This window comes from Macaca thibetana, chromosome 2 (genome assembly GCF_024542745.1).
Source record: "Macaca thibetana thibetana isolate TM-01 chromosome 2, ASM2454274v1, whole genome shotgun sequence".
In the NCBI taxonomy this organism is placed as follows: Eukaryota; Metazoa; Chordata; class Mammalia; order Primates; family Cercopithecidae; genus Macaca; species Macaca thibetana.
In genome coordinates, this window is record NC_065579.1 from 179,737,174 (window position 1) to 180,300,626 (window position 563,453).

The 563,453-nt window shown below is 37.7% G+C and overlaps 5 protein-coding genes, 2 non-coding genes and 2 pseudogenes across 19 annotated transcripts; 5 read left to right on the forward strand and 4 right to left on the reverse strand.

Moving 5' to 3' along the window:
* Positions 1 to 53,217: 53,217 nt before the first annotated feature.
* NSUN3 (NOP2/Sun RNA methyltransferase 3) lies at positions 53,218 to 274,366 on the reverse strand. Of its 6 annotated transcripts, none has more exons than XR_007723237.1 (8): positions 272,711 to 272,790; positions 261,552 to 262,161; positions 253,700 to 254,043; positions 243,724 to 243,878; positions 242,864 to 242,985; positions 202,615 to 202,675; positions 87,490 to 87,613; positions 53,218 to 53,439 (listed from the first exon to the last, which is right to left on the reverse strand). XR_007723237.1 is itself a non-coding variant. In XM_050778988.1 (6 exons), the coding sequence occupies exons 2-6, from the start codon at positions 261,686 to 261,688 to the stop codon at positions 202,573 to 202,575; spliced, it is 858 nt and encodes a 285-aa protein (XP_050634945.1). In that variant the 5' UTR covers positions 261,689 to 262,161; positions 272,711 to 272,790; the 3' UTR covers positions 199,156 to 202,572. The 6 variants fall into 6 exon arrangements, 4 of the variants coding, with proteins under 4 accessions (XP_050634945.1, XP_050634944.1, XP_050634943.1 ...); XR_007723238.1 differs by lacking the exon at positions 53,218 to 53,439 and adding an exon at positions 78,700 to 81,650; XM_050778988.1 differs by lacking the exons at positions 53,218 to 53,439; positions 87,490 to 87,613 and having other exon boundaries at positions 199,156 to 202,672.
* On the forward strand, positions 239,451 to 239,510 carry LOC126949489 (U7 small nuclear RNA). The gene has a single exon (XR_007723770.1). It is a non-coding gene; the product is annotated as a U7 small nuclear RNA (small nuclear RNA).
* An 8-nt stretch (positions 274,367 to 274,374) lies between the features above and the next one.
* Positions 274,375 to 280,899, forward strand: DHFR2 (dihydrofolate reductase 2). Its single transcript, XM_050778991.1, is given in 3 exon segments — positions 274,375 to 276,072; positions 276,075 to 276,218; positions 276,221 to 280,899. Coding segments are annotated over 3 exon segments (558 nt in total). The 5' UTR covers positions 274,375 to 275,774; the 3' UTR covers positions 276,337 to 280,899.
* A 1,068-nt stretch (positions 280,900 to 281,967) lies between these two features.
* On the reverse strand, positions 281,968 to 353,411 carry ARL13B (ADP ribosylation factor like GTPase 13B). 8 transcript variants are annotated; one of them, XM_050778977.1, is made up of 11 exons: positions 353,068 to 353,405; positions 338,216 to 338,286; positions 330,276 to 330,525; positions 300,274 to 300,402; positions 298,724 to 298,829; positions 297,390 to 297,592; positions 294,478 to 294,586; positions 290,849 to 291,074; positions 287,723 to 287,839; positions 286,357 to 286,425; positions 281,968 to 284,056 (listed from the first exon to the last, which is right to left on the reverse strand). In XM_050778977.1, exons 1-11 carry the CDS (start codon positions 353,124 to 353,126, stop codon positions 283,980 to 283,982), a joined length of 1,416 nt encoding a protein of 471 aa, XP_050634934.1. In that variant the 5' UTR covers positions 353,127 to 353,405; the 3' UTR covers positions 281,968 to 283,979. The 8 variants fall into 8 exon arrangements, with proteins under 8 accessions (XP_050634934.1, XP_050634937.1, XP_050634936.1 ...); XM_050778980.1 differs by lacking the exon at positions 300,274 to 300,402; XM_050778979.1 differs by lacking the exon at positions 286,357 to 286,425.
* STX19 (syntaxin 19) lies at positions 305,385 to 319,851 on the forward strand. Its single transcript, XM_050778990.1, has 4 exons — positions 305,385 to 305,492; positions 305,678 to 305,730; positions 315,665 to 315,724; positions 318,938 to 319,851. Exon 4 carries the CDS (start codon positions 318,951 to 318,953, stop codon positions 319,833 to 319,835), a length of 885 nt encoding a protein of 294 aa, XP_050634947.1. The 5' UTR covers positions 305,385 to 305,492; positions 305,678 to 305,730; positions 315,665 to 315,724; positions 318,938 to 318,950; the 3' UTR covers positions 319,836 to 319,851.
* LOC126947886 (non-histone chromosomal protein HMG-14-like) lies at positions 345,145 to 345,559 on the forward strand (annotated as a pseudogene).
* A 3,028-nt stretch (positions 353,412 to 356,439) lies between the features above and the next one.
* On the reverse strand, positions 356,440 to 356,546 carry LOC126949401 (U6 spliceosomal RNA). The gene has a single exon (XR_007723707.1). It is a non-coding gene; the product is annotated as a U6 spliceosomal RNA (small nuclear RNA).
* A 2,946-nt stretch (positions 356,547 to 359,492) lies between these two features.
* On the forward strand, positions 359,493 to 460,999 carry PROS1 (protein S). Its single transcript, XM_050778975.1, has 15 exons — positions 359,493 to 359,903; positions 404,668 to 404,825; positions 407,767 to 407,791; positions 420,057 to 420,143; positions 427,407 to 427,529; positions 427,635 to 427,766; positions 432,175 to 432,300; positions 434,635 to 434,756; positions 436,493 to 436,608; positions 440,369 to 440,558; positions 446,729 to 446,896; positions 448,533 to 448,701; positions 454,138 to 454,289; positions 456,326 to 456,551; positions 459,740 to 460,999. Exons 1-15 carry the CDS (start codon positions 359,828 to 359,830, stop codon positions 459,898 to 459,900), a joined length of 2,031 nt encoding a protein of 676 aa, XP_050634932.1. The 5' UTR covers positions 359,493 to 359,827; the 3' UTR covers positions 459,901 to 460,999.
* Positions 461,000 to 486,392: 25,393 nt separating this feature from the next.
* LOC126949436 (uncharacterized) lies at positions 486,393 to 486,491 on the reverse strand (annotated as a pseudogene).
* Between the last annotated feature and the right edge of the window lie 76,962 nt (positions 486,492 to 563,453).

The following is a 563,453-nucleotide window of genomic DNA, read 5'->3' on the forward strand; positions in this document are numbered from 1 at the left end:
ATGCCTAATCACCTCCTCTTTGGGATTAGTGTTGCATCAAGTCACTGTTCCTGATCATTAGAGGGGACAGTTCACCCATAAGGACGGACCAAATCAGTAACAATCAGATCAATGGACAGACACCTTGAGATATGAGGTTATTCAGATGTTTAGGTTGGATATCTATGGCAGAGAATATATTTTGTAAACTCACCATAGTTGTGCTGGCAATAAAATCTCATTCTTGTTTTTTGTTTTATTTTTTGTTTTTCCTTTGGAAGTTGTGGTCAGCTATTGTAGGTGCTCTTTTTTCCCGTGTATTTGATGCCCTCAGGGCAAATGTTTTTATTCTGCACAGTGGACTATGTTGAAACATTTATTTTGGAAGCCCTTTATGACTGCCTCTAAAGGAGTTTAGAACTTCAAAGATATTTAGATAAAATCAATGTACAGGCTGGACATAGTGGCTCATGCCTGTAATCCCAGCACTTTGGAGGCCAAGGCAGGAGCATCCCTGAGTTCAGGAGTACACGACCAGCCTGGGCAACACAGGGAGACCCCATTGCTCCAAAAAAAATAAAAAAATCATCCGGGTATGGTGGCATGTGCCTGTGGCCCCAGCTACTCAGGAGGCTGAGGTGGGAGGATGGCTTGAACCGGGGAGGTTGAGACTGCCGTGAGTTGTGACTGTGTCACTGATATCCATCCTAGGTGACAGAGTGAGACCTTATCTCAAAATAAATAAATAAATAAAGTTAATTTATATGGGGGAAAAAACACCATTTTTATCCTTTCACCTCCACAGAGTGACCATTGTAAACATCCTGATAAGTATATACAACTATTATCTCGTCATCAGCAAAGGCAATGTCTCATACTTGCCTTTTCTCATTTCTATATAGCTGCTAGTACTGGAATATTCTAACACACCAAAGAGAATGTAAGTTTGACCTTTTGAGAAACATTGATGTTAAGGTGCTAGGGGGGGTTTTGTGTTTTTTTTTTTTTTTTTTTCCTACTCTTACTTGTATTTAAAAAGCTCTAAATGAAAACTGTCATCACAGTGAACAGGCAACCTACAGAATGGGAGAAAATTTTTGCAATCTACTCATCTGACAAAGAGCTAATATTTAGAATCTACAAAGAACTTAAACAAATTTACAAGAAAAAAACAACCTCATCAAAAAGTGAGCAAAGGATATGAAGAGACACTTCTCAAAAGAAGATTTTTATGCAGCCAACAAACATGAAAAAATGCTCATCATTACTGGACATTAGAGAAATACAAATCAAAACCACAGTGAGATACGATCTTACGCCAGTTAGAATCATGATCATTAAAAAGTCAGGAAACAACAGATGCTGTAGCGGATGTGGAGAAACAGGAACGCTTTTGCACTGTTAGTGGGAGTGTAATTTAGTTCAACCATTGTGGAAGACAGTGTGGTGATTCCTCAAGGGTCTAGAACCAGAAATACCATTTGACCCAGCATCCCATTACTGGATATATACCCAAAGGATTATAATCATTCTACTATAAAGACACATGCACACATATGTTTATTGCAGCACTATTCACAGTAGCAAAGACTTGGAACCAACCCAAATGCCCATCAATGATAGACTGGATAAAGAAAATGTGGCACATATACACCATGGAATACTATGCAGCAATAAAAACAGATGGGTTCATGTCCTTTGGAGGGACATGGATGGAGCTGGAAACCATCATTCTCAGCAAACTAACACAGGAACAGACAACCAAACACTGCATGTTCTCACTCATAAGTGGGAGTTGAACAATGAGAACACATGGACACAGGGAGGGGAACATCACACACTCGGGCCTGTCAGTGGGGGAGGGCTAGGAGAGGGACAGCATTAGGAGAAATACCTAATGTAGATGACAGATTGATGGGTGCAGCAAACCACCGTGGCACGTGTATACCTGTGTAACAAACCTGCATGTTCTGCACATGTATCCCAGAACTTAAAGTATAATTTAAAAAAAGCTTTATATGAAGTATATATGATGCTCTATATAGGAGTAGAACAAGTTTTTTCATCACAGCTTCCTCTGTTTAACTGTCTTTTCTAACCTCAAGGCTATTCCAGATCATCAGTAAGATAGAGTACCTATGCCAGACTTCCCTGGAATTACGTACATCCATTTTGCGTCTCCTGAGACCATTTGCCTGGGACTTTATCCTGACATATGTAGCAGTTAAGTGGGGAAACATCCAAGTGGACATTTCCAACACCTACGTGGTTATATTTTGTATACTTTTAGAATCATCATATTAAGATGGCAGGTTAGACAACACTCTCCTAGGTATAGATGAAAAGTGGAAAATTGTTTTCATCATTGGGAAGAAATTGTTTCGATTTAGACAAAACCTGGATACTAACTCCAGCCTTAAAGCTTTAGCTGAGTTATCGTGGACAAGTTAGCCAACTTCTTTAGACTCCATGTATCCGTCTGTAAAATGGGGATAAAAATACCTCACAGGATTGTTGTTGTAAGGATAAATGTGGCAATTTGATTCTAAATGTGTTAGTTTTGTGATGCCTGACATTTAGTAAGCATTCGCTAATTGGTGGCTATTATTCTACAGCTTTCTTCATTGTTTTATGTTTCAATTTAAACACAGACTTTCAAGTTGGTCAGACCTCGGTTCAAATAATATTATGTATAAAATCTTTGTAAGAGGCTTCATCTTCCTGAATCTCAGTTTGTTTTCTCAAAGGGTATTTTGGGGGATAAACAAAATAATGACTGGAAAATGCCTAACATACAGTGTTACAGTTAATAGTTCCTCTGCAAGTGGCAGTTTCTCTACCCATTTCCAGTAATATATACCCTAGCTTCTGTATAAATGTGGCCTAAATATAATAAGCATCAAACAAAATAATACTGTCGACTAGCCGAAATCCATTTACAACTGTGCTCTCCATTGCCTGTCTACCCTAGAAAGCCTCTTGGACAACATGGTGACCCTGGATCTGGCAAATGAGATATTCGCACATGTCTGCTGAGGTTTTCTAGAAATGCTTTTGCTTTTCCTGATAAAAGGGACAGAAGAGGTTAACACCATTCCCTTCCTGCTTCTTCCTGCCTTGACTGAGGTCATAATTTCTGGACCTCCAGTAACCATCTTGAAACCATGAGAGACAGGGCAATAAAATTTCAGAGACAGCGACCTTGGCATGATTAAATAGATAAACCAATGCCAAACAACGGCTTATTAAGTATTTCTTCTCAACCAAGGTAATAACTGTTTAGTTTGGACAGTCAAATGTTGGTAGGGTTTTCTGTTACTTTTTAAGTGGTGTACTCTGATAGATAATAAACCTCGTGTCTACAAATTAGTCCCAAGAAACCGAAAGAAAATATAACCCATACTCCTGCTGATAATTTGAATCTGATTTTTGATTTTGCTATGTATGCTCCTGGCCAGATGCTTCCTTATTCTCTATTCTAATATCCCTAAGAATTAGAAAATAAAGTGACATGTGTAAGTAATCTTTTATTTAGTCATTCCTCCTAACTCTTATACTTAATGAATTCTTTTGTTTCTATATACAAAGATTAGAAAGGGTGAAGCTAGATACATGTATTATAGATGACATTGAATCCTGGAATGACTCTGTGAAGTAGATTCTATTACCATCCCCATTTTACAGATGAGAAAACAGAAGAATCAAGAGGCCCAAATTTTCACAGTTTGTAAGAGGTGATCCCAGGCAATCTGGGTTCCATATCATATTCTTTGGGCCTCATGTTCTTTATCAGTAAAAGGAGATGGTTTAACTAGATGGCTTCTAAATTTTCTTTTACCTCAAATTTTATACTTCTTCCAGAGTATTAACCCCCAAATTTCTCCTAGTTTTGCTGTCCCCACCCAGTACCACAATTATAATTCCCTTAAAGCACCAAAAGTGGGAAACAGTTTAACACAGACTGGATTTGGAGAACATTGCCTTTGTTTCAATCCTGTCTTAGTCACTTTTACTACCTGTGTGACCATGGGAAGATTACTTAACTTCTGTAAGCCAAGTTCCCTCATTTGTGAAGTTGTATCATACCACATAGATAGTAATTTGATCTAAGGATTTCAAAAGATTATCCATATAAAGTACTTAATGCACAGGACTTAGTGTATAATTCTCAGCAAATGTTAGTCATCTTTTTGTTGTTATTGCTGTTATGTTTACCTCTGAACACTCGATTTCCAGCAAGGTGGTGAAGATTTTCCTGTGATCTTAAATCTATTGTCCTGAGAAAACCATCACTCCCAAGTTTGGCAAATTTTATTAATCTACATTTATGATATCATAGTATTAAGTGCTTTTCTTAATATGCATGTTCTTTCTTCCCAGAAAAAAAAATTATAAATTTAAAATCCACTTTTACTAGGCTTTTAGCAAAAGAAAAAAATAGGATACTTTAAAAAGCAACTTTCTTTTATCAACACCTACCAATTATCAGATCCTGATAACACGTATCTCAAGGTAGTTAAGGAATTGACTAAAGCAATTAATGAGCCACTAAATATTATTTATGGTGCCTCTGATAGTAATAACTCATCACCTTTCTTTCTGAATGATTAAGGGCAATTCTAAAAGTAATAAGCCAATCATTTTGACCAATCATGTGCCCTAATTTTTTCCTCATGCTTATTCACATTCCTCTTTTAACTTTCATTAAATTATATATACATATACACACACACACACACACACACTCTCACACGTCGACTATCCCTAATCCAAAAATTAGATATCTGAAATGCTCCAAAATCCTGTACTTTTTGAGTGCTGACATGGTATCACAAGTGGAAAATTCCATGTCTGACCTCATGTGAAGAGTCGCAGTCAAAATGAAGACACACAACAAAGTTTGTTCAGCATCTCTAAGGGAAAAAAAGACCATTCCAGCCCTCTTCAGCTATGATATATCTTTTTTGTGCATGCAAAGATTCCCCTTCACAAGCACACCCACAAAGGGTAATAAAATGGCACATGTGCAGGTGGGATGTGCCAAAAGCAGCTTCCCCAAGGTACCCTACATGAGGCCAACACCTACAGCAATACTCACCGTGTTTCTTTGCTTGTTCTCTGTTCTGTGGTGTAAAAGTATTATTGAAAATTTCAAAAAGACCTGTAGATACCCCTGTGGGTAACAGTGATAAGAAAAAGAGGAAGCACGGGAAGTCAAGCTGTTGGAGAAACTAGACACTGGTGTAAGTGTGAAACATATTACAGAAGATCGTAATGTCAGAATGAGCAGCCTAAATCCCCTGAAGAAACAGAAGGATAAATTGCTGAATTCTATGTTGAAGGTGATGAACAGAAGTTAATAAAAAGTAGAAAAACACCACATGAAGCTAAAAATTGAGATCTTGATTGTGTATCGACAGAGTTGATCTATCAGTTTTGCAATGAACACATGCCACTTAATGGTATGCTGACTATGAAACAGCAACGATCATGATGAACTGAAAATGGAAAGAAACTGTGACTATTCAACAGTCTGGTTTGGAAATTTTAAAAAGGACACAAGATTAAATTTTTAAAGATTTGTGGTAATAATTCATCTGCTGATCATAGAGAAATTCAATTAAGAAATTCATTAATGGCCGGGCGCGGTGGCTCAAGCCTGTAATCCCAGCACTTTGGGAGGCCAAGGCAGGCGGATCACGAGGTCAGGAGATCCAGACCATCCTGGCTAACACAGTGAAACCCTGTCTCTACTAAAAAGCACAAAAAAATTAGCCGGGCGTGGTGGCGGGCGCCTGTAGTCCCAGCTACTCAGGAGGCTGCGGCAAGAGAACGGCGCGATCCGAGGAAGCGGAGCTTGCAGTGAGCGGAGATCATGCCACTGTGCTCCAGCCTGGGCGACAGAGCAAGAGCGAGAGAGAGAGAGAGAGAGAGAGAGAGAGAGAGAGAGAGAGAGACTATAATTCTGATTTAAAAAATCAATGTTTGGGCATTATTGCAAAAGAAAGACACTGATTAAAGCTAATGAGGTATCCCTACAGGAATTAAGGATCCCAAGGATAGAATAACTGTGCTGACATATGCTAATGCAGCAAGCATACATGAGTGTAAACTTTTGATAAGCAAAAGCTGTGTGCTCACTGTTTTCAAGGAGTGAATTTCTCACAAGTCCATTACTATGCTAACGAAAAAGCAAGGATCACCAGAGATATCTTTTCTGATTGTTTTACAAATATTTTGTACCAGTGACTCCTGCTTACTGCAGGAGAGCTGGACTGGGTGATCACTGTAAGATTTTGTTATTTCTTAACTCATCCCCCTTCTGAAATGCTCACCAAAAATAATGTCTATTCCAGATACCTTCCCCCCAAAGTAACTTCATTAATTCAGCTATATGACCAATGAAGAGTATATACAAAAACATTTTTTTGAATAGCATGCTAGCAGCAGTGAACAGAGGCAAAGGTATGGGAGGTTTTCAAAAGGAGCTTTGCATGAAGAATGCAATATATGCTTAAGCCAACACTTGGAATAAAATCACTAAAGACACAGTTGTATGTGCCCAGCACCACCTCTGGCCTGCAACTATATTCAGTGATGATGATGAACAAGACGGTGACTTTGAAGGATTCTATACGTTAAATTAAAAAATCATAATGTGTGACCTCCTTACATACAAAGAAAAATATACTTTCAGAGTCCATCATTAAGCTGGAAGAAGTTAATCTTGAGGAAATTTTTAACATAGATATTGAGGATCCCATTGTTCGTTCATTGACTGATGGTGAAATAGCCAGCAAATCAAAGTGACCATAATAATAGTCATGATGAAGATAACATTGTTAACACTGCAAACAATGTGACTATAGACAACATGTGGAAACATATGATGGGCTTATTGACGGACTGGAGCGATGTATATTCATCATACAACAAGAAATTATGTCCATTTATAAAATCAAAGAGAGACGTCTAAGAAAAAAATATTGTTACTGAGGTGAATGACTCTGGAGGAAACACTTAAAAGGCCATCCAGCAGAATGCCTCCTCATCCCTAGAAGACCCACTTCCTGGTCTCTTAACTTTTCTGATGTTTCTTCTCACGTAAAAAAACAGAATACAGTGTCCAGTAACCCTTTAATCAAAATGCAGCGTCATATATGGAGACTGAAAGCCTACTGTTGTTCCTTGTTGCTGTAGTTTCACAGCTGATACAGGTATTCGGGAGATGCTACTGTGTTGCTTAGTTGCCTTGAACATATTATTTTTTCATTGTGTTAATGGTATGTCATATTTTTACCCTTATGTACTTATGTGTAAGTGTAAGAAAAGGATTGCTTATCAGTTCCATATAAATTCAGAGTCAGGAATGAGGGTGATACCAAACAACCAGATTGTTCACATGAGTGCCGTAGATAGTGACACCTTTGTTTTCTGATGGTTAGATGCAGGCAAACTTTGTTTTATGCCCAAAAATATTTAAAATATTTTATATAATTACCTTCAGGCTATTTGTATAAGGATTATATAAAACATAAATAAATTTTGTGTTTAGACCTGGGTGCCATCCACAAGATATCTCATTATGTACATACAAATATTCCAAAATCTGAAAAAAACTCAAAATCTGAAACACTTCTGGTCCCAAGCATTTCACATAAGGAATACTCAATCTTTGTGTGTCTGTGTGTGTGTGTGTGTGTGTGTGTATGATGAGTATCCCTTTGTATATATGAATGTTTCAAAGTGTATACACACAGACACTCACATATATATACACACTTTATATACATATGTATACTTTGCAATTTACATATATACACTAAGAATATTCACTCGTGTGTGTGTGTGTGTGTACACTTTGTTTTTAAGAAAGGTTTTAAAAGCTCAAAAGCAAAAGCAAACAAACAAAATTTTGAATTATTATGACTGAAAAGACAAAAGAAGAAAATCACCAAATTGTTTAAAATCAATAATTTTTTTTTTATTTTCAAGGCTTTTGACTCACAACCTTCCGTCAAATGAGAGTGAGTATTACAAGGATGTTGCATATTGGAAGGGGATTTTAATCTCTGCTCTTTAAATGTCCCATTCAGAGTATTAATGGTTAACTAATATTGAAATCCACAAAGTACAAAGTTGGGATTTATCTAGTTAATGAGAATGAGCTAATGGGCATTCGCACCATGATCTCCAGCCTACAGAGGGTACCTACCACAGAGCTGTTCAAGGACTCTCATGACCCTTCACTAAGGTATTTTTAAACGCCTAGTTAAGAGAGTTTCTCTCTCCCTCTGGACAGGTATGGTTAGGAGAAGTATCTGAACAGTTTGAAATATTAAATGAATTCAACACGGTTATCTCCCCGGACCTTTTAACTCCTTCTACACTATGCCATGGAAGTTGCAGTATTTCTACCTTACTGATGGTAGGCCACCAATGACTCACCTATAATTAGACAACCTAATTGATTAAATCGTTTGTAGGTGCATAAGCCAGCACATTAAATTCTGTGATCTTTTTGGGCATATCAATCATTTTATCCAACATTGTCCAACCAAACAATGTTTTTCATCCTCCTTGGTCTAACACCCATAGAATCTAATCTTATACATGTTCCTGATTCCTGCTAAGACAAACTGGGGCAGTCCTACAAGCTTTTGCACGTACAACCTGTATTTTTCCAGAGTAGACCTTGAATGTCTCCATCTGTGCCATGTTGAGATCCAGCTCCCATTATGGGCATGAGAGCCATGAAGGGTAGTGAAGGTGGGTGACAAAGAGAATTGGCATTTTTTTTGTGAGACAGTTCACACCAATAGCTGTCATTAAAAGTTTCATTCAAGGGAATTCTTATTCACTCGGCTGAGGTTAGGAGGTAAGATTCTTCTATGCCCAGGAGATTAGGCTTTGAATTGCTACTGTAACTCTGCAACCCTTACAATCAGATCCTAGATGTGCTTTTCAGCCATATCTGTCCTGTGACTACAGGAAATGAGAGGCGTACTCAAAGAAGCCCTTGAACATTTCTGATTTCCTCTTTGTGTTCTGGATTGCATTTTTATTACCTAAAACTTGTCCCTTTTACCATGTATGATCTCTGGAGCCTATGGAAATAGCTAGGTGAGCCACAATCATAATCAATATTTTTACTATAGAACCAAATGCCACAGCACTGGATTTTCCAGTCCCTTGCCTTCTAACTGCTCTTTACCCTGTGCCTCACAAGTGAAAATTTGAGGAATTATAAAAACTCTATAAGTTCTGGGTTACTAGTGTCCTATCCCTACTTCTGAGAAGACTATCTATGTGTTCCTCAAATGTGTAGAGCTATTCAATTCAAGAAACCATTTCTTAGGTCACTCCTACCACCAGATACTTTATTAGTCAATTTCCTTGCAGAAAAGAGATTACACATGCAATCTGGCTAATTTGTGAAAAGTTTAATAAAAACTACTTAAGAAGAAGCAGGCATGAAGTGCAAGGAAAAAATAAATGAAGATTTAGTAACTCCAGAGCTACCAACAGCTGGAAACTATTATTGTTCCTGGGACTAAAGGAGAGTGAGCAGTATGATAATGTGAAGTTACTAGTTGTCCACCCAAAAGAAGCTAGGGCAACCAACTGTCGAAAGAGAATTGAGTGGGTAATGCCCTGAAATCGCTCTACTCCTAGATTTCTGGAGCAGCAGATACAAATCAAAATTGTTCATCATACATAGTCTCAGTAGGGAAAACATTTCCACTGAGGCCTTGTAGCCAAAAATTACAAGGTTAGACGTCATTCTAAACATCATGAAAAACACTTGAAGTTTTTAAGCTGGGAAATAACATTGGATTCAATTGATAATTTAAACATAATTCTGTGGCTGTTCTGTAGAAAACAGATTTGAAAGAGTCAAGAGAGAAAATGAGAAGATGAATTTGGAGGTTATTACAATGGTTCAGATAAAAGATGATTTTGGTTTGCATTAGAAAGGTGGCAGCAAAGATGGATATAAAAGGTATGGATTGAGGTACATTTTGGAAGTAAATTAGGAGGACTTAGTGGCAAATACAATATGGAAAATGTGGTGAAAAATATATGTCAACTATGAATCCCAGTTTTCTGAACTCACTAACCAGCTACCACGTGGTATAATTTACTGAGATTTGTTCAGTATTAGGTAGCTGAGAATTAAGTTTGAGAAAAATCCCTGAAGGGAGAAGGAAAAAGAAAACGTGTGTGTGTGTGTGTGTGTGTGTGTGTGTGTGTGTGTGTGTGTGTGTGTGTAGTGCGTAAAGAGTCACAAAAGCTGCATAGATTTTTAGGAACAAAACACATTTTCTTATAGTCTATTTCAGCATTTTGGACTCTAACCACAAATAGAAAAGTCAGCTTTATGGCTGTCTTCTGTCACTGGTAAATGGGAGCTTTCAGCGACGTCTGCTCACCTCTTTGAGATAAATGGGATTAGTAACTGAAGGCAGTAAAGTTATTTGTGACAAGTGAATTGAACATTGATTTTATTCTATTTTCTTCTTGTAAATTTTTAAGAAATATTCATAAGAAGTGAGGTTTCAAGCCTGATCAATTAAAAATAACAACAGAATCAATTTATTGTTAAGTAACCCATTCCCAGTATTTCCAGCTTCTGCATTGATTTGGCTTTAGTTTATATATCCTCCATTACTCAAAATTTTATTAACTCTTTCCAGAATTGTGCACTCCACAGACACTCTAACAGATGAAATACGATTTAGTTTCAATGTCTGCCTTATCCTCATCCCAAAATATCTGAATAACTTATTAGCCTTCCTAATAGGGAGCTAGTCATACCTGCAATGAGAGAATCTTGAAAGAATTCTTGGGGGAGCTTTTTTCCTTTTTCATGCTAATAAAAGTAACTCATACCGTCGGACTGGGCAGCATGGCAAAACCCTGTCTCTACAAAAAATAAGAAAATAAGCCAAGCATAGTGGAGTGTTCCTATAGTCCCAGCTACTCAGGAGGCTCAGATGGGAGGATTGCTTGAACCCAGGAGGTCAAGGCTGCAGTGAGCTGTGACTGCACCACTGCACTCCATCCTAGGTGACAGAGGAAAAACCCTGTCTCAAAAAAAGAAAAACAATTACACTGGGATATCAGAGGAGATTGGTGACCCTCAAGCTTCACAATCCAGCTACTTCCTATAGGAATTCCTTTTTGGTATCCACAAGTAGGTAATTTTGTAAGGACTTTTGCAGGGCCTTTAGCAGAGAATCTGGGTGAATGTAGTGCCACCTGGGACTGGTCTTAGTTCAGGTTTACGATGATTTCTCTCAGTGATACCCAGAAACAATGTGTAGAGTCTATTGTAGGCAGCTACGATAAGCCACTCCAGTAAAGAAGACTACTACCTAGAACTTCTTGGCAAAAAATGTCCATAAATTAGTATGTCCAGAAAATACACAACATAATAACTTTTTTGCTTCCTTAGAGGTTAGAAGGATATAGTACAGTTTAAGTCCCGCTATTTAAAAGTTTCAGTACTAAATACGCCATGATGTTTGACAGCTAACCCCACCAAAGCCACCATCCGAGAACGGAGCTAAGGGCTGGTCCTTTGGAAGTGATGGTCATGATTTTCTCATGTAATCTGAAATACTGGCAACCACTGAATAGACTAGAAGTGGTTGCTGGTCCTTAGAGGCTGACCAACAAAGACACTCTTTGTGGGGTTTTTTACTACTACGTCAAATCAGAGCCTCCTTTAGAGTTTGTATGTGAGACACAAACGGGAATTCAGACAATAAAGTACACAAGTCACTGAATCAGCTGTTGTTGGTAACAGCATAGAGGTAGCCAGAATCACAGTAGATATGAAAGAAAGCGATGAGTCCAAAGCAGGACAGTCTTCTAGAGCTGCCTTAGGGCCATTATAACTATTATTGTGGACTGAAAAAGAATCTATTTATCCAGAATACTAGTTCTAAAACTGTAGAGCCTGGTTCCTTTCTTATTTTCCAGTACATCTTTCCTATGACTTATTACCCAAAATTTTCCAAGCATATCTGGATTCCTGACACCTAACTCCTTAACACAAATCCTCATTTTGATAATTATTTTTGAAAACTTATCAACAAACCATCACTTTTAATGTAGTAAATGGGCACATTACCTTTGAAATAGAATGTCTTGAATCCAAATCACAGCTTTTCTATTTATGCTTCTGATTTTCTCTAAGTTACTTAACCTCTCTGATCTTCAGGTTTCTTATCTGTAAACTGGAGATGAGGCAAGTGTCATAGTTGTAAAGTTTAAACAAAATTTTGCATTTATAGTATTTAACAAAAGATAATTAGCTGTCTGTTGTAGAATATAATATTGTAGAAAATTATATTTTCTAAAGATGGATAGGCTATATATATCTTCTAAAAGTGACTAGAATATGTATATTATATATATAAAGTTTCATACCACAATGTCTTCTTATAGTTCTTATAGTTGATATTCCTCTATCAAAGGTTTGATTCGACTTCCCCTTGAAACTGAGGAAATTTTTGTAACTGCCTTAACCCAATGAATGTAATAGTGACACTACTTGACTTCTGTCAAGATCATAAAGACTAAAATGGAAGGGGCTTAATATAAAATAAAATAATAAAAATCATAAAACACAATATGGCTTCTGACAGCTTTTTACTCACTTAAAACTCTCAGCCTTTGAACCCAGCCACCATGTTGTGGGAAAGCTTAGGACACTTGGAGAGCCAACGTATAGGTGTTGACTGTGATCTAAATGTTTATGTTCCTCAAAAATATTTGTGATGAAATCTACTCTTCAATGTATTGGTATTAAGAGGTGGGGCATTTGCGACATGCCTAGGTTATGAGGGCAGAACCCATAAAACAAAATGGGATTTGTTCCCTTATAAAAGATGCCTGAAGGAGCTTTTTTACCCCTTCTGCCATGTCAGGACACAGCAACAGGTGCTGTCTATAAGGTGCTGCTTTTGACTAATCACTTTCTGTCATATCTATTGTGATTCTGTCTACCTCTATGTTGTTACCAACTCACATCAGACTTTCCAGCCTCAAAAACTGTGAGCAATACATTTCCTTTTTTTTTTTTTTTCTGAGACGGAGTCTTGCTCTGTTGCCCAGACTGGAGTGCAATGGCACAATCTCAGCTCTCCGCAACCTCACTGAACTCGCCTCCCAGGTTCCAGTGAGTCTCCCGCCTCAGCCTCCCAAGTAGCTGGGATTACAGGCATGCACCACCACACCTGGCTAATTTTTGTATTTTTAATAGAGTTGGATTTTTGCCATGTTGGCCAGGCTGAACTCAAACTCCTGACCTCAGATGATGTCTGAATGGTCTAATATAGTGTTCCAGCGTAAAGTGCTAAGGCGTTAGTTACAGCCATCATTAACCACCAGATATGTGAGTAAACAAGTCTTCAGATCATACCACCTCTCAGCCTGGGAGTCTTCCAGTTGAGACCCCAGACATTACAAAACAGAGAAAAGTCATCTCTACTGTGCCCTTTTGAAATTCCTGATCCAGAGCATCCATAAACATAATAAATGGTTGTTTTACACCATTAAATACTGAAGTTATATATTGCACAGCACTGTAACCAGAATTTTTGATAAATGATAGGTCTTGTAATGTCGGAACTCCTCAAATATAATGGAATAATATTATAATTGCCAAAAACTTTATTATTAACATTATCATCATACTCATCACCATTATTAAAACAACAGTATTTCATAGGTGTCCTAAATATTTTCTCTTGGAAAATGCAAAGTCAAGGGAAAAGCATTACTCAATTTATTCAAAGATTCTCTGAACTTAACTTTCCTGTAGCACACATTTCTTGAAATGAAGAGTGCCTATAGTGTTTATAATGTGTTCCTGCCACTGAAGACCTGAGTCAGGAGAAACTTCCAGAAGTGTTTGACAAGCTGTATGTGTTTGTGTTTATTTTAATTATGCTGAACAATGAAGAGAATTGAAATAGAGTGTTGTGAAGACAAGCATTTTTTTGCAAGTTCCCAAACACAATGGGTGTTTAATGTGCCCAGCTTCTTATACTAGCTATAGGGAAAAAAATGACCTAAACAAGCCCTTTCAATAGGAAGTTGATGCTTTTTTTATGGTAATAGGCAGCAAGATAATTTGCTCTTGTTTATTTCTAGTGAATTTATAGAATTGTTTTTAAAAAGTAAACCTTTCACTCTTAGTAGAACCTGTACACAATACTATTGTCATATGGGTACCAGGCAGTGACAGATGCTGGTAATGTGGTTGGCTGCCTGGCTGGTTCTCAGCAATTCCTTGGGTTAATGAGCTTTTTATGGTTATATTTTATTCTTCCATCTTCTACCCTCACTTATCTCTAATTTCCACCTTCTTGCTGAAACTTATAAAGGCAAAATACCTTTTGAAATATGTGAAATAACCCTATGTCTTTAATGAAAAAGTGCCAGTGTCAAAAAGGAAGGATAAAAAACAGCAGTAAAACTAGAAACTATGCGAGTTTCTTTATACCTTGAATTATGCAATATATGCAGTTCTTAGAAGTTAAGTATAACTTGGACTTTGGTAAATTATACTTTAGATATACTATTAGAGTTTTAAACTGAAAAAAATCTTGTTAAATCTCTATTTATTTTGCAAAGGCAAATGTTCAAAAATTATTTAAGATAAATAGTGCCTAGTCTTGAAAATTCATATACAAATTGAATTAGAGATGAATAAAAAGTCTTAATGCAAAAGATAAAATAAAAACCACAAAAATATTATGTCTCAATATAAAAATATCAATCTGATTTTGATTTTTTAATCTAAAAAAATCAGAATTTTTTTAACTCTGCAACTGTGAAGAGATCTTTAAAAATGAATTTATAAATTTAGTTTCATAAGCATTTGAAATTTAGATCTCTAAAATATAATTCAAATTAATTTAAAAGGCAAATGAAAAAGTATAAAAATAACTGCAATACGCACTATTAATAATTTCATATATGCATACATGTAAATATACATATATTTGCAGAGAGAGACACAGAGCTCCTACAAATCAAACACAGTAATGAAAAAATATGTCAAATTGTAAAGAGGCAATTCAATTAAATAAACCAATAGCCTAATTAAATTATGTCTAAATATATACATCACAAAACACACAAATATCAAATCAAAACAATGAGTTTTTAAAAATCTAACCAATTGTCAGTCACTGAAATGGGGAAAACAAAATACTCATACTCACTATCATACATTGTTTTTAAAAGTATAAAACAAAACCATTTTGAAGGGCAATTTTGCATTATCTACCAAAAAATGTATGATGGTTCATATCATTTGACTCATCAGCTTCGCTTAGGGAATTCTATAAAACTGAGATATTCCCACAAGTGAGTGAAGGTGTATGCATATGATATTCACTAGAAAAATGTAATAGAGAAAAATTAAGGAAATACCAACAACAGAAGATCAGTTAAACAGAGGTATATACATATATATATATATAGTCATTAGAAAATTAAAGTTCTTCTGTACAAACAACTATGCTTAAATAGGATATAAGTAAAAATGCAAGTTACAAATTAATATTTATACCATGATTTAATTTTTTATAAAATAATATTAAAAAATTATAGAAAAACTGAAAACTGTGCACTGTTTAAAAATGGTTATTTCTAGGGATGAGATTATAGGACCTTTCTTTAATACATATTTATATAGTGATCAAACTTTTATATAATAAACATATACTATTTCCTAATTAAAAATTTGAAAATGTAGTCCGGGCACGGTGGCTCACACCTGTAATCCCAGCACTTTGGGAGGTTAAGGTGGGTGGATGACTTGAGGTCAGGAGTTCGAGACCAGTCTGGCCAACATGGCAAAACCCTGTCTCTACTAAAAACACAAAAACTAGCTGGGCATGGTGGTTGGCGCCTGTAATCTCAGCTACCTGGGAGGCTGAGGCAGGAGAATCACTTGAACCCAGGAGGCAGAGGTTGCAGTGAGCCGAGATTACATCACTGTATTCCAGTCTGGGTGACAGAGCAAGACTCCATCTCAAAAAAAAATAAAATAAAAAAGAAAAGAAAAAATTGAAAATGCAATGAATTTCAATAAGAAAGAAGTAAAACTTAACAGAAGACTCAATTTTATGTGTTTTTGTCCAACCTACAGAACAAATCCATTTAAAACTCCAAAGGCTCAACTAGCACTAAAACTCACATGTAATAACCTTGTCACTGATAAGAACTTGTTATATTAGGATTTAATGCATGTGTGATGTAAATATATGATCTTCAGCAGAACTCTGTCATGTACTTCATAACTATGAATATATAAGTGAAAGAAAAATCTAAACTAAAGATACATTTTGAAAGTGTGTTAAAACAGCCTTTAATACAGATTCCATAGGCTCAGATTCTTGGCACTTAGAACAAATCTTTTCCTTGACAGCTCTAAAAATAAAAGGATTGACTAATCAAATTCACAACATTTAAAAATTTAAATTACTTCAGAGGGAAGCTTTCTGAGCATATTTAAATAATTCATTTACAGATAAAGTAAATTTTAATGAAACAAGAACTTCAAAATTTTGTAAATGTACTCTGCATATATTCAGTACTTAGAACTTGCCGCTAGTTTATCTGGCCTCCTCATCCAAAGTCAACTCTTGTTTGCTCGTGTTTTTTAAGAACATTGGTCATTCAAACACTGAATCTAAAGGCAGATCCCAGTTTTATATGGTTTATACAATTTAAAGAGCCCTCTCTTAAGAATAAGAATAAAAAGGTACGTGTCTATGAAAATGCATTGCTAGTGTCCCTCCCCAGAGCATCATTATCTTCATGGGACGCCTGCTTCTCTCTGCCCCTCACTTTATAATCAAGGAAAAGTAGTTTCCCTCTGCCTTGATTGTAGTTGTACCCTCTTTGAAGAATTAGGAATGCTTTGCTCTTCCAACAGAACTTAATTTACTTTGCAGACTTTTCTCTTTCCCCAACAGAGGTTTCTTGGCCCGCTTTCAGCAGCCTACTGAACCCCTTTCCACTTTGTGCTTTCAAGAGCAAAGACAACAATTCACTTTTCCTCATAAAGATTTGTTCTTATGACTGCAGAGATTCCCTCCTTATCACATCATCATTTTCTCCCAATTTTATAAAATAAAGATCATAAGAGAAGAATAAATCAAATGTTTCTATTCATTCCTTCCCAAGGAGATACAAGTTCAGCTTTTTCTGAGATGATTGCAAGGCGAGCAAATAGCCTTTCACTGCGTTAACATGTCAGGATCAAGAACTTTACTACCTTGTTAAAATACTGTTAGTAATCAGGATACAAAAATGGAACAGATTTATATTTCTTCTTGAATAGCTATAAATGGCAGTAGGCTATGCACAATAATTACTCAAATAATCTGAAATACAAAGGAGGGTATAAAATCAAGAAAATATAAAAGCAAGTACAACCAGATTACTGCTTGCAACTTGCCTTCAGACTCTAGTTGCAATATCATTAACAAAGGCAGATATAAACCACAAAGAATGGAAAGAAGTAAGAAAGGATTAGAAAAATACTGGCAAATATTGCTGATAATTCCTTTCATTTAAATACAAATTATTATTACATTTAAGTAAGAGAACCACATACAATAAATTTTGAATACTCAAATCCATTAAAAATCAATATAAACTCTTTTTCTTTACCCAGAATTTTTTTTGTAAGACAGCTTTCATGGGAAGTCTGGCTACATATTTCCAATTACTTAGCATCTCACCTAGCCATAAGGAGATATACTCATTAGTTTTAAATCGTTTATTCCAGACTAACAATGAGCTGACATACTGTTTGTGCTGGAAAGGTTGACATGGAAAGAGCTTTATTCAATATTTGTTTTTATTATTATCTTCAGACCGTCTTACTAAATAGATTACTTATGAATATGGTAATGAATAATTTGGACTCATAGTTTGCTTTGTTAAACAAAGCATCAGCATCTGCCTCAGGGGAATCTCTTACTTGAGTCTTAGCTTAAAACATTCCTGCCACTTCGCGTTAGACTCCAAGTTACCTCCAAGCCCCTGAAATGAAACCTCATCCAAAGCTTTGTCATTTTCTTGAGAGACAAAGAGGCCACCTTCTGAGAAATCAACTGTAAGCAGTTGATCAAATTATTGCTACCTTGTAATACGACATCATGATTCATCATCTTAGGGCTTATGTTCTGAAGATAACATCTGAACTGATGTATCAGCCCAAATTCATAAAATCCAGAGGAAAAAGAAAAAACTTAATGTGTACCATCTACTTCCCAGGAAAAAATAAATAACTAAAAATAGAAATAAATATAGCCTCCGTCACTCTAAAAATGCACATGAATGCCCAAATGCAGATCCCCAGCATATGCATGGGGGCCATTTGGGACCATCGGATGCAAAGAGACCTGGAGTAACCCAATGGGAATAATAAACTAATTCCTTATTTCAAACCAGAGGCCACTGAACATCCCTTCTTTCTTTTCCTCTCATTCCTTCTCCCCCAAGGAACCAGCGTACAGCTTTTAAATCAATATCTGTATTCCACCAAGAATTCTATAAATTCTAGTCTTTTCAGTGTAGTGTCAATTTATATTTTGATTCCTCCTAGTCAATCTTTGTAAAATCAAGTCTGTTTTTCTCTATGTCTTAGGCAGTTTGGACTGCTATAACAAAATACCATGAACTGGGTAACTTATAAACAGCAGAAATTTATTTCTCACAATTCTGGAGCCTGAGAAGTCCAAGATCAATAAACCAGCAGATTTGGCATCTGGTGGGTCTGGTGAGGGCTTGCTTGCTTATAGACAGCACCTTCTCATTAGGTCCTCACATGGTGGGAAAGAAAAGGCAACTCTCTGGGGTCTCTTTTATAAGAGCACTAAACCCATTCATGAAGGCTTTGCCCCCAGGACCTAATAGCCTCCCAAATTTCCCACCTCTTAATACCATCACCTTGGGGGTTAGAATTTCAACATATGAATTTTAGAGGGACACAAACATTCAGGCCATAAACTAGAATAATTATGAAAAGGATATTCAGGGTTAAGAGGATCTACTTCCTTGGACTCTTCCTTCCTCAAGAAGTATTTGTGACTTCTTGTGCTATATGATATGATATGAGAAACTCTGTCCACCATGGTTCACACTGTATTGTTTAAGGAGGCAGCAACATGTGGTGGTTGAGAGTGTGGGCTCTTCACACTAACCTCAGCTGTGGTGCATGCTAACTGTGTTATATTCAACAAGCTATACTACTTCCCATACCTCAGTCTTCTCTTCTATGAAATGGGAATAATAATAGAACAAAACCCAGGCTGTGATGCGCAGGAGGATTAAATGAGTTAATTCAGGTAAAATATTTAGGATAGTGACTTCTGCAATGTAAATGCTCAATAAATGCTAGCTGTTGTTAGAGAGAGATTTTTCTAGGAAAAGTGTATGGCCTACGAAGTTTCTCTGCATATTCAAAAAACCCCACTACGTGTCCGTCCCTCTCACTGCAATATTCAAATTCTTGCCCAGTTTTCAAATGATCAAATTCGCCATGTGTTCTTCTCTGATTTCCCAAAACCCCTTGATATCCAAAGACATCCAGTAGCTAAACAAAAGCTTTAGCCTAGGTGATTTTAAATTCTTTTATTTATTTGTTCCTAGAGGAACCAATTTTTAACACAGACTTTGTCCATACAATGTGCTAACCATTAGAATAGTGTAACAAAAGAATTGAAAGACATTGTCCCAAGTCTCCTAATTGGATGGGAGGGGCAGTAAAGAGGAAAGAAACAGGTAAATAAGTAAATTAATAACTACCAGTTTTCTGCATCACTTTTCCTTTAATGTACAAATTATAATAGTCCGAGTCATTATCCAATCCATGTGTATTCAATTTTGTTGTTTATGATGTTGAGGAATCTGATGAACTTTATAGTTTATTTCTGACTGCCACTGTTTGTCTTTTAGAGTGACAGCCTGCCCTGGCTTCTATCCCACGAGGGTCTCATGGGATTCTCTCTGAAACACTTAACTTTCTATGACCTGTTCTCTAATTTTCTTCACCCCTAAGCATGGATAGAGGTAAAACTAAAGGGTCTAAGAAGGCATGGATCATATCTGGGGGACTGAACCTTATTATAACCTCAGAACCTAACACAGTGCCTGGCATACAGGAGAGGCACTATAAATACCTATCGAATGGATGAATGAATATTTGAAAGAATTCATAAACAAACACATAAAATAATAAGACTTTTTTTCTTCTCTTCTCCCCCAAGTCCTAGGCCCCTTCCTCCATATATGGACAACCAATATGACTTTTTAAAATTTCTACAATTATACCTTCAATGATAGAATGAAAAAAAAACTTCATATTTTGTTTCAGAAAACTCTCAAAGCATTTTTTCTCTGTGTTCACACCACGACAACTACAATCAACACAGAAGAAGACTTCTGCGACTAAATGTGTAGGAGGTTTTCCCCACACAGTACGCAATGGACACCAGCTGGGTGGCCTCCAATTTAAGTCCATCACTATCTGCCAGGTGATAGGCCAGATACCACAGGTTGAGGACTTAGTCCCCATGGCTGCCTCCCTACACACACACACCATTCACAAATCCAGGCCTCCGGAACTCCTGACTAACCGGTTTCAAGTTGGGATTCGCATAACCCCATCTTTGGGGTTTGATTTGCAGGAATGGCTCACAGAACTCAGGGAAACACTTATGTCTATCGGTTTATTACAAAGGATATTGCAAAGGCTACAGATGAAGAGATGTGTAGGGCAAGGTATGGAGGGAGGGGAGCAGAACTTCCATACTCTCCGTGGCCACACCACCTTCCAGGAACCTCCAATGTGGTCAGCTATCTGGAAGCTTCCTGAACCCAATCGTCACTGGTTTTTATGGAAGCTTCATGACATCAGCATTGCTTCCACCAGGGTAAAGGGCAAGGCCCTCTCTTGGTCTTAAAACCTTCAATCAGAAAGGTGGAGAAGGTTTGATTCCTTGAGGCAGGTGAAAGGAGGATAGGAGAAGGTCAGAGAAATTCTATTTCCTGAGGCCTTCTCCTGAAACCTACCACACCCAACTTTATAACAAGGGTTATGAGAGTTATGAACCAGGAGCTATGCATGAAAATCAATATATATATAACACCACATTTTCTTACATTATTATAATATTAAACATCTCAGTGGCCTCATATCTGTATAATTCAATAGGCTCTCCAGAGCCGTCCTTTTCAAAATTAAGAGAGCACTCTCCTCCCCTCCTAGTTTTGCCCAGGTAAGATATGAAAATTCCGTAACTTTTACTTTTATATGTAATACTTTTCCTCATTTCCCTCTCTTTTGCTCATTGTTTATACTCTTATTTATTTTGGAACTTATCTGTATAATCTCCACACTCTATAACACAGCAAATTGGAAGATGAAGTCTAGGCAAAATTATCCTCTGGACTTTTGGAGAGAAGAAGTGCACCAGGTCTACACTTATAAAATAAAACAACAACAAAATTTGAGAATCGTTTGTTGTAACAACAACAACAAAAAAATCCACAGAAATATTATATGGATCTGTATTTAGATATATCTTGGGGTAAAATGCAAAAATGACATAATCTTTCACTCCACTCCGAATCCACATGCTTTGTGATTGAATTTGCACTTTCTTCCATCAAGAATGGGACCAGCCGGACGTGGTGGCTCACACCTGTAATCCCAGCACTTTGGGAGGCCGAGGTGGGTGGATCTCTTGAGGTCAGTAGTTTGACACCAGCCCGGCCAACATGGTGAAACCTGGTTTCTACTAAAAATACAAAACAATTAGCCTGTAATCCCAGCCACTTGGGAGGCTGAGGCAGGAGAGTCACTTGAACCCAGGAGATGGAGGTTGCGGTGAGCTGAGATCACACCACTGCACTCCAGCCTGGGCAAAAGAGCAAGACTGCACCAAATAATAATAATAATAATAATAAAATAAAAAGAATGGAACCAGTTTCTCCTCCTCTTGTGTTTGTACCAGACTATGGATCTGCTTTGGCCGATAGCATGCAGCAGAAGTAATGATGTGTCAATTCCAGGCCTAGGCCTCAGGAAGTCTTGCATGCTTCCTCAATTTCTCTTAGAATCCTAACCAGACACCATGGGAGAAAAAAACAAAACTAACAAACAAAAAAAACACTGGTAAGCTCATTGGGGAATGAGAGACCACCTGGAGCAGAAATGAGCCATAGCAGCAGAAGTTATCCTAGATGAGTCAGGCCCCAGATAACCCAGCAGCAGATCACACACACCTGCGTGCACCCAGCTAAGATTAGAAGAACCTCCCTGCTGAGCCAACCCAAGTTGTTGACCTGCAAAAAAACCTTAAGTAAATACTTTTTTATTTAAGACATTAATTTCAGGCTGGCTTGCTATGCAGCAAAAGCTAACAGACTCATGGAAGCTACCGATTGTCTATGTTCTTTAAACAGTCTTGTATCTATTTCCTGTGAACTAAGGAAATGTATATTTGTCACCACTGGTCTCTTCTCTCAAGTCTGAATTGTCAGGAGGACAAAAACTACAAGGCAGTGGCTAATAGACCTAGGTTGAGAGGACAAGATTTACAGTTCTCTTCTGCCTTCCTGAAACCTCAAATGTTACAAAGACAACTATTAATAATGTCTTTGTAACATTGACAAGTCATAATAATGAGTTCTGCCTGTACTAGAAGATTCTGGTTCTCCTTTCATTTGGGTTTTCATTGCCTGGAATTTCATATTTTTTTCTGTCAAGTCTCAACTGCTGTGGCCCAAAGACCCATTGGGCAAAGCCAAGAGGGGTCTTGGAAGAATCAGGAGCCTCCGTCCCCAGGGAAATGATGACAAATCTGGTTTCAACAGGGGCTTTGTGAAACATGGGCCAAACTGCCCAGTGTGTCTCTAGCACAAAAGAATGGTTCAAAATAAGGAGAAAAAGCCATTCTCCTGACTTTGGATAGGACAGACCCATGAGTAAGTCAATGCAAATGCCTGGAAGCAGTGACCGAACACGAGGCTGACACTGATGTCCCACTAAGGAGGTGAAGGCTCTGCAGAAAAGGTGGGTGCCATGGTGTCCAGCTGTGACGGAATCTGTTAATGAGCACATGTAAGGTACTTCCTGAGAACACCAAGAAATAACCAAAGGCAACAGCTGCAGAAGTTTAAGGACCTGGGGGTTTTGAGCAGTAAACCCTGAATAGAACAACTAAAATGCATAGGCTGGAGGTAAGTTGTGAAATTTGTATGACTTTACATATTATGACATGTTTCATTTCGTGCATTTCTCTCAAAATCATTTTAAATATTAACAAAGTCTGGAAAATAGGCTGTGAGGAGGTTGCTCATTTTCAAGATCAACAACTTGCCAGCAACAGTGAGAAAACAAGAGGAAACAAGAACTCTGCCTCCCTTTCCTCTCAGCCACTGCAGCCCCTCCCGGCTGCCCCTGTCAGTCTCGCTAATAACACCACAGTCAGTAAAGTAAGCTGGTGTCCCGCACAGTGAATGCTTCCTTCAGTTTTTAACTGAGCCACTGGCTAGCTCGTCAGTGCTCCTTTCACGGGAAAGAATGGCTGAGCAGTCGAAGCCTCCCTCTTCTCATATTGCGTGACTTGACACCCAACAGCAAGAAAGCAACCCTCACAGATGCCTAACAAATGCTCTCAACCTGAAAGACACACGAGTGTTTTCGCTGGCCTCTGCAATCCGCTTGTCAAGTTAGAGGAGGAGAAGCGGGAGAAAAGGAGAAAGCCTGCCAGAGCACAGTCCTCCCTACCCTCTTGTCAAAAGCATTATAACCACTCTGTTTGTTTACTAACAAAGATGTCAAAGTCCTTTTCAAGCCCGGGGTTTTACATACTGATCATAGCAAAGAAAAAAGCAACAGAAAAAAGACTGGGACGCTTTCTCCCCCTGCTTCTTTGTCAAACAGAATGTCATCAAAGAACTCCCGGGCTCTGGAAGATGAAGGCATTGCCACCATGGCCTGAGGAGATTTCATTCTTTGTCCATAAAGACACCTAAGACATGTCCAGGGTCTGCTTGGATGTGACATATGCCACTTTCAAAACATGGGTAGCAATGTTCTTTTAAAAATACACAAATGTTGGCAGCTGAAAAGATTGGGGGTTTCTGTGCTTTCGCAACACATAATAATATTTTTCAACATTCTTCAACACTGGACTCTAGAGTGATTGAAAACACACTATGTTCACAGATTCCTTTGGCCAGTACTGAAATACACAAATAGGACAGACATGCATGTATAGAAAGATTTTGACAGTTTCCAATCAAGAAATAGGATAGGTAAATTTAAATGTTGTCACAGTCAATGTGGTTGCAGGTGCACAGAGGGTTCCTGGATTGGTTTAAGATTCAGTTGACCTACACCTTTCAAAATTACCGAGTTCAGGGAGGGACAGGATAAAATGCAGATTCTCAGGCCCAGTGTAAATCAGCATTCCCATGGATGGGTTGTAGTTATCACTATTTTAAGCAAGTCCCCCAGAAGTGTCTTCCTTAATAAGCCAGATGCAGTCTGCTGTATCTGCAACTGGGAGTAGTGCCTAAGGATTCTTCAGATGCAAGATGGTATAATTAGGAGTTTCTTTCCGTTTGTTTGTTTGTTTTGCATTTTTAAAAATAAATTGCCTACACTTGCAAGACCTACGTGAGCAAACAGCATCCTCGCCTTCTAGAAGCTTTATAGTAGATGCCTCTAATGTACATGAACACAAAGTGAGGTGCATTTGCCCACATGCAATAGTGAAACTCACAGACACTGTAACTGAAAAGAATTGGCAGTTGGTAGTGGAAAAAAACAAACTGTGATTTTACTTTCCCTAATGAGGGACTCATTCCCCCAAGAGTACTTAAGTGTCCTTTCCAAAGTCACGTGGAAGTGTGCTTGACAGGCTTAGCCATTAAAAGGCCTCCAAGATTTGATGGACAGGACAGAAGGCTCACAGAAAGAGTCTCAAAAGGTGGACAAAGGGAGATAATCTCCAGAGAACACAGCAGTTCTTCCCTGGATGGGACAGGAAGCGGTGCAGGGAAACATCCCACAGTTGGGCGGGATCTCAGGAAGGGTCAGAAGATTGAGATCCTTCTATTCCCAGCGCAGCCTGAGGGAGTATTAGTGCCTCTACCCAATTTCTACCACCCTGTTAAACTGCCCAAAGTGTTTTTAGTAATAACAACATCCTTTAATGTGAACAATTAGCATTTCTCCATCTTTCAGAGTAATAAATTATCTTTAGAAAACTTTGCTATTTATATGGGTCTGCAACATAATTTTGAAAACATTTTTGCTAGGCACACAAACCAAGCTTCTTCATTCACCTTCCCACTGGCTAACTCCTCCCTAAATAGGAATAATGGAGCAACTACTGCTTTTGTTCTGGTCCTGGCTTGGAAAAATTACTCATTCTCTTTGGAACTTTTTCTGCAACATTCAGGATTGGCCTATGTGATTTCTATGATCATGTAGCTAAAACACTCTATTTGTTATTATTCTCCAGGTATAAAATATTAGAAATATTAGAACACTGTTTTCATCAAACCAGAACTCAAAATCTTCTTGTGCTTTTCCTTAATTTGGCATGAGGCTCTGCTTGTTCTGATTTGATCTCTTGAAACTCGCTAATCTTCTGATGGAGGAAAAAAATTAGTTCCGTAAATGGCCCTCTGGTGATCGGGGGATCTTAGAAGCTAAGCTTTATTTGTAGCAACTCCATTCTTAGCATGAGTCCCTTTCTCCCTTTGCACATACCACAAATTCCGTCTCTGCGTCTGTGCCAGCTCCTGGCAAGCACTCACACCGCCCTAGCTCACTATGATCAAGTTAGAGTGTGTATCGAAATAAACCCTAAACATCGCAAAGCCTAATAGAAAATTTAATCCATCTCTATTTTTATGAATTCTGCTAATACTATAAATTTTGTTTTTAACTGGTGGATGCCATCCTGTGGGGAAATTGGGTAATACTGAGCCATTGCTAACTTGCCTCTGGTCAGCTCTGATGTAATTAGCAGCAGGTAAATGTGCATTTTACACGTCAGAAGCCCTGAGATTGAGCTAAAATAAGCCCAGGATGGTCCCTACCAAAACCTCCAGCTCCCGTTAGTGATAGCTGCCTAAATCATTTATTGAAAGGCTGCTAGCAAACTCAGTAAGGGAGCCAGTTTTGTTCCACGGATGATTATGTTTCCTGCTACACATATAAAACCTCGTTGTGTCTTCACAAGGTCCTTCTGAAAAGTCTGCATGACTATTTCTTTCCTTCAAAAAGCAGAAAGAAAAAAAAATGTGTGGTGTTATATCTCAGAGAGGTAAGAACTCAATTCCGCTATATCACTGAGCTTACTGCCTACCTCACCAAATGAATCAACCTGATTAGCTGTCGAGCACAAACTGCCGAGAGCCCACCACAGAGCGGTCACCTTTACACTTAACGGCACAGGAAAATTACAATTTCAAAAAAAAAAAAAAAACATTTAGTCACTTACTTTAAAATAGCAAATCCAGTCATTGTCATGAATGTTGCTTAACACAATTTCATGCCCTCTCAGCCTTGCTGAGCTGCGTTTTTCTCCTCGCTGTCTTTGCACAGGGGAAGCTGAATGATTAAAGCTGGCAGCCTCACCACAGGCAGTTGCCTGTTAGCTTCTAAAAGCACTGAAGAAGTCTGTGGTCCTAGAGATGCCACCAGAGGAAAATGGCAAGCTGGGAGTGGCCCTTGAGAGTAGTTATGTTTGTCCAGCAGTGTTCATTCGCCCCAGGAGTAGGTGACATTAGGGCAAGAGAATTCTCTCCTCTATGGGGGTTCAGTATTTGAGAAATAAACAGACAACAGACAGATTAACAGGAGAAAAGGCATATAAATACATTACATGCATGGGAGCAACTCAGGAGAGTGAGGACCCAATAACCCAATGAGATTTCGAAGCTTATAGGCCTTCTTCATAGGGAAAAGGAAATGGGACATGAAGGCAATTGTAGAGGAAGAATAAATACTTTTTAGGGGAGATGAATGGGCCCAAAGAACCAACCACAGCATGGGACAAAGTCTGTCTGGGCTCTGGTGTGGCGTCAACTCTGCTCTTTCTTCCTGTCGCATGTGTCATCCTCCCTCCTAGTTGATGAGCTCTCTGGGAAAGGGATTTACAACAGTTGAGCTTCTGGAGGGCCCAGCCTTTAAGGCAGGTAGAGCAACTTCAGAGAAAGCCCTTTCCTACATGCGATGCTGCCCAGACGCTCTCAGTTTGAAGGACAAAGCAGCATATTTGGGGGTATTATCTTTCTGGGCCCCAGCAGTAACTTATTATACATGAGAGGTGCTCCTTTGTACTAAAGTAATTTGAATGTTTTTCCCAATTCCACTACTAGATTGTGAGCTCCTGTAAAGCAGCAAAAATCTTACACAGTGTTGAATCTTTAAAAAATAATAATAATAATAAATAACTGAGCAGCACCTTGTAAACATTAATGGCAGTACTCAGAAACTTACTTTAAAAGGAGTCGGGAAACAGCTAAGTAAAACCTGCTCCCACTTGCTTAGGTAATAGTCCTTTTAAATTACCTAACTGCACCAGAGAAAAATTATCATGCCAATTTTGAAACTTATCTGTTTCTCCAAATAACAAAGAAAAATGAAAACCTTAACTAGGAAGTAGTAGAAATAATTGTAAACATCCAGCTTACCCAGCACACATGAGAGAAAATAGAAGACTGAGAGGGAGTGTAACACATGATTGCAGCTAGACCACGGGTGTTTTACTACCTTATTTAAGGTTGGTATTAACAACATTTAGGGCTAGAATATTTATTGTTATGGGTTGTCCTGTGTATTATATTATGTTGGTGCAACAGTAATTGTGATTTTGCCATTGAATGTAATGGTAAAAACCGCAATAACTTTTGCACCAACCTAATAGGTTATTTAGTAGCATCTCAGCCTCTACCCACTAAATACCAGTAACATCTCCCCCTAGTTGTGACAACCAAAAAACAGCTTCCTCCAGACACTGCCAAGTGTCCCCCCAGGGCACAGTTGGCCATGTGTGAATCACTGATCTTCTGAAGTTAACTTGAGTACTTAGGATGAACTTCCCAAAAGAAACAAAATGGACAATAGATTTTACCCAGCATATTTTATGTCCAGGTCATATATTGTTCAGCCAATCACTTAGAAATAATAGTTAGAAACCTATCCTAAATGATTGGCTCTACAGTTGACTCTACAGCTAAAGCCACTGGGACCTAATGTGTTTCCCTAGAACAGTCATTCCCTAGAACAGTCATTCCCTAGAACAGTCGTTCCTAGATCTTTTTGAGTTTCACCCTGATTTTTGTGATGAAATTAAGAATGAAAAGCAGAGGACTGGTCTTATCGAAGATATTGGATCCTCAGTATCACAGCCTCTTAAGCCCATTAAACCGTTCCTAAGAACTGGGGACCACTCTACTGAGCTCAGACCTCTGACTCACCAGGAAACGTGGACTGGATTAAGCTGCAGTGGGTGGCAATCATTAGATTGAATCAGGGCACTCAAAGACTGAGAGAGGCCTCTGCCCTTCAAGATTCTGAGAACCTCTGGATATTAAGAAGGTAAAAAAAATTACATATCAGGATAATAGAAAAAACATTAAGCCTGCTTATGTGATAAATAATCAAAAATTTAATTCAAACCTGATTTCAAAAGAGGGGAGAATTTTTTATCATAAACATGAAAGTTCCTCAGCTACGTCAGACGTCAGAATTGGCAGATCTATAATGATATTGTTGGAGTCAACATAAAAATGTAGAGATGACTCTCTAAATTTAACATTTTATTTGGGAAGAAATAGTTGCAGTTTGGACATACAGGCAGACCAGGTGGTCTTCAGTATGTCTGAAGTACAAAGAGAAGGTTGGGGATTTTATACCAAAGAAAAATATGATGTGTGCGGCTGAGAGAAAGTTCTTTTGTATTATTAAAGTTTTGGGGAGCTGGCAAGATCTGCTGGGTGGGCGATGGCAGTGGACAAAACTAGTTCTAGAGTTGCAGCAAGTTATCTCAGCAGCTGTAGATCAAACTGGTCTCAGGTTACAACAGGCAGTTTCAGCAGCCAGACTTGCATAGCACTTGTGGAGAATTATATTTCTAGAGCAATGTTATGTACCTGAGTGCTATTTCTCCTGGTCCTTCCGATTGGGGTCAGACTTTCATATTTCTCTTCCTTTTTTTTTTTTTCAGACAGTGTCTGGCTCTTTCACCCAGGCTGAAGTGCAGTGACGCCATCACGGCTCACTGCAGCCTTTACCTCCTGAGCTCAAGTGATCCTCCTACCTCAGCCTCCTGAATACCTAGGACTACAGGTACATGCATCCATGCCAGACTAATTTTTTATTTTTATTTTTTGTGGAGACAGGGTCTTACTATGTTCCCAGGCTGATCTCAGACTCCTAGCCTCAAGAGATCTTCCTGCCTCAGCCTCCCAAAATTCTGGGATTACATGTATGAACCACTGTGTTTGGCCCATTTCTCCCTTTTGCTCAAGTTCTTTCTTTGCAGCTATCACTAATCAACTATTTTGCAATTAAGCTTAACTGTCCCTCTGTGCCAAGATGGACCTGTCCCAATTTTCTCTGTCCCATATCAGTGAAAAAGGACAGGGATCTATGTCAGAGAATGAAATATGTCCTCAGGAAAGGTCTTTTTGGAGTACAGTATCAAGTTCTATCTTATCAGTCCCATAGGCATCAACAACCATCTTCAGGTAGTGAGGTAGCATTATCCTGTTGGAAGAGTTGGCTTTACAAAGATTAAACAGGCAATAAGGACAAAGCTTTAAAAATCATAATACAAAAAAAAAATCAGCAACAGTATAAAAAATCCAGTTTGAATAATAGTTCTAAACCATGACCTAATTTTGAAAGTAACCAACTAAACAGATCAAAAAGTCCAGAAGTATCTGGTGAGAATTGTTGAAGCCATTTTTTTTATCTTGTGTAATTGTGTTTCTACTTAATTAAGTTAGCTATTGCACAAACACTAGCGTAGCTAGTAAGTAATCTAAAGCAATTCTGTTAACTAACACTACTTTAGCAAGAAAATCTAGGGAAATTTGTTGGGTCACAATGACCTTAGCTCTAGAGTCGGCTCCAATTGTTAAGCATAGGTTTCCAACCATTGTTTCTAAGCAACTGATACAAAGCAGAAAAACTCTGGCAACTGAGACCCATCAGACTGGATGTATGCCTTCTAGGAGGGTATCTCTGTTAATATTAAAGCATAAGGTAATAGGTGTCAACAATGTTCAAAATTTGTTAACTTAATTTGAATCCAGAAATACCCTAAGTCACATTGGCCTTCTCCTTTCCATTTATTGAGGTGTGATGTTGCCTGTGCATACGATTGATTACCAAATCCCCCATAAATAAAAATGTATCCTATTGAGGCACAGCAGGCAATCCCATGTAGAGTATTCATAGAGAATTATCAGCAATAGTTATTCAAGGTCTTACTATCATGTTACTACATTGTTGGAAACTATGAACAATAAAGGAATTTGGATCATAAATATTTTTACGAGTTTTTAAGTTTTAATTTTTATAATTTTAAAATCTATTTTCAAAGTATTTTCTACAGACAGCTCTGTTAGGGTGAAATAGGGAATCTGAACATGTGAGTCTGAAAGTTTGACTTTATAAAAAGGACCAGATGCACAACTTGAACAAACAGTTACATTAGTAACATGACTGAAATCTGTTATGTGGTAAACTAAAAGTTCACTTGCCTCATGAACAGATCAGAGTTTTGAGTGACAGATCCAACAGTTACATTTCCACCTTTGGCATTAGACTAGAAAATGTGCACTAGGGCATTATCTTTCCAGGAAAATGTAGGCATGTGAGAAGAGATCAAACATTTTTTTTAAGTGGTATACTGACTTAGTCCACAGTCCACTACAGATAGAATCTGCTTTATCTCATTGATGAAGGGAATTTAGTTTTAAATTCCCTGTTTGGGTGCTGGTTCGGTGAGAAGTAGAAATCTTTTAAAATGAGAGATGTGGATCCAGGAGTCAATGCCCTTTAGTTTGGCAGCACAGAGATTGGTGAGAAGGACTGGTTATGGGCCTTCCGGTGAGGCTGAAGAGAATTCTTATGTAGGTGTCTTTTCCAGGAGACCAAGTTGCCAGGCTGCAGATCTTGGTATTTTAGGTCTTTGTTTCCTGGGACTGTGCTGTGGAAAGAGGTTCTACCAAAGTATGATTGCCATTCATTGCTTTAACAATGCCTTTACAATATTGAAGTATGTCTCCTTTCATTGACTGTCAAAAGCAGAAGGAACTAAGTGCATAGGATGGCCTGTGACAGTTTAAAAAGGTGAAAGTTTATGAGCCCCCCCAAAAAGTGGCCTTTAGATTTAATAATACCAAAGAAAGAACTTTAGGCCAAGGAAGGTGTAGAGTTTCCATAAATCTTTCCAACTGGGTTTGTAGAGTTCCATTTGTTCATCCTACTGGGCCAGAAGATTGGGGATAGGCACAATGGAAATGCTATGAAGTTGTCCAAACTGAACACACTTGTTTTATTACATGGCCAGGAAAACAGGATCTCCAATCACTTTGTAGTTCAAGAGGAGTTCCCTGGGTGGAATAATTTGTTCCAGAGGAATTTTGGCCATAACTGAAGCACTGGCTTATCTACAGGAAAAAGCCTCTACACAATGGGAGAACATGCAAACCATTACTGGTGTATATAAATATATGCCCGAAGGAAGAGGTAGTTGGGTGAAATCCATTTGCCAAACCTTGAAAGGCCCATTAGGTCAACTAAAATGTCCAGGATTGGTACATATGGGTTTTCCTAGATTAAACTTAGTGCAGGTGGTGCAAGGCAAACAGGCATGTTTCACAGCTTTTTAAATGTCACCCCACCAATACTGTTTTTTTAAAAGAAATTAATTTGTTAATTGCCTAGTGAGTCAAATTATGTTCTTTGGTTAACAATGAGTATATTACTAAATTTGGGAAAACTAATTTACTATCAGGTTCAAACCATAGTTCTTTTTTGTCATCAAACCAGCAGCAATGATCTTTTCCTTTTCATCTTCTGGTGCCCATTTTGTGAGTCTTTCGTAATTATTTTCCAGTCATCTTTTGAGGGCTCTTTTAGTGGGGCCACAATAGAGATTTGATTAAACGAAAGTTTAATAGCATCATTCTTTACAGCATTATTAACAAGGTTGTTTCTTCTAGCTTCCATAGAGTCTAACCTGGAATGTCTGGAATTCTGGTAATAGCCCAGGCATCTGGGACCTGGATGGTATTCAGGAAGTCCTGTACATAGAATCCATCTTTAATTTGATCCCTAGTAGAAGTGAGGAAACTCCTTTGTTTCCAGAGCATTCCACAATCCTGAGCAACCCCAAAAGCCTATCTACTGTCTGTGTGTGTATATATATATATTATATGTGTGCATATATATTATATATAACATATATTTTATATATTTATTTTATATATACATATATTTATATATATATGTACATTTTCTTTTAGCAAGGAGGCAAAGCTGAGCAACAGCAAAAAGTTCTGTCTGTTGGGCAGAAGTAGCCATAGGTAAGGGAGCATCTTCAATGACTTCAGAGAAATGCTGGGTGTGATGTGAATTTAGAATAGATTCCGTACTGTGGGGAACAAAAATGCTTAAGGGAGATTCCATGATAATTTATTTAGTGGAAGTTAATTAATAGGGTGCTAGCTGGAATTGCTTGCAAACAAGAGAGTAATTCTCAAGCTACTACTGGCTGTAGTTGCCGGCTGTAATCTCCAAGGGGGTGGTGCTGAAATTCATGTTTCTGGGTTAGGATGTCCAAGTCATTTCTTTTCTATTCATAAACAAAAAGGAAAATAAAGTTGATAATTAGGGTGTCTAGGGCAGGGGTATTTAAAAGCCCTTCATTTAAGTTTAAAAAACCAGTATCTTCAGAATTTTTCCATATAATGGTATCAGGTCGAGAGGTTTTAAGTAGGACATGCAGGGATCAGACAGTCAAAGAGAAGTTTGGTATCCAGTTAATGGCAGTATCCCATCCTGTGAATCCAAAAAGCCCTCAAAGTTGTTATTTTAGTTTGGGCTTACAGAATTGTAGAACACCTTGTAGTTGTTCAGGATCCAAATGCAGCTCTGTTTCTGAAATCAGATGACCCAGATATTTAACTTGGGACTTAACTAGTTGTAGTTTTTCTTTAGAAACCATGTGACCCTTGCAGGTGATTGTCTTCCTTGCAGTCTTGCCTATGAGGAAGAACAAAGAAATAACTCATCTACATAATGTAATGAAGACAAGTTTTAGGAAAAAAGCCACATCTCCTAAATCAGCATTCAGAACTTGGGAGATGTAAAAAGGATTTTCAGTATATCCCTAAGGCATGACCACCCAGGTATATTACAATTTCACCCAGGTGAAGGCAAATTTGTATTGATGGCCTTAATCAACAAGAAGCTAAAGAAGGAACTGCAGAGGTTAATTACAGTGAAAAAATTTACTATCAGTTGGTATTCATGTCAGCAAAGTGTGCAAATTTGGAACTATGGGATGATGGGATATGATGGTATTATTTATCTTGAACACATCTTCATCCTTGGCTCTTAGGTTTTCTTATTGGGAGAATGGGAGTTTTACAGAGACTAGTGCAAGGAATTATTAAACTTTGAGTCTTGTATTTTTCAGTTATGGGTTTTATGCATTGTCAGGCAAATTGACTAAGGAGATACTGTTTGGTATTAGGCAAGGGGGTCAATCTGGATTTTTATTAGGAGTGTACTCTGTTGATGATATGGCCCATAAATACACAGGTATCTGTTCCAATAAGGAATTTTGGAAGGCAGCAGAGATGTCTTTTGCACATGAGACAGCGTAACAAATAACTGAAACATCATTAGTAGAGTCCTGTTGACTGGAGGCTAAAATAAGAGGCTATAAACTTAAACTATGAACTTAATTTTATTTTGAGCCAAATTTGAGGATTGCAATCCAGAAATGCAGAATTAGCACAAACCAAGAATGTGTCCCAGACTGGGCTACATCAGCTCAAAATTTATACATTTTGTTATCTAGAAAATGAAAGAAGGGGGACAGTAAAGCAAAGGTGACATTCTTACAATTCTGATTAATGCTCAGCGACCTTATATATAAGACAAAGCAAATAGGTGGTTAACTTATACAGAGTAAAATGTTAACTAGTATATAGAAGTCTTAAGGTCTGGAGAGAGATAACTGCCTTTATCCTGTCTTTGTGCTTTATCTGATAGGAAAGGTGGTAATCAGTACATGTCAGTAAATATTTGACAGACCTCATCATTGTGAGTGAGAGATTAACTTTAGTTTATAGGCCTAGTTTTTATTACCCATATGTCCAAACTGAAGCAATCTTGGGTCGCTTAAAAAACATATTTTTTTTAGGTTTTCATTTTCTTGACAGTCCAATGAACTATTGGGATCATGAAATTCTAGAATCATTTCCCCCTTTTGGGAGAAGCAGATGCCATCATGGTTTTTCTCTTTAAAAAATCTTATCCCAGTAAATAAGCTGGAGCAGACTCCACCAGTAAGAAAAGATGAGTAGCCTGTAAAAATCTCAAGCAGAAAGTAATAGACTGGGACAGAAAGGCTATCGGTAGCTTATTAGAGACTCCCACCCTTTGAATGTTTTATCACTCTGAGGTAGGGGCTGATTGAGGCTGATGGGGTTCAACTGATAGGGTTGCTCTTGTATCTCTGAGAACTGTTAGAATCTTATTGCCAATTTGAAGAGTAATCTCCTCACAGTGATTAAGAGGGAGGATTGAAGAAAACAAAACACTGAGTCCTCACATCCCCTACATTGTGGGGGAGATAATGGAAGTTCATTTGAAGAAGGATGTCTAATTCATTTAAGCTTAGGATAGTTCTTATTCCAATGGTTTGGCTATTTACAATAGTGACAATTACCAGGAAATAGCCCTTGTGGATTCAAGTTGTACCATTTAGAGTCTCAATGATGGGGTTTTTTGTTTGTCTGTTTGTTGTTTCTTTGTTTGTTTTGTTTTTGAAACAGAGTCTCACTCTGTTACCCAGGCTGGAGTGCAATGGTGCCATCATGGCTCACTGCAGCCTTGACCTCCCAGGCTCAGGTGATCCTCCCACCTCAGCCTCCCAGGTAGCTGGGCTACAGGCATGCACCATCACATCCTGTTGATTTTTGTATTTTTTTTGGTAGAGATGGGATTTTGCCATGTTCCCCAGGCTGGTCTCAACCTGTTGGGCTCAAGTGATCCAACTGCCTTGGTCTCCCACATTGCTGGGATTACAGACATGAGTCATGGCACCCAAGCCCCAATTGTTTGTTCTGGAAGCATTCATCTGTGTAGTTGGACATTTAAAACTTTAGTGGCCTTCTTTTTATTGGTACTATCTAAGGTTCCAGGCCATTAATTTGACAACTTAATAAGATTAGTAGTTTATATGGTCTCCTATTTTTATTAGTTGAGGAAGTTCTTAGTAAAAACCATTAGCAAACATAGAATTAAAGGTGACTCTAGTGGAGTCAAAATCCATAGGAAAACTAGAATTTTCTCTAAGTATAGCTTGGAACCTGATATCATAGTTGTGAACTGATTCATTTGGCTGTTGGGTACAAGCCTGAATTTTATTCCAGTCTGTGGCTTTGAGAAATGCTTTGATAATGGCCCCATGTACATTTCTTGCAAGTTGCTGAGCCTGTTCCCAATATTGCAGACCATACGCTGAGGAAGTAGGGACAGGTCTCACTAAATCCTTTTGGAGATGTGTCCAATCCGCTTTTGCATTTGGTGATGGGCCTGGCTTTCTACAAGCACACAAACAAGTCAGTAAAGGCCAGAGAAGCCAAGCTGTTTTAAGCCTGAACTGTAATGTAAAATTCATGGAAAAAATAATGGGAGTCTTCAGTAACTAGGAAAATCCTTGGCTATAGCATGAAGTTCAAATTTAGTCCAAGAGTCATAAGAAATCTAGGGAAACTTAGGATTGTTAGAGAGCCTGATCTTAAAGGAACAAGTTTTCATAGGTTGAGACTGAAAAGCAGGAGGTAGGGCATTAGCACAGGAAGATGTATTAAAAAGGAAGAAAGTTTGGAAAGTGAAAGATTGAGAGGAGAGGTAGTAGATGGCATCTGAGAGACAGAAGGATTTTGGACTTTTAAAGCCTTTTTTTCTTCTTTTAATTTTTTATTTTTCTTTGATAATATTTTGGAGCAAGAAAAATGTTGATTCCCAATTGCATTTAGATGCCTCAATGTACCAATTAAGGTACACATTTCATTAAGATTGCTTAATTTTAGAGCCTTACTTTCTAGTTTATTCCTGAGACAAACTAGTTTAGAGAAGTCAAAAGAACCTCAGGTAGGCCATTGTAATTCCAGGTCATCTTTAGTATACTTGGCCCATCAAGACAAGAAAACGTGTGAAGATGGACCATAATGCTTAAATGTATATCCAGCTTCTATTGAGTGCCCAGTGGGGAGTTGTTTTGGTATGTCTTAAGAATTTTAAATTTTAAGAACCCATTGTGATCCAGTTTAATGCCAAATACACAAAAGCTAATGCAATGCAAGCTCCAGTTCCCAAAAGCCAAATTAAAATGCAAGCACCAAGGGAAGATAAAGTCATACTAGGAAGGACAGTAAGCCTTCTCCAAATGAAGGCAAAAATCCCTTCATCCAAATCTGGAGGTCAAAACCTCACAGCTGAGGTCAACATGAGGAAAATAACCCTCCTCAACAAAATATATCCCAGACAAGAGAGAGAAAGACTTCTCTTCAAACAGGAAGGAGAAAGACCTCTCCCAACCAAATCCCAAATAAAATGGAACTCAAACCAAATTCAGGAGTTCTGTCCAAGAGAGACTCATCGGGGGAAAACGGGCACTCAAAGATCTCCATTTTAGGTACCTCACATAATAATCCCAAGGGCCAGTGATGCTCCTCTAGGTCAATCAGCTTTGGAGCCCACTTCTGACACCATGTATTTCAAAGTTAAAATGTAGAGATGAATCTCTAAACTTAACGTTTTATTTGGGAAGCAAGAATTGTAATTCAAGGCATATATGTAGATTAGATGGTCTTCAGTATGTCCTAAGAACAAAGAGAAGGTTGGGGGTTTTATAAAAAAAGAGGAATGTTATGTGTGGTCTTGAGAAAAAATTCATTGGCATTAGTAAAGCTTTGGGGAGCTGGTAAGCTTCAATAGTGGGTGATATCAGTGGGTAACATTAGTCCTAGACTTTCAGCAAGTTATCTCAGCAGGAGCTATAGATAAAACTGATCTCAGGTTACAATTGTGTATTTGGCCTCAGGTTTATTGTGGCTACAAAAATGAAACACATTGACTGTCAAGAAAACCAGAACCATTCTGTATTGAAGGTACAGTGAATACATGAGAGATGAATAGAGCAAAAAGAAAATCTGAGTAATATTTGCTGAACTCAGCAAGTTCGGCAGCTGGACCTGCAGAGAATTATATTTCTAGAGCAATGTTATGTATCTCAAGTGCTTTTTCCCCCTGGCTCCTTGACTCTGATTTAGCTGGGTATGACAGGAATGACCTAATTAGTAGGAACAACTTTCACAGTATAATGGAGGGACCCAATTCTTCCTCTCTGTTGTCATAAGGTTCATTCTTCTCCTAGTATAAAGTCCACATTTCTTCGTTCAAATCTATTGAGAGAAGAAATATAACAGCTTTCCAAGAAAGAGTCCTGGAACTCAACCAAGCTACACTACAGAAGTCACATCTATCCTTTAACCAGTGGTTGGGGCTACAAAAATGAAACATGCTGTCAAGAAAACCAGAAGCATTCTGTATTGAGGGCAGAGTGAACAGGTGAGAGATGAATAAAGCTGAAAGAAAATTTGGGGTAATATTTGGAAGTGGGAAGGCAGAAAATGAATTCCAGAAATGCTACTAAAGCTATCTACAACTGTGGTTAGATTTTCAATATTTACCTTTAAAAATTACATATTTTAAGCAAAAATTATAATGCTACTATTTTGCCATTTGCCAGATACATATAGAATACATATTTTGAAATACATATCAATAAATTAATAAACTAAGTAAAAGATGTCAATAAACTAATTGATGTCTCTATCAATTCACAGTGTATTATTTTGATGTGGTTTGGGAACAGCAAGTTTGAATTGTACAATGATCATCTTTCAATACATTATGTATGTATCTGCATGTTATTTTCTTATTTTAACATTATAGAAAGTCTAAATTTGAGACCTTTTCTAAATGTAAAGCTTTGGCCAAATAACCCTACTAGGCAGCTCTCACCACCACAACCACCACTGCTCAACTATAGACACAGTTTCCACTTCTTTGGATCTTCTAGTTTTAATAGCAAGCTTTCAAAGATACTCACTAAATTAGAAATAGGGTTCACATTCAAATGCTCAAATGAAATATAAATATTTCTGCCTAGAGTGTATTCAGAAAAGTAAACTCCCTGTTAGGGAAAATTACTTAGCAGACAATTTCTATGAAGGTGAGTACACACTGCAGTAAAGAGCTTTAGAGATTGGGAAAGGCTAAAGTTAAGCTGAGCTCCCTGGAGGATTGTTAAAGCAGTTTATTTTAAATATGCTAAAATGTTAGGGTATTATCTTTCTAATAAGATGAGATCAAAGAAGAGTCAACAAACAGAACTAAGAAAATAGATGCTGTTTCAGAGTTCAAAAGTTCAATAGCATATGCGTTTAAGCTTCCTGCTGACTTTTGCTGGGGTTGTTAGAATGTTGACGATTTTCAGGAGAGCCTGGAGAGAAACCAACAAAGATTTTTTTTTTTGGTATTTCTAAGTATAAAGGTACCCTCTAACTTCCACGTGGACGTGTTCCAAGAGTTCAGGTTGCAAGTTTATCAAAACTCAATTTGCATTTTTCTGATACACAACCAGATAGCTAAAGTGGCAGGAACAAAGTTCTGTCCTGAGAGTTTTGTGAACAATAAATGCATGTTATAATACTCCTGTGAGAAAATGCATTCAGCGTGTCAACTTGGAATGGCAGGGGCATATTTCCCATCAGAGTAGGAATACTTCAGTTTCAAGTCCCTGGACCAGGAGGCTGAGCTCCGAAACAGAAGAAGATAAGATATGAGAATTAAAGGAAACTTAAAGTAAAAACTTATAAAACCCAGGGACGCCAACCAGGGAGCAGGAAGTATCCTCTCCTCACACTCCCATTAACATCCTTTACCTCCATAGGCCTAGGCCCAACTCAAACTGGAATTTGAGATTTCTTTCTACCTGACATTTTTTAATGTAATCCTTAACTCATTTTCCTTCATTTTCTTTCATCGTAAAATAAGCTTACTTTGAGGTTTTATAAAGGGTTATATTTTAGGCAAAAGTAGAGAGTAGCTATTAAGAAGAATACGTCTTTTGACTTTTTTTAACCTTTTTAAAAATTTTGACCCATGTGTAGATCAGTAAAACTACCATAAATTTAAACATACCAACTTTTTACAACATTTAAGGTAATAATTGACTGTAAGAATCATCTTATAGCCTTATAGACAAGAGATGACTAATGAGTCTTCCAAAGGTGTTTAGCCTTTGAGAAGTAGTTTAAATCATAGGAGAATATAGATTAACAATATATTACCGGCCGGGCGCGGTGGCTCAAGCCTGTAATCCCAGCACTTTGGGAGGCCGAGGCGGGTGGATCACGAGGTCAGGAGATCGAGACTATCCTAGCTAACATGGTGAAACCCCGTCTCTACTAAAAATACAAAAAAAAAACTAGCCGGGCGTGGTGGCGGGCGCCTGTAGTCTCAGCTACTTGGGAGGCTGAGGTGGGAGAATGGCGTGAACCTGGGAGGCGGAGCTTGCAGTGAGCTGAGATCACGCCACTGCACTCCAGCCTGGGAGACACAGCGAGACTCCGTCTCAAAAAAAAAAAAAAAAACAAAAAAAAAACAAAACAAAACAAAAAAAAATATATTACCTATTCCTGTTCCTGGGTTTTAAGTAGTAAAAATTCTTTTGATGTTACATAATTTAGAGCTGAAATAAAAGTTCCAAATTGGGTATGTTGAAAGAAAATACATTGTTCTACCAAAAAGACACCTGTACTTGTATGTTTATTACAGCACTATTCACAATAGCAAAGACATGCATTCAATCTAGGTACCCATCAGCAGTGGATTGGATAAAGAAAATATGAGATATATATCTCCTATAGAATACTATGCAGCCATAAAAAGGAACAAATCATGTCCTCTGCAGCAACATGAATGTAGCTGGAGGCCATTATGCTAAGCAAATTAATGCAGGAACAGAAAACCAAATACCATATATATTTTCACTTATAAGTGGGAGCTACAAACTGTATACTCAAGGACATAAAGATAGCAACAGTAGACACTGGGGACTACTAAAGCAGGGAGGATGGGAGGGGGTGTAAGAGTTGATAAACTAATAGGTACTATGCTCACTACCTGGGTGGTGGAATCATTTGCATTCCAAACCTCAGCATCATGGAATATACCCGTGTAACAAACCTGCACATGTGCCCCCTGGATCAAAAATAAAAATTGAAAATAAATAAATAAATAAATAAATTAATTAATTAAATACAATTGGAACTGTAAATGCAACTGTAAATTGAAACAAGCCCAGAACTGATTATGCTAGAGCATGAGAGAGAACTTGCCAGTGGTGTGGAAGAAATAGCCAAATGTGACAAGAAATGCCCATCAGGTAGGGAAAAAAAGCCAAAAACAAGGACAATCATGCTGTAGAGAGAAAGAGGGGAAAAAAAAGATGACTAAGAAAAACAATTGTTTTGCACAAATAAAGAAAAGGTGAGTACAAGAGAAGGTAATAATTCCCATCTTTTCTAAAATCAGAATGGTATTTGGCAAGCAGTGTATGGATTTCAGGATTGTCAGGAAGTAAGAACTGACTAAGTTGGCTGTCACTCCTGGGATTAGGGGCACGTGTGACTAGAATTATAGGAACATTAAGGATCATGCCCACTAGAATTATAGGAACATTAAGGATCATCATGTATCCCCTGTGAGCAGTGTTTTGGCTGGCCAGTCTCAAAATCTAGATTTTGATGTCTTAGGGAAAGCAATGACAACATACCAATCACTGAATTATTGTTATCAGTTGTTTCACATTAATAAGCATCAATTTTTTTTTTCAGAAAAGTGTTAATCTGCTGGTGTTATATTAAATAAATTCCCCTCTAGAGAAAGGACACACACCAGGATTGATTTAGTCCCTGACACTGATCTCCTGGGAAGATCATGTAAGAGAAGACACTCATGCATGCATATGATATTCATCTAGTAAAGCTAAGAACCCCTTTCCTCTTCCCTACTCTAAAAGTGCTCCCCAGATAAAACGCATACTGATTATTTCAAGACAAAAAAAAAACAAACGGCAATTTTTTTACTCTGAAATAGCCAACTACATTGAAATTTTTTGTAATATACAGTACTTTTTAATTAAGAGCAACTATTAAGCTGGCTTTCCATAGTCAACAAGAAAAGAGGTTAAATTGGGATGAGAAAGGGTTTATACACGCATACCTTGGAGATATTGTGGGTTGGGTTCCAAACTCTGAAGTAAAGCAAACATCACAATAAAGCAAGTCACACAAATTTTTTGGTTTCTCAGTGCATATAAAAGTTATGCTTACATTATACTGTACTCTATTAAGTATGCAATTGCATTATGTCTAAGAAGCAATGCACATTCCTTGATTAAAAATACTTTATTGCTAAAAAATAATAACAATCATCTGAGTCTTCAGCAAGTAATAAGTCTTTTTGTTGGCCAAGTGGTCTTGCCTCAATGTTAATGGATGAATGACAAATCAGGGTGATGGTTGCTGAAGGTTGGGATGGCTGTGGCAATTTCCTAAAATAAGAGAACAATGAAGTTTGCCACATTCATTGACTCTTCCTTTCATGAAAAATTTATCTGTAACATGTGATGCAGTTTGATAGCATTTTACTTACAGTAGAATTTTTTTTAAGACTGGAGTTGATCCCCTCGAACCCTGCCACTGCTTTCTTGGTTACGTTTAAGTAATATTCCAAATCCTTTGTTGTTATTTCACCAATGTTCACAGCATCCTCACCAGGAGTACATTTCATCTCAAGAAACCATTTTCTTTGCTCACTTATAAGAAATAATTCCTCATCCATTCAAGTTTTATTGTGAGATTATAGCAATTCAGTCTCATCTTCATGCTCCACTTTAATTCTCACGCTGTTTCCACCATAGCTTCAGTTACTTCCTCCTCTGAAGTCTTGAATCCCTCAAAGTCATCCATGAAGGCTGGAATCAACTTCTTCCAAACTCCTTTTAATGTTGATATTCTGACCTCCTTCCATGAATCACAGATGTTCTTACTGGAATCTAGAATGGTGAATCTTTTTCAGAAGCCTTTCGATTTACTTTTCCCGGATCCATCAGAGGAATCACCATCTATGGCAGCTACAGCCTTAAAAATTTATTTCTTAAAAAATAATACTTAAAAGTCAAAATTCCTCTTTAATCCATGACTGCAGAATGGTTATTGAATTATACAGTCATGAAAATAACGTTAATCTTGTACATCTTTATCAGAGCTCTTGGGTGACAAGGTGTATTGTCAATAAACAGTAATATTTTGAAAGCAATCTTTTTTACTAAGCAGTAGGTCTCAACAGTGGGTTTCAAATACTCAGTTAACCATATTATAAACAGAAGTGCTGTCATCTAAGCTTTGTTGTTCTATTTATACAGCACAGGCCAAGTAGATTCAGCATAATTCTTAAGGACCCTAAGATTTTCAGAATGGTAAATAAGCATTGGCTTCAACTTAAAGCCACCAGCTGCATTAGCCCCCTAACACGAGAATCAGCCTGCCCTTTGAAGCTTAAAGCTAGGCATTGACTTTTTTTTCTAGTTATGATAGTCTAAGATGGGATCTTCTTCCAATGTAAGGCTATTTTGTCTACATTAAAAATCTGTTGTGTAGTGTGACATCTTCATCAATTATCTAAGCTAGATTTCCAGAATAACTTGCTGCAGCTTCCACATCAGGATTTGCTGCATCGTCTTGTACTTCTATGTTATAGAGAAGGCTTCTTTCCTTCAACCTCATGCACCAATCTCTGCCAGCTTCAGACTTTTCTTCTGCAGCTTCCTCGCTTCTCTCAGTCTTCACAGAACCTCATAGAACATGAAGAGAGCTAAGGCTTTGCTCTGGATTAGGCTTTAGCTAAAGGTGATGTTATGGCTGGTGTGATCTTCTAACCAGACCACTCAAATGTCTCCATATAAATGATAAAGATGCTTTGTTTTCTTATTATTCATTTGTTCCCTGGAGTAGCACTTTTAATTTCCTTCAGGAACTTTTCCTTTGCAATCACAACTTGGCTAAACATTTGTGGTACAAAAGGCCTGGCTCTTGGCCTATCTCAACTTTCCACATGCCTTTCTCACTAAGCTTAATCATTTCTAGCTTTTGATTTGAAGTGAGAGATCTGCAACTCTTCCTTTCACTTAAACACTTAGAGGCCATATCGTAGGGTTATTAACTGGACTAATTTCAATATTGTGTGTCTCAGGGAATGGGAAGGCCTGAGGAGAGGTAGCGAGATGAGGGAATGACTGGCCAGTGAAGGAGTCAGGACGCGCAGGCTATTTATCAATTAGGTTTGCAGTGTTCTTTGGGCACAGTCTGTGGCACTCCAAAACAATTACAATAGTAACATCAAAGGTCGCTAATCACAGATCACCCTAATACACATAATAATTTCAAAGTTTCAAATATTGCAAGAATTACTAAAATGTGACACTTACACAAAGTGAGCGCATACTGTTGCTTGATGCAGGGTTGCCACAAACCTTCCATTTGTAAGAAACACATTATCTGTGAAGCACAATAAAATGAGGTTTGCCTGTATATTTATCTTATTAGATAGAAACCACCAGATGGCACTGTGTTAGGTGTATCCTGGTAATTTTCATTATGCATTAGTGTACTTGTGGTTGGACCTTAGGGAAAAGCAAGATGGCACTTGGTGCATCTCACAGGAAGTAATTAAACATGCCAGTAAAGGTTGCTCCGTTGCTGAATTTGTGGCTATGATCATTTCTTTACTCTCTGCTACCCACCGTGTAGAAATACACCAACCACAACAGTCTGTGCTACTCACTGCTTAACTAGAGAAGGAAAGAACCACTTTGAGTGGGTGAAAGGGAGTGTTTTGTGGTTGTTGGACTTCTGCACTGTGGGCTGATAGCAAGAAGTGATCTCAGTCACAAATACAACAGCGACTTGGGTGTCTTGCAGTTTACTAAATAATACTTAGTGTTTCATATTGTGTACCTTACAGACAATATTACCTTCATCCTGAAAAACATCTCAGTGAAATAAACAAGTGGAGATATTGCAATTATCTGTTACAGAGAAATTTTTACCACACAATAATGTCATAAGAACTCAAGTATTGACTAAACATAAATTCAGAAATATACCTCTAATATTTAACTATCTAGATTGTGGCTTGTTAATTATTTGGGATGTAGGGCCTCTAAGTGGAATTAAAAATCTATGCAGCACTATGATGTGTAGAGAATTATAGTCATTCAACATAGAACCTAAAGGCCTGACTAACTAAATAGCTTTGTGACCTTGGAAAGGTCATATGACATCTGAGCCTCAACTACTTCATCATAAAATTAGTGGGGTTGAACTACAACTCCATCATATCCGCAATGTAGGAAAGTGTTCGCATGTGTAGGGTTTACAGTCAGAAAGACTCCGGTTTGAATTCCTACTCTGTCACTTAGCTGTATGAACTTGAATAAGTTATTTAACTTCTTGAGCCTTAGTTTCAATATCTTTAAAATGAGGATCATAATGATACCTATTTCTTTACTTGCTTGAGAAAATCGTGTGTGATTATAAACATGGAGAGCTCAGTATAGTGCCTGGCGCACACTAAGCATTGAATAATTAGTAAGTATTATTACTTACAGATACGGAGTTAACCTTTTGCTTCTTTATTGGGCTTTGTTTACAGGGTTGAAGATGCTCTAGAATCTATAGCTGATTCAGGCTGTGCTGGCTCATCATTTGGTGCTACTTAGTTTTTAGTAAATGTAGTAAGTAATAACTTGCTTTTTCAGTTCTATCTCTGCTGCTCTATAGTGGGGATGAGCAGGTCTGGCCATAAAGTTAAGGCAAATATTTAAGAATGCAGGAAGAGTGATTTAATCAAAATCACAGCTGGTATGAATGTCAGAGCTTTACCTACTGTTCCAAAAAGTTTTTGGCTTGCAGTAATGTCCTTAGTCCAGGCTGCATCTTGCCAACCCAAGTAATATTTCAAAGGTTGATTTAGATTTGGCTGTTCAAAGCATAGATCACCACTCCAATCTTCCTAACATTTCCAGCCCACGGCCAAGATTCTACCATCCTTAAAAGTTATTGCCACAAACAAAGCAAAGATACACTGCGAAATTAAAATGGGGACGAAATTATCCACAGGAAGTATATTTTAATTATTTCACCAAGTTTAGGTCAATCTAAGTGGATTTGGTAGTATTTCCTGTGTTTTGGCATTAGGAAAACGATTCAAAAGTGGCCCACCAAGGTCTAAATCATCTCTAAGAGTATAATATCCAGCATCTCTAATGTTCCCACTAAAATACATAAGAAGATTCTGTGAGAACAAATAATAAGAAACATAAAAACTTACAGCCATTCCTCAAATCAGAAGCTAAGAATTTTTACTCTGCATCAGAGTAGGGAATATAAACGAAAATAAAAAGAAAAGCCCTTAGAAATTCAGAGTGACAGATACATGTTCTAAAGATGGTCATTCCAACATATCCCATCCCATGTGATCTTACAACACTGACACTCTTTCATGAACATAGGCCTCCTTAGTTATGTGCTATTAACAAAATACAGAGGAAATCACTGTGTGACTTCCATGGCTAGGTTAGAAAAGTCAGTACTACTTCCATCTCTCTGTCTCTCTCTCTCTGTACCTTGCCCTTGGTATTCAGCCACTGTATATAGGGAAACCCAAGCCACACAGAAAGGCCACTACTAGGTTTTCTAGGCAACAATCCCTGCTAAGGTCTGAAACAGCAGCCAGGATTGCTGGCAATGTAACAGTAACCACTAGATGTGTAAATGAGGAGGACTTCTGATGATTCCAGCTCTCAGACTTCGAGATGTCCCAGCTGGTGCTGAGTGGAGCAGAAATGAGCTACCCAAATGCAACTTATCCAAATTGCAGATTTGTAAGGAAAAGAAATGTTGTTGTTTTAAGCCACTAAATTTTGGGGTGGTTTGTTACACACCAATAGATAACCAAAAGACCCTGATACACACTTTTTCACATGAATGAAAGTGATCCTTTTGTTGTTAAATTGGAATTGGAAATATTGTGTTCTTCTCTCTCTGCTTGTCCCACCACTCAGAAAAACAGTTTCAACTGCAAAATTGGACTGTTCTTCCTTTATACGCACTGTTACTGTCATTAGAGTTTAGCAGGATATTACCAATAAAAACAATACCATTCACTAATATTTACTGAGTGATTATGATTCAGCATGGTGTTAAGTATTTTGCCTACAATTTCGCATTTATTACCTTCAATAATTACATAAAATATATAAGAGAAATTCCAAAAAGTTAAGAAATATTCAAAATTTCTCAGCCGTAAGCAGAGGACCACTATTTAAAACCAGTATATTGAAACACATGGAAATATACAACCATCCCCACAAACTCTTACATCAATGAGAAAATAAAAACTTCACTGGGAACCCTATGGAAAATCATAACAAAGACACCATAATAAGATAAAATAATACGTCAAAATTTATGGGATGTGGCTACAGCTGTACTCAGAGAACCAGAATAAAATATATTCAGAGTAAAGCTAATAGGTTTAAATGTTTTCACTATAAACAAATAAACAGAATAAAAACAAATGAACCAAGAATTCAATTCAGTAACTTATGAAATTAATAGAAGGAAGCCAGAATGGATTATCAAGTGAAGCTTAGATCAAATGGAAAAGGTAGAGGTATCAAAACAAAACAAAACAAAATAAACCCAAAAGCACTGTCTTCATGAAAAAATAAAACTTGCACACATTGAATGTAGTAGTCGGGGTAAGCTAACTGTTGCATAAAAAAATAAATAAATTTTCAATCACGTACTAAAAAATGATTGGTTGTTTATGTCATAATCTAATAATATGGCGATGGGGTCAGGAGGGCCCTGCTTCATAAACTTGGCTTCTTCCATTTTATGTGGCCATCATCGTAAACACAGAAACTCGAAGGATGCCCTCAAAGAGGAAGGGAATAAATGATCGTTAATGGGTGATTTTTACCGACTAGACCTAGAAGCTGTATAGAACACTCCTACCCACGTTCCATTCACAAGAATCCTGTCACAACCTTATCTATCTCAAGTTGGCTAAGAAGTTTAGTCCACCAATATTCCTCAAAGGAAAAAGAAGTGGATTTGGCAGACGTATATCACTGTCTTTGCCACATTACTCTTTTGTGGAGGAAATGTTCATTTCACTTTTCATCCCACATATGGAACACACTCATCCATACCTCAAGGAAAACTCTAAGTCCCAAGCATTCACTGCAATCGGTTGAAAGGTCAAAAACTCCTGATGATATAAAGTCCTTTTTAACTTGCCTCATGTTGCTTCCCACAGTCTGGTGACTAATGAACCAGAAAGAGAAATTATCTGCCTCCCTCTAACACTGACTACATAACGATGGAGAAGGAACAGTGAAACTGCAATAACCATTCCCATTCAAAAAGGGGAAGAATGGAAAACACAAAATAGTTATTGGTACATAGCAATTCTGAAATCCTGTGGGACACATATTACAAACCTGATTCTGTGCTTTGGAAAGGACATCATCTATTCATTACTCCTTTGGACCCTGCCCTTCTCAGTTGAGGGAGTTTGTTCTTCCATGGGCACAGTTAAAATAAATTTTTGGAAATTATGCCCTCTCTGGGGGCAGAAAAGCTTTGGGAACCTACTTTCTGCTCATCAAAGGCTGAAGTTCCAATAATTGTTGTAGGGTTTAGTAGGAGTGTTTTACTCCAGGTTTACTACTTTTTTTAGGCTTCTAAATTATTTGTTTCCAATTAGTGTGATGTACAGCAAGCATACCCAAAGTTCTTTCATGACCATAGTTCCCAAATCTAATTTATTTATTTTATTTTTGTCAACAGATCATTCCAAAATTAATGGCTGCTTTCTTCGGGAATCAGAATTCCTTGAGGAAACAGGGTTAACTAGAAAGGTTTTTTAAAAATATATTAAAAATATTGTTACAATTATTATACATAATATGTTTAATAATATTAAAATATTATTATATTATTAAACATTAACTTCTGTTCACAAGTTATCTCAGTCATATTTGGTATCAAATCTTATTTCTAATCATTTCAGAGCTAGAAACAACCAACTCTTTCAACTCTTCAAAGACCAGTTTTCTAGATTCATCTATTCCTATGCATTTTGCTTTCAAGTTGGTCAATTCCTTCCTGAAGCCACCTTTATCTTTAACAATCCCAATTAATATTAGCCAACATGTGTTACAGTTTTATTCTTTCACTTGACTCCCTTAGGCCTGTCAGCTGAGCAGGCATATGGTCTACCTCCCAATATGGCAGGTTATAGCGTTACCAATTGTGTCATCAGTGCATTATACAGATTGCCATATTTCCAGCCTCCAATATCTGTTTCCTTGAACTCTGACAGCCAAATGCTAACCCACTCCCATGTATTTCAGATTTGTATTAAAGCCACAGCCCACCCGTAAATAAATTAAGGAATACTAGCTGCTTTTGGGGGAAAAAAAAAAAAAAAACATGCAAAGTCTCAGAGGCTTAGCATATCATAATCCAGTGCAGATTGACAACAGGGTTTCTACTGCATGCAGTCATTCTGGAATGAAAAGAACTTTGTTACCGTGCAGAGTGGTTCATACCTGTAATCCCAGCACTTTGGAAGACTGAGGCGGGCGAATCATGAGATCAAGAGTTCGAGACCAGCCTGGCCAACATGGTGAAACCCCATCTCTACTAAGAATACAAAAATTAGCTGGGCACGGTGGCACATGCCTGTAATCCCAGCTACTTTGGAGGCTAAGGCAGGAGAATCGCTTGAACCCGGGAGGTGGAAGTTGCAATGAGCCGAGATCACGTCACTCCACTCCAGCCTGGGTGACAGAGCAAGACTCCATCTCGGGGGAAAAAAGTATATATATAGTACTAAATAAAGTTTTAGTTTCACTCTCTTCAACATATGTTTTCACAATCCATATAGCATCATTCAGCCTGGGTGGAGAGAAAGAGAAAGAGAAAGAGAGCATCTAGAGAATGCACATCCTGCTCTTAATTGCCTCAAACTGAAAATGGCACCTAACTTTTCTTAAATTTTATCAGCTGGAACTAGACTTATGTACCACTGACTGTGTCACTCTTCTGGATGTGAAGACCTGGGAAGTATAGTTTAGTTACGCACCCAGGTAGCGGAAATTGTTCTGGCCTATATGTCCCAGTTCAGTGGAGCCTATGCATCTGTTGTAGGCAAACTCTTAGAAAGAGTTTATAGACTAGACAGGAAAAAAAAAAAAAAAGATAAAGCAAGGAAACCACTCTGCTCAAAATAGGATAGAGATTAATACTAGCAAAGAGATGTGAATATATACTCAGTATTATGATCTGGCCTACTGAGATGACTGGATTCAAGGCCTTGATACCTAGTGACAGAAACAGAAGATAAGGCAGGGCGCGGTGGCTCACGCCTGTAATACCAGCACTTTGGAGGCCGAGGTAGGAGAATCATCTGAGGTCAGGAGTTTGAGACCAGCCTGACCAACATGGAGAAACCATGTCTCTACTAAAAATACAAAAATTAGCCGGGCATAGTGGCGCATGCCTGTAAATTCAGCTACTCGGGAGGCTAGGCAGGAGAATCGCTTGAACCCGGGAGGCGCAGGTTGCAGAGAGCGGAGATCGTGCCACTGCACTCCAGCCTGGGTGACAAGAGTGAAACTCCGTCTCAAAAACAAACAAACAAAAGAAACAGAAGATAAAATTGCTGCCTCTAGAAGAATGGAAATTAGGAAGAATTTTCAAGAAGAAAACTAGGTTACCACAGAGAAGACCACAGTAATGTTTCACCGTCAAGCATCCCTTCCACTCTTAAATCACTCCTAAAATCAAGACTGGTTCTAAAGTATGAGGAGCAGTTGAACCTGTATGTGAGGGTTAACCTGCCAAGTCTGAATGGATGTAGAGACAGAAACCAAAGCACCACACTACTAAGCCTAAGGGAAAAAAATCGGAGACAAGGTTAGAGGAAAGAAAATTCATGGAACATGGAACAGGTACTAAAATTTCTCCAATTTATATTTTTGACAATGTACTGATGCTGAAGACGCAAAAGCAAGGAAGGAATATGATGTGATCCTCAAAGGACAGCTTATATTCAAGAGCAAGGCGGAGACTAATTGAGGAGTCATTCGTCAACCCAGTGGAATTAGCCCAGTTCATTTCCCCTTGGATATTCTCCTGAAAATGATTCATTAAAATCAAAGTCTCAGAAGTTTTGACAAGAACAGTCAAAGAGCATTAGATTGTCACATTTTAAAGGATACTAACTTTTATCTGGGAGGAGGGGTAATAAAATTTTTAATGCTTCGAATCCCCAGTTTAGCTCTCTGTAGAATGGATACTTTTTTCTCACCTGAGCATCCAGGCTTTTTGCCATTATCATTTGTTCCACTAATTAGAAAAGAACATACATAAAAATTAACAACTTGAAGTAAATGTGTCTTATTTAGTACTATAAGAATGATATTATATTCTCATATGCTGTGACTTGCAATAATCATGTAATTCATTCCGCATCAGTAAATAGTGATTTATTCTTTGAAGCTTTAATGTGATTCATTTTGCCAGTAGTGTACTTACCTATTAGTTAATGCTTTGCTGCTGCTGACCTCACTAGATTTTTTGGCAAACCTTCATATAGCCTTCATATAGCCTTTAGAGGTCACAAAAATGCCAACCATGTTCATTATGGTTATTTTCCAAACCACCCAAAGCAAAATGTTTTCCCTCAACTCATTTGTATGTTTGCTCCTTAATTGATGCTCCACCTCATGCCAGATTATAGTGAAATTCTTGTCACTTTACATGCAGCATGACATTTACTCAGATACCTGCTGAATTTATCATGAGCAATGCACACAGAATTTGTATCATGTGCCTTGAAGGCAGACAAACCGTAAACCTAGACCCATATACCTGCAGAATGAAAAGCATTAGGGAAATTAGAAAAGTGAGAGTCCTTGTAAAAGTAGAAAATGTGCCTTCCTCATCATCCTCAAAGGCATCATGACTACAAATTGCTGTTAACAGATAGATCTTTCAAAAGCAGTGCAGAACTTCTGTGAATGTTTTTAGGAGGAGATTGTATATACAAGAAATATTCCTTATCTGAAAGACAGATGAGTTCTTTAAAAAAGTCAAAAACGGTATTCGAAAGATTCTTAAAGGCTGAATAAATGGAGCCAAACATCAATCCATTATGGAGAAAGTCCTGCCTGGAGATGACGGGGATTGAAATGGTGCCATTTGACTGTTCAAGGCATAAACATGTCATTGGGAGCATAAAAGAGTTCAGTGAACAGAATTCAAAATTTTTAGATCCAAACTAGATTCTGGTATGGGAACAGTGAAGAACTTTCTGTTGTAAGGTTGATTTACATGAGGTGTACCTAATATAAGAATGCTCCAATAGCCCTATTTTAGTTGATGTCTTAAGCACAGCAAGCACAATGCTAACAGTGTTTAACGTAGCCTCTGAAGCTAGGCCATTTGGGCTTCCATCTCTGCTCTGCCCCTAAGTCACTGTGACACCTTAGGTAAATGTTCTAACCTTTATGTCACTTAAGTTTTCTCATTTAGGAAACTTAAATGAGGGGAGGGCTTACAACAATAATGACTTCATGGGTTTTTATGAAGATTAAATGAGTGAATACAGGCAAAGCAATTTAGAACAGGGCCTGGCTCATAATAACCATTCACTAACAGTTACTATTCCTACTATTCCTAACTTACAAGGGAGGTTACATCCCAAGTGACTCCTAAGGTGGCAGAGATGCTTAACGACCATCATTGTCCCCTTAATTCCCTTTCCTGTCTCTCTGTCAGTCCTCTCCCAAAACTTCCCACACAAACTGTAATAAAAAAAAAAAAAACTAAGTTTCAGCAACCTTGTTAATTTTTAATTCAATTTGTATTCAAACCGCCACTCGCTAGTCCTGTCCTGCAAGTCACCTGCAGTGATCTCCAAACTCACACATTTTTTTCCAGCTTTCTTTTTCCTTTAGGGTCCTTCAAGCCCTAAAATGTTTGAAAACATTTTTTTTTAATTGAAATACAATCAATCAGAACTTGGACAGGGCTCCCGATCACATTTTCCCTGGATTTCCTCTAAGTAAGGGTCAGCACTTACTCAGAGAGGGGCTAAGCCTTTCAGGTTATAGCTGCACGAGCTATCTTTTGTGGTCCAATCTTAATTACCAGTTGACATTTTAGGGATTTAAACGCCAAACTCTACTGCTTTGCATTGCATGCAAACAAAACCAGGACAAGATGTTAATAGACCATTTGTTTTGCAAATATCTGACCACAAAATGTCTGACTATACAGATAGCGCACAGCTACAGATACAGTACAAGTCATGCAAAAATGACTCTGAGACCTGGCTTCTGTCTTAACTCTACCTCCTGTCGGCTTCTTGTCAAACAAAAAAGTGAGAATAAGTGGTATACAAGTCTTTAAAGGTTAAGACTCTAGTACAATAGTGTTTTTTTTTTATTTTCTTAAATTATGTGTCTAATTTAACACTCTCTGTTACCACTTGGTGATCTCGCTTATCTTTCTCAAATATTTTAAACATAATGATTTTCTCTAAGAAAGCAAAATATATATATTATATATATTATATATATATATAATATATATATTATATATATACATATATATATAATATATATACACACACACACACATATATATGGCTCTCCAAGCAGGAATTAAATTGAAAATAATCATCTAAGAAAACATACTATTATGGAGAATACTAATTAGCTGAGATTTTTACACAGGAACCTTTTTTCTTTTTGAGATGGAGTCTCACTCTATCACCCAGGCTGGAGTGAAGTGGTGCGATCTTGGTTCACTGCAACTTTCTGCCTCCCCAGTTCAGGCAATCACAGGAATCTTTAAAACACCAACCTAGATAAAAGAAAACAATTAATTCTGCTGACAAAATTAGATCAATTCATCAGTTAGCTATGCAATGGATATATTTCACACATGAGGGGATATCAGCTAAGTGACCTTAAAGGTTTTCTCTGAAACAGGAGGTCCTGATAGATTTTTTAGAGAGAAAAAAGGCAAAGCAATGGTAAGGTATTTAAAATGTACTGTGTCTTTGTAACATGGATGAAATATTTGCTATTTATCAAAATTATTAAGATGAAGTTGTCAACCTTATGACACTTTAACAACTATTCTCTTTACCTTTTAAAAAATGACAGGCTCCTTTCACAAACTAGAGTTCCCTTTTGTGGGCAGTGCGCGCCATGTGTTATAACAACCAAACAACTGTATTTAAAATAACTTTTTAAGAAGCGCCTAGAATGGTATATGTTGCTGATTCTGTGCATATCCTTTTCTGCAATGATACAATATCGTTAGGATAAGTCCATTAAAACCACATTCAAAAGGAACTGAAAATAATAAGATAATAAAATTGAAGAATTTTCATAGTCTACATATACAAGAAGTTCTGCTTCAGTTTACATGCTGATGGCAAGAATGAGCAAAGGTATAGTAACACATGCCTTCTGACTCACTCCAGGAAGAAGAGAAAAATACAAATTATGAAGAACAAAACATGAGACAGCTAAATTCCCCATTAATATGTGTTAATATAGATTATGGGAGAGGTGACTAAACCTGGTCGAACTTGAGAACTAGATGAGATTAAAATATTCCAAAGAAGATTTGCAAGCCCAGATACTTATAACATACTTCTAAATATTTATAACCTTTGTGCTAGGAAAAAAATACAGATTTGTACTATCAAGCCCCAAGATCTATTTGAGTGCTAATATTTTCTAAACCTGGTAGAGACTAGGAAGTTAAGCATCCTTTCTAGGAATTGTTCTAATATCTTACCCAGGGAAACACAAAGGATTGACCTATGCTTGTAATGTTTGATGTATTCTGAAATGTTTTTTAAAGAATTCTGAAATGATTCTAGATTCAGTGAGACAGCATTTGTGATGCGTGAAAAACAGGGCGCACAGAGAGATACCCAGAGTTTTGTCATCCTTACCTTCTAGGTACAAAGCAGGGAATAAGTATGATGAATGCTGAACAGTCACTTCTCAACATTATATTTAGTTAATGTCTGAATCACATTTCAGAATTTTGGCTGGATGCGGTGGCTCAAGCCTGTAATCCCAGCACTTTGGGAGGTCAAGGAGGGCAGATCACCTGAGATCAGGAGTTTGAGACCAGCCAAGCAAACATAGCAAAACCCTGACTCTACTAAATAAAACAACTAGCGGGGCATGGTGGCGGGCGCCTATAATCCCAGATACAGGGGAGGCTGAGGCGGAGAGTCCCTTGAACCCGGGAAGCGGCAGTTGCAGTGAGCCAATATCATCGCACCACTGCACTCCAGCCCAGGCGGCAGAGCAAGACTCCGTCTCAAAAAAATAAAAAATAAAAAGTTTTAAATACCACATATTTTAATAGTAACACACACACACACACACACACACTCACACTTTCTAAGCAATAGCAATTTAGAGTACGTTTCTACCCGGCCCTTCAAGCCTAGCCAAAAAACAAAAATCAAAAAAATGCAGAACAAAAGAAAGGAAGAAAGAAAACAGACTTGATAACGTTTAAAAGAGAACCATGTGAAAACGACTGTCAGATACTACATGATTTCTAGTTGAAAGTGGATGTCAGACTGCCGCAAAACCAGTTCCTAAAAAGCTCACACCACAAAATTGACATTTCATTCTTAATTGAGCTTTCAAGAAACAGAACGTTTTCAAAGCCTGACTTCTATTTTATGCTCTTATTTTTCCTCTGCATTTTTTAACACATCAAGATACACTGAAGTTAATGAGGTCAACAATATCAACATCTGTGATCAAACTACGAACCAATTAGCGTATAAACTAGAGGACGAATGTTTAAACTACATTTTCCATGTACACTTGACTACTAGAAATTGTCAGCCCGTGAGGATATTTCTTCTACCACTAGATTTTATGCCAGCTACTAAGTTACCTATAAAGATTCTGCCAGGTTTTCAAGTTTATAAAATTAACCCTGCAATGCTGGGTAATGATTAGCAATATGGATCTTGAATTTATTTTTAATAAATTACAGGTTAGTGAGATAAGTAAAGATTACATTCAGCCCTGTAGAATACTTGATTTCATTGATCAGGTTATTGCTATCAAATGAGCCAGATTCTCTCACTGTGTAAATCCATATATTTTTCTACAGCAACCAAGAGCACTGAGAATAATTTAACTGACAATTCTTTCCAAATATAATCTTTGCAGTACACTCATGTGCCACATGATGACTTTTTGATCAACAATGGACCACATATATGACAGTGATCCCATACGATTATAATGGAACTGAAAAATTCCTATCACCTACTGATGTTGCCGTGATGCTGGTTTAAACAAACCTACTGCACTGCCAGTCATATAAAAGTATAGCACATACAATTATGTACAGTATATTAAACAATTATGTACAGCACATTATACTTGAAATGATAATAAATGACTACATTACTGGTTTATATATTTACTATACTACACTTTTTATCTTTAAAAATAGAAAAAGGTTTTTAGGATAAGAGTATAGAGAAAGAAATATATTTTGTACAGCTGTACAATGCATTTGTGTTTTAAGCTAAGTGTTATTACAAAAGAGCCAAAAGGTTAAAAATACTAAAAAATTTGTAAGGTAAGGCCGGATGTGGTCGCTCATGCCTGTAATCCCAGCTCTTTGGGAGGCAGAGGCGGGCGGATCACGAGACCAGGAAATCAAGACCATCCTGGCCAACATGGTGAAACCTCATCTTTGCTAAAAAAAAAAACAAAAAAAAAAACACACACACAAAAATTAGCTGGGCATGGTGGCACACGCCTGTAGTCCCAGCTATTCGGGAGGCTGAGGCAGGATAATTGCTTGAACCTGGGAGGCGGAGCCAGTAGTGAGCCGAGATCGCACCACTGCGCTCCAGCCTGGGCGACAGAGCGAGACTCCGTCTCAAAAAAAAAAAAAAAAAAAAAAAAAAAGGTGTAAGGTAAAACAGTTCCAGGCCGGGCGCAGTGGCTCACGCCTGTAATCCCAGCACTTTGGGAGGCCGAGTCGGGCGGATCACAAGGTCAGGAGATGGAGACCATCCTGGCTAACTCGGTGAAACCCCGTCTCTACTAAAAATACAAAAAGTTAGCCGGGCGTGGTGGCGAGGCCTGTAGTCCCAGCTACCCGGGAGGCTGAGGCGGGAGAATGGCGGGAACCCGGGGGGCGGAGCTTGCAGTGAGCAGAGGCTCCAGCCTGGGCAACAAAGCAAGACTCCGTCTCAAAAAAAAAAAAAAAAAAAGTTCCAGTACGCAAAGGCTAATTTATTATTAAAGAAAAAAATCTAAATAAATGTAGCGTAGCCTAAATGTGCAGTGTTTTTAAAGTCCCCAATAGTGAACAGGAATGTCCTCAGCCTTCATATTCACCCCCTGGCCCATCAAGAGCTACTTCCAATCCTACAAGCTCCATTTATGGTAAGTGACCTATACAGGTGCACCATTCTTTATCTTGTATACTCTATTTTGCTATACATTTTCTATGTTTAGATACCCACATATTTGCCTTTGAGTTACAATTTCCTACAGAATTCAGTACAGTAACATACTGTACAGGTTCATAGCCCAGGAGCAATAAGTTATACTGTATAGCCTAGGTGTGTAGTAGGTTATACCATCTAAGTTTGTGTAAATACACTCTATGATGTTCACTCAATGACAAAATCACCTAATGATGCATTTCTCAAAAGTATCTCCATCATTAGTGAAACAAGACTGTGTAGTTTAATAATTCTGATATTTGAAATCCTCACTGAACTCCTTCTTGTAAACCTCTTATTCATTTTTTCTTTCTGATTTCCCCCTCCTTTCCTCACTCAATTTCCTTCCATTTGAACAGTCTTCCTAAGGTAAGGAAGACTCAAAATTGTGGTCTACAGGATGGAGGAAAGCATGATGCTATGCATAGTTAAAGGCATCTGAAGACTTCAGGATCAATGTTTCTCAGCCTCAGTCAGAGGCTTCAGAATTTCTACATAGAAACAGAGTAAGCAAGATGGCGGGAAAAGGGCAGTTGAAGACGGACTAGAGGATTTGCCTTAAGCCTGTATTTATATAGCCATTAAGTATGTATTTGGGTAATCTTGAGGTTGATGTTTTAATTGACTCAACTGATAACCGATGGAGATTTCAGGACTCTCCACTGGTCAAAACCACTGCTATTGACACCTCTACCACCCAACTCTGAGAATCATATGTCACTGAAAACCTGTGACAGAGATTGCCAAATGACAGAGTAAACGCATAGTAAAGTTAAGTGTCTGTTTTAGCAAGAGATGAACAAAGCAGGACAGTGAATCAATGAAGTGGGACAATGATAATGACAACTGCAATTGGTGCTTCCATAGAAAAGTCCAGGATATAGTGAATATGTAACAAGAAGACTTAAGATATACTAGTGAGTCAGGGAAGGACTCTGTAAGGAAATTAACACTTAAGCAGCTTTATTTGTATATTCTACACACATTAACCAAATGCAAATACATTTATTTGTTGATTGAACAAAAATTTCCCAAACTTCTAATATGTGGCAGGAACTTGTCTGAGTGCCAGAGGTACAACAGTAAATGAAACAGACAAAATCCCAGCCCCCATGTAATTTAAATTCCATACTAAAAGACAAAAAATTTACCAGTATGGTGTGGGGTTTGGTGCTCATTACTAAGGAAGCAAATAACTCAGATGAGTCAGATGCATTCTATGAATACTCTGCAGCAGTTACAAGCAATAAACATGTTTTATTTAAACATGGATAGATTTCTTAAAACATGGTATTTAATAAGAAGAGTAAGATATAAACTAGGCTTTAAAACATAATACCATCAAAGAAAATTAAAAATAACTCCCACATAAAACAACACTATATATATTACAAGGATTTAAACATATCCATCTCAAACAGATTAGAGTTGATTACTATGTGTCTTAGTCCATTTTATGCTGCTATAATAGAATATCTGAGACTGATTTATAAAGGACAGATTTATTGCTTACATTTCTTACAGTTTTAGAGGCTTGAGAAGGTCAAGGTCAAGGGATCTACATCTGACAAAGGCCTTCTTGCAGAAAGTGAAGGGCAAGAGAGCAAGATAATGGCATTAACCCATTTGTAAAGATAGAGTTCTCATGACTTAATCAGCTCTTAAAGGTCACCTCCCAACACTCTTGCTCTGGGGATTACGTTTCTATCACTAACTTTGGGGAACACATTCAAATCATAGCACTGTGAGAGAAGGAGAATGAGAAAGACAATCAAAGATGAGGCTGGGCGCAGTGGCTCACACCTGTAATCCCACCAGTTTGGAGGTCAAACTAGGCAAATCCCTTGAGTCCAGGAGTTCAAGACCAGCCTGGACAACATGGTGAAGCCCCATTTTTACAAAAAGATACAAAAATTAGCCAGGCTTCATGGTGAGTACCTGTAGTCCCAGCTATTCAGGAGGCTGAGGTGGGAGGATCACTTGAGCCTGGGAGGCAGAGGTTGCAGAGTGCCAAGACTGTGCCGCTGCACTCCAGCCAGGGCAACAGAGCAAGAGCCTGTCTCAAAAAAAGAGACAGAGAATCAAAGATGAAGAGGGAAACAACCATAAAACCAAACAAAAAGTAGACTTTACAAAACCTGTTAACAGGAAGTCAAGGACTTAGGAATCTGATTACCTTTTTTGAATTCCGGGTGCCGAGAACAAAAAGAAAGGAAAGGCATCTTTTCCTACTTCACATCACATTTTCACTTTGTGACTTAACAATAAATGTACATTTCAAATATTCAATAACATAATCATGTATTTTCAGTTTTCTCCTTTTTAAAAAAAGTGAGAAACCGGCCAAAAATTAAATTCAAAGCTACCATTGCATAGAGCGGGCCTTCCGTGTTCCATGCAGATAGAACAGAGGGATAGAAAATGAGTCCACTTCTTAGAGGTGGATGTTAGCTATTTCCACAATTACAGTGCAAATTTATTGTGGAGACACCTCTTTCTAAAGTGACGTAAATAAATTATTGCCCTCTCCTCTATGGAAGGTCCCAGTTACTCCCAAGGAAAAGAGAAACCTATTATTTAAATTATTAAAAAACTATAGGCTGAGAGTCTTAATTACCTTTCTAATTCATAAAATTCAATTGTGTGGTTCCTTCCAAATAGAGATAAGTCTGTGTGTATGTATTCTTGGAATGACTGCTCAGTATTTGTTGATCTTTTTATGGTGAACAGGAGTATAATTCAGGATATAGAGTTTTTAGCAGTGACATCTTTAAGTTGGGTCATTTTGAGTTACTTTTCCTGGCTACCACTATTGTTTCTGGGGTTCATACACTCAATCACAGGGATCTTCACAGCTTTGTAGAATTTGCACAATTCTTAACAAGAGATAGGGGAATCATTCTGTCCTTGATTGGCTGGAGGACTGGGATTCTTGTAACCTTCCTGTAAGTTAGACATAAATATATGTTGCCTGTTAGCTAGTTCCTCATCCTCTTCTGTAGCATAAACTAATTAAGGATGCAGAAGATTAATGTTGTAAAAGGCTGATTCTGCCATGGAAAAATCCATTTCCTCTCATTTGATTTTATATTTAAAAGTCTTTAAATGATATAAAATAGTCTAACAAGATGTTCCCTTCCTTCTCCAGTGAGATCTAATCCTATGAGTTCTGAAATAGAGGAAGGGAAGCTAGCAGAAATGAAAACAAAAAGTCCCCAGGAAACTCATCTTAGAGCTATTCCAACCAGTTTTAGAAGCAGCTGTCCAAAATGAACAGTTCTCATTTTTTTTGGTCCCAGAGTCACTTCACATTCTTAATTATTGAAGACTAAAAGAGATTTTATTTATGTGGGATATATCTCTCCAAAATTAAAAGTGAGATGTTATTAAAACACTTGAATGCACAAACACACATTCCATTAGCTGTCTGAGTAACGATATCATCACATACCATGTAGTCTCTGGAAATCTCTGCTGTGGCCTGGTGTGAGGATGAGGGTGAAAAAGGCAACCAATGCTCTACTATTGTTAGAATGACAGTTTTAGTCTTGCAAACTCCCTGAACGTGTTTTAAGGACCCCTAGGAGTCTACAGACCACCTTAAGATCCACTTTTCTGAATGAATGCTAAAATATATTTCTATAGGATTATATAGTTTTCATATAAGTATGTGCTGAACCTCATTTTTCCCCAAAGTGATGGGGCCAGGCCAGAGAAAAGCCGATGGTGAAATCTCGGGACACCCCACTAGTGAATGGTATTCAGTCCTTCCATGCAGACACGGAGCCCATTCCTTCCACCATTAACTGCCTGCCAGAAGAGCCACCCGCTCTGATCTCCTCCCTTTCCCTTCCCGTTCCGCCTTTTGAACCTACCGTTCATTTGCCCTATTCCCTGCCAGACTCCCTCCCAACTGAATAAATATAATAAACTAATTGCCTTTAAATATTCGTGGATATACGAGAATAGTGTGTATTTATATTTTAAACTGAGACCTATTAAAATGATCTTAAGGAACCAACTTCTAACGATAAAAATTTCTGAGGCAAGAAATTGGTGGAAAATTTCACCTGGCAAGAAATTTCAGTTGTCAACAAATCACACCAATAGCAACCACCTATAGATGAAAGAACAACTCTAATTTGAAAGATGCTTTTACACTTTTAAATATCTGCAAATCCAGCTCAGTGCTTGACACATTGAAAGTCCTCATTAATGTCAAAGTGAGTTCCACAGAATTTACCATTAGTCTCTGTGGAAAAACAGAAACATCTGAAAGCAGATGGAATTTCCTCAAGTTATTAAAATGCAATCTACTGTGTTTTCTATGCACAAAAATGTACTTCCAATGCATTTGCAAAGGTAAGGCAATTTCCAAAGTTTCTGAATTTTAAGATGTAGAGAAACAAATATAATTTCTTACTCAATTCTTCCTTTCTAAATTCCTTCTCTTTTCTCTTTTTTTTCTTCTTTTTTTCTTCAACAAATAGTTACAGGTCACATACTGTTGTGCCTGTCACTATTCTCAATGGTTTGGACTTATGATTGAATAAATATCAATCAATATCCAGGCAGATTTCTCACCTGGGAGGTGCTTATTTTCTGTAACACAATATCTAACAAGCATATTCAATAAGTAAACTATATGATATTCAAGTTGCTTTTCCCTGTATGATGTTGGTTAGAGACCGTCCAAAGCAGAATTTGTCGGAGACATGGAAGGTGGGGTGAAGCAGCAGCCGTTAACTCTCTGAGGGTCATCTTGGTTGGATGAGGTGAGAGGCAGAAATGCAGGTGCTGATGGTTCCAGCTTGCTCTCCCTGATCACATCGCGTTCACTTTCCCATCAGGTGAACCTTCTGGCCAGCAGCAAACCTGGGCCCACTAGAAGACACAGAGGCAGGTGCCTTTCATAGATTCTTATTTATTTAGGAGATGGAGTCTTGCTCTGTTGCTCAGGCTGTAGTGTAGTGGCGCGATCTCAGTTCACTGCAACCTCTGCCTCCTGGGTTCAAGTGATTCTCCTGCCTCAGCCTCCTGAGTAGCTGAGATTACAGGTGCCCATCTCCACACCTGGCTAATTTTTTACATTTTTGGTAGAAATGGGGTTTCACCATGTGGTGGCAGGCTGGTCTCGAACTCCTGACCTCAGGTGATCCACCCGTCTTGGCCTCCCAAAGTGCTGGGATTACAGGCGTGAGCCACCACGCCCGGCCACCTTTCATAGACATCTATACATATCCCTTTGTATACCCCATGGGGATGTGCTGGCTCCCCAGATTTCACAGCAAGTTTCAACATTTTCTGCACTAGATGGCAAAGGAAATCAAAAAAATAAAAAATAAAAAAAAAATAACGTTTTCCTGTTGTTGCAAAAGCTTTTCCTGTTCTAAAGCCTGATGTAGGGAGAGAAGTGTGACATGCTGTAATAAGCACATTTGAGTACCACACAATCTGTGTTCTAGTCCTGTTACTACCATGTAATAGTGCTACCCTACTGTAAGGTCTTTCACCTTTGGCAATATTGACATTTTGGTCTGGGTGGTTTATTGTGGGGGCTGTGCATGTTTAGCAGCATCCCTGACCTCTACCCACCAAATGCAAGTAGCACCCCCTTCCCCAGCTAAGACAACCAGGCATGTGTCCAAACACTGCAGATGTCTCCTGGAGGTCAAAATCACCTATGGTCGAGAACCACTGTGTTCATGAGACAGTCACTGTGTTCATGAGACAGTTCTGCTTTTCCTCTTTTGTAAAACGAAGAGATCATATCTCTGTCAAAATGTTGTTAATTAAACGAGATTAGACATCGTAAATGCTTCTACAGATATTTATTAATACTGACCAATTTATTTTTAACTAATGGGTTTTGCCTTTATGTAACCACTTGCTTGGGGTTTTTCTAACTCACCTAATCATAGACACTAATTAAGCATTTTGTCAAGTATAGATAGTTACCATGTAACCTTTTTTTTTTTTTTAACAAAGTAAGGCAAATATTCTTGGTCTGTGCCTGTTTACCAGGAACAGAGGCACATTTGCCATTCAACTCAACAGTTATCTCTCTGATTACAACACAATATTTGATTCAAAAATTCATATTCGGTTTTAGAAACACTCACAGCGCAGACAACTGCCACTACATTTGACAGCGCCTTTTAAATTTCGGCAGCTTTCCCCCCAGTCTGCATTACAGTTCAGTAGAGGATGATCTACTATATCAAGAAATGCTCTGGACAAGCTTCTGATTAGCCGGAGGTTCCAAACAGCGGTGTCTCTGCCCGACAGATGTCAGCAGAATCCAACCTCCCAACCTTGTTGCAACTGTGCACAGGAGCTGCCTAACCACAGTGCTTTGACATGCCCCTCATTAGTTAAGATTTCATACGAAGATGTTCAATAGTAAATCCATTCTTTTTCAGAGGTCAGTATGTATTGGCCCTTCCAAAACCACCCTGGCATCAATCCCAGGACATAATGTATTGCCTAATAAGCACGTAAGCTTTTCAATGATTTGCTCTCCCCCAAATCCCATTCTCTATGATTTGGCTGTCCTGCTGCCAACTCCCAGAAACCTAAGGCTAGATGGGAAGGGGAGGGGGATCCTTAAAGAGACCATCAACGCTACATAAACATTTGGAAGAAAGGACACCTTTACCTGATTTGGTAGTTGCCACTGATTGATTCACACTCATTCTTCTAACTCCTCTTTCCAGAAGTGTGAGTCTATGTCAGTATTACAGTTTCCTATCAACAGCTGTCCTTTCATTTCTCCTCCCCACTTTCATTTTGCCCAGAAATCCCCTATTTAATTCCACCCACATGCCTCAGTCTAGTCACTCTGGAGAAGTTTCTGAGTTAATCAGGAAGCTTTAGCTTTTCCTGGCTAAAGCAAAGGGGCAGCTCAGAATAAAACTCATCTTTGGCCCTTGCATTGGGGCTTCCACCTAATCGCCTTGCCCTGCCTTCTCTCGCTGCACATCTCTTACATACTTGCAAGAGCTGGCGTCCTTTCTGCAGCAGCTGTGTCTAGCTTGTGAACTGCTCATTCCTCATCCTGACACCTGCTTCTCACCAGTACTTCAAGTTATCTTCCCTGGCAATGGTCCTTCGCCCGACGTCATTGACTATCTAGTGTTGGAACACCTGAGGTGTCAGGTAATGCTGAAGTAGACTACATTTGACAAGATAACATAGCTTCAGAACTTTTGGACAATTATGGGCCAAAATAATTGCCTACAAGGAGAAAAATAATCCTACATCAATGCAATTCATCCTTTTAAGAGTGAGCTATTTTGCTAGTATTTTCCTTCCAGCATTTTCTTAAGTTTAGTAGTTTACTGTAAACCACCAGAGAAAGAAAGCTGGAGAATGTGGAAGAATTTCTAGCCTAATACATTGTTATTCACATTTTTTTTCTAAATAATCTGCTTCTGGAAAAGAGGATCTGTAAAAGGTAATGAGGGATTAGTGTTGGTTCATCGACACTCTTTTCTCTCTTCCACCCGATCCCATGCCCTGCTTGAAATCACTGACTAGGGTACAATATCAATCTGTCGATACAATCAAGTTCAACTTATTACATTTAGGTTAAATCTGAATTTTCTTACAATAGTAGCAAATCTAGAAGCTTTAGATGAAACCAATGTCCTCATATGAGATTGAGAGAGTGCTGTGTGATGCTAGTAAGGTCATCTGTGTCAACATATCTAGCAAAGTTCTTCTACATCTCTATCTGTATACAATTTTTGGATATTTGGCTTACTTAAAAGTTTGATAGAAAAAGAAGTATAAGGGTAAACGATGGAAGAACTCTTTTGATAATTAGCAGAGCAGAATAGAAAGGTAGACAAAGAAAAACTGTTATTCTCACTCTCTGTCTTCTGGACACACACAGACACACAAAATCACTGACCATGGTAATCTCTGAGGTGGCAATTTCAGACATTCCAAGTACTGAAATTCTAAAAGAAAGAGAGGATTACCAGGCCAATGCTACAAGAATGATGAGAGATTGCTTAGTCAATGCCCAAGGGGATGAAGTAGGCTGTGGAATAAGAGACTGCACACACAGGGTGTCACTCATTAGTTTTGTAGGATAAACTTCTCTCCAGGCTCTGGCCCTCAGCCAGGTCCCTTATTTTGTCAGGACATCAAGAGTAAATCCACCTTTCACGGCCAAATTCTTATTAGCAAGTTTATAAAAAGAATTTATAAACCCAGAATTGGATAACACATTGGATGGCAATGTGGTTTTTTATGCAAAGGATTTGAATCATAGCAATTTAGCTAAGTTAGAACTACATTTCCCATAATTGACTTCCCAGTGGTTCAGGAGAGCCCTTTTGCATGAGTTTTGGAAGTTAGGCTGAAGCAGTGGCCATATTGCTTTCATGCTCAGGCTAGTGCAGGGGCACCAGGCACAGTTCCAACCCATGCTCATTGACACTTCAGCTGACACTGGATTAACATGGGGCAACACCTAGCCCTGCAGCTGCTCCAAGCTACCCTCAATTACCCTTCAGGTTCTCTGTCTTCTTGGCCCAGGTGTGTGTTAAGCTCTGTGACAAAGGGCATCAGTTTCCCCTGCAGGCCACCAGCACCATTGAAGTTGGAGGCAGAGTGAGACCAGAGTTTCAGTGCGTCCTCTTGGACTGCAGCTGGAGTGAATGGGTTATAGTTTTCCTTGCTCTCCCCACTCCAAATCTGTCTTCTTTTCTTGAATACCTGTCCTATAGACTTTAAGCTCCAGAAAAGATGCAAAGGTAACAGCCTTGCAGAGGCTGATTAACCATCTCCCATGATTGCATAAGGTATAATCTGTATAAAAAAACTTAGTGATTCTGTTTCTCTGATCCTACCCTGACTGTTACAAAAGAAAAAAAGCTAGTTAAAAGATAGCTATTATGGGTCTTGAGTTCTTCAGGCCCATGTGACAAGCATACTTCTTCTCTATAGACAGAACTAACTGAGAACGAAATAATAACCAGAAGTTGGCTGGGGCGGAGCAAGATGGCCGAATAGGAACAGCTCCAGTCTCCAACTCCCAGCGCGAGCGACACAGAAGACCAGTGATTTCTGCATTTTCAACTGAGGTACTGGGTTCATCTCACTGGGGAGTGCCGGACAATCGGTGCTGGTCAGCTGCTGCAGCCCGACCAGCGAGAGCTGAAGCAGGGCTAGGCATCGCCTCACCTGGGAAGCGCAAGGGGGAAGGGAATCCCTTTTCCTAGCCAGGGGAACTGAGACACACAACACCTGGAAAATCAGGTAACTCCCACCCCAATACAGCGCTTTAGGCAAACAGGCACACCAGGAGATTATATCCCACACCTGGCCGGGAGGGTCCCACGCCCACAGAGCCTCACTCATTGCTAGCACAGCAGTCTGTGATCTACCGGCAAGGCAGCAGCGAGGCTGGGGGAGGGGTGCCCGCCATTGCTGAGGCTTAAGTAGATAAACAAAGCTGCTGGGAAGCTCGAACTGGGTGGAGCTCACAGCAGCTCAAGGAAACCTGCCTGTCTCTGTAGACTCCACCTCTGGGGACAGGGCACAGTAAACAATAACAAAAGCAGCAGAAACCTCTGCAGACGCAAACAACTCTGTCTGACAGCTTTGAAGAGAGCAGTGGATCTCCCAACGCAGACGTTGAGATCTGAGAAGGGACAGACTCCCTGCTCAAGTGGGTCCCTGACCCCTGAGTAGCCTAACTGGGAGACATCCCCCACTAGGGGCAGTCTGACACCCCACACCTCACAGGGTGGAGTACACCCCTGAGAGGAAGTTTCCAAAGCAAGAATCAGACAGGTACACTCGCTGTTCAGGAATATTCTATCTTCTGCAGCCTCTGCTGCTGATACCCAGGCAAACAGGGTCTGGAGTGGACCTCAAGCAATCTCCAACAGACCTACAGCTTGAGGTTGGACCTCAAGCAATCTCCAACAGACCTACAGCTGAGCTGTTAGAAGGAAAACTATCAAACAGGAAGGACACCTACACCAAAACCCCATCAGTACATCACCATCATCAAAGACCAGAGGCAGATAAAACCACAAAGATGGGGAAAAAGCAGGGCAGAAAAGCTGGAAATTCAAAAAATAAGAGTGCATCTCCCCCGGTAAAGGAGCGCAGCTCATCGCCAGCAATGGATCAAAGCTGGACAGAGAATGACTTTGACGAGATGAGAGAAGAAGGCTTCAGTCCATCAAATTTCTCAGAGCCAAAGGAGGAATTACGTACCCAGCACAAAGAAACTAAAAATCTTGAAAAAAAAGTGGAAGAATTGATGGCTAGAGTAATTAATGCAGAGAAGGTCATAAAGGAAATGAAAGAGATGAAAACCATGACACGAGAAATACGTGACAAATGCACAAGCTTCAGTAACCGAATCGATCAACTGGAAGAAAGAGTATCAGCGATTGAGGATCAAATGAATGAAATGAAGCGAGAAGAGAAACCAAAAGAAAAAAGAAGAAAAAGAAATGAACAAAGCCTGCAAGAAGTATGGGATTATGTAAAAAGACCAAATCTACGTCTGATTGGGGTGCCTGAAAGTGAGGGGGAAAATGGAACCAAGTTGGAAAACACTCTTCAGGATATCATCCAGGAGAAGTTCCCCAACCTAGTAGGGCAGGCCAACATTCAAATCCAGGAAATACAGATAATGCCACAAAGATACTCCTCGAGAAGAGCAACTCCAAGACACATAATTGCCAGATTCACCAAAGTTGAAATGAAGGAAAAAATCTTAAGGGCAGCCAGAGAGAAAGGTCGGGTTACCCACAAAGGGAAGCCCATCAGACTAACAGCAGATCTCTCGGCAGAAACTCTACAAGCCAGAAGAGAGTGGGGGCCAATATTCAACATTCTTAAAGAAAAGAATTTTAAACCCAGAATTTCATATCCAGCCAAACTAAGTTTCATAAGTGAAGGAGAAATAAAATCCTTTATAGATAAGCAAATGCTTAGAGATTTTGTCACCACTAGGCCTGCCTTACAAGAGACCCTGAAGGAAGCACTAAACATGGAAAGGAACAACCAGTACCAGCCATTGCAAAAACATGCCAAAATGTAAAGACCATCGAGGCTAAGAAGAAACTGCATCAACTAACGAGCAAAATAACCAGTTAATATCATAATGGCAGGATCAAGTTCACACATAACAATATAAACCTTAAATGTAAATGGACTAAATGCTCCAATTAAAAGACACAGACTGGCAAACTGGATAAAGAGTCAAGACCCATCAGTCTGCTGTATTCAGGAGACCCATCTCACACGCAGAGACATACATAGGCTCAAAATAAAGGGATGGAGGAAGATCTACCAAGCAAATGGAAAACAAAAGAAAGCAGGGGTTGCAATACTAGTCTCTGATAAAACAGACTTTAAACCATCAAAGATCAAAAGAGACAAAGAAGGCCATTACATAATGGTAAAGGGATCAATTCAACAGGAAGAGCTAACTATCCTAAATATATATGCACCCAATACAGGAGCACCCAGATTCATACAGCAAGTCCTTAGAGACTTACAAAGAGACTTAGACTCCCATACAATAATAATGGGAGACTTCCACACTCCACTGTCAACATTAGACAGATCAACGAGACAGAAAGTTAACAAGGATATCCAGGAATTGAACTCAATTCTGCAGCAAGCAGACCTAATAGACATCTATAGAACTCTCCACCCCAAATCAACAGAATATACATTCTTCTCAGCACCACATCGTACTTACTCCAAAATTGACCACATAATTGGAAGTAAAGCACTCCTCAGCAAATGTACAAGAACAGAAATTATAACAAACTGTCTCTCAGACCACAGTGCAATCAAACTAGAACTCAGGACTAAGAAAATCAATCAAAACCGCTCAACTACATGGAAACTGAACAACCTGCTCCTGAATGACTACTGGGTACATAACGAAATGAAGGCAGAAATAAAGATGTTCTTTGAAACCAATGAGAACAAAGACACGACGCACCAGAATCTCTGGGACACATTTAAAGCCGTGTGTAGAGGGAAATTTATAGCACTAAATGCCCACAAGAGAAAGCAGGAAAGATCGAAAATTGACACTCTAACATCGCAATTAAAAGAACTAGAGAAGCAAGAGCAAACACATTCGAAAGCTAGCAGAAGGCAAGAAATAACTAAGATCAGAGCAGAACTGAAGGAGATAGAGACACAAAAAACCCTCCAAAAAATCAATGAATCCAGGAGTTGGTTTTTTGAAAAGATCAACAAAATTGACAGACCACTAGCAAGACTAATAAAGAAGAAAAGAGAGAAGAATCAAATCGACACAATAAAAAATGATAAAGGGGATATCACCACCGACCCCACAGAAATACAAACTACCATCAGAGAATACTATAAACACCTCTACGCAAATAAACTGGAAATCTAGAAGAAATTGATAATTTCCTGGACACTTACACTCTTCCAAGACTAAACCAGGAAGAAGTTGAATCCCTGACTAGACCAATAGCAGGCTCTGAAATTGAGGCAATAATTAATAGCCTACCAACCAAAAAAAGTCCAGGACCAGATGGATTCACAGCTGAATTCTACCAGAGGTACAAGGAGGAGCTGGTACCATTCCTTCTGAAACTATTCCAATCAATAGAAAAAGAGGGAATCCTCCCTAACTCATTTTATGAGGCCAACATCATCCTGATACCAAAGCCTGGCAGAGACACAACAAAAAAAAGAGAATTTTAGACCAATATCCGTGATGAACATCGATGCAAAAATCCTCAATAAAATACTGGCAAATCAGATTCAGCAACACATCAAAAAGCTTATCCACCATGATCAAGTGGGCTTCATCCCTGGGATGCAAGGCTGGTTCAACATTCGCAAATCAATAAACATAATCCAGCATATAAACAGAACCAAAGACAAGAACCACATGATTATCTCAATTGATGCAGAAAAGGCTTTTGACAAAATTCAACAGCCCTTCATGCTAAAAACGCTCAATAAATTCGGTATTGATGGAACGTACCTCAAAATAATAAGAGCTATTTATGACAAACCCACAGCCAATATCATACTGAATGGGCAAAAACTGGAAGCATTCCCTTTGAAAACTGGCACAAGAGGGATGCCCTCTCTCACCACTCCTATTCAACATAGTGTTGGAAGTTCTGGCTAGGGCAATTAGGCAAGAGAAAGAAATCAAGGGTATTCAGTTAGGAAAAGAAGAAGTCAAATTGTCCCTCTTTGCAGATGACATGATTGTATATTTAGAAAACCCCATTGTCTCAGCCCAAAATCTCCTTAAGCTGATAGCAACTTCAGCAAAGTCTCAGGATACAAAATCAATGTGCAAAAATCACAAGCATTCTTACACACCAGTAACAGACAAACAGAGAGCCAAATCATGAATGAACTTCCCATTCACAATTGCTTCAAAGAGAATAAAATACCTAGGAATCCAACTTACAAGGGATGTAAAGGACCTCTTCAAGGAGAACTACAAACCACTGCTCAGTGAAATAAAAGAGGACGCAAACAAATGGAAGAACATTCCATGCTCATGGATAGGAAGAATCAATATCGTGAAAATGGCCATACTGCCCAAGGTAATTTATAGATTCAATGCCATCCCCATCAAGCCACCAATGAGTTTCTTCACAGAATTGGAAAAAACTGCTTTAAAGTTCATATGGAACCAAAAAAGAGCCCACATCTCCAAGACAATCCTAAGTCAAAAGAACAAAGCTGGAGGTATCACGCTACCTGACTTCAAACTATACTACAAGGCTACAGTAACCAAAACAGCATGGTACTGGTACCAAAACAGAGATATAGACCAATGGAACAGAACAGAGTCCTCAGAAATAATACCACACATCTACAGCCATCTGATCTTTGACAAACCTGAGAGAAACAAGAAATGGGGAAAGGATTCCCTATTTAATAAATGGTGCTGGGAAAATTGGCTAGCCATAAGTAGAAAGCTGAAACTGGATCCTTTCCTTACTCCTTATACGAAAATTAATTCAAGATGGATTAGAGACTTAAATGTTAGACCTAATACCATAAAAACCCTAGAGGAAAACCTAGGTAGTACCATTCAGGACATAGGCATGGGCAAAGACTTCATGTCTAAAACACCAAAAGCAACGGCAGCAAAAGCCAAAATTGACAAATGGGATCTAATTAAACTAAAGAGCTTCTGCACAGCAAAAGAAACTACCATCAGAGTGAACAGGCAACCTACAGAATGGGAGAAAATTTTTGCAATCTACTCATCTGACAAAGGGCTAATATCCAGAACCTACAAAGAACTCAAACAAATTTACAAGAAAAAAACAAACAACCCCATCAAAAAGTGGGCAAAGGATATGAACAGACATTTCTCAAAAGAAGACATTCATACAGCCAACAGACACATGAAAAAATGCTCATCATCACTGGCCATCAGAGAAATGCAAATCAAAACCACAATGAGATACCATCTCACACCAGTTAGAATGGCAATCATTAAAAAGTCAGGAAACAACAGGTGCTGGAGAGGATGTGGAGAAATAGGAACACTTTTACACTGTTGGTGGGATTGTAAACTAGTTCAACCATTATGGAAAACAGTATGGCGATTCCTCAAGGATCTAGAACTAGATGTACCATATGACCCAGCCATCCCATTACTGGGTATATACCCAAAGGATTATAAATCATGCTGCTATAAAGACACATGCACACGTATGTCTATTGCGGCACTATTCACAATAGCAAAGACTTGGAATCAACCCAAATGTCCATCAGTGACAGACTGGATTAAGAAAATGTGGCACATCTACACCATGGAATACTATGCAGCCATCAAAAGGATGAGTTTGTGTCCTTTGTAGGGACATGGATGCAGCTGGAAACCATCATTCTTAGCAAACTATCACAAGAACACAAAACCAAACACCGCATGTTCTCACTCATAGGTGGGAACTGAACAATGAGATCACTTGGACTCAGGAAGGGGAACATCACACACCGGGGCCTATCATGGGGAGGGGGGAGGGGGGAGGGATTGCATTGGGAGTTATACCTGATGTAAATGACGAGTTGATGGGTGCTGATGAGTTGATGGGTGCAGCACACCAACATGGCACAAGTATACATATGTAACAAACCTGCACGTTATGCACATGTACCCTAGAACTTAAAGTATAATAATAATAAATTAAAAAAAAATAACCAGAAGTTTTGTTAAAAAACTTAGAAACAGAACTGAGCATTAATGAAATGAATGAAACATCTATTGTAAAATAGATGTCTTCATATAGCATCTTCTTGCCAGTTTACTGTAATCTAAGACTCTGTTCTCTGAACTACGTTAAGACAGACTTTTCCAAAGTGTGCCTCTATACCTTTATCAATATGACCAGGAGTGAATGACCAATGTCTGAATGATACTTTTTTCCTTTGATGCATTAATCATTCCATCACAGTTCAATCTACATTGTTTTTTGTTTTGTTTTGTTTTTGTTTTGGTCAGCATGAGATGACTTGTGTATCTCTTTTCACATGTCTTATCACTCAAATACTGACCAAAAAATACAAAGATCACATTTCTTCCCCATAGTTAAAATGCTTTACTTCATTTCTTAGGTTCTGCAAGTTAGAGATAAACTTAACTTCTCAAGCAATCTTTTTTATGAGGCAAATACCCCATGGAGGCTAGCAGACTTTTTCATCTTAGTATGAATTAACTCCATCTGTTTGCTTTCTTCTTGCTGTGGTCAGCTGTGCTAAAAGAATCGATTTCTTAGCAGAGGGTTAGGAAGGGAGAAAATTGTTTCAGAATACAGGGATCTTTGAGGGAAGAGGAACCCAGTTGAATCATCACAGGACAAAGTGGGCAGACTTATGCAGTCTAATGGTTCAGGGCTTCTGAGAAGCAGGAGAGGGAACATGCTCAGGATACATTTTCTCACTCTAAATTCTTCAGTAGATGATCTAGACTCTGCCATAGATTCTTTCAAGTCTCAGACCTTGATTGAGAAAATTAGATGGTGAATTGTAGTTCAAAGGCTAAGTACATGAACAGCTCTCTCCCCAATCAGACATCAATGCCATCTCCATCTACAGTTCTCATTAGATGTCCTTTGAAAGGCTTTGGCACATATGTGTGGCATCAGAGATCTTGATAATTGCAAAATAATCAAGCTGTGAGCAGTAATTATTGACAATATAGAAGAATCATTGTATTTTTGCTGTTGTTGTTGTTAACTTGAATACAACCTCCAAATTAAGTGCCAAATGCAAGCCAAATGTGAAGTTCTCTCTATCAGAACTCCAAATATTGGAGTTTATTTGATTCTTAAAAATAGTATTTTCAGCCTTAAAAAGAAAGCTTGGAATTATTGGAATAAAAATGAACGAGTGTATATAACCATATTTTATAAAATTTCACTTTCAAGCAAACTTTATGAGGCATTTTATTTTGTATAGAAACTTTGAAATAGCCTAAAGGCTTTCTTTGACCAGCTGCATATTCTATCTGTTAAATGTCTTCGGAGTGAAAAGATTCCCTCAGCAGAGGCACCTGCAGGATGTGCAACGATTCATTTTTATTCTGAATATCAGTTCTGTGGAAGCATCAGCTCTACTGGCTCATCATTTACATTCACAATGGACATCTGGAGCCAGAAAAATGAAACATTAGACTTGTTTGTGTTGTCAAATTAAAAAGGAAAAAGAGAATGGTTTAAAGTTCTGAGAGTCTCTGTAACATTTAATTACGCTTTCGACTGCAGTCCAATCAAAAATATGCTTTTGCAGGAAAATGGTCACCAAGAAAAAACATGCTTTGCTATTCAGATTGTTGCTAGGTCAACCTCTCAAATCACAAGCTTGGCAAAAAGCAGCCACCACAACGGGCAGAGAGTCTTTCTTCTGAAGAAGCCAAACAGCTCCTCAATAGGACTGTTTCCATACATTCCCAGGGGATGACATTATTCATTTTTTCCTAATGAAGCACTGTGAAGCCAACTGCATTGAAGAAGTTAACTAGATCTGGAAGACTGTGCTATCAATATATGTATCATCCAGCTCTCATAAGATAAATTCAAATCCCAAATACATGACTGGATACCTAGTTGACAGAGGAACAGTGTGCAGTACAAAAAATAATATTTCGATGATTTTCTTACAGAAATTTTTGTTTTAGAAATTTTTTACATAAGAATTTTAGTAATTTTCAAAATCACTGCTCAGAAAGAAAAGAGCCTTGCTATACTAAAAAAAAAAAAAAAAAAAAAAAAAAAAAAAAAAAAATTGGGGGCAGGCCAAGTGTGGTGGCTCACACGTATAATCACAGCACTTTGGGAGGCCAAGGTGGGAGGATCACATATGGCCAGGATTTTGAACTCAGCCTGGGCAACAGAGTGAGACCCTGTCAGTATTGTAAAAGAAACAAAATGGGGACATTAATAACAACTGCTGCCTTCTAATGATCTTATACTGATTATTCCTGGTGAAATTGTTTCAGATATTGGGCTATTTCTAGCCTAATTCAATCTGATTCAAATTAATTTAATCATCTGCTGAAGGTCTGACAAGAAAAACTTCAATAGGCAGATGATGGCATTGGCAAAAAAAAAAAAAAAGTGTTTTTCTTTTCTATCTTATCCAGCTATTACATCAACATTTATTGAGCCTTTACTGTGTTTACTGCACCATATAAATAACAGGGAAAATGCAAAATGGAGCTTACAACCTCACTAGAAAGAAGGAACACAATAAATGACAACAAGAAGACAATGATTTCTAAAACTCCTAAGAAGCTTTGTGTAAATCAGTGATTTCCCTTTGTTAAACGTTCCCTCTCTACACACACACTGATGCAATGGGACAATTGAAAACATTGGACCTCTGAAAGAAAACTGTACTTGAAGAATAAAACAAACCCCTTCAAACTCAGATTTTTTACAAAATTGAAGCAAATTAATAACTATGAGGTTGGATACCAACTTCCTAAGATGAGTATACTGTAAGAGAACATATGAACAGTATGCAAAACTTTGTCATATTACGGTTACCACGTGTTGTTTATATTCAAAGTATTCTTTAAAATACTAGTACTTTTGAATAAATCTGTTATTGTTCTGAATGACTTTACTTATGAATTGACATTTACTTCTAAGTCACTTTAATATTTCACTTGACCTCATTTTTTAAGAGTTGAGGATTGTTTGGTTTTGTTTTTCACATTTCTACAAACGTGATAATTCACGTCACCTGGTAATACCTCTGAGCAGCACCATGTATTTTTATTTAGCAAATGACAAGGGGTTGGCACAGTGTTCAGGCTTGAAAATCTGTTCCTCACTTATTCATATTTTTTAACATACCAACAGCAGCTAGTCCTTATTTTTTTTAATTCACAAAAGTATTTAGATTCTATTCTTAAAATTCCCTTTACTTAAGTTTTGTTCCCTGTACAAGATGGAGATATTAAAATAGCAGGGTGTCTTTACCACGCTAGGGTATTGCTTGTGGTTAAGCTGTACATGCCTAAATGCCCAATATCAGTTTAAGGAACCCATCAGGTAATGGTCGCAGCAGGTATGGGGGGCTTCTCCTCTACTTTGGGCTCCCAGTTTCAGTACAGTTGCACATCCTGCCAAGCTAAGCAGTGATCAGACCACCCCAACTTCGTAGTTTGCCACCCAGAAAATCCAAGCAGATGTTCTGTGAGAGAAACGTGTTTGAGAGCCAAAATATATCATGAAAAACTATTGCTTTAATTCCTCCTGTAACCCTCAAGTGATTATATCATGAAGTATAGATTGCATTTCTCTACATTTTTCCTATAGCTTATCACTAGCAGGACAGCCAAAGCACCTATAAAACTGGAGTTTTCTCTTCTCTAGCTCAGAGTTTGGTTCTCAAATTTCCTACACAGCAGAAGAACCTAGAGGGCTTTCAGGGCTCCACCCCTGGCGTTTCTGATATGGGAGGTCTGGGTGGCATCTGAAAATTTGCATTTCTAATGTGTTTCCAGGTATTGCTGCTGCTGCCACCCCAGAAAGCAGGCTTTGAGAACCACTGCTGGCCTCACGGCTTTTTCTGCTTATTCTAATGTTATACACATTCTACAGTCACTTTAAGTCACAAAACACATTCTCCATACAAATATTAAAGGTATCCAGGCCAAACCATTAATCTCAGTTCAATATAAGAGCTCTCCAGTGTTCTCTCATTACAGTCTAGTGCTGAGGTAGGCTGTCTGCCTTCTGAGAAGTGCCTCTGCTCTTTCCCTCCACTTATGTCCTGCCCCACTTGCAAACTGTTCATGCATAGGCTACTAGCTGGAAATAAGATTAGAAAGTTCTTAATTGGCTATTACCTGTCGCTGTCTTAAGCTGGCTTTGCGCACCCTAAGCCTGGCAAATGTGGAAAGCCAACTCTTTGTCCTGGGTAATTTTGTGGGTCCTTTTGGTGTCCCCCTCCACTCCAGCATCCCAACACCCTGAACCCATCTGACCAAAGCCCCCGTGGTCAGGGCAGTGTCCCTTCTTTGACTGGTGGCTGTTCTCTAAGCCTCTGCTTCTCTAAGTCCACTCGCTCACAGTTTCTCACCAAGGGAATGTGCTTACCCTCCCTGTGAAGCAGGATTTTCTTCTTGGTCACTTTGCAAGCCAGGGACCTCCAGCCAGTGATGCTCCACCTGGGCTTCACACGGCCACACTTCCTATTGCAGGAGATGACCCACCCGGGCCAAATCAGCCCATGCACTGCTTCCTGAGTTCTTGTCCTGCACCCAAGAAGAATGAGGATGTACTGACGATCAAAGAGTGAGCAAGGCAGGGAGTTTTACGGAGTGATTAAACAGCTTTCAGCAGAGAGGGGACTCAGGTATGGTCCTCCTACCCAAAGGCAGGAAAGTCCCCCTACTATGGCTGAGTTCAGGGCTTTTATAGGCTCAGAATGGGGAAGGGGCAGGTATTGGAAAAGGCAACATTTGATTGGTTAAAAGGCAGTATTCAGAAAGAATCAGTCAGGAAAGGGCAGTCAGACAGGAACAGAAGTTCTCACTCTGGGTCATGGGTTTCATCTGGAACCAGCAGTCCAGTCTTTCAGCCTTCAGGCTATTTTTGCCTCAAAGGTGGGGTTTCACCAGGGACTCACTCCTGTTTGCCTATGCATTTAGCTGCCTCTTGTTGTTATCACCTCAGGGTTCTCTTGGGCAGCCTTTGAAACAGTTCCAGGCCCGGTCTCTCCTTCCAGACCTTGGCCCTGGACAATGTTCACACATTTCTTGCCCCAATGTCATTGGGATGTTTTTACTTCCCAAATCCAGCTGTCGGTGAACACAAGCTCGCTCTCTACTCTGCTACAGACCACACTGACTACCCAGTCACCAGTGCAAAATATACCCCACCTGTAAAGTGTGGAGTCCTGACAAGTTAGCAACAATGAGGGAGGGGCCCCAGGTGGGGAAGAACAATTGTTCTGAGAGACAGTTAACCACAAACAATCTGCTTGCACAACATCCTGTTCCCAAATACCTCACTCTGCAGGTAGCCCCTCCAACATGACCCTATAAAACTTCCCTCCAACCCCTGCCTCCTGGCAGACGCCTCCTTCTCTGCTGTGCTGCCCATTTGCCCCCTTGAAATGTATTTTCTCTCTAATAAACTTGCTTTAACTCACTGCTGTTTCAGTAAATTATTTTACCAACCATGACACCAGCCCCAATCAGTCACAACCATGACAAAGAATGCATGTCAGGTTCTGGCTGGTTTTGTGGTGCCGCCTCCTCACCAGGCCTCAAGCTGAGGGAACCACTACCATCTCTAGTACTCCTTAGAAGTAATAAGATAGGAAAGGGCTCACAGCACAACTTTGTCCTAAAAGATCCTCTCCACAAAACGAATCTTCCACATCCTTGTCCTCTTTCTTTGCTTTACTTCCTCCTTCCACTTCCTTCTCACAAGCTTAGAGCCTTCCTACATGCAATCATGCCCTTTGAACGTCTGCATTTTGTCTGGCATCTCACTAGGAATTCTCTACGTTTTTTCTCTCTGGGCGTTACAGCCAAAAATTTCAATGTAAACATCTTGTAACAATTAGAATCTTGTATCCTCTTGAACCAGACTAATTACAATACCCAGCATCAAGGCTTTGTGTTCTCCAGACCACTCACTTTTGCAAATGCTTGTGAACAGTGTAGATTTTAGTGCGTCTGTCACCTGCACCGATGCCTCACATGATAACCTCTTTCAGCCATTTCCTTTTCCCTAAGTCTCCGTCAACTTAGAGGTCCCCATCTCTTACCATTTTCCTGCCACTGGATTCAACACTTCTTTCCCCTCCCTCAATCCTCTGGATCCAAATCCCTCTCTCCATTATCATGCAGAGTAATTTTCTTCAGGCAACTTGAACTTGTTAGAAGACATCAAGTTCCTGGAGGTTCAGCTTTTTCCTAACAATTGTCTCTCAATAAAATTGAATAGAAGCCCCTACATGCTTATTAATTCTACTCCTTATTGTTGTAATGACAATATCTCATTTAGCTTTCAGGAAAAACACTGTGAACGGAATATTAGAAAAGATAATTTTATAATGATGAAATTGGGGTGCAAGGTCTTAAGCTACTTGGCCAACATCACAAAGTAGAGGAGTGGCTACATTTACTTTTCATGTCGTCGAGGTGCATTTTATTATAAAACAATAAAACTCATGTGATAGCCTGGCCCGCAACCTTCCTTCCAGCTTCACCCAGGTGTGTCCTGTCAGGCTAGTGTCAGAAGAAGGAATGGGCACAAACAAATCAGCCTGGCCCAGGAACAGTGAAGACTTAGCATCAATCGATCAGAATTAACACTCCTAGGAGAAATGGTATTGCTTTTTAGCCAGTAGCTGCTGTCACCAACCACCGTACTGGCCACCATTTTAAAGGATTAGTTTCAAATTGCTTGTATTCCAAATTCCCACCAATTAACTCAGACTGACACAGGTTTGTGATATATTGAAACAAGAGGGGGCAGCCGTCCTCTCCTGTGGAGAAACAAGGGATTTACTTCTGAAGCTGCTATTTGCATTAATGGGAGTTGTGAATTTACCTTGTCTCATTTCAGTGGGAGGAGAGAGTTGGCTGGATGATGAATGTAGATAAGATTGTTCTATTCAAATGATTGTTTGCAATTTCTATTAGTAGCCATGGTTTATCTCCTTGTATGTCTTTATGAACCAAATTTTGCTCAAAAGTTATAATGCTTTAGATTATCAGCCGTATCAGGTAATGTCACCAATGATAAGTGCCTGCTGTTAAAATAAATGCTATGTTCTGTTCTGCATCTCAACTTGTTTTTAATGCAGACTCCTAGGGGCTTGTGCAACAGTGGGAATCCATTTATTCGCACAGAACAGCCTTTTGTTTACACAAGATCACTTGGTAATCATGCCGCCTGTGCACCAGAAGTCAAGAAAAATAATAAGCGTGGCTCAATCTGCAATGCTAAAACAAGGGGGCTGTCTTTTGACAGTCAAGCACTATTTCTGAGGATTCATGTGGCTTTTGATAAGCTACCAAACAACCAGAGAGGCCACATTTAGAACAAGGCCCACCGAAGACCTTTTGGCCTCTTCATTTTCATAAAGACTCTTCACAGGGCATGTTGAGCAATTTCTCAGTAATTGGAAATCAAATGTATTAAAAGAAAGCATAGCTAAGTATTCTCCCTGAAAGCTCAATAATCCCATTTATCATATTCTTCATACCAAAGAAATTATTTTCTGCAATCATAAAAGGTAAAGATATTGTCTCCTTTTTCCCATAAACCCCACTGTCCCCAGTCCCATGCACACTTTTTCTGAAATTTTAATACATGCACCTGGTACAAGAAGGCAATTGCTTATGTGACATGGCTTCAGAAATGTTACAAAGTCCTGCAAACTCCAAAATTTTCTTTTCACCTGCTTACCTGGATGAAATGGAATTAAAATAATATTTTCAAGCTAAGTGTTGAGAGTCAGTCTTTCACATATCTCTCATGCTTCTATACATCCTGCTGGGTGTGCCAGGAATGAAAGCCCATGACTGCTCCTTGCACTCTGCCTTTTATCAGGGCTGTGTTTCACTGCGCAACCTTGAGAAATGAGGTAACACCTCTCTCCAGACAAAAGGCAGGCTTGCTTACTACTTGCTATAAAAGTATTGAATTGCCCAAGTTATTGTTCCTCAGATGCGATGTGAACCCACTGCATGTGAGGCATCCATCTGTCCCCTAGCACATGGAACTTGAAGCAAGGAGAACTGATGCAAACATACTGATAGTCATGCTGCTTGCTGTGTCATGAGTATTAAAGTCCTTTGTCTCTGACAAAGGAGTCTCATGTCTTCTGCCAGCGTCCATGAAATACTAACAGGATAACTTATGAGCTTGTAAGAGAGTCAACTCAAATTCCAACCCTGACACTAAGATGTATTATCTGTTCATGTTATACATACCCAGAAAACCACTGGCAAAATAAGGAAGGAAAAATCTATTAGCATATTAGCACAGGTTTCTTTATTGGATTTTCTTTCTTTTTCTTTCTTTTCTTCCTTCCTTTCTTATTTCCTTCCTTTCCATTTCTCTCTTTTCTTTCTCCCCTCCACTCTCAGTTCATGTGGTTCAGGTGTGTCGAACCCCTTTGCTGCTTAACTCTGTAAGTAGAAACATGGTCTAGTCTAGCTATTTGGAGCATTCCATCCTCCTGTTCACAGCAGTTGGTTCAAGCTCAAGCTAAGTAAATGAGACTCAATTTATTGAACACCAACCACAAATAGGGACTGTTCTAGCAGCTGCAAATATATTTGGAAGCAAAACAAACAAACAAAAAAAAGATTCTTTTTTGGAAGAGTTTATATACAAGTGGAATTTTTCTGTACTATCAAGAAAGGACTGCTGTCCTTGAGCTGTGGTTGATAAACTTGTTCAATGCAAGACTAAAGTGGCAGTGGCCATCCTCGTCTCTGTAAAATTCTATTTGATAATAAGCTCACTCCAGAGGAAAGATGACAACATTGATCTCCTAATGACCCATTTGCATTTATTTTTTAAACTGACAAATGAAAATGTTATATATTTATGATGCATAACATGTTTTAAAATATGTATACATTATCTTATGGCTAAATCGAGCTAATTGAAATATGTGTTACTTCACATACTTAATCATATTTTGTAGTGAGAACACTTAAGATCTACTCTCTTGGTGATTTAGAAGTATGTAATACAGTATTATTAACTGTAGTTACCATGCTGTACAATAGATCAATTGAACTTATTCCTCCCACCCAGCTAACATTTCGTCTTGATGCCCCATTTGAGCACCTCTGTGTAGTTATGCATGCCTGAAGCCAAGTTACCCCCAGATATTTCGGTCATCTAAGTGGTGAATTTCATTTTTAAGTCAAGTCGTTTCAAGTTGTGTTTTTGTCACTTAAAGAGTCCTATTCATACCTGGGTTAGGTGAATTTGGATAATAGTGCATACTATACCAGATAAGACTTGGGTCAATTAGCCTGTTAGAGCCATAAGAAGCCCTGCTGGAAAAAAACAAAAAAAGAGAGAGAGAGAGAGAGAGGCAGAGAGAGAGAAACAGAGAGAAAATTTTAATTTTGTTTAAGTTGGCATTTGTCATACTATATCTTATTTTCTTTTTTTTTTTTTTGAGAAAAAGTCTCGCTCTGTCTCTCAGGCTGGAGTGCAGTGGCGTGATCTCGGCTCACTGCAATCTCTACCTCCCAGGTTCAAGTGATTCTCCTGCCTCAGCCTCCTGAGCAGCTGGGATTACAGGCGCATAACACCATGCCCAGCTAATTTTTATATTTTTAATAGAGACGGGGCTCCACCATGTTGGCCAGACTGATCTCAAACTTCTGACCTCAAGTGATCCACCCACCTCAGCTTCCCAAAGTGCTGGGATTTCAGGCGTGAGCCACCGTGCCTGGCCTATTTCTTTTTTCCCATGAACCTTTTCACCTTGTTTGTTTGTTTGTTTGTTTTAGTAACTCCTATTAATTTCTTATAAAATCAATGTTCCACAAATCTTGCTAAAAAAATGTTGGTATATTCTTTTCCCTACATGTTCACGTTAAACTCATGAATCAGAGAACCAAGCAGAGTAAACAGAAAATGAGTGCACACATGAAAGCTTTCATCTTCATAGTATTTTACTTATTCCACAAGCATTTAATGGGAACTTACTATGTGTCAGACAGAGTGGAAGGCACTGAATACGTTAACTCAGAAAGAAAATATGAGCAGAGAATATTACACAAAACCAGTGCCCCCCCCCCCCCGACCACAGAAACACTCTATGTCTAAAAGTAATGCAGTGTTTCATTTCCATAAGGAAAGTTGATATTAAATTCTATCATACTAAGACCATATTAGAACATAGAGAAGTCCATTCATTTTCCTGATTTTTGTTAGGAATCATGAAGTAAATTTCTCAGATTATATACAGTAGCAATCTCTCAGAAGACAGCTAGAATTGTTGAAATAGCTAACCTATTTAGGACATAAGAATAATGTAATTTTTGGAATAGGAAACTTAATAATATCAGATTTACAACCCAATTTATACTCCAAAGGGTTTCAATTTGATTGGGAAATAAAACCAAAGTCAATAAACTGCTGTGTTAAATATTCCGAACAATGAATGAAAACTGCTTTGTAATGTGATAAGATGGAGGAACATATAAAAGAAGATATCTGTGGAGAATAATGTAATCCTGAAAGTCAGACTCACCAGGAAAGGAGTGATGTGAATCTATTCAACAGGTTTTGGGGGTGGGGGAGATTTGTAGGGTTTTTTTGTTGTTGTTAGTTTGCTTATTTCTAGCATTTGTGTAGTTCTATGCTAGATACTCTGGGAGACACTTTTTAAAATAACAAATAATAATGCAGCATTCTACAATCATATTATTCAGTTTGCATAATCAGCTTGGAAGTTAGATATCATTTTTGACTTGCCCTCTAACTGCCCATGAAAAATTAGAAAACAGAAATAGATATGCAAGGGCTAAACATAAGAAATTGAAGAAGAGAAAGATAAATTGGATCGGAATAGCTGTGGAAAACTTCTAAGAGAATCTCAAGACAAGAAATTAATCTAAATAAAGCTATAGGGGGTTATTTTTGTTTTTATTTGCTTGTTTTTAAACTACAGAGTGTCCATTGTGTCACCAATTTGGCCGGGGCAGAGGAGTAACATTGACAAGTAGCTAAAATGTGGGCAGAAAGGACAGGCTCAATGGTGACAGATGATGGAAAGAAAAGGGAAATATCTTTCTCATTTATTTCAATAGGCACTTCTTGAATAACTACTATAGGCAAAATATTATGGTAGCCTTTGTAATTATATAAAGATTACTAATCTCTCAGATCTTTCACCAAGAAGTATCAGATACAGAACATAGTGCAGAGAAGGAAACATGTAGCAAGGGTCATCTGACTGATACAATTAAGGGCTACTGGAGGCTCAGTGTGGGGTGGATCCTCTCTGGTGGGAAGTCAGAAAAAGGAGGATATACTCTGAGTCTTGAGGAATGAAAAAACTTTGACAGGTAGAAAAGCACACGAGGAAAAAGAGATAAAACTTGATAATTCATTGCATAGAAAGAATGTAGAAGTTTGTCTCAAATGAGATAATGTATCTAAAATTGTTACCAAGAAGTGTGAGAATCTTCAGTTCTTAGTCTTACTTGGAGAATCCTGCAAAGTGACTGATTAAGCCACATTAAAAAAAGAGAATTTATTGAAAGAAAACAGATAGTAGAGTGTTTATAGAGAGAAAGAGTACACTCTGAAAGATGAGGAAGAGCAGGCTGAAAGGGAGTGAGCCTGCAGCAGCCTGAGAATTCTGAGTTGGGTTTTTATGATGTCGGATTGTTCTTGAAGTTCCAGCCTCTGTCTCAAGTTTCCACTTCATTCCTTTGTCTAGCTTTCCCACTCTTGCCTTAAGTCCCATCCTCTTCCCCTTCCCGGTTCCCTCCCGAGGCATGTGGGACCCTCCCTTACTATTAGTTGGTGCGCATGTGTGGACCCAGTGTTGGTTAGGAATTACCCCTGGCATCTCTTAGGAATTTTCCCTTTACCCTCTTCTCCTTATCAGCACGCAGCTAGCTACATTCTAACAGGTTAAATGCAGAGTGCATGACTTCTGGGCATCTTATCTTAATGGGTATTCCTTTCTGCTTAGATATTTCCCCTTCTCTCTGCTCACATCTAGTATGTAAGTTTGGGTGGTCTTTGGCATTACAGTTTTTCCAGACCTCCCTTTTCTAAGGGGCTCCCCCTTTCTGTTTATGTCTAGCTATCTGCCTACTCTAACTAAATCGTTCTGAAAATAGCTAAACACAATACCACTGAAAAGGTGTATACGGAGGCCTGGGTCAATGTACGTAATGCCTCTGGGCCTTGGTTCTTCAACTCTAAGATGGGAATAGTCATGCTTTCTCTGCCCTTTCCAGATGACTTTTGTAGCAGTTCTGTAAGAATGTAGCAACTTATTTTTTTAGCCATACATATTTTTAACAGCCTTATTGAGGGTATAACTGATATGTTAAAAATGGCATATCTTTAATGTATACAATGCTATGAATATAGACCCATGAAACTGTCACCACAATGAAGGTATAAGCATATGTATCACTTCCAAAAGTTTCCTCATGCTCCTTTGCTTCTGTTTTTATCTTGTGGCAAGAACATTTAACGTGATATCTACCCTCTTAACAAGTTTTTTAAGTGCACAATACAGTTCATTTATCTGTAGAACTTATTTATCTTGCATAAATGAAACTTACACTCATTCAACCACAACTTCCCTTTTCTCTTCTCCCCAGCCCCTTTCAACCACCAGTCTGCTCTCTGCTTCTATGAACTTGACTAGTTTAGAGACCTTATATAAGTGAAATCATGAAGTATTTCTTAGGTCAACTTATTTTTTAATTATTAATCTCTTTAAAATTGAAATTTACTTATGACTCCCAAACCAAAACATAGGTATTTAGGTATGTCACTCAACTTTAACAAAGCTAAAATAAAAATAAAAGTATCGCATCCCGGCCGGGTGCGGTGGCTCACGCCTGTAATCCCAGCACTTTGGGAGGCTGAGGTGGGTGGATCACCAGGTCAGGAGATGGAGACCATCCTGGCTAACACGGTGAAACCCCGTCTCTACTAAAAATACAAAAAATTAGCCGAGCGTGGTGGCGGCGCCTGTAGTCCCAGCTACTCGGGAGGCTGAGGCAGGAGAATGGCGGGAACCCGGGAGGCGGAGCTTGCAGTGAGCTGAGATCGCGCCACTGCACTCCAGCCTGGGCGACAGAGCGAGACTCCATCTCAAACAAAAACAAAAACAACAACAACAAAAAAAAGTATCACATCCCAGAAAAATCAACAAGGCCAAATGTTGGGTCTCAGAAAACAATACCCCAAAGTATCGTGCTTTGCTCCGTTGAGTACTTTGAATTAAATGAATTAAAAGAAATGGGAAGACCTCAGAAGCTGCCTCAGAACCAAGGACTTGCTAACCTTCTGTTCTTTCTCCCCTTCAAGCACAGGAACGGGTATTCTCTGGAATTTATTGATCTGAATAAGGAAACTTCTTTTCAAAAGAAATGCAATTATCTTAATCCCCTCCATAGAAATGTCACTAAATAACCAGGAAGAATTAATCAGAAAATAAGAGATTAAAAATCTCTACTTCTTTTGAGGGCAGCCTTGAGATATTACCTAAAAGACTTTATTTGTATAAGATAACCTTTGTTGATGACACAGTTCAGCCCCTCACCTTCCTGTAACTGGCTAGTCCTATTCAGTTTCCTAAAAGAATCATTTACAAATTACTGTCTGCTATTTGAGCCTATTCATTTCCCCTGAAAATCATTTACTATTTCTCACAATTCCCTGCATCCCCCATTTCCCTCTCCCCTACAAAGAGGGCATCTAAGCCTCAACCATCTGGTCCTTCTTTGTGTCTCCTATTTTGTATGACTCCCATGTTTATGAGTGTTAATAAATGTGTATGCCTTTTCTCCTATTAATTTGTCTATTGTCAGTTCTTTTCAACAGACTCAAACCTTCAGAGGGGAGAAGTAAACTTATCTTTGTCCTTATACAAAAAATCTTGTGACTAATGATGCAAATAAGAAAACTCAAAAAAGTAGACTTAAAGCAGAAAAAAAAATGGAATCAAATCTGTGTATCTCGCAGTCTGATCGCAATGCAGGTTTCTCCCATAGCCTCAGAGAAATCCTAATGTGTTTTGACATATTTATCTGTGGGACTCTGCCATTGCATTAGCATTCTTCAAATTATTTCTACATTTAAATTGATTTCAATTACATAGACATTTCAAAACATTAATATTCATTTGAGATATTTCTGATATCTTCTTGGTGTGCTAAACTTTTTTAGGCAGTAGTTCATAATTAACCCACTCCACATGTAACTGCTGGAGAACAACCCTATGAAATTCTGATTAGTATAAAAGCCTTTTTGCATATGCTCAAAGTTCCTAAATCATAAACATTTCATTGACAAAGAACTCACCAAGACTGCACTTTCAAATTTCTCTCTTTCCCATTGTTTGAGAATAAGTAACTTGGGTGAGGAAGAAGCTAAAACAACTAACAGATTCATTGCCTTGTTATGAGTTAGAAACGGAGGATTTTGGTTCTGTGGAATAGGTTTAAAGGAGAATAAAGAACTCAGAGGGACATAAAAAGATAACTTGATCCCTTCTTGTGAGTTTCCTGAAGGACTTAGTATGAATGCAATGGGTTTTCCATGGAAATTTATTTTCAAAAAACTAATTGATTTGTGCAAACAGAGGCATGATGCAAAATTTCAGGAGCCAAGGGCAGAAGAAACCATGAACATTTAACTCAGAGAAACGAACAACACTTGTAGGGAAGAGTCACGGAAGCAATGTCATCTAAGTCTCAATGATTAGAAAAACCCACAAACGTTATCTGAGACACATTCAAATTAAATGAAATAATACACAAAATACTTGTCACCTAGAAGGCATCTAAGAAACAACAGTTGCAGCTTTTATATTATCTCATTTAGGCTTCACAGCTTATCTAAACTTGAACGCAACGAAAGGTTTGGGGCTGCATTCACCATGAGGGTTATGCTGGAATGTGAGGTAAGGCAACACTGCCCCCTCGTGGTCTGCTCTGTGCAAAGTCTTATTGGCGGACTTTGGAATTGTTACTCAGCGGCCTTCTTGCTCTTCGTTGGGATCCACGGATTGATGGGAGTGAATTTGAACTTGTGTTGCAATTGAAGTACTATCATGTTTGAGGCCTGAAACCTCCCCAAAGTTGTATTACAATAGAAAGAACTCCTGGAATCCAGAGAAAAACTTACTGTAAGTGAAGAGTGGTACAGATGAAGCAGCAGAGTGGGGATTGCGGAGGAACTAGCAGTTCCAGGTGAAGATCCTGCTAGGGTTGATCATTCCTTAACTTTAGCCTCCTGAAAGTTCTGTCCTCTGGAAAAGAGAAGGGTGCAATATTAAGAGGTAGTCAGTATCACTAGGGATGTAACAGCTTTACAATTAAAATGTCAAGTGAAGATTTCCTGGCCAGTGGCTAGTTGAAGAGAAGATTAGTAAGAGTCAGTGAGATAAGGGAGGTTGACAGCAGCATAGCAGAGGTCTACGGGTGTCCTGGAGGTCAGCACAACAGAAGAGCTCAGCACCAGCACAGGCAGAGGCTCAGCAACTGGTCCTGCTAGTCCAACAAAGATAAGAGTAGAGAGATTGCTGCTCTGCAGGCAGAACTTTCCAGAATCACCCTCGTTTCTATCCAGTCACAGATCTCAGAGGAAACAGAAAAGGAGCGGTCAGGGAGAAATCTTCTGTCAAGGACTTGTCATGAAACATATTCACTGGCCAAACAAGTTACAGTTTATAACCATTTAATAGATGTGAAAACTGAGATTCAGAAGCTTGGTCAAATTCACACGAGTAGCTTTTTTCTAGCAGAAAGATTAGAACATAGATCTGTGTGATACTAATTTCTCTTTTACTTATAGTGACCTAGCTCCCCTTTATAAACAAACAAACAAAAAACAAACACAAAAACAACCCTGGGTCTTCAGAGACATATATGCCTCTGCCCTTTCCAATTTTAAAGTTTTCTTACTTCACTTTATGCTTAATTACATTAGCTTCTTCTAATATTTTTCTAGAGTAGGTGGAAGATAAATACTACATAAAATAAATTATACTTCTATGGAAAAATATGTTACAAGTTCCAAACAACTGGCCTTTGCATGAGCCTTTAGAAAATAACCTTTTAATGATTTGAGGGCAGAATCTATGTGGGCCAATCAGAGATTGTTTCACAATCTACAAACAAGTTCCATTAAAATAATAAGAAATAAATAATACTTTAAACTGCTTTGAAAAGAATATTCTGAAGGTTAAATTATCTGGCCTTGATGGATCTCTTTCAATGTAGAGTGAATTTACAAATTCATGCATATGCCAAAGAGACTTGATGTGACAAGGTTATGTTCTTAGAATTATGCATTTTCTTCTTTCGTAGACTTTTAGTCTAAACTTCCAGTGAGATAGAAATAAGCAGAATTGAAAATAATGGCTGAGTCACTAAGATATTTGTTAGCATACTTAATGTAAAAGAGACTTATTTTTTCATAACAAGTAGAGAAATTTAATCATCAAGCTTTCTTGGAGGAAAAGAGACCAAAAAATGTTTCCTAGTGTTTTCATAGGATGAAAGTGTGGACAATAGTAATTTTAGATTACATAGGCTGGGATCCACTGAATGTCAGTTCTGGTTGTTATAGTATTTAAACCGTCCCTAACACTACAACTCTGATTTCCAGATAAAATATCAAATGTTTTCATTTTTTAATTGATTTATAGAATTTGATTTTTTAACCAAATTTCATGGTTTTAGAGAATAAAAATAGTCCTGAAATAATTTACATTTGACTTTTGGATTTCCCCCACACTTCCATGTGGAGGAGGATGCTTGACACACTGGAGCTCAACTTCCAGCCCACAACCATACCCCGAAAAGGAGCTTCCATTTGAAAGTTACCATGGTCTCAGTGTAAGCAAACAGATACTGGAAGTTTTGAGAGGAATGTATACCAATACATTTTTATGACTTGGTAACGATGTCCCTCAAATACCCCTCTAGCAGATCAGCTTACTTATTAGTAGAAGATAGGTGCATTAGCAATTAGTATTTGATCACTCTAGTAGTTTAAGCAGAAGGAGAATTAATACAAAGAGTATTAATTCTTGCTTATCAAACTATCAGACATGCTGGAGGAATAGAGGTCAGGAAATACAGACTCCTGTCATCAGTGATGGCCATTACCTCTCAGAGATTCAGAAGTTTGCAGTAACCACGGGAAAGCACTGACAGCAATCAGAGCTGCCTCTAGCACTGAGGTGGATGATTCCCAGGGCCATACTTGGAAGCCCCTGAAAAATCTGACAGGAGTTGAAGCCCACATTTCTGACCACCACTGCCAAGAGGAGCAATAATGGATTTCTGCGTCTCTTTCACCTTCTAAATCTCATATCTTCTATGTGAAACAAATTTCGTCTTCCCCTCTGTGTCAGAGACTAGAAGTTTCCAAGCAGCATCAAGGCTTCCAATCACCAAAGACTTGTGGCAGAAAAAGATTCTAGGATCCTCTAAGAAGCACTTATGGTTAAGGACCAGGGAATCTGAATTGGTGACCCAGGCTTGACTACAACTACCTAAGAGGTTATATGGTGAGGCTTGGTTCTCACAAAAAGTGTAGCTGAAGTTGGAAGCTCCTTCCAGCCAACTGGGTCACACTCTGGAAAGAACAGCTGAGCATGTGAGCATGAACGAAAAAGATGCAATTCTAAGGGAAAACCTGGACCATCCTTTGCTGAAGGAGTGAGAATGACCTCCACCTGTACAAAGGAACCTGTACAAAGATCTGGACCAGCAAAGTCATAAATGCCACAGTGAACTCTGTCAAACGGATGTACAAAAACGATGCTGGGCAGCAGCTACAGAAACCATGGCAGTGGAAAAAGAAATCCCACTAGTGAATCAGTCGATCCTCTTTTTCTCTCCCAGTGAGGTCATCGTAAGCAAGATTTGCATCTTATACTGTGTTATCCCCTGGAGCCGTTGAATCATTAGAAGACAGAAAAATTTTAGAAGATACTGGATATCCTGCTATTTTTGAAAGTATAAAATTGAGTTGATTTCAGTTTTTAAATTGTTAAGTTTCCAGATAAAAAATGGTAAATTGAAAGTATGTAAAGGGTCGTTGCTGTCTTCTGAAAGCCCAATAGACTGTATTTTTTTTAATAAAGGCATAAACTCACATAGACAAAGAGTGTTGGAAAAGAGACAAAAGCGACACAGCTTTGGAAGCTAGAAAGCAGCTGGATGAGTGGTAAATTACTTGGCAAATGTGAGAAAGCTGGATTTGCAGCCAGCAGTAGGAAAAGCTGAGCGGTTCCCTGATACATGTGACAGAAGCCCCCAGAGACTCATGATTTAGTAGACCGGGTACCTCTACAAGAACTGGGGTGGAGAAATGATGACTAAAACAGCAGGATTCTTTGGAAGTCATTTTAAAAGAAAAAATTAGACCTTCTGGCTTCTCATCAACTTTGTGAAGCTGGACAACTACTGTTGTCTCGCTCTGGCAGGAGACTAACTGCTTACTTAAAGAGAGTAAAACAGGTTTTTATCCACCAGAGGAGCGCCAGGCACAGTGGCAGGCAGAGGTGCCATAACACAACCAGGAGAAGTAATTCATACAAAAGTTGAGAGCCCCCAGGGTTCTTCCCCCACCTGACGCCTAGAATACCAGCTCTGAGGTCTACCCCCTCCAACCAAGACACAAAAACACCTCTCCTGGGCAAGTCTGCAAATCCAAGAGAAAAGTTTTTACAATGCTCTCTTAAAGGATTTTTCCAAGGAAACACACCCGTCAAATTACTCTGAAGCTCACTGTTCACATACATCCCACACATGCACAAAGCTTCCAAAGGTAATTTTTTTGTTGTCCTGTTCTCACATATGAATGGCTAGCAGAGATACTTCAGGCCAACCTCTAAATGACAGACAGTTGCCAGAGTAAATATCTGTAACAGAAACCTGAAGGAAAATAAGTCTACATTGGAAGAAGAAAAGAAAATTTAAAGATAGAATTAATATTCTCAGAGGAAAAAGGATATTGCATCAATGAATCAAGTAGTGATATTTGCATTAATTAAGGTGATACTAATTGTTAGAAACAACTAGGCACTTCAGTGGCTTAACAACAGAGGTATTTATTTCCCACCTGTGTAAAGTTCAGTTAGGACTGAAATGGGGTGGGTGCTCTGTTCCACTCTGTTCAGGGTTGCAGGTTTCCTCCATTGTATGACTTCTCCATCTCTTTGGTCCTTATAGTTCTATCTTTTCATCTAACAAACAATGAAAGGAATGGGAAAGGAGGGGTACCTAGATCCTAATGCTTCAGTCTAGAAAAATATGCATATGCTATTCCTGTTCAGTTTCCACTTGCAAGGCAAAAGGAGCTTGAAAATGTGCCCCCAAACTGAGTAGCCACTTTTCATCAACAACTCTATTTTAACAACAACAACCAAAAAAACCTATATATGTGCCACACTGTTGTGAAAAAGCATGTGCCGCATTTTTAAAAAAAGAAAGAAGAAAAAGACCGTCCAGAGGAAAAAACAGCTCTTGGAAAATTTAAAAATATAATAGCAGTTATTAAATCATCAATGTAAGAGCTGGAAGATAAAAATTGATAAAACCTGGCAGAAAGTATAGTTAAAAGACAAAGGGATAGAAAATAGGACAGAAATATAATAAAATTATAAGTGACTCCATAGATTTCAACATCCAGATAATCACAGTTCCAGAAAGAAAAATACAAGAGGAAAAAAGAGAGAGAAAAAAAATCAAATAAATAATTCAGAGCAAATTCAGAGAACTGAAAAATATGAGTTGCCAGATTAAAAGATTTCACCCAAGGTCTGACATAGTAGATAAAATAGACTTATACTAAGATACATGACATGATGTTTAAGATCACTGGACACAAGAAAACTTTAAAAGCTTTAAGGGCAAAAGATCATATTTCTTATTTCATACAATGATCAAGAATTAGAATGACTTTGGATTTCTCAACACTAAAATGGAAGTCAGAAGACAGGGGAGCATTGTGATCAGAATTACAAAGAGGCATTGTTACCAGATTCAAATTCTAGACACAGCCAAACTAACAATTAAAAATGATAGTATAATTAAGAGTTTCAAACATGCAAAGCCTTGAAAAGTTTACCTCCCTGCAACCTTTTCAGGATGCTACTATAAATTGTGTGCCACCAAAATGAGGAATAAACTGAAAAAAAGGAAGCTAAAGGAGAAAACAGGATCCAGCCTGAGAGAGAAACAAACAGAATCCTCAGGATAATGGAGAACAGAGATCTCAAGACAGGGATTGTGAATCAGGCCTAGAGATTGACCTAGCTACATGAAAGCACGGAGATGTTTCTTTCAAAATGTGAAATTGATAGCACGCCGCAAAATTGACACTATGTTGAGAAGCTATTCAAATAGCTGGGGGGAAAGTTGGAGATAAAATAGTAGTAGTAAGAGTAGCAGCAGCAGCACAGAGGGTGGCATTATAGAAGATATTGAGTTAACATAAACCTGGCTGAAAAAAAAAGACTATGAAGGAATTAGAGAACATAAGAACATGTATGAAATATTAGTAATAGATAATTGAGTAGTCAGGTAAAATTTCAGATTTTGTAAAATATCTAGTTCTCTCTATAAATGAATGAATGGATTGTTCTAAATTTTCACATTGCATTCTGTCACACATTTAAGGAACACAGCCTCTTAGGAAAGCAGAAGAGAGCCAGGTGCAGTGGCTCACGCCTGTAATCCCACCACTTTGAGAGGCCGAGGCGGGAGGATCACGAGGTCAGGAGTTTGAGACCAGCCTGGCCAACATGGTGAAACCCCGTCTCTACTAAAAATACAAGAAATTAGCCAGGTGTGATGGTGTTCACCTGTAATCCCAGCTAGTCAGGAGCCTGAGGCAGGAGAATCGCGTGAACCCAGGAGGCGGAGGTTGCAGTGAGCCAAGATCGTTTAGCCATTGCACTCCAGCCCTGGCGACAGTGCAAGACTCCATCTCAAAAAAAAAAAAAAAGAAAAGAAAAAAAAAACGGAAAGTAGAAGACAGCCTATGTTGCTACTTTGCAGATGGACTCATATTTTCTTTCCACGTGTGGCCTGTTTTACTTCCTCTTAATTGCTACCTTTCATAGGCGGCATTGAATTAAAATCATTAAGTGGCTTCTGTAAAAATATTGGCAATGTTTTCAAACTTTTATTAAAATTTTGATCTTTTAAAGTTTTAAATTATGTCCTCCGAGGAAAGGTATTGGCAATCCTATGTGAGTTTTCTGCAAAGTAAAATTAATCATTAATAATTAAGAATAGGAAAGGCAACTTGGAACTCTGCAAAAGTAGGAGACTTACCTATCCATCTGGTATAATTTGTGCCAGTTATACCAATTAGTACAAATTTAACACTTACAAGAAAATTTCTATAATAAGTAGAAAAAGAAGCTATATTATCCTAACCTAGCTTGCTAAATTTCAGGAATCATCTTTGGTATTTGTACCATGCAGGGTTTAGGAGAGAGGAAACTGTAATCCCTATCTTGTTTAAGCCAGGGGCAGTTTTTTTTTTGTTTTTGTTTTTGTATTTTGTTTTGTTTTTCCTATCTTGTATACACTTCATTCAGTTTCTGTTAAAAGACACCAAAATACACTTTCCTCTCCTTCCTGCACATTGCAGGTCTGGGTCAGATAAAGCAGCAAAAGGCACTGGTTAAGGAGAAAGATTTCACAGGGTTTCTCAAAGGCCAACCTGTGAATCATGTGCCTACGAATTGCCCAGAATATTTGTTAAAAATGCAATTCCTGGGCCCTGCCACAGAACTACTGATTCAGAAGCCCCATGATAGGCCTAAAAATATGATTTTTAAAAAATTCACAAGCATCCCATATGGTTCTTATGCAGCTGAAATTTGAAGACTCACTGACTTAGGGTGTGGGATTTGAAGATCAGTGCATTACAGGCGTCTTAGTGCCACAAGTTCAAGCAAGGCAAGCGACTCTTGTTCTCAGAGGCAGAGAATGGGAAGGATGTAAACCTTGAAGGTACAAGTTTGCTGGGGCTGATCATCAAGGAGGTCAGACATTTCCAGACAAACAAGGTTATTCCCATTTTCTGCTGAGGTAGAGGCTATACAGAGACATTCTTGGACCTGTAATGGTATTTTATTTGTTTTATGACTAATTTTATAAATTTTCATTTAACATAAAGCACACTGCAATATAGCAATATGAGAGGGTGTGTTTTGTTGTCTTTATAATTTTTTTTTTTTGAGATGGAGTCTCGCTCTGTCGCCCAGACTGGAGTGCAGTGGCGTGATCTCAGCTCACTGCAAGCTCTGCCCCCCGGGTTCCCGCCATTCTCCTGCCTCAGCCTCCCGAATAGCGGGGATTACAGGCGCCACCACCACGCCCGGCTAATTTGTTGTATTTTTAGTAGAGACAGCGTTTCACCGTGTTGGCCAGGATGGCCTCGATCTCCTGACTTCATGATCCACCCGCCTCCGCCTCCCAAAGTGCTGGGATTACAGGCGTGAGCTACTGCGCCCGTCTTTAACAGTTCTTATAGGACTGCCTATGCAAGAGAAGTAACTCTGGCTTAAGCAAGATGAGAGTGTTAGTTTCCTCTCACATAAGAGCTGATAAAGCAGTTATTCTTCTTCCAGGACCTATGCCTCTTCCAGGTCTCTGCTGTACCATCTTGATAGTCCCGCTATGAACTTGTGCTTACATCAGGGTTGCTGGAGCTCCAGTCATCATACTTTGTTTCAGGAAACAGATCCAATACCTATCAGCCAAGTCAGTCCCCTTTTGAAGGCCCCTTCCTGGGATCCCTATGTGACAATCTTCAGCTACATTTCAGCAGCCAGATAGTTTCTACTACCCATGCAAAGAACTCTGTGAAATGTAGTCTTGGCTGAATGCATGGCAGTCTCCAACAAAGTCGGGGCTCCATTGACCAGAGAGTAGATATTAAATATGACTTAGAAGTTCAGATTCTGTCATATACTTAATATTTGGCTGTGGAAAATTTATTCATCTTCCACAGACCTCCATTTTCTCATATGTAAAATAGGAACTGAAAATTTTCATGATTATTATAATGTTTAAGAGATAGCATATGAAAAAGACTTGATACACAGTAGAGACTTAGTAAATGAAGCAATTTACCAAAAATACCTGGAACTTCTAAAATATGTTTTTGCACTTACTGAATGCTGTTATAGGAAAGGTTAATTATCTAGTCACATATAATACCATTAAATACTGGAACTACATCACACTGCCTTGCCAGTATAGCTAATTACTTCATTCCATCTCATTCCATTACTTCTATCTTACCCTCTGGGGAAGTACTGATTAGGAATTAACAGACTCTTACAAAGTTCATCAACTGCTAAAGAAAACTAAATATCTAAGAATACTGGAAAAGGCAAATAATGAAGGGATCTACTCAGTATATGTAACAGATAATGCAAATCTATATAGCTCTTTACTCTCCACCCAAACAATGTCCTCATTAGCCTAATAGACATTTTGTCTTAAGCACATACTACTTTGCTTCTTTAAAGCTTGCAAGGATCTTGGCAGGGAGGGAGGGAGACTGCAGAATCGAGGCAGGCCTCCTTATAAGAGCTCCTGAAGGAAGCCCTAAACATGGAAAGGAATAACCAGTACCAGCCACTGCAAAAACATTCCAAATTGTAAAGACCATAGATGCTAAGAAGAAGCTGCATCAATTAATGGGCAAAATAACCAGCTAACATCATAATGACACGATCAAATTCACACATAACAATGTTAACCTTAAATGTAAATGGGCTAACTGCCCCAATTAAAAGGCACAGACAGGCAAATTGGATAAAGAGTCAAGACCCATCAGTTTGCTGTATTCAGGAGACCCATCTCACATGCAGAGACACACATAGGCTCAAAATAAAGGGATGGAGGAAGATCTACCAAGCAAATGGAAAGCAAAAAAAAAAAAAAAAAAAAAAAATCCAGGGGTTGCAATCCTAGTCTCTGATAAAATAGACTTTAAACCAACAAAGATCAAAAGAGACAAAGAAGGCCATTACATAATGGTAAAGGGATCAATTCAATGAGAAGAACTAATTATCCTAAATATATATGCACCCAATACAGGAGAACCCAGATTCATAAGGCAAGTCCTCACAGACCTACAAAGAGACTTAGACTCCCACACAATAATAATGGAAGACTTTAACACCCCACTGTCAATATTAGACAGATCAACGAGACAGAAGATTAACAAGGATATCCAGGACTTGAACTCAGCTCTACACCAAGTGGACCTAATAGATATCTACAAAACTCTCCACCCTAAATCAACACAATATACATTCATCTCAGCACCACATCCTTTATTCTAAAATAGACCACATAATTGGAAGCACTCCTCAGCAAATGTAAAAGAACAGAAATCACAACAAACTGTTTCTCAGATCACAGTGCAATCAAATTAGAACTCAGGATTAAGAAACTCACTCAAAACCACACAACTACATGGAAACTGAATAACCTGCTCCTGAATGACTACTGGGTAAATAATGAAATGAAGGCAGAAATAAAGATGTTCTTTGAAACCAATGAGAACAAAGACACGACACACCAGAATCTCTGGGGCACATTTAAAGCAGTGTGTAGAGGGAAATTTATAGCACTAAATGCCCACAAGAGAAAGCAGGAAAGATCTAAAATCAACACCGTAACATCACAATTACAAGAACTAGAGAAGCAAGAGCAAACACATTCAAAAGCTAGCAGAAGGAAAGAAATTACTAAGATCAGAGCAGAACTGAAGGAGCTAGAGACACAAAAAAACCTTCAAAAAATCAATGAATCCAGGAGCTGGTTTTTCGAAAAAAATCAACAAAATTGATAGACCACTAGCAAGACTAATAAAGAAGACAGAAGAATCAAATAGATGCAATAAAAAATGATAAAGGGGATATCACCACCGATCCCACAGAAATACAAACTGCCATCAGAGAATACTATAAACACCTCTACGCAAATAAACTAGAAAATTTAGAAGAAATGAATAAATTCCAGGACACGTACACCCTCCCAAGACTAAAACAGGAAGAAGTTGAATCTCTGAGTAGACCAACAACAAGCTCTGAAATTGAGGCAATAATTAATAGCTTACCAACCAAAAAAAAGCTCAGGACCAGACGGATTCACAGCCGAATTCTAACAGAGGTACAAAGAGAAGCTGGTACCATTCCTTCTAAAACTATTTCAATCAATAGAAAAAGAGGGAATCCTCCCTAACTCATTTTATGAGGCCAGCATCATCCTGATACCAAAGCCTGGCAGAGACACAACAAAAAAAGAGAATTTAAGACCAAAATTCATGATGAACATTGATGTGAAAATCCTCAGTGAAGTATGGGCAAACCACATGCAGCAGCACATCAAAAAGCTTATCCGCCATAATCAAGTCGGCTTCATCCCTGGGATGCAAGGCTGGTTCAACGTTCGTAAATCAATAAAAGTAATCCATCACATTAACAGAACCAAGGACAAAAATCACATGATTATCTCAATAGATGCAGAAAAGGCCTTCAACAAAATTCAACAGCCCTTCATGCTAAAAACTCTCAATAAACTAGGTATTGATGGAATGTTTCTCAAAACAATAAGAGCTATTTATGACAAGCCCACAGTCAATAACATACTGAATGGGCAAAAACTGCAAGCATTCCCTTTGAGCCAGCACAAGACAAGGATGTGCTCACACTACTCCTATTCAACATAGCGTTGGAAGATCTGGCCAGGACAATCAGGCAAGAGAAAGAAGTAAAGGTATTCAGTTGGGAAAAGAGGTAGTCAAATTGTCCCTGTTTGTAGATGACATGATTGTATATTTAGAAAACCCCATCGTCTCAGCCCAAAATCTCCTTAAGCTGATAAGCAACTTCAGCAAAGTCTCAGGATGCAAAATCAATGTGCAAAAATCACAAGCATTCCTATACACCAATAACAGACAAACAGTGAGCCAAATCATGAGTGAACTCCCATTCACAACTGCTAACACAAGAATAAAATATCTAGGAATAAGATTTACAAGGGATGTGAAGAACCTCTTCAAGGAGAACTACAAACCACTGCTCAACAAAATAAAAGAGGACACAAACAAATGGAAGAACATTCCATGCTCATGGATAGGAAGAATCAATACCATGAAAATGGCCATACTGCTCAAGGTAATTTATAGATTCAATGCCATCCCCCTCAAGCTACCAATGACTTTGTTCACAGAATTGGAAAAAACTACTTTAAAGTTCATATGGAAACAAAAAAGAGCCCATAGCCAGACAATCCTAAGCAAAAAGAACAAAGCTGGAAGCATCACGCCATCTGACGTCAAACTATACTACAAGGCTACAGTAACGACAACAGCATGATACTGGTATCAAAATAGATATATAAACTAATGGAACAGAACAGAAGCCTAAAAAATAATACCACACATCTACAACCATCTGATCTTCGACAAACCTGAAAAAAATGAACTGGGGAAAGGATTCTCTATTTAATAAATGGTATTGGGAGAACTGGCTAGCCACATGCAGAAAGCTGAAACTGGATCCCTTCCTTACACCTTATACAAAAATTAATTCAAGATGGATTAAAGACTTAAATGTTAGACCTAAAACCACAAAAACCCTAGAAGAAAACCTAGGTGATACCATTCAGGACATAAGCGTGGGCAAGGACTTCATGACTAAAACACCAAAAGTAATGGCAACAAAAGCCAAAATAGACAAATGGGATCTAACTAAACTAAAGAGCTTCTTCACGGTAAAAGAAACCACCATCAGAGTGAACAGGCAACCTACAGAATGGGAGAAAATTTTTGCAATCTACTCATCTGACAAAGGACTAATATCCAGAACTTACAAAGAACTTAAACAAATTTACAAGAAAAAAAAAAAAAACATCAAAAAGTGGGCAAAGGATATGAAAAGACACTTCTCAAAAGAAGACATTTATCCATCCAACAGACACATGAAAAAATGCTCATCATCACTGGTCATCAGAGAAATGTAAATCAAAACCACAATGAGATACCATCTCATGCCAGTTAGAATGGTGATCATTAAAAAGTCAGGAAACAACAGATGCTGGAGAGGATGTGGAGAAATAGGAACGCTTTTACACTGTTGGTGGGAGTGTAAATTAGTTCAACCATTGTGGAAGACAGTGTGGCGATTCGTCAAGGATCTAGATCTAGAAATACCATTTGACCCAGCTACCCCTTTACTCTGTATATACCCAAAGGATTATAAATCATGCTACTATAAAGACATATGCTATTGTGGCACTATTCACAATAGCAAAGACTTGAAACCAACCCAAATGTCCATCAATGATAGACTGGATTAAGAAAATGTGGCACATATGCACATGGAATACTATGCAGCCATAAAAAAGGATGAGTTCATGTCCTTCGCAGGGACATGGATGAAGCTGGAAACCATCTTTCTCAGCAAACTATCACAAGGACGGAAAACTAAACACCACGTATTCTCACTCATAGAAAGGAATTGAACAATGAGAACACTTGGACACAGGGCTGGGAACATCACACACTGGGGACCGGTTTGGGGGGGGGGGCTGGGGAAGGGACAGTATTAGGAGAAATACCTAATGTAAATGATGAGTTGATGGGTGCAGCAAATCAACATGGCACAGATATACATATGTAACAAACCTGCATGTTGTATACATGTACCCTAGAACTTGAAGAATAAAAAAAAAAAATAATCTAGGCAGGGCTATTCCACTATTGTTCACTTCTCTACTTGTTTTTTATCAGTTGAAAGATATGACCACATGGTCTTCCCATCATAGTGTGTGTGCCTTTCTGCAATGTGATGGATCACTTTTCCCATTCAGAGTTGACGTCTGTTTCCCTATCTGTTGAATCTGGGCCAGTCTCGGACTTGTTTTGACCAATAGACGGTGATAGAAGTGACACAATGTAACTTACAAAACTAAGAAGGTTGCAATAGGCTTTACATACAACTCTGGCTTCCCCTACTTGGAGCGCTGATTGGAGACAGCCATGTGAGAAAGTGGTCTAGCCTATGTGGAGGCAAACCTAGGCGCCCCAGAGGACAGTGAACAGCAACCGCCAGATGTGTAAGTTAGGCCATCTCAGACCTTCTAGTCCAGTAGACCCTCCAGCTGAATGTTGCTACGTGAGTTAATGAATCCAGATGAGAATGAAATCAGAAGAGAAGCCACGTGGACAACCTACCAAATGGTAAGAAATAATAACTTATTGTTATTGTAAGCCATTGAGCTTTGAAGAGATTTGTTGTATAGTAATATAAACTGATACAGCACTGTTTTGTGAAGAAGTACATTGAAGCTTTTATTGGCCTTACAGTAATCTCTGACCCCGTGAAAAGAAACACAATACAGTCCTAACACATAGCGGGCACTCAATAATGACCTTGTGAAATAATTAAATGAACGAGTCATGAGTGAATTTCCTTTAACTCAATAAAGATCTAAGGTTTACACTCTGCAGCATTAAACCTCCATCAGCATCAAGATCAGGGCGCCATCTATTGGACACTCAGATAATTTGAGGAGGCAAAGTAGAGATGACTTCATGATCCCTTTTTTAATGTGAAACTTAACAACTCAGTAACAGTTCTGAATGAGCCATATGCTTGCCTTAAAGAAGAAACTCATTATATAGATAACCCTATTTTTTTTATCTTCCCTATTTTTATAAGAGCAGCTTCAACATACAATGGTTTCCACTCTGTTATTAGCTTTTTTTTTTTTTTTTTTTTTTTTTTTGAGATGGTGTCTCGCTCAGTCGCCCAGGCTGGAGTGCAGTGGTGCCGTCTCGGCTCACTGCAACCTCCACCTCCCAGATTCAAGCAATTCTCTGCCTCAGCCTCCCAAGTAGCTGGGATTACAGGCACCTGCCACCACACGCGGCTAATTTTTGTATTTTTAGTAGAGACGGGGTTTCACCACTTTGGCCAGGCTGGTCTTGAACTCCTGACCTCATGATACACCCTCCTCGACCCCCTGAAGTGCTGGGATTACAGACGTCAGCCACCAGGCCCGAACATTATTAGCTTTTTAACAGCTACCACCAAACAAAATTCACCTTTTGTGGATACAGACTCTCCAATATCTAATGGGATTATTTCTAAGCCTTCCTATATAAAAAATAAAATTTTGTCCTCTGGTATGCATTCTGTATCTAGTTAATATCAAAAGTCTCCAGGAATTTACATAGCTCAAAAGTAGATGTTTAAGAAATATCTCACTGAGAAATATTTTAATTGCCCCAATGGAAGATCTATTAACTATCCTTTGAAATCTTTCCAGGCTGAAATCACCACACCTGTGTTCTGTGATGTATAACTTTTGTACATCAATTGCCCATGTAAGTGTTGGATTAAGATCAAATTGTCTTCCTAGGAAAACCTTGGCCTTGTGCACAGAATCTCATCAGGCACACATCCGCGAGAGATCACATGACCTTCGCCTCTGATGTGTGCTATGTGGAAAAGAAGATTCTCCTTTTCTTGCTGACTTGTATGTTGCAAATAGAGATCAGAGGTCCATGCAGCATCACCTCCCCAAGCCATTTGGTACCTTTTAATTGCCATTTTATACACCTGTTCCCGGCCTGAGCAAGCAGTCAGGAATCCCTTTAGGAAAACTGACTTTATCTGTGATTAGGGATCTCTGGTTCTAAGAACTGTTTGGGGGATTTTTTTCTTTTTCCATGGTCATAGGCTTCTTGTGACAGAAGAATGTGTGTGGCAGAGTTCCTCCTAAAACAGGAAAGGCTGTGGTTAGGGTACTTTGTAAAACAGCAGTGCTCTGAACAGGTGACATAGAATGGGCTGTGGACATTCTTGGAAGAATAAGGGTGATGTGGTATTCATTAATGTTTAAATGTCAGAAGAGATATCAATTAATTGTTGAAGCACATACAGAATTTGTGCACTTAAAGCTGTTACCAAAAAGTGTAATCCAAAATCTCTTCTGTACAATCCTTATCAAAAGCATATATGAGAGAGAGATGGACTAATGCTTCTGAAGCATTGCCTAACGGTTATGCCATGCATCAATTCCACTAAATGTTCTCAAATGTATCCCCAGATCAAGGTAGATTATGAGGGAAGGACACATATATTTCATCAGTTTAACCATCCCAGAATTTCTTTCTTTCTGGTTTATTTGTTTGTTTGTTTTGAGAGAGAGTCTTACTCTGTCACCCATGAATGCAGTGGCACGATCATGGCTCATTGCAGCCTCGACTTCCTAGACTAAAGCAATCCTCCTGCCACAGCCTCCCATGTAGCTGGGACTACAGGTGCACCCCACCATGCCTGGCTATTTTTTTCTTTAATTTTTTGTAGAGATGAGGTTTCACCATGTTGCCAGGCTGGTCTCAAACTCCTGGGCTTTATCCTCCCACCTCAGCCTCCCAAAGTGGGATTACAGGCATGAGCCACCACACTCAGCCCAAAATTTCTTTTTGTTTATTCAGCTATCATCCTGTCAGGACTTTCTGCCATGTCCACCTAACTGTTCTCCCATATACCTTTTCATATCCCTCTAATGCATTCTCCACACACTAATCAGTCTGCTTCTTGAAAAATGTACATCTTATCACACATCTCCCTGAAAGCCCTCCATGACTTCCTAATGGATTTATATTAAAGTCGAAGTCTTTAACATTGTCCATAGGGTTATGCATGATCTCATCCCCATCTGCCTCTCCAGTTCCTTCTAAGGCCATTTGACCCCCTTCAGTAACCTGATGGAGTTATAAGGGAGCAGGTCCAGAAAATAATATTTCTCTTCCCTACACATGTTCTGCCTGTTTAGGCAAAAGAGCAAGGTAAATGAGACCTAAAATAATAATAATAAATAAATAAAAATCTTTACCTATGTCACATGTAAAGATTATACCAGAGAATATCGCTTTTAAATAAAGGGAATTTTTGAAGGCTAAACTCCGGAATTAGATTTATCCACCTAGGTCCAGGCAGCACTGAACAGCTCTCCTCCTGACCGTGGACATAGCCTCAGCTGCTAAGTTTAACTCATTGCATTCTGTCAGCAGTCAGCTGCAGTGCTGCAGGATCTCAACATTTCAGTGCCTTCACACCACAAAGATTTACTCTTTACTCATATAACATGTCCATCATAAGTCACCTGGGATTCTCCTCCACATCCCCTTCTCTCTAGGAGCCAGTCAGGAGCATATCTCAAACCTGGCTGGTTACCATTGCAGAACGATAAACGGGGTTTTGGAAGGTCTGTCTTTCTGGCGATCACATGCTTCTCCTCCAGAAGCGAACCACATCACTTTCAATCCCAGTCCAGTGGCCAGAACGAACAAAATTGTCCCACCAGTAAATTTAGCCTTTCATGTGCCCAGATAATGTGATGTTGGGAGAGCAAACATAATGACTATCTCCATGGCCAAGAGAAACTGTGAGGAGGTGCTCTTGGCAGGTATGTCATCCTCCTAAGAGACATGTGAGTAGAAGGTAGACTACATATACCAAAATTTGCCACCAAGAGTTTCATGGAGAAGAATAGGGCTTCTTTAGATGAAATCCTTTTTCACAGAAGCCAGATGAATGGGGAAGAGGTATTTCCCTTTGACAAGACCCATTGTGAAAATGTGACGTTTGGTTCAATTGAAATTAAACATTAAGCATAATTTGAGTTAGGTATTCATCTGAAACCATGGGCAGCCTCATGTGGAGAAATACAGTGTATAGAGCTTGCCAAATATGTAGAAGACTTCCAATAAATAACTCAAGTGGGTTCTAGAAATTACAATGTGGTATTGGCAATCCTCAAAGAATAAAGAAAGTGGTTTTGCAACCTAATTTTTACGTAACTTTTTCCATTGGGAAAGTTGGGATGTCTAACAGTGTAATATGCTTGTGAGTCATGGTATTCATTTTCTTTGATAAGCTTTTTAAAAAATAGGTACATACAGCAAAGTGTACAAACCAGGATTGAATAGCCTGATATATTTTCACAAAATGAACATATCTGGATAATCAGCACTCAGGTCAAAAATCAGAACATCGCTGTCACCTCAGAGGGCCCCTTGTGTTTACTTTCAGTCACTAACACCAACACCAACCTATACACTATGGATGACGATTCTACTTTTGGGAAGGGGAGTGGGAGTGGAAGCAGAGGGAAAGAAGAAATATCATGTTTTACCATGTATTGTTGTAATTGTGCACAAAAAGAATATGACATATATTACCTTTGAAATAAAACAGTGGTTTAAAGGTTGCAGCCACTTTAGACCCTCCTGTCTTGATCCAGTGATTTTCTCCTGATAATCCTGTGTTATATCAGATTGCACTCAGATTCAGTAGTTAAGAGCATGGCTTCTGGAGTAATATGGAAAAGACTTGAAGTCATGTCTTACCAATCACAAGCAAGTTCTGGGCCTTGGTCAAGTGGCTCAAACTCTTACAGCCTAAGTTCTATCATGTATAAAATCATTATGGCGATAACAATTAATTAAGGATTAAATGGGCGCATCTTTGTAGAGTGCTCGGTATAGCACCTGAAACGTACTGATGGTTCCATAAATTGTACCTGTTATTATTTTGTAGGAGAAAAATGCCAGGTAACTGGCTTTTGGATGTTGAAGAATATACTCTATTGCAATCATTAAATTAAAATACAGTTATTTCATCTGGGCGCGGTGGCTCACACCTGTAATCCCAGCACTTTGGAAGGCCGAGGTGGGTGGATCATCTGAGGTCAGGAGTTCAAGACCAGCCTGGCCAACATGGTGAAACCCCGGCTTTACTAAAAATAGCTTTACTAAAAATAGCTGGGCCTGGTAGCGGGCGCCTGTAATCCCAGCTACTCAGGAGGCTGAGGCAGGAGAATCGCTTGAACCTGGGAGGCGGTGGTTGCAGTGAACCGAGATCACGCCATTGCACTCCAGCCTGGGCGACAGAGCAAGACTCTATCTTTTCACTCTGAAGAGTTGAAGACAATAAGTGGTACTCACCATTCACAGAGTCCGAGAAACACAGAGCTAGCCAAAAACATCTCAGAAATCATCAGATTCCTTTATTTATTACGCAAATGAATAAAATGAAACTAAGACAGTCAATGATTTATTTATACTCACGCCAAGAACCAGATTTCAATTTCTCTGACTCCCAGTCCAGCACTTTCTCCCACTATACCATGATCCATTCACTCAGCCATATCCTAATAGAGCTAACAGTTATTGAGTGTCTTATGAGTACATGCCAGTAAAATTCAGACCAAAATGCCTATCCCAGGAAAAGGTGAAAAAACACTTTCTATTAGATCAGGCTGACTTATTTCCATTTATTCCATCAGCAGCATCTGTGCTTACTGGAAAGAATTGCAAAGAGATTACCTACGTATTAGAAGATTGCTAATATGTGGTATTAAAAATTAATTCTGTTTTTGAATATATTGAACAAGATAGGATCTTATCAGCCATCTGCTGCTGAGTCCTCTGTTGTCCCAGTTACTTATATTTATGCTAATGAAAAATCATTTCTCAGGCCTCCAAAACTCTTATTCTTCTCTATTTCCTGTACACACCCTATCCAGAGAAAGGGATTAAGACTGAAATTAGAGAGTTGCAAATTCAACTTTAGTGGACTAAGAAGACAGATTTGCGACCTGAGGAAAAAAAGAAGTAGGTGTTCTAGAAAAATATCCTCAAGTATTGATGGCATTGGCTTGGAAGGGGAAAGTTGTGATTGCATTGAGAAAAGAAGTTTGGCCTTGTATTTGAATCCTGGTTTCTCCAGGTTGAATCCAACTGTTAATTCTGTAGCCTTGTCAGTCCCTTCCTTTGACTCACCATTCATTGTCTTGTCCCCAGAGAGCCTTCCATAACTGATCTGTGACTCTGTCATATAATTTTCACAAACTACAAAAAGAGAGGATTTCGAATTGTTAAAAACATAAGGAAAGCTGTATTGTTTCAGCCATTCAGCATACAGCGCAGCTAAATCAGCTTCATAATTATAACTTTTATTGTTCTCTTTTAAGTCTTATTGACAAATCAGGGAAAACTGTTTCCTTTAAAAAATTTTAAGATTGAGAAGCGTACATTTCCTGTATTTTCTTTTAATAAATAGAAAGGAATGCTGAGATCAGCAAAGAGGGTGCATTAGAGATACATACATTAGCAGATCAAAAAAATATAAATATTTAATACATAGGGATGAACATAAGGGAATAGAAAACCCATTTTTTTCTTGACCACTACATGCATTTAATCAAATGACCATATATTTTGTGTTCTTTCAACAGCATAACACGTGGAGATAGCATCAGTAATTCCGGTACCTACTTTATTAATGGATCCTTTTTTCCTCAAACAGTATGAAAACAAAGGGCAGTTATGGGATAATCTTGTTGGTGTATTCTTGAGAATAGGTAATATCACCCCATCACCTTCTATAAAGCACTTCAAAGAGATGTATTCCCTGTGTATGCATTAATACACTGACTCTTAAAAATGAAACATTATTGAAAACACATAAGAATCAGTGTCAAAACCAACTGTACTTTCCACTTTAGTAGTCTGGCTTGTTTATAAGCATACCATTTTTTAAGGAATCTCATTCAACAAAGCACTAAAAACCTGGTGGTTAATGATTCTAAAGAATTCATTAACCTGGAACATAAAGTTCCCCTTTTTCTCTGTTTACATTCTTCACAGTGAACAGATACATTGAGTTATAACACCCAAAGAAAAAAAGATTTAGAAATCCTGTCTGAAGTAATTTTAACCACTCATTATGAAATACAGCATTCACAAAACGTACATGAAACACAAATGAAGAGTTCGGTGTTTTATATTTATAAAGCAAATGGCTATGTATCTACCACCCAGGTCAAGACACAGAACACTACTGGCCCTGTAGATGTCCATGAGTCTCTTCTTGAACATACCTTTCTCTCTCAACAAGAAATAACCAGCACCATAACTTTTATTATAATATCTCTTTTTCTCATACTATCATCACTGATATGATTATCCCTAAAAATATAGTTTAGTTTTGTCCATTTTGATTACAGTGTATTATTTTGTGCTTTGCTTTCTTTTTTCAATATTATACTTGCATGTTTTATCCATGTAGTTGCATAGAGTTGTAATTTGCTCACTTGTTTACACGCTGTGTACAATTTCATCATATAAATGTACAAAATGTGTTTCTTACTCTAACGTTGACAGATACATGGTTTCTTCCCAGTTTTTGGATATCAGATTCAATTCTGCTCAGAATATTCTTGCAATGTATCCTGGTATATATGTGCATAACTTTGCTAGAGCACTTATGGAATTCAGTAAGTGCTACAAATTGCATTGTGTTTCGTTGGTGCTGTTTTCCCAGGAGCCACTTTTAAAACTTTTATCAGCTGCATTAAGCATATCTTCTTATTCTGATGTTTTCAAATCTTGGGGCCTTGCTGACACTAGAAGAGACAGCTTTTCCCAGGGTTCACTAATTCCTAAGGATAGAATGACTCACCTGGGACTATGTGTTTCATATAAAAACCAATCAATCCAAAGCACATACCTCACGACTTCCTCCTTTATCTAGCTCTTACACTCTGGGCTACTAGCTACCTACCCTAGGGCCAGGTACCAGACAAGGGGACGGCCCCTATTTCCCAGAACCTACCAAAAGTAATCAAACTAGCCAATTCTAAATCTGCTTACCCTGCCACCCCATTCCCTCCCACAAAAAGCACATAATAGGCTCTTGCACAGGCTTTCTCTCATTCCCTTTTCCTCCTGATTGACCCTGCTGTCTCCGCATGTGGCTCTGCATGGCATGCTGTACCTCCTGTTTCTGGGGATCCGTGAGTATAACAACTTCTTTCATGACAGTCATGTCATGCGTGTCTTACAAGACCTGATTAACACACAGCCCAGGTACATTTTTAAACACTAACACATCTTTTTTTTTTTTCTTAATTTTTCCAACTTATCTTTTATAACCAGTAACTCTAACTATACCTTACCCACACAAATGTATTCTTATAGTCGTCAAAAGGTCTCTCTGTGGCCGGGCGCAGTGGCTCACGCCTGTAAACCTAGCACTTTGGGAAGGCGAGGCGGGTAGGTAACCTGAGGTTAGGAGTTCCAGACCAGCCTGGCCAACATGATGAAATCCTGTCGCTACTAAAATACAAAAATTAGCCGGGCATGATAGTGGGTGCCTGTAATCCCAGCTACTTGGGAGGCTGAGATGGGAGAACTGCTTGAACCCGGGAGACAGTGGTTGCAGTGAGCCAAGATTGCACCCCTGCACTCTGGCCTGAGTGGCTTAGCAAGACTCCCATCTCAAAAAAAAAAAAAAAAAAAAAAGAAAAAGAAAAAGTCTCTGTTCCTGCTTTTTTGTCCTGTTGTTTAGAAATGATGAAGGTAGAGACTACACACACTTTTGACTATACTTGAAATCCAAGAAATAAGGCAACAAAGGGTAAAATCAGCACGAACCTCCACCAGACAATCTCGCTGCTAAGCTCGCCCCCAAGGAAGAAGAATTCTCTGAGTGTAATTACCCAGCACAGATGCAGAAAGAGTCTACAAGAGAGTTTCTAATTTTGTTGCTGAGAACAAAAAAATCAATTATCCATGCACCCCCCTCTACCCACCTCTGTATGTCTCATTGTATGTGTCTCTGTGACGTACAGAAATGGAAGGTCATGTGGTTAATTTCCCAGGGATGCTGGAGGTGGTTGTCTAGGGAAGAATTATTCAAAAGTGAGTAAAGCAGCAACTGCGAAGTTTGCTATAGGCTTTGTAGGGGTGACACAGGTTTCACACGTAAGGAAATCGATCCCAGCATCTAGCTGCTATGAACTAGGATTGGAAAGCCTCACTCGGAACAAAAGAACCTGCTACATCTGGCAAACGGAGGAAACCTCTATCATGAAGAATCTTGAGAGTGTGTTAAAACATGAATACGCTTATCTCTTAGGATAAAAGTTTTGAAGATATTGACTCAGATATATTATCCAGACAAATTCAGTATTGGAAACTTGGGAGAAAATCCAACCAGAGGCTGATAAGCAGTTATTATCCAGGAGAAACATGGAAGACAGCAAAGCAGAGACGTAGGAAAGAGTGCTGGCCATGGCTATGGCCGGGTTACTGGAGGAATTAAATTCGCCAGAAAGGAAAGGGAGATGCTTGTAAATGAGGGGGAAGGAGGACAAATTATTGCTGCATTATTCTTCCAGTCTCTCACAGTGCTAATAAGAAAGACAACTCACTAATCTGAAAAAAACTTGCAGGCAGCCAAGAAGGTCAAGGAGGAAAAAAAGTAGGAGGTCTCTGAATAAGCAAATCTTTTGGGAAGTTTCTAGACAAGACAGCAACCCTTTCTTGATTGGGGTATGTGCTTCTATTTTGGCTCCAAGAAAGGAACACTGTAATAAAAGCCTGTCACTGTAAATTCGATTAGGACATTTGTTTATCCAATAATGTGCCAGAAACAGAGAAAAAACTGCCTAGGCTGGGTAGAGAAGCACTTACTGCCTTTAACCAAGTCTGAGCATGAACTTGGGACAGTTGTCTAAGAGGCAAAACAAGACAAATGTGAGGACAGCAGAAGCGCGGTTAGGCGCCCGCTGAATCACACGGGAAAATGACTAAAAACATTGTGGAGACAGTGACTGTCTCTCTGGTGTGAGATCACAGACTCCAGGGTAATGAATTGAGTTTGCAAAAAAAGGGAAAGGAACAGGTTCAAAAATAACATTCTCAAGCCTGCAGCACAGTCTCCCAGCTGAAAGCTCCAGTGCTTCCTGTTGTTGCCAGGCACCATGGAAAGATCAAGGAGCAGGGAGAGGAAAATGGATGTTACGAGTAGCTGGGTGCCTCCGGTGTAACAAAATAAAAATGTTTACACTGCATGTAATTTGACTTTCCTTGTCAGCAAGGCAGCTGTTTGTTCTGGATAAACTAAGTCATGACCTTGAAGTTCTATGCTTTGTACCAATGATATTGAGAGTCGATGGGATCAAAACCCAACATTCAGAGATTTCAGAGCCTCTGAAATGATCGTTTCCAATATATCATGTTCATTTTCTGCCTCAGTACATTTACTTGTTTTTCCTCCTTACTATACCTCTCATCTGTCCCTATTCAAAACCAACCTTCAATCTTCCACTCCCACTTCTTCCTTAAAATTGTACCAATTTTCAACCTTTCCTGACATTTCCTAAATTTTAAATTCTTTCAGTTAGTATCATAGAAATTATCATCTAATCGTTTTCTCTTTGTCCCATATGTGTTCACTGCCATTTGTCCTATTTTACAGGACTTTGAAGAAAGATAGAGAATCTTTCTCTCCACCCCCTTTTAATTCCCAGACTATCTGGAATAGCATTAGGCACAAAGTAAGCCCTCACTAAAGAGTCATTTTTATAGCTCATAAATGATGTCTTAATCAACAGCATTTTCTCTCTTTAAAATAAAATGATAGAATGGCCAGAAAATGAAACTTCACTCATTAAAACAAGCATTAAGAGCCTGGCTGGAAAAATTCAGTCTAATTATTAGTTTTCCTGACGTGGCATAGGCAAACATTAAAAATGTAACACAGTCCTAACATTAGAGTGCTGCTTGTATGTGGAATTAAGGTGTAAAGTCATTAAGATGACTGTTCTAGAATCAAAATGGTTTGGAGTCACTCTGTGGTGCCATTGGGTATAGACATGTAACTGTGCCAGAGCCAATTTCTTCATTTGTAAAATGACTGCATTAAGGGTAACCACCTCAGAAAGTTGGTATTAGGATTAAAGGAGAAAATATATTTTAAAAGTTTAGTGTTTGGCACATAGTAAACACCCAACACATATTAGCTAGTTGGAACCTTTACTCACATCTTGGCATTCCAATTATATCTATGGACACAGATTCTAATCAACATCAAAGATATTGTGTTAAAATTCTAAGATTATTAACTCTCACATCTGACCTTAGAGTAGAAGAGTAAATTCAATTTGGTTTATATTTGGAGGAAAATGTAAATTAAAACCAAAGAGCCTTAGTATGACTCTTTACTGACATGTAAAAAAACTTAGTATTATTTACCACCCACCACAAGCATACAGAGATGATTCAAATAAAATGTTTTGGGTACATAGGATCAGTGAGACATTACACTAGGCAGTGGATGCATAGAAAGAGAAAAAAATATTGACATCATTTCTGAATTTTCAAATAATCTTGAAAGCCAGAAAATCAAAAGAGTTGTATATTGAACACCTCAGTTTTCATTCAGTAAGCATTTTTCTTGAGGTTGAGAAGGGTAACAAGAAAATACAGGACTTGGCCAGTGAACTTCAGAAGACAATCAAGTTGTAAAGTCAAACAACAGGTTAGCCAATGTTTTTTTTAAATATTTATTTTAGTACACAAAGAAGTACACAAATGCATGATATAAAAAGTAAGTTTGTGTGAACTGTCAAAGAAGATTTAGAGGGAATAGCAGTGGTGTGCTCATTGAAAAACTGGTTCTGGTCAGGGAGGAAGGACTGATTTTTTTATTGTTTGCCAATTGCTATTGTGCAAATATTCCCACCATGGCTGATTTCAAGGTACTAATGAGATGTCACTGAATATAGAGTTGGGGAAAGATGGGGATACTCAATTCAGGATCCAGCACACCAGTGTCAGAATTTAAGGAGAAACCTGAAGGACTGACTGAATTGGAGATAATGTAGAGAGTTGAGAAAATTCCAGATGGAGACAGTAGCTGGAATAAAGCCTCTGAGTAAAGATTAAGCACAGAATATAAGGGAGATTGTGTGAAGTCAATCTGATTAGAGTACAGTACACATGTTAAGACATGGTGAATTTGAAAAAGTAGCTTCAGACAAGATTTTAGCAATTTCAAGCAAAGTAGACTAAAGGATCATTTGGTAGCAACTGAGGATTCGTTAAAGATTTCTGAGGAGAAGCTGAACTCATGAAATTAATTCTTTAAGGGGAGTGATTGATCTGTTGTATGCTGTCTATATCAGAAGAAGGAAAAGAACAGAGCCCTGGACACCTGTTAGAAGATGAGGAGCACCAGGTCATAGTGGTGGCATTGAGGATGAAAATGTCACTGCTTTTTTATTCCCATAGTTTGGTGAGTGGAAGGGAGTGGTGTCCAGCAGCTTTTCCACTCCCATAGTTCAGCAAGTGGGAAAGACTGTTACACGCCCTTTTGTTCATCAGGCAGAAAGGAGTAGCACCCAGTGTCTTTTTTCACTCCTATAGTTCAGTGAGAGAGAGTGTTATAGCTCTTTTCACTCCCACCGTTTGGCAGGTTCCGGGTTTTGGTTCTGAAACCAAGAGGAATGAGGTTTGCAGACACTGGAGAGTAAGCAAGGCAGAGTAGAATTTTATTGATCAACAGAAAAGCTCTTGACAATGAGAGGGGACCCAAGGTGGGTAGCCATCTGTGAGTCTGAGTCTGAGGTTTTTATGGGCTTAGAATGGGGGATTATGTGCTGATTGGTCCATGGGTGGTCTTCAAAAAAGCACCATTTGATGGTTAAAAAACATCATCCAGAAGGAACCAACTGAGAGAAAGTGGGTAAGACGGGCATAGTTCTCACTCCAGTTGTAGGCTCTATCTGGAACTGGCAGTTCATTCCACAGGTTGAAGGTTGAGCCCTACTGGGGAATCACCTTTATCTGCCTGGAATTTGTCTGTCTACTTTCGCTATCTAAAAGGCAAGAGAGTTGGAAGCAACATTGTGGGGAAAAAATGTTGATAAAATAGGAAGACTTGTTAGATGTGAAGGAAGAAGAAAAGAGAATAACCATAACTTTCACATCCGGCCTTAAGAATAGAAGAATCATCTCACTGAAAGACAGGAGAAGCAACTGAGCAGAAGCTAATTTATGGGGCAGCCAATAGCTTCAACTTTAGAGATGTTCACTTTAAATGCCAGTACTGTCTGCTCTGCTCCCTTCAGAATTCCACAGCCCACACGGATATCTGGTTGCCTCTCTACCTGCTATTTCCTGTCATCCTGAAAGCCCAAACCCAATATCAGAGTTCTCTCCAATTAAACAACAACGCAGAGATTTTAAACTCTTTTTCTTCTTGGAATCATCTTATCCTTCCTATTTCTCCCTCCACCCCTATCTACTTACTCTCTTTCTATCCAATTCTGAGGATTTTTCTTTTACAGTAAATGTTCAGTTTTAAATAATTTCCTCTCCCATAGTATATTCCTATACATTTTAGTACTATGTAATATAGAGTAAATTTAGTATATTCCTATGCTAAAATAATTTGTATTTTCAATACTTCACTTTAGATAAACTGGCATATTTATTATTCCATCCATTCTCCTAAAATATCCTATGAGATAAGTGAGGGTAGCTATAATTAACCTCATTCTGTAAGTGGGGAAGTCATAAGAGATAATTCATACAATCAAGTAACTGATACAGAGGCAATCACTGATTTAGGATTTCCTTCTCAATATTCTACCCAATAAACAAAATACTGCTTTTTACCTCTAAATTTCCTTAAAAGGAAGATGCCACACAAATTTATTTTTGTTGTCTATGGTAATTCTAATTGCATTTCAAAGCAATATAAGGTAAAAGCTAAACTAGAATTAAGAATAAATGCCTCATAATCAAAATTCCATTGCCTTTTTCCAAACTTGGCTTGTTTTCTGGGATTATCTATAACAACTAGAAAGTGAAGACCACTAAACAAAATTCTAAAGAAGATAATCCTAACGCTTTTTTATTTTGTGTGCCATAATTTACTACTCAAATAACAAAAATTAGAAACCAAGTACTTAGATTTCATTACCATCTTTAGCCTGGACATCAAAACCTTATAACTTTCAGTATCTTTGTAAACAATAGGATGTATTTAAATACAAACAATTAGAAATAAAGAGGGAAACAATGCAAGGCAGTTTCAGATCCAAAAGGTGCTTACTCTGTAAGAGTCTCAAACTGCAGTCTCCTCACGTCTCAGATCCTTAGCAGAAGACATGCAATCAAGCCTCTATTCTGAGCTGAATGCTTCTAACTTATTAATTCTAACAGACAAGATAAGGGGAAAGAAAACCTCTCAAGCATGTAAATTTCATTGTTTCAATGTATAAGTAGTTTTAACCCTGAAGGGTAGCTCGCCAACCACTGAGGAACTCTTGAATGCTGAATGATGTTCTTCAATTCCTCTTTTTGAGTTCAACATAATTATTTTGTATATGAACAATGATTCCTGAAAACACTGGCTTTAAAACTTAGACCAGTTTTTTCTAATATTGGGAAACAGGCTTCTAAGAAGCAATAGGGTTACAAGGTCTGAAGCAATATGGATATAAGCATGTTGAATGTAGACTGAGTGTATAATAGTTTTGTATTTATAGAATGAGGTTGACGAGAGCCTACCCTCACTTATCTGATAGTATTTTTTAGGATAATGGGTGAAATTATAAATATTCTAGCATAATTCATAGTCAATTTTCTAATTATTTATTGTCCAATCAATGGACTTAAAAATGTAATTACTACCTCTTTGGCATTTTCAAAATATTTTGCTACTATGCAAGGGTTTCTTACTTAAAAAAAAGGTAAGGCCCATTACTTAAATGTTAGGGTGGGAAACATATTGCACTCCTGATGGGATTATTATTTAATGTGTTGTGATATTTTCATTTTATATTTGAGAAAATATTTTTAATCAGTAAGCAAACATGGGAACCACGTATAATAAAACATGTGAAATGTAGACGGGGAAAGGTTATTATAAGGCTTCCTCAGATTTGGCTGTTACTGTGAACTCTCTTTAGAAAATGTTCCATCTGAAAAATGTGAACATAGCCACTTTATACTTTCCTTATTCATGGCAGTATTTTCAACATTTTTAATTTTCATAATAATAGTGAGGTAATACCTGTAAAATGCTTTGGAGAAAGGGACTATGTAAATGTAAAACACCACGATTATTACTCTGCAATAAATTCCAGCTAACATAGTAGGTAATTAAGGGAGAGAGCTAGGGAGTAATTAAAAGTAATTGATATCTCACCATCCTTGCAAGGTGCTGTTTTGGCTGTTCATCAATGCCTTCAAAGTAGTGTCAAGTACAAAAAATAAATAAATAATTGTTAGATGAAAGCAGAAACCTGTCAAATCCCTTTTTTCCAACCAGTGCATTCTGATATACAGTCTCAAAAAGGATTCTCAGTAATTCACAAATTCTGTTATTAACAGAGAACAAATAAGAGATTACAGAGTCCATAATAGCATCTAAGGTATTTATACTTTTCACATGAGGGACTGATGGAAAATAATCTCAATACTTACTGCTTGTTTTGGGGGATGCAAATATAAAGTAAGCTGTTCAGCATTCAAAAACACATATTGCTTAATTGCATGAAGAATATGAGGCTAAAAAAATTTGTTAGCACTGAAATCTCACAGAGATTCCTTTTGACTCCTTCATTTCCAGCTGAAATCTCACTGCCTGGTCTTTAAACCTTGAGCAGGTCATAGTCATCCCCACTGGCATGAGTTTGGTAATTTCTCTCCTCAAAATGCCCCGCCCATTTTTCTCTCCTCACTCAAATCTTGTCCATCATTCAAGGCCTGCTTTCCTATGACTTCACTTTTCTTTGTTTTGTTTTGTTTCATTTTTTGAGATGGAGTTTCACTCTTGTCACCCAGGCTGGAGTGCAATGGCATGATCTCAGTTCATGGCCACCTCCGCCTCTTGGGTTCAAGCGATTCTCCTGCCTTAGCCTCCCGAGTAGCTGGGATTACAGGCATCTGCCACCACACCCAGCTAATTTTTGTATTTTTGGTAGAGACGGGGTTTCACCACGTTGGCCAGGCTGGTCTTGGACTTCTGACCTCAGGTGTCCACCTGCCTCAGCTTCCCAAAGTGCTGGGATTACAGACATGAGCCACCACACCCAGCTATGACTTCACTTTTCAAAGAGAATTCAGAAGTGTCATCCTAGGACCATAATTGGAATTTCTTACTCCAAAACTTTCGTAATTCCTAAGCACCCCAGTCACACAATAACAGAGCATCCACATGTTTAGAAAATATTTTCTGATCAAGGTTATAGCATGTTTTCTGGAATAGGAAACCAACAGGAAATTTGGAAATCTTTTGGTTTTCTTTCAGACTTTTATGATGTTAGGTCATTAGTAGTCCATATGCAGTCATGTTGGGGTAAAGCAGCAGATGGGCAAAATTGACCAGGGTCAATTATTTTGTAGGCAGGAAGAGTATCCTAGATTTCTTTAACCTAATGGTAAAACCAGGTCTATAATAAATAGCACAGAACAATATTTTGTCTGCCGTGACACTACATCTCCAGAGTGGATTCAGAATTTTCTCCAACTACTTTTAGCCTATAGATAATGCCTGCTCATTTCTAGCAACACAGTTTTTTTTTTTTTTTTAATATTTTTCCTTTCTTTTTCTCCCTTCCTTGTGATAGCTCCCTGTGAGAGCTACTTCTGAAATTTATCATGTCATTGAAGCCACCACTTCCACTGAGACAGCCTCCTGCCTAAGGTATCACTACCACCAGTTACGATGCCTAGCAGAGTCTGCCTAAGTCTTCAAATATGCCTAGAGAAGTCAGAATCTTAGGAATTTAGTTAATGTCCAGGTTGAGATTCCACAAGGTGGTCAGCAAAGGTAGATATAAAGAAATAAGTAACGTCCATTTACAGGACTTGCTATGCCAGGTTTAATGACAGTACATCCTTTCTTCAGTTGGTCCTTAACAATAATCTGGTAGAGGATATGAAGACATGCAAAAGTTAAGTAATTTCCCTAAGATCACATTATTTCAAAACCATAACTACAATTCAAGTCTGTGTCATTTCAAAGCCCTCTGTCCATTGCACGCAACTATATGGTCTGGCATTCAAAAGGCATCAAGTCCACTAAGAGTGCTAAAAATGTGAGCACTGGGTAAGATCTGGCTATTTGCTCTCTGGACTGTTTTACTATCAGTTGAGTATGAGAATTTTGTACTTACCCACAGTGATTACAATCAAGAAGCTTCTAGAAACTACAGGTGAATGAATCTGACCTTCAGAGAACCTGGGACAGAAAAGACAGAATTTTCTCCCAAATGTGAATAGAAAGGATAACATTAAAAAAAGTCAGCATGGTACTCCAGTCTTCTGGAGGAACTTACAAGTCACTAATTTTATTTCAATGGCTACTGTACGTAGATATAGGTCTCTTTGCTACTGAGAGACAGTTGCCTTTCTCACTTAACAGCATCCCTCAAGTTGAAGCACCATGAGAAACACAACAAAGGCATGTCGTCAATCAGACATTGGCTTGCTATTTTCCATGAACTTGACATATCCCTGCTTTCCCATATGCCTCGCCTCCTCCTGCTACACATTGCCTTCCCACTCTCCCTCCTCCTCTTCATTTGTCACCTTCTGTTCCCTCCCCTGCTTCTTCTGTTTTCAATTTAGTGAAGTTAAATGTTTTAAGTGTGAAATAATATGCATTAAACTGAGGCTCTTCAGGAGGACAATGGAAATATATGCACCAACCCTCTGTGTGTGTGTCTGTGCGTGAATATAATATATTGAGCCATAGAAATAACATTCACAATAATATAGTATGGGACCTGAAATAAATGTGAGACGGGTGAGTTAAGGTATTAATAAAAACATAAAGTATGTCTCAGGGCACTTTAACTGTCCTTCTTTGAACCTCAATATCCACTGCTATCTATGTATCACTGTGAAAGCACTGGCAAATACAAGAAGCTCTGATAGCTATTTTGAAGAGTAGTGTAAAGGTCTGCATGACTCTGAATGTTTTGAATATATCAACATGACAACATAGCATCTACTTAGCTATCAGTAAGGGTGATGATAAATTAGAGCATTACACATTTCTTCTATGTTAAAGAACCTCAAAACACTATATAGCTGACAACCAAATTTACAGAGATCTCAAGCACAACAATAAATAATGTCCTTTGTACAAGGAATCTTTAAAGACTAGTGATCTCTGAGACAGAGTTCATAGTACAGTGATAACTGAATTAACACAAATCTCCCAAAACAAAGGTATAGATGTGGGCACGGTTGGGATTTCTGTTGCCATCCTTAGCACAAGGTCAGAAGAATTGAATGAGGAAGACAAGATAGTGATGACATTTTTCCAAGCAAATCAGTTCTGGGCCTGCATGACCCAAAGGCACATGGTGGGGCATTGCATAAGGCCTCAGCCACCTGGGAATTTGGGGGCAGGGGTGCAGCTGGATGTGATCCCTCTTTTTTTAAAAAAGATTTAATCTTGATTGTCCCAAACATTTAATGGAATGCTAGTACATAGTAGCTCTTACATAAAATTTTCGTTACTTAAAATTCTCTTGCACTCAGAAATTCACAGGAGCCTCTCACTTTCTTTGTCATCATTTCATACATACCCTCCTGGGCCCACCTTTGTGACACTGTTGGTTTTGTGTCCTCTGCTCTCCACAGTGCCATACTATATATTCTGAATGGCCCGCCATGTGGCCTCCAGGAGAGTGAAGTTCTTTTTTCACCTTTTAATGTTTTTCTTAGGCTCTTGTGGGTTTACGTAGGTTCCATTTTCTTCTCAAAAAGTTGGGGTGGTTGTGGCTAGATTTGTATTTCTCTGTAATGGTGAGCTAAGTTTTTCAGATCAATGTTCCCACAAAAAACAAACAAAAAATTCTCATTTGCTTCTCGTTTCTCAGGGATCGCAGCCCTTAGTTGCCCAGCGTCATTGTCTTGAATGTCATTTTTTCCTATATTTGGTTCAGTTTTTTGTTTAATGTGGGAGGGTGTTATGTTTTGAGTGTGTCCCCTCCGTAGTCCAAGTTTTGCCAATATGATAGAGGCAGAGTCTTTATGAGGTGATTAGACTATGAGAGCTGCTCTCTTGTTAATGGAACTGGGCCCTTTTTAAAGAGCCTTCATGTAGTATTCGGCAAGGTTGTTCAATTGCTCTTCTGCACTTCTGCCATGCGAGGATGCAGCAAGAAGGCCCTCATCAGACACCAGATGTCAGTGACTTGATCTTGGACTTCCAAGCCTTCAAAACCATAAGAAATAAATTCCTGCTCTTTGTAAATTACCCAGTCTCAGATATTTTGTTGTAGTAGCACAAACAGACTAAGACAGGGGTAAATCAGGTCTCTGTTACTCCATCTTGACTGGAAGCAGAAGTTGTCTTCATGACACAAGAAACCCAGAGTGACCATCTTGACCAAAGCAGACTTGCTTTCATAGCCTTCTCAATTTGCTGTCAACTTTAAGTGGAGAAACTTTCCTTATTGGTGTATTGTAAAGATAAAACTCAGGAACAGCCAGATGGGAGAGATACACAGGACAAGTTATGGAAGATGCTGGGGGAACTGAATTTCCATGTGCTCTCTGGGTATGCCGCCCTCTGAATACATCAATGTGTTCACCAACCAGGAAGTTCCTGCTGGGTTTGATCTTGTTTTGCTTCCAAGAGAAGCTGGGACTTCCAAACACTCAAGATTGAGAATGCATGGGCAGAAAATGAGAAAAGCACAAGGAGAAACATTTCTTCCTGAGAGAATAAGAGGAAGATATCAACATTTTGAAGCATTCCCTAAGCCTTTTCATATTACTTAATAGCAGGAATAGTAGTGGAGATAGGCTTAGCAAGAAATAACTGCAAGTCAGTGTGATCAATGCTATAATACAGATATGTAAGAAAACTGTCATGGTGGAAGGAGAAAGAGTCCCTTCTTTGACTTTGAGATGTAAAGATTTTAAAGAAGGTATCAGAGGAGAAGTTATGTGAGGGAAAATGTTGAATCATGAGTTGCAGTTGGATAGAACAATGGGGTAGAAACTTCAAATGGTTAAAAAAAAAAAAAAAAAGCCTATGTAGACAAAGAGGGTGTTTAGGAAATATGAAAGCCAGCCACAAGTAGAAAAGAGCATGCCATGGGGAGTGCTCAGAATAAAGTGTTGAAATGTATAACAGAGTTACATGCTGATGTATTTTGTAAGCAAATCTATACAGTTTAAATCTGGAACAATGCTAAGCAGAAGTGTGACATAATCAGATTTTTATTTGTAAAAGATAAGTCAGAAAACAGTATAAATCATGAATCAAAGGTGGTACTGAGATTTCTGGATAACAAATGAAACTACCAAATAGCTACTGAGGAGTCAAGGCAAGAGATCATAATAATCTCATTAATCATCATAATCTATACTGGATGTATAGATGAAATAAAAGATAGATAGAAGAGAAATGGAGGAGATGGAGATCTCAGGTAGTCATATTGGATATAGAGGGTTAGAGGGAGAGAAGAGACAAACAAGAAATTAATATTTTTCTGCTTGAGGGACAAAGTAGATGGTGATGCTATCAATCAAGGCAGAAAATATATCCCAAATGTCTATTGTTTCCATAGTCTTCCATGTGATAGGAACAGATCCTCATCTTTTACCTCAAAGCTTTTATTTTTTAAAATGTGCCCACAAACTACTAAGTTAGGCAGAGTCACTATGTTGTGCCTATCATGTTCCTTCTCTCTGGCTTAGGCTCCCATTCAACTACATCTGCTTCCCACAGTGCAACTTGGAAAAACTGCCTCATCTACCACAAGAACATGATTTGTCAATGACCATATCAAAGATACTATATCTCAAGGTATAGTATTTGATCCTAAGGCTTCCTTGTTTACAACCTTCGTAATTCCACTGAGTTTTATGCCAAAGCAGAGGACTGGGGATGGGCATGTACACTATAATTTCTCCCCCATCAGAATTTATGCTATGTCAATGCAGACATTTTTATCTGTTTCACTTACTGTAATTTTTTTTTGTATCCATGCAAAGATTCTTTGTTTGACCAAACTTTAAGTCAGGCTACTGAACCTTCTCCTAGGCCCATCTGTGTACTTCCTTGTAAAATGTAGTTTTAACAAGACTTCTACTAAATCTCTTTAGTAAGAATCCCCCATCCTTGATACCTAATTACCCTCAATAACCAATCACAATTTCTCACTCCCTACTCTTGATAGCTCATCAACCTGGCCTGCATTCAGCAGGAATCCTGTTAGGCCATTTCAACCAGAATTGCCTAAGACAATATCTCCTTTTAGTAATTTTTCATCTGCAAACCACCATGTTCCTTGGCTATAATTCCCACTTGTCCCACTTGTATTCACAATGAAGCCCAGTTCAATACTGAGGTCTCTTTTCCCCTATTGCGATAGTCCTGAATAAAATTAGTCTTGCTTTCACAAGTGTTGTTGCATTGCCCTGTCTTGCCATTCCAACTTCTGTGACAAGATGTTGCAGCATAAAGGCCCTCACCAGATGCCAATGCCATGCTCTTGCACTTCCTAGCCTCCAGAACCATAAGCCAAATACATTTCTATTTCTATAATTTAGCCAGTCTGTTATAATCTGTGATAGCAGCATCTTTTCTTTTGGATATATACTCAGTAATGAGATTGCTGGGTTGAATGTTAGGTGCCTTTTGAGTTCTCTGAGTAATCTCCAAACTGTTTTCCACAGTGGCTGAACTAATTTACATTCCCATCAACAGTTTATAAGTGTTCCCTTTTCTCCATAGCCTCACTAGCATCTGTTGTTGTTGTTTGACTTTTTAATAATAGCCATTCTGACTGGTATGAGATGGCATCACATTGTGGTTCTGATATACATTTCTCTGATGACTAGTGATGTTAAGCATTTTTTCATGTTTATTGGCCACTTGTATATCTTCTTCTGATAAGTGTTTGTTCATATCTTCTGCCCACTTTTCAGTGGAGTTATTTGTGGTTCTTTGTTGTTGTTGTTTAAACGTTTGAGTTTCTTAAAGATTGTGAATATTAGACTTTTGTTGTATGCATAGTTAATGAATATTTTCCCCTATTCTGTAGGTTGCCTGTTGACTCTGTTAATTATTTTGTTGTACAGAAGCTCTTTAGCTTAATTAGATCACACTTGGCAATTTTTTTTTTTTTTTGCAGTTGCTTTTAAAGACTTAGTCATAAATTCTTTCTCAGGGCCGATGGCTAGAATGATGTTTCCTAAGTTTTCTTCTAGAATTTTTATACTTTGAAGTCTTACATTTAAATATTTAGTTCATCATGAGTTAATTTTGTATATGGTTAAGGGTAGGGGTTCAGTTTCATTCTTCTGAATGTGGCTAGCCAGCTAGCCCAGTAACATTCATTGAATAGGGAGTCTTTCCCCATTGCTTATTTTTGTCAGTTTTGTCAAAGATCAGATGACTGTAGGTGTATGACTTTACTTCTGTGTTCTCTATTCTGTTCCATTGGTCTATGTGTCTGTTTTTGTACCAGTACCATGCTGCTTTGGTTACTGTAGCCTTACAGTATAGTTTAAAGCCAGGTAATGTGATACCTTCAGCTTTGTTCTTTTTTCTAAAGATTGCTTTGGTTATTCAGGATCTTTATGGCTCCATATGAAATTGAGAATACTTTTTTCTAATTCTGTGAAAAATGACATTGATAGCTTGATAGGAATAGCACTGAATCTGTAGATTGCTTTGGGCAGTATGTCCATTTTAACAATATTGGTTCTTCCAATCCATGAGCATGGAATGTTTTTCCATTTGTTTGTATCATCTATGATTTCTTTCAGCAGTGTTCTATAGTTCTCTTTGTTGAGATCTTTCACTTTCTTGGTTAGATGTATTCCTAGGTATTTTATTTTTTATAGCTATTGTAAACGAGATTGCACTCTTGGTTTTGCTCTCAGCTTGAACATTATTGGCATATAGAAATGCTACTAATTTTTGTACACTGATTTTGTCTTCTGAAACCTTGTTAAAATTATTTATCAGTTCTAGGAGCCTTTTGATGGAGTTTTTAGGTTTTTAGATTTCTAGGTATAGAATCATATTGTTAGCTAAGAGAGATAGTGTGACTTTTTTCTTTCTCTTTCCTGATTTTTCTAGCTAGGACTTCCAGTACTATATTGAATACGAGCAGTGAGAGTGGGCATCCATGTCCTATTCCACTTCTCAAAGGGTTTGTCATAGATGGTTCTTATTATTTTGAAATATATTCTTCCAATGCCTACTTTGTTGAAGATTTTTATTATGAAAGGATGTTAGATTTTACTAAAAGTTTTTTTCCGCATCTATTGAGATGATCATATGGTTTTTGTTTTAAATTCTTTTTATGTGATGAATCACACTTATTGATTTCTGTATGTTGAACTAACCTTGGATCCCAGAAATTAAGCCTACTTGATCATGGTGAATTAACTTTTGATGTGTGGCTGGATTCTATTTGCTAGGATTTTGTGGAGGATTTTTACATCTATGTTAATCAGGGATATTGGCCTATAGTATCTTTTTTCGTTGGGTTTTTGTCAGGTTTTGGTATCAGGGTGATGCTGGTTTCATAGAATGAGTTAGGGAGGAGTCCCTCCATATCAGTTTTTTGGAAAAGTTTCAGTAGAACTGGTACCAGCTTTTTTTCATATGTCTGGTAGAACTTGGCTGTGAATGCATCCACTCTGGGGATTTTTTTTGGCTAGTATTTATAATAGTCCGTTCTTAAATTGCTATAAATAAATACCTGAGACTGGATAATTTATACAGAAAGGAGGTTTAATTAGCTCATGGTTCTGCAGGTTGTACTGGAAGCATGATGTTGGCATCTGCTCGGCTACTGGAGAGGCCTCAGAAAACTTACAATCATGGTGGAAAATGAAGGGGGAATAGGCTCATCACATGACCGGAGCAGGAGGAAGAGAGAGAGGGAAGAGGTGTTAAACACTTTTAAAGGAAAATATCTCATGAGAGCTCACTCACAATCATAAGGACAGTACCAAAGCGGATGGTGTTTAACCATTAAGAAATCCACTCCCTTGATCCAATCAATTTCCATCCAGACCATCTCAATATTTGTGATTACATTGCAATATAAGATTTGGGTGGCAACAGATATCTACAATATATCATTCCACTCTTGTCCCTTCCCAATCTTATGTCCTTCTCACAATTCAAAATACAATTATGCCTTCCCAATAATCTTCCAAAATCTTAAGCTATTCCAGCATTAATACTAAAGTCCAACGTTCAAAGTCTCATCTGAGACGAAGGCAAATCCTTTCTACCTATAAGCCTGTAAAGCCAAAAACAAGTTAGTTACTTCCAAGATACAAAGGGGTTACAAGCATTGGGTAAAATGTCCCATTTCAAAAGGGAGAAATTGAGCAAAAGAAAGAGACTACACACCCCACACAAGTCCCAAATTCAGTAGGGCAGTCACTAAATCTTCATACTCCAAAATAATTTCCTTTGACTCCATCTCCCACATCCTGGGCACACTGATGCAAGGAAAAATAGTTCTAATCAGTGCAGCTAATTAGTTCTTGGTCCTAAATCAAAATATTAACCAATAATTTTATTTAAAACATATTTATTTAGATTTTCTATGGTCTGAATGTTTGTCCCCTCCAAACCTCAGTTGAAATTTGATCACCAAAAGTTGAAGATGGAGCCTAATGAGCACCATGTGAGTCAGAGAGACAAATCCTTCAAGAATAGATTAATGCTCTCCCTCAGGAGTGATTTCTTACTCAGTTACTAATAGTTCTCATGAGAGCTGGTTGTTAAAAATTGCTTGGATTCCTATGTTCTTCACAGAACTATTCACCACAGCAAAGACATGGAATCAACCTAGGAGCCTATCAATAGTGGATTGGATAAAGAAAATATGGTACATATACACCATGGAATATTACTTGGCATAAAAATAATAAAATCATGTTCTTTGCAGCTAGAGGTCTTTATCCTAAGTAAATTAATGCAGAAACAGAAAACCAATTACCACATGTTCTCACAAGTGGGGGCTAATCATTGGGTACTCATGGACATAAAGATGGCAGCAGTAGACATTGGGGGCTACTAGAGTTGGGAGGGAAAGAGAGGGCCATGGTTTGAAAAACTGTTGGGCACTCTGCTGGCTACCTGGGTGACAGGACCATTCATATCCCAAACCTCAGCACCAGGCAATATATCTATGTATCAAACTTGTACATTTGCCCCCTGAATCTAAAATAAAACTTGAAAATAGTTTAAGTGCCTGGCAGCTTCCCTACCCCCTTGCTTCCTCTCTCTCACCATGTGATCTTTGCACATACTGGCTCCCCTTCATCTTCCACCCTAAGTGGAAGAAGCCTGAGGTCCTCACCAGATGCAGGTGCCCAATCTTAACTTTCCAGCCATTAGAATCATGAGCCAAATAACACCTTTTTCTTTATAAATTATTCAGCCTCAGGTATTCCTTTATAGCAACACCAAAGGGACTAAGACAGGTTAAACCAAAATTATAAGATAAATATACTTATTTTAAGATTATCATTCCATATATCATAAAATGTTTTGACTAAGTAACTGCTGATCCCAACCATCTCTGATAAAATGTATTCTACTCTAGGACCATCACTCTGGTTTCATCTTTCACTCTCAAAACAGGATTCAAAACCAGTTCAAAGGAACTGATGGGAGACAAATGTCCTTTTCTCCTTCCTGTTTACTTTTTTCCTTTTCAGCCTTTCCCCTCATCCCAAGTTTAATTCTCTTCTTCCAATTACAAAAACAAAATTGTTGAATGTGATTTTAAATCTTTACATGAGATGTTAAGGGGGAGGAAAGATAAAGGTCAACATTTTTAAGCAACAGTGAGGCACAAATGCTTTTTTTTTTCTTTTTTTCCAAAAAAAAGTAAATAATGAAGAAGTGAAAAACTTAGGGGGAACTGGTAATCAGAAAGTTGGTTTGAGATTAAAGATGTTACAGTGCAAAGATGTCCAAATAGGAACAGCTCCAGCCTCCAGCTCCTAGCGTGAGCAACACAGAAGATGGGTGATTTCTGCATTTTCAACTGAGGTACCAGGTTCATCTCACTGGGGCGTATCGGACAGTTGGTGCTGGTCCACAGGCGCAGCCTGACCAGCGAGAGCTGAAGCAGGGCAAAGCATCGCCTCACCTGGGAAGCACAAGGGGGAAGAGAATTCCTTTTTCTAGCCAAAGGAAAGTGAGACACATGACACCAGTAAAGTCAGGTAACTCCCACCCTAATACTGCGCTTCACCAAGGGTCTTAGCAAACAGCAAACGGCACACCAGGGGATTATATCCCACACCTGGCCCGGAGAGTCCCACACCCACGGAGACTAACTCATTGCTAGCACAGCAGTCTAAGATCTAACTGCAATGTGGCAGCAACGCTAGGGGAGGGGCGCCTGCCATTGCTGAGGTTTAAGTAGACTCCACCTCTGGGGACAGGTCATAGCTAAACAAAAAGCAGCAGAAACCTCGGCAGAGGTAAATGTCCCTGTCTGACAGGTTTGAAGAGAGCAGTGGATCTCCCAGCACAGAGGTTGAGATCTGAGAACAGACAGACTGCCTGCTCAAGTGAGTCCCTGACCCCTGAGTAGCCTACCTGGGAGACATCCCCCACTAGGTGCAGACCAACACCTCACACCTCACACGGCTGGGTACAACCCTGAGATGAAGCTTCCAGAGTGAGAATCAGACAGCAACACTTGCTGTTCAGCAATATTCTATCTTCTGCAGCCTCCACTGTTGATACCCAGGCAAACAGGGTCTGGAGTGGACCTCAAGCAAACTCCAACAGACCTGTAGCAGAGAGTCCTGACTGTTAGAAGGAAAACTAACAAAAAGAAAGGACACTCACATAAAAACCCCATCAGTACATCACCATTATCAAAGACCAAAGGCAGATAAAACCACAAAGATGGGGAAAAAGCAGTGCAAAAAAGCTGGAAATTCAAAAAATCAGAGGACATCTCCCCCTCCAAAGGAACATAGCTCATTGCCAGCAACAGAACAAAGCTGGATGGAGAATGACTTTGACGAGTTGAGAGAAGAAGGCTTCAGTTGATCAAACTTCTCAGAGCTAAAGGAGGAACTATGTAACCAGTGCAAAGAAACTAAAAATCTTGAAAAAAGATTTGACGAATGGCTAACTAGAATAACCAATGTAGAGAAGTCCTTAAAAGAACTGATAGAGATGAAAACCATAAAGCAAGAACTATGTGACAAATGCACAAGTTTCAGTAATTGACTCGATCAACTGGAAGAAAGAGTATCAGCGACTGAAGATCAAATGAATGAAATGAAGCAAGAAGAGAAGTGTAGAGAAAAAAGAGTAAAAAGAAATGAAAAAAGCCTCCAATAAATATGGGATTATGTGAAAAGACCAAATCTACGTCTGATTGGTGTGCCTGAAAGTGACGAGGAAAATAGAATCAAGTTGGAAAACACTCTGCAGGATATCATCCAGGAGAACTTCCCCAACCTAGTAAGGCAGGCCAACATTCAAATCCAGGAAATACAGAGAATACCACAAAGATACTCCTCGAGAAGAGCAACTCCAAGACACATAATTATCAGATTCACCAAAGTTGAAATAAGAGAAAAAATGTTAAGGGCAGCCAGAGAGAAAGGTCAGGTTACCCACAAAGGGAAGCCCATCAGACTAACAGAAGATCTCTCGGCAGAAACTCTACAAGCCAGAAGAGAGTGGGGGCCAATATTCAACATTCTTAAAGAAAAGAATTTTCAACCCAGAATTTCATATCCAGCCAAACTAAGTTTCATAATTGAAGGAGAAATAAAATCCTTTACAGACAAGCAAATGCTTAGCGATTTTGTCACCACAAGGCCTGCCCTACAAGAGATCCTGAAGGAAGCACTAAACATGGAAAGGAACAATAGGTACCAGCTTTTGCAAAAACATGCCAAAAATAATGTCCATCGATGCTAGGAAGAAACTGCATCAACTAACAAGCAAAATAACCAGCTAATATCATAATGACAGGATCAAGTTCACATATAACAATATTAACCTTACATGTAAATGGACTGAATGGTCCAATTAAAAGACACAGACTGGCAAACTGGATAAAGAGTCAAGACCCAACAGTTTGCTGTATTCAGGAGACCCATCTCACATGCAGAGACACATATAGGCTCAAAATAAAGGGATGGAGGAAGATCTACCAAGCAAATGGAAAACAAAAAAAAGCAGGGGTTACAATCCTAGTCTCTGATAAAACAGACTTTAAACCATCAAAGATCAAAAGAGACAAAGAAGGCCATTACATAATGGTAAAGGGATCAATTCATCAGGAAGAGCTAACTACCCTAAATATATATGCACCCAATACAGGAGCACCCAGATTCATAAAGCATGTCCTTAGAGACTTACAAAGAGACTTAGACTCCCATACAATAATAATGGGAGACTTTCACACCCCACTGTCAACATTAGACAGATCAACAAGACAGAAAGTTAACAAGGATATCCAGGAATTGAACTCAATTCTGCACCAAGTGGATCTAATAGACATCTACAGAACTCTCCACCCCAAATCAACAGAATATACATTCTTCTCAGCACCACATCACACTTATTCCAAAACTGAACACATAGTTGGAAGTAAAGCACTCCTCAGCAAATGTAAAAGAACAGAAATTATAACAAACTCTCTCTCAGACCACAGTGCAATCAAACTAGAACTCAGGACTAAGAAAATCAATCAAAACCGCTCAACTACATGGAAACTGAACAACCTGCTCCTGAATGACTACTGGGTACATAACGAAATGAAGGCAGAAATAAAGATGTTCTTTGAAACCAATGAGAACAAAGACACGACACATTTAAAGCAGTGTGTAGAGGGAAATTTATAGCACTAAATGCCCACAAGAGAAAGCAGGAAAGATCTAAAATTGACACCCTAACATCACAATTAAAAGAACTAGAGAAGCAAGAGCAAACACATTCAAAAGCTAGCAGAAGGAAAGAAATTACTAAGATCAGAGCAGAACTGAAGGAGATAGAGACACAAAAAACCCTCCAAAAAATCAATGAATCCAGGAGTTGGTTTTTTGAAAAGATCAACAAAATTGATAGACCGCTAGCAAGACTAATAAAGAAGAAAAGAGAGAAGAATCAAATAGACATAATAAAATATGATAAAGGGGATATCACCACCGACCCCACAGAAATACAAACTACCATCAGAGAATATTATAAACACCTCTACGCAAATAAACTAGAAAACCTAGAAGAAATGTATAATTTCCTGGACACTTACACTCTCCCAAGATTAAACCAGGAAGAAGTTGAATCCCTGAATAGACCAATAGCAGGCTCTGAAATTGAGGTAATAATTAATAGCCTACCAACCAAAAAAAGTCCAGGACCAGATGGATTCACAGCCTAATTCTACCAGAGGTACAAAGAGGAGTTGGTACCATTCCTTCTGAAACTATTCCAATCAATAGAAAAAGAGGGAATCCTCCCTCTTTTTAAGAAGCCATTTTAAGAAGCCAGCATCATCCTGATACCAAAGCCTGACAGAAATACAACAAAAAAAAGAGAATTTTAGGCCAGTATCCCTGATGAACATCGAAGCAAAAATCCTCAATAAATACTGGCAAACCAAATCCAGCAGCACATCAAAAAGCTTATCCACTATGATCAAGTGGGATTCATCCCTGGGATAGAAGGCTGGTACAACATATGCAAATCAATAAATGTAATCCTGCATACAAACAGGACCAAAGACAAAAACCACATGATTATCTCAATAGATGCAGACAAGGTCTTTGACAAAATTCAACAGCCCTTCATGCTAAAAACTCTCAATAAATTTGGTATTGATGGAACGTATCTCAAAATAATAAGAGCTATTAATGATAAACCCACAGCCAATATCATACTGAATGGGCAAAAACTGGAAGCATTCCCTTTGAAAACTGGCACAAGACAGGGATACTCTCTCTCACCACTCCTATTCAACATAGTGTTGGAAGTTCTGGCTAGGGCAATCAGGCAAGAGAAAGAAATAAAGGGTATTCAGTTAGGAAAAGAAGAAGTCAAATTGTCCCTGTTTGCAGATGCCATGATGGTATATTTAGAAAACCCCATTGTCTCAGCCCCAAATCTCCTTAAGCTGATAGCAACTTCAGCCAAGTCTCAGGATACAAAATCAAAGTGCAAAAATCACAAGCGTTCTTATACACCAGTAGCAGACAAACAGAGAGCCAAATCATGAATGAACTCCCATTCACAATAGCTTCAAAGAGAATAAAATACCTAGGAATCCAACTTACAAGGGATGTAAAGGACCTCTTCAAGAAGAACTACAAACCACTGCTCAGTGAAATAAAAGAGGACACAAAAAAATGGAAGAACATACCATGCTCGTGGATAGGAAGAATCAATACTGTGAAAATGGCCATACTGCCCAAGGTAATTTATAGATTCAATGCCATCCGCATTAAGCTACCAATGACTTTCTTCACAGAATTGGAAAAAACTGCTTTAAAGTTCATATGGAACCAAAAAAGAGCCCACATCTCCAAGACAATCCTAAGTCAAAAGAACAAAGCTGGAGGCATCACGCTACCTGACTTCAAACTACACTACAAGGCTACAGTAACCAAAATAGCATGGTACTGGTACCAAAACAGAGATATAGACCAATGGAACAGAACAGAGCCCTCAGAAATAATACCACACATCTACAGCCATGTGATCTTTGACAAACCTGACAAAAACAAGAAATGGGGAAAGGATTCCCTATTTAATAAATGGTGCTGGGAAAATTGGCTAGTCACAAGTAGAAAGCTGAAACTGGATCCTTTCCTTACTCCCTATATGAAAATTAATTCAAGATGGATTAGAGACTTAAACGTTAGACCTAAAACCATAAAAACCCTAGAAGAAAACCTAGGTAATACCATTCAGGACATAGGCATGGGCAAGGATTTCATGTCTAAAACACTAAAAGCAATGGCAACAAAAGCCAAAATTGACAAATGGGATCTAATTAAACTAAAAAGCTTCTGCACAGTAAAATAAACTACCATCAGAGTGAACAGGCAACCTACAGAATGAGAGATAATTTTTGCAATCTACTCATCTGACAATGGGCTAATTTCCAGAACCTACAAAGAACTCAATCAAATTTACAAGAAAAAAACAAACAACCCCATCATAAAGTGGGCAAAGGATATGAACAGACACTTCTCAAAAGAAGACATTCATACAGTCCACAGATACATGAAAAAATGCTCATCATCACTCACCATCAGAGAAATGCAAATCAAAACCACAATCAGATATCATCTCACACCAGTTACAATGGCAATCATTAAAAAATCAGGAAACAACAGGTGCTGGAGATGATGTGGAAAAATAGGAACACTTTTACACTGTTGGTGGGACTGTAAACTAGTTCAACCATTGTGAAAAACAGTGTGGCGATTCCTCAAGGATCTAGAACTAGAAATACCATTTGACACAGCCATCCCATTACTGGGAATATACCCAAAGGATTACAAGTCATGCTGCTATAAAGACTCATGCACATGTATGTTTATTGTGGCACTATTCACAATAGCAAAGACTTGGAATCAACCCAAATGTCCATCAGTGACAGACTGGATTAAGAAAATGTGGCACATATACACCATGGAATACTATGTAACCATAAAAAAGGATGAGTTCGTGTCCTTTGTAGGGACATGGATGCAGCTGGACACCATCATTCTCAGCAAACTATCGCAAGAACAGAAAACCAGATACCACATGTTCTCACTCATAGGTGGGAATTAAACAATGAGATCACTTGGACACAGGAAGGGGAACATCACACACCACGTCCTATTTGGGGGAGGGGGTAGTGGGAACGGATAGCATAAGGAGATATACCTAATGTAAATGATGAGTTAATGGGTGTAGCACATGTATACATATGTAACAAATCAGCACGTTGTGCACATGTACCCTAGAACTTAAAGTATAATAATAAAACAAAAAAAAAGATGTTGCATTGCAAGACTTGCCCTCTTCCTATCTATCCTTCATAGAGAAATCTGGTCATGTGACTCCTCAGCTTAACTCCTCTCTAGCTAAAGGCATATGGCCTATTGACATCCTCCATTCTCTCATTCCTATTATTTCTTCAGTCTTTTCATCTGCTGTTCTCTGCCATGTGCTGCTCTCTCCAGGAATATCAGGTGACATTTTTTTACACACACACTGTGCTGTGTCTTCTTGCAAAACCTCTGCTCATGCTGTTTCTTCTGCCCTGATTACCTCTTCTAACTCACCTTTATCCCCTCACTTCCTCTAGCTAATTCCTAATTCTTACTCATTTCTTAAACCCAGTGAACACATGATTTTTTCCACAAAGCTGTCCTGGGATTCCGCGCCCCCTTCCCCAACTCACCCCACTGTCTACTGAGTTAGATATACTTGAGCCTATTAATAGTCAGTATTTCTTTTCTCCAAACCACAGAAACCCAATTCAAATGAGCTTAGAGGAACAAAGTAAATCTGTTACATATAACTATAGTCTTTTCTCCTTCTTTTCATCCCCAGAATTTTTAAAGAGTATCAACTATTCACTCTCTTTTACTTACTTTCCATTCACTCCCTCATCCACCACTTTCTGAGTTTGGCTCTAGTACTACTGAAATATCTTTGGCAAAGGTCACTATCACCTAGAACCATAGATTTTTTTTCACAATCTTCCTTCTTTCTGGCATTCCTAAAAGCTTTTGGGCCCATTGGCAATCCCCTCTTTTTGAAACATTCTCATTCTCTGACTTTGGACATAGCAATCGGAATCATCATACAAAGTGAGACACAACAGTAGTACAATGCAAAGATTGTGACTTGATCCCCAGCCAAGCAGCTTCCTCACTGACTGGTGTTGGAGAAGTCATTTGGCCTCCACAGCTCAGTTTATGTAGCTGCAAAACTGATATAATAGACATAATATTCACTTGGCAGTATTGCCTTCTGAACTAAATCTTTTAACATTTAAGAAATATTTAACACCTTCTGTGTACTAGGCACTCTCTTGGGTGCTTGAGATATCTTAGTGGGGAAAAAGAAAAAGATAAAAATGTATGTGTCATTGCACTGGAAAAAGGAGAGAGACAATAAATAAATAAATAAATAAATAAATAAATAAATAAATAGTATAGAATGTTAGAGGATGACAATGAGAAAGAAAAATATAAACCAAGGAGAGGAGATTAGAAGTGTCCCAGTGATGGAACAGATTGCAATTTTAAATAGAGTGGCCAGGGTAAGTCTCACTAAGAAAATGACACTTGAGCAAAAATTTTTAGAAATGGAGGGAGTTAATCATTTGGAAATTTCAGAAAAGTATGTTTCTGGCAGAAGAAATGAACTGAAAGGCCAGTGTGTCTACAGTCACATATAGGAGGGAGACAGCATTAATAGATGAGTCAGAGGTGTAAAAAAGAGAGGAGTGTGCTCTTAGAGGCCATTGTGAGGATTTCACCTTTTAGTTTGAGTGAAATCAAAAGCCTTTAAAAAGTGTTGAGCCAAAAAGTAACATAACCACCAATGTTAATTAACAAGACCACTCTGGCTGATTTGTAGAGAATGGACTACACGTGATAAGGCATAAGCTAGAGACTGGGCTGCTATGGCAACAGTCCTGATGAAGGATGCTGGTGGTACGTATCACGGAGACGGTGGAAAATTGTGGTGAGATTGGTGAGAAGCAGTTGGATTGCAGAGAGATTTTGGAGGTAGAAATGGAACTATTTTCCTATTGGGTTAACTGTGAGAGCAAGAGAACAAAATGGATCACAGCAAGGTTTTAGCCGGAGCCACAGGAAAGACAAAGTTGCCATTTTCTATAATGGAGATGACTGAGAGAGGTAATGAATATCACATCATAAAATCTATATAGTAAAATATTCTGCTGTTTTGTGAATTTGCCTCTTTCATTCTAAGATTTGAGGTAATCATTCCCTTTCTTATCATAGAGTAGTAATTTCATATAATTCCATTTGTTTTTATTGTTATAGCCATTTTGTTTAGATAGGCCGACAAGATTTTATTATTCCCCATGTAAGAGATGAGCTGACTAAGGCTTAGAAAAGCTATGAGATTAACCTAAGACCCCAGTATGAATACAATGGGTTGTACACTGGAACATTCAGTATTTTGCCTCTTTGCTTGGCATATTTCAGACCATATAATGCTTTCCAAGAATCAGGACAGTGCAGGATAATTTCAAGACAATGCAGTCCAAAACCTTATCATTATACCTGAAGCAACTAACAGAGAATCTAAATAACCTGCTCTGGAAGAGTTTGCTTTGTTTTTCAAATCTGGAAAAAGACTTCATATGGACACTCTATTTTGGCACAGTAAATGACTTCTGTACTGTATTTTTTAATCAGAAAATTGCCCACTGAGGTAGAAAGAAAATCAGGAGAAAGCAATGTTCCAGAAGCTAAATGATGAAACTCTATGAGAAAGGAACAACCTACCACACCATGAGGGAGGAGGCTGAGAAGTGACCATTGCTTTTAGCAACATGACCATCACTGAGGACCTGGACAAGAACAGTTTAAGAGGAGAGGTAGGGGCAAAACCCTGACTGGAGAGCTTTAAAGATGAAGAGTGGAGAAAACTTGGAGGCAGCAAAGCGTTTCTAGTAAATTGGAGGAGAAAAACGGAGTGAAGAAAAAGAGTAGGGGTTTTTTTTTTCTTTTTCTTTTTTTGAGATGGGGTGGGGAAGAAGAAGGTTTGTGTATTAATGGGAGGAACAGACCAGTAAAGAGGAAATACATGGCGATGTGTGAGATGAAAGTATGGCAGTAATGCTCTTTAGTGGGCAAGAGGGATAAAATTTAGTGCCCAAGGAGAGGGACTGACATTGGAATCTCTATTCCAATGTGTGTACTTATTCTTCTTCACAGTTGATAAAATGAAGCATGCAGGTCTAAAGGCTGGTCAGCAGGTAAGGGAGGAGAAGTCTGGAAGTTCTCTCTGGAGTGCTTCTGAGTACTCCGTGGAGTAGTAAACAGGTTATATGCAGAAAGTGAGGACGAAGGAGGATAAGATGGAAGACAAAGAAGGGAAAAAAAGATGTAATCCAGCCATGGAAAAGATTGAAAGAGTGAAAGCCAGGGAAGAACAGCGCCATTGCCAGGTAAATTTATTTATTTATTTATTTATTTAATTTTTAAATTTAATCAGAACGTATTTATTTACTTTTTAAATTGATAAATAAAAGTTGTATATGTTTATTCCATACAACATTTTGTTTTCAAATATGTATGCATTGTGGAATGGCTAACGTAAGCTAATTAACATGCACATTACCTCATTTAGTTATTTCTTTATGTGGTGAGAGTACACAAAATCCACTCTGTGAGCAGTTTTCAAGAACAGAATATATTGTTATTAACTACGATTATCATGTTGTACAATAGATCTATTGAACTTATTCCTCCTCTCTAGCTAAAATTTTGTTATCATTTGACCAACATCTCTCCAACCTCCTTCCCCCAGCCTGTGGTAACCATTAGTTTATTCTCTATTTACATGAGTTCAACTTTTTCTATACTCCACATGTAAATGAGATCCTATGGTATCCGTCTCTCTATCTGACGCATGTCACTTAACATAATGTCCTCCATGTTCATCTGTGTTGTTGCAAATGGTAACATTTTCTTCCCTTTTAAGTAAATAGCATTCTACTGTGACTACATACCACATTTTCTTTATCGGTTTATCTACTAGTGGACACGTAGGTTGATTCCTTATCTTGGCTATTGCGAATAATGCTGCAATGAACATGGGACTGCAGGTGTCTCTTTAACATACTGGTTTCATATTCTTTGGACATATACTCCATAGTGGGATTGCTGAGTCATAAGATAGTTCTACTGTTAATTTTTTGAGGAGATTCCTTACTGTTTTCCATAATGGCTGCACTGATTTACATTCCCACTAACAATGTACAAGGATTCCCTCTTCTCCACATTGTCTGCAACACTTTCTTTTGTCATTTTGATAGGTATTTTCATAGGTGTGAGATGACAGATATCTCATTATGGTTTTAATTTGCAGTTTCTGATGGTTGGCAATTTTGAGTGTTTTTTCAAATACCTGATGGCCAAAGCTATAAGAGTCAAAATAGCATAGTACTGGCATAAAAATTGACCCATAGAGAAATGAAGCAGACTAGAGAGCACAGAAATAAATCCATGCATTTTTGTTTGGTCAATTGATTTTGACAAAGGTGCCAAGAACACAAAAGGGAAAAGATGGTCTCTTCAATAAATGGTGTTGGGACAACTGGATATTCACAAGTAGAAGACTGAAATTAGACCCTTATCTCACAACATATGCGAAAATGAACTCAAAATGGATGGAAGTGCCTGCCGCTGCAGGCTCCGTGAGACAGCTAAAAAGCTGTGAGTGTTCAAAGTGTGAAAGGGAGAACATCTGACCCCGAACACACACCTCACCGGGAAACCTGAAGGATCAAATTATGGGAGAGGATTTGACCTTACTGAGAGCTGAGATGAATTTAGAGAGCCGGGAAAAATATAGGAGTAGAGGAAGCTGTGGGAAGAGCCCTGTGGGCACTCTTGGTCCCCAGTGAAGCTATTTCTGACTTTGTCTCACAAGGGTCCTTGGGGAGGGCTCCCAGTGGAATTAGGGAAAGACCACAGGAAGAAGGAAACTTCCACTGAACTTTGTAACAATTTCAATCAAAGCAAAGTTTCTTGGACCAAATCTCGGGGAGGAGGTGATCTGGGATTGCAGACAGAAACACAAAAGCCACAGCAAGCAAACAGAAATAAAACCTGAAAGCCCTGCTTGTTTTCTTAGCAGGAAGGCTTGTAGCCAGGGCCAAAATCTTAGCCTGCTCACCGACTGCCTGGAGATAAATTTGGTGCTACTGGGGGGACATGGTGGGAGTGAGACTGACCTTGCTGGCTGCATGGGAATTGGGTGAGGCCTGTCCCTGCTGACTTTCCCCAACTACAATGGCAACTTGTATGATGCAGCAGAAGCAGCTATAATCCCCCCTGGGAATGTAACTCCATCAACCTGAGTACCACAACCCCCACCCCCCAGAGGCCACGATAAGTCCCGTTACGGCCAGCTTGTATCCTCCCTACACCACTGCAACTGATGCTCTCTTGAAAGTGCCTCCTCCTTCCTGGAGGCCAACCAACACTGGGCCAGTGCACTAAACAAAACTACAACCAAGGACTTTCTCAGAGTCCCCTTCACTCCCCTGATACCTCGACTGGAGCAAGTGCTGATTGATATCCACAGATGAGAGTCCTAAAGATGAAACACATCACAGGACCCTTTGCAGACATTCCCTAGTTACCAGCCCAGTGGCTGGTAGCTGAGCTGGGTGGCTAGACACAGAAAAGAAATAACAATCACTGCAGTTTGTCTATCAGAAAGCCCTATCCTTAGGGGAAGGGGGGAGGACACCACATCAAGGGAGTACCTCATGAGACAAAAGAATCTGAACAACAGCCCTTGAGCCCTAGATCTTCCCTCTGACATAGTCTACTCAAATGAGAAGAAAACAAAACAAAAAAACAATCTGGTAATATAACCAAACAAGGTTATTTAATATCCCCAAACGATCACACTAGCTAACCAGCAATGGATCCAAACCAAGAACAAATATCTGAATTGCCAGAAAAAGAATTCAGAAAGTCAATCATTAAGCTACTCAAGGAGGCACCACAGAAAGGTGAATGACAACTTAAAGAAATCAAAAATATGTTATAGGATATGGATGGAAAAAACTTCAGAGAAATAGATAGCATAAATAAAAAATAATCACAACTTCTGGAAATGAAGGACACACTTAGAGAAATGCAAAATACACTGCAAAGTCTCAGCAGTAGAGTTTAAAAAGCAGAAGAAAGAATTTCAGAGCTTGAAGACAAGGCTTTCAAATTAACCCAATCTGACAAAGACAAAGAAAAAAGAATTTTAAGAAAATGAACAAAGCCTCCTAGAAGTTTGGGATTATGTTAAATGACCAAATGTAAAAATCTTGGTATTCTCGAGGAAGAAAAGAAATTTAAAAGTTTGAAAAACGTATTTGAGGGAAAAATTGAGGAAAATCTGGCCTTGTTAGAGATCTAGACATCCAAATACAAGAAGCTCAAAGAACACTTGGAAAATTCATTGCAAAAAGATTATCACCTAGGCACATAGTCATCAGGTTATCCAAAGTTAAGATGAAGGAAAGAATCTTAAGAGTTATAAGGCAAAAATATCAGATAACTTATAAAGAAAAACCTATCAGATTGACAGCAGATTTCTCAGTAGAAACCCTCCAAGGCAGAAGGGATTAGGGTCCTATATTTAGCCTCCTCAACAAAACAATTATCAGCCAAGAATTTTGTTTCCAGTGAAACTAAGTTGCATAAATGAAGGAAAGATACAGGCTTTTTCAGACAAACAAAAGCTGAGAGAATTTGCCACTACCAAGCCAGTACGACAAGATCTGCTAAAAGGACCTCTAAATCTTGAAACAAATCCTCAAAATACACCAAAATAGAATATCCTTAAAGCATAAATCTCACAGGACCTGTAAACAGTTAACACAATGAAAAATAAAACAAGATATTCAGGCAACAACCAGCACAATGAATAGAATAGAACCTTGCATCTCAATATCGCAATACTAACCTTGAATGTAAATGTCCTAAATGCTCCACTTAAAAGATACAAAATGGCAGAGTAGATAACAATTCACCAACCAAGTATCTGCTGTCTTCAAGAGACTTACCTAACACATAAGGTCTCACATACACTTAAAGTAAAGGGTGATGTTTCATGCAAATGGACACCAAAAGGAAGCAGGAGTAGCTACTCTTATATTAGACAAAACAGACTTTAAAGTAACAACAGTTAAAAAAGACAAAGAGGGACATTATATAATGATAAAAGGACTAATCCAACAGGAAAATATCACAATTCTAAATATATATGCACTTAACACTGAAGTTCCCAAATTTATAAAACAATTACTACTAGACCTAAGAAATGAGATAGACAGCAACACAATAATAGTGGGGGATTTCAGTAACCCACTGACAGCACTAGAGAGGTCATAAAGAGAGAAAAATCAACAAAAAACAATGGATTTCAACTATATCCTAGAACAAATGCACTTAACAGATATTCACAGAACATTTTACCCAACAACTGTAGAATACACATTCTGTTCATCAGCACATGGAACATTCTCCAAGATAGTCCATATCATAGGCCACAAAACAAATCTCAATACATTTAAGAAAATTAAAATTATATCAAGTACTCTCTCAGATCATGGTGTAATAAAACTGGAAATCAACTGCAAAAAGGAACCCCCAAAACCATGCAAATACATGGAAATTAAATAATCTTCTCCTGAGTAATCCTTGGGTCAACAATGAAATCAAGTTAAAAATTAAATAATTATTTGAACTGAACGATAATAGTGACAAAAATCTCTCAGATATAGCAAAAGCAGTGCTAAGAGGAAAGTTAATAGCATTACATGCCTGTATCAAAAAGTTTGAAAGAGCACAAATAGACAATCTAAGGTCACACTTCAAGGAACTAGAGAAACAAGAACAAACCAAACCCAAATGCAGCAGAAGAAAATAAATAACAAAGATCAGAGTAGAACTAAATAAAAGTGAAACAACAACAACAAAAAAATACAAAAGATGAGTGAAATAAAAAGCTAGTTCTTTAAAAAGACAAAACTGATAGACCATTAGTGAGATTAACCAAGAAAAGAAGACAGAACATCCAAATAAGCTCAATTAGAAATGAAATGGAGATATTACAACAGATACCACAGAAATACAAAAGATCATTCCAGGCTACTATGAACACCTTTATGCACAGAAACTAGAAAACCTAGAGGAGATGGATACATTCCTGAAAATATGCAACCCTCCTAGATAAAATCAGGAAGAAATAGAAACTCTGAAAATACCAATATCAAGCAGTGAGATTAAAATGATAATTTAAAAATTGCCAAGAAAAGTGCAGAGCCATATGGATTCACAGCTGAATTCTATCAGACATTCAAAGAAAAATTGGTACTAATCCTGTTGACACTATTTCAAGAGACAGAGAAAGAGGGAATCCTCCCTAAATCATTCTGTAAAGCCAGTATCTCCCTAATACCAAAACCAGGATAGAACATATCAAAAAAAGAAAACTACAGACCAATATCCCTGATGAACACAGATGCAAAACTCCTCAACAAAATGCTAGCTAACCAAATCCAATAGCATACCAAACTTAATCCAGCATGATCAAGTGGGCTTCATACCAGGAATGCAGAGATGTCATACCAGGAATGTAGAGATGTTTTAACATATGCAAGTCAATCAATATGATACACCACATAAACAGAATTAATAACAAAAATCACATGATCATCTCAATAGATGCAGAAAAAGCATTTGACAAAATCTAGCATCGCTTTTTGATTAAAAGCCTCAGCAAATCAGCACAGAAGGGACAAACCTTAAGGTAATAAAAGACATCTATGTCTTTTTTTATCCCACAGCCAACATTATATTGAACAGGGAAGAGCTGAAAGCATTCCCCTTGAGAACTGGAACAAGACAAGAATGTCCACTTTCACCACTTTTATTCAACATAGTGGAAGTCCTAGCCACTGTAACCAGACAAGAGAAGGAAATAAAGGGCACTTAAATTGGTAAAGAGGAAGTCAAACTGTCGCTGTTCCAATGATATAATCATATACCTAGAAAAACCTAAAGCCTCATCCAAAAAGCTCCTATAACTGACAAATGAATTCAGTTAGTTTCAAGATACAAAATTAATGTATACGAATCAGTATCTCTCCTAAATATCAACAGCAACCAAGCTGAGAATCAAGAACTCAACCTCTTTTACAATAGCTGCAAAAAAAAAAAATTTATGAATATACCTAACCAAGGAGGTGAAATACTTCTACAAGCAAAACTATAAAACACTGCTGAAAGAAATCATAGATGACACATACAAATGAAAACACATACCATGCTGTTGGTTGGGTAGAATCAATACTGTGAAAATGAGCATACTGCCAAAAGCCATCTACAGATTCGGTGCAATTTCCATCAAAATTCCATAATCATTCTTCAAAGAACTAGGAAAAATCATCCTAAAATTCAGATGGAACCAAAAAAGAACCCACATAGCCAAATCACAAGACTAAACAAAAAGAACAAATCTGGAGGCATCCTATTAGCTGACTTCAAACTATATTATAAGGCCATAGTCACCAAAACAGCATGTTATTGATATAAAAATAGGCACACATACCAATGGAACAGAATAGAGAACCCAGAAATAAACCCAAATACTCACAGCCAACTGATCTTCAACAAAGCAAACAAAAAGATGAAGTGGGGAAAGGACATTCTATTTAACAAATGGTGCTGGGATAATTTGTAAGCCACATGTAGAAGAATAAAACTGGATCCTCATCTTTCACCTTACACAAAAACCAACTCAAGGTGGGTCAAAAACTTAAATCTAAGACCTGAAACTATAAAAATCCTGGAAGATAACATCAGAAAGATCCTTCCAGACATTGGCTTAAGCAAAGACTTCATGATCAAAAACCCAAAAACAAATGCAACAAAAACAAAGATAAATAGATGGGACTTAATTTAACTAAAAAGCTTCTGCACAGCAAAAGAAACAATCAGTAGAGTAAACAGACAACCCACAGAGTGGGAGAAAATCTTCACAATCTATACATCTGAAAAAAGACTAATATCCAGAATCTACAAGAAACTCAAACAAATTAGCAAGAGAAAAAAATCTGATCAAAAAGTGGGCTAAGGACATGAATAGACAATTCTCAATAGAAGATATACAAATGGGCAAAAAATGTATGAAAAATGCTCAACATCACTAATGATCAGGGAAATGCAAATCAAAATCATGATGCAATACCACCTTACTCCTGAAAGAATGGCCATAATAAAAAAAATTTTAAAAATAATAGATGTTGGTATGGATGCAGTGAAAGGGAACACTGTCACACGGCTGGTGGGAATGTAAAATAGTACAATCACTATGGAAAACAGTATGAAAATTCCTTAAAGAACTAAAAGTAGATCTACCATTGATGCAGCAATCCCACTACTGGGTATCTATCCAGAAGAAAAGCAGTGATTATATGAAAAAGATACTTGCACATGCATGTTTACAGCAGCACAAATCACAATTGTAAAAATATGGAATTAGCCCAAGTGTTTATCAATCAATGAATGGATATAAAGAAAATGTGGTTTATATATACTATGGAATACTATGCAGTCAAAAAAGGAATAAAATAATGGCATTCACAGCAACTTGGATGAAGGTGGAGACTATTATTCTAAGTGAAGTAACTCAGGAATCGAAAACCAATCATCATATGTTCTCGCTTATAAGTGGGAGCTAAGCTATGAGGCTGCAAAGGCATAAGAATAATACAAAGGACTTTGGGGACTCGGGGGAAAGGGTGGAAGGTGGGTGAAGGATAAAAGGCTACATATTGGGTGCAGTGTACACTGCTCAAGTGATGGGTGCATCAAAACCTCAGATATCACCACTAAAAAACTTGTCCATGTAACCAAACACCACCTGTTCCTGTAAAACTATTGAAATATAAATAAAACGAAATTTTAAAATGGATCGAAGACTTACAACCTGAAACTCTACTGTATAATTACTAGAAAAAAAACATAAGGGAAAAGTTCCATGATACTGGTCTGGGCAATCATTTCTTGAATATGAACCCCAAAGTACAGGCAACAAAAGTAAAAATAGTAAAATAAAAAAAGCTTCACAGCCAAGGAACCAATCAACAGAGTAAAGAGACAACCTACACTATGGGAAAATATATTTACAAAACATACATCTGGTAAGGGATTAATATTCAAAATGTAAAAGAAACTCAAATAATAGTAAGAAAACAAACCAATTAAAAAAGAGACAAAGGATCTGAATACACATTTCTCAAAAGAAGACATACAAAAAAACAGGGTAAACTTAGCAGTGCCTGGTCCACGGTCATGGGAGCATCCACAGCCCTATGTGAGTACCCCAGTGTGGTCTGCTGAGGCAGGGTTCTCTGCATGCTCAACAACTGGTAGCTATTATTATTGTATTATTCAAAAGCCCTCTCTCCATTAGTAGAGGTATTACAGAATGCTGAATTATCTACCTGAAAAGTGCTCAACATATTTTTAGGCAAAAATTTAAGAATTTCCTCTTTAAAGTCTAATTATTTGGCATTTCTACAATCATTTATATTTGCAAATTGCTCCACAGTCATGCTCATGATGTATGTTTCACCACATCTTTGACTCACAAATAGAATAAAATCATGTTAAGTAAGTCAGAGGAGGCTCAATGCCTTCTTCAGTAAGTAACTTGGCAGCAGGGAACAGATAGGAATTATCCATTCTGGATTCAACAGTTTACAGCAGTATTTCCTCAGAGTATATTCTGTGGACCATTAATTCCAATAAATACTTCATGGGTCAAGAGTTCTATAGTCAAATAAGTATAGGAACTTTACATAGCATATCCCACTCTTAAAAGTGTTGCAATATGCATTGGCATCTTTGAGAAGCCTGGTGTTAAAGACACTTGTTTAACATTATTTACTTTTGCATTTCTAAGCCTTATTTGACCACAAAAAATTCTTTTTCAAATGGAGCTTACTTTTATGGGCATGTAGCAGTCATAGTAGGGTCAGTTCTCATATCTCATAGGGTCAGTTCTTCATTTTTACAGTAATTCCAGTTTTAGCTGGGTACATTGCCATTTAGCCAAAAAGTTTTCTTGCCCAGATCCCCTTGATGCTACCTCTGGTCAAGTAACTAGGTTCTGACCAATGACATATAAGTGGACATAATATGTGTGGCAAGTTAGAAATACCCTTAAAGTCAAGGGGAATTCCCATCTTTCAGTTGCCTCCTTCCTCCTTTCAGCTGACCAGAATGCAGTCTCAGCAGTTGAACCAGGAGGAGTGGCTCACTAAAGACAAGAAAGCCACAAGACAGCAGGACCCAGACTCCTTATTGTGGGCCACCACACCAGTCAAATAGGGCCTAGCTCTAGACTTCTTTATGTGACAGGGAAATAATCTTCAATTGTGTGTATGTAATTGTGATTTTTTTTTTTTTCTGTTACTTAAGGCTGAGTCAAACCTCAATTAACAAGGTATAACACCTACCATTATCGCATAGAGCTAATGTTCCTCAGAGGACTCTTTGAGATGTGCTGGTCTAAATTCAGCTACTAAAACACCGTGCCTCTTTTCCCACAACAAGTGCAGTTTTGTCTGAATCCAAACATATGTAATCTCCACTTACGTCAAATGTACATTTAATTCCAAATATTCTCAAACAAAAGGCAGCAAGTAACTTGGAAGAACACTGGCTTACGTCGAAAAATGAACATTCAAGTCCTTACTCTGCCTCTTGAACTTAGAGAAATATTCTAAAATCTCTGTGCCTCAGACACAATAAGAATAGTATATTCACTAATTCACATAGTTGATATAATGGGTACATAAAATATAGGCCCCCAAAATCCTAAAAATTATGTAGTATCCTATACGAAATATTTTACTATTATTATTATCTTGCTGTTGTAGCTCAAAACATGGTACCCCAAAATAGGGCAACCTAGCATGAATAGAAACATCACTCTGTGACCTTCCCCTGCATTTATTCCCTGAGGCCATGTGCTACATCATTCTTGCCTTGCTATATAGACATCCACGGCCCTATGTGAGTACCCCAGTGTGTCCTGCTGAGGCAGAGACTGGGTAATTTATAAAGAACAGAGGTTTAATTGGCTCATGGTTCTGCAGGCTTTACAGGAAGCATGATGCTGGCATCTGCTTGGCTTTTGATGAGGCCTCAGGAAGCTTTCAATCATGGCAGAATGCAAAGGGGAATTCAGCAGCAACTCACACGGTGAAAACAGGAGCAAGAGAGAGAGTTGGGGAGAGGGGTACCACACACTTTTAAACAACCAGGTCTTGTGAGAACTCACTATCATGAGGACAGGACCAAACCATGAGAGATCTACCCCCATACCCAGATACCTCCCACCAGGCCCTACCTTCAACACTGGGAATTACAATTTAACAGGAGATTTGTCAGGGACACTAGACCATAAAAAGAAGGCTTCCCTTCTTCCCTAAAGATCCTCACATGACAGGGGTTGTGCCCTATACCAAGAGGAAATATATAAACACAGAGGTACAGAAATGAATCTTAACAAATAGGCCTTGCTAAGTTCCCCCAGTTTACTATCATTAGATCATACCCTTTTTGTCCAATCGTACTGCTACATGACTGGCTATTCTTAACTGCACCTCAGCAGCAAAATAGTTTTCACTGGGTCTTTGGCTCTTCATTTTTAAATAGATGTGCTATGCTTTTCTCTTGTTAATCTGTCTTTTGTTATAGGGGTATCGGCCATAAACTTTGTCATGGTGAAGGAAAAGATATTGTTTTATCTTCCCTACACCAGCATATCAGCAAGAACTCTGGTCCTAAACCTACCAACATGTAGGTGAGTGTTCTTGAGCTTTCTCACATCATTTCTATAGATGTCACTTCTCTGTGGACAGGTAGGAGCAGTGAGACTCCTTGATCCCATTCCAGTGTAAATTCTAAGTGCAAATGACTTTCTTAGAATCTTGTCCCGGCTTCTCAGGAGGCTGAGGTGGGAGGATTGCTTGAGCTTAGGAGGTTGAGGCTGCAGTGAGCTGTGTTCACATCACTGCATTCCAGCCTGGGTGACAGAGTAAGAGCAAGAGCAAGACCCTGTCTCAGAAAAAAACAAAAAACAAAACAAACAAACAACAACCAAAAACAAACAAGACTAGGATGCAGCCTTTGGGGAGCTCGTTAAGTCTATGTTGCTACATTAAGGTAAGATCACACAACACCCATCCTAAAATTCTAAATTTATTAATTTATAAATTCATTAGTTTATAAAGACCTTGAGAGAAAAAAATTCTAAAACCTCATCTTCAAGAGCATAGTTCAGGGTTTAACAGCCTTCACTATAAGAACATTGTTGCTTAGAATTAAATTTAAAATTTTTACCCTAATTTAAGTCTCATGCTCTCTTGTGCATACTTTGATAGCAAAAATTTGGTACAGTTTGCTCAATATTCACCCTTTATTTGTGTGTAGATATTTCCTAAAACAACCTTCTGAAATTGTGTCTGTAACTCACATTTCCCATGGCAATTGTTATTTCTATATTTTGAAAAAATCATATGAGATATCCACCTCACTGATGAGGACTTTCATGAATATAATAGAAGTACTTCACTTCTAAATCTATGGATGTTAAGAAATCTATTTATAAGGAAAAGAGACTGAGTAACAAATTTACAAATCAAAACATGCTTTAAAGCTAAAGTTATCATTTCTAAACTAAGTAGCTAGAAAAATAAGCCTATTAGTTAAAACAGGTACATACATTATTCAAATGATACAGCTAACATTTTAAGCTTAATATAAATGAAAAGCAAATGCCTAATTGATAGTCATTTGTTCTTGTCACTATACAACTAGAATAGGGCAAGCTAGTTTTGTATGTCATCATTCAAAGAAAGAGTGTTCCAACATCCTTTACAAAATTAAAATAATGCATAATATTAATTTTGTTTGTTTTCAGTTTCTAGGACATGTCTGACATATAATACTGGATATGTTCAGTCTCAATTTGTTATTTTATTGTAAATCCTGATGAAGGGTGTTAGCATTGCATTCAACAAGATTCATCAAGTGATTAATTTTCTTGAAGCAATATGAAATTAATCCAGTAAAATGGAGTTACTTAAAAACACTAATCAGATGTCAGTGTTTGCTTCTCAACCATGATCCCTACGCACTATTTAATTGCGTAATCTACAGAACTGGTAATCTCCATTTGTCTCTATTGACAAACTTACCTTTATGAAGTCTGAACTGCAAGGAAAGTAGTTGAAGTTAAAAGTAAGAACAAAATGGGCCGTATAAAAAGAGTGCCTCTTTGGTAACCATTAAAGGTCAATTTTCATATGAAAATATATTGTGGAGAATAAGAATGAGTTTTCTTACAGGTAGAGAAAGGAATTACAAACAATGAAAGAAAGCTAGAATAAAACCTGTGGTGGTGAACTGGAATCTGAGGTAACTATATCAGTTTTTAATATAAATATGAGTGGATATAAAAATAAATACAGATGGCCGGGCATGGTGGCTGACACCTGTAATCCCAGGACTTTGGGGGTGGATCACGAGGTCAGGAGAGCGAGATCATCCTGGCTAACACGGTGAAACCCCGTCGTCTCCACTAAAAATACAAAAAATTAGCCGGGCGTGATGGCGGCGCCTGTAGTCCCAGCTGCTCGGGAGGCTGAGGCAGGAGAACGGCGGGAACCCGGGGGGCGGAGCTTGCAGTGAGCTGAGATCCGGCCACTGCACTCCAGCCTGGGCGACAGAGCGAGACTCCGTCTAAAAAAAATAAATAAATAAAAATAAAATAAATAAAATAAAATAAAAATAAATACATATAGGTATATATGCATAGGTTAGTTTACATACACATATTTCCTACCTCTGTCCACTGAGAGAGAGCCTAGGAGCAAAGCTATTTCAGCAGTAATGAGAATACCAGGGTCTTCATTTCTTAATATCGTCCTTCAGTAAAAGGAACCAGAGGTCTTGAAGGAATGGTGGATTCCAGGTCTGAGGCAGGGAAGGTACAAGACCATCCTGGAATATCTTGTGGTGTTAGAAATAAAGAAAATGCGGCCGGGCGCTGGTGGCTCACGCCTGTAATCCCAGCACTTTGGGAGGCCGAGGCGGGCGGATCATGAGGTCAGGAAATCGAGACCATCCTGGCTAACACGGTGAAACCCCGTCTCTACTAAAAATACAAAAAATTAGCCGGGCCTGGTGGCGGGCACCTGTAGTCCCAGCTACTCGGGAGCCTGAGGCAGGAGAATGGCGGGAACCCGGGAGGCGGAGCTTGCAGTGAGCCGAGATGGCGCCACTGCACTCCAGCCTGGGTGACAGAGCGAGACTCCGTCTCAAAAAAAAAAAAAAAAAAAAAGAAAGAAAGAAATAAAGAAAATGCTAAAAATTGATGGGAGCACATTGAAGAACAACTTAAAGAAACTCAGTGACCAAATCAGGGTTAATTTGAGAACCAAAATAAACAAGGACGTATTAGATTAAAACCCATAGTCCATAGTGATATAAATGATTGAATAAATTTAAAAATGAATGACAAGGATAAGATTTTTCTAGCATCAAATTCTAATTAATTAATGTAGAAGGAATGATGACTGTAGAAAATCACCATTAGGACAAAAATAGTAACTATTACAGGTTAGAGTCACAGATGAATGCTAAACTTAGTATAAAGATAGGAGAAGCAGCAGAGTATTTGCATGGCTTTAAACTATCTCCTCGCCAGATACTTACTAATGACAAAAAATAATAATAATAACTTTACAGTGGAGAAACCTAGCAGACACCACCTTAACCAAGGGATCAACGTTAAATTATGTAATAAGACATAATGTATTAATATATATCAACATCCTGTATGTCCTGATGCGATGCTCTGAGAAGGTCACAATATTACTACCATGGAATTCTTGCCAAAAATGCATAGCTTGAATTTAATCATGGGAAAACATCAGACAAACTCAAATTCAGTGACATTCTACAGAATAACTGGTCCATGCTCTTCAAAATGTCAAAGTCATAAAAGACAAACAAAAACAGAGGAATTGTAATAGATTGGAGAAGACTAACAAACTATAACACTTAAGGCAAGATAGGATTATGGATTGAATCTTGGATTAGAAAAAGTGTATTGGTGGTACAACTGGCAGAATTCAAATAAAGTCTCTAGATTAGTTAATAGTATTATTGTATCCATGGTCATTTCTTGATGTCATTAATTTTAGTGTGGTTATGCGAGATGTTAATATTAGGAGAAGTTAGGCAAATGGTATATAAGACTTTTCTGTGTTATATTTTAAAACTTTTGGTAAGTGTAAGATGATTTCAAAGTTAAAATATTTCATCTTCACCCTCATTTTCATGAACTTCAGTTGAAAACACTTAATCTTTGTGTTGAGGTTGTCTATTGCTATGAAATAAACCACTTCAGAGATAGTGGCTTAAAGCGACAGTCTGTTATTATTATGTCTCATGTTTCTAGGGGTTGAATTTGAAATCATAGGAACAGCACAAATTCCTTTTTTTTTTTTTTTTTTTTTTTTTTTTTTTGAGAGATAGAGTATTGATCTGTTACCCAGGCTGGAGTGCAGTGGCATGATCTTGGCTCACTGCAACCTCTGCCTCCTGGATTCAAGTGACTCTCCTGCCTCAGCCTCCTAGGTAGCTGGGATTACAGGCACCCACTACCACACCTGGCTAATCTGTGTGTTTTTAGTAGAGGCAGGGTTTTTTCATGTTGGCCAGGCTGGTCTTAAACACCTGGCCTCAAGGCGTCTAAACACCTTGGCATCCCAAAGTGCTGGAATTACAGGCCAATTACACAAATTTGATAACAGATGAAATGAACCAATTTCTTGCAGACACAACATGCCAAAACTCACACAAGAGGAAATGGACAATGTGAGTAGGCTTATATCTATAAAGGAAATTGAACCAATAGTTAATAATCTTCCAACACAGATAGCACCTGGCCCAGATGTGTTCACTGTTGAATTCTACCAACATTTAAGAAAGAAATGATACACGCCTGGCGCGGTGGCTCACGCCTGTAATCCCAGCACTTTCGGAGGCCGAGGCGGGCGGATCACAAGGTCAGGAGATCGAGACCACGGTGAAACCCCGTCTCTACTAAAAATACAAAAAATTAGCCGGGCGCGGTTGTGGGCGCCTGTAGTCCCAGCTACTCAGGAGGCTGAGGCAGGAGAATGGCGTGAACCCGGGAGGCGGAGCTTGCAGTGAGCCGAGATCGCGTCACTGCACTCCAGCCTGGGCGACAGAGCGAGACTCCGTCTCAAAAAAAGAAAGAAATGATACCAATTCTCTACAGACTTTCAGAAAATAGAAACACAGGAAACACTTTCTAATTCATTCCATGAGGCCAGCATCATCATAATACCAAAACCAGACGAGACTTTACAAGAAAATAAAACTACAGAACAATATTTCTCATAAACATAGATGCAGATGTAATGAATAAAATATTATAAAATCAAACCAACAAAGTATAAAAGGAATTATATATCACAACCAAGTGAGATTTATCCAAGATTTGAAAGGCTGGTTTAACATTTGAAATAAATCTATGTAATCCTTCACATCATCAGGCTAAAGAAGAAAACTCACATGATAAATCAATAGACACAGACACAAATTCATAAAAAAATATCTAGGAATAGAGTTGAACTTCCTCAACTTGATCAAAAAACATCAACAAAAAACCCATTGCCAACACATCTTATAGTAAGAAACTTGAAGCTCTCTCACTAAGATCAGGAACAAGGCAAGAATGTCCACTCTCATTACTGCTTTTCAGCATCATACTGGAAGTCCTAATAAATGCAATAAGGTGAGAAAGATAAATAAAAGGTATACAGATGAGGAAGGAAGAAAAAAAAAACTATCTGTTCACAGATGACATGACTATCTATGCAGAAAATCTGAAAGAATCAACAAAAAATTCCTGGAACTAACAAGGTTGCAGGATACAAGATTAATGTACAAAAGTCAATCACTTTCCTAATACCAACAATGAACAAGTGGAATTTGAAATTAAAAGGACATTGTCATTTACATTAGCACCCCCAAAAATGAAATACTTAGGTATAAATCTAACAAAATATGTTCAAGAACTATGAGGAAAACTACAAAACTAATGAAAGCTATCAAAAAAGAACTAAATAAATGGGGAGATATTCCATGTTTATGGATAGAAAGACTCAATGTTATCATGATGTCAGTTCTTCCCAACTTGGTCTATGGAGCAACACAATCCCGGTTAAAATTCCAGCAAGTTATTTTGTGAGGGGAAAAGGCTGATTCTAAAGTTTAAAAGAGAGGTAAAAGGCTCAAAATAGCCAGCTCATTATTGAAGAAGAAAAAAAGTCTGAGTACTGATGCCACCTGACTTCAAGACTTACTATAAAGCTATAATAATCATGACAGTGTGAACTGTCCAAATAATAGAAAATAACTCTATGAAATAGAATAGAGGGCCTGGAAATAGACACACATAAATATAATTAACTAATCTTTGACAAACGGAGCAAAGATGGTCTTTTCAACAAATGGTGCTCATACCAAATGGGGCAACAATCATGCAATAAATAATGATAAATCTAGACACAAACCTCCCATCCTTCATGTAAATTAACTCAAAATAGATCATAGACCTAAATGTAAAACACAAAGCTATAAAACTCTTAGAAGATAACATAGAAAAATAACTTGATGGCCTTGGCTATGGCAATGACTTTTTAGAAACAATACCAAATGTACAATTCATGAAAGGAGTTGATAAACTGGACTTCACTAAAATTAGAAATTTATTCTCTGCACAACATGGTGTCAAAAAAAATGAGAAGACAAGCCATAGACTGGGAGAAAGTATTTGCAAAAGATACAACTGATAAAAGATTATCTAAAATATACAAAGAACTCTTAAAACTCAACAGTAAGAAAATGAACAACTTTATTTAAAAAATGAGCAAAAGACCCGAACAGACACCTTCCCAAAGAAGACATACAGATGGTGAGCAAGCATATGAAAAGATGTTTAACATCATATATCTTGAAGATGTGACGCATCTATCACAACATCATATATCGTGAAGATGTGATGCAATAGATATGCTCATTCATTGCTGGTGAGAATGCGAAATGGTACATCTACTTTGTAAGACTGTTTGACAATTTCTCAGAAAAGTAAATATTCTCTAACCATATAGCCCAGCAATCACACTCCTTGATATCCCTTGTATTTACTCAAATGAATGGAAAACATATGTCCTCACAAAAACCTGCACATAGTTGTTTACAGAAACTTTTATCATGATTGTTAAAACTTGAAAGCAACCAACCTTTCCTTCAGTAGTTGAATGGATAAATTAACTGTGGTACATCCAGCAATGGAATATTATTCAGTGCTTAGAAGAAATGAATTATTAAGCCATGAAAAGACATGAAGGAATAGAAGCAACTTAAATGCATATTACCAAGTGAAAGACGTCAACCTGGATAGGCTGCACACTGTCTGATTTCAACTATAGTACGTTATAGAAAAGACAAAATGATAGAGACAGTAAAAAGATAGTGGCTTCCAGAATTGAGGGAAGGGAGGCATGAATAGAGGATTTTTAAGACAGCTAAATTATTCTATATAATACTACAATGGTGGCTACATGTCACTATGCATTTGTCAAAACCCATAGAATGTACAACACCAAGAGTGAACCCTAATGTACACTTTGAACTTCGAACGAGAGTGATGAATCAAGCAGTTTCGTCAGTTGTAGCACATGTAGCACCATGGTACAGGATGTCAACATTAGGGGAAGTTGTGAGTTTCTGGAAGTTGATATATATATGGGAACTCTGTACTTTCTGCTCCATTTTGCTGTTAATCTAAAACTGCTCTAAAAAAATAAAGTTTGTTAATTTCTTAAAAACTTTTTTGTATCAAAATGATCAATTCGGCATTTGCTGGAAATATTTATTAAGCAAAACACAGTAAGTGCCAATCACAAAAGAAAAGATTGACAATTCCTAATGCATTAAAATTGGAAACTTCTGTCAATAAGAAATCACATAAACAATTTTTTAAAAAGCTACAGTCTGGGAAAAGACTCGCAAATGTCCAGAACAACTCTAAAAAAATTCAAACAAGCCAACAAAAAAAGTAGTAAAGGAAATGAAGAGGCAATTCACAAAGGGGACCCTAAGTGACCCATAGAAATAAAACAAATGCATAACCTCAGTAGCAATCAGGAGAATTTAAACCTAAGATATTATTTCACATCTATCAAGTCAGCAGACATTTTTAGAAGCCTGAAATTACTAATATTTGGTGTGGATGTGGAGAAATATAAAATTTTTACAAAGTGATAGGAGAATAAATCACTCTCTACCACTTGAGAGATATCTTGTAAAGATAAAAATATTCAGCCCTAGAAAAACTTTATCCCACATGAACAAAAAGGCATATACATAAAATGTTTGCTACAACATTGTTTGTAACCTAAATGTCCATTGGCAGGAACTGATTAAGTATGTTTTGATACATTTGTTCAATGAAGCACTATACAGCCATTAAAATAAGTGAACTAAAATTACATGTATTATCATGGACCCATTTCAAAACCATAGAGTGGTGTGAAAAAAGTGAATAATCGAATGGTATGTGTAGTGCAATAGTATTTTTGTAAAGCTAGAAAAGATGTAGATCAGTTCCACATGTTTTTTATAGATACACACAGTTTTAGAGTGTAAAAACCTGCAAGGGAGTGATAAAAATGAACTTGGGCCTATCTCAGTTATTGTTTCAGAGGAAGGTACACAGAGTAGCTTCAACTTCTTGTAAAATTTTATTCTATTTTTACAAATTGTAAAGCAAGTAGAACAAAACGGTTATATTTTATATAATATTCTCTTAAATTTTCTATGTGTTGGAAATATTTCTTAGTTATAGATAAATATGATAAATTCAAACAATTTAAAAGTTCATTTCTTATTAGTACTTATTCCTGGCTTTGGCAGGACAATCTTCCTGAATCTCATAGCTGTAATAGGAGAAATTCTTTAATAACCTAGTAACTTTGACTACAGGAAATGAAAATAGGAACTAAAATCAGGACACGAATTTGTAAGAAAAATCCATAGCCACAAATCCCCTAAATCATGAAAATGAAAGAACACTTCAAGACATCATCTTTCACTGCTCAGTAAGAGATGAAAACGGACAGAAATTGAATATTCTGAACATGATATTTTGTTTGGTTCTCTTACTCTAACTAGTTATTAGACAAAATTTCACTCAGGAAACAAAAAGCCAAATCATGCGGAGATGCCATCTGAAAGTGTATGAGTCACTACAGCAAATGGAAGGCTAGTCTTTCATCCTGAATTGGGAAGTTAAAAAATCAAACCTAGGTGAGAGTCTGAATGAACATGCAATAATTTCGCATCTTGTGTTTGATTTTAGACGTTCTCTGCAGAAGTGGAAATGATAGGTCAAACAGTTTTGTCCCTAGACCATCCTTGCTTTGAAATGCCACCAAGGAAAAATCAGTTATACTCCAGAGAAATGCATTTTAAAAAAATTGGCAAACCCTTTGATTAGCTTCTCTATTTCTTCTATACCTATACTGTTTTTTGTTTCTCATAGATTGGTTTTTAGATATCCCAATGCTGAACAAGTTTCATGCATCTTTGTGCTGGAATGAAAAGGTGCAAAGGCAACAATGTCCTCAAATGCTGTCCTCTCAACATGCACGGCCCCACTCCCTAGAGAGCAAAGCCTAAGGAAGGACAAGGTTTTTTGCATTCCCAACATTTTGCATAATTTTATCCAAATTATGTTTGTCTTTACATTTCACCAAAGCACTAAAAAGTCAGCATCATTATCAACTTTCAATACTAGGCATAAAAGAAAAAAAAATTCTAAACTACTAACCTCTTTAGTCCTTTAAAATGGGGGCCTTTCATTGCTGTGTACTGGTTCTCGGGTAGAATCTAGTGAAATATCAGGCATCCAAATAAAAATGTAGAGTTTCATGAAAATCTAACAATTGCATTTTTCCATCATGGAAAATATTATATATTAGGGAAGTCTTCTAGATAAGTAATTTATTTTTAATTTCTATATCTGATCTTCTTTGACCTTCACCTACATCAGATACCTTTTTGCAAGAGGAAAATGAATAACATGGCAGACAGCAAGTTATTAACTACTCATGAGACTATGAGCAGTTAATTTTCCCAATGACTCATTTCTTGAGAATTCTATTATGATCTCAAAGCATGACAAAATTCATGAGAAAAAAATGAAAAGCCCTTATATTTGAAACAATGGAGCATCTACAGGGCATTATCTTATATTGTTGACTATTTTATGGATTTCATTAGAAGATGGGGTGAAAAGCCTGTGCATTGCTGATGCTTTGAGTACTTGAGTCGTTTCCCATTCACTTGAGCCCCTCACAGCAACCCTCAGTGATGGACTAAAGAGAGGCAATTCTTCTCCCCATACCCTCTACCTCATGCTGCCTTCTGTCTCAGTCACATTCCTTAAGGACAAATAACTTCTCATTGTATTCATCTTCTTTCCTTATGCTTAGCAGATTGTCTGGTATACAGTGGGGTTCAATAAATATGAAAGAAATAAATTCTCCACATTTCACAGACGTGGAAGCTGAGGCTCAGAGAGGTAGAGAGACTTGTCCAAGCTGGAAAGGCAAATCCCGAGTCCCGTAACTTTGGCAGTCCACTTGGCCTTGCCCATGTTAAGAGATGGAGGGTTACTAACTCCAGACTCTCCTGTTAGGCAGTTTACAATGAAAACTGCAGATTTCTCATGTTCTTCAAAAGGAAGGTGGCCCAAAGAGAGTGAAACCTAATTAAGAGAATATAATGTGATAAAGTATTCATTTACTGATAGTGATAACATCCTGCTCAAGTCAACTAGTGATGACATTTGTGACTGCTACCTTACTTATCAAAGCTGCTAAAAAGGGTAATCTTCTGCTCCTACATGATTTAAATCCCTTGAGATCCATTCACACTTAATGTAATCTAATAACGAAAAATGAATCTTATTTCCCACCATGTGTACCTTGAAGCATTTGCTCCTCAGCAGGATTATATAACAGACACCTTTCAAGTGATTCCATGTCAATTAAGAGAAAGCAACTTTAGTTGTGATTGTGGATATTTAAACCAGGTGTGATTTCCTGCCTCTGTTTAGCCAAATCTTCCCAGGTCCCGTTCCATATAGCAGCTCTTGATTTGGTCTGGTCTAGGTAGATGGGGTGTACATTCCTGTTTATTGTGGCACAGCAAGTTTCCAATAGAATGCTGTCAAGGTAATTTCACACAATGGCCGGGCAGGTGTGTTCTGCATAGGAGAAAAGGTTTTTCATCTTTGCCAGTGCAATGAGTTTTCATTCTGAATTCATGTAAAGCCTCAAATGAGGTTACAATGGTAAACAACACAGGAGAAGAAGTTAACAATGACAGTCACGGTTCTCAAAATATTTTGGCTTTTTTCACCAAATTATTTATGGAGGAAACTTGTTGTTCTGTGGTTTACTTCTGTGGCTTGCTGTCAGGAGAGTGAGTTAGAGTAGAAGAGTGTGATTATTTTTACTAATGAACTTTTTTAATCATTACTTTTTACTGTTTATAAATGAAATGCATGGAGGAATGGAATGAAGTCTCATTTCATATTTTATACATTTAATATTGTTTGAATTTTCAGTGTGGGCTACCTTAGTAATTTTACATATTAATGAAATTTTTAAATGATGGACATCTTCCCAAATATGCTCATTTTTACACAATGCTCATTTTTAAAAACTCTGACAATAACAAAATGTGGCAAATAGCAAGAAATACATAGATACATAAAGCAACCACATTACCCAGTGAAAGATGTCAACTGAGAATATTCGTATATACATATTTATTCAAGTTAAATTAGAAAAATATGTTTAACATGGATAATAGTTTTGTTATGTATTTCCTTCTCTTAATAATATATAAAATTTTTTTTCACATAAATTTATGAGTGTCTACAGCATTATTTTTAATGTCTTCAAAATATTCCATGATGAGCATGTTTTAAATATTTGTTAACCAATCCCTAAATAACATATATTTAGTTTGCCTCCAAATATTATAATATTTCTCAATATTATAGATAATGCTATATAAGCATTTATATGCTTCTCCAATTAACTAGTTAGGATAAGGATGCTGAAGATATGCAGATTTTAGGGCTCTTATTACCTAGCAGACTATCTTGCAAAAATTTTAACAAATAGGTATTCCTACCCACTGTATAGTAAAGATCCCACCAATTTATTATTGACAATGGGTATCTTAATTATCATAAAAACAAAATAAAAATTATTTTTAAAATTTTCATTAATGAAAACAAGCTAGAGAAGCAAGAACATTAATACCAGTAGCATCCTTGTTCAAATTCCTTTCCTGGGGAGAAAGGAAGGAAGGAGCTACAGTTTGTTGGGTACCTATCGTTGGCCTAAAAGGAAGAAGCTAAAGCTAAATTAATGCAAGCAGAGTTTATTTGGGCCAACCTTGAGAAGTGCAACCCGGAAGCAGACATTTGAGTTGCCCTGAATATACACTCTGATTAGCAGCAGTTACAAATGGATTCTTAAAGGCAAAATAAGGGAAACAGGGAATAGGCTGACACAAAGTTGTATATCAGTAATTCCCACTGGTTTACAGAAATAACATTGATTAGTGATTGGCTATACGTTGTTAAGCTATAGGGTGTGGGTTATAGCGTCTGATGTGGCATTATTAGGGTAATGTATAACTACTTGTGACAGTAGCAAGCAATTTTAAGAGATGAATACATAGCTCAAAGGGGGAAGCAGAAAATAATTGCTGTCTCATTCTACTGTCTCTCTGGGCCTGAGCATTAAAGAGACGTGCATTCTTCAGATAAAATTCTTTTATTTTCTCACTGTAATGGACCAGTCACCAAGAAAACTGCTTGATATGAGGCATTTCATTCAGTCTTCGATAACAACCCTGGGGAAGTAGACACATATTATTATTCCTGTGTTACAGATAAGGCAGTCAAGGTTCAGAAAGGTTGAGTATCTTGAGCAAGGTTACCCAGATAACCCTGAGATGTGAAGGCGGATTTGTCTGACATTATATTTAGGCTGGATGTTCACCAAATTTCCAACTATTTACGATGTTAGCAACACATGACCTTGCTGAGTTCCACATAATTCAAGGCACTCCTGGTCTTAGATCTGGAAGAAATATCTGAATACTTACGTCTTTTATAGGGAAACATGTAAAGCAAATAGGGAGGAAATGAGAATATTAGTTTGAAACATTTTCACAAAACTTTCAACTCAGGGATTATTTATACTCTGTAAAACTCAATGTTTCAATGATAGAACTTTTAAAATGGGCTTAAGGAAAATATATTTTCAGCTACACACTTTTGCCTTAAATTAAAATTTAAAAAAACAAGCTTAACTTACTAATGAGTATGTACCTGAGAAATAAATGGCAGATAAAAAATGAAAAGGCAAAATGAGAACTAAGAAAGCAATGATGTACATCAGGGAATATGCACTTAAGAATAATAGTGACAACTTCTAATGCATAACTCACATCCCACACGCCCATATGAAAGGCACAATCTTGAGTAATAGACGTAGCTGTCACTTATAATATCTGTTCTCATACTTGGCGTTAATGAAAGTGGAGCTGCAGGAGGGAAATGCACATGTTTTTTGTTAGCAATACACGGATAACTTCACCTGTTCCAACTTTTTACATGCCTTTTGTTGACTACATGTTTATAGAGTTTTTCATGTTGGAATTTAATCATAAAGTCATCATTTTAAAAAGACAATTACACCCTATTTTACTCAGTGTTGTATCATGTTAAACTGTATAGCTTTAGTTAAGTTTCCTATATAAATGATTACTCCTTAATAAGGCATTTTAAAGAAGTGGAGCAACACAAAAATTCTGAGCATTTTTTCTAGACTTTTCCCCTATAGTAAGGCAGCACAAATTGACAAATCCCAAATTTTAAATCAGCTGATTATGAAATCTCACATTTCTCCTTATTTTAATGTTATAGTTCCCACTTTTCTTCCAACAATGCAACCTGCTTTTGAAATATGTGTAATGGCCCATATACACTGTGGAATACTATGCAGCTATGAAAAAGGATGAGTTCCTGACCTTTGCAGGGATATGGATGAAGCTGGAAACATCATTCTAAGCAAACTATCACAAGGACAGAAAACCAAACACCACATGTTCTCACTCATAGGTGGGAGTTGAACAATGAGAATACATGGACACAGGGTGGGGAACATCACACACTAGGGCCTGTCGGGGGTGGGGGTGAAGGGCTGGGCGAGGGATAGCATTAGGAGAAATACCTAATGTAAATGACGAGTTAATGGGTGCAGCAAACCAATATGGCACATGTATACCTACGTAACAAACCTGCATGTTGTGCACATGTACCCTAGAACTTAAAAGTATATTAAAAAAAAAAACAAACAACAAAAAAAAGAGGGCCAGGCGCGGTGGCTCAGCCTGTAGTCCTAGCACTTTGGGAGGCGGAGGTGAACGGATCACGAGGTCAGGAGATCGAGACCATTCTGGCTAACACGGTGAAACCCCACCTCTACTAAAACTATGAAAAATTAGCAAGGCGTGGTGGGGGGCGCCTGTAGTCCCAGCTACTCAGGAGGTTGAGGCAGGAGAATGGCGTGAACCCGGGAGGAGGAGCTTGCAGTGAGCCGAGGTCACGCCACTGCACTCCAGCCTGGGCGACAGAGCGAGACTCCATCTCAAAAAAAAAAAAAAAAAAAAAAAAGTGCAGTGCCCTAGTTCTTGTAGGAAATCGGATGCTAATCTTGTTTTTTATTTCACAACTTAAATTTACAAAATCACAAAACTAAAATCAGAAGACAAGGAAACTAGGAAAATCCTAGCTGACTTAAGCTTGGGAGAGAGAAAACTGATTTTCTTTTTCTGTTTGCAAATATATACCCAAAGAGAAAAATTTAGGAGTGGGAGTGATGCTGGCGTTCCCATCAAATCCGATAGATACTTGCAAAACGAACCTTTATTCTAATTTATGCTGTGGGAAATCAGTTTTAACCATGTGTTGACAAAAGGCATCTCCCAGAATCCTGACATTGATGCACATAGGGTGGCTATCTTTAATCTGAGACTGGGCTAAAAAAGTATTCCCCAGCCCCACCCCAAACACACACACACTCACAAAGGCTACTGCCTTCCTAACAGAAAGATCTCCAGAATGCCCCCAAGGCATTCATCCTGTGTTAAGGCAGCGCTAATCTCAATCGAAGCACTTCTGATATAAAATCAATTGTTTCAATCCTCTAAAAGAAATCTCCCTAAATAAACAAATGCATGAATAGTATGGTATTGTTTTTACCGAGGAGTTTTACATTTGGCAATATTCCAACTTCCCTACAGATACAAGACACTGGCATTTGTCATGCACACTATTAAGAGAAAAAATAAAAGTTTGATTATACTATATCTAATTAATCTCAAAAAGCCACGGTCAAGTTTTGTTTCACGTTATTAGTATTGGCCAGAAAGCATCCTTCAATTCTCTTGGACATATTGGGAACATAGCCTCATTCGGCTCCCTTGCCCTGGCCTCTGCAGAAGCAATGTTTCAAAGAATAAGAATTCTGTCATTAGAAGAACAACACGTGAGAGACGAAAGACGCCCAAGCTCTCATGGGCAGACAGCGTTCATTAGAACTCTGAGAGCTAAGGCATCTCACCAACTCAATTTAGACAACTTGTATTTACTCAACACTTAGAAAAACTATAAAGAAAGAATAGATAGCCTTCAGGCTATTCCTAAATTACCTCAGGAGTAACACAACTCTTCTTTCCTGCTGGGTAGGGAATCCACTGACTTCTCCACAGAGGAGAACTTCACTTTTTTGACAGCAGCCTGGGTCTCCTCCTACTGAGAGTCAGGCCTGGGGGGCATTTTCAATTAGAGCAGAAGGAAGCTTCTTAGTCTTTTCATATCTTGATCCAAATGCCCTAATGCCCTGAGTGGGACAGCACGTAGATTGTAAACTGATGCTCCTATAAAATCCATATATGCATCCTTGCTGCATAACTAAAATATAAGACTGGTACATTGAAAATCACAGAGAAGGGACATTTAAAATCATTTAGTTGACTTCCAGACCATAAAACCTCTACTTGTGAGCCAGACCTGATATTAACCTTCAAAACTCATGTTAAGTCTTTTTTTTTAATTTTTTTTTTAATTTTGTGATGGAGTTTTACTCTTGTTGCCCGTGCTGGAATGCAATGGCGCGATCTCGGCTCACTGCAATCTCTACCTCCCGAGTTCAAGTGATTCTCTTGCCTCAGCCTCTCGAGTAGCTGGGATTACAGGCAAGCGCCACCACACTCAGCTAATTTTGTATTTTTTTAAATAGAGATGGTGTTTCTCCATGTTGGTCAGGTTGGCCTCGAACTCCTGACCTCAGGTAATCCACCTGTCTCGGCCTCCCCAAAGTGCTGGGATTACAGGCGTGAGCCATCGCGCCCGGCGATGTTAAGTCTTAAAAAGGGAAAAGAACAGAGGGGAAGATTCAGGGGCTTGCAGATTGGGGAAGGGAAGGAGACCCAAAGTTTACACCACTGTGAATAGTTGCAACTTCTTGTTAGTAAGAAGTATTTGAGGTACTTTAAAGTTTACATTTAATGTTTTAGATGTTTTAGAAAAGATCGTTTCGAAGTGTCTCCAGTTTATGTATATTAATGAACAAATATGAAGAGCAAACACACAATGCTTACATAGTACTAGGCACTCGAAATGCTTAATGTCTATTAAACTTCCTTAATCCCCACGACAACCCTATAAAGAGGTGCTATTGTTATCATCACTATTTACAGGTTAGGGAACTGAGAGGTTCATTAACTTTCCCAAGGTCACACAGCCAGTAAGTATTATGGCTGGGTTCATATCAGGAATTCTGGCTCCAGAGTTCATGCTGTCAACTCCCACATGATAACAATCTCTTTCAGTTTGGGGAGATAATTAAATTTTATTTTTCTTTTAAACGTCATGCAAACGCATCACTGGATTGACTCTCAGGCAATATACTGAATCCCTTCCTCCTCCTCCAAGTTCCCTGACTAGGTTTATTTTAAAGGTGTGTGCATTTAAGTTTTTATATTCTCAGAAATTATTTTGTAAATAGCATAAAATTCTTTGGAATTCCCAGATACATGCAAATAAAATTTGGAACTGATATTTGATGCTTTAGCAAGCTGTGCCAAAGTCATTTTTCACACTACAAAAGATAAGTTTCAATAGCCAAATGATTGGTTTATTTATTCAATTATTCACAATATGTAGAGCATGAGATCTTTTGGGTTAATTTTACAGATGAAAAATTCCATAGAGAGTGGAGAAATGAACAGATGGCATAATTCCAGGAAAAGCCCGGAAACTTAGTAGTTTTCTGCATAGTAATTTAAAGTAAAATTCACGTCAAAACCAAAGCATATGACTAGTTTAAGCAGGCAATCTGTTGTCTGGGTTAGAGTTTACAGAAAAAGCATAAATATCACCAATAAGTATATCATCTCTGACTCCAGAGACATTCCTACACCCTCTAATTGGTGCCATTCTGTACTAATCAATATATTACAAGCACCTAATAGGCACTTCTGCAAATCCTGGAGAAACAACTCACACCACAAAATCATGGTAGCCCTGAATATTCATACCGAAGTGCAAATGTTAATTCATGCAGTGCTTGCGTTAAACTGGTCTAATTATCTACTGAAGGAATCTATTAAAGGCATGCTGTCAATCCTACAGATTGGGTTCAGCAAAGTGAAACTGAATTGCGTGCCTTTTCAGCTAATTGCAAAATTCTGCCTGACATGCTTTAAGAATGGTCAAAAAAAGTACACACAGCCAGCATACAGCTCCCAATGAACACTGCTGCTTCTCCTCTTGTCAATCAAGGAAATACAGGACACAATGATAGGAAGAGAAGCACAGCCTAGAAGAAGGGTGTCCTTTCATTACATCTCGTATGGTCTCATGAGGAATGTGGCATGCTGCAAACCACCTGATTTTTTTTTTTTTTTTTTTTTTTTAATCTCAAGCGGCATATACCCGGGTTTTCATTGCATAGTTAGAAACAAGAACCAGTAACTTTTAAACCTTAATGATGTTTCTCAATGGCTGTATTTAGTATTCCTATCGATTTAGCAGAGGGAAAAAAGTCTGTTTATAGAAGTCTTTTTCTCTTTGTCTCTAACATTAGAATAAAAAATAAACGTAAGATCTTTCCCTCCTGCCACCCTCACTTTCTCTAGCTTTGCTGCATCACAGGTTTCAACTAGCTTCTCCCATATTCAGATAATGCTGAGTAAACTTTGTTAGGACAGAGGAACTACGTTACAACAGACCCTCTCTATTATTTTCCAAAATATTTTGCGGGATGTGGCTGCTGTGCTGTCCAATCAGATCATCTTTTCTTCTGCTTAGAAAATGTTCATTATCATATTTCCTTGGCCAGTCAGATTTCTCACACACTTTTAATATATTCATACCTATATTCAAAACAGATACAAAAACTCAAGTTCAAAATAGTAACCCTGAGCCGTCAAATAGCTGATTTAGCATTTGCATGCTATTTTAGAAGACAAGCAGAATTTAATCAGATTTTATAAAGATTACTCTCAATAATGAATAAGGGATTGACGATTAAGTTATTTGGGAAATTCACTACATAATGATTCACATCCTATTTCTCTTTGTCTCACATTATGTGTCCAAAATAGCACCCAATCTAAGTAAGTTTACCTTCAAAATCTATCCAGATTCTATTCACTTGCTACCACCTCAACTGCTACAGCCTAGTTCAAGGTATCGTCATCTTTTGCCTATAGCATTGCAATAACATAAAAATTTGGATCTCTGCTTTCACCTTTACCCCTCCTTTAGTCTTATACCTCCTCCACACAGAAGCTGCAGCATAAAGATGACATAAAGAAGTCAAAAAAACAAAAATATCAAAGTGAAATAAGGCAGTCTCAAAAAGACAAATACCATATTATTCCACTTATAGAGGTATCTAAAATTGTCAAACTCATAGAAACAGAAAGTAAAATTATGGTTCCAGGGCTGAGGGTAGGAGTGGGGAGACGTGGGGAGTGGTCCCATGAGTCTACAGTTTCAGTTTGGCAAGATGAGAAGTGCTAGAGGGCTGTAGCACAGCAATGCGCATATAGTTGACACTACTGAATTGTACACTTAAAAATGATTATGATGGTAAAAAGGGTTTTTTTAATGTCAGATCTTATCTTTTTTTTCTGCTCAAAACCGTCTAATGATTTCACATATTACTCAGTAACATTCTGAACCTTTTCCTTGGCCCACAGGGCTAAGCATGAATGCCCCCAGTCTACTCTATAGGGTCTGCACCAACCCCCATACCTACCTATGGAAACTCACCTCCTCTGTACTGGCTCTTCACTCATCTCTCTAGCCAAACTGGTTTTCCCTCTGCTTCCTGAAAACACCAAGCACATGTCTTTCAAAGCACACTCCTCCACAGTTCCAGCTCTCTAAAATTATACCTGATTTACTGCTCATCCTAGCATTCGTCAGCACCTGATCAATATTCTATTTATTTCTTTTCTGTCTCCCCCAATTAAAAATATAAACTCCAACAGATCAAAACATTGGTTTTGTTCCCTGCCTTATCCCCAATGCTTGGGATAGCACCTGAGGACATTGTAGATGCTCAACATTTATTAACTAAATGAATAATAAATAAATAAATAAATAAACAAACAAATGGCATGAATGAACGTGATTACGGATAGCTGAACTATAAAAGAAAATACATTGTATTACTTAGTCTTATTTTACTTATTTATTTATTTTTATTTTTTATTTTATCTTATGCTTTTTTTTTTTTTTTTTTTTTTTTTTTTTTTTTTGACGGAGTCTCGCTCTGTCTTTCAGGCTGGACTGCAGTGGTGCAATCTTGGCTCACTGCAACCTCTACCTCCTGGGATCAAGCGATTCTCCCCACCTCAGCCTCCTGAGTAGCTGGGATTACAGGTGTCCATCACCACGCCCGGCTAATTTTTGCATTTTTAGTAGAGACGGGGTTTCACCATATTGCCCAGGCTGGTCTCAAACTCCTAAACTCAAGTGATCCGCCTGCCTTGCCCTCCCAAAGTACTGGGATTACAGGCATGAGCCACTGTGCCTCATTACTTATTTTAGGTCCTTACTCTAATTCCGGACACAATTTCCTAGGGCTGCTCAGCTTAACTCAAATTTATCTTACTAAAGTGGAAGTATTATTTATAGGGTCTAAGAAATATATTAATGTATGAAGTATAAAAAGTAATGTTGTCAGTTGGACGCGGTGGCTCACGCCTGTAATCACAGAACTTTGAGAAGCCGAGGCGGGCGGATCACGAGGTGAGGAGATTGACACCACCCTGGCCAACATGGTGAAACCCCATCTCTACTAAAAACACAAAAAACAGCCAGGCGCGGTGGTGAGCACCTGTAGTCCCAGCTACTCGGGAGGCTGAGACAGGAGAACGGCGTGAACCCGGGAGGCGGAGCTTGCAGTGAGCCGGGAGGCGGAGCTTGCAGTGAGATCCAGCCACTGCACTCCAGCCTGGGTGACAGAGCGAGACTCCGTCTCAGAAAAAGAAAAAAGTAATTTTGTCTAGTTTTTGATGTTGTATTTTTTTTGTTGTTCTGAGGTCACAGTGTACACAAAGGATCTCGTGTGATATGAGCAGCACTGCTTAACAAACCTGTCCTGTAGCAGAAATATTTAGTGTTGCATTTCTGCGAGTGGGTAACACACTGTGAGGTAGTCATAAATTACAGGCTGATTAAAAACACACACACATTAAAATGTGTGTGTTGTCTAAAGTTAAGCTTATTAACTTTAGCCTGCATTCCTGACTGCTGATACGAATTGTGCCAAGAGGCCTGTAAGGATGGAGAAAAAAAATAATAAGACAGTAAATGAGGAGAGAAACACAGTTAAGAAAACTGGAACAAAAGGTAGAAACGAAAGAACACAAAATCTGTAGCTGGGAGGTAAATTAAAACGTTTTTAAATTATAATGAAAAAATGCAGAAATGCAATATCAGAAGTTAAATAAGGTCATTCATAAGAGAATATCCATAGCGTATTTCCAACCTACTGTGGAGTAAAATTCATGAATAATATTAAAGGTATTTACATGATCCACTTTTCTCTTGAATAGTGTTTGCCTAATGTAATAAGATCTGGATTGCTTAAGCAAAATACAAATTTGGGGTTATAAGACCTAAACCTGACTGCCCATATTTTAAAAAGAAGAATAACTTTTATGAATACAATAGTTTACAACAATATTATCATTTTATTCCACTAATGTTATGGATTATTGTGATTGAATTCATACCTTGTAATAATTAGGTTATTCGTGATAGAGATACTACTCTTCTTTTTCAGTATACATTGGTGTTGGTTTCATTTAAAACAAAGTCTTAAAATTCAAATTTAATTTAAATAATTTTAGTTTTCCTTTGTAACTAGCATATGAGAAAATACAGTATCTCCTAAAGAATTTAGAATATTCTTTAATGAGCTAAACTCTAACTAAAAATTATTTCTCTCCAGTTTTTCTAAAGTCACTTTTTTTAAACATACATCTATGTCATTTCTTTCCAACTCTTAAAAGTTGACAGAAATACATTTGCAAATGTAAAAAGCAAATAACCCTTAGCTAAGAAGCTTTCCTCTTTCTTTTCCTTTTGTAAAAATATCATTCTCTCTGTGCATATATTTATATAAAACATCCTTGGAGAAAAATGAGAAAAAGCTCCTTTAATAATATCAGAGTTTTCTAGCAGTTAAGTGTCTCACAAACTTATTTATTTTACACAGACCTTATCTCCAGATAGTTAGGCACTTCTGGAAGTAATTTACATGCTTTTGTGGAAAGGCTTATTTAACCCTTTATTCACATGATTATCTTGGCTCAACTAAGGAAAATGTTTGATGAGTGACAGGTTTTGTGTTTCTGTAGCACAGACAGATCTCTGGCTCCTCTGCTTCCTTTCATGGTTGGTTTGTATTGTTTTGCTTTTTTTACTTGTGGCCAGCATTTTAACTATCTGAAGAAATTAATCCTTATCTCTTTCCACGAAGCACCAGATGACTGTTAGCAAGCCACATACATTTAATGTGTCTCAGATCTTTACCCCATCAAATAGGGAAGTATATTAGCTACCTAAATAATATTGGGGAAGTATGTTGAAAGAGTGTTTTCATGATCTTCTTAAGCCAAACAGATGGGAAGGGACATTGAAACATGACACTCCATGTGCTTTTAATTGCAGGTTCATATAATTGATTCAGTCAATATTTTGAGAGATTATTTGGTGCTATGGCAGATAAGGAGATGAATGAGATATGTACTTTTTCTTCAAGGAGCTTACAAAAATCTAAGAGTTTACATTTTAGTTTTATGTATCACAGTAAGTTATGAAACACAAACAGAAGTCAGATAATTGTGTAAAATGACCGGCAAGCAAAATCTCTGTAGAAGCATTCTGTCAGTTATTGAGGCTAAGAAGAAGGAACTTGTGGTAGATCGATTGCCAAAATGTCCCCAATTCCTCACTTTCTATTCATGCCCTTTGCAATGTGACCAGCTCCTCCCTTTCCACTGGTAGAATCCATTATTTTCCCCTTAAATCCAGACTAGCCCGGTAACTTGCTTTGGTGAACAGAAAGCACCAGAGGAGTTAATTTGCCACTTCTGAGCTTAGGTCTCAAGAAGCTTTGATCTCTTCTATTCTTTCCCTTGGAATCCACCACCAGTATGTGAACAAGCCCAGGCAGATGGTGGGATATGTCTGGTCCAATTATCTCTATCACCCCAACTAGCAACCAGCACGCAGGAAGAAATAAGCAACTTACTCTAGGCCAGGCAGCTTCTAGTTGATATGTCAGATTTCTACAGATGCATGAATGAGTCCAGCTGAGATGAGCTAAGCATGATCTGGATTAGTAGAACTGTCCAGCAGATTCACAGGCTCATACAAATAATATAAGCTTATTCATTTAAGCCACAGAGTTTTAGATGGTTTTACACAGTATAACCATCAGTTTGTAATACATAAATGACCTAGGAAAGTGGACATAGCATTTGCAAATGTATGACTTTGTCTACTAGTCATATATGATTGTGTCTATACAATTTGAGCTACTGTATATATATTTCAATGTAACAAATAAATTCCATGAACAGAATTGTAATAAAAGAAATATCATTTGCAACAACATGGATAAATGGAGGATGTTATATTAAGTAAAATAAGCCAAACACAAAAAGACAAATACTATATGACCTCATTTACATGTGGAATCTAAAAAAGTAAAACTCACAGACACATAGAGGAGAATGGTGGTTGACAGGGGTTGGTAGTGGGGAAATAGGGACATTTTGATCAAAGGATACAAATGTTCAGTTATGAGATGAACAAGCTCTGGGGAACTAATATACAGCATGGGGGAAATGTAAGTTTCATAAGAACATGGATTTTTTTTTTTCTATATTGTTCGCTGGTATGGTCCAAGCGCCAAGAAAAATGGCTGGCATAGAGTGGGTGCTCCAAAAACTGTGTTGAAAAACAAATGCATTTAACTATTTTTTTTTTTTAATTTCTGAATGTTGAGTTAAAGCCTCAGAAAAGGCATTTGAGTGGACACTAAGGAAGTTAGTGGATGCCAAAGGGAAATTAGAAGGCTATAGTGATACTTGATATATACCGTGATGAGATCTTAAACTGGGGCTGAGATAGCAAGAGAAGAAGGACAAGTCATTTTTGACCCCATTCAGTGGGCTAAGCTTGCCCCCAAATGTATATCATAACCCATTCTCTAGAATACCCTCATCTTTCCCATTCAAAATATTAACAAAAATGTAATAGAGTTTCTAATTTCCAGCATTCACAGTCTGGTGATGGAAACATACCAGCAATTTCCTTTTTGTAGTAGCACCCAATGTGGCAGTGCTATGATGAGGGTAAAATACAGAAAGGAAAAAGGATGAAGCAGAGTTTTTCTGGAAAAAAAGCCGATCCAGCACTGAAATCAAAAGAAATACTCAGATAAAGGATCAGGAGAAAGATGTGTCAAGGAGGAGAAGCAGTAACACGAAGACCCTGAGACAAGAGTGAGCATGGAAAGTCCTAAGAAATGCAAATAATTCACTATGGCTAGAGCAAGGCTTCTGAGGAGACATGAGGCAAGAGAAGAAAGTGGGAATTTATCCATAAAGGAAATTGTGTACCTTGATACATGATTAGGTTCGTGGTTAAGCTATGAAGAACCACTGAGGGGTTTTAAGCAAGGTAGTGATAATAATGAGGTTTAGAGTTTAGAAAGATTCTCCCAAATGTACCATGATCGCTGAATGGAGAGAAGCAAGAATGATGTCAAGGAGAACATTATTTAACCACTAACATGGTCCTAGTGAGAAATGGTGGATGTTTGAACCAATGTAGTAGCCCTCGGGATGCATATAAATAAATGTGATGTTTTGGAAAGAAAGTATAAGAAAGTGAGAAATGGATAAGTAACATGTGACTTTGGCAACTGGTGGTAAGAGGTGCCACACATAAACTAAAGGATGCAGCAGGGGTGGCAGGCTGGAGAAAACATATATTCACTCTTTGACAGGCTGTGTTTGAGATCATTTGAACACTGAGGTTAAGATGTGCAAAGATAAGCCTTCAATTTACATAGCATTTTATCTAGTCCAGCATCCAACATGGTACCTGACCAACAGGAAGTACTCAATAATTCATTTGTGAATGAATGAACAAAAGAAGTTCAGAAAAGTGGATCTGAACGTCAATCTAGAAAAAGGAATTATTATCATATACCTGGGAGAATTCATGCTGTAGGAGTGAATTAGATCAGTTCTGCTCAAAGTATGGCCAGTAGGCAACGCTGGTCCTCAAACTGTCACCTGTCCTCAATGAGATAAGTACAGGTATTAAAAGTAAGCATTTGAAAACTTTCATAACAAGGACAGAGTAACTTTATGTCTGTTTTATCTGATATAAGGAAATCAGACTTACATTTTGTAAGCTCTTGATTTCTTTTTTATGTCATATTTCAGTAACTCCTTTTTGTTTTTTACTTTTGCAAAAGTTTGGGTTGGCGATAGATTGGATATATTAAAAACAAACAATAACAACAGTGAAAATCCTGGTCCATGACCACAGGTTGTTTAAGCGCTGAGTTAGGCCATTTTAGGAAAATGTTGATGGCAGCTCCTCTTTGAGCCAGCCTCACCTCCTACTCTTCCTTCTTGTCTGTTTTTCTAAATTTAATGTTATTCTCTCCCTAGGATCCCAAGAGTAAACTAAAGCTCCTTTTGTGCATGTTTATGTTTATTTAACTTAGCTCCAAAATCATTCCTATAGCATGAGTAAAAGGCACTTCTTTCCCTTGCCTGAGTCCTGTAGAAAGAACAACGTGGCTGGCAAAATTCTAAGATAGCCCTTGGTGATATGCCTGTATATCTCTTGAGAGTGGGCAGGAGCTTTGACTTGCCTCCAGCCAATGGACTATGGCAAGGGTGATTGAATGTCACTTTCTTGATTCATATAGATGATAGATAGATAGATAGATAGATAGATAGATAGATAGATAGATAGATAGATAGATCGATCGATAGATTGACAGATCGATAGATATAGATCTCCTAGAAGATTCAGTCTCACACTAGCCTTGAAGAAGGAAGCCACTATTAGTTCTAAAGCTAAAAAACAATCAAAAAATTCTATGAACAACCTATGGGAGCTGAGAAGTGGATCCTTTCCTAGTGGAGCATTCAGATGAGACTTCACACACAGCCAACATCTTTGGTGCAGCCTTATGCAACCCCAAGCAGAGGATTCAATTAAGCCATGCTTGGAATCCTGGCCGAGAAAAAAAAAAAAAAAATGAGATAACAGATTTTTTTTAAGCTGCTAAATTTGTGGTAATTTATTATGCAACATAGAAGACTAATATAATTGTCAAATTATATTACTGAATTAGATTGAATTTAGATGAAGAGGAACTTAGTGAAATGGAGCCCTGGTAGTGCTATTTCTATAGTACAAGACATGAGGAAAAGAGAAAACATATGGGGAAAATAAAATTTTCTTGGGATACAGTGTATTTGGGGCATTGAAACTAATAGAACATTTTAATAACTTACAATTAAAACTTAGAAAAGACACAACTTTATTGTCAAATCTTTGAGTTGTTTCTTATAAAATGCAATACCAAATAACAGAAGAACATAGAGATATCAAAAAGAAAACTCACAAAAGAGCAGAGGAGTCATGAAAATGTCTTGGGAATGAGGGAAAAAATTATGAAAAATGAAAGTAACAAGCAAGTCAAATGCTTAAAAGATGTCAAAAAGAGTAAGAACTATAAAAGATAATCATATTTCATTAGAAAATGAAAAACAGTCCCTGAGGCCTTTTGAGAGAGTATGAAGCATCAAAATCAATACTGTAAGCAGTTAAAGAAGAATGGATGTTGCAAATTTGTAGATTTTTGAATATGGACAAATACAACAATTTTTGGAAGATAAAAGAGAAATGTCTAATGGAAGCCAGGGGAAGCAGAGTGCAGAGTCAAGGAATGTATATTTCAACATTGTAGAAGTGAAGGTACAATAGAGAGAAAAGAGACTAATGATGCTGGGAAGAGAGAAGTGATTAAGGCATGACATCTGGGGCTCAAGTGGAAGCATTAGCCCTAGAGAAAGATGCTTTTACTCATCAGTTGTTTAAAAAAAAAAAAGAAGAAGACGACGACAAAAGGACATATAGAGGAGAGTAGGTTAAGAAAAATAGCTTATAGTCTCCAACTTCATGATAAAGAAGGGAAACTATCCATTTCATAATGAGAGGGAAGGATGGGACCAGGAATTGGAAGTGAATGAAGGTTTGGAATAGCTCTTGTGCAGACTGTGTTAGAGGATCAACAAGAGATTAATGAAAGGATTAAGAAGCAATTAAAGTCAGGCAGCATGAATTGGTGGTAGGCCAAGTCTGCAGAGTTTTGCTTGAAATCTGCTACTGATGCTGGGCGGCAGCTAGAAGAGGGTCTGGATTGATGGCGATCAGCGGCACATAGAAAACACAGCATACATCACTGATCATGAGACCTGCACATACTACTTGATTCAAAACGGACGGCCAGGAGATGGAGATTTTAACAGCTGATGGCAAAAGTACTTTTAGGCAGCTATGACATTGGTAAATGTTAAAATTTAACCACTAGAAAACAGAAAGTACCTTAAAGTATTTTAATCACGATCTCTTTTAACATTGTTCCTTAGACAAGTCCTTTGTATTCCCTAGTTCCTCATATTCGATTTTAAAACACTTATAAGGAATTGTCATTTTCTTAAGACAGTTTAAGCAGAAGCGCATGATCTGCTAGGAATTTGTATGGAGAGCTTAACGCCCTGGTTCTGTAATTTACCAGTTGTATTTAGAAAGTTATTTTAGCTCTCTTTGCCTTCAGTTCCTCATTCTAAGTGAGATAATATTCTCCAACTCCCAGTGTAGATGTGATAATTAAATAAGATAATTTATGTGATGAGGTTGGTATCAATGGCATCTATACTAGATATTTAAATAATGTTATTTAATTTTTTTCAGAGAAACAATGTAATTCCATATATTATTATGTTGTTTCCTAGAACAAACCTGTAAAAAATACTAAGAAAAATTGGAAAATACAGAAAAGTAGAAAAGGAAAAAAGAAAGTGATCAAGAATCTATTATTCATTCAAAACCTTTAATATATTGTTATATTATACAATTATGTAGCTAGAGAGAGGATTTTATGGCCATAAATTCAATCCCTGCATTTTACAAAGGAGAAAACTGAGACCCAGAGAACACAGCTGGCTTTGCTAAGAGCACCAAGCCTATTAGCTGCAGAAGTCAGGCTGAAATGAGGTCTTCTATCTTCAACATTTTTCTCCCACTGTGATGAGAGAGGTCAAAACACTGCACTGCCAACACCAGCATTGATTAGATCCATAACATACAGGGCAGTCACTGCTCTGGGTGCATAGTCGTTATTTGTTATAATTTCACACCTATTAAGAAACCAGTCAAAAGTATACATGTAGAACAGCAAAAAGACAACCTCTTTAAATAAAATGGGGAAAAAAAATACCTTACATGCATGGCTGTAGCACAAACTGTACAAAATTCATTTCCTCCAGTATCATCTTTTGCAAAAGTGTATTTTTGCAAGAGAAAAACATCAATTTTTTAACTATCCTTGGTATCAAGGAAAGCATGATTGCTGTAAGTCATCTGTTTAGTAAGCTCTAAAACTCAGTCCCTAGGGCTCTTGTGCTTTATCAACAGGTCTAAAGAGTGTATATCCATCCTTTGAAAATTCAAAAAAATATATTTTTGTAGATTGTTAAAGCTCTCAAGACTAGTCTGCCAACTCCACACTTAGTCTGCAGTGTGGGAAGGCTCTGACTAGCTTTTCGATGTGAATGAGAAAAAAGAAACAGGAGATACAGAGCGACCTCAAATGATATTCCCTGGAGGTCAATTTTGAGTTCAATTTTCAGATGGTAATTTAGCAAAAAAACAACTGCTGCATATTCTTTTGGAATGACTTAAGATGACTTAAGACACTAGCCGCCCCCACCCCAGATTCTATTTGCACAATTAACAAAAAGAATTTGTAAAAAGAATACCTTGCCTGATTCCTTTAAAACAAGAAATTGAAGATTAATTGGACAGTGCAACAAGTATTGTCTAGGTCACCAACCTAGGGATATCCCTCCAGGTCAAAGTATATTTATGAAGCGTGTTAAATGTTCACAGTGAAGACAGAGAAAACTCAGGTCAGTGTAAGATAATTTTCATTATTGGTTTAATAAACCCTTATTATCTCCCTAATGTGTGCCAGTTACTTTAGGTACTTGAGAATTCCAAACTAAGTAAGTCCTGGGCCTTGCCATTGAGAATTCTTTAGTCATCTGAGAGAAGAAAATACAGAAGCAGATAATTTCAATATGTTAAATTAGAAAGATAGTGAGGGTTCTGGTTTTAGCACAGAAGAAAGGGAGAGTGGGCAGCACTTAGCCTCATCTCCTGTTCATGAATTCTGAAGACGACGACTGATATACTGGAGAGGATGACTAAAGTGCTAGCGAGGTAGTGAAAGATGAGAAAGGCATGCAGGCATCAACAAAGACGAAGGTATTAACCAATATGGTGTGTTCTGAGAACTACAAGCTGTTAGGTATTGCTAAATAATAACATGCAAAGCGGTGTAGGAGGAGATAAGGGTTAAGAAGTACTTAAGACCAGTTATTGGAGAGACTCATGTACTATGCAGAAAAGCTAAAGAACTTAAGCTTGATTCTGTGGATCATGAACTACTACTGATCAAAGTAAGAATGTGTGGTAGGAAGTTCACTCTGGACAGTGTGTGGGGTGGACTTAAAAGGTACAAGGCTAGAAGGAAGGGACCAGCTGGAAGGGTTCAGATTAACTATAGTGAGGATCTGATACAGGGCAGTGACTGCAAGCATGAAGGAGTTAATACATGAGAGAATGGCTAAAGAGATAAGCTTGGAGGGAATGGTCTTAGAGAGGAGAGAAAAGAACCAAGTCCAGGACGATGCCATGGTTTCTGGCATGCATGTCTTCATGTCACTACCTATGGATAGGAAGATAAGAAAGAGCAGGAAAAGGGGAAAGAAAATGAGTTCAGTTTGGAACATATTGAATGTAAGGTGTGTGCAAAATATCCAAGCTAAATGGTCTGGCAGATAGAGGTCATACGGGACTGAGGTTCTGGGGTTCCTCCTGATCACCATCTGCTTTCTGCTCCGGTAGCATGTGGCGACACCTCTTGGCTGTTTGCCTGCCCCAGGAAGAACTAACCCAGCAAATGTGGGCAGAAGCATACTCCCTTTGCACTTGGGATATGTTATCTGTGGGAAGTTTCTTTCACCCTGGACAGAAAGCTCAGCTCTAGATAGGGACCAAGAGAATCCAACAGGTCTGTGTTGCAGATATAAAAACGGTGGTGCCTCACAGAAGCACCACTCAGCCAGGCACTTTTCTCTCTCCCTCTTCCTACTGATCATGTGGGACAACCTCAGGCATCAAGTTACTGGTGCGGCTGATGATGCTGCCATGCCCTCAATCCAAGAACATCTTTCAGCCTCTGCCATTTTTCTGTCTCCCATCGCATAGCAGAGCCCCTTCCAATGAATTTGAATTACTCAAGACCACATTCGTATTCCATGTGCGTCTCCCAAAAACCCATATTCCTTTCCCTTTGCTTCATGCCAGACACTTCCCCTTCCCACCTTTATGGCACTCACTGCACCAGATCAGTCTGCTGGTTTGGTCTCTTGTTTCACATACAGCTTAAAGGATTCTAGAAATAGGTTTTATTTAGTAACAGATTTTACTGTTCTCCTGTCTTCCTGACTTTGCAGCCCACTTTCTATACTCAAAGATGTTTTATTTGTGGTAGTGTGACAGAGTGAACCTGGATTTCAATTCCAATCCTATCACTTCAATGGGCAAGTCATATAAACTGAGACTTCGTTTTTTAATCTAAAAAACTAAGAGATTAAAATTTTTTTTTCAGGATTGTTATGAAAAGTAAATAAGGAAGCATGTTAAAGTGCCTGGCCAGGGATAGACAGCCAATAAATATTATTTCCCTTCTTGCCCACTCTTCTTAATTCTCTCTCTCATGTCTTTCTACTAGTTTATTTCGTTCTTGTTCTTCTGCTTTCCTATTTTCTAGCGTTTTACTTCCCATATCCAGTTTTCTAGCTTCCCTTCCCTCCCCTTAGTAACTCCTCCCTGATTTCATAATCCTACTCAGAGATGGGATAGAACCATGGAGAGAAACGCAGATTGTAAAACATGTGCACTTACAATATCACGGTTTTCTTCTCATATCTCAAGTTCCTTTTAAACATAAAGTCTCTGTGATCAGGGCATGTCTTTTCTTGATTTATTTCTATAGGCAAAGTATCCATTGAGTAGGTACTTAGTAAGCTGTTCTGAATCATTGCTGATGTGTACCTCAGTTAAATCAAGTAAGGCTTCCTTTTCTCAGTTTTCGGTGTTGCTCCTCTTCTTCTCATACTATTGACACAGAGGTCTTCTGCTTATTAGTGCCTGCGTCTCTCACCCTGGTGTCCAAAGATGGCTTCTGTGTAACAAAAGGTTGCAGGTTCCTTTTTGCATTCATTCATATCAAGCCTGTGGCTGTGCAGTTCACCCCAGAAATTAAATTACGTAGATTCATAAGATCTCAAGTCTCATAAGTTGTTTGTTGTTTCTTTAACCATGCTTGAAATGAAAGGAGATATATTTTATGCCATTTAATTAAAGTGTTAAGGAAGTGGCAGTCTCTCCCACAGGCAAAACTTTTTCTGCAAACTCAGAGTACTGTGTTGCATCACCATTTAAGACACTTTCAGCTTCAATTAACAGAAACTTGACTAAAAGTGGCTTAGAAATTTTATTTCACATTATATAAAATCCAAAGGGAGCGCTCATCTGTGGTTAATTCAGCAGGTCAGCCAAGTCATTAAGGACCCGGGTGCTAATGTACCATCTCCAGCATGTCAGCAATCCATTCCTCATGGTTGCAAATGGTTTCACAGGGCTAGGCATCATTTGCAAACAGGAGTATGCTTAGCTAAACACAGGAACTTCCCTCCTGTGTGTTCCCTTTGATTCGTGAGGACACCTTTCCCAGGAGCACCCTAGCAGAATTCCTCTATCACCCACTCATCAGGATTGGATCACATGACCATGGGAACCAATCGCTGGCAAGGAGGTGAGGCACCATGCTTGACTTAGACTTACTCTGACTCAGAACAATCATGACTCTCCCTGCTAGGGCAAGGCAGGAACTCATTAGTGAACACGTAGCTCTGTGGAGGCACCTGAACAAAACCCAGGCTGTATCAGTAAGATGAAAAGGAGAGAAATGGCTGTCGGGATTGCAACCAACAATGTCTTGCTAGAGTCCTAGCAAATATCGGTAAGTACAATGCCCTGCATAGTAGTGGGACCAGCAGTAAGATTGTGGCAGCTGGGGCACAAAGCTTTACCTTCTCTTTGCTATGCATTTTCCCACAGTCACATGCCTCTAAAGAGGGAATTTACTCTACTATCATGTTCCTTCCTCATAACAGAAGAGATACATTTTAGAATTAAGCTGCTAAGTTATTTGGACACAATATCTGTGTAAGGTTTGGGACGCTTGAGGCAACTTTTCTGGGCTCTCAGTGAGGGAATTTAAGTAATACTGAGAGATGCTGGGCAAAGTTTGGGAAGGAATTTTGTATTTAAGGAAAGTGCCTTCAGAGCACAATGATATCTCCATAAACTTTGGAGGCAGTATCACTGGAAAGACATGGATCAGGAGCATAAAGAGAGTGGTATTGCAAGCAGTTAGTCTTTGCTGCAGAACAAACCATCACACAACATAAAGGCCTAAAACAACAGACATTTACTATTACTCTGGAGCCTGAGCAACAGTTGGGAGGCTCTACTGATTTGATGCAGGTTCAGCTGATGTCTGTTGGGCTCAATCATTGCGTGGCTTGGCCAGTAGCTGCATGGTTTAGGATGGTCTCATGGTAACAGGCTATATGCCTCCTGTCATCCAGCAGGCAAACCTTTACTTGCCCATGTGAGGCTCTCCAGGTTTCCAGAAGAACAGGAAAGCAAAACCCAAAATGCAAGGGCTTTTTAAGGCCCTGCTGTGTCATGTTTGTTCATGTCCCATTGGCCAAAGCAAATCACATAGCCAATAAAGAATCAATGTGTATGAGCAGGGGTGGAAGGGGTGGGCACTAATAGTGCATAAATAGAAGGTATGTGTGTGTGCGCGTGTGTGTGCGTGTGTGTGTGCATACATATTTATGGTCACTTTTGCCATGTAACACAGGAAGGGGGCTCTTGTTTGGGAGCAACTGTTAGGTACCTACAGAAGGATTCCAGAAACTGTTGGGAGGCTTGCTATAGATGTAGATGAACCAAAGGGAAATTGTTATGGAAAGAAAAAACTGTGTCACTCAGAGTAGTTGTTTCCGAAAAAGAATAGAACAAAAGCTATCATAGCAGAAAATACTGGCAGTGTCCATCCAAATACTGCCTAGTGAAGAGGACACCTGGAAAATCTAAGCAGATCTTGTGTCTAGTTATCTCCACCTGTGGAGATAAAGGAATTCGCTTATTTGAAGCATGGAAGCAACCACCTTTGCTTACTTTCTTGTAAAGAACTCCCCATGCTCTAGCTTCACATGTATTTGATCTGCAGAAAGAACCATGCAGTAAAGATAATATGAAGATGACTTGTGTTTGATATTTATATTTCTCATTGAGAATTAATACATTAGGATCCTGGTTTATATACTTCACTATTGTATGAGAATTTAACAGTACCTGAGACTTTCTTTACAAAACAAATCACAAATACTGTCATATCACATTGTGACATAATACATTATTTACAAAATATTTATATTTATCACTATTTCTCTAGATTCTATTACTTACAGGGTTAATAAAGAAGCATATATTACCATAGCACAAATTGTTTATAGCTTTCTAATTGTATTTTAACTTAATAAACAATCACTGGCAAGTGCATTTTATGCCTTTAAAAAATTATCCTGAGAAGAGATTTTCAGACTTCATAAGACTATGAATGGGAAAATGACTTCAAAAAAGTTACAATTTTGAGTCACAATGAGTCATCCTTACCTAACAAAAGCAATGATAAGCATTAATGGACTCACAAAATTAAGAAACAGATCCTAAACAGAGCGAAATCACCGAAGATATGCCGTTCTTTCCACTGGACTATCGCACAGATGTTCTACCATAAGTAGTGAACCAGAAGTGCTGGTGATGATTATTAAAGTAAGGATATTGGACTGGGAAATCTCTAAAGGCCATTTCAACCTGACATTCTACAATTTTATAAATCTCCATCCTAACCTCAAGTCCTGGACATAGTTATCCCATAACTAAATGGAGAAATATATATTCAGCTTTCTAGAGCAAGATCTCAAACTACCACCCACAGGTCTACTGACTGTTTTTGTCCTGCTCATGAGCTAAGAATGTTTTTTACTTTTTTTTTTTTTTTTTTTTTTTTTGAGACGGAGTCTCACTGTTACCCAGGCTGGAGTGTAGCAGTGGCATGATCCTGGCTCACTGCAACCTCCACCTACCAGGTTCAAGTGATTCTCGTGCCTCAGCATCCTGAGTAGCTGGGATTACAGATGTGTGCCAGTATGCTCCGCTACTTTTTGTAATTTTAGTAGAGATAGTTTTTCACCATGTTGGCCAGGCTGGTCTCGAACTCCTGACTTTAGGTGATCCACCCCGCCTCGGCCTCCCAAAGTGCTGGGATTACAGGCATGAGCCATCACACCCAACCTGTTTTCTACATTTTTAAGTAGTTGAAAAAGTCAGAAGAAGACAAGGGTTTGTGACACATCAACATTATATGAAACTCAATATAAATCCCCATAAATTGCATTCTATTGCAGCTTAGCCACACCCATTCAGTTACCTATGTCTATAGCTGCTTTCCTGTCAGAGCTGAGTAGAGGCGACAGAGACCATTTAGCCTGCAAAGCCTAAAATATTAGCTATCTGGTACTTTACAGGAAAAGGTTGCCAGCCCTGCTCTGTAGGAAGAAAATTGAGTATCTGATCCACTGCTTCTCCATTCCTTTTAATGTCTGATTCTCTTACTAAATGTTCCTTCCCGGATTAACGAGAACTAAAATAACTTACTCTCCTCCCCACCTCTACTGGAGAGATTTTACTGTGTGTTCCACTTCACAAGTTGCATGTCAGGCAAATCATGCATATAATTCACACTTTAAATGAGTTAATTATTTAAGTGTTCAATCTTTTAGTCGGTCTATCAGCCGGCATTACAAGGAAGAAATGAATAAACATGAGGGCATTTCATACTCCTCCCCCCATCATTCATTAGAAATGTTTCAGAGCCTCATTAGTCAGGAGCTTAAGCAGCCTTTATAGTAGGTCGATAAGATGCCAGACATGACTTTCCAAACTACATGAGTCTCACCTAAATGGAGGGAGTGAAATTTCTATCAACTCAGTAGAAATTAACTGTGACTCAGCCTCTCATTGCCTTTCTCTAGCTCTTCAGGAAAATCTAATTCCATCTGTGTGATTTATTTAAATTGCTGGAAAAAAAAACAGTTAAGCGAATAAAGCACTTGGATGCATAAAATGATGTGTCAGTTGCATGCCACGGAGTGCTTTCTGTTCTATCACCAGGAAATAAAAGAATAAGGAAAAATGGGCAGTCTTTAAAAGGATTTTGCATCAGACACTGCACACTCCAACCCTCTCCTGGCTCCTAAAAGCCTGGGCTGTTGTACTTTTTTTCTTTTTATGGCATTAAGATAGCAAACATATTCTCCTGCTTTGAATCCACTTTCCAAAACACGCTGTTGCTTTTGCACCAGCCGCACCTCTTGAATGACTCATGTTGCGAGGCACACAATATCCACAAGTCTTATCCGCCTATGGGTTTCCCTCCACTCTCGCAATGCATGTGTTGTAAGAGTGCGGTGGGCAGTGACTTTAAGAAAAGTCCCCTGGGTCCCGAAGCTTTGGATGGCATTTATCATAATGCATTTTTATGGTGCCTCCTGCAGTTTTTCTGGTCACATCTGGTTGTTGTGCTCATTTAGGACTTATTGAAAAGAGCATTGTGCTTGGAAAAAGGAAAAATCACTTGAGAAGTGTAAGGAGAAAGGGTTTTGTGCTTCCATTTTTTTTTTTTTTCATAAAATGCCAAGATCTGTCAGTTAAATAAAATGAGTGTCTTTTGAATGCTTGTAGTTTTTGCACTTACTCTTAATGTTGTAAATCCCAAGAGTTTGGCTGAAGTGCCCAGCGCCAGCGTGGCATCTGTTAGTGGAGGCGGAACAGATTAATTTGTAGCCTCCTGATAGCTGCTTTGAGTTCCAAGGGTTGAGAGTGTATGCCTATTGGGGAGAGATGTTTATTCTGGCAGCAGGGGGAAAGGACAGAGAATTTGGGCCAATATGAACAGAAAAACATAATGGAGCCCTGTGCTGCTGCTGAAATTAAAGTCTGCCCACCTCCTATGAAATGGTAGTGCTTGGCAATGAAGTACTGCCAATGGAAAATAATGAGCTCTCTCATTAAAAAGTAATCGTTTGTAAAGTAAAATTTCAAAGCATAATTAAGGAGCTTGTGAAAAGTGCTGGGAAAACGGTAGCCTCAATGTCAGTTTTGGGAGTTATACAAGTTTATATATGGCTAGGAATATTTGCTGGCAAGGTTTGAAGGCTCACCTAAAACTTCAAACTATTTTTTCTTTATAATTCTGTTTTCCTACTTTCTTTATCACCTATTGTTGATCATGTTCCTCTTGAATTTATGCACTAGTACATTTTAATTAAAAATTTAAGAAATATGTAGATTAAGTCATGTAAAAACTATCAAAATATGCTTATGTGAAAGCCAATCACTGCAAGCCTTAGGATAGAGTGATTTCGTTTCCAACACAAAATTTTGATCACATGGTCACTCAGTGGGATAGTGTTTTTGAAATCAGGATTGCTCCAGAAAATCTAGGGTGGTTGGCTACCGTAATGAAAAGTTAAATATAATATTGTATATGCCTTTATTCTCAGATAGTATACTAAGCCACAGTAGCTACTGTTTATATGCTAATATGCAAGCATCCTTTTCTCCTTTTCTGTTGACAAATACTGCCTAATCCCCCATCCTCTGCCAAAAGAATGACCAAGGTTTGGTCATGGGAACATACCATCCCATTTTGGCTTCTATGATTGGTTCACTGGTAGGTAAGTGATCAACCAGGGCCCAACAGAGCACTTTCCTTGGATTGCAATATGAACACTGAAAGGAAAGGACTGGCTCCCTTTTCTTTGGAGATGCTAAGCTGGTATCCTGCAGGATGGGGTGGTTACCAGCTATCTTGCCTGCTAGTAGAAGAAAGCTCAAAAGCAATAGGGGGGATTGAGGCTAACACAAAATGAGAGGAAGTGCTGAGCAGTGTAGAGAAAGCAATCTGAAGACACCATTCGTGTCCTGGATCTGGTCATACCTGGTGCCATTTATTCTTCTTTTCTACAAGGTGGTGGATCAATAGAGGCTAGTGTTTTTCTTAGGCTAGTCTGAGCCAAGTTTCTGTCCCATGTAACTTAAAAAGATCTGACCAGCTATCTTGCCTGCTAGTACAAGAAAGCTCAAAAGCAATAGCGGGGATTGAGGCTAACACAAAATGAGAGGAAGTGCTGAGCAGTGGAGAGAAAGCAATCCGAAGATACCATTTGTGTCCTTTATCTGGTCATACCTGGTGCCATTTACTCTTCTTCTCTACAAGGTGGTGGATCAATAGACTCTAATGTTTTTCTTAGGCTAGTTCGAGTCAAGTTTCTGTCTCATATAACTTAAAAAGATCTGACAATCTGTCAATAGGCACGACAGTTTCTCATAAAAACTGCAAGGTCTAACTACAATGAGAAAGTTATTGAAACTGTATTTAATCAATTCTATAGCAACTGTATACCAAGGGATAATACAATTTTCTTTTTCCTAGTTAAAATAAAGAGGATATTGAGCAGGAAGAAAGGTATGATTAATGATATCTATCTTCAGAATAGAAACACCATAGAATAGTGTTAGGTGTACAGACCACCCCAGAGAGTCTACAGAATTCATATAAAATAAGGAGTTTAGAACTATAAGCCAGACAATAGCTAGCATATTTAGCTGGGTTTTTGGAACTTAGGGCTTTCATGATTTCCCAATATTTACTATTTCAGCACCCCATATACATTTCTTCCCATTGATTTTTTAAAAATCCTTTAACATTTTCCAGTCAACATCATATATGTAAAAACCGAGGATACGTATGTAAAAGCAAAGCAGTATCTAGGGCTGGGTAACTAAAATTCAGAGAAAGAAAACTTTTTAAATAATGATTTTAAGGTTGTTGTTCAATCATAAAACTTGGTGTATATATACGTGCTGACAGCACAGGCACTTCCTCAGCAGCATAGACCATAACTGAGCCTAGTTAGCAAGACAAATTAGTCAAAAAAAGGAAGCTGCCAGATGGTGTACATTGTCAATAACGCCCATCTGTGAATTATGAAGCTGATTTGCGGGTGCATTTGGTGCTTCTTTTCTTGGACAGTGAAGTAGCTGGTAACATCTTTGTAGAGGTGCCTGGTATGCCAGTGACTTCATAGGTAACTTTAATTCCTTCCCAGCCTGAGATTTTGAAGAAAAGTTACTTGTTCTGGCCCAAAAGGATCTTGTACTGCACTAAAGGAGCAAAATGTGGCATCCTTTCTTGGGCGTTATAGAGAATTGCTCTCCTCTTTCAAAAACCAGGAACATCATAAAATAAGAAGGACTTTAGACCATTAAACTGCAACCTGGACAAGGAGATTGATATGCTGAGTCACCCAAAGGGACCAATCTTCTAGAGAAAAAAGAAGTTTGGGTCCAGCCAGAAAGCAAAGAGAAAGGAGAGGCACAGCGCTCTCAGCTTTGGCAGAGCCCAACTTTGGCAGTGTGCAAACAAGAGGGAGCCTTCCACCCTTAACAGATTTCAAGCATTCTTAGTTCCACCGGTAAGGTTATGCCTAAGGTGGAAATGGCATATGGAGGTTATAGGCAACAGATTTTGAATCTCCAGGTGGGTATGTAGGTGTTTCAGGCTACCTTATTCTGACACCTTTAGGTAGCTTGATTGTGCTGATGCCTCTTACTCTGATTCCAAACTCAACAAGCATACTTTTGATTCCAAAGCTGGTCAATCCAAACTGTAGAATTTTCGAATGATTTGAATGTCATGTATTTTTATAGACATGATAGTAATTTCAAAATTAACCAATAAAGTACACAGGGATTATTATTGTCTTTTCATGTATCAAGTTAAACCTTATGAATTGATAATATTTAACTATTTTTTTTATCTGCAAAACAGTACGTTCATTGCCTGGCTGGCTTAAGAAAATGAATAAATAACACAGGCTTCAAGGATTTTTGTCCATATGTCACTTAGTTTTTGTTGCAAGCTAATAAACTGGTATTCCACTGTCTACCTCAGAATCACTTGCCTTTTAGTTAGAATAATATGATAAAACTTCCACAGAATCAGGGAAAGTCAGAGATAGAAGAAACCAGATAGCAAATGTCCAGTTCTCTAGTATTACAAAAGAGTAAACTGAAGGCTAGGCTAGTTAAGCAGCTCATTAAAAGATGCAGAGTTTGTTGGAGTCAGAAGGAGGACTGGGGAACTTTGCTTCTGGAAGAGCAATATTCTGCCACTATATTGATCAAATACACTATGTATCCAGAAACGGCTAAGAGGAGGGGTGGGAGGCAGGGGACAAAAAAGGACTGTAAAGGAAACTAAGTCCTGTTCCAGTTCTCCCTTCAAGTTTTAACAGTTTATACTTCTGTTATTATAAGCACTATACAAGGCACTGTACTATTAAAAATATATGTGATAGTAGTTACAATGTTAAATATATTTACTGTTAAAAATTTGCAAAATGTGGCTGGGCACAGTGGCTCACGCCTGTAATCCCAGCACTTTGGGAGGCTGAAGTGGGTGGATCACTTGAGGTCAGGAGTTCAAGACCAGCCTGGCAACATGGTGAAACCCAGTCTCTACTAAACATGCAAAAATCAGCCGGGCGTGGTGGAGGGCGCCTGTAATCCCAGCTACTCAGGAGGCTGAGGCAGGAGAATCACTTGAATCGGGAGGCAGAAGTTGCAGTGATCCTAGATCACACCACTGCACTCCAGCCTGGGCGACAGAGGGAGATTCCATGTCAAAAAAAAAAAAAAATTGCAAAATGCACAAATGTATGCAAAACAGTGAATATTACCTATATAATCCATTCAAAAAAATCAATATTGATATTTGACAAATTTCTTTTCAGAATTTTTTTTTTTTTTTTTTTTTTTGAGACAGTGTCTCGCTCTGTCATCAGGCCGAAGTGCAGTGGAGCAATCTCAGCTCACTGCAACCTCTGCCTCCCAGGTCCAAGCAATTCTCCTGCCTCAGCCTCCCAAGTAGCTTGGATTACAGGTGTGCACCACCACGCCCAGTTAATTTTTGTATTTTTAGTACAGACGGGGGTTTCACCACGTTGGCCAGGATGGTCTCAATCTCCTGACCTCGTGATCCACTCGCCTCGGCCTCCCAAAATGCTGGGATTACAGGCGTGAGCCACCGTCTCTAGGCATACATTTGTGTTTTATTCTCTCCCCAGTAGCTTAACAATGCTCTTCAAAGAGGAGACAGAATCCAGGGGGATGAAAAACACAGAAGAAAGCCATTCTCTGCTTTTACTAATCATGTGACCTTGGATCATTAACATCTCTTCCACTCATGAGGTCAAAATAGATCCTACTTCTTCACAAAGTTAGTGAGGATTTAATGACATTAATATTTAAAAATGCTTAGAATAGTGCCTGGAATATAAGTGCTACATAAATGTTTGTAAAATAAACAAATAGGTGCTCAATAAATATTTATGGAATAAATGAATATATATGTATGTACATAATTTTAAACTATAATACTTTATATAGACTTTATATTCTGCTTGGTTCATTGAATAATACATTGTTAGCATTTTCCTATGTTAATCAGATAAATCAGGCCAGGCACAGCAGCTCACATCTGTAATCCCAGCACTTTGGGAGGCTGAGGTGGGAGGATTGCCTAGAGTTTGAAACAAGCCTGGTCAACAGAGCAAAGCCCTGTCTCTACTAAAAAATTAAAAAATTAGCTAGATATGGTGGTACATACCTGTAGTCCTAGCTACTGCAAAAGCTGAAGTTGGAGAATCACCTGAGCCCAGGAATTTGAGGCTGTCGTGAGCTATGACCATGCTACTGTACTCCAGCCTCAGGGAAAGAATAAGATCCTGTCTCAAAAAAAAAAAAAAAAAAAAGGAGAAGAAGAAGAAGAAAAACTCCTATTTCATCAATTGTTCATTTTCTACTGAATGATTCCTACCAATGCCCATACTGCTAATATCTGCATGGCTAACGTCCTAAGTCTTTGATCATGTTACCTCCTCAATGAGCCCTGCCCTGGCCACTCTGCAGCCGACAACCCTAATCCTTATTACTTTGCTCTGCTTTTTTGTTTTCCTCCATAGCACTTATCACCTTCTAACATACTGCATTGTATCATTATTTGTGATATTTATATTTACATTCATCCTTCCTGCTGGACTGTAATCTCTGTAAGAGCAAGAAAATTATTTTTTTATTGATGTACCCCAGCCTCCTAGAAGATGACCTGTTACAGAGTAGATGCTCAGAAAATATTTGCTAAAGGGAAAAGGTTTCCTCCTCTTATTTTTCACTATTATAAATAATTCTGTGATGACTATTTCTGTAAGTAAAGTTCTCTTACAGCACCTATTTATTTTCTTTATACCTCTTGAAGTGAAATTGTTGGGTCAAGTGATATGAACATCTTTAAATATCCTACTATTTATTGCCGAATAGTTTTCCAGTTCTCTCTTATCCAATCCGATTCACAAATTGTGGGGAGGAGAGACCATGTAGCAACCAGCCTAGCACCAGCCTTCTCTGTGTTTCCGCCACCCTGGCCAACATTGAGACAACTCCTTCCCCCAGGAATAAGAACTTGCCAGTTTGGGCCGGGGGCGGTGGCTCAAGCCTGTAATCCCAGCACTTTGGGAGACCAAGACGGGCCGATCACGAGGTCAGAAGATCGAGACCATCCTGGCTAACACGGTGAAACCCCGTCTCTACTTAAAAAAAAAAAAAAAAAAAAAATACAAAAAACTAGCCGGGCGAGGTGGCGGCGCCTGTAGTCCCAGCTACTCCGGAGGCTGAGGCAGGAGAATGGCGTAAACCCGGGAGGCGGAGCTTGCAGTGAGCTGAGATCCGGCCACTGCACTCCAGCCTGGGCGGCATAGCGAGACTCCGTCTCAAAAAAAAAAAAAACAAAAACTTGCCAATTTGATTGATCCAAGTCCTGGATATTGATAGGGCAAAGCATATTAGTGACTGAGGTGAATGTGCATTAAAGCATGATGCATCCATGTGCATTCCCTCTCAAGTAGTTTTCTACATTTGAAAACAACCCATAACTGCAAACGCACACCTCTTGAAGCAGCTAATTATCTCCTTATTTTTCCCTTTGATTCAGCCTATTTTTTTCCTATGCATAGGTTCTAGGTCTATATTCTGAAAATGTAATTAAAAATGTGAACCTGAATGCACAGAGCTCATTAAATATTTGAATATGCTTCTCATGTGACATAGATTTTAAATGCTCTGTTATCTTAAATTCTGTTATCTGAATATAGCTTCATTTGTTTCTATTCCTTTAAAATTTTGCTATTTAGAATATAATGCAATATTCTAGCAAATGTCTGAGCAGAGTATGGCTATCATCCTCCTCTAGATAGCATTCCTGTGTTAATGCCCATTAGCTTTATTGGCTGCCACAACACCCTGTTGGTATATTAAATTTCCTGCTGAATACATCTCCCATTTGGCTATTTGTGCTGACGCCTAATCTTCGGTTCTCTATACTGGTGTCCTTCTTTTTGGAATTTAGGTTCAAGGTCTTATATAATGCTAGTGACCATGGAAAAGAGTCTATTATATACCCCATAACAACCATTTGTTCATCTCTAGATAGTTTTGCTACCTCAATTGTAATTTCATGTTTATAAGGAGAATTGTTCAGAAAGAAAATGAGATATGGTATATTTTATGTGAGGTACATGCCATACACAATCAGCAAGGGATTTTTCAGCATTTTCTGTAGCAAAATTCTAAGCCAATTCTAAAGGACGCTGACTGTGGAAAACTGACACAGGAAATAAGTCAGCAAAAGATTTTAAAACACAAAGGACAATGGGAGTATTGAGCACAAAAATGGCAAATAAGGTGGCTTATAAATTTGGGGAAATTAAGCTGTCATCTTCAAGCATGCATCGGTTAGATTTTAATTTTGCACCTGTTTTGCAGACAGAAGTTTTGTGTCTAATTCTCATGTAAACATTTTAAGCAATCAGGATATATATCTACATTGCTTTCATGGGGTACTGCTGAGAGAATTACTTTAATTACATTTAATCCTATTTAGGACTTATTGAGAGGCATTCTAAAACAATAGGAGAGTGGAAGTGGATAAAGTTCAGGTCAGGAATTTACTAAGTTTTTATGGATTTCTTAGGTTCTGTCCTCCATTATGGGATATAACCATTTTGTAGATAAAATACTAAAGTAGCAAACCCAGGAAAATAGGAGAAAGACACTATTAGTCACCTACTCTTGAAGAAATGTGCCTTCTTTGAAGGCTAGACTTGGTGAAGAATTTGTGAAATGACAAAGATTTTTTTTTAACCTTTTTTTTTTTTTTTTTTTTTTTTTTTTTTCAGAGACAGGATTTCTCTCTCTCTGTTGCCCAGGCTGGAGTGCAGTGGCCCAGATATGGCTCACTGAAATCTCAGTCTCCTGGGCTCAAGTGATCCTGGCACCCCAGCCTCCCAAGCAGCTGGGACTACAAGCACATGCCACACATACAACTAATTTTTTTATTTTTTGTAGAGAGGGGATTTGGCTATGTTGCTTAGGCTGGTCTCAATCTTCTAGGCTCAAGTGATCCTCCCATCTCAGCCTCCAAAAGCCATGAGATTACAGGTGTGAGCCACCGTGCCTAGCGGTCTCTCTCTTTTCTTGCAATGCCATCACATTGGGAACTCGCTACCTTACTAGCTAGCTAATTAAAAACTTAGCATGAGCCATGGATTTTTATTATAGAAAACCTGTGCACTTATCTTACGGGACTTGGAGAAGCTTTCGATAATTCCTGAAACTCAAAGTACCTATGTGTTTGCATGTTGTACCTGAAAAGGGACATTATTGAAAGTGATTTGTGGTTGCCAAGTTTCTCAGGTACCATGCAAAGATTCCGCCAGAAGTAGCCTTATACACCAAAGATTGCTCTACTCACGATAGCCTAGTCATTAAAAATGAATTCTGTGATCAAATTCTCTCTCTTCCACTCCCTGGAAGTGGAAACTAACACCTTTGACCCTCCACTTTCTCATCTGTATAATGAGGATATAACTACTGCTGTGGTTTGAATGTGCCCCCTAAAGTTCATGTGTTCTAACTTAATCCTCAATGTCACAGTATTGAGAAGGGAACTTTTAAGAGGTGATTAGTCCATAAGGGCTCTGCAATAATAAATGGATTGATGCCATTATAATGGGAGTGGGTTAGTTATCTTGGGAGTGGGCTCATGATAAAAGGATAAGTTCGGTCCCTTTCCTCTCTCTGTCTTGCATGCTCACTTGCTCTTTCACCTTCTGCTATGGAATGATGCAGCACAAAGACCCTTTCCAGATGCCAGCACCATGCTTTTGGACTTCCCAGTCTTCAGAAACATGAGCCAAGTAAATTCGTGTTCATTATAAATTATGCAGTTTCAGCTATTCTATTATGGCAGCACAAAATGGGCTAAGACAACTACCAATAATAGATGTTTCCTTTAAGAATGAAATCATATACTTGCTTGTACATGAAGGCACTCAAGAAGTGTGTGATGATTACGTTCATTATCTACTGCTATGTAACAGTTACATCAAAACTTAATACCTTCAAACAACAATAATCTTTTATTAGCTTATAATTCCTGTGTGTCAGGGGCTTGGGAGCAGTTTAGCTGGATGGTTCTGGCTCACAGTTTCTCACAAGACTATAAACAAAATGTTGGCCAGGGTTTCAGTCATCTAAGTCGTGACTAGGGCTAGAAAATCCACTTCTAAAATGGCTCATTCATAGGACTTTTGGCAGCAGGCCTTAGTTCCTTGATCCTCGGACCTATCCAGAGGACTGTTTTATTGTCCTCATGGCATGACACTTGGTTTCCCTAAAGGAAATAATCTAAGAGAGAAAGGCTGTAGCTGTAATATTTTTTATGACCTAGCCTTAGAAATTACACATAATCATCTCTTATTGGTTACACACATCATCCCTATTCAATATGGGAGAGGACTACACGCTTGTGTAAAGACCACTGGCAAAGACCATTGGAAACCATCTAGCAGACTAGCTAACATGATGATGATAACTGTGATGATGATGAAGAGGAGGAGGGTGAAGGCACAGACCACAGGAGATCAACAGCTTACCTGGAGTTCAGAGAAAATATGTGATGTTACCTTTGCATTAGTGTACAGAAGAAAGAAGCTGGATACGCAATGTGAAACTTTAATAATTCTAAAGAACACCAAGAAAGTTTCTGAATGAACTGTTCTCTGGAAGAGCAATATAGCTTAGCAGTTCCCATGTTCCTAAAACATAATATATTCTAAACTCATTCAACAAATATTTGATATGTGCAGTGAATTACTGTATTTGCTTGGGATGCATCAGTGAATAAAGATCCCTGTCCCAATGGAGCTTGCATTATAGTGGAGCAAGAGGCAATAAAAAAGAATAAGTTGCATGGCATGCTAATGATACATTAAAAAAATAGAAGATGCACAGTGTAAAGAGGATCTAGAAATGTTGGCGTGGCATATGAGGTTGGATAAAGGACTAAATATTTGTTGAATGGATGAATGAACAAGTTATAGGCCTGCCTCTGGAGTCTCTGGGAGACAGAACTTCAAAAGTTATATGTTCACCACCAACAACAAAAAAACAGCTTAAAACATGAATTGAAAGCAGTAGCTTGGAAAGCCTAGAACACATTGGCTCGAAGAGGTCTGGGCCTCAGAACACCAGTGAGAGTAGCTGTTAGACTGGACATATTAGGAACCACACACAAAAACCACAGTACTGGACACTGCATGTGAATAGTGACTAGGATTATCTAGGACAACAGGATTACTATGAATAATGCTCAGCCAAGGGAAAGCGTGGTAGACTCAGATTCGGAAGAGCCTACCTCCGTGAACGCCTGTGATTTCTAGACCATACAGTAAGCCTTCATGACAGTATTACCATCTCCATTCCACAGAAGAGTAAACAAGTATTCAGAAGCCAAACGATTTACTAAGCATCTGACTCATTACAAAGACATTGTTCTTTCCATATGGCATATCTCTTCCTCCAAGATCTTCTTGAACATGTGATGGGAGAAAAATAGCATTGGTAAAATATCTAAATGTACAAAGGCATGATTTGTGATTTTTACATGTGGGACTCAAGAAGGGGCCACAAACTTAAATTTTGTAAGTGTCGTATGGTATGTAGTATTTGTGCAGATCTCCTCTTCACATCTTGAAACAAGATTTCTTATGTTTCACGAGGTACAATGCGAAATATGACTCAGAACCGTTGTTCTCTCCTGAGGGGTCTGTATATATAATGAAAATGACAAGAAGCAACAGAACACAGAGATTACTCTGTAGACACGGAACTTCAGTATTTTCCTTCCTGGATTGGTGGGAAGGTGGGGATTATACTCTTCAGGACACCCTGCACTCAACATGGCAGTGGTAGCTATGAATTTGGATCAAATGTTTTTCACTTCATCGGCTCTCTTGAGAAGTAAGCAGAATAAAACTTATCCTGAATTCCTTATTGCAAAATTTTATGTGAGATTATACTCATGACTATTACTTAGTAAAGGTAGAGTAGAAAATTTACCATACTTATTTTTGACACACAAATAGCTTGACTGCTAAAATAACATGCCAGTGAGAAAGAGAGAGGGAGAAACCAAATATATATTTCCAAAGAAAGCTAGTGGTAGTTAGACCAATTTTTCTACTTGCAAAAGTTATAGACCTCTCTTTGTAACAATAGAAAAGAGAGAGAAACAGATAAAACACCTAAAGAAATCATGCTTATAATGAATGGCTTAGAATATCTATCACAACACAAAGAGACAGCTCTCATTTCCTAGAATAGTTTGGAGACTTCCTGCGTGGTCCAGTAGAGGAGTGCCTAGTCTAGTTTTGAACATGAACACGTATGTGCTTGCTACCTGATATTAAGGAAGTGCACACGACATATTAAATGTATGCCAATAGCTTAAAAGTAAAAGAAGCCAGTTTTGGTTTGCCAAATAAACACAGTTTCAACCTCATCTTGCTCTTTGTCAAAAAATGATGTATTCCTATACATAAATCATAAGCCCACTAAGCACAGCCTCATAATTTGACACCAATCTTTTCTCTTAAGAGTCATTACTCAGGTTATCATCTTTGAAAGAGAATGGTGACATTTTTGCTTAAAAAAGAACTCATTTTAATTTTAATTTCTACCCACCGTGCATTTTAAATAAGGCAATGCAAGCTGTGGAATGCTTGCATCTGCCCCTATCAAGCTCAGGAAGCCAGCCCAGGGAAAGGAAGGGGGAAGAAGGGAAACACCTGTCAAGGTCCTGAGAGTCCAAGGGGGCACAAGGTAGGCAGAGAGGCCTCCACTGATCAACACTTTTTGACAGATGTCGCATCACTGTTGCCATCTCTCTTTTGCCAAGTTTTAGCTCTTATCATATTCTCAACTTTGAGAGGAAAAAAAGAACAGAGTCAATGTTTATTCCCCATACTCTTAGCTCTGGTTTGCCAAGCTGATTTCTGAATATGTAAATACTTTTCTCATGGAGATGCAAAAGACCGTCTTCTTGGTCTTGTTAAAGAGAGAAATTAAGCCAGAATGTTCTCAGGGTAGGCTGGCAGGGAAGCCAGGGAGGTGTATTTCCACTCATGTAGCTGTTTAAGTTAGTTTAGACAGAAATCCTGACAAAATCACTAGGTGTACTTTGTGATTGCTGCTCTAGAAATACGGCTATACCTAGTTGGGGGAGAGGAGTGAATAAAGGGCTTTAAGGAAAAAACTGACTGTTCCACTGTTGACAACATTTCTGTCTCAAGGTAACTCACCAGCGAGGCAGCCTGCCAGCACAATATGTGACTCCTGAGCAGCATGGGAACTGCTTAGCCATACCGAGATGATGGTGAGACACTCAGGAGTCATTAGGCCTTTGAGGCCTGAGCAGCATGGGAACTGCTTAGCCATAACGAGATGATGGTGAGACACTCGGGGGTCATTAGGCCTTTGAGGCCTGAGCAGCATGGGAATTGCTTAGCCATACCGAGATGATGGTGAGACACTCCGGAGTCATTAGGCCTTTGAGGCATTCTAATCTGGCAGTGCTGGAAATCTGTGACATTAGATGCTAAACAGTTGAGAGCACAACACACTCGGGAAAGAGAAATATATATTATTATAATACAGGGTGAAATATATGATTACTGCTTTGCAAATTTTCTGAAATAAGGCATACTTGTGTAGTACATGTGGAAAAGTGCTAAGGATTGATAAGCCGCTTTCTACAGAGCCCTTCCAAATCAGGCTGGAATTTCTGGTACATCTTTTTGCCCTCTGGGCTGCATTTCAAACAAAATAAAAAGCCCCAAAAGAAACTGACTGAGCAGCAAAGAAACATATAATCAGAATATTAGAGGGCCAGGGTCAACATTCCCCTACCACCTCCGTGACCTCTTTCCGAAGTCCCAGGTCTTCAGTAAAGGTCACTGGCACCCAAGTAAGTAAAACCTGTTAGCAATAATTCTGAGAGATAATCCAAGCATTTTCCCTTTGATTGAGGGATACTATTGTGCTTGCAAATATGCTGAGGGCTATTTCTGTTGGAGATGAGTTGGAAAAGCAAGCACAAGCTAACTAGGTCAGGGGATTGAGCCAAATACCTTATCTTACCACTGTTTCCCAAGGAGGTTTACTGAGCATTCCACTAATTCATTCATTCACCTATTTGTTCATTCAACAAGCATTTATTGAACATATACTATGTTGTTGACATCATTTTAGGGTGCCAGACATACGAAGATAAGATAAAATCCCTGCCTCTAAGGAGTTTACTATTCTGTAGAGATCTGCTTGAGCTGTTAAGATTCTGCAAGTTATAAAGATTAAGACTAAGAGAGGCCAGGCACAGTGGTTCACACCTGTAATCCCAGCACTTTGGGAGGCCGAGGCAGGCGGATCACCTGAGGTCTGGAATTCTAGACCAGTCTGACCAACATGGAGAAACCCCATCTCTACTAAAAATACAAAATTAGCCAGGTGTGGAGGTGCTTGCCTGTAATCCCAGCTACTCAGGAGGCTGAGGCGGGAGGATTGCTTGAATCCGGGAGGCGGAGGTTGTGGTGAGCCGAGATTGCGCCATTGCACTCCAGCCTGGGCAACAAGAGCAAAACTCCATCCCCCACCCCCCACCCCCACCCCCCCAAAGAAAAGACTAAGAGAAATTAAACTACTGAAAGGGGCCGGGGGCGGTGGCTCACGCCTGTAATCCCAGTACTTTGGAAGGCTGAGGAGGGCGGATCACAAGGTCAGGAGATCGAGACCATCCTGGCTAACATGGTGAAACCCCGTCTTCACTAAAAATACAAAAAAAATAGCCGGGCGTGGTGGCGGGCACCTGTAGTCCCAGCTACTCAGGAGGCTGAGGCAGGAGAATGGCGGGAACCCGGGAGGCGGAGCTTGCAGTGAGCTGAGATCAGGCCACTGCACTCCAACCTGGGTGACAAAGCGAGACTCCGTCTAATAAATAAATAAATAAATAAACAAACTACTGAAAGAGTTTCTGGACAGAATAATGGATATTGATACAAAAGAACATTTTATTGGGTTTACTGAAAGTTATAATATATGAACGTGTAAAGTTTTCAATTCCTTATAAAATACCAATGTTGTAAGGGGCAAATTAGTGTAAAGAAAACGCTTTTTAATAAGCCTCTTTATTCTTGAACGGGTGGAGGAGTATTTTGCTTCTATACTAAGGGGGTGCTGCAGTAATACCTAAAGGTGTCATTCAAACAGAACCCTTAGATGAGTGCACTGCTTTGATGCCTAGTACAGAGAAGAAACAGCACGTAATTGGGAATGTCAGTATTCATGTTCTAGTCTTAACTCTGCCATGAACTCATTATGTGACTATTACCAGAATCTTAACCACTTTGGAGGCATCAGCCTTCTTAACTACAAACAGGAGGGATAGAATATATGATTAGATTTAGCTATAAGTTCTGTGATTCTTTGCCTCTTGTGTTCTCGAATCAACCAGGAATGAGTATACTCAAGAAGTAATGAAATCCAGTTAGGCTGCTATAGTTCCCCGCTTAAGTCCTCTGTTCTTACCTCTCTGATAGCATCTCATTACCATTGAGCCTCTAAAATTAACAAATCCAATCTGTTTGCTGCTATGATTGTTCTTTTCTCTGACCTCTCTGTAGCACTTGATTCTAGTAATCGACTGCTCCTTCTTAAAGTTAGTTCTTTCCTTGGCAAGTATGGCACTCTCCTGCTTCTTTTCCATCTCAGCCTATTCTTACAGACTCAGCTTCAACCCTACTAAACACCAGCTTTGTGGGAGCTTAGCCAGGGCTTTTCCTTACATGTGGTGCATACATATACCTTGTTTCAATAATCCCCTTACAGCTTTCTTCCCATTGCCTTTCCGTTGTCTTTCCAGGAGATTTCATTCCTACTCATGACTTGAAATTTCACTTCTATGTGTATCCTGCTTGTTTGCTTGAAAATCCAATCAGGAATCGCCAATCGCCTAGAAAATAGTTTCACTTCTGTGCTCTTGTAACCTCAAACTCAACATATCTCTCATCAACTATTTGTCTCCTCAAAGTAGTTCTATTTTCCTTTTTCAATCAACAGTAATACGGTCCACCACCTTTTTTCTTTTTTTGACAGAGTCTTGCTCTGTCGCCCAGGCTGGAGTGAGTGGCGCGATCTCGGCTCACTGCAAGCTCCGCCTCCCGGGTTCCGGCCATTCTCCTGCCTCAGCCTCCCGAGTAGCTGGGACCACAGGCGCCGCCACCACGCCCGGCTTTTTTGTGTTTTTAGTAGAGACGGGGTTTCACCGTGTCAGCCAGGATGGTCTCGATCTCCTGACCTCGTGATCTACCCACTTCCGCCTCCCAAAGTGCTGGGATTACAGGCGTGAGCCACCACTCCCGGCCAGGTCCACCACCTTTTATCCAAAACTCTCAAGCTGGATGTAATTTGAAATTAGATGTTTTCAAATATTAGAAGAGTAACATGTCATATATACCATATGTTTTTAACACTCCCAAGAGAATCTCAGTCAGTATCCAAATTTGTCCCTTTGATTGAGTTACTGTCATACTGACAAATAGGCCAAGGAGTTGAGACAGAGAAATGGGCAAATGTAGGTCGGGAGGTTGAACTAAATATCTTTTCAAAAATATGTTAATATTTGGAGAGAAAAACATATGGTTATTTACACAGTAAATATTCTCAGTCAGTTTGGGTAAGATTTTGCAGCCAAAAGACTTCAGGTCAGATCACTGCATGTGTTATCCAAAAAAAAAAAAAAAAAAAAAAACAAACAAACAAACAAAAACCAACCAACCAAAGACTTTCAGAATTGTTTGGATCTAAGGATTGTGAATTAATATTAATGATAAAAATAACAATATTAAAATAACAATTATTTATTGGAAATTAATAATCATTCAAGTACCATGTTAGACATTTTATGCAATAACAATAATAATAGAGACATGCTTACTATGAAAGACTGTTATTTTCCTCAATTTGCATACAGGAAAACTGTAAATTGCTACCATCATTTATAAATTATCCAGGCTGGAAATGCAGAGTCATTTTTGGTTCCTCTCTCTTCCCGTTCTCCATATCTAATTAGTCTTCAAATCCTGTTAATTCTTCCTTTCTATCAGTCTCTCCTTTTGGAGCCCCACTGCTATCATGTGACCTAACTCAGATCCTATGAACCTCTCTCAGACTCTTAATACTGTACAGCCAAAACCAGTAGCCTTCCTCCTCCTATTCAAACTTTCCCAAACCATTACTCTTCTTAAAGTAGTATATTTATTATGTATTCATTCATCTTTTCACAAATATTTACTCAATATCTACTCTATGTGGCATTCCTCTTTTGAAAAAGCTTCAATGGGTTATTATTGCCTTTTGGATTAAGCCCACATTCCTTGGATTCATATTTGAGGCTCCAAATAATATCTACACTTTCAACTTTATCTCTTCCTATTCACTTAGTTGAACTCTGGACTCTAGCCACTGCACCATTCATACGTTACATTGCGTGTGCTTCTGTGTTTCTGCTGAAACCACTCCACCCTCCTATTATATCCTCTTCCCTTCTCTTTATTTGGTGATACCTTGCCCATTTCTGTGGATTTATCTATGCTCTCCTACTTCCTTTTGCCATCCTTGACCTCTTCTCTCTGGTTTATAATTATGACTCCATCCTTTCTGACTCCATTCACTATTCATTTGTCTTATAATTATATACTGCCTTCTAGTGCTATTTAACTTTTCACATTTGTGAAATGTGAACATGTGTCTTACCTTTGCAACCAAATCGAAGATTCATTGAAGATAGAGATAATTTTATATTTCTCTGTACTCCTTTCATAGCTGAATATAACTCATAAAACTGAAAGTTGTAACATATTTTATGTTTCAATGACTTGTGACAGGAGGAATGAGAGAGAGAACCAATGTCTTCCTAACTCTATATCTATTTAAACATTTTTCTCTCTTTGTCAGTGTCCTAGATCATGATAATAATAAGAAAACAATATAGTAGAGTTATCTCTAGAAACAATATAGAGGGCAAACAGTGCATTGATATAGTTTGGATGTTTGTCCCCTCCAAATCTCATGTAGAAATGTGATTGTCAGTGTTGGAGGGGGGCCTAGTGGGTGACATTTAGGTCATGAGAACACATCCCTCATGAATGATTTGGTGCCCTTCCTACAGTAATGGGTAAATTCTTGCTCTGTATTTACAAATCCAGTGGTTAAAAGGAGCCTGGCACCTCCTCTCTCTTACTTCCTTTCTCAGCAGGCAAACAGCCTGCTCCTGTTTGCCTTCTCTTATGACTGAAAGCTTCCTGAGGCCTCACCAGAAGCAGATGCTGGTGCCATACTTCTTGTACAGCCTGCAGAACCATGAGCCAAATAAACCTCTGTTGTTTGTAAATTATCCAGCCTCAGGTATTCCTTTATAGCAACATGAAATGGACTAACACACATACAATCAAAATTACCTTTGAAAACCTCTTAGGAAAGTGCTATAGTAGAGACCACCAGCTGTCAATAAGTCCAACACACCTAGTTTCTCCTCTAATCTTAGAAAAAAATGTTTTTCCAACTTAGCACCTGATTATATAGTTAAGAGCCATGCTATATAAATAATATGTGTATGTAAATAATAGAATCAGAGCGGCAGGATGCTCACAGTAACAAAGATGTACAGTGAGGGAATATCAGCTAAAAACCTTTCATCTGTTACTCAAAGAAAGATTGTTCTTGGCGTAGCTGATTCAGGTGAGCACTTAAAAGGACCGGGGGTCTTTCCTGAAAGAAGAAATTAAGAGATTCAGAGTGAGAGGCTTAGGCATGAGGCCATGTGACAAGGACTTGCGAGTGGCCTCTAGTTGTCGAAAGTGGTTCCTAGTTTGAACACTGAACCTCAGTCATGTACCTGCAAAGAAATTAATTTTGCCAAAAGTTTGAGCAAGCTTGGAAAGAGATCTTTTTCCAGGAAAGCTTCTAGTTAGGGACATACCCAATCTGCACCTTGATTTTAGCCTTCTGAGATCCTGAGCAGAGAACCCAACTAAAATATTCTGAACTGTTGACTCATGGGAACTGTAAGATAATAAATTTGTGTTCTTTTAAGTTGATAAGTTTTATCATTTGTGATGCAGCAATAGAAAATCTAATACAACATCTGCTTTCTATACATCAGGTATATACTAAACACTTTACATCCATGATCTTTTTAAAATTGTTTAAATTGACATATAATAATTGTATGTATTTATGGGGTACATAGGAATGTTTCAACATGTACAATGTATAGTGATGAGATCAGAGTAATTAGCATAGCCATCATCTCAAACATTTATCATTTCTTTATGTTGGGAACATTCAATATTCTCTCTTCTAGCTATTTAAAAAATATGTATTATTGTTAACTATAGTCATCCCATGGTGCTATGAAACACTAGAACTTGGGCCTTCAGGATCTTTTAATTATCCTTATTGTAGAGCTGAGAGACATGAAGTTTAAAGAGGTTACACAATTTGCCCACATTTGCATAACTAGGAAGTAACAGAGACAAAAGTGTATACCCAGACTTACTATCAAAGTCTATTTTCTTAACCACCTCTGATGGGGAAGTTGACCATTCTACTGTAGCCTTACTGCCTCAGTTAATGTTCTGAATATGAAACTCTCTTTGTGCTTTCATCAGCCTCTGTTTGAATTTTTACTCCTTTCTGCTGAGAACTTTCTTCCTTTGTTGATATTCAAAAGAACCTGTTAAATTAATGTATTTCATGAAACATTTATGAAACATGCACTACAGGAAAGCAGGGAATGAAGAGCTAGGGGAACTCAAAGATTCATAAAACAGCTTCTGACCCTCAAAGTTCTTACATACTGGTGGGAAAACAAACTCATACACAAATATCACAAATAAGTAAGTCTAGCCTGAAGATTCCGAAAGAAAACATTCTGTGAATTCACCTGACAAAGGGGCTACTGTAGAGAAGATGCAAAGACAAACTTATACAACTATTTTCGATGAGACTATATTAACGGGAGTTTCTGAGTTCCACAAGATTAAAAACTAAAGAAACCCTCAATAAAAAAAAATAAAAAGAATAAGAAGAAAAAAAAAAAGGAGAAAAAGAAACCCTCAACTAATTGTAATGTCTACTTCTAAAATTGATGATGAGACTAGCAATAGCTTCATTTATTGTCTGCTTACTATGGGCTAAGCAATGTGCTAAGTACCTAAAGGTATTACCTCTTTTAGATCTCACAAAATGCCTGTGATATAGGTTTTATCATTGTTCTTCTCATTGCTGTTATTCTAATTTTACTGATGAGGAAACTAAGATATAAAGCGGTTAAGTAACTTGCCTAACATCACACAGCTAGAAAGTAGCATAGAATTCAAACTCAGGCAGATTGACTCTGGTACATATACCGTTAACCAGTATATCTTCCACAACATGATCATTTTATTAAAGAGGAAGGATAATGAGAGAATAAAAGCCACGTGGAGAATGGGGTAGGTGAAGGGAGATACACAGAGATAACTGCTGCAGTTGATTATAGAATTTAGCTGTGTTTCTCAGTACACAAGGCAAAATGGAAAATAATATAATTAATATAGGCCAAGTAATCTGAAAACATTCACTGAAAGCTAAGAGAAATTAATAATCACAGGCCTACATGGGGTAGGGTTAGAGGGGAAGGCAGAAGGGAGGCTTTGAATGACATGGCATATAACACCTTATATAGGATATTTTTAATGTGCTAAAATCAACTCTTAAACCAAGAATAAACCAGTAAAATGAATTTTTGTAAAGACACATGGAAATGAATTTACATTGTCCATTTATGTACCTTTTTTACTTAACTGGATGCAAAAGGGAGTGGCTGGTTAGCAGTGGTTTTCAAATTGCAGATTCCAAATCATTAATGGGTCATGAAATCAATTAAGTGGGGGTCAAGGTCAGTTAAGTGGAATAGTCTTCAAAAAAATTATACATATATACATATACATGTACATATATGTGTGTGTGTGTGTAATACATAACAAGTTTAAGGATAAATATTGTGTAATAAAACTTTCTGTATGTCTATGGGCTTACATTGGTATGTCATCTTATAAACATGATTCAAGTTCCCTAAAAAGTCTGAAAGCCACTGCCTTAGCTTTGACTATTCATCTTGCCTATCACTTATCTCAGCTGGGCTCTTGTCAAAAGCTACATTAAGAATAATATCAGATTAAAGTCATTAGAGAGTGCTTGTAATGTATTTTGATTTGTTGATTAAAAGGAGACCTTCATGCTTTAGATTTCAGGCAGAGTGAAAGGAAGTTGTTTTGTAATTAGGGAGGTTTTTATTTGCACAGAAAGGGGGAGTATCTCATTTCTGCGGAAGGGAATCGCAAGAAAGTGTGCAGGATGAAAAAAAAAAGCATTTCCGTTTCTCTCTCTCTCTCTCTCTCTCTCTCTCTCTCTCTCTCTTTCCTTGAGACTGGGTCTCATGCTTCGTTGCCTACCAGGCTAGTCCCAAAACTCCCCAGCTCAAGCAATCCTCCTGCCTCAATCCAAGTAGCTGGGATTAAAGGGAGCTCATGTCTGGCTTCAAAAACATTTATCATGAAGCATGAGATCTATTTGATCTCTTCAAATGCATGAGTGCCTCCCTCACTCTTCTCACAGGGTGTCCTGGTCACACAGTTGTTCGGGTGTAATTATTAATAGCTTGCTTTTCTACTCTCAAAAATGTCTTAGTTGGATGATAAATTACATGGTCCCCTTTTCAGAGCAAGGAACAAATGTCCCTGCCCTGGAAAGATATATTTGTAGGGAACGGCTATACCAAAAATATTCTGTCCTTTTATTTAAATTATAACTTCCCTGTGCTTTTCTTTCTCCTGGCAAATCTTCTAAGATATACTTGTCAGAGGAGATTCCTTGTTTTCCTACTGAGCAGTATCAATAAAGACCATAGCACCATTTCTCAAACTGAAGCTTAAGGACTTGGGGATTCTCAGATGACTCTCTGCTAACTGAGCTCCCAGTGAGAACGTGGGTAATTATATGTTTCATACTGAAGCTATTCTGAAATTTTAAAGATATAATGTAGGTATATTCTGTATCATCTGGAGGGTCACTATGAGATTCTAGTGCTTAAGAAGGTGTTTATGTTATTATCAAGTTAACCCCAAGCAGTACTATTTTAATATTTGTGAAATAACTTGAAAACACTAAAGCTCTTTTTAATATATAAATTCTGTATTTATGGAAAGTTGGAGAGAAAACAGCCTCATAAGACACTACAGAAAAATCAAGGTTTTTCGGTAATTCAAACAGAGAAAATTGGTGGAAGAATTGAAAAATCATGTGATGTACAATAGCTAAGACACACTGAACACTAAAATCCTACAGCTTAATAGTAAGTACAGTGCTTTGATTTCATGAGGCAATATAGTTTGAACAGAACAGCATCATCTGAGGTATTAAATTAATGCTCTTTATTTTAATTTTATTTTCCAATTGTTAACAATGTTTTAGAGCTTTGTGGATTTTAAAATTGTATAAAACTATACGTATACAGAATTTTTTACACTGTTACATTTGTTCATTTAAAATAAATATTTTAATAAAACACTGAGGTCCTAGAGAATGTTTTCAGCTCCTTTATTATACATGGTACTTACATCACCAAACTTTGAGATGCAGAAGAGCGAAAAACACCATGCTTGGAAACAGACTGGTCTGCTGTGAAAGAGAAACAGAAACAACTTTGCTTTCTGTCATGTTGGCTTAATAGAAATGCCAGTTTAGCAAAATGAACGTATTGCCAAGAATGTGAACATAGCTGGTGGTACTCTTCAACGAGGTTCTTTCACCTGTTTCTCCCTTGTAATTCCCGTCACCTTCTCATGCTTTATTTGCTCCTGTATTTATCACTCCTCTTAGATCTATTTTGGTTCTCCACTATTTTTTTTCTTTCTCCCTTGACTTTTGTGTACAGTTTTAATCCTTTGCCTCAGCTGCAGTTACAGGTCAGAGGACTTTTACAAAGAGAAGAGACACGATCAAATAAAACACCAGTCATGTAAATACCTGGAATATAGTAATGGCTCAAAATGTATTGACTTTTCTTAGAGATAACCTATTCTTACTTTAAAAATTAGGCAGCCAAAGTTTAGAAAGTTTTAGGCCTATTTAATGTCACAAATTCAGTTAAAGGCAGAAGTAGTTCCAGATCACACTAATTTTTCACATTAAAAAATACTCTGGGGTAACTGATAAGACTATGAAGATTAAGATTTTTCTATCATTTCTGTGCTACCCCAACAATCTATTTTTTGACTGTCCTTGATGTGAAGTACAACTTCTTTTTCTATTTTAAGATATTCTCATTTGCTGTTCTGCCTTTGGATATTCCTTGTAGGTTTGAAGCATCCTCCAGAAGACAATTATGGATTTATCCATTGACATTCCAACCTTATTATTGAGCCTATTTCATTTTGAAATTTTCCCACACTGTATGCATGCTTCAGCATGTTCATAATGTAGTGGATTCTCTATTTAATTTACATCTCTCAGTTCAATGAACAAGGTTTTGAAAGTGGTTTGACTATTTCTTCAATTCACTGTAGAAAAACTAAGCATTGCAGCCTACAATACAGATACATTGTTACCAGATAGAAGTATGAGAACAAAAAGACAGTATTTTCAAATTTCTTGTTCACTGCAAAAATACCACCAGGTGCCCTAGTAGAATTAGCAAATTACTGAAAGGGTATCCTAACCAATGAGCTGGAGTTGAGACACTTTAACCATTGTGATAATTAGGTTTCCTCAATAGGATTACTCAAATTTCTATGAAAAAAGTAAAAGAGAATGTAACTTATGTGTGTGTGTGAAAGAAAGAGAGAGAGAGAGAGAGAGAGAGAGAGAGATCCAGCTTTCAAAGCAAGACAGCTTAGTATAATATAAGAGCTCAGACTTCCTCATGTAGTTAAGTGGGAGTCACTGACATATTTTAATCACAATAATGACATGATGGAATTTTGTTGTAAGAAGAGCACTTTGGCAGCAATAGAGAGTGTAGACTGTGAGGTATGAGGCAGTAGGTAAGAAGATGAGTTTGAAAGAAAATTCAATAGCTCAGTGAGCTTAACTAAGGCAATGCCAATGGTATTAAGAGAAAAATAATAAGAAAGACAGGTCTTGGTTATTATCTAGAGGTAAGAGTGAGGAAAGGCAAAGAGAAAAATGGAACATTACTTCCAAGTTTCTAACTTGGTGGTGGCTGGTGGTGTTTCTAAATCAACTGAGGAGAAGAGGAGTGTGAGTCAAGAAAGGTAGAGTCAAGGACATTCACTCTGATAGCCACAATTCTCTCAAGCAATCAGGAGGCAGGGGCATCTTCTTTTTTTTTTTTTTTGAGACGGAGTCTCTCTCTGTCGCCCAGGCTGGAGTGCAGTGGCCGGATCTCAGCTCACTGCAAGCTCCGCCCCCCGGGTTCCCGCCATTCTCCTGCCTCAGCCTCCCGAGCGGGTGGGACTACAGGCGCCGCCACCTCGCCCGGCTAGTTTTTTGTATTTTTAGTAGAGACGGGGTTTCACTATGGTCTCAATCTCCTGACCTCGTGATCCGCCCGCCTCGGCCTCCCAAAGTGCTGGGATTACAGGCGTGAGCCACCGCGCCCGGCGCAGGGGCATCTTCTAAAGAAAATAGGAGAGGGTTTATGTGGGAGAGACGTAGAGAATAGTCCAAGTTTCAAAAAGTCACTAATGAAAACAGAAAAGAAAGCCGGCCAAGGAATAGTCAAAGTTTTTGAGCAGTGTAAAAATCTTAGGTGAGCATGAATTTGTGGTAAAATAAATCTGCACAGTTCTGTAAACTTGTAGTGACATCAATCTGCACTGTCTACTGTATGATTTTCTTTTTTTCTAAACAATGCTCAGCGATGTAGGATCTATCAGTAGAGGTATGGACTACTACGGACTGACATAGAATTGCAAGTTTCAATATCAAGTGCAATGGGAATGTAAGACAATGACAGAGATGAGGGCTCTGTGTTGTAAGTTGTAAGGCATTAACCTTAGGGTCCAGGATGAAGAAAGAAAGAAAACCAGAAGGGTAAAGGATAGTCTTCAAGGGAATTAAGTTTTAAAAACTATAGGTATCAAGAAAACTGGATTGCAGTTTAATAAAAATGAGAGAATAATAAAGCTGGAAGAACAGGAGGTACTGAGATTAAATACTCTTAGGTGGAGAAATTTTAGATCTGTGTTGTTCAATATGGTAGCCAAGAGCCACATGTGACTATTTACATTTACATTAATTAAAATTTAAAAATTCTTCTTCAGGGCTGGGCACCGTGGCTCATGCCTGTAATCCCAGCACTTTGGGAGGCCAAGGTGGGTGGATCACTTGAGGTCAGGAGTTCAAGACCAGCCTGGCCAGCATGGTGAAACCCAGTCTCTACTAAAAATACAAAAATTAGCCTGGCATGGTAGCAGGCGCCTGTAATCTCAGTTTCTCGGGAAGCTGAGGCAGAAGAATCTCTTGAACCTGGGAGGCAGAGGTTGCAGTGAGCTGAGATCTTACGACTGCACTCCAGACTGGGCAACAGAGTGAGACTCTGTCTCAAACAAATAAAGAAAAAAATTGTTCCTCAGTCACGCTGGATTGCAGTGGCACATTCTCAGCTCACTGCAACCTCCGCCTCCTGGGTTCAGGCAATCCTCCCAGTTCAGCCTCCCAAGTAGCTGGGACTAGAGGCACGTGCCACCACTCCCAGCTAATTTTCTCTCTCTCTCTCTCTCTATATATATATAAAATATATAATATATATTTATATATTATATATAATATATTATATATTTTTTATTTTATATCTATATATTTTTTTATATATATATATTTTTTTTTTAAAGATATGGGGTTTTGCCATGTTGCCCAGGCTGATCCCGAACTCCTGGGCTCAAATGATCTGCCCACCTCAGCCTCCCAAAGTGTTGGGATTACAGGTGTGAGCCACTTCACCCAGTCACACTAGCCACATTTTAAGTGACGAATAGACACATATGGCTGGTACTGTCCATATTCCATAGAGCAGATAAAACAATGCAGAAAGATCCATTGGAGAGTGTGACTCTAGACAATGCCAGGTTCTAGGAAATGCTCAGGAGTGTCAGTTACTGAATGAAGAACATGGAGACAAAAGCTGTTGGAGAAGAGGCAATCAAGGAGCCAGGAAGGCAGGATATTGGATAGGTTTTCCACAGACATGATGAATTCAGCCAGGATGGTGGCAAAAGTTCTGATGGGGAAGACATGAACTAGATAGTGTAGTCCTCAGTGGATGTATTAATAGAAGGTGTGACCAGATAGCTGAACACCTACACTTTGTTGGGAGTAGTAATATGCTTCCTGGTGGTGCATCCTAAACCCTTCATGCCTTACCACACTGCCCCTTGCTCTTGAAACATGCCTGACTGGCTCAATCTAGGCTCTGACACTGATATCACTTAAACTTCTCCTGGTTCAAAAACCACCTTTTCTAAAATTGTATCAAATTGCTTCTGCCAACTCAATACTGTTGGGTGTAAGAAGAATCTATTGAATTAATTCTATATGGCCAAGTTGACTAGGTAGCTGAAAATAATGCATTAATGGGCAGAGGTACAGCTTCATATAGAAGATTTACAGAGATTATCTTTACTATCACAAAGCAGTCTTTTAAGGAAGAACGAACATAGGTAGTTTGATTTGTGTTATGTCTGCTGTAAACAATAGAGTAAAGAAGACATTTTAAAATTGACCTGTAATTCAGTGCTAAGCTTTTTAAAAAATGGGTTCTACTAAATCTAAGGAGGAAGAAAGTGTGGTGGAGCTTATATCTCTTTAAAATTTAATTTGCTAACTCAAAGATTAACTTTGTGTTTATAAACACATTTATTACAATATAGGACTTAACCTGAAGCTTTTATGATCAATTTAAGATAAATGATTATCAGGTGAAAATGTGGTATAACTAGTTATCTTGGGTATTCATGACTAAAAATACCACACAAAACAATTTCCAGTGGCATCAGAGCTAGTTGTCGCCATCATAACCTCCCTTCCCTTTTGAGAGTTGGCAGCTGTAAGCTATGAGCCCACAGTAATCCTTCCCCAGTAACATTAATTCACAAGTCAACACAAGTTCTCCAGTTCTCTCCCCACTGCCCCTCACCCTAGCAATTACTGTAAATACCTTGACGAAGAAAGGTTTACCATTTTGAAAAAGTTGTTAACACTTTGTGTGGATAAATAGGTGAATAGTCTTTCTCTCTGCAACTTAAAAATTGTAAGCTGATATAAGCTCTGTCCCTCTCCTTTCCTTTCACCATTGCCAATCTCTCTGAACTTTGTCCATTCTTGTTAATATCTGCAATTCTATTTCCACTGGCTTTTAAGAACTAAGAAGGAGCTGGATGCTATGCCTTTGTGTTTTATTTTTCAATGAACTATATACATTTTTAGTCTGTTGGTTCTGCTAGGTTGTGTAGTTATTTGTGTGTAATAGGCTATTCCATAGCAATACGCAGTGGAAAATTCCTTTTGACAAGCCATAGCAAGCTTAATTGAGTCATGCCGTATACCATTAAATAGCTTCCAGTGGGGCAAACGTTCTCTTTCCTAAGGTAGCATATGCTTTCCCTGGGTTTCAACATAACAATATGTCCTCACGTGACTAAGGAAATTACTTTTTTCATTTGGGAAAAGTTTCAGAAAGGTATGGAGTTAATCTTTGAGTTAGCAAATTAAATTTTAAAGAGATATAAGCTCTACTACACTTTCTTCCTCCTTAGATTTAGTAGAACCCATTTTTTAAAAAGCTTAGCACTGACTTACAGTCAATTTTAAAATGTCTTCTTTACTCTAGTGTTTAATCATTCCCTAATGAGAATCCCGTATCAATTCTTTTAAAATTTTTATTTTATTTTAAATATCACACAATAATATTAATAGAAACTCTTCTGTCAAGATAGTATTTCTGGTTCTCTCCCATTGACTTTGCCTGAAGTCACTCCAAATTCTGACATTACTCTTCACGTTTTCAGGACAGATGCTGTTAGAGCTTTCAGCAAAAGTAGTAGATTATCAGCATACATTAGTTAACTTGTGAACCTCCATCTGAATATTCTTCAGCTACCAATGGGATCTGTGTGATTTTCTAGCTTCAGTGTCAGTCTGAAGAGTAACATCAGAAATGGGCACCATCCTTACTTCCCTCCCCAGTGCCGCAATGAGGCAGGGAAAGGGAGATTGTAAACCGTTGGTTCAAACCATATAAATGGATAGAAAATAAATTGTGCTATCTGCTCTATTTGTCCCCAAAGCCAAATTTACCTAACACATAATACAAGTAGTCTCATTCAATTGCATCAAAGGACTTTTTGGCATCTAATAAAATTATTGCTATTGGTTCTACTTTTCTCTTTGTATTCCAGATGAGTTGAATTCATCTATGCAGATTATCTCCCGGGCATAAAGGCTTCTTGGATACGGGTCTATTAGATTTGTGATTATTTGGTCACGTAGCCAGGTGTGCAGGTAGCTATTATTTCCTACCTGCCCACATTGTATGAAAGAATATTTTTCACAATACTTCTAAGGGAGTAATATGCAATCTAAGTATAAGGTTATAGGAATATACATAATAAGGTAAAGAACTGCAAGACACTTTGATTTCCAACCACAGATAATATCTGATGCTTAAAAAAATTCAGTACAAACCATTTCAATGCATTACATTTATTCACAGTCTATTTCTGAAACTAGTGGCTGCTGAGCGTGCGGATGGCAGGGAGAAGTTAATGTGTTGGTAAGCAACCTAAATTTTTATAAAGCTATTTTGAAAGTAACTCAATGTCACAGAAACTAATATCAATTACTCTTTGCTTTACAACCGACACTGCAAGTCTGCTCCAAATTCCCATTCTTCAGCTCAGCATCTGCAAAGAAAAGGAAGGCAGAGAATACCCTCCACTGGAGATTTCCGGGTATCAAAATCACAAGACACACTTCTTTAGACTATGGCCTGAAACAGTTCAAAGGTTGTTTTTTCCCCAAGTATTGATTAATCCTTTCATTCCCTGGGAATAGGGTATTACACAAAAGGAGGAAACTGAACAATGGAAAATAGGGGTAAAGTCAGTTAATAATCTTGAGGGTTCAAATAACCTCCACTCTGTGAGACAGCACAGTGTTGGGAAAAAGGCCTGGGTGTTGGAACCGGTTTTGATCATGGTTCTACCCTTTAACTATGACATATGAAGTTTAATGATTTATAATTAGCCAAAGAGAAGAGAAGGTGAGGGAAAACATGCATCCTTTTCTTACAAATAATAATACATGAGGTCGAGCACAATGGCTCACACATGTAATCCCACTACTTTGGGAGGCTGAAGTAGGAGGATCGCTTGAGGCCAGGGATTTGAAACCAGCCTGGTGAGGTCGTATCTCTACAATAATAATAATAAAATTAGCTAGGCATGATAGTGTGGACCTGTAGTCCAGGCTACTTAGGAGACTAAGGCAAAAAGGTAACTTGAGCCCAGGAAGTTGAGGCTGCAGCGAGCCATGACGACATCACTGCACTCTAGCTGGGTTGGGGGCACTGGGAGGAACTAAATTCCATTTGATTCAAAGTGAAAAAAAAAAAAGGGTTTAAATGAAAATGAAACTCTGCTGGCTTTGCAGGACTGGCCTGGCACCTGACCAGGAAAGGTTAACGAAGGTCAAACGAGCCTCCCACTGCATGGCCAGGAAGTGGTTTGTGGAGAAATGGGTTTGGAAGATTTATCTGGTAAGTTCTCAATCATTCAGCTGTGGCCAAACTGAAAGCCTGTGAGCTGTACTCCTGACACCCAGAGTGCGGAAGCCCCAGAGGGTGAAATCCCCCAGAAAATTCATGTTCTCCCCTGGGATGGGGGTGAGGAGGCCATGCAGAAAGATGTTCTGAGAAACCAGTGCTCTAAGAAAGTAACATGTTACCAGACCATGCTTTTTCTAGTTTTAGAACATTTTATATAACTCATAAAACAGTGTTTGTATAAAAATTCACATAAAGTTGCTAGAAAGCATACAATTTCCAAAAATGTCCTGGGTTTTCGTTACATTCGGTTTTCTAAGGATGCACTCCAATCAATGGAAAAACGCAGACACTATGCAAGATTTCATTATCTTTGGTAAAACTATTCTAATCATTTTGTCTCTTCACAGTATTAACCCTGATAACCACTTTGTGCAGGGTCTGCTATTATTAGGATGTCAGAAAAACATTAAAGCTGGATCTACGAGAGGTAAGTATTTCCGAACAGCAGTAATGGCTCCTTGGCCCCCATCCCCACTTCATATATCTATACAGTCTATCTTCATATAGCTATACAGTCTATCTTCATATATCTATACAGTCTATCTTCATATATCTATACAGTCTATTGGCTGTACCCTTTACTTACCAGTGTAGCCTTGGCAAACTACAAACAGAGCTGAGCTTTGGTTTTCTCATTCACAAAAGGGGGTTATAATATTTATTCCTGAGTTTGTTTTAAACATCAATAAAGACAACATATACAGAGGGTGCAGGGGCTCACGCCTGTAATCCCAGCACTTTGGGAGGCCAAGGTAGGTGGATCACAAGGTCAGGAGTTCAAGACCAACCTGGCCAAGATGGTGAATCCCCATCTCTACTAAAAATACCAAAAAAATTAGCCAGGCGTGGTGGCGGGTGCCTGCAATCTCAGCTACTTGGGAGGCTGAGGCAGAAAATTGCTTGAACCCAGGAGGCAGAGGTTGCAGTGAGCTGAGATCACGCCACTGCCCTCCATCCAGCCTGTGTGACAGAGTGAGACTCCACCTCAAAAAAAAAAAAAAAAAAGACAACATATATAAACAATTTACAGAATATTCAATGCTCAATAAATGTTATCTATTTCATTATAGTTTTTTTTTATCTTCTCATTTAAAAAAATAATTTCAACTTTTTAGATTCAGGGGATACATGAACAGGTGTGTTACATGGGTATAATGGATGATGCTGAGGTTTGGGGTACAGATGATCCCGTCACCCAGGTAGTGAGTGCAGTACCCAACAGGTAGTTTTTCAGCCCACACCTCCCTCCTTCCCTCCCCACTCTAGTATCACCAGTGTCTACTGTTCCCTTCTTTATGCCCATGTATACTTGATGTGTAGCTCCCATTTATAAGTGAGAACATGTATTAATATTTAGTTTTCTGTTCCTGAATTTGCTTAGGAGAAAAGCATCCACCTGCATCCATGTTGTTGCAAAAGACATGATTTCATTCTTTTTTATCACTGTGTTAATATCACACGGGGTACATGTACCACATTTCCTTTATTCAATTCACTGTTGATGGGCAGTTAAGGTGATTCCACATCTTTGCTATTGTGAATATTACTGTGATGAACACACAAGCATATACGTCTTTTTTTGGTAGGACAATTTGTTTTCCTGTGGGTATACACCCACTAATGGGATTGCTGGGTCAAATGGCAATCCTGTTTTAAGTTCTTTGAGAAATCTCCAAACTGCTTTCCACAGAGGCTGATGTAATTTACATTTCTACCAACAGTGTATAAGCAGGTCCTTTTCTCCACAGCCTCACCAGCATCTGTTATTTTTTTTATTTTATTGACTTTTTAATAATAGCCATTCTGACTGGTGTAAAATATTATCTCAGTGTGTTTTGATTTGCATTTCTCTGATGATTAGTGATGAAGAGCACTTTTTCAAATGTTTGTTGGCCATTTGGATGTCTTCTTTTGAGAAATGTCTATTCATGTCCTTTGCTCAGTTTTTAATAACGTTATTTGTTTTTTGCTTGCTGATTTAAGTTCCTTATAGATGGATATTAGACCTTTGGCAGATGCATAATTTGCAAATATTCCTCCCATCCTGTAAGTTGTCTGTTACTCTGTTGATAGTTTCTTTTGCTGTACAGAAGCTCTTTAGTTTAATTAGATCCCACTTGTCAATTTTTGGTTTTGGTGCAATTGCTTTAAGTAATAAAATTATATATATACACACACAAACACAGATACATGCATTTTTCAGTAATCATAGGAAGCTATAATTCAGTAGCACACCAAGTATTCAGATTAAGCTTCATCACATTATACTGGGTATACTGGGAAAATAATGACATCCAACAAAGTACAGTGTGCAGATCTACTCTGTGATTAACCTACACAAAAGAAACCTATTTTTAAAACCTATTGTGTCTGAAGATAAAAAAACAAATAATGACAACTTAAAAAAGAAAACATCATTTCTACCATCATTGCCCTTCTGTATTTACCCAATATACTTGATTTGGTTCAAGAGTTCTAGCTTTACTTTATTGATTTGGTCCAAGAGTTCCAGCTTTACTTTATTTCTATTTAATTATTATTATTATTATTTGCTACAGAGTTTCACTCTTGTCGCCCAGGCTGGAGTGCAATGGTGAGATCTTGGCTCACTGCAACCTCTGCCTCCTGGGTTCAAGTGATTCTCCTGCCTCGGCCTCCTAAGTAGCTGCGATTACAGGTGCCCGCCTGTAATTAGCCACCATTCCTGGCTAATTCTTTTGTATTTTTAGTAGAGTCGGGATTTTACCATGTTGGGCAGGCTAGTCTCGAACTTCTGACCTCAGGAGATCCCCCTGCCTCGGCCTGACAAAGTGCTCGGGTTACAGGTGTAAGCCACCGTGCCTGGCCTTTAGCTTTACTTTAAACATATCAGTTGGACATAAAGAAAAACAAATGATTAACACATTTAAGGTACAGAAAAAAAAATTCTTCCTAAGACTTCCTGATGATATGAACTCGGTTACATATGCTTGCAAACCAAAAAATATTAATAAGCAAATAGTCTCTAGTTTAAATGCACAGAATGTAATGAACAATTCAAAAGTATCCAGCTTTAGCAGAATTTTGTATTTCTATAATCAGATGAAGTTTTTTTTTTTTTTTTTTTTTTTTTTTTTAAAGGCCGGTTTCCAAAGAGATGCTATCTTTTGAGATGTGCTGCATAATTTTTCTTAATAGTTGGAAAAATATGTTTGGACTCTAAGTGAAGTAATTTCTGGAGAAAACGTGTGATTCTAACCAAAGCTAAAACCCTAAGAACATAGAAAGAAATGTATACAGTATTCCCACGATTTATGTAAACATAGAGAGCCACTTAGTAAATGGCATTGGGTTCTGGTAATCACATAATCCACTCTCATTAGGCATCTCCATCTTGTGCATTAATATGTGACATCATATTCTCATAGAACATTTTATAACAAAGTGAAATAAAAAGCCCTTCCAGATTGTGAATGTAAGATAATCAGATTCTGTAGTGCTCATTATGACTGCAATTATGTAACAAAACCCTCCAAATATAGCTCAGTTATTGCAGTCATTAATCATTCTGGTTTTGTCTCAAGCACTTGCTTTATAGCCTGCTGGATAGACTCCATAATTCTATAAGCTGAATGTCGAAAGTCAAACATGTGCAATGTGAATCTGCTGTTTTAAAGGCCTTTCAACATAATTTACCCTTTCAATTTGTATTTGCGAATGCAAAAAAAGTGGGGGAAATAAAGCTGGTGTCAACAGAGTCACTGACCTTCGCAGTAAACATAAGATAGTCTTTAACAGAAAACAACTTTGCAAATAAAAAAGCTATTTTGCTAGAACTAGAAATAGTATTGCTTAAAAAGTTAGTCTCAGAATACCAATCAGTTCTGAGACAATCAGTTACAAAAGTGTGGCCGGGGGAACCTTGAACAAATCTGTACATTTGATATGGGGGAAAATGGTCAGAGCGCTGGCAAGTGTGCATTTTTGAAGGTTCAAAGCACTATCATAGAGAGAATACAGATCTAAGCATGTTATGCATAAAACCACATATTCTGATTAATTTAACTATAAAATGCCAAGCAAAGACAGCAGATTTATTATATAGAACAAACACCATCTGCACCACCTTAAATCATTGCTGCAGATATATTTCTAGGAAAAAAATGCACCTGAACGATTCTCAAGCCTAGATTCTAAGACACTAAAGTATTAACTAAATAGGATTCCAAACAGACCCAGAGAAAGTTACTGCATAATTATTTAAATATTTATTTAAATGTACTGAGTTCAGAAAAATAAATATAATAACACATAAACATGGTTTATAAATTCATGTCACCATTTTCCTGTGCTCCATGATTTCTTCAATTTGGCTACATACATTGGGCCCCAGGCTTTGCCCTTATCTGGAATCACTAAGAGCCCACATTCCTGGCCAGTGGGAGAAAATGTGAAGTTGTGGGAGCAAGTCCTTGCTATTCCTTTAATGTCCATAGGCATGATGTTACTGTGGGAGTTTAAAATTTCACTGATCACATCTTGATTTTCTGCCTTGGAAAGTGTGCATGTAGAGTATACAAGTATCCCTCCAGGACGTAAGGCCTTAATTGCAGACCTGTGTACAATCCGAAAAATGTGAAAGATCAGTTAAGTATATTAGAAAGAAACCTGGGGGTCTGAGAGAAAAGATTACATAGTTAAAACTAAGTAACTTTACTCTGACTTACACTGCAATTACTTTGGATGTTTTCTAGTCTTTTTTCTAGTCTTTTTTTTTTTTTTGAGACAGAGTCTAACTTTGTCACTCAGGCTGGAGTGCAGTGGCACGATCTTGGCTCATTGTAATGACCGCCTCCCAGGTTCAAGTGATTCTCCTGCCTCAGCCTCCCAAGTAGCTGGGATTACAGGTGGCTGCCACCATGCCCAGCTAATTTTTGAATTTTTTGTAGAGACAGGGTTTCACCATGTTGGTCAGGCTGGTCTTGAACTCCTGATCTCAAGTGATCTCCCGCTTTGGTCTCCCAAAGTGTTGGGATTACAGGCATGAGTCACTGTGCCCAACCTCTGATCTTATACCTATTTCCTTCTAACTTATCGCTGGATGACTTGGAAAATGATAATCAGACCAATCAACATGGAAAAGATAGAGAGAGTAGGTTAGACTGGTTGATTGTTTTGTTATTCAAAAAGTAGGAAAATGAGGGTAGAGAACAGAATAATGAGTTTGTCTTTAAATCGATGGGAGTAAAAGTAAAAACAAAGCATACATACAAAAGCATACATAAGAAGTCATTGATTCCATACTTCCATATATTGCAATTTGGGCAACCAGGTAAAAAGTTGGAAGGTTTTTATCTAAGAAAGCTGAATAAACTATTTGGGAAGACTTCTAAGGCAGCCACTATGAGTTTTAGAACCCAAATCAAAGATCTCTGCATTCTACCATGAAGAGAGCCTATGGAGTAACAGTCAGCTCTTCAGAAAGTTGTATCACCAGATAATAGGTCTCGTCCTTAAAATACACCTCTAGGACTTTTATTGTCTCATTATTAAATAAAAATGCATAACCAAGGATTGTTACATAATTAAGGATCAGAAATGCTTAAGCAATATGTAAGAGAAAGAACAAAATAAACAATAATGACACAGGAAGAAACAAAAAATTCAGGGGACAAAAGAGAAATATGATCTCTTAAACGCAGATAGATCAGCAAAGATACAATATCCATAAAACAGTAACAGAATGCCATGAAAAAGAATCAAGAAGAGAGTTCTCAGAAACTAAATATATGGTTACCAAAATAAAGAATATTCTGTAGAAGTATTTGGAAGTTAAGATTGAAGAAACCTCTCCACAAAAAGGAGAACAGTAACAGACTGACTGAAAATGAGACAAGGTGGATCAATTACTTAGGTTCAAAATCCAAATAGGATTACTAGAAAGATAAATATATTCATTATTATTTATTGACCATCTATTATATGCTGAGCATCGTTCTAGGTAGTAAGTATATCTCAATAGACAGAACAACAGTAAAAAATCTTTCACCTCATGAAACTTACATTCTAGCTGGGGGAGATAGAATATAAAAAAATTAAGTATGTTTTGAATTAAACTGTCTCTCTGCAAAATTCCTTAGTCGAAGTCCTAACCCCTAGTGCCTTAGAAGGTGACTATATTTACAGACAGGGTCTATAAAGAAGTAATTAAGTTAAAAGTAGTTCATTAAAGTGGGCCCTAATGGGATATGACTGGGATCCTTCAAGAAGAGGACATTTGGTCACAGAATTACAGGGGAGGACCATATAAAGCAGACACAGGGAGAAGACAGCCATCTACCAGCCATGAAGAAAATCTCAGACGAAACAAATCTTGCTGATGTCTTCATCTCAAACTTCTGGCGTCCAAAACTGTGATAAAATAAACTTCTAGGCCAGGTGCGGTGGCTCACGCCTGTAATCCTACAGGCGTGATTACACTTTGGAAGGCCGAGGCAGGTGAATCACCTGAGGTCAGGAGTTCGAGACCAGCCTGGACAACATGGCGAAACCAGCCTGGACAACATGGCGAAACCAGCCAGGTGTGGTAGTGGACGACTGTAATCCCACCTACTTGGGAGGATGAGATAGGAGAATCACTTGAACCCAGGAGGCAGAGGTTACAGTGAGCCGAGATCGTAACACTTCACTCCAGCCTGGGTGAAAGAGCGAGACTCCATCTCAAAAAGAAAAAAAAAAAGAAAAGAAAAGAAAAAAATAAATAAAATATAAAATAAACTTCTATTGTTTAAGCCACACAGTCTGTAGTATTTTGCTCTGGCAACTCTAGCAAACTAATATAAATATATACACACATACATAAACATACACATATACAAAAATAAACCTATACACATATACATACATACACACATATATGTACGGGTTTGCACATATTTTTTACTTAGTATGCAATTTAGTGATAGATAACTATGAAGAAAATAAAAGCAGAATAAAAGAATTAGGAGTGCTTGGATGAGAGGAATTACAATTTTAAATGGGACAGTTAGAACAGATTGCCATTTTAGAAAGTGACATTTGAACAAAGTTCTGAGGAGGTAAGGGAGTGAGCCAAGCAGATATCTGAGAGAAGAGCTTTCGATATCAAAGGAATAGCCAGTGAAAAGACCTTCAGGCATGTTCAAGGAAAGAGGACGTCAGTGTGGCTGGAGCAAGCTGAGCCAGGGGTGGTAATTTGAGATGAGATTACAGAGTTAAGAGGAGGGGATGGAGAGGGTCTTGATGAAAACTGTCAAAACTTCACCTTTATAATGAAGAAAAAACACCTACACTCAGATCCATCATTGTTACATTTTTGAATTTCAAGAACAAAGAGGTGGTGTTTAATGCCTCCAAAGAGAAAAACAGGTCACCTATTAAGAGCCCAGGAATCAGACTGGTATCAGTGGAGAAATACATTCCAAATCCTAGGAAAAAGCAATTTAAAGTGAATCCTATTTGCAGCCAACTCATAAAATAAATATGTAGCAACAATACAGAAACTTGCAGATATCTGATGACTCGGAAATTTTAATTCTAGCAAAATGAGGAGATAAAGCAAGAAAGAGGAGAAATGTAATTCAGAAAAGAGTGGATGCAACACAGAAGAGCAGTGAAGGGAGTGGAGCCTCGGAGTAAGAGCTGTGTGGGAGTCTGGAAAAAGAGGGAGCTCTCCATAAGGAAGGGAGAAGGGAGAGAAGAGAAAGAGATGAAATGACTGAAAACTGAGAAAAACTTGAAGATGTAGTATACATAATTGGGAGGGAAAGGGAGAGATCAATTTTCTCATCTATTTGATTCTAGAAAAAATGTTTCAGTAGTATTCTGCTCATGAGATCGAACCAAGAGAGAAGGAATTTTAATTCTAACATATTATTCCATTATGCAGTGTACAATATTTACAGAATTAAACAATATACACCATATATGGGTCTTTTCAATGTTCAGAATTACTGCAAAGACCAATCTTAGTAACGTTACAGAATAGAGTTTAAGGTCTCAGAAGGAATATGATCAACCTTGACAATATGAAAGCATAGCTGTAAGATACTGGGAAGTAGAAGGGAGGGAGAAATGGAAGGCAGGGTGGGTGTGTAAGTGTTCTTATTTTATAAAAAGAAAAGCCAAAAGATATTTGCCTCTAATTATTACTTTTTAAAGAATAAAGATAAATAAAAAAAAAGATAATAAAGGTGTGATGTGTATTTAAGAGAACTTTCCCCCACTAATAGAATAAGAAATGTAGGTCTAAGTGTACGGTACTAAGTTTCAGAGCCGACAGGGAGAAACTGAGTACAGCATGAGATTGCAGGGTGCAGGGTAGTGTGAGGAGGGAAGGGTGGTATAAGTGACATAAATCCTTGCAATAGCGCAGTAGTTAATGTCTAATTTTTTGATAATTTTAGAAAATGAATAAATATTATTTAGAGATTTGGGGGTGACCTGAAAAATGAATTAGGAACAGAAATCATCAGAAGTAATTGCCTCTGAGGAGTCAGACTGGAGGAAGAGAAGAAGGAGTTGCAGGAGAACATTCCTTTTCACTAGGAGCTCATTTGTAGTTTAATTTTTTACCCATCTGATGTATTTCTGTAATACAAATTAAAGTGGAGATTTGACAAAAGAATAAATATCAGAGCTTTTGCCATGGAGGTCACTTATATGTTTTTTTGTTTTTGTTTTTTGAGATGGAGTCTCGTTCTTGTTGCCAAGGCTGGAGTGCAGTGGTGCGATCTTGGCTCACTGCAACCTCCGCCTCTCCAGTTCAAGCGATTCTCCTGCCTCAGCCTCCTGAGTAGCTGGGATTACAGGCACCTGCCACCACGCCAGGCTAAATTTTGTACTTTTAGTAGAGATGGGGTTTCACCATGTTGGCCAGGCTGGTCTCAAACTTCTGACCTCAGGTGATCTGCCTGCGTTGGCCTCCCAAAGTGCTGGGACTACAGGCGTGAGCCATCACACCTGGCCAGTTATATGTATTTTTAAAAATTCTGACTGGTAAGGGATAATCTCTCTAGAAAAGGTATTCCCTGAGGTTCCAGATAACTAAAATTTTATGGTATCCAGGACTTCTATACCTCTCATGTATTCATTTATTGATTAAAGAGATCTTTTGGGGGTTCCTACCACTGAGGGTCTTCTCACACTTTGGTGCTTGTTGTTAGTCTCTAAAAAAACTTTTTATGTGTTTCTTCTCCTTATGATTCACTGCCCTCTAAATATTCCCCATGCAAACAAAAATGGCTCCTATCTAGATGCTGGAGATGTGAACTGCTAAAGGGATAATAAATATCCTGTGGTAGGAAGAATGATAACCCTTCAATGATAACCACATCCTAATCCCCAAAACCTGTAAGCAAGCCATTTTACATGGCAAAAGGCTATGTGCAGATGTGACTAAATTAAGGATCCCAAAATGGGGAGAATATCCTGGATTATCCGAGTGGGCCCGATGTCATCACAAAGGTCCTTATCATTGAAAGAGGGAGGCAGAGAGTTGGTGAAGATGTGACTACGGAAGTCCAGGTTGAACTGACAGGATTGCTGGCCTAGGGCAAAGAGCCCAGGTATGTGGGCTGCTTCTGAAGGCTGGAAAAGGTAAGCAGACAGATTTTCCCTGAGCACCTCCAGGAGGAGCGCATCTCTGCCAGCACCTTGATATTAGCCCCGCATGGCTCATTTTGGACTTCTGACCTCCAGAAGCACAAAGGTAACAAATCTGTGCTATTTTAAGCCACTAAATTTGTGGTAAATTGTTACAGCAGCAATAGGAAACAAGTAATACACATCTAATGATGGCGTTGTTTTCTTTTTTCTGTTTTTACAGCAACACACTAAGGCAAAGGCCAATTTGCTAAGTGAAGTTGTAACTACACTCATTGTGGATCATTTTCTACTAACTATAGCAATACGTATAAGACTTTCTTTAAAAATGTTAGATTATTAAAAGGGTATAACCACTACGGAAAACAATATGACAGCTCCTCAAAAACTTGAAAATAAAGCTATTATGTGCTCCAGCAATTCCACGTCTGGGTATATTCCCAAAACAAATGAAAGCAGGGTCTTAAAGAGATATTTGCACCCATGTTCAAAGCAGCATTATTCACAATGGCCAAAAGAGAGAAGCAACCCAAGTGTCCATCAGTGGATTAACTGCCAAGCAAAATGTGTAGATAGATACATAGATATGATGAAATATTATTCAGCATTAAGAAGGAAGAAAACTCTGACAGATGCTATAACATGGGTTAACCCTGAGAACATTATGCTAAGTGAAATAAGCCAGTCACAATAAATAAATATCACATGATTCCACTTACATGAGGTATCTACAATAGTCAAATTCATAGAGACAGAAAGTAGAATGGTGGTTGCCAGGGGCTAAGAAGTGAAGGGAATGAAGAGTTAGTGCTTAATGGATATCGACTTTCAGTTTTGAAAGATGAAAACAGTTCTGGAGATTGGTAGTACGACAATGTGAATGCACTTAACACTATTGAACTGTACACTCAAAAATGGTTAAGACAGCACATTTTATGTTATGTATTTTACAACAATTAAAAATAAAGAAATATACAATAAAAATGTTAGATTATTGTGGATATAGGCAGTATTTGAATTCAGATATTTCCAACCTCCCATTAAAATGACTATTTTGGTCTTAGTTCCACAATTAGCAACGCCGATGCTTAATCAAGTAAGTATGATTCTTTCTCATTAAAGCTATACAAAAGTACATAGAAGCCTCATAATTTACAAACAATATGTTCCTGGCTTAACGCAAATTTAAATTAATTTCTATAATGTTGCCAGTGTTGACTGATTCTTCTGCTTAGCTTTCATTTCGACATTCATAATTTATCTTTCTAAAATTAGGTTGGTATAACTTAACTGCCCGCATTATTTTCTAAGTGAGAAAATTGTATGCGGTAACACAAAGGCTTTTTAAAACAAATTGGGTTAATCTCAAAACCATAAGGCAAATGTTAGGGATTCCTTTCAAATGGTCTTACTGTTTTGCTACTGCTGCTTGCTGTGTAAATATTATTTTAATCCTTTTGCTTTCAGTAGGCATGTATCTTAAAACTATCAGAAATTTGTATTCAAAGATAAAGGAAGGCAGGCAATCTGGAAAAACTCACTCCCGGGATTTATAGCTAAGATTTTTCTACTCTGAGAATTATCTTACGCCATAGATCGGGGTCCCCAATCCCTGGGCCTCCAGACAAATCCCAGTCTGTGACCTATTAGGAACCCAGCTGCACCGCAGGAGGTGAGTGGTGGGTGAGCGGGAATCACCACCTGAGCTCCGGAATCGAACTAATGCCTGATGATCTGAGGTGGAACAGTTTAATCCTGAAACCACCTCCCTGTTCCTCTGCCCCAGAGCCATACATGCCATTTTTCTCATGAACTGAACCAGACCATGTTGTGGCCTCCCACTGCTTTTGCAGAAAGTATAAAACTATCTCTATAATTACAATTTATCATTACACACTATAGTTTCTGTTAAGGCAAGAACATACAACAACTTTATAATCAGACAAATTCAATGATTTAAAAAGCAATATTTCTGGTCTTCGTTTTCCAATCAAAATTAAAAGATGTATTTTACAATATACTAAGCAAAAATTAACACACTCCTAAAATGTAAGTACCTTAAATATACAGGGCCCTGTCCACTAAAATAATGTCTGGGATAAATCATCTGCTTCCATAACAATTTACACACATTTTGAAGTAGTGTACAAGAAACAAGTAATTATTATCACAAGAAACAAGTACAAGAAACAGGTTTCATCCAAACCATAAACAGAGGACTGTATATGTATTTTTACAACAGTTAGATGGTAGGATGTGAGAAGGGCTGTTTGGGGGAGAAAAATGATTCACTCAAAACAAAAGAAAGATATTGCTTAATAGGTCTTAACAAGCCCACTAACAAATTTTAAATTCTGGAGGTGGCAAAACATTTAGAAACTAGAAAGACTTGAATAATACTAATAAACTTTGGCAAAGCTGTGGTACTGACCACATAAAAAGACAAGTCAGGATTAGAGAAAAAAGAAGAAAAAAAAAAAGGTTAGGTTTGGGATCTGGTAAAAGGCAAAAGGGTTCTCTATGCTTGTGTAAATGTCTTTAGCATGCAAGTTATTATTTTTTTTTAAATAAAAGGAAGGAAAACTAAACAGCCAGCCAAGCAACATCCATTTTTGCATAATAGTATAGTATCCTCTATTAACCTCTCTAAATGTGCCATGGCCCCTCGGCTCCTCAATGATCCTGTATCATGGTTTAACAAGATCCTGAGTAATGTCATATTATTCACTCATGCTAACCACTAACTATAATGCATGAAATTATTACAAACCAAGCTGTATTAAGACTGGTATTATTCATCATTGAATTCTAATGATAACAGTAAACTTTCTAATCATATTTAAGTAGAAGTCAGAAAAATGTCATGACTAACAACAGTAGAAGCAAAAGCATTATTTGATCAGATTAAGTAGAATGCTAACCTAGTACTCTAAAATGGAAACTAGTAAACATTATCTTGGGTTTTCCATATTCTTTAATATAAAATGCCCAATTATAATGCAGAGCTGGAGAAGTACTTTTTTAAAAATTGACATATCATAATTGTAGATAATCTGAAGGCGTATGTGTTATTTTCATACATGTTTACAATGTAGAATGATCAAATCAGGGTAATTAGGAAATCTATCACCAAAAACATTTATCTTTTCTTCATCTTGGGAGCATTACAATTATTCTCTTCTAGCTACTTTGAAATATACATTAAATTATTGTTAACTACAATTTCCTTACTGTACTATCAAATCCTAGAATTTATACCTTCTACCTAACTGTATTTTTGTACCCATTAACCAACTTCTCTTTATTGGAGGAAGTACTTATAAAGGAAGCAGAATTGTGACATAATATAATCCCTCTATCATTACTCTGAAACACACATATTCCCTTCAGAAGTCTCCTACAAAAGTGCTGATCAGGTTTAAACTCTACTTGAAATATGAGGTAAGATTCTCTCTCGCAACCCTGCTGTAGGAAACAAAGGTGATCTTGATTAATTTTATAGCATATAATACAATGGTCTGCTGCACAATGAAGGTAAGAAAAAAAGAAAAAAGGATATAGTAGAAAATGATTTTACCCCAAGTACTACTAAAAGAGAAAGGAAGATGGCCTCCTTGCCACGGAATGTATACCAGATAACCTGTTACTATATGGCAGATATCAGGTATATAACTTTCCCCAAATCTTCCCTTGTCTTTCAGTGTATCGTGGAACAGGCTGAAATGCACTTTGTGTTTGAACCACCTAGTTAATGAAGCTGCTGAAAACAAAACAATACACAGTTTTTAAAAAGAAACCATTAAATAGAATATAATGTTAAACTTCCCTCATTTGTGAACAGAAACTCCTCAATAGATTTTTGACAATTCAGAGAATACACTCAAGTGCCACTTCAGGTCTATCTCTTATACTCCGTTGTGAATCCAAAAAGCTCTGCAACCTACAGGTTTTTAAAAATTAAGTTGTGCGGCCGGGTGCGGTGACTCACGCCTGTAATCCCAGCACTTTGGGAGGCCAAAGGGGGTGGATCACTTGAGGTCAGGAGTTCAAGACCAGCCTGGCCAACATGGTGAAATCTCATCTCTACCAAAAATATGAGAAATTAGCTGAGTGTGGTGGCGTGTGCCTGTAACCCCAGCTACTCGGGAGGCTGAGGCAGGAGAATCACTTGAACCCAGGAGGCGGAGGTTGCAGTGAGCCGAGATCGTGCCACGGCACTCCAGCCTAGGTGATAGAGACTCTGTCTCAAAAAAAAAAAAAAAAAAAAAAAAAAGTTGTGGCAGATTCATTTGTGTTAAAAATCTGACTTAAACCCATGTAAGGCTATTTATGGCCAAGACTTATCTCATGTGGTATAACTATTCATATGTCTTGCTGAAAAAATATTAATATGTTTGATTATGGAGTATTGTTCCAGACGCTCCTGTGGAAAGGAGGTTAGACCATGTACTAAGTATGTACTATATTACTTCTTTAAAATCCAAACAAATTCTGAATTCTGAAACACATCTGCCATTAAATAAGATTTTTGGCTTGTATTTTAGATCCAAATGAATTATACCGTAAAACTATATACAATATCTTCTGTAAATATGCATGTATGAAAAAACTAGTTAGTATGATAAAACTAGTTAACCACATAGTTATCCAGTTAAAGCTTAATTCTAATTACTTGTTGCAAGTAAATCATTTAAACGTTAACTTTTAAAAGCATCAGATAGGCACATCTACGAATAAGTCGTCTATATGCAGGAGTCCACCAGCGTTTTCTAAGGAAAACTGGATTGTTTTGTGTTCTCAATACTCCAAGGATTCCTCCTTTCACTCCCTCAAAAAATGTTTTGATCTGCGTGTCTGTATTTTAAAGAAACTGTAAAATCAATAATAAACTCATTTTTTTAAGGCATTCATTTTGTCTTTCCCAAAGTTTAATGATTTGCCTTTCACTGAAGTTCTCCATCCTTGAAAGGTCTGCTTAGAGGAAAATAGAGAATCATGCCTCAAGAGCCTTTTAAGAAACTGGCTTAAAACAAGGTGAGAATGTGTTGCTTCTCTAGCACAAGACAGACCACCTTTACATTCCCAGACTAATCTACATAGGCTTCTAACTAAAGGAGAGTAAGAAAGGAAGATAAAAGAAAAATTATTCCTTGACTGAAACACCTTAAAGAAAAACATGTATTATCTTAATTATAGCATAAGTTCAATGACCTTGAAAAACTAAAACAAAACAAAACCCAAAATGTCTTGAAACACAGTTATCAAAGTTCCAAAGGAGAGTGTTTCAAAACGTAACCAAAATTTAAACCACGATGCAGGATGTCCTATTTTTTCCCTTGGTAAATATCTGAGTTTCAAACAGAGAATGTTATTTTTATAAATAGCTATTAAAACATACTAACACATTTTTAAAAATATAAATTCCCTTTCTAGAATCTATTCTTTTGGTGCTTGATTAGAAAATTTGGCATTCTGATGGGAGGGTCAGTGTTAATTAGATCACTGTATTCAACTGTTTTCTGCATTTAAAAAGGGCTGAGCCAAAAATGCAGAAAAGAACAATCAGCACAGCAACAGTGCCATCTTTTGACCGAAACAAGAGTGATTTTCCCTCTTTCATTAATTCTTCACGACTTATCACCAGGAGATAAATAAATTCCTTTTATGTCATCGCTGTAACAAGTTTGAAGTCACAATCACTCTCTTGCCTACAGTTTCTGGTACAGAAGTAAAAGAATCATACATGTCTGTGCTCCTGAAAAATTAAGATTATAGCCCCCAAATACTATGATTAATATATTTATTCCTCATCTTTACTCATGTCCCTTCCTTCGCCATTAGAGTATCAAGGCAATAGTACCATTCCATTGGAAGCAAATATAAGTAAAGGATGCCACAATATTAGCAAGCTTTGCCTTCTCAGAAATCTAGCATTATACATTTTTTAAAACCAAGTCAGATTGTAGGAATTTTAAAAATTTAAAATAAGCATAGGAACATAAATCCTGCAATTGGTCCATCGTAACCATTTAATATTCAATTAATATTTCAGAAAGCCAATGAGACTACCTTATAAAGCTATTTGCAACATATGTAGAAAAGAAAAACAGTTATATAATTAATAATGTGAAAAATGTAGGAAAACTACAGACAGTCTTTTTATTTCACTGCCCAAATGACAGTTTAAGTCCAAAACTGAAAAGGTGAGATGCTTCCAGAGAACACTGGACACATTGTACATACTCCTCTGTGAGGAAATTGTTATATTTTCTTTAAACTAGAATAGAGCAGTAAGGAAAAAAAAAGAAGAAGAAGAAGAAACCGTGTCCTTTGCAGCAACATGGATGCAGCTGGAAACCACTATCCTAAATGAATTAATGTAGGGACAGAAAACCAAGTATCGCATGTTCTCAATTATAAACGGGAGCTAAACATTGTGTACTCATAGGCATAAAAATGGCAGTAATAGACACTGGGAACTACTAGGAAAGAGAGGACAGAAGGGGGGTAAGGGTGGAAAAACTATTTGATGCTATGCTCCCTACCTGGATGATAGGATCAATCAAATCCCAAACCTCAGCATCACGCAACACATCCGTGTAACAAACCTGCATATGTACCCCCTGAATCTAAAATACAAGAAATTATTTAAAAAAAATAAGTAAACAAAATAGAAAGAATCTACCTGAATAAAAGAGAACAGAATGTGGATTTGGTCCAGAAATCAAACAAGATGCTGACTCCTATGTTAACTGAGTGTAGGACACGTGATCGGCTTAATTAATAACATTAACCTTATGTTTACTTGGTGCTCTAGTTAAAGAGCGCTTCACAGACAGAGTTTTAATAAAACCTTATGAGGTGAGATGTACAAGGTATATAGTCTGACCAGATTTATCAAATCGAGGGTCACAAAGACTCTGATTTGCCTGAAGTGACACAGCTAATAAATGCAGCATGAAGACTGCCACTCAAATCTAGGACCGCAAACTTCATCACTGCTATGTGCCCTGAAGCAAATATTACGACTGCTAAAATAAGTTTGGAATTTGGGGCAATAAGACATAGGACACCACATGCATTCATTCTATCGTCCCAATTGTCTCAAATACCCATTGAAGGTAAAAAATAACTATATACCTCCAGGCACTTTTAACATAAAGAAAGTAGAATTAATAGGTCTTAAGCAATGACCTGAGAATCTGAGCTACCAGTCCTTTCATAGAGCATACAACCTCCACCTATTAAAGTGCCGCTGCACAGCATTATGATGAGGTGATTGAAAGCACACACTTCACACTGAGACATAATTTGAAACTTTTCATCACAGATTGGCATTTAAATGATAGTTGTGTTCAATTTTAACATATTAGACTCAATGTAGAAACTCAATCTTGGTAGTTATTCCAAATAACTTGGTAATTCATTTAACAATACTTTGTTTGTACAACTCTAAAAGGTAGATAAAAATACTGTTTTCCTCCGAAGCTTGACTCAGCAAGAAAATAAGTAGACAAACAGCCTGTACTAAAAAGCCTATTTTCAGCCTTCATTTACCTGATTCTGCCATTAATCCTCAATTTCATGAAACTTTCTTCTGATCTGGCTTCCTGGATGCTATTTTTCCTTTGCTCATCTTCTATTTCTCTGAAGTCCCCCTTTAGCCTCCGCCTCCCCATCTGCCTTTCCTCTTTTTCCTGTCCCTTAAATATCAGTCTGCCCTAGAACTTTATCCTTCATTTCCTTTTTTAACCTGACATTAAATGTTTTATATGTTACCTTATTCAATCTTTCAATTAAGTTCTGAGGCATGAATTATTATTCTTACTTTGCAAACGAGAAAACTAAGGCAAGACAATTATTTGTACAAAATTTCTCAGGAAATGTCCAAACCAGGATTAAAATCCAGGCAATCTAGTTCTATAACTCATACTTTTAATGGCAGTTATCCCCTCCCATTCATTATGTAAGGGCTTTGTCAACTACTTGATTATTGTAAAATCTTTCAAATTGACTTTCTTGTTTAAGGGTTTGGTTATTTTCGGGCTGGGCACGGTGGCTCATGCCTGTAATCCCAGCCCAGGTGGGTGGATCACGGGGCCAGGAGTTCAAGACCATCCTGGCTAACACGGTGAAACCCCATCTCTACTAAAAATACAAAAAAATTAGCTGGGCGTGATGGCAGGCGCCTGTAGCCCCAGCTACTCGGGAGGCTGAGGCAGGAGAGTGGTGTGAACCCGGGAGGCGGAGCTTGCAGTGAGCCCAGATCATGCCATTGCTCTCCAGCCTGGTTCAGAGAGCAAGACTCCACCTCAAAAAAAAAAAAAAAAAAAAAAAGAGTTTGGTTATTCTCTTTGCATCTTCCAGCATTACCTGATCAAGGAATTTCCAACTTGTAGCAGACACCTCTATTCTTCAGCGTCTGTTCTCATTTCCTTCCGTAGTAATGGGATTTTTAATTGGGTACAGCCAAGACTAATTTCCTAAACTGCCTTGTAATAACCACAATCATATGACTAAGTCTGGCCCATGAGACGTGAGTGGAAGTAATGTTGAATCATGCTTTTTCTCCTTCCTACTAGTTGCAATGCAGATTAAACAGCAAGAACTGGGATAGTCACCCTGGATTGTGAGGCTGAAGATTGGGCCTGGATCCCTGAGGATTCTGGAGTCTGGTCATCTACTGATTACCTATACAACCCTGGGAAGCCTCCTCAGACTCTTATTTATTTAAGTCCCTATTATTTTGAGTATCTTTCTCTCTCTGTTATATTAGAAGAAAAACTGTCTTAACTAATACTGAATTTGCTACCACGTGGAGTTGTAGCAGAATCTAAGTATAGAACTGCCTCAATAAACAGGCAATAGAGGGCAAGGTCACGGAAACTACAGGTTAGAAAGCCAGTATGATGGCTAGATTAATTTAGGTTCAACTTGGCTGAACCATGATATTCAGATATTTGGTCTAGTATTATTCTGGGTGTGTCTGTGAGGGTGTTTTTAGATGAGAGTAATATTTGAATTGTTAGACTGAGTAAAGCAGATGGCCCTCCATAATGTGGGTGAGCTTCATACAGTCAGCTGAAGAACTGAAGAGAACAAAAGACTGACCTCCCTGGAACAAGATGGAATTCTCCAGCAGATGGCCTGTGCACTTGACCTGCCATGTTGACTCTTCCCTGGGTCTCCAGGCTCTAGCGCATCCAGCAAATTTGGGACTTAGCCTTCATAGCTGTATAAGCCAATTCCTTAAATCTCCCTCTCTCTCTCTCTCTCTCTCTCTCTCTCTCTCTCTGGATAGAAAGACAGACAGACAGTGGTCCCATGAGATTATAATTTCCTTTTAACTAGGTGAATGAGCTTGTATTCACTTAGAAAAAAAGTGAATAAAAATGGTCTCTTCACCTAGACCCACTTCAGAGCTCAGTCTTTGAAACTTTTTCGTTGATTCTCCATGGAATATCTCCCTATTCTGTTTTTCCCAAGCAATAAATTTTTAGCTGCTTGAAAACAGGGTTTGTGTTGCATTCATTCTGTATTTTTTACATACAGCACAACTGGAAACTATATTCTTAAAATATATTCTTAAAATATTAAATAAATTAATGGGCTGGGTGCAGTGGCTCACGCCAGTAATCCCAGCACTTTGGGAGGCTGAGTTGGGTGGATCACCTGAGGTCAGGAGTTCGAGACCAGCCTGACCAACATGGTGAAACCCGATCTCTACTAAATGCAAAAAATTAGCCAGGCATTGTGGTGGGTGCCTATAATCTCAGCTACTTCGGAGGCTGAGGCAGGATAATCGCTAGAAACCAGGAGGCCTCCGCCTCAGTGAGCAGTGAGTTGAGATTGTGCCATTGCACTCCAGCCTGGGCAACAGAGTGAGACTCCGTCTCAAAAACATAAAATAAAAAGGCCAGGTGCGGTGGCTCACACCTGTAATCCCAGCACTTTGGGAGGCCAAGGTAGATGGATTACGAGGTCAAGAGATCAAGACCATCCTGGCCAAAACGTGAAACCCCGTCTCTACTAAAAGTAAAAAAATCAACTGGGCATGGTGGCGCGCGCGTGTAGTCCCAGCTACTCAGTAGGCTGAGGCAGGAGAATCGCTTGTACTTGAAAGGTGGAGGTTGCAGTGAGACAAGATCGCGCCACTGCACTCCAGCCTGGCAACAGAGCAAGACTCCGCCTCAAAATAAAATAAAATAAAACAAAAAAATAAAAACAAATAAATAAATAAACGCTACCTTAATTAAGAGGCAGGTCAGGAAGAGAATTTTCAGTGTAAAACAAAGAAATATATTTAACTGAAACTAACACACAGAAATTCTGAATAGAGTTCTGCACATGTATCACAGTATAATAATAAAAAAAAGTAAATGTGGTAAAATGTAAAACAGTTGATGAATCTCCATAAAGAGCACACAGGAGCTCCTTGTACTATTTATTCTTACATTTTTTTCTAAGTTTAAAATTATATCAAAATAAAAATTTTACCAAAAAATATTCTGAGTAGAGAATAGTTGAAGCAACCTCTAACTTTTATGTTATAGAACAAATGGAAAAGATAGAGGCCAGAGGCTTTATCTAAAAACAAACAAACAAACAAACAAACAAACGGAAAGAAAAAAAGCTTTTGCTAACAAGTAATTTATAAAAATGAGAAAAGTTTTTCTTCTTGCCAACTGGGTCTTAAATAATAAATTCCTACAGAACGTAAAACAGCCTGTTAATGAAGGCAGCTACTTAGCAATTGTGGTCTCATTTCTGATTGAGTAGAACAGTTTGGTAACCTTTTTTAAGTAAACTTGACCTTATGGAACATGGCCACTGTTTTAAAATTGAGATATGTTGTCCCAAAAATGCCATTAAGACATTTAAAAATGTCAGTTGTCCCTTACACTGCCTTTCTAGTAACAAAAGGGAAACCTAACGGAGTTTGGGAGAGTGGGGCAGGAGACAGCAGATAGTCTGATTTAAAGAAAATAAATCTAGTTAAAAAAAAAAATTAGCCAGGCATGGTGGCTCTCACCTATAATTCCAGCCCTTTCAGAGGCCAAGGCAAGAGGATTACTTGAGTACAGGAGTTTGAGACCAGCCCGGGCAACAGAGAGAGACCCCTGTTTCTACAAAAAATAAAAAATTAACCAGGTGTGGTGGCGCATGCTGTGGTCCCAGCTACTCAGAAGGCTGAGATAGGAGGATCACTTGGGTCCAGGAGGTCAAGGCTGCATGATCACCCCACTGCACTCCAGCCTGGACAACAGAGTAAGACTCCATCTCAAAACAAACAACAACAAAAACAAAACAACAACAAAACATATATATGCCTAATTTGATATAGCAATAGAAATATTTTAATTAGGCCAGGCACAGTGACTCATGCCTGTAATCCCAGAACTTTGGGAGGCCAAGGCAGGCGGATCGCTTGAGCCCAGGAGTTTGAGACCAGCCTGAGCAACGTGCCAAACCTCATTTCTACAAAAAAATACAATTAGCTGGTGTATACCTTTTGTTCAAGCTACTCGGGAGGCTGAGGTGGGAGGACTGCTTGAGCGTGGGAGGTGGAGGTTGCAGTGAGCTAAGATTGTGCCAGTGCACTGCAGCCTGGGTGACAGGGTAAGATCCTGTCTCAAGAAAAAAAAAATAATAATAATTTTTTTATTTGCTACAAAATAATTTAACAAATGGTAAAACCACATCTTTAACCATTTCTTTTCTTCCCTGAAGCACTTTGGGAATTTTTTCTTCATTTACTTTTCCATTTCTTTTTTTTTAATACTACATTGTTGACTTCTAGTATTCCTTTCCAATATTTCTATTTTTGTTCCTTTTCAGCAGTTCCCATTTCTTTCATTTTTCCACTGCCTGTTTCTCATCATTTCACCCTGTTTCTATCAGTTTACTATTTCTGCTGGCAAACAGCAGTCTGGGCAAGAAAGCAAATTAAAAAAAAAAACCAACAAACAAACAAACAAAAAAAACCCCGACCACTATTATACACTATGACCAAAGAAAACATTCAGGTGAAAAGCTGAAGCTCATGTACAATCTATCAAATAGATGCAGATTTAAAATTAGGTTTCATGGCACTATAAGAATCCAAAACTCTAGGTTGATAGTTCTAATGCCATCGTCAGTTTTGAAAGTATTATTTTACAAGCCTTGAGGGTAGCCTTCACTGCGCTCACAGTAAGTAATCAAATTTCTAGATACCACACTGTTTATTATCAAAAGAGTTGTGTGAATTCAAGATAAAGAAACATGACCAAGCTTGCTGTTTTCAGAGATACCATACCCAGCGGCTATTCTTTTGTCAGCCTAAGAAACAAAAACAGTGCTGATAATTATCTTCTTTCCACTGACAGTAAGCTTTTACCTTGAAGAAGCAATGTTTCTTATAAAGTACTAATACAACAGAGTAATGACATTAGACACTTTTGAAATAGATTATAAATGACACATTTTAACATACTTATTATTGGTTTCCACTTGGAGACTTCACGTTTAGTACCTCTTCTTAACAGTTCATTACCTCATTAATATGAGTATGGAACGGTAGGGATTAAAACTGCTCCACTAAATTAAATATAAGGATCTCATTTTGTGTTGCTTAGGTGAGCCAAGAGTGACAACAAACGCACAGCAGGCCTGCCTAACTTCAAGGTAGGGTCTCTGTCCTATTAACCATCGCCTCTTAACTCACACAAATGAAAAAAAAGAAAAGCCTTCAAGAAAACCACCAGAATTGACCTGATTTTGTTCCATGGCAAATGTGCTTATGAATGGAGATTGTTTATAGTTGATTTTAATGATTTAAAAGGGTTTATTCAAACCGTGTGTGTGTGTGTGTGTGTGTGTGTGTGTGTGTGTGTGTGTGTGTGTGTAAGAAGAAAGTTTCTTCAAGTGAAATTCTACATACTTAACCGGAAAAAAGATACCCTGCCTCTAGTTGGATTTGGTGTGCCAGACTAAGGAGCTCCCCTGTTCATCCCTATCTATTCCTTCAAGACAGCTCCCGAAGCGATTCTACAGAAACCCTATGTCTTTACAGTGCTGAGTTTGAATGCCAATGTCCTAAATAAATCTTTGGAGGAAAAAATGACCATCATTTCCTAAAGAAAAAAGTCATTTGACTCCTGCAGTAGCCAGACTAAAAAAGAAAGAAAAGCCTACGAAGTTTACTAAAGGCATTTTAGTGACTCCATTTAGGTCAATGGCATGGTAAGTTCAAATTCCTGTAGTGAGTGGCAGAATGAGGCCAAATGCCAGGAAAACCTTGCTGATAGAAGAAGAAAGAGTCACAGGGACTCTTAATGGATAGGCTGGATCGTGGTTTTTCAGCCCAAGGTCCAATCCTTTGGATCATAAAAGTCATTGTTCCTACAGAAAGAAGATTCGGGGGAGGCAAAAAGAACACAGAGCACCAAGAGATAAGTAAGAATGCTCAAGCAACAAAATAGCCTTTTCCCAAAATAGCCAGGTCATCCTCTGCTGCACGCAATGGTCACTCTTTAGAAATCTTGAAAAGTCAGTTCAAATTTTTTAAACTAGAAGAATTTATGTGCTCCCATGTTTCAAATGCTTTAATATACTTATACTTATTTGCTCAGTTTTGTTTTGTTAAATATCCATTAAAAGTTTTTCAGATTATTAAGAAAAATGATGTTAAAGTCTTAACATCAGTCATATTTTACAAATTGAATAAACTATGGTGAGTTAATGAAATGTGTAAAGTATCATCTTATTTTGAAGACTGCTTTCTTCTAACATTAATCCACTGATAATCATCGCTCACCTGGAAAAATTCCATAACTTCCCAATTATTTATTCCCAATAGCTTTCTTCTCTCTCTGTTTGTTCTCTTGTGTCTACCCTCTACGTGTAATAATCTTTCTAAAATAAATGTAATTATGTAATTTCATTATTAGAAATACTTCAGTAGCTCTCCACTGTATATATAACAGTTGTGGTAAACTATGGAATAAGTTATCCCCTCATCCTCTTAATCATGTTTTCATGCCAAGCATGTAAGAGGCAAGTCTCTTACTTTTTGTCTAATAGCTGCTGGGAAGAGTTGATTAAGCCCCCAGATTTAGATGTGGGACTGGACTAAAAAGCTTGCAACTGGGACTCAGGTCCAAATCATGCCACTCAATTCAGCTTCATCACAGAGACCTGGTTGGGGTTCAGGAGTGAGCTAACATAAAAGATCAAATTGTCAAATCTGATTCACACAGACCAGAGACCTTACCTACTATCAAGCTTTACTATTTAATAATAATGTTAAGTATACAGGCAATCAAGTGGCACAAGAGAAGCAGAGAAAGGTCTGGGACAGCTGATATAGCTCCCCAGGTCTTGCTTTCAGTATTGGGTATGAATTTTTAATTCAGAATAGATGAATTTTCTAAATCATGTTCACAGATCGCTTCACACAATGGGGAGCATTCAGGTTATGTCACAACACACCTTATGCAGTTGATACATGGTATCTCCAGGAAGGAAGCCATGCCCCATAAATCTATATAGATGCTAGTTTGTGTTTAGCATAGGCAATACTAACCAGGAACATGCTGCTTAAAGCATGCCATAAATAAGAACTATCCTCTTAGCAAAACTCATTAGTCTATTTACCAAGGAAGCCAATTATCTACATGTTTATGAGAAGATTTAACTAAGTCACCTGCCTTCTTTCTTTCCTTAGGAGTGTCCCCCTGGAAATCCAAACAGAAATGGATCACAGGCCAGCTGCTATAACTCCTTCCCAAAGAGTTATCAAGCTCTTGCCTGGAACTTTAAAAAGCTGATCTTTTAATCTCCATTAGGATACAGTTTTGTACTATTTCTTTCATTAACCAGATTGTGTAAGGAAAGAAGAGTTTTAGGTATTCCTAACTACCTCAATAAATGAATACATAAATGAAGGAATGGCATGTTTTCAAAGACTATTGAATAATTGAAATGTTCACGATAAATTAAGTGGAAAAAGATATCAACTGTATGTCACTATGATTCCTATTATTCTACATACTATATGCAGCCAAAGGTAATAAATAAATCAATAAATATATATGTATCTTAGCTCCAGTATATTATACTCTATTGTATATTATACAATAGTATAATAATATTGTATATTAGACAAATCTCTTTAGTTTAAATATTTACCTGCTGCTTATTTTGTACTCCATCCTTAACAAGAACAAAGTTAGGCATCCTTCCCTCTATTCCCTTAGCATCCTAACTGTTCTATTATTATAGGTCTTAACCACATTTTATGATAATTGGCCTGAGGACCTTGAGAACAAGAATCATTTCCATATTTTAAAATCTGCAATGCTTAGCTAAGTTCCCAGTATAAAGTAGATAATGTTAGGCCGGGCGTGATGGGTCATGCCTGTAATCCCAGCACTTTGGGAGGCTGAGGCAGGTGGATGGGAGTTTGAGACCAGCCAGGCCAACATGGTGAAACCCCGTCTCTGCTAAAAATACAAAAAGTAGCCAAGTATGGTGGCATATGCCTGTAATCCCAGCTACTCGAGAGGCTGAGGCATAAGAATTGCCTGAACCCAGGAGGCGGAGGTTGCAGTGAGCTGAGATCATGCCACTGCACTCCAGCCTGGGTAACAGAATGAGACTCTCTCTCAAAAATAAATAAATAAATAAATATTAAAAAGTAGATAATGTTAAATAAATTAATAAATGCTGATAACATCTGATTTTCAAGATTGTATTCATATTGTCAATATATATTTGACACATATTTTTTATGAAAGAAAATATAGTAGTTACAAATTATAGCTTTGGATGGCCCCTCAGGCTTTTATAATTTCGTTGAATGTGTAATATTTTGATCAGTAAACTCTTGTTAAAAAGAAGTATGTTCTTTCCCCAAATAAACTGTGCATTTTAAATCTCATAACCTCTGACTACTGCCACCTAAACTTAAAGAAAAAAGAAATAAGATGAAGAATACAGAGGAGGTAGAACAGAAAGAGGAAGAGAATAATTAGTAGTAGTAGTTGCAGTAGTTGTTAATAGTAGTTTGCTTTTGTTTTCTGTATTCCAAACATATGACTAAGCATATGATGACAGTATGCAACATGAACTGAATTATTCAAACGTTAAAAAGAAAACATATACATAGCTGAAGCAGTGGTGGAAATTTTCCATTCTGAGAGCCCCGTATATTCAAATATTATTTTTCCAATATAAACATATCAATTTTTTGGTCACTGTGTTGATGAATGATGAAGGCCATGCTGCACAGTCACTAGGTATTCTCTATCTTAGCTCCAGTGCATCAGAGAATAGATGTTAGTGTTTTTGTTTTTTGTGTTTTTTTAATGTTTCTTTCAAAACACAGTTCTTGCTGTCAGAGTACCACCTTTTAAGGATTGTTATCTGGATGATTTATGCAAATTTTCAAAACGTTACCAAATAATCTAAGCTTCCTTTTTCAATGAGCTCACAAATTGGATTTTACTTGTCAAGTAGTGAGAAAAGAAAACCAGAAGGGGTCAGTATTTTAAATGTAATTGATTTTCTCCTAGGAAACAAATGACATGATACATTACTACAATAAGTTACCTACATTTTTGTTATAAATCATATTCTTCAGTTAGTGCTTTCTCACCCAAAAATCATGTAAACTTCTCTTATACAAATATCATAGTCACTTTTTAGAAAGACTACATATATTTCATTTTTAGTATATTTTCCCACTTTATTTTTCTTGATACAAAGAATTTGATTAAATAGTATGAACACACATAGCATGTAACAGGAATGACCGGCTCAAAAATTATTTTGAGAAATGATAATAAAGGTATACTTTTAAGTGATATTCCATTAATAGAACTGGCTTATGTTTAATTATTCCTTTTATCCTTGCCCCTCATTCTCATCTCCTGAAAATAGCTTTGGGACAGATGTGTGAGGAAATCTGATATAACTTTTATCTTTATGTTCTGTAAATTCAATAGAAAATTCTAATTTTTCTATCTCTATATGGATAAATCAAAGAGTCTTTAAGTATACAAAGAACTCATATTGTTTTGAGATCTTTCTCCTGTCATCACTGTGCCTTCCAGTAAGTTTTTCATTGTAAAAAACAAAAAACAAGTTAGATTACTATTTTTATCATTATACATACTTCTATATGTATATTAATTTAAAAAAATTTAAGGAGCATTACATATCTACTAACAGTTTTTTTTTAAAAAAATTAACATCAGTGCTGGGCACAGTGGCTCGTGCTTATGGCCTCAGCACTTGGGAGGCCAAAGAATCAGGATCACTTGGGGTCAGGAGCTTGAGACCAGCCTGGGGAATATAGTGAGACCCTGTCTCTAGAAAAAAATTTAAAAATTAGCCAAGTGTGGTAGCATGCCTCTGCAGTATCAGCTACTCAGGAGGCTTAGGTGGGAGGATCACATGAGCCCAGTAGATTGAGGCTGCAGTGAGTTATGATCGTACCACTGCTGCACTTCAGTCTGGCAGACAGAGCAAGACCCTCTCTCTAAAATATTTTTTTAAATAAAAATAAAAAATAAAGAAATTAACATCAAAAAACTTCTATCAAATAAGACATTAATTTTCATTTATTTTTCATAAAAATGTACCAAATGTACCAGATTAATATCGAATTGTAGAGTATATGATTATAGGACACTGTCTTTCCAAAAGCTGAAATTCTGAACACTGTGCAGACTGCTTATGTAACATAAATATAAATAATTTCTGGTAAAGTGACAGCATGACTTCACACAGTCATAAAGGGCATAAATACCTTTTTTAAAATTGAAAAATAATAATTGTGAATATTTATGGGATATAATGTGATACCTTGGTCTATGTACACATTGTAGAAAGATTCAATCTGGTTAATTAGCATATCTATCACCTCACCAACTTATCATTCTTTTGTGATAAGAACATTACAGATCTATTCTTTTAGCAATTTTGAAATATACATCATTAACTGTGGTCACCATGCAGCATGATAGATCATTATAACTTATTCCTTCTAACTCTCAGACTTTGATCAACGTCTTACCTTTCCCCATCCTTCTCTTCACCCTCAGCCTCCAGTAACCACCTTTATATGCTATTTCTATGAGATCAACTCTTAAGATTCCACATGGAAGTGAGATCATATGGCATCTATCTTTCCATTCCTGGCTTATTTCACTTAGCATAATGTCCTACTGTCCCACCTATGTTGTAGTAAACGACAGAATGTCCTTGTTTTTAAAGGCTGTATAAGTTCTCACGTGTATAAAGTACCTTTGAGCACTGTATCTGTCAACAGACGATGTACATACAAGTCTAGCCTTTGGCAAAACAATACAATCAGAAAGTTTCCCTTATTTACCTCTTGCCTATCTTTTCCACTCCTTTTCTCACTTCTGAGTGCCATCTTCTGTCCACAGTATGAGGCCAGACAATATTTGTTTACCTGCATTCCAATTGCTCTTTGCAAATGAAAATAAGGATCTGTAATCAATCCTTCATATGAATGAAACTCATACACATCGATGTATTTACTCTCTTGCATGCTTGCATTTTAAAACCTTTTATCTCATATTGTGGAATAAAAGGGTTGCCTTTTGTTAACAAAAGGTAATGCAATAACTATCTGAGGAAAGATTGGAAGACAAGCAGGAGGAAATTCTAGGTAAGTGATATAGTGATAAAACAGAGCTATTCCTGATGATAAAATTGCTATTGTCTTTTTTTTTTTTTTTTCTTTTTCATTTTTTGACGTCAAGGGCAGGAGATAAAAGAGAGATTATGTCTGGTATTATCATTTTTTTTTCCTTTATCTTGTTAACCCCAAGACTTGTAGATGTCAGGAATCCGATCATTTTCTCTGCATATAGCTTGGATATCTTGCTCTCTCCCCTTTGTTATCATAATCACATAGCCAAGGGACTTGGAATTCTGGCTGCTTCAAGTTATTGCAAAACCTCTCAGGCAGACCAGGAAGCAGAGGCAGGGAATGTAGAGCAGCTGCTGAAGGAAAAGAATGGGAGATGGCTGGTGCGGCAGTCTTTCCCAGTCTCATATGATTACATGAAAACCTACATTGAATGTGATCTCAGCTTTGTGCCCTGCCAATTTGCTACTAAAGTGATGTGCTACTAAAACCATTCCTTTAGGGAAGTAAGATGATGGAAGAGAGGAGTGGCCACTACAGAAGAGCCTTCGTTGCTGGGACATAAGAAGATGCCCATCTGGGGTTCATGCATGCGAATGATTTTTTGCAATGATGATTGAAATGCTAAATGATATTAAGAAAAATTTATTAAACGATAAAAAAATTAAATTACATCTGTAGCCATGTTTTGGCTATGTAAAAGCAATACTAATCAAAATAAATTATGGGAATTGCTTTACATTTATGCCTAATCACCTTGCAGCACAGTAATGATTACATCATTATTTTTGTCAGATTAACTGTGCTATCAATTTAATTACACCTATAAATTCTAAATACTCAACCCATGTAATATACTGTTTTTAAACAATTACTTAGTCTCTTCTACATGCCAGGCACCAAATTATATGGTAGGAATAAAAATAATAAAACAATCCCTGCTCCCATGGGGCTTACAGTCTTGTCAAAAAGAGAGGCACATACTAGATAATTGTGTAGCAGAGGAACAATAAATCTATCTTTAAGTGAAGGTAAGGACATGAGGACAATATCCACACCACTCCCTGGAAATCAGGCAAGGCGTCAGTAAGGAGACATCAGAGCTGATTCCTGAAGAATCAGTAGAGTTTGCCAGGAGAAAGGAGAGTGTAAATTAGAAGAACTCTCAACGAAAAGGAACAGGAAATGCACTGGCCTTGGAAATGAGATACTGTTGAGAAACTGCATGGTTGGAACAAAATGAGTAAGAGTTCCGAAACAATGAGGTTGCTGAAGTAAGAAGGGGCCAGGTCAAAAGAGGACTTGAGCAGTACATTAACAGTATGAAGTATTGCAGTTCTTTTAGAATTTGTCTAGCAAATTCTGGTTTTCACTGGAAAATCCCCCAATTAAAAATAAAAGAGGGTGAAATTTTGCTGGTAATGGGGAACCACTGTAGGATTTCCAGAAGGATAATTGACACGAGATTTTCATTTCGGATGTGTCACTCTGGCTTCACTGTGGAGAATCAAGCAGTACGGCTCACAACTGGAGACATGTAGGACAGTTAGGGGCCAGTTAAAAACATTTAGGTGACAATACTGGTGGCTTAGGTTAGGCTACTCAGGATGGAGAGAATTGGGTGAACTTGAGACACACGTAATAGGTACATGTGTCTCAGTGATTGAGACGTCTTAGTGATTAATTCAATAAATGAGAAAGAGGGAAGTTGGAGATCGATGTCTGACTTAGGCAAATATATGGTGGTGTGGCGTTTCCTAAAACCGAGAAGAGAGGGGGAAGAGGCAGGTTGGTGGAATTTCTATTCTGATTTTTTATTTTGTTGATTTGGTGAAGATTCTCTCTCCTAAGATAATTAGAAATTATGATTTTTATCTTAATTATTTGAGCTTTTAGTTTCTGGAGATCTCGGATAGTAACTGAATATACAGGTCTGAGGCTAAGGAGAAAGATCTGAGCTTAGACTCGTATTTGGGAGATAGTCTAAGCTCACGTATTGGGAGATATCAGTTGAAGCCATCAGATAGAGAAAAGGATCAACATCAGTAGGCTAAAGAAACTCAAAATTTGTGGGATGAGCCAATGAGCAGCAAGTTGAATAACATATGAAGAAGGCATAACTGAGAAGTAGGGAGAACCAGGAAAGCCTATGATCACAAATGTCAAGGGAAGAGAATATTTTAAGAGGGAGCAAGCAGTAAACAAAGTCCAGTGCAGCAAGGAGTATAAACTGGTATAGCCTTTTTGGAGAACAATTCAACACGGCTATTAAAATATTTGATTCTCGATTCTACTTCTCAATATTTATTTAATCTAGAAAAATGCTAGTAGACCTGTCTGATGAGACAAATTAAAGAACGGTTTATAAAAGTAAACAAATAAACAAAAACAAGAAACAATGTAAATATCCAGAAATAGAGGATTAAAGGATTAAAAAGGAATACAATAGATCCTCTTGAATATTTCACATAAGTTAAAGAGAACAAAGTAGACCTACATGGAAAAGACTAAGAAATATTTGGTGAAAAAAAAAAAAGACCATGTTACAGAAGAATATACATATCACGATAAAAGTTATTTTAAAATGTATTTCACTACATAGAGCTACGAATCCAACAGTGAACTCTAAGAAGAAAGCTGATATTTGGTTGGGCATGTGGCCAACAGGGCCTTTTGCTTCATTTGTATTATATATTTTTTTTACAATGAAAATGGTTTCATGTATTACCTGTATAATTAGAAATATATTTTAAAAATTCTAAAAATTTTAAAAATTAATAGTTCTTTAATAAGAATAGGTTTGGAAGAGTAAAGGAAACAGAAGATAAAATATAATTAATCGAGGAAAAACAGTAGACAGAATATATCACAGAAAACCTGGTAATAAACAGAAAGAAAAGGAAGTCGGGGGCAGATTTGTCAGGAGACAGAGAAGAAAAATAATATTCTCAGGAAGCCTGTTTGCTTGCTTACTGATTAAAAAAATAAATGTAGACCACAATGTTAATAAGCCATCACAAGATTTAGTATCTGTTACAGGTGTAAGGAATAACAATGGCAAGGCTGGTGTAGCAGGAACAATTAAGAAACTGAGGCTGGGGGATGCTGCCTCATGCCTGTAATACCAGCACTTTGGGAGGCCAAAGCAGGCAGATCACTTGAGGTCAGAAGTTCGAAACCAGTCTGGTTAACATGGTGAAACCCCCGTCTCTACTAAAAATACAAAAATTAGCCAGGCATGGTTGCGGGCACCTGTAATCCCAGCCACTTGGGAGGCTGAGGCATGAGAATCGCTCGAACCCAGGAGGCAGATGTTGGAGTGAGCCAGGATCACACCACTGCACTACAGTATGGGTGACAGAGCAAGACTCTATCTCAACAAACAAACAAACAAACAAACAAACAAAAAATGAAGAAGCCAAATCAATAAAGCTTAGGTGAGAAAAGATTTACAGAAGGATCTAGATCATCTCAAAGCTAATAACCCAAAGGGTAAAAGGGAAAGGTGGTATGAAGTTTTCAAAATATCTTAGCGTTACATGAAAGGTGGACATCAGAAGTATACAAACAAATGGTCTAACTGCTGGATGAGAAATGTTCAGAAAAGCCTTCTGATAAGTCCTACCAAGAATCACCATAATGAACCGAGACGTAATCTGATACAAGGCTATGTATTAGTATTGGTCAAAATATTTAGGAAATGGTATATGTTCATTGCTGTGTATCAGTCAGAAGTTGGAAATGTACACTGTCATTCACTGTCTTTCTATGTGCAAGAGGTAATAAGTGATTAAGGGACCATTTAATTGTATTTTAAATATTATAGATAATTTTGGTTTAGCGGCTGGGTGTGGTGGCTCACACCTGTAATCCCAGCACTTTGTGAGGCCGAGGCAGGCAGATTACGAGGTCAGGAGTTCAAGACCAGCCTGACCAACACAGTGAAATCCTCTCTCTACTAAAAATACAAAAACAAAAACAAAAACAAAAAACTGGGCTTGGTGGCGCACACCTATAATCTTAACTACTCAGGAGGCTGAGGCAGGAGAATAGGTTGAACCTGAGAGGTAGAGGTTGCAGTGAGCCGAGACTGCACCACTGCACTCCAGCCTGGGCGACAGAGTGAGACTGTCTCAAAAACAGACAAACAAAAATATTTGATTTAGCATTAAACAAGAAGAATTACATGGGAGTAGGGCATACGTCAAAATCGCTGTTGGAACCTGAACAACAATGTTCCAAAATGGCTCTGTTCTTAATGAAACCAAATGTTCAGTGGCCAGGTCCTTCTGGAAAATTCTCAGAGGGGAGACACGCACTAACAACGAGCTACAACTTGCTAGGGGCTGATTCATCCAGAACATTAACAAAACATGCATCCTGATTCAAAGCTATTCTTAAAGGGCTGCTCAGATTCTGGTAAAAGAAACAGGGCTATGAACCCCCAGGCTTGGGTTCCAGTGAGCAAACAACTTTGAACTACAGTAAAATCGTCTATGCCCTTTAAGAGACAATGCACAGCAATACTACACGTCACTGGGGGTGGGGGGAGGGGCGGTGAGCATTACAGCATGAGCGATAAAGGGGAAGAAGTTGGGAATTTTTTGAGTGCAGCCTTTGGAGGAATAATCACTGACACCTACACAGCAAGCCCTCCATTGGGGGCCTGATATGTTCTATCACACCTGCTTCAATTACATCAGACACCAAAATACACTTTTGTATTAACAGTCCCTACCTTAAGAGCTCTATCTGTAGAAGAGGCAAATTCCTCCTTTGACTTATCCTACAGGATGCCTTCTGAGAGTCAGAAGAAAACAACCAGCTTCGATCATTTGAACACGGAGCATCCACTAACACCTAGAGAAAAAAAAGGACAAGCGATGCAAATACGCACTGACAATCTATTCTCAGGCACGAAATAGATAGAGAAATTCTCTAGAACATGGTAAACAAATAGCAAATAGATAAAAACATTTCTTTTTTAACTGAAAATACACCACAGTAAGTTTTTCCTTATGGCATTTCCTCACTAACACTTTTCAGAAAAACTTACCATGTACTTTCAGTGTTTGTTTTTTGGGGCTTAGGATGGGAGAATTAAAGTTTACTATGTCTACTAATGCTATTTGATATACTTGACAACCACAGCAAAAACTTTTACAAAAGTTACGCATTGTAATTAGACATTAATATATTTCTGAATTCTCAGCACTTATTTCTAAGAATGAATATTTCAATTTCAGCTCACTGAAATGACCTCTTTTTCTTCAACTGTCATACTCTGATATGAAATATTACTGAATTAAAGCAATACAGTAGTGACCCAAATAATATCTGATCTTTTCCTGAGTATCTTTGAGTTACCTGCCAATATAAAACATTCTATAATCCCCAATCCCAATGTTACTGCTTCCTTTGAACCATGCTGACGATGAAATGAAAACTGCTTCCACATTCACTTTATCAAAATTTTCCAGGGTACTGAGAAACTGTATCAGGCTATGTCTGAGAACAGATGGAAAATAACAACCACAAAGCAACATAATAGTGGTATCATTGGGCATCCATCAGTTTGTCACAATGTAATAAAAGTACCTTGTCAAACATTTCAGGCTGGGCGTCTCCCATTTTTCTGCCATCCAATTCGGACACTTTAATTACATTTATCAAAGGCTGTGGGATGAAAGATTCTAACGTCTGCCTCAGCCACTTCAATCTCAGATTATCATATTCATTACAATGAAGATAACCTAAATAAAAAGGATTTAAAAGTTTCAAATGAAGGCAATGGAACTGTTAAATTTCTACTTTTCAGCAAATAAATTTCAGGAAGAAGTTAACTCATCAAAATTATGCAGAAATAGGGCTCAGAGGTAAACATTATAATTTTCTTATGCTTTAAAAACAGAAATAAGGTGTACACGTATGTATATATAGATACACACACCTACTACATAAAACATTTACAATAGTCATGCTACACAGTCTATCAGAAGCTCTCAGCATTTGCTCCACCAAGTTTAATTTTATTAGAGGTAAAACCTATAAAAAATTACAGACTCCTAAAGATATGTTATACAACCAATACCTCAGACACGGTTCTCGCTCTAAAGAACTAACGCTTAAGAGTAAACACAGGTGGTAATTCAGGTGCAAGAAGATAAGACTCACATTGGGGCAGATGCAGGAACTGTCCTGGCTTAAAAGTCTCCTGTCCCACAGGAACCATCTTTTCTTTTAACAACTCCACAGGCTTTCAGTGTCTCCACAGGGACATGCCCAGTTATAAGAATCACTGTACTCAGAAGACCCAAAGCATGGCATCTCTACCAGGTCTCCAGGGGTTATTGATTCTTTCTCCCAGCCCACATGCAGTTTACCAACCAGGCTCATTTTTATCATAAGCAATCTCGCCTAGAAACATAGTGACAATCTCTGTCAGGTTACCAAGGAAACAATACTAGAGAACTAACTGAACATTAAATTTTAACATAGAAGGGAAAAAAAAAATTGCAAAGCCTTTGCTCAAATACATACTTACATATACGTATATATATTTACATATATATTTACACACACACATATATATATTAGGTTTTTTTTTCTGATTGTCATTCCACTGTTAAAAAGTAAAAAAAAAAAAAAAAAATTTAACGACTTCTCATCATCCACTGAATAAAGTTCAAATGTGGAGTCCTTAAATCAAGGTCCATAATAGCCAGACCCCAGGACAATCTTTCCATTTTAATCTCCCACTATTTCCCCAGTATGCTCTGTGCTCTATCAAACTTGATGGACTATTCCATTTCCCACACATACTCTGTACTTCTCTTACTTATCTCATATGAGAGGTGGTTCTATGTATGGCTTACCTTCTCTACTACCAGGGCTCCATTTTTTTTTTTTTTTTTTTTTTTTTTTTGAGATGCAGTCTCGCTCTGTTGCCCAGGCTGAAGTTCAGTGGCATGATCTCGGCTCACTGCAAACTCCGACTCCCAGGTTTAAGCGATTCTCCTGCCTCAGCCTCCCAAGTAGCTGGGATTACAGATGCACATCACCATGTCTGGTTAATTTTTGTATTTTTAGTAGAGATGGGGTTTTGCCATGTTGGTCAGGCTGGTCTGGAACTCCTGACCTCAGGTGACCTAACTGCCTCGGCCTCCCAAAGTGCTGAGATTACAGGCGTGAGCCACCGTGCCCAGCCCAGGGCTCCATATTTCTATGTTTCTATAGGGAAGGAGCCCAGGAGGTGGCATCAATTTTGTTGAGAAGAGGAGCAGAAAATCATCTTAAAGCACATCTGTACAGCTAGTTTTCATGTTTATTTTGGGTATCTTTTGGAGGACTTGCTAATGGAACTTAAATAGGTGTCTAAGAGCCCTTGCCTTAGCCTGAAATCACTAGAAAACAATTTAAGACAGAAGTTCATGGTATGGACAGGGTGCAATGCTAAGGAAGCAAAAGTGAGAGAAAAAAGGAAGTAAATCATGGAAGGAGCAGGATAGACACGGGAGGATTTGTAGTCAAGCTGTCTACAGCTTTGGTCAGTCTCTCAGGGCAACTCTACAGTTTGAAATTACAGAGGCTTGTTACGAACTGGAGGTTAGTGCAGCAAGGAGGAAGAACAATTGGCTGGCTGCTTTTTGTCTCTTTCTCTCATTGGTTAAAGCCCACACCAAGAGTTGATAACTTCTACCTACTTTGGGGTTGTGTACCTGACCCCTTCAGGCACCTGCTTAAAAAACCAGGCAGTACCCATGGCCAAGTATTGCAAGCACACAGGTGAGGGGATGGATCTCTGCTTGTCAGCTGGCACTCATCGGGAGGCTCTTCAATTTGTGGCAGTGGTAGCATTAGCAGCAGACAATTGCATGAATGGCATGAGCCTTTGCTAGGGTTTCTCCAGTTTCTGGAAACAATTCAAGTGGCTCCAGCCACGAGGTGAGGGATGGGAGTAAAGATGAAGCCAACCATATCTGTAGTGATGCATAAGCTGGGTCCACAAGATAACCCCCAAAGTCACTCCTGCCATGTCCACCACTGCCCATCAAATACTAAGGGCCTCAGAGGAAAGAGGTCTTACTCATCTTTCATTCAATTTTCCTTTTTCTAGTTTAAATGTTTCATATTCTATTTCAACATTTTTAGTGGTAACCCAAAAGACCTTTAATATGCACGTGTTAAGAAAATTCTAAGCTAAGTCAATTTTCACCAACTTTCCTAAAAGACGCAAGAATCTTGTAACACTCTTGCTTTAGATGCTACTGTTATTGTATATCTGGGTTTTCTTTGGACTTACATTTTTTGATCCCACAAAACATTATCATGGTCTTCTATAGCCAAGGATGGTTAGACTTTCCCCACATAATATCCTATCTTTGCTCTTCATTTTTTTCTAACTCCTATCTTCCATCTTGGATGACGTTCTTTTTTCTGAAGCACATCCTTCAGAATTGTTGGTGACGAACTGTTAATCTCTCTCTCTTTCTCTATTTCGCTTTTGCTCTTCAGGAGCATTATTGACTGGATATATTTCTGGATTGACAGTCATCTTTTATATTCCTTTGAATGCTGGTTTCTCTTATTACCCTCAAGGGTCAACCCTCTGTCCACTCTTCCTTTGAAACTAAGCTCTCCATTCTTTCTGGCTGCTATTAAGTTCTTCTCTTTATTTTCAGTGTTCTGCAACTTCACTATAATGATTTCAGAGGGTATTTTCTCTCCTCCCCCAGCATCAAAGCTGAAGACAGGCAGTTTTCCTTGCAGTCATCTGGAGAGGACAATTTCTTCCTGGTTTACCTTATATGGAGGGTATAGCACTCCGAATCCCAGCTTGATGAAAACGAATCTTCTATTAGATGCTCTGCTTGGGTAGGCTCTGGCTTTGTTTTATATTCCTTCACTCTCATGAAGCAATAAAAAACATGTAAGTTTTTCATGTTAAGCAAATGTTCCCAAGTCAAAAGCCAGCTTCAGTACACAATTTACCTTCAAGGTTCCCACTATGTCTTAGATTTTGGCCACTGAGTATTTAAAGATAATTTAAGCATTAAAAAAATGTGTCTAATATTATATCCTACATTTTTAGTTATTTTCTTAAGGGGGGTTGGTTAGGGCACCCAGTCTGTCACACCAAAGGAAACAGAAGTCTTCATCATTTCTATATCCCTCACCTCTAGACACACACCATCCAATGCCTTGCATTTAGTATGTGCACACTAAATGTAGATGACTTGATTGAAGCATGGCATTATAATAATGAATACTTAAATTATTACAACTGAAAATCAGGGCAGCTTTTCACTAAATTGTATATAGTCTGAGTCAAGATTCTCAAGTCAGCATTTTAAAATAGCTTCCAGCAGAATTATTGCTTAGATGCAGATTTTATTTGAAATGGTCTTAGGTTGGTTAAACTTTTTAAAAATAAGAAATATAAAGTGTCACAATGCAAGTTTCACATATATACTAACACTACATTGAGACAATTTTGTGCTTGTCAAAAACAAACCAAATCTTAATACTTTTTTCATCTAAACAGGAAAAGGGGCAAATTTAACAAATTCCTGAGGATTTAGCATCTGTACATGGCAATCTTTGGTCCAAGGAAAGAAACTGAAATTGGTAGTTTCATTCATTCATTCATTTTAATAGACCTAACTTAAAAACAATAATCTTGCCTTCCTTCCAGTTTTTCCAATTATTCTTTGGAGCCATAAGCTATAATTTATGATCATTTTCTATGTTCCCCTCAGTATTATAATTGGAATAATGATACTGTCCTATGTACTAAAAGTGCTAGTGGGCAGCAAATCCATATGGGTCTGCAGCAACTTCAATTCTTGCCTCCTCAGAAGAAAGAATTAGACTGAGGGGCATAAGGCAGAAAAAGAGACCAAGCCAAGTTTAAGATCAGGAGTGGAAGTTTACTCAAGAGCTCTAGAGCAAGAAAGAAAGGACAGTTCACTTAGAAGAGACCCAAGCGAGTACTTTGGAGGTCAAGTGCCCGTTTAACCTTAATCCTAGGACTTTATATGCTGGCCCACTTCTGGCGTCCTGCACCCCTCTTCCTTTATTCTTCCTTAAGGGTGAGCTCCCCACATGCGCAGTGCCTTCCTCACACTTGGGAGGTGAGCACGCACAGTGTGTTTAGAAACCTGTATGCTCACCTGAGGCTTTCTTCCCTTTTCAGTGGCATGGCCCCGGAAGGTCATACTCTGCCATTTTGTCTCTTGATGCACATGCTTGAGCTCACTTGCCTAATTCCTGAGATTTTATTGGAATCTGATGACCAATTTCAAATGTTTTTATCTGTTTGGGAAATTGCCTCTCCCTGGTGCCTGCGGTGAATTATCACTTTAGTGTGACAACTGTGCAGCATCAGGAAATTGCCTCTCCCGGGCACTGGCTGCCAATGATCATTTTTAGAGAGGCAGTGTAATAACTGCCAAATCATCGCCTGATGGTTGCCTGACATTCCTGGTAGGTGGGGGTTACCTTCTCCTGCCCTACTCATGCCTGATTACCTGTAAAACAAAGTGCTGCAAAGGATAATGGTAAGTTTCTTTAAACTTACCTGGAAGCAATGTTACATATTCACAAAAGAACAAAATGGTGATGACAAATTTGTTAAAATGTGGTTGACATTAGATTAAAATGCACTTGAGGGTACAACCACTTTGAGGTTCTGGTTTATCAAGGACTTGTTATGGACTAGGCCAGTGGTATCTGCTGCAGACACAAAGATAAATAAGAATCTGGGCCAGACTTGGTGGCTCATGCCTGTAATCCCAGCACTTTGGGAGGCCAAGGCAGGTGGATCAGTTGAGGTCAGGAGTTCAAGACCAGCCTGGCCAACATGGTGAAACCCCATTTCTACTAAAAATACAAAAATTAGGTCTGGTGGCATGCACCTATAATCCCAGCTACTCGGGAGGCTGATGCATGAGAATCGCTTGAACTGAGGAGGCAGAGATTGCAGTGAGCTGAGATCACACCATTGCATCCCAGCCTGGGCGACAGAACAAGACTCTATGTCAAAAAAAAAAAAAAAAAAAGGATCTGTCCCTATGCTCCAGGAGACTCACAGAAGATGCTACAGAAGTCAGCATTTGTATTACTGGGAGACCCTGGAATAGTCAATAGCACAACTATAACAATGAAAACCTGAGTTCAGATCCCAGCTCTGCCACTTACCTTAGGCAATTTGGTACTTCTCCTTGTCTCAGATAATTCTTTAAAATGGGAATAATAATACCCAACTCACAGAGTTGGAGAGTTAAATAATAGTCACCAGTGATAGTCACAGTTCCTCAGAGCTCTAGGACTTTAGGAAGACTCATATATGGGGGTATAACAAAAGATGCTGGGAGAAGGTGAGAGGAAGAAAAAATAAATAAAAAACAAGATGTTGGAAGCAGAGACTACTAAAAAAATGTTTGAAAAGCAGAGATTTAAGCAATGTGATTAATACAGTCCTTGGCACATACGAAGTGTTACAAAATGGTTACTATTTTCATTACCACAAAGATGCACCTAATGCAGGGAGTTCAGAGAAGGCATTCCAGGAAAGTTAAATCCTGAAGTATAATCTGAAGAATGAAAAGGAGCAGGGGAAGAGAAAAGAGAAAGTGACACCTGTAGAAGGTGCAAAAAGGACTAAAGATGAAGAAGCAGGGAGGACAGTAAAAGCAATTAAACAAAGAAAGGAGTCTTTTCAGTCTCCTATACTAATCAGAGATCAAAAAGTTATCACTATTAGGTGTGGTGGCTCACATCTGTAATCCCAGCACTTTGGGAGGTCAAGGCAGGCTGACTGCTTGAGCCCAGGAGTTCAAGGCCAGCCTGGGCAACACAGTGAAACCCCATCTCTACAAAAAATACAAAAATCAGCCAGGCATGGTGGCATGTGGCCTATAGTCCCAGCTACTTGGAAGACTGAGGAGGGAGGATGGCTTGAACCCAGGAAGTCAAGGCTGCAGCGAGCCGAGATCGCACCACTGCACTCCAGCCTGAGCAACAGAGCAAGACCTTGTCTCAAAACACCAAGTTATCACTGACATCAAAGAGATATTCATGCCTAGAAGGACATAGACTTCAGCCAGAAAGTTGACTAAGACACTCCACCAAGCTGGGTCATCCTTAGTTAATATGCTGATGTTTTCCCATTGAGAATCCATATTGTTTGCTCTTTTCCTGCCAAGACCAGGACATTAAAAAGGCTATGCTGACAAAAACCATGGTCAGTCCATCAATGTGTTAACAGGTGAGAGCGCTGGACCAACAGAAAGTAGACTCTTTTTTTTAAATCATCCTGAAACATAAGCTTTGTAATCATTCAAAGCCATGAGCCTCTTGGCCCAGAATAAAGGCCAGTACTGATCTAAAGAAATTTGGTGTACAAATGCACATTTAGTGCAGCCATCATTTTACATTTTGCTTATAAAAGCTTTGATTAGCATTGCTTCTACATTCCAAATTCAAGCACTGTAGCTAACCTAATTTGGGCTTTAAGCATCAGCATGAAGACATCTGTACTTCTTAGTAAATCATTATCATTAGTCCTACTTAGATGAAAAGCTACTTTACTTGGAACACTGCCTGTAGTTCATTGCCCTTCATATAAGAACAGGAATATTCTTCTCAACTTCAAACTCCTAGAATATATCAGTTTGCCTTTGGATTCCTAATCAAATCAACTTTGCTACCAAAAATGTGTAAAATATTTATAGCCTACTAATGAGGATAATTTAGGATTAAAATGTCCTCTCTTCAAAATGGTAACTACATTTGACGTTTTCCTTCCATCCTTTATAATACTAAAATTCTATATCCAGAATTAATTAGTATAAGCCTTTTAACTTATACTTAGAAGAAAAAATAAGTGCTCCTTATAACATACAACTCCACAAAACTTCAGCCTAAATTATAAAAATAATGAGGTAAACTTGTAAAGTAATATTTTTGTTGTGATTTCTTATTCTAAAATACAGCAAGCTTCAATAGCTGAGTTTTAACCAGAACTCTAAAACATTGGGCATATTTCCTTCTAAATATACAGTTAACTGATATATTTGTACCAAGGCCTAGTACAACTGGATTCACATTTCTCATAAAAGAATTTTAAATCTATTTCAACAGGGAATGCTCTCATATAAAAGTATAAAAGCCGTCTTCAAACTGGAACATACAGGCCTTGGGGATACATACCCTGTTCTAAGGGACAGAAAGGCTTGGACAGTTTCAAAAGAAGCCATTTTCAGATCATCAACTTCCTAAAGGAGAACACCTCCAGTGGGGCGTCTCCTTTCACACGGCCCTTCACTAACTTTACAAGTGACAAGCAAGCCTCCCACACATCTAGAATCCTATTATGGCACAATGTGCCAAGGTGTAGAAATCTCCAGAACATCAAACAAGGGCAGTTCAACACCTCAGTGTCTTGGCTGAGAAAGTGAAGCCGGCCAGGCACAGTGGCTCACGCCTGTAATCCCAGCACTTAGGGAGGCCGAGGTGGGCAGATCACTTGAGGTCAGGAGTTTGAGACCAGCCTGGCCAACATGGTGAAACCCCATCTCTATTAAAAATATAAAAATTAGCCAGGCATGGTGGCACATGCCTGTAATCCTAGCTACTCAGGAGGGTGAGGCAGGAGAATCGCTCGAACCTGGGAGGCAGAGGTCACAGAGAGCTGATATCGCACTACTGCACTCCAGCCTGGGAGACAAAGCGAGATTCCATCTCAAAAAAAAAAAAAAAAAAAAAAAAAAAAGGCCAACCCTGCCTTTTGTAATTGAGATGGTTTCACATCGTTTGCTTTCAACAAAATCAAAAATGGACTTAAATGGTGCTTACCTAATAGATAATTAAAATAATGCTTGATGAAAGATCTGTATGTGATCTGGGGCTATAAATCAGGAGTCTGAAGAATCAGTAAAACAACTGTAACACAATTCTCTTTGGGACAGGATCTCACTGTTTCCCAGGCTGATGGAGTGGTGCAATCTCAGCTCACTGTAATCTCCACGTCCCAGGCTCAAGCAATCCTCCTACCTCAGCCTCCTGAGTAGCTGGGACTACAGACATGCACCACCACGCCCAGCTAACTTTTTGAATTTTTTTGTAGAGACAGGGTTTTCCCATGTTGCCCAGGCTGGTCTAGCACTCCTGAGCTCAAGTGATCGCCTGCCTTGGCTTCCCAAAGTGCTGGGATTACAGGCATGAGCCACCACGCCCAGTTCATCTTCTTATCTGTATGAACAGCACTGGCATCTATAAAGACAGAATCATCACACAAAAACCGGACAGAATTGATGCTCAACTCTGCCTCATCTAGTAGTAAGTAATATTTATTCAGGGAAACATGTATTAGTTTTAAAAGAAAAATAACTAGTTTTGTTTGTTTGTTTGTTTTGCTTTTTTGAGACAGAGTCTCTCGCTCTGTCGCCCAGGCTGGAGTGCAGTGGTGTGATCTCAGCTCACTACAACCTCCACCTCCCTGGTTCAAGCAATTCTCTGCCTCAGCCTCCTGAGTGGCTGGGATTCTGGGATTACAGGTGCCCAACACCATGCTTGGCTAATTTTTTTGTATTTTTTAGTAGAGATGGGGTTTCACCGTCTTGGCCAGGCTGGTCTTGAACTACTGACCTCGTGATCCACCCATCTCGGCCTCGCAAAGTGCTGGGATTACAGGCGTGAGCCACCGTGCCCAGCCAAAAAAGAATTAGTTTTAAAAGAAAAATCATTAAGAAAAAAATTTATAGTAAATGTTGACTAGTTACTTTTAACAAACATTTATAAAACTGTGTATCACTTTGGTTCTGATAATAATGGTAATGAAAAAGTGACCTGAAAGGACTTTTTGGATTGTCCAATACTATACTCTCTTCTCACATGTGACTATGAACTCTTGAAATGTGGCTAGTCTCAACTGAAATGTGATGTAACTGTAAAGTAACCAATTTTAAAGACCTGTAAAAAAATGAGAATGTAAAATATCTCATAATTTCTATTTTGATTACATATTGAAATAATATTTTGAATGTATCAGGTTCAATGTATTATTCAAATTAATCTCACCTGTTTCTTTCTACCCTTTAAATGTAAGGACTTAAATATTTAAGGGTATATATGTACTTCACATTATATTTCTACCAGAAAGAACTGCCTTGGAACCTTATATTCTACTGACATCAAAAAATTATTTTAAATGTACATGTTTCTGTTGCAGAGAAGTATGACAAGGATATCTATATAAGACTCTGAAGTATAAAGGTAAATAACAAAAAAAAACCTATCCGGCTTATGAGCATTCATATCATCTGACAGATCTGTATTTGCAAAATGTTGAAGTTTTATTTCCAATCACCTGCTAGAATTAAGTTGCTGAAAAAAATGTTATTTATACTGACTTCCTCTGCAAAAATTTCCATTATTCTCCATATTGTCTTAGTTTTCAAGCTTCCCCAGTTTGCAAACTCAATCTTATGTTTCTCCCCATATATACTTTCAAAATTCTCTGTAACATACGGATATTAAAAAGTTGTCAAATACTGAACGAAAAGCACACTACCTGGACAAGCACACTGCAGCAGAGCTATTGATTTGCCTCCAGGAGCAGCACACAGATCCAGAACCTTCTCCCCATCCCTTAATTCCAGAGCCAATACTGGGAGAAGGGAAGCAGCATTTAGGAGATAATATTTTTTCAGGTTTCCAATTTGGTGTCTTTCTGAAGGGATTCGGCCCGGAGTTCTGCTAAGGTAGCACTTCATTGATTTAGGATAGTTGGGTAAAGATCCCTGAAAGAGTGTGTGATAACCCTTCAAATGTAAATCCTTTTCCAGTTCAAAAGGATAATTGAATCGGTTAAGCAGGACAGCATATTGCCAGCATGATGGAGATGTCAGTATCTTCCTAGAAATAGAAAAAGAGAAAATAAGAGAATATTAATATTATACACACCAATACAATTTTATATTATGAATCAGGTGAATATGGTCCTAGTTTTATACTTCACTTACCTGTGATTTTAAGAGACAGGATCAGTATTCCTGACTCTTCCTTCTGCCTCATGAGGATCTGATACGACGGAATCCAGCACTGTTATGATCCTGTCTTTATTTTAGAAATTGGTATTTTGTTCATTGTGGCTTTTCAAAAACTAATTGTGATCATTGAAATATTATATTATTGAGGCAAGATAATAGAGTCTGGAGACAGGGAACCTAAAGTCATTTCACACTGAATTCCTAGAACTAAATTGAAAGGAAAACCCTAACTTTCCATGCCTAAGTAACAAAAGAACCAGGGGCTACTCCCTTTGCAAACCCTCACATTTTCTGCATGGCAAATGGGAAATTGAAAGTACCTCTAATTTGTTGCTTTTTGCAACCAATCACATGCTTGAATAGAAGTACAACTTGGTAACTTCACTTCAGTCTCTGACTGGTTGCTGTCCACAACCAATCAGATATTTGCACAGGAGTGTAACCTTTGTAATCTCACTGCAGCCTCTGTTTGGCTGCTTTCCGCAACCAATCAGACGGATTGCGGGCCACTACATCATTTTCATGAGGTGAGCACCACGTGGCCAATGGAAAACCTCTAGTGGGTATTCAGACCCAAGAATATTCTGTATCTGTGGCCCTTGTGGCACTGCTGTGGCCATCCTCACACTGCGGAGTGTACTTTCACTTTCAATACATCTCTTTGTTGCAGCATTCTTTCCTTGCTTGGCTGTGTGTTTTGTCCGATTCTTTGTTCAAAACTCCAAGAACCTGGACAACTTGCAGTCAAGACCCTCTACCGGTAACATTATGATTACTGAGTTTTTTGAGGTTTAAATTCTGCACCAGAGAGGTATGCCTCAGCTTACACTCAGCTTAGTCCCTCCCTGTAGAACATCTTAAAAAACAAAAAACAAAAAGGCGGCCTGCCTTTAAATACCTCTAAATCCGTCCAAATGAATCTTTGTCCATCACTCTGCACAAGGAAGTGTTTTTCTTAGTGACAATATTCAATTTCTTAGAGACTATTAATATTAGAGGGAAAAGTACTACCATAAAAGGGTATTAGAGGGAATGAGTGTTTTCCTCTGATGAAGATAAAAGGTATGGGAAACTAAGGACAGTGAACTCTATACTAATAGAGTTAATGAGGCAATGAGTGGCTCAGATGATAAAAAACCAAGGATGATTTAAAAACCACTTATGGATTGATGGTGCAGGCTTTCCCCCAGCAGCTTTACCTTGCTAAATTTGTATTCGGTCCAAGAGTTCCATCTCTTGACAATCACAAACTCATATCAACTGACAGATGATCCAGCAGGAAATATTTAATTTATTTACTAGCTGACCTTTCTAGCTGAGTTATTTGGGAGCCTCATTAACTATGGTCAATTAAATAAATTCCAGCTGCTTCACACCCTGGAGCTGCCTATGTGAGGAATGGCTGGATTGAAATGTAACACCTGCGACTGGAAGCGTGCCACGTGAATTTCAATTTAGGGCTAATATATGAAACTGCTTTCTCCTTTCACTGCCTCTTACTATGGATGGTGTGTCACGGGAGCCTGGCAAATCTGTTTCAGCTATTTTGGAGGATGACAACCTCTTTCCTTAAGAAAGAGGTTCGCAAACTTCAGTGTGCATCAAGGGTCTCTAAAACAGACTGCAGGGACCCAGCCAGAGTTTCTGATTCAGGAGGTCTGAAAGAGAGCCTGAAATTTGTATCTCTAGCAAGTTTTCAGGTGATGCTGATGCTGCTGATCCCCAGGACCACACTTTGGGGGAGACTGCTTTAAGACTGACCCCAAAGGGAAATCTGCAAATGCCACTATTGTAAGTCCTATGGCAGTTCATCCTAATCTTACCCTGCAAACAGGCTGAAAAATCTATCCAGTGTTGACTCACGTGTAACAAAAAAATGATCAGGAACACAGTGATACAGACAGGAGTGGCTTGACTTGCATCGTGTGCCTACCCCTTAGCGAAAAAGGAGTAGAACACTTCCAATTAGTTAACATCAGACAAGACAAATCTTTATTCATTCTTTTTTTCTTCAGAATTTTCGAAGCTATCTTGAATGTCTATTCTTTCAGATGAACTTTGGAATAAAAGTTCAGTTAAAAATAATTTATAAAATATTTGTGTATGTAGACAGGTAGAGATATAGTAACCTTGCCTAGGATTATATTAAACGCTTTAAACTTGGAGATATTTCACATCTGTATTGCAGTCCATTTTTCCAATCCTGATCACATGTTTCTCCGTTTATTCACATTTTCTTTCCTATCTCTTAGAAAGGTTATTAATCCTGCATATTTCCTTTTAAGCTTATTGTTTAAGAGGATTATTAATTTAGGAACATTAGCTTTTGTATATTATCCAATATGTTAAATTTTGAAGGATGAGAAGAAATTATCTGTAGGAAGAAATGAGAAAGCAAGTTTGAGGACAAAGCTAACACCACATGTACAAGCACACAGGTATGAGAAAGAACAGAGCATTTTAAAAAACAGTAGTCTGGTATGGATCATGGCAGAAGATTACCAAGTATAATGTGATAAGGTTTTAGAATTTTATTTTCTAAGTGATGAGAAGCCATTAAAAAACTTAAGGGGGAGAGAGCCCCAATCAGATTTAAAGACATGTACTGAGGATTGCTGACAAGATGGCCCATTAGGAACAGCTCCGGTCTGCAGCTCCCAGCAAGATCAACGCGGAAGGCGGGTGATTTCTGCATTTCCAACTGAGGTACCTGGTTCATCTCACTGGGACTGGTTGGACAGTGGGTGCAGCCCACACAAAGGGTGAGCTGAAGCAGGGTGGAGCATCACCTCACTAGGGAAGGGAAAGGGGTTGGGGAATTTTCTCCCCTACCCAAGGGAAGCCGTGAGGGACTAAGCCTGAGGAACCATGCACTCTGGTCCAGATACCATGCTTTTCCCATGGTCTCTGCAACCTGCAGGCCAGGAGATTCCCTTCAGTGCCTACCCCACCAGGGCCCTGGGTTTCCAGCACAAAATTGGGCGGATGTTTGGGCAGACACCGAACTGCTGCAGGAGTTTTCTTTTCCATACCCCAGTGGCATGTGGAACGCCAGCGAGACAGAACCATCCACTCCCCTGGAAAGGGGTGCTGAAGCCAGGGAGCCAAGGGGTCTGGCTCGGTGGGTCCCGCCCTCATGAAGCCCAGCAAACTCAGATCCACCGGCTTGAAATTCTCACTGCCAGCACAGCAGCAGTCTGAGATCAACCTGGGATGCTGGAGCTTGGTAAAGGGAGGAGCGTCTGCCATTACTAAGGCTTGAGTAGGAGGTTTTACCCTCACAGTGTAATCAAAGCCACTAGGAAGTTCAAACTGGGCAGAGCCCACTGCAGCTCACCAAGGCTGCTGTGGCCAGACTGGCAGATTGTTGCTTGCTGGGCAGGGCATCTCTGAAAAGAAGGCAGCAACCTCAGTAAGGGACTGATAGATAAAATCCCCTCTCCCTGGGACAGAGCACCTGCTGGGAGGGGCAGCTGCGGGCGCAGCTTCAGCGACTTAAACATCACTGCCTGATGGCTCTGAAGACTGCAGCGGATGTCCCAGCACAACGTTCAAGCTCTGCTAAGGGTCAGACGGCCTCCTCAGTGGGTTCCCTGACCCCCGTGTATCCCGACTGGGAGACACCTCCCAGTAGGGGCTGACAGACACCTCATACAGGAGAGCTCTGGCTGGCATCTGGCAGGTGCCCCTCTGGGACAAAACGTTCAGAGGACAGAACAGGCAACAATCTTTGCTGTTCTGCAGCCTCCACTGGGATACCCAGGCAAACAGGGTCTGGAGTGGACCTCCAGCAAACTCCAGCAGACCTGCAGCAGAGGGGCTCGACTGTTAGAAGGAAAACGAACAAACAGAAAGGAATAGCACGTTCACTCAAAGACCCCAGCCGAAAGTCACCAACATCAAAGACCAAAGGTAGATAAATCCACAAAGATGGGGAGAAACCAGTGCAAAAAGGCTGAAAATTCCAAAAACCAGAACGCCTCTTCTCCTCCAAAGGATCACAACTCCTCATAGGCAGGGAACAAAACTGGAGAATGAGTTTGACGAACTGACAGAAGTAGGCTTCAGAAGGTGGGTAATAACAAACTCCTCTGACCTAAAGGAGCATATTCTAACCCAATGCAAGGAAGCTCAGAACCTCGAAAAAAGGTTAGACGAATTGCTAAGTAGAATAACAAGTTTAGAGAAGAACATAAATGACCTGATGGAGCTGAAAAACACAGCACAACAACTTCGTGAAGCATACGCAAGTATCAATAGCTGAATCGACCAAGCAGGAGAAAAGATATAAGAGCCTGAAGATCAACTTAATGAAATAAAGCGAGGAGACAAGTTTAGAGAAAAAAGAATAAAAAGGAAGGAACAGAGCCTCCAAGAAATATGGGACTATGTGAAAAGACCAAATCTACATTTGATTGGTATACCTGAAAGTGACGGGAGAATGGAACCAAGTTGGAAAACATCCTTCAGGATATTATCCAGGAGAACTTCCCCAACCTAGCAAGGCAGGCCAATATTCAAATTCAGGAAAGACAGAGAACACCACAAAGATACTTCTTGAGAAGAGCAACCCCAAGACACATAATCATCAGATTGAAATGAAGGAAAAAATGCTAAGGGCAGCCAGAGAGAAAGGTCAGGTTACCCACAAAGGGTAGCCCATCAGGCTAAGAGCATCTCTCGGGAGAAACTCTACAAGCCAGAGGAGAATGGGGGCCAATGTTCAACATTCTTAAAGAATTTTCAACCTAGAATTTCATATCCAGCCAAACTAAGCTTCACAAGCAAAGGAGAAATAAAATCCATTACAGGCAAGTAAATGCTGAGAGATTTTGTTACCACCAGGCCTGCCTTACAAGAGCTCCTGAAAGAAGCACTAAACATGGAAAGAAACAACCAGTATCAGCCACTGGAAAAACATACCAAACTGTAAAGACCAACAACACTATGAAGAAACTGCATGAATTAACGGACAAAATAACCAGCTAGCATCATAGTGACAGGATCAAACTGACACATAACAATGTGTCAACCTTAAATGTAAATAGGTTAAATGCACCAATTAAAAGACACAGACTGGCAAACTGGATAAAGAGTCAAGACCCATCAGTGTGCTATATTCAGGAGACCCATCTCATGTGCAAAGACACACATAGGCTCAAAATAAAGGGATGGAGGAATATTTACCCAGCAAATAGAAAACAAAAATAAGCAGGAGTTCCAATCCAAATTTCTAATAAAACAGACTTTAAACCAACAAAGATCAAAAGACACAAAGAAGGCCATTACATAACGGTAAAGGGATCAATGCAACAAGAAGAGCTAACTATCCTAAATATATACACACCCAACACAGGCACACCCAGATTCACAAAGCAAGTTCTTAGAGACCTACAAAGAGACTTAGATTCCCACACAATAATAGTGGGAGACTTTAACACCCCGCTGTCAATATTAGACAGATCAGTGAGACAGAAAATTAACAAGGATATTCAGGACTTGAACTCAGTTCTGGACCAAGCCGAACTAATAGACATCTACAGAACTCTCTACCCTAAATCAACAGAATATAGATTCTTCTCAGCACCTCATCACACTTATTCTAAAATTGACCACATAGTAGGAAGTAAAACACTCCTCAGCAAATGCAAAAGAATGGAAATCATAACAAACAGTCTCTCAGAACACAGTGCAATCAAATTAGAACTCAGGATTAAGAAACTCATTCAAAACCGTTCAACTACATGGAAACTGCACAACCCGCTCCTGAATGACTACTGGGTAAATAACGAAATGAAGGCAGAAATAAAGATGTTCCTTGAAACCAATGAGAACAAAGACACAATGTACCAGAATCTCTGGGACACATTTAAAGCAGTGTGTAGAAGGAGATTTATAGCACTAAATGCCCACAAGAGAAAGCAGGAAAGATCTAAAATTGACAACCTAACATCAAAATTAAAAGAACCAGAGAAGCAAGAGCAAACAAATTCAAAAGCGAGCAGAAGGCAAGAAATAACTAAGATCAGAGCAGAGCTTAAGGTGATAGAGACCGGAAAATCTCTTCAAAAAAATCAGTGAATCCAGGAGCTGGTTTTTGAAAAGATCAACAAAATAGACCGCTAGCCAGACTAACAAAGAAGAAAAGAGAGAAGAATTAAATAGATGTAATAAAAAATGATATAGGGGATATCACCACTGATCCCACAGAAATACAAACTACCATCAGAGAATACTATAAACACCTCTATACAAATAAAATAGAAAATCTAGAAGAAATGGATAAATTCCTGGAGACATACACCCTCCCAAGTCAAAACCAGGAAGAAGTCGAATCCCTGAATAGACCAATAACAAGTTCTGAAATTGAGGCAGTAATTAATAGCCTACCAACCAAAAAATGTCCAAGACCAGACGAATTCACAGCCAAATTCTACCAGATGTACAAAGAGGAGCTAGTACCATTCCTTCTGAAATTATTCCAAACAATAGAAAAAGAGGGAATCTTCCCTCACTCATTTTATGAGTATCATCTTGATACCAAAACCTGGCAGAGACGCAACAAAAAAATAAAATTTCAGGCCAATATCCCTGATGAACATCAATGTGAAAATCCTCAATAAAATACTGGTAAACCAAATCCAGCAGCACATCAAAAAGCTTATCCACCACGAAGTCGGCTTCATACCTGGAATGCAAGACTGGTTCAACATACGCAAATCAATCCAGCCTGCAGCCTCCCTGCCCCTCCCACAATGCTTGACTCCAGGATTCCCCTGGCTCACTTGCTCTCCATGGCAGACAAGGAAGCAGCCTTCGACGATGCAGTGGAAGAACGAGTGATCCACAAGGAGTACAAAATATGGAAAAAGAACACCCCTTTTCTTTATGATTTGGTGATGACGCAGGCTTTGGAGTGGCCCAGCCTAACTGCCCAGTGGCTTCCAGGTGTAACCAGACCAGAAGGGAAAGATTTCAGCATTCATCAACTTGTCCTGGGGACGCTCACGTCGGATGTACAAAACCATCTTGTTATAGTCAGTGTGCAACTCCCTAATGATGATGCTCAGTGTGATGCATCATACTATGACAGTGAGAAAAGAGAATTTGGAGGTTTTCATTCAGTTAGTGGAAAAATTGAAATAGAAATCAAGATCAACCATGAAGGAGAAGTAAACAGGGCCCATTATGTGACCCAGAATCCTTGTATCATCACAACAAAGACTCCTTCCAGTGATGTTCTTGTCTTCGACTATACAAAACATCCTTCTAAACCAGATCTTTCTGGAGAGTGCAACCCAGACTTGCGTCTCCGTGGACATCAGAAGGAAGGCTATGGGCTTTCTTGGAACCCAAATCTCAGTGGGCACTTACTTGGTGCTTCTGATGATCACACCATCTGCCTGTGGGACATCAGTGCTGTTCCAAAGGAGGGAAAAGTGGTGGATGTGAAGACCATCTTTACAGGGCATACAGCAGTAGTAGAAGATGTTTCCTGGCATCTGCTCCATGAGTCTCTGTTTGTGTCAGTTGCTGATGATCAGAAACTTATGATTTGGGATACTCGTTCAAACAATACTTCCAAACCAAGACACTCAGCTGACGCTCACACTGCTGAAGTGAACTGCCTTTCAATCCTTATACTGAGTTCATTCTTGCCACAGGATCAGCTGATAAGACTGTTGCCTTGTGAGATCTGAAAAATCTGAAACTTATGTCACATTTCTTTGAGTCACGTAAGGATGAAATATTCCAGGTTCAGTGGTCACCTCACAATGAGGCTATTTTGGCTTCTAGTGGTACTGATCACAGAATGAATGTCTGGGATTTAAGTAAAATTGGAGAGGAACAATCCCCAGATGATGCAGAAGATGGGCCACCAGCGTTGTTGTTTATTCATGGTGGTCACACTGCCAAGATATCTGATTTCTCCTGGAATCCCAATGAATCTTGGGTGATTTGTTCTGTATCAGAAGATAATATCCTGCAAGTGTGGCAAATGTCAGAGAATATTTAAAATGACAAAGACCCTGAAGGAAATGTGGATCCAGAAAGCAAGAGTCCTAGGTATGTCTTTACTTCTTGTGACTTTAGACTCCCCTTTTTTTTCTTTTCAACCTGAGAGTGATTTAATGCTGGTTTTGAGACAGACTTTGTTCAGGTATCTCTCTATATAATAGGTACCACCAATAATGCTATTAGCCCAAACAGTGAGTGTTTTCTAAATATTAATGGGGGGGGGGCTTGGTTCAGCAAGGCCACAGACCTAATGTTGAAATTTTCTTCAGGAATTTTCTAGTAACAAACCTTGATCTAAACTAGCTACAGAAATGAAAATATTATGTGTGATTATTTTTCTCCTTATGCTATATCGCCAAATTTTTCAGACTCATTTAAGTAGAGGCTAGAGTGAGTAAGACACAGAGCCAAATGAGGTAGGTGTCTGAGCCATGAAGTATAAATACTGAAAGAGGTCACTTTTATTCAGGAAATAGGGGAGAGACAAGACATATAGATTCCTACCCTAAAATCTTGACACCTGCCTTTCCAAGATGCACATTTACATACGTAGACCAGTTTCTTCTTGGTTTCTTCAGTTAAGTCAAAACTACATGTTTCTCTTTCCCCATACATTTTTGCTCATTAGTGTATTTCTTGAGCTGTTTTCATGTTGTTTCTTTTCTGTGAAATGGTGTGTTTGTTTGTTTTTAACTTGGGACTACAGTGTTGTAAAGATATATGTTTTTACCTGACAGCTATACCACAGGCAGACTGTCAAGTTGAGAAGAGTGAATCAATACTTGTATTTGTTTTAAAAATAAAATTAATCCTTGAAAAAAAAATAAATGTAATCCATCACATAAACAGACTCAATGGCAAAAACCACATGATTATCTCAATACATGCAGAAAAGGCCTTTGACAAAGTTAAACACCCCTTCATGCTAAAAACTCTCAATAAACTAGTATCGATGAAACACATCTCAAAATAATAAGAGCTATTTATGACAAACCCACAGCCAATATCATACTCAATGGGCAAAAAATGGAAGCATTCCCTCTGAAAACCAGCATAAGACAAGAATGCCCTCTCTCACCACTCCTATTCAACAAAGTATTGGAAGTTCTGGCCAGGGAAATCAGGCAAGAGAAAGAAATAAAGGGTATTCAAATAGGAAGACAGGAAGTCAAATTGTCCCTGTTTACAGATGACATGATTGTATATTTAGAAAACCCCATCGTCTCAGCCCAAAATCTCCTTAAGCTGATAAGCAACTTCAGCAAAGTCTCAGGATACAAAATCAACGTGCAAAAATCACAAGCTTTCCTATACACCAATAACAGACAGACAGCCAAATATGAGTGAGCTCCCATTCACAATTGCTACTAAGAGAATAAAATATCTGGGAATACAACTTACAAAGGACGTGAAAGATCTCTTCAAATAGAACTACAAACCACTGCTCAAGGAAATAAGAGAGGACACAAACAAATGGAAAATAATTCCATGCTCATGGATAGGAAGAATCAATGTCGTGAAAATGGCCATACTGCCCAAAGTAATTTATAGATTCAATGCCATCCCCATCAAGCTACCATTGACTTTCTTCACAGAATTGGAAAAAAATACTTTAAACTTCATATGGAACCAGAAAAGAACCCACATAGCCAAGAAAATCCTAAGGAAAAAGAAAAAAGCTGGAGGAATCATGCTACCTCACTTCAAACTATTCTACAAGGCTACAGTAACCAAAACAGCATGATACTGGTACCAAAACAGATACATAGACCAATGGAACAGAAAAGAGGCCTCAGAAAGAACACCACACATCTACAACCATCTGATCTTTGACAAACCTGACACAAACAAGCAATGGGGAAAAGATTCCTTGTTTAATAAATGGTGTTGGGAAAACTGGCTAGCCATATGCAGAAAACTGAAACTGAACCCCTTCCTTACACCTTATATAAAAATCAACTCAAGATGGATTAAAGGCTTAAACATAAGACCTAAAACCATAAAAATCCTAGAAGAAAACCTAGGTAATACCATTCAGGACACAGGCATGGGCAAAGACTTCATGTCTAAAACACCAAAAGCAATGGTAACAAAAGCCAAAATTGACCAATAGGATCTAACTAAACTAAAGAGCTTCTGCACAGCAAAAGAAACTATCATCAGAGTGAACAGGCAACCTACAAAATGGGAGAAAATTTTTGCAATCTACTCATCTGACAAAGGGCTAATATCTAGAATCTACAAAGAACTTAAACAAATTTACAAGAAAAAAACAAACAACCTCATCAAAAAGTGAGCAAAGGATATGAAGAGACACTTCTCAAAAGAAGATTTTTATGCAGCCAACAAACATATGAAAAAATGCTCATCATCACTGGTCATTAGAGAAATACAAAGCAAAACCACAGTGAGATACCATCTTACGCCAGTTAGAATCATGATCATTAAAAAGTCAGGAAACAACAGATGCTGTAGCAGATGTGGAGAAACAGGAACGCTTTTGCACTGTTAGTGGGAGCGTAAATTAGTTCAACCATTGTGGAAGACAGTGTGGCGATTCCTCAAGGATCTAGAACTAGAAATACCATTTGACCCAGCAATCCCATTACTGGGTATATACCCAAAAGATTATAAATCCTTCTACTATAAGGACACATGCACATGTATGTTTATTGCAGCACTATTCACAATAGCAAAGACTTGGAACCAACCCAAATGTCCATCAGTGATAGACTGGATAAAGAAAATGTGGCACATATATACCATGAAATGCTATGCAGTCATATAAAAGGATGAGTTCATGTCCTTTGTAGGGACATGGATGAAGCTGTAAACCATCATTCTCAGCAAACTATCACAGGAACAGAAAACCAAACACCACATCTTCTCACTCATCAGTGGGAACTGAACAATGAGAACACACGGACACAGGGAGGGGAACATCACACACCACTGGGGCCTGTCGGGAGGTGGGGGGCTGGGGAAGGGATAGCATTAGGAGAAATACCTAATGTAGGTGACGGGTTGATGGTTGCAGCAAACCACCATGGCATGGGTATACCTATGTAACAAAACTGCACATTCTGCACATGTACCTCAGAACTTAAAGTATAATAATAAAAAAGACGTGTACTTATTGCAGACTGAAGCAGAACTCTTCAGAAATCATTCTATCTCATTCTTTAATGACTAGACAGAATAAGGCCTAAATAGAACAAGCGAAATTTCTGATCTTTCATGATCTACACCCAACCCTACCGAACTATACAGATTTCCTGTAACAAGTTTCTTTAACATTTACTGGTCTCCACATAAACCATGCCCCACCCCCCAACCTCCCTGAATAACCTTTCCTCTCTCACTTATCCGTTCTCAACTCTGGGAGTTTTCTCTCTCCAAGCAAGCCTTTCCACTTACCACCCAGTTCACATTCTCCACCATACTCCGATATCATTATTAATAAATGTTACTGATTGGATGTGTACAATGTTCATTTTGCATGCTTCTATCATAGAACCATCACGACAAGCTTGAGAGAGGCAGCTCTTACTCCTATTTTAGAGGCTAACTGAGGCTTTTAGAGATTTGGCAACTTACCTGAGGTCACACTGCTAGTAGGCAGAAGTATCTGATTCAAAATCAGACTGACTTTAAAGCCTAACAGGAGTGGTTCCCTAAGTGTGAGACCCTGGTACTACAGCACAGAGCTACAAAAGGGGGCGGGAAAGAGAATTTTACCCCAACCGTCACTTAGTGCAAGTGGCCTTGACCTCCCTGAAACCCTCTTGCCCCTAACAATGATACCAGCTAGACATCCTGCCTATAGAAGCAGCTGCAACAGACCAACTCTTGAAGAGACTGCTAAGGCTGCTCAGGCTGGTGCTTCCTAGCCCTGAGAAAGCAAAGCTGTGGATTAATATGATTATTGCAGCTCCCCTTGCACACACCTGCCACTGACCTCCATTCTCCTCCCCACAACACACACACAAACACACACACACACCCTCCCGTGCCTTCACTGGGTGGGTTGCTACCCTGGGGCTGGAGGGAAGTGGCTTCCCAAATCCGTCAAATCCAAAGCTTTGACGGATGGGCAAGTTGCTTAGCAGTCAGTAGAGGGAATGTACGTTAGATGACTCTAGAAAACAGAGGCCAGGCGCCACACTCCAGGCCTTCTCCCAAGATTCACAGTTAGTCTGAAGCTGCTCCATTTACTGGTCTTCCAGGTGAGAAGAAGTGCAAGTACCTCAGCAGCCAGCAGAACTGGAGACACACAAGGTCAGTGACCTGCAAATTTGCTAGTGCATCACTGATATCATTTTGAAAAAAAACACATTTTAAGTTGACATTAAAATCTCACCATATGTTTAAAGGATGCAATTTCCAGCATACTGTAAAAATTGACATTTTAAAATACAAATTATACTGCTTTTAATATATGCCCAGTATAATCTAAATATCAGAATGATTTTGATACTCATCATCACCCATTTAAAAATTCACAGACTGGCTCGTCTTTAACAGGTGGAAATGTTATGCTGCTCGTTTTCCTCTTTTATTTATATTCTACTTCATATAACTTCATCTTAATACATTTTCATGCTTGAAATCTTTTTATCACCTTCTCATACTTCTCTAGCCCCCACATATACACATGTGTATATACTAAATTTGTTTTTCCTGTGTTAAACAAATTTAAGTGTTAAATTTGGTAACTTCTGGATTCAGGGATCAATAATATTATTAGTACAAAACCCATCAAAACAACTTATAAACATAAAAGTAAAAATTGATAAGAAATGGATATCTTAATGAAATAAGCTTTTGTTTCCATATATTCATAAATGAATATTACTTCTTACTATAATAAAATCAGTCAGGATTCAACACCATTTTTAAGCCTATTTTGTGTTTTTATAAGAGCTGAGAAAAACCTTCAGTTAAATAAGTGGATGAGAATTAAACATATTTTGTTATAGCAATGTTTCTTACTTTGAATTCTTTTGGAGTTATATCCCCAAATCACTTAGCGACCTATCATCAAAAATATCTTAAATGAACTGTTAGCTGACATCTCAATCAAGGCTCCTTTACTTTTGTTGAAAGCAAAACTTGGAAACCACCTGACTTATCAGAGAATCTATTAGTCAGTTGCTTTCTCACACTGACACTCCAATAGTTTCTGGCACATGGAGGTTTTGAATACCTGGAGGAATGCAGCATAGAAGCCAGAATGGGGCAAGTGTGCCTTTTTTTGTGAAAAGGGTGAAGGAAAATTGGGGAAGGGCAGGTTGGGAAAGGAGAATATGTACCGCCTTACGAACAGAGGGGTACAGTAATTTTCTGAAAGAGAATACATGAAAGTTGAGGATCTGAAAACTGACTGCTGTCACTTGCCTGAGCCTACATACCCCCTTGGAAAGTCTTTCTATTTCTCACTCATTGTTGCTCTTCCCTCCAATATGCTAAGTCTGTTTTGTCTTCTTTTTTTTAGAGACGAGGTCTCACTCCGTCACCGAGGCTGCAGTACTGCTGTGCGATCATGGCTCACTGAAGCCTCGAGCTCCTGGACTCAAGCGATCCTCCTACCTCACTCTCCCAAGTAGTTGGGCCTACAGGCACGCATTACCAAAACCAGCTGTTGTTTTATTTTTTCTAGAGATGAGGTCTTGCTATATTGCCCATGCTGGTCTTGAACTCCTGTCCTCAAGCAATCCTCCCGCCCTCAAGCAATTCTCCTGCCTTGGCCTCCCAAAGTGCTGGAATTACAGGTGTAAACCATCGTCTATTATCTTCTTGTCAACGTTCATTCATTCTCTAAAAATACACCGTCTGTCGACTATATGCTAGGCACATCTATTTACTGATAATGATATAAAATTAACTTATATTTAAATTCCTAAGAAACAAAAGAAAAATATTAAAACTGACCAAAAAAATAAATATTAAAACTGGACAGATGGTACACAGGAATAACTGAAGTTTGAGAAACAGTTAATAAAGCTAAACTAACATATCACACTGTGTGTCACCCTGCCTGCTTATCCATTTCCCTAACTTGTTTATATGGGAACCCTGACTTATTTTTCTCTGTCTCCTTGGCTAAGTGCCTGGGGCCTAAATCCCAGAGTAAATCGAGAAAATTAGAGTTTTGATTCAAGGCTCTCTGAACTACTTACTATTTTAACAAAGTTAAAGCATTAAAAAATTAAAAGATAGTTAAAATCTTGCAAAACTGTATAATGTATTGTTTGGATAATGATATTATTGGATAATTATACTATCAAATTATTATTTGATAATAATACCTTCCTTCCTAGTGATGAAGATGAAAAATATCATTTAATCTAGAGATTGTTAAACACAATTAACATAACCCTGTAGATTACAGAACCTATTTAAATTTCCATAGCTAAAAAAGAGAAATCCCTTGATTTAGTGCTATTATTATCCACTAGAGGGTGCTCATTCAACTATTTTAAAAGTTGTTTGGAAATGAAAAATAAATCAATTTATGGAAATGCACCAAAGTATGTTTCTGAGTAATTTTATTTTTATTCTTCAGAGATGCTAATGAGGAGCTGATGGCTTCCTATTGTATTCTGGCAAAGGCTCTTCCTTGTATCTCATAGAAGGGCAATTTATGTCCAGATCTGGTATTCACTGCACCTCAGATAGGAAATCCTTTTGCGTTTCTGGTGGAGCATCAACAGGCTAAAAATCCTGAACGTAAGGAGTCCTTCATACTACGGGATCTGAGCATACATTTGGAAGGATGCAACTCCAGATCCTTCACAGCAGCACAGAAGGTGTAGGAAAAGGCGTGGACTTTTAAGTCACAGGACTGAATTTGCCATAACTACAAGATACCTATCAATTGTTCTAACCTCTGACTTTAAAGGGTCTAAAGGTTACTTCTTTACAGAGATTTGCACAGATTAAGGCTGAAAACGTGTGTGAAGCCAACATATAGGACAATATAGAAATCTAGATACTAGTTCATTTCTCTCTTACCTAACCACCACCTGGGACTACACCCCTCACAGATTATGGTAATATTATCTGATTGTGTGTGTGTGTGTATTTTTTTCCTCTCTGTATCTGAACTCTGGGTGAGGAGAGTGTCCAAAAAAAAAAAGATGTTGCAGACAGTTCAGACTTATACATTCTGTTTGTTTTGCTTTCTATAAAGTACATGTATAATTTCCAAAGTTAATCAAGATTTCTAATTAACTCTTACATTAATCACACATTTATTAAGTATCCATTAATTATCCAAGTAATCATACATGGATTTGAGGGCAGGATATATACAGTCCATTTTTGTATTCTCATTGCTTAGCACAATGCCTAGTACACAAACACTGCCAAAACTGGGAATAAAAAGAAATGGTTGCTAAAATAAGCAAATAGGTAAGTACTAAAGATGGCTGTTGCAATATGCCAGATAAGAGACTGTGATGGTCTAAGTGAATGGCAGTAGTACAGCATTTTTTTTTAAAGATCCAAATTAAAAGGGGGCAGAGTAGTTTAGTCTCAAAGACAACTCTCACTTCTGACACCAACTACAAGTTCAGGGATTCCCAGGATGATTCTCAGGTTTGATTATTCACTGGGACACAACCGAACTCACTGAAAGCTGTTATAATCACAGTTATAGTCACAGTTTATTACAACGAAAGCATACAGATTAAAAACAATCACAGGAAGAGACTCATAGTGCAGAATGCACAACAACTCAAAGCATGAAGCTTCCAGTTGTCCTCTCCAATGGAATCACCAACGAGGTTAACTTTTGCTGGCAGTAATGTATGACAGTATGCACAAGAGTACTGCCAACCAGGGACACTCACCAAAGCCTTGGTATCCACTCTTTATTGGGGCTTGGTCACGTACATATGATTGACTGTCCATATAGCTTTTAGTCGCAAGCCCTTCTGGATGTTGAGTTGACACCTGTGAACCCCAGGCCTCAACATAAATCACATCGTTAGATTATCAGGTGTGACCTCAACACCCAGGTAAACAAAGACACACTTATCAGGAAGGACATTCCAAGGGCTTAGAGATTGCCACCCAGGAGCTGAGGGCAGTTGCCAGACCTATGTTTATATAAGGTTCATTTTTTACTACAAAGGCAGTGAAGGTATAGAGAAGAAAGGAGGAAACCAGACTGATGGTGATACACTTAATTCAGATAAAATATGCAGGTAGTAAAGGCAACATAGGTTTGGAAGGGAAAAATAATAATACACTTTTGAGTTTGCCAAGTAACTGAAGTTGCTAAAAAACAGAAGTATGGGACTGAATCTTGGGAAGAACCTCACAGCTTGAGATGACAGCATAGTGATAAAAGTCATGCCATGAATGGGCTTACCTGAGGAGAACATGAAGGCAACAAATAGAGCAAACATTGAACCAGCGTAAACTTCAATTTTAAAAGGACTGCTCAGAGGATGACTAGACAAGAGAGGTTGTTAAAAAAGAGCAAAACTAAACACTAAATATTCCTCACTACTACAGGAAACTAAAAATATTGAATAAATTACTTTCTGAATAGGCCCAAAAAAAAAAAAAAAACACTTGACTTTCCCTGGAAGTAGACTCTACAAGTACATTATGTCTTGCAAATAAGCAGTTAAAAAACAAAATACGTCATTCTGTTCTTATTTCCCCATACCATCTTCCACGCTCAGACTACTTCCTGAGCTGAGAAACCTTTATTTTTGCCTACGGCAAATTTACTGCATGTTTATGCAAAACTTAAATTACCATGAAAACTCAACAATAGGGTAGATGAAGCAGAAGGCACAGCTAATTAAATGGATTTGAGGTTCACTGCTCATTTTGTTTAGGATCAAATAAAAGTATATGACTTTCTGCGTACACTAAGTAGAAAAATAAGTCATTATAGAATATGAGTAGCCAGACTGCTACAAAGTCTACAGAAAAAAAAAAAAATACCTCTTGAAATCTTGTCTTTTTTTTTTAAATCACATCCCAGATATGAGACAGTATAGAACAAGGATGAGCTGTGGGAGTTCTTGAGTCAGACAACCTAGGCACAAGCCTCAGTTCTGCCATTTATTAGCTGAGTGAACCTGGGCAAGTTACTTAAACTCTTAACGGGTTTGTTCGGAGGATGATGTAAGTCAGCATTGTCTGGCATACAGTAAGCATGCAATAAGTGTTTGGTTATTTGGATACTCTACTTGAGTACCTTTGTATACTGAAAACCTCATGAATTTATTACATACTTTATTATCCAGTTTTTCATCACTGTGACAGAAAATACCCATTTGAAGATTTTCAATACTTTTGAAATAAAACCCACAAATATAAACGGTTTGCATATCACAGCATTTACCAATTTCTATAACAGCTTAATTGTCCTAAAATTATCTCAGAATCACCTCAGACTTTGTGATCTTTATTAGCCAAAACTTAGTTTTAGAAAAATGCTTAGAACAGCCCTTTGGAAAGGAGAAATGCTTAAGAGTTGATCCAAGAAAAAAACGGACAAGCCAACCATCTGAAAAACTAGTCTGGACCAAGTTTCAGATATTATCTGTAGCCATGAAATTTCCTTCCTCACGCAACATGTAGGGGACGTTTGCCCTAACTTCATGAACAGTGCACCTTCTTCCCTCTACCTAGAAGGTCTAGTTCTTCTTGTCAAAGTAAATCCTATAAGTCGCCAAGACCCAGCTACCCTTCAGGCCTTTGCTGGTACCCTCAGGCTTTGTTAGATACTTGGATCACAGTATTTACAAATTAGTTTATATAGTTGTAACCACACCCATCTCCTCACTCCTCCCATAAATATTAACTAGACGGCATGTAAACTGGACATGCAGACGGTCTTGCTCTGTATTCCAGAAAGCGTTATATAGTGTTATCAGGCACTCAATGTCAAGAACCCATACAGTAACCCATATATTAACAGCAGCTTACCAAACAGACAAATCACATTTCTCCCACTTCCATGCGTTAAACATTCCTTATTTGTTTTTATAGTATATTTAAATAATTTTGTGTGTATATGCACGTGTTCAAAATATACCCAGCCATCCACATAGGAAAGAAATATGATTACCGAATAAAGTGTACCTTTGGCTAAGATAAAACAGTGCTGGCCTTAAAGATTTGTTGTATTATCTTTTAAATTTCAGAAACCAGTCAATTATTCCAAGTTTTATGGTTTTTCTTTTACAGTATAATTAATTTTGCCAAACAAGTGGACATTCCTATTTCAAGGATAAAAGCAATTGCTCAAAGCAAAGGCATAACAATTTGTGCTTACCATCCCTACAAAGTTTTCTTTCCCCTTTCCTTCATGCTATGATTCAATCTATTTCTTCTTAGTTGTTCCTTTCTATAGCTTCAGTAGGAAAGGGCAACCAGATTTAGATTCCTTTGGCTTTTATACTTATAGCATCCCTCCCACAAAAAGGAGGACTACATATTGTACTTTGTCTATCCCATCACAAAGCATTGAGATGAATTATACTAACCTTACTGTATCCCAGGCATCTCCAAGTTCTTTGGAATACTGTTTTTCAAAATGATCCAACACAACTTTGCAAATCTGTTTTGCAAGCTTCCCCTCTGATTTTGCTTTCAGCTATGACGATAAGAAAAAGTTGCTGACACACAGTGATATTATTACAAATTTATTGAACGTCAACATTAGCAAGGTCTTTTTTTTTTTTCCAAGACAAGAACACTTTTTTTGGATAATTACTAGTTCTTGAAATGGAAGCAATACCTTACATGTACCAAAACTGTACTACATTACCTACTTATGAAAAAGCAAGGTTTTTCCAAATAATTATTTTCCAAACGTGAAGCAAAGGTTAAAACGGAATCTACTGGGGCTGAGTAAACTGTCAAAAGGAACAAAATTAATTTTAAAAAGTCACTGTAAGGGCTGGGTGGGTGGCTCACCCCTGTAATCCCAGCACCGTGGGAGGGGGAGGCGGGAGGATCACATGAGGTCAGGAGTTCAAAACCAGGTTGGCCAACACGGGAAACCCCATCTCTCCTAAAAATACAAAAATTAGCCAGGAGTGGTGGTGGGCGCCTGTAACCCCAGCTACTCAGGAGGCTGAGGTGGGAGAATCGTTTGAACTCAGGAGGTGGAGGCTGCAATGAGCCGAGATCACGCCACTGTACTCTAGCTAGCTCATGCTTTGCATGGAAGAGGCGACAGGATCATTTCCCAGTTCAAGACCAGAATGGGAAATATATCAAGGACCTGTCTCTACGAAAAGTAAAAAAAAAAAAAAAAATTAGCCAGGTGTGGTGGCCCGCTCCTGTAGTCCCAGCTACTAGGGAGGCTGAGGCTGGAGGATCGCTTGAGCCCAAGAGTTCAAGGTTGCAGTGAGCGATGATGGAGCAGCTGCATTCCAGCTTGGGTGACAGAGCAAGACCTTGTCTCTAAACGAAACTAAAAAGTCACCGTGGATGTTGACATCAAGGAAACTTGGTGAAAGGCATTTGAGAGCTCTGTACTAACTTTGCAACTCTTCATTATTTATAAGTGAAAAGTTAATTTAAAGGAAAAAAAGTCACTCCAATTCCTCGTGAAACTTCCCTGCAATTGTTTCATTTATTCATCCAAGAAAAGTGTATTCAATGCCTACTATGTAACAGACACTGTTCTAAGCTCCCGGGATACCGCTATGACACAGAAAACAAATCTCAGCCCTCCAAGAACTGGAGAGAGTGGGTACCAGAAGTCTGCGAGCTGGACGGAAGGGACTCAGCATTACTGCACTCAGCATTCTCAGCATTACTTCAGGGCTTGACAGTAAAGTCAAAGAAACGCTGATCTCCCGAGTGGACGAACAAAGGTGATGTTCCCCCCTCCCAGCACCCTCCCTCGCCACCTCGGCCGCGTCCAGAAGCGTCTCATTCAGATAGAGGTACCCAGCCGGGCCCCAGGCCTCACCCGGGTCAGCATTGTCCTGCTGAGAGCTTTCAAACAAGAGGTGTACGCGAATCAGTATCAAAAAACCTCCACGGAACTGAAAGAACAGTCTGAATTCCGGGATTAGCGGGCACCGGCTTTCATTCTCACGGTGCCTCTTCAAGTTCTCGCGAGATACTGATTTGTCAGCGCTATAGAAATCTCGTCGAAGAGGCTTAGGTCCCGCGGGAAATGTCGCGCGCAGTTACTTCCGGTAGCTGGTAAACGCCGATACTTCCCAGGACGCGGAGGAAGCGGGCCAGGGGCAAAGCGACCTTCGCTGCTTGGATTGCTCGGCGTAGCTTTGGGCGGCCGGACCTTAGAAAGTCACACATCCGCGCGCCTGTGGCCCCAGCTTCTGCAGATGCTGAGGTGGGAGGATCGCTTGAGCAGGGGTTTGAGGTTGCAGTGACCCGTGATCGCGCCACTGCACTGCAGCGTGGGCCACAGAGCGAGGCCTTGTCTTAAAAAATAAAGAAATAAAAAGATAGTCGCATTTTGTGCTAAACACTCTGTGTATTGCTGGGGCTCAACAAAAGAATGAGTTTTGAGGTTATGTTGTATGAAGACTGCTTTAAAATATTCTCAAAGCGAAGCTACTGACTTAATCTACCAAATCTAATGACCCTTGTTAGCGTAGACATTCAGTACCCAAGGATAAAAGGGTGGAATGTAATGAAAAAGAAATTATGTCATGCTTTTCCCCAGACCTGGCCCATGGGGATAATCTCTTCTTTTAATGGGGAGTGTTAAATGATTAAACTGAAGTGTAAAGCGGTTACAACAGTGATTAGGAAACAGTAAATGCCCAAATGTTAGCTGCTGCTATTATTTTCACTATTGCGATCATTGTGATTTTTATCGCGTTGATACCAAATGTGTGAAGACCAAAAGGATCCTCCACTCTAGAGCCTCCCCAATTCACCTTTACAAGGAGCGAAGTTTAATGGTTCTTCAAGGAAGTTGTTTATTACGCCTATTTTGATAGGAAGAGTTTATTTGCTCTTTTGGTGTCATGCTTCAGTAACTATCATTTGTAGCAACAATCAGCAATTAGAAAAAATCAGCTTGATATGGTCCCTGATGTTTAATAATCATCATTTTGAGTTGTCCCTTGATGCTCAAATCAGTATAGGTACATGCTATAGGTACAAGTCTTATATTCATGTAAAAATATGTCTTTCCCACTAATCTGATTTGAAGCTTAATATATTTATTTATTTAAACAAGTTTCCAAGTCACCTAAAAAAGGCATCTTATTAGAATTTAGAATTTAGAATAACAAAAGACAATGTTATTCAGGAATTAAATGATGCCATCTCTTGGATGCCAATCTGTTTAATGTTTGTGGAAAAGTCGGTCTAACCTTTCAGCCTCTGTATTTTTTATTTTATAAATTTACATTTTATAAATATATTTTATATATTTACATGTTTTATACAATTTATTTTTCTATGCTTACTCCAGAATGTTGCAATTAATTAATACAGTGGTATTGTATTTGCAATGTGGACCTGTAAAATAATTTGAAAAAGGGAATTTCGCGGCAGTCTTGGCCTGGCTTCCTGGTGTAGCCAGCAAGCTCGGAGGTGCTAACGGCTGCTGTCATGGTTCGTTTGCTAAACTGCATCGTCGCTGTGTCCCAAAACATGGGCATCAGCAAGAATGGGGACCTGTCCTGGCCTACGCTCAGGAATGAATTCAGGTATTTCCAGAGAATGACCACACCTTCTTCAGTAGAAGGTAAACAGAATCTGGTGATTATGGGTAGGAAGACCTGGTTCTCCATTCCTGAGAAGAATCGACCTTTAAAGGATAGAATTAATTTAATTCTCAGCAGAGAACTCAAAGAACCTCCACAAGGAGCTCATTTTCTTGCCAGAGGTCTGGATGATGCCTTAAAACTTACGAACAACCAGAATTAGCAAATAAAGTAGACATGATTTGGATAGTTGGTGGCAGTTCTGTTTATAAGGAAGCCATGAATCACCCAGGCCATCTTAAACTATGTGTGACAAGGATCATGCAGGACTTTGAAAGTGACACTTTTTTTCAGAAATTGATTTGGAGAAATGTAAACTTCTGCCAGAATACCCAGGTGTTCTCTCTGATGTCCAGGAGGAGAAAGGCATTAAGTGCAAATTTGAAGTATATGAGAAGACTGATTAATATGAAGGTGTTTTCTGGTTTAAGTTGTTCCCCCTCCCTCTGAAAAAAAGTATGCATTTTTACATTAGAAAAGAGACTTGTTGACTTCAGATCTATGGATAATCATTTCTAAGCAACGTGTTTATTCCCCACTAATCTTGACTATATCAGATACCATTTATGAAACATTCTTGCTATAACTAAGTGTCTCTCCAAGACCCCAACTGAGTCCCCAGCACCTGCTACAGTGAGCTGCCATTCCACACCCATCACATGTGGCACTTGCCAGTCCTTGATATTGTCGGACTTTTCTAATGTTGGTAGTATTTATTAAAGATGAAGATGCACATACCCTTCAACTGAGCAGTTTCACTGGTGGGAAATACCGAAAGCTTCCTACGTGTATATCCAGAGGTTTGTAGACAAATGTTGCAGCCTTGTTTGTAACAGTGAAAAACCAAAAACAACCTGAAGTCCAGTGATGGGAAAATGAATATATTTCTGTCTTAGATTGGGGAACCCAAAGCAGATTCAAAGACTGAAATTTCAGTGAAAGCAGTTTATTTGCTAGGTCATACCAGAAGTCATCAAAGTATGGAGAAATGGAACTGGGAAGGTAAAAACCAGTTCAAAGTCAGTGAGGTTCTCATTGGTAACAAGCTCCACACTGCTGAGATGCAGGGAAACGGAGGGGAGAAAGCTGGAGTATTTAATCCCCCGCTCCTTGGTTGTCAGCTCCCTGTCCTGTGTGTGGGCAGAACATACTCCAGCTACTCTATGGGGAGTCCCAGGTCTTTGCTGTAAGAAGCTGCTGGAATGTACAGGAACAGTGAATGCCAAGCACTTAAAGCAATTCCATGTTTAAGTATGTAAGCTCTTCGTACTTTTTTTTTTCTTTTTAAGACAGAATTTCACTCTTGTTGCCCAGGCGGAAACCCTGGTTAACGACAACTTCCGCCTTCCCAGGTTCAAGCGATTCTCCTGCCTCAGGATCCTGGGTGGCTGGGACTATAGGCGCGTGCCACCATGCCAGACTAATTTTGTATTTTTGGTGGGGACATTCCATGTTGGTCAGACTGGTCTTGAACTCGACTTCAGGTGATCCTCCTGCCTCGGCCTCCAGGGGTGCTGGGATTATAGGCGTCAGCCACTGCACTTGGCAGATCTTCATTCTTTTAGTAAAATGTATAAAGCCACACATGGTTTATTTGAAATATTTTATAATTTAAAAAAGTACAGAAGCAGGAAAACCAATTCTTAAGTTCGAGTGAGGGATGATGGTAGTTTGAACCAAAGGATTGCATGTAGTAAGAAATTGTGATTTAAAATGTATTTTAAAGTTGGAAGTAGCAGGATATTCTGATGGAGTTTGACTTTGGTTTTGGGCCCACTGAGTTTGAGATGCCTTTGAGAAATGAAAGAAGTAGAGAATTAAAAACCGGCCAGGCATGGTGGCTCATGCCTGTGGTCCCAGCACTTTAGGGGGGCTAAGGCAAGTGGAATACTTGAGACCAGCTTGAGCAACATGGTGGAGGCCCATCTCTACAAAAGACAACAAAAATTGGCTGGGCATTGTGGCGCACGACTGTAGTCCCGTGTACTCAGAGGGCTGAGACGGAGGGATCAATTGAGCCGGCGAGTTCAAGGCTGCAGTGAGTCGTGATTATGCCACTGCACTCCAGCCTGGGTGACAGAAGAGACCCTGTCTCAAAAAAGAATCTGAAAACAATGGAACCATGCCTTCAGAATTCTAGAAAGTTATTTTCAACTGATAAATCTATATTCAGCCAAATAATCAAGAGTGAAGGTAAAATAATACATGTTTAGACAAGCAAAGACTCAGGAGTTACATGTACCCTTTCTTGGGAAGCTATTGGAGAAAATACTCCAGCAAAATTAAAGAGTACACAAACCAGAGAATGACATGGATCCAGCAAATAGGATCTAACACAGACAATATTCCAGCTATGCAGCTAGCTTTAAAAAGAAACAGTAAAAATATTAATAGGTTAGCTGGGTGGAATGGCCCATGCCTGTAGTCCCAGCTACTCAGGAGGCTAAGCAAAAGGATGGCTTGAACCCAAGCGTTCCAGACCAGCCTGGCCACCACAGTGGGATCCCTTCTCTTAAAAATAATAGGTTATTGCCAGATTGGGGCATTTGGAAAGAAATGCATTGAAGATAAAGCAAAAGTAAAAAAAAAAAAAAAAAAAAAAAAAAAAAAAAAAAGGGGGGGGGAAGGGTTGGTTAGGCAATCATTAATTCTAGGGCAGGAAGAAGTACAGGATAGGAAGAGCATCATACGCTGTTTTTCTCAACAATGAGCAATATGTACATAGTCAAAATGATGTGGTGACTGCTTAGCCCCTAAATCTGGTAATTACTTTGGGACAATATGAGAGGAAAAGTGAAGATAGTGATGGTGTAAGAGCTAAATCCTCATCTGTCATATCAAGAAATCACTAATGTATAACATAATCAAGAAATGACTAAGTAGTTACGTGAAGAAAAAATAGAACGTTGCTGGAAGAGTTAGAAGTCATTGCTCTGGAGAATTAGGAGGGATGGGGCAGGGGACTGTTAGGATGCATTATAAACTGAAGAGGCTTTTTAAAATTATATGTATGAATATATGCATTCACTTGAAAAACTAAAAAAAATAATAATTTTTTAAAACCCATGAAAGTAACTACCAGAAGGAAAAACTAAGAGAATGAAAAGTGCCTGCCTCTGGAAAGAACAAGTGGCAGGACTGCTGTTTTCACTGTAAGACTTTTGGTGCCATTTGATTTTACTTAACCATTTTTCATATATTTCTTTGATAAAAATAATTCTATCTTAAAAGTTATACTCATTCATTAAAAAAAGAATTTTAAGAATGTAGTAAGAATCATATACTTTATTTCTGTTAGAGCAAGGCAATGTGTTACACTTGGAAAGAGGTCATATTAATTTTACCACATATTTTTGGGACTCAGCATCTTTATATTTTCTGATTTTAAATACGCAATTTTGCTTATGAATTTTGTCTGAATCTCTAATAATCTCCTTATAATGCCTAATTATGCCCTTAGTTTGGGTAGGTTTTTCAAAACTTACCAGTTATTTCATTTTAGATTACCACTCATGTTCACTTATCTATAGGTGTCTTAGTATCATCTTCTTTATATTTGAGATAACCATGTCAGATGTTAAAATACTTTCCCCATTTTTCTTATAACCATTTGACTTTAAGTGTGAAGGTATTTAAAATTTTTTGTGTGTCCACTGTAAATTGAGTTTATTGATTCCACTGCTTTCAGGCTTATACATTTTTTTCCAGAGTGAAGCCACTTGTTTCTCCCCTTACCTCTTCATAGTTTGATCTTTCATGTTTAACCTCTTAATCTATCTAGAATCAATAGATGTGTATCATGAGAATGTTAATGGATTTTACTCCCCACCCCCACCCCAAATGGCTACTAAAGAACAAATAATTCTACATTGAGTTTTAGGAATAAAAACTGTTAGCAGCAAACTTGCATTAAACCACTGCAGACGTAAGACATTGAGCTGACACAAATACCATAAGTCACATTAGTTTGTTTTTTTGTGCTTTTCTTAATGTTAGTGTTAAAGAACCAAGAGCAGCTTAGTAAGGACGTACCTCTAGGCAGGAAACAAATTTTTATATACCTAAGCAATTTTACTGTAAGGTCAGTTGATCTAAGAAGTATTTCAGAGTAATTTATGGAATAACTCCTAAACTAGCTATGTTTTATGAATTTTCGTATTTATATAAAATGTGTGTCAAAACCCTTCATGTTCATATAGAGGTTTATGTCGTCAAAAAGGACAGGCTTTGTAGTAATACAATATGACATCAAGAGAGCCCTCAGCTCCTTAAAATATATGGCAGAAAAACACAACAGGAAACCTGTGATCAATGCTAGAGAACACAGCATTGTTACAGGCAATCTTAGGCTTAAAGATCAGGTGAGATTCTCATTTTACTAAAATTCTGGGTTCCAATGTGGTCTGTACAAACTCCAGCAGACAATCCACGGTGTCTAGGAAGTAAATATAATGACTTTTATTTTTATTAAGCTTTATGTAGTCTTTTAAAATTTCTTTTTTTGGGGAAGTGTATTTAAAATGTACATAATGCAGTAGAACAAGCATGTTAACTGTTATGGGCTGAAATTTGTCCCCCCAAAATTCATGTTGATGCCTTAACCCCTTAACCTCAGAATGTGACTATATTTGGAGACGGGCCTTTAAAAAGTTAAGTTAAAAGAAGAAAATCGAATACCAAACACACAGAGACACCGGGGGTGGGTGGGCAGTGGAGAAAAAAGGCCATGTGGGGACACAAGACAGTGTCTATCTCTCAGGCAAGGAGGGGGCCTCAGGAGAAAGCAAACCCACCAACTTGCTCTCAGACTACCAGGCCCCAGAACTGAGAAAATAAATTTACGTTGTTTAAGCAACCTGTCTGTGATACTTTGCTATGGCCACCCTAGCGAACTAATACAATAACATAAACATCAATGTATATTAAAAATGTTTTCTGATAGAAGATATAATAAAAATTTGGAAACCACTTATCCAAAGCACTTACCTAGGTTGTAAATGGTTTCCTCATCTGCACACAGAAGGAACTTACAACTTATGCCCTCAATAAGCAAATGAACTTTTTTCCTATTTTCCATTTAATTATAAGCTGATCTCTTTCATTAAAGGAAGTTCATTTCTGGCTTTCTTTTCTTCCCCCCTCCAAAAACAGGTATCTATTATTCTGTTTCTGTAAAGATATAGGATTATTGCTATTTTGATAACCTATGCCATACTTAATTGAAAATTTAAAAATCTTTGAATTTGTTCTTTGGATCAGTTGGAATATATTTCCTGATAAACTACTAAACCATTATTAGCACAATCTCAGTTGCAAAGCATATTCCACTTAGCAAAAAAAATTGACTAAGTAAAGCCAAGGATGATAAAGTTTATAAGCTACAGTTTTATTCATATAAACAATTTAGTTTGTGAATAGCTTTTGCTACCTAGAAGCATTTGATTGCTTTAGTTGTATTCTATAAGTGAACTGCTCCAGGCTGTTCACAGGTTATACATATTACGGGAATTCTAGTCTTCGTCTGGCATTTATAAAAGCACTTAATTTTAAACTTGCAGAAAACATGGTACTTAAATAATTTTAAATATTATAAATTTGCCTCCCTCAATACAAAAGTAAACCAAACTACATTTCTTTCTAGTGTTGTTTCTATGCATAGTTTTATATTTGAAGTCAGTTACATACAATATCATGTATACTATAAAATATGCATTTTACACATAAAGGCACATGAGAGTATCTTTTAAATAAATAACATATCTGTTGACCAATAGCTTTAACACAAGACAGACATCAAATCCTCTAACATTGTATGGTGAAATGCTATTTGTAGCTGCATTTAAAATCACAACTTTCTTTCCCACATACATAAAAACTTGCAGGGAGAAAAAAGTTTTGTGTGTAAAGTAACAAAAAAATGCATTATTTTAATCTACTCATTTAAACTGTTTTTCAATAATCATATTTAAAAATCTTTACCTATTTTATTACCCAAAGGAAATCATTTAAATCTACCAAATGAAAAGAGAAACAGAATGTTGACATAAATTATTTTATTGTGTGAAAATGTCAAAATTCAGAATTAAGAATAAAAATATAACATATAACAAAATAGGCATTTAATTGTTAAAATACACCTGGATTTACAAAACATATTTTAAAATGTTTTTAAAACGCTTAAGGAATAAAAATTAATTTTTTGAGAGAGCTATATAAAATGTGAATTCTATATATTTAATTTCAAAATCATTTATTTTTATTAAATGAAGTTAGTAGCTACACTATAGTAAACACAGATAGAAAACAAAAAGTTTAAAAACATGTATACTCCCGAGATAAATATTAAAAAGATGGCAAACGAGTTTAGTTTTAAAATTGAGTAAATGTTACAAAAAGCTGTGCAATTTTCCCTTTAAAATCCTTTTCAAAATTTACATTCTGTCTTTTCTTATTGCTTTTTATCACATTTCAGCCACCTCTCAAATTCAGGTTGTTATGAATTTTAGATCTGAAGTCAAATGCTTTTAACTCACTCAGTGTGCTTGGTAAGTCCGATGTACAAACTCCAAGAATATATACAATGCTGACTGGAGTAAAGGTGACCTGATTGTTAAAATTTGGTGAGTTAAAAAATGTGAATAAAATCTCATGTTCTGAAGTAAAATTTTTAAAGTAAATATATTAAACGACAAAAAATGTACTTAATGTTATTATCAGATACTAGTATATGTCTGTTGTGTCAGTACAAGTTACCAAAAGCACCAATCTTAACAAGGTGATGTAAAAATCATTCTGTTTATACTATTTTCACTGGGATATAAAGGTTTGTTTTCAATTAAATGTAACATTATGAATCTGTTATTCAAAATATACATCTAGAAGTCTGTCTAAATGCCAAATACAGAATCTTATGGATGCCATTCTTAAGTGCAAGAGAAGTGCTATCATCTTAAATTAAGAAATTATTTTGGAATTATTTATTTATAAAAGTAATTTTGGGCCAACATTTTTATTCTCGTTACTTTAGTACACAAGCTGTTTCCCAGTTGAGAAACAGAAGTCTTTGGACCTGCAGTAGGTTTTCCAGTCTTTCTGCCTTTAATTTCATAGTTTAATTTCAAGGCATGAAAGAATTAGAATCACCTAAAAGAGTTACTGCAGCTTCTGATGGAACAAGGGAGTATAGGGAGCACCTTGATCTCTGAAAGTGTCTAACCTTTAAAATAGGACTTTATTGAGACTTTTAACAGTATCTCACAGAATATATTTTGATTAATTTCAAAAACATTTAGGTACAAAAAGTATTTCCAGTCTCTCTCACTGAGTACTGTTTTCAAATCATATAATTGGTAGAATAAAGATCTGAGAATCTATTTCAAAAATATATTATTTTTAAATTAGGTCAAATTATGACTTACACTTAAAGAACAATGCTATTACAAAACATACCTCAAGCCATATAAATATATCCTGTTTGTATAGTTCATGTCTGAAAGTAAATCAACTCTATTTTCCAGACACAATTTAAACAAATCATCTATTAAAAAAAGGGTGTATAATCAATATCATAGTAATTAAAATTTTTAAAGATTTAAAAAAATATAAAAATAGTTTTAAAATTTTGGTTATAAATTCCTAGAAGTCCCCCTTCTATGTGCATGTATCTTACAAAAAATACTTAATATCTAGAAATACAGGCTATTGAACAAATAGTAAAGAAAGTGCTGAGTTCACTGGCTCTTTTTCTAAAGTTTTCCTTCAGAAGTATCCTCATGAGTGGGGAGGTATAAACCAGAGTCAACAGTAAATCTTGCTAATTTGGTCCAAATGCTGATTTTATGTACTGGTCATTGTGCTTCCTTTATTTTTTAACCATGAAGAACACAAATAATTAATTATCAAGTCAGGTCCTTGAGTATTAATCTTCTCACTAAAATCATTATGGTTATCTTGCCCCGGTCATCAATATACAACATGTTTCTTCTTCTGAGAAAGAAGAATGTCCCACTTCACCTTGCTGATATTAAGAGAACTCCTCCATACGTCTTGTTTATGAGATCACATCATGAGCATCACCATTAGGTCGCTGTGGCACAGCCAAGGGAGGCAGCGGCTTCCCATAGAAATCTAAGAAAAGAAAAAAAACCAAATGCACCAAACAGTTATGGAAAATCAAGATTTTTGACACAGTTCATTATTTTTTAGACATTTAGACATTTTAGACATTTCCAAAGAGATAAGCTTACAGAATCTTGGCATGCCTCTCTAAAGCAGACTTCCTTTTCTCTCATGCATTTTAAATCTTAAGAGACGGTACCAACGTTCCATCCTGTTGAGCCAAATTATACTCTATTCCTTTTGCTTTCAATCCACACATGAATTAGTCATATATTACTTATTATAATGGTTAAAACATTCCTTGCTTATGTTTTACTCTCCAATCCAATTTCCATTCCTTACTTCTTACTTTGACTACTGCAATAGCCCCCAAATTTGGATTCTTACCCCAAATATAGCCACTATCAAGTTTGTACTTTACATTGCAACAAAAAATACTTTCCTAAGCACCAAATCTAATAATAGCATTTTCCCTTTTAAAAATAAAAGCATTTCTTGAAAAGTTATAGCAAGTTCAGACATCTTACCATATATATGAAGCCTTCACAATCTGGCCTTAAGCCATAACTCCACTTTCAACACTGTAATTTCATATTTTCTCTTTCTTACCCACTCAATGCACATACACCTAATCTCCTATCACTGGCAACTTCATGTTATTCTCCAACTAAACAATATTCTGTCCTGCCTCTCCACCTTGAAATAGTCTGTTTCTTCTGATTACTGACTCTTCTCGTTCTTTGAATACCTCATTATAATGCCGCTTCCCCTAACTGCCCATGCACACAGTACTCCTACTGTGCATAGTACTCTAACTGTACACCACAGAACTCATTGTCATATATTCTACAGTAAGCTGAAGAATTGTCCTCTCTATACAGTAGGATCCTCACAAAGGCAGAATGTACATCTTATTCATCTTGTGATTACCAATGTTTTAACAAACAACAAAATACTTGTATGTTAAATGAGTTCAATAACAGAAAAAATATGTCATATGAAAAATTGATATTTTTTCTTCATATGTATATGTGTGTACATATAAATATACACACTAACATTACCTAGTTTTCTGACAACATAGTGAATATTTACATTGACAATGTATCTGATGTACATGAGTTCACTAACAGTTGTATAATAAAAAAGAAATAAATCTTCTGTAGTCAATATAAACATCATGATGTAAAGTCAGTAAACTAAACAGATATATGAGAGTTCACTGAAAATACCATTTCACTAATTCTGCTATAGTCTAAGGACAAACTTTTCTGTCTTTAAAAAAAAAAAAACACGAATTTTCACTAACGATTATCAAGAAATATTTCATTATTGACCTAAATAGAATTCTGGGGGAAAAAAGCAAATAGCATATTTATATTTATGTACTTTTTAAATAAAAATATTTAAACTGGTTTGATATAACTTCAAATTATATGGTAATGCTTTTCTAAAGATTAAACTTCTGAGTTTTTTCCTAGTAAGTGAAACCAAGTTCTAGACTAGGTAAATACAAAGCCATCAAAAAACGAATTGGATGTTCTTAACAAACAAGTTTATTCAGCTACAATTATCTATAATTCTTTTGCATTCTAGAAATATTTTACTGAAGAGACCTAGATGATGGTCTGAATCAGAACTTCTCCCTGTTTTATAAGGCAGTTCTCTACTTCTCCTAAACATCCTTCCTCTAGTTTTTGCATCCTAGAATTCTAATGCCATAAACTAGCTAGACTATAGCATATGTTAGTTATATTCAAAGAAAATTGTTCCCTTAATTCAACAAAAATGTTAGTAACTTTCTACTTAGTCAAACTTTATTAGGTTTACTGATTCGATCTCTGATTTTATAAACTGTGTTGATCTTCACTTTAATATTCAGCGCTGGTTGTCTTATTAGGAGTAGAGAGAGAAAATGATGTGGCATTATCACTGAGTATATTGAGCATATACAGAAAACTACAGCTTTTTAACACTTAAGTTACAATTGTAAGGTCTCATAGTTAAATTATTTTAAAACCTTTCCTTTTTATAACTCCTTGTATAAATATATCATGGATAATAAACACAAGCTATGATTCTTTTCACCTCTGTATTCTAAGGTAAACACCAAATCAAATGATACAGATGTAAAGCACACTTAAGAATAAAAAATTAAATAAAATGAAAAAAAAGTATAATGAAAAAGGATGGCTGTGGATTTGACAGGCTTCCAAAACTAAAACATAAGTTTGTTGAAGTTATAAGGTTAAAGAAAAGTTAATGTAACATGTACAGATGATATCTGAAAACCAATCCTTTTGCATTACCATTATGACGTGTTTCACCAAGAGGCTCAAGTTTTGGAAGTCTAGTGACTTTAGGGGTTCCCCAGCCAACTAAAGAAAAAGAAAAACATTTTAAAAACACTGTTAAACAAGGCTTCTTTAGGTCTGTTGAGAGGATCCCTCCCTGGAAAGGAAGCATATGTAACATTCAATGTCAATTCAAATATATTGAATGACACTATGGAAAGCCAGAAACCCATTTTAAATGGCTTCTACATTTTAAAATGTAATTATAGGCTGCTAACATCTGCTTTAACTTTTCAATAACTTTTAATACAAAATAAAAGCACCTTCACCACTATCAAAAACAAACTCATGATATCATTCTAACTCTAGGCAGAAACTAAATATTTTCTTAATAAATTGAATACTGGAAATGAGTCGATAAGAGACTCTTAAAATGTTACCAAATAATTTCTAAAGCCTTGCAGCAGGGATATAAGGGCACTATACACATATTTCTCTAGTCATTACATATTTATTGACCACCTATAGTAGGTGAGGTACTAAGCTTAGTGCTGAAAAGTTACTCACAATTATTGTGAAAGTTAAGTCCTAGTGTTTTATATGCATTACTCCATTTAATCCTCGTAACAACTTAGGACATGGGTATGTATATTGAAAATATATTAGAAAAAATTAATACATCTTGGTTTCAAATGTTAAGTTTCAGGATGAAAGGTCCAATTTTTTATTTTTATTTTTTTCTGAGATGGAGTCTCACCCGTGTCACCCAGGCTGGAGTGCAATGGCATGATCTTGGCTCACTGCAACTTCCGCGTCCCAGGTTCAAGTGATTCTCCTGCCCCAGCCTCCTGAGTAGATGGGATTACAGGCACGTGCTACTACACCCAGCTAATTTTTTTTTTTTTTGTATCTTTAGTAAAGATGAGGTTTCACCATGTTGGCCAGGCTGATCTCAAACTCTTGACCTGGTGATAAGCCTGCCTTGGCCTTAAAAAGTGCTGGGATTACAGGTGTGAGCCACTGCGCCGCGCCAGTCCAATGTTTTAAAAGCTCATGTTAGCCATCCATCATGAAACTTAAATTAACATGTGGGTACTGATATTTCAAACAGAACTTGAACATATTCTAGGAAATATTGGGTATGATTTTCTTACTAGTTTTTACTTATTTTTTTCTTCATAAAACTTTTTTTATTCAAAAAAGCAATGGACATTTTTGTTAGCAAATTTTGTCCAAATTAGAGTAAAAGATTCTTCTTCACAAATATACAAGATAACGAATATGCAGAATAAAAATGACAAGATTCCTTTTTTTCTTTTTTTTTTTTCTCTATTGTTTAAAGCAATATTTCTAAATTCAGTATCGGTATCGATTCACTCACCAGGAGGAGGGGGTGGGGGTGGTGTTGGACTCTCAGGAGCACAGTCATCTATATTAAGTGGTTCTACCCGGTGGTTCCTTTTCATTCTTAGTTTCTTAGTTTTCTTTCTACCATTAGCTACAAGAATATAAACATGAAACTTCATATCTTTATGAAAAAGTGAACTTTTATAATAGAAAACAAAGAATACAACAAAAATATTGATATTATTAACAAAAAAACATCTTGACTATTCAACTTTGGAAATTGTTACAATAATCAAATGTGTACTGGCATTTACTAAGAATATATTTTTTAAGTGAAAACTTATTGAATGAATGAATGGCCAATGAATATGATACAAAGAGCCAAAATTCTACATTTGAATTTCTGGGAGGTTTTTCACAAAAAAAAAAGTCATATGAAACAAATATAATTGTCTAATTGCAAGAGTTTCCATGAAATTCATAATAATCTGGGAAAATAAGCTACTCATTACTGTGTCACTCAGTATATTTCATTTTTTTCAGTGGAATATGTAGAATGATTCTAGGTATAAATAGTCCAAAAATAATCCCTTGAAATGTGACATAAAAGGCCCTAAACAAATCTAAACATGTTACTTATTTAAAATAACCCCTATAAGGCTATGCACAGCAGCTCACACCTGTAATCCTAGCACTTTGGGAGGTTGAAGTAGGAGGAATGCGAGAGCCCAGGAGTTAAGAGAATGGTCTGGGCAACATAACTCTATGGAAAAAATAAAAAGCATGGCTTTGTTTTCACGTGCCTGTAGTCCCAAGTATTCAGGTGGCTAAGGCAGAAGGATCATTTGGGCCCTGGAGTTCGAGGCTACAGTGAGCATGATTGTGACACTGCCATCCAGCTTTGGTGACAGAGTGAGACACTAGACACTATCTCAAAAAAAAAAAAAATTAAATAAATAAGTAAATAAACAAATTAAATAACTCCTAAAGAAGGTAGGCCCAATACAATATAAACATGTAACCAAAGTCACATTAGAACTAGCAGAATTGAATGTGTTCTTTCTTAAAAAAATTATTTACATATTGTAACTTAAACACATATAAACACTTTAAGGAAATGTATGTTAATGTATAAATTTTAATAGGGTAAACTAGGATGACACAGTAGTTAACTAAATTTAGAACATCAGTGTTACTGCAATTTTTTTTTTCTCGCTCAGGTTGGAGTGTAGTGGTGCGATCTTGGCTCACTGCAACCTCCACCTCCCAGATTCAAGTGATTCTTGTGTCTCAGGCTCCAGAGTAGCTGGGATTGAAGGCGTGTGCCACTACACCCTGCTAATTTTTTTTTTTTTTTTTTGTAGAGACGGGCTTTTGCCATGTTGCACAGACCGGTTTCAAACTCCTGACCCAGTGATGTGCACTCCTTGGCTTCCCAAAGTGCTGGGATTACAGGTGTAAGCCACCCTGCCCAGCCAATGTAACTGCAATATTTCAAAATTGCCGTGTGTGTGTGTGTGTGTGTGTGTGTGTGTGTGTGTGTGCGTGCAATGTACTTTCTAAATGGGAATTATCTGTAACATAAAATATATACATTATCTGTGAAGCCTACAAAACAAAAAATACAATCACACTTAGAAACAAATTATTATTCTAAATAAATTAGTGTTGTTTGAAACATTTCACTTCATATAAAAACAAACAGGTCTTTGTACAATTAAAGTGGTAAGCCTAATAACTGGAAGAATAGATCCACAAGATGTGGAAGAATACAACCACCAAACGGTACTTTAGGGCAGGCAGTAGTTCAGGGTCATGGAAAAGCACAGGATGTGGATCAGATGATCTGGACCGGGGTCTCAGCTTACACAGACAGGATATATGATCTTAAGTTACTCAACCTCTTCAAGTCCCTGGTTTCTTCATTTATATAATGGAATACTATACCCCTGGGATTGCTATGTTACATAACAAAATGTTATGTTGAATAATATAGCGCATCCAAAGGCATGTTTTAAAGTATAAAATATGTTAGTTATTATTACAGTTACATGATTTACTATCTGAGATCTCCCTGTGCTATATTTTCAAATCATTTGCCAAAATTACTTTGCTCTTTAACAAGCAGTAGAGAACTATTTAAAAACTTAGAGACCACCGTAATAGGTCTACTTCCTTTTCAACTCGGCTGACAGTTATATGGGTATAAATATGACTGCCCTAACTTCCCAACTGATAAAAAGTATAACTTTCAAATCTAATATTTTCATCCAGCAAAATATCCATGTTAGCTAATCTGTATCTCAGGAATTGAAATCTTATTTTCATAAGGCCGGTGACACTATAAAAATGTCTTATAAATAATGAAGCCATATTAATAACTAAAAATGTCAAGGAAGCAACAATCATAGGGCATCTCTCATGTGGCTGACACTGCTAGGAGTAGAGTTATTTTCTAAGTAACCCTAAAAGTCTTAAGAATAAAGACAATGTTTATCTGCATTTTAGAGATGAAGAAACTAAAGAATGTTATATAACTTAACGTGTATCTAGTAGATAAGAGAGTCAAGATTCTATCCCAAGTTGTCTGATTCCAGATGCAGGCTATATCCCTACCATACCAAAAATAATGAATGTTCTGTTATATAACATAGCCAGTTAGAAAAAGAAAAGCAATTATGAGTTGAAGATTTTTTATATTAAAATAAGAGAAAAATGGCTACTTGACAAGACATTTTAAAAATGTTCTACCAATTATGTTTGCAACCTACAGCAACAGCCAGTCAATAAAGGAAATGATGCTGATGTAGCACTTATGAGCCTTAAAAAACAAACAAAAAAACCTTAAGATGTTAAATTTATTCCAAGAATTCTTGAGAGCTATGCTGTATCCCAAATTTATGAAAATAAAATTAAAAATGGAATTTTCTGCTAAAATCCTTATAAGTTACAAAGGACCACATTTTAAGCCATCATGGAAAAACATGTTAGGAACAAACTGGCTGAATAATAAAAGACCTTGAGAAAATCATGGTAAACATGGCATTGAAGACAGAAAAATATTGCAGTACTCGTTTATAAAAACAAACATAAAAAATGAGATGAAGTGTAATTTTTATTTATATATACATAAGATAATTACTTTAAATAACTAGATTACCTGATTCCAACGATGGCCGGTCTGTCTCATCTTCATTCTCTAACTGCTGTGTTAATGCCTCCTTATAATTTTCTACTAGTCCAAATTCATTATTTTTTTGGCCACTGTCATTAACCTGACCTTCTGTCTCTATTTGCTCATGCTCCATTTTATGTTTCAGGTGGCAGCCATCACTGTCTTTCTCCATTTTTTGCTTTTTTTTCTCTCTTTCAAGTTTTCTTTCATTCTAACAAAAAATAAAATACATTATCTTTACTATGATGGTTTTATCTAAAATAGTTTTAAGGGAGAAATCAAATACCTTAACAGCATTCTGTAACTTCAAGGACACTGTGAGATTCCTATTTTAAAAATGATTTCATGAATACATCATTAAAAGATGCCAAATGTCAAATCTTCAGTAAACACAGAAAGTATAACGAAAGAAAACAAATATTACCAGTAATTCCACAAACTAGAGATGACTGCTATTCATCTTTATTATTCGGTATATAATCTGTTCAGTATATAATCACTAAGAGATGATTTTCTCTGCCAACCCCCACATGTACATACACACATCATGTACAGACATACATCACCCAGAAACATACATAAATGTATGTATCTATATATACATTTACAAATACATGTAGATTATGTATTTGATGTTTAAACAAAAAAGAAAGTTTTTATTGAAGAATATACATTTCTTTCCATGCCAATGAATATATGAAGTGCTCAGAACAGTGCCTTACACATAGTAAATGCTACATAAATATTAGCTACAATTATTTTCAATTATATTATTATGTTTAATGTTTATAGCATACCAATTCTATACCAATGAACAAATAATTTATTTCCAATTTTTCATTATTTTAAAAAATAGAATCATCCTAATAGCTTTTTTTTTTTTCGTTTTTTTTTTTTTTTTTTTTTTTTTTAATTAAATTGCTAAGAGTAGAACTGTTGAGTCAGTGGGTAGGCAAATTTAAAAATGTCACACATAGTCACAAACTTCCCTTCAGAAAAACTGAATCAACGTACACCCCAGGCAAAGGGTTGGGACAGTGATTTTTTTCTACATCATATTCAATACCACATATCATGATTGACCTTTTACATCTCTGCAATATTAACACATATTTTTATCTTAGTGTTATTTTCATTTGAGTTTAAGCTAAAATTTTTATTGCTAGCAAAAATGAACTATTACTGACTTTTTTTTTTCTTTTTTTTTGAGACGGAGTCTTGCTCTGTCGCCCAGGCTGGAGTGCAGTGGCGCGATCTCGGCTTACTCCGCCCCTCCAGGTTTAAGCAATTCTCTGCCTCAGTCTCTGGAGTAGCTGGGATTACAGGCACGTGCCACCACGCTCGGCTAATTTTTTGTATTTTTTAGTAGAGACGGGGTTTCACCATCTTGGCCAGGCTGGTCTTGAACTCCTGACCTCGTGATCCACCCACCTCGACCTCCCAAAGTGCTGGGATTACAGGCGTGAGCCACCACGCCCAGCCACTTATTGACATTTTAAATGTTTTTTTTAGGAAACTGTCTTTGGTAACCCAATGCCCACTTTTCTATTAGATTCTCATTATTTTCATAGTAATTTGTAAGAGTTATTTTGTGCATACGTGTCACTAGGACTAGTCACAGAGCCCCATGAGACTATGTGTTCTATTTTTCACTAGAGTTTCTTTCTTTTCATTTTTGCTTTTTAACTTTGTAGAATAGCTCTTTTAAAATTGGGTAATACAAGATCTATCTGCCTTTTTCCTTTATGATTTGGGGCTTGATTGTCCTGCTTTGAAATGTTTTCCTCCTCCAAGCACATATAAAGACTTAACTATATTATCTACTAGTAACTTGAAGACTTTCACTTTTTAAAACATATTTAAATTTTTGATACTTTTGGAATTTAACTGGGTATACAATATTCAATAATTTTCCTTTTTCTAAATGGTTAAGTTGTTCTATTATTCTTTTCTCTCAGATTTGAAATGTTATCTTTATCTTGTACTAAAATGCTCATACATAATTAGGTTTATTACTATTTGTTCCATTGATCTGTCTGTCTCTTCTAGAACCAATACCTTCCAATATCTCACCATTTTAATTATCCGCGGTAATAATCAAAAAAATGTTAGGTGCTTCTGTACCAAGAAACATGCTAAAAAAGTTTTGTGGGGAAAAAAAGAAAATCGGTATGTTTAAAAAAATATATATATATATGTGTATATATATATACATATATATATCTAATTTGTTTTTATTTCTTTACTGACCATCTTCTCGAAATTATTATAGTTTCAAAGCATAAGTGTACTTTCCCCATGCCACTTATTAATTTGAGAACTTCCTGTATGTGATACACTATGTCGTACACCACTATTATTCACTTCTATACATTGTGGAAAACACGGTGCTGGGAGAAGCACTAGAGCCTTCTACATAATTTATACCCATGGTACTATAAAATAATTAGCCATTATTTATAAAGCAAGCCTTATTATACATCAGAATAACTGAGGTTTCAAAGTAAAAAGCACAACTTGACCTCTTCTCTCTCAATATTTTTAAAAGAACATAAAACAAAACTTGACAAATATAATATCTGATAGAATGGAGACAAAACAATAGCTCATGCTATTAAGATGGTCTTACTATAATTAGAAAAGCACATATTTAGGGTGAATGCAATGAGGTTAATGAAAGATTGAATACAATTAAACCTCCTGGTATCCAAGCAACTTAAAAACAAATGTCTCATATTACCAACTATTTTGCAAAATAAAGCAATACCAAAACTATCCAATCATCTTCTTACCTGCGGAGCTGCCTCCCTCCTCAGTAGCAGCCCCAAGGAAATTTAAACAACCATCCACCTTTCCAGATGAGCACCTGTGTGGAAGGAGGCAGTGACAGGGGAAGAGGAATGGGGAATACACAGGCAGGACCAGGACATCAGCCTTAGGTTTAGGAAGCACTGCCTCAGAAGAGGCATGGCTGCCGCCAGCCATAAAAGCAGAGCCAATGCAAACTCTGGACATGAGCAGAAAATGAAAACAAAGACACAGATACACATACGCACACACATACAACCCCTTAACTTCTCCATAATTAAAATCTACAAATTAATGTTTGTAAAATTTCTGATTTAAAATGGAAATAAATGATGTTCAGATACAGGAGAATTTATTGCAGTTTCAAACATCCTTAAGTATCTTGGAAAAACAGAAAATTGTTTAGGTACTCTAATGCATTCTAAATAAATATTACAAATGGGCAGTAACAGCAATACGGAAACACAGAAAATGTAAGTAAGAGTAAATATATTATTACTATATGAAATAAATGACAAAATAGATTTATCAACACAGTAACTACAATAATTGCTACAGTCAACTTTTATTTATTGTCATTTAATTCTGAAGTCATATTCCCCCTTTTACACTAGATTCAAAGGTAATTTAAGAGTAAGACAAAGCAGTAAACCTTTCATCAGTCTCTTATCTCCAATTTCTTATAGAAATAATCTCTCTGAAGAAACACTTCTGTTTCCCTGCCTCCTTTCCCAACTTTCCACCTTCTTTTCCAAGTTCCAACTTATAACTTAAGATACAGAAATTCCATTTGCCATCATTCATACCTCAATGATTACAGATGCTATTGGCTGGAAAGGATTTGTTGGTTCTGGGTCCAATTCGGCCAGACTACCGGTTCCATCAAGTTCAGCCTGCTCTTGTTCATTTTGTTTTCTATTGTTTGAGGAAAAATAATTGAAATTACCTTTGAGAAAGGGCTGAATCATGTTTAAGAAAACTGCAATAGGTATAAGGCTATTACATGTAGTAATTTAAATATCTAGACATGGTTTTCAATTACTGAGAGCATTTCAAAAATCCTTATGCAGGCAAGAGGCTTCTTCCCCACTATGTAAAGACTAATCACTTCATTTTTTAAAAATACTGATAAAAATGACATTTCTTATGACTGACTTCTTAATATCAACAGTGTAATTATTCTTCCATGTGCCAAGGGTATTACTGATCAACTTATTTATTACCCTCCAAAATCAATGCTGTCCTCTTTACTGGTGTTAACAAATAGTAATTATTCTTATTAACTCTTAAGGGCCAAGTCTTCTCTTATAAAACTAGGAAAACATTCCTTCAACTCAACCTATGTTTTCACTTTTGCATAAACATGTTTCTTATTTAGTATAAAAGAATAAAAGACTAGAATATCTATAGTTTGATTCTATAGAAGTATATGACAGAGTAGTAATATAAAATATTTTATCAAGTTGTATATCATATTTGAACTAGATAACTTCCATAATAGTGTTGAGTGGCTATAAAAATAAGTTACCATATGTATCATTCAGATTAAATAAGTATTTCCATATCAGTTACCACTGAACATTTACTATCTCTGTGATTTATAGTTAATGTTGTTCCACATATGATGAGTAATGTTATTAAGATGAGCAGCTGGCCGGGCGTGGTGGCTCACGCCTGTAATCCCAGCACTTTGGGAGGCTGAGGTGGGTGGATCACGAGGCCAGGAGTTCAAGACCAGCCTAACTGACATGGTGAAACCCTGTCTCTACTGAAAATACAAAATTAGCTGGGTGTGGTGGCGCATGCCTGTTATCCCAATTACTCAGGAGGCTAAGGCCGGAGAATCGCTTGAACCCAGGAGATGGAGGTTGCAGTAGGCCAAGATTGTGCCATTGCACTCCAGCCTGGGCAAAATTCCATCTCAAAAAGCAAAATTCCATCTCAAAAAAAAAAAAAAAAAATAGATGAGCAGCCAAAGACCAAAAAAAAAAAAAAGAAATACAAATATTGTGGATTTTTAACTGGACTGTAAGTACGGTATAGCAATGTAAATGTTCATTACCATAATATTTACTAGCTGTGTTGTAGATGGGAAATACATATCCTTTTACTATGAACCTAGGAAGCCAAGATTTGGAGATTTGCAATTTACTACTTCTGTGACTTTGCACCTGGATCTTTGAGCCTTAGCTTTCCCACAAATGTGAATAAAAATAACCACTTCAGAGAGCTGTTTCAAGGGTCAGATAAAGTAATATATGTGAGACCACTCTGTGAATGAACTTTCTCACAAGATAGCCATTGTTATTAATGTTATTTATTAGTAAGCAAATTCAGGAATACAGTATTAATATATTATTTTTACTTGGCATGTGTTACTGTTTTTCAAACACTACAAATGACTATCTGAACCAATTAGATTGGATTTAGTGAAGTAAAAAGGTTGTTTTTAATCACCCATCTCCGAATGTCAATTTACTTTTCATTATGGAATACTGGCTCAACAGGAGAGGTCTCCTCAAGAGAGGTCTCAGACCACAACTGGCATGGATAAGGAGAAAGAAAGAAAGGGTAAAGAGTACCAGAAAAGCCTGCCATAACATGATCTAGAATATAGAATATCATTATGGAAAAGGCAAAAACATTTAAAAAGTTACTAACATTAGATTTCTTTTATCCAACTCAATTTGTTGCTTCTATTTTTATTTTCTTAGTGGAGGAAAAGGAGTTTTCACATAAGTATGGCCATATATTTAATTTTTATAAATATTATATATAAAAGGTATACTTACATGCATGATTGGTTGTACTGAGCTTTATATGATAAAAAATAGATACTAAGAGAAAAACAGATTCTCACAGGAACTAAAACCTTGTATCAACAGCTGCCAAAATCATTCACTCTAATCTGTTTTTTATATAAAGAGATCCCTGATGAATGACATGCTCATATTATGGAGCACTTGGGGATAGAGAGTCATTTCTACAAATATTTATTTAAGTCCTATCGATGAATTACATGAAAAATATGTTATCAGAGGATTTCCTTCACAGTATAAGAAAGCTCCTCATAATGGGGTCACCAAGGGTAGTAGGTTCTTGCCCACTGGGCTACAATTATGTTAAACTACACAGAAGGCCAGATGGAAAGCAACTTTGGATCAGATTTTGCTTGAGTTGAATGATTCTCTACCAGCTCACCTTCTATCCTTGCTGAAACTAAAAAGGTTCCTCAGTCTCAACGTTATTGACATATTAAGCCTGATAATTCTTTGTTGTGGGAGACTGTCCTATTTGTCATAGGACGTTCAGCTGCATCCCTGGCCTCTAACCAACAGATGCCGAGTAGTACTCCACCCCTCCCCCTAGTGGTGAAAACTAAAAATGTCTCCAGACACTGACAAATGTTAAAAACTACCCTGTGCATTGAGAACCACTGCACTAAAGATACCCATAAGAAATCAAAGATAAAAATTTAAAACTCTGGAAGGCAATGGTTACATAAGGAGTAAATTTAACTACTATACAACCTCCAGAAAAATTAGGAATCTACCACCCAAACTTGTATAGAAAAAGATCCATAGAAATACAAAATTTACCTAGTGTCTTCCTTCATATAGAAAGAAGAAACTGAACAGATAAAACTAACAACTAATTCATCAAATTCTTATGTTTTTGATTCTTCAAATGCACCGTGGTGCAAAATTAATCTACTTACCTTTCTTCTCGTAGTTTTCGCACTCGTTCAGCTCTTTCTTGTTTCTCTTGTTCCTCAAGAGCACGCTGTTCTGTTGTATCTTTTTGGATGCGTTCATTTAAGGCATCAAAGTCTCTTGCAATAACATGTAGCAGCCAAAAAAGGCCTTTTTTAATGGACTTGTCAATTTTCTTTCCATACCCCGAGATTGCTGAACATGGTTCCTAAAACAGAAATTTATTTGACTAAAAGATTAAAAGGTCTCCACACAAATCTATTCATAAACCATTAAGTATAATTAATAGCAAATCAAAATTAAGCTATTTAAGTTAATGATATGAAGCATCTGCTTATTTAACTTCCAAAACATAGCACTGCAATGATTATTAACATTAGTATATAGGACTTAAAATATTTTACAGATAACATCTGTACGCTATGTGAGATATTATAAAGAGGGTGACAGTGCCACTTACAATATTAGAAGAAAAAATTTAATTGCCATAAAAAAACCTCTATTTATTAAAAATGCCAAGACGTTTTAATTCCTTATACTAAAATCTACAGCAGCAAACATCCATAAGATTGACAGCCTAATGTTTTTTGAAACCAAAATAAATTATTAAATCCACTGTCAATCTTCCTTAAGACTGTATGACATCTCTCCTGATATGATTTATCTTTTCTTTTTCTGTTTTTTAGAGACAGTGTCTCATTCTGTTGCCCAAGCTGGAGTGCAGTGGCTGGATCAGAACTCACTGCAGCCTTAACCTCCCAGGCTCCAGTGGTCTTCCCACTTCAGCCCCCTCAAGAGGCTGGGACTACAGGCACACACCCCCACACCCAGCTAGTTTTTGTATTTTTTGTAGAGCTAGGGTCTCACTATGTTGCCTAGGCTGGTCTGAAACTCCTGGGCTCAAGCAATCTGCCCCCTTCAGCCTCCCAAAGTGCTGGGATTATAGGCATGAGCCACCATGCCCAGCAATATAATTTTTCAAAATTAATTATGAATCTCTCATATGTTTAAATGTTATATTTACACTTTTCTTTCCCATTACAAATGTCATACTATGATGTGCTGGCACAGTGCACAGATCCTATCAGCAATATCTTAAAATGCAAATGGGAAGTTCCTTGAAATCATGGAGAGATGGTTCATGGAAATAACAATGAAACAGACAACAAATATTATGGTATTAAGTTATATCAACAGAAAAGTGGAGTGTGATTTCATAGGTTACAAAAAATTCTTTGAAAAGATTGTCTTTTAACTGCTATCACTTTTATAAAAACCAAGTTATACTGAACCTATTTGAAAGGACAAAAAATTAAAATTAAAAAAAAAAAAACCTTACTATCTGACAGAGGCACTTGTGCTCATTGACCAATTTTTCCAGAGATAGACATTCAATGACATCAGCTTCTCCTAACGCTCCTTCTTTATCTTGTTTGTTTGCCAACCTAAAAGATAAATAAAGTACTTTTATACAGCATATACATAATTGGATGGAAACTTAAAGATATTCTGAATACATTCTTCTTTTTTTTTTTTTTTTTTGAGACTGAGTCTCACTCTGTTACCCAGGCTGGAGTACAGAGGTGCAATCTTAGCTCACTGCAACCTCCGCCCCCCAGGTTCAAGTGATTCTCCTATCTCAGCCTCCAGAGTAGCTGGGACTACAGGTGTGTGCCACCACGTGTGGCTAATTTTTTGTTTTTAGTAGAGACTGGGTTTCGCCATTTTGGCCAGGCTGGTCTTGAACTCCTGACCTCAAGTGATCTGCCAACCTCAGCCTCTCAAAGTGCTGGGATTACAGAAGTCAGCCACCATGCCTAGCCTGACCACATTCTTTGATTCCCAAGTTTTAAATCTACTGATTACAGAACACACTAGTTTCTTAAAATGTTTTAGTACCAATTTTGTCATTTTTCCTTTATTATTGCTGAAACAGTTTGTAACTACTGGCCTATAAAAGGAAAATCAAATAAAGAGAAGTGTCAAGAAAGCAAACAACAGATCAATATGCCAACAATAAGGCTACGAAACAGAAAAAGAAGAGGACTAATTTCCCCAGGTTACATCCATAAATTATATTCTTACCTTCTTAAAATACAAACTGTAATGTTTTAAATGCCCAAATATTTATTCTGAATTTGTAATATTTGAGCTTATCTACAATTATAATGTGTGAATGTGTCCACATAAATGTGCAATTTACTGAAGACCCAAGGCCACTTCTAATTGACTTGGCAAAGCACTGGGAATTAAAAAAAAAAAAAGATTGTACTCAATTAGAGACAAACTGGACACCGACAAAATGAAAAAACAAAATATGCTACAGAAAAACAGGATTTCCCACAATATACCACTATTTAATTATAAAACACAGATTTAAAAGTTTAATAAAATACTGCCTTGCTCAAAGTTTGACAGACTCTTTAGGTTAAAAAAAAAATTAAGTACATAGACTAAGACGAAACCCTTAGAAATTATCGAAACTGTGTCATTCTTGCTTATCTACATAACTTCTTTTTTGTATTTCCCAAATTACCATTAAATCTACATACCTTCTGTTTTGCTGCCTGAGTCACATTACTTCACCCAGATATTAAAAAATCATTACCATGATACCACTATTACACCTAACAAAATTAACAGTAAGTCTTCAATATTACTCGATTTACTCAATATTCTCCAGTATCATTTTACAAGCGTTATGTTTAAATTCAGATCCAATATGCATTACTTATCACTTACCTCTTTTTGAATCCGTATTACACCTGCCCTCCCCGCTACCATCCCCACAACTCTTTTCCTCCCATGACATTTATTTGTAATTTTTCTTTAGAATTTCCCATATTTGGGATTTGGCTAATACCTTCCTTATACACTTATTTAACATACCTATCCTGTATTTCCCATATCTGGTGGTAAGAAGCTGGATGAGTTTCAGATGAAATCTTTCTGGCAAGCATATTTCGTAGGTGGTGCTTGTATTCAAGGAGGCATAAAATATCACTTTTATATAATGTCCTGTTTTAGTGGTATAAAATTATGGGATTTACATTTAGCCTGATCCATCCAAAATAAAGTTCTTGATTAATCTTTCACTTAATGATTTTAGCAGCCATTGATGACCTTTACTTAATTCTATTATTTTACCAAAGTTTATGAAACAGTAACTTTTCTAGTTCCATATTCCTTCTGCATTTACTAGCAGGATTCTTGCTAAAAAAAAAAAAAAAAAAAGCTTTCACCAACTACTTGGTTGACTCTTAAAACTCACAAAGTCAAGATAAATGTTTGATCCCTTGCCCTTATTTCCTAATTGTCAAAATAATGCATTGATGGCATAGCAACCTCCGAAGGTAATCAGGTTAATTTTTAAAAAAATCCTATAAATTTAAAGATTATTAGTGCAGTTTTGTTATGTAAACGTATTGCATAGTGGTGATATATTGCATAGTGGTGAGGTCTGGGCTTTCAGTGTAACCACAAGCTTAATAATGTGCATTATAGACATTAATTTCTCATCTCTAACTCCCCTTCCACCCTCCCACCCGTCCAAGTCTCCAATGTCTATTAATCCACACTCCATGTCAATGTGCACACATTATTTAACTTCCACTTATAAGTGAGAACATGCTATAGTTAACTGTTTCTGAATTATTTCACTTCAAAAAATGACCTCCAGCTCCATCCACGTTGCTGGAAAACACATGTTTTTTTAAATAGTTGAGAGTATTCCATTGTATGTATGTACAAAACACACACACACACACACACACACACACATTTTCTTTAATCATCCATGGAAGGATATTTAGGTTGACTCCGTATCTTTGCTACTGTGAATAATGCTGTGATAAACATCTGAGTTCAGATATCTTTTCTTGTATAATAATTTCTTTTCCTTTGGATAGGTACCCAATAGTGAGGCTGCAAGACTGAATGGTAGTTCTTTTTTTAGCTCTTTAAGAAATCTCCATACTGGCCGGGCGCGGTGGTTTATGCCTGTAATTCCAGCACTTTGGGAGGCCCGATCACAAGGTCAAGACCATCCTGGCTAACACGGTGAAACCCTGTCTCTACTAAAAATACAAAAAATTAGCTGGGCGTGGTAGCAGGCGCCTGTAGTCCCAGCTACTCGGGAGACAGAGGCAGAAGAATGGCGTGAACCCAGGAGGCAGAGCTTGTAGTGAGCCGAGATCGCACCACTGCACTCCAGCCTGGGCGACAGAGCGAGGCTCCGTCTCAAAAAAAAAAAAAATCTCTGTATTGTTTTCCATAGTGATTGTACTAATTTACATTCCAAGAATGTATAAGCATTCCCTTTTCTACACAATCTCGCGAACATCTGTTATTTTTTAACTTTTTTGTAACAGCTAAAACTTCTGACTGGTGTGAGATGGTATTTCATTGTGGTTTTAATCTGCATTTCTCTGATGATTAGGGATATTGAGCATTTTTTCATATGCTTCTTGGCTATCTGTGTGTCTTCTTTTGAAAAATGACTATTCATGTCTTTTGCACATTTTTAATGGAGTTTTTTGTTATGTGGTGTTGTTGTTGATTTCTTTGTAAATTTTCGATATTAGTCCCCTCTAGGATGAATAGTTTGCAAATATTTTCCCTCATTCTGCAGGCTGTTTGCTCCGTTGATTACTTCTTTTGCTGTGCAGAAGTTTTTGCTTAATAATTAAGTCCCATTTGTCTATTCCTGGTTTTGTTGCTTTTGCTTTTGAGGTCTTAGTCATGAATTCTTTGCCTAGACCAATGTCCAGAAGAGTTTCATCAAAGTTTTCTTCTAGTATTTTTCAGGTCTTACCCGTAAGTCTTTAATCCACCTGAGTTAATTTTTGTAGATGGTGGGAGACAGGATTCCAGTTTCATTCTCCTGCATATGGCAATCCACTTTTCCCAGCATCACTGTACCCATTCTTTTCCACTCATCTATTCTGGATTCTCTATTCTTTTCCACTCATCTATTCATGTATTTTTATACCAGTACCATGCTACTTTGGTTACAGTAACCTTGTAATATAATTTAAAGTCAGATAAGATGCCTCCAGCTTTGTTCTTTTTGCTTAGGACTGCTTTGGCTACTTGGGCTTTTTGGTGCTTCTTCTTATTTTGAGAGGCATCATTATGAACTAATTTGTTTCAGTTAGTGCTCTTTTTAAGGCTCAAAGGTACCCATTTTGAGGCGGTGGGAGTCCCCTTCAGGTCGGCTCTTGGACCCTTTTGGTACAACTCCAACAGTCTTTGATAGCTTCTTTGTGTTCCACTATCAAACAAGGTTCCAGACTCGCAATCATCCATTTCCCTAAGAAGCCTTGATCTTTTCAGTGGAAAATGGCATTTTAAAGACCAAAACCTAGGAGTTATAGATATACATTTGCTATTGACTTACTACTGCTTCTAGGCCCTTTCAGTGCACAAAGCTAGGAAATAGAAAAAAAATCTAATCGTGCATTCATGCTGATTTTTTTCATTTCAAATCAACTACCAAGTTTTACTGAGCTTCTTAAATCTTGTTTTTGTTTATTTCTTTGAGACAGGGTCTCACTCTGTTGCCCAGGCTGAAGTGCAGAGGTGTGATGTCAGCCTCTACCTCCCAGGCTCGAGCCATCCTCCCACCTCAGCCTCCCAAGTAGCTGGGACTACAGGCGCATACCACTATGCCCAGCTAGTGTTCGAATGTGTTTTTTTTTTTTATTTTATTTTAGCAGAGATGGGGTTTCACTATGTTTCCCAGTCTGTTCTCAAACTCCTAGGCTCAAACAATCCTCCTGCCTCAGCCTCCTAAAGTACTGGGATTACAGGCATGAGCCACTGTGCCCAGCCTTAGATCTTATTTGTATCTCTTTTTACTTATGCTGAAAACTGCAGTTTCTAATAATATTATTTGTTTTATCCAACTACATATAGGAATTTCAACATAATAATATCAATATTTTTACTAAATATAAGACTACTAAGTGCAGGTTAACATATCTCTGTAATTATTTTTGTCTCTACGCTATATCCCACTAGAGATGCAGAGTCAATAATACTGTTTTAAAATTACTTAAAACAATACTTCTCTGTGTAGTTTTGCCATCACCTAGATATATACCTAGGTTCATTTCTTTCTAGGTGCTTTTGCATTTTACAGATAGTTTGTGTATTTGTTTTAAGATTTAATTTCTAAAATATTTATATTGGCCAGGTGTCGTGGCTCACGCCTGTAATCTCAGCACTTTTGGGAGGCCAAGGCGGGTGGATCATTTGTCAGGGGTTCAAGACCAGCTTGGCCAACATGGTGAAACCCTGTCTTTACTAAAAATACAGGAAAAAAAAAAAAATGAGCCAGGCGTGGTGGTGCGCACCTGTAATCCCAGCTACTCGGGAGGCTGAGGCATGAGAATTTCTTGAACCCAGAAGGCAGAGGTTGCAGTGAGACGAGATTGTGCCACTGCACTCCAGCCTGGGTGACAGAGTGAGACCCTGTCTCAAAAAATAAAAATTAAAAAAAATTTATATGGTTCTAAATTCAGAATTATAAAAACAAGGTACAATCAGAAGAACTATTTGCCATCTCTTTGCCTTTTCCTTCCCTTCTCCTATAGGTAACCATTTTCATTCGTGTTTAGTTCATCCTCCCATTATTTCTTTTTGAAAATATAAACAAGCATATGGAGAAAATGGTATTTTAAGGACCATAATTTGGGCACTATAGATATTCAATGCTATTGACTGTTTATGTATTTGTGTATATATACAATATTTATATCTACCCTTCCTTTCTTCCTAAAAGTTAGCATATTTTATATATATATTCTTACGCAGCATGCTTTTAACAGAAAGGTAAATTTTGAAAGTACCCTGAAGCAGTATAACAAAATCTTCATTACTTTTTATAATTGCAAAATTCTTCCCTTTGAATGTTTCATTATTTACTCAGCCAGTTCTATGCTGAAGGACTTTTGTGTTTCCAGTGTATTGTTTTTACAAAGAGTGCTATAAAAAGTAGGTGTGCAAAGGAGTTATTTCTTATTTTGAGTACAGATTCCAGGAAGTAGAACTATTAAAACAAAGAATAAATATAAATGTGATTGCCCGGGCGTGGTGGCTCCATCTATAATCCCAGAACTTTGGGAGGCTGAGGCAGGTGGATCACCTGAGGTCAGGAGTTCGAGACTAGCCTGGCAAACATGGTAAAACCCCATTTCTACAAAAAAATTAGCTACAATCCCAGCTACTCAGGGGCCTCAGGCAGCAGAATTGCTTGAACCCAGGAGGCAGAGGTTGCAGTGAGCCAAGATCATACCACTGCACTCCAGCCTGGGCTACAAGAACGAGACTCCTTCTCAAAAAAAATAAAAATAAAAATAAAAAATAAAAAATAAAAAATAAAAAAAATATATATATATACAAATGATTTTGATAGATACAGCAATGTCCTTCTTGCCCTCAAACAGTAACAAGTCAGGTAGAAAAAATGGGTCTGAAATTTGGTAGTACAAGAGAGATTTTCATTTCTAATTCTTCCTATAAACATTTCCCTCTGGTATAAATTAATTTTGAGTTGTTATATTGACAAAATAAATGATTTAACATATATTGCTGGATAACTTTAGTTCTATATAAAATTTATTTTAAAATAAAAACAGCAGGCATAATAAAAAGTATAAAAAAAAAAAAATTAAAAGTAAAGTGGGATGAATGGTTTACAGACATGAGCTCTTTCCTGGATGTTTCCCTTCTGAAATTCTATGATTTTATGAGCTAAGCTCTTATGGGACTTCCTAAAATAGGACAGATTTCAACCATGTTAAAGTAAATGGAATAAAAAAAGCCTTTACACCAAGCTTCTTTTCATTCCTATTTAATTCTATATTTTTAGCAAGTTTTGATATCTATAGAAAAGAAAGTAACCTTTGTTTAAATACAAATCCTTTTTCTTAGAATAATATATTACATATATAACGTATGACTAAATTTGCAGATCCAATGCCAAATACTCTACGTAGGCAGTTTAACGAGGACTTCCTGTTACCAACTAGCTCCAATGAAAATGATCTTCCTTTAATCTAAAGAACAGGCATCTAACAGGCAGAACCGGATTCTCCAGGTGTGAAGTAAGCAATCTATTTTCACTTGCTATTAACAGCAAAAGTACAACTTTATCTCTTATTTGACTTCATTATTTGGCTTTCAATTAACAACATGAAAACTATACAGAAATTAGCCTGTGCCCTATAAGATAGAGATTTAGATAATTTGCTCAAAACATTACATGAGATGTTCAGATTTTCTCTCAAAGGCAGGACTCCAACACGGCAGGTGGAAAACCAACAAAAGGAAGAAGACAGAAAGGTAAATAAACGACTCTTTTTTGTACCTTTTAATATGAGGTATCCATAGACTGAAATCTGGTTATACTGGTACATTTAAAAATCGCTCAACAAATAATGAGGGTTACTTGTTTTACTCAGATTTGGACAGGGGTACCGGTAGCTGATTTGTTCACATATATTACTGACATGCTGACTGGGATCTGGGTATAAAGCTCTTGAAAACAGACTACTGTAATAAAAATCAACTTCAGAGAAAAGAAAAATTTTTTAAGTCTTTTAAAAAGTAAGCTCTCATTTTAGAAATACTAGAAAGTCAGATGTAAAAACAAATCTAAAATTATTTCTTTTATAGACACTATGAATGTGCTTACTTCAGAGAACATTTTTATATTTAACTCTGAAAAGCAGCTTATACCCAAATTTGACACATACATATAACCTTAAAAATCTGAGATAATTTGCTATAATGGTCTTAATTGTTTCATTGTTGTTTACTAGACTCTCCTAAAATTTAAAAAATTAGAAAATAATCTTGTGAAAGGGCTACCATAAAATATCGAAGTACTTACTAACCTTTATAATATTTCAATTAGTACATTAAAAATACTTAAGTTACACCATTTAACATAAGGGTTACCATTTAATTGATAGCTTGAAAAATTTAAATCAGCATCATTTAAATACAACCTATGTAGATAGGTTAGATACTTTCAAAGTTATAATTGTTACTATGTTAGAATTTAATAAATATTCCATTTCAAATCAAAATAATAATGACTTTTTTATGTATTTTAAAAGTGGACTTGAGAATTGGCCATATAATACCTAGAACACATTATCTTCATAGCTATGCAGTTTTAAATGTAATATAAAAATCATTTTATGTATGTACAGGTTACTTAAATCAGATAAAAGTTCAAAAATTATACAAGTCTTATATTTAAACAAAATGATCTTAATATGTTGTTAAACAAGTTAATTCAATAACTTATTTACACTAAATAAAAAGTAGGAAAAAAGCATTGAACGCTTATATTGCAAAAAAAGAGTCAGATAATTCAAAATTAGACAATATATGCAATTTGTATTTTTTTTAGTTTTTAGAAACTACTATTTGGCCCTCACTTTAGCAGTCAAAGAGGTTAACATTACAGTAAGATCCTCTGCTTTCACTTGCACTAGAAAAATGTTGCAAGTTGACTTCATATACAAAAGCAACAGAATATTCTGTTTTCTCTTGGGTAAAAACTGGTCACATTTCTTGAAATGTTTTATTTAATCATTACAGTCACTATCAAAAGAAATGGCCTACTTTTTAAAAAATCTATAAATACACTAAGTATCTATCCCAGGGCATATTTCTTAAAGTACTAGGTAATTTTTACTCATGTTTCTGTTTATAGGGATTTTCAGTGTCTGTAATAGGGCAGAGAACCTTGTATTTGAGTTGAGTCGCACCAGTTTACTTTTCTATTTCCCAGAACAAGTTGTCAAAGCTGATTATCACACATACGAGTTATTGTTCTTTCTTTTTTAAATATAATGTTTAAGTTCACAGATGTAGTTCTTGCTAGTAAAATCCAAAACTATAAAGCAATGCTGTAAGTTAAACATAATAAAAGATGATTCATATTTGTATATAATTCTTCCAACGTAATAAATTTAAGGTACAGAATAGACTGCATAAAATAGTATCAATTTCACCTAGTCTAAGCAATTAAATGATTTCACAACTAGGAGCTTCATATTTTATGCTTATATGATTCCCGTCCTTGCATGTTTTAAATTCTAATATGCATGTTTGTCTTACTTTGCCTAGTATTCTAATTAATGAAGATATAAGATCAATAAATTGGATAGTTATACATATAGTTATGAGTATGTAACTACTAGAAAATGCAATTTATATATAGCATATAAACAGATCTGAGTACCTATCTTAAGTCAATTTCTACACAGATGAACAAGGATTCAGGGAAACATTCTCAATTACGTTAATTCTGTAAAGGTAAGCAACTATGACTTCAGTCAAAATGCACAGATACAGAAGTTACTCCCTCTTTCTGTAAACATACAGAATTTGATGTAATCATAAGTTTAAAAAAGACAAATTTTAAAACAACATCACTAAATTTTAGAGTAAAAAAGAGAAGTTTTCAGGTGCCAGAAATGATGAGGAAGCATACTTAAAGCCAAAATGAAGAGTAGTAATTAAACCTAATTCCACTGGGCAAATACTTTACCTTAAAGCTGAGGTTTAGAGTTTGCTGCATTACAGGGAACTAAAACTGAGCTTCCTAGATGAAGCAGTTAGCTAGGAATAATACAACATAATCTGTATACAAAGACAGGAATAACTCTGTTGACTCACCCAGGATTATAGCAGGAAGTGACATCCACTTAGGCTACAAAAATCACTAGAGAAAAATAAGGCCTACATTCTCCTACTTGTGCTATAATGAGCAAACTCCATGGGGCGTTGGTAGTCACAATAAAAAAAATAGCCTCAATGTATCCATAATTTATCAGGACACTTAGAGCATTCTTGTATAACTCCTCAATGAAGCTAGGCTACTGACGAATTTCACTAAATACACTTGCCCACCTTTAACAGAGTGGCCACCAGTCAGTGACCACAGCAAACATAGGAAATTACTCCTAAGAAACTAGAAATAACCTAATTATGTAAAGGATCTTTCACATAAATATTCTCTAAATGTTCAAAAGAAATACAGGCATAGGATTCATTAACCAAGACAAACACAGTATAACCTTTATAGCTCACTTTAAACATCATTTCCATAATATGCATGCCATGATGTATAACACTGAAAGGAAACCCGATTCTATTTCCATGTTTTGCCTTGAATATCAATAATGTATACAGATCTAAAAAGAAAGCAGGATATTTTCTTGTTTTTTGCTTGTAAATTTATTAAGATTAATAAATACAAAGGACATATTAATATATTTTAAAGGGCTCCTTAAAGTACCTTTTATTCAAATATAAAAGTGTGGTGCTTGTTCAGGGAATATTACATGAATAAAAATCCAGGAAAAAACAACCTTTATACAGGTCAGACTCCAATATCCTGCTTTCCAAAATCAGTGGCAGTAAAATGCACCTTCTCAAAGGCACTTCACAGGAAAATTTACCTTCCCAAAGGCCTGTGTACACTGTGCTCCAATATCAATTTGAAATATCGTCTATTTCTTAAAATATTTTAAAACTATGATGCTTTAGAAAAAAGCTTTTGATTACTTTATTTCTGATTTTTTAAAAAAGAGGCTGGGTATACTGGCTCACGCCTATAATCCCAGCACTTTAGGAGGTTGAGGCGGGAAGACTGCTTGAGCCCAGGAGTTCGAGATCAGCCTGGGCAACATAGCGAGACCTCATCTTTACAAAAAATTTTTTAAAAATCAGCCAAGCACAGTGGCATGCAACTTTAGTCCCAGCTACTCGGGAGGCTGAGGGGGAAGGATCGCTTGAGTCTGGGAGGTAGAGGCTGCAGTGAGCCGCAATTGAGCCACTGTACTCTAGCCTGGGTGATAGAGTGAGATGGTATCTCAAAAACAAAACAAAGCAACACACCCAGAAAAGGAGAAAGATCTTTCCAGTCATAAAACCATTCGAGGGAGTTGTTTCAGGATTTGTTCCAAACCATGCAATCAAGGAGAAAGTTCAAGACGTAGTTCTTGAGGAATGTGAAAATTAAAGATTGTTAAAAGCTACTGAGCCATTGTATAAATATAGGACTTAATTTTCATGAATACAAAATCAAAATCTTTTGTTTGATGCCACTTTCTCTTTCTCTCTCCTCTGAGCTTCTAACACTGTTACTCTTTCTTTTTTAGGGGTGCAAGTCAGTTTAAAAAAAAATAATGCAGCAACTAGCACTTCAGCTATATATGCTGTAGCTTTAAGAATTCATAGTCAAGGTAGAAGGATCTCTTGAGGCTAGGAGTTCAAGACCAGCCTGGACAACAAAGTGAGATCCTTTCTCTATTAATTTATTAATTAATTTTTAAAAAATAATTCATAGTGACAAGCTAGTATAAGAGATCTGGTTAGATGACTATAACTTGAATCAGAAGAAAATATAAGAATCCCAATCTCCATATAGTACCAAAGATAAAATTCACTATTTCTTAGAGAGACTTTCTGTAAACATAAGTCTGTAAGATCCAAATTATTTTTCTTCTTTTATAGTGTAAAGTGATCAGTTTGGTCTGATTATATTAAAGAGCCTAATAAAGCTTCAAACAGGCCGGGCGCGGTGGCTCACGCCTGTAATCCCAGCACTTTGGGAGGCCGAGGCGGGTGGATCACGAGGTCAGGAGATCGAGACCACGGTGAAACCCCGTCTCTACTAAAAATACAAAAAATTAGCCGGACGCGGTGGCGGGCGCCTGTAGTCCCAGCTACTCAGGAGGCTGAGGCAGGAGAATGGCGGGAGCCCGGGAGGCGGAGCTTGCAGTGAGCCGAGATCGCGCCACTGCACTCCAGCCTGGGCGACAGAGCCCAAGACTCCGTCTCAAAAAAAAAAAAAAAAAAAAAGCTTCAAACAACAACATTATTTTAGAAACTATACGCTATATTATCTCCTGCTGAAGTTTTTCTTTTAAATAGATATAGTATGTATATTAGTAACATAACACAGTATTTGATATAGATAAACATTATTTGTGTGTATTTCACTAGGATAACCAATTTCTACTAAATACACAATAGGGAAGAAAACAGATTCGCAATCAAGTAGACATGCCTAAACGAAGCCTCTGCCACCTTTCAGTTGTGTGGCCTTAAGCAAGTCACTTTAAAACTCCCCTTATTTGGACACTGCTTTTCTTGGACTGGACTGCTTCTTTAATTTTCTTAATGTCTGAAAGGCCACGAAAATAATACAAAGAAAATGGAGAAAATGATATTAAAGAAATTATTTTTAAAAAAGCAAGTCCCTAAATACATGAGTTTGTAGGTTGAAAAGACCAACTAAATGTTTACCAAATAAATGCATCAAGACCTACCCCAGATCACATTACTATGAAATTTCAGAACACCAGGAATATGAAAAGAAAAGGTCAAGAATTTCATGAAAGGAAATATAAAACCCAGTCTACAAAATATCAGAAAACAGAGGGCAGAATATTCAGGGGTAACAAAACTAGAAGACGTAGTAACAAAACTTTCAAAATTTTGAGGGAATATAATTTCAAACTGAAAATTTTATCCAAAGAAAATATAGTATTCAAGTATAGGAGAGAATAAAAATATTTTCAGTAATGCAAATTATCATTGCATTTATATTTTGAAAAGAAGCTATAGTACGCTCCCAAATCAAGGAGATAAACCAAGAAAGGTGAGGAACTGGAAATCAAAAAGAGAGAACAGACAAGAGGAAAAGAAAATTCTAACACAATCAGATTACATTAGAAGTTCCAGGAAAGGAGCCTCAAAAGATGAATAAAATGAAATAAAACAAAACTATATACAGTCTATATTTAAATATGTCAAGAGGATATTTTCAATTCACTTCAGCTTTAGAATGAATTAGTGATGCATATGTACAAAATTAAGCAGGTGAAAAACTTTGGTAATTAATATTTTTTTAAAAAATTTAAATGTTATATGTTTCTTGATCTATGTGATAGTTACATGGATGTATTTACTTTGTGAAAAATCATCATAATATACCTTTATGTTTTGGGGACTTTCTGTATATGTATAAATACATCAACAAGAAGTTTTCTTAAATATATTCATCTTCTATCTCTATCCATTGAAAAAACTTAGAAATAATTTAAAAAATTATTTGAGAAAGGAAATATAGCCATAGTACCTTAGGTGACTCACATATAAATAGTATTTGGGTAGTCATAATAATGTAAACACAAAATATTAACCAAAATTTGTGATATAACTGTATTAAAAAGGGTAAAGCTGAGGGAAGAATGGGGGTATGAGAGAAGATTAAATCTACATCTTCCATAGAAGAAATTCAATATAATAACTAAAACCAAAAAAGCAGCCAGGTGTGGTGGCTCATGCCTGTAATCCCAGCACTTTGGGAGGCTGAGGCGGGTGGATCACTTGAGGTCAGGAGTTCAAGACCAGCTGGCCAACATGGTGAAACCCCGTCTTTATTAAAAATACAATAAATAGCTGGGCGTGGTGGCAGGAGCCTGTAATTTCAGACACTCAGGAGGCTGAGGCAGGAGAATCACTTGAACCTGGGAGGAGGAAGTTGCAGTGAACTGAGATCACATCATTGCACTCCAGCCTGGGCAACAAGAGCAAAACTCTGTCTCAAAAAAAATAAAATAAAATAAAATAAAACTGAAGAAGCAAAAATACCTACACATGCAAATTACCTAGAAATAGGAGTTTAGACGCAACATGTAGCTAAGGAGCTGAAAATGACTGCCTTTAAGGAATGGAGAATTGGAAAGGGGATGTGGTAGGGAAGGCAAGGGTCAGATATATATCTTTAGAAGCCTTGACATGACTTGATTTGTTAACCTGTGTACATGCATTATTAATTTGAGGGAAAAATAACATTTTTAAAAAGCTTATTTAAAAAGTTTATGGCTACATTAAATGTGACATGATATCTTCAACACTTTGGGGAATAATTTATTTTCAGCATCAATATGGTAATACTAGAAAGAGCTTATAGATAAGGAAGTCATAAATACCACTAAACCAAAAAATGAACACTAGGAAGCTACACAAGATAAATCACTAAGCCAACTTAACTTTAACGTCAAATTTTCTCTATACTGAAAAGAAGACTAGTTCTTATCAGATGTATGTAATAAAACATGGATGATAATTCTGCTTTCACAAAGTTGCCACATGGTAAAAAGTTTCCACAATTAATTCCCAATAGTTTTATGTGTCTTTAAGTATCCGTATCAGGATAATTATCAAATATTTTACACAATATTTGGCCAGGAACGGTGGTTCATGCCTGTAATCCCAGCACTTTGGGAGGCTGAGGCGGGCAGATCACTTGAGGTCAGGAGTTCAAGACCAGTCTGGCCAACATGGTGAAACCTTGTCTCTACTAAAAATACAAAAATTAGCTGGGCATGGTGATGGGCACCTGTAATCTCAGGCACTCGGGAGGCTGACACAGGAGAATCGCTTTGAACCCAGGAGGTGGAGATTGCAGTGAGCTGAGATCATGACACTGCACTCCAGCCTGAGTGCAGACCAGTCCAGACAGAGCAAGACCATCTCAAAATATACATATATTATATAATATTAAACACAAAAGAAAAAAACAACTTTTTAACACCTAAAATTGGCAATTCTTTCTATATTACCTTCTAATATTCCTCCTGACTAATCTTCCTTTCATAATTTTTCCAGCTCCAGTATCATTCATAGCTTATTTTTTCCTTGGATCTTACAAAAACACTAGCTTTGGTTAGCTCTACTCTGAAGGTGGAGAAACTGTTCCTTGCCAGTAAAGTAAAATACAGACAATAAAAATATGCAGAGGAAGAGGGGTATGGAATCTCTTTCCAGCTTAGTCCCCTATTACAAATGGTACTGACTGAACTTTTTTACCTTTACTGTGCAAATCAGTGGCAAAAACAAAACACTACCAGCTATTTGAATTAAATATTTAAAATAGGTAAAATAAATAGTAGAATGCTCTAAGTGCATTTCAGCAACAAAAACTTGCTCTTAAATATTTCCCACCAATACTTAAAATGCTCAGCAATATAGTTATGTGGCAATAAAGTAATGTACCAAATGTTTCTGAATAAACTTTTAATATCTATAAAACACCTTTTTCTGACAAAAACAGATTTCAAGGTCTTATCCCTTGTGAGGCTCTTTTCCCAACCACTTAACTGACCTAATTGCCTCTTTTCAGAACTCACCCTAGACGATCTCTCTAACACCACTGAAAAAGCTTCACAGCATAGTAAAGCTATGCTATACTATGGTGAAGTTACTATGCTCTAGTATGCTATAGTATAGTAACACATACTCTGCTATAGTAAAGAGTTGAGTCCTTCAAACTATACTGCCAGAATCTGAATCTCAACTCTACCACTAGCTGACAACATGGTTCAATTACTAAAGCTGAGATCTTAATTTCATTATCTATAGAATAGAGATCATGACAATACTTGTTCTTATAAGAACATACAACACACTTAGAACAGTGCCTGGCACATATTAAGAGCTCAAGTAAATCTAAGATATCAAGATCTCAACATGAGAACTCAAGTAAATATAAGACTCATCAGGTGTTGGGAAAGAATAAAGACCCTCTACTTTCTCCTCCAAATATTAACTCTATGAGGTACCAGAATGAATAAAAACCCTTGACTTCATGGAGTTAATATTGGGAGGAGAAAGTAGACAATTAAGTTAATATAAATAAGTAAAATATATGGTATGTTAAATAGTGAAAAATGCTAAGAAAAACAAAGCTGGGAAGGGCCAGAGAGTTGAGAGAAGGTATAGTCCAAGATAGGGTGACCAAGAACATCCTAACTCAGAGAGTGACATTTCAGTAAGGACTGGGTTGGAGAAATATGTCACATACTACATGGGAAAGAACACTTCAAATAGAAGAGAAGGCAAGTGCCAAGGCCCTAAAGCCAGATGGTGCCAGATTTGTGTGAGAACCGCAAGGACAGTGAGACTGAAGCAGAGCAAGGGAGAGTTGTAGGAGATGAGGTCAGAGGGCTGACAGGAGGGTGAAGTCATTGTGGAGCTTTGTAGGCTGTAGTTTTTCCTCTAAGAGATAATGCCAAAGGAGGATTTTAGGCACAGAAATGACATGGTCTGACCTACATTTTAACTCTGAATTCTGTGTTAAGACCAAAGGTTTGTGGTGGGGGCAGTTTGGGGGTAGTTGGTACAAAAAGGAAACAAGGAGAACACTTAGGAGACTACTGTAATGATCAAGATGAAAAGTAACAGGGACTTGGCTGGGCGCAGTGGCTCATGCTTATAATCCCAGCACTTTGAGAGTCTGAGGGGGTGGATCATGAGGTCAGAAGTTCAAGACCAGCCTTAGCAATATGGTGAAACCCTGTCTCTACTAAAAATACAAAAATTAGCCAGGCGTGGTGGCACGTGCCTGCAGTCCCAGCTACTTGGGAGGCTGAGGCAGAAGGATTGAACCCGGGAGATGGAGGTTGCAGTGAGCCAAGATTGTGCCACTGCACTCCAGCCTAGGAAACAAAGCAAGACTCTGTCTCAAAAATAAAAAATAAAAATAACAGGGACTTGAACCAGGGAGATGGTAAGAGGTGGCTAGATCCAAATACATTTTGAAAGAGATGTTGACAAGACTTGCTATGTTTGCATATGAACTGTAGGGGGAAAAAAAAAAAAGTCAAGAATGACTTCCGGCCAGGCATGGTGGCTCATGCGTATAATCCCAGCACTTTGGGAGGCCGAAGAGGGTGGATCACCTAAGATCAGGAGTTTGTGACCAACCCGGCCAACATGGTGAAACCCTGTCACTAATAAAAATACAAAAATTAGCCGGGCGTAGTGGCACATGCCTGTAGTCTCAGCCACTTGGGAGGCTGAGGCGGGAGAATCACTTGAACCTGGAAGGCGGAGGTTGCAGTGAGCTGAGACTGCGCCACTGCGCTCCAGCCTGGGGGACAGAGCCAGACTCGGTCTCAAAAAACTAACAAACAAAAAAAGACTTCCGAGTCTCTGGTCTGAGCAACTGAAAAAACAGAGTGGCCAGAAGAGAGATGGGGCAATTTATCGGTTCAGAGGAAGATTATGAGCTCATTTTGGACAGAGGCATTAAATGCAGCTGTCAGGTAGGTAGTTCTTTAAGAGCAACCTAGACTGGAGATACAAATTTGGGTCATCAGCTTATGAACAGCATTTAATGCCCTGAGACTAAAAAATGATGGATAAAAATAAGACTGAGTCTAAATTCTTCCAATATTTACAGGTGGGGGAGATAAGGAGTGGCCAGGAAAAAGAAAATAGTGATAAAGGAAGAGCCAAAAAGGTAAGGGAAAAAACCAGGAGAAATACTTTTCTTCAAAGTGTTTCAAGAAAAGATTGTGTTCAGTGCTGATGGGTTAAACTCATCAAGTCCTATTGCTTCTACTTCCAAAAACATATCCTAATGGTTCCCATTTACTCCATCTCTATCATTCAAGTCTCTTCTGTGAACTACTCCCACCCACTCCCCAGGAAACTATTCTCTATATAGAAAGCAACAACATCTTTTAAAAATATAAATCAGGGCCAGGCATGGTGGCTCATGCCTGTGATCTTAGCACTCTGGGAGGACAAGGTGGACAGATGGCTTGAGCCCAGGAGTTCAAGACCAGCCTGGACAACATAGGGACACCTTGTTTCAGTTTTTAAAAATTTTAAATTACATATCAAAAAGAAAAAAATATATACAAATCACGTCAATATCCTATTTATCTTTTAACTGTCTTCTACTGCACCTAGAATAAAATCTAAACTCGTTCCTTTGGCCCACAAGCCCTTTATGATGTGGTCCATGCCTACCTTTCTACTTCATTCTTCCCATGTTACTATTCTCATTCCTTTCTATCTACATTCACTTTGTTCTTATGCAGTAACTCTGTTCCTAAAACATATCGGTCTCATTCACTGCCTTGGCACCCCAACTCCTATACCTAGAATATACTCCCTTGGCTCTTCATCTGCCTGGCTTCTCAGCATTTAGTCTCACATCTCAAATATCTGCTTAGAGAGACCCTGCCTGATTATTGTATCAAAACCTAAAATTATCCCATTTATCTTTTAAATTGTATATTGTCCTTCTCACCCTAAATTATAAATTCCTCAAGGACAGGAGGAATTTATATACTTTATATACTTATATAATTGTAAATTAAATATATACTACAGCATTTAAAACTTTACATATAGTAGACTTCCATGATTATTTCACAAAATACCAGTCCTTTAAAACCAAAGGAATATTGCCAGGACATTGGTTTAACCTTTTACCCAAAACAGGCATCATTTCTGTAACATGCCTGATGGGAGTCATCATTCAAGAACATCTTGAAAATCTTCAGTGATGGCAAACTCAGCACCTCATGAAGCAGCTCATTTCATCTTGGGAAAGCAGTATTTGTTCGAAAAGTCTTCTTTACAAATTGAATCAAACCTCTTTCCATGTAATTTCCACCCACTGCCCTTTGGAGTTATGCCAAGTAAGTCTAATCCCACTTGCATATACAGATCTTTGTGTTTTAGAAGATAGTCATATACACACCCTATATCTTCTCTTTTACGGGACAAATATTACCATTTGTTTCAATGAGTCTCCATTTGGCATGGTTTTCAAATCTCATCCTTTCCATGCTAGTTTGGTAATTCCTAATTTATGAATTTCCATCTCAAAATATGCTCAGAAGTTCATAGAGTTCCCCTTACCCTTGCAATTTGCTCTGAATAGCATAGAGTCGGCAGAGTTTAGTTTATCCATACATCAGACTATTATTTATAAAAGCATAATGACTATTCTGATAGTTCTGATAGAAAGCTTAATTAGCCTGGGTAGGTGGCTCACACCTGTAATCCCAGCACTTTGGGAGGCCAAGGTGGGCAGATCACGAGGTCAGGAGTTAGAGACCCACCTGGCCAATATGGTGAAACACCGTCTCTACTAAAAATACAAAAATTAGCTGGGCGTGGTGGCAGGTGCCTGTAATCCCAGCTACTCAGGAGGCTGAGGCAGGAGAATCACTTAAACCCGAGAGGCAGAAGTTGCAGTGAGTGAGCTGAGGTCGCACCATTGCATGCCAGCAAGACTCACAGAGAAGACTCCATCTCCAAAAAAAAAAAAAAAACCTTACTTAATTAAAATCTCCAATACTTTCATAGACACTATTGTGAACCCAAGGGTCTTCTACTCTGTAGATATGAAAATATTTTTCTTATAGCTAGATGAAATATTTTAAATCTATTCCTGTTAAATATATTTGTTATTTTTAGTATAAAGTTCCACACTATTTTAATCTTTGAATCCCTACCCTGTACTTCAACATACTAAAGATTCCTCCAAATTTTATACCATCTACACATTTGTTAAGTATGCCTCCTATGACAACATCCAGATTAATAAAAATATTTCCATAAACATATCAAACACTGAGTCCTACAGCATAACAGCATCACATTCAGAGACTTTTTTTTTTTCTGGTTGATATTAATATTATATGTGGTCCACTGAGCTATTTGTACTCCCTAACAGCCTCTTCTTATCTTCAAAAATGTCAAGAAAGACATTTCTAAAATCAAGATGCTCTATGATAATAGTATTTTACTGCTTCTTAATCCCTTTATTTTATATATATGTATGTCATTTCATGTGTATCTATATCATTAAATATAAGTTAGGTACATCAATTTGATTCTTACGGATAACTACCAACACAGCATGTGATAAGTGTCAATATTATTATTACTCCCAAAATAAGATTTTATATAAATATATTCTCATGTTTATAAAAGTATCACCTAATACAAATCGATATAAATTTTGTTCTAAGATAGTCTGGATATCTTTGCAAAAGAATGCTAAGAATGAGAAATCAGCATAATCAAACCAATGTTTTCATATATATGCAACAGTTAGAAAAAACACTATGCCAAGTAATATGTTAATTCAGAGGCTTCGGAAAACTTAAAATAAATTCAATATTATCCATATAGCTTAACGTTCTCATATAAAATCTGTACTGTCATTACAATGGTTTTAACTGAATGACGCATATTTAGCAAACCGAGTATTTTTTATTATTACATTGGCCAAATTAACTGGAAACACTATCTTGAGTAACAAAGGCACTTTCGGCATCTGAAGATTAATCCTATAAGTTGAAGGTATAGTCAAAAGCATTCTTTATTTAAAAAAAAACTATCATGTGACAGGTATTATGACCCTGAAGAACTTACTTTTGGCCAACTGTGTCTGCATCACTGCTTTCTCGGCTATTGCACACAACTAAATGGCACTCACATGCAAAGTAACTTACAGATTATTTCATATTACTTTCCCTATTTAAATGGCTTTTATGAGGAAACTCATGGATGTTTTCTAATTTTTTAACCTCATTTGAGAAAACTAGGAGAATTTTTGCTGGGATATAGACAGTTATGTGAAGTCAACTGCTACTGGGGAAAAATATCAAATTTCTACTTGTTCAATACAAAAATTTTTGCTTCTTAGGAGGAAAGGGAAGATGAAAGACCGACTACAAGAACTAAAGCAGAGAACAAAGGAAATTGAACTCTCTAGAGACAGTCATGTACCAACTACAGAAACAGAGGAGCAAGGGGTGTTTCTGCAGCAAGCTGTTATTTATGAAAGAGAGCCTGTAGCTGAGAGACACCTACATGAAATCCAAAAACTACAGGAAAGTATTAACAATTTGGCAGACAATGTTCAAAAATTTGGGCAGCAGCAGAAAAGTCTGGTGGCTTCAATGAGAAGGTTTAGTCTACTTAAGAGAGAGTCTACCATTACAAAGGAGGTAAAAATCCAGGCAGAATACATCAACAGAAGTTTGAATGATTTAGTTAAAGAAGTTAAAAAGTCAGAGGTTGAAAATGGTCCATCATCAGTGGTCACAAGGATACTTAAATCTCAGCATGCTTCAATGTTCCGCCATTTTCAGCAAATCATGTTTACCTACAATGATACAATAGCAGCAAAGCAAGAGAAGTGCAAGACATTTATTTTGCGTCAGCTTGATGTTGCTGGAAAAGAGATGTCTGAAGAAGAAGTAAATGATATGCTTCATCAAGGAAAATGGGAAGTTTTTAATGAAAGCTTACTTACAGAAATCAATATCACTAAAGCACAACTTTCAGAGATTGAACAGAGACACAAGGAACTTGTTAATTTAGAGAACCAAATAAAAGATTTAAGGGATCTTTTCATTCAGATATCTCTTTTAGTAGAAGAGCAAGGAGAGAGCATCAACAATATTGAAATGACAGTGAATAGTACAAAAGAGTATGTTAATAATACTAAAGAGAAATTTGGACTAGCTGTAAAATACAAAAAAAGAAATCCTTGCAGAGTACTGTGTTGTTGGTGCTGTCCATGCTGTAGCTCAAAATAAAGAAGCTATTTTAAAACTTTTTCCAGCTTTAGGGTAAAAGATAGCTGGTATTTCAGTGTCTTGTATTGTTTTTCTTCATCTTGTGGATCCATTCACATACCTTTCAGCACTGTCAAGTTGTAATTTTCCCCTTTAACCCTAATCCACTAAAATTACAGAAACTTCTGTAGCCAGTTACATAAAACACGCTTTTATTTAATTAAAGTAAAAAAAAAAATACGGTTACCATCAACTCACAAATTAACTATTGAAAATGAGATGAATAATCTTAGTCTTCTGGTCAGGTATCAAGCTCTATATTATACATTTTTCTCATCTGTTAAGTAGTAATGACTACCTAGGCAATCCAATTGGCTGATTTGAGAATATTTTAATAGTTAAGAATCATGCTACAATAAAGCTAAACCAAACTAGAACCTTTATCAAATCTTTTCTCTTTTTTTTAAGACAGAGTTTCACTCTGTCATCCAGGCTGGAGTGCAGTGGCATGATCCTGGCTCACTGCAATCCCCACCTCCTGGGTTCAAGCGATTCTCGTGCCTTAGCCTCCCAAGGAGCTGGGATTACCGGTGTGCACCTCCACACTCAGCTAATTTTTGTATTTTTTAGTAGGGGGCAAGGTATTGCCATGTTGGTGAGGCTGGTCTCAAATTCCTGACCTTCAGTGATCCGCCCCGCTGGGCCTCCCAAAGTGTTGGAATTACAGGCGTAAGACACCACGCCCGGCCCTTTATCAAATCTTTTATCCTCAGAAGGTAACTTAACTCAATGTCAACAGATCAGAGAAAACTCAACTATGTACTTAAAGAATCTAATTAGTAAGTGGGAGCTGAATCTAGCTTAAGGAATAAGAAGATGAGTTAAGGTATTGCTTTCTTGAACTTGGGTCCATACAGGGCAATGTATTACAGATTGGCAGATAAAGTCAAATTAAAGGCAACTATATTCTTGAATATTTTGCCATGACTTTAGGAGAATGCTATACTATACTATGAGTTAGGGATACAGTCTAAATTCACACAACACAGGGATAGAGTTTTGCAACTCACATTCTAGTGGAGAAAGCAGAGTAACAAAATACAAACATTAGATAATGTTAAGTTCTGGGCAGAGACTTAAAAGGGCAATGAGATGACACAGAGACTATCATGGGGTGCTTCTTTAGATTGGGTAATCAGTGAAGACCTTTCTGAAAGATGAATTTAAGTAAAGATCTGAATGAGTACCAGGGAGGGTATAATTCCAGGCATAGGAAACAATTAGTACAAAGACTCTGAGGTGGGTCTGACTAACTCTATGCAAAGAAAAATAACAATCCAGCTAGGGCATAATCAGAAAAGAGCAGTGAGATACGAGATGAGGTTAAGAAAGGTAAGGGCTAGATTTAAGGTTCTGTACGCCATGGAAAGAAGTCTGAAGTTTACACAAGTGTAATCAACACAAGGCTCTCAGATTGTTCTAGACCTGATAGTAATATTATATAATTTACAATTGAAAAATCATTCTATCTACTGTATGAAGAATGGGTTAGAATGGATTTGGGGGAGGTGAGTAGAAGACAAGCACATAGGTATAGAAAACAATTAGAAAGTTAATACAGTAGGAAGAAATGATGAAGGCTTGGACTAGGATGGTAGAGGAGGTGGTGATGATGTCAGCAGCAACAGTAATACTGAAGAGGAATAAAGTATTCGCAATATCCTAGTCACTGTTCCAATTATTTCAGAGTGATAAAGTATGAAGTAGACACTATTTTTACAATTTTGCCAACATGAACACTGAAAAATTAACCTGTTCCAGGTCACAGAAACTGCATATAGTGAACGGGATATGAACCCAGGCAGTCTGACTCCAGAACCAGCTCTTAACCATTCTGTTACTATAAACTATATAGTGGTGGTAGAAAAAGTTAGATTAACTTCTGATAGACTTAAAAGGTAGAATTATAGGATACAGATTAGATGACGATGCCATTTACTAAGATGGGAAAAGACAGAGACGAAGGTTTCAGAATTGGCCACGACAAGGAAATCAAAGACGCTATTTTGGTCAAGAGAATCTGAAGTGACTATTCAAAGGTCCAAGTGGAGGTTTTTAGGATATTAGCTATATCAGTAGGAGCGCTTGAGATATGTCAGGACCAGAAGTACAGAGTTGGGTCATTTGAGTAAATAAATGGTATGTAAGGTGGTATGAAAAATATGTGGATGTAAAAAACTGGAAGTGCAGAAAAAGGCCTGGAGTATTTCAAAATTTAGACTCAAAGCAGAAGAGGAGTTAATAAAAGAAACGAACTGAAACTGTCAATGAGGTATAAGGAAAACCAATGCAAAAGGAGAGTTTAAAGAAGGAAAAATGTGAAGAAACAATCAATTTTAGGGAAAATAAGAGCAGTAAAATGACAATAGATTTGGCAGCACGAAGACAATTACTGACTCCAAGAAGAACAGTTTCAAGGAATTACAGAAATAGAAGCACAAATGGAGTCTGCTGAGGAAAGAATGTGACATGAAGAAATGCAGCAGCCACTACAGGCAACTCTTTCCAGAAGTTTGAATAAGGTACTATAAAAAGTAATCAATAGTTAGAGAGAGATGTAGAGTGAAAGGATTCCACTATACTTCCAGGCAAGAAACAGGAAAGCACATTCTGCTGACAGGAAAGATCCAGAGAGAGAAACTCCTCACATAAGAAAGGGAAGGGATACTATTATACAAAAGCAGAAAGAGGTGGAATATGAAGCACCTGGACTTGGGTAGGAAGAGAAACCCTTCTTCCACACTACAGAAGAAAAGGCAGGGTTTAGGAATAAAAGCAGACAGTTGAGTAAATGTGGTAGTCGGAAACATGAGAATATTCTTGTGTGATGGTTTCTATTTCCTTAAAGAACTCAGGCAAAAACTGAAAGCACAGTGGGCTTAAGGGAGAAGAGACAGAGAGGACAAGGAGGGAAACTGTCATTTTGAGAGAACAACAAACATTCTAAGATAAGAAGATAATCAGGCAGTCATAATAACTTTAATATGAATCCAGCCATCACAGTCATGTATTACTAATCTATCAATGTTTGGCATTTGTGTGCTAACATAGAATGTGTAGGTGACTGGGTCTGACCAAGACGGTGGCTTTTCCAGATATGTACGATGAAGGAAAATATGTCAAGAGAGGTTGGGGTATTTGAAATGACTGAATTTGTATATGTAAAATATGTATTTCATAAACAATACAAAATAATTTTTAATTTATAAAATATCACAAAATTGAAGAGCTTTCTATTGTGTCAATTATCAAGCATCACTAGAGAAAAAGATGTTTCATGTATCTCAGCTTCAAATGTTTAAGAAACATTATAAAAAAAGATAAATTTAAAAGATTATAAACTCCACAGCTGACTAGTGATAGATGTCTCTCTGTTGTTCCTTCTAAACATTTTTCTACAGCCTTAGTGATACATGTTTATAATTGTTACTAAATTGTTTATTATGAAAACTGATAATATTAAGTACTATGTAATATTCATTAGTATAATTACATCCAGATGAATTTGTAAAATAGTTATTTTCTTTCAGCATTTTATATTAGAACATACTGCTTTTAAAGCAAGACTTAAGCACACAAAATAAATCATCACAAAGCAATGTATCAGAAACTGTTTTCATTGTTCTGTTTTCAAACCAATTAGTATCACCTTACACAAAACAGATAACATGATAACTTAATTAGTTGTAGCATTTTTTGTATTTTATATACACACTTAATAGGCACTAAAAGTAGTTATTTTTTCTTAAAATAATAACCTTAAAGGGAAAAAATTCTTAAAATAGGTGAAGGCAAAATATTGCAATACTGAAGCATGCAATAATAAAAATAAAAATTACTATAAGCACTAAAGCTCATATTCATAACTACCAAACTGTGCCATTTTCTGTAATTACAAGCTTCAAAGTGCTTGAATTCATAAAATGAAATATTTTGAAACTGGTTCTCCTAATTCATCTACACCTGGACACAGTATATTATCAATAACAATATTCATATCCACCATCGCATTTACAGAACACTAGTGAAATACTGTAATAGAGGCTTGAAAGGCTTTAAATGCATTATTTGGAATTCACATAACAAGACAGGTATTACAATCCCTATTTACAAGTGCAGACATAAAAGCTTAGAAAGATTAAATAACCTATTTAGGGCCTTTCTGACTCACACTTTCTCCTACACTAGTAGTTGTCAATTTTTGCTATGAATCAGAATGATCTGGAGAGCATGTGTGGGAAAAAAACCCCAAAGTACATCTGGTCTCACTGTCAAAAATTTTGAAGGTCTAAGCTGATGCTGATGCAGGTGGTATGGACAATATCTTGCTGCCTAGTAACACTGTCAAAGAGTTTTTTTCTGTGTTATTTTGTTTTTAACTAGATTGAAGTGATAGGGGCGGCAGGGATGGGGACCTCTGCAGGCTCCCAGTGCTTAAATTACCTACAAAATCAATCAGCTGAGAAGCTTTACTGTAAATTACAGTTGCTATGAAGGTGAATGTCGTTAAGAGACAAAAGGACACACTCAATAAGGACATCTGGAGATGAGTCAACATATAAGTAAACGACATTAATGAAGATGACAGTGTGGTAAGGCTCCACTGAAAGGGGAGAAATCTTAAGCCAATAGGCCTTATAAATTCAATAAGTAGGAGTTTCAGAGGGTGAAATTAGTAAATTAGGGGGCTCACCACTCTATCTAAGGATCAACTGATTATGTGACATAGGCAGACCATAATTCCATATTTACAGGTCTCCAGCATTCTAAAACAGGACTCGGATTCTCTATTATTTAGACGTCTAACATAATAAAAGTACGTTTGATTCAATTTCTGATAACTGTATTAGGATAATCATAACCTATCTAACTTCTCCTGGGTACTTACAATAAGGAATATTACTAAAAGAAACTTGCCAACTAACATTATGCTGTAATACTGCCTAGAAGGAAGGTGAGTCAGATAAGCATATAAAGGTTGGAAACAAACAAAACAAAATCTCATGCTGAAAAAGTAATAATTAAAGCCTGGCTATTGTTTCTCCTAATATGGAAACTCACTGACAGGGTTTTCAATCTTTTTAGTCGCAAACTTCTTTAGGATCTGCTCACAAGAAAAAAGCACATACACTTGGGATTGTGTGTATGATTGCAGAGGGTCTTGGGAAACCACTCATGGTGCAAAGACCCTGGGTCAAGAATATCTACCTGTCTGTCTGTCTGTCTGTCTCATGTATTTGTACTGCTCCTTGAAGAGGAGGGCTACCCATAGGCAGTGTGCCCAGAGTAGCCAAGAAACTTTTTCATTGGAATATTCATAACATCCAGTAAGATCAAATCAGAGATATTATGTTGTCTGCCTCAAGTGGAACTCTATACATGTATCGCTTTTTTTTGTTGTAATCATTCAATTTGTGAAGACTGGCCAAAAGTTAAGTTAGTTCATGTAACTCCACAGAATGGCAGGCAGTGTGTAATGAGAAAAGTGGCACCTTCCAGCAGTTCGAGAATGCTAACACAACTAGAATTGTTATTATCCTAAAAGAAAATTTTAGCCTGTGCCTCTCCAGGATTACCCTGGTTAAAAGCATTAGGGAATTCAACTATAAAAAGAAAGGGTAATTTTTTATCTCTCTGAGGCCAACTTTTAAGACTCCACAGGTACTAGCAAGAGGGGGTGTAGAAAGAGCATGTGCCTTCTTATGACATCAGTGTAACCCTGGACTGCTGAAAATTTCAACAGATTAAGCTGTTTAAAACACCTCGCAGCTCAGTTTATTCCTCAGGTAATCAACAAATCATGCCTTGTACTATTAATGGAAAATGTCTATACTGGATGTTGAGCTTAAAATTTGGGATTACTGCTGCTTTCTGCACTATTTATAAAGTTGCAAAACCTGTTTACTTTTTCTCTTGGAAAGGCCTTCTTTGTCAAGACTACCTAGTTTGAAGGTTTTTTGTTTGTATTTTTTAAAAAAAATCTCAAGGGCCAGCCAGATTGATTAAGCTCTAAATAGTTAAGCTGGGGGTGGGGAGCAGGCAAGAGTAGATAACATAATTCATACCTTACAGCACAGGCTAAAGTTAATTTCTAAATAGTTGATGTGAGAGAAAAAGGATTTTGTAGGTTAATATGATTACAAAGCACAATGTTTGCATGGCATTTATTTTTACTCTCTTTAAAAGGAATGCATATCATTTTTAATTTTTATTGAAATTGTTTCTGGTTCATGCCACTCTACACAGCTGAATACAAAGAATTAGAATATTTTACAGCTACTTTTATTATAGAAGAGGCATTTAAGCCCAAAGAAGTTACTTATCACTAAATTCACAGTAGCTCTTAGAATCCAGGTTCCAGACTCTGTCTCCTCCCTAAACTAATGATTTTTCAACTTTTCACCACTTATTTCAGAAGATTTTAATTAACTTATTATGCTGATTAATAAATGCTATATAACTGCCAAAAAGAACTTCTGAGCTAATAAAACAAAGAAGCCTAGTGATATTCTGATTCTGACTTTTCAAGAAAAACTTCCAGTCTGTGACATCAAGTAAAATCTGGCTGATACGGTTTACTTCTGTGTCCCCACCCAAATCTTATCTTGAATTGTACTCTCATAATTCTGTGTTGTGGGAGGGACTGGTGGGAGACGATTTCAATCATGGGGGCAGTTTCCCCCATACTGCTGTCATGGTAGTGTATAAGCCACACGAGATCTGATGGTTTTATCAGGTGTTTCTGCTTCTGCATCTTCCTCATTTTCTCTCGCCACCACCATGTAAGAACTGCCTTTTGCCTCCCGCCATGATTCTGAGGTCTTCTCAGTCATGTGGAACTGTAAGTCCAATTCAACCTTTTTTTTTTCCCAGTCTTGGGTATGACTTTATCGGCAGCAGGAAAACAGACTGAGACACTGGCCAAGGCCTGACTTGCCATCACACATGCTGTCAGGCTTGTGTGTAGGAACAAGTAGAGAAGAACTAAAGATTGTCATAACCTGCTACTGTAGTCATCCACTCTACTTCCCACAAATAACATGTCAATTTGTAATTTTGTGATTATAGAAAAGATTCTTAATCTTTAGATTAATTTCTTTCTATTAAATGAATCTTTTCAGAGGTCTGTTGTTTTCTGCTTGCTTGTTATTGGGGGTAGGAGGACAAAGTTATCCAAGCATTAAAATGACTTCTAAGAGGCACTGTGCATAAGTTTCTCAACTAGTTTAGGCTCAGATAAGGCGCAGGCAGAAGAAATTAGATGCTGTAAATGTATTTGGCATATGAGTGGTCCAGATGTCTGTGGGCAGTAAGGAGGAAGCTGTGTGCAACAAAGAGAACTGCCACCTGACTCTAATACAGGTATCCCCTCCTGCTACCCTTCCACAGCCCCCATCCCCTAGCACTGAGCTTAGCACTGTTCTGCTGAACATCTTTCCTACTTATTATACAGCAGATCTGTCAGTGCCAGACCCATTATACGCTAGACATTATTTCTAGTCACAGGGGTTATATTAGTTTAAAAAAAAAAGAATTTCTAATATGCATGGAGCTATGAAAGGAACTTGAAGGACTTTAAGCTAAGAAGTAGTAAAATTATCAAAATTGTATTTTTAAAAGTCTCATATTCTTTACATATTCTTGTATTGTTTCACTGGTCATCACAAGCATGTACCAGTTTTGTAATCTGAAAAATAACAAATAAAGAAAAGAACTGCTGGCAATGTAAAGGAGAACTTGGAGGGCAGGCAAGACTGGCAGTTAGAGACTGGTTAAGGGACTGTTCCTATCAGCAACACAGGTGATTAGAGAAGAGGAATTGAAGACAGGTAACACTAAAGGGAAAAGGAGTAGTAAAGAGATTGAAAAGACAGTAATATCAATACGAGAAATTAATTGCAAGTCAGAGAAAAAAAGGTAAACAGGAGAACTTTCAAATATGGGGCTTAGGCAGACATTCGAGAGGTGTTTATATAAACATATTTAAAAAAAAAGCAGGATACAAAATTTTATTTATTTATTTATTTATTTGTTTGTTTGTTTGTTTTGAGACAAGTCTTGCTCTGTCACCCAGGCTAGAGTGCAGTGGCGTGATCTTGGCTCACTGCAATCTACACCTCCCGGGTTTCAAGCAATTCTCCTGCCTCAGCCTCCTGAGTAGCTGGGACTACAGGTATGCACGCCAGCTAACTTTTTGTATTTTTAGTAGAGACGGAGTTGCACCATGTCAGCCAGGATGGTCTCCATCTCCTGACCTCGTGATCCGCCCACCTTGGCCTCCCAAAGTGCTGGGATTACAGGCATGAGCCACCGTGCCCGGCCCAAAATTGTATTTATTATATGAATACTGTATACATTACATGTCTCATAAATATATATGCATAGGAAATTCATCAACATGCTAACAGTGGCTGGCTCTGGATGGTAAGTCAATCAAGTTTTTAAATATTCTTTTCCACATATGTACAACTATTAAATATCAATAAAAATACATATAAAAAAACTTTTCCCTATATCTTTGAAATTTATTAAGAATGTGTACTTTTGTGTACATTTTGTATATTTTTGAACCACATTCCTTCCAAAAAGCAGTTTCCCTTTAGTAATAAAACTCTATGATTGTAAAACTCCTATGAGAAAATCTGGTCAAATGGCAAACCATTCTATATTTCATAAACATATTACACTGTCCATAATTAATTCTTCTATCTTTGTAAACTCTCACTAACTATGCGTTTATAATGGTGAACCAATCACAGTAGTTGTGTATTTTCTTTTCTATTCAGGAAATTCACCAGCTGAGAGAGGTGACAGAATTGAAAGCAAATATCTTGTTGTTATTTGATTACCCAGTAATCACTGTAGTCACTTAACAACTGGATACCCCTACTTTGAGCCGTTTCCACAGATATCTGCATGACTGCCTCCCTCACTTCAAATGTCAGCTTCTCAATAAGGCCTATTAGGATTATCCTAATTATAAGAGCAACATGTCCTTATCATCACTACTACCATAGGCTTTCTGATATTCTTTTACTTGTTTCATTGTTTTCAATTCACTTATGATCTAATATATAATGTAACTTACTAATTCTATTTAGTGTATATCTCACCTCCTAGAATGTAAGCTCCTGAGGTCTAACTTGGATTTTTGTTATTCTTATTCCCAAACACATCCCCAACCCCAGAGCTATGCTTGGCAAATAGTAGATGCTCAAAGAAGTATTTGTTGAATTAATGCATGTATTAATGAATAAATCTATAAAAGAGTAAATGAAAAAAATTAAATGACTAGTTTTTAAAAAGTATATAATATTGTTTTACAAATAACCACCATTAATATTTTTTACTTTAGATATCACTAATTCCCTGCTTAAACATTTGTAAATACCAATTTAGCCTATGTGGTTCAGCAAAGTTCTCTCTTCATACATATCCCTGTTAAAAGTTTTCCTTTAGATTCAATAAACATGAGAATTACTTATACAAATCAAATAACTTCTCTAATATATAAAAATTTAAAACTATAAACTTTACCAATAATCATATAATACAGTTTTAACTTTTGCAATCAGAGCTTCCAAATCACCTCATTTAAAAATGTTCATTTACTACTGAAGACCACGGAGAAACTCTACAATTTTTCATCTAACCACATGAAAGGTTGATTTTTTTTTTTTTTTAATCCTTAATAGTGAACCATAACAAGGGAAAAGGAACAAGAAGGCAAGGGCAAACATTTAGTTTACTCCAAGTTAAAGAGCAATTTAAACTACTTTCAGTTTGCTATGCCTCATGGCTATAGCACCATCTACTGTTTACTATGCATAAATGCTATGAGGGCTGCTAGTACAAGAGTCCTTTGTCACTTCATTTTCAAAAAATGTTCACCCACATGGAGGCAATCATGTAAGTGTATGTCTAATTTGATAACAATCACATGTCCAATATGGAAATGTAGAAGTGAAAACTGAGAAACCTTTGTGGTATTAGAAAAATAAACCATTTACATAACTCTGAAACAATAATACTCTTTAAGAAAAAAAGGACAAAAGCAAAACACAAATTATTAAAAGGGAAAAAATTAAGAGATATTTTAGAACCTTGTTAATGGAATATTTCAAAATGCAAAATTCTATAAAAAGTAAACTATCACATAAAACAATGAGTTTATATTTGAATATCTAAGATATCCACTTTTAAGAATTCTATATAGCCTTAGCCCTTTTTCCCTACAGACAGCATTACAAGGCCTCAGTAAATTAACAACTCCCAGTTAATTACATACATTTTAGTATACTAAAGCATGACTATTTTAGCTTATTCAGTAGTCTGTAACAGGTAAATTTCTTTAGTGGCCAATGCCACCGTCCCTACATTTACAATGCTAACATTACTTACACCAATATAGGTTTTCCCGATATCCTAGGATGTCTTAGCATTTCTGACATAGCCTCTTTTGTCTCTTCCATTCTCTCTTCATCACTGGAATCCACAACAAATATTACCCCATAGGATTCAGCATAGTAATTCTTCCAGATTCCCCGAATCCTTATTCCACCTCCCAAGTCAAAGATGGTGACTTCAAACTTTCCTTGTCTAAGGTTAATTTTTGAAAATCCAACAGTGGGAGCTACATCTTCAGGGTATTCTGTTTCAAATGATACAAAAAAAAAAAAAAGAAAATCTTTAGACTTTAATTGATAACATTAATTTTTCAACTAAAATTTTAGCACCAAGTGAAGTATTTAGCATTCACTGACAGAATAAACATTATATGGAAGCATACTGGTCTGGGGACAGGCCAGAATATCAAACTAGAAATTTTACTCCATGCAGATAGGAATCTTTCTTTCTCCTGATATAAAACCCGCACTTAGCATATAGTAGGTACTTAATAAGTAGCTGCTAAATTAATAAATGAGTAAACTGTCTTGCTTTTAAGGCTATTTACTATCCAAGTTACAAACAATAAAAATGTCAACATTTCAATACCACAGTTATCCCTAGGGGCTGTTAAAACATCTGTGGAGTTATAAAGAAAACCATGAACACTTAGAGAATAGAAGAGTTTAGAAGAATCAAAGAATGAGAGAAGCTATAAAAATAAGATCGCTGTTTTTTAATTAGCTGAATTAAAGCTATATTTGCAATAAAGAGACGTTTAAGGGCAGCTTACAACAAAAAGTAGATTTCATTCTTTCTATAGGAACATATTTTGGAAAACATAAAGAAGATACAGGATGTATATGAACTGTCAAGGAGTGATGATGACAATAAGAGATTTAAAAGATACCTGAGGATCTTAAAAGACATCATAGGAGAGACAGAATTTAGGCCTTAAAGCTGTGTAGGATTTAAACAGGCAGAAGAGGAAGGGAAATGACAAAGTAAAGGAATAAGAACAAATTGAACATTGTGCCTGCAGCAAATCCTTAAGATTAGGAATGCAAACAGAAGAGGGTTCTGAAGATAGAGAACTAGGAGCTATTGAAAATATCTGGCAGACCAATGATATAATCAAGGTGACTGAAATAGTGCTTTATTAAGATTAATCTTGCAAAAGTCTCTAGACTGACTGGAAGTGATAGTAATAGCCTCTTTTCAGAGAGGCATGAAAATAAAGGAATAGAAAAGAGAACTCATGAAAGATTAATGGCCTGCTGATTCATGGCTATAGAGAAGAGTTCAAACTTCATATTTTTTTCTTCTATTTTTTCTTCATCACTGGAATCCACTATAAATATTATCCCACAGAAAACACTGTTCAGAGCTGCATGGTCAAAACAATAGCCACAAGCCACATGAGACTTTTTAAATTTAAATTTAAATAAACTAAAATAAAATTAAAAATTCAGTTTTTCAGTTGCATCAGTTACATTTTAAGTGTTCAAACGCCATATGTGGTGGCTGGATACAGTGGCTTAGGCCTGAATCTCAGCACTTTGGCAGGCTGAGGCAGAAGGATCACCTGGGGCCAGGAATTTGAGACCAGTCTGGGTAATATCTAGAGTTAAAAAAAAAAAAAAAAAAAAAAAGCCACATGTGGCTAGTGGTCCATCCTACTGGACAGAGCCAACATAGAACATTTCCATCACTGCAGAAAGTTCTACTGAACAACACTGGTGTTTAGAGGGTCTTATTTCCACATTTAGCAAAACATGTGCTATTACAAAGATTAATTTGAAAGGCATTCGCTAAACTTAGGTGTGACTGAGAAACAGACTTGCAAGACACCAATCTCTTGGTAAGCGCCTTAGTGAAGTTTACACAGCACCTGAAGAAAGTTAAAAGCCACTACAAGTCATACTTTTGCTAATACTTTCATTACCTAGAAAGACAAAAAGGTAAAGTTAGACATATAAGCAGCATGATTTTCCAGAAACAGGATTACACTAGGCATTTAAAAATGTGATCTAAGCCTAACCAGAACTAGTTTGTGTGGATAAAATAGGCAGCTGTCTTTCAGTATGAATAGAGAGGAACCCCAGGCAATCATCCGTGAAAACAAATCAACTATGCTGAAGTAGGAATAAGGGAACTAACAAGTATCAAACATCTCCTTGGTACCAGGACTTTGTTAGGCATCAAGGGTGCAAAGAGGTATATGATTGCTGTCCTCAAAGTACAATGTAATATAGAGAAGCGGAATATTAATAGGAATAACACAGAATTTGTACGTTCTTAAAGAAAAAAAAAAAAACCTGGAGATGATAGCGTGTAGGAATTCAAGGGAAAGAAGTTGAAAAAGGGAGGGGCAAGTTATGGTCTAGAAAGGCTTTCAGAGAAGAAATGAAATCTTGAAGACTTCATTGTGAGTGAACACATAAAAGCTACATAATTGTAACGGAGAAGGGAGAACTATATTTTAGGCAGAGGGAGCAATTCAAGTACAGATAAAATGATGGCAATATGCCCAGTAAACCAATTCAGATTAAGGAATTTTTGCAAGGTTATATTGTAGGCAGAGACAGGCCTCAGAGGTCTTCAGGACTCCCAAAGCCTGTTTTTTTTTTTTTTGATATGTGGAACACCTTCTATTCTTTCCTCTGGTTCCTACTCAGCATTTGTGTTTCACAACTTAAGACTAAATGTTCAGGTACAACTTTCCCCATAAATCCCTTTCCGATGATTCTTCCTACTTCCACTGTCACCTTTACCTCTATCATAATAACCTGTCCTCTGCTGATCGTCACAATAGCCTATACCTTCCGAACACATGGGACCATGTCTTTGTATCCTTAGCATTCAGCACAAAGTATATAGGGCTCAATACTACACCACCAAACCACTGAGATAACTGAAGCTGCTGTCCCATACATCCATCCTTTCTTTTGCCCTTCCATATATTTATCCATCTATCCTTGTACATGTATTTAGGGCCCATTATAGATGAGAAATCATACAAGAACCAGGAACAAAAAGACGCATGGTCCTCAATTCTGAGAATTTCAGTAAAGTACATGTGGTAAGACACCATCTCTAGAAAGTCCAAGATAAAATGCAAATATATAATCAATCAATTTTTGAGCATTTCTTATAAGCTAAGTACTATGTATGGTTTTAGAAATACAAAGATTAATAAAATACATCTTCTGATCTCACAGAGCTCTTAGTCTATTGAGGAAATACACACACACACACACACAACTACATATGAAACATATATATATATATATATATATATACACACATATAATTTTTTTGTTTTTTTCTCTTCACAAATCACAAATAACTACAATATAATGAAGACAAGGTAATATCCAAAAATGCTAGGGACCAATCTAAACAAATAATTTTTGTACCAAAAATAACAATAGTTCCCTATTAGGAAACACTATTTGATAGTCAAGAGAATCCTAGATTTTTTTTACCTAGGCTCATGACTGCTTACAAGACTATAATCCCCAACTACTATGGCGGCTAGGGGTGGCCATGAGAGGAGGCTAGCTAGCGATATGTTGTTAAACATTTGGAGGAGGAGAACCCTGATACATGTATGGTATCTGCCAATTTCCAAGGTATAAATACTTCGACCACGGCCGATTTCAAACTCACAATATGAGGTACCTGAACACAGAGTTGGGAAGAGATACCCATAAAGGGATCTCGCTAGTTCAAATGAGCCAATATGAACAGCAGGTCAGGAACCCCACTGCTTCTTTTCAATGACGTGAACCAAAATGATGCAGCAGCTTCTGGTTCAGCTCCTAAAGGAAAGGAGGATGGCCTCCCCTTACCCTTTACTTCTTCTTTGTAGCTGAAATGCACATTTTGTAGTGAACTACCTTCAACCATGTAGGTGAGGGAGAACACTGAGGATGGCAAAGCAAATAGAACAGAGAACTGAGTACTAACACAATGGAGCTGACAAACCTGTCCTAGACTATTTTTGCCTAGGCTGTTATGAGAAAGAAATAAACATCTATCTTGTTGAACCACTGTTATTTTAGGTCTCTGTGAGAACAACTGAACCTGTGTCCAACTAATGCAATTACTGACAACCATGAAGAAGAGAAGTTTGATCTAAAAAAGTAAAGTTCCAGAAAGGGGGATTACTTTTATATTAAGAAGTTATAGAGAAACAAAATAGAAAGAATGAAACCTAGTATTTGAAAGCACAACAGGGGGACTACAGTCAATAATTTATTTGAACATTTAAAAACAACTAAAAGAGTAACACAAAGAATAAATGCTTCAGGGGATACCCAATTTTTCATGATGAAATTATTATGTATTGCATGCCTATACAAAAATCTCATGTACCTCGTAATATACACACCTATTATGTACTCACAAAATTAAAAATAAAAAAGGAAAAAAAAGCTATTGTGAATAAAAAAATTAGCTAGGCATTGTGGAGCACACCTGTGGTCTAGCTACTCTGGAGGCTAAGGCAGGAGACAGCTTGAGCCCAGGAGTTTGAGATTACATGAGCTATGATCATGCCACTGAACTCCAGCCTGGATGACAAAATGATACCCTGTCTCTAAAAAAACAAAAACATATGGACCAGGCTCAATGGCTCATGCCTACTATCCCAACGCTTTGGGAGGCCAAGGCAGGAGGATCACTCAAGGCCAGGAGTTCAAGACCATCCTGGGCAACATAGTGAGACTCATCTCTACAAAAAATTTTTTTAAAATAAAAAATAAATAAATAAATAGAATATGGATTTTTTAAAAAGCTATTGTAGACACTACAGATAAAAGAAACTGAGGGTTTGGATTTAGCCAATGGCAACACAGTCAGAGAGGAGGCAGACACATCTGAAAAGAAACTAGCAGACAGTTTTTTCTCAATTTCGCACAGAAACAACAACAACAAAAAAGAAGGTTGAGAAGAATCAGAAATAAGTAGAAAAGTAGGAGCCACGGGAGAGATGTTTTAAGAAGACCTAGGCGCTTGGTCTAAACAATTAGGACACCAAAATGAGCAAAATGCCTTTAGAGAATTTACAGCCTGAAGAAGTAGAGAGATACACAAACAAAAGGCAATTAAGTAGTGACCAAGTAGGTATCAGTAAGAGGCGGCCAAAAAAGCGGACATGGTCAGTTCTACTAATCAAGGTAGTAACGGTTGGGGCAGTTGGGGATTAAAAAGGACTTTATAAAAGAGGGGATTACATGACAAAAATACATCTTTAAAGATCAGTAGATATTCTCTCTAGTTAAAGAAGTGAGAACAACATAAAAATATACAGGAAAGAGAAGGCTTAAATCTGGGAAGTTTCAAGTAGTTCTATGAAATTAGAGTCCTAAAAAAAACTTCAAAGTAAGAAACTGAAGAGTAAATATGGGATGAAGGACAAAAAGAGAATGAAGGGTGGGGCTCAAAGTTGAAGGCAGTTTTGACATTAAGCATTTTCTAGACTCAGAAAAAGGAACTTATGAATATATGGAGGTGGAATACATAAGAGAAAGGAAAGAGGATGTTCTAAGCACGCCCAGTATACATAACAAATTAGGTAATCTGATTAGCACATTCTAAGATACCTGCTCCCATGAATGTCAGGCTTTAGAGGAATGGATAAAAGAAGGTTAGAAGAAAGTGTCACGGCCTCCAGGTCAAAACTGGTTTTCCACTTGTTTTCGTACGGCCCACAAGCTAAGAATGTGTTTTACATTTTAAATGACTAAAATAAAAGAAAAACATTTCATAACACAGGAAAATTATATTAAATTCAAATTTCAGTGCCGTAAATAAACTTTCAATGGAGCTTAGCCACGCTCATTTGTATACGGATTGTCTTTTTTTTCCCTTTTTTTTTTTTTGAGACGGAGTCTCACTCCGTTGCCCAGGCTGGAGTGCAGTGGCGCGATCCCGGCTCACTCAACCTCCATCTCCCAGGTTCAAGCAATTTTCCTGCCTCAGCCTCAGGAGCAGCTAGGATTACAGGTGTGTGCCACCACACCGAGTTAATTTTGGTATTTTTAGTAGAGATGGGGTTTCGCCATGTTGGCCAGGCTAGTCTTGAACCCCTGTCCTCAGGTGATCCGCCTGCCTCGGCCTCCCAAAATGCTGGGATTATTACAGGTGTGAGCCACCGTGCCCAGCCTGTATACAGATTGTCTATGGCTGCTTTCACACTACAGTGTAAAAGTTTTGTAGTTCAGAAGGAAACTGGATGACTGCAAGGTCTAAAATATTTACTATTCAGCTCTTCACAGAAAAAGTTTGCTGACCACTGGTTTAAATGATGGTGAGTGTCCTGTGAAGATATAACGTAGAAGATAGCATAGGCATAGGCTTTAGAAAAATTCATAGACAATAACAGATGATTTACTTCTAATTTACTTAACATTACAGAGTAGCATTTGAGGTGAGAAAATGTTTTTCGCCGAGAGTGAGTTTTGCAACCTGTTAATAAATAAATGCCCTTCCACTATTTAGTAAGCACGATGTCTTACTGCAATCATCAGTTTCCAGAAACAAATACACGTTATGCATTTCTCCCAATTCTTACCCTTTAGATCAGTGGCACCAGGGACCAGTTTTGTGGAAGACAATGTTTCCATGGACTGGAGGGTGGAGGTGGTTTCAGGATGATTCAAGCACATTACATTTATTGTGCACTTTATTTCTATTATTATTACATTGTAATACATACTGAAATAATTATACAACTCACCATAATGTACAATCAGTAGGAGCCCTAAGCTTGTTTTCCTGCAACTAGACAGTCCCAGCTGGGGGGTGATGGGAGGCAGTGACAGATCATTAGGCATTGGATTCTCATAAGGAGCACGTAAACTAGATCTCTTGAATGTGCAGTTCACATAGGGTTCATGGTCCTCAGAATCTAATGCCACCACTGATCTGACAGGTGGCAGCACTCGGGCAGTAATGTGAGTGATGGGCAGAGGCTGTAAATACAGACGAAGCTTTGTTCACTGGCCTGCCGCTTACCTCCTGCTTTGTAGGCTGGTTCCTAACAGCCCACAGACCGATATTGGTCCATGGCCCCGGGGTTAGGGACTCACGTTAGATGCCTGACTGGTGATACATTCTAGGTGCCCAACAAAGTCACTAGAATAGATACTGCTATATTGTAGCACAAAGCATTAAATTAAGATTACCTGGCCGGGCTGGGCGTGGTGGCTCATGCCTGTAATCCCAGCACTCTTGGAGGCCAAGGCAGAAGAATAGCTTGAGGCTAGGCATTCCAAACCAGCTTGGGCAACATAGGGAGACCCCATCTCTACCAAAAAAAAAACCTAATAAATTAAAAATTAAAAAAAAAAGAAGACTAGCCAGCATTCAATGAGATACACTCAATGAGATGTAGTATGTATGATATATATTCAATATTCAATGAGATGCAGTATCTATGATATAAAGCCATTTAATGATATAGAGGCCTTATCTATAACTTAATTATAAAAATTACTTATCATATTGAAAAAAAGCATCAAGAGATTCAAAGAGAACTATGCTGCCTAACTATACTTCTACCTCTCTTTCATATAAGCACAGATATGTGACTAACTTCTAGCCAGGAAAATGTAAGTAGAAGATAGGTATCCTTAAAAGCAGGGCAGCTCATCTTCTTGAATTTTCCTTCCTATTGTCTAGAATACAAACACTATTCCCTCTTAGCAGATCAAAGGCATCAAGGAGTCTCTGCATCTCTGCATGTATTCAAATCTGAAACATGGTAATAGTCTGGTCCCATTAATCCAGAGCCTACTTGCCATGAGTCACCAGTATACTAAGAATATAAAGTAATGGAGTGCACAGTATCTGTACCAAATTAATAAGGAATAAAGCAACTTAACATAAATAAATAATTCAGAATAATTTAATAGAGTTCAGAAAGCACATAAATATTTTCAGCTTACCTCCTTGGATTCCCTTTGCTGTTGCGGTTTTACCAGCATTATCAAGTCCCACCATCAAAAGAGTCACCTTTCTTAAAATAATAGAAATTTAAAAATCACTTTCTTTGTTAATTTAGTATTGAGGAAAAATAAATGCAAATTCATTAATTCAATTAACATTTAAGGAGTACCTATTAAGCACAAGAAAATCTGTTGGATGCTAGGGAGTACAATAATGAATAAAATATAGATTCACAAGCAAATTCATGAAAAATACCTTTAAAGGATCATCCTTTTGTTCTCTAAGCAAATAAAGTAAAACTGTACAATAGATAATCCAAAGGACAGAGAATAAGGGAAAGAAGGAAGATAGGAAGGTGGGGAGACAATCTCTGAGTTATCTATCATGGCTAAAGAATCAACTTCCTAGTTTATTGAAAGCTAACAAATTATCACAAATCTGTTTATCTTATGAAAGTACATAACTGTTTTTAAATATGTAGCATCTTACCAAATATAAATTTATATATAATAACATGATTATGAAGTGCTAACATTTTGAGAGAAGGTTACTACAATTGTAAAGTTTAAAATATTTCTCATGATACAGCTAAACTCCACAGGAAAAAAACAAAAAACAAAAAAACACCCAGTTCAACTTAAAAACTGAAGAAACATAAGTCCAGATAAATTAAGTAATCTGGTCAAAGGTCACACAATGAATCAGTTACAGACTCAGAACCAGAACCCAATTCACCTAATTCGTAGGGACTTATATGTGGGACAGGTATAAAGGAGCAAACCTATTATACTGGTCCTAGTCCTATTAACTTGGTGATTCCGTTTACCACTATATAGTCATTTCTGTTCTAGGTTGAACTTTGCACAATATAAGAGGTGAGGCAGTTCATTACCACCATGGATTTGGAAATGAAAACTGCCTTGGGAATACACAGAAAAAAAGCCACAGCTTAACACAGCTGCCATATTTAGACCATAGGGTATGATCAATCTCCTATGGAGTATAGTTCTTCTTTAGCAATCATCCCACGGAGGGTTGAAAACAGAATTCAGATGGCTGTAAAGGGTGTCCTTTCATTTCTCTAGGCTTTGCTCTCTTGGATTTAGACTTGTGGGAAAAAAAAAAAATCAGGTGTACTCGAAGGGGCCATATAACAAAGACAGAAGACAGAGGTGAGAGTATGAGGCAGGCTAGTTATGGGTCACAAGCTGAGAAACAACAAACTTAGTCTGGCAAAAGCCAAATTGATAATTTATTAAATAAATAATCACTGACCATCTTCTATATACCAGACACCAGTGTTCTAGGTATTTGAGATACACTTGTTTATTACAGCAACCACCACCATAATAAAACAAAAACAGATAAAGAAATTCTTCCTTGTTAAGCTTACATTTTAGTGACAAAAGACAGCCAGTAATAATACGATAAATAATAAAGTGTAGAAGGTGATTAAGTACTATGGGAAAAAAAATAGAGTAGAACAGGGCTGGGGGTGGGAGGAGGAGGCAGGTTTACATAGGGCGGTCAAGGCAGACCTCATTCAGAAGGTAAAAATCTGAGCAAGGACTTGAAGGATGGAGTCATGCATATATTCGGGGCAAGAGAGAATCGCTGGTGCAAAGACCCTTAGGTACAGAAATGCAGGAAGGTCCAAGAATCGGCAAGGAAGCCACTGTGATGAAACCAAGTGAGAAAGGAGCAGAATAGGAAGACAGGAAGTCAGAGACACATCAGAGACCAGTTCATGTAAGCCTATATGCCATTGTGAGGATTCTGACTTCTACTATGAGTAAAATGAATTCCATATTAATTTCCTTTGTTATCTAGGAGCTTTTATCTTCTCTAGATGTTTCAACCATCCCATACCTAGCATGGGAAATAAACAGAAGCTGTGTCTATACTTGACTCAGTGCGAGAATAAGGTAAATCACAATAAGCAGCACTCCAGGGCCCTATTCTCAATTGGCTGGTGGCAAAGCCAGTGGGAATGCCACAAAGACCCACAGCAGATTATAGATTTATGGAGAAGAGGTAGTAGGCAAGGTCCAGGAACCTCTATCCATCTGGAAATGTACCTGCATTATCAACTATGAAAAATATGAATTTACTTCCTAAGGAAGCTGTAAGATATTAAGAATATAATTTTATTATTTTGTTTGAATTCATAATTATGAATTAAATAACTCATAGAACTATCAAATATCAAAGAACAAGATTTAAGTACAAAATAACTTCCAAAACCAAATATAGTAAATGACTATTCAGAGAAGATGGATAACATAGCATTTAAAATGAGTAGCTTAGCAAAGCAAGGAGGCATATTTCTGTAGTCTCAGCCACTCCAGAGGCTGAGGCAGGAGGACTCCCTGAGCCTGGCAGGTCAAGGCTGTAGTGAGCCATGATTGTGTCACTGTACTGAAGCCTGGGCAACAGAGCAAGACCCTGTCTCAAAAATAAAACAGGCCAGGTGTGGTGGCTCATTCCTATAATCCCAGCACTATGGGAGGCTAAGGTGGGCAGATCACTTTAAGTTCAGGAGTTCGAGACCAGCCTGAGCAACATGGCGAAGCCCCATCTCTACTAAAAACACAAAGATTAGCTGGGCATGGTGGCACACACCTGTAATCCCAGCTACTCAGAAGGCTGAGGCTGGAGAATCGCTTGAACACAGGAGGCAGAGGTTGCAATGAGCCGAGATCACGCCCCTGCACTCCAGTCTAGGCAACAGAGCAAGACTGCACCTCAAAAATAAAATAAAATAATAAAATGAAATAAAACAAGCCAGGTCAGGCCTGTAGGTTCATTCCTGTAATCTCAGCACTTTGGGAGGCTGAGGAGGGCAGATTACTTGAGCTCAAGAGTTCGAGACCAGCCTGGACAACACGGCGAAATCCCATCACTACAAAAAAAAAAAAAAACAAAAAATTAGCCAGGCTGGCAGTACATGCCTGTAGTCCCAGCTACCTGGGAAGCTAAGCTGCGAGAATTGCTTAAACCCGGGAGGCAGGGGTTGCAGTGAGACGAGATCGTACCACTTGTACTCCAGCCTGGGCAACAGAGTGAGATGCTGTCTCAAAAAATAAAATAAATAAAATTAAAATTAAATGATAAAATAAATATTTTAGATAATTCAAGTTACTAGAGATACAATGAATTGGACTAAAGTAACGCTAATATTAAAGCTAACTCAATTGCTCTTTATGTATACAATGCATTTCAAGATCTACAGTGCTTTAAACATTGCCATGAACCAAAGCAATTACTTTTGGGGAATAAATCCCTGTTTTCTACTAGTTTACATCATTTATTCCATAAATATTAAGCACCCCTTACATAGCAGCAAACAAATATCCACAATTATTAGGCCTCATAAACCTTAGAGCCTAGAAAGAAAAAAGGCACTGGAGAGGTAATTACAGTAACATGAGATAACTGTTATAAATTAGGAGAAGCAGTGGGCAGTCATAAGGATAGACAGCAGACCACAGAGTCCACTCTGGAAGTCAGAGAAGACAATACCACAAATAAACAAATAAGCATCAAATGAGTTGGCAGTTCCTGGAAACATCACGAAATCTTTTCACATCCCTTACAAGTCAAAGTAAAAATTCCCTGATACACCATTTCATGAAAAATAACTCCTTGTTCTCCATTACATGGAGCATCTCACGTTTTTCTCCATTCTTGTCAAGATTTCAGTTTTTTAAAAAAACAAACATCTAAATACATATATACCGTGCATTTTGAAACACTGTTCCTAAGGCCACCAAGAAAATCAGCTTTTACCTTAAGAGTCTGTCTTTATTTATAGGCTATTAGGCTCAAACAAACAAAAATGTCCTTCAAAGAAGGAATTATAATAGTGTTGAGACTGGCATAAAAAAATTCTATTTCTATTTTCACTTTGACTACCTTTGCAACTAGTTAATTTTTAAGATTATGCCCTGTTCCTGGAAAAGGCTTTAATTAAATGTTTTAGGGAATTAAAGCATTACTGAATAAACATAACTAATAAGCAGTACAAATAAAAATCACAGCATGAATTACTGCAAAGCCTGATAACGAAGGATTAAATTTATACTTTCAGGACAGAATGTGATTAAAAGGTTAACATTCACCTAAAACTCAGGCTTCTATAAAGAGGTATAATTTATTTAACCTATGTTAAAATGTACACGTAGCTACAGCTTTTTAAAACATGATAAATTGGACGGGCACGGTGGCTCACACCTGTAGTCCCAGCACTCTGGGAGGCCAAAGCAGGAGGATCACTTAAGCCCAAGACCAGCTTGGGCAACATAATGAGACTGTGTCCCTACAACAAGCTTTTTAAAAAATTAGCTGGGAATGGTGATGTGTGCCTACAGTCCTGGCTACTTGGAAGGCTGAGGTGGGAGGATCACTTGAGCCCATTGAAGCTGCAGTGAGCCATGACTGCACCACTGCATTGAAGCGTGGGCAACAGAATGAGACCCTGTCATTCATTCATTAATTCATTCATACATGCATGCATACATACATACAAAAATATGGTAAATTATTATTGGGAACAGTTTGGCTGTGGTGCTGTATGACAACAGAAAGATGAAAGATTGCCAATATCTCTTAGTCTGATGATTATCTGATCCAATACATTAGCCCTTCAAATTGAAAAAATAATATACAGTGCTCTTAGGTTTAGAGTGTCTACAAAAGTTGACACTAGCAATAAAATCAATCATTTAATCATTTGGTCAGATGGTAATACAATTAAAGCACATTAAGCATTGTGGATACAAAAATGCCTCAGACATCATTTCTGTCCTGAAGTGCTCAACCTCTAGTGAGAGTGACTAAAACATAAATACAAATACATTCTGACACTACAAAAGTTTAACATCTTTAGCTATATATGTAAGATGATAAAGGAATACACAACAAGGGGACTTTATCCAGCCCAAAGTTAGGGCAGAAGGTCAGAGAAGCTTCTTAAGGTAATGCCTAACCTAAGTTCTTAAAGTAAGAAGTTAGCCAAGCAAGGAAAAGGTGAAAACAGAAGGAAGCTGAAGGGATGCCAGAATGAGAACACTGCACGAGAAAATACCACTCACGTTATGAGTTGATAAGTAAGGGGTTAAGAGGACACCTCAGTATAGCAGCCTCAAACAAAAGAAGAACATAGTCACAACTCAATACAACTATGTAGTGAGTCTAAAGGGAACTTGACATACTTCTACTTCAGGAACCAGTAAATGAGCATCCCTAGTCCAAAAATCTGGAATCTGAAATGCTCCAAAACCCTAAACTTTTTAAACACCAGTATGACGCCACAGTGGAAAATTCCACATCTGACTTCATGTGACAGGTGGCAATCGAAACTTTGTTATGTGTACAAAATTACTTAAAATATTTTATAAAATTACCTTCAGACTATTGCATATACAACATAAATGAAATTCGTGTTTAGGCTTGGAGGCCATTCCCAAGATACTTCGTTTTATATATATATGCAAATGTTCCAAAATAAAAAAAAAAATTTGATAAATCTTAGGTCCCAAACATTTCAGCTAAGAGATAATCAAACTGGGCCAGGCACAGTGGCTCACACCTGTAATCTCAGCACTTTGGGATGCCGATGCAGGTGGATTACTTGAGGTCAGGAGTTTGAGACTAGCCTGGCCAACATGGTGAAACCCCATCTCTACTAAAAAAAAAAAAAAAAAAAAAAAAAAAAAAATTAGCCAGGCCTGGTGGTGCACACCCGCAATCACAGCTACTCAGAAGGCTGAGACAGGAGAATCACTTGAACCCAGGAGGTGGAGGTTGCAGTGAGTTGAGATCGCACCATTACACCCCAGCCTGGGCAACAGAGCAAGACTTCGTCTCAAAAACAAACAAACAAACAAAAAAAGAAATAAACTGTATTATCAAATAATTAATGATGGAACCTTTCCAGAAGTTGAAAGTGATCACCTCATTCCTAATATTATAGTCATCCCTAGGTCTTTGATTACTAGAAAGGCTGAGATACAAAGAACTCTGAAGTATTATAGGATTTACAGTATGCTATACTAGTAATAAGTAACATAAGAGGAATTATGGGTACTCTGAAATGTAGCCACAAACTTGGTGTTAGAGACCTGAGTTCAAGTGCCAGATTTGCCGTTTCTAGGCTATACGACACATTACTTCTCAGAATTTCATCAATAAAATAGGATAATAACAATAGCCATTCTAAAGGGATGTAATGAAAATTAAATAAGACAGGCTGCAATGAGTTGGGATGATGTCACTGCACTCTAGCCTGGGTGACAGCGTGAGGCTGTTTAAAAAAAAAAAAATCTAACCACAGCATTTTTCTGCTTAAAATCCTTATAGAAAATCAAGTCTCAATTTGGCAGCCCCCACTTCTGCCACTCCTGGGAGGCCTGCCATGCCAAGGATTCCTTCCATGCCAGGTATTCCCCCAGCCCTTCACAACCATCCCTGCTACTTTTTATACAGGCTCCTCTACCAGAACTTCCCTTAATCAGCTCTGTAGCACCTGTACCAAATGTGCTGGGCACACAGTAGGCTTCTCTACTGAAAGAAACAACAAACATTTTCTGACCCCCATTTGCTGAGTAAATATTAAGTAAAATTAAAATACATTAGATTGAGAAAGTACTATAATGAAGTTAATTTATACAAATCTTCACATCAAAATAGCTCATATTAAAGAATGTTATTAAATCCACATACATCAAATTGGCTGAAGTTTTCTGAAAAAAGCTTACATGCTCATGGTTTCTAGGTACTAATTAACAGAAAGACTTTCAAAACTGAAATAGGGGTCTCAGCAGCTCAGGCGGCGGGAGGAGTGCCAGTAGCCAGGCAGCCCAGCTTCGCGAAGGCTCTCAGCGCCGTGGCCCACAGGTGCCCAGCAAGCGCCCTTCCCGCCGCCAAGATGCCCAAGAGGAAGGTCAGTTCAGCCGAAGGGGTGGCGAAGGAAGAGCCCAAGAGGAGATCTGTGTACTTGTCAGCTAAACCTGCTCCTGCAAAAGTGGAAACGAAGCCAAAGAGGCATCAGGAAAGGATAAATCTTTAGATTTAAAAAAAAAAAAAATGCAAACAAAAGGGAAAAAGGGAAAACAGGTCAAAGTGGCTAACCAAGAAACTAAAGAAGATTTACCTGCAGAAAACGAAGAAACTAAAACCGAGGAGACTCCAACCTCTGATGAAGCAGGAGAGAAAGAAGCCAAGTCTGATTAATATAATATACCATGTCTTATCTGTAGTCCCTGTCTCCCTTCTTGTACAATCCAGGGTATTTTTATCAACTGTTTTGTAAGTGCAAGTTTTTTAGTAGCTCTAGAAACAATTTTGAGAAGCAGGAAATCCCACCTCATTCCATTGTTAAGTTTTTTCAGGAGGTGAAATAATTCTCTGGTTGTTTATTTTTCATGAAACCAGAAAACAGTATGGGATACTGAATCACAGCAAGTTCTGAGTGTCCTGGACGTCAGCTTAACATTCCATAGATTAGGGCTGAGTTTTTATATATTGTAATACAAAATATACTAAATGGCAATACAGAGTCAGAATCCTGCATTTAAGGTCTTGAACATTTTAAATTACTCCTATTCCCATGTTTTTTTCACAGAATTGTTTCCTAAAGAAAACCACTCCGTGATCGTGGCTCTCCCTGTCGGAACTGTGTACACTGTAACAGAAGCCCTGTTTTCCTGAGAACTGTGTTAATGTGCTGTGGAAGACTGAAAATTTGGGTATATCGTGTCCATGGTATTAAACTGTGAATTGGTAGAACGTGTACAGCTTATCAAACACTTGTAGATAATGGCTCTTGATAATCCTCTTAAGAAAAATTTGCCTCCAAATGTTAAGTTGGAACATCACTATAACTATTTTAAAAAGAGGCCGGGCACCGTGGCTCACGCCTATAATCCCAGCACTTTGGGTGGCCGAGGTGGGAGAATTACTTGAGCCCAGGAGATTGAGACATGCCTGGGCAACATGGTGAGACCTTTTCTCTACAAATAAAAAAAAAAAAAATAGCCAGGCATCGTGGCACGTACCTCCCAGTTACTTGGGAGGCTGAAGTGGGAGGATCACTTGAGCCGGGGCAGTCAGGGCTGCAGTGAGCGGTGATCACTCCTCTGCACTCCAGATTAGGCAATAGAGCGAGACCCCCTGCACTCCAGACTAGGCAATAGAATGAGACCCTTTCCTGAACGACATTATGGCAATCATTTGAACATCTACAAATCTAAACTTCCTCATCTTTTAACTAAGGAAGATAAGACTTTCAATATGTTAATTACATAAAAGCTATTCCTTTTTTTGGTGGGGGATGGAGTCTCGTTCTGTCACTCAGGCTGGAGGGTGCAGTGGCGAGATCTCGACTCACTGCAACCTCTGCCTCCTGGGTGCAAGCAATTCTCCTGCCTCAGCCTCCCAAGTAGCTGGGATTACAGGAGCCTACCACTATGCCTGGCTAATTTTTTGTATTTTTAGTAGAGACGGGGTTTCACTATGTTGGCCAGGCTCCTCTCAAACTCCTGACCTCAAGTGATCCATCCACCATGGCTTCCCAAAGTGCAGGGATTACAGGTACGAGCCACCATGCCTGGCCCATAAAAGCTGTTTTTTAACTTCAAAAATATTCTGCAAGTCAAAGAAAATATTTCACTAAAAACACTAAAATCAAAGTTTGACACATCGAAACTCTATTATCTAAAACATTTAAAAATACATGGAGCAAGTTCTAAATTTTAACATTAACATATAAATTCTAAAAGTAACAAATACATATACAAAAAAGACTTCAGAACAGGGTTTTGTGATACATATGTGAGAATTTTAAAGAATCACTATACGACAAATTGATAGAATGAAAAAATGTATTGAAAAAAGTGTGATTTTATTGCAGAAGTACGCTATTTTCTGACATTTCGATTCAGATCTAGAACCCCATATTATAGCAAAATCATTATCTAAATTTATTGAGTATGAATAAATAGTGAGAAGGCCAAACTTGGGTTCACAGCCTGCTTTAAAGCCTTGATCAAGTCAAATTCTTAGCATCCATTTTTTCATCTCTAAAATATAAGAGGGTAAAATAAGAGTGTCTCTAGGTCCTTTTCTATCTTAAAATTCTAAAATTCTTACTATGCATAATCAATTAGAACTAGAGGGATAAAAAGAGATGTAAAATATTCCAGTTCAGCATACAGTACAATAGATAATCCTCACTAATCTGTATGTACAGGTTAATTAGAAAATTAAGAACTCAGCAATTTCTATAAATGGTCTAGATTTATAGTTATATTTATTTAGGCCAAGAATGATGGTATTAGGGAGTTAAGTATTCCCTCAATGAAAAAGTTCATAGCAAAGAGGACAAACAGACCACTAGAAACGTTGTGTACTGTAACATTTGAATATCTTATTTTAGACTTGGCCATAGCAAACAACAATTTACTAATAAATTTGAAGTAAAGCTTTGATAGGTTGTATTGTGATGCTGAAAAAACATAGATGGACAAGAAATCAGTTCCAATTAAAGGTTAACTCTGTGGAAGAAACGGAGGAGATGAATAGGGGGCAGGAAGTTTCAAGGATTTGTTACCTACTTATTAAAATTGAAATATGATGACTAAAGATTAAAATTTATAAAACCTGGCAGGCATATGGTACTTATTATATCTTCCTTTTGATTAAATAACAGTAAAAATATTTTTTGTTATATATACATAATATATAAGGAGTTATATAACATGTATATTTTTATATAAACAAAGAATTTTGTTGCCAAAATTTGTATGCAAAATTTGTTGCATAAATTTCTTCAAGACCCAGGTAAAATTACACCCCTTCTAAAATCCTCTTTCCTGATTCTTGTTAAAAATCTTAAAAATCATCTTTCAACTCTTGCATATTCAATCATTGTATTTTACACGCAATATTTCATCACCTAGATGCTATGTTACAAATAACAGGAGCTCAAAATGTGTAGATGAGAATGTGTAAGGGTTAGAATCTGCTGTAAGGCCCAGAGATTTACTGAGCATCATAGCTTCACAGACCTTGTGTCCTGTACTCAAGATGAAGGCTGCTCCCTATAGGCTAAATAAATTGCAACAGATTAAAATTTTTTAATGTTAAAAATTAAAATATAAAAGTACTAGAAAAAAGTATATGTGAATGTAATATTGGAATGCTGATGAACTTTCTAAACATTACACTGAAAAAGTAATATATCTGAATTTAAAATATTTATTTAGTCTTATTGATTGATTGATTGATTGACTGAGACAGGGTTTCACTTTTTCGCCCAGGCTAGGCTGCAGTGGGGCAACCTTGGCTCACTGCAGCCTCCACCTCTGGGGCTCAAGCCATCCTCCTGCCTCAGCCCAAGTAGCTCGGACTACAGGCACATGCCACTACGTATGGCTAATTTTTTAAAAATTGTTTTGTAGGGATGGGGTCTCACTATATTGCCCAAGCTGATTTCAAACTCCTAGGCTCAAGCAATCTTCCCAAAGCACTAGGATTGCATGTGTGAGCCACCACACCCAGCCTGAATTCAAAAATTTTAAATGTTTATATATAAAAATCACAAAAATTTGAAAATATAACAAATGGAAAGAAAATACTTGCAACATTACACAACTGACCCTTGAACAACACACGTTTGAACTGCACAGTTCTACTTATACACAAATTTTTGTTTAATGAAAGTTACACGTGTGCCTTCCTCTCCTGCCTCTGCCCCCCTAGCCTCCATGTCCACCTCTTCTGCCTCTGCAATCCCTGAGACAGTAAGACCAACCCCTCTTCCTCTTTCTCCTCAGGCTACTCAAAGGGAAGAGGATAAGGTTGGAGACCTTTATGATGATCCGCTTCTACTTAATAGTTAATACATTTTTTCTTCCATATATATATATATATATATATATTTTTTTTTTTTTTGAGACAGAGTCTTGCTCTGTCGCCCAGGCTGGAGTGCAGTGGCACGATCTTGGCTCATTGCAACCTCCATCTCCCAGGTTCAAGTGATTCTCCTGCCTCAGCCTACCGAGTAGCTGGTATTTACAGGCACCCGCCACCGCGCCCAGCTAATTTTTGTATTTTTAATAGAGACAGGGTTTCTACCATGTTGGCCAGGCTAGTCTTGAACTCTTGACCTCAAGTAATCCGCCCACTTCGGCCTCCCAAAGTGCTGGGATTACAGGCCTGAGCCACCGCGCCCAGTCCCTTATGATTTTCTTAACATTTCCTTTCCTCTAACTTTAAGATAACAATAAATTATACATATAATATAAAAAATCTGTGGTAACTGACTATTCACGTTATCAGTAAGGTTTCTAGTCAACAGGAGGCTATTAGTAATTAAGTTTTTGGGAAGTCAAAAGTTATACGTGGATTTCTGACTGTGCTGGCAAGGCCGGGTTCAGTGCCCCTAAACCCTGTGTTGTTTAAGTGTCAATTGTACTACAGAGAAACAGTAGCTATGATAAACACTTAAAATTTCTTTTTAAAAATTCAGTAGGAAAACACACCTGCCCCAATAGAAAAAACATAACAGGAATCCAATGGACAATTGCTGAGAAAAACACAAATGTTCAAGGAAAAAAAAGCTAATCTTCCTAGTAATCAAAAACAACAACAACAACAACAACAACAACAGAAACTCAAAGCGGAAAGGTTCCCCTGTAACCTGAAGAAGATGAAAAACTGATGACTCCTGATTTTCTCAGTGAAAAAGGCACTCCAATGCCCTGTTGGTAGGAGTAGAAACGGTGTTTTATTTTATTTTTTTAATCCTTTCTGAGGAGCAATTTGGTAACATATTTTTAAAAGACAAACTTAGGAACAATAAAAGTTTCAAGAGTTTACTTCCACATTCATTGATTCATGAATGGAGCCATACCAAACTGAACCAAAATTCATGAATGGGGCCATACCAAACCCCAAATAAGTGGGGTTCGGTACTCCACTAAGGGGGATCAAGCCTTAAACTTTTATAAGATCTTGACTCCTGACCTAGACTGGTGCCTTAACACTTGATCTCCGACTCCTGCCCTGTCCTTATCACACAAATCTAATCCCTGATTCCAATGTCTGGAATAATATGCTCACTAGGAGAGGATCTAAGTGAGGAGTGGTGGGTAAATACAATGGGTACAGAATATATTAAACAGATCTGCAAAGTAATCTCAAATATAATGTATTAATAACCATCATCATCTCTTTTACAAATTCACTCCTCACATTTGTCAGGATATCTTCATAAAATATAAACATGAAGAGGAATCTTAATAAGAAATTCTACAGAAAACAAATACATAATAATCAAACAGGCAATTTCTGTTGAAAAAATAGAGAATACCATAAAAGCACAAAATTTTGTTTTTAAAATTAGCTTGCTCACCTCTCATTTATTCCAGTAAAATAAATGGAACTACTTGCTAATGTTATTTACTTAAGGATGACTATTACTAAGAAAAATCAAACTACATACAATATTTGGCAAATATTTATTCAGCCACTGTTATAAATCAGGCATTGAACAAGAGGACTTAGAAGATAGGTGTAATCCAACTTGTTTTCAAATCCTTTGACAGTTATCCAAATTGAGATGTTTACCTACGTCCTTTATATTAGACTATGATCTAGAACAGTAAGGTCCAGAAGAAATGTAATATAAGCCACATATACATTGAAATTCTCTAGTAATCTCATTTTTTAAAAAGTAAAAAAAAGGTTAATTCTAATATATTATCTAATCTAACATATGCAAAAGTTATCATTTCAACATGTAATCAAACTTTTAACAGACTGATAAGATGCTGACTTTTTTGCATAATCTTTCGAAGCGCACTATGTATTAAACATACACTTACAGCATCTCAATTCAGACTAGCCACATTTCAAACGCTCAACAGCCACATGTAGCTCGTTGTTACCCTACCGGACAGGACAAATTTAGATGGTACTTACTAAAGAAGAAAATACAAGCTGGGTTATGCCGCTAAATTTTACTAATGCTTTATTAAGAAAATTCAATTATCTGTTCTACTTGGAAATCAATACACTCTCCTTTCTCTGAACTCTGTCTTTTCTTTAAACAAATCATTCCAGAGCGTATATACACAAAAGCTGCTAAGGAAAGCAAAGACTAAGAATGATGAATTAAATTGAACACTCCTTCGAATTACACGTTTTCACTGTTCTTAGATAAAAGAACGTAAGTTATATGCCTTCAATAGAAACCAAATACATTTCTTAAAAGCAGACACAATGGAAAATGAGGCGCCAACTATTAGGAATGACCCTCAAGTCTTAGTAGATACTTTGAAATTAGACCAGAATATAATTAAAACAAAAAAATCAGAATCTATACACCTAAAACCACTCTTTGACCTTTCTTTTCTTTTTTTTTTTTTTTTTTTTTTTTTTTTTTTTTTGAGACAGGGTTGCACTGTGTCACCCAGGCAGTGGAGCGATATCGGCTCACTGCAACCTCCGCCTCCCGGGCTCAAGTGATCCTACTGACTCAGCCTCCAGAGTAGCTGGGACTACAGGTGCGCGTCACCGCGCCGTTTATTTTATTGTAGAAACGGGGTTTCGCCATATTCCCCAGGCTGGTCTCGAATCCCAGAGCTCCAAAGATCCAACAGCCTCGGCCTCCCAAAGTGCTGGGATTACAGGCGTGAGCCACCAAATCCAGCCCATCTTTGACTTACAGAGTTGATCTTACCACTTATATTTAAAACATTCAAATTCAGTTAAGAGCTAATAATCAGGACGAATCTTTAGTTTCATTTAAAGTTACTTTTTTTCCAACCTAGACATGTATTTTCCATTATAATGTGTCAGTGTAGCTTTTCAGATTCATTCTTTAAAGGACAGTTCATTCTCTTGGCAAATATACTTAAAATGTTAACAATTAAGAAAAAAAACAAAACAAAAAACTTTGCTTTATCTTATCCTTGGCCCAATTCCAGACTAGAACTATGAAAAGTCAACATTATTTATATAATAAACACGAGGTTTCTTTACAGGTTAGGCCTCAGTTTCAAAAGCATGAATTTCACTGATTATTTCCTAAGACAGCACCTGGCACAAGGTATTGTCTTAATAAATATTTGTTGAATGAATGAATATCAAGTAACAGGTGCTAATTATTAACACTTCTAGCATTGCAAAATGAAATGTTAAAAAGTGGACCCTTTCAATTAAAATGTTTTACTAGAGACCGTATGAAAATTGGAAGCTACATTACAGTTAAGAAAACACTATCCATCACTTGTTCTCATTGAATACAATACTTCTAAAGCACAGAGTATTATCACTCTCGTTTAATATTTAAGAAAGGTGGGGCCAAAATGGTTGAGTCATATAATTATTAAGTAGTGGAGCCAGATTTCAAGCCCACGTGCTCAAATACAACTGTGTGGGGGTGTGTGGAGGTGTAAGTTGGAATGGAATGTGCGCATATTATGAAAACTATATTCCATGTCCCCCTCTTTTTAAAAGAACTTCCAGTACAAAAGCTTCAGAAGAAAAACACACAACGGATAGTTCTCAATTCCACACACACACACACACACACACACACACTTTTTAACAAATTCAAACCTATTTAAAATATAACAACGATAAGCACTGTCAATCGTAACGTAAAGTGGACCAGACAGAAACGCTACATCCTCCAATCTCTCCCTCCCGGGACACCCTGGGAATGAAAGCATCCCTTGCGGCCTGGGACAGACTCTTGCAGGCGCGGGGAACAGGCGGCGCCCCGCCCCTGGGGCGCAGCCATCCCCAACCCCTAGGATCGCCGGGACAGCTGGCTCCAGCCTACCTGACGGGCTCCCGCCACCGCTTGAACCAACCGCAGCAACTGGCCATCAGACTGAACATCCCGGGTCGCTCCTCCCGCCACTTCCCATCCGAGCCCGGAGCGGACACCGGCACCCCGCTCTTCCCCGGGGGTCTCCGCCACTCCGAGACGCCCCTAAAGTGGATAAGTCGGAAGGAAAAGCCGGGAGGGAGGTCAAGGCGGCCAGTCAGAGCACTAAGCCCTGCTAACAGCGCCGGTCCGCGACGACTGCTCTCTTAGCCAAAAAACAGCCTGGCCAAAGACGCAGATACACCGTAGACGAGTTAGCGGGACCCGGCTGAAGAAAAGCCCCGCGTCGACGTGCTGACGTTACTTCGAGGCGCGTAAGGCGTTCCCCAGGAAACGCCCGTACTGCACTCCTCCAATCATCGGTTGAGGTCCTGCGGTGGAGGCCTCTGAGTGGCTGAAGAGTCCTGGCTACCCGCCCCTGCGGGAGACCAGGAAAGGTGAAAGGGGAGTACTCTAGAAGAAGGAGGCGGAGCTCGAGGTAGCTAGTTCTCGTAACTAGGCAACCGGAGCGTCCGGAGATAAGCTGGAGGATCCAGGACAAATCTCCAGAAAGGCCTATCTTTATACCTATACAAAATGTGTTGCCAATCCATGGTGCTGTTCCTTTTCTTTCTCCAGTGTCCCCAACTGAGATTCAGAGATCTCAGGTCTTGTACATGGGTTTTCTCTTTTTCTTTCTTTTTCTTTTTCTCTTTTTTTTTATTTTTTGTTTGTTTGTTTGTTTTTGCGCAGGGATGGGAACCCTCCAGGATTCTGGCCAACTTAGGCAGCATAACTACAGGAACAACACACTGGGGCAATTCTTATAAGTTAAAGACAAGGGGGAAATTCGCTTGCTAAATTTTCTCAATAGGTCAGATAAGAGTGAAGCCTTAATCTCTAAAATATTTATCACTGTTACATATGTGAAATGGAATTGTATGATATTTGTTGTAGGGGGGACTGTGATTACAAAAGAAAAATGCATTTGTTGTAGAAAATGTGAAAAATACTAAAAAGAAACAAGATGAAGAAAATGAGATCTCACAGGACCTCTCAAAGATAACCATTTGGGGCCAGCGCGGTGGCTCACTCCTGTAATCCCAGCACCTTGGGAGGCCGAGGCGGGCGGATTACGAGACCAGGCGATCCAGACCATCCTGGCTAACACGATGAAACTCCGTATCTACTAAAAATACAAAAAAAAAAAAAAAAAAAAGAAAGAAAGAAAAATTAGCCGGGTGTGGTGGCACGCGCCTGTAGTCCCACTACGCGGGAGGCTGAAGCAGGGGAATCGCTTGAACCCGGGAGGCGGAGGTTGCAGTGAGATGAGATCTCGCCACTGCACTCCAGCCTGGGCAACAGAGCGAGACTCCATCTCAACAATAAATAAATAAATAAATAAATAAATAACCATTTGATGTATGTTTGTTTCGGGATTTTTAGGTACATAAATTGCTGGCTATTTGATTTCTGCAAGATGAAGATTGTTATCTCTTGACTATTTTGTAATGGTTTATTTTTTAAAGAGGTATGTAATATTTGCATTTCTTTTATATTCTTTGGAGAATAAGAAATGACAAGGAAATTTCTGTAGGGAAAAAAAATTATGCACAATATGTAGGGATCTGTGTGTCCATTTTCTACTTAAATAAATATTATCAAATCCTGATAAAAGGATAGAAGGCACTGAGAATCCCAGTGTATTCATGGGGAATATAATGATTTGAAACTAAGATAGATATAGATTTTAAATTACTCTCTGTCCTTTACTAACTCATGTAACTTTGTTTTGTTTTGTTCTGTTTTTGAGACAGAGTCTCCCTCTGTCACCCGGGCAGGGGTGCAGTGGCATGATCTCCACTCATTGCAACCTCTGCCTCCTGGGGTCAAGTGATCCTCCCGCCTCAGCCTCCCAAGTAGCTGGGACTACAGATGTGTGCCATCATGCCCAGCTGATTTTTGTATTTTTTTGTAGAAATGGGGTTTCATCATGCTGCCCAGGCTGGTCTCGAACTCCTGGCCTCAAATGATGCACCTGCCTCAAAGTGCTGGGATTACAGGCATGAGCCATGGCACCCAGCCTCATGTAATTTTAATTCAAATTTATATACATCTCATACAGCTTGCTGTCTCCAAAATACTGTGCCTTATGGGGAACAAAGGGGGTGATACCTTTTCTTCTCATCTTAATAGTCACAGCCAACACTCATATAACAAAAAGATAGAATAGCAAGAGAAAAGCATAACAAATTTATTTAATCCAAGTTTTATGTGACATGGGAGCCTTGCAAATGGAGATGCAAAGATACGGGGAAAACTACCCATTTTTACACTTGGGTTCGATGAGGAATGAAAAGCCATGTAGAACTCTTATTGGTCAAAAAGGATATGCCCTAATAAGAAGAGACTATGTGAAGAAACTCAGCAAGTCCTGTCTGTTCAGATTCCTCTCGACCTAACTGTTCAGCATTGCTTCTTCCAAGGCCTGGGTTAGGACCAGCTTTCTAGAATGGGAGTCTTAAGACGTACTATCAAACAATGCAGGTCAAAGAATTTATTTATGGGCAGGTCTTTCACGGAAAGGAAGAAGGTTAGAGTAATATTTTGGGGTTTGTGGCTGGCTTTGGGGAAAGGGGGTTGTGGTTTCTGTAACTGCACCTGGAAAAAGAGGAATTATAGTTTCTATGGCTTGCTTAGGGGGAGAATGAGGTGCAAGAGATGGGGAACAGAAAGTTAGAGACAGAAACTTTGCTTCCAAGGCCTTTATTTTGGGATAACTTTTTCTGAGCTCCAACAACCCTATCTATAACATGGAAATTAAAATACCTACTTTGCCAGGTTGCTAAGATGGTGAAATGAGAGAAATGAAGCTTAAGTGTAATTTCCGACAAATAATAGATAGCAGATTTTAAAGTTGGTGTCACCTGTCCCATAAACACTTATGGTATGTTTCCTGCTACCTCCAAATATCCATGGTGGGAGATAGGAGAGCAGGACAGGATGAGACTGCAATGCTCCCTTAACTCCAAGCCAATTTAGGACTGTTTCTGCTGACTCTACTTTCATGACTCGCTTTCTTAAACTAGTGTCTTGCAAACCCTAAAGTTATATTGTTTGTATTCACTCTTTGATCCATTTACTATGATTGGGTTTCTGTCCCATCTAACTACTGAAAACGTATTTTTTGATATAATTTATATCTTCCTAATTACCAAATCAGCTCTCTTTTCTATTATTTAATATATACAATATAGTTAACTTTTCTAAAACTGTTTCCTGTCTTGGTCTTTCACAGTTATGCACTGCACTGCCCTACCCTGGTTCTCTTCTTCATTTTTTAAATTTAGTATGGACCGCTTCATGAATTTGCATCTCATCCTTGCGCAGGGGCCATGCTAATCTTCTCTGTATTGTTCCAATTGTAGTACACGTGCTGCCGAAGTGAGCACTACCCCTGGTTCTCTTCTGAGCTCCCTGGCCATTCCTCCTCTGGCTTTCTGTATGTAACCTCTAAGATAGGACCTTTTCCCTCTGCTTTTCTTTTTTAAAACATGTTCTCTTGTGGAAATTGATTATTACTTCTGTGACTGAAGGGTCTTGCAATGTGTATGTTTCTTGAGCATTTTTGGAACCATACTCAGTACTGTTTTTTACAAATATATATTCAACACCAGTTTTGCAGTAAATTCTCATTTGTCTTCATCCAGAGTTTCTTAGAAACTACCATTTTAAACAAAATAACATATAATAAAACCAATTTTACCATAGACAAATTGATATAAACCAGAATTAAGTTCCTATGGTACATTTCTGGTCACAAAAACATCACCAAACTTCAAAATAAAGATGAAAACCCTAGCAATAGTAAACGTTGAAATAAATGTGAGCTATACATACATTTAAGAAAGATTAATGACAACTAAGATAATTATTTGTCCACTTATTCCAGTTCAGGGACATAGGTGGCATCTCAGGGTAAAAGGTGAGGACTAGCCCTCGACAGGACACCATTCTATCACAGGGTGCTCTCATACACGCCCACACTCAGACTGGGACGGGTTATACATACCAATTCACCTAACATGCACATCTTTCAGATGTGGGAGGAAGCTGGAGCACCTGGAGAAAACCCATGCAGACGTGGGGAGAACATGCATACTCCATACACACAGTCTCCTGGGCCAGTAATTCATTTTATTTTTCTCAGCCATGTCATAATGAAACAATACTATTAAAGCACCTGCTCTACTTCTTGCCTTCCCCAGTTCTGCTAGTGATAACATTACCGAGCATTCCTGGTGCCAACATGCAGTCCCTTAGCAAAGCTGACTCTTAGTTTTTGAATATCTTAAGTGGTTTTGTAGCCATAAGTGCTGCTCACCATGTCTAGTTCTCTTTCCTTACAGGTACATGAAATAACAGATATTCCCACCCTCTTCAAGTCAGGCATACCTCATGCCTTGCTTTGTCTAATGAAATGGAAGTGGTATGTCACTTCTTGGTAAAACTATTTAAGAGCTGGGGCACAATTCTCAATGTTCTCTCTTTTCTTGCAATGGTAATTGTAGAAGACTATGTTGACTTTGAGAGACTGTAAAATCAAAGCAGTATGAATTGCTGAGTTAACACATGGAAGATAGTTACCTGGAAAGTCATGCAGACTTGTAGTAGACTTCCAATGAGCAAGAAATAAACACTTGTTATCTAAAACACTAATTTTCTGGCTTTTTAGTGTGTAATCTGGTTTATTCTGAATGATGAAAAGAGTTATGCTGCTATGATTCTAGTTAACATTGTCATTTCAGGATAATTGTTGACATTTTGGCATAAATATTCCCAGGCACACATTGTTGAATTAAACTGAATGAAATGTTTACGTACCAGTCGCTGTTCTAAGCACTAATAATATAGTTGTGAACAAAACCGTTAAAAATTCCTGCCCTAATGAATCTTACATTCTACTGGTGAAGACAGATGAAGTGGATAATAAATATAAATAATAAGTAAATTAGACACTATGTTGGTAGAAGATGATATGGAGAAGTGTAAAACTGGATAAAATGATGGGATTAAGATTATGAATGAGATTAGATTAAAAGTTAAATTTTGGACAACTTTTAATTGTATATTAAGGTCTGTATCAAAACCAAAGTTTGGCTAAATGAGATTACCAAGTGTCAATTCATATTGAGCTAAAGCCAGATATCACTTTCACAAAGTTCACTTCTGAGATTAATTAAAAACCCAGAATTTTATCCAAAGACATATTATCAAATTGTATATTAATAGATTCCAGATGGTTTTACAAAGTTTGACATTATAATGCAGGACACATAATTTTCAGTGCTGATAATTATTACTAGCAGTGTGATGAAATTTGTGGAGTTAAAAAGATATTCAGGCCTGGAGAAGTGGCTCACCCCTATAATCACAAAGCTTTAGGAGGCCAAGGCAAGAGGACTACTTGAGGTCAGGAGTTCCAGACCAGCCTGGGCAACACAGCAAGATACCATCTCTACCAAAAAAAAAAAAAAAAAAAAAAAAAAAAATTAGCCTGGCAGAGTGGTGTGTGACTGTAGTCCTAGGTACTCAGGAGACTGAGGCAGGAGGATTGTTTGCGCCCAGAAGTTTGAGGCTGCAGTGAGCTATGATTACACCACTGCACTCCAGTCTGGGCAACCCAGTGAGACCCTGTCTCACATAAATAAATAAATAAGGCCAGGTGCGGTGGTTCACGCCTGTAATCCCAGCACTTTGGGAGGCCGAGGCAGGTGGATCCCTTGTGGTCAGGAGTTCAGAACCAGCCTGGCCAACATGGTGAAACTCTGTCTCTACTAAAAATACAAAAAAACTAGCCAGGCATGGTGGCGGTTGCCTGTAATCCCAGTTACTCAGGAGGCTGAGACCGGAGAATGACTTGAACCCGGGAGGTGGAGGTTGCAGTGATCCGAAATTGCGCCACTGCACTGCATCCTGGGCGACAGAGTGAGACTCTGTCTCAAAAAAAAAAAAAAAAAATTTAAATTAATAAATAGGTAGATGTATATATATTCACTTTCAACTGAAGTCTTTAGAGGAGCAAGATTTTTTTTAAGGCAGATTATTCTAATATTCCCTTCTTTTCTTCATATTCTTTATAATTTTTGTATGCCTGTATGGCATACAAGACCAAAAAAAACATATGATCAAAATGACCCCATTTACTTCTACTATCACCATAGCTCTTCCTAAAGTCCTCATTGAGTTCCAGGTTTTGGTTAATATTTTCAGGGACAAGTCAGTGTCTCACTATTTCTCCTTTTGAACCTAGCGATCCTGTCCTCTTGAACCCTGGAAGTTCTCTTGACCAGTCAGAGAACTGCGTTCCCCACCCCTTCCCCTTCGGAAACTTCACACTGTGGAGGAAAGGAACGAAAAGCAGCAACTAGGGGGCTGGTGAGGAAGGATGTCTCGGCAGTGTTTACTAGGCCTCCAACACTAGAGCCCATCCCCCAGCTCCGAAAAGCTTCCTGGAAATGTCCTTGTTATCACTTCCCCTCTCGGGCTGGGGGCTGGGAGCGGGCGGTCCCCTCCGCCCCCGGCTGTTCCGCCGAGGCTCGCTGGGTCGCAGGCGCCGCCGCGCAGCACTGCTCAGACCGAGGCGCACAAGCTCGCAGCTCCGCGGCGCCCAGCGCTCCGGTCCCCGCCGCGACGCGCCACCGTCCCCGCCCGCGCCTCCGCGCGCTTCGAAATGAGGGTCCTGGGTGGGCGCTGCGGGGCGCTGCTGGCGTATCTCCTCCTAGTGCTTCCCGTCTCAGAGGCAAACTGTGAGTAATCAGTAGCGTCTCTTCTCCCTTCCCTAGCATTGTCGACTGAACTACGTGCCCTGGTTAGTAGGATTTTCTTCTCTAGAACTGCAGCCTCCTAGAAAGTTTCCAGTAAGTACCGACAGACACCCAGCGCATGAAACAGCCGTGGATAGAGCAAACAGTGTAATGGTGGGGCAGGATCACTATCTGCACAGTTGCGAGAATGTATTGCCTACAGTACAGATGTAAGAACCTAGTTGACACTAAGTATCAATGGAGGGATGAGAACACCTGCCCGTTTCCCTTCAAAGCTGAAGTTCCCAGTCAGGATGAGCAGATTCTAGTATATGAGTAGGGAAGAAAAGGTAACACACTGTGTTTTCCCTTTGTCCAGGCGCCTGCCCCCAACCTGCACCGGTCTCCTGAAACCTACCTCCCTTTTGCAATTTCTGGACTTTGAGCTTGGTTTGCTTGTCTCATATTAACGACCTGTTTTAGGATGACTGAGGGTTTGTATAGCAGTAGGTATATGTCACTTTCTAACCCTGAAATCAAAAGGACCGTTAAATACTGTATTCTATTTCTCAGATCGTTTGTACTGAGGATTTTTTAACACTATGTGCCACTGATCTGAGGTGGTGGCATGAATTCTTTATCTTTGTGTTTCAGGTTCTTTACGTCTTTATGCCCGGGTTCAAGACAGGATATTAAGTTTTCTCTGAAAAATATATAACGAATAGCAAGGCAATTAGTACCTTTTAGTGGTCAGTTAATTTGTTTTCTAAAGTTGTAAGCGTGTTTGTTGAATAAAAATGCCTTTTTATTTGTTTGAGAGGGACTGCTCTGCTGCCCAGGCTGGAGGGCAGTGACTCCATCTCCACTCACTGCAACCTCCGCCTCCGGGTTCAAGTGATACTCATGCCTCAGCCTCCAGAGCAGCTGGGATTACAGGTGCCTGCCTGAACACCCAGCTAATTTTTTTTTTTTTTTTTTTTTTTTTTTTTTTGTATTTTTACTAGAGACGGGGTTTCACCATGTTGGCCAGGCTGGTCTCAAACTCCTGACCTCAGGTGATCCACCCGCCTCGGCCTCCCAAAATCCTGGGATTACAGGCATGAGCCACCACGCCTGGCCAAAAATGCCTTCTTGTTTTATGTTTTATTTTTAGGGATTGGAACGGGAGTGAGAACTCTAAATTACAAATAACTTTTAGGAGCCTAGAGCCCCAAAGTAAACTTTTCGAAGATGGAAATTTCTAGAGAATTATATATCAATTTGCTAACATTCCACTAGTTTCTATTAGTCATCAGGATGAATGCAGTACTTTAAAAATCTAACTTGGGACTAAAACATTATTTTTTGAACTTACACTAAAGAGCTACAACTGCAAAACTTCAGCATTCAAACCCCTATCATTAAGCCAATTTGTAACTCCAGGTGCTTATTACCTATATAGTTCATTAGGACAATTAAATATTTGCTTCCTAGCTAGTGTTTTGGAGAGGAGAAAGGCAAAGTAGCTTGCCACACTTAACTCCTTGTCATCATAGAAATTTGCTAGGCCTTTTCTTTTTGTAGAGATTGTTACATTTTGACTGAATCTAGGCAGAGGTAAAAATTATATGGGTTTGTGTGTGTGTATTATATAGAAACATATGGAGAATTACACTTGTTATATATATAAACACTGATAGAGCAGACAAATTAATTCTTCAAGTATATCACATAAAGAATAATTGGCCCCATAATGCCTTCAGTTAAAAAGTTTTTGATTGCTTAATTGGATTAAAAGTCATCTGTGGTTTACTAAAGAGGAAATTTAGATATAGATGTGATGTTTTTAATCCATATGATTTAATTTTACTTTATTTTTACTTATTTACTTGTATTTTGAGACGGTCTGGCTCTGTCACTAAGTCTGGAGTGCAGTGGCATGATCACAGCTCACTGCAACCTCCCCCTCCCGGGCTCATGGGATCCTCCCAGCTCAGCCTCCTGAGTAGCTGGAACAACAGGCATCTGGCACCATGCCCAGCTAATTTGTGTGTGTGTCTGTGTGTATTTTTTTTTTTTTTGGTAGAGTTGGTGTTTTGCCATGTTGCCTAGCCTGGTCTTGAACTCCTGAGTTCAAGCGGCCTGCCTACTTTGGCTGGCCAAAGTGCTGAGATTACAGGTGAGAGTCACCGCGCCCAGCCTCTAAATGATTTTAAATTTGAGATATAATTAGAGTTATAAATATTTTATTTGTAATTCATTGTGTAGTCCCTTACTTAGAATTATTTATTTATTTATTTAGAGATGGAGTCTCACCCTGTTGCCCAGGCTGGAGTGCAGGAGTGCAGTGGTATGATCCCAGCTCACTGCAACCTCCACGTCCTGGGTAGCTGGTATTACAGGCATCCTCCCACCTCAGCCTCCCAAGTAGCTGGTATTATAGGCATGTACCACCACACCCAGCGAATTTTTGTATTTTTTGTAGAGACAGGGTTTCACCATGTTGGCCAAGCTGGTCTTGAACTCCTGACCTCCAGTGATGATCTTGAACTCCTGACCTCCAGTGATCCTGCTGCCTTGGCCTCCCAAAGTGCTGGGATTACAGGTGTGAGCCACCACACCCAGCCTATAATTCATTGTTTAGGCCATAGAAAGCTATGGACCGTTAAAAAAAATATTTTTGTGATTAAAAAAGTCTCGCTATCTTGCCCAGACTGGAGTGCAGTGACTATTCACAGGTACTACAGCTTTGAACTCCTGACCTCAAGCAATCCTCCAATCAGCCTCCTGAGTATCTGGGACTATAGGTATGCACCACCATGGCTGGCTTATAGTTGTGATTTAAAGAAAAACATTTACAAATCATAGTTTTATTTTAGGAATAGTTATTAGAAATAATCTAATTCAACTTATTTGTTTAAAAATAAAAAAAGAAATTGTTCAGAGATATTAACTAATTTTCCAGACTACATATAATATATATACATACATATATGTATCAGAGAGAGGGATGAGAATCTCTCTATTTAACATATATACTGTCACCCAGTCATGGGTGCTCACGCCTGTAATCCCAGCACTTTGGGAGACTGAGGAGGAAGGATCGCATGAAGCCAGGAGTTCAAGACCAGCCTGAGCAACATAGTGAGACCCTGTCTCTACAAAAGACATTACAAAAAAAAAAATTAGCCGGATGTGTTGGTACACACTTGTAGGCCCAGCTCCTCAGGGGTCTAAGGTGGGAGGGTCACTTCAGCCCAGGAGGTTGAGGTTGCAGTGAGCATGATTATGCCACTGCGCTCCAGCCTGGGTGATAGAGTGAGATCCTGTCTCCAAAAATAATGAAAATAAAATAGATACTGTCTACATATTTTAATCATTTCCCACTTAAGGCATGTGGTGAGGGGAAATAGGAGAAAGAGGATGTCCCTTTGGCCTTATCTAGACTGCCACCCTGGGTGAGTGCAGGCTACTCTAGACACTACTGACTCATATTTTCCCCCTCTTTTGTACCCTTTTCTTTCCTTCTCTAACTATTCCGTTTACTATGTACGAAGCCTTGTCTTTTCTTAAATTATCTTCACTAAAAAGTCCAAAATGTTGCGCTGATGGAGAGATTTTATCAAGGTTAGATTATAGTTGGAGTTTGTGCTGGAAGAGTTAGAAACAATTTCTAACGTACAGCAATACAACATCAAACCCTATGCCATATTCTCCTACTATTAATTCGATGCTAAGAAACAATAGGCCTTTTCTGTTCACCAAGTTTATATCTTTGCAGCTTGAGGGATCTATATACATACTTAAACCTTCAAAATATTATGCCTGATAATACAGTATTCTTTGCCTATAAGCAACAGTAATGAACTCTGGCTAACTAAAGGAAAGAAAAAAGGAAAAGGAAAAAGAGTGGAAGGAAGGAAGGAGCAGTTGAATAATTTATTGGAAGGCTACTGAATGGCTAGCTGAACAACCAGGCCTACAGAAGCCAGGAATGTGAACATTTAGGTGATCTATACAGTGGGAACTCATGTGACAGTACTTTAGGAGCTGCCAATCAGATGACTCAATTCTGTCTTCCAGTCCTGTGTGTCTCTGTGAACAGTTCCAATTCCTAGGAGACCCTGATCATTTTGGCTTAGCCTGGCACTGGAGTCCTGTGATTGACAGCTCACTAGAATTGCATAGAGTGATGGAAGAACAGTTCCCACAAAAGAATGGATGCTGGGAAGGACACAGAAATAAGAAAAGTCTACATATTCTAATTATTGGCTGTCTAACATATACACTTGCCCTTCTTTCCATACACACCATTTGAAAATATTTATCTAATATAATGCAAATGACTACTGCAGAGAAAGAACCCTTCCCTCGATTGGTTCCAGGCACCACATCCAGAGAGGAAGGCTTGAGGCTCCCATTTCCTAGGTATCATCAAGTGATGACCATGATTCCTGTATTTCTGTGCTAAGATTTATGGGTAAAATGATACATTATAGTGTACCAATACATCTTATATGCAAAAAAAAAAAAAAAAAAAAAAATAAAGAAAACAAAAGCAAAAAAAACCAAAAATGTAGGCAAGGCAATGCAGGTAATGGATTTAGGGCTTGCCTGTCTCCCGTTGGTTGCAAGCATGAGCTGGTATTTATGACTGTTTCCCTATCCATTTCGTAGCTCTCTTGCCCTCAGGATGCAAGGGCCTCGTGTTTGTGTTTGCTCAATAAGATGAACCATAGCATAATCAGGAAGAATCTGAGCCCTTATTGTCCCTACCTGTGGGTGGTCCATCCATTGTTTCTTTTCCTATATCACCTGTGGACAGTAGTCATCCTGGAGGGGTTTCACACCTAACCCTGATTAGTGTCTGGCAACAACACTATTTTGCCTGGATTATTGTCTTCCTTTTAACATAATCCTCTTATTATTGTTTTTGTTTGTTTGTTTGTTGGTTGTTTTTTTTTGGGTTTTTTTTTTTTTTTTTTTTTTTTTCCCAGCAGGTAAAGAGCTTCAAATGGCAACACAGCAGTCTTAGCTTGTAATTCAGTGGAAAATATGTTAGGTTCCCTAGTGAATGTATTCCTTGGAGACCATTCTTGGTTTCCAAATTTGTAGGTGAGCAGAATGCAGTTGTGAGGACAGAATGTAAAAAATTTGAGATTAGGTAACTGTATTAGTCTCCTAGGACTGCCATAATAAAATACCACAAAGTGGGTGGTTTAAACAACAGAAAGTTATGGTCTCAGGATTTTGAAGTCTAGAAGTCCAAAATCAAGGTATCAGGAAGGTTGGTTTTTTCTGAGGGCTGTGAGAGGAGAATATGTTTCATGCTTTCTGCTAGCTCCTGGTAACCTCAGATGTTCCTTGGCTCTTGGGTGGCATTATTCCTGTGTCTTCACATCGTTTTCCCTCTGTACATGTCTGTCTCTGTGCCCACATTTCCCCTTTTTATAAGGGCACAAGCCTCACTGGATTAAGGCCTACCCTAATGACCTCATCTTAATTTGATCATCTGCAAAGACCCTATTTCATAATAAAGTCATATTTACAGGTACGAGGGGATTAGGACTTCAGCATCTTTTGGGGTCAGCCCATAACAGTCATTAAACATCATATCATGACAAGTACTTCTTTCCTTTTTCTTTTTATTCCTGATCTGTGTATTTCGGCTTTAGTAAAATAGCGCTGTATTTTATTTTATTTTAAGCCAGTCAAATTTGCCAGTTGGGGGTTACTGATACTAATATTAAGAAGCTCTGATAACTCAGTACTATTGGACCAACCTACAATCTTTTTTTTTTTTTTTTTTTTTGAGACAGGGCCTCATTCTGTTGCATGGGCTGGACGAGTGCAGTAGCACAATCATGTCACACTGTAGCCTTGACCTCCCGGGTTCAAGTGATCCTCCCACCTCAGCCGCCCAAATAGCTGGGACTATAGATGCATGCCATTACCAGCTAATGTTCTTTTTGATTTTTTTTTTTTTTTTTTGAGACGGAGTCTCGCTCTGTCGCCCAGGCTGGAGTGCAGTGGCCGGATCTCAGCTCACTGCAAGCTCCAAGCTCCGCCTTCCGGGTTTACGCCATTCTCCTGCCTCAGCCTCCCGAGTAGCTGGGACTACAGGTGCCCGCCACCTCGCCCGGCTAGGTTTTTGTATTTTTTTTTTTTTTTAGTAGAGACAGGGTTTCACCGGGTTAGCCAGGATGGTCTCGATCTCCTGACCTCGTGATCCGCCCATCTCGGCCTCCCAAAGTGCTGGGATTATAGGCTTGAGTCACTGCGCCCGGCCCTTTTTGATTTTTAATAGAGATGAGATATTGCTATGTTTCCCAGGCTGATCTTGAACTACTGGACTCAAGGGATTCTCTGGCCTCAGCTTTCCAAAGTGCTGGGATTACAGGCGTGAGCCACTATGCCCAGATAGCACTATATTTTAATGATTGCTGGTACAGAGAACATACCACATTTTTAAAAACCATATTTTGAAAGATAGTGTTGTCTTACAACAACAAAGATAGTTGTAGTGTTGTCTTACAACAACAAAGATAGTTGTGTCTTACAGTGAGTGAGCCCTCAATAATTGGTCAGTTCATCATTCCGTAAGGTTAGCTCCTTCCAGATATTAGGATATACAGTAAGGCCAAGGAAAACTAAAATCATTCCACTGATTTGTTTTCTTAATTGTGGTGGTAATTCCTTAGATGTAGTATCGTGTGGCTTAGCATAAAGCATTGAATAAGTCTACCAATAGTTGTGCTGACAGAAAAATAAAATCCCAGAAAGTGTGTCTACCTATGCTGCTCCTCCATGATGGAAGAGCCCTTCTTAATCAACAATCCACCAGATATCTGATTGAACTTTGTAATACGTTCAACTTTCAGCAGCTCAAGGAATAGCAATCCTGCAGACAAACTTGGTGTTTTTACTTTGATAGCGAGAGTCTGGGTGGGCCCTAGTGAAGGAAAGTTCATTTGGCAGATCCAGTGTGGCCAATGTGTAGCCTCCATCCTTGCCACTGTGACTGCCTTTTTAAATAAACATTGGATAAACATTAGACTGAGGGCATCCCGAAGGCCATATGTGGCCTATAAACTTCTGTGTTTGGCCCTCATACATATCAAAAATTGGAACACTTCATGTCAACATCTGGTTTTATGGCTTCTCTTGAAAAACAAAGGAATATCTGACAACACTGGCCCACATCCCATCATGGTAAGATTCAGCTCAAGCTGATTGTGAGCTGCCTTCTTCTCTTTTTTTGTTGAAACAGAGTCTCGCTCTATCACCCTACCTCAACCTCCCGAGTGGCTGGGACTACAGGCTGTACTACCACGCCCAACTAATTTTTGCATTTTTAGTAGAGATGGGGTTCCACCATGTTGGCCAGGCTGGTCTTGAACTCCTGACATTGTGATCCGCCTGCCTTGGCCTCCCCAAATGCTGCGATTACAGGTGTGGTTAGCTGCCTTCTTTAGATAGAATGTGACCTCTTCAGTTTACCACAATGCTGAGCATCTCCCATTGTCTTTAATCAAATTATCTTCTTTCCAAATTATGCTGCCTACTGGACAGTTAGAATTTTTAGTCTGTGATCCTTGCACCAGATAGACTTGAGAGGAAACATAACTGACGGTCATTAAGTAGGTCATTCTGACCTCATTATTATTAAGAACTTCTCTGGTGTGGGGCTGTCTTGTGAATGTTCATCTGGAACACAAACATTCTCATCTCTGGGACAATTTTTGCTTGAACTTCATCCCTAAGCCTGTGATCTACCTCTTTACAAGTCACTGAACCTCTGGAAAGACCATTTGCAACCATCTCAGGCAATTTCTCATTGTAGGCAAGGTGAACAATGAGAAATTCCACTTATATGTCTGCCCATAGTGAGGGTTTTGCTTCTCCAGTGCCTCTCAGGACTGCCCCTGAGAGAGGTTAGTTTGTTAGTTTTTGGCTGTAGCTTTATAGGAGGTCTACATCTGGCTCATGTTGGTATACCACAGAGAAGCATCTGTTGATATGGTTAGGTCTACCTCTGGCTCATGTTGGTATACCACAGAGAAGCATCTGTTGATATGGTTAGGATGTTTTGTCCCCTCCATATCTCATGTTGAAAAGTGACCTCTGGCCAGGCACAGTGGCTCATGCCTGTAATCCCAGCACTTTAGCACTTTGGGAGGCCGAGGTGGGTGGATCACTTCAGGCCGGCAGTTTGGGATCAGCCTGGCCAACATGATGAAACCCTGTCTTTACTAAGAACACAAAAATTAACTGGACATGGTGGTGTACACCTGTAATTCCAGCTACTCAGGAGGCTGAGGCAGAAGAATCGCTGGGACCTGGGAGGTGTAGGCTGCAGTGAGTTGAGATCATGCCACTGCACTCCAGCCTTGGTGACGGAACAAGACTCTATAAAAAACAATAAATAAAAAAGAAAAGAAAGAAAAGAAAAGTATCGGGGGAACCTGCCCCCAATATTTCAATGTAGGTTCTTTCTATTTTCTGTAAGTGTCGGCCAGCTGAGAAATAAAGAGAAAGAGTATAAAGAGAGGAATTTTACAGCTGGGCCACCAGGGGTGACATCACATATCAGTAGAACCGTGATGCCCACCTGACCCTCAAAACCAGCAGGTTTTGTTAAGGATTTCAAAAGGGGAGTGGGTGTAAGAACAGGGAGTAGGTCACAAAGATCACATGCTCCAAAGGGCAAAAAGGAGAACAAAGATCACAAGACAAAGGGCAAAAGCAAAGATCACAAGGCAAAGGGCAAAAGCAGAATTACTGATAAGGGTCTATGTTCAGCAGTGCCCATATTGCCTTGAAAACATCTTAAACAACAGAAAACAGGGTTTGAGAGCAGAGAAGCAGTCTGACCTCAAATTTACCAGGGCGGAGTTTTTTCCCCACCCTAGTAAGCCTGAGGGTACCACAGGAGACCAGGGCGTATCTCAGTCCTTATCTCAACTGCATAGGACAGACATTCCCAGAGCGGCCGTTTATAGACCTCCCCCCAGGAATGAATTCCTTTCCCAGGGTCTTAATATTAATATTCCTTGCTAGGAAAAGAATTTAATATCTCTCCTACTTGCACATCTGTTAATAGGCTCTCTGCAAGAAGAAAAATATGGCTCTTTTTGCCCAGCCCCACAGGCAGTCAGACCTTATGGTTGTCTTCCCTTGTTCCCTAAAATCACTGTTATTCTGCTCTTTTTCAAGGTGCACTGATTTCATATTGTTCAAACACACATGTTTTACAATCAATTTGTACAGTTAACACAATTATCTTAGTGGCCCTGAGGTGATGTACATCCTCAGCTTACGAAGATAACAGGAATAAGAGATTAAAATAAGACAGACATAAGAAATTATAAAATTATTAATTTGGGAACTGATAAATGTCCATATTAACATGAAATCTTCACAATTTATGTTCCTCTGCCGTGGCTCCAGCAGGTCCCTCCATTTGGAGTCCCTGACTTCCCGCAACAGAAAAGAAAGAAAAGGAAAGGGAAGGAAAGGGGAGGGGAGGGGAGGGGAGAGGAGAGGAGGGGCGGGGAGGGGCTTCCATAGTAAGAGGTGGTGCCTGGTGGGAGGTGTTTGGGTCATATGGGTGGATCCCTTATGAATGACTTAGCACCAGCCCCTTGGTGATGAGTGACTTCTCACATGAGATTCATAGAGGTTCACATCAGATCTGGTTGTTTAAAAGTCTGGGACCTCCCCTTCTCTCTCTTGCTCCCATTCTGGCCATGTGATCCACCAGCTCCCCTTTTGTCTTCTACCATGATTGGAAGCTTCCTGAGGCCCTCACCAGGAGTAGATGCTGGTACCATGCTTCTTGTACAGCCTGCAGAGCCATGATCCTATTAAACTCCTTTTCTTTATAAATTATCCACCCTCAAGTATTCCTTTGTAGTGAGGCAGACAGATTAACACATTTGTAAGCCAGAGATTTTCACCAGTTGGTCGTAGATCTCTTCTTATGAGACCAATGAGGGGGTTTGAGGGTGAGGAGGAAATCGAGAGTGACCAACCCCTGTAGGCAACTAAGTTATGCCTTCAGTCTCATCCTATTTATACCACTTTAGCATGGTTTATGCTATCACAACTACATAGCTCAATGGAAAAGATAGCATCCAGCTTATGATGAGCTGTTCAAATCTCATGGTCACCAGGTGTCCTATGGTCAGATTTTCAGATTCCACTTAAGTCCCAAAAAACAAACAAACAAACAACAACAACGACAACAAAAAACCCAAGATGAGTTTCTCAAAAGAAAGAAATTACTTGTCGAAGAAAACAAATTACTTGAAGGAAATGAGACTTGCTCGCAAATCATGGGGATCTCTACGAAATTTCTCTTCTAAAACTTGCTGCAGCTTCTGAAGAGGACCCTGCTCTGTTATAGAAAATTTGAGCACAATTGGATCTGATGGATCATTGGCTAGGCCAAGTGACAGAGCACTTGAATTGAACTTTGAACTAGCTGGAGAGCATTCTCTTATTATGGTTCCCATCTGCATTTGGCAGCCTTTCAACTCCTATGGTAAATAGATCATGGTAGAAAACCTTAAAATGGAATATGTCTCAAAAATAAGACATTTACCAAAATTTATTCTTCTACCTTAGTGATGGACACTCAGGTACATAACAACTTCTCTCACTTCTACAGCTACGTTCCAACATGACCAACCTCTTGCTGAAAATAGTCCACTGCTCTCAGTCTTGGGGAAGGAATGAAAGCCTTGGGTTTGAATCTGATTGGGCCTATAGTTAGATGGTTTTAGGACAAAATTCTGCTTATCAGCTGACTTGCATAAACCTCAGTTCCAACCAGCATATGTTAATCAGCATACCTTAGGTCTTAGACATTTTACTTCCTCAAAGGCCACTATCTAATAATCACTAAAGGTTTTTGGGATATTTCTCGTCAGTGTAGTTATTCAGGTAAGATACCTTGTTTTAGTTTGGAGAAACTGGGAGAAAAGCTTATAGTATGAAACTGTAACAGAAGGATACTTCTTCAAGGGTCTCTCTCCTCTCCTTCACTCAAGAGATTCTGGATCAGTTAGGTAACTCAAAATGAGTGATTAAGGAGAGGCGGTGATTTATTTGTATTGTGATTGAAGTACAGCCTCTATTTGCTAATATAGGGAGTTTGTGCATGAAACAGTGAAGAAATCGGTGGGTTGTCTATTCGTCTTAATCTCATGAGACCTCTGCTTGTTAATCCTTTCTCCAAGATGTGATCACTACATACACCCCAGTTTTTGTTCAAGTGAGTAACAGCTGTTACCTAAGCTCAGCCACCCCTGTTTCTTCCCATTCCACTTGAAATCTGGGGGCTCACTTCCATTGCTGTCCCTCCCACCAGCATGTTTGATCTAGGGAGAACTGCCTGTAAAATGCTTATTAAAAATTCCAGTGGGTTCTCCAATAGTCTGTTTTTCACAGGATCAGTGAAAATATAGTCTTCTTTTCTATACTGGGGGAAATGGGGGATGATTGAGGAGAGAGAATAGGTAGGGGTGACATAAAAAATTAAAGCCAGAATTTCTGTCTCCTAGTCTTTGTGAATTCTTTCTGTTACATTATGCCAAGGAATGTCTGGCTTTTCAATGTTATTTAGTGTGTGCCAAGATTGGTCTAGGATGGCATTAGCCAACCAAGCCAACTGTTAGAACTGAAGCTGGCAGCCCTAGCTAGCAAATGGAGTGAAAGCAGCAATATTACCACATTCAGCCTGATTGAAAATTATGCTATCTCTTTGTGTGTTCATTTTCTATTGCTTTGTAACACATTACCACAAATTTAACAGCTTAGGAAAACACAATTTATTACCTCACAGTTGCATTGGTCAGAAGTCCAGGCACAAATCCAGTTAAGTTGCTTAGAATCTCGCAAGGCTAAAATCAGTGGGTCGGTCATGGTTGAGATCTCATTTGAAGCTTGAAGTCCACTTCCAGACTCCCTGATTGTTGGGAGAATTCACTTCCTTGCAAGTATAGGATTGAGGCCCTAAGCCCCTGAGGCCTCTCTCTCGCCATTGCCGTCATGTGGCCCTCACCATAACATGGCGATTTGCTTCCATAAAATCAATTTTAAAAGCATCAGCTGCTGCTTTTTGTCTCCTATGTCTGTTTCTGAAATCTGAATTTGGCATACAAAGCTCAAAATCTAGGGGATTCCAGCCTTATCTCTTCCTACAAGTGACCTTTCCCTGCTTCTTCTCTCAAAATGGACCATTCTCTGTCCGCTCTCCCCTATGGCCTTTTCACATGCTGGTCCTTCTGTTTGAAAGACAATTCCTCTTTGTCATCCTCCCAATCATCCCAGGTGATCTATCCAAAGACTACTCGAGTTTTAACATACTTTATGATTTTGCTTCCCTTTTTCAGAATCATGAATTAAACTATGATAAAGCTTTGTAGGATCTTAATTTTTCCATTTATAGTAAAGGGTAATTTAGAAAAGTGTTGTTTTTTTTTTTTTTTTTTCTCAATAACTAGTCTCTAAAATTTTAAAAACCATCTTTGCTTTTTTTTTTTTACTCTTTTGTTTTATTGGTTATTTTATTCAAGGAATAAACCTGAACAACTCTATTTTATCTATGTGTTTTTGCTTTGATTATAACCCTCTGATTTTTACTATTAACAAAGAAACAAATTAGCACATTATTGAATAACGTCTGTTACAGGTATTAGTTTAAATGTTTCATGCCCTTATATTGGTTAAGATAAGATAGTCTATGAAGTGATAGCACATTCATCCTCAAATCTCCAAATGATTTTCAAATTTCTAAATCTTGATGACTTGGCAAAATAAGAGTTTATTTCTTAATCATATAAAGTTCAGTGTGGTTTGCATAAATCTCTTCCATCTGGAATACATGGCATCCAATGTTCCTGAAAAAAAAAAAAAAAGGAGCAATGGAGGTGGTGTACTTGTTTTTAACTGCCTTAGCTTAAAAGTGACACACGCACTTCTACTTATAGTTCAAATAGTTACAACTCAATGAAGCACATGGAATATGAAGCTTGAGTTTTAGAAAGTGAAGTCCTAAAAACATGGTCTATAACTCTGCTACTCCAATGTGGTCCATGGAACATCAGCATCAGCTTTACCCAGGGACTTACTGAAAATGAAATATATCTGGCCCTACCCTAGATGCACTCATCCAGAATATGCATTTTAACAAGACTTTCAGATAATTTCTATCCACATTTAAAGTTTGAGACAGTCTAGTTTTTAAGGAGATTGAGAAGATAGAGAAATGAACAAATTTTTGCAGAATATCCAGAGGTGGTAATTAGGGCAAGAGAAGAGGAAATGTCAGAGAAGGGAGAAAGAAAGCTGAGCACCATGGCAAGAGAATGCAGCTTGTGGAGAAGTTCTCCAGTGAGAAATTACTAGATGTGAGGTGGAAAAAGACTTTTAGGAATGGGCATTTCTTTTTTCTTTCTTTCATTATTTTAAAATTCCTTTTTTTGGATTGTTGTTATTTTGAGAAAGAGTCTCGCTCTGTCCCCTAGGCTGGAGTGCAGTGCCATGATCACAGCTCATTGCAGCCTCAACCTCCCAGGCTCGAGCAATCCTCCTGCCTCAGCTCCTGAATAGCTGTGACTACAGGCATGAGCCACCATGCCCAGATAATTTTGGTCATGCCGCCTAGGCTGGTCTTGGACTCCTGAGCGCAACGGATCCTTCTACCTCAGACTCCCAAAGTGCTGAGATTACAGATGTGAGACACTGCACCCAGCTAGATGTGGCATTTCTAAGTTTCAACTTTAAATTACAAAAGTTGCTTAAATATAAACAACTGAACCCCTAATTCCTCTGCCTCCAATGTTTTTTCAAAAAGTGTCGGTTTTCACATCTAAATTGATTAAGTACTCTATTAGTCTGTTTTCATGCTGCTAATAAAGACATACCCAAGACTGCGCAATTTACAAAAGAAAGAGGTATAATTGGACTTACAGTTCCACATGGCTGGGGAAGCCTCACAATCACAGTGGAAAGCAAGGAGGAGCAAGTCCCGTCTTATATGAACGGCAGCAGGCAAAGAGAGAATGAGGAAGACACAAAAGCAGAAACCCCTGATAAAACCATCAGATTTCATGAGACTTACTGACCACCACGAGAACAGTATGGGAGAAACTGCCCCCGTGATTCAATTTTCTCCCACCAATTGCCTCCCACGACATGTGGCAATTATAGGAGTTCAATTAAAGATGAGATTTGGGTGGGGACGCAGAGTCAAACCGTATCAAGTACAAAGAAAAGAGGCTCATAAGATGCAAGTGAGGAAGAGGTTAGTGAAAGCTAATCTATAAAACCAACAGTGACTATCCACAAGAATGAAGGAATGCAGAGGTCTTGACAGATGTTAGAATTTTATCAAATGTTGGATTGGGTTTCATATCATTATTCGGTGAATCAAAAAGGGCAGGATGATGTTTGACATTAGCAAGACCTAAATTATCTTTACATTGTTAAGCTTTGATTGAGATTAACATTGCATTAATTTAAAAGAAAACAACCTTTGTGATGAAAAAGAAGTCTTGACCCTTGTTCTATTAGATGATACAAATTCTTTTTACCTAAATATTCCTGTTTTATTAGGTTTTATTTTACATATATCTTACAAAAACATGTAAGTAAAAATAATAATAATTTAGGGGGGTTGGGTGATAATTCAATATTTTTATTTTATTTTTTTGTTATGATTTTTTGAGATGGAGTGTCACTCTGTCACCCAGGCTGGAGTACAGTGGCACGATCTTGGCTCACTGCAACCTCCGCTTCCCGGGTTCAAGTGATTCTCCTGCCTCAGCCTCCTCAGTAGCTGGGACTACAGGGCGCACCACTGCGCCCAGCTGATTTCTGTATTTTTTTAGAAACGGGGTTTCACCATGTTGTCGGGCTGGTTTCAAACTCCTGACCTCAGGTGATCCACCCACCTCAGCCTCAGGCAGAACTGTGAGTCAATTAAGCCTCTTTTTAACATAAGTTGCCCAGACTCAGGTATTTCTTGATAGCAATGTGAGAACGGGATTTGAGCATCCTTGGATTTTTATATCTGCTGGGGTTTTGGAGCCAATCGCCCAAGAATACTAAAGGACAACCATGTTTATAGGGTACACTGTAGTGTTTTGATATTTTTATACATTGTGAAACGATCTAATTGTGCAAATTAGCATATCCATCACTTCAAATATTTATCATTTCTTTGTGTTGAGAACATATTAAGTCCTCTTTTAGTTGTTTTGAAACATACAATCCATTATTAACCTTGGAATTTGGGTCTTTGTGTCTCATTGGATATATTTCCCTGGATATGCTAATTTGCTTTCAGCCAGTGATTCCCTAATATTTTAAAACTATTCAAGAAATCCCTGTTTAATGCAATCTAATTTGAAAATATAGATATGCAATAAAAAATGCATCTGTAGTACCACTGACCAGAGACCAATGTAACATTTTGTTCTATATTCTTCAAAGCTTTTGTCCGCAGATACACATTCTTAGAAATGAAAATACATGGAACTGTGCTCTATACAATTTTTGTAGCTTGATGTTTCATATCATAAAACTATGATGATTTTTTTTATATCAGTAAGTTGAAATCTATATCACCCTTTGAAATAGATATATAATTTTCCTTTATGTGTGCTTATTATAATATATTTAACCAAAACTATATTTTGGACTTTTAGATTATCTCCAATGTTTTGCTTATATCAATTATATTGTAATGAACACATTCATATGTATTTCTTTATACATACATTCATTTTGCTTATATCAATTATTTCTTTATGTATATACATACATTCATGTATATTTCTTTATATATACATGTTTATTTCTTAATTTTCTAGAAATAGAGTTGTTAGCTGAAAGTCCATGTACTGTGCCTATTTTGAAAGTTTAGGATACATATTGTTACATTTCCTCCTGGGAATCTGCTTTTAAAAGTAGATTTTAAGGGTGTCTTATTCCTCTCATCTTTGCCAAAGTTGGACATTAACTTCATTTTAAATCTTTGTTAATGCAAACATAGTAAAATCTTTTTTAGGGAGGTAGAGGGAGTGGATGGAGTGGATGTATTAGTTTGATGTGAGACTTGCCCAAAATGCTTTAAAAAACTTGGCAAATACTGGAATCTCTGGATCATAAAGTGAGGGTAAGAAGATCATGAAATTCAGTCATAAATGTTAATGTACCCTTGTGTGTATCCACTGTCTTGTGAGGCTTGAAAGAATTCTAATAACATTTGTGTGTGTGTGTGTGTGTCTGTGTGTGTGTGTGTAGGGGGGGAGGGAGAGAGAGAGAGAGACAGAGAAACAGAGCGAGAAAGAGAGAGAGAGAGAGAAAGAGAAAGAGAGAGACAGGGTATCAGTCTGTTGCCAAGGCTAGAATGCAGTGGCGTGATCTTAGCTTACTGCAGCCTCAGCCTCCCAGGCTTAGGCAATCCTCCTACCTCAGCCTCTTGAGTAGCTGGGACTGCAGGCATGAGCCATCATACCCAGATAAACACTTATGTTTCTTTCAACTTCTTAAATGTCCTTATTAGTCTTTTTTTCTTTCTTTCTTTTATGAAATGCCTAATTATGTTTTTAGGTTTTTTTTTTTTCTAGTAGAACTTTTGTTTTCTTATGGATTTGTAAATTTTCTATATATATTAAAAGCATTAAATTTCTTTCATAGAAGTGGCGTGTTTTTTCCTACTTTGCACATTGATTTTTACTAGTACAGATTGTGTTTTTGGATGCAGACATTTTTGCTATTTATGAGCCACATCTGTTTTTGTATTTTTCTTTTCAATTTTGACTTTAGTGTGGTATAAAGGAATGTCTCTCCCACCTCAATAACATATAAATATAGTAAAACCTTGCCAAATGTGATAAGTGGGGTACAAAATCTCAATTTTGTAAAAATGACAGACATGAACCCATTTAGCTAACCTAACCGGCCAGGTTTCGGGTCTGGCTGCAATATGTGAAGGTCCTCGTTGTGGTGTGGCACTGCCTAGTGTTGTTGTCTGCTTCGCTTAAATGTTGATGAGAATGATTCTTGGTCCTGGCACTGACTGAGAGTTTAAGGACAGCAGTGATGTATTCTAGGAATCTCCTGCTTAGTGAGTGCCTCTTTCTCCAGAGCAATTTAGAGACACTGGTCCATGAGAATCCTGGAGCCTGATAAACACATATTCCATGGATCTGTTATTCTGTTACTGTGCCATGCTTGCAATGTTTTTATTTCTCTGGCACATTTTTGATATCCAAAAAATGTAACTAACAGCCAGATTCTTGCTACTAGATACTTGCATAAAATCAGGAGCTTGAAAGAAATGAATAAGAGAAATGTATAGAACTAATAACCTCAAGGAAATAGAGGTAATTGAAGTCACACAAGATATCTTTCAAAAACTTGTAACTAATATACTAAATAAAATAAATGTGAGAGGATGTGGCACCCATAAAACAAAAATAGGCTGCCATGGAAAACAAAAATTAGAGAACTAAAATATGATCTTTAGACTTAAAAGTTATTTTCATTTATATTCTGTTTCTAAACATTATTCTTTGTTTATCATTCTAAATGGTCTTTATAAACAGCTTTTAAAATTCTTCAACAACAATTCATGATTTTGAGTGAAATTACATCAGCATTACAGATTAATTTGGGCATTACATCCTGAAAGTACTGGACTTCCCTATTCAGGATCGTGAGACATAAGACTTTTTTATACCTTCCAGTAACATCTTATGTTTTTTTGCTATATCATTCTTGCCCATGACTTACTTATTCCTTTGTATTGAATAATTCTTATTCAATTATATCTCCCCACCACACACTGTGTAGGTTTTCTGATTTTTGGTGGTGTATAGGAAACTTATTGATTTTTTTTTTTTTAAATCTCAGTGTAGTCCAGGCGCAGTGGCTCACGCCTGTAATTCCAGCACTTTGGGAGGCCGAGGCAGGTGCATCACCTGAGGTCAGGAGTTTGAGACCAGCCTGGCCAACATGGTGAAACCCCGTCTCTACTAAAAATACAAAAAAATTAGCTCGGCGTGGTGGCAGGTGCCTGTAATCCCAGCTACTCTGGAGACTGAGGCAGGAGAACCTGGGAGGCGGAGTTTGCAGTGAGCCACGATAGCGCCACTGCACTCCAGCCTGAGTGACAGAGACTCCACCTTAAAAAAAAAATAATAAATAAATAAATAAATAAAATAGAAAAAATCTCAGTCTAGATGTTTTTTAATGCTCTTGTTAATGCTAATGAATTTTCAGAGGGTTCTATTGGATTTCACTGGTAGATAATCATTCACCTGCATATGCTAATTTGTCTTTGCCTATACAATATTTATTTTATTTTGTTAAAATATGCATAACATAAAATTTATCATTAAAACCATTTTTAAGGCCGGGCGCGGTGGCTCAAGCCTGTAATCCCAGCACTTTGGGAGGCCGAGGCGGGCGGATCACGAGGTCAGGAGATCGAGACCATCCTGGCTGACACGGTGAAACCCGTCTCTACTAAAAAATACAAAAAACTAGCCGGGCGAGGTGGCGGGCGCCTGTAGTCCCAGCTACTGGGGAGGCTGAGGCAGGAGAATGGCGGGAACCCGGGAGGCGGAGCTTGCAGTGAGCTGAGATCCGGCCACTGCACTCCAGCCTGTGCGACAGAGCCAGACTCCGTCTCAAAAAAAAAACAAAAAAAAAAAACCATTTTTAAGTGTACAGATCAGTGGCGTTAAGTACATTCACCTCGTTGTGCAGCCATGACTGCCAACTATCTACCATACTTTACATCTTGCCAAACTGAAATTTTATAACCTTTAAAATATACCTCCCTTTCCCCCTATTCCTGCATCCCCAGACAACCACCATTCTATTTTCTGTCTCTATGAATTTGACTACTCCAAGTACCTCATGTATATGAAATCATACCATACTTATCTTTTGGTGTCTAGCTTATTCCTTTTTGCATAATATTTTCAAGTCTCATTCATTTTATAACATGTGTCCTATAGAATATTGTTACTTTGCTTCTTTTCATCAATTATTATTTAACTAAAATTTGGAACAGTGATAAATGATAATAATGATTTCATGTGTCTTTGTCTTGATCTCGAATTTAATGAGTATATCAATAGTGTTTAATTGGCTAATGTTTTTGTAGTTGGTCTCTGGTATGTACTCTTTGTCATGTTAAAAAAGATTCTTACACTTTGTAGATTCCTAAGGCTTTTACTTTTATTATTAATTTTTCTCTTTTTTTTTGAAAAAAAAAGAAAAGTCTGGAGTACAGTGGCGTGATCTTGGCTCACTGCTACCACCACCTCCCAGGTTCAAGCCATTCTCCTGCCTTAGTGTCCTGAGTAGCTGGGACTACAGGCACACACCACCATGCCCAGCTGATTTTTGTATGGGGTTTCACCATGTTGGCCAACCTGGTCTGGATTTCCTGACTTCAGATGGTCTGCCCGTCTTGGCCTCCCAAAGTGCTGGGATTATAGGCATAAGCCACTACCCCTGCCCAAGTTTTATTATTAATTTTTCTTATATCAGAAATGTTTTCTGTTTTTTTTTTTTTTTTTTCAATTGATTTTAGGCAGTTAATTTGATGTTGTACTCATTCTGTAACACCTAATCATTCGTACATTTCTAGAATAACATCTACTTGGTCAGGTTGTGGGATTTTGGGGATCCATTATATTAAAGTAGCCAATAATTTACTTAGAATTTGGCCATTATACTCCTGTCAGATCAGTTTATGTATTTTCTTTTCTGTACTATCTTTATCAGGTTTTGGTTGGTGTAACTATTTTAACTAAAAGAAATGTGAACATTATAGAAGTTCTACCTGAAGCTATATAGGATACTAAATAGCTAGGCTTTAATTAGAATCAGAACATTATTAATTTCAAATAGGGTTCTCTTTCCATGTTTTGCTTTTCTTTTTTTTTTCTTTTAGTAACTTTACTGTTGACCTGCCCCAGTTGTGAAAGGTAATTAATTTTATTCATCCTCTTTTCTCCACGCCATCTGAGTTTGACAGTAACATTATTTTTTTCCTCTGTAGGATTTTAGGATATTGTCTCTGTTTATGAAGTTCTAAAATTTTCCTAAAAAGTCTTAACTATAGATTTTCCCCCCATTTGCCTTGATCAAAAAATGAATACATTTTGAAGCCTTATGTCTTTTAATGGATTAGGGATTTTAAAATATTTTTAAAATACTATTTTAAATTATTTCCTTCCCTCCGTTTTATTATTATTATTATACTTTAGGTTCTAGGGTACATGTATACAATGTGCAGTTTTTTTACATATGTATACATGTGCTATGTTGGTGTGCTGCACCCATTAGCTCGTCATTTACATTAAATATATCTCCTAATGCTATCCCTCCCCCTTCACCCCACCCCACGACAGGCCCTGGTGTGTGATGTTCCCCACTCTGTGTCCAAGTGTTCTCATTGTTCAATTCCCACCTATGAGTGAGAACATGCAGTGTTTGGTTTTCTGTCCTTGTGATAGTTTGCTGAGAATGATGGTTTCCAGCTTCATCCATGTCCCTACAAAGGACATGAACTCATCCTTTTTTATGGCTGCATAGTATTCCATGGTGTATGTGTGCCACATTTTCTTAATCCAGTCTATCATTGATGGACATTTGGTTTGGTTCCAAGTCTTTGCTATTGTGAATAGTGCCACAGTAAACATACGTGTGCATGTGTCTTTATAGCAGCATGATTTGTAATCCTTTCGGTATATATGCAGTAATGGGATAGCTGGGTCAAATGGTATTTCTAGTTCTAGATCCTTGAGAAATCGCCACACTGTCTTCACAGTGGTCAAACTAGTTTACAGTCCCACCAACAGTGTAAAAGCATTCTTATTTCTCTACGTCCTCTCCATCACCTGTTGTTTCCTGACTTTTTAATGATCACCATTCTAACTGGTGTAAGATGGTATCTCATTGTGGTTTTGATTTGCATTTCTCTGATGGCCAGTGACGATGAGAATTTTTTCATGTGTCTGTTGGCTGTATAAATGTCTTCTTTTGAGAAGTGTCTGTTCATGTCCTTTGCCCACTTTTCGATGGGGTTGTTTGATTTTTTTCTTGTAAATTTGTTTAAGTTCTTTGTGGATTCTGGATATTAGCCCTTTGTCAGATAGGTAGATTATAAAAATTTTCTCCTATTCTGTGGGTTGCCTGTTCACTCTGATGGTGGTTTCTTTTGCTGCGCAGAAGCTCTTTAGTTTAATTAGATCCCATTTGTCAATTTCGGCTTTTGTTGCCATTGCTTTTGCTGTTTTAGTCATGAAGTCCTTGCTCATGCCTATGGCCTGAATGGTATTGCCTAGGTTTTGTTCTAGGGTTTTTATGGTTTTAGGTCTAATATTTAAGTCTTTAATCCATCTTGAATCAATTTTTGTATAAGGCGTAAGGAAGGGATCCAGTTTCAGCTTTCTACATATGGCTAGCCAGTTTTCCCAGCACCATTTATTAAATAGGGAATCCTTTCCCCGTTTCTTGTTTTTGTCAGGTTTGTCAAAGATCAAATGGTTGTAGATGTGTGGTATTACATCTCTTCTGTTCCATTGGTCTATATCTCTGTTTTGGTACCAGTAACAAGCTGTTTTGGTTACTGTAGCCTTGTAGTATAATTTGAAGTCAGGTAGCATGATGCTTCCAGCTTTGTTCTTTTTGCTTAGGATTGTCTTTGCTATATGGGCTCTGTTCTGGTTCCATAAGAACTTTAAGTAGTTTTTTCCAATTCTTTGAAGAAAGTCATTGGTAGCTTGATGGGGATGGCATTGAATCTATGAATTACCTTGGGCAGTATGGCCATTTTCACAATATTGATTCTTGCTATCCATGAGCATGGAATATTCTTCCATTTGTTTGTGTCCTCTTTTACTTTGTTGAGCAGGGGTTTGTAGTTCTCCTTGAAGAGGTTCTTCACATCCCTTGTAAGTTGGATTCCTAGGTATTTTATTCTCTTTGAAGCAATTGCGAAAGGGAGTTCACTCATGATTTGGCTCTCTGTTTGTCTGTTATTGGTGTATAGGAAAGCTTGTGATTTTTGCACATTGATTTTGTATCCTGAGACTTTGCTGAAGTTGCTTATCAGCTTAAGGAGATTTTGGGCTGAGATGACGGGGTTTTCTAAATATACGGTCATGTAATCTGCAAACAGGTACAATTTGACTTCCTCTTTTCCTAACTGAGTACCCTTTATTTCTTTCTCTTGGCTGATTGCCCTGGCCAGAACTTCCAACACTATGTAGAATAGGAGTGGTGAGAGAGGGCATCCTTGTTTTGTGCCGGATTTCAAAGGGAATGCTTCCAGTTTTTGCCCATTCAGTATGATATTGGCTCTCAGTTTGTCATAAATAGCTCTTATTATTTTGAGATAGGTCCCATCAATGCCTCGATTACTGAGATTTTTAGCATGAAGGGCCTGTTGAATTTTGTCGAAGATCTTCTCTGCATCTATTGAGATAATCATGTGATTTTTGTCTTTGGTTCTGTTTATGTGATGGAATATGTTTATTGATTTGCATATGTTGAACCGGCCTTGAATCCCAGGGATGAAGCCAACTTGATCGTGGTGGATAAGCTTTTTGATGTGCTGCTGGATTCAGTTTGCCATTATTTTATTGAGGATATTGAGGATTTTTGCATCGATGTTCATCAGGGATATTGGTCTAAAATTCTCTTTTTTGTTTGTGTCTCTGCCAGACTTTGGTATCAGGAAGATGCTGGCCTCATAAACTGAATTATGGGGGATTGCCTCTTTTTCTATTGATTGCAATGAAGGAATGGTACCAGCTCTTCTTTGTACCTCTGGTAGAATTCGGCTGTGAATCCTTCTGGTCCTGGACTTTTTTTGGTTGGTAGGCTATTAATTATTGCCTCCATTTCAGGGCCTGGTATTGGTCTATTCAGGGATTCAACTTCTTCCTGGTTTGGTCTTGGGAGGGTATATGTGTGCAGGAATTTATTCATTTCTTCTAGATTTTCTAGTTTATTTGTGTAGAGGTGTTTATAGTATTCTCTGAGGGTAGTTTGTATTTCTGTGGGATTGCTGGTGATATTCCCTTTATCATTTTTTATTGCGTCTATTTGATTCTTCTCTCTCTTCTTCTTTATTAGTCTCACCAGGGGTCTATAAATTTTGTTCATCTTTTCAGAAAACCAGCTCCTGAATTCATTGCTTTTTTGAAGAGTTTTTTGTGTCCCCATATCTTTCAGTTCTGCTCTGATCTTAGTTATTTCTTTCCTTCTGCTAACTTTTGAATGTGTTTGCTCTTGCTTCTCTAGTTCTTTTTATTGTGATGTTAGGGTGTCAATTTTAGATCTTTCCTGCTTTCTCTTGTGGGCATTTAGTGCTATAAATTTCCCTCTACACACTGCTTTTAATGTGTCCCAGAGATTCTGGTATGTTGTGTCTTTGTTCTCATTGGTTTCAAAGAACATCTTTATTTCTGCCTGCATTTCGTTATGTACCCAGTGGTCATTCAGGAGCAGGTTGTTCAGTTTCCATGTAGTTGAGCGGTTTTGAGTGAGTTTCTTAATGCTGATTTCTAGTTTGATTGCACTGTGGTCTGAGAGAGAGTTTGTTATAATTTCTGCTCTTTTACATTTGCTGAGGAGTGCTTTACTTGCAACTATGTGGTCAATTTTGGAATAAGTGTGATGTGGTGCTGAGAAGAATGTATATTCTGTTGATTTGGGGTGGAGAGTTCTGTAGATGTCTATTGAGTCCACTTGATGCAGAGCTGATTTCAATTCCTGGATATCCTTGTTAACTTTCTGTCTTGTTGATCTGTCTAATGTTGACAGTGGGGTGTTAAAGTCTCCAATTATTATTGTGTGGGAGTCTGAGTCTCTTTGTAGGTCTCTAAGGACTTGCTTTATGAACCTGGGTGCCCCTGTTTGGGTGCATATATATTTAAGGTAGTTAGCTCTTCTTGTTGAATTGATCCCTTTATCATTATGTAATGGCCTTCTTTGTCTCTTTTGATCTTTGTTGGTTTAAAGTCTGTTTTATCAGAGACTAGGATTGCAACCCCTGCCTTTTTTTGTTTTCCATTTGCTTGGTAGATCTTCCTCTATCTAGTTATTTTGAGCCTATGTGTGTCTCTGCATGTGAGATGGGTGTCCTGAGTACAGCACACTGTTGGGTCTTGACTCTTTATCCAATTTGCTGGTCTGTGTCTTTTAATTGGAGCATTTAGTCCATTTACATTTAAGGTTAATATTCATATGTGTGAATTTGATCCTGTCATTATGATGTTAGCTGGTTATTTTGCTCATTAGTTGATGCAGTTTCTTCTTAGCATCAATGGTCTTTACATTTTGGCATGTTTTTGCAGTGGCTGGTACCAGTTGTTCCTTTCCATGTTTAATGCTTCCTTCAGGAGCTCTTGTAAGGCAAGCCTGGTGGTGACAGAATCTCTCAGCATTGGTTTGTCTGTAAAGGATTTTATTTCTCCTTCACTTGTGAAGCTTAGTTTGGATGGATATGAAATTCTGGGTTGAAAATTCTTTTCTTTAAGAATGTTGAATATTGGCCCCCACTCTCTTCTGGCTTGTAGAGTTTCTGCCGAGAGATCTGCCGTTAGTCTGATGGGCTTCCCTTTGTAGGTAACCCGACCTTTCTCTCTGACTGCCCGTAACGTTTTTTCCTTCATTTCAACTTTGGTGAGTCTGACAATTATATGTCTTAGAGTTGCTCTTCTTGAGGAGTATCTTTGGGGTGTTCTCTGTATTTCCTGAATTTGAATGTTGGTCTCCCTCACTATGTTGGGGAAGTTCTCCTGGATAGTATCCTGAAGAGTGTTTTCCGACTTTGTTCCATTCTCCCCATCACTTTCACGTACACCAATCAGATGTAGATTTGGTCTTTTCACATAGTCCCATATGTCTCGGTGGCTTTGTTCATTTCCTTGTACTCTTTATTCTCTAAACTTCTCTTCTCACTTCCTTTCATTCGTTTGATCTTCAGTCACTTATACCTTTTCTTCCACTTGATCAAATTGGCTATTGAAGCTTGTGCATGTGTCACGTAGTTCTTGTGCCATGGTTTTCAGCTCCATTGGGTCATTTAAGGACTTCTCTACACTGTTTATTCTAGTTAGCCATTCATCTAATCTCTTTTTAAGGTTTTTAGCTTCTTTGTGATGGATTCGAACATCCTCCTATAGCTAGGAGAAGTTTGTTATTACTGATCGTCTAAGGCCTTCTTCTCTCAACTCGTCAAAGTCATTCTCCGTCCGGCTTTGTTCCATTGCTGGCGAGGAGATACAGTTCCTTTGGAGGAGAAGACTCACTCTGATTTTCAGAATTTTCAGCTTTTCTGCTCTGGTTTCTCCCCATCTTTGTGGTTTTATCTACTTTTGGTCTTTGATGTGGTGACATACAGATGGAATTTTGGTGTGGATGTCCTTTCTGTTTGTTAGTTTTCCTTGTAACAGTCAGGACCCTCAGCTGCAGGTCTGTTGGAGTTTGCTGGAGGTCCACTCCAGACCCTGTTTACCTGGGTGTCACCAGTGGAGGCTGCAGAACAGCAAATATTGCAGAATGGCAGATGTTGCTGCCTGATCCTTTCTCTGGAAACTTCATCTCAGAGGGGCACCCAGATGTATGAGGTATCATTCAGCCCCTACTGGGAGGTGTCTTCCAGTTAGGCTACTTGGGGGTCAGGGACCCACTTGAGGAGCCAGTCTGTCCGTTCTCAGATCTCAAACTCTGTGCCGGGAGAACCACTACTCTCTTCAAAGCTGACGGACAGGGACATTTAAGTCTGCAGAAGTTTCTGCTTCCTTTTTTCCAGCTATGTCCTGCCACCAGAGATGGAGTCTACAGAGGTAGGCAGACCTCCTTGAGCTGCAGTGGGCTCCACCCAGTTTGAGCTTCTTGGCCGCTTTGTTTACCTACTCAAGCCTCAGCAATGGCAGTTGCCCCTCCCCTAGCCTCACTGCAGCCTTGCAGTTCAATCTCAGACTGCTGTGCTAGCAGTGAGTGAGGCTCCGTGGGTGTGAGACCCTCCAAGTCAGGTGCGGGATATAATCTACTGGTGTGCTGTTTGCTAAGGCCTTTGGAAAAGCACAGTAGAGTGGGAGTGACCTGATTTTCCAGGTACTATCTGTCATGGCTTCCCTTTGCTAGCAAAGGGAATTCCCCGACCCCTTGTGCTTCCCAGGTGAGGTGATTCCCTGCCCTGCTCTGTGGGCTGCACCCACTGTCTGACAAGCCCCAGTGAGATGAACCCAGTACCTCAGTTGGAAATGCAGAAATCACCTGTCTTCTACATCGCTTATGCTGGGAGCTGCAGACTGGAGCTGTTCCTATTTGGCCATCTTGGAACCTCCCCTGCTCCGTTGTTTTATTTCCATAACTTATATTGATTCTGAGTTTTTTTACTGTGTCTCTTATTTTTTTTCAAATTTTGCATTTATTTATTATTTTGTCTTTATAACAGGAGATTTTCTTGACTTTATCTTTAATGTTACTAGACTGAAATTTAGCATGGCCCATTCTATTTTTCAGTTCACCTATTAACTTCTTATTTCTCATACTTTAGTTCTCTATTTTTTTCTTTTTCATTGCAGACTACTTTTATTTTTTATGGATGGCAGAGCCTCTCAAATTTATTTAGGATATTAGATACACATTTTTAAAAAGTTTTCTTCTGTGTCTTCAATTACCTCTATTTTCTTTTGGGTCATTCTTGTTTATTTCTTCCATGCTATTAACTGTATGAAAATATCTGGTGATCTTTGATTGTTAGTTTATACGTTTTGAAGAAAGTCCTAAGTAAGCTGGATAAACTAGGTAGTGGGCATGAGTTCTTCTGTTTTTGTTTATGTCTGTTTCCCCAACAGGGCTTTCTCTTAATTGAGAAACTTTTTATCAGTCCTATAATTGGGCAGATGTATCAATAACCCGGCTTCTATTTAGGTACCTATGAGAAAATTGTGCAAGGGCAATGCCAAGGTAAGGGGGGAGGGCATTTCTCTTTGAAAATAACTCTTTCTAGTTGCTTTATTGGCTTTCTCCCAATCTTAAGTGAGATAAGGTTTGGAGTGACTGGAAGTCCTGCTCTTTGTCATCCCAGATCCACAGATGGAACCTTCCTTCACGATATCCTCCCTATCTTTAGGGAGCAGATTTTAGGTTTTATTTTAAAGGCTAGAATCTTGGCTTCTTAGCTTCTGCAAATAGAAGAGGGAGAGAGGGAGACTTCAACTGCTTTGTTATTCTTAATGGAGTTGTATAGTTAATCTGATGCTTATTCTTAGCATTGGTTGATTCTGGAGCTTCTCTGGTGCCAGATGTTTTAAAATTGTATCAGATTATGTCACAATTTGCTTTCTTTTCACTCATTTGGATTGGCACTCAGTAGACCCTACTTATATGAAGACTATCATTTCTTATTAGCTCTGGAAAATATTCTACTCGTATTTATATAATAATTTCTTTCCTCCATATCTTCTGCTCTCTCCTTCTGAAACTTTTCCAGGATTGATTCTTTATGACTGACTCTTATGTTTTCTACCTTTTTGAAATCTTTCTCTAGATTTTAGGAGATTTCTTCAACTTTTTCTTTCTATTCCCCACTTCCCCCTGCCCCCCACCAGGAAACAAACCTGGGCCTCCCACATGGCACAGGAAGGTGTAAACTTTTTCTTTCAACACTTCTATTTTGACAATCATATGGTAAATTTCTTGAAATTTCTTTGACTTTACTTTTGTCCTCTTCTTTCTTGAATGCATTATCTTCTTAAGACACCATAAGGATATTCATTTTACTTTTCAGTTTGTTTTTAAAGTTTTTTTTTTTTTTTTAATTATCTGTTTTTTTTTCTCAAGTCAGTTTTCTTGGTCATTCTTTTTCATGTTACTGGTAGCTGTTTTCTTCCATATTTCTGATGATTTTTTGTTGTCTTTTCATATATAAACAGCAAACCTGGGTTAGTTTTAGGTGACAGGTATAGGTTTCTTCTGCTGTTTTATGTATTTATCTGGTTTTATGTTAGTCTTTCTTCTAAATGGGAGAGTTATCAGGTAGTTCTCTATATATTTATTAGGTTTTTTTTGTATATGTATGCAATGAATGTCTATTGGGCCCAGTCTGATTATATTACTGTCACGCGTGTCCATGTGAAGAGACCACCAGACAGGCTTTGTGTGAGCAATAAAGCTTTTTAATCACCTGGGTGCAGGCGGACTGAATCCAAAAAGAGAGTCAGAGAAGGGAGTTGGGGTGGGGCCATTTTATAGGATTTGGGTAGGTAGTGGAAAATTACAGTCAAAGGGGTTGTTCTCTGGGAGTTACAAGGTGCTCAATGGGGGAGCTTCTGAGCCAGGAGAAGGAATTTCACAAGGTAATGTCATCAGTTAAGGCAGGAACCAGCCATTTTCACTTCTTTTGTGATTCTTCACTTCCTTCAGGCCATCTGGATCTATACTTGTGGGTCACAGGGAATATGATGACTTAGCTTGGGCTCAGAGGCCTGACATTCCTGTCTTCTTACATTAATAGAAAAATAACATAAAATAGTGTTGAAGTATTAGGGCAGCAAAAATTTTTGGGGGGTCATATGGGGAGATAATGGGCAATGTTTCTCAGGGCTGCTTCGAGCCGGATTAGGAGCGGAGTGGGAACCTAGGGTGGGAGAGATTAAGCTGAAGGAAGATTTTGTCGTAAGGGGTGATATTGTGGGGTTGTTAGAAGAAACATTGGTCATATAGAATGGTTGGTGATGGCCTGGATATGGTTTTGTATGAAATGAGAAACTAAACGGAAGACACAAGGCCTGAATAAGAGAAGAGAAAAACAGGTATAAAGGACTAAGAATTGGGAGGACCCAGGACATCCAATTAGAGAGTGTCCAAGGGGTTCAGTGTAATTACTTGCTTGGTTGGTGAGTTTTTGGGCTCTATCCTTGACAGAGTCCTCCTTTTTAAGTTGGAGGCTGAGCTTGGTGAGGTGTGTTTTTAAAAGACCATTAATCCATTCTACCTTTGCTAAAGGTTGAGGATAGTAAGGGATATGAAGGTTTTACTGAATATCAAGAGCCTGAGAAACTGCTTGGGTGATTTGACTAGTAAAGGCCGGTCCATTATTGGAATGTATAGAGGTTGGAAGGCCAAACCAAGGAATTATGTCTGACAGAAGGGAAGAAATGACCACGGTGGCCTTCTCAGACCCTGTGGGAAAGGCCTCTACCCATCCAGTGAAAGTGGCTATGCAGACTAAGAGGTATTTTAGTTTCCTAACTTGTGGCATGTGAGTAAAGTCAATTTGCCAGTCCTGGGCAGGGGCAAATCCCCGAGCTTGAAGTGTAGGGAAGGGAGGGGGCCTGAGGAATCCCTGAGGAGTAGTAGAATAGCAGATGGAACACTGAGAAGTGATTTCCTTCAGGATAGATTTCCACGATGGAAAGCAAATGAGAGGTTCTAAGAGACGGGCTAGTGGCCCGTAACCTACATGCAAGAGGTTATGAAATGACAACAGAATAGAATGGGCCAGTGAGGCTGGAAGGAGATATTTTTCTTGGTCCAAGAACCACTTGCCTTGTGTGGGAAGAGATTGATAGGTGGAAGTTTCAGTGGGAGAGTAGGTGGGAGTGACTGATGAGAAGGAGAAAAACTGGCAGTGAGGGACAGAAGTTGGAACACTAGCTGTTTCTGTAGCTACCTTATCAGCATAAGTGTTGCCCTGAGTGATGGGATCTGATGCCTTTTGATGGCCCCTGCAGTAAATGACTCCAGCTTCTTTTGGAAGTAAAGCAGCCTTGAGAAGAGTTTTTATTAAAGAGGCATTACTGATGGAGGACCCTTGCATAGTGAGGCAACCTCTTTCTGCCCATATAATAGCATGGTGGTGCAGGATATGGAAGCCATATTTAGAGTCAGCATAAATATTGATGCATAGTCCCTTTGCAACAGTGAGGGCTCGAGTTAAGGCAGTGAGTTAGGTTTGCTGAGATGTAGTGGAGGGGGGCAGAGCAGTAGCCTCAATGATAGATGTGGGAGATACTATAGCATAGCCTGCCTTTGCTGGTGAGTGGTGATTAGGCCTGGTGGAACTGCCATCAATAAACCAAGTGTGATCAGGGTGAGGAACAGGAAAAAAGGAAATATGGGGAAATGGAGCAAATGTCAGGTGGATCAGAGAGATACAGTCATGGGGGTCAGGTGTGGTATTTGGAATAATGTGGAAAACAGGATTGAAGTCCGGACCAGGAACAATGGTAATTGTGGGAGACTCAACAAAGAGTAAGTATAGCTGAAGGAGCCGGGGAACAGAAAGTATATGTGTGATGTGAGGAAGAAAATAGATTTTGGAAGTTATTGAGAGGTGAAACTGGCTGGGCTTCTGGGACAGGTGGGGACTTGGAGAACTTCTCTGTTCTAGCTAAAGGATTGTAAACACACCAATCAGCACCCTGTGTCTAGCTAAAGGTTTGTAAACACACCAATCAGTGCACTGTGTCTGGCTAATTGGGTAGGGGACTTGGAGAACTTTTCTATTTAGCTAAAGGATTGTAAATGCACCAATCAGTGCTCTTTGTCTAGCTAAAGGTTTGTAAACGCACCAATCAGCACTTGGTAAAAACGGACCAATTAGCGCTCTGTAAAATAGACCGATCCATTCTCTGTAAAATGGGCCAATCAGCAGGATGTGGGTGGGACCAATTAAGGGAATAAAAGCAGGCCACCCGAGCCAGCAGTGGCAACCCACTCAGGTCCCCTTCCACGCTGTGGAAGCTTTGTTCTTTCGCTCTTCACAGTACATCTTGCTGCTGCTCACTCTTTGGATCCGCGCCACCTTTATGAGCTGTAACACTCACCGTGGAGGTCTGCAGCTTCACTCCTGAAGTCAGCGAGACCACGAACCCACCAGGAGTAATGAACAACTCTGGACACGCCATCTTTAAGAGCTGTAACACTCACTGTGAAGGTCTGCAGCTTCACTCCTGAAGTCAGTGAGACCATGAACCCACTGGGAGGAACAAACAACTCCAGACATGTCCAAACATCAGAAGGAACAAACTCTGGACACACCATCTTTAAGAACTGTAACACTCACCGCGAGGGTCTGCGGCTTCATTCTTGAAGTCAGCGAGACCAAGGACCCGCCAATTCCAGACACATTATGAGAACTGTAAAGAGTGAGTTGAGCATAGTTTGTGATTTTGAGGGCCTCTAAAACTATTAGGGCTGCAGCAGCCGCCACACGGAGACATGATGGCCAGCCTAAAACAGTAAAGTCAAGTTGTTTGGACAAAAAGGCTACAGGGTCCTGGTCCTTGTGTAAGAATTCCAACCACACAGTACTGCACTTTGGCTGTGTGTAATAAAAAGGGTTGAGATGAGTCAGGGAGAGCTAGTGTGGGAGCAGTCTCTAAAGCTGTCTTCAAGAAATGGAAAGAGGAGTGGAGAAAGGATTTAGAATCTATGGGGTCAGCTAGATTTCCGTTTGTGAGTTTATATAATGGTTTTGTTAGGATGGCAAAACCAGATATCCAAAGGCAGTACAGCCCAGGTAAGTTGCCGGGACTGATGGGTGTCAGGTCAGTACTGGTAAAAGCAAAGAGAGGCTGGGACTAGGGGTGCAGAGGAATAGTGAAAAAAAGCATCTTTAAGATCAAGAATGGAATAGTCAGTAATGGAGGAAGTTATTGAGGGCAAAAGAGTGTACCAGTTGGACACCACATGGTGGATAGGCAAAACAATTTAGTTGATAAGGCACAGATCCTGAACTAACCTGTAAGACTTGTCTGGTTTTTGAATACGTAAAATGGGGGAATTGTAGGGAGATTTTATAGGTTTTAGAAGCCCATGCTGTAGCAGGCGAGTGATAACAGGCTTTAATCCCCTTAAAGCCAATTGTGGGATGGGATGCTGGCATTAAGCAGGGTAAGGGTGATTAGTTTTTAATGGGATAGTAATGGGTGTGTGATTGGTTGCCAGGGAGGGAGTACAGGTTGGGGGATATGAGAGGAAGATGCCAAGGAGCCTTTGGGTTGGGAAGAAGGGTGGCAATGAGATGTGGCTATAGTCCAGGAATAATCGGGGAAGCAGATAATTTGGTTAAAATGTCTCGGCCTAATAAGGAAGCTGGGCAGGTGGGGATAACTAAAAAGGAGTGCATAAAAGAATGTTGTCCAAGTTGGCATGAGAGTTGGGGAGTTCTAAGAGGTTTAGAAGCCCATCAATACCCACAACAGTTATGGAGGCAAGGGAAACAGGCCCTTGAAAAGAAGGTAATGTGGAGTGGGTAGCCTCCATATTGATTAAGAAGGGAATGGACTTACCCTCCACTGTAAGAGTTACCCAAAGTGTCTGTGATGGTCCTGTAGGCTTCCGAGGTGATCAGGTAGCGTCAGTCTTCAGCCGCTAAGCCGAGCAGATCTGGGAAGGAGTCAGTCAGAGAGCCTTGGGCCAGAGTTCCAGGGGGTCTGGGAGTGGCTGCTGCATGAGTTGGACAGTCCAATTTCCAGTGGTGTCCCACACAGATGGGACACAACTTAGGAGGAATTCCAGGCTGCAGGCATTTCTTGTCCCAGTAGCCAGATTTCTGGCACTTGAAGCAAGATCCTGAGGGAGGAGGTCCTGAAGGAATGCCTGACCACTGTGGCTTAGGCGTTTTGAAGTTCTTGTATGCTGGAGGTGTGGCTGGGGTTTCTCTCACAGTGGAGGCAAGGAATTGCAACTCAGAAATACGTTGCTACTTGCTGCCTCTATTATTGTATGCCTTGAAGGTGAGGATAATTAAGTCCTGTTGTGGGGTTTGAGGGCCGGAATCTAATTTTTGGAGCTTTTTCTAGTGTTATGAACAGATTGGGTAACAAAATGCATTTTGAGAATAAGACGGCCTTCTGAACTTTCAGGGTCTAGGGCGGTAAAGCGTCTCACGGTTGCTACCAAACGAGCCATGAACTTGGCTGGATTTTTACATTTGATGAAAAAGAGCCTTCATGCTAACTGATGTGGGAGAGGTTGGATTATGAAAAAGGAGCATTAACCTTGACTATGCCTTTAGCTCCAGCCACCTCTTTAAGAGGAAATTGTTGGGCAGGTTGGAGAGGGCTAGTCATGGAACGAAACTGTAAGCTGGACCGCGTATGAGAAGGGGAGGTGATAGAAGGGTTATAGGGTGGGGGAGCGGAGGCTGAGGAAGAATTGGAGCCTGATTCAGCCTGGTGGGGAGCAACCTGAGGAGGAGCAGTCTGGGGAGGAGGGGAGAGGTCAGATGGGTCGGTAGAAAAGGAAGATTGAAAAGAATCAGTGATGCTTGGGGTTGGGACTGAGGGGACAGGTGAGAGAGAAAGAAGGAGCATTTGGGATGAGTCGCATTGGGAAGGACTGGTATGTAAAAGAATGCCTGGACGTCAGGCACCTCAGGCCATTTGCCCATTTTATGACAAGAATTATCTAGATCTTGTAGAATAGAGAAATTGAAAGTGCCATTTTCTGGCTATTTGGCTATTTGGAACGACTGTCGAGTTTGTATTGGGGTCAAGCAACATTGCAGAAGAAAACAAGGCATTTAGGTTTTAGGTCAGGTGTGAGGTGAAGAGGTTTTAAGTTTTTGAGAACACAGGCTAAGGGAGAAGAAGGGGGAATGGAGGGTGGAAGGTTGTTCATGGTGAAGGAGGCAAGCCCAGAGAAAAGAGAGGGTAGAGACTCGGAGAAGGGGGGTGGGGAGCAGCCCTGGGCTGCAATGTGGGTGAGCAGCCAAAGCAGGTGTCCCTGCAATTGATTTGCCACCAAGGGAACGTGGGTGAATGACCAAGGCGGATGTCAGACACCAATGGAGTGTGGGTGAATAATCACGCAGGCGTCCCCGCAGTGATTAAACACCAAGGGAAGATTGTCTTCCCGAGTCCGTGACTGGTGCTGGAGTTTTGGGTCCACGGATAAAATGTGTCTCCTTTGTCTCTACTAGAGAGGAAAACAACTGGAATTGGAAGGACAGGGAGACTGAAGAGTAGTGAGAGAGGGAGATTGAACGGTAGCAAGAGAGGCTGGAGACGAGAGTGAAAAGACCGCTTACCCAATTTGAAATTGGTGAGATGTTCCTTGGGCTTGTGGGTCTGAGGACCCGCAGTCATAGATGGATCTCCTCACGGAGTGAGGGTGAGGACAGGGGACCAATCTCCCAAAGAAGTCCTCCTGTCCCAGGTCTTAGGCACCAAATGTCACACGCCTCCATGTGAAGAGACCACCAAACAGGCTGTGTGAGCAATGAAGCTTTTTAATCACTTGGGTGCAGGCAGACTGGGTCTGAAAGAGTCAGCTAAGGGAGATAGGGGTGGGGTCATTTTATAGGATTTGGGTAGGTAGTGGAAAATTACAGTCAAAGGGGTTGTTCTCTGGCTGGCAGGGGCAGGGGTCACAAGGTGCTCAATGGGGGAGCTTCTGAGCCTGGAGAAGGAATTTCACCAGGTAATGTCATCCGTTAAGGCAGGAACTGGCCATTTTCACTTCTTTTGTGATTCTTCACTTGCTTCAGACCATCTGGATCTATACTTGCAGGTCACAGGGGATATGATGGGTTAGCTTGGGCTCAGAGGCCTGACAATTAGTTCATGTACATTGGGATGGGGAAACTATTGTTGGTGTGTCATTGGAGATTTTCAAATTAATCCCTCTGCTTCCAGTTTCCTTCTCCCACCCTCCTGCTAAAGCTATGTTAAAGTCTTTCTGACGGTCTTTAGGCGAAAGGGTTCTTACTTCCATTGTAGGCATCTTTAGGCAAAAGTGTTCTTATTTCCATTATAACTCTGAGTGTGTATATTGGATCAACTCTTCCTCTCCCTTGTTTATTCACCAATGAGTTCTCATCAGCTTTCCAGCTTGGAGAATTTATTGAAATCACTTATTTAATAATGACCCCTCCCATGGTCACAATTGTTATATTTTTTAAACAAAAAACATGTTTTTAAAAATTCTCTTACTCCTTAAAATTTTTACAAGCATTTATCTTAATATCATTTTTACGTGGTCCTAGAGGGAGAAGACAGAAATACTCTCTGCCATCATTAACCGTAAGCATCACTTTCTATGCCTTTACAGAGAAGCTAGAAATAGTCCTTGACTTACTTGCCTTGTGTATTAGTCTGCTCAGGCTGTTACAACAAAACAACACAGACTTTGTGGCTTAAACCATAGAAATTTATTTTCTCGCAGTTCTGGAGTCTGGAAAGTCCAACATTAAGTTCAGTTAACCCAGTTTCTGCTGCAGACTTTTTTCCTGGCTTGCAAATGGCTGCCTTCTCACTGGCTACTCAGATGGCCTTTTCTTGGTGTGTGCACAGGGGATAGAGAAAGCACAAGAGAGCTATAGAGAACTCCCCTAAGTCCCTTATAAGGACACTAATCTTTTTTTATTATTATTATTTTTGCTTTTATATTTATGTATTTATATAATTTTAACTTTTGTTTTAGATTCAGGGGATACATGTGCAGGTTTGTTACATGGGTATATTACATGATGCTCAGATTTGGGGCAAAATGATCCTGTCACCCAAATAGTGAGCAGAGCAAACAGCAGTTAGTTTTTCAACTTTTTTCCCTTCCCTCTCTTCCCCCTTTAATCATCATCAGTGTCTATTGTTGCCATCTTTATGGGACACTAATCTTAGGGGGTCACATTATGACCCCATCTAGTCTTAATTACTTCCTTCAAGGACCTGTCTCCAAAGATAGCCACACTGGGTGTTAGGGCTTCAACATATGAATTTGGAGCACGGGGTGGGGGTGGGGAAGGGGGGGGCGGGGTGGGGGTGGTTCCGGGGGGAGATGGGGAAACACATTCAGTCCATAACACCTTGCCAAGTACAACAAAAATGCTTATTTTATCATTTTACTTACTATGGAAAAAAAAAAAAGGTAGTTTTTTCATTTTGTCTGTGGCTGACTTTTTTTTTTTTAATGTGGACTTGAGTTTCTATGTTAACTGCCTCTTTTCTTGCTGCTTGTTTTATTTTTATTTTTTTCCTTGATTCCTTTTCCCAATGATGTTCTCTCCTTTCCTTCATGAGTTATTGTTTTATTTCACTGTTATTTAGACTGTGTCTTAAAACCTTTTGGTTATTTGACAGAGGGTTCTGAGATGCTGGTAGAAACCATCGAATTAGAAAGACTTACTTGATGATATACCAATATTCCAAGTAATCTCACTTGCAAATAAGCACTTTAATAGATAAATTATATCCTAAGAGTCAAGGGAACTCCATTGATATCTGGAGTCCTTCTAAGCTTCTAAGCACAGTTTCAGACTTGCTTATTTCAGGGATGTAGGTGCTATTGCAAGTACGAGGATATTGCAAAATTTGGAGAATTCTTTTACTATTGCCTTTTTAAATGTCCAGGAACACTTTGCCTGTTGCTTTTCCAAACATAAATACAGACCCAGGTCACAGAACTAATAATATTGATGTAATTGTAACAAAATAAGTCAAATAGAACAAAAATAAAACATTTTCTGTGCAGTAACTTCTTGGTGCATGATGTCAAAATCAAATAATGTTTTGGGGTCCTAGTGGGTAGGAGATAAAAAAAGACAGTGAAAGCTGAGTATGGGCATATCTTGCTGCATGTCATGAAAAAGACCTCCTGTTGTAGCATCAGGAAACATAACCAGTTTGCAATCTAGTGGTCAGGAGAAAAAAAAATATGGTTGTATAAAATTCCTTCTTTATCCTTGCCAACATCTGAGCTCTTGAATCCCTTCAATGAAGCGTCTTCATTTATCACTGACCAAGAACAAACAATTCAAATAAAATAAATGGCCAGTGTAACTTTTTATCTGGGTAATAAAGCTGCCTATTTTATCATTTGAGTAAAGATATTTGCTGTTTGGAGGGAATAACTAATGTGTACTGCTTTCTCTGTCTAGTTAAAGGTTTTAATCTGTGGAAACAATGCCAGAGTGACTTTTTTTTTTTTTTTTACTAGAAAGGGACTGTAAATTGAAGTTATAATTAAATCTTGGAGTAAGGAGAGGTCCATTTCACTTCTGTTGTAGTTAAATAGTTCAGGCATTGCTCCTGTACTCATTCATTGATCTGTTCCAGAATGGAGGGTCAATGGTCACTTTTTTTTTTTTTTAATTCCACCAGTGGCTTTTCTACTTCTAAATAAATGCCAGCCTACACTCCCCTATCCTTAATGTTTTAGAACTCACCTTTATATGTGCGACATTTCGTTCACAGATTACTTCCTCTTTTTCTCTCCCTGGATTTAAATCTTTATCCACACCTATCTCTTATGATCTTTGACTCTCGTAAAGTATTTCTCATCAGTCAGTATTTGCTCAGTCCTTCAAAAAGACCTAGATACAGTTCATCATTACAGAATGTTCTTTAACCCATTCCAAACCTTAACACAATGTGAGAAGAAATTGTTGCACAGCAGCATAATCCTCACTGTGATACAAAATGTAAAATCTAGAGAAAAGCAGGGATAATAGTTGGCCAATCCCTACATAAAAACCTATCTTTGAGTTTTCCTTAATCCTGGCAACCTTCACATTTTAAAAATTGCTTCTTTCCCCCAACTGGAAATTTTCTGTGGTAGAAATCTTTATGAAAAATAACTGAAGTATTTTACAGTTAATGTAATTATTTTAAATACACTTTTGAATATGCAGCCATTTTTACCATCATTATTTAGTATTTTTTACCATTATTAACTAGCCTTTTGTGTGTGTGTGTGTGTGTGTGTGTGTGTGTGTGTGATGGAGCCTTGCTCTGTCACCCAGGCTGGAGTGCAGTGGTGCAATCTCTGCTCACTCCAGCCTCCACCTCCTGGGTTCAAGTGATTCTCCTGCCTCAGCCTCCTGAGTAACTGGGATTAGAGGCGCCCGCCATCACTCCTGGTTAATGTTTTTTTTTCTTTTTTTGAGACGGAGTCTCTCTCTGTCACCCAGGCTGGAGTGCAGTGGTGCAATCTCGGCTCACTGCAACCTCTGCCTCCTGGGTTCAAGTGATTCTTCTGCCTCAGCCTCATGAGTAGCTGGGGTTACAGGCACGCACCAATATGCCCAGTATTTTTAGTAGAGATAGGATTTCACTATATTGGCCAGGCTGGTCTCAAACTCCTGACCCCGTGATCCGTCCTGGCTAAATTTTGTATTTTTAGTAGAGATAGGATTTCACTATATTGGCCAGGCTGGTCTCAAACTCCTGACCCCGTGATCCGTCCTGGCTAAATTTTGTATTTTTAGTAGAGATTACATTTCACCATATTGGCCAGGCTAGTCTCGAACTGCTGACTTCAAGTGATCAGCCCACTTTGGCCTCCCAGAGTGCTGGGATTACAGGTGTGGGCCACCATGCTAGCCCATTATTAATTAATTTTAAAAATAATATATGCAATTTTTTTTCCTCAGGCTTTTTTTTTTTTTTTTTTTCAAGGTCTTGTGCTGTCACCCAGGCTGGAGTGCAGCGACATAATCAGGGCTCCTTGTACCTCAACCTTCTGGGCTTAAGCGATCCTTCAGCCTCAGCCTCTCAAGTAGTTAGGACTCCAGGTGTGTGCCACCATGCCCAACAACTTTTTTTTTTCTTTTTTTTTGAGACATAATCTCACTCTGTCGCCCAGGCTGGAGTGCAGTGGCACAATCTCGGCTCACTGAGAGCTCTGCCTCCCGGGTTCTCGCCGTTCTCCTGCCTCAGCCTCCCGAGTAGCTGGGACCACAGGCACCCACCACCACGCCCGGCTAAGTTTTTGTATTTTTAATAGAGATGGGGTTTCACCGTGTTAGCCAGGATGGTCTCTATCTCCTAACCTTGTGATCTGCCTGTCTTGGCCTCCCAAAGTGCTGGGATTACAGGTGTGAGCCACCGTGCCTGGCCCATGCCCAACTACTTTTTAATTTTTTTGTGGAGATGGTGTCTTCCTATGATGCCCAGGCTGGTTTCAAACTCCTGGGCTGAAGGGATCCTCCCGCCTCAGCCTCCCAATGTGTTGGGATTACAGGTGTGAGCCACGGTACCCAGCCTCAGTCTTGGTTTAAATAAAATATACTGTTTCAACAATTGAGACGCGTGAAGCACAGTTATATCTCAAAGTATTATCTGGTGGTTCTCTGTATTTGTAAAGTGAAAGCCATTTTCCTTCACCTTATCCAACACTGAAGCCCAAACAAAAAGAAAAATACTCAGCCAACCCAAATACTTGCCAAAGACTCTCTTCTCAGAAACATTCTTTCAAGGGCAGTTTTTCATTTTTGAGATGCCAAATAAGAAGAGCCTAGGGAAAAGAGAGATGGAAAGTAGAACTAAAAGAGAGATGAGCTTATGGAGGGAAGAATGTGAGAACCATCTTTGCAAAAAAACAAGGGAGCAAAATGGAAGAGCTTCAGAGGATAAGCTATCCTAAGATCTGGACCCTCCTCCATCTGCCACCTCATCCTTACCTGACTGGTCAGTGTTGGACAATGCAGATCTTTGGTCGTGAACAGAGGGTGGCATTAGCAGAGGCAGTGCTAGCATCACTATCATTACAGGGGGTCTTATGAAATCAATAACAATAAATTACTTTTTTGGAGGTAAGTCAATCAAATTTACACTAAAAAAACAAAGATTTACCCCTCACATGAAGAGAACATATGAAGGCTGTGAATACAGTTTCAAAGAGAATTCCAGTTCATGTTTGCACAATGGTTTTATTATTGTCATAATTGTTCCATCTGCTTTGGTCATTATTTTGAAGAAGGAGTGACTCAGGTAAGTTAAAAAAATCAAGTTGACTCAGCTGTACTTCTTATCTTGAAAGACTCATCAACTCCACATTTTAACCTAAAATTTTGAATCTGAATGTAACACTTTTCAAGCAACATAGTTGGATTTTAACAAGGACTTTCTTGAGATACTTCTTAATACAAAGAAGTGAAACAAATGAGTAAGGGACAGTGTGCTAATACAAAAAGAGGACAGGTTTGGGATGCTGGTTGTCTGTGTTCTTAGCTGTGAAAGCTTGGTAAAATTAACTCAACTCTAAGTTTTAGCTTATTCATGTATAAAATGGAAAATTTTAATCTACTTAGAACAGTTATGATTCAGATTAAAGGAGATAATGTAAAACAGCATTTATGTGTTTGTATGTCATGGTTATTATGGCAAATTACAAAACTTTTTAGATATTCCTGCATGTCAGCAAGGTGAATATTTTTGGGCAGAAGGACTTTGAGCCAACTGGTGAAAGCACTTCAGACCCCATGCTTGTCTCTTCCCACAGTCCTGTAGTTTTAATTTGGGTTCATGATGTCATGCTTGTATCTTTCTGGCAAGAAGCAGTAGACTGCTTCAAAAGCCATTCTCTTAGATGGATGGGTTTATTTTGTAAAGGACAACTAATTATTTAAGATAGCGACCTTATCCACTGCACAACCACATAATTTCTTTTACAAAAATTAAAATCAGCTCATGGCAGTTGTGCAAGAGTAGAGTATGAGCTGTGGCAGTGGGAGCCATGGAGAACAAACATGTAGAAAGTTTCTTCTGCTCTTTGACCAAGTATTGTTTGGTTGAAAGTAGTGCAGCCAAAACCGTAACCAAAGAAGGTATTATGCTTCCAGAAACTTCTCAGAAAAAGTATTGCAAGCAACAGTAGTAGCTGTTGGATTGGGCCCTAAAGGAAAGGAATTCAAGCAGTCAGTGTGAAAGCTGGAGATAAAGTACTTCTCTCAGAATATGGAGGCGCCAAAGTAATTCTGGACCCCAAAGATTATTTTCTTATTTAGAGATGGCGACATTCTTGGAAAGTAGGTAGACTGAAATAATTCAGTGTTGAAATGGCATCAATGTGAAGCTGCCCATTCCACTGAAGTTCTAAAATCTTATATCATATATCACCATGTCTTTTATTATAAAGTAATTATATCTAATGACATCAATGTCTCTATGATTTAGTTTCACTGTACTGATAAACACATTTCCAAATAAAAATATGTGAATAGAAAAATTAAATCAGGTACATCATGGACATCTGAGTAGTAGAATATACAGAAGAAAAGAGCACTAGGCTAAGGGGATGGGTATATTTGAATTCCATTAGCATAGTTTACAGCAAATGATGTCACCTCTCAGCTTCAATTTCTTCAGTAGGAAAATAGGGATGATAATTTTGTCTTATAGTTTATTTCATTATGTGAAAATCAGATGAAATAATTAATTCATGCTTTGAACATTGTAATGTATCATGCCAACTTAAAGCATCGTTGGGCTGGACTAGATGAAATCCAAATTTGGTGCAAATATATTTAGACAAAATTTTTTTTGTTATTAGCTTAATTTTCTGTAGGACAGAAGCGTAACAGTTTTTGCTTTTTAATATTCCTCTCAACAATAGAGACAATAAAACTTCCTGATTTTTGAAAAGCAGCAGACAACAAACAATGGATTGCAGGTCTGAGAGTTGGGATGCCTATGATCCACCTGTAGTTTTGTTGTTTATTCACTTTACAGTTATGGGAAAATATGTTGCCTGCTTTTTACCTGAGTTTCATCATCTCTTAAATAATAAAAGTTGTTATGTTTACTTTTCTAAACTTAAGTGGACATTCCTAAGAACTCGAAAACCTTGGCTATTCTGGGTGATTTAGACCTTTGCTTTCACAAGCATGAATACAGTATGTGTTACTTCACCTGATTTGTACCATTTAGTGGGGGCCCATACGGGGAAAGAGATGTTCTTAAAATTCACTATCAAACTCCTAATTCCGGAAGTTAATATTGTGTAAGGAAAAAATGCCAAGAAGTGAATATTCGTGGTGCTTTATTTCCTAAGTGCTTTTAACCTTGATTTTAAAAATTGAATCAGTGTATTCACCCTTTCATTAAAGTGTTACTGTTTTCCCCTGAATCACATATTTGCTGTGAAGTTCAAAAAGTCAAATTTTTTTTTTGCTGTATTTATTAAAAACTAGCATGTGTAAAACTACTTCAAATAAATGAGATAATTGCCCATGACAGGCTCTTTCATTTTTGACAGGACTGTCATTGATCAGTCAATAACACACTTGGCAGATAGCATGATCGCAGAGTACCATCTTTTATATGCACACTGCCTTGACTTAATCTCTATTTTAATGAGCATGATAAACATGGCAAGATATAGGGTTATAGATCTAACCCAAACGATTTATTCATTTATCCATTTAAACTTCTGCTTTGGCAAGTCAGAAAAATAAAGTAATATTACTTCATTCTTGAAAGATGTTTCAGTTACTTAACAAATGTGGTGAGTGACTGTCGATTAGTCTTTTTGCTTTTTTTTTTTTCTTCTATTATTCAACTTCTGAGTATTTATTGCTTATTGTTTACCAGGTAATAAGAGACAAGAAAAGGAAAAGAAATTCAGACATTTATATTACTTGTTTATCTTCTTAGTGAAAGAACCATTTGTGGTTAAAATCAGGAAAAAAGTTATTTGTAGATTTTATTTATATTTTTTACATTTTTCATTAAAAAGCTATATTAACATACTAAAATAATAAACCAAAACTCTACGCTCTCCATACTTTTCTCAGATATAATTATTGTATTAGCAGTTTGTCTTTCCAAACTCCTTTCTATGTATTTTTCCACATGATATTTACATATCTACTACTTTAGCTGATTTATAGAGAATTATGCTATGAGTGTGGCATTTTACAACTTGCATTTTAACTTACTGTATCTTTGAGATCTTCAGTACAAGAATATCTTCCTTTTAGCAACTGCATATTATTCCACAGTACAGGTTTATTATAGCTTTTATTTCTATTCACCTCTTTTTTTTTTCTTTTTTTTTTTAAAGTCAGGGTCTTGCTCTGTCACCCATACTGGAGTGCAGTGGTGTGATCATAGTTGACTGCAGCCTTGACCCCCCACAGGCTCAAGTGATCCTCCTGCCTCAGGCTCCTGACTAGCTGGGACTACAGGCATGCAGCACTACACCTGGACAATTGTTAAAATTTTTTGGAGATATGGGGTCTCTCTTTGTTGTCCAGGCTGGTCTTGAACTCCTTGGCTCAAGTGATCCTCCTGCCTTGGCCTCCCAAAGTGCTGGGATTACAGGCCTGAGCCACTGTGCCTGATCCTGTGCTCCTCTTGATAGATATTTAAGTCGTTTTTAATTTTTTGATCTCACAAACAGTCTTTCAATAAACGATTCTATTTTTTCCAGCACATGGGCATATATGTAGAACATACTTAGAAGCAGAGTTGTTGAGATGAAGAGTGTATGTGCTTTAAATTTTAGCAAAATACCTTCAAATAAAACCTGCCAGTTTATGCTCTACTACCAGTGTACAAGAATACATGGTTTCCCTTACTCTCACCAATAGTTGATATTATCATTCTTTTAAAGTTTTGTCAGTCTAATATGCAAAAATCCAATTTTTAAAAAGTTTGATTTGAACACTTTATAATGTTTATTGCCCATTTTTTCTCTGTAGTGATGGTTTATATGATTGTTTATATTGTTTTCTTTATAGTTTGTTTATGTTTTAGAAATACAACCATACATGCATTTCTGTATCGGTCAGCTTATCTGGATGCTGTTTTTTCTATTCTATACGCTGTAGGTATTTTCCTCCAGTCTGTTGCTTGATATTGAACTTTGTTACGTTATTTTTATTGTTGCTGTTCAACAACAATCTCCACAGAGATCACAAAGGTTTTTCATTAAAATTGAGAAAGTTTATTACTCTTGCTTTAAAGATCATATGGCTTTTTTTTTCTTTTTCTTTTTCTTTTTTTGTCTTTTTTGAGACAGAGTCTTGCTCTATTGCCCAGGCTGGAGTGCAGTGGCGCAATCTCAGCTCACTGCAACCTCTGGCTCCCTGGTTCAAATGATTCTCGTGCCTCAGTTTCCCAAAAAGCTGGGATTACAGGCATGTGCCACCAGGCCTGGCTAAGACTACGGCTTTTGACGTATTTCATTATGGTTTTTTCTTTTTTTTTCAGATTTTTTTTTTTTTTTTTTTTTTTTTTAGAGTGAGGGTCTTACTGGCTGGAGTGAAGTGGTATGATCATAGCTCACTGTAACCTTGAACTCCTGAGCTCAAGTGGCACTCCCTCCTTAGCCTCCCAGGTAGCAAGGACTACAAGTGCATGCCACCATGCCCAATTAATATTTTTTATGCGGTGGTACACTCTGGTAATCCCAGCTACTCAGGAGGCTGAGGCAGGAGAATCGCCTGAATCTGGGAGACAGAGGTTGCAGTGAGCCGAGATCGTGCCACTGCACTCCAGCCTGGGCGACAGAACGAGACTCCTTCTCAAATATAGGTGTATATATATATATAATTTGTTTGTTTGTTTTTTGTAGAAATGGGGTCTCGCTCTTTTGCCCAGGATGGGTTTGAACTCCTGGGTTCAGGTGGTCCTCCCGCCTCAGCTTCCCAAAGTACTGGGATTACGAAGGTGAGCCACCACACCTGACCTCAGCATGTTTTCTCCGATGTAGTCCTAATGAAGGGAATATTGAATATTACCTGGTATGTTTAACCTCAAGTATAAACCTGAATAATTTGTGTAGACCATCATACGAGGGCTGCAGCTGCACACCAAACCTGCTCTCTGAATTGTTAACCAACGTGCTTCTGTATCTGCATTTCTTTCTTAGTTCGATCATACTGATTTTAAATGTCATAGAATTCACAGGCAGAAAATGATTTTAACGCTTATTGTTTAATAAAACAATGTATTTTAGTTGGAAAAATGATTAATTCCTATAAACTTATTTTTTCCTTCAGTTTTGTCAAAGCAACAGGCTTCACAAGTCCTGGTTAGGGAGCGTCGTGCAAATTCTATGCTTGAAGAAACCAAACAGGGTAATCTTGAGAGAGAATGCATCGAAGAACTGTGCAATAAAGAAGAAGCCAGGGAGGTCTTTGAAAATGACCCTGAAACGGTAAGCGTTGATGGAAACTGTCAAGTTCACACATCTAGACATACAACTACAGACTGAACCTTTCCAGCCTGTACTCCCTTCTGTTCCATCTTAAAGTCAATGATTTTGTGTATCACCTTCCACACATAACCAGTTACATTTCAGGAGGAAGTACCGCCAAAGGAAAATGGGCTTGTTAGGCAGACGGTTCTGACTAAACTACAGTTCAGTTACACCTCATTATCAACAAATAGTATTGACGTCATGGTTTGTAAATATTTTCTTCTAACCAGAATTTGATAGTGTTAGGGGGAGGGGAGAGGAAGTGCCTTCAAAGGAAAATGGGTTTGTTAGGAAAATGGGGTTGATCACCAATAACAGCTTGTTCTGACTAAACTACAGTTCAGTTACACTTCATTATCAGCAAATAGTATTGACCTCATGGTTTGCAAGTATTTTCTTCTAACCAGAATTTGATAGTGTTAGAGGGAGGGGAGAGGATGTCTCAAGTATTAACGTGTGTGTGCGCTAGTTTGAATTGTTATCACAATGCTTCATTAAATTTCTCCATTGGCATTTTTTTTTTAATTTAAATTTTAATTTTTTGAAACAAAGTCTCTATCTGTTGCCCAGGCTAGAGTGCAGTGGTGCAATCTCTGCTCACTGCAGCCTCAGCCTCCCGGGTTCAAGAGATTCTCGTGCCTCAGCCACCTGAGTAGGTGGGATTAGAGGCATGTGCCACCATGCCTGGCTAAGTTTTGTGTTTTTAGTAGAGACAGGGTTTTGCCATGTTGGCCAGGCGAGTCTCAAACTCCTGGGCTTAAGCAATCCACCTACCTCAGCCTCCCAGAGTGCCGAGATTACAGGCACCAGCCACTGCACCCGGCCTACTGTTACTTTACATGAAAGATTTTAAGTCAGAATTGTAGGTATCATCTAATATTGAAATTTTAAATAGATTTTAAATAGATCTCAAAGTAGAGAGAACCGTGTAATAAATTTCAGTATGCAAACTCCCCCACCCCTTTAATAATGATCAACACTCTGTCATTCTTATTTTACCTTTTTTTACCCCATCTCTTCTAATTTTTATTTTGTTATTCTGGAATATTGTAAGGCATGCCTGTCTGCCCAAGATACCATATTAGTACATCACTCATTAATATTGAATATGTATTTCTAACATTGTAGATACATTCTATCAGCTTAGCCTCTAAGCAGCAAAAGCCCAGAGAGGGAGAAGACCTTAACACAGAGGAGGAAAGATAGTGAGTAAGGAAAACTCATTTATGCGCTTCCTCTCTTCCACCAATTCTAACATTGGTCTCATTGACAGAAGAGAAAAAAGTGACAGAAAGAGCAAGACAGAAAGGGGAGAAACGAAAAAAAAAAAGTTCCTTTTTTTTTTTTTTTTTTAAAGACAGGGTCTTGCTCTGTAGCCCAGGCTAGAGTGCAGTAGCATGATCATGATTCACTGCAGCCCTGACCCCCCGGCTCAGGCAATCCTCTTCTCTCAGCCTTCTATGTCGCTGAGACTACAGGTGTGTACCCCACACCTGACTAATTTTGGTATTCTTTGTAGAGAGGGAGTTTTGTCATGTTGCCCAGGCTGGGCTCAAGCAATCTGCCCACCTTAGTCTCCCAAAGTGCTAGGATTACACGTGTGACCACAGTGACCCCCCTGCCACACCCCCACCAAACATTTGTTACTGTGTTATGATTCTCGTGATTACAGGTGTCCACATCTCTAATACCGCAGTCCACATTTCCAGTCTTCACAGTACAACTTATGCCTCAACATCTCTAATATATTCCTTTGACGGTTGCAACATCACCTTTGAATCCCATTATCTATTGGGTAGGTTTATATGTGAGAGGAGGAAAGAATGAGGCCTTTGACTCAGTTCTGGATGAGCTTATGTTCTGTTCTTACTAAGTGGTAACATTGAATATGTCTTTGTGTAGAAATTTTGGTTTCTCGTGGGGTATTCTCGTACTGTTAATGGTACACATTAGATATATCGTGGCTTAAGAATGCTTTCGTGGACCAGCCTGAGAACTTTACTATCAGAAATTTTTAACATTTTTCTCCCTTTAAGAAAGCACATTCTTTACTCCAAATGACTGATTTACAGACAAACTTTTGGTACACAACCAATTTATAAGTAAGGTATTACATGTACATAACATGTACAAGATAAATGTCTACTTTAGTTCACTTAAAAGTATGTCACTGTTAGCTGGGCACCTTGGCTCACACCTGTAATCCCAGCACTTTGGGAGGCCAAGGCAGGAGGATCACTTGAGCCCAGCAGTTTGAGGCCTAGGCAGCATAGTGAGACCCCATCTCTACAAAAAAATAATTTACAACAACAAAAAATCAGCTGTGCATGGTGACATGTACCTGTAGTTCCAGCTACTTGGGAGGCTGAGATGGGAGGATTACTTGAGCCCAAGGTTGAGGCTGCAGTGAGTCATGGTCATGTCACTGCACTCTAGCATGGGTGACACAGAGAAACCTCATCTCGAAAACAAAAAACAAAAAACAAAAAAAACAAGAAAGAGTATGTTACTGTGATTGAACATTGAATCTGTGTGGGTGATCATTATGACATAAAATGTGTCAAATGGTTATCCAATCATTACGGAAAAATTAAAGGATGTACAAAAAAAGGGCATACATGATTATATTTACCATCTTAAATCGAGCTTGTTTTCAGATTAGAAGCTTTTGAAACATGATTAATTGATCAGTATTTCTTTAAGCCTAAGTATCTTATTGGTTTAACTTTATTGTTTTCTCTTGGTATATCTTACTATATAAAAAATTATAATGTGAAAATGATGATTATACGTAATTTATTTGCATCTTTGATATAAAAACACATTATAAAATTAAGTTTTAACTCTATAATGAAATTTAGGTTTGCTAAGATATATGTTTTCTTTTTCTTCTTTCTAGGATTATTTTTATCCAAAATACTTAGGTAAGTTCAAAACATCTCAATTATATAATCTTAGAAATGGAAGGGAACTTAGATATGTTCCTGTCTAACTCTCTACCCATCTATTCCATCCAATGTAATTTCATTATCCTTGGGAGTGAGGTTTCATTTTATATGCAATTTTGCTGTCTTTATATTTAAGACATGTTGAGGAATTTGGAACAGTTCTTTAATTACCATGTGGCATTTTAAATTTTAGTGTTTTTCTTTCTCATGTCTTTCTCATGAAGCTCTTGGGCTGATGCTCAGTTATATTAAGGTGCTGGACATAGTCTATGAGCATGTGCGTTTTCATGGGTTAACTTTTTTTATTTTGTTTTTTGAGACAGGGCCTTGCTCTGTCACCCAGGCTGGAGTGCGGTGGCCTGCTCTTGGCTCACTGTAACTTCTGCTTCCCTGGGTTCAAGTGATTCTTGTGCCTCGGCCTCCTGAGTAACTGGAATCACAGGCATGTGCCACCACACCCAGCTAATTTTTGTATTTTTAGTAGAGACGGGGTTTCGCTATGTTGGCCAGGGTAGTCTTGAACTCCTGACCTCAAGCGTCCACCCTCCTCAGCCTCCCAAAGTGCTAGGGCTACAGGCATGACCCACCCTGCCCAGCCTTAGCTGCTGTAGTTTAAAAGGGCAGTGGGATATAGATATACATCCATGAAAAAGACGTTTTCTTTTGTAAGGTTACATGTTACTCCTCACTTTTCAAAACAAAACCCAAGAATTTGTACTATGAAAGTGTAGAAAAGATAGTATATCTAGACTATTTCAGCTTTTTAATTTTAGATAGAAATGTAAATATTTTATAATAAAAATAGACAATATTTGACTGTTAAATATTACACGTACATTAAAAAATACAGTGTTAACTCTTGCTTGTTAGGGCCTAATGAGGCTGTGTTTTTGCAGGCACACTACTGTAGAGGATACATTCCTTTGATCAGAGTACATTTGGATAAAGATACATACCATGTTAATACAGCATTATGTGTTCTGGGGAAGTTCCTTAGATAAAATATTTTTCTTTTCTCCTTGTATCTCTCTTCCACTTTTCTAGTCCCACCCAACTCTTTCTTCTCTTTGCCTATCTCATTTGGCAACATGGTGAAAAAAAACAAAGTATAAAACAAAACAAACTAAAACAAAAACACAAGATGTGGGCTCCAGCCTCAGACCTAAAAATTTTTAGCTGTGTCAGGTGAAACAAGTTGTTTAGCTTTTCAGGTTCTGTAGTTTTAAGTGTGCCCTGTAACTATATTTTCTAACTTCAGAGCTTTTAAATCACCAAATAAGTCAATGTACATAAATAACTTACTGTGTCAAAATTTCTTCAAATGTATTCTTGTTTAATCACCCCATCATGTGAAACAAAAATATACTTTTTATTATGATTTGTCTTTTGATTTAAATTTCATATTTTGGTCTTTATTTGTATATAAGCATGTGTGGTGAATTCCACTGTTAAAAACAATTTTTAGAAATGTCCTGCCTGAGTTACACATTTTGTTATTTGATGTGTATATTCTATAGGCCAATGGCTCTAATTTGAAAAGCAAAACAAAACAATCCTTTCCCTGGTAAATCTAACAGTAGTTTTACTAACTACAACAGCTCATATAGGAAGGCCCCTGTAGTGAGATAAGGTCACCAAAGAAATTAAATAACTATAACCCATATATTTGGGGCAACATTTAGATTTAGTTTTCAGGGGCTAATAAAGCACTTCAGTTGGCCTACATATTCCCTGTGCTATCTTGAAAACATGCGATTTGGAAATAAGTACTCTGGGTTTCATTAGAGTTTTTAAATTGTGTTCTTCTCTTTTGTAAGAAGTAGAATAAATCACTACCATTTCCATAGGCCTCGTATCACCTAACAGAGTGGGTGTTTCTATTAAAGAGAGAGAAACTTCCTGGGAAGAATGGCAAACTCTGAGCCTAAATATAAACATTAGAAATCATTTTTTGGTGTAAGCTGGCAAAAAATAAAATAAGAAAAAAACCCTGAAAAATAAAAAATAAAGAAATTATTTTTAATTTCTAATTCCTGCCAAGTTGGTGAATTACCTCAGAATGCGGACTCCCTCCCTTCAAATCTTCTCTAAAGAAACAATAAGATTCCAAGCACGAATAATAACAAACTAAAATGACAACAACAAGAAGTGTAAGAAATGTCTGGGTAGACGAAAAGCTGGCTTGACCTGCTGGTATGTGTGGTGGGGGGATTGGGTTCTAACTGACAAGGCAGTAGTGACAGAACAGATTTGACCATTTAAAACATAGCCTGAGCTTTCCAATTGGGAAAACAAACACAAAAAGTACAAGAGAGCAAACCCCGAGTAACAAGAAGTTTTAAAATAACAAAAGCAGAGATAGAAATAAGTGGAATAGAAAAACAAAAGTGAGCATTAACAAAAGCAGATTCTCATTCTTCCAAAAGGTTAGTGAGTGAGACTGACATCTGGCAAGAATAATTAAGGAAAAACAAAATAGAGAACGAGGAAATGCCAATACATAGAGTACAAGGTGGAAAGGGAAAGTATTCTAAAGTCAACACAGGTTAAAAACATTATCGTAAAATGTTACAAACAGCTACATCAAATACATTTGGAAACCTAAATAAAATGGATGCGTTCCTAGAAAAACACAAAATATCTGTAATTTCACAGGAAGCAATGGAGAACTTAGTTATACAAACAAGTATTAGACAAGTTGAAACCGCAGCCAAAGCCCTCTTCTTCCTATTTCTCCCAAAACCCAGATCCAGATGGTTTTACAAATGAACTCTTACAAATTTTAGGAAACTGTTAATGTTTCCCTTATTAAGATATTGTCCTTAAAAAATGAGCTTATTCTAAGAGGCTCGTGTAATCTTGACTCCAAAACCAAATAAAGACATTTAGTAAACTCATTTTAAAATTTAAGTGAGAGAATAGAAGAAAAGAAAAATAGAATTCCTTTTGCTTTCGGAATTAATTCTAAATAAAATGATATTCAGTCCGATCTTAAGTGTGTTAAAAATAATATCATGATCAAGTAGAATTATTCCAGAAATTTAAAGATGATTTAGCATCAGAAAATCAGCTGGGTGCAGTGGCTTATGCCTGTAATCCCAGCCACTCAAGAGGCTAAAGTGGGAGGATCACTTGAGGCCAGGAGTTTGACACTAGCCTGGATAACACAGTAAGACTCCACCCCTAAAAGTGTAGTATTACCTCAGTTCATACAGAAAAAGCAGTTGATAGAGATCACTCCTTAGTTATGATAAAAGCTTTTGTCAAACTAAGAATATAAGAAAAGGTTCTGAGTTTGGTAAAGGTTAAATACAGAAAAACCACATAATTTATCTTCCAAATTTTCACACTTCAGTTCAAGATTAATACTGCACAAGGTAAATGTCAGCTATAAAAAGAATAAAGTAGGATTGTTTTGGGCAAATTGGCATGAGAAAGGAAGGAGGGAGGGATGGAAAGAGAAAGAGAAAAGAAAAAAGAAAAAGAAAGAAAGTGAACAAAATCTACAGTAAACATTACACCTAATGGATAAAATTTAGTTATAGCTTCTTTAAGGTTGAGAACAGAAAGAAAAGTACTGGAGGTTACATTCAATGCAATAAGGAAAGAAAAATAGGGATTTTATAGATCATAAGCTATAATCTATTCCTGTCATTGTTTTTAATTGATGTAATACTGGAAAAAAATAGAATACATAGACAAAACATAAGAACACATGAGAGATTTAGATAACTCTTTGACTCTCCTATAAAAATCCATAGTAGTTCTTTATGCAAGCAATAGTCTAGTAGAAATTAAAAAGATGATACCATTCACAATAGCAGCAAATCCCATAAAATATCTACAAATATCTTAAAAACACATAAAAGCCTTATGGAGAAAATTTTAATACTCAAATTGAAGACATAGAAAATGAATTAAAACCATGGAAAGATACTTCATGATCTTGAATTGAGTGATGCTATAAAGTGATCAATTCTCAAATTGATTTTATTTTATGTTATTATATTTTATGATTTTAGAGATGGGGTCTCTCTATGTTGCCCACGCTTGTCTCAAACTCCTGGGCTCAAGCAATCCTGCTGTCAGGGCTTCCCAAAGTGCTAGGATTATAGGTGTGAGCTACTATGTGTGGCCATCCTCAAATTTATATGTTCAGAGCAATCTTGTTTAAAAAAATATTTTTAAGAAACTTGGTAAACTCATTTTAAAATTTAAGTGAGCGAATGAAAGTCCACACATGTCTAAAATACAAAAAAGAGAAATACTTTATCAAATATTAATAATACAAAGCTATAGAAATAAAACTATATGGTATTTTCAGAACATGTAGACTAATGAAACTGAACAGAAAGTTTAGAGAAAGACTCATGTATCTATGACAACCTAATATTTGATAAAGATGACACTATAAGTCACTGTGGATTATTTAAAGATGTCATTGCTAAGAGTGGCCAGCTATTAACAGACAAATAAATGTGGGTTTCTAATTACCACCAAATGTAAAGGTGAATTCTAGGTGGAATAAAGACAAAAATGTTCAAATAAAACTATGAAATTAAAGAAACAATGTGGGAGAATATCTTTGTGACTGATGGCCTGGGGTAAAATTTTAAATTCACACACTGTAAGGTGAAATAATAAATTTGATTATAACAAAATTAAGAATTTATCTTACAAGAGAGACATGAATAGTAAGATTAAGAGACAAATGACAGATCTGTTTCTGTCAAATAAATATCAAAAATTTAAATATGAAGAGATATTTATAAATGTTTAATTTTTTTCAAATCTGCAGGAAAAACAAATAAAGTTCAATAGAAAAATGGTAAAAAAAATGGGGAAAATTTTCAAAGAAGAAAAGTTTCAGATTTGGAAAATGACATGAAAATATGCTCTATCTCCTTAGAAATCAGAAAAACAATGTGATGTTACTTTATTACCTGTTAGTCTGCCAAAAATTAGAAAGCAAGGATGTAGAAATCCTCATACCCCACTGGTGAGAATGCACTTCTGCCAAGCCATTAAGTACAATCCGATTTAATGATCACACAATTTCACCCCTGGATATCTATTCCAAAGAAATTGTTATGCAGGTACTAAGGAAACATACATAAGGATGTACTTTCCATCTTCTTGTAGAGGTAGAAAATTGGAGGTAATTTGAGTGTCTATCATGGGTAGACAGAATTATAAAGTGGTGGTTGCATACTGTGATGTAACGCTTAGTGGTTAGTAGCAATGAATTATGTGTAGCAACATAGATTGATCATAAAAATCAAGTACTGAGTGAAAAATATTAGAGGATGTGATATTTATACAAAACCATTTACACACATGAATAAAAACATGGACATGAATTGTAAATATATATTTTCAAGAACACTTACAAATTTTAAAAATACACATAACCACTGGGCATGGTGTCTCATGCCTGTAATTCCAGCACTTTGGGAGGCTGAGGAGGGCAGATCACTTGAAGTTAGGAGTTCGAGACCAGCCTGACTAGCATGATGAAACTCCATCTCTAGTCAAAATATAAAGATTAGCCATGAATGAAGGAGTGGTGGCGAGGCCTGTAATCCCAGCTACTGGGGAGGCTGAGGGACGAGAATCGCTTGAACCCAGAAGGTGGAGGTTGCAGTGAGCCAAGATCGTGCCACTGCACTGCAGCCTGGGTGACAGAGACTCTGTCTCAAAGAAAAAAACAAAACAAAACAAAGCAAACAAACAAACAAACAAAAAAAACCAAAAGCCACATAACCCATTAGAATGACTGCCTAAAGGGTGAATGAAAGTGGAAATGGAGGAAATGGAGATAGAAAGAAATATATACATATTTTTTGAAAGCAAGTGATGGGCTTTTCAAAGACCAGCGATCATAATGCTGTCAAAGGGGTGGGGTATGAATAACTCAGTCCCGTGGTCCTCCAGTCAAAACAAGCAAACATTCAGGCTTTTATGTGATGTCTTTTCTGTGACTTAAAGACAGAGGGGTATAAAGTATTTCTTGGAGAAAGAAAAAATTACCTGACTCATGATCCATTATAATTCCTTGGTCTAGGAGTCAGTGACTGTTCAAACTATTTTTTAGAATTGACAAATCAAGATAGCTAGGATAGTGGTGCCTATAGAAAGTGGCAAAAGGAAACCAGTTTGATTGTTAATAAAACTAATGGTGAAAAATATAAGTAAAGGTACATGTAGCAAGATCTTTTCCTAAGAGGTTATGCCTTGACCACCAGAACCTCTCTTGAAAGGGTCTGTTGCTTAGCCTTTCTCTCCTATGGTCCTAATTTCTGTTTTTAATCTCTTTTCTTGTGGGAGCTTCTGCATCAGTTTACAGAAGCAGAGACAATCTCCCTCCAGCTTTCACCTTCCTGTTTACCCTCCTCAATTTTTCCTATTCCTGTTGTGTGGTGAAAAAGATAAGTGGGAATATGAGGGTTCTGTATTGCTCTGCTTTGGAGTGGCAAAGCAACTGGCTCTCCACACTGTAATTCTGGATGCACTTTTCCATGACAGTATTATCATGAATAGTAATGTAGGCTCCTGTATAACGTGCCTTATGTGTTTAAGCTAATGTAGTCTGGCCTGGGGTTCTAAATCCATGTGAAACATTTCACTTGGGTCTCCAGCCTCAGGGCTTTCAAATTTTGGCTGTTATTCACTGTAAAATTTGCCAGAGATGCGAAATGAAGCTTTTACAAAAGTGATGATTCTAATGAAGTATTCACACTAGAATAAATGAAGTCTGAGAGTAGATGATACAAGAGGAAGGACAAATGAACCAAAGATAAGACTACTTGAGACCTAAAACTACTTGGGTTTTACTGGGGCTGAGTTTGGCTCCCTTCCCCTTTCTATCTCTTGTACCCTTTTGCATTACTACCTTCCATCATGGAATGCTGCAGTAAGAAGGCCTTTACCAGATGATTAGCACCTTCATATTGGACTTCCCAGCCTCCAGAACTGTAAAAAAATAATTTTTTTCTTTATAAATTACTGAGTCTGTGGTATTCTGTTATAGCAACACAAAAAGGGCTAAGACGAAACACTGGTGCCAGACATTGGCTTGTTTCTATAACAAATACCTGAAAATGTGGAAGCAGTTTTGAACTGGGTAATGGCTAAAGGCTGGAAGAATCTGGAGGAGCAGGCTAGAAAAAGCCTAGATAGCTGTGAATGGACCATTGAGGATGATTCTGGTGAAGAGTCAAAAAAAGAGAAGACATGTAGGAAAAGAATGTAACTTCTTAGAGATTACTTAAGTGTCATGATTAGATTGTTGGTAGAAATATGAATGCTAAAGGCCATTCTGATGAGATCCTAGATGGAAATGAGAAACAAAGCACTGGAAACTAGAGTAAAGGCCAACATTGTTACAAGGTGGCAAAGAAATTGCCTGAATTATCTCCATGCCTGAGGGCTTCAGGGAAGGCTGAATTTAAGAGATATATACTAGGATAGCAGAGATTTCTAAGCAAAATATTGAAGGAACTGTGTGGCTACATTTATTTATTTACGTATTTATTTATTTAGAGACAGAGTCTTGCTTTGTCACCCAGGCTGGAGTGCAGTGGTGTGATCTTGGCTCACTGCAGCCTCTGCCTCCCAAGTTCAAGCAGTGCTTGTACCTCAGCCTCCCAAGTAGCTAGGATTACAGGTGTGTGCCACCACACCTGGCTAATTTTTTTATTTTTAATAGAGACAGCATTTTTTCATGTTTGCCAGGCGGCCTCAAACTTCTTACCTTAAGTGATCCACATGACTCGGCCTCCCAAAGAACTGGGATTATAGGTATGAGCTACTGTGCCCAGGCTTTGTGGCTACTTTTAACTGCATATAGTAATATATGAGAAAAAGAGAAATGATTTAAAGATGGGATTTATAACTAAAAGGGAATCAGGGCAAAAATATTTGGGAAATTCACAGCCTGGTTATATAAAGAGTGAAAAGGTCTTTAGGAGAGCAACCCAATGGTGTGTCCCAAGTTACCATTTGCCAAAGAGATTACCATGAATAGAAAGGAGCCAGAAGCTCATTATTTTAAGTGAAGTAACTCAGGAATGGAAAACCAAACATTGTATGTTCACAGTCATAAGTGGAACCTAAGCTATGAGGATGCAAAGGCGTAAGAGTAATACAATGGACTTTGGGGACTCAGGAGAACTGGTGGAAGCGGGGTGAAAGACAAAAGACTACACGTTGGGTACAGTGTACACTGCTTGGGTAATGGATGAACCAAAGTCTCAGCAATCACTATGAAAGAACTTACTTATACATGTAACCAAACACCACCTATTCCCCCCAAAACCTGTTGAAATTAAAATAAATACATAAATAAATAAATGGAGCCAGGTGCTGTTTTTCAAAACAATGGGTGAAAGACCTCAAAGACATCTGAGAGATTTTTGAGGCTGCCTCTGCCATCACTGGCCCAGAGCAGGACCTTGATACAGTTTCCAGAGGGGCACCTGAAGGACCACCACTGCTCAGCACGACCTAGGGACTCTGCTGCTTGAATTTCAGCACAGTGTCCCTTGGCCATCCCAAACATGGCTCAAGTGGGCCTAGGTGCATCTCAACCCACCACTCTGGAATGTACATACCTCATAAGCCTTGGTGGCATTCATGCAGTGTTAATTTTGCAGGTGCACAGAATGCAAGAGCTGTGGGGTCATGGTGGCCTCCATCTAGATGTCAAAGGTTATTATGGACAGTCTGGGGGTGCCCAGGCAGAGACTTGTTACAGCAGCAGAGTCACTGTAGTGAACCCCCACCAGGGCAATGCCTAGTGGAGCCATGGGAGTTGGGAAGCCCCAAGAGCCCAGAACTATAGGGCTACCAGCATGCAACTTCTGTCTGGGAAAGCTGCAGGCACAAGACTCCAACTTGTGAGAGCCGCAGCATGGCCTACACCCAGCAAAACCATAGGGATGGGTTGGCCAAGGTCTTGAGATCTCAACCCCTACCCCTGTGTGCTCAGAAGTCAGGATATAGAGTCAAGGAAAACTGTATTAGAGCTTTAACATTTTATGTTGTTTTTCTTAATGAGTTTTGGACTTCCTTAGGACCAGTTACTGTTCTTACCTGTTTTACCTTTTTGTAATGGAATCATGCTTATCTCACTGCATTTTGGAAACTCATAGCTGGTGGGAATTTGCTTAGGGTGAATCATGCCATGAATCTCACCCACATGTGATTTAGATGAGACTTTGGACTTCGGACTTTTGAGTTGGTGCTAGTATGAGTTAAGACATGGGGGCTTATATTAGTCTGTTTTCACACTATTATTGTAAAGACATACCCAAGACTGGATAATTTATAAAGAAAAGAGGTTTAATTTACTTATAGTTCAGCACGACTGGGGAAGTCTTGGGAAACTTAGAATCATGACGGAAGGCAAAGGGAAAGCGTATTAGTTAATTTTCATGTTGCTAATAAAGACATACCTGAGACTGGGTAATTTGTAATGTAAAAGAGGTTTAATTGACTCATAGTTCCACATGGCTGGAAAGACCTCATAGTCATGGCAGAAGGTGAATGGGGAGCAAAGTTACATCTTACATGGCGACAGGCAAGAGAGCTTGTGCAGGGGACCTCCCATCTATAAAACCATCAGATCTCATGAGACTTACTCACTACCATGAGAACAGTGTGGGGGAAATTGCCCCCATGATTCCATTATCTCCACCTGGCCCTGCCCTTGACACATGGGGATTATTACAATTCAAGGTGAGATTTGGGTGGGGACACAGCCAAACCGTATTAGGAAGCAAGGCACCTTCTTCGCAAGGCAGCAGGAAGGAGAATGAACACAGGAGGAACTACCAAATACATAAAATCATCAGATCTTGTGAGAACACCATGGGGAAAACCGCCCCCCGGAGTCAATTACCTCTACCTGATCTGACCCTTGACACATGGGGATGGGGAGTTTAGAATTCAAGATGAGATTTTGGTTGGGGACACAGCCAAACCATATCAGGGCTACAGAGATGGAATGAATATATTTTGCACATGAGAAGGACATGAATTTTGGGGGCTGGAGCAAATGCTAGGCTTGAATGTGACCCTCAAAAAGCATATGCTGGAAACTTAATTCCCAGTGGAACAGTCTTGGGAGGTGGGGCCTAATGAGAGGTGTTTAGGTCATTAGGGCTCCACCCTCAACACCAATTATGAAAGGACTGGAGGCTGCAAGTTCGGCCTCTTGCTTTTTCACCCTCTCAACTCTCTTGCCATCTGCTGGGGGATGGTGTAACAAGAGGGCCTTCATGAGATGCCAAAGTACCTTGATATCAGACTTCCCAGTCTCCAGAACTGGGAGAAGTAAATTTCTTTTATAAATTAGCCAGTCTGTGGTATTTTGTTATAGCAACACAAAGTGGACTAAGATAGGGGCTCCAGAAACACCCCCATGATGTGTAAGGTAAGACTTACTTGGGAGGATATTCTGACTCACCATGGTAGGCTGAATAATGACCTCCTTACTCCACCCTGCCTAGACCTCCCCGCCCCAAACATATCTATGTCCTAATCCTCAGAACTTGTGACTGTTACCTTATATGGCAAATAGAGACTTTGCAGATGTGATGAAAGATCTTTCCATGGAGACGTTATCCTGGGATATCTAAGAGGACTTGATAAAACCATAAGGGTCTTCATAACAGGATGGCAGGAGATCAGAGTCAGTAGTAGGATATGGAATTGACAAAGCAAGAATTGGTAGACATACAAGGATGAGGCCAAGAGCCCATGAATGCAGATGGCCTCTGAAGCTGAAAAAGGCAAGGAAAGGGATTCTTCCTTGAAGTCTCCAGAAGGAAAGGATCCCTGCTAGCCCTTTGGTTTTAGACTCTCCGCACTGTAAAACAATACATTTTTATTATTTAAAGCTACTAAATTTGTGGTAATTTGTCATAGCAGCCATAGGTAACTTAAACACATACTGACTTCAAATGAATCTTTTAATCTGTCTGGGATAAATTATATTTTTCCAAAGATAGTTCAAAAATGTCTCCCATTCCACATGCCCTTCTGCAGTGTCATTTTGCCATATCCTGATCGAGAGGTAGAATAAATCCCCCACCCACACCCTACCCTTTGAATCTGGGTGGATCCTGCGACCACTTTGATCAATATAATATGATAGAAGTGATACAATGTCCCATAACTGCCATGGCAGCTGGCTTTCTCTCTCTTAGAAGTTAGCTGTCATGAAAGAAGTGCCACTGTAAGACCAGCATGCTAAGGGAAACACCCACACGGAGAACTTTGAAGCATGATCTATCACATGGAAAGAGAGATGCCGAGGAACATTAGCTCCATCTAGGAAGCAGTCCCCTGCCACAGCCATCCTGGTTGACTCCATTGGCAGCAGAGACAAACAACCCAACCAAACTCTGCAAATATTTGACCCACAAATCATGAGAAAAACACAATGATTATTTAGGCTACTAATTTTGGGGGTGGTTTGTTACTTGGCAAAAGCTAAGTAAAACACCATCTTTTTTTATAGTAAGTCGGTGACTGTCTGAACAATGAAGTAATACATATAGTGTCTTTAATGCCTGTTAAGAAATATATTTTTGGCACTAAGTAACTTCTAGTTACCTTAAAGTCGCAAAGTATTTCATCTTTACAATTCCAGCTGTCATTTCTTAGTTTCCTAGCAATATCTACCAGGTTGCTATATCTGATTTCACAGCGTTGTAGTGAGGAATGAAGGGAATGAAGTAAACCTGTTTTGTAATATAGAAGCATTATACAAATATTATTGTATTAATCTCAGGGCAACATTAGAAGAATTCAAAGTAGCCTATAGCAAGTAGAAACACGAACTGATTCTATTGACTTAATTACGTATACTTTATAAATCAGACTCTGGTCAATAGATTTGAGAGTAACATCTTGTTTCTGCTATGGAATTAAAAACATATATGACAATAAATTTCTGTGCTAAATCAAGGTTTTTTTCACTTCTGACTTTAAGGTTCTTCTCCAGAGAGAAGAAGCTGTTACAGACCTATTTTTTATGATTCTGTATCTGTTGCCATCTTACTTGTAGATTTTTAATTTTGCAAAAAGGTAGATGGAAACGTTTAGTGTTGCATTTTGAAGGCTGAATCTTGTGAATCCACAGGAGCATAAATATTCTACCTCTTGGGACGGTTCCTACCATGAATTCAGATCAAGTATGTGTGTCTAAGAAGATTATGTTCGTTTTTCTTTTCAGTTTGTCTTCGCTCTTTTCAATCTGGGTTATTCACTGCTGCACGCCAGTCAACTGATGCTTATCCTGACCTGAGAAGCTGTGTCAATGGTAAGCACTTCTACCATCTATTGAAAAAACAAAACAAAGACTCTGTAGGTAAAGTACACCCATGCTGATGTAAACTAATGTTTCAAAATCGAGAAATGATCCTTTGATGGGTTGTATGTCCAGCAAAGAAGTATTTTCAAACTGCATTTAAAATACTTGTTTGTGGTTGTAAATGCCGCTGTATTACTCAAAATGAATTTTTTTGCCTAATGTTTAAACTGAACAGGGTTCTTTGTTTTAGTAAGCTTTAGGTCAACAGCTTCAGAATTTTTATTCCCAATGGCTTTATTTTGGCTGTTGTTGCATAATCAAGTAGTGTGACTAAATGTTACAGTAGGTTAATAGCTCAAAGTAGAGCCACATTTATTCTTCTAACTTTCTGGCACTGATAATATAAACGTGGAAAATGTTATATGAATCAAATTAGCTTTCTTGCTCTGAAGTTCACAAGGGGCTTAATGATAATTCTGGTAGATTATTCTTGACTCTTTGTTGGGAAATCGGTAAATTAGTAAAAGCAAATGGTGCAACCGCAGATATAAATTGTGATGTTTGTTCAGAGAATATTTTACATCCAGCATTGACATTCTCTAGATATTCATTTAACTGTGTTTTTCTCTAACTTAAAGTGCTTGCAATTACACAGGTAGAACAGTTTGTCTGAACACGTATGTTTAATTATTTAATTCATGCTTTATCTTTTCTTAAAATTTACCAAAGAACAGAAGAATAATAGTTTTGATAAAAATTTTCTATTAGTTTGTTTTCTGTGATTTTTAACTAATACCTAATGTATTACCATGTTTCAAAAAACTTGATCCTATGAAGACTTTTTAAAAAATTGTGGAATTAATTAGGCATTATTTAGGTTGGTTATTTATTTATTTATTAAACAACAAAAATTTTCTTTGACTAACATATGCAAAGAGATAGAAATATTGGCAGTATTGGGAGTATTGGAAGTATTGGAAGGATAGGAAGAACATGTATGGTTGATTGGGAAGTTGAGAAGCTGGTGTGCAAATGTGCAGAAATGAAGGGACTATTGCAGTGTGTGATGAGGGGACAGAAATTACAAATAAAAAACAAATAGTATGTCATTTGCCGTATTGATAAAGTGCTTTGATAGTTTAGGAAGAAAATAAACAAGGCACTATAATTGATCTTTACTTGTACTTTTTTTTTTTTTTTTTTTTTTTTGACAAGCTCTTGCTCTGTTGCCCAGGCTGGAGTGCAATGGTGCAATCATGGCTCACTGCAGCCTCAACCTCCTAGGTTCAACCAATCCTCCTACCTCAGCCGCCTGAGTAGCTGGAACTACAGGCACATGTCATCACTCCTGGCTAATTTATTTTTTATAGAGATGGGGTCTTGGGTGTGTTGTCCAGGCTGGTCTCAGACTTCTGGCCTCAAGCAATCCTCCTACCTGGGCCTCCCAAACTGCTAGGATTACAGGCATGAAACATTCCAGGCCCTACTTTGTACTTCTTAATATTGCTCTTTTTCTCTGCTAATATTCCTTATTTTAAAATCTATCTTATATTAATATAGTCACTCTGGCTTTCTTTTGATTAGTGTTTTTATGGTTTACTTTTCCGTCCATTAACTTTGAACATACCAGTATGTTTATATTTCAAGTGAGTTTCTTTTGGGTCTTGCTGTTTTCTCCAATCTGACAATGTCTGTCTTTTAAGTGGAGTGTTAGACTATAAACATTTACATTTGATGTTACCATTGATGATGGTTAAAGTCCATTAATCCCATCTGTTCTTTTTTTTTTTTTTTTTTTTTTTTTTTGCGGGGTGGCGTGGGGCTGGAAGTTGATTACATTTTTCCATTTTATCTCCTCTGTTATTAATTATGCTTCTCAAACTTCTTTTACTCATTTATTTTCTTTTCTTCTTTTCTTTTTTTTTCTTTTTCTTTCGGTCAGGATCTCACTCTCTAGCCCAGGCTGGAGTGTGGTGGGGTGATCATAGCTCATTGCAGCCTTGAACTCCTGGTCTCAAATCCTTCTTCCTTTCTGCCTCAGCCTCCTTAGTAGCTAGGGCTGCAGGCATGTAGCACCATGTCCAGCTAATTTTTAAATTTGTTTGTAGAGATAGGGTCTCACTTTGTTGCCTAGATAGTTTTGAACTCCTGGCTTCAAGTGATCTTTTTACCTTGGCCTTCCAAAGTGCTGGGATTACAGGCATGAGCCACTGTGCCAGACCTCATTTCCTCTATTTTTTTGTGTGTGTTGTTTCTGCCTTACATTTTAATATTATACATTATAAACTCCATGATATGTTAATTTATAAATAGATTATCAAATGAGAAAATATTGTTTTATTGTTTTATTTATTTATTTTTGAGACAGAGTCTTGTGCTGTCATCTAAGCTGGAGTGCAGTGGCAAATCTCAGCTCATTGCAACCTCTGTCTGCTGGATTCAAATCATTCTTGTGCCTCAGCCTCCCAAGTAGCTGGGATTACAGGCCTGGCTAATTTTTTTGTATTTTTGTGGAGACAGGGTTTTGCCATGTTGCCTAGGCTGGCCTCAAATTCCTGGCTGCAAGTGATCCACCCACCTTGGCCTCCCAAAATGCTAGGATTACAGACATGAGCCATTGGCACCTGTCCCAGAAAACATTGTTCTGTATTTTCTCATATGTTTACCATTTCTGGCATTCCATATTCTTTTTTATAGATCCACATTTCCATCTGACAACATGTTCCTTCTGCCTGAAGAAATTCCTTTAACATTTCTTATACTACATATCTGATGAAGATGGATTTTTCTCTCTCTTTTTTTTTTTTTTTTTTGAGACAGAGTCTGGCTCTGTCATCCAGGCTGCAGTGCAGTGGCACAACCTCAGCTCACTGCAAGCTCCATCTCCCGGGTTCATGCCATTCTCCTGCCTCAGCTCCCCGAGTAGCTAGGACTACAGGTGCCTGCCACCACGCCCAGCTAATTTGTTGTATTTTTTGTAGAGACAGGGTTTCACCCTGTTAGCCAGGGTTTGATTTCCTGACCTTGTGATCCGACTGCCTTGGCCTCCCAAAGTGCTGGGATTACAGGCATAAGCCACCGTGCCCAGCCTTTCTCATATTTTTTAATTAAAAAATAGTATATTGCCTTTATTTTGGGGAGATATTTTTATTGGGTAAAGACTTCCATGTTGATAGTGTTCCATCAGTATGTCAAAGATGTCTGTCCATTGTCCTTACACTTGAATAGATGCTGATGGGAAAACTACTGTTATTCTTAGTTTTTTTTTTCTTCTATGTATGCACTGTGTTTTAGATTTCTCTTTTTCCCTGGTTTTCTCTAATTTGACATAGTATTTTTAGGTTTATCCTGATTGGTGTTTAGTGGGCTTCTTGGATCTGCATGTTCATAGTTTTCATCAAATTTAGAAAACGATTTACTATTATTTATTCAAATTTCTTTTTTCTTTTTCCCTGCTATCTTTCCTCTTCTCTTGGAATGTCCATAACATGTATTAGGCCACTTGATATTGTTTAACAAGTCATTCATGCTCTAATTATTTATCAGTTTATTTATGTATTTATTGTTTTTATACTTCTTATCTGTCCTTCCTTGATTTTGGATAGTTTTTATGTCTTCAAGTTCACTCTTCCTTTCTTCTCCCATGGATAATTTACTTTTAATCCCATTTAGTGTATTTTTCATTTTATATAGTCTATTTTTCATTTCAATACGTCCCATTTGGGTCTGTTCCACATCTGCTATTTTATTTTATTTTTTTTCATCATGCCTATATTTACTACTGGAACATGTGGAGTGCACTTAAAATAATTTTATTTATTTATTTTTCTGATTTTTTTGTCATGTCTTTCATTTTAGATATATTTTCATCTACTGATTTTTCTCTTGGTTATATTTTTTTTTCTTGTTTCTTTACATGCCTATTATTTTCTTAATTTAATTTAATTTTACATTATGCTTTATTTTATTTGGATATAAGTTCTCACTGTTACCCAGACTGGAGTCCAGTGGTATGATCATAACTCACAGTAACTTCAAACTTCTGGTCTCAAGCTATCCCCCTACCTTAGCCTCTCAAATAGCTGGGACAACAGGCATGGACTACCACAGGTGGGGAATTTATTTTTTAAATTAATTTTAAAGATTACATCTCGGTATGTTGCCAAAACTGGTCTTAACTCCTGGCCTCAAATGATCCTCCCTCATCTGCCTCCCAAAGTGCAGAGTGAACCACTGCATCTGACTCCTACTTATTTTTAATTGTTTACTGAACCAAACAAACAATACTATTCTCAGTATAAATAGAAAAAAAGAACTTAGAACTTTCAGTTTGGGCTAAGATGATGTAACAGGGACCAGGTTTATCCTCCTGCCTTAAATAAGTAGAACTTCAGTCTAAGTATATAAAATAATGGTTATGAACATTGGAGAACAGGAAGCAGAACACTGTGAGTCCTAAGGGAAAGAAAATAAGCTTACAGCTTATGTTGCTGGGTCCTGGATTTTCTTGTCTTCTTCCAAATAGTGTTTAATTTTGTTGTGGCATTTAGGTAACTTATGTGGAATACATTAAAAACAAATCTTTTGAGGTTTGATTTTAAGCTCTGTTAAGGCAATCCTGAGTAGCCATTAGCTTAAAACTAATTTAGCTTCAATAATAAGTCTATGTCCTTGTGAGGAGTCTACCTGATGCCCTTTGTACTATGAAATATTTTAGGTCTAGGTAGTCTAAAACAAACTATCCCTATCCCTCTATGAGCTCTGGAAATTTTCCTGTGCAAATCATCATTCAGCCAAAGACCTTAGGGGATCTTTTTGCAGATCTCTGGAGACTCTCTTTCTCTTTTTCTCTCTCTCTCTTTTCCTCTCTCTTTCCATACACACATATATTTTTTTTTCCCTCTCTCTGCCTTTATAGTACTCTGACCAGCAAAATTCTAATTTGATCTCCCCAAACTCCAATATTTGTTTTCTCAACCCAGGGAGACCACTGGGCTCTGTTTGTGTTTCTTGCACTGTTGCATAGAAGCTATCTCCAGGCACTAATGTGGTCCAATTGTAGGTCTCAGCTTGTTTATTTTCTTTTCTTTAGGAATCATGATGTTCTCCTTCCTGTTCTCCAATGTTTGAAAAACAATTATTTTACACAGTTAGACTGAAGTTCTACTTATTTAAGGCAGGAAGATAAATCTGTTCCTTGTTACATCATCTTAGCCCAAATTGAAAGTTTTAAGTTCTTTTTTCTTTTCTTTCTTTCTTTTTTTTTTTTTTTTTTTTTGAGAGAGAGCCTTGCTCTATCACAGTGGCATGATCTTGGCTTACTGAAGCCTCTGCCTCCCAGGTTCAAGCAATTCTTGTACTTTAGACTCCGGAGTAGCTAGGACTACAGGAGTGTGCCATCATGCCCAGCTAAGTTTTGTATTTTTAGTAGAGACAGGGTTTCACCTTGTTGCCCAGGCCCCAAGTGATCGGCCTGCCTTGGTCTCCCAAAGTGCTGGGATTACAGGTGTGAGCCATCATGCCTAACCTCTTTTTTCTCTTAATGTTGAGAATAGTATTGTTCTGTCTACCTCATGGGATTGTTCTAAGGCTCAAATGAGGTAATATACTTGGAAAAATATCTAAATTACGGTTACAAAATACTGTATATATTTGCAATGTAAAAGTAGTGTTATGGAATCTTTGGGATGTTGCTTTTCTGTCTGGAAACTTCTGTAGCCAGTAATGCCTTTGCCCGAGTTCTTGTCCTGCATCCATGAAAAGTGAGGTATGCAGAAAAGTAGAGAGTGAGCAAGATGAACAGGAGCGTTACTGAGCATTAGAACAGCTTAGAGGACACCCTCAGTGGGTAGCTCATCTCTGTAGGCAGGTTGTCCCATCAAGTGTTCAGCTCTCAGCGGAGAGGAGGCCTTGAAGCGGGTGGCTCCTCTTTGTAGCCAGGTCATCCCATTGTCTCTGCAGCTGTCAGTAGAGAGGAGGCCTAGAGTGGGTGGCTCCTCTCTGCTGCTGGTTGTCCCATCAGCAGCTCTCAGCAGAGGAGGGCCTGGAGAGGGTGGTTCTTCTCTGCAGACAGGTCATTCGATGTCTGCAGCTCCCAGTAGAGAGGAGGCCCTGGAGGTGGTAGCTCCTATCTGCAGCTGGTCGTCTGTATATCTGTTCTGTTCTGGCTGAGTCTAGGGTTTTTATAGTCTTTAGAGTGGGAAAGTGCATGCAGACTGGTCCATGGGCTGCCACGGGTGGGCCCAGGAAAAAGCACCAAGAGTTCCCCCTTCAGTCAGCAGGACTGGCAGCCCAGCCCATAGGCCTCAGGCCTTTCCCAGTCTGAAGGTGGGACTTCACGGGGATCCACCCTTTTCCACACAGGCAGCTGTCTACCTCTTGCCACTGTGCATGGCACCCAGGCTCTTTGTGCCAAGGGGGTGCCTGCAGGCCAGCGCTGAGCTGCCCTCAGCACCCCTGTCAGCTCCCCTCCCATGCTTGTTGGAGCCCAAAGACTGGAGGGGGCTGGGGGCTGGCATTTTAGCACTGCCCTGAACCTGTGCCCACCCGGCCAGGCTGCAACAGCAGCCGGCTTCAGCCCCAACCTTGTTCCATGACCAGAGTGGGTGCCAGCAGTGAGGAGAGACCAGGAAGCAGGAGCAGACACTTCTGAGCCTGTGGTGGGCACAATGGGCCTTCCCAGGCCCCCAAGAGCACAGAGATGCCCAGGTTTACAGCCAGGCTTGGGCAGCTGCAGCTGCACTCAGGGGACTCTCGTCCCACCGGTTTGGAAGGGGTGGGGCTCCCCTTTGTCCTTGGCTTTCACCAGCTCTGTGGCGCGTGCAGCCCCAGCCATGCCTCTTAGATCAGGGTGGATGCCTGCTTCAGGGAGAAGCCTGGAAGCGGGAGCAGGCCCCCAGGAGCACAGAGACACCCGGGTTCAGAGCCACGGCAGGAAAGCTGCAGCAGCATCCGGGGAGTGTGGGGCTCCTACCTGCTCTGTGGAGAGTGGGAGACCCTGGCCCACCTCCCTACTGCAGCTGGCATCTTGACAGCAGCCACTCTAGATGGGCCACTGCTGCCATCTGTAGTTTATTTTTACAAAATAATTATAAAGATTTACCTAATGGACTCACTTTTTAACTTAAGAAAAGTATTATTTAAAGGGAGGAGTTGTGCTTTTTTTTTTTTTTCCATTGGTTCCAGGCTTCAGGATTTTTATTATAGTGCACACAATTTTCTTTTACCATGACATGAGGTAAAAAAAAATAAATAGATGTCTATTTCCTTCAGCCATTCCAGACCAGTGTAGTCCTCTGCCATGCAATGAAGATGGATATATGAGCTGCAAAGATGGAAAAGCTTCTTTCACTTGCACTTGTAAACCAGGGTGGCAAGGAGAAAAGTGTGAATTTGGTATGTATAACAACCCCCGCCCTGCAGCTCATCAGGATTGGTCTCCTGGAAAGTTCTCTGCAGGTTATATTACTTTAAAAATATTTCGTTTTTTTCCTGTTTTAGATATAAATGAATGCAAAGATCCCTCAAATATAAATGGAGGTTGCAGTCAAATTTGTGATAATACACCTGGAAGTTACCACTGTTCCTGTAAAAGTGGTTTTGTTATGCTTTCAAATAAGAAAGACTGTAAAGGTAAGAGCAGGATGGTAGAATTAAAACGCATTTACTGTATGAGAATAATCCCAGTTAGAGAAATTTTACTAGCACATTTTTGGAAAAATGATTGTAAGTGCTTTATACGAACACATTTTTATCCACATTGAAGCCTTGTGATACTGTGGAACTGCTTTTTAGTTTTTGTTTGTTTTTGAGAGAGAGGGTCTCACTCTGTCTCCCCGGCTGGAGTGCAGTGGCTCTATCACGGCTCACTGTAGCCTTGACCTCCCGAGCTTAATTGATCCTCTGACTTCAGCCTCCCAAGTAGCTGGGACTACAGGTGCATGCCACCGTGTCCAGCTAATTTTGTTTTGTATTTTTTGTAGAGATGGGGTTTCACCATGTTGCCCAAACTGATCTTGAATTCAAGTGAGCCTCCTGCCTCAGCCTACCAAAGTGTCGGGTTTACAGGTGGGAGCTCTGTGCCTGGCATGTATTTTAGTTTACAGTACTGATAACGTGATTTTTAAAAATTTTCTTATTGTATGTGCGTGTACACACTTGTGTGCATGTTTCAATAAGGAATTTCATTATAAAATGACATTTCAATGCAAGTCTTTGCATGCTACAAACTTTGCAAAATCATTGTTTATCCTCTGTCTTCAGACATTATATTTTTTATTTTCTTCTAGTAAGATAAGTAGCCATAGAAAGAAATCCACTGCAATAACCTCTTCCATTGTATTTTATTTTTCCTTTTCAGAAATACTTTTCTGATTTCCAGTATCAATCCTTCATCTGGCACTTCATTTCCTGTTGTGGTTTTGGGAAAGAAAAGAAGATCTAGTTTCTTTCTCTTTCTGCCTTTAAGATCATATCACTGGTCATAACTCGTTTTTCTTCTTCAGTCTTAAATATTCCCTGTTAGTTTAGCTTTCTAACAAATCATTTTACTAGTGTATTTCTTTTATTTTTCATTGTTTTCCTATCCCTACATTTTGACTTTTTTTTCTCTCTGTATGCTGTCTTTCAGTTTGGCTGTGTTAATGCTATGACTAAATCTTCAAATATTCATACCAGGTGTGTGGATGACTAAAAGCAAGATTTCCTACCTGGACTTAAAATTTTCCTTTAGAAACTGGATACAATTAATATCAACATTCTCTCCTCCACTACTTTTTTTTTTTGTTTTGCTAAAATGTTAAAAAAAAAAAAAAAAGGAAGTAAAATGTGAATTTCTTGTTCAACTCTTTATTTTATATATGTTTTGGTAAAGCCCTAAATTGGATTCGTATTCAAATCATCTATCTCTTACTGAATAACAGTGTTTAATATGATAAACTTTACTATAGTATTATTTAAACTGCAGTTAAATGACTCTAAAGTGAACACATTAACAACAAATTCTTCTAAACAGTTACCCAATGTGTGACCATGTATCTTTCTTATCCGCCTATTTGAAGGTCTGTTTGTGTTTGGATTTTGAGACTACTTAGAATAAGACTGTCATTAGAACATGAGTTATAGAAAAACCATCACGATGCTGGATACCATATGCATTTTATAAACAAATAGTACCCATTGATACTTCTACACTTAAATACTTTAATAGTCTCTTTCTAAAGAATTTTTGTTTTTATTTATTTATTTTTTAAGATAGGGTTTTGCCTGTCACCTAGGCTGGAGTGCAGTGGAATGATCTCAACTCACTACAGCGTCCATCTCCTGGGAGGTCCTCCCACCTCACCGTCCTAAGTAGCTGGGACTACAGGCATGCACCACCATGCCTGGCTAATGTTTGTAGCTTCTGTACAGATACAGACGGAGTTTTGCCACATTGTCCAGGCTGATCTCAAATTCTTGGGCTGAAGCGATCCATCCACTTCAACCTCATAAGGTCATGGGATTACAGGCATGAGCCACCGCACCTGGCCAAATTTGTGACTTTTTAAAAACTCAAAAGTATTTTAAATTCTTATCCACTCAGTTAATACACACATATATGTGTAAATGATTACAAAAGTGCTCTTATTAATAGGAATGTTCTTGATGACCACATCTGTTCTTATATTTATTTACATTATTGTTTACCCATGATATGTAAGTAATAGAGTAGAAAACAGATAGAAGAATATATGAAAAACTATTACAGCCAGGCGTAGTGGCTCACGCCTGTAATCCCAGCACTTTGGGAGGCTGAGATGGGCGGATCACGAGGTCAGGAGATCAAGATCATCCTGGCTAACACGGTGAAACCCCGGCTCTACTAAAAATACAAAAAAATAGCCGGGCGAGGTGCCGGGCGCCTGCAGTCCCAGCTACTCGGGAGGCTGAGGCAGGAGAATGGCGGGAACCCGGGAGGTGGAGCTTGCAGTGAGCCGATATCGCGCCACTGCACTCCAGCCTGGGCGACAGAGCGAGACTCCGCCTCAAAAAAAAAAAAAAAAAGAAAGAAAGAAAGAAAGAAAGAAAGAAAAAACAACAACAAGAAAAAACTATTACAATGGGACCTTTGCCACGATGTAGAAATGCTTGGGATCCAGTTGCCAGTAACTGTCTAAAGATGAAAGAATAAAACTTTTCTCTTCTTGTTCTTCTTCTTTCTTTTCTTTCTTTTTTTTTTTTTTTTCGAGACAGAGTCTCGCTATGATGCCCAGGCTGGTATGTAGTGTGAGCTCGGCTCACTTCAACCTCTGTTTTGCGGGTTCAAGTGATTCTTCTGCCTCAGCCTCCCGAGTAGCTGGGACTACAGATGCACGCCACCACGCCTGGCTAATTTTGCATTTTTCAGTAAAGATGAGGTTTTGCCATGTTGACCAGGCCGCTCTTGAATGCCTGAGCTCAAGTGATCTGCCCGCCTTGGCCTTCCAAAGTGCTGGGATTACAGACATGAGCCACTGTGCCCAGCTGAAAGAATAAAACTTTACAATCAGACATCAGATGTCAGTGTGGAGTCATAAAACCAATGTACTGTAACTTAAACTTGTATGATCTAAATAATTCCCTGCAATATGCCTCAAACCAAATGCACTTAGTGACATATTTTCACTGATTTTATTTTATTTTATTATGTATTTATTTAGTGACAGGGTCTCCCTCTGTCACCCAGGGTGGAGTGGAGTGGTGCAATCATAGTTCAAGGCACCCTAACTTCTGGGTTCAAGTGATCCTCTTGCCTTATCCTCCTTAGTAAGAAGAACACATGCCACCACTCCTGGCTAATTTTTTTCTCTTTTCCTTTTTTTTTTTTTTTAATATATAGAAGTGGGGTTCCACCATGTTGCTCAGGCTGGTCTCGAACACTTTGGCCTCCCAAAGTAATAGGACTACAGCACTGCCACCATGGCCGGCCACTCCTGGCTAATTTAAGAAAAAAACTTTGTAGAGACAGTGTCCCACTGTTGCTCAGGCTTACTTTATTTCAAAAACATAGTTTTTAGCTCTTTTTAAGACATTGGATATTTTACTTTGAATTAATTAAAGATTCACATGAAGTTGTAAGAAGTAATACAGAGAGATGCTATATACCTACCCTTTACCTCGTTTTCCCTCAATGGTAATATTTTACAAAATGATAGTACAATTTCACACTCAGGATGTTGACAATGATACAGTCAAAATATAGAAAAATTCCTACAAGGAAACTGGTTTTATTATTTTTGTGCAAGTTATTTTAAATAATATCCTAAATTTTGACTATTAATCTGGAAAAAAGGTGGTCAACTTTTGGAATAGAAAACATATTTTCTGTTCTGAATTTCTCTTTCTCCAGAGAGTACGCAGAAGAGATAATAATTACATCTCCATTGAACTATTTCTGCCGCATGTTTTGTTTTCTTCACAGGTGCTCATCGAGTAACTAGTTACTATCAATATGTTGTCTCCTTCATTTTGCACTATAATATATGCATCTGAAATTTCTGGAATATTCATTTAGCACTAAATTCATATTGGATTAACTGCAGATTTATAAGTACTTAGAGACCTTAATCTTGTTTTAAATTTGAATCACTATCGTCTGCTTTAGACAATAGTAGTGTACAAATTAGATGTTTGTTCATTTCCAAAGAAACAAGATAGAATAGATGAGCCATCCCATGTACAAAAAATAATTGTGATAATGTGGAGTGAATCTGTTTTCAAGACCTCTGTTTATTTTCATACCACAACCTGGCAGATAAGAATATTTTTAAAGCTTTCTCCTTCTTAACATAACTAGAAAGGAACATGGCAAACATGAATCAAATTCCCTATGCATTTGTAGAAAGAAATCATATTTAGTGAACTAACATATGATGATAGATTTAATGTTTTTTTGTCCGAAGGCCAATCTGTTATCTCATTACGTATATTAAACTAGTCCAGGAAACACAAATCAAGGGTTCTTTGCTAGTGTCTGCTGGTATGGGAAAAATGTTTTTTAATATGGTTATTTTATTTATAGATGTGGATGAATGCTCTTTGAAGCCAAACATGTGTGGCACAGCTGTGTGCAAGAACATTCCAGGAGATTTTGAATGTGAATGCCCTGAAGGCTACAGATATAATCTCAAATCAAAGTCTTGTGAAGGTAGAATGATGGTAGTATCATTACTGATTGTGGAGAGGGTGTGTGTGAAGCCTGAACTGATATTTGAAAGCATTGGTTTTGTTTGACTTCAACAGTCATGTTTTCTTATCCCTAGTATAGCTTGTTCAATTGGGTAATCATTGGCTTTCTTCCAGAGTAAAAGTGTGTAAGACACATGGTCTTTAAGTTTAGTGTTATGCGCGCCGATTGGCCCTTTGCGCTACCTATGAATTGGAGACCTCCATGTGTGATATAAACATATTAAACATATTTTCACGTCATTTACATTATATTCAAAGATAAAGAGAATTTCAGTTTGGAAGGAAAAACAGTAGATAGAAAAGAAAGACACAAGCTTAAAAGTCATCTGAGTGAGACAATGAGCATGGTTATAAACTTTAGTTTTTATTCCAAGCTTTTCAGTGATTTTTCTGGGCATATATAAATAAGTCATTTATTCTAAAATAAAAAGTGACACAGTTCTATTATCTCATGATAAAGAAATGATAACAATACACTAGAAATTTAAGAAATATTGATCAGTAATGTCAGAGCCTGTGGGTTTGGGGCAACCCCTTGAAGGTGCTGTTGCTTCGAGTGACTGCAGTGGCTCTGCCCTGTGTGCCCCAGGAAGCTTCAACATATTATAGTTGTTTGTTTGTAGGTCTGTTTATCATGATATACAGATTATTCCATACCTTCCTTTGGATTTTTTAAAATTTTAAAACAGATTTAATGCCATGGCTGGAACTAATCAATACTAATTTTTCTATTGTGGTTGTGTGTGTGTGTGTGTGTGTGTCTATATGTGTGTGTATATACATACATAAGAAAATATTATATATATACACACACATACATATATGTATGTATATTCACACTCATGTATAGTGTACCTTTTAAAAAATAGATATGTGGGTACAAGTACAGTTTTAATGTACCCTTTTAACCATTTTTAAATGTACAATTCGGTGGCATTAATTACATTCATGCCATTGTGCAGCCATCACTGCTATTTCCAAAACTTTTTCATCAGCCCAAACAAAAACTTTTAAGCAGTAACCATTAAGCAGTGAGTTTTCTTTTATTAGTTACCTTGATGGAAGTAACTTCTACTCTTGTTTCTTGTCTCTATGAAGTTGCCTAAATCAATAATAATTTTACAATGTATTTTTTAACTACATATGCTGCTTTTGAGATTTTGATGTCCTATCTCCTTTTGCATTCACCAAAAATATTCCCCTGCCCACCACACACACATTTCTCCTTTCCCACCATTGCAGATAGAAATTACCACGGATAACTCTAGACATCTGCAGAATTATCATTAACCAACTTCATCCCCTGTACTGTAGTTTTATTTAATGAATGACATATTTTATAAAAGATTTATATATGACTCTTATCTGATCTATAAATTTAATAATATGCAATTTTAATACTATTGAAGGATTATTAATTTTGGGAATCTATTTTAAATTATTTTATGGGAACATATTCAATAATAGCATTTATGAACTTGTGGAGTTTTAAAGGTCATAGGGCATAGCCAATGAAAATGTAAATGATCTTATATAGTTCTGAGATAGATGTTTGCTTCAACATAATATTATAAATTTCCAAGAATGATTTTCTCAAAATATGGAGTAGGGACAGGGACCATATAGATTTCGTAATATGGGAGATTACATCATAGCGAGGTTTAAAAAAAAAAAAAACAGAAAGATAACAAATAAAGATATTTCCATAAATTCACTGCCACCATTAATTATTGCATTATGAGAGGCCCAATGTTCTTGATATTGTCATTTAATTCCTGACTGTATCAGCCTTCAGTTAAAGCGGTCTTTTCTTCCCTCCCCTTCCCTACCTTTCTTTCCTTTACTTCTTCCACATCTTCCTCTCCCTTCCTCTTCCCCTTCCCATTTCTTTTTTCTTTTTCTCAAAGCAATGAGTTGTGAGGTAATCTCAAGGGAATTCAAATAATCAGAAATGACAGTTAAGTTGAGATTCTCAATCTTTTTTTCTTCAAATTCAAAATGAGAAATTTGGTAGAATTGTTATACTGAATCACCAAAAGTTATAAATTAATTTTAGTTTCAAATATGTAAATAAATAAAAATTATACTTGTAACTCATTTAAATTTCCACGTTAAGTATTATATTTAAATATAGCTTGATGTCATAGTATTCTTTCCCTAAGGTTCGATTATCATTGATTATGTCATACTACAGTCATAATATTCCTGTGCCTATAAGATTGAACATTTAGGAGATACTAAAATTTGCATATGTGTGTGTGTGTGTGTGTGTGTGTGTGTGTTTTTACCTCAGATGTAGATGAATGCTCTGAGAACATGTGTGCTCAGCTTTGTGTCAATTACCCTGGAGGGTACACTTGCTACTGTGATGGGAAGAAAGGATTCAAACTTGCCCAGGATCAGAAGAGTTGTGAGGTAAACCTTTTACACTGCTTAACTGCTCCCCTGTTTCCTAAAATGAGAGATCTGCATACGTATTTTCACGTAACTGAGTTAAGTCGGAAAACACAGATGTTCTACAACAATTGCTGTAGCTTTAAGCAGGTTATGAGTCATGATTATTTACTAATTATGGCCATGTAAGTCATACACATTGGGGATAATTAGTGGCTGAGTTTAAAAAAAGAGGGTAGAGTCACAGTTTAGAGAGTACTTATCTGTAGCCTGTATATTTATAAAATACAACGTGTGTGTTTACTTAAGAAATCAAGAAAAGCTGAGTTTAATAGCCCTCATTGTGAAAAAAAAGTCTCCCATAGAAACTTAAGTGAAAACATTTTCCACTGTCTACTTTTTTGGATTCCACTCTGACTAGTTTGATCATGTCTTAGGCATGTTAGTGTTTGTAAAGTGCTCATAAAGTTTCAGAGGGTACAAGTGCAGTTTTAACGTATACTTTTAACAATTTCTAGGATTTAGTGGGGTTTAAGTATATCATAATTCAGAGAGGTTGATTTCCTAATCTGTGTCTCTCAGACTTGCTTTTAGTTACTTAGATTTAATGCATAACTGACCCAGGAATTGAATATTGGGCGTAGGTGCTCGTTTTTATTTCATTGAAATAAATGTCACCATCTGAGCTCTTTTTTTTCCTGCGAGTTTTTTTTGACAAGTAGAGGCAACATTATATATAATTATGAGGCAGACCATAAAAAATGCCTAAATAATGATTTAAGTGTACATACATACTTCTATATCTGTTGCCAAGGCAAAGCTGTATATGTCCGGAAAAATGTCACATTTAGTAGTATGCACCCTACCTGGAAATAAGCTAGTTGGCATGTGTAGTAATTTTGGTATGGTACTACTTAATTGAAATGCCATGCTGTGTGAACATCTATTTTGTAATTTAGTCCTTTGTTATTTCTGTATTTGGTGTACTTACATATCACCGTCTGCCTTGAAATAGATTTCTTAAAGTTTTAATGGGAAACAAAATGTTATTTCTGGGCCTATATTTAATACAGTGCTATGTACGTAATTCTCCTCAAGATATCCTCATATGTGCTCAATCATTTATACATTAAAAGCTTTTCATTTTAATGTTTGTTTTCACTCTTAGAAGAAAATACTTGATACCATATGTGATGACTTTAAATAATCTTCTTGTAAATTCCTTGGAGACTATGAGATCTTAATTTATATTTATTTCCTTCATGTTTTCCAGTGTTCCCTTTACTATCTAGATAGCACATTCTTACTCAGAAACCTTTTGCTTAATAAATGAATGAGTGAATGTATGAGGTGTTGTTTATTGGTACATTAATTCTTACACCTATTTCTGACTTCAAATAAAAATAATTTTCAGACATAATTCATGGAAGATATTATACCTGACAGTTAAAGAAATATATATTGGTTTTGGAAGAATTTGTGTTTAGGACTAAAATTTGCAAAAGAAGTATTAAAGACAAAGATCTAAAACCGTGCACTTTGAACGAGACTTTTAAACCCACGTATTCTTTATAGATAGACTGTACGAGGAAATGGAAGATATGTCTTTATTATTACCCAAAATATTCTTAATTATTTTAGTGTGTTACAGATGATACATTAGTAACCAAACAAAAATGCATGGCCTCACACAAACATTCAGCACTAACCTATGCATTTTGATTTTCTTGTTGTTTATTTGGTTTCTTTTATTCCAGGCTGTTTCAGTGTGCCTTCCCTTGAACCTTGACACAAAGTATGAATTACTTTACTTGGCGGAACAGTTTGCAGGGGTTGTTTTATATTTAAAATTTCGTTTGCCAGAAATCAGCAGGTGAGGAACCACTAGCAATGATAATTTCTAGAGGTTAAGCAGATGAGGGCAGGAGAAAAGTGGCTGAAAAGGTTTGAAATGTGTGAAATTGTATTACCTATCAGATAATGTAGTCATATTACCGATCAGATGATTTGGGGAGCCCTAAAGTTAATTTATTCCTTCACACATATAATTTTCATGCTAAAACCTTTTTGAGTCATTCTAGGCTGACTTTCCCCAATTAACATTTTACCTTATTCCATATTCTTCCTTTTGTAGAAAGTGCATATTTACTAAGAAGCTGGGAACGTAGATTTAATGTACTTGTGAAATTTCCATTACTCTTTACACATGTTATTAAATGAAGTAATAAAAAATACTCAGTATTGCTTTTAGAATATCATTATGTTCAAAATTATTAAGGAAAAAATTTAAACTTGCTTAAGTGGCATTTTAAAGACATACATTGCATAATTTTAGTTGGCTATCTAAATACTTTATCCATTATTATTGTAGTTAGATTGAGTTCAGAAATGAAATAATTGATTATGTTTTTTAGTCTTGATTCCACTTTATTTTTATAGCAATGTTTAGATCCAATTTTTATTTTATTTTATTTTTGTTTTTTAATTTATTTTTGAGACAGAGTCTTGCTCTGTCACCCAGGCTGGAGTGCAGTGGCACAGTCTTGGCTCACTGCAACCTCTGCCTCCCAGGTCAAGCAATTCTCCTGCCTCAGCCTCCTGAGTAGCTAGGACTACAGGCATGAGCCACCACACCCAGCTAATTTTTGTATTTTTGGTAAAGAGAGAGTTTCACCATGTTGCCCAGGCTGGTCTTGAACTCCTGACCTCAAGTGATCACCCCAGGTGATCTGCCATAATTGTACTTTAGTTATCAGATTTTCTCAGAAGCATACATTGCTGGAAGTAGGAGAAAGAAATTGGAATTTTTTTGGAATAATGAGAAGGAAAAATACTTGAGACAGAGTATATAGTACAAATTTTAAAATATTTTAATTAAATAAGCTTGCATGTTTAGAATTTGATGTCAGATGCATGAATGATTACTCATTAAATAACTAAATTCATAGACATTATTAAAAACATTGAAAATTATTCTAAGATCAATAACTTATATAAACACTTAAGCAACTGTGCTCCTTCCATGCTTTATTTCTCCCAATAAGTGATTTTTTTTTCCTTTGACATCACAGAGCAAGTAATATCTTCTAATGATAGAGATTGGAGAAAACCCTTTCCTGCTCTGAGAATAATAAGGATGAGAGAGAAAAATATTAGTTGTAGTAAATAACACTTTTAGGAATACAATTGATCCTCCATATCCTTGAGTTCCTCATCTGTGGATTTAACCAACCTCAGGTCGATAATATTCAGAAAAAAAACCACGATAAATATTGACAATACAATACAAAATAATACAAATAAAACACAATACAGTATGACAACTATTTACATACCATTTACATTGTATCAAGTATTATACATAATCTAGAGATGACTTGAAGTACGTGGGAGGATGTGCATAATATGCAAGTACTATGCCATTTTATATAAGGGACTCGAGCATTTGTGGATATTGATACCATCCCGGGGTCCTGGAGCCAATCTCCCATGTATACATAGGGATGACTGTGTTCATTTCTCACTGACGATTCACAGTAGTTTATTCTCTAACATTGGATTGGAATTGGCCAAATTATTTTTTCCAGAATTTATTATTTATTTATTTTAAACTTTTTATTGAAATATAAAGTATGTACAGAAATGTACACATTAGATTAAATGTACAGCTTGATGAATTTTTATAAACTGCTACCTGTGTGATCAACACAAAGAATAACTTGGCCGGGCGCGGTGGCTCAAGCCTGTAATCCCAGCACTTTGGGAGGCCGAGGCGGGTGGATCACGAGGTCAGGAGATCGAGACCATCCTGGCTAACATGATGAAACCCCGTCTCTACTAAAAATACAAAAAACTAGCCGGGCGAGGTGGCGGCGCCTGTAGTCCCAGCTACTCGGAGGCTGAGGCGGGAGAATGGCGTGAACCCGGGAGGTGGAGCTTGCAGTGAGCCGATATCGCGCCACTGCACTCCAGCCTGGGCGACAGAGCGAGACTCCGTCTCAAAAAAAAAAAAAAAAAAAAAAAAGAATAACTAGTGCTTTTATTTATTTTTGCTAATTTCTTTACATCAGTTTCTCATGATCAAATACTTTCCCTACATAAATGTCAACAAATTCACTCTGTTTTCCAGTTTACCATGCTTGTGAAAAAGAATGAATTGTTCCCCATTGTAATGAATCACTATGTTGATGATATATTCCAGAAACAAAATATGCAGAGCATGACTCTTTGAAATACGATTTTAGCCTGATTTTACAAAGAAAAGGAAGTTATCTCCATAATAGAATCAACTGCTGGAAGATCTTGAGCATACACAGATTTGGATTTTGGCAAGATAATATCGTTTCACATCTGCAAAATGCTCAGATAGTTATGAAAGAGGATAGAAGTCCTTATTGCAAGCAAAACTATTCTTTTTTATATAATCTGAGTTCAGTAAGTTCCTACTACATTGTTATCCATCCAGCATACTTTACTCCACATTTTACCTCTTTTTAGCATTTCTTTAGAAATCTAAAGATGAAAACATTTATTTTGTCACCTTTTCTTTGTTCCATTTGAGGGAGATCTGTGCCCCATTGCAAATGGTGCCTCTATTACTATTACTCTTATATTGCAGTAAGAGTATGGGATTCTGTCCTGCCTAATTTAGCAATTATCTGAAGTCCAGACTCTTTAACTTAAATTGCCTGTATTTTAACTTAGGTGACTAATAGTTATACATCTATTGTTCCTTTTCCCTGTTCATCTTTTGTCAATCGTTTGGATTTGCTAGTCCCTTGGAAACTTCAATGCTGATTCTCATTGAAGTGTTTTAAGGATACTGAATCAACACATGTTATTTTACGTCCTGCATCCTAAGATTTTTCTCCCCTGTAATAGCTACATATATGTCTAGAGTCTTAATAGCAGCAGATGTTGCCAGCACTCAGATACCCCCAAACACATGGGTAGACTGTATCTTTTAAGTTTTCCTTCCGTGTATTCTACTAGAGTGACTTATTTTAGGAAAGCTAATAGATATATTTTAAGTTTTTAAATTTTACCTTTCTTACCACACACGAAGGCTTAATGATGTCTGTAGTCATCCATATGCCATCTTGTAGATCTCCATGAGTGATTCCTGACAGGTGAAATTATAGGGAAAATATGTCTTTTGATGAAGAAACCAACGATGAAATTGTAACACATTTTATGATCACTTATGGATGCAGCAAAAACAAAAACACAAACAACCTACCACTTCTTAATGTTAGATTATGTAGTGTATAAAAGGCTCCAGGAGAGAGATAGTATGCCTGATACTTATACATGTGTATTAATTCCAGCATTTGGAAGGTGCTTTCAAAACATATGCCAAACAAAGATGACAAATTACCAAAGCATCTGTTCTCTGGGGAAAAGATTCCAAGAATAAGCAAGAAAATATAATAACTTAATTTTAAACATACATGGAGCCAGAGATAATACATGAGCCATCTAATTCTGCCCTTCTCTTTTATTAATTCCAGAAAATGAAAGAAATAGTTGACTCTTTGTCCGTGTTACTGTTTGTCAGTATAAGAAATAAAGAAAAATGCATTGAGCTTTCTGTATTTCTCACTCTTAAGGATCCCTCTTTGTCCATTTTTTAGATTTTCAGCAGAATTTGATTTCCGGACATACGATTCACAAGGCGTGATACTGTATGCAGAATCTATCGATCACTCAGCATGGCTCCTGATTGCACTTCGTGGTGGAAAGATTGAAGTTCAGCTTAAGAATGAACATACATCCAAAATCACAACTGGAGGTGACATTATTAATAACGGTCTATGGAATATGGTATGTTTGCAGATTTCATCAATATCTTCCCACTTTGATGCAGTCTGTATAAAATCATAATTTATTTTTATAGTGATACCAAACCAAAATGGGTTTGGAGTTATCTGATGCTATAGGAGGTATATTCTACATACTGTAAATCCCTGGAACATCCTGAGTAATAATATTCTCACTTAATATATTAGAAGCATTGTTTTTAGTTATTTGCTTGAACTACTCTGTCTTTAACTTTTTACCTTTTTTAGCGGCTGATTGATGAACAATGGTGTTAGGGATTATTAGGTGGCCTAACAGTTTTTGTTTTTTTTTTTTTTTTTTGACACGGAGTTTTGCTCTTGTTGCCCAGGCTGGAGTGCAATGGCACAATCTCGGCTCACTGCAACCTCCGCCTCCCGGGTTCAAGTGATTCTCCTGTTTCAGCCTCCCGAGTAGCTGGGATTACAGGCATGCACCACCACGCCTGGCTAATTTTGTGTTTTTAGTAGAAACGGGGTTTCTCCATGTTGGTCCAGCTGGTCTTGAACTCCTGACCTCAGGTGACCTGCCCGCCTTGGCCTCCCAAAGTCCTGGGATTACAGATGTGAGCCACTGCGCCCAGCGTTTTTTTTTTTTTTTTTTTTTTTTTTTTCTGAGACAGAGTCTTACTCTGTCACCCAGGCTGGAGTGCAGTAGCATGGTCTTGGCTCACTGCAACCTCCACCTCCTTTGTTCAAGCGATTCTTGTGCCTCAGCCTCCTGAGTAGCTGGGATCACAGGTGTGCAATAGCACACCTGGCTAATTTTTATAATTTTAGTATAGACAGGGTTTCACCATGTTGGCCAGACTGGTCTCAAACTCCTAGCCTCAAGCTATTTGCCCACTTCGGCCTCCCAAAGTGCTGGGATTACAAGAGTGAACAACTGCACTCGGCCAGCATAACAATTTGTGCAGAGACACCATTGATCAAGGAAAACTCTCCTCAACTGTCGATAATATGTTTTAAATTAAGGAGAAATAAACATAGTAACAAATTCAAAAAGGTAATTCAAATTCAAATATAAGCAGATAAATAAGTAATCCTTTTAAAAAAAATAGACACAGGGCCTTGCTATGCTGCCCAGGCTGGTCTTGAACTCAAGGAATCCTCCTCCCACTTTGGCTTCCCAAAATGCTAGGATTACAGGCATGAGCCATTGTACCAGACCTAGTAATCAGTTTTTGTGCAAACAATATACAGTAGCAGGTACCAGTGTGCTTAGAAATTAGCATTTTAGGCTGGGTGCAGTGGCTCACACCTGTAATCCCAGCACTTTGGGAAGTCAAGGTGGGTGGATCACCTGAGGTCAGGAGTTCGAGAGGAGCCTGACCAACATGGTGAAACCTCATCTCTACTAAAAATACAAAAATTAGTCAGGCATGGTGGCGCGCACCTGCAGTCCCAGCAGGAGAATCACTTAAACTCAGGAAGCGGAGGTTGCAGGGAGATCACGCAGCTGCACTCCAGCCTGGGTGACAAAGGAAGACTCTGTGTCGAAAAAGAAAGAAAAGGAGAGGAGAGGAGAGGAAAGGAAGAGATTAGCATTTTAATTTAACCCTACATATAGCCTTTATTCTAATGATCAAGAATAGCACTTTAATCAACTGGATTAAAGTGAGACTTTTCTGAAGGGATTACTGCTAGTTGATAGTGGGGAGAAGTCTTTTCTGAAGTAGAGAGTCATTGCTGCCATCAGCAGAGGATAGCTGAGAGAAGATTGGCTTCACCTTAGAATGTGGTGCACAAAAGAAACATCTTTTATGCCTAGAGGAGCTGGCAAGAAGTTTGTGCTGATCTCGATTTATTTATTTATGCTATTTATTTATTTATCATCACTATTATTATTATTTTGAGACGGAGTCTTGCTCTGTCACCCAGGCTGGAGTGCAGTGGCATGATCTTGGCTCACTGCAACTTCCACCTCCTGGGTTCAAGCAATTCTCCTGTCTCAGCCTCTTGAGTAGCTGGGACTATCGGTACCTGACACCATGTCTGGGTAGTTTTTGTATTTTTAGTAGAGATGGGTTTCACCGTTTTGGCCAGGCTGGTCCAGAACTTCTGACCTCAGGTGATCAGCTCTCCTCAGCCTCCCAAAATGCAGGGATTACAGGTGTGAGCCACTACACCCAGACAAGAAGTTTGTATTGAGAAGCCATGTGAGGTCATCACTAAATTATTTTGGTCTTTCAGTTATGCAGACATGCACTCATTTATTCAATAAGCTTTTAGTGAGTGCTTTCGATGCTAAGTTCCCGAGTTCAAGGCATTAGAACTATAGCATATCGGGGGAACCTGCCCCCAATATTTCAACATAGGTTCTTTCTATTTTCCATAAGTGTCAGCCAGCTGAGAAATAAAGAGAAAGAGTACAAAGAGAGGAATTTTACAGCTGGGCCTCCGGGGGTGACATCACATATCGGTAGGATCGTGATGCCCACCGGAGCTACAAAACCAGCAAGTTTTTATTAAGGATTTCAAAAGGGGAGGGGGTGTAACAACAGGGAGTAGGTCACAAAGATCACATGCTTCAAAGGGCAAAAAGGAGAATAAAGATTATATGCTTCTGAGGAAACAGGACAAGGGCAAAATCAGAAACTCCTGATAAGGGCCCAACAAAGATCACAAGGCAAAGGGCAAAAGCAGAGTTACTGATAAGGGTCTATGTTCAGCAGTGCACGTATTGTCTTGATAAACATCTTAAACAACAAAAAACAGGGTTCAAGGGCAGAGAACCGGTCTGACCTCAAATTTGCCAGGGTGGGGTTTTTTCCCCACCCTAATAAGCCTGAGGGTACTGCAGGAGACCAGGGTATATTTCAGTCCTTATTTCAATTGCATAAGACAGACACTCCCAGAGTGGCCATTTATAGACTTCCCCCAGGAATGTATTCCTTCCCCAGGGTATTAATTATTAATATTCCTTGCTATGAAAAGAATTTAGCGATATCTTCCCTACTTGCATGTCCATTAATAGGCTGTCTGCAAGAAGAAAAATATGGCTCTATTTTACCTGACCCCGCAGGCAGTCAGACCTTATGGTTGTCTTCCCTTGTTCCCTAAAATCACTGTTATTCTGTTCTTTTTCAAGGTGCACTGATTTTATATTGTTCAAACACACATTTTACAATCAACTTGTACAGTTAACACAATTGTGGTCCTGAGGTGACATACATTCTCAGCTTATGAAGATAACAGGATTATGAGATTAAAGTAAGACAGGTGTAAGAAATTATAAGAGTATTATTTGAGAACTGATAAATGTCCATGAAATCTTCACAATTTATGTTCCTCTGCCACGGCTCCAGTCAGTCCCTCTGTTTGGGGTCCCTGACTTCCTGCAACAATAGCAAGAGATTTTCCTCGCTCTAGAGCTTAGTACCTCACAGATAAGTAGCTGATGCTTCTTTGGGAAATAATATAATGTAACAGGAAATATATTACAGTAGAGGTATGAACAAAGCACACTTGGGCAAATGTGGTGAATTTATAAATGATTATAAATTATTATCTTTGATTATGAATCTAATATTAATCTTATCTTTGATTATGAGTCTAATATTAGGAATTTTAATTGTAAATGTATCATAATTCATTCAGCAAACTATTTATTGGCACTTCTATGTGCTAATCCTTATTCTAGGTGGTAAAGATACAACAGCAAAAAAAAAAGAGTCAGTGCTCTTACGCAGCTTGCATTCTGGTGGTGAGATGCAAACAACAAATGCATGAAAAAATAAATATGCCAGATAGTTACTCCTGTTATAAGGAAAAAGAAAAGCCAGGCAAGGACATAGAGAGTGATGGTAGTTAGTATACATATAGAATCAGGAAAGGCATCTCTGATTAGATTAGATCTGAGTCGAAACTTAAGAGCACATGTCGTGAGAAATACATGAGGGAATATAAAATGATTCTGCACCATGTGAACAGCAAGTAGAGAGTTTCTTGGAATAGGATGTGTTTGGTATTTGAGGAATAACACAAAGAGTAGTGTAGCAGCAGGGGAGAGTAGTTAGAAAATGAGGTTAGAAATGTGGTCTAGAATAAGATCATCGAGGGCCTTGGGGGCAATGATGAGGATGTGGATTTTATGCTAAATGGAAAGACCCTGGATGGTTTTGAGAAAGGACATGGATCTAATTTGCATTTTAAAAGATAATCTCGATCAGAAGCGGATGACTTTGTGGGAACCAGAAGTGGAGAATGAGAGTAGAACAGGATATGGAGTTAGGAGACTGTTGGAAGAATCCAGCGGAGAGAAGATGGAAGCTTTGACTGGTGTGCTGATGATAAGGGTGGTGAAAAGTGGTCAGATTCTGGATATATTTTTAAAGTTAAGCCTTCAATTCAAATTTTTGAATACTCAGCATAAAGAGGGGTTTTAAGGGCCTGAAACTGTTTGTGTTGACCAGTGGTTCCAAATACTATCTCATCCAATGTCTGAATGCTCCTTTACTATTCTATAATGAAATGTATCAATAATGGAAACTACCTTCACATATACCCAATCAAAACCAATATAATGCTCTCATTATTATATTAATATGGATAAATTAAAGGAAAGTAATTTATAAGAAAATAATATGTATTTCAATATATACATAGTCAACTATAACTACAGCACTTGTCAAAGCTTGCTTCTATGCATAAAGTAAAAGCTACAAATGAAGACTAATGCTGGGGTGTTATATTAGCAACTCAAATACCATTAAGTGCATACATGGTGTTGCCATTGGTATTATTAATTTTCCAAAGTGGTGAGAAGTTCCTGGTAAAGATATGAACGAAACAAATGTCAATCTATCCTTAGTTTTCAAGATTATTACATTCTTGAAAAATGTAATGAATGCTAAAATAGTGCAGCAAGCATTTTGTGTATATGTATACACAAACTCAGATGATTGTAAGCATGAATAGTCCCTACGTGAATACCTAGCAGGGATGTTCAAAAGATTTTAAGCATACTTGATAGTTTATTATTAGTTCTGCATTACTTATTATTGTTAATTCTGCATGACTAGCCTATGTACATAATGCCGATTGTCTATCATCTTGCAGTGCCAGCATGGCCCCTACTCATTGTGACAAATAAAAGTGTTTCCCACCTCCAAATTTTCCAAATGCCCTGGAGTGGAGTCATGGTGTCTCACTTAAAATACTTGCATGGCTACAGGAAAAAGGTCTGGGGCCTGAGCCGTGGGGAGGGGAAGATCCAGCAAAGGAGACTGAGAAGTAGTGGTTAGAGTGTAGAGAGAGAAGCAAGCAGGGTCAGGTGTTGTAGGCTAAGTTAAGAAAGTCTGTAAAGGAGAGAATAGTTGTTCGAATGCTGCTAATTGGCTATATTAAGGGAGGAGTGTTGACCAACTTTAAGTTTGTGTTACTAAATTTATTCTATGTTGGAGGATAGTTTTTCCCTTCCTATCATGGTGTTTTAATATGTTTATTGTCTGGCTTATATTATTAGTTAGTGAGTGAAGAGTTTACACTTTGAGTGCTATGGTTTTACTTGAAGTGATTGCAGCAGTGGTTCTTCAAATTGCCTTTGTGGAAGGAACTTTTATTGTTGTTTCCCCTTACTTGAAACCTTTTTTAAAAACCCAAACTACTCTCAAAATAGGAAAACTTCAATTTAATTTTATGTATTTTTTTCTTATTTCCTCAATCACTTTTGAATTTTAGAGAAAAAATAATTTGTGTGCAATTAACAGAATACTGAACATATTGATTTTTCTGGCTTTATATTAAGAACTTATTTACATTATTGATCTCATATGTGTATTATCAGACAATTGCAAAATAAGACCACTTAAATTTTTCCTAAGATAGAATGGCTCACTTTACAGTTAATTTTCTAGCAGCCTGGGATTGAAAGATACATAATTGGATGTTTAAGCTTAACAGAATACTATTATTTTTTAACTTTAAAATATGGTACGCTTTTAATTTTTGATCAAGTGCTGCCACCCTAAATGTCTTTTTATCACATTTATCATAATTTGACATTCCAAATGAGTTGTAACAAATTAATAATTACATTAAAATGATTACTTTACAAAAGTAGTTTTTGGGAATAATAACAATTTTTAGATCCCAGTATTTCAAATGATATGCAGTAATGCTTGGTTATTTGGTAATTTTTCTTTTTAATTGTAGGTGTCTGTGGAAGAATTAGAACATAGTATTAGCATTAAAATAGCTAAAGAAGCTGTGATGGATATCAATAAACCTGGACCCCTTTTTAAGCCTGAAAATGGATTGCTGGAAACCAAAGTATACTTTGCAGGATTCCCTCGGAAAGTGGAAAGTGAACTCATTAAACCGGTAATGATCCAAGCTGCTGTCATTCATCATGGATGAATTCCTTTTGTCTGTAATAGATTTGAATATGTGTTTTTCTGAGAGTCAATAGAAGTTGTTTTGTTAAGCATACTAAGTGTGACAACTTGAAATGATCATGGAAAAATAACATTAGTAACCCTTGTTATTGTATTAATGAAATAAGAAAATGATATAGTGGTTTTGTGCCCATTTAAATCCCCAGCATAAATCATGAAGTGGATTTCTAAAATTCTCAAGTTAATGCTTGACAATGTTAACACTACAATTCAGTGTTAACATCATGATAATCCATACTCAGTTGTTAAACATATAAATTAATATATTTAAGTCCAAAATTATGCTATTTTGTGAAAGCCAGTCAAAGGACTTTCTCAAGTCTATTTTTAGGACTTAAATGCAAGAGCTAAAGAATACCACATAAGGTGACATTTATTGTTAAAAAAATACCTCTTTACTGAGGGTACAACTATAGCCTGTCACAAATTGAAATTAGATGTAATAGATATTTTTCTAAGTATAATATTTGTTTAATAGCTATACAATAGGTTTCATGAAAGAGACTAACCACTAACTCTTGAAAGAGTTTTAAAAATTTCGTTTGAAATCACAGACCTGCCCGATACACTTGCTGGTTTAATTTAAACATTTACTATCTTATATCCATCTTTCACTCCTGGCAATTAATAGTTACTTTAACTTTTAAAAGATTTCTGTTATATGATATTAAGCTTGAATTAATTAACCCATGTTGACATGAATATACCTGTTGTCTGAAACTGAGAAATTAAGACACTTTAAAAGTAAAATAAAGTATTCAAAAAGTATCAATCATTTATGAAATGGCTTTTACATGCCTTCAGGCTGGCAGGATGCTTGATGGAGGCTAAAGAATGCAAACACTTTTGTGTCCAAAGAAACTTTTGTGTCCAAAGAGTCTGATTGGCAAGACAAACCCATATTGTAAATGCCACTAGAGAAAAACAAGGCCGGGCGTGGTGGCTCACATCTGTAATCCCAGCACTTTGGGAGCTCGATGCGGGCGGATCACTTGAGATCAGGAGTTCAAGACCAACCTAGCCAATGTGGCAAAACTCCATCTCTACTCAAAGTGCGAAAATGAGCCGGGTGTGGTGGCAGGCACCTGTAATCGCAGCGAGTCGGGAGGCTGAGGCAGGAGAATCGCTTGAACCAGGGAGGCAGACGTTGTAGTCAGCCAAGATCCCGCCACTGCACTCCAGCAAGACTCCGTCTTAATCAAACAAACAAACAAAGAAGACAAACAAGACAGCTTAGAGCCCAGGGCCACAGCTAGAAGCAAATATAGAACTTGAGAGCAGAAAATTTACCACTGGATGATGTAGGAGAGGCAGGTGGGGCTTGAAGTGTTAAAAATCGTTAAGATCCCACTGAGGGCTTGTGATGGTATAAGCTCACTTGTACTGAAAAAGACTGTCCGTCTGAAGAATACTTTGAAAAGAAAAACTTAAATAAAATTCAAAATATTTTCAACTATTATTAAAGAAAGGATTTTTTTTCTCTAAATGAAAACCTATACTCATAATCGAGCCACTTGTTTAAGTTTAAAATGCACTCCTTGACTTATATTTTAATTTGCTAGATTAACCCTCGTCTAGATGGATGTATACGAAGCTGGAATTTGATGAAGCAAGGAGCTTCCGGAATAAAGGAAATTATTCAAGAAAAACAAAATAAGCATTGTCTGGTTACTGTAGAGAAGGGCTCTTACTATCCTGGTTCTGGAATTGCTGAATTTCACATAGATTATAGTAAGTGATTTTCCATTTATCTCTATTTTTGTCATTAATGAGTAAATTTATTCATCGACAAACAGTAGCAATTTCTTTGCTAAACATTATCAAGTATCTGCTGTGTGCCCACTCTAGTCTTATGCTTATTCATACTATTATATACCTTTTACAGAAAGTTTTCAGTGTATTGGGAAAAATATAAAGGCATTTGAATGTGCTTGTGTTGTTATTTCAAGTTTATCGGTACAAAGCCTGATTCCTTTTGGGTAAATTCAATTGAGCTATTTTAAAGTTCGCTGATTTCTCACTTGTATGGAGTCTACCAATGAATGCATCAAAAAGATTCATCTTCATTTCCAGCATTTCTATTTGATGCTTTCTTAAAATTTCTACCTCCCTGTTGAAATTCCCTATCTGTTCACACGTGTCTAGTTTATGTACTGAGATTTCAATGTAGTCATCATAATTATTTTAAATTCCCTGTCTCATAGTTCCAACTGTATCATATCTGGGTCTGGTCATTTTGTTTGTTTTGTCCCTTGACCAAGTGTTGTTTTTCTTGCATCTTTGTGTATCATGTAATTTTTGGTTCAGAGTTGGGCATCTTATGTATAATAGTAGAGACTGTGATAAAGAATATTCGCATCTGGAAATGAGCACGTTTCTTTTGCTAGGCTCTTAGTAATGAGATTGAATCAATCTGGTGAAAAGTTGAGCTTCTTAAGTTTTGCTGGTGCCAGGATTACCCTTAATGCACCACGGGTTTCAGATTTTTAAATTTTGTTTTGTTGTATTTTGTTTTTGAGGTGGAGTCTTACTCTGTTGCCCAGCCTGGAGTGCAGTGGTGCGATCTTGGCTCACTGCAACCTCTGCCTCCTGGATTCAAGTGATTCTTCTGCCTCAGCCTCCCAAGTAGCTGGGACGACAGGTGCCCACTACCATGCCCGGCTAATTTTTGAATTTTTAGTAGAGATGAGGTTTCACCATATTGGCCAGGCTGGTCTCGAACTCCTGATCTTCATGATCCAGCCACCTCGGCCTCCCAAAGTGCTGGGATTACAGGTGTGAGCCACCACTCCCAGCCTCAGATTTTTAAAATACTACCTTCTGCTTATAATAAGGGAATGGTTTGCTAGCAAGTTTTTCTCTTTCTTTTCTTTCCTTCTTTTCCTCCTTCCTTTCTCTTCTTTTCTTTTCTTTCCCGAGTCTCACTCTGTTGCCCAGGCTGGAGTGCAGTGCCACAATCTCAGGTCACCGCAAGCTCCACCTCGCCGCTTCAAGTGATTCTCATGCCTCAGCCTCCTGAGTAGCTGGAATTACAAGGGTGCGCCACCATGCCCTGCTAATTTTTGTTTTTTTGATGGGGTTTCGCCGTGTTGGTCAGGCTGGTTTCAAACTCATGACCTTAGGTCATCTGCCTGCCTCAGCTTACCCAAGTACTGGGATTATAGGCTTGAGCCACCGTGCCTGGCCTAGAGAGTTTTTCATCATAGCAGCTCAGTTTTATGATTCCCTCCATAATATGCCTCAAGCAAATGTCTCTCCCACTTGTGTCTCTCAACTGTCCCGCCCGCCCCAGCGGAGCGCTCTTGTTACTCCACATTTGCTAAGATGGCAGAGAAGACGCGGAGGTTGGGGAAGCATTCTATGTTGTTCTGGTACAAATTCAGTCGTAGGCAGGTGTTGTATCCCCGGGTCTCAGGAGTGTGGAATTCACTCTTTCTCTTCCCTGACTCTCATCAGTAGGGGAGATGTCTAATAATCAGGACTCAAGATGTTTTCCTGCTCCTTCTCCATGATAGATAGCTTTTCTGTTTGTTTTTCCTAATCTGTAGTTGCAATGAGTCCTCATATGTGTCCTAATGACAAGGTTTGCTGCCTTTCTCCTGGCTTGAAAACTTTGTTGTGTAGAGAAGACCGAGAAGGATCTAGGTGGAGCTTTGTGGCTTCCCTGTAACTGGTGCTGCTTTCAGGACCGTATTAAGAGAGAGGCTTTCTCGGGTCTCCTTCCTCGCACTCTGTTTTCTCTTGAGTGCACAGTAAGGTCTGTGGAGAAGAGCCTGTGAATGAGTATGAATTGTCTTTGTGTCTGCAGTTTCTAGGGCTTCTAAGCTCTTACATCAGCCCCCACTTGGAGTTCAGCAATTAGTTTAAATCTTTACCTAAATTATTTTTAGCAAATTGCATGGCATCTCCTATCTGCCCTGGGTTAGAAAGTGTTCTCATTCTGGCTCTCCTTGGAAACACCTGTCTTTCTTTAGGTTTCTGGTTAGTTTGTTGCCCTGTGACCTCAGCTCTTTGATAGTTCCAAGAGAAGTCGTTGATTATGCAGATAATTTGGCTTTTGTTGTTGTCAGGGTAGGGGTAGTACTCTTTCCAATTTTCTACAGCCCAAGTAGAGCAGGGAATCTTACCATAGTGATCTTATAAATAATACTTCTATGAACATCCTAAAACATACCTCCTTCTACCTTTATGTGATTAATTCTATGGAAGAAAATTTTAGAATTAGGTTATCTCTATCAAAGGTTATGCAAACATATAATTATTAGAGGTTCAATTACATTCTTTTCCAAAAATCTTTTATCAATTAATATTTCTACCAACAGAATGAGAAAGTGTATGCTTGAGTTTCTTTTTTCCAATCTGATAGTTCAAAAATTAAAGTTTATAGAGTTGAATATTAATATTATTTCCCTAATTTCTACTGAACTTGAATATCCTCCCGTATGTTTATTAGCTATTTATGCATTCTATTTATTTTACTGAATTCTTTGTCTTTTTTAATAGTTCATTATTTGAGCTACTAACACTTTGAGCATTATAAATTGTTAGCATTAATCTGATATCTCTGCTTTAAGAGATATCATTTTAATTGTGTTTATTTGTAACCTAAAAAGGGCGAGGTAAGGTGGCTCACACCTATAATCCCAGAACTTTAGGAGGCTGAGGCGGGCAGATTCCAAAGAGCTAGAGCCCAAGAGTTCAAGACCAGCCTTGGCAACATGGCAAAACCCTGACTTCACAAAAAATACAAAAATTAGCCAAGCCTGATGGCATGCGCCTGTAGTCCCAGCTACTCAGGAGGCTGAGGTGGGAGGATGGCTTGAGCCCAATAGGTTGACGCAGCAGAGAACTGTGATCTTACCACTGCATTCCAGCCTGGATGACAGAGTGACAGCATGTCTCAAAAAAAAAAAAAAAAAAGAAAGAAAGAAAAAAAAGTGTTTACTACATTAATACAAATTTTAAAATTTTATGTAAGTAGGAGGTACAAATGCAGATTTATTACATGTGTGTATTGTGATATATTGTGTAGTGGTGAAATCTGGGCCAAATAGTGAACATGATACCCAATTGGTAATTTTTCAACCCCTGCCCTCCTGCCACTCTCCCATCTTTCGTAGTCTCTTTTTACTACATTTGTTTGTTTGTTTTTGAGATAGGGTCTGTCTCTGTCATCCAGGCTGGAGTGCCGTGGTGCAGTCATGGCTCACTGTAACCTAGACCTTCTGGGCTCAAGCAATCTTCCCGCCTCAGCGTCCCAAGTAGCTAGGACTATAGCCGCATGCCACCATGCCTTGCTAATTTCTATGTTTTGCAGAGACAGAGTCTTCCTATGTTGCTCAGGTCAGTTTTCAAACTCCTCGCCTCAAGTGATCCTCCTGCCTCAGCCTCCCAGTGCTGGTATTACAAGCATGAGCCACTGTGCCCAGCCTTTTTTACTACATTTCTAAGGACAAATTTTACGAAAATGATTTCCCTTTTTCTAACATAAATTAATACAATGCCTAACTGTGTTCTGCATATGAAGGATTTTTTTTTTTTTAAGTTATAAATAGGGTGAGGATTAAATTAGGATAAAACTAAATCCACAATGATTTGGCCAAAGGAAAAAAATCCCGAAAAGGTAATGAAAATGAGTTACATTGTATCTAAAAAAATTACTTTAATAAGTAATTAATCATTTCATGGATAATTTGTAAGTGATCTACTTTGTAATTAATATTTAATGTTACATTTTAACTTCTGTACATTTGCTTGTTCATTTTAGTTTGAGTTTAATATCCTGTGTTAAATTTACTTATTTCAAGATAAATGTTTAGGTGATAGAAATTCCAATTACCCTGGTTTGAGCATTACACATTGTATGCATTTATCAAATGACATATGTACACCAAAATATGTACAATTATGATATATCAATAAAAAATTACTTATTTCACAATGATTACATATACACATTCTTTTTTTTTTTTTGGAGACAGAGTCTCACTCTTTTTCCCAGGCTGGAGTGCAGTGACGTGATTTCAGCTCACTGCAACCTCTGCCTCCTGAGTTCAAGCGATTCTCCTGAATCAAGCCTCCCGAGTAGCTGGGACTACAGGTACACACCACCATGCTCGGCTAATTTTGTGTATTTTTTTTTTCAGTAGAGATGTTTCACCATGTCGCCCAGGCTGGTCTCGAACTCCTGAGCTCAGGCAATTCCAAAGTACTAGGATTACAGGCATGTGCCACTGCACCTGGCCTATATATTTTTTTCTTCTGAGTGGGAATTCCAGGATTATAATAGAACACTTGGTGACATTATATGTGGCTAAGTGAAAGAACATCTTGTCAAAGGAAAATGATTTTCCTTATTCACATTTACCCTTTCAAGGGCTCCATGTGGTATTTGGGCTTTGCTATATGTTATATTATATTACATGAGGAAGACTTCATTCAGATTATGAACTAATATTTTTAGGAATCCAACTACTGCAGAAACATATTAATTCAACAAATATCTATCGAGTGACTGCTGGGGAAACAAAGCAATGATAGAGACATATACCTCCTAGAGCTTGCGCTTTAGTGGGATAGACACTTAACCTAGTAATGAAGAAAGAGAATGTGGAGGATTATGACAAGAGAGTCACGAAACAAGGGTTCCCATTCTGATTTCAAAACTAACTGCTGATGTCAGTGTATTTCTCTAGTATCAAACTATCCAACTCTCCTATGTATATAGATCATATTTATCCTTTGGAGTGATGATGGCAACTGTACCCAGATTTTCTCTCCATGATTACAGAAAAATTGTTGAACTTTCAAATGTGTACTTTGAAATATGACCACTTTGAGAGCATTGGTAAGTGTGCAAGGGAGAAGGAAGAGCTGTTAAAGAGCAAACAGGGAAAATCCGTGATAATCTTTAACACCACATTCCAGAATTCTCTTCTAGGAAGAACGGGAAGATGGGACTCCATTTGAGTGTTTCTTGCCTGCATTAAAAAAAATTTTTTTTTTGTTTTGTTTTGCCTAGGTTATATAGATCATTGAGAAAGGGAACAAAATGTTTAGTATTACACAAGATAGTTTTGAATATTACCCGGACTGTATTAATAATAATTCCTCCTGGTGCACTTTAGGAGTGCATTGATCATATTTCTATTTCATTCTTTTAAATAGATAATGGATCCAATGCTGAGGGTTGGCATATAAATGTGACCTTGAATATTCGTCCATCCATGGGCACTGGTGTTATGCTTGCCTTGGTTTCTAGTAACAACACAGTGCCCTTTGCTGTGTCCTTGGTGGACTCCACCTCTGAAAAATCACAGGTAACTTAACTCTACACCTATATGAGCCTTGTTTTTCTTTTCATTTTTAAAAATGGATATATAGCAGTACTTACCTCAAAGGACTATTTCGAAGATTAAATAAAGTAACTTATGTAAAGTGATTTGGCAGTATTTACCTCAAAGGACTATTTTGAAGATTAAATAACATAACTTATGTAAAGTATTTGGCACAATCTCCAGCACATCATTAAGGACTCAAAAAAATGTCTATTATTGTTACTTTTTTTGCTGGCTTGTTTCCAAGGTCTGAACGAAGAAGTAAGGGGAGGGAGGATTGAAAAACCTACTGCATCTATAGGTAAGATTAGGCAGACTCTCACAGAGGCTGCTTGGAATCATCTGAGTGCATAGAGATCCACCCTTATTAAGAATCCTTTAAGCATCGTGGGAATTAGTCTGTACTGTCAACATAGAAGTGAGTCTAATTACAGTGCACTGTGAGATATTCAGTGCTTAATTATAATGTTTTGTTCTTTCTTACACTCTTAATCTTTTCTCCCAAGAGTAAGTTAGGAAAAAAGAGAGAAAGTTAAAACTGGTCCACTTGGCTTCTTACTGGCAACTCTTATTTGAAATTAGGAGGAAGAACACAAAAAAACCTTAGATGAAAGGAAATATGAGGGTTATCAGAAGATCTGTATTATTCAGACTTCTATTAGAGGATAATTGCTCTGTCTATGTGTCATCCACAGTGGATTCCAACAAGTTACAGCAAGAAGCTGATGTTTATGCCAAGGCTGGCTTGGATGCTTTCAGTAGATTTTAGAAAGAGACCTATGGTTGAATAATGTCTATTGTAGTAAAACAGGTTATGCTGTTTGCAACTTAACGTATGATTCAGGGAGGAGGATGGGAAGTTTCTGGTGGTTAACCATAAGTAACCTAAAAATATCCTGATGAGTTTTTTTTTGTTTGTGTTTTTGTTTTAACCTCCTGTCTTTAAGGAGCTTTCTACATTTGGATTTCATGGGTTTTTTTGTTTGCTAGTTTGTTTTTCTTTGTAAACAAAATTGAATTCCTATCTTCAACACTATGTTCATACAGTGGAGGAGGTTAGTGCATGCCATGTCTTTGATATTTATTTTATCCTTTGAGTGTTTGCCTCCATGATTCTTTCTTTGTATGTCAGATTTCCTTCATAAGGTCTATGTGCAATATTTCATGACCATATTCCAGATACCATTGATCATTCTGGAACATTTTCTTTATTAACCATCTCTTTTAATGAGTTTAAGGATATGGACATGTACAACACAATAACAGATTTCCTCAAGCAACCTGTATTTGCAAAGTATAGTCTTTTCACTTCAAATAGGTATCTTGGATTCCTAAATAAACATTTCTGACTATGGTTTTATTACTTTCCTCTATGCCATATAAGCTACCTGAAGAGATCACACTCAACACATTGAGTAATTTAGGCATAACGGCAGTTTGAAAAGTTCAGCAGAATGAACAGTTTCTTTCTGGAGAATCTTCTGGTAAATGTTCTATAATGTACTGTTGGCAATACCTGGTTTTTCTTTCTCAGGGCCTCTTCACTTATTTTATCCCAAGTCTATAGGATTGCTTGTGTGGCACAAAGAAACCTGTTAGTCCTGCTGACATATGCTTACTAAAGCATTTTAAATTTCCCAAGTCTTTTCTTCAACAAAGAGTGATTCAACTCCTTCCCTTTTTATATGTAAACTTGGAAATTAGGAAGGCTCATAAACAGAAAGATATTGCTTAAGACACTCCTGTAGGTTCCGGTTGTTTTACTGAATTTTCAGAAACCAGTATACATTTATATGTTAGCTAAACTTAGAGTTTGTAAAACTAATGTGTATTTTAAAATTTAGTCATAATTATTATGTTAGTGTTATAAAATTAGTAATTTTTCACTTAAATTTAGAGGCTCTATCATACATTTTCTTTCCTTATTGAAATGTAGTTTTTGACTTTCAAAAACTCAAAAGTCACTCTTAAGCAGCATTACTCTTACTCCTTGCTTATGTTGAATCTTTGTTCTTCAGGATATTGTGTTATCTGTTGAAAATACTGTAATATATCGGATACAGGCCCTAAGTCTATGTTCCAATCAACGATCTCATCTGGAATTTAGAGTCAACAGAAACAATCTGGAGTTATTGACACCACTTAAAATAGAAGCCATCTCCCAGGAAGAGCTACAAACACAACTTGCCATCTTGGACAAAGCAATGAAAGGAAAAGTGGCCACGTACCTGGGTGGCCTTCCAGGTACTTTTTCTTCAGTTTTAAAAAGTATATTTTAAATCAAATTGATAGTATTTGAAATATATAATTATACTAAAAAAGCATCAGAAGGGAACATAAAATCCAGTACTCATTATTCTTTTTCTAGGGGCTAGTACCGACAGTTTATTGGCATATTTTTGTTTTATTTAGTTTAAAAACGTTAAACTAAGGCTGATCAAGTTTTGCTGCATTTGGCTATCCCAGGCAGAAAGGATATGTTATTTTATTTCGTAGTCACAATAGTCTTATAAGTTCAATATTTGTTTGTATTTATCCAATATTTATTCATCTATTATTAAGTTCATCTTATCATTTATCCAACTTTTTTTTTTTTTGAGACGGAGTCTCGTTCTGTCGCCCAGGCTGGAGTGCAGTGGCGGGATCTCGGCTCACTGCAAGCTCCGCCTCCCGGGTTCCCGCCATTCTCCTGCCTCAGCCTCCCGAGTAGCTGGGACTACAGGTGCCACCACGCTCGGCTAGTTTTTTGTATTTCTAGTAGAGACAGGGTTTCACCGTGTTAGCCAGGATGGTCTCCATCTGCTGACCTTGTGATTCGTCTGCCTCCACCTCCCAAAGTGCTGGGATTACAGGCGTGAGCCACCGCGCCCAGCCCCATTTATCCAGCCTTTATTAAGACCCTGGGTCCCAGGTGCTCACAACATAGTAATAAAAAATCTAGTGGCGGAGGTAGACATTAAACAACTAATTAGGAAAATATCAAAATATTAAAATTGTGATCACTTTCATGAGGGAAAAGTATGGGTTACTTTTAGAACCTGAAAATACGACTTCTCACCTGGTCGTGGGGACCAGAAACAACTGGTCTGAATAATAGACTAAACTATAAATCTGATACTGAAAAGGTTAAATAAATTTAACCAGGTGTGGGAGTGGGGATTGGAGTTACTATGCAAGTACAATGTTCCATGTGTGGGCAGAGTGGAAAGGGATGACACGCTGGAGGAATCTGTAGGATATCAGTATGGTTAAAGCATACTGAGCAAGGGAGACAGTGGTATATAATGAGGCCGTGAACTGGGTGGTTGGATGGATTGTTTGTAGACCGAGTTCAGGGTCATAAGTCTTATAATGAGAGACATGGAACTATTAAAAGTTTTAAACAAGGAAGAAGTATAGCAATATTACAATTTTAAAAAGTCACTCTGCATGCTGGATGGAGATGGATAGGTGGGAGACAAAAGTGGGTTTAATTGAGATGATCTGAGAGGCTATTCAGTAGTCCAGATGAGGAAGCAGTGACAATAGTTGCAGTATCTAAACTACCATCAATTGTTGCAAAACAAACGGTCTGGGCATTGTTCAAAGTGCTTCAAATATATCCACTTGTTTAATTTTCAAAATAGTCCAGTGAAGTAAGTGCCATTGTTATCCCCATTTTACAGATGAGGAAACCGAGGAAGCTGCAGGAATAGGGTGATAGCAGTAAAGATGATGGACAGTGAATAGATTGGAGATATGTGTTAGAAACAAAATTAATAGGATTCAATGACTGAAAAACAGACAGGTATAAGGGTGACTTTTAGCTATCTGGCATGAGCAGTTGTGTGGATGGAGATTCCATTTACCAAGATGGGGAAAACTGGAGGACAAGCAGAGTCATCTTTAACTAAATATTGGAAAATATGAAATTGGCACCAATATTTCACTTTAAATGGAAAAAAAGAGGCAGAAAGTTATTTAGAAGCATTTTCAGATGACATTTGCAATTTATTCTCATAGGGAAAATTCTGAGTTTGATGTCTGGACCTCTGATAACCTTCAATATATTCAATATATTGCTTAAACTGCTCATGGTCTTGATTTCCCATACATGGAAATTGTATCTGGGGTTTTGGGAAATAGAAGTAAATAGGCTTTAAAAGCTATAGATAGATAGATAGATAGATAGATAGATAGATAGATAGATAGATAGATCGATCAATAGAGGTAACATAGATAGATCAATAGAGGTAAGTAGTGAGCATGCCTCATTATTAGGGAGTAAAATTATACTTTAAATGAATGAATTCTATATTGAAATCTATCTACTACCTTATCCATAAGTTAGTTGAATGCAATTTTAGGAAATCAAACCAACAAAGAGTTTAAAAGAAGTAGAATTATCAAAATTTCAGTGGTTTTGGGACTTTGGCAACAGCACTGAGGACTAACTTCAGGCAAAATGTCTGGAGAAAATTTGAGAGGAGCTAAATATTGAGGTATTAAGAGTATAAACTGTGGGATGGGTAAATTATTAATTGCATGCAAAGTAGGCATGCTAAATTGCATGTGAAGAATTAAAACCCAAGAGAAATGGATGATTTTGAGTAATTTCATTCCTTAAAAAATGAATGAATTTGAGTAATTTCTTTTCTCAAAAAAGGAAAAGTGGCAAAATCTATGATATTTAGCCCAACTTGAAAGAGATTCTTAACAAATGCTATGAACTCATAATAATGTGTGAACTTTATTCACTGTCTTGGCAAGTTAGAAGTTGAAAATTTCAAGAGTTTTTTTTTGGCACGAGGTACTGAAGATGAAGAATAAGGGCTAAAGAATATCCATTGTGAGTTAAGATTAATGGAGAGGAGAAGCCAACAAAGAGGAAGGAAGATTGTTATTTTTAGGAACTCCAAATAGTACACGAAAGTGAATCCTCTATCATGACCTATTGCGTGCTCAACAAAAAACTATTTCTCTGGAAAAAATACAGAAATCTGCTTTTATTCCAACAATAATAAAAGAGATATATTGATCATGGCATTTAAAAGAGATTTCCAAGTAGCTATAATTTGGAGTTGAAAAAATGATTTAACAATGCTTAACATATTGCTTAAGTTTAAAAAGAAAATAATATGTTATTTGTATAATAAAAATAGAATATCACAAGAATATGCTTGTTTTACTCTCCCTCAAATGTGTTTAAGTTTAAATGGAGCTAATTGTGTTTATGAAATCCGAGGAACTCGTGACGTACTGAATTCAATGAAGTACAATAACATGTATATCAGAGTCACTTAATGTATATTTTTGGAATAGAATTTCACTATTAACTTTTCCTTTAGAATTAAAATTTTGCTGGTAATAGGAAGTCTGAATGACTTCTCTCAGTGTAAACAAACAAGATACTAAAAGTCTTGGACTAATAGTCTAATATTCTGCTTTTACAGATGTTCCATTCAGTGCCACACCAGTGAATGCCTTTTATAATGGCTGCATGGAAGTGAATATTAATGGTGTAGAGTTGGATCTGGATGAAGCCATTTCTAAACATAATGATATTAGAGCTCACTCATGTCCATCAGTTTGGAAAAAGACAAAGAATTCTTAAGCCATCTTTTCTCTGCTGATAATACCTTTTCCTTGTGTGTAATTATACTTACGTTTCAATAACAGCTGAAGGGTTTTATTTACAATGTGCAGTCTTTGATTATTTTTAAAAGGTCCTTTGTCAAGGAAAAAAATTCTGTTGTGATGTAAATCACAGTAAAGAAATTCTTACTTCTTTTGCTATCTAAGAATAGTGAAAAATAACAACTTTAAATTTGAATTTTTTTCCTACAAATGACAGTTTCAATTTTTGTTCATAAAACTAAATTTTATCATCATGAACTACTGTCTAAATACCTATTTTTTTTTTCAGAAAGCTAGGAAGTAAGCTCAAACAAAAGTACATGTAATTAAATACTATTGTTCATAGGCAGATACTATTTTGTTTTTTTGTTTTTTTCCTGATGAAGGCAGAAGAGATGGTGGTCTATTACATATAAATGGAATGGAGTGTCCTAATGCCTTATTTCAAAACAATTCCTCAGGGGGACCAGCTTTGGCTTCATCTTTCTCTTGCGTGGCTTCACATTTAAACCAGTATCTTTACTGAATTAGAAAACAAGTGGAACAAACTTTCCTGAGAGCACACAGGAATCTTACTTCTTGGGAGCTGCAGTCTGTCCAGATGAGACATCAGATTAGGTTGGATACGTGGGGAAATCTGAAATGGGTACATTTCTTATATTTGGCTGTGTCGTCATACAAGGTCTACATTACAAAAGATAGAATTCAGAGACGGACAGGAGAATGAACAAATGTGGGAGTTTGTTGTTTTCCTTGAATCCAACTTTTAATTACCAGAGTAAGTTGCCAAAATGTGATTGTTGAAGTACAAAAGGAACTATGAAAACCAGAACAAATTTTAACAAAAGGATAACTATAGAGGGATATAGTGAGTATTGTATCTTTGTAATCAAAGAAGGAGGTAAGATTGCCACGTGCCTGCTGGTACTGTGATGCATTTCAAGTGGCAGTTTTACCACATTTGAATCTACCATTCATAACCAGATGTACATCAGATGTTTCACTGACAGTTTTCAAAAATAAATTCTTTTCATTCTATTTTATATCATATAATAAACCGGTGTGTAATTTTAAAATGCATGTGAATATCTTTATTATATCAACTGTTTGAATAAAACATACAATTACATAATAGACATTTAACTCTTCATACAACGAAGTCGTTCTTCAGTTAAAAGACAGATAAAGCTCAAATATTTGAATAATATTTATGATTGGGTGGTAGACTGGAACTCAGAAAGTGAAGAGAAGTAAAAGTAACATGTGTCTTTTGACACATCCCAGAAATTGTCTTGCTAGATATAATTTTTCTCCTGATTGCCACCAGGTACTATGGGGGATGAATATCAGCAAGTGACTATTGATAATTACATTCAGGTAAAAAAGCAAGGATAAAGAAAAACAGAGAAAACATGAGAGAGGGGAAAAAAAAGAGTGAAAGAAAGGGGAAAATGAATTTCTTCTTGGGAGGAGTTCCCTGCTTTTCACTTGATTATGCCACATACAAGTCAGACATAGGGATCAGTTCTACCTTTCACATCAGAAACCTTTCTGCACGCACTGATGCTCGTCGAGGCTCCAGACACGCATTTATAAATTTCATCTACCTTTGAGATGTGCTCATACATGGCTAGAGAGAGAGTCTAGACCTCTGGCTAAGAATCTTTGATTGATGTTTAATTTTGAACTTTGACAAGAAATATAGATGCCTACTTTTAAAGAGTCAGTAGAGAACAGTAGTTTTCTGAAGGCAAAGTGGATATTTGGTGCCATTTCAGCTTTGTATATAAGTGAAAAAACTCCAAATAACACGGCCATCCAGAGTCCCTTAGAACTCACATTTTGAAAAAGTTTTCTTTTTTCTTTTTGAACATGTTATGTGATATGGTAATAGGACTCAACCATTTGCAGCGGTCAGTGATGGGTCAGTAAAAGCGATGATCAGATTAACCATCAGTACTGGTTAATCTGTAAGAATGGGACTATTCACCTCATTTCTCCTGTCTGAAGGTATAATTCCAGTCTTAGTCCGTAGATGTCAGTGCAATAAATATTTCCAATTTTCTTTTCATTCTAGAATTAAGGAACTGGTGGTATTACTGGAAAGGGGACTTTTTCATGTGAAAATTTATTTTTTCACAAAATATTTGCCTATTTATTTTTGCATTCCCCTAGACCTTTAGTTGCAATCATCAGTGGGAACTGAAATAATACAGAAGATGAATATCTGAAATAATTTTATTTCAGATTTCATCATGTTGCTATGAATATTGATTTGGGAGATACACAGTCACTAGAGACTCAAAGGACTAGTCTGATAATTTCTAAATCATTTATTCAGCAACAAATATTTATCAAGCACCTACTCTACTCTGTGCATGTGGAGTAAAAAGTAGAATGTCTGAGGGCTAAACCCAATGGAATAGGAAGTCACAATACTCAAGTTGGCTCTTGGTAGTCCTCAGATTCCTGTTCCTTGGAGCTACAAAGCAGCTCTTTTCTGGTCATCCTAAGAAGTGATAAAACTTTTGGTCGGCCGGGTCTGGTGGCTCACGCCTCTAATCCCAGCACTTTGGGAGGCCGAGGCGGGTGGATCACCTGAGGTCAGGAGTTCAAGACCAGCCTGGCCAACATGGTGAAACTCCATCTTTACTAAAAGTACAAAAATCAGCTGGACGTGGTGGCAGGCGTCTGTAATCCCAGCTAGTCGGGAGGCTGAGACAGGAGAATCGCTTGAACCCGGGAGGTGGAGGTTGCAGTGAGCCAAGATTATGCCATTGCACTCCAGCCTGGGCAACAGGGTGAGACTCTGTCTCAAAAAAAACAAACAAAGAAACTTTTGGTCAGTGGTTTGCTCCTTTTGAAGAAGATAGTTTTAATGATGGTCTTGCACGCGGGTTTCTTGCTATAGCAAGCTTTGAGCTTTCAGAGAACTTATATTTGAAAATTGGATCTTCTATGGAAGAGACATTGCTTAGGGATTCATCTAGTGCTGTGCAAGATAACCTCTGGCTATCTTGTATTTGTGTTTGCAGAATGCGAAGGTGAGGGGCAGTTACCTTGGCCAGCATACGCGGGTTTTGGGTACATATTATTAATAATATAAACAGTGCAAGGCCAGATTACAAGGTCAAACTGACAATGGGAAAAGATCTTAGCTTCAAGGTGTGAAACTAAGAGTGTCAAAAATAGAGGGGAACTGAGTATGGGGAGGTTTGGAACAAGTTGCAAAGCAGTGAGGTTGGGGGGTACTTCCTGATCCACAGTCCGATACTCTCTAGTGTACTTTGGACGTGCCATGGTGTAGCGGTTGTCTTGCTTGTGGATAAGAATAGCATTTGGTGAATTTACACTCATTTCTGCTAACCTACTTGCCATAACAAGCCCTCCCCGAAGAGAATCCTATTTTTATGGGAAAGAAATTGTAAAGTAATATCTGCAATTTGCTACTGATCGATTCTCTTTCCTGTTAACATTTCAAACTGTGAAATCTGCAATCTCATTCTGGAACTGGGGTGTCCCTAATCTCCAGATGGGAGAACCACTTGATACATCAAATCCTTCCTCCAGTTGATTTGAAGAGAAGGGAGAGTGGGCCAATGTTTAACTGACATAGGAGGAACCTGGCATTATGATCTGGAGGTCCCAAACAATAAATACAAAAAAAATAATAATTTAAATAAAGACAAATTGAACACTTGGGCTGACACTGGAGCTTCCGAAGATGAGCATCTTCTGAGCCAACTCAGCATGTATGGAGTAGCTGCAGGGGACTAACAACTGGCTGTGCTGAAAAATAGGCACAGACTTAGTCTACCTTGTACATGTGGCTAGTCAAGTGGCAAAGCTGGGATTGCAAGGCAAGTTGCAAAGAACCACGATGTCTGGGTCAAGAGTCCATGCCCAAATATGAAACTACACTATTCCCATATTCTTCCTAGTTACCCCAGCACTTAGTAAATGGTATATGGTTGGAATAAACAATTCCATCAAATCTAACAATTGGTTGGATAGAACTAATTCTCCAGTTCTACATATAACTGGTTGTGTCATTAAGTCTCAGTTGTTAATATTGATCAGTTAATTAATGTTAACATTTTGAAGATTAAGTATGATGTGACTTAATTGAATTAAGCAAATGCTGACACTGACTCTGAACACTTAGATAATTAGAAGCGTGGGCTAGAAACAATCCCAAGAAAACAATGGAGCAAATATCTTGGTACTGCCATCAATGTACTCAGTCCAGGGGAGAGCGGACACGTGGACAAGTAATTAAAAAATGGGCCTGAGTTTGGTAAAGACTGAAATGCAGAAATAAATATTTGCAGGGGGTTCTGGGAAGGAGAAATGGATTCTAAACGAAAGCTCAGTGAGGTGCTATTTAAACGAGGCCCAAAAAGACAGATATGAATTTCTGTTCATTTCCCTGCATCCAAGTCCTGTCTTTGTGACCATCTCCGACAATGCTTTCGGATTCTCTCTGTCACACAGATATCTTATTTCACCATAGTCCTCAAAAATCTCCTTTCTTTTCCTATTGATTATTGCATGAGGTGAAAATAATTAATCTTGGCTTTCAAGGAGTTTCATCATTAAACCAGTAGATCTAAACCCAGGCTTCTTATTAGATTCATTGACCCCTTTGCAGACAACTCAATCAGAAGATTCTCATGGGAAACCAGGGTTACAAACCACAGATTCAGTCTCCGTGGGTAGCTCTCTAACCTCATGCACTCCTCTCCTTGCCCCTCCTGTCTTCTGTGCACATGTGAGGGGTGTGCATACACGATGCACACACACACATACACAGACAATAACAGACATAAAGTCAAAGAATGAGTTAAAAAAAGGGACAGGAGGCCGGCCGCGGTGGCTCACGCCTATAATCCCAGCACTTGGGGAGGATAAGGCAGGCAGATCACAAGGTCAGGAGATCAAGACTATCCTGGCTAACACGGTGAAACTCCATCTCTACTAAAAATACAAAAAAATTAGCCGGGCATGGTGGCCGATGCCTGCAGTCTCAGTTACTGGGGAGCCTGAGGCAGGAGAATGGCGTGAACCCGGGAGGCGGAGCTTGCAGTGAGCCGAGATCACGCCACTGCACTCCAGCCTGGGCGGCAGAGTAAGACTCTGTCTCAAAACAAAACAAAACAAACAACAACAAACGGGACAGGAGAAAGAAGGACAGGGAGGAAGAACAGGTGTGTGTGTGTGTGTGTACAAAACCAGGAGGACAGAAAAAGATAACAAAGAGAAGACATAAAAGAAAACAAGAAAGGTGGAAAACAGATTCAATGAAAGTTTGGTACAATACAAATTTGAAAATGAGGGAAAGAAAAGTAAAGAATATAGAAAAATACTTGATGAGGAGGGTGAATAAGAGATGGAGAAATAATAGAAAAATAAATATCTACTTTTTTTTGTAAACAAATAGCAGTAGAGAGTGACAAATTGATGCCACACCAGATGAGCATATAAGAAAGAGGAGAGGGGCCAGGTGCAGCATAATCCCACTGTGGAAGGCCGAGGCCAGTGGAAGGCTTGAGCCCGGGAGTCAGAGATCATCGTGGGCAGCATGGCAAAACCGTGTCTCTACAAAAAACAAAATGAAACAAAAACTATCCAGACATAGTTGTACATGCCTGTGGTCCCAGCTACTCAGGAGGCTGAGGTGGGAGGATCACTTGAGTCAGGTGAGGTTGAGGCTGAGGTAAACTATGATTGTGCCACTGCACCCCAACCTGGGTAACAGAGTGAGACCCTGTCTCAGAAAAAAACAAAGGAAGGAAGGAAGGAAGGAAGGAAGGAAGGAAAGAAAGAGGAAAGAAAGAAAAAGAAAGAAAAACGGAGGGAGGGATGGAGGAAGGGAGGGAAAAGAGAATAGAAGAGAAAATTTAAAAAAGAAAAGAGGAGAGAAAATTTGGTAGGGGAGAGGAGGTTTAAGCAAACATATTAAAGGGGCCAGGTGCAGTGGCTCACATCTGTAATCCCCAAATCTTGGGAGGCCAAGGTGGGAAGATTGCTTGAGGTCAGGAGTTCAAGACAAGCCTGGGTAACAAAGGAAGTCCCCATATTTACAAAAATAAAAAATGAAAAATAAAAAAAATTAGCTGGGCACAGTGGCATGTGTGCCTGTAGTCCCAGTTACTTGGGAAGCTGAGGCGAGAGGATGATGTGAGCCCAGGAGTACAAGCGTGCACTGCACCCCAGCCTGGACAACAGAGTGAGACCCTATCTCAAAAAACAAACAATAAAAATCCCAAATATAAAAAAGGGAGACAGACACAAAGAACAAATATAAATGGAAAGAAGAGGAAAAGATTTCTAGACTAAAGACAAGAAAGAGGCAGAGATTATAAAAAAATGTAATTCAGAGATTATGAGAGAGAGAGAGAGATGAATGTGTCTGGAAAGAGAAAATAGGAACTAGTAGAAAATGATTTTAAAAAATGAAAAAAGCTAGAGAAAGAAAAAGATGATGAGCAAAGAGAAAGACAGAGACAGAGGATAAATCACAAAGGAAGAGATAAGGAAATGGAAAGTGAGGCAGGAGGAAGAGGGTCCTCAGCTAGTTTATCCAGGGTGAGGATGCAACCTTGACTTGCTGTGGAAATGATGCTCCAGTGCTCTGGAGGAGGAGCTGTTGGCCAAGTAGCTACTAGACAGCATACACCCCAAATCATCTCTGACCTTCTTGGTCATCAAGGAATCCTACAGAGGATCCTCTGTAGGACTGTACAGGAATGATGACCTTGTGACATCCTGCCAGGAGTGGCGATGGTGGGGAGCTTGCAACCACGAATCTCTGTCTGTCTTATTCCTGACCTCTTTGGGGTTCAGCCAATTTACAACAAATGGAGCTGTCAGTGATTATGTTTGGGGAAGTGCAGAGTGAAAAGGGCTGTTCTGAGCCTCATGCTGAAAATTGAACTATGAAAACGTTTAAACTTACTGCCATACAGCAAGCCCAAGTATCAGCTGTGGCTGGCGCACTAATGGCAAGCTAGAAATACAATGGGCAACACCTGGGATGGTGTCCAGTAGGATGTCAATTTACCAGCTTATGAAAAATCCAGTAGGATGTCAATTTACCAGCTTATGAAGAATCCAGTAGGATGTCAATTTACCAGCTTATGAAGACTAGTGAGTTAAAGAGACTGGTATATTCATCCTATTACGTGAAGGAAGAAGCTTGCTTGGACTGCACTCTGTGGTAGAATCCATCATTGAGATAATGCTGTAGCTACCCTCGATACGTGTTCAATACCTCCTTGGAGGAGTTTATCAATTTCAAACATTCTTCTAACTTTGATATAGCTCAATAAATATGTAGAATAATTATTCTAAAAGTTTAAATACTTTTTCTTTTCTTCTGCAAGTACCAGATTTTTTTTTTTTTATTTTTTTAAGATTTGGGATACATGCACAGAATGTGCAGGTTTGTTACACAAGTATACATGTGCCATGGTGGTTTGCTGCACCTATCAACCCATCATCTAGGTTTCAAGCCCTGCATGCATTAGGTATTTGTCTTAATGCTATCCCTCCCCTTGCCTCCCACCCACCGACAGGCCCTGGTGTGTGCTGTTCCCCTCCCTGTGTCCATGTGTTCTCACTGCTCAACTCTCACTTATGAGTGAGAACATGCCATGCTTGGTTTTCTGTTCCTATGTTAGTTTGCTGATTTTTAAAGAATCTGCTCAGAGCTCAGAACTTTGTGCTCTTGAAAACGTTTGGCAAATGTATATCCAACTAAAAAGAGTAGCTTTCAAAGAAATTTTTATCTGTGCTAAGCCAATTTGAGTGAAACTCTCCTATTCGTGGTATCTATACTCTCCCCTCTGATGTTTCAAATAGATGTTCTCTAGGAATGTCTTAGACACCTAAGTATCTGTAGCTTTTAAGCACTCACTAGTTTTTCTCTCATCAGCTCTTTTCAGCTTCACAAAAAAATCTGTTCATGAAGCATGGCATCCAATCCTAAGTCTTCCCCTCCTTCCTGTCAGTCTTTATTTCTAGGAAGAAAAACTAAGCCTTAATGAACCTAATTACTAGAAAGCGTCTGGTATAATAATGTAGTCTTCTTGGGGGTCAGATTGTTCGACCCAGAGAAGACATACCTGGGTAGCTTTGGGGGCCATAAAACTAAACATGAAGACTTGTGAGAAGATTTCTCATTATCTTCTACCTCCCATGCGGAACTTTCCAAAATACACAGTAAAGAAAGAAAAATCAGTAAAATCATGCATCTTAAGTCTCTTGTTTGCATCGTAATCATCACAGTCCTCCAGTTATTTCTAACACATAGAACCTAAGAACCCACTGGTACGGTAACTGTGGGGGTGTTGGGAAGGCAATGATCAATCCATTAATCCAACAACTATTTGTGGAACACACAAAATGTGCCAAACACTATGCTTTCTGGGCATTTGGGCTACATGAATGAACAAGACACAAATATCTATGTACCTTTGTACAAATATGGTCATAAAGATGACTAACCTAGAAAGCAAATGTAGCTTCTATGATTCTTCTCGTATCATGTCTTCAAAGATGCTAATTTAGTCTTTTAGTATCAAGCTGACAGATTCCAGGTTACTTTTAACTGTTAATGTTCAATAAAAAATGAATAACTCTGTGAGTGTGGAATTTAGATAGAGATCTAATCAAGTGGACCAGTCGATGTCACTGGGCAATCATCTCTCAGGCGCTGTTTGGACATCTTCACTGATGCAGAGCTCACTATTAACCAAAGGCAGCTCAATTTCCCTTTGTTCATGGCATCCGTTTGGGACTTTCAAAAAGCAGATTGCAACAGAGATTAGACAGGTGTTAAGGTCTGAATTGTGCCTCCCCAGAATTCATATGTTGAAATCTTGAAATCCTAAACTCCAAAGTGACTATATTTGGAGATAGGGCCTTTGAGGAAGTAATTAAGGTTAAATGAAGTCATATGGGTGGGGCCAGAATTCAATATGACTGGTGTCATTTTATAAAAACAGAGAGACACCAGGCATGCTCAGACACAGAGGAAAGGCCATGTGAGGACACAGGAAGAACATGACCGTTTGTAACCAAGGAGAGAGACCTCAAGAGAAACCAAACCTGCTCATGCCTTGGTCTTAGACTTTCAGGCTTGAGAACTGCAAAAAATCCAGTTGCCCCCTAGTCTGTAGTATTTCATTATGGCAGCCCTAGCAAACAAATGCAACAGGCAACACATTTATTGGGAGAAACATCTCTGAAGGAAAAAGGAGGGTACAGGAATGGGTGGGAAGAATCTTCTGGTAGCTCTGTAAATCGGACACCTGTGAAGGAGAGAAGGAAGTAGGATGATAGGAAGTCTCAGATCTGAGAGCAGTTCCAAGAAGGTTTCAGCTATGTTGATGAGGAGTTCTTGAAAAAAGTTGCCCATCAGAAGGGTCTTGCATCAAGCAGGAAGGGCCTGGCATAAGCACCCTCACTATGCTCAGTTATTAGTTGGGAAGCAGCCCAGGTAGGTCCAGAGGAATAACAAGTGGTCTGTCAGTCAGCTCTGTTTTGCAGCAGGTTCTCTTGGAGATGGTCTGGGCAGAACCCTGTTCGTGTCTGCTACAGTCAGCTCTGACTATTAGAAAGCAATCCTTTTCATGAAACCAAAAGCAGACTCTCCATATTCAACACTAAATACTCCTCAGTTACTGACAGTCAATGTAAATGAGCTTACAGCTCCCTTGGTTGAAAGTAATAGAAACTCTGTTTGAATTAGCTTAAGCAAAAGGAGAATTGTAGAAAAGGTATTTAGTTAACGTATGGGATTCCAGGGCTGAAAGAATATTCCCGGGGCTTGGATTCGCTGTAGTGAAATAAGGATGTTCCTTCACTTTGTTTCTCATTACCGTTTCTCTTCAAGCAACTGCACATTACTCTCTCAATACACGCTGGTTTCCTCAGCTCTTCAGTTTCCATTGTGGGGCATGGCTGCCAACCACTTCTGCATTTATATGTTCATGTTAGATACAGTTCACACATGGTAGAGTAATAATCATTTCTGGGTTTCAGTCCCAGTTCCAGAATTCCAGGGGAGGTATTATTGCTTTAATCCACTGTATTTGTTTATGGAAAGTAAAACACAAAGGTGGACTGTTGAGTAAAAAGAAATATTAAAATATTGCTAAGTACTCTGTATTGCTACTACGTGTACTATTACTATTGTAATTTACCCATTTATGGGCTCCAAGAATAAATTTAAAAATAAAATTAACGTTAAAAATGTGGTACATGTATATCATGGAATACTACATAGCCATACAAAATAATGAAATCACGTTCTTTGCAGCAACATGAATGCAGCTGGAGGCCATTATCCTAAGAAAATAAATGCAGAAACAGAAACCAAATACCAAATGTTCTCACTTGCAAATGGGAGCTAAACATTGGGTACACATAGACGCAAAGATGGGAACAATAAACATTGGATATTTTAAATGGGGAGAGAGGAAGGGACCAAGTGCTAAAAAGCTACCTGTTGAGTGCTATGCTTACTACTTGTGCAATGGGATCATTAGAAGTCCAGATCTCAGCATTATGAAATATACCCGCATAACAAACCTGTCTTGTCTTAAGCCAGTCTTGAAAATGATAACAGGCTGCTTTATTTGCCTCATTTCAATTTTGTGCTGAAGAAGAGAGACTGTACTTTCCACTTCATCCAAAGTGGCTCAGATCTGTCCCTTTGTTTCACAGTGCCAGATTTAAGAAAATAGTAATATTTTAAAACCTTAAAATGTGTTTTTATGCTGTATGTTTCAGTGTCACAATTTTCACCAGCACCGTTGGAACATACCCGTTCAGACCAGTATGGTGTATGAACAGAAATGCTAATGCACTAAGCACTCATGTTAATGGTTAGTTAACAAAAGAAATAGATTCTGAGGTTGCTTGCAAATTATGTGAGGAGGAAGGTAAGGAACCTAGGAAATAATTAACTAGCATAATTCATTCAGATATATTTCCTCTGAAAGCATTAAAATGTCATTGTTGCTTCCTGAAAGAATTACTTTAAAGCACATATATATTGTGGTTCTTTTACATGATTTTCAGAGAGCTGATTGTGTGGTTTAGAAAGTTAAAAAAAAAAAAAAAAAACACTAGAATCTCATATTCAATTCAGCCTTGATTTATAGACTATAGATTCATACAAATAAAAATTTAATTTTATGATCTATTCATTTAATGGTAGTTATATAATGCTTTAAACATTTTTAAATCCCTTTTATTAAAAACAAATATAAGGCTTCTTTGGAGTGGGCAGAATGGGAGATATTAAATAAATCAAATGTTAAATAAGAAAAAACAGTTTTAATTAATAAAGCTGTGTTTCTAAAAGTAGCTTTTATCACCTTTACTATTACTTACATTTAAGTTGACTGACTAGAAACTGGAAGGTGCCAGGCTATTAGACCTGAAAAAGTAGTGCCATGACCATGTTGAGGTAAAGTCAGGAAAAGTGTCTTTCAAAATTATTCTGGGGATTTATATTATTCTGTATCCAGGGACTAAATTATTTAGCTCTACTAATTGTATAATAGAATATGGAAAGTCTATTTTACACTGAGGAAAGAAGCTCAGAATACTTCCTCTGAGTTGTACAAGTTTAGTAATTTGAATAGATACTTTTTATTTTTGTTTTCAGTAACCGCGTTGGTTAATTTTAGGTGCCCAACTTATACTGGATTAAGGGATACCCAGCTAGCTGGTAAAGGACTATTTCTAGGTCTATTTGTGAGGGTGTTTCTAAAAGAGACTGGCATTTGAATCAATGACCTGAATAAGCAAGCACCATCCAATGGGCTGAGGTCTGGGATGAAACATAAAGGCGGAGGAAAGGTGAATTCCCTCTCACTTCTGGACCTGAGGAAACCTTCCTTTCCTGCCCTTGAACATCAGAACTCCAGGCTCTCCAGCCTTTGGACTCTGGGATTAGCACCAGCAGGTCCCAAGGTGCTCAGGCCTTCAGCCTTGGACTGACAGTTCCATCATTGCTTTCCCTGGTTCTCAGGCCTCCAGACTTGGACTGAGCCATGCTAGTGGCTTTCCAGGTTCTCCAGCTTGCAGACGGCGCATTGTGAGACTGACTTCCCAGCCTCTATAACTGCATGAGCCAATTTCCCTAATAAATCCTCTTTCATATCTCTCTCTCACTCTCTCTCTCTCTCTATAAAATATCCTTTATATATATATCATTTATATATATTTATAATTTACATATAAATAAATATATTACATATAAATAAATATATGAATATGTGTGTGTGTGTGTGTGTGTGTGTGTGTGTGTGTGTGTATGTCTCCTTTGGCTGTATCTCCCTAGAGAACCCTAGTACAGCAACTTAGATTTTTACAGTAGCATTTGGCATCCACCTTCTCTCCACGTATGCTTTTAGTTTAGTACATCAGTGGAACCCGTAATTAGAGACAAATGTGAGATGTAGCTACATTTCCTCAGCTTTCCCTCACTCCAACATTTTTCCTCATCTGCAAAACTCTTCAGTTAAAAGACTAAGAATAAATCCTCATTAACAACCAAAGGAGCTAGTCCCGTGCTAAAGCCCATTTTAAAAGCAGGCTACTTTTTTGGCCACTAATTGCTTTGCTTTATATTCAAGCTCTCTTGGGGGGTTTCCAAGGTCCTTCATGATCTTTTTCCTAGCTACTGTCCCCGGACATCTACTTTATCAGGTCATTACTTTGTGATTCTTCACAGGTACCATCTAATCCATGTGTCTTCATCATTTAACTTTTGCTTATTGTGGTTTTTATTCAACTAAGACAGCCTTCCCCAACTTCCATTCAGATTTTTTCCAAATCAATCCATCCATTCTCCTTTTAGCATATTTCTCTATAATTTCATGGATACTGTTTAATTATAATATGTCTCCGTCCATAGATTATAATTTTTATAAAAAGATAGGCATTGTCTGGACCCCAGTGCCTGACAGTAAGCGATAATATGTCTGTTGAATAAAAACATAATTTCTATTGTCTATAAGTACTTGCTTGACTTCCTTACTAACTAGGCTGTGAGCATTTAAGTATAGCTGCTTCTGGACAATATCACTGCCTCATGAAATACCAGTGAGTTCATGGATACTGAAAAAGTCATGGTTTATTAAAATCATGAGGTACCAGTGATGGCCAAAGGGAGAACAAGGAATAAAGTAAAAACGGATGAATCATGTGAGTTTCAGTAAGCACTTTTTTAGCACGCTGAGATGAACTATATTATGCTTCGCTATCATGTCCTCTAGAAGGTAGAATATTTCAACAATGAAATTTTTCAGAGCTGAGTGTTTATAGCAGAGCATTAACAGAAGATAAAAGGAAATATAAAAGTCTTCTGTATTTATGTTTCATCTATAAAGAAACCAGAATGAACTGTCCCTACTCAAGAGCATAACAGAATGATTTAGGGTAAAAGATATTGTACCCTAAAGAGATATTACCCTGTAAGGAAGGTATTAACATGCAAAGGTGCATCCTATTTTTCTTCTCATTATTGGAATTTCATGTCCCAGGCAAAACAGATGACTCCTATTACTGTAGAACATCCCACACCCACAAATCATGCCAGAACTGTCCCAAAGGAAATCTTCAACTTTTATATCAATCTGGACATGTCATTATTTTTCAAATACTCTTACAAAAGAAGTGCTTCATCATTACTTTGACATCCTTGAGAATAACTCAAATGAATTCTATTCATTGCAAAGGAAAAAACACAATTATTTACATTTAACAGACCTGTTTTCTTCCTCTAGACTGAGAACCCTAATATCTTTAAAAAATTATTTTAGGTTTTCGGTTTCTTTTAGATTCGGGGCACATGTGCAGGTTTGTTACATGGGCATATTGCATGATGCTGAGGTTGGGGGTACAAATGATCTTGCCACCAAGGTAGTAAGCCTAGCACTCACTAGGTAGTTTTTCGGCCCACAGTCCCTCTCCTTCTTTCCCTGCTGTAGTATGCCCCAGGTCTATTGTTCCATTCTTTATGTCCATATGTACCCAATGTTTAGCTCCCACTTATAAAGAAGAACATATGGTATTTGGTTTCAAGTTCCTGTGTTAGTTAACATAGGATAATGACTTCTTGCTGCAACCATGTTGCTGCAAAGGGCATGATTTCATTCTTTTTAATGGATGCATAGTATTCCACGGTGTATTGTACCACATTTTCTTTATTCAGTTCACCATTAATGGGCATCTAGGTTGATTCCATGTCTTTGTTATTGTGAATAGTGAATTTATTTGAATATTTTCTTCATTCCTATTTCCTTGCACGAAACTTGATTGCAGTCTTCTTAGTTTCTCATTTTTGCTCAGCACCTTTTTTAATTGAGGTGAAATTCATATAATATATAATTGTAGTCATTTTAAAGTCATCTAGTAGCATTTAGTGTGTTTACAATGTGCTCACCAATTCTTTTACTTCTCTCTGTTTGATTCCTTATATTAGTGTTCTCCAGAGAAACAGAGCCAACAGGATATTTAGAGAGATATATAAGAGGGAACTTATTTTGAAAATTGGTTCACAGGATTGTGGGGGCTGAGAATTCTCATGATAAGCTGTCTGCAAAGTGGAAAACAAGGGAAGCCTGTGGTGTAATTCATTCATGTCTGAAGGCCTGAGAACCAGGGCAGCCCATGATGTAACTCCCACTCTGAGAACACAGGGGCACTGGTGTAGGTCCTGAAGTTTGAAGCCCAGAGTGCCTGAAGTTCTGATGTCCAACGGCAGGAGAGGGTGGATTTCTCAGCTCCTGGAGAGACTCTGATCTTCCTCTGCTATTTTGTTCTATTCAGGTCCATAATGGACTCGATGAGGCCAACCTATGTTGGTGAGGGCACATCATGTTTATTTAGACTGCTGATTCAAATGTTTATCTCTTCTGGAAACATTTTCCCTCAGACACACGCAGGAATCATGTTTTACCAGCTATCTGGGCATCCCTTAGTCCAGTCAAATTGACACAGAAAGCTAATCACACTTCTTTTTCTATGAATATGACAAATTTCTATTGTCTCTTTATGCCTGAGCTCAACCCTGTGTTTTCAGAACTCACCAGTTAAACTGATGTCTCAATTTCCTGAGAAAAACTGAGGCCTCACAATCTCTCTCTGTCTCCCTGTCAACCTAGATTTTCACTCTCTTTCACCTCTTCTTCTTTCTCTCTCTCTTTTTTTTTTTTTCAAGACAGGATCTTGCTCTGTCGCCAAGGCTAAATTGCAGTGGTGTGATCTTGGCTCACTCCAGCCTCCGCCTCCCAGGCTCAAGCAATTCTTGTGCCTCAGTCTCCTGAGTAGCTAGGACTACAGGTATGTGACACCACATCCAGCTAATTTTTGTATTTTTAGCAGAGACGGGCTTTCACCATGTTGGCCAGGCTGGCCTCAAACTCCTGACCTCAGTTGATCTGCCCGTCTCGGCCTCTCAAAGTGCTGGGATTACAGTGCGGGCCACCATTCTTGGCCCCTTCTTTATTGAAGAGGAAAAGCAATTTTCCTCCTGTCCAGAACAACCTTTCCTTTCTTCTACTTCATTTCCTTAATTTTCTTGGCATCTTCCTTTCATTCCTAATGAGCTTTTTCTTCTGCCTATTTTGCCTGGTCTACAAATGTATCCAAGATTTTTCCATTCTGAACACAGCCTTGGGTCAATACTTCTTCTTTCCAGATACCTATTTTTCTCCTTCCCTTCATCACTGCTAAACTTCTCAAGAGTAATTCATATTCTCTGCCTCATTTAAAAAATATTTTGTTTATTAGTTAACCCTCCACCCAACTCAGCTCGCCCACTAACATTGCTCTTACAAAAGTCACCATTCACTTCCTGTTTGCTAAACTGAAGGCCTCAGTCATAATTCTCACTGACCTTTTAACCAAATTTGACCGATGTTAACCAAAGCCTCCTGTCTGATCTGAAATACTCTTAGTCTTTGGTTGTTGTGTCCTACCTCTCTCAGGATTCCTTTCCAGTCTCTCGGATTTCAGGGGTTTGGGGGTGGGAGTGGGGCAACTCTGGGAATATCATCCTTTAAATGTGAGTTTTTCCAAACTTCAACTTTGGCTTTCTGTTTACTTTATATACTTCCATAGCTGGTTTCATAACCCTTCATTGCATCTCCTGTCTTCTATTTTAGTTGCTTTGCAAACTGAAAAAGCACCACCAAAAGCATTGGGAAGTGAACTTGTATCTTTTGGGTATTAATATTTGGAACTGTAACCTGAAATTTTTCACCCCCAGCACAAAATTACTTTGAGGTCTTGAGTTTTATCTTAACTCATGTAGATTTTATATTCTAATTGATATTATACCCACCAACATTTAATTTTAAAAAGAACATGTTACTGTGGAACTAAGCTATCAGTTGAGGTAGTTTGGCTTCAGGATTTTCTTTTCTTAAACCTCATCCCATATACTGTGAGTCTCTCCCTGTCTCTCCAGGAATTGGGGATTTGGAGTGTACATGGAAGGGGTATAGTTTAACCTTTCCTTAGTCACCTCTTATTTTCAGTTCCTGCTTCTAATACAGTTCACTTTATGTATTATTTTGCTGTCTTTTAGTACCATCCATTCTTGTCAGGATATTATCATTCCAGATGTGGAAGATGGACTCTTCAGGTTTTCCCAAACATAGCTGACACAATGAATTTGTAGGCATAGCAAACTGACTGAAGGTTTGATGGCAATTAAGTGGACCTTAATAAAGTAAGTACAAATTTATATTAGCCATTACTGTTTATAAAATTTCTCTGTTATCATATCATGTGATCATTTTCCGTTTGCCTCTGTCTCTTTACTTCCTGAAGATTTTCTGCATCTACAATGAACAATAAGAACCACTTCCTTAACCTCTTCCTATAAACTTAATTCTTTCAGCATGGAGTAGTGACAGGTTGACACTTCTTCATGTGAAAATCCAAAATCGGAAATGCACCAAAACCTAAAACTTTCTGAGTGCTGACCTGATACCACAAGTGGAAAATGCCACACCTGAGTTCATGTGACAGGTCACAGGCAAAATGCTGTCAAAACTTTGTTTCATGCACAAAATTATTAAAAGTATTACACAAATTTACCTTCAGGCCATGTGTATATAAACCATAGAAAAAACCTTAGATTTGGGTTCCATCCCCAAGATATCTCATTATATATATGCAAATATTACAAATTCTGAAAAATTTGAAATCTGAAACACTTCTGGTCCCAAGCATTTTGGATAAGGGATACTCAACCTGTACTTTGAATTTAGCTTTGAATCTGCTTTCATCGCAAATGCTTGAAATTACTTACCATGGAGTAAAATGGATGATCAAGAGGACACTTCTTGTATCTCCTGAAATGTGGCATCATCTCAGTGCACTGCTGAGTATACTCACTTTGGAGTGTGCCCTACATTTTGAGAGTTCAAATTCTTCGGAGATAACTTCCAAAGATTTATCTCTGGTTCTGATTTCTGTATTTTTTTTTTTTTAAATCTGTACCTCTAGAGTATCCACAGTGCCTACCTGGCATTACAAAATAAACAGAGCCAGAAATTAATAACTTTTTATTAATTCTGGCAAATCTGTTTTTTTTTTCCTGTTGTATTCTCTATTTTAAATAAAAGGATTATCCTTCACTTGAGTACTTTCTCTAAAAACCTCATGCATGTGTAACTTCATGCTTCCTTCTTCCCTTGCTTCTCTCATGTGTATACATACATATATGTAAACACACGTATAATTCAGCCATCAAGTCTTGTAAATACTACTACTATATTATTTGGGAATTTGCTTCTTTTTCTGAATTACCACTGTAGACCCCTTGTTTTAGGCTCATATTCACTCTTATCTGAATTATTGCGTTTGTCTCTTAAATGTCTTTCTGTCTCAACTTTCTAATCACCTTGTCTTCATTCCCCTTTTTTGCCATTACATATTTTTTGAAAACAAAGATTAAGCTGTTCTTGTACCTTAAAACTGTATTTGTGTGGCCAGGTGCAGTGGCTCATGCCTGTAATCCCAGCACTTTAGGAGGCTGAGGCGGGGGGAATCACAGGGTCAAGAGATCAAGACCATCCTAGTTAACATGATGAAACCCATCTCTACTAAAAATATAAAAAATTAGCCGGGCGTGGTGGCACATGCCTGTAGTCCCAGCTACTCAGGAGGTTGAGGCAAGAGAATTGCTTGAACCTGGGAGGCAGAGGCTGCAGTGAGCTGAGATTGCGCCACTGACCTCCATCCTGGGCATCAGAGTGAGACTCTGCCTTAAAAAAACAAAACAAAACAAAACTTAAAAGACTCTGCCTTAAAAAAACAAAAAACTGTCTTTGTTTGCTCACTGCCTAAAGGGGGAAGTTCAAACTCATTTTATTTTTGTCTGCAGTTTTTTTTTGTTTGTTTCTCTTTATATACAATTTCTTTTATGCCTTCTATAGCTCAGTTACTCTAGATGGTACTTATTTTTTGAACACATTTGTTTGTGAAAAGATACTGTATGCCAAACATTGTTATAAGTGCAGAGAATAAAAAATTTACCCCAAATGTTCTGCTCCAAAAGAGCTTCACTTTTAAGACTCCTTTGGTTTGGTCACTGCTATGGTTTGAAGATTTGTCTCCTCCGAAACTCATGTTGAAACTTCATCCCCAAGGTGGAGGATTGAGAGGTGGAGTCTTTAAGGGCTGATTGGGTCATGAGGTTTTGCCCTCATGAATGGATGAATCCATTCATGGATTAATGGGTTATCATGGGAGGGAGACTGGTGGCCTTATAAGGAGAGGAAGAGAGGCCTGAGCCAGCACATTAGCATGCTCAGCCCTCTTGCCATGTGATGCCCTGCACTGCATTGAGAATTGGCAAGGAGCCCCCACCAGCAACCAGACTCTCATGAGACAGGAATGACTCCTTGACGTTGGACTTTTCAGCTTTCAAGACTGTAAGAAATAAATTCCTTAAAAAATTAATTATACAGTTTCAAGTAATCTGTTATAAGCAACAGAAAATAAACTAAAACACAAAATTGGTACTGATACATGGAGTGTTGCTGATAATGAATAACTGAAAATGTGGAAGCAGCTTTGGAATTGGGTAATGGGCACAGGCTGAAAGAATTTGGAGGAGCCTAGATTCTGCAGACAGCCTAGAACACCAGGGAATGTTTGGAACTCCTTAGAAACTGGTTAAGTAGTGGTGACCAGAATGCTTATAGAATTATGAACAAAAAGGCCATTCTGATGAAGTTTCGGGTGAAATTGAGGAACGAGGTCTTGGAACCTGGGGTAGAAGCCATACTTGTTGTAAACTGGAAAAGAACGTGGCTGAACCAGGTTCATGCCTGAGGGCTTTGTGGAAGACCAAACTTGAGAGTCATTATCATATCTGGCAAAATAAATTTCTAAGCAAAGTGTAGAAGGAGCTGCATGGTTACTTTTGGCTCCTTACACTGAAATTCAGGAGTAAAGGAATAATTTAAAGATACAATTCATAATTAAAAGAAAAACAGAGTGGGAAGATTTGCAAAATCGAGCCAGGCCACATAAGGAGTCAAAAAGTGTGTTCAGGACAAGAGACCAAAAACGTAGCCCAGGGACCATTTGCTAAAGAGATTAGCATGGATAGAAGGGAGCCAGATGTTATTCCACAGGACGATGGAATAAAGACCTCAAAGGCATTTCAGATATCTTTGAAACTGCTCCTTTCATAACAGGCTAAGAGGTCTAGGAAGGCAGAATGGTTTTTGGGTACAGGTAAGGAGTGCCCTCCATAGGCTCCTGCACAGAGATCCCTTAGGTATATGCTCTCTATATTTCAGCAGAACACTCCTTGACCATCCAACTGTGGCTCAATTGTCCCCAGGGGTGGCTTCACTAGGCACCACTCCAAAGGTACAAACCTTAATCCTCAGGGGCATCCACATGATGTTAGTTCTTCAGGTCCACAGAATGCAAGAGCTGTGGAGGCGTGACAGCTACCACCTAATTTCAAAGAATGTATCAAAAAGCCTGTGGGCCCAGGCAGAGACTTGTTGCAGGGGAGAAACCACCACAGAGAACCCCATATTAGGGAAATGACTTGGGGAGATGTAGGAGTGGAATTGCCACTGAGATCTTAGAACTGTAGAGCTACTAGGGTGCAACACCAGCTTGGAAGAGCGGAAGTGCAGGCTGAGCCATGGAAAGTCATGGAAGCAGGCTGCCTGAGGACTTGGGGGCCCAACTCCTCTACCAGTATGTTCAGAATGCTGGATATGGAGTCATGGGAGATTATTCTCTAGCTTTAAAATTTAATGCCTGAACTTTTGGTGCCCTCAACCTTGTACTTGTCAGCCTCCATAACTGTAAGAAATAAATTCCTTTTAAAAAATAGATTGCCCAGCTTCAGGTATTTTGTTATAAGTAACAGAAGACAAACTAATACAGTTGTGCTGTTTTCTCTGCATAAAACATAATTCTCTCACTTTTGCCCTGATAAACTTCTATTTGTTGTTTAAGTCCCCATTGAATACTACTTCTGTGAAGTCTTTCTTTTTTACTCTAGAAAGAATGAATTATTCTGTCTATATTCTGGCCAAATATTTTTATGCTCCTGTACATTTTCATTGGTATTAGCTCCTAAATACTTCACAAAAGTATTTATTTCTGACCATCTTGAACACTACTGCTCTTGGCAAAGCCACCAACACCTTCCATCTTTACTGCTACAGTCTTTTTCTATCTGGTTGTTCTTTATCCACATTTGCTTCTATCCATTCTCTTCACTGCAGCCATAGTGCAGTGACTGCAGTCACCGCTCTCCAGCAAAATCTCTTCAGTGGCTTTCTTGGCTCTTAGATGAGGATTAGTATTCTTAATTTAGTATCCTACTCTCTGCCTGGCCTGGCCTACATTAGCAGCCTAATCTTATACTTTTTCCTTCCTTGTACTTTGCTCTCCATTCATTCTGGATGTTACTCAGTTTCTCAAACAGGTGTTCATGAGACTTTAGCATACGTTAATTTCTCACTCTAGAAATCCACCAGTCCCCTTTTTACTTTATTTAGCTCACCCTGCCTCTATCATCAAATCTTGACTGAATCATCATTTGTTCAAGGAGGTCTTTGCTGCCCTCCATGATAGATTGAGCACCTCTATTACACACTCTCATAACACCATATTCCATTCCTTCACAGACTTACCCATTTTAATGATTATTTTTATTATTCCTTTATAAATATCCATCTGCTCTACAAAATCATGTATACTATTAAAGCAGCCTTTTTTTTTTTTTCACCTTGGATTCCAGTTTCTGGAAGAATGCGCTTAATAAATATATCTTGAATGAATAGAACGTAATATATTATGTTTTAGCAAGATTGTAAGTGCCTTCCTTGAGATGAGGGCCCATGGATCTCTCATATTGATATCCACAGAATCTAACACAGTGCCTGAGTTGCAATAAAACATTGAATTCAGGGGGGTCTAATCCAAGATGGCCGAGTAGGAACAGCTCTGGTCTGCAGCTCCCAGCGTGATCGACGCAGATGACAGGTGATTTCTGCATTTCCAACTGAGGTACCTGGTTCATCTCATTGGGACTGGTTGGACAGTGGGTGCAGCCCACGGAGGGTGAGCTAAAGCAGGGTGGGGAGTTGCCTCCCCCCGGGAAGTGCAAGGGGTCAGAGGATTTCCCTTTCCTAGCTGAGGGAAGCCGTGACAGACTGTACCTGGAAAAATGGGGCACCTATGCCCAAATACTGCACTTTTCCAACTGTCTTAGCAAATGGCACACCAGGAGATTATATCTTGTGCCTGGCTCGGCAGGTCCCACACCCATGGAACCTTGCTCACTGCTAGCGCAGCAGTCTGAGATCGACCTGTGAAGCAGCAGCCTGGCAGGTGGAGGGATGGCCACCATTGCTGAGGCTTGAGTAGGTAAACAAAGCGGCCGGGGAAGATTGGACTCACTGCATCTCACCAAGGCCTGCTGCCTCTGTGAACTCCACCTCTAGGGGCATGGCATAGCTGAATAAAAGGCAGCAGAAACTTCTGCAGACTTAAATGTCCCTGTCTGACAGCTCTGAAGACAGCAGCGGTTCTCCCAGCATTACGTTTGAGCTCTGAGAAAGGACAGACTGCCTCCTCAAGTGGGTCCCTGACCCCCGTGTAGCATAACTGGGAGACACCTCCCAGCAGGGGCTGACTGACACCTCATACAGGTGGGTGCCCCTCTGGGATGAAGCTTCCAAAGGAAGGATCATGCAGCAATATTTGCTGTTCTGCAATATTTACTGTTCTGCAGGCTCCACTGGTGATACCCAGGCAAACAGGGTCTGGAGTGGACCTCTAGCAAACTCCAACAGAAACCCTACAAGTCAGAAGAGAGTGGGGACCAATATTCAACATTCTTAAAGAACTTTCAACCCAGAATTTCATATCCAGCCAAACTAAGCTTCATAAGTGAAGGAGAAATAAAATCCTTTACAGACAAGCAAATGCTGAGAGATTTTGTCACCACCAGGCCCACCTCACAAGAACTCCTGAAGGAAGCAATAAACATGGAAAGGAACAACCAGTACCAGCCATGGCAAAAACATGCCAAATTGTAAAGACCATCGATGCTAGGAAGAAACTGCATCAACTAACAGAGAAAATAACCAGCTAGCATCATAATGACAGGATCATTCACACATAACAATATTAACCTTAAATGTAAATGGACTAAATGGTCCAATTAAAAGACACAGACTGGCAAATTGGATAAAGAGTCAAGACCCATCAGTGTGCTGTATTCAGGAAACCCATCTCACATGCAGAGACACACATAGGCTCAAAATAAAGAGATGGAGGAAGATCTACCAAGCAAATGGAAAGAGGAAAAAAAAAAAAAAAAAAAAAAGCAAGGGGTGCAATCCTAGTCTCTGATAAAACAGAGATCAAAACCAACAAAGATCAAAAGAGACAAAGAAGGCCATTATGTAATGGTAGAGGGATCAATTCAACAAGAAGAGCTAACTATCCTAAATATATATGCACCCAATACCGGAGCACCCAGGTTCATAAAGCAAATCCTTAGAGACCTACAAAGAGACTTAGACTCCCATACAATAATAATGGGAGACCTCAACACCCCACTGTCAATATTAGACAGATCAATGAGACAGAAGGTTAACAACGATATCCAGCACTTGAACTCAGCTCTGCACCAAGTGGACCTAATAGACATCTACAGAACTCTCCACTCCAAATCAAACGAGTATAAATTCTTCTCAGCACCACATCGCACTTATTCCAAAATTGCCCACGTAGTTGGAAGCACTCCTCAGCAAATGTAAAAGAATAGAAATCACAACAAACTATCTTTCAGACCACAGTGCAGTCAAATTAGAACTCAGCATTAAGAAATTCACTCAAAACCACACAACTACATGGAAACTGAACAACCTGCTCCTGAATGACTACTGGGTAAATAACAAAATGAAGGCAGAAATAAAAATGTTTTTTGAAAACAATGAGAACAAAGATACAACATACCAGAATCTCTGGGACACATTAAAAGCAGTGTGTAGAGGGAAATTTATAGCACTAAATGCCCACAAGAGAAAGCAGGAAAGACCGAAAATTGACACCCTAACATCACAATTAAAAGAACTAGAGAAGCAAGAGCAAACACATTCAAAAGCTAGCAGAAGGCGGCTGGGCGTGGTGGCTCATACCTGTAATCCCTGCACTTTGAGAAGCCAAGGTGGGCGGATCATGAGGTCAGCAAATTGAGACCATCCAGGCTAACATGGTGAAACCCCATCTCTACAAAAAATACAAAAAATTAACGGAGCGTGTTGGCGGGTGCCTGTAGTCCCAGTTACTTGGGAGGCTGAGGCAGGAGAATGGCGTGAACCCAGGAGGTGGAGCTTGCAGTGAGCTGAGATTGCACCACTGCACTCCAGCCTGGGCAACAGAGTGAGACTCCATCTCAAAAACAAAAACAAAAACAAAAACAGAACAAAACAAAAACTAGCAGATGGCAAGAAATAACTAAGATCAGAGCAGAACTGAAGGATATGTGGACACAAAAAACCCTTCAAAAAAACAATGAATTCAGGAGCTGGTTTTTTGAAAAGATGAACAAAATTAATAGACTGCTAGCAAGACTAATAAGAAAAGAGAGAAGAATGAAATAGATGCAATAAAAAATGATAAAGGGGATATCACCACCAATCCCACAGAAACACAAATTGCCATCAGAGAATACTACGAACACCTCTATGCAAATAAACTAGAAAATCTAGAAGAAATGGATAAATTCCTGGAGACATACACCCTCCCAAGACTAAACCAGGAAGAAGTTGAATCTCTGAATAGACCAATAACAGGCTTTGAAATTGAGGCAATACTTATTAGCTTAGCAACCAAAAAAGTCCAGAACCAGATGGATTCAGAGCCGAATTCTACCAGAGGTACAAAGAGGAGCTGGTACCATTTCTTCTGAAATGATTCCAATGAATAGAAAAAGAGGGAATCCTCCCTAACTCATTTTATGAGGCCAGCATCATCCTGATACCAAAGCCTGGCAGAGACACAGCAAAAAAAGAGAATTTTAGACCAACATGGGACAATGTGCACATGTGACATGTCCTTCACTCTTCACGAGTCTCTTTCATTAGCATCATAGGCTTGATGGGAGGAACGTCTTAGAGAGAAAGAAGTAAAGCTGAGGCAGCTGAAGCAGTAGAATGAGCACTGACTTAGAAACAGAATTGTTCATTGACACACTGAGAGAAAGAGCTAGCGCAGAAAACAGCTTAAGATGGTATAGCAGCGTGGAAATGACTTGGGCTCTGGTGACAAAGATCTAGGTTCCCCTTCCAGATGATTAGCTGTGAGTGAGCTATTATTGTTTAAGTTTCAGCTTTGGAATATTTAAAATAGGAATAATATCCATGTCAGAGTATCAATGCAACATGTAAATGAGCTATGGCATGTAGAGATTTAAATACAGTGCTTGATATATAATAGGTATTTTGTAAAAAAGTTACCTTTTAAATAGTAATAGTATTATATTTAATCATAATAGTCAAAACATTATCTTAAATTATTTTAACCAATAAAACTCCCAATGGTCAAGTTAAAATTGTACTCCTCAATAAATGGTGTAATTGTTAATCATTTTTTTTAAATGTCACATTCAGTTTAAATCCTCTCTATTCTCAAAGACAAATACACTCTTGGCTCAGGGTATGCCTCTGTGTCAGTCAGGGTTTTTCCCACTTTCTTCTCCAAGGTTCTGTAAGAAGGCTCTTTTTGCAGATGTTCCCTGTAGCCTGAACTTGGGTGGCTACGGACAATACCGAGTGCCATACCTTGTGCCAACCATGCACCTTTTCTCTTAAAGGAGAAGGAACTTCTGAAAGTGGGGGGCTTGACCGTCGTTTGTATACTGTATTATTCTACTAATTTTTTATCAGTATCATTACACTTTCTATCAAAGTGTATCAAACATGTACACTTTCTACATTTCTTTTACATAAAACTTTATTTTCAAATTCTTAAAAAGTTTGCAAAAAGTTACTATAATAAATGAAAGGCAGTCATGAATTGAAACAGAAGAGTTAGATTGAAAGCTATGGTTAAGTGCCATGAAGCAGAGATGTGTGTGCAGAGACAAAAATGAAACAGATATGAAGGAAGAAACAGAGCAGCCGTGAGGCTCCGGTGGCCTGGAGAGAGAGCGGGATGATTTGGTTCCAGTTCTTCAAGGGGGATTGGCTGCTCATATTGCTCTTTGTTTGTGTAATGTAGTCTTTGTCTTTGGTGGGTTCCCCAATCTAAGGAAATGTTAAACAAAGCACCTGAAAGACACTCTCTGTGTTAGGTCAGTTTCTTCAAAATAAGGAGATGTTAGGCAAGGATTCATACACAAGTAATTTATTAAAGAAGTGCTCCGGTTTAAATTGGCAAGAGTAGGAGGAAAGGAGGGGAGGGAAGGTAAGAAGCCAGGGTATCGCTTCAAGCGGGGGTGATGCCAGTCTGATTCAGCAGGGAGTTTTGGAATGTAAGTTACAAGGCACTGTTTGTCCTGACTTAAAGCAAGGGAACTGGGCTTTCATACTCCCACACCAATGAGTCATTAGCTTGTGACCGTCTTGGGAGGCATGGTGGTTGCAAATTCCAAGCATTTCCCGTTTTCTGCTTATGCTGGCAAAGATGCTCCACCAGCTCAAGGCCCTACTTCAGAGAGGTTGGCTGGAGTGGCATCCAGAACTGTGGCAGAATACATTTTTTTTTTTATGCCAGGAAGTGTGTGGTAATGCGTTACAGTTGCCATAGGAGTCACACAGCGACCATACTTTTTTATCAAAAAATCAGCAGGCAAAAAACTGCTTTCTCAAATACCTCACAACTTTCTAAATGTTTCATCTCAATTTCTATACCAAATTCCATCATGATCTTTAAATCTTTTTTTAATATTAATAAATTTTTTGAACATGTCATCCTTGTACAGGGGCCATGCTAATCTCTGTATCATTCTAATTTTAGTATATGTACTGCCAAGGTGAACACTAAATCATTCTTTGAGTAGCACTATACATTTATATCTATAGAATAAATACACTTTTTTTGCATAAACGATCTCAAATTAATTTCTGTACCTGCAGTCAAAAGAATATTGACTAAGATTGTTTCCATTGTTCCTTTTCCCTAGAAAACAGACTTGTATTTATGAAGCTGACCAGTGCTCCTTCCTTGATGTTGCTCGTAGCTAGATCTTCTGGTTGTCCATCATCTCTTCATGAGGGTTAAAGATTCAGGAAACTTTCATTTGTGGCCCTATCATAGGCAGCTTCCAAGACACTCCTGTTGAACCACATCTATGGTGACTAAATTAGATTTTTCTGGAACTGGCAGGCAATTAAATAATGTGTAGACTGGTCTTAATTGTGGACCTATCTCTCTTCATTATTAAGTCTTTTAAGAGTGTCGAAATTTGGCTAGGTTTCTACCTCTTTTAATATGTCTATTTACTGAGTTTGTTATGTTTTCCATAATAGAAACCCATGACCAAAAAAACAGCGCATATCTAATCTTTAGACTGGATAATCTTCATCACTACTCAATACATTTTTTCTTTCTTCATTAAAATATTTACTTATTAGTTCATTTCTTTTTCTCTCATATACAAATATCTTTCTTTCCTACTAAAGGTCATGAGAGAAAAATTATTTTATACGACCATTATAAACTCATGAACATGCAGGAAGTCACTGTACTAAATGGAAGAGAGTTACAAAATTAGTGATAGTTTAAGACCAAAATTTAGATTGATAGTTATGTTTAGGCTGATTTTATATTTGTTGATAACTTTTTATGTTTCATCTAATAAGAAATTTGTGGTGAGTGTTCAATAAAAAAGGGAAAGAAGGGAAGTAAATTAGGATTTTGTCTCATAAAGTTTATTGGTGTATTTAAATCTTACATTCTGAGAGAATATTTTGAAAGGCATTTGGCATTTCTTGAAACAATACATAAAGATATGAGAGTTGAAATGATAGTTCTCTCTCTAAAACTATCAGTTGAAGGCAAATAGTTCATCAGCTCATCTGATACTTTCTATGGTGAAAGAAATCATTAATAGAATTTTGCTTCCCTGTAGTTTTTGCTTTATTTAAATGTTGGAAAGTTTTTATTTCTAGAAAAAAATTTAAGGGCTTTACAATATAAGAACTTTTGTATTTAAATCCAGAATCACTCTTTTATCAAATTGAGCTTTTGATTTTCATGTTATGACTTGAAGAAAGATTTTAGTTTATAAGATATGAATCCATTAAATAATTTCATCATGATTACAATTTGAATGATTACACTCACCCTCAGTATTAGAGATGATACTAACAATTAAGTAGAAGGGAATTGGACCTCATTTGATTTTTTACTCTTGAAAACAGATGAAATTGTCTAAATGAGAAAAGTATGATCTTGTGTGGCGTGTTTAACATTTCCAATTTAAATTGCTTTGACTGCCCCTGTATGTGCATTTATATTTGTCCATTTATGTACACAGTTTTTTTTAGTTGCATTAAAAAGGCACTACAGTTATAAAATATCATTTCAACTGTAACTTGTGATTTTGGAAAAAGTTATATAAATAACACAACTTGGAACTTTTGATAGATCTTCTATATGAAATATCCAGAATACTAAACAGGAAATAAGAAATATTATTTGCTCCCTGTGGTTTTATCAGCTAGATTGACTTGGTTCTGACTTCAAACACACACTGCCTGAGTCTTCTGATAAATAAAAGTGCTTGGGTTTACATCTATGGTATATTCCAGCTAACCCTTGCTAAGCTCTTTTTGGCAAGATGAAGGCTATCAGCATGAACCAAAACAAATAGCACACTTTTTTTTTTTTTTTTTTTGACTTTTCATACCATTTCAAATAAGCTGATGTGTGCTGGATTGACCACACGATGGCAGTACATGAATGCCTTATAAATGAAAGCAAAGCAAAATGACTCTCGAGACTGTGCAATCACCCAAAGTATCCTCCTAAAACACGAATGTGGCCGGGCGCGGTTGGCTCACGCCTGTAATCCCAGCACTTTGGGAGGCCAAAGGGGGCGGATCACGAGGTCAGGAGTTCGAAATCATTCTGGCCAACATGGTGAGACCCCGTTTCTACTAAAAATACAAAAATTACCCGGGTGTGGTGGTGGGTGCCTGTAATCCAGCTACTTGGGAGCCTGAGACAGGAGAACTGCTTGAACTCAGGAGGCGGAGGTTGCAGTGAGCTGCATCGCGCCACTGCACTCCAGCCTGGGTGACAGAGCAAGACTCCGTCTCGAAAAATAAATAAATAAATAAATAAATAAATAAATAAACCCCACGAATGTGTCTCAGCTACTCCACGGAGTATCTTTCATATTGAAAATATGGTCAATTTATGTCCTTAATATTGAGATTTTCCCTTTCACCACAGACTGATAGAATTGTTACTATTCAGTGAAAGCAGGTATATGTTAAAGATATTGCTTTGGTTTTATTTTAATTGAAAGAATGGCCAGGCGTATATTATAATCAGTAGGCATAAAGTAGCATTAACCCCTCACTAACTTATATAGCTCTTGCAAAAACAATAATTTCTATAAAGTATTTTTCCACTCTATTAATTCTCAAGACATCCCTCAGAGGTTACTAATAAACTAAATAACTATTTTAATGATGAAAAATGTAACCTAGATATTAAAATTTCAAGACAAGTGGAAAATAATGGTAGTTATCTTTTAGAAGGGGACCGTTTTTGGGTCAATGGTTGTACTCCCATCAACCAAAGTGAAATAAAATCAATATATAGGAGTACGCATATTTTAAAAGAGAAATGAGGCAACAAAAAGTAAATAAGATATATTTGATTTATAAAAGAGTTAAGTCTTGTCTATATTGTACTCATGAAATGTAGGGACAGAAAGTATTTATTCTTATTATTCGTACATTTTTCATGACACCTTATTTCTTTTTATTGTTGTGTTTTCAAGCTGCTTGTTCAAGTTTTCAAAAACGCTTCAATTAATTCTGCCTGTGACAAGTAACCATACTGTCCAATCATTCATTCTATAGGTAAAATATTTCTACCAGTTTTTTGAGGTTGCCCTTTGAATAATAGACATTCCAAATGTCTATATAATCTAAGTACAGCATCTTGCTCTTCTACATTACTTTTGCTTATCTTAAACATACCCAAGCCGAATTGCATATCCCGTCTTCATTGTTTGACCCTACTTGACATTATGTGTTTCCTGAGCTGTTTTGGGAAAATCAGTTATTGATACAAATTCCTGTAGTTAAAAAAAAAATCTTCTGGCAGTTGAAAACTAAGCACAGAACTCCTAGTTGTCCTGTGGATACTTCTGAGAATGGACAACGATCGATCTGTTTCCCTTTACTAACTTACTTGTATGCATAAACTATACCATATGCAGAATCTCAGAGGTAGTCTATTAAAAGAAGGAAATCTTGTCTCTTCTAATTTTATCTTTGGATTAGTCTGTTCTCTGTTGTTTAGATTGCTCCCTTAAATCACCTGTGTTTGCAAAAAGTAAAAGCTACAGAGAAAGAACTCACAGCAAATTGTACCTTCCTCTTATCTCCTTTCTCTGCCTCATTCATCCTTTCATTTCCTTTTCTCTCTCCTCTCTGCTCCCTTTTGCTTAAATTTGAAATTCTAGTTTCTCAAAGACAGAGGAGAATTGTAGGAAATACGGGAGGAAATGCACAATTATCAAATTACAACCTCAAGGGATACAGTAATAAACATCAATCTGAAGTTATTTGGGAATAGATTGCATGGTTATTACAGACACATGCAAACTGTATGTAAATAAACTTGTGACCCACTTACGTATTGGTCTTGGAAGTCATACCTCACTTCTTAAATGCTGCTTAGTCTGACTATCCTGAAATTTCTCTATCCTCAGCATGAAAGATTATCCCCATTAAAAGTAATATCAATATTTTCATTTCAATAGCTTTAAATATGGAGCCAAAATAAGCATATGTGAACAGTTGCTTCATCCTGTCATCCTCATCTATTTAGTCATGATAATTACACTACTATAACCAGCTTGAATTTTCTTTTAGTTCTAATTCTAAAACGATCCATGTTACTATGATGAATATGTGTTTTTATGGAGCTGGCTCCATTTCCTCATCCTTAGGATTGGGTGATTGTGTTCCCTCTTGGGATGAATTAGAGTAGTATATTTGAGATTATATTTCATTAGTTTTATTGCTGCTTGTTAAAGTTTTATTATCCTCTCTGTTTTATATTTCAGGCTGGCAACACTTGCCAGCAGTGCTAAGTGACTTGATATATATGAATCATAAGTTTGTGGCCGAAGAACTTGCTGTCTGCAAATATAATGGTGACTTAGAAGTGATATTTTATAATGCTATTAAACATATGCATACACAAAACGGCTATCTAGAATCAAGGAACTTTATTGCAAATTTTCTCTCATCCCAGTTCAAGTTTGCAGCATTTCTCATAAGTAGTATATAATATGCTTTAAATAGGAATTCATTCATTCTGAATGATTTTCATTTATTTCACGTAAGTGTTATCTACTATGTAGTTAGAATTCAATAATGTCTTTAAAGCAGCCTAGCACTTGGGTAAAATCTGAAGCCACTTTGTGCTACTTAGATTGATATCTCTTTACTTAGCTGAATAAACAGTTAAGTAGGTACAACGAATAGTTGCACATCACATAATTGAAGTAGTGCTAGACAGGTTGACGGGTGAACAGAAAGCATATGTTCTACTATAGTTACAATCCCCATTCCTCTGCTCACTATCCTGTGTAGCACTCCCTAATACATTTATAGCAGTTATTAAAATGTGTGCAACTATTACCATAGGGAACATTATTCAAATAAACTATCTGAAATTGGACTTTTTCTTAACAGTAAATTTGTAAGCAAATCTTTGTTTTTCAAAAATGCAGTGTTTTAGTTTTCCAGTAAAGGGAATATTAGCTGCAACCTCTTTCAATAATGTAGTCTCTTGAAGAATGATTCATTTATGAATATCTATTAAGGTACCATTATGTACCAAAGGATATCTTGAATTTTTTAAAAACACATTGTCATTTTCATATTATTAAACTTCATGTAATTGAAACTAGTAAATGATATGAAAATCTACAGTTAGCTTGATGTTCAATTACCAATAACCTAAAATTTATTGAACATTTTAGAAAAACAGAAGTTTAATCTATATTTTTATAGGGTTACCCTTTCTTGGTAGTATTCTAACACTTAACACATTTTACAGATTTGGATTAATCATGAAATCAAACTTCTCCTTACCCATTGAAAGCAAAACAGTACAAAAACAAAGTTTGTGTGAGAAAAAGAGGTAATCTAGAAATGTCAGCTTATGCATTCTCGAAGCAGACGGAATTTCATGCTTGCCTTCTGAGTGGCAATGCAGGGGGCCACAGACCCCTGAGCACCCGGCATTGCACTGTGTCCCAGCATTTATTCTAAGGGGCCAGGGAAGTATCAAAGAATTTGGCACGTCCAGCATTAGAGAACTCTTGAGATCTCTGTGGTTTCACGTAACTGTGGAGATTTTTATTCAGTTTCCCACTGATTCTAAGAACCCAAGGGATCCTAAAAAAGAATGATCCTGAGACATCATAAGAATTTGAATTGTCTTTTAAAGAGCTTGGAGTTTGAGAACAAAATAAAACATAATGACAGTAGATTGTTTTGAAACTAAGCATTTACATGCGATGGGAACAAAAAAATGTAATGTGTACATGCTTGCCCCTTCTTTTCTGCTTGCCTCTAACTGCTAAGGTGAATTCTTTCCATTCCTGTATTATATTCATGCTAATTTGGGCCAATGAATAAAAACAATCTGAAAAGGAAAAAGTAGGGTATTTACTTTGGGAAGAGAGAAAAATAATGGGATTGAAGGAAAATAAGAGAGGAAGGAAAGGCAAAAGCCCATATGGGGTCTTTGGGCTGAATAGAGTGCTTGGTTGGGAGTTAAGAGTACTAGAGAGGGGGCTGGCCGCGGTGGCTCACGCCTATAATCCCAGCACTTTGGGAGGCCGAGGGGGGCGGATCACGAGGTCAGGAGATCAAGACCATCCTGGTTAACACGGTGAAACCCCGTCTCTACTAAGAATACAAAAACAACAACAACAACAAAACAAAACAAAAAAATTAGCCGGACGTGGTGGCGGCGCCTGTGGTCCCAGCTGCTCGGGAGGCTGAGGCAGGAGAATGGCGGGAACCCGGGAGGCGGAGCTTGCAGTGAGCCGAGATGGCGCCACTGCACTCCAGCCTGGGCGACAGAGCGAGACTCCGTCACCAAAAAAAAAAAAAAAAAAAAAGAGTATGAGAGAGGAAGCTGCTGCTACCCATGTGGGGAACAATGAGTTACAGAGAGTGCTATCATTTGAAACTCATGTTAAAATTTAATTGCCATTGTAACAGAATTAAGAGGTAGAAACTTGTAGAAGGGATTAGGGTGTGAGGGCTCCACTGTCATGCGTGGTATTGCTGCCATTATAAAAGGGTGAGTTTGGCCCCATCTTGCTCTCTCTCGTGCTCTAGACTCTTCCAACTTTTACCTTGTGAGGATTCATTCTTTTTTCCCTCTGAAGGATGCAGTATGGAAGACGCCATCTTGGAAGAAGAGAATGACCTCACCAGACATGGAACTTGCCGTTGACATAACGTAGATTTCTCAGCTTTCAGAACTGTGAGCCAATACATTTCTATTTATAAACTATCCAGTCTGTGGCATTGTGGTATAGCAGCATAAAACGGACTGAGGCAGGTGGAAAGAATAGAATGTGAGATGATCTGTGGTTTTTAAAGTATTTTTCCATTCTGTTGCGATTTTGAAAAGGACGTGTTTAGATGATTTGAATGTCTTTTAATTACTTCTGGTTACTGTTGGTGTTTCTCTGACCACACAAGGCTAAGCTGAGCCTGAATCACATGGGCATGGTTTTTATCCACAATACTCTACATTTCTGAAAGATACCAGTTTGCCAAATGTAGGAAACTCTTATGATTTTGCTTATCTCTTGGTAGGGAGCTTGTATCAGGCCATTTTTTCAGGCAGTGCAAAGACAGAAGTGTGATCACGCTCCTCTTCATTTTGAAGTTTTAGGCCTCTCATCTTTGGAGCAAAGTTTATGTTCTTGAATTACAAGACTCTTGAAAGAGAAAACCGTGTGGTGAGTGAGAGAAAATGAGCCTATAAGAAAAATCTTGGAAGGAGGCTTTGTTCAGTGCCACCGAGTTCAACTCCATTCCCTGGAGATGCTGAAATTGAGGCGGCCTAGGGTATCCTACCAAAACTTTCATTGAGACCATCCATTGCTCTGTATTTCGTATTGAAAGAAGAGAGAGGCTATAGTCAAAACAATTAAATGTTTTAGCTATTGTGTTTTTCCCAGTAGCAGAAATGGTGGCAGTGATCTTCTGTCCTTATTCTCATGTTGATCAAGTTATAATACCATTCTTCATTTTCTTCTGGCTGTCAAAAGTAATACAAAGTTCAACACATTCAAACCTAAACTTAGGCTTTTCCCTCCTGAGATTTCCCCTCCAACTTTTCTTATCTTTGGTCTCCTGGTCTCTCAGTTTTAGAACTTAGAAATAATCTTTCGTTTTCATCTTCACTCTTGTCCAGTCTTTGATGATCCATAATTTCTGCTCTTACGTTTCTCAGACTCTGATGATTGGCAACAATACGATTTTACTCAAGGTGTTCCAAATGGAGAAGCCTGTCCCCTTCCTCTCTAATTCTTTTAAGAGCGAAAGTTAGTCTCCTGCTTTAAGGTAGTGTTTGCTCTTTACTCTAGTGCCCCAGCCTCTGTCTCATCCCATACATACTTGGCAATTATCTATTGCTTGTGGGAATGATTGTGAAGTTTATTAAAATGCATTATTTTCATGTGCATCTGTCCTATATGCATACTGACTCCATAAACTATAAAAATTACTATTTTTGCCTTCTTTTCTCAATGACAGTGTCTTATTGTTGAGTATCCTTTTGAATGTATACATTTTAAAATGCTGGGTTTGTAAGTTCTTGTCACTTGGTGAAATTAATCATAAGCAGCACATTTTCAGTGTATAATGCAAGGTAAGAGATGTAAATGACAGTTCAACGAACAAGGAGGGAGTACAGCCACACTTCTCAAGTACCCCTTGAAGCAGAGAAAAGTGGACATGTATCCTAAGTGGCTAGAGTATAACTGGAAGCAGCTGTATTAAATATATTTGATGTTCCTGTTTAATCATGAAAATTCTGGGGAATTATTCTTATTTCCATGGTATCAGTATTTATTTTAATATAAAAATAATCATTTAAATTATATACTAGTTTAACAACTTATCTTCCCTTTTTGTGCCTCCAAAATGTACCAAAATTGGTATTCTAAAATTTGTCTGAGTAATGGTGTTTCTCATCTTTTCAAAGGTATCTTTGAGATTTTAGAAACTTGTTGATAACAAGGCCAACACTAGGCAGAAAATGAACAGCATATTAAAGGCTATTAAACAAGTGAAAAACAATTTGATATGCAATTTCCAAATGGAGAGCTGTTTGTATTTTCACTGAGATTGTGAATATAGTAGCAGAGATTTAAAAATTGAAAGTGTTCATTAAACTCATAATAATGTTTCATTTATCTGTTTTAATTGTGTTTAAATAAATTTACATATTCTACAAAAACCATTTTGGTATATATCTCTAAAATACAAAATCTGAACTATTCTATTTAAAATTTCATTTCATTTCTAAAGAGACTTATGTGAACTTAATGTTTGAATATAGTACTTATTAACCACTTTTTAAATGAAAAAAACTTGTATTACAAGTTCAGGGTAGAATTATTATTAGAATATTAATACAAAAACTTGTTACAAATAAAACATATGTATAATATGGTAAAATGCTTTAATTTTATGCATTTAAATACTTATATTTTGCATTTTAATTATGTATGCTATTACATCTAATCACATATATAATGCCAATAATGTTATTATTATTATATGTGATTACTTATGTATGATACTTATAATAAAATGGAATATTTATAATATACATAATATTAATATTACATTATGTTTACAATATTTATTTTTAAATATTTATTTATGATTAATAATTAATTAATTAATAATTAATATTATTTATTTTAAATATTTATTTTTTCTATTTATAAATCTGGTTGCATATTATTTTAGTATGGCACAATTGTAAACAAAATAAAACATTACTGAAAAGTTAAATAAAATGAATACAAGAAAATAGACCATTAAAGACATCATCAATATTACCAACTTAGAAGTCACCTGTTAAGGATCCATGTTATCTTAAAATGTATTGAAATATTTTAAATGTGATTCTCATGTTTACTGTAGACTAGCCCATAGCATTTTGGTAAAGTCTTTAACAATTTTCTTATTTTGGTTAACATGTTGATTACCCCAATGTCTTCCTTCAAATTCTATGGAGTATACTTCAAAGTCTGACAAAAGTCAAACTTTGACTTTTCTATTTCTACATTTAAAGTTGTGTAACAAATATATTTGATTATGAACTTTTCAGCTATAAAAATTATGTTTAGTTACATCTACTTGTAAGTAGTTTTCTTTCCAGATTGCCATAATATTATTTGCATCTTTTCAGATGGACAGACTGATTCTGAGAGGGTATGAGTCTCATAATTTCAATTTCAATTTTGGAAAAGTGGACAAAGATGAACTTCGATGCATCCTGAAGTCCCCTGTCTTGTTCTTCATACCAACTGCTTTCAGGCCAGAGCCTGTTAAAATTACTTTAATTCACTGGAACTGCTAGTTTCTCAGGAGGATTTTCTGCAAGTGATCAATGCTTAAAGTCATGTCTAGCAGTACGGGTGGCATTTCGGTCATAATTGATAGGACCGGGGGGGTATGGTATTATGGCAGTTACCTCTACAATGTGACCGTGTAGATAAATGCCTACTCTACTCACAATTTCAACCTTGCATTATTTTGTTTATTAGTAGAGTGCCTCTTTTGAATAAGGATTTGTAACACCTATACTTTTTTTCTAGATATGTAAAATTTTCTTAAATCTAAAATCTGAAATATTTTGGGAATAATAATTCCATAATATTTTGTACTCTGTATGTGTTAGTTCTTTGTTCTCTTTCAGATTCACCTCTTTGAGACTGACAAACACTTGACATTATAAATAAATGTTTTTTGAAGATTTATATTGCTTTTCTAAAATTAAAGTATTTAAATATATACCTATCTTATTTAAATATATTTATTTAAAATATACATAATTTAAATATATTAGAAATGGAAATAAGCACTTAAGTTAAAGCAACTGATCCTCCATCAGCCAATCAATAAACACTGAACTCCGTTCTAGGCTAGAACCGTGCAGATTCCACAATTACTTTAGGACATAGTCCCCGCTCTAGTTGATCAAATATTCCAAGAAAACTTCAGAGTGGCGTAGGGCATTTTTCTTTCAACCTTTTCAGAATAGCAAACAAAAAGCCCAATAAAAGAAAGAACTCTGTTTTAAACCATTATTTTGTTTTAAAACATTATTATTCTGCCTAAGAACCTGCTATACTGCATACATGTAGTATCACTGAAGAAATAAGCCTTATTTCAGTGAATGTCAATTGTAAAGCTGAGAAAAGTTAAAAAGTGCTTGGCGGGATCTACTGATTTGTGTTTTCTCGAAGCCTCCTCTTATATCAGGCTGTTTCTAACTTCAGTTGGGTAAAAGTGTAAAGTTTCTAACTACATATTATAACACTGATATGGTAAATGTTCTATTTATTTTCTGGTAGATTGTATATTCCGTTTTCCTCCCAAACTCAGTGACCTTATGATTTATGCTTTTTTCCCATATGAGGCAGTGGTTCTTGACCTTGGGCGCACATTAGGATGACCTGGGGAACATTTAAAACACATGGACTACCCAGCTGTCGTAGAGATTCTTACTTAATCGGATTAGGAGGAGCCCTGGCATCTGTACATAATAAAAGCTCACAAGGCAATTTTAGTATGCAATCAGGACTGAGAATTACCGGTAGGAGGGGAAGGGCTTTTATTTAAATTATCTGGAAAATCCCATCACTGGGAATATGAATACATCCTGTGTGCATAGTGACACAGCATATGTTTTGAAAAAGCTCTCCTACCAATTCTAAGCACTGCGAGCAACCCCAGTGTGAGGAAATAAGTTCTTCATGTGCTTGGTTGTGCCGTCCATTTGCAGCTCTTTGGAAAAATCATGTTGGGAAGACGTTGGTTTATGAAGTTCCATAACCAGTCAATATTAGCGAATTATCTCTGCACCTCTTGACATAGTAACACTTTAGTTTGATTAGTTATTAGATGTACAGCTGAGATGAAGAGCCTTTGTAATCAGAACACAAGACAGATGTGTTTTGAAGAGGACAATGGGAAAACCTGGACGGCTTAAGACAGTGTTGGCATCCTATCACCTGTGGAGATGAGTTGCTGGAAAAGGGAAGTGTCAGCTTCATAATTGTACCTCGAGTCAATCCTTTGTCTATTTTTTTATCAGTATCTCAAAATTTTATTTAGAAAACTGTTCCTGTTGAGTCACTAAATACACTAACAACTTTGTCACTGACTATGGCCAAACTCAATCACTTTGGAGCATTCAGTTTTTCTTATTGTTTCTACCAACATCCATTAATCTTAACTTTTTCAATAGTAATTTATAATAACAAAGAGATTTGGAGAAGAAATGTTATTTCTTTTTTATATTGGATTCAACACTGTGTACAGATGAGGATTCAACACTGTGTACAGATGAGGCTATGTGATGGCTAATTTTATGTGTTAACTTGGCCGGGCCATGATGCCTAAATGTTTGGTTAAACATTATTCTGGATGTTGCTGTGAATGTGTTTTTTGGAAGAGATTAACATTTAAATTGGTAGACTCTCCGTAAAGCAGATTGCCCTCCATAATGCATGTGGGTCTTATTCAATCAGTTGAAGACCTTCATAGAACAAAGATTGACCTCTCATAAGCAAGAAGGTATTCTGCCAGCAGACTGCCTTTGAGCTTGAACTGCAGTTCTTCCAAGGGTATCCAGACTGTGGCCTACCCTGCAAATTTTGGACTTACCAAGCCACTATAATCATGCGAACCAATTCCTTAAAATAAATCTCTCTCCTCTCTCCCTCTCTCTTTCTTTCTCTCTCTCTCTCTCTCTCTCTATATATATATATATATAAAATATACACACACATAGATCTATCTATATATTATATAGATATACAGAATATATAGCAATATAGATCTATACTGCTATATCTATAGAGAGATAAAGATTTATATTGATTTATCTATATATAGATCTGTTTATCTATCTAATCTATATATATTCTGTTGACTCCGTTTCTCTGGAGAGTCCTGACTAATACAGGTCATACTAAAGATATGGATGGTATGGTGTTTACTGTGGGCCCATCTGTCTCCAATTCTGGTCATCTGGACCAGTGATATGAATATTCCATGAGAACTTGTTAGAAATGGCAATCTTTGGCCTTTATCCTAGATCTACTAATTCAGAAACTGTGGCTATGGCTTGCAATCTTTGTTTTAACAGATCCTCCCTGTAATTCCTAAGCACACTAAAGACTAAGGACAGCAGTTACTATGGTTTGAATGTCTGTTTCTCTCCAAAATTCATATGTTGGAACTTAAACCCCAAAGTGATAGTATTAGAAGGTGGGGTCTTTGGTGGTAGTTAGATCCTGAGGAGGTCGGCCCTCATACATGGGATTAATGCCCTTATGAAAGGGCCGAAGGAGACTATCTAGGCCCTCCTTTTGCCCCTCTGCCTTCCATCATGTGAGGACACAGCAACAAGGCACCATCTTGGAAGCAGAGAGCTAGCCTTCACCAGACACCCAATTTGCTAGTGTCTTGATCTTGGACTTACCAGACTTGAGAACTGCGAGACACAAATTTCTGTTGTTTATAAAGAACCCAGTCTGTGGTATTTTGTTCCAGCAGTAGGAATGAACTGAGACAACAGTCATAGGTCATAGAGGACTTTGGGAATTAGCATAAACTATCTGCAATCTCACTCTGACTCTATTTTCTAGAGGTAATCCATCTAGGTAAGAAGGGACATAGATCAGTGATTTTTAAACTTGGCTGCACATTCAAATAATATCAGAAGCTTTGAAAAACCCACGCCTGCATTGCAGCCTACACCAGTTAGGAGTATTTCTAAAATGTGCCCAGGCGATGCCAATGTGCAGCCAATTTTAAGAGCCAGTAGCATAGCTAAATCAGATATGTTTGCTGTTGGGAATAGAGGAAACAGTTATAGTGTTAAATGATCAAAATATCCTCTGAGTAATTATAAATTATGAAATATAATAATCATAACTAGCATATATTTTAAGTTATACCTATTAACTTATTTAATCTTACTAATAACCTTATACCTATCCTCCTTTAGCAACTGAGGCAACAGAGATGCAGAAAGGTTAAGTTGGCAAAAGTGACAGTGACAAAACAGGGACTGACTTGATCTCAGGTACTCTGCTCCAGAACTTGTGCTCTTCGCTGTTACCCACCACTACCTTGCAAATATTAGTCGATGTGGGTGAATGCATGCTTTTCCTGCAATTGACTCCCAACTTGAAGAAAACTGGCATTTGTGACCCTTGCTAATTTCCTATCAGTGATCTATGCAGGCATGAAAGGATATTGCTAACCAAAAGGCCAGGACATAACTCACCACTCCTCAAGCATTTAAACAAAAATAGAATCCTGGAAAATATCTGAAACTAGAAAAAAAAATCTGAATGACGAGAAAAGTGTTTTGTGTCAAGCCCAGAGGAACAAAAAATGAGGAGGCTCCGGTTGGTGAAAGGAACTATCTTCTCGATTCATGTAAATAGCCTGGCATGGCATAGCTTCTTGATTAATGGAGCCATATGGTGTCATCAATGATGAATTTATGTGGGAAAAACATACTCACAGTTTTGAAAACATTTTAAATTAATTGTTGCATGCTGTTATTCATGACTAGTGTGTGTGATGCAAAGGAAAATACTGCATTTGCTTTAAGCACCTATTAAATTTTGGAACCTTTAAAGTATAATACCCACTAAATCCACTTAATGTGCAGCATGTTAATTGAGTTTGGCACTTTTTCTGTTTATTTTTCATTTTACACATAATTAAATTTGGAGTCTGGTCATAGCCATTGGGTACAGAATCATTTACAGATGTCTCTACAACAAGTTTTTAATTCAACCTGCCAGTATGAGGGTCCGATTTGGGGGAAGAAAGCAAAATAAATAAATAAATAAATAAATAAATAAATAAAATAAAAAATAACAAAAACAAAGGAACAGTTGAAAAACAACTACAGTGACAGCATTGTAGACTTCAAACATCAATCTGACTGAGATTGTGAATTAACATGATCTTAGTTTTACATGAGCTTTTTATACAGAAATAATTGATTCCACAATGTGGATTTGTCTTACACTTAATTGTGAGATATTTGTGTTGCTGGGTGGTAAAAATTTGTTGAGTAATTCCCTTCCTGTAAAAGAAAAACTGTCAAACATAAAGCTTGGTATATATCTGTCTAATAATTTAGTCTCAAACTCAGAAAAAATAACCATTTTTTTCAGTTTTGAGATGGCACTTGGTGCTTATTTACATTATGGGTTTTTTGTAACTTACACTTTGAAACATTCTTTAAGTGCCTTAGAATCCTTGGTCAAATATTTTGTTTTGTCCTTATAAAAGAGAGCCTCTGAAGAAATTGATTGGTTTACTCTGAAAATGTATCATTTCTTCAGTGTACATTAGGCAGGCATAGAAATCTATTCTTGGCCATCACATCACAAGAATTCCTATGAAAACGTCTATACCGGAGAAACAGCTGGCCTATTTCCTGTTAACGGTAAAATTATTGTTTGCAGAATAAAGAATAGCACTGGTAATCTTTTCCTTAATCAAACTCTTAACTTCATCTGCTGTTTATTTGCTGAGAAGCAGAAATCTGAGTTATTGCTTTTGTTCCAAACTCAGTGAAACAGTACCTTTAAAGTATCAAATATAAAGAAAAAAATATAAAATTTTTCCCCAAGTAATAGGAATCCAAGAAGGTACAATACATACAAGTAAATTCATTTTCCCTATTAATTTGTCTGTGGTCATTTGTTAAACCTAACATATTTTCTCTTAAATAGGAGCAAATAATAACAGACGCAGGCCACCTACTTATTTTCATTAGCTATTAATTTATCAATACATTCACAGAACTTTATACATTAATAAAATGATTCTTTTTACATTTAATTTTTAAATTTGACAAATAATAATTGTACATACTCATGTGGTACCTAGTGATGTTTCAATGCGTATAACGTATAGTGATCAGATCAGGGTAATTAACAAATCCATGTAAAACAGTTTTTATTTGTGTTGAGAATGTTCAATATCCTCTTTCCAACTGTTTGAAATTATATATTATTGTTAACTACAGTCATCTGACAATGGCATAGAGCAGGCGTCCCCAGCCCCCAGGCCAGAGACAGGTACTGGTCCATGTCCTGTTAGGAACTGGGCTGCACAGCAGGAGGCGAGCGGCAGTTGAGCGAGCATTATCACTTGAGCTCTGCCGCCTCTCAGATTAGTGGTGACGTTAGATTCTCATAGGAGAGAGCACCCTATTGTGAACTACGCATGTGAGGGATGTAGGTTGCATGCTCCTTATGAGACTCTAATGCCTGATGATCTGAGGTGGCCAGTTGCATCCTGAAACCATTCCCCCCCCACCACCAATCTGTGGAAAAATCGTCCTGTCTCTGATGCCAAAAAGTTTGGGGACTGCTGGCATAGAGCATTGGAACTTATTCCTCTTATCTAGCTGTAATTTTGTATCCTTTAACAAATCTCTCCCTATCCTTCCCTTCCCTCTACTCTAGTTTTCACTTCTACAAAATCAACTTTTTTTCTTTTTCAGCTTCCACATATTAGTGAGGACATGCAATGTTTAAGTTTCTGTTCCTGGCTTATTTCACTTTTGTATTTGTTATTTTCTTTGTGTGTATGCTGTAGAGAGAAAGACAGAGAAGGAGAGAGATGGTTTTAGTTATTAATTTGGGGTAATTTAGACACACGTATCTTTTCATAAGAAGATAGATCATTGTTAAAACAGAATAGCACATGACTTACTATATTAGTCCATTCTCACATCGCTGTGAAGAAATACCCAAGACTGGGTAATTTATAAACAAAAGAGGTTTAATTGACTCACAGTTCCACATGGCTGGGGGGCATCAAGAAACTTACAATCATGGTGGAAGGCACCTCTTTACAGGGTGGCAGAAGAGAGAATGAGTGCCAAGCAAAGGGTGAAGCCCTTTTTAAAACTATCAGATCTTGTGAGAACTCACTCACTGTCACCAGAACAGCACGAGGGAAAAGACCCCCATGATTCTATTATCTCCATCTGGTCCTGCCCTTGACACTTGGGGATTATTATAATTCAAGGTGAGATTTGGGTGGGGACGCAGCCAAACCATATCACTTACCATTCTGTGTGGGGATGGATGTTGGCTTTCGAACCTTTTCATTTCTTTATCTTGATTACTATTTAGTAGAAACTGACACAAAATTAATGCTCCTGAAATGGTAACATGAATTTTACTGGTTAAGATAGAATTCTAGTTCTTATTAAAAGGATGATGTGTATATATCATGAGCAATTGCTTTCATTTTCTAAAAATAAAAGTTTTCCTAAGAAATTCAGTCTCATGTTTATGTCACTTTTACTTACTCTATGTCAGGAAGAAGGAAGAAGTCATTGCTGATATAGTTTACTGCAATAATGTCTGTATAAGCATACTGAAAACAGCAACACACTTGTTAAATTTGGGGCACTACTTTGATTTTTTAGAAACACCCAAAACCCACAAATACCTTTGACAAAGCAAGTGATCCATTTGAAGGTACTAGAATATTAATCTTTCAGCAATGGTATGAGGCAGTAGGCAACTTTGAAAGGAGATGATTAATTTCTTGAAGAAAAATCTCAGCAAATATATTATTTATATGGCTTCATCATATTTCTCTCATCGCTTCCTTGTCTTTTTTCCCTGATGTATTAGCAGTTTGTATGGCACTGTCCAATTTAGTTAGTCCCTGAATGTATCAACTTCTAATGATTAATACAAGTTAAAAAATTCAAATATAGTTTGAATTAACCTAGCATTGTCTTTGTAACAATAGGATTTTTAGCATACTAGAGCAGACAACACAGATGTGAGGGTCTTACAAATGTAAATAAAAGGACAAATATTGAATATAAAGGAGCAGTTTAATGTACTGGCTAAGAGCATGAACTCTGGAGTCATAGTGTCTCTATTCAAATTCTAGTTCTTCCAGTCACTAATGTGTAACCTTTTAGCAATTAACCAATGTGCACCTCAGTTTCCTTCCCTGAGAAATGGGACTCACAATGCACTTACCTTATAGAGTGTTTGTGAAGATTAAATAAGTTGACATGTGTAAAATGTGCAAGCTTTAGCTCTATTTAAAAATAATAAATTAGAAAAGCACTTAAAATTGATGACATGTGCGAAAGGCTGGATTTAGTTTATAATCTTGAGAACAGGATACAAGAGAAACAAAGGGATTTCATGCTGTGGTTGGGAGGGGTGGAGAGAGGAAAATATTTTTTTCTATTAACTATGGAAAGCTTCAAGGAGGAAGGAAGAAGACTGCGGAGGCTGATATTGTAGGCTGCTGAGGAGAACTTTTGGAAAAGAGAGTGAAAAAAGTGGAACAGGCATTGAAACCTAGGGAGAGATCATTGTAAATTCAAATGGGACATACACAAAAATAGGTTTTAGACTTAATCAGAAATGTTATGGAAAGCTATTTTAAGACTTAGAGAGTTAAAGTCAAGTGAGTCATGGGGTAAAGAAGAGAAAGGACTAACTGTGGCTTTAATAGTGAGAGGAAGTTTTGTACAAGGCAGTTACTGAGATAGAATAGGTATGTAGAAACAATAGATTTTGTCAATAGAATATATATGTAATGTATGAAATGAATATATATCATGTATGTATAGGCATATATGTTATATATACACGTATACATTTATAAAGAAAATAAGTTTAATTGACTCACAGTTCTGCATGGCTAGGGAGGCCTCAGGAAACTTACAACCATGGTGGAAGGCACCTCTTCACAAGGTGGCAGGAGAGAGAATGAGTGCTGAGTGACGGCAGAAGCGCCTATGTATAGGGGTATATATTATATGTACATATATGCATATTATATGATACACATATGATAGATAAGGACAATTATTCATCAATCTTTAGGTTCAATTTATTTGGAAGTGACTTTTTGGTAACTTTCATTTCTTACACTTGGCCAAAGAGAAAAACACAACTAACTGGATTAAGTTTAGACATAAATTAATTATAGGAAACTCATATTCCATAGTGTGAGACCTAAACTCCATAGTGTGGCCTCTGTCCACATTTTTGTTGTTTTGTTGAGTGAATACTTGAAGACAAGTTATAATCTCCTAGTAAGTGTGGTATGATTTGATAAATTATAAAAATGTCTGTTTTTTTTTCTGGGGAAATATGTTTCAATAATTGAATCATAATTTATTTTGTATAAAATACTCATTGATTTTAGCATAGCAAGTCCATCTAACTGTCACAAATTAACTATGTCATACATTTGAGACTACTTTTTAAGACTGATACATAGATTCTATTGTACTTCTGGATTCCCCATTTGATTGATACTGTATGCCAGCTTCAGAAGTTCAGAGGCAAGTGCAAATGAATATAACTTTATTTCTATTTTTCTAAATTGCTTAAGATGAGCCTTATCAAGTTGGACAAACAACTTTAATAGTGGGAAACAATTGTATTTCATTGTGAAGGGAGAAGTTGGCACTTTAGCAAAGGTTTATTTCATAATCTCTATATATTTGTTGGTGCAAAAGTGATTGCAGTTATTGCCATTACGTTAAAAACGCAATCACTTTTGCACCAACATAATATACCTTGGCACCTAGTTGCAGAAACATATTGAGAACTGTTTCTGCATTGTGTGTGGTGGAGTGGAGAAGAAATGAGCAAATGGGAAAGACATGTAAGTTACACAAAGCCTAGAGAACTTCAGCTAACAGGGGAAGGGCTGGCAGTAAAAAGTGATTTCCAAATAGAAATATGGCCAAATTATACCTGTTTTGACAAGCATAACTACTCAAGGTGAGTCTTGTTAAAGGCTGTAGGATGATTCACTCACCAGGTGAAGATGACTGGCAGCAATCAGAGACGCCAGCTAGGGTTCTGCTGGGACTAATGATGCGATTTTGCTAATTGTTTCTCTTTTTCCCATCTAACCTTAAATTATGGTAAGAACCTCAGGGACCTTGAGAGCTGGATGAAATATTGGCAACACATGGCTGGTCGTGATGGGCGCTAGGTGAGAAGGCTCCTGTGTGACGGTGGTAGTAGGCGTAGTAGTAGAGTTCTTCAACTTAGCACAGGCAGGAACTGCAAGAAGAGACTAACATCTCTAGATTTTGTTTGCCACCATTGACCAGACTGATAAATTTCTGTTCAGTTTGGCTTTCAGTAAACTGTAAGTTGATCTGGGTTGATTAGCTCAGGTAGATATGAATCCTGATAAGAGTCAATGAGGAAAAAGAGAGTAGTATTAGAGGTGATGGGTGTTGTCAAGATCTCTTTTGTGTATCAAGTGGCCCTACCATCCACATAAAATGGAAGGATCAGCCTAATAGAAACCGCATTGTGTTCTACTTCTATCTTTAAAATCTTTGTCTTCCTAGTCAGAAGAAGAGAAATTTTCCAGTCTGTTCTTATACATTTTTTCCTTTTCAGTGGTCAGTATAATTATTCTCAAGTCATAATAACCGTATTTTTACTGGTAGAGTTTTCTTTGAGGTGCAAAGCAATCAGATATGGCAAGAGTATATCTCAAAATGGCTACAAAACAGAGAAATAGCTAAACAATTGAAGAAAAAAAAAGGAAAACATGCTTTATTCTTCATGGTAAAAAAAATAATATTGCTTAGATGAAGAAGTTGTATATGTTTCACATACCCTAGTTGAAGATTTCTATTTTATCTAGTAGATTTGTACTTGAAGTCATAAAAATGATCCTGAAAACCTTTGGTTTTATTTTGGTTAATAAATTTCGTGTTTCTTTGTTGTTATTAAGAACACTATCTTCCCAGTTAGATGGTAACATCACTTCCTATGTGTCTAGCATAGGTCTCTTCACTTTGCTTAATAGATGTCAGTTGAATTGGAATCGTCTTACTTCCCTACTTTTTAAGTGGAGTGGTGGTTCAGTACTTAAACCTTTTCTTCATTAAAAGTTCTCATGTCACAGTGGAACAGTTTTTTTTTTTTTTTTTTTTTTTTGTCTTAAAGTTGTAAAAGTATTAGATTCTTTTATAGATCTGTCTATGTCCTGCTGTTAATGATTTTTACCTACGGTGAACTCAGGGAGTTTCTGAAGGAATCTTCACTGAGCATTACAGATTTAGACTCTAACCATGCGGTGTAAACTGTTCTTTTACCTGGGCAGCGCTTGAGGCCAGTCCTCTGTTATGAATCCTCTCGACCTCTACCATAATTTTAAACTAAAGGTGAATTACTGCATGATTAACACTGTGATTTGTCTTAGGAGATAAGGAAAGAAGATTCAATGATCATATTTTCTTCAATACGTTTCTTCAGCCTTAAATTAAATCAAAGATGGTGTTTATAAAAGACCCACTATAGATAACATACATGCAGCCAGAGTTTCCGTATGACTAGCCAAAAGACTCTTTCTTTCTTTGAAATATCCTATTTAGGGTATCTTAATCTGGAGTCCATATTTTGTAGGACAATTAAACTGTGCATTATTTTCTAGACAATATTTATTTCTGATTCAAAGGAGATACAAAGAAAAGGCTCTAAATGCTCTGTCTCCTAGTACTTTTCTCTAATCTCTTTGTACTACTCTTCATCCTCTCCCTCGGCTCTCAGTAGGGTAAGCTCCTTTGTGCTTTCAGGATTTTCACCAAAACTCACCTTCACATTGGGCCACCCCAGTCAACGCTGACATCTCAAATTTCCATCTCCACACTTCATGTCCTCCCCCCTTATCTTTTTCTCCTTAGAGCTGTTTACAATCTAACATATGACATATATGATTGACTAATTAGTTTTCTATCTTTCCACACCGTAATCTAAGCTCCGTGAGAGCTAGGTATGGTGCACTATCATATTCATACTGCCTAGCAGTGTGCTGGCACATCTAAGTATTCTGTAAATGTTGGTTAATTTAATCATTGAAAAAAGAATGATTGTCATGTCTGAACAAATGGCTAAATTTTTCCTTCTTTGAGTGTAGTCTATGCTGAATGTAAATTTCTCCTGTGTAAGGCTCAACTAAGAATTTTTGGAAGGCATGGAATTAGTTAGAACCTCTATGGTATTTGAAATAATCACTGTAAATTGAGGTTCAGTGTATTAAAAATGTACATGCATTAGCTTGTAAGAAGCTTGGATAAGAAAATATTCTTTGTCATACGACTTTCTTTTTTTTTTTTTTTGGCTTTCTTTGTTTTTGTTCTGAGGAATAGATAAATAAATCAGCAGAAAAAATATTTAGATAGGTGGCATGCAATGGCACCATTGGGAAATGTATTTGATGACTTACAATAAACTATATTCCGAGTAAATTATAATTGCTGCCCAGGAGAGAAAAAACCCAGAAATTAGTTTCACCTTTATTTGATGGGAATTACGTGCACATAATGCACTTGACAAAAAATAATCACAAGGTGGAGGTAGAACGATTCACAGCAAAATATTTATAATTTCACAATTGGGTACAAATCAAATGTGAGTCTGCCTAAAATGGAGGAAAGTCATAACATTTTTCAAAAGCAATTACTAATACAAATTGGTTTTTTCTTTTTTTCTTTCTTTCTTTCTTTTTCTTTTTCTTTTTTCTTTTTTTTTTTTTTTTTGAGATGGAGTCTGGCTGTGTTGCCCAGGCTGGAGTGCAGTGGCTGGATCTCGGCTCACTGGAAGCTCCGCCTCCCAGGTTCATGCCATTCTCCTGCCTCAGCCTCCCGAGTGACTGGGATTACAGGCACCCACCTGGCTAATTTTTTGTATTTTTCATATAGACGAGGTTTCACCATGTTTGCAGGCTGGTCTCAAACTCCTGACCTCAAGTGATCCACCTGCCTCGGCCTCCCAAAGTGCTGGGATGACAGGCATGAGCCACTGCACCTGGCCCAAACTGACTTTTCCTTTTGGAGCATGTTCTTTAAACTGTGCACCATACTAAGGACTTTGCACATGTTAACACACTAAATTCTCCAAACTGTGAGGTAGGTGCTATTTTTTCTATTTTGCAAGTGAGAAAATTGAATCTCAGAGAGGTTATGCATCTTTCCTAGTTATGCAGCTGCTAAGTGGTAAGACAAAGATTCTATTTCGCCTAAACCTAACTCTTAAGTACGCAACATATTACTGTGCATCAAGGCCTTAACTTGAATGCTAGACCTAATAGCCATTTTTGACGATTTGCGCTCAATTCCGTGAGGTATTCCAACATCTTTGGAATGTCCCTTAGGATCGAATTAGCCGACTGATACTGATAGTGACTGTATCTCATAGCAACTTTTTAACATCCAGTCTTTCATAGTCATCAGAAATAGATAACTTCAAGTCATAGTAAAGGTAGGGTCTTGAATTTGCATTAGTCCTTGTATTAATTTATCCAAATTCTGAAGTCAACGTTTTAAGTAGATTCAGTGTTTGAAAGAGTCAGCCTTCTAAAGAATTCACAATGCGAAAAGAGAGAAAAGAAGTTAAGGGAGACTGCTGATTCATAGATGGAGAATCTCCTTGGATCCTGGAGATCAGCTTATCTGTCCCCTTGACAGCGAGATGTTACCTGCTATAGATCGGAAGAGAGGGAGCCATACAGCAGTAAAGCAAATGCTAAGCTGGAAAAAAAAATACTAAAAGATTTAGTGTCCGGTGTGAGTGTAGTAAACGTTTGGAAGTAGGGTAAAAATGATGGAGAGCTGTGAGTGTAGAGTCAGAAGAAAGGGTCTTGCAAAAACCCACCGTTTGGCCTTTCAGCCTCTGCTTCCCCAGATTATTCTTGCCTTTCATCTTCATTAGCCGCTCCCCCACTCAGGACTGCCTACGTGGTCTTTTCAAACAGATTTGATCACAGTCACCAGTTCTGCTGACTCGAATGCTATTAAACAACCAATGATTTCTTTTTTCTTTTTTTTTTTTAACTCTGGAGAATATTATGTATATATTATAAACCAATAACTTTTTCCCTCTTTTCTCTCCTTTGTTTAATTTTCCCTGGTTGCTCTTAAAACTATGTCCACTTTTCCCTAGCTGTAAAATTCTTCCTATATTGTTGTGTTAAGTTAGTCATAATCCATTGTGGATTTTATGTTTGTGATTGTAATTTAATCTGTTATAGCATAACCATGCTCAATTTGTTTACTTCAGTGACCTACTATTCTGGAGTGGTTTAAAAAAACAAAACCAAAAAAATCCCCAAAAAACCCAAGTTCCCCGATGAGGATATTAAGCCAAATTCCCTCTGTCCAGATGGCTCCTGCTACCAAGCCAGGAAAATGCAGGTCCTCTATACTTCCTGCTGATTTGTTTATAGTGGCCCTTGATTGCTATTAATGATCCCCAGCTGTAGCGACTACCTAGCCCTGTCTACCTTCCGTCTCTTACACCCTCATTAACCCCTTGGGGTTGGTTCCAGCTTCTCTCCTGTCTATTTCTTCCTTGCTTCTTTGCAAAGAAAGCAAAACTTTAAGTTTTAGACCTTCCTAGGAAACTGGAAGAACAATAATAATGAGATGATTCTAGGGAGAGCTCCTTTGACTTGTATTTTTCTTAACTTCATACTCATGCAACCATATACGTCTTCATTTTCAATCACTTTTTAAAGAATAAATTTGGAAGCACCTAATATAAAAGACTCATGAATGCACATTTTTTTTTTTTTTTTTTTTGAGACGGAGTCTCACTCTGTCGCCCAGGTTGGAGTGCAGTGGCCGGATCTCAGCTCACTGCAAGCTCCGCCTCCCAGGTTTATGCCATTCTCCTGCCTCAGCCTCCCGAGTAGCTGGGACTACAGGCGCCCGCCACCTCGCCCGGCTAGTTTTTTTGTATTTTTTAGTAGAGACGGGGTTTCACGGTGTTAGCCAGGATGGTCTCGATCTCCTGACCTCGTGATCCGCCCGTCTTGGCCTCCCAAAGTGCTGGGATTACAGGCTTGAGCCACCGCGCCCGGCTAATGCACATATTTTTATCCATTTTAGATTGCTTTTTGGAGTTATTTTAGGGACAGTTTTGTCAATTATGTAAGGATTTTTATTATTTGAAGCCTACTCTTGACTACCACCTCCCATTCCTTCTTTGTACTTGCTATTTATTTTAGGTTTTCAAAGCACAAATAAAAATATCATAGTGTTAACCATTATGTTCAGAAACTGAGTATTTTTGTAATCTATATTTGAAATAGATGGAATGCTCTACAAAGGAAAAAAAAAAGATAGAATGAAGAAGCAACTCAATTTCATTCTTTTAATACCTGGATAGAACATGAAGCAGATACAGTGCCATGAATTAAAGCAGAGTAAAGTAAATTAAAGTGTCTTTTTCCTTTGGTATTTTTCTATCTTCACTTTTCTTTTTTCTCTTCCTGACTTTAGATATCAAGCTACAAATTTCTCTGAAGATGTTTCAAGTGCCTGTTTGTATTTTAGAAGGGCATTTAGTAATAAGCTAACAGCCATGGAACATGTTCTAACTGTCAAGTGCTGCGTCATGTACATTACCTGCATTAGCTCTTATTTCTTAAAAAAACTTCTGAGTTAGATACTTAAATTACTCCCATTCACAGAGGGAGACCCTGACAGATTGGGTATGAACATCATCTAGTGTATTTTTAAGAATAACTACACAAATGCACTATTCAGCCATTTATCTCCAAACAAAAGCTCTGAAGCTAAAGCAAGATAGGAAGAAGACTTTACAACCATTACATTGGGGGGAAAATTATAAAATTATAAACTGGTACCAGGGAGCAAGCTCTTAAATAACAGCAGCAGAAAAGTCTTGAGGCCCATTGTTAGGAGCAGCAATGGAGGGCTCATTGGATTAAAAAGATTTAATCTCATTGCTTTTCCTTTCTAAGGGAGGAAGAACAGATTGATTTCTGTTTTCATCTCTGAATGGTAGGAAGAAATTCCCACATAATAAGAATAAAGAATATACATTTTTAAACTAAAAAAAAAAAAAAAACTGTGAAAGCGCTCTGATATACTTGTAATGCCACAAATGAACACTCATTGGTGACAAGTTTTATAATCTGGTTTGCTGAATTATTTTAGAATGTGTGGACAATTTTTGTGGCATTTTGTGACTCAATTGTTTTTAAATTGCATTAAAACTCAGGCAACATTGATAGATTTTATTTTAGATCATACATCATTTGGCGGTTACTTTTGCCATCTGGTCTTTTTTTTTTCTTTTTCTTTTTTTCCAAAGCTTTTTATTCTCTGACTAATCTTAATAGCTTCTCAGTTTAAAAATAACTGTTATCAGATAGTATGCACTTATGGCTTGACCAATGAAACCATCTCTCCAGGAGGGATGTTTTGTTTGTGGGAGCACAGCATTGCTGAACTAATCCCCCTGGTACAAACACACTATCCAAGGCAACACATTGCAGTGTATTTTAAATGAATAGATACATTCCAAAATGGAATGAGGGCTTTGGGGAATTACCCACATTTAACCAAATAACCAGCTGTGCAAATGCTAAAACACAATTGATCTACTACGGTATTTGAAAATCATGGAAGGTCATTTAGTTCAATACTCAGATGGCTACCCAGCAGGTCTAGAAGCTTTGCAGGCCCAGCAGTAACTGATATTAGTCATTACTGGAGATGATCAAAAAGGCCGACTGGGCCTTTCTGAATCCAGCTACCATTTCGTTTATGTATTCCTCCCCACAATTCCCAGATCCTGTACATTTTTCCTCCTTAAATTTTGGCTAAGGAGAAGGTTTTTGGTACATTTTTATCCCTGGTTCATTTGACTTCTTACTCCTAGATAAGAATGACAAAATTAAACAGGCATACAATGGAGGAACAGGGTTTGTATTCAAAGGGAAAATAAGAATTTTAGGCAAAAGTATTTTCGTCATCTACTATCTCTTCCTTTCATGTTTTATTAGTTCATTTTTCATGCTTTAGTCAAATTTAATTTATTTGATGAAGTCGTACCCCTGAAGTCTATATTCACTTTTTTTTCTTCTAAATGGAAATAAAACTCTTTCACGAATCTTAAATTTCATTGTTATATTTCCTTTGTTTTTTTTCTGTGTTGGTTCTTTTTTTTTTTCTCTCAGTTGTATTCTAATGAGTTATTCCTGTGAATGAAATATTATCCTGGTTTATATATACCTTTTTTTTTTTTTGCCAGTGCTATAGATAAAATTGTTAATTTATTAAGAAGAGTCATGCATTCCACTTCAAATTGTACCAGTGTATTTTCAAAGTATTTAGAATAGGTTGGTATAAGATGTTGCTGAGTTGATAGCCCTTTGGTTTTTTTAGATAGGGGCCCTTACAGCAAACAGAAAATTACTTCCTTTTGGCATTTTGAGTTGTTAAAGAGCTTTGAAATAATTATTTGAAACATGCTTAAGAAATGTAATTTTGGTTCAAATAAAAAATATTTATTTTTTGAGATAATAGTTTAGGCTATTTTTTTACATTTTACAGAAAAATTTTACATTTTTCTAATGAGATGCAAGTCCAAAAGAGATCAACTAAATGTATTATTTGGCTTAGATTAATAGCAATTACAGCAAGAAAATGCTGAAAAATCGCACTTCTACAGAGCTCTAGAATTTTATGTAAAGCAGTGTTATTATATAAAAGGGTCTAAGAAACTAATGATACAAGGAAAATGAAACTACCAGGTAAACAGAAGCTTTTCCTTTTTTACAATTATATTATGTATATTTAAGGTATACACAATAAAAAATAATCTTATTGATGATGCTGAAGTGTTGCATTTGAATGATGAAATGCCAGTGCATTTTTTTTTTTTTTTTTGAGATGGAGTCTCACTCTGTTGCTCAGGCTGGAGTGCAATGGTACAATCTTGGCTTACTGTAACCTCTGCCTCCCGGGTTCAAGCAAATCTCCTGCCTCAGCCTCCCAAGTAGCTGAGATTACAGGCGTGCACCCCCACACTGGGCTAATTTTTGTATTTTTAGTTGAAACAGGACTTCACCACGTTGGCCAGGCTAGTCTCAAACTCCTGACCTCAGGTGATCTACCCACTTCGGCCTCCCAAAGTGCTGGGATTACAGGCGTGAGCCACCATGCCCGGCCCGGTGTATCTTTAACTCTGCATTTCAGGAACAAACTTTTTAAATTTAGTTTTAACTTGTTTCATGGTCTTTTTGTTGCAAAAGACACCCTCTTTCTTAGATGACGTGTGTGAAATACAAGGACTACTAGATTTCTCCTTTATACAGTGCTTTCAAGTTAGACTTCTCGTATCTCTCACCGCCAAGGAGTTCAGGAAACTTTCAGAATGTATTTATACAAAACCTTTCATTATGTAGATTTAAAATCTAGTGTCTGCTGCTTCATGAAAGGATCATGTAATTTACACTTGCAGAGTCACCAGACTGCTTTGTATCTAGGGTCAAGTTGCAGGCTTGCACAAGTTGTCTCCTTTTGTGCAGGGAAGAACACTATTTACATTGAAATTATTGCTCTCTCACAATATTTAGCACAGATGACTAGCACTAACAGAACACCAGTAAATGTTTGATGAGTCTAATTGAATTAAATTGCTTTCTGATAAAAAGTGGTGGGTTACTGAAGAATAATTATGATCATCCTAAATTTGTTCTGCCATTTTGGGAGGGGGTGGGCTGACTTTTCTACAGATTTGCTTTTAAATTTGCAATCTAATATTAGGCCACATTCTAGGTTGGTGCCTTTGAATAGTTTAATTCATAATGTTCACCTCAAGTAAAGCTGATCACTGTTTAAATACAGTATTCTCTTTAGAAGTTAGATTTTGACATTTGCCTTCTGCTACTCTTCTGATAAACTTGGATCTTTTCTGACACCTAAGTTTAGCTAGTTACTTGGATAGACCAATACCACAAAATCAATCCAACCACTTCAATCCAAAACTTAACAAACATATACACAAGGGGTTAGAATAATCAAAAGGAGAAAAAGACTGACAGTGATTGAAGATAGGGAAGGAAGTAGGACAAAAAGGGGAGGGCTGTGTGTTAACTAAAAAGTCTAGTTTGGAGTCACCAGGCAAGAAAAGTGTGGGACTGATACAGTTTGCATTTATGTCGCCACCCAAATCTCATGTCAAATTGGAGGAGGGGCCTGGTGGGAGGTGATTGGATCATGGGGGAGGATTTCCCCCATACTGTTCTCACCATAGTGAGCCAGTTCTTATGAGAGCCAATGGTTTAAAAGCATGTGGCACTTCCCCCTTATTTCTCTCTTTCTCCTGCAACCATTTGAAGAAGGTCCTTACTTCCCTTTCACTGTCCACCATGACTGTAAGTTTCCTGAGGCCTTCCAGTCATGCTTCCTGTTAAGCCTGTGGAACTCTGAGTCAATGAAACCTCTTTTCTTCATAAATTTCACAGTCTCCGGTAGTTCTTTATGTTAGTGTTGGAATGGACTAACATGGGACAAAGAGATGTCACCAAACATTTCAAGGTCAGGTAGACAGAAGGTGAAGTATTAATGGATGGAGTAGCGTGGCAGAACCATGTCTTCAAATTACTGCAAGAAAATGAAATGAGGCCTAATATCAGAAAGGCAAGACCAAAACACAAGAAAATGCTTAGTGTCACTAATAACTGGAATGTATGAAGCCATATGCCCTTAACAGAAATAGAATGATAACATGACTTGTTACTAAAACCAATTATAGGTAAAAAAGTTCATTAATCTTTTCATTATAGATATAATTATAATTACATGATATAAGGGTAGCATATATTGTAGAAAAGTATGACATTTGTGCAAACTGTATTAGGGCTTACATTATTTTATATATATATTTTTGAGACTGAGTCTCACCTGTGGCCCAGGCTGGAGTGAGTGGCGCAATCTCGGCTCACTGCAAGCTCCGCCTCCCGGGTTCACGCCATTCTCCTGCCTCAGCCTCCCCAGTAGCTGGGGCTACAGGCGCCCACCACCAGGCCCAGCTAGTTTTTTTGTATTTTTTAGTACAGATGGGGTTTCACCGTGTTGGCCAGGATGGTCTCCATCTCCTGACTTCATGATCTGCCCGCCTCGGCCTCCCAAAGTGCTGGGATTACAGGCGTGAGTCACCGTGCCCGGCCAGGGTTTACATTATTGAGAAAGTAAAATTATGAGAGAAATAATGATCGGCCAGGCTAAGATAAAAACCCCTCTATATCTAATTCTACCCACTTTAGGCCTTGGAATGGTCTGTGCTATAGTTCATGTAGCTGTCTAAAAGTCTATTTTCAAAGTTTGACTATAAATTGGTGTGTTTATTTTTGCCTGGATAGCATTTGCATTTTTCTTATTTCTGGTTATCTGCTTTTGCTGGTGGAACATCAGTAATAATTGGAATTGGTTTGTGTTTTGAATTGGGGATAATTTTGTTTTCTACTTGGTATTTACCAAACTTTTATTTTAAAAGCTCTACTTTACACCTATGCACAGCCTGAGGGAAATGGAAGTTTAGTACAATCAACTAGGTCATTTATTTATTTGCAATTAGTATTCTTCTATCAATTATACAATGTTCACAGACAACTGTTTCACTAAATTAATTCCTTTTGTTTCTTCAAATTGTATGCCCTTTAAACATGTTCCCAGTGGTAAGGAAATTTGCAAGTAAGAAAAGTGATCTATGATGTCAATGATAAGGCTTTATTTTAAAACATTATTATTTTAAACACACAAAATAAATACATTATCCCCAGCACTGGTATTGTTATATTAGTCAAGCTTTTTAATAATGCAGGAAAGAAACACACAAGAATTACCTGTGGAAAGGGAGCTTATTAAGTTTATATAGAACTACAGTGTTGAAAGTTCCAAAATTGGGATATACTATCCCTTTTGGAGACTTGAAACCATTAACTACTATCTCGGATCCAATAAGACAACTTTCATTTAACATTTATATTTTTTAATAATAAGAGAATTTGATTGGTTTAATTTATCATCTTTTAATATGGAGCAACTTTATTGGATAGAATTTCAGGCCAAAGTTCTTCAAGATGACTGGTCTCTCTTTTCTCCTTCTCCAATGCGGTTATTTTTGACTAGTGCACTGATAATTGCTGCATTCAGTTGTGGGGAAAGGACTGAAGTTGGTTTCACTCAGTATACATTTGAAAGCACTAGACACAGGAAAGGGCCAGTTCTGGCCACTTTCCTTCAGAGGATACTTTCAGCTTGGCAGTCATCTGAGATTACATGGATTTCTCTTTAGTATCCAATAAAAATACCATTTTCCATTAGGTAAAGATCAGCTTTCTTAATTTTTCTTAAATCAGTTAATTAAATTAGTTTTCTTATTTAAATTAGTTAGAAAATGTGGTGGGAATGGAAGAATTTAGGGAAAATTGTTTTATGTTACAGAACTAAAATTGAAATATTTTCTTATCAAGACACTAGTTTCCAATTTCCTACCTTTTTTCTTCTTGAAATCGTACACATTAAATTTGTGTGTATTGTCTATATAAAGGAGTTGGTGGATATTGTTTTATAAAAGCTAAAATTTCAGGGCTCATTATATCTGTGATCTGTAGGCTTAGCTGTGAAATGTCTGAAGTATGGAAACCAGGACTTCTCGGACTTGTGAATTTCAGATGATAGCTCATGGATTGTGAGTCTAGAGAAACCTTCTCTAAGTGTAGAGTTCAGTTTTATTACTATAAATAAAAACACTGCCTTTTTTTTTTTTTTTTAACACGATACTCACAGGGAACAGAACAAATATAAACTGCTGGCTTTCCTCCCAGCAATTTTTGCTGTTTTAATGGAATATGTTATGAGGCAGTTAGCAGGAAACACTGACACACTACATTTTTGGGTAAGGGGGTAAGGTAGGCAGTAAAAGATGAAGTGGAAAGGGAGAAGCTTCTTAGATATTTCAGCAGTCGCATAAAACCAAATTCTACAGAGAGCTGTCTGATTCAGTTGTCACATCCTGAAAGCGTTGCAGTATGCTCTGGGAGGAAGTTTCTCGCAGGTTTAAAAGAGGATTTGGACACACAAGCCACAAAAGGTGTGGGGCTTAACATTTCCACTTACCTAGTCACACCAAATTAAAAACAGAGGACTGGGGAGAGGTGGCCGGGCAACTCTAAATTATGCAGGAACAGGAAGTTAATTATTGAACCTCTCTGGCCATCTGCATACAGTTTAAATTTTGAGAAAAACTGTATTATTCTGATGACTACAGCAGAAATGCACTCATGTTTATAGGATATGGGAATAAGGCTAACGTTTATGGTATGCTTGTTACATGCATCATACTGGAGATAGTACTTTTCTGTATCACTTATAATCCTCAGTATCTTTTTTGTGGAGTCTTAATATCTCCATTTAAATAGATGAGAAAAGGGGTCTAGAGAGATTGACTGATTTACTTAAGGTCCCACAGGTAGGAATAAGCCCATCCATCTGGAATTGGGACCCAAAACGGACTGATTTAAAACCTAAGATGCTTTCAGAGACCTGGAAAAATTTATTTACTATTGTTCCAGGAGCAATGAGACGTTTCCTCCTGGAGTTATTGTGGAGAACTGCTCACTAATTAAAAGGATATTAAACAACGAGTACATAAAAATTTAGTACCTCTTTCATTTGTTCAACAACAGCTGCCTTGAGCCAGGGCCATGGGTATTTTGTGGGAGGCAGAATAAAACAGAAACAAGTAAGTCACAGTATCCACCTCCGAGAAGCCGACTGCTTGGGAGGAGGATATGAATGGAAATTGCAATATCATATAAAAGGAGCTAGAACATGGGAGCCTCTGATAAAAGTACAACAAATTCTACCTCATATTATGTATTTAAATATGCTTTCAGCATTTTTTATTGAGGTAAATTTTATACACAGTGAAATGTACAGACCTAAAATATACAATTTAATAAATTTTGATAAATACAGGCACCTGTGTAACCAATACCTAAAACATAGGACATTTTCATCATCCTACAAAGTCCTCTTAGGCCCCCTTCCACTGATTTTCCTGCCTTTAGGAACCATTATTCTAAATTCCATTATGATAACTTTTCAACTTGAAATCCAAACTAACAAAATCACATCTTTTTTTCTGTTTTGTTTTAGCTTCTTTCTCTCAAAATAGTGTTTTGGAGGTTTACTCGTGTTTATTGCATTCATAGTACTTTTTTTTAAAATTGCAGACTAGTATTCTATTGTATAAAATACCAGAATTTGCTTATTCATTCTTCTATTGATGAGATATTCATTTTGTCTCCAGTTTTTTTTCTGCCTGTTGTTGTTTGATATCTGGCTTCTTAATTTAGGCAGGGGTCTCCAAATATTTTTGATTATACCAGCCAAAAATATACAAATATCATTATTATGAACCAGTATCTCAAGGCACAATATACATTTAGGGTGAGGTTTTTTGTTACTAGCAGTGTCTAGCTGTTCATAAATTTTTTTGTTGTTGATTTCTTATCAAATCCTATTAGACTTTCATTGATCTTATCAAGTGTGGCCAGTGTAGCCAGTTTGTAAATACTCAGTGTGGCCAGGGAGGCTGTCATGCTGGAATTAATAATAATGTAAACCCTGGCATTCTTTTTGCTTACTGGCACTTACACTATTTTTATTATTTTCAGTCCTTAACTTTAATTGGAAGAGCTATTATAAGACACTTGCCTATCTTATGGAGATTCATTTGAAACTGGTTAATACAATTTGTAAGTTCACTTGTTAAAACTGTAAAACCGTAAAGCCATTTTCTGGTGCAAATGTTGACAGTGACATCGATAAGATGAAAGCAAATGCGCAAATGAAGTTACCTCTGTCCCATTTCTTGTAACTGTAAGTGTTCCACTCTTTCCTAAGGACATCCTGAATACTGTAGGTTATATGAATATATGACATATATATTGCCCTAATCAGTACACTAGTGTCACTCTGTATATTACAAACTTATAAAACTTAATGACTTTTTTTTTTTTTTTTGAGACAGAGTCTCGCTCCATTGCCCAGGCTGGAGTGCAGTGGGGCATCTCAGCTCACTGCAAGCTCTGCCTCCCGGGTTCACGTCATTCTTCTGCCTCAGCCTCCCCAGTAGCTGGGACCACAGGCGCTGCCACCACGCCCGGCTAATTTTTTTTTTTGTATTTTTAGTAGAGACAGGGTTTCACCATGTTAGCCAGGATGGTCTCGATCTCCTGACCTCGTGATCCGCCCGCCTTGGCCTCCCAAAGTGTTGGGATTACAGGCGTGAGCCACCACGCCCGGCTCTTTTTCTTTTTTTAAATATAAAAATGACAGATAATTAGGGATGCTGACATTTTCTACACTCAGTACAGTGCCTAGACTGACTTACATCCTGGGATGCATGCACTCCATTTTGGAGACCCCTGATTGAAAGCATGGAGTCGGAGAAAAATTGTGGACAAGCTAGTAGTGAGAATACTCATTGTTTTCTAATTATAGACCATACACTGGCTCTCTGTAGGATATTATATGAGTTACTCAATATTTTTGGAGCTTGTTTGTAAGATCAGGCATTTGGACGAAATACCGCTAAGGTCCCCCTGGATCTAACACTGCATGATGATGAATTCCTCGTCTTTGTACTTTTCATGTTTTCCCTTCTTAATGTAATCTCCCTCTTACTACAGCAATGCCCCCTAGTAGCCTTTAACACAATATTGTGGGCTGAGTTAGTCTCTCATATATCTTTTTTCCCTTTATAGTCTAGCAAAATGTCTTGTTGCAAAAAGACTCCCAACAGATGTTCTGCCAAAAACAATGTGTAGGAGTCTAAGATGGCCAAGTCCAGGGCCACCCAATTGGTGTGATCCTGAGGCAAATGTTTAAAAGTCAAGGATGAAAGAAAGAAAAATGTATACGGATATTCTCACTCTCCTAGACAGAGCTGGCAATAACTGTAGACCACTTAGAAACAGGTGTAGCCACAGCAGGGAGAAGTTTTATCTCATTGTTTTCTTGACTAGGACTTAGTTCTCTTTCTGATGCTAACTAGTAACTAGTTGTTTACCTGACTGCTAATCTAATGAGAACGTTCAGCGGAGACTGGAAAATTATTACAATCACTTGCATTTTAGAGTATTTTGAATTTGGCCATCTTATCTTTGGATTTCTGAATTACTAACTTTGGGAAAATAGGGTATCCTCTTCATTCATTCAAGGAAGTTTCAAAATACATAACTAGAGAGTGAAGTAAAATCTGAGAAAGAAGATGGGTTGGATTTTGAGCAGATGGAGTATCAGCTTGATGTGTTTGGTCTTCATCTCTTAGCTCATGGGAACTTTGTTATTTTTTGACTAGGCTTGGATCTAGTTCTAAAATCAGGTTTTAAGAAAAAAATATTTTTAATTGTATTTGAGATGCAATGTAGGAGTTAAAAATTGAAGCAAGATACCTAGAGGAGAGCAGATACTTAGTGATGAGAGCAAGTGCAATGGAAAAATTAAAATAGGTCTAGAGAGGAAAAAATATACAAATTGGCAACAGAATATAAGAAGGAAAGAGAAAGTATCAAAGATGATACTGAAATAGTTTAAAAATTAGTTTGTGATGAATGGCATTTAAACATGGTAATTATATATATGTATTTATGTCATATATATGTTTGATAAATATGTATGCATGTATTTTTTATTACTGAAGTTCAACCAAAACCAAATTTCCTGAAGGGGAATTATTGTTCAGCAAAAGAACCATGAAGCATATACTAATGAAAAACATGAAGGCTTGCCCTCAATATACTCTTTCCACCCCCTTTGGCAGTGATGTAATGAGGTGCTATTAGTATTTTTGTTGTCAACAGCTACTCATGCAAACTACATTAATTTTGTTGAAAATTGTCATTAGGAAAGTTAATTATTTTTAAAGTGTTAACTGATTTTTGTCTAAGTACTATGTGTTCACTAATTATTATTCCTTTCCATTAATTATATATAATTACTTAATTCCTAAAAGCAGCTGATTCTTGTTTTACCATGCTGTTCACTTCTGTTAATTTGGCTTACCAGATAATCCTTTGTACTAATGCAGAACCATACACTTGAGTGTTCAGAGTAATTTGATAAACATTAACTTGCTAATCCTAATGACTTCTTGGTATCAGAATGAAAAACTTTCTTGCTAGCTTGTGTCTTATAGTCACCATCAAGTTGACAATTGAATAGTATCTGAATAAACAAAGATAATGAAACCATATAAAATGCTTGATAATTCTTGAGAATTAGCTCATTTCCTCAATGGGGGAAGAAAAATAAATCATACCTGATATATGGAATTATTCTGCTTATCTTGTAAATACAGAAACTTTAAAAATCACAATTTTAATGTGAAAGAGAATAAGTAAATATAGACAAACATTATAAATCAAATTTACATTTTATATCTACAAGCAAAGCTTGAATTTATTTGTAGATTAATCTAATTTTGGGACACAGTCTGATACAATTTATTGTTCCTTATAAATATAAACAAATGTTGTATGAAACAATTTAATACTGTGCTGTTTAACAATGTAGCTTTTTTTAATACTGTGCTGTTTAACAACGTAGCTTTTTTTTTTTTGTATTTTCAGCATATTTGTCTTTGTTAGTTCTTCCAAAATATTAAAATGATGGGTTTGTGTGTCATCAAATCTATTCATTATTTAAAACAGCACGTTGCCTTCATTTTCTTATACTCTAATCCCCACTGATTATACTTTGCACTCTGACTATAACTTCAACTCTATTTGCAAGTATCTTTTTTCTCTGGAGATACTACCATCAACTTTTTATATAATAGAGGCTTGAAAGAAAATGTTTGAGAAAGCAAAATAGTGACCAACTCACAATGACATAGAATAAAGGGATTTAGCTTTATATTTTTAGTCATTGTCTAATAGTATATTAGAACACATTTCAAAGACTTATTTCATGCCCTTCTGATAAATACAGTAGAGTAAGACACAACTATACAAACAGAGGAATTTTATACAATGAGTGGTTGAATTCCAGCGGAGATCAAAAAATTGTATCAATGTGTCTTGATACAATGCTACGTATCAAGAAGCATTTCAATTGCAGAATATATGAATTAAAAGCTCATTTTCCTTGGTTGGGTGCAGTGACTCAGGCCTGCAATCCCAGGATTTTGGGAGGCCAAGTTAAGGAGATCACTTGAGCCCTGGAGTTTTGAGATCAGCCTGGGCAACATGGCAAAACCCAATGTCTACAAAAACAAAACAAAACAAAACAAAACAAACAAACACACAAAATAGCCAGAAGGCTGAAGAATTGCTTGAGTCAGGGGAAGTCAAGTGGCAGTAAGCTTTGATAGCATGATTGTACTCCATCCTGGGAAAAAGAGTGAGACCTTGTCTCAAAAACAAAAACAAAAACAAAAGACACCTACAAAAAAACCCTTATTGTTCTCGTTTGTCAAAGTCAATAAATCTGAATGCTGTTGGTTGTCATATAGGGAAGTTAACTTGCTTAAGGTAGAAGAATAACATACATCTTAAAAAAATAAGCTACCCAGGTCCAGTAAAAATCAGCCAGCTAAAAGGAGAGTGCAATAGTTTATTCCTTGCACACAGCATACTGTTTGCTTAGAATGAACAGGAGAAACAAAACTGTTAGAAGTAGTAGAAAGTGCATTAGATAAAATGATGTTTGTTTGAAAGTGTTTGTCTAATTGTAATGCAACCTATTATTCTAATTTATTATTCTCACTATTGTAAATCATTAGACATGGATTTTAATCCCAATTCAGAAAACTAATTAGCAGTGAGATCTTGGCCAAGTGTTTCATCTTCTCTTGACCTAAATCTGCTCCACTCTAAAGTGATATAACTAGATAATCTCTAAGGTGTCTTCAATTAAAAAAAAAAAATGTTATTTTATTGAAGTCCAAATAAATGTTGCATCTTGGATGAGTTAAAAACCACATAATTAATTATGTAAATTAAGAACTCGACCCACATTCATTAAAAAATAATCAACAGGTATTAAAATAATTTTAGTTCTGTAAATTTCTGTAAATTTAGGTGCATATCTTTATTCATGTTCATTTTTTTCTTTAATATATAGACAGGTGAGTGATTTACCATCTACATTTTTAAAAGCTAGATTCTCTAATTTTAGTGATTATTAACGAGTGAGATTAGGTTTCCAAATGGTGAATATTTCACTTCTCAAACATATTTTCATTCCTTTTCTCTTATTTTTATTTATTTTTTATTTTTTTGAGATAGGGTCTCTGTCACCCAGACTGGAGTGCAGTGGCACAATTAGCTCACCGCAGCCTTAAACTTCTGGGCTCAAGTGATCCTCCCACCTCAGCCTTCCAAGCAGCTGGGACTGCAGGGGAGTGCCACCATGCCCAGTTCATTTTAAAATGTTTTTGTAGAGATGGGGCCTTGCTATGTTGCCCAGACTAGTCTCCAACTGCTGGCCTCAAGTGATCCTCCCTCATCAGCTGCCCAAACAGCTGGACTTACATGTATGAGCCACCATACTTGGCCTTGTACTGTACTTTCTTACATTTTTCTTTCTCTTTGTAACTACATGGCAGAGCATTTGGTATACAGAAATTCTCCATTGTAGTTCTCAGTTTTCCAGACAAATAACTAATTAATGGAATTTTCCAGGTACAAACACAGTATCTCAAAAATGAAGTCACATGCATTCAGTTAAGAGAGAATGAAGAGAGTATTCTTCCTCAACCTCTCTGTTACTTTCTAGCTAATACCTACTTAAAATGTATGGTGAAATGCTTAAAATTTAATGTTGTTTATTACTTCAATTTGTTATCCTTTGTATTTTTATAATCTCCCTTTTAAAACCCAGTGACTGATTTCGTAGGTACTTTTCTTTAAAGGCAATTGGGTTACTCTCTGCATAATATTAGCACTCTGCATTTCTTCAATTAAAAGTACCAAATGAATGAGAAGAGTGAAAGCTGTCTCACATATAACATGAATGTGCTTTTCAAGAAAGGGAGGTTAAGATAAAGACTTGTCTTTAGATAAACAGAATTAATTGAAACTTTAGCAAATATCAGCTTTTCTCTTTGTGACTTTACTCCTTTTTTTTTTCTTCTGTGCTTATGCTTACCCATGTACTCTTTAAAGCCTTGTGGGGAATGATTTCCATATTCTGGGAAGCAGAATGGAGGCTTTGGTGCTGATAAGGGAGCTAAGCCATTGCAAACTTCTAGAGAGAAACAAAGTTTATGAGAAAAGTTTCCATTTCCTTGTGCTTTTTATCTTGAGCAAAGTTTAAAGTTTCAAGGGCGTATGATCGTGGTAGAATTGCCACAGGGTGGTGGAATCAAAATGTACTTTCAAAATGTATAGTGGTACCTTTAATGTAGGTAATAGAGAATGACTCATATCTGTAATCAGAAAAGAGAGTTCATTTGGGGATATGCTAAGACCTCTTGATGTGGATCAGTCAAAACTAATCCATTTTGACCAAAAGTACTATTAATCAATCAAAGCAAGATCATCTATGGTTTGAAAATAATTTTAGTAGGATAATCTTTTTTTGCCTTCAAAATGACCTTACTCAGAACTCTGACTATACAACAGATAAAAGTGAGGTTTTGTTTGTATACATTTACTAATTAACTTCATATTTGTTACATTTGCTTGTTGTAAAGTCAACATTTAGAACAATATTTAATCCACGATACATTTAAATGTAAGTATAACCACCCTAATTAAAGGCAGAGCCTATTGGGGTGAAAGAACAAAACCATCTATATGTTGTCTATAAAAAACTCACTACGAATATAAAGACGTAGCTCCGTTAAAAGTTACAGAACAGAAAAGGTTGAACGATGCAGACATTAAACAAAAGGAAGTTGTGTGACTCTATCAATATCAAGAAAAATTGACTTCAGAACAAAGAATGTTACCAGGGATAAAGAATAATATGACATAATAATAAAGGGGTCACTTTATCCAGAAGATACAAGAATTTTAAATATAAATACACCTAATAACAGAGCTTCAAAATATGTAATCCCAAACTGGCAGAAGTGGAAAGATAAATAGATAAATCTGCAATTATAGTTGAAGATCTCCACCCTCAGTTTCTCACTGTGGTTTCATGTGGCCTTTCCTCTCTGCACACATGCTTCTGGAATCTCTTCCTCTCCTATAAAGGATAGCAGTCCTATGGATTTAGAACCCCATATTTTTAACCCCATTTATCCTTAGTTACCTCCTTAAAGACTCTATCTCCAAAAATAGTCACACTGGGCTTTAAGACTTCACCACACAATTTAGTCCCTGACAGTCCACTCTTGCCAGCAATATTTATGCCCTTCTCTAATGCAATATGGTCATCTTGTGAAGGTTAGTTTTATGCACTAATTTGACTAGGCTAAGGAACTCTGAAATAACTGGTAAAACATTATTTCTGGCTGTGTTTGTGAGAGTATTTTGGAAGAGATTAGCATTTGAATCAGTAGACTGAGTAAAGAAGACATCCTCACCAATGTGGGGGTGATCATCCAATTTTTGAGGGTCCAAGTAGAAATAAAAGCAGATAAAAGGTATATTCTCTGTTTTCTTGATCCAGAACATCCATTTTTTTTTTTTTCTTTTTTTTTTTTGCTCTTGGATATTGGAGCTCCCGGTTTTCCAGCCCTCAGACTATGGGACCAATATCAGCAAACCTCCAGTTTCTCAGGCCTTCAGCCTTGGAGTGGGGCTTACAACACTGACTTCCCTTTTTCTCAGCACTGGGCTTAGGCTGAATTATGCCACTGGCTTTCCTGGTTCTCCAGTTTGCAGATGGCATCTTATGGGACTTCTCAGGCTACATAATTGCATGAGCCAGTTTTCATAATAAATCTCCTCTTACACATATCGATATGTATTTTATTGGTTCTGTTTTTCTGGAGAACCTTGGCTAAGATGCAACCTATCATAATATCCCCAAAAGTATTAACTCATTCCAGCACACATTTCAAGTCCAAAGTCTCATCTAAATATTATCTAAATCAGGTATTGGTAAAATTCAAGGTATGAGTCATACTGGCGCAAAATTCCTCTCCAGCAGTGAAACTGTGAAACCAGACAAGTTCTGTGCTTTCAATATATAATGGTAGGAAAGACATTTCCATCCCAAAAGGTGGAAGTAAGAAATAAGAAAGAAGTGATGGTCCCAAGTAAGTCCAAACTAGCAAGCCAAGGCTCAAAAACAATCTTCTTTTGCTCAATACTGTACACTCTGGTCCCACTGGGCGTCAGATCATCCCCACAGTCTTAGGAGGTAGTCTTACCCCTGTGGCTCTTCAGTGGCCTTGAACTGAGGCACTGGGTAGTGGTGTCCTTGCCCTAATCTCTGAAACTCAGGAGGAGACAGCCTAGCCTGTGGTGGGAGGGGCAGCCCTGATTTCTGAATCACTTGCGGGGTCATTCTTCCTTTTATTTCAAGTTTATTTGAAGCTGGAAAACTTTATTGTCCCATCCTGTAGCATTCCAGAAGTCTGACAGCCTTCTTTTATTCTTTCCCATTTTCTCTGTCCCCTTTAGTCTCAGCTGAACAGATTACCTAGGGATTTAATCAGCCCACTCGGTTGGAGCCAGAAATAAAGATACATACATATCTTTTTATGAAGTAATCGGCAGCTAAACCCCTGATGTTCTCTCCAGAACATGCTTTCTAAGTTTTTGCAATATGGATAGGTTGAGAAATTTTCAAATCTTCAAGTTCTGGTTCTTTTTGTTTAACAATTCCTCTCATTTATCTTTTTCTTCTCTCATTTTACTATAAACGGTAAAGATATGCCAGACTGCACCTTTAAAACTTCACTTAGAAATTCCCTTCACAAGGCATCCAAGGTTATCATTCATGGTTCTATCTTCGAGAAAACATGAGAAAACAATTCGGCCAAGTTCCTTGCCACTTTATAATGTGAAAGTTGCCGATAGCAGAATGATTTCTGGTCTGACTTTCGTCAGGTCCAGACAGAGTAGGGCTGGGAAGGCACAAAGGAGAGGTGGCCCATGCTTACTTGTCTGAAATAAGAAGTTTTGCCAAAGACTTTCTAAAAAATCCCACAGGAAGCCCTTTTACATCCTTCACACCTCTTCTGCTTTGACAAGGTTTATCTGGTGGCTTGCCATTCTATGCATTCTAAATTCTAATCCTTATTCTCATTCCTGAATAAACTGAACATAGTTGGCGATAATTTTCTTTAGTTTTCTTTTTTTCAGGTTGATAATAATAAGGACTGCATTTTCTCAAGCTTCTAATAACATGTTCCTCATTTTCATCTGAAATCTATCCTGAAGCATCACATCGCATTCACATGTCTACCAACATTCTGTTCATGATGATGTACGTATTCTGTAAGACAACAGAAGGTTGTAAATGGCTGCCTTCTCACTTTGTCCTTATCTGGCCTTTATTCTCTCTTTCTCTGTCTCTCTCTCTCTCTGTCTGTCTCTCTCTCCCTCTGTGTGTATGTGTGTGAAAGAGAGAGATAGCGGGAGAGAGAGAGAGAAAGAGAGCATGCTCTGGTATCTTTTTCTCTTCTTGTAAGAACACCAGTCCTGTTGGATTAGGTCATCACTCTTATGACCTCGTTTTGTCTTAGCTACCTCCTTAAAAGCCCTATATACAAATACAGTCACCTTGGGGTTTAGGGGTGCAATATGTGAGTGTGAGGGAACACAATTTGTCCATAACAATAACAAACTACCAACGCTTAGTGGCTTAACAACAAAAACAGCTTTGATTTAGCTCATAAATTTTTCAGTTTGGGTAGGACTCAGTTCAGCTTGTCTCTGCTCCACTCAGTGTCAACAGGAGCAGCTAGAAGGGTGTCATTTCCTCATGGGTCTAGCAGCTGATGCTGACAGTCGTCTGTAATCTTAGTGGAGGGTGTCAGCTGTACATCTACAAGTTCTATGAGGCAGCTAGGTTTCAAAGGTGAGTGTTTCAAGAGATAGAGAAAGAGCCAAGCAGAAGCCGTATTCCACCTATGACCTAGCTTCTAGAGTCACACAATATCACCTGTTTTACATTTTATTGATAAAGTTCTACCCGGTGTCAAGCAGAAGAAAAATAGACTTTTGCTCTTGACGAGAGAATAGCAAGGATCTAAAAATATTGCTGTAGAAGGAGAAATATTACCATGACCATTTTTTGAAAATACAATTGACCACATTATATATGGTTACCACGCTTTGAGAATTATAAATTGGTATCTTCTCTTTGGTTTACCACTAATCACATCTTCTCTTGCAGTTTTGTGTCATAGCAAGTAATCAATCATAAATATTTTTCTTTTACCTCAGAATCATCAAAACACAAGGGCAGAAGCCAACAGGACTTTATGCATGGCTCAGCAATTTGCAGATTTATTAGATACTATTTATATTTAATCAAATATACCTACTTATAAAGGGCAAGAGTTTTAGCACAAGACAACAAACGACTTATTTTAGCCCGGAAAGTGGCTGGATGTAAGCAACTGGAGGAAAACAGACAAGCATAGTAAACTGCTTTGGAAAATATTTTGAAAGCGAACTAAATGCCCTAAATTATTCTATAGCTAAGCATTATAGATTGTGGCTCATTTTCTCAAGTCAATGTGTTAAAAATAAATGCTTGAAATTAATACGTCAAGTATTTAAGAATAAAAATAATATGTGTAATAAAACCATAAACTTAATAAAGTAATATTTAATTTTTATTTATTTTTGAACATTCATTATTTTAATTACTGGTCTCTGTAAAATCCCTCATTTTTGCATAACTTACTAGTTGCACATCATGTTACAATGGTACTTTATTCCAAAACTTTGTTACAGGCCTTTACAAAGAAAATGAAAAACCCATTGTTCAATCTCCCTATCTATTGTCTTTTTTTTTCCCTTCTTTCCTAGCCTCTTTCCATTTTAGGGTAAGATTTCCCAGTGACACTAAACAACACACAACCTTACTGTTTCTCTGAATCTCACTTTCTTCCTCATTTTTCTCTGATGGAGGTGAGATAACATAGGAAAACATTCCTAAATGGCTGCCTGTCTTTGAGGCCTTCCCAGGTTAGATGCTGGTTAGCCTGTGGTCATTATAGGAAAATACAAATTGTCATTTCGTGCCCCTACAGGAACTGACTGTGGGTTTGTCTTCACTTTGACTGGCGCCAGGCAAATATGAGATGCAAAGTTGTGTTGAACCACATAATAATTCTGATGGGCATTAAATTTTAAGTTTGTTCAGAAAGAGGATGAATTTATGAATTACAGAACAGTGAATCCTTTGAGAAAGAGGAAATATAAAATGAGATGCAATATAGATTTATATGCAATCTTGAAGTTTGGCTGGCATTGTTTTTCAGATATTCTTATTTTTGTATGTGACATGCAATTATTTAGTTTAGACAGGTAAGTTCTTGGTGAAGAAGGGAGAAGGAAAAATTGAAATGAAAATGAAATGACAGCATTTTTTTTAAAAGCAACACAGCAGGCAGTTTTTGAACAGGTGAAATGAATAAACTCCATTATTAAAATAGAGCAATATGATAATGTTAGTGTATGAGATACTTTTTTAGAATCTACTAAAACCTATTATTTCTCAGTAGATGCTGTTTTGTATATTGCTTCCCATGAGAAAATGTCCTGCAGACTAAAATGCTGGAGTACTTTAAGGAGCAGACTGTTATATGTCACCTGGATTTAAGAGAAAAATTTATTCATCACTGAAGTTTTTCTCAGACTAAAAAGATAAATAAATACTTACATAAAGAGGTAACAACCAAGCTTATAAAGACAGGTTCTTATTTTAATTTGGAACAGTTCTACTCTTAGAAAATTTGTCAACCAAAGCACACAAATCGAATCGTGTTTATTTTATTGTAATTAAGTCAAGAGTGGACATTTTCTACACTATCCCTTAAGAAATAAACAATAAGGTAAGTTACTTTTTACTTTTTTTTACAATATTTATTTTCCCAATATGAAACTAATTAGTGAGCTCATTCTTTTAACAGCTGTCCCTGTTGTTCAGGAATTTTCTAAGAAGATTAGGGCCACTGGATGGAAAATAGAACTTAAAAAAATCTAATAATAATAATAAAAAACCCACAAAGCATGTCTGAGGAATTAAGTAAAAACAATAAATAAGTCATTTTACAAGAGTTCAGTGATCTTGAACTTCCTATTCCACTTACCCACATTGAGGTTGTGTTGGTTAGTGTCAGTGGGAAATCTTACCCTGAAATGGAAAAATATTAGCAATGAGTCAACCTCAAAGGGTTCACATTGAGTTTGAATAAGTATCCTGAGTTCAAACGTCTATTGGGATCTTAGTTAAACCTCTACCATCTACTAGTGCAGACCCAAAACTTCAAGAGAACTGGCTTTTTTCCAGTATTGCTTCTGCATCTTCTGTTCCTATCAGAATATTCATTTCTAAATTCCCTATATCCCTTAAGTTTAATATATTTTGCATTCATGCTCAATGGGTGTTCCATCTTCACAGACTTAGTAAGGTTGAAAGTAAATTTACATATGCAGAAGATATGCAGTGTTTGGGAAAAGGTGAAGAAAATCTAATACCAAAGAAGTAAAACTCAGAGTTTTAGAGCCTCTGATTCTAAGTGAATATGAGAAACAAATGGGAAAAGAAAAGGTTAGAACTTTACAAAATTCTGCAAAAATGCATGACAATAAGTAAAAACAGTGTTAAGTTAGCTGGTTACATATATTAAATGTCATTTGATGAGGTCTTTGTAAAAATAATTCAAGCTATTAGATCTTTGGTTTGCACTGCCAAGCATAATTTATCCATTCTCTGTTCCTCATTAAATCAGAAAATGTCATATAATGTATCTTAGTAATTTAAAAAATGTGATATGGGGGTTGGGAATTCTGAACATCAATATTCTTATTACTAGACTTTCCTCATACTACACAAGCCAAATCTTAAAGGAGTTTCGGTTGTATCCTAGAGCAATTCCTTAGCTATGACATCTTAAAATTTCATGCCAGTGTGTTTAGAGTTGAACAAATTAGGAAGATATGGTGAGTAACACTGGCCCTCTTGTAATTCTATGATAAATTGTTATTATATATTTTGCTACCTTTGTTTGCAACTTCAAATCAAATATTTGATTGATGCAATAATCATTAACAGGTGATAAATAATATTAGATGAAAGATTGCTACAGATATTCATGAGATGTAAAAATATCACCACAAATATTACTTGTTAGTCACTAAGGGAAAAAGATATACTTTTATAGAGAAGGGATAAGGCTGTCACCCCATAAACTGAGAATCCAACGTTAGCATCACTAATAGTGCAGATTTAATGTGTGTCTTATTGTGATGCAGTATGAGGTACGTAGCATCACCTATAAAGTATTATGTTGCATCACACTCCAGCACAATGTTTGTTCTAATTGACTTCAAGACTTCTTTTGAATATTGAGAGAATTTCAAGATGAAGTGAGTATTAAATGGCACAAAAAATTAAGTTTACTAAGTGCAATAATGGTGTTTTTTTATACAGGAAAATATTATCTTTATGGATTATAGATAGTGATGTGGTGATCTATTTAGGGCTCAAATGTCATGATGTCTATATTTACTCTAAATTATAGCACAAAAATAGATTAAATAACATAGTAATTGCCAGTTGTTAATTGTGATGATGAATGTATTACTCAGAGTTCTCCAGAGAAACAGAACCAAATGAATGTATGTCTGTATATATACATACATATGTGTGTGTGTATATATGTAAATATATGTATATATACATACTCATATGTGTGTGTATATATATGTGTATATATACACACATATTTATGTGTGTGTGTATATATATAGATTGAGAGAGAGAGAGAGATTTATATTAAGGGAATTTTGTTTTAAAGAATTGCCTAAAATGATTATGGAGGCTGGTAAGTCCAAAATACGTGGGGTGGATGAGGGAAGGGCCAATGTTCAGGTGAAGTCTGAAGGCCATTTGCTGGGGAAAGCTCAGTCTTTTGTTCATTTCAAGTTTTCAAATGATTGGATGAGGCCCACCCACATTATGGAGGACAATCTGCTTTACTCAAAGTTCATGGATTTAAGCATTAATCTCATCCAAAAACCTGCTTACAGAAACATCCAGAATAATGTTTGACCACATATCTAGACACTGTGGCCCAGCCAAGTTCACACATAAAAGTAACCATCACAATGGGTATATGAAACGTTATTATTAGTTTTCTACCTTTCTGCTAGATTTAAAATCTTCAAAATTAATATTTTTAAAAATATTTAAAAATTTATCTTGTGGGTATTTATTTCTTATAAAATGTTTCATTAGTTTTTGTTTCATTAGTTGTATGAAAAATTAAAATATGAATTCTGAGAATACAGAAAAGTTTATTATCAGTGCTTACTTTATCAACCTTAGTCAATGACACTTCCACACTGCTCTTTACAGCATTATACAGAGAACTGAAAAGAAAAAGAAAAAAAAAATTGAAGTCTTTGATGTTTAAAGTAGGAAAAACAGATGTGAAAGATTCAGCGGTTTAGGTTTCTGGTATATTTTATGTTGCATCTGTGGAGAAAAATGAAAAAATTATTCTAATCCCATAGAAGCTTCTAAAGGAAATTTTTTTTAGAATTGCAAGTCCAAATCAATTACATCATGCAGTGATATCTATATGGACATGTTTAAACAGGATTTGACATATCTCATGGTCTCATGGCTTGTAGTGTTGAGACAAATTTCATTTTAATAATTGAATACTCTTTAGTAATGACAAAAGATTATTCAACCCATTAAGAATATTTGGGGAATAGCTGAGAGATGGTATGATTGCACTCGAGATTTCTGACGGAGCTCAAATTAGAGAAAAAAACAAGTAAAAATATGCTGGTATTGTTTGTGACAACAACCAAGGCACTTAGTAAATAATTTTAAAAAGTAATGCCTGATTCAGTGATTTAAATCAAAACAATACAAATGCTGGAAAACTATGAGTTGGAGTTAACTGTGCTCACAGGAGAAGTGCCACTGGTGGGAAAAAAGTGTCTTGCTGGAGCCACTGGGACAAGAATAGGAAGCAAACAGGGAACAGAGTAGCTGTTTGCCTCCTCCAGTCCTCCAGACTCCGTCTAGCACCACCTATTCTCAGTGTCCAACAGGGAGACAGTTGAGCAAAGCAAAAATATGGTTTATAGATGTCTGGGCCCAGCATCACACAAAGCAGTATTGAAGGTTGGGCTTGAAGCTTACTGTGCAGCACACGTGCTGCTGATAACAGATCACCGAATATAATTAAGAATTTTTATTTCAAGTAAAACCATGTATTATAGAAACACTATATATATCATAAAGCTTTGGCCATTATTTCCTCTACTTTTTCTCCTTAGGTTACCTTTGGCCACTTTATTCTCATTACCCCTTCCCTCAAAGTCAAGGAGAGAAGAAATGGAAAAGAATAGATATGAAAATGTATAGAAATTACAGTTTGAAGAGAAGATTAGAGACCAAGCCAGCCACTATCTTATGTTCTGGGAAATGTAGATGTCCGGTGAACACAAATGCCTTTGTGATCTTTAACACAGTATTTTATTGCTCATTAAACTTTCCTTCCAAAGTATCAAGCACAGCTGAAAATATGGTTATATAAACTAGGGATTAGAGTATGATCTAAAACTTCCGCAAGAGCATTTCTTTTTTTCTTTTTTGTTTTTTTGAGGTAGGGTCTCACTCTGTCACCCAGGCTGGAGTGCAGTGGCAAGTCATGGCTCACTGCAGCATCAACCTGTCCAGGCTCAAGTGAACCCCCCACCTCAGCCCCGCTACTAGCTGGGTCTACAGGTGTGTGCCACCATGCCTGGCTAGGTTTTGTAATTTTTTTGGTTGAGGTGGGGGTTTTGCATGTTGCCCAGGCTGGTCTTGAATTCCTGGGTTGAAGCAATCCACCTGTCTCAGCCTCTCAAAGTACTGAGATTACAGGCATGAGTCACTGTGCCTGGACACATTTCTTATTTTACACTAAAAATAGAATTACATTGGGTTTCTTATTTTAATAAAAAAATAGCCCCCTCCATCTATAAGGTGTTGCATGTTTAATGTGTTACTTGATTAACAACAACACACAGCCACATACCCCATAGATACATAGTTTAAGAAACATGACAGCAAATCATTTATCCATGTGTCACTTAAATGTATAAATGACGCCGGCTTTGTTATTGTAGTCATGAATTGCTTAACAACAATAAAAATGGGGTATGTTCTCAGAAATATGTTGTTAGGTAATTTTGTGTGTAAACATTATAGAATGTACTTACACAAACCTAACTGACATAGCCTACTGCACATATAGGCTATGTGGTATAGCCCATTGCTCCCAGGCTACAAACCTATACAGCACGTTACTATACTGAATACTCTAGGCAATTATAACACAATGGTGAGAATTTGTTTATCCAAACATAAAAAGTACAGTAAAAATAGAGTACAAAAGACAAAAATGGTACACCTGTATAGGGCACTTACTATGAACAGAGCTTGCAGGACTGGAAGTTATTCTGGGTGAGTCAGTGAAAGAACGTGAAGGTCTAGGCATTATTGTATACTACTGTAGACTTTATAAACACTGTAGACTTAGGCTATACTAAATTAAGTTTTGAAAAGCTTCTTTAATAATAAATTAGTTTTAGCTTAGTGTAACATTTTTACCTCATAAGCTTATTTTTAAAAATCTTTTCACTCTTTTGTAATAACATTTACCTTAAAACAAAACACCTTATACATTTGTACAACAAAAATATTTTCTTTCTTAATATCCTTGTTCTACAATTTTTTTTCTATTTAAAAATTTTTTTTTTTTTTTACTTTTTAAATGTTTTTGTTAAAAAAGACTCACACACATTAGTTTAGGCCTACACAGGGTCAGAATCATCAATATCACTATCTTCCACTTTTGTATATTCTGCCATTGGAAGTTCTTTAGGGACAACAACATGCATGAAGATGTCATCTTTTATGATGATAATGTCATTTTCTGGAACACATTCTGAAGGACCTGCCTGAGGCTGTCTTACTGTTAATTTTTTCCCTATTACGAAAAGAGTACATTCTAAAATAATAACAAAACTATAGTATAGTAAATACACAAACCAGTAACATAGTCATTTATTATCAACTATTAGTTACTATACATAATAGTACGTGCTACACTTTTATACAACTGGCAACACAATAGGTTTATTTACACCAGCATCACCGCAAACACGTGTGTAACAAGTTTTGCTAAGACATTAAGGCAGCTACAGTGTCACTAGGCAATAGAAATTTTTCAGCTCATTATCATCTTATGAGACCACTGTTATATATGTGGTCTGTCATTGACTGAAATGCTGTTATATAGTGTATGGCTACATAAATAAAAATGTATCTATAGAATCATAGAGACTCTCATATCTATCAGTATAATATGTGAAATTGTTTGTATTGAAGCTAAACAATAGAGCAGAAAAATCACAAGATAGTAGATCTAAAGGCTGCTATTATGTTTAGTCTTTCAATCTGTGAAGGCTTTGGCAAGTTAACCTGACATTTTTGGCATTTTGTCATCTTTCAAATGGTGGTAATGCTTAGTCTTTGTAGGGAACTAGTGCTTCGGTTCCAACTCTGTGCCAGGCACTATATTTTAATAAATATTTATAGTATCTTCATGGGATACATATCATTATCTTCATGTAACAGAAAAGAAAACTAAACTTCAAAAGGAATAGGAAAAGGAAAGATCAAAGTCACAAAGCTAAGTGATAATCAAGACTTGAACCAGAGATTTCCTCTCCAATCTAGGATAAAACAATATATATGATTATATGAAGTGGTATATAAATGTATTAATTCAGGGTAATTTCTCTTTCAGCTTTCATCACTTTAAAACAAGAAAGATATTTTTAAAACTCTCCCATCAAGCTTGTGGGCAGCAAATCTTAACACAAAAATTAATCCTCTAAGAGGAGGAACTGTTTCTTCTTTTGCACCTCCAACTTAGTTTCCTATGATTCGTTTTATTTTTTGACATGGATTGAATTATCCCAACAATCACTCAGATTTTCACCTATTGAATGTTTTGTGTTAAAGGAAAAAACAATATTTGTTAAGATAACTTCAAAGTGTGTTTCATTCCCTTGAGAAATGAGAAAACCTCATTCTTCCAATATAACCATGGTCACATCATGTGTTTGAAACTATTTTTTTCCCCCACGGTTAATTTGTTCCTCCAATTCCATTTTGTAAATGGTACTTTTTTTCTGCAACTGAATTCACAATTCCTATACTCAATACTTCATTTAATTTCTCCTTTATCTGAATTCCATCAGCATTTAGAGTTCATGGCAAATAAATAATTGTGTGTGTGTGTGTGTGTGTGTGTGTGTGTGTGTGTATTTCCTCTAAGGTAAAGATTGCTAATCATAAGAACACTCAATATTTGGTGGTAACACTTCAGTGTTGTTTCATATTGTTACCTGGTATTTTTCAGAGTATTATTATTGCTTTCCAATTAGATTATAAATGCCTTGAAATAAGCCAGATTTTCATTATTATCTCAAAAGCTTACAGCAACGATTGTCCTATTGCAGTTGCTTACGCAATTCAATTAGCATCATTAATTCATCAAGATTTTATAATAATGGTTCTTTAAATTCATCACTATATTGATATAGACTCAGCTTCAATCTCTATTAATAACCTTATTTAAAAAGCTGCGCATAACATTTAATAGGCTGAAGAAAGGGATGTATGGAAATAATGAAATAATGTTTTCCATTTTATAAATTGAGTCTCAATAATCATTTCATTGAAAATATTTAAATCTGTAAATTAGTTATTTATGAGAAGGAATCAGTGAAAACAAATTACTTCAGGGAAAATGATTCTCCCTTAAAACCAGAGTATATACTAGTAACCAGAAGTCATGATTACCTGGATGGGTATGACTAGCTTAATACAATTTTTTCTCTTATTGTTCCACAGTTGTCCCACTGTGGACATTCTCCTGTATCACCACCCCTATTGGTACCACCCAAAGAGCAGGGTAAAGTTTCTGTTAAAGTAGAAAGGTAGACTGTGTAAGTATAAACTTTCCCTGAGACTTTCTGCCAATCTGGCAAAATTCAGGTCAATAAATCTGAACCACCTCTGAGATTGGGCCCATAGAACAGCCATTGTTGGGGCCAGGTCCACACCAGCTTTATCCTTCGATGAGTGTGCTGACCTGAGTAAACTCAATCAAAAGGCTTTATTCAGTCTCAGGTGAAAAAAAATCTCTTAAAAGAATCTCTTTTAATGCATCTACCCTGACAGTTATCAGGGCTATCAGGAGAAAAGGAATTGTTAGAATAGATCGTGATCCTGACACCACGTTTTTAGAGTTTTCAGGTAAAAGGTAAGCTTATTCAGGTAAAAGGTAAGGCATTTTACAGGACAAACTGAAAAAGAAATTGCAGTCATTGCCTTGTTAAACCTTGGAAGAAATGAAGAATTTCAGTCTTTGGTGCTGTCAAACTGACACCATTCATCATCCTTGAATTGGCTCTTGGCTTTAAAATAAATAAAACAAACCAGAGATCCTCTTCAGAGCCCCATAATAAAGAAAGGCAACTCCCTACTGTAGCTCATCTTGATTTGGGAGTTGATAGCAAAAAGAAAAAAACCCAAAAAAACAAAAAACAGATTTCAAGAATACTCCCAAGACTGAAAACCACACTGGAGTCAAACGATCTCAAGAAGTTACTGAACTAGGTATTGATTACAAATGGGGGGTGGGGGGGCTGCTTGTTATTTGATTTTTCAATTTCTAAGGAATGAGGTGAAATTCACATCTCTCTGGAAGAAAGCATGCTTTGGTTCCTGGAAGCAAGAGTTTACGTGACTTGAGTTCATTTAAAGAGAATAATTTATATTGGCATGAATAAATAATAGCAGGGAGTTCTAACTGTCCAAACACGATATATAATACCCTGAGAAAAAATGTGGACCATGTTGTAATGTCTTCTGTATTTCACGTTATGAGAGAGCATAAGAACTAAATCATTTCAAAATCACCTATCTACTCAGGTTTTTTAAGCTACATTTGTCAAACAGCATCCTGGCATCAGTTTGAGATACCGGGGCAGCTTGTGTTGTAATTAACTGTCTACTCTCTAAGCTTGCCCGAAAAACTTGAAAATGAGTGACTTACAAAGGATATCAGAATGATGTTGTGGCCTTTTATCAAGTTTCTCTTCAAGAGAAAATAATAGATAAATAGCCGATGAGTTTTTAGAAAACCATAGACCAAGTTATTCGATGTGAGAGGGAAAATTTCTGCATCTTTAATTTGTAGACGGGAACTTCCCCAGCTGTTACCAATTAAACCCTGCTCACTGCTTCTGGTAGATACATCTCTGAACTGAATACATTTGCAGGCTTTGTTTCCTTTTGTTCAAATTAAATCTCAAACAAACCAACTCCTCTGAATTAACGTAATAGCAGTTAAGTATTGGGCGCTGTCTCCCTTGAGTTTCTTCATCTACAGATCAGACTTTTGCATGGCAGGGTTTATTAAGAATATTTACGTATTAAATCTAGATATGAAGATTTAAATTCTAATGAATATACTTTAATTCTAAGGTTGAAAGATATCTGAACTGGAGAGTGATTAAAACTAGCTTTTATTTCAGTAAATGACCAAACAAAAGAGGGCATAGCCCACAAGATAGTGTATGGGCCAGGAGTGAGGAAGTATTACTCCTGGTTTCTTGTGCCACATGTTGGCGGTGAAGCCTAAGAACAGTTATTTGATTGAGCCTCAATTTTCTTATCTAGAAAGTAAGAACGATTAAAATTCTGTGATAAGCTAAGGGTCCACACTGAGGTATTTTGGATTTTATTATTACAAAGGAAGAACAATAAATTTACTTTCCTTATGTAATGCTCTTAGTAGAGGCATTTGTGAGTAACGGAACTTTGTGATATTCGGCTCCCACGTCTTCACAGATGACTTCATCAACACTTGTGGGCTTTCAGAAATCTATTTTTACTACTGAGAACTAAAAACCCTACTGGTAACTGCAATGTGAGAATTCATTACATTAATGAAGATGTTATTGCTATTCAACATGATTTCCAAATTTAGAATGCCAGTATATTGCTTAACGTATATGCGTGTATGAAAAGTATTATTCCACATGTTCTGTAATATAGCGATTGCTGCTCATATGCTGTGGTTGGCTGAACAATGACCTCTCAAAAGATAGCCACTGGGACCTGTACATGTTAACATGTGAAAAAAGGGTCTTTGCAGATGAAATTAAATTAAAGATTTTGAGATGTGGAGATCATCCCAGGTTATCAAGGTGGGCCCTAAATGTATCTTTGTAAGAGGGAGGCAGAGGGAAATTTTACACAGAGAGAAGAGAATAAAGCAAATAATCACAGAGGCAGAGATGAGAGTGAGTGGCCACAAGCCAAGGACTGGGGGCAGCAACCATAAGCCAGGAAAGGCAAGGAATGGAATCTTCCCTAGATCCTCCAGAGGATGTGAGTGCAACCTTGACACCCAATTTCAGCTCAGTGAGACTGATTTTGTCTTCTGACCTCCAGAACCGTGAGGGAATGCATTTTTATTGCTTTAAGCCACCAAGATAGCAACAATTTGTTACAGCAGCTACAGGAAACAAATACATATTATCACTATCAAAGAGCATGGACAATGAAAGTCTTGATGCCAGAGACTTGCTAAATAGCTGGGCTATAGTCACCTTTGCTTCTAATTTGCTTCCATTTGGCATCTCTTTCTGTAGATTCTACAGTTAATGAGAACTGTTTTTAGAGTGTTATCATAGGAAAATTTGTGTACACAAGGGTATGCTGTGACACTTACTTTTGATAAATGGAGATTATATAACTGAATTTTTCTTGAGTGCTTTGTTCTCCAGGAAGCTGAACGTGAAATGTTAAATTTACCTCTTTATCATCTGGGCTCCTTAGTAGGTGCTTTCCTTTTCTATTAGGTAGAAATCTTCTATATTTCCTTGGCTCAAACTCATATTTCTATTTCAAAGTCAAAGTCGCTTGCGAAAGTTATCTTAAAACTCTTTCCAGAACAAGGAAGCAAATACACATTAAGTAAGGTAAGTACTGCTGGATAAATTCTTTCCAACAAGTAGAGATTTGTTAACAACACATTATAGGCTCAACATTATAGGTTCAAGTTTAAATGTTCAAGTTTAACAAAATTATAGGTTCAAGTTTCAATGTGTTTTGTCTTATTGGTTAGAAAATAAAATGCTATTTAAATAGCCTTCAGCCTAAACATCAAATTCTTTTACAAATCATCCAGAGTACTTATCTATGTCACAAATTAAATTTTGTGATCTTCTTATTCCCTGGCTATTAAATCACCTTATTAACTTGATACATATAACTTACCAAACAATTACAGCTGATAGCATAGTTAAAATTCAACTTTATTTTTTCTTCTACTGTATTCAAATTGCATTCAATGAGGATATTTTTTCATGGATAAAAATAGATGCAGGGTTCTGTAGATATGTGCTTTCCTTTTTTATCAGGTAGAAATCTTCTAGATTCTGTCATTCATGTATACTACGTCTTCCATTAACTTGATGTCTCAAACACAGTCTCAATTTGGTAAATAGGATATCTGGTCCTATATTAATGAAGATTATAAATGTGATTCACTGTCAATATTTTTTCTCCATTCCCAGCTTGAGCCAGCCCCAAATATGGATGCCTGCAGCAAGGACGGGGCTGTATCCAGTTTCTTCCTTTTTGTTCACCGTCATACCACATGCCCTTGGTCCCACAACTTGTCAGCTTCATTTATTAGATGCTGTTTCTTATCCTGAAGGGTCGAAAGAGGAGGAAAAACAAAGGAAGTTGACAGACTTGGAGAGTTTTGATTTCAAATTGTACCATCATTAGCTGGGTCTGTGCTCTCTGGGCCTAACAGGTGATGTTTTCTTCCTCCCTTTTTCCTTCCTTCCTTCCTTCCTTCCTTCCTTCCTTCCTTCCTTCCTTCCTTCCTTCCTTCCTTCCTTCTTCCTTCCTTCCTTCTTCTTTCTTTCTTTCTTTCTTTCTTTCTTTCTTTCTTTCTTTCTTTCTTTCTTTCTCCCTTTCTCCTTCCTTCCTTCCTTCCTTCTTCCTTCTTTCTCTCTCTTTCTCTCTTTCTCTCTCTCTCTCTCTTTCTCTCTTTCTCTCTTTCTCTTTCTCTCTTTCTCTCTTTCTCTCTCTGTCTCTCTCTCTCCCTTCCTTCCTTTCTTTCTTTCTTTCTTTCTTTCTTTCTTTCTTTCTTTCTTTCTTTCTTTCTTTCTTTCTTTCTTTCTTTCTTTCTTTCTTTCTTTCTTTCTTTCTTTTTCTTTTATAGAGTCTTGCTCTGTAGCCATGCTGGAGTGCAGTGACGTGATCTCAGCTCACTGCAACCTCCATTTCCCAGGTTCAAGCGATTCTCCTGCCTCAGCCTCCTGAGTAGCTGGGCTACACTTGGCTAATTTTGCATATTTTTAGTAGAGTTCGGGTTTCACCATGTTAGCTAGGATTGTCTCAATCTCCTGACCTCGTAATCCGCCCACCTTGGCCTCCCAAAGTGCTGGGATTACAGGCATGAGCCTCCGTTCCCGGTCGATTCTTTCTTTCATAGTGCCCTTTCATGGGCTCTTGGAGGTCCTCAGGCCCTACTTTGGTTCCCTTGACACCAGCAGATAAACCATTAATCTGTCTTTTGGTGGAGTCATGAAGACTAAGACTAAGGCTCTTTCCGCAGGTCCTAGGCATTCAGCTTGACACATCAGCTTCTTTTTTCTCTTAGCCCCTGGAAGGGTCCTATGAGATAGGACTCAAGGTGACCCGAGACAAGGTGACCCTTTTGTTCTGACCACCTCTGAGAGGGCAGTCCAATGACCCCATAGAGGCAGTCTCCTGCTATTGTTTGAAGGTAGTCATCAGACCCCCCTCTCCTTCCCTGTGTTGTCTAGAAGTTAAGCCAAGTCCACCGCCAGCCTGTGTCAGGCATGATTTTGCACCTGCCCTCTATCTGACTCAGCATCAAAGAGCACATTTCAAAGTTATCAGAGTAGTTCCCTTGAAACATGCCACCTCTTTTAAAGGTTTGAGGTGAAGGAACAGCCGTCTTTCCATTAGAGTGGGTGCAAGTAGCTTTCCCTAAAGGTATTTTCATCATGACATCTTTACTCTTTTTCCACACTCTGACCTGTGGTCCATGATTTGCTGAGAAGATTCAAGAGTCATAAGGTTGGTTCACAGAGAATGTTTGAATATCTGCATATGTGTATTTCTCTCACACATCCCAAGGTGCTTGTCCTCTTCGGTACTGACACCTCAGTTATTGCAGTAGAAAGAGTTACATGCAAACATTCTGATAACTTGTGACCCTCAACCCTGGATGTGCACAGAATCACACAAAAAGTGTCGTGAAGCATCCATGCTTAGACTCCTCCCCAGGCTATGAATCACAATCTCTGTAGTCCAGTGATTAAAATCCAAATTTTTGAAAACTTAAGATATGTGAAAGACTGTTAGGGTTTTGCTTCATTGATAAGCACTTTCAGAATCATAAATGATATGATACTCATGAGTGTCTGGGCCTTTTTTGGTGGAAATAGCATGAATATTACAAATTTTACTTTTATAAACAGTTTATTCTAAACAGTTTGTACTCTAAAGTGGTATTCTTATTTATAAAAATATGATAAATGTTTAACAATATCTTCACAGAGAAATTATTAATCCATGAAGGTTTATGCCATTGGACGATTTGGATTTTCCTTTAACTTTCCTTTTGCTACAGAGTCATTTAGCAGGTAATCAAATATGTATCACACACATTCATAATTTCTTGGTGTGTGTTATTGCTAAAGGAGAAACCACGGTTTCACTTACATTTTCAATTCAAGTCCTTTGCTGGGGCTTACTTTTCCCTAACCGAAGTAATAACATTGAAATATGTTTTGATTTACTTCCAAAGGAATAAAACTTTCCAGGAAAGTCTGCCCCCAAAAGTACAATATAAAATTATATTTATATAGTATTTTAACTAAAGAATCATAATTAAACACTTCAGGCAGCCAAATAAAATTTATCACAAAGAAAAGCATTTGCTCTACTGATTCATTTATGCCATCGTGCCTTGGGATAGCATGTAGAAGTCACCTGATGTTGCTATAATTTGGGCAATGTCAACATTAAGCTACCAAATCAATCTGGAAAGTAAAAAATACGTCACACAGATATTTTTCTCAAGGCCTTGTTTTGATGTGAATTTAAACTTTGTTCATTCCTAAGAATCTTTAACTACAATATTAAATCTATACTCAAAACAAAAATTATAATTCAATGTAAATCATAAAAATATAAAAGTTTATATTTAAAGTTAGAAATAATAGGCAGTCACCCAGGTGATGTGACTTAAGAGGTTTTGTCCAAAGAAAGTTTTTTCTTTTAAATCTAATCTGTGCCCAATATTTTAACTATTATATTAGTTACGCATTGTTGTGAAACAAATTACCCTAGAACTTAGTGGCTAAAAATAGCACACATGTATTATCTTACAGTTTTTGTGGGTCAGGAATCTGAGCAGACTTTTGCAGGGTCCTCTGTCCTGTGGTCTCTCATAATCCAGGTTTGGGCCAGGGTTAGGGTCTTACTTGAAGTCTTACTTAACTGGAGAAGAATCTGCTTTGAAGCGCACATACATGGTTCTAGGTAGGATTCAGTTCTTCACTAAGTTTTGGCTGGAGGCTACCCTCAGTCTGTGTTATGTAGGTTTCTCAGCATAGCAGTTTGCTCTATCAGAGCCAGAAAGAGAGGAAATTGGCTAGCAAGAAGGAAGCCACAATATTTCTAACCTAATGTCATTGCATGACTCTTTATATCCCCCTAAAATGTACACATTGAGATCCTCATCCCAATGATGTGATGGTAGCAGGAGATGAAATCTTTGGGAGGTGATTAGGTCATAGAGGCAGAGCCCTCATGAATGAGATAAGTATTCCTATAAAAAGAGGCCTGAGAAAGACCACTCACCATTTCCACCATACAAAGACAGAATGTACCCTCTGTGCACAAGGGGGCCCTCACTAAACACCAAATCTGTCGGCATTTTGATCTTGTACTTCCCATTCTTCAGATCTAGGAGAGATAAACGTTTGTTGTTTAGAAGTTACTCAGTTTATGGTATTTTGTATTAGCAGCCTGAATAGAAAAAGACACTTTTCTTAGTCTGTTGTGTGCTGCTATTAGGAAATACCATAGACTGGTTAATTTATAAAGAACAGAAATTTACTGGCTTATGGTTCTGGAGGCAGAGAAGTCCAAGATTGAGGAACTGGCATCTGTCAAGGGCCTTCTTGCTGCATCATATAATTGAGGAAGTCATCACATTCAAGAAGGGCAAAGAGACAGCAAGGGAAAAAGCAAGAGGGGGCTGAACTCATCCTTTTATAAGGAATCTACTCATGCAATACCAAACCCACTCCCACAATAGCACCATTGTTATTAACACTGTTGTATTGGGGATTACATTTCCAACACAGAACTTTGGGGGAACACATTCAAACCATAGCAACATTTAATCATGTAAGTGACATTGTATCACCTTTGGTATATATTTTTTTGTTGGCAGCAAATAGCTGGATCTAGCTCACCATCAGGGAGAAAGTATTATACTAGGATGTGAGTTATAGCAGATTGAGGGTCATCTTAGAAAGCCATAGCCCAAATATGTTCAAATTCTTTTCTTGTATTTTAAAAAAATTCAGTTAAAGGCATCATTAGCCATTCAGCTTCCTGTGCTATAAACTTGATGTCATGTTTAATTCTTCTTCATTTTCTCTCTCTACTCACATCCAGTGCATCCCTAAGTCATGTAGATGCTTTGACCAGAGTTTCTTTTTTTTAATCTTTTTAATATACCCAACTGTCACTGATATACTGAACATCTTTCATTTGGATGCCACAAGAGCCTTCAAAGTTTGTTTCATGAGTTTTTATTACTCAAGTCCATCATTTCCTTAACTTGGTACTTGGCTTGGATTATTCTCTAGGGAACACTCTCTCTTCCTATCAAGCTTTTTTGACAACAAATTATTACTCATTTATTAAGGCCTGGTTTAAATGCCACCATATCCGTGAAACCCTGGTTTTACTACATATGACACAGGAAAGGCCCTAGCTCTAAGATGTTGGAAATAGATGATATATAGTAAAAAGGTCATTAAAAAAAATGTACTCCAAGAAGAAAACCTTTCAGACCTGGACAAAGACTTGTGTTTGTTCTTCTTCTATTTTCAAGTAGCTACATGCAATTTTAAAATAAAGAATGCTATCTCCTGGCAATAACCATCGGCCAGGGCAAAAAGGGGAAAACACTGTGTCCTCACAAGGTAGAAGAGTGAAAGAGCAAAAGGTGTTCTAAGCTAGTTATCTCTAGCCCTTTTATAAGGCACTAATCTATTCACAGAAGTGGGTCCCTCATGACTTAATCACTTCTCCAAAAGCCCCCACCTCATAACACTACCACAGGTATTACTCTGGGTTAAATTTCTACATGAATTTTGGAGGAGACACACATTAAAACCATAGTACAGACAGGATTTTCCTTAACATTCCATTTATTAATTTGAACAGAAAAATATTTTTATTAGTTGTGCTTTGACTTAATAATATTAATTTTTAGGGGCTATTGTTTTCCTGTACTTGCCTAATATATTATCGGTAGTGGTGGAGGGAGATCTAGGGTCAAAGTGCACAAAAGGAAAACAAGAAAACATTATCAAAGAAATAGGTTGCAGGCCTACTTCTTTCTTATGATAGGTTTTACTTATTTTTCTTTTCTTTTCTTTTCTTTTTTTGAGATAGAATCTTGCTCTGTTGCCCAGGCTGGAGTACAGTGGCACAATATCAGCTCACTGCAACCTCTGCCTCCTGGGTTAAGTGATTCTCCTGCCTCAGTCTCCCAGGTAGCTGGGATTACAGGCATGCACCACCATACCCGGCTAATTTTTGTATTTTCAGTAGAGATGGGGTTTCACCATGATGGCCAGGCTGGTCTCGAACTCCTGACCTCGAGTGACCTGTCTGTCTTGGCCTACCAAACTGCTGCCATTACAGGCCTGAGCCACTGTGCCAGGCCAGGTTTTACTTATTTTTCTTGGTGTCCATATAACAGCTCATTACTCATTTGGGTGATCTAATACCCATTTGGGTGAGAGTAGGCATTGTGAATTTCTTTTGAGAGCTTGTGGTGAACAACTGAATATGACCCAAGACTTGAAAACTGAATAGCTCCTGCATCTAAAATGACTTCACTGATAAATAATGAATTAAATTACATATAGTAGAATTTCTTCTACATGTAACAAACAAGATAGTAAATTCCTGATAGAGATGTTATACTTCTGGTCGTCAGTAAATACTACTATTTCACATGCTAAGACCACTCGTAGGCCTGATTCATCACAGGTTTGGATATTTAATTGCTTTGTGCAATAATTAGAAACCTATTTCTCACATGCATCCGGATCCCTTGATGACAAATATAAATTTTATAAGAAGAATCAATATCCATTTATTGAGGAGAATCAATAGTCTTGTGAAGTTATTGTAATCTTCATTTGACACTTTTGGGTTTACTTTACATTGAATCAATATGTTTATTGAAAACCTATTCAGTGAAAGGTGCTAGCATCAAAGATGAATGCTACGTAATTGTAATGCTATTATCCACGAGTATCTCACTATGTACTAGGAGAGACTCTAAGTAAGGGATGGCTGGCTCTTTTATTAGAATCTGTCCTACCTAGTGACTTGGGATGCTATAGACCGACTATGACTAGTGGTTGGGAGGACTCTGGCAAGGCCTATTTATTTAATAAAGAAAGATGCTTTGAATCAGCATGGCTTGTACCAGGCACCTTTCTTTTTTAAAGCACTTCCACTTATTCTCAGAGCTGGAGTTTCAGGCCCTAGAATAGGTCATAGGCAAAAACAGAACATGCAAGTTCATGCGTGTAGGCCATACAGGGATATCTAGCATAACACTGCAAAGGAAATAACTTGTGAATTCTAAAGACTAAGAATCATTGACTGAAAGCCTACATTAAAGTTGTGGACAAGGCCAAAGAAAGAATTTCTGGATGATGTTGACTATTCAAAAAAATGCTATGGAATACATGCAGGCCTACCTCAAATTGTGCTCCAATATTCAGAACTATCCATGTGAATGACACATAGCCCAGAATTGCCAGACATTGTCACATCTACATTTACTCAACTGAGTTAAATAGGGTGTTAGGCAGAAACACCGCAGTAAAAATATCATAATTTTACTGTCAGATTTAACTGGTTTTCAATCCAGGCAAATTATTTAAGAACTCTCTGCCTTGGTTTTTAAAATTTTAATGGAAAAGTATCTATCCTATAGAGTACATATGATGATTTGATAGACTACAATGCAATACAATACTGCTAATAGGTGTATGAGCCAGGGTTTCCCAGAGAGGCAGAACTAATAGAAGATATATATATACACACACATATATATGTATATGTGTATATATCTATAGATCTATCTATAGATATATATAGATAGACAGATTAGATATCTAGATAGATCTATCGATATAGATATATCTATCTATATATCCCAAATTATATAAATATCTAGACATATGTGTATATTTTGGAATGTATACATGAAGAGATGTATTATAAGGTATTGGCTTCTGTAATTATGAAAGCTGAGAAGTGCTAGGATTTTGGATATCCATGAAAGCCAGTGGTGTATTTCAAAGGTCTAGGAGCCTGAGAGTCAATGGTATAGCTTCCAGTCAGGATCTGAAGACCTGAGAACCAGAAGCACTGCTTTCAGGAGAAAATCGAGGCAGCAGCTCAAGCATCCAGGCCAAGTTCAACCTTCTTCCTGCTTTTTGTTCTATTCAGGCCCTCAGCTGATTGGTTGATGCCCACCACATTGAAAAGAGTCACTTTCTTTACTCATTTCACCAATTCAAATGCTAATCTCTTCTGTAAACACCCTCACAGACACACCTAGAAATAATGTTCAACCAGATATTTGAGCATCCCATGGGCCAGTCTAGGTTACACGTAAAATCAACCATCGCAATGGTTAACGCTGAATGAGTCAAAGGAATACATGTGAAAGCCCCATGTCTAGCCCAAGAATATTGCCAAAAATGTCAGCTCCCTTTCCCTTTACATCTCTCAGCTTGTGCAACAATTTCTATTGAGTCTGTGCTTTTTCAGGAAATTATATTTTGAGAATGAGCCTCTAATCTTGACTAGGTAACTATGATCTCAGATTAGAGTTTCTGGTGCATTAGTGAGAACTGGGTAAGAATATAGACTCTGAAACATGGCTGGGTGCCATGCTAAGCTTGGACATTAGCAAACAGAATGTCCACGAGGAAAAGGACTTAACCACTCTGGGCCTCAGTCTCATCTGTAGAATATAATCTCCCTCACAGAATTGATATGATAATTACATGAATAATATATTCAGAGCATTGGCACGTAGTAAGCTCTTTTTAAATGTCAGCTTAAAATAAAACAAAAGGTAACGAGGGTAGGACGAAGAACAACATTCTCGACTCAGGAGTCAGGATCCTGGTCTCATCTCTTGTACCCGCTAGGTTTTTAAGTCAAGGAGTTTAGCTTTACTAAATCTTAGTTTTCCTGTTTGTAAAATTAGGTCAATATTATTTACACATCCAGCCTATTTTACATGGTCCAACTAACTGAGTTGAAGGAAGTCAGAAGATGAGCCTATTTTGAACAACATTATTATCTAGGATGGTACTATCTTAATTATTTACAATCTATCAGTGTTACAGGAAAACTGCTATTAAACAGTTAGGTGCATGCTATTTTAAACTCTGCAGGACTTAACAAAGTGTGCACTCAATCTTACAACTACCAGGTCGGGAAGACAAGCCACGGAGGTCTTGAGCTATGCTTCCATTTATGCCTAATATCTAATTTGTCTCTTGTTTATAACTTCTCTCTGAATAGTTACTAATTTATAAGGAATATTGTCTTGACTTTAAGTCCTGGCTTTCAAAGTTAAATTCTGAAAAGTAAGCTGAAGAGACTTTACATTTTTACATTTTTACTAGTAAAATATATGAGCCTTCTAGAGAAGCCACTTTCACAAGTAAAATATTCAAATTATTCTATAAAAGCTTAAAATTTCAACCACTTTAACCTACTTAAAGAAGCAAATGGTACTGGCTAGGATTAAGCCAACCCAATTAATTTGTAGAAATTATAATGATGTTTTTCCATATGTAAGAACGAAAGGTGGCAAGGCTGTGGACAGATGTGGTTGATCTTTATGGCGAATTAATCTGAACCTTCCTGCCTTTTGACCCTCAATTGCTCACTGTATGATTTCTTTCAACCTCATTAACTTAAAATGAATGCATGTATGACAGAGATAAACAGGGTTAGCGGGAGAACAAGGGGAAGGAGAGAGAGGCTTGCAAGGTGAAGAGACTTGTATTTGTACTTTTAATGCGATTAATTTGTGTCTGTTTTGGGAAGTTCCCTAGATTTATGACATGTTTAGATCTCCAATTTTTCTACACATATGATCTTTTAGAATTGCACCATGCCCTGAAGTTTTTTCATCAAGTCTATTTCTGTTACTGCTTACGAAGTTGGTATTCCTTTCTAAGCAGTATGACTCTGGACAAACCCAAATTCTCCATGATGTTGTATATCAAATTAACTCTAATTAGTTATGCTATCTTCTTCTTCTTTTTTTTTAAATTTAGTTGGAGTCACTATTATTATATATTTAAATAAAAATTATCTCCTTTATTTTACCTGTGTTTTATCTTTTTCTTTCGCCTTTCTGGATCTTTTTTGGGCAACCTTCTCTCCTTCTTCTTCCCAACTAACTTATTCTTTAAAAAAAGTATTCCTTTAAGTTTTCCAGGGTTAAAAAGTTAGGGAAAGGGTAGTTAAACCCAATCATTACACATGTATTTGAATAAATTCTATAAATATGTAACAGAATAATTCTGGATATGCATAATTCTGGATATGTTTTAGAGTTTTGCATATATATGTATATATATGTATATTTTAGAAAGATGTGCAACACTTTGGATATGAAATTTCTAAATGGCTGTCTTCATGTTTTCATATGTTGTTTTTGAAAATAATTTACTAAGAATTTTAAAAGTTTCTAGGCGATACTGAATGTGACATAATTTTATGTGTAAATTTGACTGGACTGTGGTGCCTGTTTGTTTTTTTTAATTTTTTTAAATCTTTTGTCAAACACTAGTCTAGTTGTTGCTGTGAAGGTATTATTTAGATGTGACTATTATTACAATCAGTTGACTTTAAAAAAGGAGCTTGCCCTTGGTAATGTGGGAGGACCTCATCCAATCAGGACTTAAGAGCAAAACCCTTTGTAATTAATTAATTTTCTATGTGAGGAAATTCTAATATTGCACTACTCTTGTACTTATGGAACCTCCAGCCAGCCTTAGCTTCCCCTGATGACCTTCACCTGAACCAGCTGCCAGTCTACAATGGCTGTCAAATGGGTTATTTTTCATTTATATCATTCTCTCCTCATGAATTTGTTGTCATTCTATTGTAAGGGAGAGTTTTTCCTTCTTATTCATTCATTCATTTATTTATTATTTGTTTATGCTAGCGTAGATTTATAAATTCCTATTTTTTCAATTGGCTGATAATTCATTTCTCTCATTATTTTGATGCAAATTGTCACAGGTTTGGCCCCTGCAAGCTGATGCCTCTGTTCATTTGCATTTTCTTATTATCAGGCACAAGGTTTTTCAGGCTCATCTTGGTTTTGCCTCATTCCAGCCCTGGAATTAGCTATTTTTCTAAGAATTTCTGCCTCCTATTAATGGAGGATGGAGTCCAGTCACCAAGATCTGGGTCCTCAATGTATTCATTGCTATCGGGATGTCATTGCTTCAAAGACTTCTCAGGAACAGAATGGGAAATACATGTATGTATATTCACAGACCTACATATACATATTTCTCTATAGTCATACACCTACAGAGACATAACTGTCTCTATTCATACACCTACATATCTCTCTATATCGTTCTATGTCTAGCTGAGTATTTGCACACAAATAATTCATACTGATACCTCTTATTTAAATTTCACCCCGAATATTCTTTCTCTCTAACCATGTTTGTAAATCTCTGTTCTGACAGTGAGAAATCTACTAGTTGTATCCTCTTTTGTCTTTACACACACACACATACACACACACACACACACACACTTGCTCAGTCAATTTACTTCTTCGTTTATTGTAATGAATCTCCAAACCTCACTTGCAGCTTCTGCACCTGCCAGCTCCATCTATCTACAACTCATCCAGCTCTTTTTGCTCCCAGCCACAGAGCTGATGTGTTTGTACTCTGCCCTCACCCCTTCACCAACCTGCAGCAGCTGCCCTCTAGGCTGAGAATATATTCCTTACACACCTGATTGTTATGGGTGATTGCAGGTTCTTTTCAAAATTATTACATGTCTAAAACTCTTTAAGTCAAATTTCTTTTAAAATAATTCCTAGAAGAGAAGATTTGAAATGTTCTCAACACAAAGAAATGATAAATGTTTGAGGTGATGGGTATCCTAATACCTTGATTTGATCATTACACATTGTATGGATATATAAAAATATCACGTCTCACATAAATATGTACAATTGTTATGTATCAACTAAAAACACTTTGAAATATAAAAATACTTTCTTTTTTAAGCTATCTTGGATCCTCTAGGTAGAGATCCTACTTTTTGTCATTTCTCATTTTTACCTCTGCCCTCAGGACATTAGGTCTTTGGGAGAAAGATCATGCATATCGTTAGATGACCAGTGTTTGCCTAATCCTTTACAATGAAGATGAACGTGGAGAACTTTAGCTAAGTAAAGTAAGTCAGGCACAGAAAGACACATATGCATGATCGGACTTAGACGTGGAATCTAAAACAATCAAAGTTAAAAAAAGCAGAGAGTAAAATGGTGGTTACCGAGGGCTGGCGGGTGGAGTGAATGGGGGAAATAATGGTCAAAGAGTACAAAGCCTCAAATAGACAGGGGGAATAATTTTTTTCTTTGAGATAGATTTCATCATGTGGCAAATATAGTAAATAACGTACATTTCAAAATTGCTGAGAGAGTAAATTTCAAATGTTTTTACCACGAAAATAAGTATTTGAGGTTATGAATATGCTAATTAATTTGATGTAATTATTTCACATTGTATTCAAAAGCGTAACATCACTTTGTACCCCATAAATATATACAATTATAATTTGTCAGTTTAATTTTAAAATAAATAATCCAAAAATAATGTAGTTTTGCTATACTACATGTATTTATTTGCCCTGTATTTGGAACTTCCAAAACATTAGGATTAATATTTTTCTAGAGAAAGCCATATTTTCTAGGGAAAGCCATATTCAAGGAAAAAACATTGAATTAATGATTTATTTTGGAATTTTCTGTTTCCTGAAATCCCAATGTGTTTTTACCAATTTGGCAAATTAGAACATCATATGTAGAATTTTACTAGTCATTCACATGTTTTCCAGGCTATGGCTTGTCGATCAGAGGCTAGACTCACTTATAATTCAGAGACATTTGTTCTTATTATAAACACTCTAAAATTCAGTATGTAAAATGCCAATTATTTTTTAAAATCTCCATGTGTTAAAACAACTGGCTTACAATGGAACAATATAAATATAAATATATATAATATATAAAGTAAATAAATATAAGATAAAATATAAATAGTAAATATAATCAAATAAATATAAACCTTTAATCATATTCTATGTATTTAATCTCTGGAAACCACAGGACAACTGGTGTTTAGTTTTGTTTCTCGTAAGCTTTATCTGCTGCCCAAGTAAGAAGCATTAAAGATAAATGTATAGGTATAATTTAAGCTCTATTTTCAACTGTTCTGAGTTTTTAAGGACTTTTCCTTAATAAATATATATCTAGTTATAATATCTACCAGAGTTGTTTCCACAGAGATGGTCTTAGTTTAATATTTGATTAGTTGGCTTAATTCAACATAAAGGCTTGCTGTGGTTCAGATTACTGATATGGCAGTCTCTTCATTTATCCTGTGTTCCGCCCACTAAAAACTGATACTCAATGAGAATTGGCAATCATTAGACCCTTGTTCCCATGAATGGGTCACTGCATAAGAACTCGTCGTAAGATAGATCAATAGGCTTTCTTGGGTTTCTCTTTCGCTCATCTCTTTTTGTTCACTCTCTTTGCACTTCTGAAACTCATTCTTGCTTTAAAGATCCTGAAGATACAAGAGAAACTGCTCGTTAGGTCTTTATGCCTTTTCAGTGGAAACAGCAAATAACAAAACCTTTAAGAAAAATAATAAATGAGAGCCTCTAGGTTTTTCACAAGCGCTGTAGCTATGAAGGATTCCATACTTTATACATCAGTCCAAAGTATCCAAAACAGCATGTACAGCCAAAAATTGGAAATGAAATATTGTCCTTTTTGGCCAGCTAGTGTAATATAATCCCACATTTTCACAGTTATCCAGATTTGCTTCGTAGGACCCTTTGAAGATGGAGGAGCCTACATTGGGTTTCCCTGCTTTGGCGTGAGAATTCAGATTTACTTATCATGATTGTTTCCTCCTCTGCCACACAAGGCATCTCCACGACTGGGCTACTTTAAAATTTGATAGAGCATAAGACTAGAAACTAAGAATAACCTAGAAGAAAGTTTACCTGCCTATAGAGTAAGTTTCCAATAAATATTTGTTGGAGTGAAATGACCTTGCGAGGCACAGATGAGAAGTCATCAAATATTGGTGACGTCTGCTGGCCTTTTATCACAGCTACTTTCAAGGACGATGGCGAGCTTGCTTCCCATGCTCAGTCTGAAGTACCTATTCTTCTTCTTTTTTTTTTTTTTTAAATCTTTTTTTTTAATTATTATACTTTAAGTTCTAGGGTACATGTGCACAACGTGCAGGTTTGTTCCATATGTATACATGTGCCATGTTGGTGTGCTGCACCCATTAACTCATTTACATCAGGTATATCTTCTAATGCTATCCCTCCTCCCTCGCCCCTCCCCACAATAGGACCCGGTGTGTGATGTTCCCCTTCCTGTGTCCAAGTGATCTCATTGTTCAGTTCCCATCTATGAGTGAGAACATGCGGTATTTGGTTTTCTGTTCTTGCGATAGTTTGCTGAGAATGATGGTTTCCAGCTGCATCCATGTCCCTACAAAGGACACAAACTCATCCTTTTTTTATGGCTGCATAGTATTCCATGGTGTATATGTGCCACATTTTCTTAATCCTGTCTGTCACTGATGGACCTTTGGGTTGATTCCAAGTCTTTGCTATTGTGAATAGTGCTGCAATAAACATATGTGTACATGTGTCTTGATAGCAGCATGACTTAAAATCCTTTGGGTATATCCCCAGTAATAGGATGGCTGGGTCAAATGGTATTTCTAGTTCTAAATTCTTGAGGAATCGCCACATTGTTTTCCACAATGGTTGAACTAGTTCACAGTCCCACCAACAGTGTAAAAGTGTTCCTATTTCTCCACATCCTCTCCAGCACCTGTTGTTTGCTAATTTTTTTTTTTTTTTTTTTTTTTTGAGACGGAGTCTGGCTCTGTTGCTGGGGCTGGAGTGCAGTGGCGCGATCTCAGCTCACTGCAAGCTCCGCCTACCGGGTTCTCGCCATTCTCCTGCCTCAGCCTCCCGAGTAGCTAGGACTACAGGCGCCGCCACCTCGCAGGGCTAGTTTTTTTTGTATTTTTTTTTAGTAGAGACAGTATTTTAAAGAAAGCCTAGGTAATACCATTCAGAACCTACTAAAAGTAGACATAAAAGTAGCACAACCTTAGAAGTTTCCATAAATATTGTAATTTATTTCAATGTTAGCCAGGATGGTCTCAATCTCCCGACCTCGTGATCTGCCCTTCTCGGTCTCCCAAAGTGCTGGGATTACTGGCTTGAGCCACCGTGCCCGGCCTGTTTCCTGATTTTTTAATGATTGCCATTCTAACTGGTGTGAGATGGTATCTCATTGTGGTTTTGATTTGCATTTCTCTGATGACCAGTGATGATGAGCATTTTTTCATGTGTCTGTTGGCCGTATGAATGTCTTCTTTTGAGAAGTGTCTGTTCATATCCTTTGCCCACTTTTTGATAGGGTCGTTTGTTTTTTTCTTGTAAATTTGATTGAGTTCTTTATAGGTTCTGGATGTTAGCCCTTTGTCAGATGAGTAGATTTTAAAAATTTTCTCCCATTCTGTAGGTTGCCTGTTCACTCTGATGGTAGTTTCTTTTGCTGTGCAGAAGCTCTTGAGTTTAATTAGATCCCATTTGTCAATTTTGACTTTTGTTGCCATTGCTTTTGGTGTTTTAGACATGAAGTCCTTGCCCATGCCTGTGTCCTGAATGGTATAGACTTAAATATTAGACCTAAAACCATAAAAACCCTAGAAGAAAGCCTAGGTAATACCATTCAGAACCTATTATTCTTAAAGGCTTTGTTTGCAAAATACATGATGGGTAAAAGCAAAGTATGCTGTCAAAATATACTGTGTGTTTATACAGAGCTCAGTAAACTATTTTATATAGTAGTAAAAAATAAAACCAGTTATGTCTCATCTTCCTTTGTAATGTAAGGCACTGCAAATTTCTAAGACTCAAAAGACTATAATAAATGTGCTCCAAGGAAAAAATATCTCTATAAATTTACATATGTATTTTCACCAGAAACATTTACATTAGATTCATTGTATTGGAGCAACCATTCTAAGTTTTCTTACAAAATAAATGTTCTATAATGTACCTAGAAGGTTCAAGAATTAAATGTGATTTGTAAATTCAGTGTATTTTACAAGGCCAAAGACTTCTCATTTGAGTTAGAAATATTATTTTCACTTGAAGGTTTTAATACAGATTAAACTAAAGACAGAAATTATAAAAAAACTTATAGAAATTTTATTCAGTTAAAATAATGCAAAAAACTAATTTGCTGAAGCCTTTCTACCATCCAATAAATAAATTGCTATGAGAGAGCTTTTGCTTAGAACACAATGTAGACTTCCATATCTAACAGTCCTTATTAGTTAGAATGAAATAAAGCATTGTTTTTAGGACATTGTTCCAGTGTAATCATCATTTAAGGAACTTACTGGAGTTTGGAAAGAGGAAATATTTGAACAAAGCCTCAAATTTCTTACCTGACATAAAAGTTACAAGACATAAAAGTAGCACAACCTTAGAAGTTTCCATAAATATTGTAATTTATTTCAAACACCAAATTTTGAGCCTGTAAGATAAATTTTGTCTAAATGTAAGACTCAGGAGGAATAATATTTTATAACAAATGATATGGGTGTTAATTAGCAAAATTCTCTAAATATTGAAATGAATTTCTCTAATATCCCAGAAAGTCCGAATACATTTATTTACATTTTGCTGTTTCTAAATGCTTCATTTTAAATTATTCTTTGACTCTCCACTACTAGACATCACAGTGGAAGAAATAATAAACTTTGAAATCGTAGGTTTTGTTTATAAGTGACCACATGAAAGAGTAGAAAGAACGTAAAACCAGGAGTAAGCAGATCTAAGTTCTACTCCCAGTTTTTCTCCTGTTCATTGCATAATTTGGAACAATTCATGTCACCCTTTTGGGTCTCAATTTCCTTTTCACAAAATGAAGGATTGAGAACAGTAACCTCTAATACCCTTTCTTGCTGTAAAATTGGTTAAAGCTTGTAGTATAGTTTGAAATCAGGTAGCACGATGCCTCCAGCTTTGTTCTTTTTGCTTAGGATTGTCTTGGCAATGTGGGCTCTTTTTTGGTTCCATATGAACTTTAAAGTAGTTTTTTTCTAATTCTGTGAAGAAAGTCATAGGTAGCTTGATGGGGATGGCATTGAATCTATAAATTACCTTGGGCAGTATGGCCATTTTCACGATATTGATTCTTCCTATCCATGAGCATGGAATGTTCTTCCATTTGTTTGTGTCCTCTTTTAGTTTGTTGAGCAGTGGTTTGTAGTTCTCCTTGAAGAGGTCCTTCACATCCCTTGTAAGTTGGATTCCTAGGTATTTTATTCTCTTTGTAGCAATTGTGAATGGGAGTTCATTCATGAACTCTCTCTCTGTTTATCTGTTATTGGTGTATAGGAATGTTTGTGATTTTTGCACATTGATTTTGTATCCTGAGACTTTGCTGAAGTTGCTTACAAGTTTAAGGACATTCTGGGCTGAGATGATGGGGTTTTCTAAATATACAATCATGTCATCTGCAAACAGGGACAATTTGACTTCCTCTTTTCCTAATTGAATACCATTTATTTCTTTCTCCTGCCTGATTGCCCTGGCCAGAATTTCCAACACTATGTTGAATAGGAGTGGTGAGAGAGGGCATCCCTGTCTTGTGCCAGTTTTCAAAGGGAATTTTTCCAGTTTTTGCCCATTCAGTATGATATTGACTACAAGTTTCCAGTAACCAAAACAGCATGGTACTGTTATCAAAACAGAGATATAGACCAATGGAACAAAACAGAAGCCTCACAAATAACACCACACATCTGCAACCATCTGATATTTGACAAACCTGACAAAAACAAGAAATGGGGAAAGGATTCCCTATTTAACAAATTGTGCTGGAAAACTGGCTAGACATATGTAGAAAGATGAAACTGGATCCCTTCCTTACACTTTATACAAAATTAGTGCAAGATGGATTAAAGAGTTAAACATTAGACCTAAAACCATAAAAAACCTAGAAGAAAACCTAGGCAATACTATTCAGGTCATAGGCGTGGACAAGGACTTCATGACTAAAACACCAAAAGCAATGGCAACAAAAGCCAAAATTGACGAATGGGATCTAATTAAACTAAAGAGCTTTTGCACAGCAAAAGAAACTACCATCAGAGTGAACAGGCAACCTACAGAATGGGAAAAAATTTTTGCAATCTACTCATCTGACAAAGGGCTAATATCCAGAACCTACAAAGAACTCAAACAAATTTACAAGAAAAAAACAAACAACCCCATCAAAAAGTGGGCAAAGGATATGAACAGACATTTCTCAAAAGAAGACATTCATACAGCCAACAGACACATGAAAAAATGCTCATCATCACTGGCCATCAGAGAAATGCAAATCAAAACCACAATGAGATACCATGCCACACCAGTTAGAATGGCGATCATTAAAAAGTCAGGAAACAACAGGTGCTGGAGAGGATGTGGAGAAATAGGAACACTTTTACACTGTTGGTGGGATTGTAAACTAGTTCAACCATTATGGAAAACAGTATGGCGATTCCTCAAGGATCTAGAATTAGATGTACCATATGACCCAGTGATCCCATTACTGGGTATATACCCAAAGGATTATAAATCATGCTGCTATAAAGACACATGCACACATATGTTTATCACTGCACTATTCACAATAGCAAAGACTTGAAACCAACCCAAATGTCAATCAATGATAGACTGGATTAAGAATACGTGGCACATATACACCATGGAATAATTATGTAGCCATAAAAAAGGATGAGTTCATTTCCTTTGCCGGGACATGGATGAAGCTGGAAACCATCATTCTGAGCAAACTATCACAAGGACAGAAAACCAAACACCGCATGATCTCACTCATAGGTGGGAATTGAACAATGAGAACACTTGGACACAGGGTGGGGAACATCACACACTGGGCCTGTCATAGGATGGGGAGCTGGGGGAGGGATAGCATTGGGAGAAATACCTAATTTAAATGATGAATTAATGGGTGCAGCAGACCAACATGGCACATGGATACATATGTAACAAACCTGCACGTTGTGCACATGTACCCTAGAACATAAAGTATAATAATTTAAAAAATTGGTTAAACCATACTCATCACTATTACCTTTGTCTCCAAGGATCACTGATGAATTCCATATGAAATTAAAGCATAGATTTATTAAGTAGTTTAAAAACGTATTGTGCTGAGTATTGGTGAAGAGAAAATAAAGGATGGAAGTAAACTTATTGATTCTTTTCATGACCCAAAACTTGAAGTTCTATGGAGATCACCAGAAAAATTCCTCGGGCACACCCAACTTTCCCATTTTCAGTGGAAAAGCAGGTGTGACAGTCTTATGTCAACCCAATTCACCTACGCAAGTTTGCTGGCTCTTCCTGAATCCTCTCTTCTTTTTTGTTTAGTATGTCCCCTTAACTTTCTCATTCCATTAGGTGGTGGTACGGGATTCATTACTGCCTCGCTCTGTCATCTTGGTTGTCACCTGATTTCGAAGTGCTTTCTCCTAAATGTATAGAATGTTAACTCTGTGTATGTCCTAACTATGATGTGAGTGGCAGAGAGCAGATAAAACATACCAAATTCTTGGAGACTAGGTTTTAGTATCATTATTGAGGTAGCATTATTTGGTAGGTCATCCAGCTTAAACAGAGAGTTGACTACTGCAGATTTTTCCATGTGTTAGCAACCTACTTGGAATGATTGAGATGACACTTATGTTTGACTGACTCCTAGAGTCTGACCTTAGGGACTGTTTGGAAAAGAGTTTGTTTAATTGAAATTTCTGTGTTATGATTTCCCATGTCAAAGCAACTAAGTTTACATTCATTGGTAGTTGTTGAGTTTATAAAAAACAAAATGTTTGAGTCCTTAAGAATACATGTGACTGTGAACATCAGTCTGCCAAAAAAACTCTGAGCAGCATGAAACACAGACCTTGACTTGTGCAGGAAAAACTGCCAGACAGAAAGAGAAATATTTAAAATATCGGGGTTTTATGCATTGGTTCTTTTTGCCTTAAGGGAAAGAAGCGGATGTAAAGACATCTGGAAAGCTTTCATAAAGTGAGATTTTACTTATCTACCTCTGGGTAGATAGTTTTAATTTCCAAACTCCTTAACCGTAAGGGGAATAGATTTGCTCATCACTCTGTGGAGTATTGTGGGAAAGAGAGAGGGCAAGACCTATTACAAATAACAGACCAATGTGACTGTGTCTTCCACATGCTGAAATTAAAGACTTTTTTTTTAACTGGAGAATGTAAGGGTACCTAAGAGACTTATTTATGTAGTAGTGGATATTAAACTTAAGCCCTTTGTCCGTTCTGTAGTGTGAATTGGAGAACATTTTCTGTTTTTCCATCTGCATCTGTTTGCTGTGATAGATCATCGACATTACTTCAATACAAATAAATAATATATGTTTTAAAAATACAACAGGGAAAATAAAGGATTGCAGTGGGACTTGCAATTAGGACATGTGGTATAAGAGTTCCTCTTCCTTTTAACTCTTCCCTGTTTTTTTTTTTTTTTTTTTTTTTTGTATCTGAGTATTTCACTTTTGTGCTGATTTGAGAATTTGTGCTTGTTTTTGTGTGTGTGTATGACTCTTGTTTGATTGATAATACTAAGCTTTACAATTTGTGCAACTGAATTACAGATTCATTTGTAGAAATGTGTGTGCTGAGAACTACTGGACTAGACCAGAGGTTTTCAAAACACTGGTATAAGAAGTAAAGATCAGAAAGTGTGAGAAAAAAATTTCTTTGATGAATAGACATTGTAAGAAAGAAGCTTCAGTTGTTGAGTCCACACCTTGCATGCTGGCTCCTATGTTCATGGGGAGAATTCCTGACAAAACTGGAAAAAATCAGAAAATATGTTTATGGAATTTTAGTAAGATAGACTTTGAAGTGCTTTTGAAGATAAGAGTTATTTAGGAATAATATAGACTGCAAAAAAAAATAAATCTGAAGGTGAACTTTAACTTAGTGCAAGTGGCCTGGAAATGATAGTGTATTATAAACCGTATTCTGGAAATATGTATCTGAAGCAAATTTCCTACTTTCCAAGCCCTTACAAATTTCAGTCATTCTACCTAGAATTATGACTAGTTGTTCCCTAATTATATGCAAAAAATAAAATAGAATTCAGAACTGCTAAGCCTTATAACTTGAGTTTCTAAAATGATCTGGGCTGTTTTAATAGAATGTTAGAATATTTATTGCCATGAATAAGCATCTGTTGGTTTGACCTCTCTACTGTTGATCAAATTCCTTATTTTCTTTGGGAAAACCTTCTCTCTCTCTTCTTGGCTATTAGTTTTCTTAAGTTATTGAGCATTTTAGTTGTAGAGGAGGAGGAGAAACTTCAAAGATATTTCTCTGCCAGGATATCAACAACTTAAAAGAATCTACATTGTTTAGAAATTTCTTGATAGATTTGTCTCAAGAAATCCTGAGTTTACAGAATTGTTTCAAGTTGAAACTGCTATTGTGAAAATGGTTTGCATATCTTAATTAATTTCTTTTGATTTTAATTTTCAGTAGAATGAACTTTATACAATTAAGTTATGACTCCTTTACTATGAACTGCAGTGTTTCGTAGTATCTATTCCTCATGGAGGAACAATTTACAGAAGGCCTATATGTTGTGATTTGCTGTAATGGTATCTTTTTCTCTAATATGGGACTAGCAATAACAGTTTTAAGAAGTAGATAGGAATATGCAACAGGAAAGTCTTTAGGTACCACACCTGCTTTGGCTGATTATCTGCTCCCGCCTCCTTACAGGTAACTTAGACTTACTTTGTGTGGATGGCAGAAAAGCAGAAGATAGAAATAGTTCTCTCTGAGAATCAAAAAGGAAAACAGTGTCTGACATATAGGAGCTCTTTCAGTTTCTCCTTTGGAGGCCAAGAGAGAAAAGGAAGAAAGAACATAGGAGGAAAGAGAAAATACACGAGATCTCTTATTTCACCAACATAGGTGACTTTTGTTTCCATACTCCTTAATTGTAATAAGAATTATCTTAGTTAATTATGTTCTCTATTGTTGGAGATGAAAAGGTCATTCACGTCTAGTTTTATATGTATAAGACAATTTACATATTCTTTTCTCTTCTGTCCCTAAACTTAAGCATAATTTTGAATTTTATATGTAATTTTTGCTTTATCTTAAAAAGAAGCAAATAATACATATGAAATAAATTGCTCTTTATTTTAACTGGCATTCTCAATTTTGTTCTAAATTAGCCAACACATTAATGATATATTTTTTAATATCTTATTCCTTGGAAACTTACAAATTACTTGTGGAAAGGTTTTCAGAATTATAGACAAAGTTATTTCGTGGCATACTGAAATAAATTTTGAAAATAGAAAAAATCTTTGTTATAAGTCATTTGCAACTCTATATAAAGATTGAAAAATACTGTCTTATAGATAGATGTGGTGACAATAGAAGAGATGACATAGAATAGCATAAATCTATCTAGTCATTTAAAGGAGATAGTTTCATTGATTCTAGGTAGATCTGTTCTGTTAAATTGTTTTTTCTTTCCTTATAAATGTTGTAGATTATGTTTGCTTAGTTTCTAGAAAGG

Excerpts from the sequence above, each read along its gene's own strand:
- NSUN3 (XM_050778985.1), bottom strand. The coding sequence starts at position 261,688 with ATGGAGCAGATGCCAGGAAACATCTTCTACTACTGCTGTATGCCCTGT. Across the intron at positions 254,044-261,551 it reads GTGATCATCAGAAGCACCAA|GAAGATACTGACATCTCCAT; the intron begins GTAAGTGCCCAC and ends TTCTATTTCTAG. Across the intron at positions 242,986-243,723 it reads AGCCTGAAATGTTTGACAAG|GTGTTAGTGGATGCTCCGTG; the intron begins GTACTTTTATTA and ends TTTTTTCTCTAG.
- STX19 (XM_050778990.1), top strand. The coding sequence starts at position 318,951 with ATGAAAGACCGACTACAAGAACTAAAGCAGAGAACAAAGGAAATTGAA.
- ARL13B (XM_050778977.1), bottom strand. The coding sequence starts at position 353,126 with ATGTTCAGTCTGATGGCCAGTTGCTGCGGTTGGTTCAAGCGGTGGCGG. Across the intron at positions 298,830-300,273 it reads ATATGGGAAATACAGGATAG|GTTGGCAAACAAACAAGATA; the intron begins GTATGTTAAATA and ends TTTATCTTTTAG. Across the intron at positions 294,587-297,389 it reads CGAAAACTACGAGAAGAAAG|AAAACAAAATGAACAAGAGC; the intron begins GTAAGTAGATTA and ends CTCAAACAATAG.
- PROS1 (XM_050778975.1), top strand. The coding sequence starts at position 359,828 with ATGAGGGTCCTGGGTGGGCGCTGCGGGGCGCTGCTGGCGTATCTCCTC. Across the intron at positions 432,301-434,634 it reads CAAATCAAAGTCTTGTGAAG|ATGTAGATGAATGCTCTGAG; the intron begins GTAGAATGATGG and ends TTTTTACCTCAG. Across the intron at positions 448,702-454,137 it reads TGAATTTCACATAGATTATA|ATAATGGATCCAATGCTGAG; the intron begins GTAAGTGATTTT and ends TCTTTTAAATAG.